Here is a 487,324-nt window from a genome sequence, read left to right as displayed (position 1 = left end):
AGTTGTCGCAGAAATCGACGAGCCTTGGTGCCGAGCTCCGGTGTTTGGCCTTCGATAGCTTTATTGCTAACTGGACAATCTGTCCAAGGTTTCTTTCCGATTTTCATCTAACTAAATACTCCGGTAACATAGCAAACCAGTGTCAGTTGGTTAATTTCTTTTTGTGAAAGAATATCAGACAAATATGTCCGCTTCAACTCTACCAAGTGATTGCCTTCCCACTAAAAACCGTCCTCCGTCTTTTCACCCCTGCTTCTAAAAAACGATCGTATATTGAATACTTCGTTGGGTGAGTTTGCCTTGACGCTTTCATACTTCTAATGCTTTTAGCTATCCTCCTCATTGTTTCCGCCAGCAGCTTATACTCAACATTCCGGAGGCAATTGAAAGTCTGCTCTCTTTCAGCTTAAACATCTCCCCAGGTATACTTTTCAGGATCGTATTCATCTTCAGTGTCTCTTTGAGACGTCTCCTAATGCCCGGAAACACACACGGACAATGAAATACTATATATCCAAATTGTAGCAAGTGACTATCTAACTAAATAAGTACCATTGTCTTTGGGCTTCGCATGCTTAAGCTTCAGCCATTCCCCAATATTAGAAAGGACTTATGCGTCCACTGACCCTTCGAATATTTATACCATCTATTTTGCTAGCGACGATGTCCCATATATATAATACATCTGGTCTAGTACGGTAAATTCATTTAGCGCGCTAGGGAAGGAGCTCTCCAGCACTTTTGTTATCTGATTTGGTTCTAAAAGCGCTCAGATTCCCACAACCATTAAAAGGTAATGCGAATTTACCACAAGCCATGCGTATAGTACAAAGGAGCGCAAATTCCAGCTAATTATAATCCCTGACTGTGTTTCAACCCACAAATGTTGCTTTTTGATAAGCATTTTGCAAGTTCCTTGTGGGAGGAGTAGGAAAGGAGTGATTATGGGGCCAAAGATTTACCGGGGGTTCGTAATTAACATATTAATAAAATTACATTTATTTAATAATATAAAGGGGGCCGTATTCATTCAAGGTGCGCATTTTCTTTCTACGGTTCCGATGATGTATGAATACTTCGCGAAAGCATACAAAAGAGTATTGATCGTTCGGTTTGAATTTGAAAATGTGGTGCTAAAGGTCACATTGTCTAGGAATGTAACAGGCTCTAAAATTCGTATTAGACGAATTAAGGGAAGGTCTATACATGATGTCCCGTTTATGATGGTATAAATTTTAATGGTGAATAGTATCACTTGTTTGAGGGAAATTGGTCTATGGAATGGGTACTCTATCCTTTGCCGTTCCCAAAAAAATCACAATTTACCACTCCCACAATCATTTAACTCCAGATTTGATATCATTTTCGGAAACTACATAAAATTTCTTATAATTGGATATTTTTTCAATTGCAAAAGTCATCGTCATTTCGAAGATATAACATTAAACAAGTCGGGAAACCGGAAGCTTGACGCTTCAGGTATGAAAGGTTTTGTGTATTTCTTTTATAAAGAAATTTGGGTGTGCATTTGCCCCATTAGCATGTAGCACGTAAAATATGCATATATTATGTGAAAATAGCCACTTTCAAGTGACATTGACATTCATAGTCTTGAATTTGCAGAGGAGCACAGATTTGACCTAGTATAACTTTGTTAGTAATAGTGCGATTTTCACCAAATTTGGCAGGATCATGATCTATACCGTAGCCTACATTGCTGCAAAATTTTGTGATTCTAGGGTGAACTTAAGGGAGGTTTTCCTGTCAATTACTAAAAATTATTTTAATATACTATTATTAACTTTATTTGAACAGGTATCGATATGGAGGGTATTTCGGAGCCTAGGCACCATATAGTGGCAGCCCCCTGATTTTTTCCAGATTTTTCGGTTGGGTGGTTCCTGAGAATGGGCTCGTTAAAAAAATGACAACTTTCAACCCCCCGCACTCTCCACCTTTTCAGCAAAAGTCAAAACTAATACCCGCTTCGAAAAGTACCAACCGAGACCTTTAATTTGATACCCCACATGACTATATTTGATGAAAAAAAAATGTACACCCCCCTTTTGCATGTATGGGGACCCCCCCTTAAATTCGTCTTAAGAGGATGTAACTCACTATATGCGTGAGCGTTCATAGTTCCCACCTTTCTACCAAATTTGGTGTCAATCGCTATAACCGTTTCCGAGAAAAATGCGTGTGACGGACAGACAGACAGACGGACAGACAGACAGACAGTACTTAAGTGCAGTACACACTGCACTTAAGTACTTAGGTGTAATGATTGACCAGAGGTTGAATTTCAGATTGCATGTGGAGGGTGCAGCAACCAAGGCATATAACATCGGAGCGCTGGTTGCGAGAATGCTACCAAATATAGGTGGCCCAAGGCCGAGCCGTCGACTACTTATTTCAAGGGTGGTCAGTTCGATCCTACTGTATGCAGCCCCAGTATGGGCAGATGCACTGGAAAATACAATAAATAAGAAAAAGATTGGAGCTGCGTATCGCATAAGTGTACTCCGAACATGTTGCGCTTACAGAACAATTTCTACTGAAGCAGCTTGCGTGATAGCAGGAATGATCCCGATTGAGATTCTGGCGAAAGAAACACAACGACTTTACGATCGAACGTACCTCACCGGAGAATCTCCTGCCCGTCGGCGACAGTTCGCACGAGGTGTTTGTTTTACAAACAAAACCTTAAACAAGTCGGGAAACCGGAAGCTGGACGCTTCAGGTACGAAAGGTTTTGTGTATTTCTTAGTACGTAGCACGTAATATATGCATATATTATATGGGAATATCCACTTTCGGATGATATTGACATTCATAATCTTGAATTTGCAAAGAAGCGACAACTTTGACGTATTATAACTTTGTTAGTAATACTGCGATTTCCACCAAACTTGGTAAGATCATGCTCTTATATACCCTATATTGTTGCGAAATTTCGTGGTCCTAGCATGAATTTAAGGGGGTTCTGCAGCGAATTACTAAAAATTATAGTAATATACTATTATTAACTTTATTTATGCAGATATCAGTGTGGAAGGTATTTCGGAGCCCAGGCACCATATAGTGGCAGCCTCTTGATTTTTTTCAGATTTTTCGGTTGGGTAGTTTCTGAGAATGGCCCCCGTAAAGGAATGGTCACTTTCAACCACCCGCACTCCCCACCTTTCCAACAAATGTGAAAACTAAGACCAGCTTCGAAAAGTACTGACCGAGACCTTTAATTTGATACCCCACATGACTATATTTGATGAAAAAAAAATTTACACCCCCCTTTTGCATGTATGGGGACCCCCCCTTAAATTCGTTGTAAAAGGATGTAATTCACTGTATGCGTGAGCGTTCACAGTTCCCAGCTTTCCACCAAATTTGGTGTCAATGGCTATAACTGTCTCCGAGAAAAATGCGTGTGACGGACAGACAGACAGACAGACAGACAGACAGACAGACAGACAGACAGACGGACAGACAGACAGACAGACAGACAGACAGACAGTAAACCGATTTTAATAAGGTTTTGTGTTTACACAAAACCTTAAAAAGCGCTAGGGAGAATTAGATTTTTCTTGAATGGAATTTTAATATTTCACTCGAATTTCAATTATTCTCGTTAATTATGACGTCAGCATCTTATTTGTATGGCTTAGGAGGCTGTTAATTAGCACGAAATTGATAAGTTTGAACTTCTATAACTTTGACACTAATAGTTGGATTTTCATGGAACTTAGCATGTGTATGCACGAGACTGTTCTCTATGTCGGTGCAAAATTTGGTACACCTAAGATGAGCTTAAGGGGAGTGTTTTAGTCAATTTCTAAAAGTTGATAATATACTATTAGTAAATTTATTTGAGCAGATATCGTAATGGGACATCTCTCGAAGATTAGATTTCGCATAAGTGTTTTACACAAAACCTTAAAAAGGCCTGCAGATAAATAGATTCTTCATTAATGCGACTTTAATATTCCACGCGAATGTCAATTATTCCGGGTAATTATGACGTCAGCATGTGATTTGCATGGCTTTGCAAGTTTGAACTGCTATAACTTTGGCGTTAATTGCCAGATTTCCACGAAATTTAGCACGTATATACGAAATATTAGCCTCTATGCTGGTAAGAAATTCATTTCATTTGATACCCTACACAACTATATCCGGTGAAAAAAATTTTTGAATCCCGCCTTTGCATGTATGGGGAGCCTCCCTTTAAACTCCACCTAAATTTATGCCACTCACTGTATGCGTGGGATTTCATAGTTCCCATCTGTCCACCAAATTTTGTTCGAATCGGTTTAGCCGTTTTGGAGAAAAATGCGTGTGACAGACAGACAGACAGACATTGAATCGATTTTAATAAGGTTTTGTTTTACACAAAACCTTAAAAATGATGGGCTTAATTATGGAAAATTCAGGAATGTTATGTAATAAATGGGAGAAAACATGGTCCTGACATGGAGCAAATTCACTCAAATGCGGTAGATTTAAATGCGAACAATTAATGCGCTAAAACATTAGAACTGCCATATTTAAGTGAATTTGCTCCATATCAATACCACGTTTTCTCCCATTTAATGCGTAATATTCCTAAATTTTCCATTATTAAACGCATTATTTTTACATGTCGTTTGAAAGCTAACATAATAAGACAGCTTTTATCAACTCTGCAGGTTTGCAAGTTTAAAGAACTGCTACAAAAATGCATATTGAAATTTAGATGAAAAATCGATTTCGGTATTTCTTTAAAATTTAAACAGTTACATCTTCAAAGTTATGGTGACATTTGCAACTGGAAATACATCCATCTGGGATTAAATTATTATGGGAGTGGGAAATTGTGATTCTTTTTGGGAAGGCCAAGCTTTTTTACGAAAACACTATAACTCTGCAACGGTAAAAGATAGAATACTCATTCCATGAACCAATTTTCCTCAAACAAGTGGTATTACACACCATTGAAATTTGTATCATCATATATAGGACACCCTGTATAATGGCCAGATTACTGCGAGCATCAAATGTTGAAACTGAGGTAGGTCTTAACTGGGAAGAAAAATATAAAATTGATTTCGACAGTCTTTCATGCAATCTCTTTCCTGGTTTCTCCTGTTCCGTATTTTGGATGCGTATTCCTTGTGCAGTGTTTTACTATTTTACTTGTTAAATATTCTTGTATTGTGAAAGATTTGTGTTTATTGTAACTTGTGATGCCTCGTTATTAGCGACATAATTGTTCAATAGAGAGTCTATTATAAAATCAGTTGGGTTTCAACCGACCGCGAGCTGACCAGCAGTAGATTTAAGAGTTGACCTCTGAATGTTCGCAACAATCAACCAAAAATAAATCGTCCCTTGTAGTGTAAAGCCACACGCGAAACTATCGCCGGTAGTCTATGCAACTTCTGCAAAACTACTATTCTGCTTATTCTAAAATCCTGGGAAAATAAAAATTTTTCCATTTGTGTGTAAATGTAACCGTTGTATTATACAGAGGGTTGGGCATTTTTTCTGGAATGCCAAATTGAAATTCCATGAATTTTTAGTATGCATCAATATCACATTCCTAGTATTTTCCACCACTTGCTTATCCGAAAAGAGTTTTTGATCTGACCAATCAATTTATTGAGCATAATATTTACAAAATGGTGATATCAGCACAGTTTTTGAATGTTTCTTGTGGTCCACAACCGGGTCCATTGCTTCCATCCGAACAAGTTCCCCAGTTGTTAGCTGCAATCGCCGAATTAATAAAATATTATAAAAATGACCAAAAGACCATATTAAATGGAACAAACCTGCTACGTAAGTCCAACGGAGAACACAATGTTGACATTTTAGATTGCTTGGAGCTTGAATTTGGAGTTCGAAAGTTTGTGGATCAAAAGATGGCAAGTCGTAACGATCGCTTCCATTGGAAATCCTAATTGCATTGGCAGCGAAACATTCTTCAGATTCCTTTCCAAAAACGTCCAAGTTGCAAAGATCAAATTTGAAATATCCCTTGTGGTTGGCAGATAATTTAACAGAAACTGGAATATTTTGTCCTGGAGAGTATTTCCCAACAACGACACCAGCTCCGTAGGTTCCTCCTAGTTCATGTGGGCGGGGGGTTGGTACGCCATAGCTGTCCCCACAGAGACCACATTTTCCACCATATGTTTGCCAGAGCGCCTATCCCAAATACAAATATGATATATGAATGAGGTCTTCTTTTAATGGAAAACTAACTCACAGTTATGCCACCACAGTATAATTCATTATCGGTGTAGTTTGGAGGAGCAGAGCTATCGTAACGCCAGCGGGATTGGCGTCCGACGGGATTTAGCATCATTCCATGGCCATAAACATTGGCAACAAGGACCGAACAGAGCACCACAAATATTTTGAACATTTTTGCGCCTTTTAATGACCGGGAGATGTTATACTCAATACTGAATGAGTACTACCAATTAATCAGGCTTGTTCTGCTTTTTATACAATTAGTTATCAAGATCAAATGCAAAATCTAGACATTATCAAACTGTGATAGATTTACAACCTTTCGTTGAGCTAGTTGGTGTTTAGAATTCGAAATAATATTTACAAACTACTAAATGTATCATGAGGAATTAGCTGCGATTACTTTGAGCAACTGTTGGAAAAATTGTCATTTGAAATAAACAGTTTGCACATATAACTTTAAAATCTCACCAGAAATAATTGAATTTATTTTCTTAAATAAAGCAATGATGTTTCTTCTTCACCTCTTTGAACTCGCCTGTTGTCAATAAATCGAAGTCCTACTTTAAGTTCTGTGTTTACTTTCACGATGAACGCTGCAGCCATTTTTGAATACCTTTTCCAATTGTTGTTATAGTCACTAAAGGTGTGTGAAGTGTTCAAAGCGTTTCTACTTCTTAAGTAAGTAGAGTTAGATTAAACATCAAATCTAAAAGTCCACCCAACTTATCATCTCTCTAACTCCATTAATCATCAACGTCTCATAAAAATGTTTATTTTTTCATTTCATCCTTTTCGCTGTTATTGTGCTGCTATTGCTGGCATTATGGTCAACCAGATGATGAGGTCATTGCTTAGCGGATGGATGATTGCGATCTATAATGATCGGCTTATTATCGATATAAACCAACATGCAAACGCCGTCGAAAGGTGACCGATCCATAGCTTTGCACCAGTTGTAGGTCAACGAACAGTTGGAGTCGCCCCGAGAAAGAGGCCCTACATTTCTTTCTTTGTGCATGATGATGATATTTTCAGCGATGAAACTCCTTGTGGCTCATGAATACATGTCTAACAATGTTCGTTTTTCCAGCTGAAATTTTCAAACAAAAAAAAGAAAGGTATTTAACAGAGATTTGGTATTGGGATAAAGAACAAGTTAGTGCAAAGTTCATGATAAACTGATTACAAATCTATGCATTTTGACTTTGCTGAACAAAGCATTATCAGTGTGGTTGATGTAACTAACGTGATAACCTGTTAGTGTCACTGTTTCTTTTCGTCGTAGAAGTGCGACGCGATTTTGCACATACTAAGTTGGTCTTCGTTTCCATTCAAGAACATTCCCGCCAAAAGGGTTTTCTTGTGGATCTCGGGGATAAGGAGGGAAGTGGTTTCTACAGCAGTATGGTCAATTGAAAAGAAAAAAGATTGGTATTCAAGGAATGGACATGGTGACGAAAGTTTGCGTCAATTTAAAAATTGTCACCAAATCTATCTTATTCGAGACCAGTAGGAAACTGCTGTAACAGCTGGTTTGTCAGGGTAGAATTAACATGGTGACCCAGTTGTACGATTTTCACACATAAAGGATATGCTGCAGGCTTTATTTGGGTTGTACTTACTCCACTGCGTGCTAGTTTGATGTTCAGGGAACAATTGAAAGAAATATGTCACAAGTGAGCTTTTGAAAAATGTATCAAATATGCTTATAACAAGGGTAATGGTAAGAGAAAAAAAACAATTGTACGCTGATTTTAATTCACCATCGTGAAATTGCTGTGCAAGTCGTGATAGCTCTGATACGGTTCCACTATCGGCCCGATGATGTTAGTAGCGTTAACATGGCGAATTGTTGTTAAACATCATAATTACGATAATGTGCAAGTAAAAAATTTTTAATATCAAAACTTAATAGATTGTGTTAATATCTTTTGTTGCCGCATATTAATGCTCTATTTCTCTTCCTTTCCTCTATCATAACTTGGGTTTGAGGATTGTCTTTAACTTGGTGATTTTTGATAACTTTAAATTACATTTTCTTTTATTTTTTATTTTGTTAGGAATTTGGGTGTCCTAAGTCCGCATCTACTTGATGTCGGTCTAGCTTCGGCAAAGCTTTGGTCTGAACTGTGGGTGGATTTACGTTGAAAATAATTCGCTCCCTTGTCGTGTTTTGCGAATTATAAAAGGGAACGTATAACATCTGCGGGTCGCTTCGGTCACGCTGCTCCCAGGGCAGATGTGAGCAGCGTCTGATGAATTGCCTCTGCCCTGGTACGAAACCGTAACCATCTTCGTCCCTCTTTTACTTTTTGAATTACATGTTTGTTTTATAATTTCCCGAGTTATCAGTTAGATTAGGACGATGTCACTTACCAAAAAACAAAAAGACTTTGCTGGTAAGAACTGATATTAAGTCATTGGGAAGATCCGTCGAACTCCCAAAACACCGAGCCCAATACCTGTAACTGATAATATAATATTATGATAATTGCAACCATTCTCCCAAGAATGGAAGTCATTGGATAATAACTCTCCTTCAGCCTCTGGATCGTACATATGCATCCTTTCATCTGTTCAACAGACAATTTATGTGTTTACGGTGCAGTTCCGTCAAAATCCTCTCCTCACTCCGCTCTTTGCTCGAATTCGCCCCAACCAGAGGATTCAATTACCGATTCTCAAGTATTCTGCTCCATCCTGTCTTTTTTGCTTAAGAGCCTGAATTTCAGAGGTCATATGATTCTGGACAGTAAAACATCTTGAAAATGATCAATTGTCTAGTACATAAGACTAATAATTCGTGATGATATTTGTGTATAGTTAGGCTTCGACACATATTAATTATTCACAACGAAGCTCTGTATGTAGCACATAGGTCATATCTAATTGGGAAGCCATGCCCTCTAGCAATATCCAGTAGCCGTGAAAAAGAATCCAGGCCAATACAAAACCAAAGAAGATTCAATGGTTCTCCTTTGAAAATGCTTCCCCGTATATGAATGGACTTTAAGGTCTCTTTAGGAAACCGGTTAGCCAAGTATACGGAGTTTTATTAAAGGTCATGGAGTAATTTAAACACCAACTAAACAAATTTCTGTCTGTACTATCAATTTGTAGAAAATTGGCAAGAAATTATTTGGCCTTCTATCCACGAGGTTCTATAAAGAATAAAAATTGATGTCATTGATGGAGACCCTTCTTTATTCGTCTTTCTCCTAAATCCTAATAAAGATGTGTAACTAGACCATGAGATATCAAGACAAAAGGGGCCATACTGACCAGACTACAATACTAGCTGAGAACAAAATGAGTATCAGATGAAGATGCAATCCGTCGGTGTTTTCCCTCATTTGATCGCGGATCCTAGTAAGTGAGTTTTTCAACTCAACACGCACGGCCAATCCGTTCATTTTTTTGTGCTGTTTTAAATACGATTACTTACACTTTTTATACTTTCCACCTTCACACCGATCAAAGTATCAACTTCCAAACTATATTCAAAAATACCGCAATAATACCCATTTAATCTCTTCCATTTTAAGAAAGAAAAAATAAGCATTTAATCGGTGAATGAAATGTAAACGTCGAGTGCAATAAATTTTTGTATAATAATTTTATCAATTGAAGGATTTGACTATTTGCTTTTATTTAAATTTATATCAATGTTTTCCAATCTCCAATATTTCAACTTTCAACTTTTTTCTTTTGCTTCATTGTTTAAAGTTTTTCTTTATATGATTAAATTAAAGCGTGATCAAACTTAAGAAAATAGATGAGAATATTTATAGTAGCCGTTCTTTAACCTAGTATTTGTGCCTGATGTTTGTATGAGTGGAGTTTTAAGGGGTAACACCACTGTAAAGACCTAAAAAAGGATTTTTTAAAGAATTTGTTTGGGGTAAACGGAAAAGCCGTAGAAGAACACAAGTAGGGGTGATCATTGCGCATATATTCAAGTATCTTTTGGAGCATGTCGAATTTAAGGTGCTCTGCGGCACGCAATATAATTAGTGTCAATTTAAATCTAGAAAAAAAAAAATCAACCTACATCAGTTTAACTAGAGAGTGCATGAAATTTTAGATATATCTATTTTTAAAGAATTAGTGTTTGTTTAAAGTTGCCTATTTTTCACAAAAAAACTTTGACCGGTCAGTAAAAATGGTTGAAATGGACTTATCAATAATTGCCTTCTCTTAAAAATTAAATTGTGAAGATGTGGCTAAATTTTCAAGTAAAAATATTGAAAATTGAGGAGTTATGCTGCGTGTCATTTCAAAAAATCATTTTACGAGAAAAACGCGTTTAAAGCCGCCATAGTTATCGAAAAATCCCTCAGAGCGTTATAGGAGGAACTCAATATTCGATGGAAAAATCGTTTTTTCGAAATTTCACTTATTAACTCATATTCTTCAGAGTTCAAAGTATTTTTAAGCCAATTAAAAACAAGTCGCGAAATCGGATGCTCAATACTACAGGTAAGAAAGGTTTATTGATTTCTTGTTAAGGAATATTTGGCTACACGATGGTTTCACTTATCTATAGTTCGTAGTGTAGATTTTCAATCCAATGTGGCACTGTTATTTTATCTCTTACGGAGTAGTAATTTTATGCAAAAGAAGCAATTTGTCAATGATAGTGGGATTTTCAAATAACTTCCATTATGATGCCTCCTATCAAAGTCTACTAACTTACGGATCTAGGATGAACAGAAAGGGGGTTGGCAGTAAAAATATTTGTTAATAACATACTTTTATTAACTTGATTTTTATTTGGGCAGATATCGCAGTGGGGCGTATTTTGGGACTTAGATACCATGTGCGCGGCTATCATGATTTTTTTTTTCAGATTCCTGGGTTGGATAGTTTCTGAGGAAGGGTCCTTGAAATAATTTACCATTTTCGGATACCTGCAGTCCTTTCGTTCACCACCAATGGCAAAACTAATATCTGCTTCGAAAATTGCTAATCGAGACCTTTCATTTGATACCCCACATGACTCTATTGGTTGAAAAAAGTGCACAAACCCCTTTTATTTTCAACAAAAACCTTGAGAAGCATCGCCCTCTTTACATTGCCTTTCTGGATCTAGAGAAAGCGTTTGACCGTGTACCACACGAACTCATCTGGTATGCTTTACGACAACACTTCGTGCTCTACCACGATCCGAAAAGTAAAGTTCGAAGTATGGCGGGTGTATCAAAACCGCTTCGTGTCTCTGTTGGAGTTCATCAAGGAAGTGCCCTCTCACCACTCCTCTTTGTCCTTGTTATGGACACTGTCACACGGGATATCCAACGTCCAGCGCCCTACACACTGCTTTATGCAGATGATGTTTTCCTAGCATCTGATAGCAAAAATGATCTCGAGCAACTTGTTCAAAAATGGAATGATCGCCTCATGCAACACGATCTCAGATTGAATTTAAACAAAACTGAATTTTTGACTACCGATCCCCATGAAACAGGCACAATCACTGTCAGCGGCAGTGATCTGCCCAAAATTGAGCGATTTAAATACCTCGGGTCAACGCTATCAGCCAATGGAGAACTGAGTTATGAAATTGCTTCACGCATTAACGCAACCTGGATGAAGTGGCGTTCCACAACTGGTGTCCTTTGTGATCGACGTATCAACGAACGTCTCAAATCTAAAATTTACCGCAATGTCGTCCGTCCAGTCGCTCTCTATGGTTCGGAGTGTTGGCCAACCATAAAAGACAATGAACGGCGTCTTGCGGTAATGGAGACGAAGATGCTACGTTGGACTAGTGGCGTCACACGTTTAGATCACATCCGAAATGAGGATATCCGCGATCGTTATGGGGTTGCACCGATCGTGGAAAAGTTGCGAGAGAGGCGTCTTCGATGGTATGGTCACGCAATTCGTGCAAACGAGAATTCACTTGCCAAGATTGGTCTGAACATCGAAGTCGATGGTAAACGACCAAAAGGCAGACCTAAGCAACGGTGGCTTGATACGCTGGATGGGGATTTGAAAGCCTCGAGATTGCACCCAGATCAGGCATTCGATAGAGCCAAATGGCGAAGCCGATCACGACGAGCCGACCCCGCTTGTGAACGGGACAAAGGCTGAAGAAAAAGAAGAAAAACCTTGAAAAAAAAACGATTTCTAGAAAATTCTACAGTGATTTTACCACTTAATGCTGATCGGACAAAGGTATGGTGAGATAAATAAGCCGATGAATCCGCGTTGTGTTCATGTTCTGTGCATTACGATATACCTTACCTTACCTCGACTCTCTATCATACCAGATTTTTCCGTATGATGGGAGCCCAATCATTTTGATTTCCATAACCCATATTTATATCATTAGTTGAAAGAAAGCAGCCTTAAATATACAAATATATACCTATCATTGTACTGTATCTTATCACAATAAAATTAACTTGACAAAAAACATACCGATTGCGTTTTTGGTATTCCCCATTTGGCGGAGTGCGTTGTCTTCTGCAATACACCATGCCCAATGTCCAAAGTCTAAGTTAAATTTTGCTGAGTGGGAAACTTCATTTGTTTATAAAGGGAATGCATGTTCTACAGCTTAATTATCAGTCAATGGAATTATTTAGAGCTGTAAGGCGCGTAAATAAATTACAAATATTTTTTGTATTCTTCAGTCATTGTATATTTCCAGATAGTAACGTCCACCATTCGAAAGATTTGAGCCTTGTTTATGTTATCCTTAAATATACATATACATAATATATTTATATATGAGGCACTGGCATCCCCAGAAATTCTTCTTGGATTGACTTTTTTCCATCTGCACATACAGATGCAGGCAGGATCTTTAGAATGTGGCGGGGAGCTACCTAAAGTGAAGCAAGATTGATATTCTTTCTAAGCGGTATCCTGAATTGCTGATACCAAGTGATATTAGGACAACGAGGTTTCATTTCGATAAGAAGCTTGAAATACATTGGATCAACAGGGTAAACTATCCGGGCGTAGTAGTGACTGACGTCTTAAAACACCAACTGTTTACTTAGGGGAAATATACGCCGTAGATAGGTACCTCCTTCGACCTCGAAAGGAATTATAGGAGGCAGAACATTGCTATTCTTACCGAGAGGCAAGTGGCTTTTGAGATATTTGGATTCAACCCGGTGAAATCTAAACTGGTATGGGAATGCCTTGAAGTACTGAACATACTCGGCTCTCTCAATAAGGTCTGAATACTCTGGGTTCCAGGCCAATAAGCCAACGGACGGACTGGCTAGAAAAGAAGCTTGGGCTCCGTTTCACGGACTAGAGCCCTTCTGTGAAGTCAAATGAATGAATGAAATGGAATAGTCGAAGCTGCTCATGCGGGGACACGAACCTAAGGTGTCGAAAGGTTGTTTAAATCTCACCAAGAAGAGTCTCGAGATCATAGAAATATTCACTGGTCGCTGCAAACTAAACTATCACCTCGGGAGGCTACGGATATTTACGCACGCTGTCTCCAAATTCTGTGCGATGAGTTACGAAACTTGCACACATGTTCTGAGACAATATCCGGAACTTGTTCAAAGTAGGTTGAAACATTTGAGAAAATAGTTAATATCAAATGCCAGGATGAAACAGTTGGAAGTAGGCAACCCAATAAAGTTGCTGGCGGTTATCGGCTTGATCCACATACTATAGCTAATAGGTATATTATAACCAGTAAAGGGGCACAATTGTTCTTCTAGGGTGCATTGTGACTTCACTATTATTATTATTACAGTAGCCGTCGCCTGTTGAACTCACATTAACAACTAGCCTCTATGTGGAGGAGACTGCAAATTCAGATAAACACACTTTCTGCAAGATAGGCCTGCTGCAAGTATGATATGATTATAGATGGATGACGCAAAAACCGCAGCTATAGGATAGACAATATTTGCGAAAAAAAAATAAATGTGTTGTTATTGAAGAAAGCATGACATTCTTCTGTTTTTCCATAGATCACCTTTCATAAAGTTGGGTCCTGAAAGGCCGTACCAAGCAAGGGCATATCCACTGATATTTCCTTCGTTGCATTCGGGCTGCTCACACGACCGAACCGCCTTTTTCAATAACATTTTACGTTTCTCATCCAAACTGTATTAAAAACGATCTCAGTTCTTGTCCGGATTTTATAGAACATCCTGGCTCAAGTGCCGATGCACCGACCGTCTTAAGTACGTGCATCTTTCTATAATATGTAAAAATTTGGCTAGTAAAATGACAAGCAAGCGTGTGTCGATGTTAACGATGTTGTTTTCAAAAATAAGTTCTTCAATTTGCTCTACCTATAAGGTTGGCAATAACAAGAGGCAGCTCAAGTTGGCCACCAGATCCCCCAATGTCCAGGTTCACTCCAAATGCCCTGATGGGCGTAGACTTACAGCTGCTACAGTTTCGATTTTGCTGATTTGACTATTTAGCATCATTTTATATATATGCCAGACAATAATTTAAATTTATGCATAAACAAGGTAACAGTGAAAACTACCACAAATCTCTGTTTATTGAATATTTTCTTCTCATTATACCACATTCATATTTTTTCGATACTGATAAGAGTATCAATTCTACGTGCGATCCAATTATTCATTGTTTCACAAAGGATTAGATTCTCTAACCGATTTATGGCTGCACCTAGCCCCCCGCAATGTGCCAATGTAGAATCATAAATCATGTTAATTCCATAAATTCTAGAACCTAAAAGGTGATTTTATGCATGCATAATTGATTTGATTAGATTATCGCAAGTCATGGCTAAATCAACACTTTTGTTGTGAAAGTGTGCCGACTGATTACATCAAATTAAGCGAGGTTTGCCTCTATTTATATTATTCGATATGATCTCAATATCAGATTAATTTTCTAGATAAAGTTCATTTAAAAGAGCCGTTAAGGGGAGCTGCTATCGGAGACAATATGGAAATTCATTTTTTCAATTCTTGAGATGTGGAAAATATATCTGTAAATAATTACATCTCTCCCTCTTTTTATGGAGATAAGAGAAAAAAAAACCTAATTCCAGCAACAAACAACAAATGATACCTCAATTCAGAAAAGATGCCATATAAATATGTCTATTTTAGAAATGTATTTGGCTGCCATTTGCGCTTCGAAAGGATTACATTTTGTCCAAATAAAAGTACACATAAAAATACTATAAGAACAATTTAAATAATACTATGTATAAACACAACTAATTCACTATTGGCAAAAGGCTAACATCTATGAGGACGGAGACTCAACTTACAGTAAGTGTTTGTATAATTCAGTCGAAGATCTATCCAACAAAAATTTGTGATGAAATATTTCATATTTCCATAATATCCAGAGTCTATTCTAGTAGTTATAAATTTGAAGATCACAAGAATCGTCTTAAATAGTAAGAGCATTATTAAAAAAACATTCAAAATGTCTTCCATTATTGATCATAAAATCTAGTCTTATATTGCTTAATTTTAGAAAACAGCTCCATTAAAACTCGTCATGGAAGCTTGTTGCTGTGTCGATCATCTTTGATGCCATGAAAATGTTAGCATTTTGCATCATCTGAAATGTTAGAAAAAGAAAAAAAATTAGCGGAATATGATTAAATTAAATACTCAAACAAACAAACCTCATCAAAACTCAGTTTTCGATCTTTGTTGGTATCGCCCAAAGCAAAAAGTGTTGCAGCTTCTTGGAGAGCGTAGCGTGGGTTTTTCGGATCTACATAAGTCAATAACTCTCCTCGATCCGCCTTGCCATCTTTATTCTTGTCAATTAGTTTAAGAAATTCAGTGCGTCTTTCCTCGACCGTTTTTGATATAATTGATTTCTTATAACGTTCATCCTCATCGTCAACTGTTAAGTCAGAAAATTCGTCTATCGTCAGTTGGTCATCACCATCCATGTCAAACTGTCTTAATAGATCATCAACCAAACTAAGCAGATTCACTGCACTGGACTCGGGATGACGAAATGCCAAAAATTCATCCAATGTTAAGCTAAAGGGATCTGTCCTCGCAGCTTCTGACCAAAGTGCCTTGTCACGCATAATTTCTTCCTTTGCTTTGCGATTTAGGTTCACATGTTTGCTTTCATTGTGTTCGAGAATGTAGTTTTCGTTCATTCCGTGCTCTCGAAGGAAGTACGAGTGATACTCCTCCCAACTGATTAGTCCATCACGTGGAGATTTGTCGATATAAGAAAATTGAATAGGGTTTTCCTCAATGGCACGATTTATGTGTTCCATTATTTTCTTGTGTATGAAGTGACCTAACTCTTGAATTGTTAAGAGGTGATCCTGGTTTTTATCGGCTCTGAAATTAAAAGGAAAAAGGCTGCGTCAAAAAAAATTTCACTGTTTTTTTTAAAAAAAGCAAGCAAGAAAAAGATAATTTTCTTTATATCGAAAGAGAATCTGTATGTATCTTAAAGATAAACTATGCAGCATTGCCGGGTCACTTTAGAATGCAAGGAGGGTTAAGCGCAAGAATTATCCAATGCGAATTTGTCAGAGTTGATCGCAACCCAAAAATAACGAGCTTATTCACCAAATATGAATTCAATGGCCGACTTTACACGATCAGTATTTCATCAGTCTGGCGTCAGTTTCAATGACAAAGTTATTTGAAACTGATCTTCTAATGTATTTTTATGGCAATGACTGATGGACTGATGAAAATTTAAATTTTTAAATAAAATCTGTCAGTGTGGTTGGACTAATGATAAGTTGAGTGTAGTGCAGTTCCCATTATGTTATGTATTAATCGAAACATGACTTCTGAATTTCTCGCATTTTAAATCAGGCTGATGAAATGTTGATCGTGCAAGGTCTACCAATGAACTTGAATAGTTGAAGAGTGAAGCCTACCGTACACTATCATTATTTCATCGTCTGCCATAAGTCACCCTATCGAAAACTCACTGAGTGTCGTGTTTGGTCTAAACAAGGCGACAAAAAACCATTTTGGTTGCACGAATTTAAAGATCCGAACCAATTGGCAATTATGTTTCGATTAAAAACACAATGACAACTGCACAGCATGGACAGATTTTATTTAAAAATTAAAATATTCATCAGTCACTGCCATACCCTAGATGTTCATTTAGTCATAATTTTTTCATTCAGACTGATCGTGTAAGGTCAACCATTGCCACAAACGATAATTGCCGTGTAGGGTAAGTCTATTGGAGAAATTCGAGCGTATCCTTGGCGTTCTTCAAGCCATAAAGTTGAAAAGTAAAGCAACAAGAGCAGCAAGCGGCACTGCCCATTGAAAGCTATTCTCGGTTGAACATACCGGCATCGCAAACTATGTTCACAACGCATACCAGGAAAATCATGTTTGAACCGGAACGAAGATATGAGACAGGATGTCTTCTAGCATTCCCTGGTGTCGCGACATGCAAATCATCATTGTTTCTTAATTGTTCTCTGGCAAACCAGTAAAGAACTCATTTATTTGCATGGGTGAGCGCCAACGTTGGGGCTGTACGGCAGAGCGTTCTCTTTTCTTTTCTGGCGACCAATATATTAGAATCGACAGATCCAAGCGAAAAAAGTGAAAAATAAAGTAATGAAAAAGCGCATGTGTAAATGTGTTAAAGGAAATTATAATAGGCCACGGTCTTATTAATCAGAATACAAACTTCCTGATGGACCCAGAGAATTAAAACAAGGCGCTTGAGGTATAAAAGGGTTTGTGGATTTATTTAAGAATATTTGGATTCATGATGGTTTCGTTTATATATGTATATAACTCGTAGTGCGTTATGAAATTGCTTCACGTATCAGCGCAGGTTGGATGAAGTGGCGTTCAACAAGTGCCGTTCTTTGTGATCGACGCATAGAGGAATGTCTCAAATCCAAAACTCACCGCAATTTCGTCCACTCTGTTGCCCTATATGAGTACTGACCAACTATCAAAAACAATGAACGCTGTCTCGAGGCAATGGAGACACAGATTTTGGGTTGGACCAATCATGATCAAGTCCGATGTGGGGGTTGCATCAATCTAGTTCAAGGGGCTATATTATCAGTGAACTACCCCAGATGAAAGCTGTGCTTAATCTGCAATAAGATGAACAGTCTGATTAATAAATTCCCCGAACATGATCACTGAGCTGCAAGGAACTTTTCCCGAATTTTGGAGGCGTTAGAAACTGGTGTTGACACCCAAAAGTCATGAAAAAGTTTCTAACGGGCTATATCTCACGAAAAAATAAACAAGTGAAGCTACCCATCCCAAAATGGAGTAGAAGAATTTTCATTTGCATAGTATTGAGAACTTTAAGTCGGGTGTGAAAAATCTGAATGATAATAGGCTCCTGTGCTGATAATAATGATGTCATGTGTAGGAATGGACCTCTCGTAAAAAAAATTTCAAGATTGTACATTAAGAAAGACAAGGCCAAATTTATGGGGACAGCATTAGACGAGATTAATAAATTGGCTGATTTTGACCAGAGACTTCTGCAATTTTTAGTTGTTTTAGTCCTAGATTTGACTTTTGTTTTCACGCCATCAACACCTACAGTTACCAGTGACCAGGTATCCAGAGTCTGACAAGGATGCTACGTCCACTTTTAGTTTGCTTATACTTATAATGCTAAACAATTGACGTCCAAAGATTTTCCCACTTTTTGGCATTATAATAATTATTATATAATTATAATAGCATTCTAAACCTCAAGTCTTCATACCATATTGTAGCTCTTTCTTCCCAAAATTCTGTAGAAAAAGCAGATAACGGTGTTTGAAATTTTTCAAAAGATTTCTTCGCTTTTCGTAAATTTTTTTCATTTTGTAGGTATTTTTATCCTCTAATTTCAGATTAACCCTTGTGTTACCACCCCCATCGACGTACTATTTGTTAAACTACTTTCGTTCTTGGAAAAATTAGCTAAAACCCTCTCGAATCTTCACGATTGGGTCAATTTTCTATCGCATTATGCATTAAATAATTTTATTTTCCACTAAGAAAATGTTGAATTTGAAAAAAATGCACGTATAATCCACGTACCCGGGTACTCCTATACAAAATTCATGTTATTCATGTATTATATCATAAAGCAAAGATGTTTGTAGACAAAAAAGTGTAAATAGGTATTAGATAAATAAATTATGCTGAATTATATTCATTTTTAATTGTTTAAAAGTGTATATGTAAGTACGATGATTATAATAATAACTATATTTCATAATACCATTCTTATGGAAAAAATATTGAATTTTCGACGTTAACGCATTAATACAAAAAAAAATTATGAGATTATTGCATTGTAGTAAATAGATTTATTCAGCATAATTTGAATTTATTGATTGCATTCTAAATATTTGGTTATTTTTGCCGGATGTTCATCGTAAACTACACTTATCGCAATAATTCTTTGTCTTTCTTCGTTTGCGAATATGTTGCTTGCTGCAAATTAGGTACGATCGTACTGCAACCCTTCTACCAGTGTTGTCTCACAGCAGCATTGATGACAGTAACCTCTTCTATAATTCGCTTGTCCTCTTAACTGTCGATCGCCAATTTCATTGGTTGATTTCGCATAATCTGTTGATCTGAAGCTTGATTTTCAATCGTCAGCATCGCAAATTCTACTGCGAGTTGTCGTATTAAAATTCTTCGTCGGTTGTTCTTTTTAGAAATAACACCAAGAAAGTCTATATTTTCTTCTGTATTTTCGCCGTTAAGCACACCTCACGTATATTTGGCCCATGGTATTGACGCCGGTTTAGGTTTACTATAAAACAATAATTTGTGGCTCAATCTTTATCTAAACTAGTCGGGAAACCGGAAGTTCGGCGCTTCAGAGATGAGAGGTTTTGTTTGCTTCTTCTGTGAGTATATTTGAGTGCGGAACTATCCAATTTGTTGCCCGTTATGTATATGCATTTAGTATGTCAGACTACTCACTTTAGTGTGATATTGATATTTAGTTGCAGTAAATTTACATGGTAAAGACACCTTTGAACTACTGTAACTTTGCTAGTAATAGTATGATTTTGATCAAACTTGGAGATAAAATGCTTCATATTATATTCTATACTGTTACAAACTTTTATAACTCTAGTATAAACTTAATATAATATCATAATAATAATAATCGTTGGCGCAGCAATCCATGTTGGATCAGGGCCTTGAAGTGTGTTAGAGCACTTCATTCAAGACCGTAACGGTACACTAGGAGGCAATGTGGTCAGCATTGCGCTTTTACTCAATTTCCCCAAAAATATGGCAATATACTATTATTAATTTAATTTGAGCAGATTCGATATGGAGAGTATTTTGAGGCCTGAACACCATATAGAAGCAGCTTCATGATTGTTTTTCAGATTTTTTGATTCGGTAGTTTCTGAGAATGGGTCCGTTAAAGAAATCGTCACTTTCCACCCCTCCTACTCCCCACCTATCTAACAAATGTCAAAACTAAGACCGGCTTCGAACAGTACTAATCGAGACCTTTCATTTGATATAGGGTCTACAAATAAGTTCTGTCGGTTTTCACAATAGATGGCGTAGCTTGTTTTTTATACCATTGATCCACATTTTCAAACATTCATCGGAAAGCTACTGTTAATAGGCACAAACGTCAGTATAAATTATTTAATTGAAGTGTAAACAACAATACTTTTTTCATCAACGAAAATGGCCAGTTCTGTACCAAAAAATGTGTTTTTGCGGGGAGTTCTACTTCATTATTTCAATATGAAGAAAAAAACAACCGAAAGTCATCACATTTTGGTGTAAGTTTATAGTGACCATGCTCTATCTGAGCGAACGTGTCAGAGGAGGTTTGGACGGTTTAAAAGTGGCAATTTTGACTTGGAAGACGAAGAGCGCGCCGGACGGCCAACAATTTTTGAAGATGAAGAATTAGAGGCATTGCTCGCCCAAGATCCATCGCAAACGCAAGAAGAACTTGGAAAAACACTTGGAGTCACTCAGCAAGCCATTTCCCATCGTTTAAAAGCAAAGGGAAGGATCCGAAAGGTCGGAAATTGGGTTCCGTATGAACTGAAGCCAAGAGACGTCGAACGCCGTTTTTTCACGTGCGAACAACTGCTCCAACGACAAGAAAGGAAGGGTTTTCTGCATCGAATAGTTACTGGCGATGAAAAGTGGATCCATTACGATAATCCCAAGCGTCGGGCAACGTGGGGATACCCCGCCCATGCCTCATCATCGACGGCCAAAGCGAATATTCATGGTGAGAAGATCATGCTGTGTATGTGGTGGGACCAGCTGGGTGTGGTATACTATGAGCTGCTAAAACCGAACGAAACGGTAACGGGCAAACTCTACCGACGTCAAATGATGCGTTTGAGCCGCGAACTCAAGAGAAAACGGCCGCAATACCAGCAAAGGCATGATAAAGTTATTTTGCAACATGACAATGCTCGTCCACATGTTGCACAGCCCGTTAAAACATATCTAGAAACGTTGAAATGGGAAGTCCTATCCCACCCGCTGTACTCTCCAGACATTGCTCCTTCTGATTATTATTTGTTCCGGTCGATGCAGCATGGCCTGGCTGACCAGCACTTCTCCAATTACGACGAACTCAAAAAATGGCTCGATGAGTGGATAGCGGCCAAGCCGGCCAATTTTTGGCGCGATGGCATCTATGAATTGCCTGAAAGATGGAAGAAAGTTGTGGCTAGCGATGGGCAATACTTTGAATAATGAATGTATAACCAATTTTTCACAATAAAGCTTCAAATTTAACAAAAAAACCGACAGAACTTATTTGTAGGCCCTATACATGGCTATATTCGGTGAAAAAAAATTTTTAAATTGTTCCAAAACTGTTTCAGAAGATTTCTCGGATAACAAAGAATATATAGACCCTTCCTTTTACTTATCTTTTCAATTCAAAGAGCATGGTCTTACCTGAATAAAGAAGGTACGCTGGGTATTATACCTGATTTAGGATACAAACCACTATTTAATAATATTAATCCTTCGCGAAACAATCCATATTAGATCAGAGCCTTGAAGTGTGTTAGACCACATCATTCAAGACCGTAACAGTAATAAACAGGATTACAATACCCTGTAGGAGGCAGTGTGGTCAGCATTACGCTGCCTCCAGATTATTACCCTGATTTGACTCAGGTACTTATTCGCAACTGAGTCGACTGGTATTCGGGTGGTAAGACAAGGATTAAGTGATACAAATCTACGATGGAGATTCAGCAGCGGCGCCGAAAAATAATTGCCTTCCATAATGACTGGGATAATCCCAACTTCATGATCGGACTTATCCAAAATAAGCTGAAGCGCTGGTATACCGAATTCGTAATTATTAGTAACTTTGGCGAAAAATAAAGACTTATACAGATAGAATTTGATTGTTCCGTGTGCAAGGTGCAAAGAGTAAGGGCTGATTTTGGTAAACAGAAATCCCAGAAAGTTTCAGAGTCAGTGCCTTTCATTACCAGAATCTACTTCGGCGCCCAGGTCTCCCATTTTGACTACAATATGTAATTTCGAGAGCATTCTTCGAACTGCATAGAGTTTTACATAGAACATCTCTTTTTTGTTTGTATCGGGATGTTTAGAAAGGCGTGTAGAGCTCCTCAGCCTGGAGTATATCCTGTGCCCTCATCTTTCCAATTCTTCCTTGAGGTCTCACTGTTGCGAATTGCATTAGCATTAGCAGTTGCCAAATTCACGTTTACTTCCGAAGGGATTACTAAAATACAGAAGCATCAAGTCTCGTAAAGAAGGCAAGTTCCGGCATCTTATTTCATTGAGACGATTTTCAATCAAGGTGGAGAGGGTGAAGGGATCTGTCGGTGTACCGCAATATTGTTATCCAAGTATCAAAACTGTTCTGAATTTAAATCTAAAAGATATCCAAATTGTGTTAATGTTTTACCAGCGGTAGTTTTTCTTCAAACAATAGTTTCCATTTTTTTTATCCCTTTTAGTTTTTAATCTCCTTTACTTCTAGACTAACTATACAGACTTTAATGCCTCTCCCACATCCCCTTTCCAACAAAGCCAAGGAGTGCCAACTTTTTTGAAAAATAAAGACTACGTCGACTGAACGTGTAACATTGAATTCAAACTTCGGTGGCTAATCATTCTCACGACACAAACTGTACTAAATGTGCATGGACTAGTTCCGTCCGTTACAACACAATCTCCGTGTCGTCAGACCAAATCCATCCCATCACGAAAGCTCAATATCTGCCAACACAGCTGAGGGAGAGCATTCCAATCATCTCTTCAGACGGCAACTTACATTTTAAAGGCAGCTTGCAACACATTGTGCACGTCGATCGAATTCCCCGACAAAATCGCCTTTGGCTCGTTGGCGGGTTCGCTCTTGTTGCTGTCTCGAGCGGCCGGTGGGGTCGCGATCTGTTTCTTAAGCGGAAACGTTACATTTAGGATGACCGAAATGAAAACCAAATACGACACTATTGGGACTAAGGTCGACCAACGTGGCATCGCGAACGATCTTAGCATCAACTTTTTCGTCAGCATTTTAACGAACTTAAATTCACTTTCAATGTAAAAACAATTTCGTGTGCGCGCCTAATTAGTTGCACTAATCCGTTCACGCCCGCGCTGCAAACCGGACAGCAACAAAGCCTGGCTCCGCTTCGCCATCGTTACACACTTCCACTGGTTTGTGCCAATTGAGTAAAAAGTGAAAGTCGTTCGAAATCGATTTTCCCCAAGATGGTCAACCGAATGAAGAATAAAAAGGCTTTTAAGCGACGGCCGACGATATTCAAATGCACAAAACTGCACAAGCAATGCCCCCAAACGAACCGAACCAGGACGATGCTGTGTTTTCTTTTAACCAGAACTTTATTGCATATCCGTTCTCATGGCAATCAACTTTCCGCAAATCCAACGAGTGCACATAAACAAATATTTTCCGTCGACCGGTTGTCGATTGAGACATCTGGGGGTAGATTTCTGTAGTAGGGGGAATTAAGAATTGGTGCAGCCCATCTGTTTGGGGAAATTTCGTATGATTTGAAGCTTCCACCTGATAAGAGGGAAAAGGGAATATTTTGACAGCGCCAAAGTTTTTGCCTGTGTTTTCGGTGAGTGACGGATGACCGTCTGATGTACAGCATTAATTCGGAGATAAAGGGTTTAAGCGGATCAAGTAAAATTCTAGTAAATTGTTTGGCTAATGATCTTTCGGAAAGTTTGTTCTGGGATTCAATTGTGTAAATGCCGAATCAAGTGTCCTTGTGTGTTGTGAAAATAGAAATTGACGCAACAATGAACATGGAGCAATGTAAGTTGTATGTTTTTCGTACTTTCTAGAATAGTTGTTTGGTTGTGCGTAAGCGGGCTCGACCTCAGGTTCCTTTAGTAAATTAGATGTAAAAATCGCCCCCGATTAATCATGCAAAGGTTCCAATTGTAGTGGTTTTCACAAGCGCTCAAACCCGTAGGCAGTGTCTGTCTCCTTGAAGTCTATGCACTTGTAGAGTTTGGTTTTAGCATTAGACGTTCGTTTTCTAGAGATATTTCCTGTTTTAACAAAAAATATATGCATCTATTCGTCCAGCAGAGCCACAATTATAATTTAAGGTAGTAACCACCCTATGTAAGACTCCCTTCTGCCGCACTAAATTGGTGCAATGGTCACATTAATGACCGCATCAGATTATAGCTCATTATTCCTCCTCCTCCACTACTATTCACAAATATATGAAATGGACATCCTTCTCAATTAATTTCGAGACTAAATGCTCCTGCCAAAATCGTGTGGCTCTTCTCTTCAATGGCTCTGCTTCAGATGACCCTTGGAATTGCGACCCGGTACTTCCTTGTGGCAAGAAAGAAGGAAGGATTCACTGGATAATAAGTTGAAATGAACCGAGATGAGCATTTACGCAGCTTACAAAAATTCAGGCTTTAATCGTGTGAAGAACTGATCCAGCCAGAATCGGTACAAAGAGGCTCAATGACTTCGAAGAGGCTAACTCTCTCAACGCAATCCCAAGCTGAAGCGGATTCTTTTCATTTGTGGACGATCTATCCGTAATAATTATCGGCAATTTTGCGGACACAATATGTGCATGAAATCCACAGTTGCTACCTCCGCAACGGGATCACAGCGAACGCTGGAAAGACTGGACTTGTTACGTTCACTAGGAACACCAGATGGGGGAGCTACACGCTAACTACCTTAACAGGTGCGGAAATCCAGCTGGTACACACAGTCAAGTATTTAAGAGTACATCTCGACTCCAAGCTAATGTGGAAGCAACATACGCATGAACAATATCAGAAATCCTCCAGATTGCATTGGTGCGGTAGGACTGCGATAGGGAAGACCTGGGGACTTTGATCGCAACGGATTCATTGGATGTATGCATCCGTAATAAAGCTCACTTTGATGTGTGCATTCATCATGTGGTGGTTCAGATTGAACTAACAGCAGGAAGCAGCTGGCGAAGATACAAATGCTCGGTTTCAGGTTGGAGCAATAACTACTACGCCGCCGGCGGCCTTCAAAGGTATCCTGCATCTACTTCCATTTATTTGGAGGTGTAACTCGACATCATTGGCGCGTGACAAGGCGGCCAATCATACGGTCATGCGTCCATCTAGAAACTCGACAAACACCCGGGGGCTCTGATGCCAGCCGATACGTGATTTCCTGATTCGTCTTTGAAAAGACATTTTCCATCGTAATCACCAGAAAGGAAGAATGGTCTATAAATGGTCACGAGTTTTTTAGAATTACAAATCCAATATTGTGATAAAAAAAATAGTAAGATTTTTTAAATAAAACAAAAACGGTTTATTTATTCTTCCAAATTTATTTCGTCGCCTTCAAAATAATCTCCTCGTGAACTTTTTTCCAGTCCTCGAAACAGTTGCTAAAATCGATTTAAGGTGTTTCTTCAGGGCCTTCTTCGACGCATTTTGAATCTCCTCAATCGAGTCAAAACGATGAAGTGGCAATTTTAGTTTGGGAACAGCCAGTATTCAGACGGAGCTAAATCAGGGCGAATAGGGCGGCTGCGGTAAGATATGCGTTGAATTTTTAATGAAAAGGTCACGAGGAACGAATTCCATGCGCGAAAGTGCATAATCGTGGTGAAGAAACCAAGAGTTGTTGGTCCGTCAAAATCGATTGAATTGAGCCAAATGATACGTTGATGATGTCAACAAGTGACGATTTTTGAGTACACATCCGAGATCTTAGGCTGCACATCAATGAGGGCAAGACAAAATATATGGTGGCAACGTCAATACCAAAAACCAACCTACCAATAACATGAAACGGGAAGAATAAAGATAGGAGACTACAACTTTGAGACCGTTGATAATTTCTTCTATCTAGGGTCGAAAATGACAACCGATAATAGCTACGATGATGAAATCAGCGCACGGTTGTTGGCAGCCAACAGAGCCTATTTCAGCTTACAAAAACTGGTCCGCACGAAGCGTCTAACCATAGGGTCAAAGCTCTTAGTGTACAAGACAATGATCTTGCCAGTCCTCATGTATTCCTCGGAAACCTGGGTTCTTAGCAAGAAAAATTGCGAAATCTTGGCCGCGTGCGAGAGAAGAACCCTCCGAAGAATTTTTGGCCCCCTACATGAGGAGCCTACATAACGACGAAATCTATGAGCGATACCATGACCGTCAAGTTGTGGATAAAATCCGGCTCAATAGGTTACGGTGGGCGGGTCACTTGATCGGTATGGATGAGAACGATCCAGCCCGGAAAGTCTATAAGGGCAATATCTATGGTAGAAAAAGAAGACGAGGCAGTCCCTGCCTGGGATGGAGGATGGCGTAAGTCAGGACATCAGACAGCTTGGTGGACCTCGGTGCAAAACCGGGATATCTGGACTTCCTTATTAAGGCAAGCCTAGACCGGAGACCGGTTGTTGCGCCGTTGATGATGATGAAACTCAAAATCGTGTGACTATAGAGGATTTCAATTTCAGTTTAATATAATTTAGTCATCAAAGACAGACGAACAGAAACTCAGTTGTTTTCAAAAGGGATTTATTTTAAGTCAATACAAAACTTAAAAGCAGTTCCATTTGCAATTTGCATAAATTTAGAACAATTGTTACCTACTCTGCCCTTTGCATCTAATCGATTAACTTAATATTAATTAAAATATTTGTAAACCAGTTGGCAACTGCACAAATAACAAGCAATATCGATTGTAATGATTATAATTGCGGTGATTACGGTTTAATGATTACATGATCGCAATCGTAATCATGGCCTGTTGTTGTGATTACAATCGTATAATCACAAAATCACGTTCATTTCTGATCAGAATCGTAATCATAATCATGATTTTGGTTGTGTCCAACTCTGATGGAATAAGCGACGCTTTCACTCAGGAATTGGAGCGTGAACTTGAATATGTTCAGGATGCATTGAACCTATTATTATGAACAAATGGTGGCTTTTTCCCTAGATTTGGCGGGTCGAAATGGGAAAACATTTCTCATATCATTAATTTCGGCCACTTTGTGCAAAATCCAAAATTGCTGTAGCAGTTGCTTCCTGTGGGATCGGGGCCATTTTGCTAGTTAAATTTTGAAAAATTGATATGCAAGATTGAGAATCATTCAACAATGATCAAAGTTGCTGCAGCAAGTAAAATAATAATCTGGGAAGAATGCACAATAGCACACAACCCGCATTGAAAGCACTCCATCGAACTAAAAGATCTGCTCAACGACTCAAACATCTTGAGAGAGGATTATAAGGAGGATAAGGATTACAAATTAAAGAGTCATCAAATTCAGGAAATCCAGCCTATATTTATAAGGGGGAAGATTCTGAAAATCAAGCGGGTCATAGTGGTTTCTTAAGGCGAAAAAAGTAAAAATTGCTTTTGAACGGATTCAATTCTGTCGCTGTGTAGCTCGAAAGCTGGGTTCCAGACAATGCAAGCATATTCAAGAAGTGGGCGTACGAATGTCATATATAATGACTTGGTGACCCAAATATTTTTGAACTCCTTCGCACTTCTTTTGATGAAACCAAGTTGTTTATTGGACGTGGATAGGATTCTGTCATACTACATGTATAACTATGTCGAGGTCAATGATATTTTCCACCCTGTTCAGTTTCTTGTTGCCTACAAAGTAGAGATCAGTTGCAGTTTTCCCCAAATACTACTGGTCATTCCAAGATCGACAGCTGCCAATGAAAAAAACGCTTGCTTTGAATCGATTCTGTGACGCTACATGAAACAACTTCATTTGACAACAAACATACTAAACGATTCACTTGTGACTACTAATGGTAATTTTCCCGTCGATGAATTGAATGGATTGAATTTTAAATATTCATTTTATCTCAATAAAAAACTGAATTTAATTCAATGAATAAGCTAAACAACATTCATTGATTCGAAGGTAGTACGAAGTTCGCCGGGTCAGCTAGTAAATAATAAATAACACAACGTCAGATGCCTTGACCTACTTTGCACAAGTGCCGGACACTGTCCCAGGACGTGTGTAGAGGTTTCATCATACTCCTCACAAAACCTGCAGGCAGTGTCCGTAGATATCACTAGTTTCCCTAGGTGATAGTTCAGCCGATGATCAGTGAGAATCGCCAATATGATTCGGAAGTTCTTTTTGGTGAAGTTTAAGCAATCCTTTGTGCGCATGGGTTCGTATTCCCCAATAAGCACCCAGGACTGCCCCATCCCTGGTAGGTCCGCCCAGTATAGTTCCCTCAACCGGTCCTCTTCATTTCTTAGAGTCATAGCCATGAAACCATTTCCGATTCCACAGAAGGGTTCTGGCCCGTGTAAAGGCGTCCCTGCTCCCTTCTTGGTTAGTTCGTCCGCTGCCTTGTTGCCAACCCAGCATGGCCTGGAACCCAAAGTATCCAAACCTTGTTGGACGAGCCGAGTGTATTCAGTTTCTCAAGGCATTTACACACCAGTTTAGAGTTCACCTGGTTGGACCTAAGTGCGTTGATCGCTGCTTGGCTATCGGTCAGAATAGCTATGTTTTGCGCCGTGTAGTTCCTTTGGAGATTAAAAGTTGCACATTTGTCTATGGCGTATATTTCCGCCTGGAATATGCTAGTGTACCTGCCCTTTGGCTCAAAGTACATTTTCCTTGGACCAATGACACCGAGTAATCAGTTGCTGGTTTAACCCGTATGTTGCAGCCACGCTCTCCCAGTTTGCCTTGTTACTCCAACGTGTTCAAACATCTTATCGAAGTGAAACCTCGTTTTCATGTTATCCCTTGGTATCAGTAATTCGTAATATCGCCTAGAAAGAATATCAATGTTCCTTCAGTTTAGGCAGCTCCCCGCGTCACTGATACTTCCGACCATCCTGAATATTGCCCTCATTGTTTGCATCTTTTTTTTTTTTTTTCGTGCGTACACGGAGGTGGAAAATCTTAGAAAGACACGTTCGCCGCAGCTCCGCCGACCGAACAGCGGAACTACAGGGGGCGCGTGTGGGATTCACACCCACTAAAAACCAACCCCGGTCTCTTCAGCCCCAGCCCCGCGGGACCACCATTGAGGTATTACTTTGCAGGGTAGGTTTGCTCTTAGGCACTCGTCCTTCTCCTATTTGCGGCCTTCCTCCTTCTTTGTTCCTTCAGCAACTCCTCCTGCATTTGGATGATTGCGGAGCCAACCGCAAGCGACTTCTCGGACTCCAGCATCTCAGTAACCAAGCTCTTCGGGGTCCCGCTCTTGCCCAGCACCTGGTTTAAGCTCCTTCTCTCCATCGCAAATCGTGGGCAGTGAAACATCACATGCTCTGGATCCTCCGGTATGCCATCGCATCTGGGACAGTTCGGAGAATCATCCAACGCAAAGCGGTGCAGATACTGCCTGTAGCAACCACCGAGTCCCCTGAGGAACTGGATAATGTGGTAGTTGGTCTCCCCATGTTTTCGCTCAAGCCACACCCTAATGTTGGCAATGAGCCTGTGCGTCCACCGACCTTTCGTAGACTTGTCCCATCTGCGTTGCCAGAGATCAAGCGACTCTCACCTTGCGGCATTTCTACGCTGTGCATGCCCCTCCATATGTCTTGCATTGTACAGGACACTCATTTCTTTGGCCAGAATGTCAACCGGGATCATGCCTGCCACCACCAATACTGCTTCATCTGATGTGGTTCTAAAAGCACTGTAAACCCTCAAAGCCATCCGCCGGTAAACTGAGTTCACCTGCTTCCGTCTCTGAGAGTTTGCAAGCGCCTCTGCCCACACAGGCGACGAGTAGAGCAGGTTGGAGCGCACCACTCCGGCTAGCACCAACCTCCGGCAATGTTTCGGTCCACCAATATTTGGCAACATTTTTGCAAGCGTCGTGGTGGCACTGGCTGCCTTTTGGCATGCATACTCTAGGTGTTCCCTAAAACTCAATTTGGTATCAATTATTACCCCCAGGTATTTGATAGCCGGCTTTGATACGACCGTATGTCCACCGACCTCCACTTTTACAGTGTTATTTTTCCTGCGTTTCGTTATTTAGACCGCTTCCGTTTTCGCGTCCGCCAAGGTCAGCCCGGCCTTTTCTAGCTAGGACTTTACCGCTCTCACTGTTTCCGTTGCGTAAACCTCCACATTTTCTGGGTGTTTTGATGCAACAACCACAGTTAGGTCATCAGCAAAGCCGACAATCGTAGTCCCCTCTGGGATGGGGAGAGCAAGCACCCCATTATACATGATATTCCACAACAGGGGACCAAGTACCGATCCCTGTGGTACCCCGGCTGTGACAATGTACTCTTTGGGGCCCTCATCCGTCCCGTACCAGAGAGTCCTCTTTGAGAGGTAGTTTTCCACCAAATTCGCTAAGTATCCGGGGACACCTATGTCAGCCAACGCCCCTTTAATTCTATTCCAGTTGGCCGAGTTGAATGCGTTTTTGACATCCAACGCCACCACGGCACAGCAGCCACCAGAAATCAGTGCACCTTTTGCCAGGTTTACCACTATGCCAATTGCGTCCACCGTAGAGTGGGCGCGTCGGAAACCAAACTGGCGACAAACCATTGCTGGCTTCGACGATGGGCAGGAGTCTGTTGTAGATGACTCTCTCCATCATCTTCCCCATTGTATCCAACAGGCAGATAGGACGATACGACGCTGGGTTTCCAGGTGGCTTGCCAGGCTTCGGAAGCAACACCAACTTTTGCTTTTTCCACTGGGCAGGGAATATTCCTTCTTTTAGGCACGCCTCGAAGGTGTTGGCGAAAAGGTCGGGCCTAGTCTTCACTGCCAGTTTCAAAGCTCGATTGGGGATGCCATCATTGTCTGCATCTGTATGTGCAGATGGAGAGGTGTTTATCCCAGAAGGACCTCTAGGGATTCCGTTGGGCATATCTGATACACACGCAAGCCAGTCTTTGGAGTTTATGTAATTTCCTGGCTTGTGTGCTGAGTTCGGTTCTTTCTGTCCAGATTACCGCTCCATAGATAGTCATTAGCCTTACTATTGCAGTATATATCCAAAGTAGTATCTTCGGGCTGCAACCCCATTTTTTTCCTGCTATGGGTCTACAAGTCATCAGAGCCCTCGTGGCTTTCCGACATGTGAGTAATTTTTGGTCTAGCGTGATTCCCAAATATTTGACCTCTGTTTCTCGTTTCACCTCCATATCATGGAGGTCATAGAAGTAGCCAAACATTTCCTTTTTGAATACTAAATCTATTTTATTCTGAATAGCCTTAGAACATGGAGCCGTTTCAACAGAGCATCCAACAAATCCCCGAGCACAGCGAGAACGCGAACGTGATCGAGGATTGCGCAACACATCACAAATAACCATTGAAAATTACACAAATAAACAGATGGGCATTGCGTCGGTTAGAGGTATTCTGCCTACTAGTTCACGTGAAGCAACTCCCATGGATGAATCTCAACCGTCTGCTGAGTTTCCGAAAGAAATTAACTTTTTTTCAGGGAATCCATTCGTTGAAATCACAAAAGGAATCATCCACCTATATAAGAAGAAGTAAGTTGACTCCCTGTGAATATATGTGAAATCGTCACTCATTCAATGCAAACCAATTTAGCGAACGGAAAGAATTCAAAGAGGCGCCTTCGAGTAAACTGTGCCTCTTGGCTGTTCCTGCGACATTGAGCTGTCATGATCTACTCAAGTTTGTGGCGCCTTGTCACTCTGAGATTCAGCATATTCGAGTGATTCGTGATGGTAGTCCGAATCAATTTATGGTTCTTTTGGAGTAAGTACATGCTATTCACTTTTTGTTTAGGAAGAAAATTCTATGCCAGTTTTATCTGATTAGATTCCGATCGAATGAATCTGCCCTTGAGTTCTATCAAACGTATAATGGTGCGGCATATAACTCGCTAGAACCGGATTCTCTGTGCCATGCAGTGTGGGTATCTGATGTTGAATGGGGCGAAGATGGCACTCCGCCTTTGGGTCATACGGAATTACCAACTTGCCCAGGTAAGCATGTTAGCAGATGGATCCGATCTAGTTTATAAGCTTTCTGGTTGCACTTTCAGTTTGCCTAGAAAGAATGGACGAGAGTGTGGACGGAGTTCTTACAATTTTATGTAATCATGTGTTCCACGCCAACTGTCTAATAAAATGGGGTGATTCGACTTGCCCCGTTTGCAGACATGTACAGACTCCAGAATCGCTGGAAAACTCAGTTTGCATGGAATGTGAAGGTACGGAGGCTCTTTGGATATGCTTGATATGCGGTCATGTAGGTTGTGGTCGGTATCAAGGCGGTCATGCAGCCTCACACTATCGAGCGACCAACCATACATATGCAATGCAATTGGGAACTTCGAGTGTTTGGGATTATGCAGGCGATAATTTTGTACACAGACTTTATCAGAACAAAACGGATGGGAAGCTTGTTGCGATGCAATCTCCCGGCGAGGAAGGCGAAGAAAAAATAGATTCTATGCAGCTTGAATTCACGTATTTATTAACATCTCAGCTGGACACACAGAGGAAATACTATGAAGAACGTCTTTCACAACTTGAGAACGATTTTCAAACTTTCCAGACTAGCACAGAGAGTTCTCTAAAAAAAGCGTTGTCTTTGGAAAGCAAAGTGATTACTCTTACAAAAGAAAAAGTCAACCTGGAGAAGAAACTGGCCCAAAACAATGCAAAGTATGTTAGCATTAGTTGATAAGCCCAACACAGTTCTTATGTTCTTAAATTTTCTTCTTTTCCAGGCTTAAAGATCTCCAAAAGGAACTCACCGAGGAACGGGAGATGAGCAAAGCAATGCAAACGAATCAATCGTCGTGGCAAGCGAAATACACAATTCTCGAGAAAAAATACAAAGCCTATCAAGCGGAGAAAGAACGTGAATTGGCTGAGGTTCAGGAGCAATTAAGGGACGTGATGTTTTACATGCAAGCCCAGAGTGAAATTGCAAATTCAGAAATGAAAGACGAAATAGCCGGAGGTTCAGTTATTGTACCAGAGCCGGAAACATCGAACTCGAAACAAAAAAGTCGACGCAAGAAAAAAAATGAGCGTTAAAAATTGTTTGTTAGATCTTTTATCGTAGTTTTTCTCCATTTTCTATATGCAATTCGCTCGGATTAATGATTGATGTGATAAAAAGTTATTTCTTATTCATGCTATGCGAGCATTTGGTAGATGCACTGTTTTTCAATATTATACCCATTCAAATAAAAATTATTTATATTCATGAGTAATTGTATATTTAGTGAATTCTAATGCAGGTAAAACGTGGTCCAATTTAGAATTTACATTTTTAAACACGTTTGTTCTTATGTTTTGAATCCAGACAATCCTTTTTAGAAGCCGCCTTGAAGCGATTATTTCGAACAACGAATCATTGAGAAAGGGAGAATGAACCTTTATCAAAGAAGTGATCACACCTAAAAAACAAGAATGAACAATTAAGCCAAAAAAAGTATCAGCCCCCAGGAAAGCAACCACTGGGATGTGATGAACGGTTATCGTTTCTGATACCGTTGATAATTTCTCCTATCTAGAATCGAAAATCACAGCGGATAACAACTACGACGGTGAAATCCGCGCACCGTTGTTGGCAGCCAACGGAGCCTATTTCGGTTTACCAAAACTGTTCTACTCGAAACGTCAAAGCTCTTACTGTACAAGACAATGATCTCTTTGCTCCCATAAAAAGATGGACGATTCAGTAGCCTATATACCGACAAAATCTATAAACGATACCATGACCGTTTGGTTCTGGACAAAATCCGACTCAATAGGATGAGGATAATCCAGCCCAGAAAGTCTATAAGGGCAATATCTATGGTAAAAAAAGAAGACGAGGCAGACCCTGCCTTAAATGAAGCGATGGCATAGGCCAGTGCGACAAACAGCTTTAAGGGATATCGAATTGGTGGACCTCGGGCAAAACCGGGATATCTGGAGTTCCTTATTAACGCAAGCCTAGACTTGATACTGGTTGTTGCGTTATTAATGATGATGATGGTCGTTTCTCAAGTTTGTAGTTTTGCGATACTAACAAACAGGTAGCTGTTTGCTCCTACCTCATATTACAATAAAAATTTAATAAATAGCATGTTATTAACATATCTTCACCATGTTATGTGAATAGCATGGTGGTCCCAAGCCCAGGTAATGGAAGAAGATTTGAGGCAAAGTACATAGTGCTATCCTCAGTAAAGCACGTGATCGGGGAAAGTGAGTAAAAAAGTAGAGGTGAACGCTCAACTCAGTCGGGATAATCCCGCCATACTCATCCCACCTAATCACAACAATTCGTCAAAAAGTTCTACACCGTCGAGCAACCGAAAGAATGACTACTGGAATGTTAGATCGCTAAACAAATCTGGGTGTCAAAGACCTACTCCAAAAGACCAGCAGGTACAAGCTCAGGGTCCTAACAGTCCGGGAAACGAATTGGAACGAAGACAACAGACCCGAGGTTTCATACAAAGTGTTAAGCTATCAAGGAAACGTGCGCGGCAAGTGATCTCAATCAGGGCATCAGCCTAGCAGAAAGTCTAAGGGGGTACACATCTCGAGGACGGTTCTGAATAGTTTTAAGTGGAGTCGAGAAGGTTTAGTCGACACGAGGGAAGTTCTTTTCAAGGAAGGAGGATCAGATGAAATTGCATTGAACATTTACGTCATCACAGTTTCGAGAAGGGCAACAGATCATGGAGCAATACTAAAAAATGCGTACGAGGGGATTGAGAAGTGTTAAGAAAGGTTGAACCGAGTCAAATCAGTGGATATACCCAATATGAAGCCGGACACTCTGAAAGCGTGATTGCGACAGTGTCTGCCGGTCTTGGATGGAGTTCAAATATGACAAACAATGGCTACCAAGAGAGTAGGAAAATGGAGCGTGAAGAGGATTCGAGAGTAGTACTTGCTGATGTTAACTGCCAACTTATTTATAGAGCACCAAGGAACCAGGGTTTCTAAATTCGACGGAAAGGGCACACAGTGTAAAGGAGAAACTACAGATGAAAAAACACCCTAAGTTCGTGGACATGAACCAAGCAAGGGGCCATAAGGACAACCAATGGAAGGTCGTCGAAGCAAAATACGAATAGCAGTCGATCCAGAATGGGACTTTGTGGTATATCAGAGGCAGGGGAAAAGGAACCAAATATGCAACGATAAAAAACAGTGCAGAAAAGTTTAGAGGGATAAGAAGCGAACCATGTAATGAGTGACAGGGAAATGTTAAGGGAGTTTAGGCAAAAATACTGCATAATTAACAGAGCCAAAGGTCCGTGTGGACGACATGGTGGATAGAGATAACCTCTGTGCATCGTTTCATCATCACACAAGCGAACGACTATACTTTATTTGAATTTCTATTTGGAATATGATTCTTTGTTTTTCGTGCTACTGTTTACTAATGTAATGTATTGTAAATAGAATTGCACAGGGCAATGTGCCGGACTGACTCACCAATGTACGGAGCCAGATAAAAGCAGCAGGATCACTCTCGAAACCATTTAACATCAACAACGGTCTAAGACAAGGGGATTCCCTATCATGTGTCCTCTTCAACCTGACCCTGGAGAAAGTGATTCGCGATACAGACGTAAATGCGAGAGGCACAATCCTCTTCAAGTCCACCCAATTACTGGCCTACGCTGATGATATTGACATCAGCAGACAGCGCGAGATCTCTGGCTGCACATTCATAAAGGCAAGACGAAATACATGGTGGCAGCGTCAGCGCCAAAAACCAAAGAACGAACAACATCGAATCGCACTGGTTAAACGAGAACAATAAAGATAGGAGACTACAACTTTGAGACGAATTTTCCATGGGTTATCTATGGTCGAAAATCACAACCGATAACAGCTTTGATGATGAAATCCGGGCACGGTTGTTGGCTGCCAACAGAGCCTATTTCAGCTTACAAAAACTGTTTCGCTCGAAAAATCGCACCATAGGGTCAAAGGTTCAAAGGTCAAAGGTTTTACTGTTCAAAACAATTCTTATGTATTCCTCCGAAACCTGGGTTTTGGCAAAAAAAATTGCGAACTCTTGGCCGCGTTCGAGAGAAGAATTTTTGGCCCCCTACATGAGGATGGACGATTTCGTAGCCTACATAAAAACAATATTTATGAGCGATACCACGACCGTCAGGTTGTGGATAAAATCCAGCCCAACAGGTTGCGGTGTATCTGTATGGATGAGGACGATCCAGCCCGGAAAGTTTATAAGGGCAATATCTATGGTAGAAAAAGAAGACGAAGCAGACCCTGCCTGAGATGAAGCGATGGCATAGGTCAGGACGCCAAACAGCTTTTAGGGATATATGGTGGATCTCGGTGCAAAATCGGGGTGTCTGGAGTTCCTTATTAAGTTAAGGCAGGCCTAGACCGGATACCGGTTGTTGCGCCGTTGATGACGATGAATGCGCCGGAGCCCTGCCAAAAGCATCCACAATTGTTCGGAGCTCTAAAGTAAGAAAGTTCTTCTGGAACATTATCTTCAACTTTTCCGGATCTAAATCACTTATAAGTCGCCACAGACAGACTGGAAAAAGAGAGCACTGCCGGCATTTAAAGCACTTTCACCTGCCAGCTCCACAGATATTTAAGACACAATCAAAATAATAAAACCGAGCAAATTGGCAGTACCTGACATTCTGGCTCAGTCAGGTTATTGAGGAGCGTAGAACACCATCCGGTAGGCAAGAAATCACGCCCATTCTAATATGAAAAAAGGTAATCCAACACACTCACAGTGCTGATCTATCCTGGTAAGAGTCCCCGCGACCAGTTGACTAGGAAATTGGTAATTACCAAGCCTCAGAGAATACTAGCATGTCCACTACAGTCAACCCGACAGGTACTTGTTCTGCCGGAAAATGAGCAAGAGTTCTTGAAAGATGGATGGCGTTAGGACATAAGCAAATTAGTCCAAGCTAGACAAATCCGTATTGGTACCTTTATCAGCAACACAATGTAACTTGGAATAGCCCTTCTAAAAGGGGGCATCGATATCCTCGCCCTGCAAAAAACATGATGTTTTCAGAAGCTGTGACATACGATTTGAATGCGGCATAGATGGCCATAAACTTCTCTACTTTGGCAGCTCATACTCTCAATACAGTCTTGGCTTTGCCATTTCTGAAAGTTTCCGCGGCGACATTACAGATGGCGAGCTATTGAAAGACTGGATGAAGCTCGTTATTATCTCAACTAATGGCACTCTTCATTTCTTTACTACATACAGGTCGACCCAATGCCGAGAAAAACGCATTCTGGCAATCACTCGACACAAAGATCTGTAACGTGCTTGCCGTCATTTCGGGTAATTTCAATTGCCATATTGGTAAAAAGGCAAACGGCAACCAATACGATGGTAAGAGCAGCGAGCCGGTTGATGATTTTGTTGGCACTCACGGCCTTATCAACAGAGGGTTTATTAAACAATACAACATCTTCCAAGATTTGATAGTGGGAATAGTAAGATGCAGGTCGACTATATTCTGATAAGACTCCATAATTTTCTCATCGTCACTGACAAATAAATCGAACCCTACGATTGTTGATAATCAAGCCACCGGTAAAACAACGTGATGAACGTAGTCCCACTGCGAACTAAATGGTGAAAATTTCGCGAGACAAGAGAAGAAACGATTCCACTCACGCAACTGCCAGACCTAACAAGCGTGCAATCATGCCAAAAATACCACCCTCAAAGCTGCCTTGACAATCTTATCAGTAGCTCCTCGTGGATAAGACGCTGGCCAATTGAAAATTACAAACATCTTTACAATACACTGGATACATGGGCCGGCAAGAAAGATCCATATCGACTTACTCAAGGAGAAACATATTAAGAAGCATCTTTTGCACTGCATGCCCGGCTTTGGGGACTTGTTGAAATAAAATCATCTGGTAAGTATTGCGAGAACACTTAGTGTTAAAGGGATTCATGCGCTTGGTTAAATTGCTCTATCGCGTCCTGAAGAGTAAATTCCCGCGTCACGGTCGCTGTTCCTCTGAAAAAACCGCCTCCGCCCGGTCCTTTATTACAGGACATCCAACGTCCAGCGCCCTACACACTACTCTATGCAAAGAAGTTTTCCTACCTTCACACAACAAATCTATCGTCGAGTAGCATGTCCAAAAGCGAAATGTTCGTTCCATGCAGCACGGTCTCCGACTGAATCTAAATGGAACAGAGTTTTTGACGCCCGACCCTAGTTAAATTGGCGGCATCACAGTCAATGGCCAGCTACCGAAGACAATGAGTGACACCTCATGGTAATGCCGACTACGACGTTGCGTTGAAACTGTTGCACAACCCGCTATGCGCAATCTGAACTCCCGCGAAGATATAGAGTTGATAGTGTGGCATTTCCGATGGTATGGACATGTAATCAGCGCCCATGGGAACAAACTAGCTAAAATCCGCCACGGAAGCATGGACATTTTGATATGATAGATGGCTATTTAGAGGGTTTACATACATATATAACGGGATTTTATTTATTAATCGTTACAATTACGTACATATGTTTTACACATTTTGTCGAAATTTTGTCTTAAATTTTCCCGCAGTTCCTCACGTAGTTGTTTGATTTTATTTTCACGATTTTTGAATTCTAACACAACTTCGTCTGGAATGTAACAGTCTGTCTCTTTTTCCTCGTCGGCTTGTAGTCCGTCCTGCAAAAGTAAAGGCATTTTATTAGTTTGTTTATCTAGTTGCGAGGTGAGACTAAGTATTGAAATTTCAATCAACATTAATGACCCATTTTCAAACCAGCTTCAAAGCTTCATTAGTAGTACCCCCAAAATGCTTTCCAGAGTGTAAATATCTCCATCTATATTGCACCAGTTCACAGTCTATGATACTCACCAACATTTGCTGAAGACTCATAGTCGAATTCTGATTTTTCACATAATGTCGGCAGTCGTGCGGTTTCTCGAAATTATTCAAATTGTACGTATCGTTGTTCAATGCCATATCTATGCCAGACTGTTGTTCGTGATTACAAAGGCCATCCGAACAGGAAACCTCCGAACCCTCTGGCGAATTCAGTAGACTTACAGTTCGTGAGTTCGTTTGAGAATTTTCAGATGCATAGCCCCCGTCTATGGATTTAGAACAAGCATTATTTGAATTCGACTTGCACGGACAGTTCAGTAAGTCATTCAGTTCGTCCTCAATCTCTACTTCGGGTTCACTCTTTGTTTCCGCTTCAAATGCATTCTCCTGATTCTTCTTGACGCTCTTCTTCTTTTTCTTCTTCAATTTCTTCTGTTCTTTTTTGTGTTCCTTGGCCTTCTCAACACGACTCATTTCCTGACATAATAATTCCAGCTTGCTGATACCCTGTTTCTGTTCAACAGCTGTATCAAAGCTGCGTGACAAAGCGTGAACGCCGACAGCGGCTAGCACTTGGCAGGCTCGCTCCTCCTCCCGTAGGCTTATGTATATCCTTCTCAAACGTTCGTAGATACACATTCCAACGCAAGTAAGCACCTCCTCCTGAGCAATTTCCAATGTTTTTGCATGCCGTTCTCGTTGTCTCATTAGATTACTGAAATATTTGTTGGCAATAAAGGAAAACGATTAGGAAAACCGATAGGATTGTCAACAACACCACATTTTCACTCACCTTCCAATAATTTCTGGTTCCGCTCTTTTGATCAAACTCTCAATAAAATCAGCCTTTGTTAACAGGTGAATATGTTTGTGCTCTCGGCATTGTTTTATATTTGAGTACAAAGCAGATACGAAGCCCTTTTCCTTGGAGCTGTTTGTGTCGTCAACTAGAAGCGTGTATGCTTTCTCAACCTGAAATATTTCAAAGATGATTTCATTGATAAAAATAACAAGTCGGGAAACCGGAACCTTGACGCTTCAGGTATAAAAGGTTTTGTGTTTCCTTTGTGAGGAGGATAACGCAGTTCTCCATTGGTTGATAGCGTTGAGTCGAGTTATTTAAATTGCTCAGTGCTATCAGCTACAGTAACCTGCCCAGAACTAAGCAAATTAAATATCTCGGGTTAATGCTATCTGCCAATGAAGAACGCGTAATGAAATTGTTCCGCGCATTAAGGTGACCTGGATGAAGTGGCATTCCACAACTGATGTTCTTTGTGACTGACGTATCAGCGAAGGTCTCAAATCTAAAATTTACCGCAATGTCGTCCGTCTGTCGCTCTCTATAGTTCTGAGTGTTGGCCAACTAAAAAGACAATGAACGGCGTTTTGCGGTAATGGAAACGAAGATATCCGCGATCGATATGGGGATGCACCGATCGTGGAGAAACCCCGAGGAAGCGTCTTCGGTGGTATGGTCACGTAATTCGCGGTAACGAGAATTCACTTACCAAGATTACTCTGAACATCGAAGTCAATGGTAAGCGACCAAAAGGGCGGCCGAAACAACGGTAGCTTGATACGCTGGATGGGCATTTAAAAACCTCGAGATCCATCCAGATCAGGCATGTGATAAAATGGCAAATGGTGAAACCGATCACGACGAGCCGACCCCGCTTGTGAACGGGACAAAGGCTGAAGAAAAATAAGAAGATGTAAAGAGCGACGAGTGCATGACAGCTCCGTGTCACATAGTTAAAAATTCCATTGCCCTCTAGTTTATAGAAAACGATTTAAATAAATCATTTGATGGAATGCCCTGTATTGAAAATAGTCAACCTCATACGCTTCAGACTCTGAGTTTAATATTATTAGCAAATGCGAAGAGTTTAACTTACAACAGATACAAAAAAAGGCTGGGAAGTGTGAACTAGAGATTATTTCTTCATTCTGGAGGTTTTCAATATCAAACCTGACAAATGGGGAAAGGTCGAAAGGATCCATGTTCTCTTATGGATTTCTTTATGAGTGAAATTTTTCGACGAGGTCACTGGTATTGCTAAGGATTTTTTTTATTTGCAGACAAAAAAAGCAACTCAACATTCTTGCATTCCAGACGTTTTTACAGTTTTTTCCTTACGGCCTATAATTTTGTCTCCTACATCGGTTACACATCAATATTGCACTTTTCGACTTATTCGAAGAGTGTTTTGAAAGTGGCTGTTCTAAGCAGAAAGCGCACATTCCAGAGTCCACATTCATATTTTACTTCCCGATGCGTCGTTGTACCTACTCGGTCAATATAAAAACAAACTGGTGTGACAGGAAAAAGCCCTAAAAACCCTTATATCTCTGACTATAAAATGAAGACCCAACATGCAAACACTTCAGGAGTCGAGAACGTCCCACACATAATATCGGAGTGTCCTGCGCTCACGCAGTGGAAATATACTATCTGGGAAATAAAAAACTCCGAGGTAGGGCTCGATCAGGTGCACCTAGTAGCTTTTTTCATTAGCCTAATGAGCAAGATAGGACTTTTCGCGTAAATGAATTTTGATAGATCATACAATAAGTCAATAGGATGCAGTTTGTACTCAGGTAGCTTAAGTATTGAGGAAGAGAGTAAGTAGCTCTCGAAATACGTATTTACTAACTATTAAAATATATTGTAGTAGGAGAAAGCTACCTAGTTTTATTTTTATAAAGACTGAAAATTAAATCAAAGTTTAGAGTCAAGTAAAACATACCTCTAAGATGTATTCAAGAATCGATACGATAAGATACTTTAGTTTTCGTTGCGCGGAAGGTCTCAACTCAATAATTTACGAGGGACCTTTGAGCTAAAGCAGGCATGTTGGGTGAAAAAAAAATTACGAAATATCACTATCTAGTCTGTATTACAATAACCCCAAAAGATTATGATTTAGGGTTTGCTCTGACTAATAGTTTGCAATTAATCTTATAATTCCAACTCTTCGCGTTTCGCTCGTTCCATAAAAAGCAAGCTACAAGTGATTGTTGCACTGAGTTCAAAAATCATCTTGAACTTACACACAAATCAGTCTACAAGTATTTATCGATGGTCTCTTTTGATACGTGAAACTTTCCATCATCCTAATCAACATGGGCCCTCGAAAGTAATAACATCATGTTGAATTGTTGCAGAGGCTAGACAAAGACTCGAGGTCCATGACCAAAATTTATAAGATTAGAAAGAATATTTCCATTAGCGCCCATCCATCTAAAATTGCGCACAATTCGCTGACCAAGAGATTCGACTCTTATTGATTAGCTCCACCGATTTTTTTTCTAGTAGCCCAGGTGTTTCGATGGCATAAAGAGTTTAAAAAGGGGCGTGAAGGCGTGGAAGACGAGGCGCGAAGTAGGAGACCAGTCCAGATGCGGACTGACGCGAATGCGCAGCGTGTGCGTGCCCTAATCCGTGAAGATCGGCGTTTAGCAGTTCGAATGTGGGCCTCGGAACCCGGTATGAACCGTGAAACTGTGAGAAAAATTTAAACTATTTTTTTATTTCGGGATGAAAAAGTTGTGCACGAAGATGTCTAAAGAACCTTTCTGAGGAGCAGAAGCAGCATCGAATGACCGTTGCAAAAGACTCTCTGGAACAAGTGAAAAACGATCCCACGCTCGTTCATCGAGTCATTACAGGCGATGAGAGCTGGTTTTTCCAATACTACCCGGAAACCAAACGCCAAAGCTCACAATGGTTATCTTCGCGCGTCTCACACCCGAAAAATGCTCGCATGAGCAAGTCGCAGGTGAAAACGATGATTATTACCTTTTTTGATAGCCGTGGAATCATCGACAAAGAATTTGTTCCACCAGGCCAAACCGTAAATCAAGTCTACTATCGCCAAGTACTCAAAAGATTCCGAAAACGAGTCAACAGGGTGCGCCCAGACATCGCTCGTAACTGGATCCTTCATCACGACAACGCGCCGTGCCACACCGCCCTCAGCGTGTCCCAGTATTTAGCCTCTTATGGGATTGCCTTGTTGCAACAGCCGCCTTATTCGCCCGATATGTCACCCTGTGACTTTTTTTTTGTTCCCTAGAACAAAATCGATGGTCAAGGGAACCCATTTGGAGTCACTTACGGACATCCAAGAGGCCGTGACAAGGGTACTCGCCGACATCCCAGTCGAAGCGAAGAGTGGAAAACGCGCTGCAATCCAGAGCCAGAGACAACTTTGAAGGAGACGGCAGTTTTTAATTTTTTTAATTTTTAAATATACGGTTTTTATGGAATCAGTCTCATTACTTAATTGTCTAACTTCGTATATTATGTGAAAAATCCACTTTCAAGTGATATTGACATTCAAAGTCTTAAATTTGCACAGAAGTGACAATTTTGACCTATTATAACTTCGTTAGTAATAGTCCGATTTCCACCAAACTTGTTGGGATCATGCTGTATAATATAGCCTACATTGCTACAACATTTCGTGGTACTAGGATGAAGGGAGGTTTTCCAGCCGATTACTAATAATTATAATAATATACTATTGTTAACTTCATTTTAACAGAGTTTATTTATTTATTTATGTAGATTATTTCGGAGCCTAGGCACCATATAGTGGCAGCTTCTTGATTTTTTGAAGTGTCCGGATAACTGAGTGGTTAGAGCACAAGGCTATCGTACGGAAGGTCGCGGTTCAAATCTCACTGGTGGCAGTGGGATTTGTATCGTGATTTGACGTCGAATACCAGTCGACTCAGCTGTCAAATCAGTGTAATAATCTCGGGCGAGCGCAATGCTGTCCACATTGTCGCCTATATGGTGCTGTAATCCTGTAGTGTACCATTACGGTCTTGAATGAAGTGCTCTAACACACTTCCAAGGCCTAGATCCAATTGGATTGTTGCGGCAACAATTGTTATTATTACTCTTGATTTTTTTGAGATTTTTCGGTTGGGTACTTTCTGAGAATGGGTCCGTTAAAGAAATCATCACTTTCAACCCCCCCACACTCCCCACTTTTCCAACGCAAGTCAAAAACAAAACGGGCTTCGGAAAGTACTAACCGAGGCCGAGAATTTACACCCTCTTTTTGCATGTATGGGGACCCCTTTAAATTCGACGTAGAATTATGTATTTCACTGTATGCGTGAGCGTTCACAGTTCCCACCTTGCCACCAAATTTATTTAATGTCAGTCGCTGCAACCGTCTCCGAGAAAAATGGCAGACAGACAGACAGACAGTAAATGGATTTTAATAAGTTTTTGTTTTACATAAATAATAATCATGCATTGAATTAAAGTTGATTTTGCTCCAACGCCCGGAAAGCGTCTGTCTTTCCGAGATTACAGGGTTCCCTCACTATGTTTGAAGCAGCAAGGGGCAAACATTTTGGTTGGAGTGGGCCGCCACAAGGAAGAAAGGAAGACAGGGGACCACTCGTTACACAAGTACCAGAATCGGCTCCTGGCTAGTACTTCCCCATCAATTTCGCGCGCGTTATTTTTTTGATTTTTGTCCCCTCTCTTATTAGGCCGTTAGGCAGTTTAGCTCCTTTGGGAATAAAATTTTCGGTGATATCAACCCGCCTGGAGACTTCATGTCTGTAATAGAGTAGTTTACATTGCGTGGGTTTAGTTTTTTGTGACTATTGAGTGAATATCTTTGAACCAAAACTCCCGGCTCTAATCTCGCCGAACTGCTAGTATCCGGGTTAGCTCCAGCACGTTCCGTCCGATTCCACATATTATCTCGCGTAATCGGTGTTCACGACTGGCAAACCTGTTAGGGTAATGTTACGTTGGCGTTATTGGCGTAGTACACTTTAACCATATCCGAAATGAGGATATCCGCGATCGGTATGGAATCGCACTGATCGTGGAAAAATTGCGAGAGAGGATCTTCGATGGTATGGTCACGTAATTCACGCTAACGAGAATTCTCTTGCCAAGATTGGTCTGATCATCGAAGTTGATGGGAAACGAGCAAAATGCCGATCAAAACAACGGTGGCCTGATATGCTGGATGGCGATTTGAAAGCCTCACGACTGCGTCCAGATCAGGCAAATTACAGAGCGAAATTGCGCAAATGACCATGAGCCGATCCTGCTTGTGAACGGAACATGGTTAAAAGAAAAAGAAGATGGTTGTCCTATTTTTAATTTAGTTTATGCCTTCGACAACGAACTACCCTACCGGAGGGCCCTTTTTGATATAAGGAAAATGACATGGTACAACGCACACAACCCTTCCGCCTACTCTTTTCATCAGTGGTGGTTATCACTCTGATAATGGCTTGTCTCTGGTTCGAAGGATTTAGTCACATTATGGACAGATTAAAAGTTAACTAGCTTCATCAAAGGTGTGATTGGCAGAATTTGCGAAAGGGAGACTCATAAACTATAAAGTTGAGTTTGCACCTCTTTAACTACGAACGCCTCGGTCACCCAGGAGGTGGCCGGCTACATAATTTACTCACAACAGGAGCCCTAGCACAATGATAAGAGTGAACACTATCTCAATACTGTCGGCGGAACTAATAATTCTCTGGCAAGCTATTAAAGTATTCAACGAGAAAAACGTCAGCGAAATTGTAATAATTACAGATTCATTGCATACCTGCAAAGCACTCCTAAACAAACTAGTAAATTACTTAGTGCATACATGATGAGATGGGAGCACAAACGGAGCTACACTGACAAAGCCCATGAAGCTGACAAGATTGTCCTGGTCAATGGGAAATTAGTGAAGATTCTCCCACAAGTTCCAACGCCTTATGTGTAGCACGAAACCGAACACAAATAGAATGGATTGAGGAATGCAAAAGGATCTTATCAACCAAAGGAAAATACCTAGCAAAAGTCGATAACGAGAGTTATCGCAAGCCCGGGGACTTGGCTCCACAGCGAACGTGAAGAACGTAAATATTAAGACAAATTAGCTATTGCAAGACGAGAATCGCGGGCACAGATTCGACGGATTATAGCTGCGCCCAGGAAATAGTTGAACAATTTTTGCTGCAATACACTCTCAAATCTTATTGACAAACACAAAGGGAGAGCAATGATTGAAATTTAGTTTTCGTCCGTCTTCGTCTTTTCCTGAAATTTTGTATTGAATGATTGTGCTCCAAATACATATAAGAGAAACACGTGAAGAAATCCCATTTTGGAATGAAACGTAAGGAGAAAAGATCGATTCACGTTAGTTTCATAGGAAATAGCCTGCCGTGGTCAGAGGCAAATCGGTGCTTCACTTTTAGCTTGCCGGAGTCCAAACACAACAAATATACTTCTTTTATCAGCCTGGGTAACAACGAGTTCCACGAAATGATAAAAAGGCTACCCTTAAACTGTTCCACCATCAAATTGGAATCAAGAAAAACGCACTTACCTTTGTCCTGCAATCCTGACAGAATTTATGTTTCCTCAGATAATTTTCCAGAATCTCCAGCAGTTCCTTCGTTTCTATCACAGACAACTCCTCGCGACAGCGCTGCTTCATCGAGCCCCAAATCTCTCTCCACGTCTCGGAGAACGGCCTTGATCGAAACGAGTCGAGCGAGTGCAAAGTGCATCTGGAATTTTTCTTGTTCTTCGTCTGGTTATCGAGGAGAGCACTTAGCGTGCTGTTGTGCCTTCGTAACAATGTACAAACGAATCTGGGTACTTTCATCTTGTCCTCCGCTATCGTCAGAATTCCATTCGTTTTGATCACGAGGGGGTCGAGCGTGTGATGGCCGGACAGCATCAATTGGTAAAACAATCTTTCCACGCTCCTGCGACACCCCACACACTGCACCGTCTGACTTATGATGGGGATCAGGTCGGCGCTCTTCACTTCCAAAGAGGTCTTCAACTCGTCCGGCGATAGAATATTGTATTTACGTGTGAATTCGTCCAGCTCCTTACCCCGAGCTGGCGGGTTGTCAATTGCCAAACCTTTGCTGTTCAGGTCCATTAACATCTGCGAATATCTTGAATGTATACTAGGTCCTAAATTCAACCGCGCAGAAATTCCATATGCACTGCTTTCATATCTAGCCGGTGCAATACGAAAATTCGCAACGGTAACGAGAAAAACTTGTGAAATTACCATCAAATCATGTCCCGCTATTATGGGAAGTTGCCTTCGTGCAAGAGTCACGTACGGAATTTCTTCGGATCGATAATAGTTCGTTAAACGAGCCATATCTTACATTAATGTTCGAACTTGCTGCTTTACGTTTCTGTTCTTAAATCGATGTAAATTTACTCATAAACCGATATTTTTGCCAATATGTCAACACGTCGTCCAACAATGACAGCACATCCAAAACTTGCCACCATTAAACTTATTCGGGCCGACGAGTTTCAATGTCGAGACTCGATTTCGCTTGATCAACGGGTGCGTTCTGAATATGCATGGTGGATGAAGTGATTCATATTTTGGTAGATAGTTTGCAGCGGTTGCGCAATATGGTAGATTGAAATTTTAAGGTACTCAATTGATAAGGACGATAAGCGATGCGGCTAAGATTCTGTTATCAGGGGCAAGGGATTATTTGCTTTTATCTCAATACCTACAATTGAACATGGTCTGATCTAACAGATGAAAACAGGGAAGACGAAAGTGAAGAGTAAACTGCGATGCATTTTTTAGTATTTTGGTTGGACGATATGTTTTGCTATAAAAGAACATGCTTCGATAAAGCATCTATTAATTAAATAAGTAGAGATTATTTGGAGGTGTAAGAAATTGGCAGATTGGAGGAAAAAAATTCTTATTTATTTCAGCAACTCGTTCTTAAGTTCAACGGTTCCAAGTGCCCCTTGCTGCACTCTAGCTAAATTCCTATTGAAAATGGCATGCCTCTTTTATTATGCAAATTCGATACACCCTGTTTTACAATTAATAATAAGAAAATAGTTGAAATTAACTGCCGAAATTTATTATAAGATGCTACGTGGTCGCTATGCTTAGCTTTCATATATATATTTATTGTTGCCAATTATGAACTTGATCCAAAGTCTGATTATATAAGAAAAACAATTCCATCAAACTTCCCGGCAAATTTCTTATCATCGGCATTTCTAGGTTAAAAGTCTTCACCTTATCGCGGTGTCAACATTTGAGATTTTTGACATTTTCACTCATTTTCGACTCTTGTGCAGTTCTACGCAGAGGTCTTCCTCTCACCCATCAACAAAGTTACTTCATCAAAACAGACGCCACTTATGGCTCTAAGAAGTTTCCGTTGTGCCTTAAACTTGCCGACAGCGCGCAGATTCTCCACTAGCAGCAAGGAGCGTCGCGTTGTTGTTACCGGCGTTGGTGCAGTATCACCTCTGGGAAACGATGTCCCTTCGTCTTGGAAGCGGTTGCTGAGCGGCGAATGTGGGATCTCGGCATTAAAAGGTCCGGAATATGAAAAGCTTCCATGCCGAATTGCAGCACAACTGATTGACAAGGAACAGCTGCTGCAGTCGAGGTTCAGTAAAAGTGATATGAGGAGTATGAGTCAGGCAACGATGCTTGTTGATATCGCGGCTGATGAAGCCCTGCGGTCTGCCAGGCTGGAGTCTATGACAGCGGAGGAGAAGAACAATGTGGGAGTCTCAGTAGGTATGGGAATGTTTGACCTTGCTGATATCTATACCTCATATGCGGCATTTAGTAAAGGCTACAGTCGTCTTAGTCCTTTTTTTATACCCAGAATTTTACCGAATATGGCTTGTGGTCACGTGAGCATTAAGTACGGATTCAAAGGGCCCAACCATTCGGTGTCGACGGCATGTGCAACCGGAGTTCATTCCATTGGCGATGCGTTTCGTTTTATAAAATATGGAGACACGGATGTAATGATTTGCGGAAGCGGCGAGTCTTGCATAGATCCGCTCTCGGTTGGTGGCTTCTGCAGGTTACGAGCTCTCAGCACATCATTCAACGACTCGCCTAAAGAGGCCTCACGACCGTTTGATAGTTTACGCGAAGGTTTTGTGATGGGTGAAGGAGCTGCAATTTTAGTGTTGGAAGAACTAGATCGTGCCCTGGAGAGAAAAGCACCAATCCTTGCTGAAATTTTAGGATACGGAATGTCAGGTGATGCCAATCATCTAACCGCGCCCTGTGAAGATGGTTCCGGAGCTTCTCTAGCTATGCTTCGAGCAATGAAAGATGCGAAAATAGACAAAAAACAAATTGGCTACGTTAACGCTCACGCGACATCTACCCCCACGGGAGACGTAATTGAAGCGAGAGCCATTCGAAATGTTCTAGGCGATGGTGTGATGGTCTCCTCAACAAAAGGTGCACACGGCCACTTACTAGGATCCGCAGGAAATCTAGAGGCCGTTTTCGTTATAATGGGACTGAAAGAGGGATTCGTGCCGCCTTCAATAAACATAAAACAGGTGGGTGACGGTATTAACTTGAATTTAATTCAAGAAGCGACGAGGTGGAAAACTTCGGACGGCAGCAGGCGGACAGCGTTAAAAAATTCTTTCGGCTTTGGTGGAACCAATGCCACTCTGTGCATAGCAGAGTATAGAGAAAAGTGATAAATATTTGTTGTACTGTTACGTAACATATAGTTGTTAAATACATAAAATTTTAAAAGAATCCCACTCCATTTAAATTTCGCAGATTAAGTGCGGCTATTAGTCGTAGGACCGATTGAAAGTTGGTAGTTGCTAACATTGGTAAGATTCTTCCTATTAAAAAGGAAAAGGAGGGCGTCTCATGACATGGAAACTGATTCAAGCTCAGACTGAGGGACATCACAAGGAAGGTAGAGGTATCTTATGAGAAATTAAATAAGCTTCAAGAGAGTCCTAATGTTAACGCCAAGTTTCCATAAATGGAACGATTGAAACCTGAATGTAATATGAGGGATAAAACCACCATAAATACTCGTAATATACGCAGTTGCAATTATGCAGAACTTGAATAGAACAGTTTGTGGCGGGAATTCTTCTGATGCAGAATAGAACCAGCAATAGTTCCAATAATGTTCGACTTTATCATAGATGTGGCGTTTCGTCGTCTGCTGATTTTTTGCTCTGCACTTCAGTAAGCTATGTTAATCCGAAACCATTTTTTATCTCATCGTTCGGACAATCTAGGCAACCACGTCTCATACATGACACCGCACTCGTGGTTCGAATGGAAAAAATCTGCTATTGCTAATTATTCGAACACACGTACAGTGCTCTCCCCAAGGCTGTTTTGCATGCCATAAAGCCTATCTATAAAGATCTGAGCAAAAATGACCTCCTGGAACGATGTGTTTTACGCAGAACAACAATGACAGTTCCAATCAACTCATTTGGAAAATTTCACCAAAGCACTTGAGTGGAACCCTTCACATCGTTGAGATTGCAGCTTATGTGGCAACGTCTTCAACGAAGGCTCTTTGCTTTACTAACCTTCATACAAGGCGTCCATGAATGGGCGTGATAAGTCGAGCGGGGCCAGAAACTGAAAAACAGATTAAAAAAGGGAGGATTCGTCGTAGACAAGAACAAGAAGATGCCTTAAGCCTCATGGATGATGGCAACATCCTTTATGGACTCAGCATCAATGATTCAGTGTGAGCTAAGCGGATAAAACCCGCAATTTTTTAGTATTCAAAACTTCAAGGCGTTTTTCCCACAACTCATGCTTTCAAAGTCGATGTCCCTCCTAACTGTAAAATTCTTTCTCTACATAATTTACGAGGTAATGCTTTATTTTGCAATAGTAAAGTAGTCGCATTTTTTCCGCAAAAATTGCATTTTTCACTTCAAAATGTCCCCAAAAACGTGAAAAATTGAAATTTCGAAAATCTCACCCAGCGATACCTGGTGAAAGCGATCATATAATGAAACAACTTTGATTTCAGATGATCCAGTAGCGAGTTATGAGAGTTATTGCAATTCTCCTTTTTTCAGAGATGCATTTGAATAATTGCTGCCTTTGCCTTAATTTTTGATATCTATTCATGAATATTTTGCATGGATGCAAGGGTGTACTATTGTGTAATTGACGGAATTGAGGGGGGGGGGGGGGTTGTCAAAATCAAATCATCCAGCTATCCCAAAGAGCTGAGATGATGATGCAGGTCCGGGGATCACCTAAGTACGGCTTAATTAAAATGTCCCATCAACAGGCATTTGCGTATTTCTGCACTAGTCAGGCTCGGTTACGTGGGCAGTAGAAGTCTTCAAATCCAAGAGGCTTTCAGCAATTTGAAATAATAAAAGCTTGTTGTTTCTTTTTGTTGGTATGAATATTTATTCTTGCAAATACCGATATTTCGGGAACCACTTGTTCCCTTCAAGTTGTTAGAACTGATGAAGGGAACAAGTGGTTCCCGAAATATCGATATTTGCAAGAATAAATATTCATACCAACGAAAAAGAAACAACAAGTTTTTATTATTTCAAATAATTAATCGTTGGAAACACCGCATAATTTCACTCAGCTTTCAGGAATTCATAACAGTTAATACATCTAACTACTAACCTTCGAGAATGCCAGACTAAGCAGCACAGGAGTCAATCTCTCCCCTGCGAATGGATGAAAACAAGCAGCAAGCAAGCACAACGATATTCGTTGCAAGGCATATTACATGGAAAGAGGAAAACCGGATTTTTTTGACGCATTATCTCAAATCATGCAGGAGATATGCTTTTTTAAGTAATATTGAAAAAAACATACACTTGAATTTCATGCTCCGAAAAGTTGGAAAAATTCACGAAATTCTTATTTAGATGGATGCCTCCTGTTCTCGCTCCTGAAGGTCCTTGTTGGATGTTTGTTTTTTATCTTGGAAAACTGTTCATCGACCTGTTTTTCTTTGTGTTGCGTCTCCTCCGCGTCAAGACTCTTTATCCATGTCCGGTGCCTACTTCAGGCTCTTTCCTTTTTCACTTTTTATCGCAGTGGATATTGTCTGTAGATGATAATTATGTTTCCCGTGCAGCTTGTTTTTTTATGTAAGTGTCGTAATATAATAGCAGAAATACAGTCCTATCCAAAAAACTCCTTCATCCTCCAAAGCGATCCAATGCACGTTTCGCAACACAGTTGTATAATAGTTCGAATTGGGGTAGGTTGATTTCTGTTACTTCGTTAAATATTGAGAAGTTTACGTAAGTTAATCATGAAATAGAAGGGAAAGGAAATGCCATTCGGAATTCAATACTCAGTGGGTCCTTCGGGAGCTGAAAGAATTACACGCCCCTTAAATTCGGCGTAAAAGGATGTAATTCATTGTATGCATGAGCGTTCACAGTTCCCACCTTCTCACCAAATTTGGTATCAATCGCTGCTACAGTCTCTGAGAAAAATGCAAGTGACATACAGACAGACAGTAAACCGATTTTAATAAGGTTTTGTTTTACACAAAACCTTAAAAATGAGGTAGTACCCTAAAGCCCGCTATCCGCGCCCAGTTCGGCCTGCCACCTACGCCGGAAGAGCCCGCAATTAGCCCAGGCACCAGTTGAACTGAAAATTCGCGCTCACAGCATAAACAAATATGAGATCCTCCCCACATCCTAAAGAAACATGTCTGGCCGGTTGGCCGAATTATTTTTCATTCGCCTGAACAGTCGAAACTGACAGACCAACTGCATTCCATACACGTGACTTCCGCTAGTCAAATACGGACTCTTCAGGTGTAATTGATAGGCCAAACTGAACGTAAATGGCGAGCTTAAGATACTAAAACTGTCGAATTATGAGTTTGTTGATAGTTCTGAAGAAAATGGTAAACTGTAATCTTTTTTTCTACATTTATAATACACAGTACTAACTAAAATTACACATTGGTCTAGTACTAAAACTTTCATTTTCTTCTCAAATTACGTTTGGTACTTGCCGAAAACATTCAATTCGATCCTGTTGTCTGGATTTTACTGGAAGCCATGTAACTAACCGAACGACGAAGGCCAGCACTCTCAGCTAACTGTCAATCAACTCCGTACTATTAATCTTATTCAAATATTGTACCACGTTAGCGAGATGTCAGAATAATACTGTATATCCTTACATTGGGTACAACGGGGCAGGAAGATTTCATCTGAGCAGCCTTGGTACTTTGATTCGAATAGAGCCCAGCAAATGGAAAATAAATACATCACTCACAGAGACCATTCTTAATTATGAAGTAATTGTAATGGACAAGGCTCTATTCTTCTTCATATCGAAAGATTGAGATAACATGATACATAAAGACTTTATTTTGAAATCGGCACAACACAAAAGCGGTTAATTATCACCCAAGCTCCACCTCGACCCAAACATACATATGCATACATGTCCAATACAGTATCCACAAAAGACGTCATGATTGTAAATTCTGCAATTGTTTAATTCTCCATACATGGAAGACGTCGTACCCCTGTAGTGCGTGCGAAGGTTGGGGTTTCTATTTGCAAAAAATAAAAATAAAATACATGATTTTGATGGAAGTCCTCTATTGGCTGTGAAATGTCAACAGTTGGTGCAAGCTCGGATCCTGACTTCGCCTTCTACTTAAACGTTTTAACTCAAGCTGTTGGAATTTGTTCAATAACTAGTTTCTGAGAACTGATAAAGTTATATTTCTTAACCCCTTAATTACAAGAAAACTCTAGTTTTTCGTTGTCAAGTAAAGTACAATCACATTGGAGTTTAAACATTATATTATTTCCTTTTTTACATTAAAGACTTTAAAATATTATCTAAACATCTTAAAGCTAGTATTTATAAAACATATTTTATTGCTAAATTTATTTTCTGTTGCTGGTTCTCATCCTTAACCAATTCTCTCAAGAACCCTCTCTCTAAGTTTAATATTACGAATAATATTATCCAGTAGATCTGTACAGTTTAAGAAAGTTTGACTTGTACACTAAAATGACTATAATTTCTTGCTGATAACTCTTTACAAAATTTTTAAAATTAAGTTTGACCTAAATATGCTTCATTTAAAAATAAATTCAATATGAATCCATTTTCCTCCTTCCATTACACATTTCTCTTTTAATACAATTAATGCTGTTTCAAATTTTTATATGTATATTTACGTAGTTTTAGTTCGATTCATACGAGAAACAAAGTCCTATGTGTAATTTACGGGTAAGATTATGTAAAAAATGTTTCTTATTTTTTTTTTTGTGTTTTTCATGTTGTGTATGTTAAAATTGATATTGTTAACCGAAATTCCTTGACGATTAGATTACCAAGAGGTTGACTTTTGTATTAACCGCACTGTTATGTATCTGATTAGCTTCACAGCAAATGTGGTTAAATTGATAATTGCAATCTTCTACCGAGGGAACAATTGCACGCTGGCAGGCCGCTGGTAGTCAATCGAAGCCGCTTAAGCAAGTAACTGTATTGCTATTGGAAATTCAGTGGAGTTCTTCAGCGTTAACGCAAAGAATTCAACTATCAACTCAAACATTTGGCCGGCGTGGAAAACAAGCTAGTTATGGAGATAAGTACTATTTAATTTAAATAAATACATTTATATTATATATAAAAAATTAAACACTATCCCGGATATTAATCACTAAAATGTGCTTTTTTTCAGGTATTCAAAAGGGCATCCATTGTGTATGGGTGCGGCTGAGGTTCGGGTCAGTCTAATATCACAACCTGCAAATCACTGGGAGCAGATACTATTGGCGGAATCGCCACAGGCAGATTTCTCCAAGGTTTTCGAGCAGCACGTCTTAATTCAGCCAGTGATAAGGCTTTACGTGCTTTCCTGAAAAAAAAAAATGATTTTTTAATAATTATGGAAATCCCGCAAATCTATAACTAACAAGTTCAACTGAACAAATGGTGAACTTCAAAAAACACGGATTTGACGGCGCATTCCATTAGACATCATTTACTCAAAGGGAAGAAAGCCTATTATTCCTGACCCAATCGTTACTTTTCTACCGCATACTTTCTTCCCAAAATTTCTGTCGGAAATATCGTTTTCAGCGTTTCCCACCTTAGTCAGTGCAATCTTGTTTGAGTGATAACGATTACTTTTCCGCGTAGAGGTAGGTAGGTATCAGTGGCCCTTCCGAGGAACCCAATTAGCGCTTTGGTGCGCCGTTTTGATGCCACAAACTCCTAAGACCGTGACTGTTGTCATGGAAGCAGAGAGGCAGAGTCCAGCCGGCTCGGATCTTCAGAGCCAGTCCGTAGCATTCACGAAAGAAAGCAGCTCTTCTACCCTGCAGCTAGAAATCCCTCTGTGGTCCCCAAAGAGTGATTTACCCAGTGTCCGTAGGCTGACTCTAGCTGGAGCTGGGCAATCGCTGAGAAAGTGCATGAGGGTTTCCCTTCCTTCTCCGCAGCTCTCGTTATCGAGCTATGTTTTATAAGCAGGCTAAATTCTCCTTCACTTGGCACACCTCGTAAGCCTTCGCCATCTAAGGCCCGCGGCTGCTAGGTAGTGCAAGTAGACTCGGCGTCAGTGGAACACCGACTGTATTCGTAGAATGACTGCCAAGAATAGAGTCTCGCCTGGCCAATCCGTCAGCCCGCTCATTCCCCTCTGTGTTCCTATGCCCGAGAACCCAAAGGAGACTGACCTTGAGCATGCCACCCAGACGGTTCAGCGCGTCTCTGCACTGCCCCGCCAGCCTGGAAGATGTCGTCGCTGAGTACAAGGTCTTGATGGCCGCTTGGCTCTCAGTCAGAATGGCTGTTACGCTTGGGACTAGAATCTCGCTCCAGCCATCGACAGACTTCCAAAATCGTCAGTACTTCCACCTGGAATACACTGGCGAAACCTGGGAGACCATACGACTTGGATACACTGTGTGTATTCGAGAAAACCCCCGCGCCGACTCCACAGGCCATCTTTGATCCGTCCGTAAAAATACTGTGTCATAACCTTGCAACACACGCCGGTCTTCTGCTTTGCCCTGGTTGGAAAGTCCACAGCAAAGTTTCTCGTGAAGTTCAGCTTCCCTGTGGCATAGTCCGTGGGGAATGCCCAGATTTCCCGAAGTACTTCGTCTAGGATGTTGCTGTGGCCGTAGGACTTCGCTGCTCAGCAGCCGGACTCACGTAGTCTGACGGCACTGTACGCTGCAACGTATTTAATGTGGAAGTTCTCTCCATAATCGTCCTTAAGTGAATGCCCAGGACGCGTTCTAGGATCTTCAGCACGAAAGAGGTCAGGCTGATTTTCCGAAAGTCCTTCGCGGACTAACGACTGCGCCTGGCCGCTTTCGGTATGAAAACCACTTATATGTGGAGAAGCTGTTTATAGCCCAGCCGATTTTATCCTCGGTAATTACCAATGTGATAGGCTCGCACAAACCCTGCAAGCAAGGTTCTGACTCACAGTCCTCCTCGCTGGCGGTAAAGTGCGTTTGAACCAGGACCTCCAAGGTTTCGCTAGAAGATTCCGTCCAGAAGCTTTCCGACTTTTTAAGAAAGGATGGGCTCTTATGTTCTTTGGACAGATGGCCGACTTGTACTTCTATGACTGCCAGTATTTTTGATTGTAGCAGGTGTTGAAGATTTCTCTGGTCAGCTTCCTGAGGCTGGAGAGATCTTAACTCCACCACGGTGGCAGGGTCCTTTTGCTGTACTTAGTAGGGCACGAGACTCTAAAGGCAGTATCGACTCTCCGCGTACTATTACTATGTAGAACCACAGTACAGTTTCTTCTTGGACCTCCAATTTAGCACAGAATGAATATTAATTTATCTCGTGTTAAATTGTGTCAGTTTGCCCATTCCCTATCCTACAATAATTGATGACTCGATGTAATTATGGGTAATGTAAATCTCGGCAAAGTAATGCAAAAAACGCAATAAAAAGAAAGATGAACACAGTCTACCGGAGGGGACAGATCGCCATTGACAAGGAAAACTTCGCTTGTATGAAGAACATCTCCAGCAACAACAGCATTTTTAACCACAATAGCAATACCATCTACTATTGCCCAAGCACAGGAAACATTTAAGACATATTTTGAATACAATTATTGGAACCCAATGTCAACTTTCGTATTCGAAACCGATAACATTGGCATTCATAAATCGCTAAAAATTGGAGATTGGTGTTTTGGACTTGGCGTATTGAACATCCAATAGCGGGCGCAAAGTCATCCTCAAACCAAAGCAAAAGACATTACCAAGTGATCAAGGATGTAATCAATAGATTCTAAATGAGAAATCCCAAAAATCCCTCCAACGAGAAGTCATAGGCGATCGAAAACTACCCTATCTACGTTTCTATATTCTGTCGCGCAAACGATCCTGGCAACGTAAAAAATGACATAGTTTTATAAAGTCGCAGAGCTGGCAGACGCAATTGTGACTTTCGGGAAAGCAACTACATCGAAACTTATACAAAGGTCAACTCAAGGGCTCGAGGCTTGCTTCAACGTTGAATTTGTCTAGAGCAATTAAGAATATTCTCACCAGCAACAGTGACCTCGTTCTAGGAACCGAGGCTCTGCCAGCAATGATTACTACTACTACTACTACACTAACCCTCATGCCTATTATTTTACCTTTTCATCATAGATTGCGCTTTTCACTTGGACTTTTTAATCACTACAAACGCGGACTGGTACGTGTACTAGCGTATACCCGAAAGAAACGCGAAAATTACGTACTTTCCGCCAATAACGATAAAAATCAGCATGAACTATTTGAATCACCACGCTATGCTTTGGCGGACTCATTCGCCTCGCAATATATGCAATGCAATAAATTACAGAATGCACTTCGCCAATCAATACAATCATTGAAAACATCAAATGTAATGAACTCCCGTTGAAATTTCCTCAAATCTCTGACCCAACGGTAGCCCGAAAAAAAGCTAAACAAGTATTCAGGAAAATCGCATTGTTTGGCCCCATATGGTTTCGAATTCTCAACATTAGAATTCGAAACCATATTGAGATTGTGTTTGGGAGACTACCTGGTGCCTTTCGGTATACATGGCCCCTAAAAAGGACAACGATTGGTAGTCATATCCAGATAATCGCACAATCCAAAGACAGACTTTTCAAGATCGATATCCGGTAGACCGTTTTCCCGATTTGACAGATAAGCTTCGAAATAAACAGATCTTCTGAACAACTAAAGGAGCGCGCCTACAAGGACCGACAAGACACGTCGGTTCAAAGCAGTTTGATGTTGCAAAAGAAGATATGACCAAAACTATAATTTTAACACCTGTCGACCTCTTTAAATTCCCGTTTATACAGCGCAAACTTTCAAAGATCCATCAATTAGTTAGTCTGAGGTACCAACTTCTGCTAGGCTTGCATAGAATAGATGCTAGTCGCTTCAGGATCAGAAGGCATCTATCACTTGGACAAAAGAATCTTTCGAGGTCCTTGGCAAATGCAAGGAAAGTCTTGTATTCGCTACGCTTCTAACACATTCCGATTATGTCGGCAATCGTGACAGAGGCAATTCTTCAGACCTAGATAACGATGGCAGATAAGTCCTGAAGGCCCACTGAGCTACAACACTTCTGCTTGCATTGAGGATACGTATATAAATTCCTCTGACATCTCAATTGCTAACGCAGGCCTTCGCAATAATTATTGGTAACCCGTTCTAACGCTTCCTTGAGATCAAACACCAATCATCATAAAATTCAATAGTTCGACTAACTTTTTAAGCGTCGTAAATTCATTAACTATAAGACGGGATCAGCTTTAGACACCATTCTAATGCGGCTTTCCCAGTCCTACCAACACTTTAGGATGCGTGAAAGTAGAAGCGACTGCAAAATACATTTTACCAGGACGAATTTTCAAGGTCTAGTTAAACTTTCCTACTTAAGCCATTAGTAGATTGCAAGACGAAGGAGATAGTACCCGGAGCACCAACCACGACGACTCAAAAATTATGGACTTTATGTGGTTGCCATAATTCTTTATATGGGACATAGCACTTCAACCACGATGGCGCGTACGCTCTCATTTCCTGGAAATATTCCACCATGATTTTCCTAGAAACTTGCATTATATCTGCACCGTTCCATCTAATTTTACCGCGACCCATCCGCAGGCCATTCTCAAATAGTATTTCAACTTGATATTGGTGTTGAGATATTTGCATTTCCAGATTTTAGATCAAACATCGAAAGCGTATTAAGCACTATAGTTACGTCGAACGATATTTGTTAGCAAAGTCGGCAGACTGCTCAAAGGTCTCGATATTCTGTCCATTAATATAAATAAGGAGAATGCAGGGACAAGTCAGAACTTTGGCTCCGCTAGGGTTTATCTTCAGTCTGACTGTGCTTGCGTCTTCGTAACCATCATCATCATTTTAGTCGAAGTATCTGAGGGAAGACGACATCGTCCGAAGCCCTCCACCAACCAAGGCAGCCTGTAAAGGGTTACCGAAAACGAGAAAAAAAAAATCGGTAACAAAATACAACCCTGAAGTTCTTCACTTTGGACTCCAAATTCCTCCAAGATTTTACCTAGATGCAGTTCTAGATATTTTACGCCATGATAATGGCTATTGGTTTTTTTGAAATGCGTATTCCTGCTTACGCCTACGAAAGGTTTCCCAAAATCGAAGAAAAACAGTTTAGCGGCGACACTCAAGATGGTTACCCTTCTTCGAAATCTTAACGGCAAATCTCAAATAGCGAGAATTTTCGAATGAGTGGAAGTGTTAGCTCTGCAGGGAGAGCCAAGGCCGCGTCGATTGCAAGATAATTTCACTTATATTTGAACAAACAGTCGGAATCTGCATGCTGCAGCAGTTTGCCATATCATCCCCAAAAGATGAAACTTCACCGCATATTATACGATTCAGAATCGTGGTGAAATGTTCCTTCTACCTCTTCAGCTGTTCGTCATCGGCTGATGGATGATGATTACATCAACCAATACTTAACGGTGACATTCGGTCCAATATGAAGGATTTAAAGCACAAAGTCCCGACTTTACTGCTCAACAGCGTACCACTGCTCCGCTGAACACGGAAGAGATCCTAAGAATGATTAATGAACTAAATCCAAATTCGGTACTGATAGAAGAGACAATTTCTGGGTTGCTCACGCCTCAATTCCCACCTGGCGCGAATCAATTGAATTTTCAAATTAAACTGAAGGGACATAAGAATTCGAAGTATTGCTACAAGAATCTGAATCACGCAGTTTTTAGTTTTATCGTTGTGGTCTGAGTTTATTATGAAGGATGTAAATGCAAAGAAGGATATAAATACGAAAAATATTTCCATCTCCAAAGTCTCCCCACCTAGCCAGAAGTGCATTTTCAAAATAAGTGATTCACCCACTACCATTCACCCTCAATTGAATATATCAAAATTAACTTACCGGCTCGACTCTGTCGCTCTAAAATAAACGTCATCTGGTGCATCCATCCAACTTATTACCTGTTTTCTACCAGATCCACTTCTGGCCATTTGTGCTATTTTCGGTTTTCCATTAAGCTAGAAGTTTAAAAAAAAAAACTTATTCACTGGAATTTTCAAGTAATTCTGAATTCTGGTCCCTTACGTGATGCCTTGGCAGTGGCTGACCAGCAGCTGCTGCCGCCGCCATCATTGCAGCATATTGTTCAGGGCTCGGTCGATGAGATGGCATTGGATCTTTGTTTGGTCGTTTGGTCGGTGGACAAGTTATTGGTGAACCTGTAAAAGAAAATTTTGCATAGAAAAGTCAATCCAATATTAAAGATTTTTATGATTGGAACTCACCCTCGGTACCATTTGTTTCATCGTAGGTTCTTTTCTTGGCAGTAGGTGCGTTTACTGTGTTCTCCTTCTCAACGTCTAATTTATTGGGGACTCGTTCATAAACTAAACTTCCGTCAGCTGCTGTCGGTGGTTTGGGAAATGCAATTTTTTCCGGCTTCGGAAGGTTTTCCTTCAACGTCAGCACCAACCATTCATTTGGTCCAGGTCCCGGATTACCAAGACGATTAGCTATTCTGGTCACACTGCCGCGATCCTTTTTCTTTAGCGAAAGCATATGTTGCATATCCGTTTGAACCTTCCCAGTCATATGGGTAGAAACTAAAAAGGATGGGAGGATTGAATACAGTTCCTTTGAAATAATTTAACTAAATTTCTTACATTCTTGCTTAACAGCCTGAATATTGATAGCGTAACATGGTTGGCGTGAAGCCTTTCTCGGTTTGATAATATGTTTACAAAGACGACGAGCTAAACGAGTTGCGGACGTTGTGTGCAAATAGAAAGCTGTTCTAGTTTTCATTATTGGCCTTGGAGATCCTGATCTTATAGCTATACCGTGCGCTTGAGCATAATGTCGAGCTAAATGAATTTTTAATTTAAAATCTTTTCCGCAACTTACACACCTAAATACAACGAAATTATTAAATGCTTCTCCGGAAACATTTTAAAGTGACAAACCTATGCTGTTGTCGATTCGACATTTCGTTTAATTTTTCATCTTCTACCTCCCCAGCGGCTTTCTTTTTCAGTATTTCCGCGTCACCTTCGATAAGTCGTGATGCTGTCTTTAGACCGCCATATTTCTTCCAATAATGCCAGCAATTATGACAAAGTCGATAGTTCAAATTCGCTGGACCCCACGTGTACCACTGATGGGAACAACATGTTATCCTGAGCATTTTCAAACAACTTTATATCTTTTACCTGTGGCGATTGCATTGTGGAACAAGATTCACAAGGCTTACCGCTCGAACTTAAACAGATCGGATCGCCGCCCCCATTCAGATTTGAGTTTCCATTGTACATTCCTTTTGGCGCGTTGACAGCTGGCGGGGCATTTTTCGTGTAATTCGGAATATAAACTTGTTTCAGTTTCGATTCCGCTTCCACTGCTTTCACTCGCTTTTGCTGTACATATCGATCCGTTGTTTTCCACATGTAGTAATATTCAACAATGTTCTTTAGCGTTTTCCACGGAAGCTGTAAAATAAGATATTCAGGGTGAGATTGGGGCACTTAAGTGTGAACAATTTATATCTCACAAAGTCCTGGCGTATGTCATTGAAATCCTTTCCATACTTATCTAAAGCCTCTTCAAACAGATTAGCTTCCGATGCACTCCACTCTTCCATTTCGTCGCGACACAGTACAGGTCCACTTGACGGCACCAGCGCACACATTGCCTCCTCGACAGAATAATTATGCTTGTGCAAAGTATCCATGGCATGAAACTGAAGCAATGGGATAGAGTGAAATTCACATAATTGGTTTTACCGCAGACTCCCCGAATACTCACCAAAGTTATATCTCTACTCGCAGCTGCCGCTGACATGTGAAGCGAAGGCTGTTTTACTGAACTACTACAGTCTAATGCTCTGGCAAATGTACCAACTGATCTTGACACTACCAGAAATTGATCAATTTTTCGATCGCTAAGCGAATGATTTGGTGTCCATACTAATGTCTCTAAATTTTCTATATCACGGCCATCCGATTCGTTTTCTTTTAGTAAAGGCGTTATTTCTGTTTGGTAGCGATTTCCCACGCGAATTTCACCCTTATCAGCTAATAACGTTCTTTGATTCGGATCGAACACTAAACAATAGAAAAACGTATCCTGAAAACAAGTACAAAACAGATGCTTAGTTTCTCAACTTCTCATTTCTGTGAACGATTTGGATTGAACTTTACGACTCACTTCTTTGTTCAGATAACTAGTTAATGACTCCGTTTCGTTCAGAAGCGTCACCGAACACTTTCCACGAATATGTGTTGCGGGCAGTGTTTCGACTTGGCGCGATAAAAACAATTCTCGATGTTTGACTTGGTGACGTTGTTTCGTGTTTAATATTTCGCCCTTGTCGCTATTTGATCCTATAGAACCGTTCGGACTCGTACGCTCTTCGTCTATAGGCGCTAGAATTCAACACATTAAGAGAATATTGAATTTCACCTGGGAACTAACTACATAAATCCGAATTTCACTACTACAACTACTATTCTGAACTACGCAGTTTACCTATCAGGGGATCTACAATAGGTTGAGCTAATTGTTCATCTCCGACTGGCGTTCTTAGCCATGCTTTCTTCAATTTCATAGTAACTGAAGGATCATCGGATGTAGACACTGAGCAATTAAGAAGGTCGTAACGACATTGATTGTTAATTTGCGTTAGTCTGGAAGAAATGTTACAGGGTCTTACTTTGGTGCTTATCGGCCAGCTGAATGAGGTGGTTCGGTAGATCTCGCCGCCTATAAAAGCACATAACTTTCGCCTCCACATTTCCTGATGGTGTTTTGTTCAGTTCTTCTATGCGACGAATTTGATAAGGAGCAGCCGAAGATGTCTCAAAGTAAACATAATCTGAAAGTAGAAAAGAAAAATGCTCAACATCGACTCTTTTGATCTGATCCGGTTTTGGTATTATATTGATATTGCTGTATTATATCGATATTGCTGTATAAATACAAGTAATTTCACTTTTCTATGTGGCAAATATGGACAAGTTTCGTTTAGACGACATACATTTGTTTTGGTAGTTTTAGCGGAGAATGAACATAGCTTCAATGAAATAGACTTTAAATTTGTAAGTCATTTGAGGTTTTCAAATATGCTAATTGCTGATTGGCGCAAAATTCTGTAAATCATTTTTTTTGCATGAAAAAAAGTTGTTGTTTTTTGTAAATTTTATCATGAAGGACACAAATTGGGTTACATAATATGAAATTACTAATAAGTACGCTTTCCTTCGCTTTTAATACAGTCAAAATTTCACTATCTGAAATTTTCGCTCAAATTATCATAAGCATGTGAGGCGCTCTGAGTTTTTCCGAAGAAAAGGAGATCTACCTTGTGTGCTCTTGTGCATCGACAATAACAAGGTGCGGTATATAGTTTCTACCTGCTTCCATTTAAAGAAATTCCCCTATTTAGAAGCCGATAGTATTTGCTTATCAACCAATAGAATCCAAATGTGGCCGTAGTAATCGTCGCCTGGCACAGTTGCGAAAAGCCCCAGTAATTTCTCGGCACACTTTTTTAGAGAGTTGTCACTAATTTACAGGTGGCATACCCGTTATAATTCGTGACAGCCGGTGTCATCCTCACTGTAGCAATAACATCGCCATTGTACTTTTTTCAGTGCTCGGCATTGACGATTACACGACTTGAAATTGTGTTTACCCATTGTTAAGGCGGCGCCATTTGTATGGGCGAAAACGCCTCGTACCATCTTTCAAATAGTACTGAGCCTACAGAAGCTTAACTTGGACCATCCAAAGGCTTACGATTATTTTAAAGCTCTTCCGTGACAAGGTATACCACATCGACATCATTTAGTAACATGAATTTCCTTCGCACGTTGCTAGATTAGCTCACCGAAGAGTTTCGGGGCGTTTTTGGCATCACATCATACCCTATTAAAACTATTCTGAAAGGCAAAGTGGGAGCGATTCAGATAGCCAAATAAGATAATTTGGTCTCTTGTCAAAAGTTGACATTTGCCAGATTCTAACTAACTATTGAAACTAACAATACCATGAATAGAAAAGCAGAGATGGAAGACGTCAACGGTATCTATTGTGGTATTCCAAGCAATGTAACAGAAGGAAATATCAAGCTAGTTAGAGTGAAACTGCCATCAGATATTGGTTCAATTCGGTCGACAGACTAAAAGGTTCCTAATATGGATGCTAGGACAATCGGACAGGCTAAGTATTTGGCTCAATAAGGCTAGGATAAGAGTCAGCATTGAGTGCAAAGCCAGCCACTGTCGAGATTGCGTTGAAGGATGGAACGCATGCCAAGTCGGAATACCCGAAGCTCGGCGCTTCAGCCAAAAAGTTTTGTGTTCATCTTATGTGAGCAACTCGTGCATAGTGAGAGTTGTGCATATGTAGCTAAGGACACAAAATATTCCACAATATTTTTCCAAGCTTTAAGATACACATATGTGCATACACATCAACGACATAACTACTGTGTTCATCCTAAATAACCAAACATTGTCTAATATCGTATGTATAAATTTATCTTAGGCATCTTCACGCATTTCCACTTTACTCCGTGTACAAAAGTACGTACATAAATTAAAAACAGCTGGTAATCAGGTACACACATGTCTATTATATTGGTTACTTCCCGCACATGTCTCTCTCGAGTAATTAAGACTGATATGCAAATAACCGAAAAAAAGCCAAAAAAGAAACACACTATAATCGATGAAAAAAATGTTTACATTCCCCTTTACATGTATGGACGCACGCAAATTTATGTGACTCACCAAATTTCGTTCGGATCAGTTTAGCCCTTTTAGAGAAAATTGCGTGTGACAGACAGACAGACAGTGGATCAAAGGACCAGCATCGCTTAAGTTTCGTTCGACCGAGGCATTGATTCCTTCCTGGGGCATTGTCTCATTCCCGTCAAAATACGTCTGATAGCAGGAAGTTATTGAGGTTTTTTTTTGTGAAAAATTAGCGCGATACAGACGAAAATGTTTATTTCTTGTTTCTCCTGCTTCTTCGGAAAATTGACCAATTGCTAGTAAAGCCTTTTCAATTGCAATTGCATCGAAAACAAGAATTTTGTGCACTCTTGGAAACATCGGATATCATGGATGCAAGTGAACATGGAGTTTAGCAGTTTCCATGGTGTACTCGGAGAACCTTTTGGAGTTAATTTCATGGCCAGAAGATATAGTTTTAAAACGATATATGACATGTTGACCAATATTTAATTGGATCTCGGACGCAATTATTGGATTTGGTGTTTCCAAGTACGGGCTTCAGAATATCAACCAAAATACCTTAAATTTTTGCTAAAGTCCTCTTGAATTAGTTGTTTCCTTTGTTTAATAGTAAGGTTTATTAGTACTCCGGACGATTTCATAAGACCACCCTCAACTATCATAGATAGAGCATGCAAAGATAACAACTGCTTTGCATTAACATTCAATGTTTTCGAATATGCTTTGCTATATTTCTTCGATTTACTGGGAGAACTGGTAAAATTCTCAACTACTTTAGACTCATTTGTTCTGCCTTTTCTGAATAACTTGATTTTTCTAGCATAAATCAAAACGGCAAAATCAACTCTTCAGTTTTTCTTCCTTTAGTTCTCTTACTTGACTCGTTACAGCCTCTAATAGATCGAATTGCACGCCACAAGCCAATCTTGATTTTCCTTAACAAATAAATCAGTTTTGTTTTGTACCGTTAGCCACCTTCGTCTGAATTCTGACTTCAAATACGAAAATTTTTGTTTTATTTGTTTCATCTCTTCCTTTTCAAAATGATCATGATTTAATAAATAATATTGCATAAATTCTAAATTTTCATTAACACTTTCTAAATTTTGTCGCTCTAAATAATTGTAAAAGGTACGTCAAACAGAAATAAAATACAATAACACTAAAAACGAAGAGCTTATTAATTTTCAAATTGAAGTAGTGTCTCACAAATGGTACCCAACCTGATAAAACCGCGACGGCAAAGCCTACAATCGTAGACGCAGTCCCGAGCTCTGTGGTACTTCCGCCATGATGATATACTCTTTAGGACCCTCATCCGTCCGGTACCACAGATTTTCGAATAGACGCGCGAAATATCCAGGAACACCTACAGTGGTGGTAAAAATGACAAGACACCCCATGTTTTTCAAGAAATCTTAAAATAATAAAACAATTCCAAGAAGCTGTGTATGCATCTCAGATAACTGGACGTAATTGCATTCTCCTGAGTAATTACCTGGTGTTTCCCTGTAGTAATTTAATATTAAAATTGAGCCTCCTTTCTTTTTTATAATTTCTATCATTCTTTTAGGTAAATTTGACCCCATGCAGAAATAATAGCGTTTTTTAATTCGTTTACGTCTTCAAATTGCTTTGATTCAGCATAAACGGTTCGAACCAGCTGCCCCCAACAATTTTCGATTATATTTAAGTCAGGAGACTTCGCTGGAAAATCGAGGACATCGGTGTGTTGCTGCTGAAAATACTGCTTAACGGCCTTTGCACTATGAATAACAGCATTATTTTGCTGGAAAATGAACGGTCGATCTGCGATTCCTCCCAAATTGCCACTAAATTCCTCACGCCGCATTTGCACATACCGGAGCTGTCTATTTTCCCACTTAAAAATCGAATAGTTGACCGCCCATTGTGTCCAATAGCAGCCCAAACCATTACACTTCCGCCAACAAACTGTCTTTTGCTTAACACTCTCTCTTCCTTTCTTTAATCATGGAAATAATAGCTGAAACCGTCGGGTCCGTTAAGGTTAAATTTTTTAACGTCTGTGAAAATTACACCGCGCAATTTTTTGTTCCAACACAAGTGATTTTTTGCAAAAGCCATTCTGACCAATTTATGCTTTTCTGTGAGAGGTGGTTTTCTCTGTAATTTGCGGCACTTTGGATGCTTTGCTCGTGCGATAATCTAATGGCATTATTAACGCCTGCCTTGCCCGGAATTTACCGTGAAGTTAACGTAGAATTGGATGCTAATCTAATAATCCTCCGTTCAGACTGAGGACTTACCGCCCTTGGACGCCCTGTACACACTTTCTTCAGGTAATTTTCGGGATTCCGAATAACATTACGGACGGCACATCTGCTGCGCTTTGTAATCCGAGCAATTTCCGCTATGGGCTCACCTTTGTCATATATTCGTAGGGTAGGGGTAGGTATCAGTGGCTGCTCCGAGGAGTGCTTTGGTGCGCCGTTTTGATGCCACAAACTCCTAAGACAGTGACTGTTGTTATGGAAGCAAGGAGGCAGAATCCAGCCGGCACGGATCTTCAGAACCAGCCCGTAATAATCACTCAAAGAAAACAACTCTCCCACCATGCAGCTAGAAATCTCTGAAGTCCCCAAAGAATGGTTTACCCAGTGCCCGCAGCGTGACTCGAGCTAGAACTGGGCACTCGCAGAGAAAGTGCATGAGGGTTTCCCTTCCTTCTCCGCAGCTCCGGCAATGCGAATTGTAGGGTATGCCGAGCCTAGCGGCATGGTCCCCTGTGGGCCAGTGCTCCGTGCAGACCACCGTAATCTTGAATGCATTTGCACGCGTCTGGCACAGAAGCTCTCGTGATCGGGCTATGTTATAAGTGGGCCAAATTCCCCTTGATTTGGCACAGCTCGTAAGCCTTCGCCATCTTACTCGGACTCGACCACCGACAGCCGCCAGCGGAACACCGACTGTATTCGCAGCAGGACTGCCAAGAGCAGAGTCTTGCCTGGCCAATCCGTCAGCCCGCTCATTCCCCTCCAGCCATCGACAGACTTCTAATATAGCCAGTACTTTCGCCTAGAATACACTAGCGAAACCTTGGAGACCATACGACTTGGATACACTGTGTCTATTCGAGAAAACCTCCGCGCCGACTCCACAGGCCATCTTTGATCCGTCAGTAAAGAATATTGTCACAATCTTGCAACACGTCGCCGGTCTTCCACTTTGCCCTGGTTGGAAGGTCCACAGCAAAGTTTCTCGTGAAGTTCAGCTTGCGTGTGGCATAGTCTGTGGGGGATACCCAGATTTCCCGAGGTATTTTATCAAGGATGTTGCTGTGGCCGTAGCACTTTGCTGCCTAGTATCCGGACTCACGTAATCTGACGGCACTGCACGCTGCAACATATTTAATGTGGAGGTTTAGGGGGAGGAGATGCAGGACTACATTGAGAGCATCTGTCGGGCAGGATTGCAGAGCCCCAGTAGCACCTGCACACGCAGTTCTTTGAATCCTATTAAGCTTCGTCCTATTGTATTTTTTCTTCAAAGCCTACCACCATACAACAGAGCTGTACGTTAAGATCGGATGCACTACAGCGGTGTACATCCTGAGAACCATCCTCGGCCAGAGACCCCATTCCTTTGAAAAGGTTCTCTTGCAGGCATAGAAAGTTATACAGGCCTTCTTAACCCTCAGTTCTATGTTCAATCTCCAATTTAGCTTTGGATCCAGGATTACACCCAGATACTTCACATTAGAGCAAAAACCAATCTTTGTTGATTTAGCCGTGGTAAAGCGAATTCAGGTATCCTTTTCTTGGTGGTGAATAGCATCAGTTGCATTTTGGTTGGGTTTACGCTGAGTCCGCGTCTTCTTTACTGGTAAAATGTTCACACCCGAATGACCAGAAAATGATTTTTCCTTACTGTCTTATCTTTGTTACCTACCTGAAATTCGTATTTCTTCAATCACTCGATATGTTTTGTTATGTTATCTCGGATGTATAGACACCTTCTTGGAATTGTTTTATTATTTTAAGATTTCATGGAAAACATGGGGTGTCTTATCATTTTTACCTGCACTGTATGTCAGCCAATGCCTTTTCGATTCGGCGTCAGCTGGAAATTGAATGCGTTTTTGACATTCAGTACCACCACGGCATAGAAACCACCAGAATTCAGTATTTGACCACAATGCTTATTGCATCCACCGTAGAGTAGGAATAAATCCTACATTGATAAGTACAAAGTTGTGAATGCCGACCAGGTAATCCTCATTACGAGCGCCAAAGCATTTTCTTCCTGAAACCGATGGCTATTGAGATCACCCTCAACTTGAAATGTTTGGCAGGCACATAATAGATTTAGGATCTCGACGTCCTGTCGGCGGCACATGCAGTGACCGTGCAACCTCCGATCAGCTAAAACGATGGTGACCCTCGCCAATTGGTCATTAAACGCTCGACTTTTTTCACTGTGTCATGCAAATTTCTGAAGGACTCTCGTAAGTTCCTCTTTCTTACAAATGCAATAACACAAGGCAGATCTGGGCAATGGTGAAGGATTTCAATGAAATTCTGAGAGTCATATTGAAAATGTAGGATTTAGTCATAGTTTCCAATATTTTACGAGTCCGTTCTCGTTTTTATCGCCCTAAAGTCGGTTTGAATTCTGCGATCATTGACTGTAGCAAATTTAAATGTATTGTATGGAAAATTTTCACACTTTCTGGCGGTTTGGTAGCTTAGGGGGGCGTCCAAATTTCGCCTCAACCTCACCTTTACAACCAACTTCTCGAATAGGATCACAGAGAGAAATGACCCAGGTGTGCAGTTCATAGTATCGCTGAGCAAATCGTCTGAACCAAAACTCGAAGTAATGTGAAAGAAAAATCTTAAGATTGCCGTTCTGTGAGAGCTCATTTCCAAAGACATCGATCACGTTACCAGCACACCTTAATTAACCGCTCGCTATCATGTCCAAGAAGTTGCTGCTCTTATCATGAAAAATATGCGCGCATTCCTGAATTGAGCTCGCCGGCAAATCTCCCAACCAGTTTCCAATTGGTATCTCAAAGCTTCGTCTACTCACTGACAGGAGATAAAGTTCCAAGATACCGACTGACACTCCGGCCAGGTTTATGCAACAAGCCAATCGCCTGAAAGCATTTGACGCCGACCAAAATGTTCAAGCCAATATTTAACTTAAGAATCTGCAAAAACGTCACACAAATCGCTCCAACATTTTCACCGTGAGTAGTCCCCGCACAATCGCATCCACTGCCGAGGACCACTCGCCGCATCCAACGCACTCCAATCAGTCACTTCAATTGGATTCTCTTCGGAGATAAGTCTTCACCCGACACGTCACACACCGAAGCGGACCCATTAGCGGCCGCGAACGAGGACATCGTGACAGACAGCCTACATTCCAGGATCTTCGCACAATATTTGCACCGACTCCTGATAGCACACTATGTCATAATACCTGGACATTCGGGCCCCGATTTGCGTCCAATGCGTTCGCGCTATTTCCACATTATCAATTAGCTCGTGAAACTCGAGTCGGGGGAGCAAAAAAAGAGCTGCAACTTACCTCCGACGCGGTACATATGCGTAGACATGTTCGGCGCTCTTTCAATAACAACACGATTCACTAGTTATCACGTCAAAACTACTCGCGACGATTCGCAGTTCCATAAACATTACTGACTATCGACATTTATTAGCACTTTCACGATGTTTTCATTTAACACAATCACACAAGACGCGATAAATAATTCTTCGCCATCTTTATTTTCAACACTTCTTTCTCTACTCGCCATGGGCGAAAACTTGACGAGTGTAAATCGCAATTTGAATCATCAGGCGGGCCAACACTGCAGAGTCGAAATTCAATGACTAGTTGCGTTCGAATTTTCTTTTTAAAACATGACTTTCTACACTGATAGGTATTTGATGCTAGTCGCTTGCCTTTCCAAAGAATAAATGCCATTGATGTTTGTCCTATTTATGTCCGCTATCAATCGCAAATCATTTTGGCTTTTGAAACTTTCCTCAAAAGCTCTTCTTGTACATTAAAATCAAGCAATTTGCTTACTAAAATCGAAATGCTCGTTACTTACGGATCCCTAATTGCTGATTACTAACTATCATATCTGTTTACTTAGAAGTCTCCTTTCTTCCTTTCAAACCGTAGTGTTTTTTAAGAAAAATAATTTAATTATTATTATTATTAACTAAAACTTTCCCTGCCATTTTCCCCCGGTTAATGCAACCACAATCGAACGCAGCCCCACCACTTACCAGCCCTGAAAAATTTCTCCGACAACTGTCAAAGATTGACGTGGCCGAAAATTGGGAAAGGCGACGGACATTGAATTCGTTGCAATTCACAAATAATTGGATCGTCATAGGCTTTATTTAGCTACGGTAAGTGATTTTCATTATTTTTTATTCAAGAATAAAATATACTTATCATTGTAGATGACGACCTATGAGGAATTTATTCAACAAAATGAAGATCGAGACGGGATCCGTCTTACATGGAATGTCTGGCCTTCGAGCAGGATCGACGCGGGTAGGCTTGTGGTTCCACTTGCCTGTCTATATCAGCCCCTGAAGGAGCGGCCTGATCTGCCTCCCGTGCAATATGACCCGGTGTTATGTACGCGCAGTACATGTCGGGCTATTTTGAATCCAATGTGCCAGGTTGACTACAGGGCCAAGTTGTGGGTTTGCAACTTCTGTTTCCAGAGAAATCCGGTAAGGATCTAACTAACTTCCGAAAGTAATTTCATAACGATCTGTCCCTAACTTTAGTTCCCAGCTCAATATGCTGCTATCTCGGAGCAACATCAACCGGCCGAATTGATTCCCGGATTCAGCACAATCGAATACATCATCACGCGAGCTCCTTGTATGCCGCCAGTGTTCCTTTTCCTCGTCGATACATGCATGGATGACGAGGAACTAACCGCGCTCAAGGACTCACTGCAGATGTCGTTGAGTCTCCTGCCTCAAACTGCTCTAGTTGGCCTTATAACGTTCGGGAAGATGGTGCAAGTCCACGAACTTGGCACAGAAGGTTGTTCGAAAAGTTACGTTTTCCGTGGCACGAAAGATTTGACGGCGAAACAGATCCAAGAAATGTTAGGCCTTGGGCGGGGCGGCTATGCAGGTCAAGTCAACCCTCAGCAACAGCAGCAACAACAAATGCGCGGCCCAGGGGCGCAACCAATTCCGCCTGGAAGTCGCTTCCTGCAGCCTGTGAACAAATGCGATATGGCTTTGACCGATTTGTTGGGCGAATTGCAACGAGATCCGTGGCCAGTGCCGCAGGGAAAACGTTACTTACGATCAACAGGAGCCGCACTTTCGATTGCCGTTGGCCTTTTGGAGTGTACCTACCCGAACACTGGGGCCAGAATATTGATGTTCGTTGGAGGCCCTTGCTCTCAAGGACCAGGTCAAGTAGTCGACGATGAACTGAAACATCCAATTCGCTCGCATCACGACATCCAAAAAGATAATGCTCGCTACATGAAAAAGGCGATCAAACACTACGACTCGTTGGCTCTGCGGGCGGCTACAAACGGTCACTGCGTCGACATTTACTCCTGCGCGTTGGATCAAACCGGTCTCCTGGAGATGAAGCAATGTTGCAATTCGACCGGTGGACACATGGTCATGGGAGACTCCTTCAACTCATCGCTGTTCAAACAAACTTTCCAACGCGTCTTTGTCCGTGATCAGCAGCATGAATTGAAGATGGCTTTCAACGGGGCGATCGAAGTGAAATGCTCGCGCGAACTGAAAATCAGTGGCGGAATTGGTTCTTGTGTGTCGCTCAATGTGAAAAACGCATCCGTGTCCGAGACTGAAATTGGAATGGGCAACACAACTCAATGGAAGATGTGCACTTTGAATCCCAGCACAACAATGGCTTTCTTCTTCGAAGTGGTAAACCAACACGCCTCGCCAATACCGCAGGGTGGGCGTGGCTGCATTCAGTTCATAACGCAGTATCAGCATTCAAGCGGACAGCGCAGGATCCGAGTGACTACAGTCGCTAGAAAGTAATATTTGTGAAAACTTCTGAGTTTGCTATTACTTCATAAGTTGCTTTTCTCAACAGCTGGGCTGACGCTACCACGAATATTCATCATATCAGCGCTGGATTCGATCAAGAAGCAGCAGCTGTAATTATGGCGCGGATGGTTGTTTACCGTGCTGAAACCGATGAAGGTCCAGACGTTCTGCGTTGGGTTGATCGACAGCTTATCAGATTGGTGAGTAGTTGAAGCTAAGGAAGGTTCATTTATCTATGCACAGCTTGCTCCGATATCTTGTTAAATGAGGTTAAAAGGCCTAACAGTACCATAGGTATTACTTTCGTGGCGTAAAATAAGTATTTTAAGGGACCGGTAGAAGCACTCGCCAAATCAGTCGATGACCTTCGCGTGTCTTTATAGCCAAAAACTCTAATAGTCTTCCCAGGTATATTGTTAATGTTCCTGTGCTATGCAGCTCGTGTGAAAAGAACTACCTACAGTTTCTGCGAGTATTTTGATGGCTCCTGGCTACCAAGAAGAACTTGTGTTGAAAACGGTCCTATCGCGTTCTGTACGCGTCTATCAACTTGGGACAAGCTGCTACATAAAATGTTTACAGATCGCAATCGTGTACCGGAATGTATTGAGATATTTCGACAGTTTGATGGTGCCTGGCGATCCATCGCCTCACCATTGAATTGTATTGGCTACTTTCGGGTCCGTAACCGGCTTAGATAAAAAATCTCCACTATCGAACGATAAAGTAGACTCAGCGAGTCAGTGAATGAGTTATCTTCCCTAGCCCTATGTATCATATTCGTTGGAAGCTGGAGAACGTAGCTCAGTTAGTGATATTTCTCTGGGCGATGCTTTTACGTGGAGACGAAGTTCGGGGTTTTGTGGTCAATCTTTACCGTGAAAGAGAAAGTGTGGGATGCTGCTATAAATGGCTAGCAGTTTTCGGTCTTAAGTACTGTATTATTTTCCTCCATCCATTTTAATTTCATTGTCATTACCCTTAACGCTGTGCAAGCGAAACAAAACAAGATGAACACAGATATTACTGGTGGCTAAGATTCGCACCTATAGCTACGATATTGTGAGGCTGGCGCCTCTATCCCTTCAACCATAATGGAGTTGCAAGCCACTCGGGGCTCCCCACATTTCTTGCAACCGTTGCTTATGTTCATTCTGATGGTTTCCTTCGAACATATTGGCGTCGCTAAATGAAACCAGAAACAAACGTTTTTCGTTTACATATTTCTTTTGAGAGTAAAATAAACATCAATATTCAAATGAAAGGACAATTATCTTTTTCCAGTCTTCAACGATATAATGGCGATACCACCTTGCAAAATCCAGCCTGGATTTTTTTCATTTTGGTCTTCAATTTCCTTTCTTTGGTTAACCAATGTTCTTCAAAATCCCATAATTTTATTTCGGGCAAAACCAAAATATCCAACTGATATCGCTACCGCTGAAAAAAGCGATTGACCCTCAAAATCGTTGTCGATTGCTTTCCATGTTCCGTGTGCCGTCGATCAGCTCCGAGACATCGGTTCATTATTTCCAGCTCCTTAGCCCACAAATCCCTTCTAGTCACATTTTACGACCAGCAAGGAATAATATGAGTAAGTTGTATCTCCCAATCCTCCCCTTGGATACTATAATAAAGGTTTTCCTGATGATTTAATTTCGCTCGTATCTAATTCGAAACGTCTAGTTTAGAAGACAAATGAAATTCCCTCCTTGTTGTATCATCATCCTTTTTTTAAAGAAGGTGGAAATCTTCAAAAGACTAACCTCAGAGTTCACGAACCCTGAGTGGTTGGGTTTCTTACCCACTAAAGACACCTCGCGCCAAGCTACGATTGAGATTTCCCATCCCCACCTTTCTTTGCATATTAAGATTTCATTTTTATTGGGAGAAGACCCTATATTCCACCCCAGCACTTTGGTGGGCTTCGTTGAGGAACTGGCTATTCCTCAGTAGCTTATATCTTTGAGCATCCTTTATGTTAGCAAGTTGTTTGGCTTTACTCTTTTCAGGTGTCTCATTATATCAGCGATATCAGTCAATTTTTGGACTTCGTTATTCTCATGTGATTATACTCGGTGGCATTCTGAATGAGCCAGGGAACGTGTACTATGCTTCAAAGCACTTTATTTGAGAACGTTTGATTCTTTGGTGCAGCCACAGAGCTCGGATACCATACGTCCATATGGGTCTTAGGATCTGCCTATAAATTAGCAGCTTGTCGTCGATGGTCAGCTGAAAATTCCTCCCTAATAGCCAGTACGTCTGTCTGTATCTGGCATTTAACTCGTCCTTCTTTCTTAGAATGTTGATTTATGTCACACCTGACCAAAGCATAGTATTTGCTTTTTTTCCAATGCATTTTCTATCCGAATCGTGATCCTGTGCACCTGTTCGATTGTGGAATGGCGTATTGGGTAATGGTTCACTTTACTGACTGGCGTTAAGCATGTAGCCGCTTGTGTTTCTAGAGCTCGGAAGGTGCTTTCTAGATCCTTTGCAAACAGATCTGCCTTATCCTGTGCGAAACAAACCCATTGTCCGTTCCCTTGGTTAATAGGTGGAATTTGTTATCTGGGTCTTTTTAGATCTTTCGCGGCCTTTCACAGACAGTAGCCTATGTCTTTTTGTGCTGCAAGATCAGAGACATATCTGCTGAGGGACTCGTTTCTATATTTGTTAATTAAAGCCTTTAGCTTGTTTGTCAAAATGTTTAGGGTTTTCTTCCTTCCCATTGTGCGGTTTCTTTGCCATAGTTTGTGAGCTCTACTTTTTTCTGTAATTTTGTTTGTCTAGGAGGATAGTGTTTTCTTCTCATTTTTTCGATGACCAGCATCATAACAGGCAAGTGATCGGAGATTATATTTTCATTATTGACAACATGAATGTACTTGTTTGAAACCCCTTTATTTACGAAGAAATCAATGACATCGAGTGTTTTTCTCATGTCAGTATGCCAGTATGTAGGCTTACCGCTGGAGTGGAAATTGCACTTTTGTGCTCTTCATCATCATCATCAACGGCGCAACAACCGGTATCCGGTCTAGGCCTGCCTTAATAAGGAACTCCAGACATCCCGGTTTTGCGCCGAGGTCCACCAATTCGATATCCCTAAAAGCTGTCTGGCGTCCTGACCCATGCCATCGCTCCATCTTAGGCAGGGTCTACCTCGTCTTCTTTTTCTACCATAGATATTGCCCTTATAGACTTTCCGGGTGGGATCATCCTCATCCATACGGATTAAGTGACCCGCCCACCGTAACCTATTGAGCCGGATTTTATCTACAACCGGACGGTCATGGTATCGCTCATAGATTTCGTCATTGTGTAGGCTACGGAATCGTCCATCCTCATGTAGGGGGCTAAAAATTCTTCGGAGGATTCTTCTCTCGAACGCGGCCAAGAGTTCGCAATTTTTCTTGCTAAGAACCCAAGTTTCCGAGGAATACATGAGGACTGACAAGATCATAGTCTTGTACAGTAAGAGCTTTGACCCTATGGTGAGACGTTTCGAGCGGAACAGTCTTTGTAAGCTGAAATAGGCTCTGTTGGCTGACAACAACCGTGCGCGGATTTCATCATCGTAGTTGTTATCGGTTGTGATTTTCGACCCTAGATAGGAGAAATTGTCAACGGTCTCAAAGTTGTATTCTCCTATCCTTATTCTTCTTCGTGTTTGTGTTTGACTAGTGCGGTTTGATGTTGTTGGTTGATTCGTCTTCGGTGCTGACGTTGCCACCATATATTTTGTCTTGCCTTCATTGATGTGCAGCCCAAGATCTCGCACTAATCGCCGCCTGCTCGATCTGGATGAAGGCAGTTTGTACGTCTCGGGTGGTTCTTCCCATGATGTCGATATCGTCAGCATAGGCCAGTAATTGGGTGGACTTGAAGAGGATCGTACCTCTTGCATTTACCTCAGCATCACGGATCACTTTCTCGAGGGCCAGGTTAAAGAGGACGCATGATAGGGCATCCCCTTGTCGTAGACCGTTGTTGATGTCGAATGGTCTTGAGAGTGATCCTGCTGCTTTTATCTGACCTCGCACATTGGTCAGGGTCAGCCTAGTCAGTCTTATTAATTTCGTCGGGATACCGAATTCTCTTGTGGCGCGGCAGGATCTGCGGCATTCGAAATTTATTTCGAATGTTGCGGATGCGGACGGGTAGATGGCGAACTCTCCACTCACTCATTTTCTGAACGCACCAGGGGAGTGGAGAATTAGCGGTGGAAAAATGCCGTTGGTTGGGACAGTAAGGACCGCATGGAAATAAGCCGGTCTCTTCTGTTCCCAACCGCGGCGGTGTAAGCACTAAATAAAAAAGTGATCTTTGTGCGATTGTATATAGTACTTTGCCTAATTAGTGATAGATTTTAATCAATCATTTTATATAATAAATATTATGAAAACATAAGAAAATCACGCTCACTAGAAATTGTATTCGAAACAATATACTAAAACTTAGAAAAGGCAGAACAAAACAAAGAACAAAAATTGAGAAACATAATTATATTTTTATAAAGAAGTGACTGAACAGTGGTGACCCCGATAGAAACTACAGAAGAGGGAAAGGATCGCAGTGTTTTCCCAAAATCTCGGTCTACAGTCCGGTGCGTGTAGCACATTCATCGAATTTGCACTTTTCTCGCCCGAAAACGAGTCGAGGGCTGCGTCGCTAAAACGTCTGGGATTGTATGAAAACATTTCGCTCAGCTATCGCATAGCGAACTAATCCCCCAGTGCACCCAGGCAGAGCCACGCAGCAGGAACAGGAGTAGTCGCGGCAACGATCAGCAATAGCCCAAGAATCTCAAGTTCAAACCTCCGCCCCGGTGAAAGGAATCACCCGCGACTGCTGATCGCATTCACGCCAGCCCGAGCCGGAACTCAACAGATCGGAGGAGCTGTCCGGCCGACATCCGCCCAACTTAGGCAGCGGCAGGGATCGTCTTTTTGTACCCGTCGCAACGGGCCGGCCGAAAAGCAGCAGCAGCAGCTGAGCCAACGCATTCCGGAACTCTTGCTTCCTTGCAGCCGACGAAGCGCCTACGGATACGCTGCGCCGAGCCCCGGCCAGTGGCCCACCCCGCCCGATGAACAATTGCTTGCCGATTTGAAAATTCTTGTGAAAAAGCAACCCAACGCTACGAGCCGACGACGTAAACAACGTCGCATCGCAAACCTTCCGCACTCTACGACGGGCACAGGCAGGTACTTCGATTAACTTTCTTCGTTTCAATTTTCGTCGAAGGCGCATAAATCCCCGTCCGTCTACGGGTCCAGTCAGCCAGTTGTCCAGCAACAGCAAACAATACAACGAATTATCATCCAGCAGCACAAACTCAACAACAGCAGCAAACGGCCGTCCCCAGCACCGCTAACGCCGCAGCTACAGCCCGACGAATTCGAACCAGCGCCGCCGTCGAGGAGGACCCCAGCTCGGCTTGAAAGTAGCACACGCAAAGACAACTAGTTATATCCATTTCAAATTTATTTAATTGCATCATTTATTATATCAAGTGAAATTATTATTATCTCATCTCTATACTCATTTTATATCCATATCAAATTTAACTGTTATCATTAGTTGTGCAATATTCGCACTAATTGTTAATTATATTAAAAGTTCAAATTGTGATAATAATAATCAAAAATCGCTGCAAGAGACGGCGTTGAAGTGTTTCGCATCGTGGGTTCTCCGTTTCTTTGGTGTTGTTTTGGTCTGCGCTGGAGAGCGTCCGCTTCGGTCGTAATTTGCTCTGTCCGTGCGTGCATTTGTGGGTGCGGCCTGCCGTGTCGGCGTAAAATTCACCGCGTTTCGTTATAAATTCACCGCGTCTGCATTACAACTCGTGCTTCTCGTGAAACAAGATGTCGTTTGACGGCAAAGACGCGGCAGGCCCATCGGACCCACAAGTGACCGCCCTCGCCGTACGCGTTCCTCCGTTTTGGCGGCGGAACCCCGAGCTGTGGTTCGTGCATTTGGAAGCGCAGTTCCAAATGTCCGGCATCACATCGGACGCGACCCGTTTCAACTACGCGGTGGTCGGCCTGGACGAAGAGTCCATACTTCTGGTGTCCGACGTAGTGAAGTCGGCATCGTACTCGCAGCTCAAGAGCGAGTTGATCAGGCGCCTGTCGGCAAGCGAGTCGGCAAAATTAGACCACTTGCTGGCGGGTTTAACGTTGGGGGATCGAACTCCCAGCCAATTGCTTCGTGAAATGAGGCAATTGGGTGGGAGCAAGATCGGCGACGATCTGATCAAGTCGCTCTGGCTGCGTCGGCTCCCGGAGGGCACCCAGGCGATCCTAGCCTGCGTCTCCGGTTCCTTGGAGGAACTGGCAGCGACGGCCGACCAGGTACAGGAGGTGTACGTTCGCCCAACCATAGCGGCCGTTCAACCACAGTCGGATGAGGTGAGCGACTTACGGCGCGAGATAGCGGCTTTAACGGCCAGCGTCGCCGAGATGCGGGCGACGTTGGACGCTCAGCGTTCGAGTGCCAGGTCGCGAGCTCGCTCACGATCTGCCACACGAAAAGGGCGTTCGGGTAGCAGGTCGTCAAGACAGCCTGCGGACACAGGTATTTGCTGGTATCATCGTAACTTCGGAGATAAAGCGACAAGATGTACGCTACCTTGCAAATTCGCGCCTACCGCAAAAAACTAGGTCCGCGGGGGGTCTTGGCGACGGCCACCCAGAGCGCAGCGCCACGTCGCCTAACTATTTTCGACCCCCTCAGCAGACGCAACTACCTCGTCGACACGGGTGCGGAGGTTTCGGTTCTACGTACCCCAGCATCATCGACTATTTCCACAACCCCTCAAACTGGCGGCAGCAAATTCCTCCCGCATCAATACATACGGGTACAGGCAAGTGGACGTGAGTCTTGGCTTGCGTAGGACGTTTCCGTGGCGAAGAGACCGGCTTATTTCCATGCGGTCCTTACTGTCCCAACCAACGGCATTTTTCCACCGCTAATTCTCCACTCCCCTGGTGCGTTCAGAAAATGAGTGAGTGGAGAGTTCGCCATCCACCCGTCCGCATCCGCAACATTCGAAATAAATTTCGAATGCCGCAGATCCTGCCGCGCCACACTCTCATGGCCGTGTACAGTTTTACCCTGGCTATGCTATCATAGGCGGCTTTAAAGTCGATGAACAGATGGTGCAACTGTTGTCCATACTCCAACAGTTTTTCCATCGCTTGCCGCAGAGAGAAAATCTGATCTGTTGCTGATTTGCCTGGAGTGAAGCCTCTTTGGTATGGCCAATGATGTTCTGGGCGTATGGGGCTATCCGGCCTAGCAAGATAGTGGAGAATATTTTATAGATGGTACTCAGCAACGTGATACCTCTATAATTGCTGCACTGTGTGATATCTCCCTTTTTATGTATGAGACAGATAATGCCTCGTTGTTAATCGTCAGGCACTGATTCGCTGTCCCATACCTTGAGCACAAGTTGATGAACCACTTGGTGTAACTGGTCGCCTTCATATTTAACCAATTCGGCTGTAATTCCATCGGCTCCTGGCGACTTATGATTTTTTAGCCGATGAATTGCACGGATTGTTTCTCCTAAACTTGGTGGCGTCTTCAGTTGGCGGGACCTCCAACTCGCCGATGTTCTGGTTGTTCAGTAGCTCATCAAAGTACTCAACCCATCGCTCTAATATGCCCATTCTGTCGGAAATCACATTTCCCTCTTTGTCTCGGCAGGATGAGCATCGAGGTGTATAAGGCTTCATCCTGCTGACTTGTTGGTAAAACTTCCGCGCCTGGTGCGGTTGCTCCCTGTACTTTTCTACTTCACAGACTTATTGGTTCTCCCAGGCTTCCTTTTTCCGTCTGTGAAGTCACTTCTCCGCTCGACGGAGTTTGTGAAAAGTCTCTGCGCGTGCCCGCGTTCTTTGAGAATGCAACATTACTCGGTATGCGGCATTCTTCCGTTCCGTTGCTAGCTTACATTCATCGTCAAACCAGCCGTTCCGACTCTTTTTGCGGCTGGGGCCAAGTATGTTTGTGGCCGTATCCATGATAACGTTCTTCAGGTGATTGTGAAGATCATTTGTTGATGCTTCATCTCCAGGTCCTCTGTTGACTGCGGTTATTGCAGCATCCATTTCCCTCTTATAGGTGTCGCGGAGGGTTGTTGTGGATGGCTTCAGTGTTCACTCTCACCTGATTGTCAGAGGGGATTCTAGGTGGTATTGTTATTCGAGCTCGGAGCACCATGCCAACGAGATAGTGATCCGAGTCTATATTGGCCCCCCTATATGTTCTGACATTCATCAAGGCTGAGAGGTGGCGGCGTTCGATCAACACGTGGTCAATTTGGTTGAAAGTGGTCCCGTCTGGAGAGGCCCACGTATGTTTGTGGACCGCTTTCCGCGCAAACCAGGTACTTCCAACAACCATTTCGTGTGACCCCGCTAATTGAATAGTCCGCAATCCGTTATCATTTGTTTTTTCGTGTAAGCTATGGGAGCCAACGTATCGCCTGAATACTGGCTCCTTCCCTACTTGGCTGTTAAAATCCCCAAGTATGATTTTAATATCATATCTGGGACAGGTTTCGAGGGTTCGTTCTACTGCCTCGTAGAAGGTATCCTTCTCCGACTCTGCAGTCTCCTCTGTAGGGGCGTGAACGTTTATGAGGCTTATATTTCTAAACTTGCCTCGCAAGCGCAGAGTGCATAGCCGTTCGCTTATGTTTTCAAAGCCGATAACAGCAGATTTCATTTTTTGGCTGACTAAGAAACCTACTCCGAGCACATGGTTTACTGGATGACCGCTATAATATATGGTGTAGTGGCTCTTCTCCAGGAAACCGGTCCCTGTCCATCGCATCTCTTGCAACGCCGTTATATCAGCCCTATATTGGGACAGGGTATCGGCTAGCTGCTCATCAGCTTCATCTCTGTACAGGGAGCGCACGTTCCATGAGAAAATGCGCAAATCGGTGTTCCGTTGTCGTTGCCGGGTCCGTCGTTTTAAAATCCGTCCTGTCCGAGGCTCCTGTTGTGGCTTCGTAACAAGTTGTTTTCCGTGTAGGGTTGTCAGCCCTACCTGGACCTGGAGGACCAGTTGGTACAATTTGTCCCGTTTTTAGGCGCGGGAGACTCGCCTTCATCCTTCTCCGTCTGCAGCACTTTTGTGCTCTTCCTGCTTCAAATAACGCTCCGCCTCTAGATGCTGTTAACCTAGATCCCCAGAATCCATTTGCGTTAAAGTCACCTCATAAAAAGAAGGAGCTTCCGATGAACTGGAAAAGCCGAGCGAAATCTTCGTTTTTAACACCGTAACGGGGCAGACAGTATATTAAGGAGGTCTTCACAACTTTGTTAAATAGTTGTACACCAATATGTACAGCTTGCATTTGTTCATCTTCAATCTCCTTATTCGTTTTGTCTGATACCCTCTTTAACGAAGATTGCAGTGCCCCACTGGCTTAGTGACTGGGATGTGTTGCATGATATGAGCAAAAGCCACAGATTTTAGTGTTCATAGGCCTGGTGAGGCGGCTTTCTGAGATAACGCGTATGTCTATCTTTTCAGTATTAAGAAAAGCTTCCAACTCTTGTAGGTGCTGTTGCAGTCAATTTGCATTCAACGTTATGATTTTCAGGAAATTTGTCATTTGGGTTTCTTATTATATTTTTGTCTCCTTACGTTATACTGCTCAAGTTTGTCAAACATTTGTTTGTTTGCTAGTTGTTGTTCGTCAAGTCTCCGATTTAATATGTCAAGTCTCTCTAAAACAGTTCTCAGTATTTAGTTTCCATCGCCATTTTTTTTGTTGGTTAGTGCACCGTGCCTTACCACGTGCGAGGATTCTATTTTCTCGGATCTAACAACAAGCGTTGGGCTGGTTTTGCTAGGCTTAGTTTGTCGTTTTTCGGGAGCAGCCAACTTTGACGGCAGCGGTCCTTTACATCTTAGCTTCTGAAATTCTTTCGCTACTTCACAACCTGTGTAATTGGCTGGGTGTTGGCCCTAACAATTTACAAATTTTGCCGGGGAAGCTCTGCTGTTTGGACATTTTGAAGATTCACGGTCACCAGTACATTTCCCACAGCTTGGATTTCGATTATAATACCTTTGAGTGTGGGGTATTAGGTCGCAGACTTTTCTCAGTGGCTCCATTGTGACCTTCAGATTAAGGACAGCTCTTAAGTTGTGAATTCTGTTCATCATCCTGAACAGTTTACTCGGCCGATATCTTATATATAAAAATCAATTGCTGTTCGTTAGTCTCGCTAAAATTCGAGAACGGCTGAACGGATTTATCTTATCTTGGTTTTGAAATGTCCGTGGAGGTCTAGGGAAGGTTTAAAAGGTGAGAAAAATTCAAATAATTGCCGATAAAACCCTAAAAACAGCACTTTTCTTCTTCCCATATAAACGTTTTTTTCTAAATAAAATTTAGAGTCAATTTGAATTTTATTGATATTTGATAAAGTTCAATTACTCACTGTGGTAATCGGACCTCATATTACAGCTATGAAACGGACAAATTTTTTAACGCAACTAGAAATATTTGACAACCAAGTGACAATCTTTTATTTCTTAAAAGCCAAAAGACTTATCAAATGTTTCACAGCTCAGAACATGTTGTATTGGAAAATAGAATTTCTGTTTTTAGTATTTTTGTTTCTCACCGTTTAAACCTTCTCTGAATTTCCATAAATATTTCAAGACCAAACTAGACTACCTAGACCTAGACTAGATATTAAGTTTTGTTACAAATTAAATTTCTGAACGCAACGATAATATTTGACATTAGATTTGACAACCAACTAATATGTCAATCCATCCTGTTGCACTTTAGAACACGGAAAGAAGTATTACGATATTGCGTTACGATATCTATGAGTGCGCGAGAACTTTCTTTACTTTGGCAATCCTTTGTGATAGTGACATTCCAGAAAACGTGCTCTTTTTTTTGATATTTTGCGATTGTAACACTTTACTGCTAAGTGAGCGAAACATTTTCTCACTTTCATTATTTACCATTTACGATGCCGAGGAGAAGACGACCTGACTTAGGTCGTCGCAGTCAATCAAATGTGCGAAGAGCTAGCTCACGTGCTAACCGCACTGATTGCTATGTCAGAATTGCTTTATTTCGTGAGTGATAATGAAGTAGATAGGCTTAGAATGCAACGAGTTCATGCACATCAAACACAACAACAGCAATCACGACATAATGAAATTGATTGAATCCGCAGACGGAATGCTTCACAATATGCCTTTTTATAAAATACGGATTCGTTTTGTTTGTTTTAAAATTATTTTATACAAACGTTTGATTGAGGCAGTACGAAGTCTGTAGGGTCAGCTAGTTACTTTATAAAATATGCATATTACTGTGGAAAAAAATTAAAGCAATGCAGCGATTTCTTCCCACATTTCCACCGACAGACTTAAGTCATTTTTCCGACAGTACTCTAATGGATTATGTCTTTACAGTGCCAGAAATTCGGTGAATACAGCAAAGACGATCCCAACAGTTTCCGACTAGCAGAAAATTTCAGCTTGTATCCACAGTTCATGTACCATTTGAGAAGGTCGCAGTTCTTGCAAGTATTCAACAATTCACCAGATGAAACAACTTTCTACAGGTAAAAACCAAAATGAACGGGCACTCGATTTTAACGATTTTTTTATGCTCTGAACGTATCTTTTTTCAGGCATATGTTGATGAGGGAGGATTTGACACAGTCTCTGATTATGATTCAGCCTATTCTATACAGTTATTCATTCAACGGTCCCCCGGAACCCGTTTTATTAGATACTTCATCAATTCAACCGGATCGTATTTTGCTGATGGACACTTTCTTCCAAATTTTGATTTACCATGGTGAAACGATTGCACAGTGGCGGGCATTGAAGTATCAAGATATGCCAGAATATGAGAATTTCAAACAACTACTGCAGGTTAGTCGCTTGTATTTCCCACATTCAATGATGGTAGCTTACTAGAATTATTTTTCTTTTATCACATAGGCACCGGTTGATGATGCACAAGAGATTTTACAGACGAGATTCCCGATGCCACGTTACATTGATACCGAACACGGTGGCTCTCAGGCTCGTTTCTTGCTATCGAAAGTCAATCCTTCTCAGACTCATAACAATATGTATGCCTACGGCCAGGTAATTTTCGATAATTTCACTTGCGTTTGTTCTTTTGTATTAATTGGTTTTCAATTTCTGTAAAATTTCACGTTTGTACGTTTTTATTTGTTGATGCAAAATTTGAATTGAATCAGCCGGCGATTGGTGGAAATGCGGTATTTATTTTTGCAATTTTCTCTATTTAGTTCTTACGGTGGTGCTGGGGTTCGATTCTACGTATTAATAGCACAATGTCTACTGAGTGTTAGCATTGACAATCCTTAGTTAAGATGTTCTTCGAATTCGGGACACTTCCGAAAGATCAGTTAAATGGTCCTAAAATTTTTCGAAGAACTATTGATAGTTGAAGGGGAAGTGGGTTTTTAGCGTTACTTATTTTTAATTTTTTCACAAATATTAGGTATTGGTGAAGGGGATATAATTAGATTGTAGAATTTAGTGATTGAAAATTGAAGCTAGATCACGCATTCGCGTATTAAATGTTTTCAACTTAGGAGTATCAAATATACGATAAATCATAAGGAGAAAATAAATCAACGGCGGAAAAGCGAATATCAGCTTACTTTCTTTTTTTAGTTCAATTTCTCCACACACTTCTCTATCAAGTACTTACCCTCAATTAAATTTTTCTTTTAGGATTCTTGTGCTCCAGTCCTAACAGATGATGTGTCGCTGCAAGTATTCATGGAACATTTAAAGAAATTGGCTGTGTCGTCGACGACTTAATCCTCTGTCGTCTCGTCGCTACGGTCATTTTTAATTTTTATTATGTATTGTTTTTATTTTAAATTGCAATTCATCAAAGCAAGAATATTTGTAGCTTACAAAGCTAATAACAGGAAACATTCAATGATATGTCGATATTATGGAAGCGCGAGGTATTTCGTTTGTATGATTTAGTGGTTGGAAATATAAAAAACAAGCTTGAAAGAAAAAAGAAATGTTTGTTTGTCATTAATCATTTTCGTTTCATTTCTCATCAGGACTTTTGCTAGCCAGCCTTCATTTCTTTATAGATTTTATCCAGAATATAATTTTCGCTTTTTTAATATCTGATTCGGAATCGAATGAATTCATTTTCTTTTTTTACGTAAAACAAATCTTTATTAAAAACAGTTTACTGTCTGTTCGTCTGCCACACTCACTCTGCTGTTGGTAACTTGGCGGAAGCCTAGCGCCTGTGAGCCCCCACTCATACAAGGAATGATATCATTCTACATTGGATCTAGACCGCAAAACAACCCCTTCTGCTGAAATGCAGCTAATGATAGTATGTTATTAATTTCTGTAATTTTTTGGGAAATTTCCCTAAAGTTCATCCCATATTATCTGTAATAATTCAGGCCATAAGATACAGTACGAGGCTGCAAATTTTGTTGAAAATCCTAACATTATCAAAAATGTTCCAGTTGGGCAAAGTTGCAATTTTCGCGTAAATTTGCTCCAATATTGTCTCCAGAACTAGGATAAAGCAGAAAAATTAACCTACACTTAAAACTATAATGATTAAAAAACTTACGGACAAGATGTGATGTGTTATAGCACCGACATAGCCCCGGAATTATCGGCGCAACGGTATCCGGTCTAGGCCTGCCATAGTAAGAAATTCAAGACATTCCGAGTTGGCGTCGAGGTCCACCAATTCGCCTACGTCATCGCTCCGTCTCGCGAGGATCTTCTTCTTGTACCATAAATATTGCCCTTATAGACTTTCCGGACTGAATTATCCTCACCTATACGGCTTAAATTACCCCCCACCACAACCTGTTGAGCGAGATTTTATCCATAACCAGACGATCGTAATATCATTCATAAATTTTGTTATTCTAAAAATTCTCCGAAGGATTCTTGTTTTGAACGCGGCCTCGGAATCGGAGAGTGGAAATAAAGTTCAAAGTACTCTAAATAATTCTTCAATACGCATGCTACACTTTTCACTAAGTAATGTCAGTACAAATGAAGCAGTATATCAGGAGAGTCGAAATTTTAAAGAGAAGGGCAGGAGGTTAAAAAAGTGGGGACGGGTAGTGTAGTCCACACGAGGGATTGGGAGGACTAGAATAGTTAACGGTGGATGGACCTGGACTTCCTCCATGTGAGAGGAGAGCAGCTTAAGCGGAATGGTATAAAAAGAATTGAGGACTTGATCGCATGCTAAGAAACTGAGGATGAAATTCTAGTTGAGCCAGGCCTGAATTCAGAGTATGAATTACTGAAACAACATCGAGTCTTATTAGTTCTGGAAAAAACGAAATTTTCGACCATCTTTTGAGGTGAGTGAGGTGGTATTAGTGATACTAACATTTATTCCAACTAGTCCTAGTCTATGTCTACACTGTAGAATGGGTGAGAAAGATAGGGAAACCCTCCAATCAGAAAGAAAAGGATAAAATTTGAGATGGATTACGTGGTTCATCAACGCTATTATACCTCGGCTCAGTCGTAGATATGTTGAAACCCGTCACCGCCAAACTGAGTTTTAAGTGAGTACGAGGATTTTCGGTAATGAACAATGTTGGGAAACAATGGCCTGCCTACCATGCTTAGAAAGGATTAATTAATAGACTACAAGGTTCCGGCCCAGGTTAAAGAGTATCACAATTGTACAGTGCTATTCACCAACGGAGACTTTCAATATAATGGAAAGCAATTGAGGAGAGGCTTCCTTAAGGTGACATTGTGAACGTGATGGGTGATTTGAATGCCACGATGGGCTCTGGCGGCACCTTGCTCGGACATGTGATGAGGAAACACGGTCTTGGCGATGTAACGAAAATGGTAGGGGCCTTCTGCAGCTTCTACCGCTTCGTTATTGATGGCAAATTGTTCATATACTGAAGCTTCCGTAAGATCAGTCGGGTTTCAACTGACCGACACGGTACAAGCAATCAGATTGACCACTTTGCGGTCGGCAGTAGATTCACGTGTTGGCTTCTAAATGTGCGTATCAAGAGAGGTGCTGACATCGGCCTCGAAAGGGATCACCACCGAACGCAACGCGCTCGAACTCCGACACTGTGTGAAATCGTAAGTATAATTTATTTTATTATGTCACGAACCACTTGTTCACTTCATCTGTGCTACACGTAAAACGTATACTAGCGAAAAAGCAGAAACCGTCTAATCTTTTCGAATAATTTAATCTCTAGAAACACCGCCAAATCACACTTAGATCCCGGAAAGTTCAACTTAATGTGCTCATGATAAAAGGTCAAGGAAATGGAAAATGCCACAGAACACAATGATTTAAAAATTGTGGAAAATGGATAGCTGAGTGGCTAAAGCGCCAGGCTGTTGTACGGAAGGCCGCGGTTCAAATCTCACTGGTGGCAGTGGGATTTGTATCGTGACTTAACGTCGGATACCACTCGACTCAGCTGTGAATGAGTAACTTAGTCAAATCAGGGTAATCATCTCGGGCGAGCGTAATGCTGACCACATTGCCTCCTACAGTGTACTACTGTAGTGTACCGTTACGGTCTTGAATGAAGTGCTCTAACACACTTCAAGGCCCTGATCCAATATAAACTGTTGCGCCAACGATTATTATTATTATTATTATACCGCATCACAAAAGAACTTGCATGTTGTCGCAAATTCTTCGATGGTCCTTTGGAGGTCGTTAACGACTCCTCCAAAAAGAGGAGAAATCATCTTTAAAGTTGCAGAGTTATTTATCGCTGCATATGCAGTTTCTGCAAATCTGCTACTTCCACTTGTACAAAAATCTTGGGAATCCGAGACCTTTCCCAGAGAGTGGAAGAAACGGTTGATAGTTAAGATTCCGGGCACTCATTTTGTGTGTAGCAATTGAAAGGGTATCTGCGTGCTCCCTACCGTCGCAAAGATAATTGTTAAAATAATCCTAGGACGCATTAAAGGACATCTCGAAAGCTTGATCGACAGAGAGCAGACTGGTTGCCGCTCTAAGTCCTCGTGTATTAACCACATCAACACCCTTCGGATCATCTTGGAACAGTGCGCGGAGTTCTTCGCTTCAACTGCTCTTCACTGGTTTAGAGAAAGCTTTTGACCACAGTTAGATACTAGACAGCTACCTCACTCCCCCTTGCCCCTCAAGGGGGGAAATCAGTGCGAGTACACACGATTTCAAATTGTTTTGCCCTTGAGCATGAGCGAGATGTACCGAAAACCCGATCAGCTGTGTTTGACATACCGCCCGGACTTGCCAATGTATTGGTGAAATTGGCAAGTTTTTGCTTATGTATAAGTGAATACGTGAAACAACTTTTTGCTATATGGGTGAGTACGCCGTAGTACCAGAATAGCAAAAGCTCACCGATCTCTCTCTTACCAATACGATTTGACGAAGATTATGCCTTTTCCATGTTTAGCGTCTCTGATGTGTACAGATAAGATTCTGCAAGCACATTTGCACGTGGGGTCATTTTAGTAAGGGTACTGCCTATAGTAGCACAGTAGATGCTTTTGGCGGCGTGAACAAGGAGTATATTTGGCGTGTTCTACATAGGAGGGAATTCCGGAGAAACTAATAGCTATTATCAAGGTGACACATGACGGCGCAAAAAATCGCGCATCGAAGGTATCAAACAATCAATTTGTATACATATCTGGGAATTATGGTTTTTGCAGACGGTTGCACCGAACTAGATGTTGCTCGACGCATAAACAGCGCTAGATCCGCTTTCGCTGCCTTGTCTAAAATCTGGAAATGTAGTTGTCTTAACATCAAGTTGAGACTGTTTTGTGCTAGTGTCAAGGGATATAATTATTTCCAACAATCTCAATTGCAACGTTGCCGTTACCAATAGGTAGAGATAAAGAGCTCATCTCATTGTTGTGCAATCAACAGTCAATAACATCGGCCTCAGGTAAATATCAACGTGATTGAATGGGTTTTAATTGCAGTGACTCGTAATGAAAGAATTACTGAATAATATCGCACCTACTATATTATATGTGTTGGGTATTACAAATCTGTCTATATTCCTAGAGGAAATATGGCTATATAGGAAACGCTAGTAGTGTTCAGAGATGGATATTAGTTCAGGCAGTAAAATTCATCAAAACAAGGAAAATATGGACAATGCGTCGGAACCACTCTGGGAACTTCCGGAGAGTAGATTTTTTTTCGTTTAAACTATACTTTAATATCTTAAGAAAAAAATGTGTAGGAGTTCGAATTGCACGGCTGCTTTAATTGCCCCATATGAGTGTGAGTGAGGTGTTTAAAACTTTAAACGCGTTTTTTCTGAAAACAACAAATTTCGAGTTGACCGGATCAACATCTCGAACTATTTTTGTTGCATTGACCTGAAATGTTTACAATTTGTCCTTCGACACGACTTACGACGCATGATTAATTTTTTATTAATAGTTTTCGATTTAAAAAGAAAATCCCATGTTGTGTCAAGTGTCCGTTTGGCTCCGTGGTTAGAGCGCTGGGTTTTCGTACAGGTCGTGGTTCAAATCTCACTGGTGGCAGTAGGATTTGTATCGCAACAGGCCGTCGGATACCAGTCGACTCAGCTGTGAAAGAATAACTGAGTCAAATCACGGTAATAATCACGGGCGAGCGCAATGCTGACCACATTGCCTCCTACAGGGTGCTGCTATCCTGTAGTGTACCGTTACGGTTTTAAATGAAATGTTTTAACACAATTCAAGGCGTGACCAATTCGATTGTCGGGCTAACGATATTATACCAAATTGATTTCTTATTGTTTCAGTACCGCATTTTTGAAATTATTGCAGTTATGGGTCCGGGCATGCAGCTATGCCAAAAACATCTCTGTAAAAACACTGGGAAACGGCCATTTTGTCCTAGCTCTGGTGAAATTTACATTACTTCTGCAATAAACAACTTTTTACTGAATATGGATACATATCGATCTACTTAAAAAAAGCCCAGGTTTGCTTTATTTTTCGAAAACTACAATGGTTTTGCCCCCTTAAGATCTCTACTCCATACCACGAGGATAGCATTCAATTAAAATAAAAAGAAACACTCGAAATAAACGCTTTTTACAATGGAACAAAACCAAGGGGTGATGTCGCCCGTCAACTAACTAACTTCATCTACAATATTAACCGAAACCGCATTACTCAATCTTTCCGAAATAAATGCGATGCTCGTCATAAGGTACCAGTCAAGTTTGGCGAAAATATTATGCATATATAAAAGGCTTACATCTATGCCTTATAAGCGAGCATTTGAGCACGCATAAAAATTTGAATTAATGCACAAAAGAATTCGAAGTTTCTTAGGAGAAACTTCTGAAGAACCAAGTACCCGCAAAAGATGTCAGACATGTCCAAAAAAAAAAAAACCGAAGAAAACGTACACTTGCACATCTTGCCCCACAATGATTTGTCCTAAAACATAATTTCTCACCGTGAAAATTATATAGATTTGACAATGAATAGTGAACCCCGATACAAAAATTAGTTTTTGCGTTGATTTCTATAAAATCTTACCTTAGTTGATCCGTATCATGTTTTTACAAAAACATCTTTTGATTTTTCCCCAAAAATATCGCTTGCTTTATTTTGACATATACATATATATAAACAACAAATTGAAAAATTCACTTAATATTTGGTCATAGCCAATTCCAGCTATGCTAGCTAATACTAATTACAACAAAAAATCATTAGTTAAGAAAGCGAATTGACATTTTTTGTTCAACATCCGTTCGCTCTAGAGCCTTGCAAAAATCCTCAAATGAAATTTTTCCCTGGCCACACTGATCTGCTTCGAGGATTGTTCGCTCTGCAATACTGATAAGTTGATCTTGGCTAATATTCGCGCCGACCATCATGTGCAATATATTCAAGAGTTCATCGCGACTAATCACGCCATCGTTATCGAGGTCGTACATCTTGAAGGCGACTGTAAGGTCAAACGATCATTTTTTATAGTAAATAAAGTAATATTTTAGGTGCTAATCACGTGATACTTACATCTAAGTTTTTCTTCTCTGCTGTTATATTTATTCTGTTTGTTTTTTCTGATCGGCCGGAAATGGGAGAGCACTCGCATGAATTGGCGGAAATTCACTCGGTCGTCGTTACTATCGGCGAAAAATGCATAGACAATGCGATCACAGAGAGGGTTAATAGCCAATTCTGGAATTCTGAGAAAATCATCTCTAGATAGTGTTCCACAATCACCGCGGTCCAAGGAGGTGAAACGAGAATATAATCTTTCGATTTGACTTGGGGTAACTGGAATTAGATTGAAATCGGTTATTGATGTGTTCGGTGCCATTCCGCGGAAGTCATCTCATTGGTACATCATCTAGTGGATTAAGATTTCTTGGATTCGATATGTCTCCCATTGACTCCCATTTACTTTCATTTGGAGTACAAAACGTCCACAAAGCCTCTTCTTTCCTATTATTATTTATTCCCATTTTATTTTCATTTCAGTCTTTGACGCCTTGTAACTTTAAGGCAACCCCTGGGCACTCAGACCGTGGTGCCTCATTATACTCGACGCCCGACAGAACGCCCATGATACTTTTGTACATCTTCCTGCTTTCGACATAACAAACTTTGTATTACGTTTAATTAGTTCTGACCGAAAAAGTTTGGTATGCAAAACGACATTGTCCTTATGAAAACCTTTATCCCAGTTTCTGATAGCAGCATTACACTCCAGTTGCTGGTTCCGATCCCAACATAGGGGAAATTGAACCCTCTAAGCCATCAAAGATTTCATTCATTCTATCATTCGCTCTACGCCATAACGACCAGCTATCTTAGAGATAAATTGAATCTAAATATGAGTTTTACATTCCTGAACGATTTGAGGTAAACAAGGCACTGCTCAACGCTCCCAGGGTCTTGGCGGTTGCTGCAGATAGTATCCGTCTGTCCTTCATTCCATCGCCAATCACCCAGGATGCCGCTCTTACGATCGCTTATACTTCAACATAACATACTGCTGCGTATTATCCCAAACAAAAAGTCTACTTCCAGAAAACCACACCCTGCTCCAGGACCTTGTTCTGTTTTTGAGCCGTCGGTGTATTTACATGTCGACTTCAAGCTAACGCTAAAGCATCATATCCAGGAGCAATATCAGAAATCTTGCAAATTGCTCTGATGCTGTAGGACGACAGCAGGTAAGACCTGGAAACCTTCATCACAACAGATTCATCGGATATACGGGCGGCACTTTGCTAATAGCAAGAAGCTGCTTGCGCAAATTCAAATGATCGATTGTCTTGTACAGGGTGCGGCAGCATAACTTCCTTTTTTAAAATGCGCGCCACTCAGTTAGTTGATGTCATAGCGGAGCGCTAGTGGTCTCGTTCAAGAGGGGATACTGTAAAGTTTTGTCCCGACACGGTTCAGTCGCCATCATGCGTTGGAATAGTGAGGAGCGTGCCTTTGCCGTTGAGGTTTACTTTTCAAGCGGATGTTCGGTTATTGCAACACAGCGTGCATTTCGGAATCGCTTTAATTTAGCCCCGTTGACTTCCGTCCCAGACCGCAAATCAATTGTTACATGGGTCACCACATTCAGACAAACTGCAAGTGCGACAAAAGGAAGAACTGGAGTCCTTCGACCCGTTAGATCACCTGAGAACATTGAAGCAGTAAGAGCGTCAATGTTGCGATCGCCACGGCGTTCTGCGCGCAAACACGCATCTGCCCTTGGATTATCCGGTCGTTCTGTGAGAAGAATTTTTCGTGATGATCTTCATTTTCATCCCTATAAGATGGCGATAGTGCAGGAACTTTCAGAACGTGACTTCAATTCTCGGATGAACGCGTGTGAGCTTCTTCTTGATGTCGTTCCCGAGGGCGCTATTGTTTTTTTTAGCGATGAAGCCCATTTTCATTTGCGTGGGTCGGTTAACAAACAAAACATGCGCTACTGGGCTGACACCAACCCTCGAGAATTGCATCAAAAGCCTTTGCATTCACCCAAAGTCACAGTGTGGTGTGCAATTTCCTCAGCTGGAATTATTGGTCCCTGGTTTTTTGAGGAAAATGAGGTTACAGTGACAGTGAATTCGGACCGGTATGTAAACATGCTACAGAATTTTTTTTCCCCACGGCTAGAAAATTTGGATTTGAGGGACACTTGGTTCCAACAAGACGGTGCAACAGCACACACTTCAAGAGCATCGATGGCTTTTTTGAGGGAACACTTTCCAGAGCGCCTTATCTCAATTAGAGGCGATTTGGAATGGCCGGCACGCTCTCCCGATCTGTCCCCTTGTGATTTTTTTCTATGGGTTTTTTTTCAAATCCCGTGTTTATGTAAACCGTCCAAGAACCCTACAAGATTTGAAGACCAACATCCAAGAAGAAATTGCCAACATAACACCTGCTATGCTAACAAAAGTCATGACAAACGCCAGAAATCGGTTTACGCAATGTATGGAGAATGGGGGACGTCACCTAACAGATTTGATATTCAAAACAATGTAAATAAAAACTTTAGACATAAATATTTTCCGATGCATACAATAGTTTTTATTGAGTTTTGAAAAAAGGAAGTTATGCTGCCGCACCCTGTATTACTGGAGCAATGTGACCGCGACACTCAAAGCTATCCTAAATTGACCACCTATTCATTTGGAGGAAAGAAGACCTGAGCGGTTCGATCTTCCCCCACTTAACAACTGAGCCTTCGGTGTTATACCCTGGCGCGCATTGCACTGATATGCCACCAACTTCGCTGCGGTTGAAGTTAACTTGATATCTTCTATCAAACAGGTGTATCTTCTTCACAAGGGGTGTCGGCTTGTCGTGATCGGATTCGCCATTTGGCCCTATCGTATGTCTGATTTGAATGCAATCTAGAGGTATCCAGGCCCATCCAGCGTATCAAACCACCATTGTTTCGGCCGCCCTTTTGGCCATTTACTATCGACTTCGATGTTTAGAACAATCTTGGCAAGTGAATTCTCCTTAGCGCGAATCACGTGATCATACCATCAAAGCCGCCTCCCTCGCAGTTTTTCCATGATCGTTGCAACTTCATATAGATGCGGATATCCTCATTTCGGACGTAATCAAAACGTGTCACGCCACTAGTCCAACGCAACATCTCCGTCTACATTACCGCAAGACGCCGTTCATTGTCTTTTATAAGTGGCCAAAACTCAGAAGAGTAGAGAGGACGGACGACATTGCGATAAATTTTAGAATTGAGACGTCGATCACAAAGAACATCAGTTGTAGAACGCCACTTCATCCAGAACCTTCTTCTTTTTCTTCAGCCTTTGTCCCGTTCACAAGCGGGGTCGGCTCGTCGTGATCGGCTTCGCCATTCGGCTCTATCGAATGCCTGATCTGGGTGCTGAAGAAAAAGAAGAAGACTTTTAGCCAATAAAAAGGAAGAATATCTTTCAAGAAAATCTTTCATTTCAGGAGTTCGGCTAACAAACTACCTCCTAATTCAAACCATCTATCTAATGTCATTTAAATTTAATTTGCTGCAGTTTCTATGTTGTTCTATTTTTCAAGCTCAACACAATCCAAACTTGCCACACACAACAGGCAGAAAGTTGAACTAGTCAATTAGCATTTAAGGAAGATAGCGGTTCAAGTGCCGTGTATATCACTAACCAATATTGTGAAGGTAAAACAATCTGTCCTCTAACTGTAAGCAGTATGCATATGGTGACGATATATGATCATTGTCCATCATCATCATGAATCGAATGTGCATTGTTCGGTAATATAACGATCCTATTTACGCGGTTGAGCAGTCGCTAGTTATTTCAACGGTGTCTCATGGTTAGCCGCAACCTCTTTCTTAAATACAAGAAACGCAATATTTCAGGCAATTTCCATATGTTCAGGCAATGTAAACATTTAAGGAACGATTCTGTTTGAATAGAATTTAACAGTTTAGCAGCTACAGCCAGACGATCGATTTCCTTAATATCTTTTATTAATATTTACCCAATAGATTTTCTAAACCATCCTATTTCAAAGCACCTATTAAACGAATGTTTACATTGCAATCAGTTGCTAAGTGCTTGGAATAAAAAATACAGGCTTTATCTGGAATCAAGCGTAATGTCATCATCTTTGAACTACAGAACTTTGAACTATTGATTCAAAAATTATTAAATGCACATCATTTTTATTACGTAATTGCATATTAAAGATTTGTGATTATCAAGGTTCATGTAATATTATTATTACAAAAAAACAGACTCCATTCGCTTGGAAAGCAATGAAAGCAGCACTCATACTCACATCCTGTTTCGTCTTGAATTTGTGCAATCTCCTCTTCGCGAAGGAGCAGAGAAGACTTATTTCCCATTTTGCACACTGGACTGTTGACTATTTACACTATAAACTTGACTATTAACTGCGCAACACGCGAAAGTCTGGAAATAACTGGACGAACAGTGAACCCGCGATGCACGCAAATTGGGAGCTAGGCAAAGTCTTCAAATAAGAGCATTGGCTGACAGTTGATAGTGAGTACAATTGTATTTTTGTTGTCATATGATTAACAGCTGAAGTACTAGAATAGTATAATAATTGGTTGAAGTATAGGGTGTAGGGCAATAGTCTAAATGGATCCATTTTAAGGCACTCTTACATCCTCGAATGAAATTAATGATGTAATTTAATTCAATTGTGACATAAATCACATAAATTAAATAATGTAAGTTACCACATTCCCATATTAATGTATTTTGCTACCTACACTAAATTTGCAACTAATGGCATTATCCAAATTCCTAAGCATTTTGCTACCTACCTTCTCCAGCTAAATCAAATTGGTGTTCGCTTTCCTAAATCGCGTCTTAGTAAATCTAATGTGCTGTACATTTCGTTAGGTTACTATAAAAGCGAAGTAAACATTTGGTATTTTTTCAATTGTATAAGTCGGGCAATTTATGTAAGATAATAAACTTGTTAAAGTATATATTGTGTTTTTTTGTTACTGTACCACGGAAAGATCCATAACTTGTATAGCGATGGTTTTAATGTCTAATGTGATTAGACCGCACCATTGTTTCTAAGGTTTTGTGTGAAATAAAACATTGTTAAAATCGGTTTAATGTCTGTCTGTCCGTCTGTCAAGGTCAAGGTAATGTGTTCTCCTACTACAATATATTTTAATAGTTAGTAAATACGTATTTCGAGAGCTACAAGGAGGTCGTAAACGCCACGCTCAAGTGCAGAGGCGGGGAGCTTTGCGGGTGGCGTCTGCTTATCACACCGTCTCCGAACCGGCTGTGATGGTGATTACGGGAGTGATCCCCGTTGCCCCGAGCGGAAAGCTATCTATCGCCGTAAGGGTGAAAACTTAAGAGAAGTGGTTACCCGTGAAGAATGTCAACGCACCCCTAGCGAGTAGCAACTTTCTTGGCAAAACGAGCCAAGGGGCAAGTGGACTGCGCGGCCCATCGACAAATTAGACCCATGGTTGAACAGAACGCACGGTAAGATTGATTTCTTCCTTACCCAACTTCTAAGTGGGCATGGAGGTTTTCAGTCTTACCTGCACAGGATTGGGAAGGCGCGATCTCCTGATTGTGTGTTCTACAATGGAGTGGCGGATGACGCTGAACACACCTTTTTCTCTTGCGAGAGGTGGGACGGCCTCCGCCAGCAGCTTTATGCAGACGCAGGGCAGCTCTCTCCGGACAACATTGTCAGAGAGATGCTGAAGAGCGCTAGCAGCTGGAATCGTATTGCGCATTATGTTCGGGCTCTTCTTATTACGAAGAAGATTGAACTCGACCGGCGGAGGGATCGGACGGTAATGGGTTCTCTGAACTAACAACAATTCCCTTCCTCCCCTCCCCTCCTGTTGGTGAAAGGAATTCCCTGACTTGAAGGCTCCCGAAGTAATGTGTCAAAAGGTTCCAGGCTAGTTCTCTGATGACAGGGAGATGTTTAGTTGGTAGTCCGCCAGCGTGCTGTTGCGGGAGTCCAACACTTTCTACGTAAAAGCATTCACCTACCCTACTCCCAAAAAAAAAAAATTTTAGGAATCGTTCCCCAGATAATCCTTCAATATCCGTAAGAGTTCCCTCGGCACGTGCAAAGTATTGGCACACTACCTAGAATGTTTTTACATCTTATGAATTTAAAGGCATTTTGACATCAAGCGTTATGAGGAGCACCAGCCGTCGAGTTCGGCGACTGTATACCTCGACTCCGATGAACTGCATTCACGACTTGCATGATAGCCTCCACTGTGGATCACCCTACTTCGAAGCCGAACTGCAGTTCCCGGCAGCTTAGGCGTATCGCTTCAGTGAGTCTACTGCTGGTGAGCTCTTATAAGCACTTTCCTAGTAGTGTCAAGCATACAAGGTGGTCGGAATGCAGACGGCTTAGACTCGCCTTTCCTTTTTCTGATCAGCGCAAGACTCGCCACCTTCCATCGAGAAGGAAAATTCCCTCTTCCAGGAAAGCGTTGACTGTACCGAGTAATAGGTATTGCCGATTTTGCCTTTGATGAGATGCCATCGGGCCCTGGCGGCTTCGTGGTTTTCATAGAGATGACTGCCTCTTCCAACTCTTTTATAGAGAATAGTGGGCAGTCCTCGGCACCTTCCACGCTGCTACTAGATGAACTGGGAATAGTGCCCGTACAATGCGATCCTGTTTGACATTAAGTGAATAAGGTTCCCGCAGAGCTCCGATTTTTCAGATTACCAGTATATAACCGAGTCTCCACGGGTTCCCATTCGCCTCGTCGTCCAGGTGCGGCCAGCAGCGAGCTTTAGTTCTGTTTTCTGCAATATTCTGTTATTGTGGTAGACGCTTCCTCCCGGTCACTTAAACGACAGCTTGTGACACTCCTTCTGGACCTCTGTAATTTCCACTGTCCACACACTCGTTGCTCTCTGAGCAGAGAAATTCCGCAGGCTATCGTTATCAAGTCCATAATCGACTTCACGACAATGTGCACTGCATCAGCACCACCCCCTGGAGTGCCCTCCTTTGTCGTCCAACCTGCTCTAAAAGTTTCGACAGATCTCCAGGTGTTCACCTTCGCGGCCGCATACCAAGAGGTGGCGTCGACCACTTCGAAGGCAATGCATTGATGGTCGCTTGTCGAGAAGTCTTCAAGAGCTCGCCATCGTGCCCCGTCCATTAGCGACACGAGTGATTCCGTTTTACAGTAGAACACATGAATCTACCGCAAACAAAAACCTATTTTAAACTTATCAAACATTAGTACCAAAAAAAGCGCCTAAACCATAATTCCGTATAATTTTCTCGTTCTTGTATTTATTCAGTTCTCTTTAAATATCTTAAACTTACAAATTATGTAGATCTTAAACTTTTCATTCATTCCTATTACTAACGTCCATTATTAGCAGTTCTTGCACTCCTCGTGAAACGGTTCCAATGTCCGAAGGTCTCTCCAAGTAGGTGGTAGTGCATTATACAAGTATTTTCCGCATCTTCTGCAAGGTTCTGTGAATAATTTGTTATAGCTGTGGATCCAAGTCTAGAATAAATTGGGGATTTTGTTACATTGACTGCTTTAAGATGCAAACAAATCTACTCCCTTACCATATAGCTTTTAACAGCCAAATCTGGAAGAGTTGGTGAGAAGAAATGCAACATTGCCGAATGAGTTTGCTCTTGTACTTTGCGGAAAACTTCATAGCGGGATTCTGTCCATAGATCATCCACGTCCAAACTCTCGTCGAATCCTTTTACTGTTACCCATTCAATCATGACGCCTTTGAAGACAATTGCAGCTTTGAGTATTCTACCGATGTTAACCTATTGAGTGGATTCAAAAGCAAATAATTAAAAATAAAGTAGATAGGGAATGCTTCACAAATTCCTTTCGATCAATATACTCACAATAACCACAGCATTCGATCCAAAGGGCCTCCAAATTTTATAGTTTGTTTGTAGGGAATTCAAGCTTAGTTCATTAAGTACTTTGTCCACATGTCTGTAATAAATAAAGTTCAATTAGAAAGGTGCTCCCTTTTAATGTTGTTTCACTACTTACTGCGGAGATGTGTTATTACAGGACGAAATTTGTAAGCGGCCCCTCTTATTGGAATATGAAATATATGAACGTCGCAGGGAATTACAGTTTAAAATATTGTTCGCTAGAAAACTGTACTCGTGAATCTGAATATAAAATAGGAAATATCATCATTAAGTTCCATTAGGATACTGTTAATATTAGAAGGTTTCTCCACGATATTTCAGTCTAGCTAAAGAATTTTTAGTTGAATGGCAACAAAATATGTTTAATAACATTTAGGTTGGATTTGAATACTGTGCGGCACGGTTTCTTGATCATGATTTACTCGTACATATCCTCAGATTTCTCAGATTTTTTTCTGCTTAGGCGGCTTTACACCCCCTTTTAGCTCATATAGGAAACCTTTTCAATTCAACACCAAATTGCGATATTCACTGTTCAAAAACTTTTGTGTCAATAGAATTAGCCGTTTTCGAGAAAAGTACATATGGAGACAGGCGGTAATTCCATTAAACTCCCCAATATCGGGCTGTACATTGTGGTCTATATCACTGCAAAGTTCATTTGTTTTAGGAAGAACTTAAGGACAGTTTTCATGGATCATACTATTATTCACATTATCATACTATTGTTAAATTTATTTGAGCAGATATCATAATGGGGGCTATTTAAATGATTTCTGAGAATCAGTCTTAAAGTGTGTACCATAGTATATCTAATAGAAAGTAACCACACTCAATGGTTCCGGACTTGCAAATGAATTGGTGAAGCTTATCCGTATATATATACGCACTAAACCATCGGTAGATACTGCTAGATGTTAGCAACTATGATGTGATAAATTTTCCTAATGTCCTTGCAAGTCTGGGACCATTGAGTGTGAATTCTGCCGATTAGATATATTCTGGTCAGTACTTTTTGATCCTTCATTCTCCAAATAAGCAATCGACGTCTTTTATAAAACACTAATCGGAACAATCGTTTGGCACCCCACATGGTTTCTTTTGCATGTGCACTACCACCAAATGATTTTACTTCAATGATTTAGTGACAAAACGAACCAGCACAAAAAGATTAAATGTGAATGTGCGCACTTAGCAGTAACCATCTATTGCCCGTACGATGCGCAAGCCATCCACGAATAAACTGAAGGATCTGATCAACTACTATGAGGCACAAAACTTCTAAACAGTTAATGATGTCGAATGCCTAATCGCATTATGAAGCTTGATGCATCAACAGGAATAACAGGAGGAGCAAATTCCTTAATGAATATTTTGGCACGGCAAATGGTAGCTGTAGACAGACAAAGAAACGCCACCCCCAAAGTAGAGCTGATGGAATAATAATCTGGCAGAACACAGAAGACACGCCGACGACTATTCAATAGGGCAACGAAGGTAAGGTTGAGAAGAATATAACTGAGGACTTTTACCCAACAAAACAAAGAGAACCGGAAAGTGAAGAGGGACTCACGAAGGAGAATCTGTAAAACACTTGCAACAGAAGGAATGCGCCTCCAGAGGACTCTCGCTAAAGATTCTGCTAATTCCATTGCGATACTGAAGAGACCCATTTATAAATAAAAAAAATTGAAAATGAAGGTCCTAAAATAGGAAAAAGTTGTGGAATCCAGTTGAAAGAAATAGTCCTGAGCGGAAGGGCAAGTAAACTGGAAACTCGTAAACTTGATCTTGGCATTTGAACCGTATAAATCACTATCGAACAAGGCAAAATATCTGGGAATGATCCTGGATAAAAGGGTAAATTGAAGCAAACATTTTGAGTATGTAATTAACAAGGCAAGCTGACACTTTTCATCGCAAATAGGGGCACAGGCAAGACATGGAGATTGAAACCGCACATGATATTTTATCAAGTGGTGAAGCCCGTGCTTACCTGTTGAGCGTTACCCAGAGGAGAGCAGAGACAAACTGACAAAACCTTATTCCTTACTGCAAAGACTCCCCTGTCTCTCCGTTGCAGATGCTACGCCATGTCCTTGTATATGTTGCTACCACTGTCACCTTTTGATTTCGTAATAAAAGTAGAAGCGATGCTTGCAGAGTATAGGCTACAGCTGAGAGAATGTCGATATCTTTAAATACGGACATAGCAAAATCACCTACGTAATCACAAAGCCAAACTTGGATATGACCATTGGTTTTAGGATACCCAAATATTGCGTCGATACCAAAATTGGGACACTGATAATTAGGGATTAGGGAGGAATGGAATCGTTAGGATGATAACTACATGATGAAAAATACAGATGCATCAAAGTCAGAAGATGAGGTTGGGCTTTTGTTAAGCTGAGTGAACCTCAACCTCGCAACTGGTGTCAGATCTAGGCCAGCCTTCATAAGAAACTTCAGACATCCCGGTTTCGTACCGATATCCACTAATTCGGTACCCCTAGCAGCGTTTCGATCTCACCTTCATTTTCTATCATAAATATTGACCGTAAAGAATTTTCGTGGTAGATCATCCTGTTTCATACGGATCGTGTGGCCGGCCCACCATAGCCTATCCTTTTCTAGGGGGCTTAAAATACTTTGGAAGATTCTCCTCTCAAATGCGGCGAAGAGTTCGTAATTGTTTTTGCTAATAAACTGCATCTCCATACAAAACCCCTTTCAGGGGAAGTTATATGCGATAAACCTGTATGAGAAAAAGAATCTACGGAAACTGTACGAACGTGCTGAAATCGATGTTCTCCAGTGTACAGGCGGTATTAAGAAAAAACTGGATTTAAATTTGTATGTACATGCCAGCAAATTCCAAAACCCTTGGTTGACAAAGACGAGATAGCGTTGAAAGGAATAGCGAGGCACAAAAGTACAGAGCGCATTGAGCGGGTGAATGAACTGACAAGAGAAGGATCCCAAATTGCATTTACGGGAACGGAGCCAAATCAACACTAAGGGATGGACGGCAGATAAAAATTAATATTAATCTCCAGTTGGTCTTCTGGAAGTCTGGAAGTCCAAGTGGGGTGGAGGTGAAAAGATAAAAGTGGCCAACTTGTTTGCACTGACTACAATAGACCGGTATGTCGCATCATTTCCAGTGCTGACATTTAGGAATTCCAGGTAATTTATATTTCTCCATATAACAGAAGACAAAATAAGCAAACTTACAAATAAAGCCACCGAAAGGCTTCCCGTACTGAAATTCCACCAATAATACTTTCTCTTTAATCGATGACCTACGGAAACATCACACATCTAGGAAAGATAAAACCGTGCTTTTATGGTTTGAAACAATCGCATCTTAAAAAAATTATGTTGCTCTTCTCGACAAAAAAAAATCCTGCGACAGTACTTCGAAATCACCAGGTTTTCACAAGAAGGTTTAGCTTAAACGACGGAACCTTCCTGATAGGGGTCATAGTCGATATGAGACTCCCTCCTAACATCGACCTTTGGACATGGAACGGAAAGCTGACCAAGCTCAGCCATCATGCCTCGAAAAACAATTCCATTCTCCAAGTCCGGTACTTTTCAATATATGCACGGACTCCATCCACAAGAAATGCTTCAAAAAAGTGGAGATTTTTCAATATGCTGATGATTTCCTCATTATAGACACCGGAGATTCTAGGGAGGAAGCAGAAGATACCCTTCGCCAGAAGGCTGGCCATTTTATCAACTAATGCAGCTTCCTTAAACCTTGAAAAACCCTGCACGATTGCCTTCGCTCGTTCCCGTCCCCGCCGAAGCAAGCAGATGTCACGATGCGTGTAAGTCCTTCAACCAGCAACAATAATGGCGAAAACCTGGCACACTACTCCGCCTCTTCATCAACGATAAGCAGATAAACGAGATATAGCTGATTAACACGGGAGCAGCTACCCCAATTTTGCCAATACCTAAAAACTCCAAGGCGACACCAGAGTCTTACACTCTCTATGAAATGCAATCTTGGCTAGCCAGAAATTGACTTGCTAGGTTATAAGATAACATTACAAGGAGTGTTACCACTACCTAGCAAGGTACGAGGAAGCCAGGACTACACACGCCTAGGGATGCTAATGCGGCTACGAAGATTCCCCGGAATGTTGAACTTCTTCTCATTACATAGATGCCGCGAAACACATTGCTACACATGTCAAAGAAGAACGACAAGTCTCCGATCCTCTGGACCGACTCTGCAGCAGCTGCATTCGAAAATCGCAAAGCAGATCTTCAGAAGGCTACACTACTAAGTCATCCAAACCCAGAAACAGAAATATCATTAGACTGTGATGCCTCAGATCACCGTATGGGAGCTGTAATTCACCAACAAGTCAACGGGTTTTATTCAAAGGCATTCAACGAGGCTCAGGACAAGTACTCTATGTATGATAGAGAACTTCTGGCTATCTACAATGCCTTACCTCACGTTCAGCAATTACTTGAAGGCAGGCAATTTACCATCCGCACAAACTACAAAATTTTGGGGTTCGCTTTCAACCAGGGGACAAATGTCGAACGAAGACGACGCGGAACCAACAAAGTCCCCAATGGGCTCTCCAGGTTGAGAGAAATAAATCTACCTAGAGATGCAACTAGACTAGCCAGCGCACAGAGAGATGACTCATCCTTACGGGACTTACAAGCTTGAAGCTTCGACTCTAATGGTTGGATATCCCCGGAACGGAACCCTCTATTCTGTGTGAAACAACCTAAAAACAATGAACCTAACTGAGCCGTCTTCAGAAGAAGCATTTTCGAAAGCATTCAAAGGATCAGTCATCCTGGCATCCGAGCTACCCCAAAGCTTGTTTCTCAACGCTACTTCTGGTCAAACATGAAGTACAATATTGGAGGATGTTCGCGAGCTTGCACAGCTTGCTAACGATCGAAGACCCACAAGCACACCTCCACATCCAGAGGAGCTTTTCCACCAGGTGGTGGTTTCGAGCACGTTCACCTCGACGTCATAGGTCCTTTACCTACATCGAAGGGAAAAAGCTTCTGTCTGACCATGATCGACAGATGAACACGTTGGGCAGAAGCTATTTGTTGAAGAAACTTCAGCGGAAACTATCGCCATAGCATTCTATGACGTTGGATAGCCAGATAATTCGGTGTACCTCACCGCATCACCACGCATCAAGGACGTCAATTCGAGTCGAACTTATTCAACAGTCTCGCGCAGTTCCTAGGCATCGACTCTATCTGAACCATGCCAACGGATGTGGCGAACGCTGGCGCCGATCCCTAGAAAGCGCTATCGTGGCTCAGTCCGATGATCCGCAATGGACTCGACATTTGCCCACTGTTGTATTAGGCCTTCGTTCCACGCCGAGAGAAGTTACTGGACATAGTACCGTAGAATTGGTTAACGGCATTGGCTTGTGGCTTCCAGGTGAATTCTCTTCCTCAACAGCCAATAACACAGATGATCAACGTGCAGGCTCAAACTAGCGTACTTTTTACGAGATTCCAGAGTAGAGAATGCACAAACGGGACCTCAATATTTAGCTGTTTGGTAAATGTTCCAGACAACATTACCACCAGCAAAGGGTCCAGGTACCGGCAGACAGTTTTGTTTTGTTGTTCTGCAAATGAATTAATGTATAATAAATAAACATATATTTAAATAAAAGCTGATCCATCGGCCACATATGGAAAATGCTGGCATCATAGGCAACAGTCTGCTATTTCCGCTCATGTCGGGAGTCATCGTAAACCGAATCGGTGTGATCTCACTTTGCATAGTTAGCTTGACGGGACCTCACGAAACACACACATAATTATAGAAAAAATGACTTAAGAGGTTGCCAACTATCGCTATTATACTAGAAAAGTCGAGTCGCTCGTGCCACTGTGGGAAGTGAGTGGGAAACAAGGCATGGCTAGCAGCAGAATTTTCACAAGCCTTCATTGGAATAAATTGCTGCTTTTGCCTTGCCATCGGTTTGAGTAATGGCATGAGACCTGGACAGCGACCCACACTTTCATTTAAAATCACGTTGGCTAATTGACGGTAGAGATCCTGCGCTACTAACTTCATATTGCTGTCGGTTTATAGTCAATCTCTGAGCAAGTGTTAAGCTCACAAAAGTTATATCTTCAATTTCAAGTTCTTCTCTAAATCGGCTAAACTTACCTTATCCACCCATTTGTAACTATTCACGAGTTGCGAGTAAAGGGCCTGGCGCTCGTCTGTTGTCTCTTGTGCAAGGGCTGCTGTGTGTCCCAAGTTGAAGGGAGCCGGTGGCGGAGTTAAGCCGTTAATAACAGATTCGACCTCTCTGCAAGAATGTTTTGATAGTGAGCATCTAACACTTTACACTACACACTACGCAATAAACCTTAAATTTAAATTCACATTATTGAACAGCTCCTGGAACTGAACTAGAAACTTTGAATCCCGGCCATCATCGCCATGATGAGCTTGCACTCCATTTGCTAAAACTTCGAAAACATGGCCAACACTCGATCGCAAATTTTTAATGGCGCTCAAAGCATTATTTAAGGAATCCATTTTTACTGTGCAAATCCTTATACAAATTAAGTTTAACAATCACCAAACACAAATTAAGTAGTGAAGTTCACGCGAATATCATATTTACACCGAGCAAATTGACAGACCGAAGAGCACCCAACTTCAAAATATCCACTCTTCTTCTTTTTTGTTCGTTTACTTTTACCCAGGCAAAATGATTGGACATTTTAAGGAGAATGCTTCGAATATTAATGAAATTATAAATAATAGTAAACTGGAGTACACGTTTAACAAACGGTTACATAATGAAAGTTTTTCTAAAAGAAAACATTAAAAATAAATTCCTTTGTAAGAATTCCGTTCAATCATAAAAGATAATTAAATTCCATATGATTATAAGAAGAAGAAGCAGGCATTGACATTGCCGCTTTAAAGAGGAGAAGTATATCAACTTCGGTTGGCTGGTGGCACTGAAAATTTTGTACATTTTGTGCAAATCTGGTCGAATCATTTGTGATAATATAGAAAAATCATCTGTCCATAGAACATACCGCAGTTATCGAACCGAGATTATGGCTTACCTATATGGGGTAACTGCACAGAAGCCGACTGCGGTTACGGCGTGTGCCACCGGTGAGTTGCAATTGTGTTAGGTTACAAGATAAACTCAAGCATTTCATTGCGTTCTTCATATTTTTACAATTTTATCTAACCATTGAAGTGCCAATACTTTAGAATTTGGCTTAATTCCGAAGTATGAGGAATAAGCTCCAAGGAACAGCACCCTGACACTGATCTCTTTTCAGGCAACTTCACATCCGAAAATGACTTGAATCTTATTGTCGCTAAAAACTCACAGATAGATCTGTATCTGGTGTCCCCTGAAGGCTTGCGTCCGCTTAAGGAAGTGAATATCTACGGACAAATTGCTGTGATGAAGCATTTTCGGCCAGCGGTGAGTTCTGCTCGCTAAAAATGTAACTCGGTACGAGTTGTTTACATGATCCAATTTCACTTCATTGCAGGACTCCAACAAGGATTTGATATTTATTTTGACTGCACGATATAATGCGATGATTTTGGAATTCAAAATGATTCGGGATGAAATCAATATAATAACTAAGGCGCATGGAAATGTTGCAGATCAAGTTGGCAAACCGTCTGAGAGCGGGATCATTGCCGTGATTGACCCGAAAGCAAGGGTGATCGGGATGAGTTTGTATGTTGGAGTTTTCACTATAATTCCACTCGATAAGGATACGAGTGAATTGAAAGCGACGAGTTTAAGGTGAGTGTTGTCCCAGGTTTTAATTGTTTTGAACATAAGAAAGCGGCTTTTCCATGAAGATCTCGTGATGCTAACCTGAGTTGGTGCGTAGTTTTTTCTTGTATTAAACGGTTACTTCGAAAATCTCACTTTCCGATTTAACCAACCTATGTGCCTTTGTTATCTTTTCTTGTAACGAATTTCGCCTCCTTCCAAGACTTCTAGAGAAGCTTTCAATTTTTTTTTTACTGTTGGCTTTCCGTGTGCTGCTCCCATATAGCAGCATCGAGATAACATTAGCGCGAGGCAACCTCCAAATGTTCAATCAACGGCGCAAGAACCGGTATCCGGTCTAGGCCTGCCTTAATAAAGAACTCCAAACATTCCGGTTTTGCGCCGAGGTCCATCAACTCGATATCCCTAAAAGCTGTCTGGCGTCCTGACCTACGCCATCGTTCCATCTCAGGCAGGGTCTGCCTCGTCTTCTTTTTCTACCATAGATATTGCCCTTATAAACTTTCCGGGCTGAATCATCCTCATCCATACGGATTAAGTGACCCGCCCATTGCAACCTATTCCCTATTGGCCAAAAATTTTTCGGAGGATTCTTCTTTCGTGGCCAAGAGTTCGTTATTTTTCTTGCTAAGAACCGAGGTCTCCAAGAAATACATGAGGACCTGCAGGATCATTGTCTTGTACAGTAAGAGCTTTGACCCTATGGTGAGACGTTTCGAGCGAAACAGTTTTTGTAAGCTGAAATAGGTTCTGTTGGCTGCCAACATCCGTGCGCGGATTACATCATCGTAGCTCCGTTGTGATTTTCGACCCTAGATACGAGAAGTTATTAACGATCTCAAAGTTGAATTCTCCTATCTTTATTCTTCCCGTTTGACCAGTTCGGTTTGATGATGTTAGTTGGTTGGTTTTCGGTGCTGAGGTTGCCACCATATATTTTGTCTTGCCTTCATTGATGTGCAGCCCAAGAGCTCGCGCCGCCTGCTTGATCTGGATGAAGGCAGTTTGCACGTCTCGGGTCGTTCTTCCCATGATGTCGATATCGTCAGCATAGGCCAGCAGTTGGGTGGACTTAAAGAGGATCGTAACGCTTGCTTTTGCCTCAGCATCACGGATCACCTTCTCCAGGGCCAGGTTAAAGAGGTCGCATGATAGGGTATCCCCTTGTCGTATACCGTTATTGATGTCGAATGGTCTTAAGAGTGATCCTGCTTCTTTTATCTGGCCTCGCACATTGGTCAGGGTCAGCCTAGTCAGTCTTATGAATTTCGTCGGGATACCGAATTCTCTCATGGCCGTGTACAGTTTTACCTTGGCTATGCTATCATAAGCGGCTTTAAAGTCGATGAATACATGGTACAACTGATGTACATATTCCAACAGTTTTTCCATCGCATGCTGCAGAGAGAAAATTTGATCTGTTGCTGATTTGCCTGGAATGAAACGTCTTTGGTATGGGCCAACGATGTTCTGGGAGTATGCGGCTAACCGGCCTAGCAAGATAGCGGAGAATATCTTATAGATGATACTTAGCAACGTGATACCTCTATAATTGCTGCACTGTGTGATATCTTCCTTTTTATGTATAAGACAGATAATGCCTCTTTGCCAGTCGTGAGGCATTGATTCGCCGTCCCACACCTTGAGCACAAGCTGATGAACCACTTGGTGTAATTGGTCGCCTCCATATTTAACCAATTCGCCTGTAGTTCCATCTGCCCCTGGAGATTTATGATTTTTAAGCCGATGAATTGCACAGACTGTATCTTAGTGGCAAATCCCCGTGCTGGGATCCAAGAAAAAATTTTGAATATCTTGAAATTCTGGCTGGCCAGTATTGGCCCCCATTCCCCTCTCTTCCAGATGTCTCTAGATATCACACAGTTTCCCAGCTCTTCTTTGTAGCTGAGCTAAATACTACCCTGCTTAGGCACAAGTGCGTCTCCACCTTTGGTTCTGACTATATTACTTACTAGTATATATGCTGAAAGTCCTCCTGAGGACTGGTCTATTATTAGGCTGGTACACATCTCCAAAACACTTAAGGGCCCTGAACTTTTGACTAGTTACCGCCCAAGTGCTCCTATTAATGTATTTCCCGCACTGCTTAATTCAATGTTCAGGTTTCGAATCAATAAATTCATTCTTCTTCTACTTTTTCTTCACCCTTTGTCCCGTTCACAAGCGGGGTCGGCTCGTTGTGATCGGTTCCGCCATTTGGTTCTATCAAATCCCTGATCTGGGATCGGTTCCGCCATTTGCTTCTATCAAATGCCTAATCTGGATGTAGTCGCGAGGCTTTTAAATCTCCATCCAGCATATCAAGCCACCGTTGTTTCGGCTGGCCTTTTGGTCGTTTACTATCAAATTCGATGTTCAGACCAATCTTGGTAAGTGAATTCTCGTTAGCGCGAATTGCGTGACCATACCATCGAAGACGCCTCTCTCGCAGTTTTCCCACGATCGATGCAAACCCATATCGCTCGCGGATATCCTCATTTCGGATGTGATCAAAACGTGTCATGCCACGGTCCAATGCAATATCTTCGTCTCCATTACCGCCAGAAGTCGTTCATTGTCTTTTATGGTCGACTAACACTCAGAACCATAGAGAACGACAACACGGACGACATTGCGGTAAATTTTAGATTTGAGACGTTCCTCGATTCGGTCACAAAGAGCACCAAGTATAGAACGCCACTTGATGCAGGCTGCGCTAATCCGTGAAGCAATTTCATAACACACTTCTCCATTGGCTGATAGCATTGACCGGCGATATTTAAAACGCTCAGTTATGGGCAGGTCACTGCCGCTGACAGTGATTGTGTCTGTTTCTTGGGGATCGATCGTCAGAAAATCCCGTTTCTCGCTAGAGTCTGGTCTTCCTCCCAATCTTTCACCGATCCTTCTTCTCGAAAGCATGCAGCCCCCAACCGCGTGAAATTTTCTGTTGGTCACTATGAGTATAATACTTATTGAGAAACCAGACTATTCTCTTGGATAATGTGGTATATTTATGTCAAATCGACTATTGAGCCCAAGCCTGTCCCTCGAAAAGTGGATACATTTCTGATGTTGGCAAGCATTAAATCTAGTTCCACAAAAGGTTTGAGAAAAAACCGACCTAAATCCACACCCCACGGGTTGAAATCACTTCCTAGGATTTTGACGTTTCGACTTCTTGCATCCGAAATTAACATACCTAGCATTTCCTCGTATTGTATCAGCGTCGCGCTTAGTGTTAAATACCAACTATTTTTGCTTTTGACAAATCCAACTTCCGGAAACTCCATCATTTCTTGGATGGCATAATATCCGCACGCGCATGTTACCATCATGCTAGTAAGCTCTCTGACCCACTCTTACTTTTGCGATAAGGCTCGATGATTATGGCCACTTTGGCTCTCTTCTCAAAATGGTGCGCGAGAGTACGTCCTGCGCTGCTGCGCAATATCTGAGATTGATTTGTATCAACTTCATTTCTTCATTGCATTCAAAGCTGTAAATACTGGAAGGAAGGGAAACCCTCATGCATTTTCTCAGCGATTGCCCAGCTCTGGCTAGAGTCAGGCTGCGGACACTGGGTAAACCATTCTTTGGGGACCTCAGAGAGATTTCTAGCTGCATCAAAACGGCGCACCAAAGCGCTAAATGGGCTCCTCGAAGCGGCCACTGATACCTACCTACCTACCCATAGTTATGTGGGGTTTCAAGTGGTTCTGGTGGTTTCGAAAGTTATTTTTCGTTGCATGCTAACATACATTAATTTCTTTGATCTTTCGAATTATAATTTAGAAATTTTAATCTGTAATTAGAATGGATGAGCACAGTATCTACGACGTGGAGTTTCTGCACGGATGTGCCAATCCAACAATCATTGTTATTCACAAGGATACAGACGGAAGGCACGTAAAAACTCATGAGATTAATCTTCGCGACAAGGAGTTCACTAAGATCGCATGGAAACAGGATAACGTTGAGACTGAAGCAACGATGCTTATACCGGTTCCAACGCCTTTGGGTAGGTTTGATAGAATTTGCAATGATTTTGAGAGGTAAATTGTTTGGTTTTCAGGTGGGGCGATAGTAGTCGGCCGGGAATCTATAGTATATCACGATGGGATAGTTTACACTGCAGTGGCGCCGTCTATTTTCAAGGTATAGTTTTCCCAGTTTCTTTCATTCAATTGTGCTAAAGTTTTTGTCCAAATTTAGCAAAGCACTATCAATTGCTACGCACGTGTAGACAGTAAAGGTTTGCGATATTTACTTGGTAACATGTACGGTCAACTATTTATGCTGCTCTTAATAACTGAGGAGAATCCGAAAGGGGTTCTGACGGTGAAGGAACTCGAGGTGGAATTGTTAGGTAAGTGCAGCAATATCAATTCTATTTTGACGCATTTCTCATGTTTCCGACATTCTAGGAGAAATATCTACGCCTGAATGCATTACTTATCTTGACAATGGTGTCTTGTTTATTGGGTCTAGACATGGCGATTCGCAGTTAGTAAAATTGACGAAAATAAAAAATGAAAACGGGTCGTACGTGATACCCATGGAGACTTTCACAAATTTGGGTCCCATTTTAGATTTATGCGTCGTTGATCTAGATAGGCAGGGACAAGGTCAGATTATTACATGCTCAGGCAGTTATAAAGAAGGATCTCTGCGAATAATAAGGTACTAGTAAGGTTTTACTGCGGATAGTAAAGATATTTACGCTTATCTATTGAAAACAGGATTGGTATTGGTATTCAGGAGCATGCTTGCATCGATCTGCCCGGCATCAAAGGCATGTGGTCACTGAAAGTAGGCATTGATGACACACCATTCGAAAATACTCTTGTACTAGCGTTCGTTGGGCACACAAGAATTCTGACTTTAACAGGGGAAGAAGTGGAAGAGACGGAAATTCAAGGTTTCTTGAACGATCAGCAAACGTTTTACTGCGGTAACGTCGAATATGATCAAGTAAATGCTTGTTTTACGCCTTTTACTTGATGCATGGTTAACATTAATTTTCGTTTAGATTATTCAAGTCACACCGCTCACTGCAAGACTTGTAAAATGCAGTACGCGTCAGTTGGTGAGTGAGTGGAAACCGCCTGGCGATAAACGAATTGGTGTCGTTGGTTGCAACCCTTCACAACTAGTGTGCGCATCCGCTTGTGACTTATACTACATTGAGATCGAGGACGGAAAATTAGTGGAACGCAATCATAAAGCTTTAGAGTATGAAGTTGCCTGTCTGGATATCACACCGCTTGATGAGAACAAGTCGAAATCAGATTTAGTCGTTGTTGGATTATGGACGGACATTTCAGCAGTTATAATCACTTTGCCTGACTTAGAAACGATGTACACAGAGAAATTGGGAGGAGGTGAGTTTGGATTAGGCTTTTGTGTCACTTTTCGCAGTGAAAGCTTTTTTATGATTTCAGAAATTATTCCGAGATCTATTCTAATGACAACATTCGAAGGAATTAATTATTTGCTGTGCGCGCTTGGAGATGGCTCAATGTTCTATTTCAATCTGAACAAGACAGACGGATCGCTAACTGATAAAAAGAAAGTTACTCTCGGAACCCAACCGACCATTTTAAAGACTTTCAAATCCTTCTCGACTACCAATGTTTTTGCTTGCTCCGATCGGCCGACAGTGATATATTCATCGAACCACAAACTCGTATTTTCTAATGTGAATTTGAAAGAGGTAAATCACATGTGCTCGCTAAACGCAGAGGCTTATCCAGACAGCTTAGCACTGGCCACCAAGAACTCAGTAATCTTGGGTACGATTGATGAGATTCAAAAGTTACACATCAGGACAGTTCCATTAGGCGAGGGACCCCGTCGAATTGCCTATCAAGAAAGCTCTCAAACGTTTGCAGTGTCCACGTTCCGAACCGATATTCAGGATAAATCGGGCTTAGTGCCAGCTCGACCAAGTGCTTCGACGCAGACCCAAAACATCACAATGTCTGCTAACACTCTGCCTAAACCTGGAGCTGGAACGTCTGGGTCGAATAGTGAGATCGGGCAGGAAGTTGAAACAAATAATTTGTTGATTATTGATCAGAATACATTCGAAGTGCTTCACGCGCATCAATTCATGCAGAATGAGTATGTGGTTTCTCTGATGTCGGCGAAGTTAGGTGACGATCCGCAAACGTATTATGTCGTTTCAACTGCCTTAGTTTATTTTGATGAAGCGGAACCTAAGGTAACTGTAGACGAGTTTAGTAAAAACATTGCTAACGCGACCCTTCCGCCTTACAGATCGGTCGAATCATAATTTTCCACTACTTAGATGGGAAACTCATTCAAATAGCAGAAACTAAAATCGATGGTTCTTGCCATTCTTTAGTTGAATTTAACGGAAAGGTTTTGGCTGGTATCAATAGCTTTGTTAGGTTGTACGAATGGACGAGCGAGAAGGAGCTACGAATGGAATGTAACATACAAAACAATATAACAGCTTTATATCTGAAAGCCAAAGGTAAGTGTCGATATAATATTCCGTTATGGCGGCTATATTCAAGGGCGATCGATTCATAGGTGATTTTATACTGGTGGGTGATTTGATGCGTTCGATTACGCTACTGCAACACAAGCAAATGGAAGGAGTTTTTGTGGAAATTGCAAGGGATTGTGATCCTAAGTGGATGAGAGCAGTAGAGATTTTGGATGACGATACTTTCCTTGGTTCGGAGAACTGTTGTAATTTATTCGTGTGCCAGAAAGATAGGTAAGGTGGACTATCATCGTAATGAATTGGAATTAGTAAAATATTATGTTGATATTCAGCGCTGCAACAGCAGATGAAGAACGTCAATTATTGCCAGAAGTTGCTAGGTTCCATTTAGGGGATATTGTGAATGTATTCCGGCACGGTTCGTTGGTAATGCAAAACGTGGGGGAGCGAACAACGCCGACCCAAGGTTGTGTATTGTACGGGACTGTGTATGGTGCGATAGGGATTGTTACGCAAATTCCTCAAGATTTCTACGAATTTTTGCATAGTCTTGAAGAAAGACTGACACATACCATTAAAAGTGTAGGAAAAATCGAGCATTCATTTTGGCGAAGTTATCATTCGGGTCAAAAGACCGAGCCTTGTGAGGGTTTCATTGACGGAGATCTAATTGAATGCTTTTTAGATTTAAGTCGAGAAAAAATGCGAGAAACTGTTGAAGGGTTGGAGGTATGATGCATATTTTTTTGTTGTCAACTTTTTTTTTATTCTTAATAATTCCCAGATGAGTGTAAATGGAGTGAAACAAGAAGCGACAGTGGACGATGTTATCAAAATAGTGGAGGACCTAACGAGAATTCATTAATACTATACTGGGCCGTAATTTTATTCTTTACTATAATTGATACTGGAATCTTATATTTGGTTTAGTATTATAAAGATGTTATCCGAAGAGAAGAATGTATTCGATTTTATTTCAGGAAAATTGTATGGAAATTGTTCGTTTTAGTTGACTGCAAGCAACTTAAGTGGAATATATATTCATAATAAAAGAGACTTTGAAAATGTTTTCAAGGTGAAATACGTAAACAGGTTAGTTGTCTGGATTGTGGATAAGTTTAGAGGTCTCTTGTATTATGGCAAAGAAGCTAGGATTAACCGCTTTTTCGGTGGTGCGGAACTCCTGGTTAAGCCATTGAAGGAAAAGTTCGATATAGTTTTGAGGTGGCGAAAGAAGATGTCGTATAGTGCTCAACATCTCGTCTTGTCTGTAACAGGAAATTCACAGTGGTGTTTTTCTATCTCTCTAGGCTAAGGGTACCATGTTTCCTGTTGCCGTAACCTATGTATTCTCTGGTATTACCGTATACCTGCTGGTTCGACTCATGGATTTCGCTATTATAAATTCCTTATAAAAGATACTGTTTCTAAATGTGGTGTGCTTATGCGAACCCGCGCCGGTGGATAACATGTAGTAATTCAATTATTTGAGTACTTACCACAAAAAAAGGCGCCGGGAATAGAATAACTCTCTTTTGGCCGTGCTTCGATGGACTGATTTTGTTCTTTTGGCGCTGCTATATGGGATTAGCACATGGAAAGCGACCGCCACTGTTACTCGGAAGCTCCAGAGCGTGTCACCGGGATACTTTAGTCTGAGACAATAACAAAGAATTTCATTGACGCACGTGCCGATCTAAAAGTGTATGTGGCAATGGATACGTTAAACATTGAGAAGGTGTGATAATTCCATCCATGAATTATACACACTGTTTCAGGATGACCGATAGTGAGTCCTAGGGGGTTTTACGTGAGTACCTGTCTTGTGGACTTAATCCCATGGTCTTCTTAGACATGGATTGATTTTGTGACCACAATCAGAGCTCCGCTGTGACGAGCAACAACGGTAGCAGTCTATACCACCTAAATCTCTACCGAACTAAGGAGCACGGCACCTGCGTTGGAACGCAACACCCCGCCACGCTCAACCCTCAGGTCTCTGTTGGCTTGAACGCAACCACAACTCCCATGAAGCTCCCACTAGGGGGCCAACCGCAAACAACCGAGCTGAACGCACATATAACAGGAATTCTCCTGAAGGGGCTATCCCGATTCCCATGGTACCAGTATAACCTTGGTAAGGTTTCGTGACTATTACCACTTCAGATGAGTCCCCGTGCAGACTCGGGTCTAATCGCCCTAATTAGGCCTTTGGAGCATTCACCTACTGCATCACAGCCGGCAAGCCAATGCGATACAGCGTCTCTCGGTGCCACCACTATGGAGGTTCTCCTCGGCCACTTGGTTTTGGTTTAGCCGACAGGGTTGCCGCCCCGTCTTCCTTCCCGCAACCCCTGAGCACCAGGATGACCGACAAGAAGGATTAAATTTCTGGGAAAGTTGTGGGCAAAACTGACCACATTGCCAGAAATCATAGATACGTTTGACACACTATAATCGGCCATAGGGATTTATAGGAACGATGTATGGAAAATGATCATCTCTTTAACGGACTCATTCGAAAAGTTTTGACATCTGTGGATGGATTTTTTGAAACAGCAAGCTGGAAGCTAATTAATTCTTGATCGCCATCTTCTCTTGTTGTTATCCAATTTGATGCCAAATAACGTTAAATATTCACTTATTTTTTTAAACAAATGGGAAACACATAAGCATTTCACCAAATTAATAAAATATTTCCACTAAAGGTCTAGGAAACACTCATGTTTTGTTTGGAACAGAAATAAATTACTACGAAACACTCGCACCGAGTTTTGGACGATGACTGACGTCAGTCTGGACTGATTGTGTAGGGGCACACAATCCAGTAGGTTTTCATCCGTTATTTTTTGAAGGATTGATTGACGCTTGACTATTGTATAAGGTCAGCCTTAGAGTTTGGGGGTAGGGTAGCTATCAGTGGCCGCTCCGAGGAGCCCAATTAGCGTTGTGGTGCACCGTTTTAGTGATACAAGCTTCTAAGATCGTGACTGGTGTTAGGAGAGCAAGGGGGTAGAGTCCAGCCGGCTCAGATCATCAGAACCAGCCTGTAGCATTCACGAAGGAAATCAGCTTTCCCACCCTGCAACTTGAAATCTTACTGAGGTCCTCAAAGAGTAGTTTACATACTTTCCGTAGTCTGACTCCAGCTAGATCTGGGTAATTGCAAAAGGAGGTGCCTAAGGGTTTCCCGAATCTGGCGTCGTGGTCCCCTATGGGCCAGTGTTCCGTGCAAACCGCAGTAATCTTGTATTCATTTGCACGCATCTGGCACAGGAGCTCTCGCGATCAGGTTTTGTTATAAGCGGACCAAATCCTCCTTGACTCTGCACAGGTGGTGAGCCTTCGCCATTGAGTTCCGAGTAGATTCCGCCCTTGACAGTCGCCAGCGGGATACAGACTGCACCTGCCGAAAGACTGCTAGGAGCCCTATCTGGTCAATCCGTCAGCCCATTCATTCCCTCTATGTTCCTATGACCGGGGACCTAGAGTGTGCCGCCCAGACTATTCAGTGCGTTTCTGCATTGCCCCACAAGCCTCCAGGATGTCGTTGCTGAGTACAAAGCCTTAACGGCCGCTTGGCTGTCGATCACAATGGCGATGTTACGCTTGGGCTCGAATCATGCTCCAGGCTTTCAGTATCGCTAGTACTTCCGCTTGGAATATATTGGCGAAACCTGGGAGACCATACGACTCAGATACAGACCATTTTTAATCCGTCGGGGAAAGGGGGGAAGAATACTGTGTCATAGCCTTGGAATACGCCACCGGGCTTCCATTCTGCCCTGGTTGGAAAGTGCACAACAAAGTTTCTCGCGAAGTTCAGTTTGCGTGTGGCAGTCTGTGGGAAATGTCCCGATTTCCCGAGTTTAATATCGCCGTAGGACTTCGCTGCCCACCATCCGGACCCATGTAGTCTAACGGCACTGCACGCTATAACGTATTTAATGTGGAAGTCTAGGAGGAGGAGATGCAAGAGTATATATTATGGGCTATATTGGCTTTCTTAATTCGCAGTTCTATGTCCAATTTCCAATTTAGCTTTGGATACAGGGTTACACCCAAATATTTCACGAACCAATATTCGTTTATTCAGCCGCGGTAAGTGGAATTGGGGTACGTTTGGCTTAGTGCTGAATAGCAGCCATGTCGTTTTGGTTGGTTTTATACTGAGTTCGCATCTTACGGCCCACATGATGTCACTCATAATGGAGGGAAACATTGCTGACACTAATACAACCAAGTCATTGGCATACACTACCACCTTCCCCAGGCTACTGTACAATATTCGTAAAATTTCGTTCATTAATATTATCCAGAGCACTGGAGAGATATTCACAGCTCTAGTCAACTGGTTGCTTCCTAGATTGTTCTGGTTCTTAGCATGGATAATATCCAATTCGTAAAATACCCCTCCAATCCGATACTGGTCAAGGCTTCCTTGATGGCGTTAGTACTAATATTGTTGAAGGTTCCATCTACATCCAAAAAGACAGCTAGGGTGTACTGTCTATACTGTATTGACCGCTCGACGGTGCCAATACCTCGTGGAGAGCAATTTCTGTGGAATTGCTTCTGAGGTAAATATTCTAGGACTTCGAGAAAAGCATTCTCTCCATAATCGTCCCTAAGTGGATGTCCAGAACGCGCTCTAGGGGCCTTAACACGAAAGAGATGAGGCATGAGACTCATGGCCAACCCGCTTTCGGTATGAAAACCACTCGTGCGCATCTCCAAGGCTGTGGTACGTATCCCTAAGATATAGAGTTTCGGTAAATCTCGACAAGACACCGCACAACCATTTCTTGCTGTTTATATAGTATGACTGGCATTATGCCATCTGGACTCGTAGGATTTATATACGGAGCTATTTATAGCCCAGTCGATCTTATCCTTGGTAATTACCGATTTGATAGGCTCGTCCGGTTGGGGTGGCTGCTTACACTCCAACAAGACACTGACTTATAGTCCTCTTCGTCGGCGGGGAAGTGTGTCTGAACCAGCAGCTCTAAGGTTTCACCTTGACTCATGTTAAACTACCATGTCAATTTTATTCGGTATTGTTTGGCAAATCATCGTGGGAGGATTGTAGCGGCAACAGCGTCTCCAAATTGTTCACCTACACTACGAAAGTCAGCGTTTATGGTGCACATCATTGGCGTATTTTTACCTCAATGCATTCTTAGTGAACAAAATTGCCATATGTGAGCTGACGAACAACCCGCAGAATTTTAAAAGCTACCACTGCATCCACAGAAAATAACGGTTTGGTGTGGCTTATGGGCCGCACTTTTATCGATTCATACCTTTTCCCAAATTAGGTCAGATAGAAAGTAACTGTCAGTGATAATCGCTATCGAGCCATGATAACATCGCCGGTAGGTATATTTGAAATTTTCAAAATGTTGGATGTTAGATTCCAGGAAAGTTGAAAACTGTTTTCAGCCGGTGTCCGATTTCTCACAGTTTTGAATTACTGCATTCTGTGAAAATGGTGTAAGTGCGTGTAAATGTTTTTTTATCCAATGTTTCCTGACGCATACATAACTAGCTACTTAAAATTGAAGTTCGTGATCTCAGTAAGTTTCGATTTCCACAATGTTGGGCTACCTGCCAAACAGCGTAAGGAAAGCTGAACTTATTGGGAAATAATTTTGGTAGCCGCTTGATGTCACTTCTTGGCCCGATAAATTGGTCGCCAAAATCGTACAAAATTACTTATTTACACAATTTTTCTTGGTAGTTATGTGAAGCCTCTGGCCTTTAGTGTGCAGCGGAGCGTTGCCGACGCACAGAGCGCACGATGAAGTTCGTCGTTTATTTGCATTGTTTTTGCCATCTGCGATTTTTACCGACTTTATCCAACGTTTTTTCTTTAAACTTGAGGAAAAATAACACTTATATTGATGATTTCCCCTTCCAATTCTTCCCTGGACTCATCTACATTTAATATCCAATCTAGTTTTCGATGAACGGTGCTTATTTTGTTATTCTTCTTCTATTTAAAACAACTCCATCGGATGTCCACCGGATTCTGGTATGGTAGCTCGAAAGCATACATATATGTACTTACTACCCCCACACTTTATTAACACATCCATGTCTGGCTCTAGTAATTCATACTGATATGCAAATAACTAAAGAGTGAAAAACGGATAACTACCCTGTACCCCCGCTCATATAAGGCCAATTTATATGATGACGGCGTCATCATACACGTCTTATAGTGCAACAAATTCACTTGAAATGCGAAACGTTGACCCTCTTCGCAAGGTTATGCCTTATATTATCCTTTATACCAATGCCGATAGTAGAAAAGTCCCGGTTTATCTATTCACAGCGGATGTTTTAAAATGACTCCAAGATTTTCGGAAAGGAAAGCATAACGATTTCCCACTTTTTATGAAAAAAAAGACTAAGAAAATCGGGTTGACTTTTTAATTTTTCATATATTACATATGGTATATACATTTCTAAAAAATTGGTCTAAACCAACTGTTCTTGGCTACTTGCTGATAACTCCATCAATCTCCACGCAGATTTTGGATTCAGCTCATTCGGATCACGACACAACACCCACACATAATTCACACGCATCACTTTCTCAGGATCTCCTTCAACGACTTTATTCGTTCGATCTCTCACACACATAATTTGTTGTGACTGAAATGTGATAATTAAAACAGGTCCTTGTTCCATGACTTTTCCCATTGCTAAGTCAACATTTTCAATATCCAGAATTTTCGAGTCTAAATAATAACCAGCCTTAATTGCTGCACTAATCGGCGTGGCAATGATATTGTAGGCACTTTCAAAGCACCAATCCTTCAATATTTCTAGGTTGCCGCGTGTCATTGCTTCCAGGATATTTGGTATAATGTCAGTTTCACAGTCGCGGAGGAACTGCTTCTGATCGAAATTAGGATCGATTTTACACAACTCCGTCAGCGTTTCCGATAGCTCGGTTTTTGAGAAGATATTTCCGAAGACGTCGGAGACTTTGTCGGTTAGGAGTCTGGAAGCCCGGATCACTGGATTTTCTGATTCTTCATACCTCATTTTCCAGTCGAGAACTTTGTTCACGTAAGCGTTATTGTTCTTAAAATTCTCCCAAGATTGATAAAATTTCGAGTCCTTGTGGAGTTCTACTCCTACTTCGTCAATGTTCGGTTCGAAACTTCTGTTATCGCTGGATGCGAGGATTTCTTTCCGTTTTCGTAATTTTTCAGGACTTCGATACACACGACCGTGTATACCTTGTGGACCAATTTCATTTTGTACTATTTTAGTTGCTTCCGTTATTGTTTGGAATGCACCACTTTTTCCTAGTTGCTGCCCCTTTTCTGAGATTGTGTCGGTTACACCCTTAGCGGATTTCGAAAGCTCTTCGCCTAAAAATAAAAGATTCAAAATTGTAATAAATTTACTGTTACTTTTTCAGTAGAAGCGATTGAGTAGCTCCTAATGTGTAATTAATACTATTCAAATTGTTAAGTATTTTTTCTACTTAGAGCGGTTTTTTTTGCTTCTAAAAATGTGTGTGACAGGACAGACTGTGACATGTAAGAAGCCAAATGATTAGTATTCTGGTAATGGACGTAAAACTATATCATCTGCATATAAGCACGGGACGAGGCAATCTTGAAAATTTCAACGCTATACTCATATCAGAATTCAGGGCACGTAAGACGGTGGCTTAACCCCATGATCTTTTTTTGAAACATGGATTAATGATCAGAGCCTCGTTGAGACAAGCACAACGGAACCAGTCTATACTGAGAAAATGACTCAGTTTATTCATACTGGTCAATGCAGAAGTAAAGCACTCGAGTTTAAACGCAACACCACGTTTAAGGCTCGAATGTCTTTGTTCGCTTGAACGTAACCACAACCCCTATAAAACTCTCACTAAGGAGCCAACATAATCGAGCTGAACGCATGTGAGATAAGAATTCCCCTGAGACATGTGAATTCAGGGCCTACTCATGATTGCCATGGTATCAGTATACCGCTGGTAAGGTTACGCGAACTAAAGCCACTACAAATTTGTCCCCGTGCACCTAATTAGGCCTTTGGAGCATTCGTCTACTGCATCACGACCAGTAAACCATAGTGAGTACAGCATATCCCAATGCCACCACGTGGAGGTTCTCCTTGGCCACTTGGTTTTGGTACTTCACCGCCACCTCAGAACAACCCTAATATCGTGCTGTCAAATAGATTGTGGCGAAGCGAAATTTGAAACTCGTCGACAACTGGAAAATTCGCGCGAGCGGTCATGAGTTCGATGAAGAAGCAAGCCGCGCTGGAAAAAATGCGATATTTCAGGAACCACTTGTTTCCTTCATCAGCGCTAACAAGTCTCCGACGGGGTCGGTTCTGCTACCGAAGCCCCAAAAACCACCTGGGGTACCCTCTTCATATCGCCCTATCTGTCTTTTAGACACTATGGGGAAAATGTTTGAAAGGTTAATATACAACAAGCTGCTTCCCCCGTTTGAGCTAGCGGATGGTCTATCGGAGTGACAATATGGATTTCGCAGAGCATGGTCCCTGGTTGCATAGCGTGGATAATCGAGGATTACCTCTCGGAAAGATTTCTTTGGACACGGACGACGGGCCGAAGGAATATGTTGTGACAGTAGGTGTTCCCCAAGGCTCCGTACTGGGGCCCCTGCTGTGGGACATAATGTATGACGGAGTGCTGGGCCTTCTCGTGCCGAAGGAGGCAACATTGATTGGTTTTGCAGACGACCTGGCGATTCATGCCATCAAAGTATGGCTCCAAATGGTGAAACTGGACCTGGCGGAAGGTAAGATGGAGGCGGTCCTTATTACCAATAACAGAAAAAACAATACTGTCAAAATCGGGGTTGGTAATCATGAGGTCGCTTTAAAATCAATCATTAGATCCCTGGGAGTAATGATCAATGCCAAGTTGAGCTTCAAGGGGCACCTGGGTTATGCGTGCGAAAAGGCAACAAAAGCTAGCTCATCTCTAGGCTAATATTGGAGGGTCAAAATCTAGTCGCGGGCTGCTTATCGCATGGGTGATGAAATCCATTCTGCTATACGCGGCTCCTGTCTGGGCGTGCTCAATGAATAACACAGTGAACCAGGAAAGGGTAAGTTCGGCATACCGGCCAATCGCGTGGAGGATGTGCAGTGCATATAGGATAGTATCCGGTGAGGCATTGTTTGTCATCGCGGGGATGGTTCCCTTGGATCTTCTATGAGGCAACCTGTCTTCACCGGAGAAGGAATACGAATCCGGCTGAAGTAATTCCGGGTTTCCGTAAATGCACAAGGAAGGAGCTATACGGGACATGACGGCAACGGTGGGAAAACTCGAGAAAGGCCGCTCGATCCATACACTGATCTTGTGTATTGAGAGATGGGTCGAGCCTGTAGAGTTGAATTACTACCTAACGCAGTTTCTTACGGGACACGGTGGGTACAGGAAGTACTTACATCGCTTCGGATTGGATGAATCCCGAGACGGTTCCGAATGTACACCGGAGGATCCAAAGCATGTTATGTTCCATTTTCCGAGATTCACAAGCGGAAGGTTAAGCGATGCTCTCAACGCAGTTATCGGACCGAACAATTTCGTGGAGGAGATATTGAAAGCGGATGGAAATTGGAGTGCGATAAACGTAACAATAACTACGATTCAGGAAAAGCTGCAGGAACTGAATCGAGCCCGGAAAGCGTGACGGACACGCGACCTAGTTATGCTAGTCTAAACCAGAGCCCCCCTCGCAAAGTAATACTTCACGGTGAACCCGCGGGGATATGGGCGGAGAAGTGGGAGTGGATTTAGTGGTTGAGAATCCCACACACTGCTGGAACAGTAGCGTCTTTTTAAAATTTCCACCTCCACCCTTAAAAAAAAAAATAAAAAAAAATAGACTTCTACGCCTGCAAGGGGACTTTAATAAGGAAATAGAGCCTCTGACCACGGATTATTCTCTTGATGTACACAGCTGTGGTGCGCCCCATCCTAACTTACGTCACAGTGTATCCGAGTCGTACGGTCTCCTAGGTTTCACCAGTGTATTCGTAACAAGCGTAACATAACCATTCTAACTGGCAACCAAACGGCCATTAAGGCTTTGTATCCAGCAGCGGCATCCTCCAGGCTGGTGGAGCAGGGCACAAACGCGCTGAACAGTCTGGGCGACACGGGAGCTCTTGTGCCAGAGACGTGCAAATGCATACATTATCAAGGCGGTCTGCACGGAGCACTGGCATACACTACAATTCGTATTGCCAAAGCTGCGTAGATAAGGGGAAACCATAAGACACTTCCTTTGCGATCGCCCAGCTCTAGCTAGAGCGAAGCTACGAACTCTAGGTATTCCATTCTTTGGGCACCTCAGAGATCCAGGATGGGATAGCTGTTTCCTTCGTTAATGTTTTACGTCTTACTCTCCAATAGGATGAAATCAACAGTCTATAGGAAATGTAAGATTCAGTGAGAATATTGAAGAGATAGAGGATGGATTCTGCGACAGGTGGATCCAAAAGAACTACGATCATAAGTTCTACACTAGAAGCATTTGGAGAGAGCGAGAATTTATAAAATCACTTACCTATCTGACTTGCTTTCTTCGCCAGCTCTGTTTTGCCAGCTTCCTCCAGCACATCTTGAACTCTGTCCTTTATGGATCCCAATTTCTCCTTAAGAACATCGCCTCCTTTTTGTGCTTCCGACTCGACTATATTGAACTTCTGTCGAGCCGACTTGAGTGCATCAGACTGTTCCAACTTGTTGGCCTCCTCTCGAAATTTCTTGATGCTTTCTTTCATCTCCTTATTTTTAGCCATCTCCTGCCGCACGTTATCGATAAACTGCGAGAAGAAACCAGGACGTTTCCCCGAATAGGATCGCTGTAAATTTATTGGAAACGTACAACTGAAATATCTCCAACTAATAGAGGAATATTTACAACACTTACCGTACTTGTATATATGCCATTTCGAAAATTTCGTGAAGCACTTATAAAAGATAAATACCTGCTGGATAAGACCCTTTGCTGCAAAAATCGAGATCTATGTGAGAAAATATTGCACAACACATGACACAACGCTACTCACCATTCTAATAATTTAACTTATAATCGGCATTTAATTCGAACGGTGCTATTGAGCAATACTATAAATATTAATCAATTAAATTGCCAAATTACACCAGGCCCCTGCGTAATCACCTCTCATTGGAACATAACCTCCTTGCACTCGATTCTGAACACTTCTTCTTCTTCATGATTCTTGTCAGTCAAATGTACGGAAAAAAGTGGTTACAAATTCTAGAATTTTGAAGGTTGTCTGGTTACAGGGTGCATTGAAATATTGTGCGGGTATGATAACCGGTTTTATCTCTCTGAACTGTTTCAAGCGCCTCTACATGGAACACTTGAACTGGTCATGCAGAACTGATACGAAAGATTTTGAAATGTCAGTTGTTTAGAGCGTCCAAGTTTGCATTTTCGCGATAAAGTTTGTGTTTTGATCGGAAATAGAATCAGTTATAAAGGTTGGTGACTTGTAGTATATCTAAATACTTCGAATCAATGAAATCGTCCATTTTTTTTCTTGGTAAATTCAGTAAATTCTTCCATATATGGTCGAAGGTGGTTTCACCTCTCGTTTTCCAATTGGTATGGCAAACGGTAAATCTTGGGTTTGAATTCAAAACTAAATTTGGATGATGTATAGAAGTATTCAGAGCCATACTTTAATATTAATATACAAAAGGACATCTAATATCCCAAAAATTAAATGCTAAATTTTTCTACTATATTATAGTGCTTCTATTGTGGTGCGTGCACGTCATTCGTTGTGATTTGAAATTTAATACTTTGTTCGTTTTTTTGGTTTTCCGTTTTATAATTTGTACTTGAATGCAATACACATTAAATACCAATAGAAGTTTCTATGAAGGTATATAAACTTACAGGCGGAGCTTCTGCAAACGTCTGATTTGGAAAGAATGTCATGTCCGTCCATTATTGCAAATAAAACAGTACAAGTCAGGACTTCTACCTGAATGAAAGAAAGTTGCTCCAAGCAAGGCAAGATTTCTTTCACTCTCTTGTTTTGTACTATCGCTGGATAGCAACCGTGGTTTGAAATATGTCCTCAAGTCGGGGATTATAAATATTTTCTCCAAAAACTCATTTCAAAGAATTTTAATCCTTTAAATGAGTTTTTGGACAGATTCCATAACAGCTGAAACGTTGGAAGAAAAATAAAAATAATGGATCATAGCTTAAGGTGCATGTATAAAAAAACATATTTTCCGAACTCGTTTGGAACATTTTGTATGCCAACGATTTTTAGCTTTGGTAAATAGTTCTGCTTAGTTGCGCTAAGAAAACCATTATCAAAATGAATTGCCTCTGCATGGAAGACCAGGATGTTCAACTTCTCGTCCTCAGAATCGCAACTAGTCGATGAATTTAGCTTTTGGTCAATCCCTCATCATTCTGTCATTCGACCCGAGCTGCCCTTTCTTCCTCACATTGGGTATTATGCCATTGGAAAACTCACGATCTATCTGATTTAGAAGTTGGGACAGTTCTGTACTTTCTATTTAAGTATTAGAATAGCGAGTGGACTATTGTCTTACTTTTAACGATCACTTTTCCCGATAATATTCATGACAGTTGTTTCCGGATAGCTGAGTGACTAAAGCACAAAGCTGTTGTACGGAAGATCGTGGTTCAAATCTCACTGGTGCTAGTGGGATTTGTATCATGATTTAACGTCGGATACCAGTTTACTCAGCTGTGAATGAGTACCTGAGCAATGCTAACCACATTGTGTATTGTAGTGTACAGTTACGGTCTTGAATGAAGTACTCTAACACACTTCAAGCCCCTGATCCAATATGGATTGTTGCGCCAACGGTTATTATCTCGAGTTGTTACCATCTCGGCAGATGCCAGATTTCACCTAACACTAACACTAAGTGCCAAATATTTAGACTCGGACGATCCTACCTACTTAAAAGATAAAGGGGCGCTGGTGGTGGTGGCCACTGGTAGGTTAATGGGAGAATCCGTCGAGAACTCCCCGCAACATCGAGCACATACGCAGAATGGTTTACTTCTGCGTGGTTTGAACCAGACTTTGTGAGGGTCTGAGAGTCCCAGGACGTCAAGAGAAGCCGTGAGGGATTTAAGTAGAATACCCGCAGCTGACAATATTATAGGAACTACAACTACCCGCTCGAGACGCTAAATTTCTTTGATTTCCCTACCCAGTGGCTCATAGTTCACCTTTTTCTCCACGTATTTCCGTTCAATGTTGCAATTATGGGGGATAGCAACTTCAATTATATGCGCGGAGCGACTCATCTTTTAAACTAACGGTACGTCAGGCGTCAGTATGGCGATCAGTCAGAACTTGCCGGTCGCAATACAAGCTGTAAGCAGAACTATCAAGTACTGATTACGGCTCATTTCGGTAAACCGAACATGGTCCCGTGATCAGCCCATGTTTGTATGCAAGGTTTTGATAGATCACCTTACTACAGCATTATGCCTGGTGATGTATCGCACCAGTGCCGTAACAGTGCAGCCAGAAATGAGATAGTCCAACGTCTCTAACGCTGAACCAGACATTCTCCACGCGCTCTTTCATGATGAGATTTTTATAAGCTCGGGTGGCGACATGCCGTCCTGAATGGCACACATGAATCCCTCCGTTTTAGTAAAGAGCCCCCCAGCACACAGCCATCTTTTTGACAAATGCAAATCAACAAATGGCTGCCAAAGATAATTCACATGTTTGCCATGCATTGGCTTTGACTTCCATTCATCGATCCGCTCTTAGTCCGACTTCACCTCACTCAGAGGATTGAAAGATCGATCCTTCAAGTTAAGTCGAGTCAGTTCACAGTCTGCCCTGCAGACAGCCACTTGTAAGGGACTCGTCTGCTCTTTGCTGTAAAAATAAGCGCGCAGCGAATCGACTTGGCGATAATGTTGTGCGACGCTGTTAAACACGCCCCTACATTCGATGTCATGAAGCAGGTTCGTCCGCTCCACGGCAGAGTTTGGATGATCCATTTGGAATTTGGACATAGTTGTCCGTATCCGCCACTGGACGTATTCCGAATGCATAAGCCAGTGAAGGGATAGCGAATATATTCCTTGCAGAATTCCTAGGTATTTGTAGAAGCCTGTCTCGGTCATAGTTTCGATGCGGAGTCACCAATGCTATGTCCGGCATGCGGCTCATGAGGACCTTTGTGAGTGGCTTGGATTCGATATTTGTCTAATCCAAATTCCATCCGAACATCACGGTTGAACATGAAAACTATTGCAACAGACTTCTGAAGTGGTCGTCAGTACCAGCATACAGCTTGATATTATCTAGGTACATAAAGTGTGTCAGTTCGCCCTTGGCACGTAGGCAATATTTTATTGCATCATTCAGTCGCCATTAAAGGAAGTTCAGTGCTATGCGAAATCAAAGGGAACTCGACGAATCCCTCGGGAAGATGCCCCTCCGTATATGGATGGGCTCTGAGGTATTTGCACCCTCAGATGTACGCACTGATAAGGTGGTATGTCACCCTTCCATGACTGTCGCCAAAAACTATTAGTTTCCTGTTAATGCGATACAGATGTAGGACATCCGTTAGCCAGGTATGCGGAACGCTATCGAAAGCCTTGGCATAATCGATATAGCAACTATAGAGGTTTCTTTGGCCTTGCTCTTTGCAACCCCTTGACCCAACTCGACACCCTTCTGCTCTTCGGACAGAATATTGTTTGTCTCGAGGTGCGCATTGACTCTTCCACTAATAATGGACGTTATGAATTTGTAGATGGTTGTAATCAGCTTTGTATCTGCGGGTCCTGCATCGTGCTCTTCTTAGGGATAAGGTAGGTAATCCCGCAGTGAGGAAAGGTGGAAATTGCTCCGGCCGACTAGTAACCTGATTTATGCTACGTGCCAGTCGATTTTGAATATGTAAATTTCTTATACCAAAAATTCTGCACCCGGTCCAGACCAGGGCCCCTCAAGTTCTTCAAACTATTTATGGCTCGTTGAACTTCCTCTTCGGTAACATCCGTAAAATTCATGCCAGGCGTATTGGCATAGCGGGTACCTTCGGCGGTGCTCCACTCAACATGCTCAGCATGCTGGGCGGGTAATCCCCAAAGTCTACTCCAGGATTTTTCTTCCGTTATCGAAAACTGTGCTGTCTGGACACTCTGTTGGGATTCGTTGAGAGATGTGAAGAAGTTCCGCTGTTTTCTCGCGTATGTTGCATTCTGGACACGTCTGAAGTGAATTTCGCCCGACTGCATACGACAGAAAGGTGGCTTCAGACTCCCTCCTCCTTTAATACAAGCACTACGTGCCAAGCATTTGGGCTCGGACTATCCTACCTGTTTGAATTATAAAAGAGCGCTGGTGGTGGTGGCCGGTGGTAGGTCAATGGCAGAATTATTATTCATGACAGTACTATCGGCACAGTTGTTCAAACTTTCTTCCAACTCGATTGCAGGACAGCCTGAGAAATTTAATCTCAAGGGGACTTTTAAAACAGAATAACATTGCTGATTGGAACTTTCTTCAATGCTGGCGCAATTCGCTGCGGATGTCAAGGGGGATCTAGTGGTAATCAGGGAACGGTACAGGAACAAAGACCCAGTCACATGGCGTCCCCAGCTATTATGAATTTTTTTCGCGCGCAGACAGGTGTTGATGAAAACTTGGAGCTTTTGAGGAACAGTGGAATTCAATTCCCCTGTGCTACTCCCATATAGTAACACAGAAAGAACACTAGCACAGAACAGTCTCAATTTGATCTTAGTGCTGAAATAACTGCATTTCCAGATTTTAGACAGAAAATCGAAGGCGGATCTAGCGATCCTATTGATCGTCGCTTTCGATGTTCAGCCCATTAATGTAGACTGCGAGAGTGCGGTGATCCGTTAGACTGAGAACCTTAGTTTTGTTGGTGTTTATCTGCAGTCCAACTCTACTTGCCTCTTTTTCCAAATCCAGAGCTATTTGGCCAAGCTCCATGACCCGATGAGAGATCAATCATAGTCCGTTTTCGATGGCCAAAAGTCATTGCCGTGAAAATAATCCCTATCCGAGACGTTGTAGTCGTTTTGGTAGCAGTTGAGTTTTAAAATTCCTTTTAGTCGTCTCCGACGACAAGCAGGGAAGGCTTTGAGTATCTTCTTAAGCCCCAACTCACACCGTAGGAGATATGATAGGCACACTAGAAAATCCATTCAACATTCCGGGCTACCTTTTGAGCATATTGACGGGCTATTTGGGAGTCCATTCCCAGCCAGGCACAATGCACAGTTGGCATATTGATGCGATTGGTAAGCGAATTAGTCATCTTGACTAAAGAAAAACTCTCGACCCTGCGTCCTTTATCGATCAGCAACATTATTAAATAGTCAAAATCAACGGTTAAGCATTCTAGGAGGTTTTGAGCAAATCAAAGCAGCAACGTACAAAGCCACAACTGCAGTTTCAGGCTTAAATCGGCTCATGACAAACGTGGGGGGTCCTACCTTTAGCAGGAAACGTCTTTTCATGAATACAATAGAGCCTGTTTTGTCCTATGGCATGCAGATTTGGGTTGACGCTCTTGGAAAAGAGGTGTATCGCAATTGCTTTGGGCAAGTATAGAGACGAGGAGCTTTGGGTGGTGTTTGCCTATTACGCTGTCTCAGAATCGATAGGGATGGTGGTTCTGGTAGTGACTAGCGTTATCCTCCTTGCAAAGGAACAATTGTAAAGGAAGGAATTCAAGGGCGGTGGTTGCTCGTGAAGAGCGACAACATATACTCACGAGGTAACTTAGGTCCGCGGTTGAACGTTAACTATATTTAGATTTCTAAATTTGCCTCGCAAACGCAGAGTGCTTACGTTTTCAAAGCCAGTAACAGAAGGTTTCATGTTTTGGCTGACTAAGAAACCTACTCCGAGCACATGGTTTACTGAATGGCCAATATAATATATGGTGTAGAGGCTCTTCTCCAGGAACCGGTCTGTGTCCAGCGTACCTTTTGCAACGCTATTACATCAGCCTTATATTGGGACAGGATATCGGCTAACTGCTGGGCACCATTTGATCTGCACAGAGAGCGCACGTTCCATGCGAAAATGCGCAAATCGTTAACCGGTTTTCGTTGTCGGGTTCGTTGTCGTAAAATCCATCAAGTCCGAGGCTCTTTTGTGGCTTCGTAACTTCGGTTTTCCGTGTAGGGTTGTCAGCCTTACCCAACCCCTAACCTGGAAGACCAGTTGGCACAAATTGTTTGCAGCTTTTCGTTAGGAAAAAACTCGCACCGGTGTTGGTTCAGCGGACGTTTCCCAGCTCCATCGTAGATACCGATCCATGTTTCGCCTGGGCCTTATACTACCCTTTGACCACCCTTTAAAGGCAATCGATATGAAATTCCTAGTCTTTTCATCGTGAGCTGCCCCGATTAAAATACCTCGAGTCAACGCTATCATCCAATGGAGAACTGCGTTATGAAATTGTCTTACGCATTAACGCCACCTGTGTGAAGTGACGTTCCACAACTGGTGTTCTTTGTGATCGACGTATCCACGAACGTCTCAAAGCTAAAATTTATCGCAATGTCGTCCGTCCTGTCGCTCTCTATGGTTCTGAGTGTTGGTCGACTATAAAAGACAACGGCGTTTTGCGGTAATGGAGACGAAGATGTTCCGTTGGACTAGTGGCGTGACACGTTTTCATTATATCCGAAATAAGAATATTCGCGATCGATATGGAGTTGCATTAATGCGGGAGAGGCATCTTCGATGTTATGGTCACGTAATTCGCGCTAAAGAGAATGCACTTGCCAAGATTGGTCTGAAGCCGATGGTAAACGACCAAAAGGCTGGCCAAAATAACGTTGACTTGATACGCTGGATGGGGATTTAAAACACTCGAGATTGCGCCCAGATCAGGCATTTGATAGAGCCAAATGGTCAGCTCGATCACGACGAACCGACCCCGCTTGTGAACGGGACAAAGTCTGAAGAAAAAGAAGAGTCTTTTCATCGTCGGTTTTCTGCCTCTATCGTTTTTCATTTTGGTAGGACTTGTTCAATCCTTGTTATTTGAAAATTCTGCTATTTTTAATCCTGCATGTAAGTGTAAGCCATGCTTATTGGAGTTCCCAGAAAGCTGAGTGTATTCCTGCGGTGCTTCTACACATTATTAAAAGTATTTGCCAAATCCTTCATATGTCCTTTATCAATGTTATGCCCAAGTGCGTCTAGAAGAAGGGGGAAAGAGGAATATACCCAACGGACTGGAGATACCTAACCCAATAACGGACCCGGAATAGAACCAAACAAACTTAGATTGATTGCGCTGATTCGCATAATCATCTCGGGCTTGGATTTCTTCACGAACCCGATTATGTTATATAAAAAACCCCCATGCCTTATGCTTTAACTAATCGAGTAACTTCTAGCCAACGTAAATCATTTGAATTAAGGTTAAGGATCTTCTTTTCGCATATTACAATAATCAAAAATTTAAGACTTCACGTTCGTTTTCGTTTCAGAAAAAAATGGAAAGAAACACTTCGTACCGCTTATCCGGGAACAATTATGACACCGCTACTGAAGACAGTATTTCGATGTACTACTCCTTCAATGGCAGTGTAGCTGACAAAACATTGGAAAATTCAGATTTAGAATCAACTGTGGAAGCCGCTATTGAGGAAACACTCAACACCGTGGTTAAGCTTCCATCTCAAAATACACCCCTTAAGGCTAAGTGCGGAAGAAGTTTACAGTTGGGCAACGGGTCTTCGTCAACTCCATCGGCAATGAGCAAAGGAGTAGATTCTAATTTCCTAGAATTTACTCAAATCAGTGAACAGAAAGACGAGGAAGCGAAAGTGGCAAACGAAGGAAGTATAGAAAGTGAAAATGTAAAACTGAGCCCACCTGCACCTCAGAATGATTCAGTGATCGTAGAGACCTTCAGTAAAATGCAAATTGAAACTATTACAATTACTGACAATTCAGTAGAAATTATAGATGAGTCTAGTGAGACTGTAATTTCGGTCGAGGGATCGAATGTGGCACTAAAGGATGCTAGCGCGAAGATATGGCCGAGTAATAATAAAATGGAAATTACCCTTGACGCAAAAAGTGAAATAATTGAGAATATTGACAAACAAGAAGAAAGTGGAAAAAAGCAGTTGGAAAAATCGGTAGAATTCTCGCTGGCTGATAAAGTAGTGCAAGATATTAAAATCTTACTTCAAAGTGGATCGAAAAGCAAGAAAGGCAAGGAAAATTTAGAAGCCAATGCAATTTTGGCAAACGAAAAGAAGAGAGCAACAGGACTACTAAAACCCTCGAGATTATCCACATTGAAAATGAGGCGATCCATCCTTCATACCGAACTACAGCCTGGGAAAACCATTACTCCCGTCACACGAATTATTTCAAGTTCAAGAAAATCTTTCAATGGTGGTGCAAGTGGAATTCCGACACCTCGTGAGATGTCGAGTTCAAGCTCAGTTAGTTCTTTGAAATCGAACTTGGAATCAGTGAAAAAGGAAGCAAGACGGTCAATTGCTCCGTCAAAACAAGTGTCCATCATGAACGGAGCGAAAGCCTTTTTGAATTCCATTCCCGAAAATAGTCAAAAACTAGAAGCGACTAAAAAGGCGCCTTCTAAGAGGTTTTCAATGTTTCCCCCAAAACCAAAAGCTGACTTCGTTCGGAGCTCACAACGATTTGGACCCGTAGCAAAAACAACTCTCAACAGTCCTGTAATGGTGCGGAAAGATCTAACACGTCGGAGCGTTAGCAAGTTTACTAAAACCTCCGAAGATAAACCAAAACCTGATGCAATGAAAGCAAGAAATACTTTCAAAGCCAAACCGGCACCTTTAGTATCCCAAAGTGACTTTTCATTGGATAAAACCAAGCAGAATTTCAGTCATTCAGACTTTACGTGCGAGATTTGTTCACGCTCTTTTCGAGTCTCTTCAATTTTCGAAGCTCATAAGAAAACTCACAACCAAACTACAACAAAGTCGACAAACACTTGCAAATATTGCGACAAGTCTTTCGCTATAATGAAAGCGCTCGATAAGCATCTATTGGAAAATTGTCTGAAAATTCCCATGGCTGAGAGAAAGAAGATCAAGATTGCAGCCTCCCAGTTGTCTGAAGAAGCTGCCAGTCTACGAGGTGGATATGGCGGTAGTGAAAGGTATAGTAGCCGAACACAGAGAGCATCTATAGTTCCATCGCGTAAATCGATGGCCAATAGCGTGATGCCTCCGCCGTCTTCTTCGAAAGTAGTGAAGAAACCAATGGCCCATTCAGGAGTCTTAAAGACACCGAATAAGAGCGTGTCTTGTAAACCATGCGAGAAAACTTTCGATAATGTTCTGGCATTCGCCGAACATGTACTCTCGCATTCGAACAGTAGTCTCGGCGAGGAGCAGTGATATTTTCTATAAACATCGCGTCGGTTGAAATGACTCCGGATTTTACGAATAGACTGTTGAGATTCTTGTATAGTGTTAGGTCGTATTGGTTAGGGGATACAATGTTTGTCGGATTTACTTTTGCGTTTCAACGAATATGTTATAATAAATTAACAATGAGAATTTATTTCCATAAATTTTAAGTTAATTACTAATAATATGCTTTGCGTACATGTCAATACATGTTAATATGAATATTTGCAACCTTAATTTGTTCAAATAATGTTTTGAATAAAACACTATGCTTTGACAAGCCATTCTTTTTTTAATAGAAAAGTTTAGCGCTCTTCTGGATAAAATCGGTGAGTTACGAAGGCAAGAATTTCGCGTGCAGGGCGTTTGACTGAGTCCTTCATCCGCCTTAGTTTTAGGGTGAGCTTACTTTTGGATTTTTGGCGTCTAGCTAGATCTGTTTGCCGCCGGTGAGCTGGTCATCGAGCACTGTTCAGTCATTTAATTTTTTTACAGGAATATACTCGAGAATGTACAGTATAGCCGTGTCGTACGATCTTTTAGATGTCACCTGTGCATTCCAAGTGGAGCGAAGTTCGAAACGTAACACATTTGTTACTCAATGACGACATCCTCCAGGTTGGTGGAGCAGTACAGGAACGCGCTGAACAGTCTGGGCGATATGCTCAACAAAAGGTAAACAATTCTTCTGGAACTTCAAAAAGATATCTGGTTGTAAGACGGGAGAACGTGAATGCTGGGGTCTGGCTGTGAAGATCTGGGCCCAGTAAACTGCTCTCCGAGTCCTTCCGACAGCAGCCACTTATTCCTACCCTAAAACCTCTTTTTAAGGTTTTGTGTGAAACAAAACCTTATTAGAATCGATTCGATGTCTGTCTGTCACAGCCGATTTATTCGGAAACGGCTAAACCGATCGTCACGAAAATTGGTAGGAGTATGTAATCTGCCGTTCCCTTTACATGCAGCAACTGACACCATTTTGTGTTAAGTTTAAGGGGGGGCTCCTCATACATGTGAAAGGAAGGTGCAACATTTTTTCTCATAAAATGTGGCCATGTGGGGTATCAAATGAAAGGTCTCAATTAGTACTTTTCGAAACTGGTTCAATATTTGATATTGAGTGAAACATAGGGGAGTGAGGGCTCAAAATATGACCCCCTAAAAGTGTAACAGGTCTCGTTCTCAGAACCTATCCAACCGAAAAATCTGAAAAAAATTTCAGTAGTGCATCTCTACGAAATCTAGGCCTCAAAATATATCCGGTTCCGATATCTGCACAAATAAAGTTAATAATAGTATATTTCCACATTTTAGAAATTTACCCGGCACCACCCTTATGTTCATCCCAGAAGTACAGAATTGGGCATGCATATAATGAAGAACATAATGCACAATTTGGTCAAGTTTGAAGAAAATCCAGCTATTATTAACAAAGTTATAGGGGGTAAAACTTTACAATTTTTTGTGAATTTCGTGCACTCTACAACCTGCATGACGTCATCATCACATATCAATTCGTCAATACCACAACGAAGTAAGTTCGTATGAATTGGGTGGAAAAGAATTATTTTGTTTTAGTTCTTTAATCATTTGTATATGAATATCAATTATTCCAACGAGACATATGTATGTAGGTATATAGTATATGCGTGCTAATGAACTTTGTGGGTAGTGCCTATTCAGATAGATATAAGAAGTAAATCGGAAATATGGGTACGATCAATTCATATACGTGCCTATATGTGTACAGTATTCGAAAATAGGCAGTTTGTTTGTTTAGGGTGAGCGTAACATCTACGGCTGTAATATGTACGTATGTCTCGTAGTTTTGTAGCTATATACGGGTAGAAAAATGTGCGTTGAAATTTCTTAGATAAGATGAACACAAAACCTTTATACCCGAAGCACGAGCTTCCGGTATTCCGACTTGTTTTTTTATGCATTGAGGTGACAATCTTAGAAAGACGTGTGGGCCATTTACACCCACTTTTCCACCCATACCCTCGCGAGTTCACCGTGAAGTATTGCTTCGTGAGGGGGGGGGGGGGGGCTGGTCTATGCCAGCACACTCAAATCACGAGTTCCCAAGCGTTCCACGCTCGATTCAGTTTCTGCAGTTTCTCTTATATCGCGGTTATTGCTGCGTTTGCCGCGCTCGGGTTTGTTATCAACCTCAACAACTTCTCCACTAGATTATGGGGTCCGATAGCGACATTGGCGGCGTCGCTCATTCTCCTTTTATACATCCTGGACCGTGGAACATGACATTTTCCTGGTTTTAGGGTATATCAGCGCATTCGGGACATTCGGAAGATTCGTCCGATTTGAAACGTTGCAAACATCGCCACTGTGCCCCGTAAGGAACTGTGTCAGGTGGTAATTCAATTTTCCGTGATTTCGGTTGGCCTCCAATGAAACAGCGTGAGGAACGCACTGGCCCGCCGCGTATTAAATCGTGGCGACTTCGTGACAAAAAAGAAGAAATAATCTCTGTTACGCGATTACCGACAATTACGAATGTAGAAGAATCGTGCAACCAAGTTAAAAACACAATTCACAAAGCGTCATATGCGACCCTCGGGGTCACCAAGATCTTTACGAACTGGACACATGGGATGGCGTGGATATCGACTTGTCAAAAGCGGACACGAACGTTGCGTTAATGACAAGAATGGTACTTTGCTTACCGACCGTCGAACCGAGACGGATAGATCGTAAGAATATTTCGAGCAGATTTCAACGAAGAACTTTTCCATCGTCCACTTCCACAAACACACCCGACATTTGAAGCGGTTCCACCTGTCAGTGCAACTGAAGTCTAGGAAGCAATAAAACTAATGAGATCGGGAAAAACAACCGGACCTGAGCTCTGAAAAGCGAAGAGCTGGGATCCAACACTTTGGCTCAGTGAGTTCATTAATCGGGTTATTGAGGAAGGTGGAATACCATCTGGCTTTGCAAGAAACCGTCACAGTTTCAATATGCAAAAAAAATTTGATCCAGCGGAATGTTTTATATAGCGTCCGATCCCAAGCAAATACTCACTCGTGAGAAGCAGGAAACTATCGAAGACATTGGCGTCAGGCAGATGTGCAAGGGATGGACTGCAGAACTTGTGTTCACCGGGATATGCTTTCGACCAGGTCACATATTGGTGGAATGCGAGACGGAAGAGTGGCTTAGAACTATAGTTCATAAATTATCAGGCTGGAAAGGAGCAGAACTGTCAACATGTGCTGGGGATGATATTCCAGGAGCACACGTGGTGACAGTGGGTCTCCCGAAAGCTACAACAATAGAGGCGAAAGTTCTCATGGACCTCCTAATCGCTCAAAATCAGGATCTGCATACGCAATTGTGGAGAGTCTTTAGAAGCAAGGCAAGAGTGGACTCCTCATGAGGATGGTCATATTTCGTTAGTGGAGAAGAGTTTCAAACAAAAACGAAACCAATGGACAGCATTAAGATAGCCGAGATAAACCTCCACCATGCGAGCGCTAATTGCAAGGATAAGTTCCAAGGAAAATATTGGAATGGTGCTGGCACAGGAACCTTGGCTGTATAGGGGCCAGATTCGCGGTATGCAAGGAGGAAGCAAGCAGGTAATTTGGGACTCCCCTTGTGAAAAACCAAGAGCTTGCATAATTCTCAAGCGTAATTTAAAATATATACATATGTCTTTAAGAGTGCCTGACCGGGAACCTTGTGGCTATCTAAGTCTTACTAGAAGCCGGGAGGAGCACCCGAGGGACTGCCGTGGCATCGGGCTACTTTCCAGGAGATGACATCCGAGTTCCACGGGAGCTAGCAACTAAACTAGTGAAGTACTATGAAAAGAGGTCGTTACCACTTTTCCTCGGCTGCGATGCCAACGCCCCTCACGAAGTCTGAGGACACCAATCGAAACGGTGAGTACCTTCTAGAATCTATTCTTAGGGAGTGTCTGATGAGCCTTCTCTGTCTGATCACAAAATAATCAGATTCGACATTGAGGGCAACTCTGAAATAAGAAGAATAATAAGGAATACCAGGAGAATGGATTGGGATTCCTATGCAACGCATCTGAGCAACAACATAACTTAACTTCAAGGGGGTCGGTGGCATCAGGAGCGAACTGGAACTAGAAACAGCGGTGGAAAATCTCAAACAGTCGTTATTGACGTATATGAAGCCAGCTGTCAATAACATGGCTTACCTTCAAGGGGGCGGTGACATCAGAAACGAGCTGGAACTAGAAACAGCTGTCCGACTAAGATAGTTTATTCATCACTGACTGACTGCGTATAGCAACGCGATCAGGAGGAACAGCTTCAGGGAATTCTGTGAAGTGATCAAACAAATCACAGAATCAGCCAGGCTTTACAAAACTGTCTGTTTGAAAAAGGAAGATGGGATATTTACCGAGAATGAGAAAGACAGAATATACTTGTTCTTCGGAGGGAAAGAAAGGAGAACTAGAAATTAGCAAAAGAGGTATGCTCGAAAGCTAGGGTAAGGTGTGCAGTGGACACTTTTAAACCGCTGAAATCACCAGGAGTAGATGGCTTCTTCCCAGCACTAATCCAGAGAGGCCTAGAAATCATCTTAAGGGACAGCACAGCCCTGAAGGGCAAGGGCAGGGAGGCGGGCAACAGTGGTCTTTATTCCGAAAGTGTTTAAAAAGGATCCTTTTCACCCTAAATCTTTCAGACCAATTTGCCTAATATCGCTCGTACTCAAAACGGTGGAAAAGGTCATAGACAACTATATTAGAACTAACGTTCTAATTCGTAATCCCCAACATCAGTGTCAACATGCTTACCGGGCAGGACGGGCAACCAAAACTGCTCTTTATCAGCTGACGGATAGAAATAGCACTGTGTGTGTTTTTTGGATATTGAAGGAGCATTTGATAACACATCGCACAAAGAGATACAAGATGCCCTGATCCGCAAGGGAGTGGGAAACACCCTGGCTTTCTGGATGGGCAAGATGTTAAAGAGTAGGCAAATAGAAGCACCGACAGGTACAAACTTGTCACTTAATCCGTTTGGATGAGGATGATCCAACCCGGAAAGTCCATAAGGACAATATCTATAGTACAAAAAGGAGACGAGGCAGACCGATAGAGATGGAGCGATGGCGTAAGTCAGGACGCCAGGCAGCTTTTAGGGATATCGAACTAGTGGACCTCGGCGCGAAACCGGGATGTCTGGAGATACTTATTAAGGCAGGCCTAGAACGGATACCGGTTGTTGCGCCATTGATGATGATTGTTTTTGTACCGCACATGCATTTCTTTTCTTTTGCTCAATAAATAAATATGAATCTGAATTCATCTTCCACCTGGGGAATTCCCGTTCGTTGCATATTTACATCAGAGAATAGCTGTTGGTGCAACCCAACATTATTTTGACAGCACTTGGCCCGCTGTTCATATGTCATTTCAACTTGTCAAAAACGTCAAAAGCGTGAACGCCGATGGCGTGCGAACTTCCATTCAGAGGTTTGTCTATGTAACGTATTCCCGTATTCTGTACTGATTTCGACGGCGTACGTCAGTACTTGAATTAATCAATTGCGCGATAAGACTTTTGTTTGCTAAGCAAAAATTGAAAATTTTACTGAACGTTGAAATCGAGTGTTTATGAAGTATAGATGAAAATATTTCGCTTAAAAAGTTTTGGGGTTATGTCAAAGTGTTGGGTTTGAAATTCCTAATTGAAAAGCGCAAATTGGAAATACAACGACGGGCAATAGCAGCGCAGGGAGTGACAGGAGCGATGGAACGAAGTTATTCACTGGGAGGTCATCTGAGCCTCAGCGCCTCGAACATCGCAAGTCCCCTGGCCGAGTCGACTCAAATTAACGGATCCATGTAAGTTGGCTCGACTCCTGCCGCTTGTGCAAAGCCCTAACCGAACTAATCTTTCTCCCCAAACAGCCTACATTCAAAATTTCCATGGGGCGGGAAAATGAGCCCAGCGAAAAGCTCCGCGGGTACCAGCAACGGCAGCATTTTACAAAAGTCAGTGCCGAAGGTCGCGTCGCCAATGCGGAAGATTGACCCAAGGTAAGTCGGTGCAATTTCGCAACAAAGACGCTCATCTATTTAGAATACATTCACTTCAGGGTTTACACGGACGTACAGAGCAAGGGGCTGGCGTCGCGGATCGTGAAATACCACGAGAATAGCTCCAAGCTGAACAGGAGCATGTCCGTGGGGAATCTGTACAGCAAGCCCGGCCAGTTTCCCGTAGTTCACCTGAAGAAAGCCGAGGTGCAAGTAAACCCAAGGCGAACACCTAGTCTATCGACAGTTCGGATAGCCCCGCCAGGTAAGGAGGGTGTTGGTATTGTTGCCAATGCAAACATTGTAATCACCACTTTTCGTTTCTTCTCCAGAAAAGTCCTTATACCAAGTCAGCACTCGGTCGAGCATATTTCGAACGGGCTCCATAACCCCAGCAGTGGCTGGAATCGGCAAACTAGACGAGAGGGAGTCTCGTGACAACAGGCCTATCGTGCCGCCTGCCGAAAATGACGTAAATCCCACGCGCAGTGTTCTGGATGCTTTGAAAGAGATTTCCCGGAAAAGGATCAACAGCGACGTACGATCCTCTACTTTTATCATGGACCGACTTATGACCCTTTTGTTTTCATTTCAGGACGTGGACTGCAACGACAGCATAAAGAAGTATTGCAAAGAATCCGACGAGGATTCACGCCACCGCTTACATCTACCTCTCCACAACATTAACTCAACTTCGCAGCAGGTGTCCGTCATCACTAAGCGACAACGTGAAGTTCCCGCTTCCCCCGAATCGAAGCCAAGCTCACCCGAAAGCGCAGGACAGAAGAAGCGACCCTGCACTAAAAACAATGACATCTCCAGTTCTCTAAGTTCGAGTCTGCTGATAAACACTCCAAAAAGAAAGCTGCAGGACATTCAGGGTCGTCCGCCAATTGGACGCGGTTCACCTTCCAGTGGGAATCTAGCTCCGCCTCGGGCTAAACAGCACTGCAACGATCGGAACTATGTCATAACTAGCAATTCTGCATCGGAAGATCTTCTGAACTATCCGCCGGATCAGCTTACGCCCATTCCACCGACGCCTGCGGTCGAGTCGGCTCCAGTGCAAAGCAAGCCGAAGAGGCCACAACCGGCCCCACAGAAACCCAAGCTGACCCTTTTCAATAAGGATTACGACACAGCGGAGGTTATTCGTAGAGAGAACAAGGAAACTCGTGAACCAGAAGAGGAGGGCATCGCGGGTATATCTTTCATAAAGCCCAAAAAACATTCACCAACGTTGACTGGCAAAAACGCCCTCATAGAGCGGGTGCAGAGCTCTAAACTGTCTTTGATGCTCAGTTGTTTGAGCGGCGAACTGAACGACAGTGATGACGAGGTTGACAGCAAAGTGGAGGAATTGCCCAAAAAAGCGACGGTAGCAGTCGCAGCGGTAATTAGTTCTTCATCGATCTCTACAACGAATTCTTCAATAACCTCAACTGGAATAACTTCAACGGTACCGACAACCAGTTCGTCACAGCCATTGATCGCCACTAGCACTTCATCGAGCACTACATCCGCTTCCACGTCAACAGCGAGTACAGCGACATTAACTTTTGGGGCCAAGCCAGTTGAGCCTGCTGCATCGTCAGCTTCCATCCCCAGTGCGATAGCTTCCAGCGATTCGACTAAAGTGTCTGAGTCAGCGCCCAAGCCAGTGTTTAGCTTTGGGAATATGACAACCACTAAGCCAAGTGAAACTACAACCACCACTCCTGCAATTTCGGCTGCCTCCTCGAGTAGTGGCTTTAGTTTATCTACACAACCGAAACCTGTTTTTGGGTCTCCACAACCAAGCCTAGGGCTCACTTTTTCCACATCTTCGACGCCTGCAGTAGTTAGCAAGGCCACTTCAGTGGCAACATCAACAGCTCCGACGCCTTCTGGTGGCTTCACTTTTGGACAACAAAATTCTGCCGCTAGCAAAATCGTTTCCGCTGCAACTTTCACGTCAACCGGTGCAACGGCGGCAAGCACAACAGCAACAAAAATAACGAGCACTAGCTCTAACACGAGCTTATTCTCGTTTGGGTCGTCAAATCCGCCGCAGTCTAACGTTGCTCCAACGTTTACCGCCACCTCGTCCCCTTCCGTATCATTTCCTGCGTCGAAAACATCAGAAAGTTCATCTTTCACGGCCTCTGTACCAGCATTTGGAAACCCCGTCTCTACGCAGAGCCAGCCTAGGCCACTTTTCTCTTTCGGCGCGACGCCAGCAATCACAGCAACTACCTCTTCAACTTCGATCTCGTCCTCCGTATCAAGTTTTGGATCGACTGTTTCTAAGCCACTTCCTGTGTTTGGATCGAGCACCAGCACTACCTCCTCTACGTCGCCTGCGGTCCCTGCTTTCGGTAGCCAGCAGCAGGCTAACCCGCCATCTTTCGGAAGCCTCGGATCCAGTGCCTTCAGCCCCGCTGCATCTGGCGGGAAACCTCCTCCAAAGTTTGGCGAATCTGGAAATACATTTGGCAGTTCAGGAGCGCTGTCATCTTCTAACTCAGGTGGATTTACTTTTGGCGGTTCTCAACCACCGGCACCAACCGCAACAACAGGACTATTCGGAGCAGCGGCAGGAAATCCGGTGGCCACCACCGCTAGTAATTCGACATTCAGTTTCGGATCATCTTCGACTAATAAGCCTTCAATCAACTTCAATTCAAATTCAGCCAGCAATGTTGCACCAGCTTTCGGATCAGTACCAACGACAACAACAGCGGCGCCAGCAAGTCAAACATCTTTTGCCTTCGGTAGCACAGTCGCAAATGCCACCCAACCTGCAACGACCCAGTCAACTCCATTCGCCTTCGGAGGAGCAGCAGGACATCAGCCTCAGGCTCCATCCGCAAGCTTTAGTTTTGGTGGCAGTGCCCCAGCACCCAATTCGTCGCCTTTCGCATTTGGAAGTGCAGCGCCGACTGCCCAGGCGCAGCCTCAAGTTACTAAGTCATTCTCTTTCGGAGGAGGAGCAGCGCCAAGTGCATTCACGACAGTCAACAAGCCAGCAACAGGAGGGTTCTCATTCAACGCCTCCTCGGCAACAGCACCCGCAACTAAAAGCCTTTTCGGATCAACAGCCAATGAGCCGGTAAAACCGTTTGCCTTTTCAGCAACAGCCACAAAGTCGGATCCACAACCTCCTCCACCGGCTTTTGGCTCGCCAGCTTCTCAAAATACGGCCGCTCCAGCTTTCGGCGCTCCGGCTATGACGCCAGGCAAACTGTTCACATTCGGTGGAGCCCCAGCTAATAACAATGTGGCTGCAGGTGCCGCGCCCGGTACAAATCTCTTTGGCAACTCTGCAACGAACAACTCATCGAGTTCACTATTCCCATCCGCCCCGAACCCTAATCCTCCACCCTTCGGTGCAGCTTCAGCCGCTACCGCGAAACCTCCTGGCTCTCTTTTCACTTTCGGAGGTGGTGTCAATTCAAACAATACGAATCCAACTGCAAACAACACACCTTTCGCTTTCGGTTCTAGCGCACCCCAAACGGAAAGCAATAAGCCTTTCGCATTTGGTGCAGCTTCCCAGCCTGTACAACAAACCGGGAGCATTTTCGGAAGTTCAACAGTCAACAAGGCGGCAGCTTTCAATTTTTCTGCAACCGCAGGGGGAACTTCTGCTCCGGACGCGATGAACAATAACAACCCATTGGGGGTAGTTGCAAATCCATTCGACCCCACCAGCTCGGGTACGGACGCAAGCAGCCTTCCACGGAGAGAGATTCGGACAGCGACTAGACGGCTCAAGCAGAAATAGAAAAGAGCCGAAATCAGGCAGGAGCATAGAGGCAGGCGGCACCTGTGAGTAAGTTGTTAAAAGTTGTTTATATCTCATTTGAGTGCGGACGAGGAGACATGTTACTAAGTGAAATACAAATGGATATTTTTAAGTTATTTATGAGAAAGTGGACAAGAATTAAATGAATTGCGTGACATTAGGGACAAATCTAAGTAAGTAAAATGCACACAATGCTGTACTCGAGAAACAGCAGCAAAACTGAAATCGGAATGTAATTGTACAAGGTTTACTCTTATCTAATTTGTGGTATGTTAAAATACAAAGAATGTGGAGATGTTTAGAAATTAGTGGTTTTGATTGTTTGATCTGGTAGGACTGCAGTTGGCCGTGCTCTCAACAGACACTAGGATCAACGTTAGGTCTTGGGGAGTGTCTGTATTTGTCTTGTTCTCTCAGGGACCGCGGAATGCTAACAGGGGGCACTACCTATGGTGCCGGCGGCAACGATAAGTGGTATGGCTGGTTGAAGACTTGTTAGTTTCGCCTTCTGTTCGTTCGAGCTTCACTTGGGGTTTTGCTGTGGGCTTTCCAAACAGGGCGCGGTGGAGGACCGGTGATGACTTTCAAAGTTGGGTCACAGTATTCCCCACCGACCGATCAAAGATGGTCTGTGGAGTTGGTGCGGAATTTTTCTCGGATACAAGCATGTTAACCCCGCTGCGCCACATCATTCCGCCCCCAGATGAAACTTAGGTGTTTCAGCGACTGAATCCGGAACTGCGTTCTCCATCATTCGGCGAAGCGAATGCGACGTTGATTTGGGGCGCAAACGGGCCTGAATAATGAGACAGCCTTTTTATGTCCCCCGATCTCGAGTTGGAAGAAATGCTGCGGTACGGGCCTTGTATGTAGGCTGCAGCGACTTCCGGACAGCATCCGTCCTGGCCAGGACGTGCTTGCACGTGTGCAGCTCCTTGGGGGCACAGGCAGGTGCGGGCGAGTGTCGGGTTGGAGGTGTGGTTTTAATGCGGCGAAGGTTGTCTCTCAGCAGGCGCAGCGGAATCTGTGAGACCAGATCTCTTGTCGAAGACCGGATCACTTGGGAGCCTTACGTTCTCCCCGTATACCAACTCCCCGGGGCTGGCAGCAAATTCCTCTCGGTGGGTTGTTCGTAGGCCGAATAGGATGAGAAGCAAGACTTGAGTCCAGGACGTCGCATCGCGAGCCGTAATGGCGACTTTCAGCGTCTGGTGCCAACGCTCTAGCATCCCAGTGGATTGGGGGTGGTAAGCCGTAGTTCGCTGGCATTTGAATCGCAGGAGTTTGCCTAACTCCGAGAAAAGGGTGGACTCAAATTGCATTCCCTGGTCAGTGATGATCACTGCAGAAACGCCAAAGCGAGGGATCCACTCTCAACAGAGGGCCTCGGCACAAGATTGCGCCGTAATGTTCTTCAGAGGTATTGCCTCAGGCCACCGCGTAAACCTGTCGAGGTGTATGGTGTGGAGCCGCTTGGTGATGCGGGAAAATGAGCCCACTTCTTTTCTTACATGCCTGGTGACACTACACTACACTTTAGGCATGCAATGTACTCTCTGGAGGGCCAGAAATTTTTCTCAGTGACTAACCGATTTGACGTCCTGATGCCTGGATGCGCTACGTCGTGAACCGCGTGGAACACTTCCTTGCGAAAGGTGGCCGGGGTCCCTTTTCCGAGTATTCGCAGCAGAGATTCGAGGATTTGAGGCTTTGAAGTACGGCGTCATCTACCTGCGCCTAGCCGAGAAATCGAGTGAGGCGAGATGTTAACCTCGGAGACACGTGACAAAGCGTCAGCAACTATGTTGTCCTTGCCGGACACGTGCTGTATGTCGGACGTGAACTAGCTTATAAATTTCAGGTGTCGAAGCTGACGAGGGGACACTTTGTCGGGTTTTTGTTTCAAAGCATATGTGAGAGGCTTATGGTCCGTGAACACTGTGAACGGGCTGCCTTCTAGGGAGAAGCGGAAGTATCTAATGCTAAAGTACGCGACGAGCAGTTCTCGATCTTAGGTGCTGTAGTTCCGTTGTGCGAGGTTTAACTGTCTGGAGAAGAGGCTCAACGGCTGCCAGACTTGATTCACCTTTTGGTGAAGAGCAGCACATATTGCGATGTCAGAGGCATCAACAAAACCGGGCTAGTAAATTCTTCTACATCATTTACGGAACAGGCGGAAGAAAGAGAAGCCAGAGAGGTGAACGAAACTGACCTGATGCCGCTCCGTGTGATCGAATCTATGTAAACCGGACACCGCAAACCAGTGAAGGTGCTAAGTGAAAAATAGACAAATGCTCCGCGGGATGAGATGAGATTTTTCATGGATGAGGACATGGGAACTGCTGAACCTCCAAGTGCGGCTATTCTCGGAGAAATCAAACACGAGAGGATCGAGTCTCTGGCGGTACGGTGTGAGGGAACCATTTCACACGCCGACCGCGGCATGCGCTTCAAACAGTTTTCCGTTTACAATTAGACTAAGTCGAAAAACATGAAGATAGGTCAAATTAACCTGCAGCATGCCAAAGCCTCCTCCTATCTGCTGGCAGCGAGGCTGTCAAAGCTGCAAGACGGCCTCTACATTTTTCTGGTTCAAGAGCCATGGATTCGATTTAATAACATTTGTGGCATTGTATCAATTAAGGGGATAGGATCTTTTACGATGAAAGATCCATAAGGCCGAGAGCTTGGGTGTTAATGTCAAGACGATTAGAGGCAACCATGCTGAGACAGTTCTGTTCCCAGGATTTGGTTACGGTGACGTACAATACCAGATTAATAGCGAGAAAAAAAATATCATAGTTGTTTAACCAATTCGGCTGCCTGGTGACTTGTATTTTTAAGCCCGTGGAGTGCACGGACTGTTTCTTCTATGCGTGGTGCTGGCAGCATTTGTCGCCGATATTTTGGTTGTTGAGCAGTTCATCAAAATACTCAACCCATCGCCCAATATGCCCATCCTGTCAGAAATCAGATTTCCTTTTTCGTCTGGGCAGGATGAGCATAGAAATGTATAAGGTTTCATCCTGCTGATTTGTTGGTAAAACTTCCGCCTTCGGGTCTGGTGCGGTTGCTTCCTGTACTTTTCGAGTTTACAGACTTGTTGTTTCTCCCAGGCTTCATTTTTCCGTCTATGAAGTTGCTTCTCCGCTCGACGGAGTCCGTGATAAGTCTCTGCGCGTGCCCGCGGTCTTTGAGAGTGCATTCCTCCGTTCCGTTACTAGCTTGTCGTCGAATCAGCCGTTCCGACTTTTCAATGTATCAATGACAATGCTCTTCAGGTGGTTGTGGAGATCATTTGTTGATGCTTCATCTCCAGGACATCTGTTAGCTGCAGTTATTACGCCATCCATTTTCCTTCTATAGATGCTATGGAGGGCCGTGTTATGAATGGCTCCAATATTCACTCACACCTGATTGTTACAGGGGATTGTTGGTGGTGCTGTAATTCGAGCTCGGAGCACTATGCCAACAGCCTATATGTTCTGACATTCGTCTAGGCTGAGAGGTGGCGGCTTTCGATCAGCACGTGGTCAGTTTGATTAAAAGTGGTCTCGTCTGTAGAGGCCCACGATACTGATAAATGAATAAACCGCAGTCCGTTATCATTGGTATCGCTATGTAAGCTATGGGAGCCAATGTATCGTCTGAATACGGGCTCCGTTCTTACTTGACTGTTGAAATCTCCAAGTATGATTTTGATATTATACTTGGGACAGGCATCGGGGTCCGCTCAACTGCCTCTGCTTTCTCCGACTCCGAAGTCTCCTTTGTAGGGGCGTGAACGCTGAGCGCATAGCCTTTCGTACTTATCTTCAAAGCCGATAATAGCAGGTTTCATTTTTTGGCTGACTAAGAAACCTACTCCGAGCACATGGTTTACTGGATGGTCGCTATAATATATGGTGTAGTGGTTCCTCTCCAGGAAGCCGGTCCCTGTCCAACGCACCTCTTGCAACGTTGTTACATCAGCCTTAAATTTGGACAGGGTATCGGCTAGCTGAGGAGCAGCATTCGATCTGCACGGGGAGCGCCCGTTCCACGAGGAAATGCGCAAATCGTTATTCCGTTGTCGTTGCCGCGTTCGTCGTTTTAAAGTTCATCTTGTCCGAGGCTTCTGTGGCTTCGCAACATCGGTTTTTCGTGTAGGGTTATCAGGCCTACCTAACCTCCAACCTGGAGAACCAGTTGGTACGATTTGTCCGATTTTTAGGCGCGGGAGACTCGCCTTCATCCTTTTCCGTTTGCAGTCTTTCGTTAAGAAAGAGCTCCCAGCGTTCCCCATTGGTGTTGGTTCAGCAGGCGTTTCCCAGGTTTTATGCTCTATCGTGGGCACCAATCCACGTTTCGCCCTGGGACCTACACTACCCTTTGAGCTTTGTTCGTCACTTAATATCTCATGCTGCCCTTAGAACCATGACACAGACATTGGATTATTCTCAAGCAGCAAACGTCGTAGGACTCATAGTAAATATTTTATTCCTCACAATGATAACAGTAAAATGATCATAAATCTATACAAAATATGTTTTCTTTGGAAATGGAATTGAATTCCAACAACTTTTCTGTGCATTCTTGGACGAAGTTTCAGTTACTTTTCTTCTCCTTAACTTCCTGGCGCAGTTTCTTCTGAGCAGCACATTTCCTAACAATGCTCGTAAATTGGCCCCGAACGAAGTACGATATTATTCGCAAGGGAATCAAGGCAAACGCTTGCAGCACCGTAAACAGAAATCCTCCCCATGGAGCCATGCCAGAACAGAGTAGCGTCACGACCCAGCTCTCCGCCCCCAAGATTGAGAAGAAATTTTCATTCTGTAAATACAAGAGATAAAATATGGAATTAGAATGGAAGAAAACTGTAATGGATTTTCAGATTGAGCCTCATTTTTGAGTTAATATAGTTCCCGTGACATGTGCAATGCAATGGCTTAGTAACGATCGACCGTTACCGTAGTGACAATGCAGTTTGCATTGGAAAAGAAGGGATGAGGCTTTGGAAAGAATAACACTTGCTTGTAGTCTTTAACTTTCGACACGAACAGATAAAACCCAACTCACCAATGCATCAGAAACGATTTTCTTCGCCACCTCCTCAGGTTTGTGCAAACCACCTGATCCTGAGATGATTTTCGTCTCCTCTGGCTTGGTTTTCTCTTCATTCTCGAAGCCAGGGGTATCCGTATCAGCCGGCAAGGCAAGCGTCACCGAAACCCCCAAGTGGCTCGCTTCCATAGCGATAGTCTCGGCCATACCACGAAGGGCGAACTTCGCCGCGGCGTAGGGCCCGTACCCGTAGATGCCGAGCAGAGAGGCTTGCGACCCAGTGATCACAATGATACCGTCACGAGCGTGCTTCATTTTGGGTAGAACATAACGCGTGCAGTTGTAAGCTGTCTTGTAGTTGACGTCCATCAAGAACTGAGCATCTTCCGGAGTGATTTCTTCAAACACTCCGCAAATTGCCATTCCCGCGCAGTTGACGAGCATGTAAATGGGTCCGTTTTGTTCCTCGACTTCTTCCAACGATTTGGCGACTTCGTCGTAGGATTTTGTGAGATCAATGGATTTGAAGGACAGGCGTTGCGAGGCATCCTGGCGATGCTGCTCCACAACTTTAAGTGCCTTTTCTGAAAGGAAAACAAACCCGATTCAAACGGATAACTAGCACACCGCACGAAAAAATGGACAATTATACAGTTTTGAGAGAAACTCGTTTCAAAATATGAGTTTTTTCTATAAGTCATAAAAGAGATTTACCCAACAATTGGACATTTCGTGCGACTAGCGTGACGTGGGCTCCCTGTTTGGCACAGGTCACTGCAATCCAGAGACCGATACCACTCGAGCCGCCGGTAACGACGACATGTTTGTCTTTGATGTTTCTCCCCTTTTTCTTCGTTACCATGACGAAATAGAACACCAGAATGTGGATAATGACTGCAGATGAAACGTACAATAAAATTTCTGTCGCCAAATCCATTATTCCCCAGCGTTTAGTGCAGATCCGAGCCTAACTTGGAGGATCAAACGAATATAAGGAGCACTGGGAACACCCTCCACTATTTTGGATATCATGTGTCATTTGACATGATAACAATCCAATGGGTATGTTCAATGCATATTTTGAATTGGCCCATTGTTGATGGCGTTTTGAGTCGGGTGTACGCGCGGTTTTTAACTTCAAAGATGATTTCAATGAAAGGAAAAAATTGTTTTTTGATTAGGGACAACCCTTTTGTATTTATTTGCAGAAATCGATATTTCGGAAGCCAGTTGCTCCCTTCGCCATTGAAACACTAAAGGCAACTAAAAAGATCAACGCCAAAAACCTACAAAGATGAATATATTCATGTGGAAATAGAAGGAATAATATAAAACAACTAAAGAAACAGAAAACTGGGATGTATTTCAAGTACCATCATCATCATCAACGGCGCAACAACCGGTATCCGATCTAGGCCTGCCTTAATAGGGAACTCCAGACATCCCGGTTTTGCGCCGAGGTCCACCAATTCGATATCCGTAAAAGCTGTCTGGTGTCCTGACCTATGCCATCGCTCCATCTCAGGCAGGGTCTGCCTCGTCTTCTTTTTCTACCATAGATATTGCCCTTACAGACTTTCCGTGCTGGATCATCCTCATACATACGGATTAAGAGACCCGCCTACCGTAACCTATTGAGCCGGATTTTATCCACAATCTGACGGTCATGGTATTCCTCATGGATTTCGTGCCATGATGTCGATATCGTCAGCATAGGCCAGTAGTTGAGTGGACTCAAAGAGGATCGTGCCCATCGCATTTACCTTAGCATCGCGGATCACTTTCTCCAGGGCCAGGTTAAAGAGGACGCATGATAGGGCATCCCCTTGTCGTAGACCGTTGTTGATGTCGAATGGTCTGGAGAGTGATCCGGTTGCTTTTATCTGGCCTCACATATTGATCAGAGTCAGTCTAGTCAGTCTTATCAATTTCGTCGGGATACCGAATTCTCTCATGGCCACGTACAGTTTTACCCTGGCTATGCTATCACAGGCGGCTTTAAAGTCGATGAAAAGATAGTGGAACTGACGTCCATATTTCAACAGTTTTTCCATCGCTTGCCGAGCAGAGAAAATCTGATCTGTTGCTGATTTGCCTGGAGTGAAGCCTCTTCAGTATGGGCCAATGATGTTGTGGGCGTATGGGGCTATCGGGCGTAGCAAGATAGCGGAGAATACCTCATAGATGGTACTCGACAACGTGATACCTCTATAATCGCTGCACTGTGTGATATTTCCCTTTTTATGTATGAGAAGGATAATGCCTCTTTTCCAGTCGTCAGACATTGATTCGCTGTCCCACACCTTGAGCGCAAGTTGATGAACCACTTGGTCTAATTGGTCGCCTCCATATTTAAACAATTCGGCTTTAATTCCATCGGCTCCTGGCGACTTATGATTTTTAAGCCGATGAATTGCACGGACTTTTCCTTCTATGTTTGGTGCCGCATTTGTCCGTCGGCTTCAGTTGGCGGGACCTCCAGCGCGCCAATATTCTGGTCGTTCAGTAGTTCATCAAAGTGCTCAACCCATCGCTCTAATATGCTCATTCTGGCAGAAATCAGATTTCCCTCTTTGTCGCGGCAGGATAAACATCGAGGTGTGTAAGGCTTCATCCTGCTGACTTGTTGGTAAAATTTGCGCGCCTGGTGCCGTTACTCCCTGTACTTTTCGAGTTCACAGACCTGTTGGTTCTCCCAGACTTTTTCCGTCTGTGAAGTCGCTTGTCCACTCGACGGAGCTCATGGTACGTCTCTGCGCGTGCCCACGTTCTTTGAGAATACAACATTACTCGATATGCGGCATTCTTCCGTTCCGTTGCTAGCTTATAATCATCGTCAAACCAGCCGTTCCGGCTGGGACCAAGTATGTTTATGGCCGTATCAATGATAACGTTCTTCAGGTGGTTGTGAAGATCATTTGTTGATGCCTCATCTTCAGGTCCTCTGTTGACTGCGGTGATTGTCAGAGGGAATTTTGGGGGTGTTGTTATTCTAGTTCGGAGCACCATGCCAACGAGATAGTGATCCGAGTCTATATTGGCCCCCCTATATGTTCTGACATTCACCAGGGCTGAGAGGTGGCGGCGTTCGATCAACACGTGGTCAATTTGGTTGAAAGTGGTCTGGAAAGGCCCACTTATGTTTGCGCTTTTGCGCTTTCCACGCAAACCAGGTACTTCCAACAACCATTTCGTGCGATACTGTCAACTGGATTATTGCGCAATCCCTTATCATTGGTATTCCTATGTAAGTTATGGGAGCCGATAGTTGCCTGAATACGGGCACCGTCCCTACTTCACTGTTGAAATCTCCAAATATGATTTTGATATCATACTTGGGACAGGCTTCGAGGGTCCGCTCAACTGTCTCGTAGAAGGTATCCTTTTCCGACTTTGCATTCTCCTCTGTAGGGGCGTGAACGTTAATGAAGCTTATATTTCTAAACTTGCCTCGCAAGTGCAGAGTGCATAGCCGTTCGCTTATGTTTTCAAAGCCGATAACAGTAGGTTTCATTTTTTGGCTGACTAAGAAACCTACTCCGACCACATGGTTCACTGGATGGCCGCTATAATATATGGTGTAGCGAATATAAAAAAAAAATACGACCTTTTGAATGATCTTTTTAAAAGTGCCAGCTTACGAAATCATTACTGTTAAGGAATAAAGTTCTCCAGAATACATTTGATGTTCCAGCAGAACGGTGGGGTGTTCTTCGAAGCATATTTCAAAAGTTGTTCCGGCCGTTTTCATTAGCATTTTCCAAATTTCCCCGATAACGACCACCCTGCACCCCGAACCAAACGAAACATTGCACTCAACGAAAACATCTTTCAAATCAAATTCAACACCCACACATCCAAACAAATTCGTTTGCACGTCAAGTCACTTTGCGACCTCACGTACGTGTGCAGACGACAGATACTTTACACAAATAAACATTGAAAATTCCAAAATGGCGTCAAGTGTGTAAGGTGTTTTTCATTCGTGTGCGCTCTTCCGACCGATTTCCCTACACTAAATTGGAAAATTTGTCGCTAATTTTCGTCGAAATCGACGCGCAACACAAGTGAATCAGGTGACAACAAACTTTTAGTGGATTTTGCACCACTGACGATTCGCTACGAAACGATTTGGACGGGATCCGTGAGTTTTTCGCATTTTGTGTAAACAATAGTCGCGCTGTGCGGAAAAACAGGTGCAGTGAGCGAAAAGAAAAATTTCAGATGAAAAGATCATACGGGCTGGTGGAAAGTGCATTTCGCTGGCTGCGGACAGAAGTGAAAAAAATTGTGTGCTGAGCATTTTGCGGAAATTTGTGCATTGGTCGCGGTCCGAGGGATTCCAGCTTTGGGTGACGTTTGGTTTCCGTCAGGCTTTCCTTTCTTCGCGGGTCGCGCTGCAAGTGAAGTTTCTCGCCACGACATTGATCCCGGGCGTCAGTGCAAAGTGGAAATATCGTTCTCTGTGCAATTTCAGGGGTTTTATGTAACGTTCGCGCCCAGGAAACTCATCTGCCTTTTGCCTCCTTGAGCGGCCGTTGCAGACGGGAATTGGATCTCAGGCGCAGCGCAACCATCGGACGATGTAAGTATGAAAAAGTGCATGATGAGCCCATTTCATCGCACCCGAGATGATTGGCAGTGATTCCAAGTGATGTGCTGCCTTGCGGTCGAGCTATTTTCGTTGCGGGCCTTGTGCAACTCGAGGCAGCAACGCCGCCCAGCGAGGCGCGAACGGGCTGCTGGGAGGCTGCCCGCGACATTTCCACATCTACTGCCGTCGTCGCCAAGAAAAACCTGAAAAACTGGGGCAGAGGTGTTCGCCTTCGTCAAGGTGGTTTGTTTTTAGTAGGTCGTCGTTGTGTTCGCAGCATCAGTGCAAGCGCTGCTTCTCGAAAGTTCCCCGGTTGCGAATATCCCGGGCCCTGCTCACGAACAGGGAGCAGCGCTTGTGCTCCCATTTCTCGGTAGCCGTGTGCACAGGCCACAGCATCCACCCATGCCCCCGGGCTCAATTCATAAGCGCGTCTAGGTGCACGGTCCGGATGCACATCGCTGGCTGTGTCATTTATGCAAATTGCCGCCACACTCACGGTGTGCTAAGGTTTCCTTGAGCAGCACGCTGGCCGGCCTAGACTCCGTAGAAGATGACCCTCACATTCCAAACTTCTATGCCGCAAGGCGGTAGTGTCTTCCAATTTGTTTTGATTACGTTGGGGAAGTTGACCTTCAGCGACAGTTATTTGCAGTAAAGTCTTGATTTTATTGAAAACTAGTGTGAAATGTGAACATGCCACCGCGGACGGTCGTTATAATCCATTCACGGTCAGACAGTTGTTTCCCCGACCGGGCGAGACATATCAGTCAATCAAGAAAAGCTGTGGCGGATATTGTGCCGAATATTCACGGAGAAACTTGTAACAGTCACCCCTTGCCCTTACCTATTTCACTGGAGACAGGGTCTGTTGCTCAGTGGGAATCGTAGTCTTGTGGCAAGGGGCGCAGATTTTGATCAAATCTCAATGCTTTGTTGCTAATTCGGTGTCATGTAGTTCGCGTCTTTGGTATCCAATAGGATCTTTCATAAAAAATCCACCCCTGTATCGTTGTCTGGTAAGGGGGCAGGGGGGTTGTTTGGTTGTATATTCAATCACTCTGGTGGGGTGGCTTGATGCCTTTTTACGAGTTGTTTGACCGGTTGTTGGTATTCTAAATTTCGAATCGACTAGCCTAAGAATCAGGGCGCAACTATTTGGTCTTTTTTATGGTGGAGGTAGAAAAGGACGCTGCTACGGCAGGTTGCTGAAGTGTGTGGCATCCATACCCACTAGGACCATTCCAATTTCTGCGCTCGCAGGACCACCGTGAAGTATTACTTCACGACGTCACGCGTTCGTCGCACTTTTCGGCCTCGACCCAGTTCCTGCAACTTTTCTTTCTAGGCGGTATCCCGAATTACTGATACCAAGGGATAATATGACAACGAGGTTTCACTTCGATAAGAAGTTTGAAACACGGTGGAGTAACAAGGCAAACTGGGAGAGCGTGGCTGGGGCATACGGCTTAAACCAGCAACTGATTACTTGGTACACTGACGGATCCCTCAGCAGAGGGAGCGGGTGCCGGTGTCATTGGTCCAAGGAAAATGTACTTTGAACCAATGGACAGGTACACTAGCATATTCCAGGCGGAAATATACGGCCGTAGACAAATGTGCCTCCTTTAATCTGCAAAAGAATCACAGGGGGCAGAACATAGCTATTCTCCCCGATAGCCAAGCCGTGATCAAAGCACTTATATCCAACCAGGTGAACTCTAAACTGGTGTGGGAATGCCTTGAGAGACCCAATACACTCGGCTCGTCCAACAAGGTCTGGATATTCTGGGTTCCAGGCCATGCTGGGTTGGAAGGCAACGAGGCAGCGGACAAACTAGCCAAGAAGGGACCAGGGACGCTTTTACACGGCCCAGAACCCTTTTGTGGAATCGGAAACGGTTTCATGGCTATGACTAAGAAATGAAGGGGAACGGTTGAGCGAACTATACTGGGCGGGCCTACCAGGGATGGAGCAGTCCAGGGTGCTTATTGGGGAATACGAACCCATACGCACAAAGGATTGCTTAAAACTCACTAAAAAGAACCTTAGAATCATAGTGGGAATTCTCACTGGTCATTGTCGGCGTAACTATCATCTAGGGAAGCTAGGGATATCTACGGACACTGCCTGCAGGTTTTGTGAGGAGTATGATGAAATCTCTATATAAAAAGAAAGTAGGGAACATACTATGATCAATAGATACACTATAACCAGTAAAAGGGGCAAAATAGTTCTTTAACGACGCGGTGCGATTTCCCCTTAACAGAATAATAATAATAACCTCCCTTTATCCAAGAGACAATGTGCCTCCTTAGCTAGAAGATGCAAGGGAATCACACCGGATACTGTCCTATATAAGCGCACACCCTCAGCGCGATTGGCCGGTGTGTCGAACTCAATCTTCTCTGATTCGCAGTGTTGTCCAGAGATCCCGCCCACCAGTATAGCGGGATGGATTTCACCACCCCTGCGATAATTAGATATCGGCTGTACAATATTAGGCATCATTTTGCTAGAGATGGGCTAGCCTTTGCTGCCTATCCGCGTGCATAGTCCAGGTGCTCCTTGAAGTTCAACTTGGCATCGGGCATTACCCCTAATTATCTAATGTTCGATTTTGGAACGACCTCGTGGTTACCAATTGGATTTTGACAGTATTGTTTTTCCTGTGATTGTTACTAAGGACCGCCGCCGTCCACCAGGTTCAGTTTCACCATTTATAACCATGTTTTGATGGCATGAATGGTTTCGCTTCCATACAGTTCCACGTCCTCGGGGTGTTTCGCAACAACGCCGAGCACTCCGTCATACATTATGTTCCACAGCAAGGGCCTCAATACGGCATGAGGAACCCCTGCTGCCACAACATATTACTTTCGTCCCTCAACCGTCTCGTACAAAAGAAGTATATCCGAAGGGTAACTCTTGATTATCCGAGCTAAATAACCAGGGACACCCAGTTTAGCCAGGGTACCCTTGATCCAACCTAGTCCGAGTTGGAGGCATCCCTAACATCCAGCGTCACCACGGTGTCACACTTACCAGCGGCCGATGCCTTCCGAGCCAGGCCCACAGCCATTGCTATTGTCTCGACCGTGGACAGCGCTTTGCGAAACCCATACTGCTGCTCCGATAGACCACCCGCTAACTCGAGGAACGGAAGCAGTCTGTTCTATATTACCCTCTCTCACATCTTCCCCATAGTGTTCAAAATATTATCTATATGAAGAGGGTGCATCAGGTAGTTTTTGGGGCTTCGGTAGCAGAACCAACTTATTTTTCTTCGTTTGTTCGTTCACAAGCGGGGTCGGCTCGTCGTGATCGGTTTCGCCATTTGGCTCTATCGAATGCCTGATCTGGGTGTAATCTCGAGGCTTTTAAATTCCAATCCAGCTTATCATGCCACCCTTGTTTAGGCCTGTCTTTTGGTCGTTTACCATCGACTTCGATGTTCAGACCAATCTTGGCAAGTGAATTCTCGTTAGCACGAATTGCGTGACCATACCATCGAAGACGCCTGTCTCGCAACTTTTCCACGATCGCTGCAACCTCATAACGATCGCGGATATCCTCATTTCGGATGTGACCAAAACGTGTGATGCCACTAGTCCAACGTAACATCTTCGTCTCCATTACCGCAAGACGCCGTTCATTGTCTTTTATAGTTGGCCAACACTCAGAACCATAGAGAGCGACAGGACGGACGACATTGCGGTAAATTTTAGATTTGAGACTTTCGTTGATACATCGATCACAAAGAACAGCAATTGTGGAACGCCACTTCATCCAGGTTGCGTTAATGCGCGAAGCAATTTCATAACGCAGTTCTCCATTGGCTGATAGCGTTGATCCGAGGTATTTAAATTTTTCAGTTCTGCGCAGATCACTGCTGCTGACAGTGATTGTACCTGTTTCATTGGATGCAATTTTTGTGCCTATAAACCGTCATTTTCTGGGAAGGATTGTTAGATTATTTTTTCTTGAAGAAAAGTGTCGGAATCGCATCGACTGTTTGTAAAAGCATACGGCGATCATGCTCCAATGGTTCACATGTGTCAAAAGTAGTTTCAGCGGTTCAAAGATGGCGACCTGTATAAGACGAAGACCGTAGACAACTGAAGAAGTTCGAAGAGACAAAATTGTAAGCAGTATTGAATGCAAACCCCTGTAAAACGTAACAGCTGCTCGCTGATGTCGATCGACCATCTATCGCAAACCGCCTAAAAACCAAGGAAAAGATTCATAAAGAAGGGAAATGGATGACACATGAATTGTCTGCAAGTCTGTGAATTGCTTCTTGAAAGACATGAAAGGAAGCATTTCCGGCATCGGATTGTAAGGGGTGGCGAAAAGTGGATCTGCCACGACAATCCGAAGAGCAAAAAATCATGGGTTTCACGAGGTCAGCCATCAACATCAACGGTAAAAATACATTGCTGTGGGACCAGGAATGAGTGATTCATCACGAGGTCTTGAAACCTTGTTAAACAGTGACTGGCAGCAGCTATTGCGTCTGAACCAGGCGCTGCAAGAAAAACGGCCAGAATGGAAGGCCAGACACGACAGGGTAATATTCCAGCATGGTCATGTAAGGCCGCATGTCGCACCCGCCGTATTTACCGATGTTTCGATCGATGGCCCATGGATTAGCTAATCAACGGTTTGAGTCTGCAATGGAAATGGGCATATCATTGGATCGTCAGTCAAGATGAGTAGCTCTTCCGACGCGGAGTCCGTATGCTGCCAAAAAGATGGGCCAAGGTTCTAGCAAATGATGGGCAACCTTATGAATGTTAAATATTTTGTTAAATATAAAAACAAATGCTTTTATTTCGGACAAAAAATAACGGAACAGTCATTTTCACACACGTAATATTTCAGTCCCAAAGCCAAAAAGATTCTAGAGTATTAGACCATGTGTGGGTCATATTTACCTTTCTTGGAATCAATATTCAAAGCAAATTCATTCGCCTCCTATTTCTTTTTACGAAAATTCAAAACTGATTGAGTCGCTTTTGGCTGGCTGCTGCAATACGAAACGGTTTAAACTTATTTACTGTTCAAATGTATGCTTTCGCTGCATTTTCCCGTGTCATATTCGCGCCCGCTCTCCACCATTGATCTGCACGTATTATTCCATCATTGAATGATGGTCGTCATCCGGCTGGGGAGATTTTGCAGTTTAAATTGAATCCAAGCGTGTCGTACAAATTTTCGTATTGGGTCGAGTTTTTCATTTGTGAAAATGTGATCGCAATGTGCAGCGTCCAGATCATATGGCCATTGGAGCCTCCTCAACTCTTACCACTGTTTCTGTTGGAGACGTTGTTTTAAAAATGTTTCGGTCATTGCACTTGTTGGTAATGAAAAGTGTAACGAAGCGAAGATGTTATCCAAAATTGAGTTGTTGGAATGAGTTTCGAAAAATCTGATCATTAAACTGCATTGATTGGCCAAAACTGTTAACTATTGATAGGATTTTTAAAAAAATTGATTATTTTCATGTTTATTATTACTATTATTCTGTTAAGGGAAAGTCGCACGGCGTCCTTAAAGAACTATTGTGCCCCTTTTGCTGGCTATAGTGAACCTATTAATCATAGTATCTCAAGTAAGCCTATAACCGTCAGGAACTTTAGTATATTCCCTGCTTCCAGATCTTTCAACTTTGCATCTGCAGGTCTTCCAATAGCTATTGGTCCTCTCCACTTCATTTGGTTGCTAAGTCAAACGACGAATGGCTCCCATGCGGAGATTATAGGCATCTGAATACTTTTTACGGCCTTGGATCTAGTCAAAGCGTATCGCTTTGTCTTCGCGCAAAAATAAAGACTTCCGTGGTCTGCTGAGGCCGTCAATGCGTTTGAGACAGTCAAACAGCAGCTTGTTGATGCAACACTATTGGCATTTTCTCAGCCAGATGCACCCCTAGCTGTGTTCGTCGATGCCTCAGATACAACCGTAGGCGCCGCTCTTCTTTTTTCTTCAGCCTTTGTCCCGTTCACAAGCGGGGTCGGCTCGTCATGATCGGTTTCGTCATTTGACTCTATCGAATAGCTGATTTGGGTGCAATCTCGAGGCTTTTAAATCCCCATCCAGCGTATCAAGCCATCGTTGTTTAGGCTTGCCTTTTGGGTCTACCATCGACTTCGATGTTCAGACCAATCTTGGCAAGTGAATTCTCGTTAGCACGAATTGCGTGACCATACCATCGAAGACGCCTCTCTCGCAACTTTTCCACGATCGGTGCAACCCCATAACGATCGTGGATATCCTCATTTCGGATGTGATCAAAACGTATCACGCCACTAGTCCAACGTAACATCTTCGTCTCCATTACCGCAAGACGCCGTTCATTGTCTTTTATAGTTGGCCAACACTCAGAACCATAGAGAGCGACAGGACGGACAACATTGCGGTAAATTTTTGATTTGAGACATTCGCTGATACGTCGATCACAAAGTACACCAGTTGTTGAACGCCACTTCAATGAGGTTGCGTTAATGCGTTAAGCAATTTCATAACGCAGTTCTCCATTGACTGAGAGCGTTGACCCGAGGTATTTAAATCGCTCAGTTTTGGGCATATCACTGCCGCTGACAGTGATTGTGCCTGTTTCATTGGGATCGGTCGCCGCTCGCCAACGGGTGAATCAAATTTGGCAACCGTTGAGCTTCTTTTCAAAGCAGCTCAATCCGACTCAACGCAACTACAGTGCCTACGATCGATGTCTCCCTGGTGGGCAATATATAGCCAACACGTGTCTGGAAAAGACAATGTTGTTGCAGGCGCTTTGTCTCGCGGTCGGCGCGGTCCATTATGCGGCAATACCTGAGACTCAAAAAGATGACACAGAGCTTTCGGAGCCTGAGGGCAAACTCCAAATACAGGTTCATGGAGTTTCCTATTTTCGGTTCGAACTCTTATTTACCTTGCGAAGCTTCAGGCAAGCGACCCAGGCCATTCATTCTGGCCGATTTTCACAGGGAAGTATTTCACGCATTACACGACCTTGCGCGCCGAGGCATTAGGAGGACGAACCGGGCTCTGCGGATGATTTCATTCTTCTCGGCAATGGCGGCCTGTATCAACTTGTTTTGAGATGCTGATCAATTCGGAATACATTATCTTCACCTTCTGATCTTAGAAGTATGTTGTGGAGGGATGTCTTTTGCACGTTAGTGTGGATATGGCATGCGTGATATGCCAAGAAATGCGAAAACCTTAGCCATTTGTTTTACAAACTTCTAACGAGCCAAACTGGTTTCTTGCTGCTCTCCTAAGGTATATAAATAATGGAGAGGGCGTAAAGGGGAGAATTGCTGGTTGATTCAGATTTGAGGAGTTCTCGAAGTTGTAATGGATTAGGGAGTGACAAAACACCTCTGCACCTTAACACTAACAGTACTGCTGTGAAGGCAAATAATACAGTCAGATAATAGATCTAAAAAAGGTAGGAGAGCTTGAGCTTCAAAATATCTTTTAATGAAGTTGGAGTGATAAATTGCATATTGCCATGAAATTTTAGAATCATTTCACCAGAGGTTACTTAAAATTCCACTAAATTCTCCTCTTCCATTCAATAAAGTGCTTTCGACAGCTAAATTCGGGTAATTATCATTTTTATGTCTCCATTCGGATGGTTCCTACGAACCAGATAAAATCTACGTAAAATCTTTGCTACAAACTCATATCTTATGTTTCGCGCTTTCTAATTCAATTTCTTTGGCTCTTTTCACTAAATGTCCGATGCCATCCAATAGAGTGTGAAATGATCGAAGAAAATAGCATTCACGCCTAATGATAGAGTATCGACTGGTTTCGATAAAGCTATGGAATTAACGTCACTGGATCTCCTTTGAAATATAGTGCGCAGTGAAAGTTACATACGAATTTATTGGACTGTGTGATAAGTTAAATTAATTGACGGTCACCGTACACAATGGGATGCAGTGTATGGAATTGGAGTACCACTCAAGCCCCTTGGCCGAGTGCATCTGCGGGTGCATTAATCTGCAGTCCGCCTTTTGATCTCCTCCATTTGTTGAGATATTAGATGGCTTTTGGCATTGGTTATTGCGTTGCTGGATGCATCTATGTAAGTTTGTGAATTGGCGGTGGTTACTGATTTATGTGAAAATTATGCTCAAGGAAAGTTTTTCTATCTTTAGCCAATTATCGAAAAATTATTATATATTGCGATCCTTCTACTCCGTAATTCAATAATGGCTCTTCGATCTTGATATTTTCTAACAGTAAACCCGTCACTTTCCACTAATTTTACGCAAATCAGATCATCAACACAAAATAGCTTTTCTTTTTACATTACGGTTGTTTAATTTTCTTATAATTTTACACTGGAAATCGCCGGCATAATAAGCAATTCGAATAATCTGATATCTATTCATAAATTAGTTGGATATAGTCAGGGAATCAGCTGTGATTTTTTTTGTTAATATCGCACTCAGACTATGTGAGTCCGGATGCTGGACAGCGAAGTCCTACGGCCACAGCAACATCCTAGATGAAATACCTCGAGAAATCTGGGCATCCCCCACGGACTATGTCACACGCAAGTTGAACTTCACGAGAAACTTTGCTGTGGACCTTCCAACCAGGGCAAAGTGGAAGATCGGCGGTGTGTTGCAAGACTATGACACGGTATTCTTTACGGACGGATCAAAGATGGCCTATGGAGTCGGCGCGGGGGTTTTCTCGAATACACACGGTGTATCCAAGTCGTATGGTCTCCCAGGTTTCGCCAGTGTATTCCAGGCGGAAGTACTGGCGATATTGGAAGTCTGTCGATGGCTGGAGCGTGATTCTAGCCCCAAGCGTAACATAACCATTCTGACCGGCAGCCAAGCGGCCATCAAGGCCTTGTACTCAACAACGACATCTTCCAGGCAGGTGGCGCAGTGCAGAGGCACGCTGAACCGTCTGGGCGGCACGCTCAAGGTCACTCAACCATCTGGAACAACAACCATAGGAACATAGAGGGGAATGAGCGGGCTGACGGATTGGCCAGGCAAGGCTCTGCTCTTGGCAGTCCCTCGGCGAATACAGTCGGTGTTCCGCTGGCGGCTGTCGGGGGCGGAGTCTACTCGCACTACCTAGCAGCTGCGGGCCTGAGATGGCGAAGGCTTACAAGCTGTGCCAAGTCAAGGAGAATTTGGCCCGCTTATAACGTAGCCCGATCACGAGAGCTCCTGTGCCAGACGCGTGCAAATGCATTCAAGATTACGGCGGTCTGCACGGGGCACTGGCCCATAGGCGACCATGCCGCTAGGCTCGGCATACCCTACAACTCGCATTGCCGAAGCTGCGGAGAAGGAAGGGAAACCCTCATGCACTTTCTCTGCGATTGCCCAGCTCTGGCTAGAGTCAGGTTGCGGACACTGGGTAAACCATTCTTTGGGGACCTCAGAGAGATTTCTAGCTGCAGGGTCGGAGAGCTGCTTTCCGTCGTGAATGCTACGGGCTGGCTCTGAAAATCCGAGCCGGCTGGACTCTGCTTCCCTGCTCCCATAACAACAGTCATGGTCTTAGGAGTTTGTGGCATCAAAACGGCGCACCATAGCGCTAATTGCGCTCCTCGGAGCGGCTACTGATACCTACCTACCCCTACTGCACTATTCTCTCTAGTTCAGCTAGCTTGTTTCGGAATATTTGAGCTTTTATAACTACATTGCCGTCCTTATTGCGTTCTCCATTTTCATCTTAAGAGGCGTTTCCTATCTTCCTACGATGCAGCTGTTAAAATTGAATTTAACATTTCCTTGTAAGACGCTTTTAATTGCTCGGTAGAGTTTATGATTTTATCTTGGTATGGATACGGTTTTCGAATCCTTTAAATCTGAATGTTCGGATATTTTTTTAAATGCATTTTTAAGGTTTTGTGTAAAACATAACCTTATTAAAATGTGGCCGGATAGCTGAGTGGTTAGAGCACAAAGCTGTCGTAGCGGAAGGTCGCGGTTCAAATCTCGCTGGGGGCAGAGGAATTTGTTATCGTGATTGGATGTCGGACACCAGTCGACTCAGCTGTGAATGAGTACCTGAGTCAAATCAGGGTAATAATCTCGGGCGAGCGCAATGCTGACCACATTGCCTCCCACAGTGTACTGTGGTGTACCGTTACGGTCTTGAATGAAGTGCTCTAACACACTTCAAGGCCTAGATCCAATATGGATTGTTGCGCCAACGATTATTATTATTATTATTATTATTATTAAAATCGGTTTACTGTCTGCCTGTTTGTCTTTTTTTCCGGAGGTTGAAATCACATGTTCCAGCGTATGATATTTTTACCCACTAAAACCACCCGCTAATTCCTGTCTTCTTCCCCACGAAACTACCACAAAGTATTTCGTCGCGCCCCTTCCCTTCGTCCATTGATTGCATTCACAACCGCGCCTTTCTCGCCTGCTTTCCCTCTCTTGCACCGCATTCCAGCTCTCCTGGCATGCAAGCATTTCTCCAATTATATTTTCCGGCGCTAGTGTTCCTTTCAATGACTTCTCTAGACTCTTCCTTTCCTTAGCGAATGTAAGGCAATGGAAGAAAACATGCTCCGGGTCCTCCGGAATACCGTCCCAGCTGGTGCAGTGGGGTGAGCTGCTCAGTTTAAACCTATTTACAGTAACTGAGAAACTGCGTGAGATTATAGTTTATCTTACCATGCGTTCTCTGCATCCACATCTTGATGCTGGAAATCAATCTGTGGGTCCATCGACGGGTCCTCATGCCCTCCTTCTTCTTTTTTGGCTTCTTTGGTCCAACCTTAGTCCAATTGTTATGTACCTTTTGAAACATCGGCTCCCTTGGTGTTTTAGGCACTATTTTCCCGCCTATAGAGCTTTTAGGCACCTTCTATAAAGCGGATGGTGCGCCTTTTTGTTTTTTGGTGAATCTGCTGATGTCCTGGATGTTTGTCTTCCTTTTCCCGGCCCATCTCTTTCCTGTGCCCATTCGCGAGCATACGGTTGGGTGTCACCTGTGTCGGCTGCGTCACCGTCGAAGGAATAATTTTAGGGCTCTCCTTCAAATCTTTGTCATCTTCCCGCGATTTGTTGTCTAGAACCCTATTGGCTTTCACCATATGCTGATTGCTTGGTGCACGTTTATCTTTGATAAATTCTGACAACTTAACAATTTTCGCTCCAAGCAAACTGAAAGATGACTTTTCCAGGTCGGTTTTCTGTACCAAAGCCTCCATTCTTCTTTTCGTACATTTTCTGGCGCCAACGGGATTCCTGTGGCCCAGGTCCTTTTCCGCCTTGGATATTGAGGGAGACCTCATAATCATTGAGCTTCTCCTAAACGGATCTGGCTCTCGATACTGAGGCGCTTCCCGTAACTCGTTACGCTCGGATAAGGTTGGTGGCACTGCGGCTTTTAACGACCAACGTTCTTTCTCGGGCACATCCTTCTGCACGTTTGTTATGGTTGTTCTAGGGAGTGATGTGCTCGGTTCAAACACCTCTTTGTCTAAGCTGCTTGTAGCATTAGTTGCCACAGTGGCCAAGCTGTCCACCACCGAGGCAATGCAGTCGAGGGATATCGATGACTGGGAGCCTGCTTGCTCATTCCCAAAAGCCGTCGGTACTGGGGTTCCGAGCCTCTCCACCGTAAGTTTATACACCTTCTCTTCGTCCATATTTGTTTATTATTCTGGGTAACCTCCTTATAGCCATTTTTATCCATGAGTGGGGGTTTTTCGCGCACCTACCCGACCTGCGCATAAACATCCCCATGCACGCATAACTTCGAATGCGTACAAGTACATGTTCGTAGGCATCCGCCGAGCATTCCTTTATCTACACGAAGGGACGCGCCTGATGGGAAATGTGGCAACTTCTCACAGGTCTGTCTGTCCGTCTGTCTGTCTCTCTGTTTGTCCGTCACATGCATTTTTCTCGGAGACGATTGAGCGAATCACACCAAATTTGTGAAAAGGTGGGAACTGTGAACGCTCACGCATACACAGTGAGTTACATAATTATACATCGAATTTATGGAGGGGTAAGTGTAAATTTTTTTTCATCAAATATAGTCATGTGGGGTATCAAATGAAAGGTCTTCGTTAGTACTTTCCGAAGTCGGTTTCTGTTTTGACATTTGTTTGAAAGGTAGGGAGTGCCGGGGGTTGAAAGTGATAATTTCCCTAACGAACTCATTCTCAGAAACTACCGATCCGAAAAATCTGAAAAAAATCAGGAGACTGCTACTATATGGTGCCTAGGCTCCGAAATACCCTATATACCGGTATCCTTTCAAATAAACTTAATAATAGTATATAACTCCAATTTTTAGTAATTGCCTGAAAAACCCCCCTTGAGTTCATTCTAGTACCACGAAATTTTGCAGATATGTAGGCTATAATATGGAGCATGATCCTACCATGGTGGTGGTGGACAAATGTACACTCAAATGAATTATAAAAGAAATACGCAAAACTTTTCATACCTGAGGCGTCCAGATTAGGGGAACTCGCAACTCAATTGTACTGGTCTTTAAAATCGCCTCCGAATTAAAAAGTTTTACATAGGAAAATAGTGCGCCGATTCTTTTTTTGGAGAAACACTTGTTATTTTCATCTAAAGTCTGAAGAGGGCGAGAAGCATATAAAATGCTTGCTTATATATAACCAAGACAATCATAATTTTTTTCCATCTAATAGTTCAAGGAGAAGTGTCCTTTTCAAAGCTCTGTTAGAGTTTCCATGTCCATCTTCTTACAGGACAATAACCATGCCGCCCAACGGCAGGGAACACGTAGATATTCCTCCAGTTGTCACATTTAGAACGGGTACACTTGGAGATTTAAACGATCATCCCTTTCTTCCGCTATATGGGAAAGGTCTCGGATTCCCAGGAATTCCGTACTAGTGGAAGCAGCAGGTCTGTAGTATGGTAACTACAAGTGCAGCGATATATCACTCTGCGTGGAGACTGTCAAGCATAGCGGCTTTCCTCCGTTTGAGTGTTTTGATAGTCAAAATGATTTTCCTTTTGCTTGGAGGAACAGTTCACATCCGCATGATACGTTGATTAGCCATTTCATCCACAAGAGAATGAACCTCACTGGATGTGATATGGTTAAGAACCGTGTTGAAATGTTCTTTACACCTCTTCAGTTGCTCGTCATGGTGGATAATTCGACCGTTACCGTCTTTCACAGGACTATCGAAAAGTTTGCGACCACATGTAAGCTCTTTCGTAATGCGGTATACACTTCTGAAATGATTGCACTCTGTGGCATCTTCCGCTTCCCTGCCCACACATTTGTCACGGCGCACACTTTGCTGAACTTCTTGGGTTTTCACTTGGCATCGGAGTTCGAGCGTGTCACGTCCGCTATCATTGGCAGCGGTCAATAGAGCTTTCAACTCCTTCCGTTCATTAATTCGCTTCCACGATTTCGTCGTCAGCTATATCTTATGACACCTCTTAGGAACTTGGCGGACGGCCTGTGTAGCATCCGAGAAAACAGGATTTTTTATAACAGCCCAATGCTCTCATTATACTACCTGTTACATAAGAGCGTGGTCACTGTTAAATAATAACAACAATTGATTTTTCGAAAATTCGCATATTTATTGATAATTTGGTCGTCAATACTCAATGCAAATACCTCAGTAGCAAGTCCAATCTCCTGCATTGTCAATTATGGCCTGGCACCGTCGGGGCATACTTTCCACTAGTTTTTCTGCATATTCTACCGGAAAAGACCTCCAAATTTCCCGAATTTGTCGAGAAAGCTGATGTAAATTAAATGGCTTGCGTCTGCGAAGCTGCATTTACATCAGAGCCCACACATTTTCTATGGGATTTGCATCCGGTGACTGAGATGGCCAATCTAAAGTGACAACTCCGTTTTGCGCCTTCCACTCGCTACATGCTCGACTCCGATGTTTCGGATCGTTGTCCTCTTGAAGGATCCAGCTTTCATTTTTCTTGATATACCATTGCTTAGCAGATGGTAACAAAGCCTTCTGATTTTATTCATTTTTTCGGCATTTAAATTCTCGATAAATAAGAACAAAGTACCGAAATCTTTGTTTGAGAAGAACCCCCAAACATGGACCTTGACGGGGTGTTTAGCAGTCCGTTGAAGCATCTTACTGGTGGAGGTTGTCCAGGCGTGTTTGATGCTCGAAAATGTCCAGAAGGAGGATTCATCAGAAAAAATTACGTTGCTCCAATCGCGGTCCAAGTTTTCCTTCGCCCATTCCACTCGTTTTTCAACGTGTTTTGCACTCAACATTGGTTTTTCCAAAGTACTGCGATATTTCAGTTTATTGGCAAGCAAGTGCCTGCGAATCGTTCCGTAAGTTATGTCAACACCTTTTGCTTTCAATTTCACAGCAGCTCCACGTAAAGTCAAAATTGGATCTTTCGAGAACAATGCGAGAATCTTTTTTTGTCTTTTTTTGAGATTTTGCGGAAGTGCAACCGCGATCAGGAAAATCATCAACGTTATCGACCTTTTTATAGCGATTTATCCACTTGCTAACGAACTGCTTCGACTTTCCCATATATTTCGCAGCAGCAGTTTGCGTTAATTTGGGTCCTTTTTCATGCAAACATAGAAAAATTGCCTCAAAGCGAGAGGCGTAAACAGCACTCATTTCGAAAAACCACTCAATTGAAGACTAAATTTGACAGAGAGCTGACTTTTTACAAAAAGCATGAAGGACTGAGGTGCCCTCTATGTCATAGAAAAAGAAACAGGACGCTCTGATTTTTTATCTACGTGTAACAGTGACCACGCTCTTATGTAACAGACTGTATCTGCCGTCCGATCACCAAGATGACTATGTTTTCATCGCCTCAATGGTGCAGGTAGCACTTCACTGATTTCGAATAAGTTGGGAAATGGTTCGACGAATGGTTTACCACAAAAGACAAACAGTTTTTCTGGAATCGTATCCATAAATTACCTGAAAGATAGGCAAAATGTGTAAGAACCCATGGCCGATATTTAGAAAAAAAATTTACATTGAAAATTATACAAAAAAAAACCCTAAAAACGTTTGTTCTGGCAAATAAATAAATAGATGTTAATAAGGTTTCCTTCCCACAGGAAAAACTGAAGACGTTAATATGAAAATTAAAACTTCGTTTTTTTCTTTGCAGGAAAATTGTGATTAGTCTTTGGACTGCAGCTAAGGTAAGTTAAAGTCTGGTCTGTCATTCTCTGTCGGAGGTCTGAGAATAGGAAAAAATGCGGGGGTCAGATCTGGAGAATACGGCTTCTGATGCGCTAAATATCCGGGAAAACCTTTGGCAGCCAACGCCCCTTTAATTCAATTTCAGTTTTCAAAGTTTTTGACATCAAATGCCAACATGGTATAGCGCCTTTGCGCAGATCCATCACCATACTTAGTAGTAGAGTGGTCGCGCTGAAAATCATACTAAGGCACTGGCAAATCGCTGGGTACCAGTCTGTTGTAAATGACATTCTCCATCATTTTCCCCATTGTACCCAACAGGTAGAGCGGGCGATATGATGCTGGATCTCCAGGTGGCTTGTTGGATTTGAAAAGCAACATGGACTTTTGTTTTTTCCACTGAACGAGGAATATTCCTTCTTTTAGGCACATCTCTAAGGTCTTAGCGGAAAGGTCGGGCCTAGTCTCCATTGCCAGCTTCAAAGCCTTATCCAAAATTGGGGTCTAGTTGCCGCCGATCCTACCACATATTTCCTGCAGCTCCTCCGCACTTACTGGAGGTATTATGCACTCGGTGAGCTGGACCACCTTTGCCTTTCACTGTTTTCGTGGCGATGAACAATTTCTTTCAGGAGACGCGGGTAGGTTACCCGAGGCGATTTTCGTAGCCTTTTCATTACTCTATAGGCTCCATCAGATCTTTCTTTCTTCTTTTATGTAGCTACGCAGTTGTCTGTTTGTTTCCTCGACCGTCGCTACCGAGTTTTTCCCGAGCTTCTGGTAAAGCTTCCTTGTCCCGAAATATGCTACTCACAAACGTGCGATTTCGCTGTTCCATCAGTAATTCCATTGCTTACTGGGGAGCCTTGTGGGCATAGCAACACATGCTTCCGTCATCCATCGGTAGATTTGGGTAACTTTTTCTTTGGCCGTGCCATCCAGGGATATGTCGGTCTTCAACTCTGCGGAAAACGTATCCTCTTAAAAAGCTTTCGTCATCCACTCTTTTTCGAGCACCATTGATTTCCATGTAGATTGCCTGATGGTCACTGTGAGTATAGTCCTGACTGACTTGCCAAGTGACTCTACTGGCTACAACGGCGCTCACATATGGCATTTCCAATATAGACCCTAGTCCCCGTGTTTGACAAGAGTATGAGGTGTCGACATTCGCGAGTAACACTTCTATCCCGCAAACACTTCGAGGAGCACACATCCTCTCACATTCATTGCTTGGCTGCCCCAGTCCACGCGTTAAAATCGCTAGTTATGATTTTCGGCCAACGCCCTCTTGCGTCCAGAACCAGAGCGCTCAGCATTTGCTCATGTTTCGCAAGTGAAGTGCTGGGGCAGCACAGCAACCATATATGTATGTGGATTCCTTTCACTTTTGCTCTGGTGAATCTACTAATTCCTGGAAGGTGTGTTCTCCGCAAGATCAGCGCTATGGTCATTTGGTCTTTGACCCAAATGTCACCACCGTGATTTCCGTATGGCTTGTTAATTATAACCGCATAGTTGTCTTTCTCTCGGATGGTTTGCCAGAGTAGATCCTGCGCCGTCTGTCAGTGGTTGAGGTTGATTTGTATCTACTTCATCTGCGATTTGCTGATATGGCCTTCTGCTGCGCATCTCCTGTAGCTCCTAAACTGGTGCATCCCTTGGCAATGTGATCAAACCCAAGAAAGAATCGTTTCAGTGCCACCTGCCTCCTAAGCCGGTACCTACACACTTACTTAATACCTTATATAATACCTTATATTTATTATATTACACCGGATCCACCCCAACGTTCCGGCGCCCGAGCTGCGAAGGAAGCATTCCAGACGTAACCTTCGCGTCGGAATCACTGGTGTCGCTGGTGGACGAGTGGCGAGTTCTGGAAGACTTTTCGGCAAGTGACCACCAATACATTGCTTTCGAAGTGGTGGACACAAACTCTCGGTGTGCGCCACCCCAGCGATCTTTCTGTGTATGGAACGTCGCGGAAGTGAACACCGGGAAGTTTGTCGAAACTCTGGGAATAGGTGGGCCCACGCTGAAGTGTACTCCTGGGGGCGGTGGCGCTGCGGCTGACACTGTCGGAAATTCAGTTATGAACCTGATAACGACGGTCTGCGGAGCCTCCATGCCCAGGAAGATGTCGAGGCGCGGCAAACCTTCCATGTATTGGTGGACAGTGGAAATCGCAGAGCTCCGGAAGGAGTGTCACAGGCTCCGCCGCTTAACACAACGTCTAGGCGACCGGGGGAACTCATGTACCATAATGATGGAGTACAAATCAGCCAAAAGGAGACTCCGCAGCGCAATAAACAAGAGCAAAGCTCGCTGCTGGCAAGATCTGATCGACGAGGTGAATGGGGATCTGTGGGGACTTGGTTACAAACTTGTAACCCGAAAAATCGGGGCTCTGCGGAAACCCTGTTCACTTAAGGCCGAACAGATGGACCGCATTGTGAGGGCACTCTTCCTTGCGCACCCCGTATGGGATGGTGACGTCGGCGCGGAGAGCGCAGAGGACTGTCCATTTTTCTCTATAAAAGAATTGGAACAGGCAGTCCTCTCTATGAAAAACAAGAAGGCGCCTGGACCCGATGGTATTCCAGCAGAGGTATACAAACTGGCATTCCAACACCGGCCAGACCTACTGCTCGGCGCATTCAACGCTTGCCTGAAAGAGGGCATTTTCCCTGCTCGTTGGAAAGTTGCGAGGTTTGCGCTGATCCCTAAAGGGAAAGGCGATCCCGAATTCCCGTCTTCATACCGCACACTATGTATGCTTGATACTGCTGGGAAAGTGCTCGAAAAGCTCATCAGAAGTAGACTCGCTGAAGCGATACGCGCTGCCGGAGATTTATCTCCCCGGCAGTTTGGTTTTAGGGCAGGAAGATCGACAATTGATGCTGTCATGCAGGTCGTGGACGCCGTTCGACGAGCAGAGGTACATAGCCGCCGAACTCGACGGGTGGTGCTCCTCGTAACGCTTGACGTCAGAAACGCCTTCAATTCCGTAAGATGGAAAGACATTCTAGGCACACTAGACAATACCTTCAACGTGCCGAACTATCTCTTACGGATTTTGAGGGACTATCTGAGGAACCGCTCCCTGTTCTATGAAACACTAGAGGGTCAAAGGTGGATGGAGGTCACGTCGGGGATAGCACAGGGATTCATCCTAGGGCCGGACCTCTGGAACGCTACCTATGACAGTCTGCTTAAACTCGACATGCCAGAAGAGTCGCGCCTGGTCGGCTACGTAGATGATGTCGCAGCGCTTGTTGCTGGACGCACTGTCGAACAGGCGCAAAGCAGACTCGGCATATTGATGCGACGGGTAAGCGGATGGATGACTACTCATGGTTTCAACCTTGCACTGAAAAAAACCGAAGTAGTCATCCTGACTAAAAAGAGAATTCCGACCCTGCGTCCCATATCGTTCGGCGAGTCGATAATCGAGTCAAAATCAGCGGTAAAGTACCTCGGGTTGACTCTTGACTCAAAGATGAGTTTTTCTGAGCAAATCCAAGCAGCAGCGAACAAGGCTGCGGCTGGAGTTTCGACGTTAAGTAGGCTAATGGCAAACATTGGGGGTCCTACGTCTAGTAGGCGACGTCTCCTGATGAGCTCAACGCAGTCTGTCCTGCTCTACGGTGCAGAGGTATGGGCTGGCGCTCTTGACAAGGAGGTATATCGTAGACGCCTCGCGCAAGTACAGAGACGGGGAGCTTTACGGGTGGCGTCTGCGTACCGCACAGTCTCTGAACCGGCCGTGATGGTGATCGCGGGAGTTATCCCCGTTGCCCTTCTTGCTAGGGAGCGTCAGGCCATATACAAGCGCAAGGGAGATGAGCCAAGGGAGGTGGTTGCTCGCGAAGAACGGCAACACACTCTAGACGAGTGGCAGCTCTCTTGGCAAAATGAAACTAGAGGCAGATGGACTGCGTGGCTCATCGGCAACTTAGGTGCGTGGCTGAATCGGAAGCATGGTGAGACTGACTATTTCCTTACCCAATTTTTAAGTGGGCATGGAAGTTTTCAGTCTTACCTGCACAAGATTGGAAAGGCGCGTTCTCCGGATTGTGTGTTTTGCAATGGAGGTGTGGACGATGCCCACCACACTTTTTTTTCTTGTGGAAGGTGGGATGGGGTTCGTCAGCAGCTCTATTTAAACACAGGGCATCTCTCTCCAGACAACATTGTGGAAGAGATGCTGAGGACTGCTGACAGGTGGAACCGTGTTGCCCATTACGTTCGGGCCCTTCTCGTTGCTAAGAAGATAGAACTCGACCGGCGGAGGAGCCAGATGGCAGGGGGCTTCTTGAACTGACAGTTCCTTTCCTCCTCTCCCCTCCCGTTGGTGAAAGGAATTCGATGATTTGAAGGCTCCGCAAGGCGGGAGAGTTCGGGGGCTGGCCCGAAGTAATGTGACAAACGGTTCCAGGCTAGCTCTCTGATGATGGGGAGGTGTTTAGTTGGTAGTCCGACGACGTGCCGAATCGGGAGTCCAACACTGTGTGCGTAAATGCATTCACCTACCCTCCCAAAAAAAAAATACCTTATATTTTACGTTGCCAATTTTAAACCTAAATACATGCTACTTACACATTAGGGGTTAAATGATGTCGATAACTAAGGCAGACCTCTTCAAAAATCTGAGAAAGTGGCAAAATTTGCCAGTGCAGATCTACGAGTACCGCCGCAGGAATTGTGAAAAGTGGATTTCTTATCCTTCTTCGGCATCTCTAGGCTTATCTGTAGGGAGGTACTCCTGTTCTTATTGGATTATTTCCTATTCTTTCGCAAACGTGTTATAATTATCACGTACCTCTTATTCCATGGTAGATCTTAAAATAAATTTTCTTCTTTGAAGGTAGCTAAGGGATAAGTAACCTCATCATGCTGTCAGATAATTAGGTGCAATCGCTAAGTCATATCGTCTCACTGGGTAGAAGAATCTGCTTCTACTTTACTAAGAAGAACCCTCTGACTGTTGCTGTTGACTACCATCAATTTTTTTTCTTCATCACTGAATATAAGACGAACAAAAAAATTGTCCCTTTGTTTTGCTAAAAAGGTTGCAGTAAGCTTTGTGCGTTTAGTTGGCCCTATTTGGCTACGAATGTCAGTGGTGTGGTTTCCGGCCAACGGGAGAATCTGTCCAGCATCGTCAGACAATATCTGTACCCGCGTGAAGGAGGAAGGGGACCTATGATGTCCAAGTAAACCTGCTGGAATCTTCCCTTGGGCACCTCGAATGGCTGGTACGGGTTTTCTGTGTGCCGGCGGACTTTGGTACGTTGACAACGTTGGTCAGTTACGAGTCCATTGCATTCCTTCCTTTCGCATGTCTCACACGAATTTTCTGTTGATCGGGTTGAGCGTTTCACGGCCTCCCTGGTGCGAAACACCGTGCGCTGTGTCGAATATGCGCTGCGGTTGGAGCGAACGGTCGGATGTACGACGTACGTACAACGTCTTCCAGTCACCGACGTCCACTGGTTCCACTTTGAGTGATTGTTAGCATGTATCTGTTGGAGCTGTTGGTCCTTCTCCTCTTCTGCTATCTGCTCGTCAATATCAAACGTTGTTGGTAGAGAAATAGCGTCAACATGGGAGAGTACGTCGGCTACCACGGTCGCTTCTCCCCTGACGTGAACGAATAGCGTCAAATAGCGTACCTGACGAGGCGATGCTTTATCCGCCTTTTGCCTGAACACGTAGATCAACGGCTTATGATCCACCTTGATAACAAATTACACGCTCTCGAAAAAATGACTAAAGTGTCAAACGCTGCAGTAGATGGCTAACAGCTTTCTGTCGAGCCGGCTGTATTCACCTTCGGAGGTTGAAAGCGTCCGCTGAAAAAATGCTATTGGAAGCCAACTGCAGTGTTGCTGTTTCAAGACGACACCTACGGCTACGTCCGATGTGTCAGTTAACAATGCAATTGGTGCGTTCAGTTGTTAGTAAACCAGCAATGTTGTATTCGCTAGGCTGTTTGTGCAAGCGTTGAAGGTCTGGTTTGCCTGCGTTGCCCACGTAATGGGTGTTCTGTCCCCTTTTTTCGCGCTCCTCACTAGGTCGTTCAATCGTGCTTGAAGCGTAGCGGCGTTGGGAACAAAGCGTCTGTAAAAATTAAGGACTCCCAGCAGTCGTCTGGGTTCTTTGGCAGTGGTTGGACGTTTGTACTTCTGGATTGCCTCGACACGGGGCCATGGTGGTGAGATTCCGCGTTCGTTAATCGTGTGGCCCCGGAAGTCGATTTCGTTGGTTCTGAATACATATTTCGACATGTTCACCACGTGATCGTAATCAGTTAGACGCTGAAAAACCTTGCGCAAGTGTTCGGTATGTTGCTGTGGGGTCTCGGATGTGACAAAATATACTAAAATCCAGCCACTTCGTCCATGAAGCGCTGAAAAGTTTAGGCGGCATTCCGTAGACCGAATGTCATTACGGTGAACTCGTAAAGGCCAAATGGCTTTGTCACGGCGGTTTTGGGGATGTCAACCTCGACGATTGGTATTAGGTGAAACGCTTTGTGAAAGTTAATCTGGAAGAAAACGCGTTTTTTGTTTAGTCCGGCGATGATATCATGGATGTGTTGTATTGGATATCATGGCCTCCAAGTTCCGTCCTTTTTTGGAGCCAAATTCAGGACACTGGCCCAAGGGCTGTTCTATGGGCGGCAATAACTCATATTGGCCATGTACTCAAACTCTTTCCTCGCTAGCTCCAGTTGATTGGACTTCAGACGTCGAGGCCTCTCTGCAACGGGCGGTCCGTTTGTAACAATGTGGTGTTGGAGTCCATATTGGCAAATGGTTTGAACGTAGGGGTTCCTTATGTTGGGGAATCCTTTGAGTAACTGATGGTAGGTTGAATTGTAAAAACGGATCGATATTCCACGCGATGATAACTTAGTGTGCGGGTCAACGATTCGTTGATTTTTGATGTCGATTATTAAACTCTTAATAAAATCGGCACTAATAACTGGCCACTGGACGTCGGCGAAGAAAAACTTGCCGGAATTTCCTGTGCAGGCCAAGGCTAACTGTGGTCACCTGCTGGCCGGATGTGTTAATACACGATCCGTTGGCGGTGAAAAGTTTGGTGTCGCCGGTTTTGAGTTTGCGAATATTTCGCGATGGCGGGATAACTGATACGTCCGCGCCCGTACCTATTAAAAACTTCGTCAAGGATATGGAGGCGACTTTGTTTGGCGGCGCTTCCAGGAGTTTTCCGATGACTCGCCCCTGAAAATCAAAGAACAAGGTTTTTGGCACTTCCGTGGGTATTCTCAGAATTTCCGGTGGAAATAGCACAAAGAGCTGGAATATGATTCCCGACGTTTCTTTGGAACCCGCGCGTTTACCCCGCCTGGTATCGCGACGGCCTGGAAATCGATTCGCACCCATTCGATCGGGGCGACTGCGGATTACTGCCAACTCCTTTCGCAAACTTTCTTCTTCTGGAGGAAAATGCAATCCCTGCGACAATTGTAGCGGCTATCGAACCTCTAAGATCCTGTCGGCCATTTCCGGCAACCTGCCTGGAAGCTAGCTGGTAGGCGCTGTAACCTCAACGATTTGAGGACAGTGTCGGTAATTTTGTTGCCCGCTTTTGTGTTCATCCCGCGGAAAGGCTTTGACAATTTTTAATTTCCGAGATGCGGATCTCTGGTTAAATAAAAAGACTTAGTTTTGGAATTAACGTAAAAAGGAATACCATTTAATATTCGCAACTCCGTTACAACTCCAAATACAATAAAGTATGCAATAACGACGCCAGTCGGTTGGTTCTCCAATTGGACTATTATGTTGCTAACCGAATATGCGCCCCTGATGGTGAGGGTTTTTGGCACCTGAAGTGAGGTACGCTTGGATCGCTACAGATTTATGGGTAGTGAGTACTATTTTCGTACTTAAGACTTTGACCGTGAATTCCTTCTAATCCTGTGCAGTGAGGCGAACTTTTTTGATACCTCGTAGAGCCTTTCTGTTTGGCTTTAAGGATATATTTTCTCATCTCAGTAATTCTCATATTCGTTGTCTCTGTCTACACTTACCTGTTACATATTTCAGACGATTTATTGATGATTAATGACTAGTGAATACGAAGTTATAATGAGGACCGTGAGATGATTGACGGACAGTTGAGGATTTGATTTCATTAAAGGGTAGATTGCCACGATCCAAAAATTCTGACGTTCGTGTCCTCATAAAGCTGCAAAACTAATGTAATTTTATTGACCCGGCCCCAGTAAAAATGAGCCGAGTCCAGATACTTCTTGCTATCATTCTACCTGTGGAACCAGCTTCAATTGAATCACTGTCGAGCATTAAGGCCGTCTTCAACCACATTACAGAAAATTCCGGTCTAGAAAACTTACAAATTGTATGAAGAGGATGACGATTGAATGAGGAGCTGAACCTTTGCCATCCGTGGCTTGAACAAGACGTACTCGAACTTCGTAGAAAGAACGCGAACCTAACGATGACGAGGAATAAGAATGAATAAGAATTCAACCAAGTTGTGGACGTGATGGCTGAGTCTCCTCTGTGGCGATAATAATGACGACGTCGATAATGGAGGCAGAGATGGAAGGACGGGATCCGGGAGTTGAATGCTCAACGAGAAAGGAATCTTAAGAATTTTAAATTCATCAAATGACCTTCTCAGTGTTGTCACTTTTTTTCTATCTTTTTGTAGATTTTTTTCATGGTTGGGTATTTTTAGACGAGGAGTTTGGTCGTTTTTATTTCCACTTTCTGAGTTGAGATTGGAAATCTGAGATAGGGCCTGGAATAATATCGTAGCCGATGCGAGATGTTAAGGCCATTGGATACAAATTGTTCTCGATGAAGTTACTGGGCTTAGAACCTGATTTGTGACTCGGGGCGATTTGAATGTCTACGTATAACCCATGTATGCCGGGAGTGCCGGGAGGTGGGCATGTGACGGTAATATGATACGTAGAGGATTGTGTGGTGTGTCGAATGCACGGTAGCTGAATTTATTAGGCTAATTTTTTAAGCGACCTGATGAATACAGTGCATTCGTTAATGATTTTTATATCAGGTGAATTTCTGGGAAAAGGTGGTTTTGTACGAAAATAATGATGATAATGAGGGGCTCAGATTTATTGGATTCAACGATGTGTATTTGTGCCTCGAAATTTGAAAGGATGATCTAATCACCTTCCCTGAAAATTGGTAAGCGTATGTTCTCCGATTGCAGCTTAATGAGCGACAGCATTTCTTCAGATGATATTACACAATCGTTTCTTTAATAATTTCTGTTCATCTCTGGTTGCGAAGTAAATGAAACTGAAGGAAGTCAATTGAATTTTCAGCATAAATTGCAGAAGAAAGATGTGGACCATTCAGCTCTAATTCAATCAATAAATTAAGGTGCTCCTGTTGACTGAGGCTCCGAGGAATATGATATGTTCGAATGGAGATGATCTGTGGCGGCGCTCATATAGTGATTTTTTTTTTCTTTCTTTACTTAATCTCAGCACTACAACTCATTTGTAGCCGTGGTTTTCAGCAATCAGCCTCGGATGTCGAGTTTGAATGAGTGCTCGCCTCGTTCCAGAACTTTAAAGGGGCCCTCGTATGGTGGTTGCAGCGGCTTCCGAGGGGCGTCAACCCTGATGAGGACCTGGTCACACGCCTCGAGACCCCTGCGGCTGTTGACCTCCAATGTCGCGTGTCTGGACGGTGGAGTTGGCTGCATCTTCGAAATCGCGTCCCTAAGCAGACGTAGCATTCCTGAGTCGTTTAACTCTGCTCTGATGTCTAGAACAGGATCGGCGGGGAGGCGTAGATTCTCCCCGTAAACCATCTCCGCTGGGCTGGTCGCGAACTCTTCTCGTTGGGCTGTACGGAGGCCGAGGAGGACGCAAGGTAAGGACCGCGACCATGACGAATCGTCGCGGGCCATTAGAGGCCTTCAGTGTCTGGTGCCAATGTTTCAGCATACCATTGGACTGGGGATGGTATGTAGTAGCCCTATGCCGTTTAAAGCCAAGGAGCTTTCTTAGCTCCGCGAAAAGAGTAGATTCGAATTGCATTCCCTGGTCCGTGATGATGGCGACTGGAACACCAAAGCGCGGAATCCATTCTCGACAGAGGGCTTCGGCACATGATTGCGCCGTAATGTCAGACAGAGCTTTTGCTTCAGAACACCGCGTGAACCTGTCGACGATTGTGAGGCAATACTTGAATCCGTGCGAATCTCGCAAACGGCCGATGATGTCGAGATGGATGGTGTGAAAGCCTTTGGTTGACCGAGGGAAAACACCTACTTGTTTTCGAACTTGCTTGTTGATCTTGTACTGTCTGGCCCAAAAATTTACGTCCTTGTTCATGAACGGCCACAAATATTTGTCGGTGACTAACCGTTTCGTCGTCCTGATGCCTGAGTGCGCAAGATCGTGTATCGCGTGGAATACTTCCCTGCGAAAATCGGCTGAAATGAATGGCTCCCTTATTTGAGGTCTCGCAGAGCGGCACCTATCGCAGTATCTGAGGCATCGATGAACACAGCTAGGGGAGCATCTGGCTGAGGAAATGCCAGCAGTGTTGGCTCAACAAGCAGTTGTTTGACTGTCTCAAACGCATGGACGGCCTCACCAGACCACGCAACCTTCCCTTTAGTTTTGGGCCAAGACAAGTTACGTTCAGGATCGTTCAGGAGCCCTCATGGAGACGTTGAAAACTGCACTCGAGAGGCTCTAAGTTCTCAGATTCGGAAGCGGAAGCCACCAAAACATCATCCATGTATACGAAACAAAAGTTTAAGTTTCGTAAAACAGAGTGGATGAACCTCTGGAAAGTCTACGCAGCGTTGCACAAGTCGAAAGTCCTCCTAGTGAACTCGCAGAGTCCGAAAGGTGTGCAAACAGCGGTCTTCGGAATGTCTTTGGGAGCTACAGGTACCATATGAAGCGGAGAGGACCAACAACTGTTTGATGGTCTGCAGATACTCTGTTTCATCAAATTTTCAAACTCTCTCTTCGCAACAGCAAGTATTTTGGGTGAAAGAGGACTCATCTTTGAGAATATTGGAGAGACGGTGGTATTGATATGGTGCTGCACATTGTACTTCACTGCCTTGGAGAAGTAGTGATGTTGGAAAATTTTCGGAGGAGTGCGCGGATGCGATGGCCGGTTCTCGAAAATTATCGAGAGAGTGTTATCTTGGCAGGTAGAAATCTTCCCTGACGTCTGTAACGAGGTTGCGGGGTCTATCAATGTCCTGTTCTGCAAGTCAACTAGCATCCCATAATGACAAAGGAATTCTGTGCCTAACATGGGGTTGCTGATGTCCGCTAAAATGAAGCGCCACGAAAACGTTCGGCGCAGTCCGAGACTCACGTCTACCTGCCTATGGCCATAGGTGCTGATGGGAGATGAGTTCGCGGCCGCTAAACGCAGGTTTTACGGAGTAAGGTTATTCGGACGGGGTACAGGGAGAACCGACAGCTCAGCGCCCGTGTCGACCAGGAAGCAACGTCTGCTTAGGGGATTGAAGATTGTAAGGCGGCGTTGTACTGCACTTCAGTTAGTCGTCGCCGCGTCACCCAGCGAGCGATGTATAAGTGCAGTCGCCGGGAAATGTGGCACCTCATCTGCGTTTCAGATGAAGATGCCGAGGACTGCACGTCCCCTTTAATGGTTTTAGGAGTCGACACTTGTAAAATGACGGTGCCTAGCCCGTAGTAGAGCCGGTAGCCCGATTTTCTTAACATCGAGTTCGGGAATGCCGATAGCGAGAGAAGTTCCCGGCCTACCGGCTCTCTCTCCTGTTTTGCTGCCTAGCAGCATCCAGGGGGAAGTGTTGAGATTATTCTGCACACCAAGTTGTTCCAGAACCCCAGCACCATTTCGCTCTTCTTCTGGAAGCCAGAGAAAGCACTTTTTTAACGATGGTAGTTCAGAGACCCTTTTCAAGGTTAGTTGCGTACACTCCCACACATCGTTGACGGAGGAGCAGTACTGCCTGAGCCACTTGTTCGTGTCTTCGTCGACAAAGTTTAGCCGAACATCTTACGGTATACACCTACTGACTCAAAGCAAAGCTTAATGCCTTGCGAGGATGCAACCTTGGCACAGCTGGGTTGTGCTTTGCCCGGAGGCGGTTTGCCTCCGCGGACAGGTGCTTACCCAGGGGCAAGACTTTATCCTCAGCAGGTGGTGCCGATTAGAGCCTGGGGTCAGGAGTGTTGACAGAAGGGGCCTGCTTCGGCTCGTCCGTTAAGGACTGACTCCCAATTAGATTACTCCCATTTGAGTCTAGACTCAGGTTCTCCATTGATGAGCTTAGGGTTGCTCCTTCACTCGGGGTTGGATTGTCACGATCGAGGTTTAATTGTGTTAGTCTAACAGGTTTATGTTTTTGTTTTTTCATAATTGGCTTCCATGAAACTGAGGGTTGCCTGGTACCCAGAGTTCACCGTTTACGGCACGGTAGTCACACCTTGGGGGTTTGGTTACCGCTTGACTTCAGGTGTCACCTCCCGTTTCCTGGAGGATCTTCCTTACTGAGCTCCCTCACCATGACAAGGTGGGTAATCGTCGCGGGATTACGGCGTAGTTCCAGCTCTTGTTGTGAATCCATTTCCTCATTGCTGAAACTAATAGATGATTTATTAATATTATTAAATATTCCATCCAATAAGTTCTCGGCGTCACATCAAATTTATTTCGTGTTCTCTGACTCACTTCTTGAAATAGAATCGTGATATTGAGACTTTAACCTTTACAAAATCGAATCTTCAGCTAACTCACGGTAGACGTCCTGTTGTGATAAATAAATTAGATTAGATATTGTAACAATAACAAAATCGACAAATTCCGACCCAAGTGGACCTCGCCCAGCTTCCAACCGGGCCCCTCTGTATCATTCACTGGATTAAATCTCGAGCATCAACACTCCAAAAATGGTGGTCTCTAATCTTGTTTCAACCCAAATTGATTGATGGCTGCATTAAATGCAAAGCATTTTGCACTGTAATTCTTTTCGACGGTTATTGAACGACTATGGCGTTTTCAGGTATTGTGAGTGCAGTGGCACGATGCAATTTACAAGTGGGTACCCCACATATGAGTTTTGATTAATATCCGCCGCGTGATGTATATTCAATTTTGCGGTGAATCGATAATTACGTACTGTCGATGCGAGAAAGTGTTGGCAAATGGCGGTAGTGTTGATATTACATATTACTTCAGGGATTCTTGCAGTGAATTAGAAACTCACGGAATATTGGAGAAAACTTTGCTTCCTCCTATTATAGTCATAACGAGATTGCATGCTATACCCGCAGTTTTCATTGTATCTGAAATGGAAATTCAACAGAATCGCTCGATTTATAACGGTGCGCATCGAAATGCACTTTTAGTTGCAACTTAGTTTCCATGCACATCTAGTTCCCCTTGGTGGCAGCAGAGGAAGGAGAGTCAAGTAATTACTTCTTCCTCTTTAATCCATTGTTGATGATTTCCTCTTTCATTGGTTTGACGGTCTCGTGGAGAACATCTTCCGGACTGCCTAGAGTCCATTATAAACTTAGTTGTAAAGATGATCTCCAATGATCTTCCGGAAAACACATTGTTCCACGTAGAATGATTCTCCAAAGTATCGGTAATACTCGGCATGAAGTACGTGCATTATATCATAAAAATAATGAACACATTGAGTACGTGAGGTACATGCACTTGGCCACTTCTAGGAGGAAGCTACCACACAATGTTGTCAGTTCCTCGTTGTGATTTGCACTCGTTCGTCGGTAGTTCCCTTGGAGAGAAAGTTTCAAGGCGCTCCAGAAATGGCTTCTTCACATTGTCTTCCAAGTTGTCGATTAAATGGGAACGAAAAATGGACGTAATGGAAATCTATGCAAGATGACAGCATTTTTTATATGGAAGGTTGCCAATAATGTGGAATTTCGATCGGGATGTAAGAAGAATGTGTTCATTGTAATTTATTTGTGTTAGTAAATTCAGATTTAGTTGCTCCATTTGATTTTTCATCATGTCATTCGATGGTCTACTTTCTGCTGGCCCTAAATGAGAGCAATGTGGCAAATGGGTGGAGCCGGAAGGGAAAGTATAATAGTTTGAATTCACACTAATTTAGATTTTGGAGTTAGAGGACTGTTGGAGCTGCTTTGAAAGAGTAAAATTTTATTCATTCTGATAGTCTTGTGTTTAGAGGTTCTGTTCTTAGCTTCCTCTATTGGAGAAATTATCCTAACTTATAATGTAGACTTTGGTTCTTTTATGTTTGAATTTGTACTAGGAGCAATGAAGCAAAGCAGAAAATTTAGATTTGGCTATGATGTCGACGTAAACTGATTTTTCTGTCATCTACACCTGCCTTCCCTGCTGTTAGATATAGGAAAATATGTGACAAGAATTCGGCTCACTTCTCGAACTACTCACGCAGTAGTCTCAGACAGACTGCCAGCTGAAACACCCCGTAAGGCATCTAGGACCCTAACCCGGAACCGTTTGGCACATTACCTCAGCCTAGACCTATTCAGTAGCGGTTCAGTGAGCCTCAACTACCCAACTGCCATCTCTCCTATCCATCACCCTCTTTTTCGCCTTAAGAATGCATTAGGTGTAACATCCTGCGCGGCTCCACGTGTGCTTGTTCTGCAGCATGACATCAATTATGGTGTCCGACGACACTTGACGCTCTCGCATCCACAGGTGATGGCGATGTCGCTCCAACTTTCCGCAGAAGAAAAATGTGTGGTAGGCATCATCCACCACATTCTTGCAATAAATGCAGTAAACCTCCGGTCGGCGGCATGGAAAGCGATCGTTATAACTCCTGCTATTATCATTACTGTTGGCTTCGAGACAGGAATTCTCCTGGAGCATATGCTCTCAGAGGGCCATCCCGGTTCCCATGGTACCAGATAACCTCCGGTGAGGCTTCGTGGCAGAGCCACTTCAGATGAGTCCCTTGCAGACTCGGATCTGCTCGCCCTCCTCGAATACGTGGGGACGGAACTCCCCAACGGGTTAACTGGAATCAGCCCGAGGCGGAGAACCGCAACGGAACCTTCCACCAGCTAACTACCGCTCTGCGTACCAAATCAGATGGAGGAGCACAAAAACACTTTGAAACAAGTTGGTATCTGAAGAAGAATCGCACTGTGATTTTTTTCTTGTATTGCTTACTTGCATTTGAGCATAAAAGAACTCCTTTCTTCTTCTTGAAGTCTTTCCATTATTCCTTTAAAATCTTTTGGCAATCTGGAAGTTCTGTGGTCCATTAAATTCTGGAGCTTAAGCTCGGCTACAGTTTCTGTAATATGAAAGGACTCCTTGTCAGGGCAACAATCCTGTTTAGGTTGCTGTATTTGGGTGTAACAAAGGATATATGTCTGGGTTATAGCTTCTTATGATTTCGTATTATCTTCTTGATAGGTTAGCTTCTATAAACATAGGCAAAGCTTGTTGTGATGTCAACTGGACCTTTTTTTTTGATTGGCCTTTTTGTACTTCCTCGCTCGATTTGGTGACGAAATTATTATATATCCTTGAGCACTAATGAAGCATCTTTTTTCCCTTGCTCACGAATTTTAGAATTTTTTTGGGAGTAGGGTAGGGAATGCGTTTACGCACAGAGTGTTAAACTCCCGCAACAGTACGCTGTCGGACTATCCCTGTCATCAGAGAACTAGTCTGGAACCGTTTGACACATTACTTCGGGCTAGCCCTCTCGCTCTCCTGGCTTTGGGAGCCTTCAAGTCAGGGAATCCCTTCCACCAACGGGAGGGGAGAGGACGAAGGGAATTGTTAGTTCAGGGAACCCCTTACCATTCGATCGGGTTCCATGTGGGTTGAGTTCAATCTTCTTCGCGAGAAGAAGAGCCCTAACATAATGCGCAACACGATTCTAGCTGCCAGCGCTCTTCAGCATCTCTCTGACAATGTTGTCTAGAGAGATCTCCCCTGTGTCTGCACAAAGATGCTGACGAAAGCGCAAGAGAAAAAACTGTTTTCAGTGTCGTCCGCCACTACATTGCAGAACACAGAGTCAGGAGATCGCACCTTCCCAATCTGTGCAGGTAAGACTGAAAACCTACATGCCCGTTTAGAAATTGGGCAAAGAAGTAATCTCATTCTGCGTTCGGTTCAACCACGGAGCTAAATTGTCGATGAGTCGTGCAGTCCATCTGCCCTTTGGCTCATTTTGCCAAGAGAGTTGCACTCGGGAAGGGTGTGTTGACGTTCTTCATGGGCCTCTCTCTTAGATTCTCTCCCTTATGGTGGTAGATAGCTTTATGCTATTTGGCAAGGAGGGCAACGGGGATCACTTTCGCGATCAACATCACGGCCGGTTCGGAGACAGTGCGATAAGCAGACGCCTCTCGCAAAGCTCCCCACATCTGCACTTGAGCAAGGCGCTTACGATGCACCTACTTGTCAAGGCGACCAGTCCATACCTCCGCGTCATAGAGCAGAACCGGCTGTGTTGCTCCCATAAGGAGACGTCTCCTAGTAGATATAGGGCCCCCAACATTCGCCATTACCCGACTCAAGGCCGCGACAAGGTAAAATACACAACTTCAAGCAAGCGTTGAACACCTCAAGCAGCAATTCTGGCCGTTGGCGGAACACCAGTTTGTAAACTCTCGACGGGATGCCATTTGGATCTGGCGTCTTCTTGTTTTCCATAGTGAGAACCGCTTCTTCGAGCTCTCTCATTGTGAAAAGGGGGCAATCCTCGGCGCTTTCCGCACTATTGACATCAATCCGTACAGGATGTCTGGGGAAAAATGCCTGTAAAATGTGGTCCATCTGGTTGGTACCTAGTATGCAGGCCTTCCGTGGAGCCCCGATTTTCCCACGGGTCTTCATTCATCTCGTTGACAAGGTTCTGCCAGCCGCGAGCTTTGCTTTTATTTATCGCGCTGCGGAGTCTCCTTTTTGCTGATCTATATTGTGCCTTTATGGCATGCCTCCTCATTGCCTTGTAAACGTTGTGCCAAACGGCGGAGCCTTTGACACTCCCTCTGTAGGTCGGCAATTTCTGCCGTGCACCAGTATATAGAAGGCTCGTCGCGGCTCGGGCCTATCCAGGCATGGAAGCCTACCACGCCGCCGTTATCAGGTTCATCACTGAATTTACGATGGTGTCAGCTGCAACGCTTCCACCCCCCGGAGTGCTCTCCAGCGCGGCTCTGACTGTTCCAAGAGCTTTGGCGAACTTCCCGATGTTCACCCTCGCGACGTTCCACAGGCAGGGGGAGCGTGGCGTTGGTGATCGCCGGCAAGTAGCGTCAACTACTTCGAACGCGATGTACTAATGACCACTTGCCGAGAAGAGAGAAATCTTGGCAATCAACGCACTCAAACGGAGTAAAGCCGCTGGGTTCGGGGTCCCCCGCAGAGTTATTTATTGCTGCATCTGCAGTTTCTGCCGATCTGCTGTTTCCATTCGTACAGAAATCTTTGGAATCGGAGACCTTTCCCAGAAAATTGAGACTCCAAAAAAGGGCATTCGTTTCGAGTGTGACTGTTTGCTCCCTGCCGTCGCAAAAATTGTAGCTGAACTAATCCTGAAACGCATGAAAAACCATCTCGAAAGCTCGATCGACAGAGAGCAGACTGATTTTCGCTCCAGATCCTCTGACACCGGCTGCCACCTCCACCTTAATTTCGATGAATCTTTCCATATTTTCTAGGATAGGGTGCTGGTTTTCAAAATCAATTACATAAAATTTTCAAAAATAATTATATAAATATGGAAAGAGTTTTCCTAATCAAATCTTTTTTGTTGTATTTTCAGGTTGGTGAAGAAAACTTTCTAAATTCAATAGAATCTCATAAATGGAAAGAATATCAAAAAGAGAAATATTGACACAACAAAGGTAAATGCGTTTAACTCATCTGAAGCTTTGCGATTTATTTCACCCAGTCCTTATTTACTTTTCTGATTTATAACAAATGTATCTTTCATAACCACAGCTAAATATTCAAAGTCCATTCAGTCTCTTCCAATCTTTGATATGATTGAGGTTTCTGTTGATGTAATTATCTACCAAACACCATTCTCCCCCCTCGGAGGCCAACAAAAACAGCTTATAATAATGAAGTATAAAATAAAGGTCCTGAGAATTTGCATGTTCATTTGGCTTCCATCAAGTAATAGTGTTTTTCACGAACCTTTTTTCTGTAACTTGGAACTCGGCAGAATCTATCAGATATATTACAGGTTCCATAGTTGGATTAACTGCATTGCTGGTGTTGTCTTGAATAGGGCCTCCAGTGGTCTTTTCAGGGGACCTTTGGCAAACCCTCGTCGTGTACATAGAAGCTAAACAGCTATGAAAACCTAGTGCCTGGTTTTATTAGGTTAGGTGATCAACAGTTTGCGGACTTCCTTCATTAAACAATTTCAATGTCTTTTCGACTAGTTCACTGTGCCCAATTTAAATTTAATAATTCTATGCGTGGTTTGTGTGCTTAAGAGGCTAAGATATCTTCGAGAGTTGCATTCCCATTTTCAAATAATATAACTTTCAATTACGGGTGAAAATCTATGTGCAAGAAAACGACAATATAATTGTGGAATAATCAGAGAAGATTTCTAGTCATTCATCATTCTGTCGTGATTTTTGACCCCTAGTTCTTACATGGATAGTAAAGCTTCATTATTCATTTAAGCAGGTTTATTAAATTTTTTATTCAGTCCTTAGTTTTGTTTATTTTTCTATTGTCGGCATAAGAGGTTGGCTTATTCACTATGCCAAGTTCAGTGCCTTTTGTTAAAAAAACAATGCAAGTGGCTATTGAGCTCGCTCAATCAAAGTTAGATTTTAGTTTAACTTTTAAGTAATTATGAAACTCGGCTGCAACATCTTTCTTAGAAATGATGCTGACTGGACGTTTCCGAGAATTAAAGGGCAAGACTATTACCGCGGTACGGAATCTATCAGGGTACTGACACCGCCTCCATGACGCGTTCATAACCCGCTTTCCGGAATTAAGTCATGTTCCGGAGCAGAATGTCGTCAATTAATATCGGATGATAGTGAAAAATAATCGAGTTGCTCTACCAACCAGGCAATACATTTTCCACGAAGTTTCACTTGAGCTCGGTCTGGAATCACCAACTTACTGGACTGAACAAAGGAGCAACACAAATACTCCACCTGTAAGGCACTCCATGCACCAAGTAATAAGGAGAAGCTTAGTGGCTGGGGATGTCGACCCGATTTATAATGAGGGTTTGACCGCATTTCAGGTCGCATTTATAGAATATGCTGAGATTCTTCCAGACGCTAGGCCAAGGATCCTAAAACTAACGTTTACTTCGGCAACTATCATTGCTGCCGTTGACAATATTTTGGCTGATCGTTTGGCTAGCGAGATTACTGCGACAGAGGTCCATAGCCTGGCCTACGTTGCAGTTGCCATGGTTATTTGTCCCAATAATCAACAACTTGGAGCGAATAACAGAGGTAAGTGCAGGAGGAATTTATCGTTCTGGGTATTTCAACTCAACAAAAGAGTCGAAAAGTTGAGAAAGGAGATTGGTCGTGCCATGCAAGCAATTCTAGGAAATCTATCATCAAGAGTGCACAAATGCGTTGCTAACATCATTGGAAAATACCATCTGTCCAATGATATGCCAATCGAAGAAATCCTCGAGGTGCTGAAGCAAAAACTTACGTTATGCTCCAATCACATCCCTAGACACCAACTTGTTCTTCCAAAACCGACGGGGAATCTATAAAAATCTCACTAACTCAGGTCGCGAAAATAATCTTGATCTGGATTAAGCAGAAGACTTCTGGAGAAGTGCTTGGAGCGAACCCAGCCGTTGCAATTTAGAAGCAGTGTGGTTTCCAAACCTTATGCGTTTATGCGAGACCCTCCCCGAAATGACCATGCCTGATATAACTGAAGTCGACATAAAAGTAGCCCTTGAAAAGGCAGGCAATTGGAAGGCGCCATAAGTTGACAAGACTCAGAACTTTTGGCTGAAGCGGTTCAAGAGCAGTATTGGTGATCCTGAGTTAGTTCCAGAATTTTTCACCAAGGGGGGTAACTTTCCTCATCTCCTAGGAACAGCGTCCCTCTTATCCTTCAAAATGTCGATCAATTACTTGTCTTCCTACCATCTACAAGGTCTTCACTTCAATTCTGTGCGCGAACATTTCAAAACATCTTGATGTTCATAAATTGATAGCTGCGGAGCAAAATGGATGCGCAAAAGGCTCCCGAGGCTGTAAAGAACAGCTTATAGTCGATATGGTAGCTGCAAAGCCGGCTGTCCACCAAAAACGAAATATCTCGACAGCCTATATCGATTATAAATCAGCCTTTGACTCCATATTGCATTGGTGGTTACTACGCTTGTACAAAATCAACCCGAATGTCGTTCTTCTCTTGAGAATAGTGATGAAGAATTGGAGCACGAAGCTATCGATATCCTCAAAAACATCAGGACAAATACCAATCCGTTATCCATCTTCTGCATGAAAGAAATACGGGTTCCAAGTCAAACATTATCGAAATGTACATTAAGTCAGTTAATATATATTCACGGCATCAAATTGTATGCCAAAGACGACCTGTGCAATGATTCTGCGATCTATTCGATGAGTTAAAAGGCCTTAAAAGTCGGCAATTTTACCGTTTGTTCCGGACTTATCTTTCGTTATTGATGTCCATGCTGCTGATTCTGCTCAGTGTTTGATGGGAAATCTTTTCAACTTTTCTCTACTTCCAAACAACTTTATACAATTCTTCAGTAAATTGCCAATAATTACTCTCCAAATATTTACAAAGGAATGATAGAAAGTGGTCCTTTCAATTAGTTCAAATCCTTTATGAAAATCTCAAAGAGTAGGTAAAAAGGAAGTGAGGTCTCCTGGAGAAGGGTTAAGGGGCGTGGGATTTTTCTGATAGGTTTATTGCTTTTATTATCGTAAAAGATATAGCGCAAAATATAATAAGTCTCATTATGAGCACCCGCATTCAATCAACAGGGACTGCACTTTGAATTTGAGTCTATTTTCGAGCATCACAACCGCCTCCCTGCTTCTTGTGGTCTGGCTTCCAACCCGAATTTTGAAGTCCGACAGTTTCCAGCCACCTCTTGATCTTCCAGATCACTTTATTAGTTGCTGTCTCAATATAGTCGACGAAACCTACCGACCGGCCCAATACCGACCTCTAAGGGAGTCCAGGTGAGGCAAGGTAGTAATTTGTTACTTGATCGCTCTCGTACTTTAGTTCCCTGTCTGTAAAGTAGTTAGACACTAGGTTTCTCAGGTAGTGTGGAGTGGTCATTCGGCTGAAGGACATTTTGATGGGCGATAATGGTTTAATGAGTTGAAAGCATTCTTCACGTCCAACGTGACCACTGCGCATCGCCATCTCTCACCTTCTATGCCAGTGGTTGCAGTGTCTACCACTACCTTTATTGCATCGACAATGGAACGACTTTTCCTGAATCCAAACTGCATCTCGGAAAGAGCCCTTTCATGTTCAACTGTCTCGTGCAATCTTTTGGCAATTTTTCCCCCCAGTATCTTCTCCATCGTATCTAGAAGTCATATTGGGTGGTATGATAACGGATCGCCAGGTTGTTTGTTTCCTTTTAACAACAAAACCAAACGCTCCTTTTGACAACAAAACCAAACCTTCCTTTTTCCATTTTTTAGGGAATATCCCTTCGTCGAGGCATGTTTGCATTGCTTTGCCTTCATCGTCTTTATTTCCTCACTCCACCAGTAGCATGGTGAGTTTCTCCTGCTGGTAGCTTCATCTACAATATAATGGGCGAATGGCTGTAGTGCCGGTGGTAAATAGCCACTTGTTCCTTGTGTCTTGTGTTAGTGAAGTTGATTGGCTTCTTGCGCTTCCCCGCAACGGACTGATTCCAATCAAGCCATTGGGGAATGCTGTTTCCATATACTCGAGGAGGGCGATCAGATCTGATTTTGTATGGGATTCATTTGAAGTCGCTCTTGTCCTGAAGCTTTTCCGGAAGTTATTTAGTACCATTGGAACCGGAATGGCCCTCTTATGCTTCAGAAGAATTCCCGAGGGATGTGCTCTTCATGGTGGCTGTGGTTGCGCCCATATCGGGAGTAAAGCTCTTTGCGGGCTCAATTGTGGAGTTCCAATACGGGCGCAGGTAGGCCTTGCATTCACTGGTATGAATGCTGAGCCTGTACTCATTGGCAACTCACTTTAACACCGCCGAATATTTATGTACTTGACGGACACCTCAGTGTTTCAACGATAATTCCACTTGGTTGCAGATATTACTTCTCAATTTTAGCAAGAGATTCCCTATCCAAGTCCGAATAATGTGATTAACATTCTCTCACAGTCTTTTCAACTTTGAGACAGCTTTAAACTTCCGCTTATCACAAGGGTGGTGATAAATGAGAACAGCAGACAACGCTAGGAATCAGAGGAGGGCGAGTTTGACATATCGGTCAGTTGTGCTGAGGGTGTGAATATCGCGTGTAGAAAAGCATCGAGTGAGATAGTGTTATCGCGGGAATGGTGGCTTTAGATATTCTCGCAACTTCCAAAAAACCATTGGGAAAGGGCTATACAAGAGATAGTAGCAACGATGGTGTAATTTTAAAAGAACGCCTCTGAATCGTGACCAATGTATAATCAATCTCCTGTGTTGAGAAATAAATCGAGTGAATGCACGGAGAATTAGATTTCATCGGGGTACGGTAGTTATAGAAAGTATTTGCGTTACTTCGGATTAGATGAGTGTGTCGAATGTCTCAAATATACTGCTACCACAGTGGACCAGCAGCAATTTATGTTCCATTGTTTCGGGTTTTTAGATGGAAAAGGAGGTTGAGCGACACCTTTAGCGTAGTTACCGGATCTCATAATCTCTACGAGGAGATAGTATGGTTGAAATTAAATTGCAGGAGGCTCCAGGAACTAGGTTGAGCCAGTAAAGCGCGATGGGCGCTCGATTTAAACAGGGCCCTCATTGTGAAGTAATATTTCGCGATGGTCCCGGGATGTACTGTTGTAATCTGGTGCAGCAATTCCTTGGCAAGATTTCCACTTCCACACATAAAAGGAAAAGTCTTTGGACCGAATTCCAACAAGTAGTGACTATTTTTTGTGGGGGACACAGCCAAGCTGCATTTTTACTTCGTAGCTAAATCGGGATATTTACATTTTAGAAATAATGCCTGAAGACAATAGGCAACTATCATATAACTGGCAATTGAACTGTGAACTGTGTGAACTGTGAACATAGTGAACTGATTAGATAGCATTGTTTCCATTAGCGAACCATATTCAGGTGTCTTTTGCCGTTAAGAGTTCGTATAAGTAATTGAGGGGCTTATTTGAGTGTACCCTGATCTGAAAGTTCAATTTTGACAATTTTTAAGGTTTTGTGCAGGCTCCTGCTACACGGTTATGTGGGACCCTTACCCACTTAAATCACCTCCTTTTCCTTCCCATCTCCCCGCGGGGCTCCCATTTGGTATTACGTGGCACGACTGCATCAGAATTTATTCTGCGCTCATGTTAATATTCGTGTTCATTCTTTCGGATGACTTCTTCCTGCCTAAGCTTCTTTCCAATGACGGGCAGCAGATTCTTCGGTGAGATACGCTCGATCATAAAGTCGTTGTTTTTCTTTCGCCAGAATCTCAATCGGGACCATTCCTGCTATCACGCAAGCTGCTTCGTTGGATATTGTTCTGTAAGCGTAACATGTTCGAAGTACACTTATGCGATACGCAGCTCCAATCTACTGGAGATGCATATAGTAGGATCGAACTGACCACCTTCGAAATAAGGAGTCTATTGGAAACAAATAATTTCCTTTGCTCGAACTTGCAAAAAACTTTGCAGGAGGCGAATAATGAAACTTGAAGCAGAACACTTTTCATAAACAGAATAATTTTTTTAGGAGAGAACTTTTACCAGACGCTTTTAATTTAATGCGCGGCGTTAAATAAACTGCACAGATCGAAAATAAGACTAGCAAATATTTCCCCTTTAATACTTTCTTTTAATTTATTTCAATTACAAATTGCACTTGGGATCGCATGTGTGCTCGGTGACGGCTGGAGCAGAAGAGACCGGTTGGTTTTTCACGCGGTCCCTCTGTCTCCAACCATCGGAACTTTTTCACCGCTGGCTCTCCACTCCTGATGCGAGTTCTAAAAAACGTGGGGAGCGCCGGCGGCGTCATCTATCCGCTCGCATTAACAACATTCGAAATTTATTTCGAATCCTACTGCGCCACAAGTCGATGGCCTTGGGCTACCTATATTTGGTAGCATTCTCGCAACCAGCGCTCTGATGTTATATGCCTTGGTTGCTGCACCCTCCACATGCAATCTGAAGTTTAACCTCTGGTCAATCATTACGCCTAAGTACTTAAGCGCAGGCTTGGAATGACTTGCTTGCGTTCCAACTTTGATCTTCAAGGAAGTGCACTTTCTCCGCTTAGTAATAAGTACTACTTCCGTCTTATGGTTTTATGGTCTTAGACCAGCATTCTCTAACCAAGATTTAATCTCATAGACTGCTTCATTTGCATAAAGCTCTACTTCTTCGAGAAGGCGTGCAACAACCGTCACACCAATATCGTCTGCGAAACCAATGGAGGCCACACCAGTAAGAAGGTCTAGCGTCAGTACTCCGTCTGTCTGTCTGTCTGTCCGTCACACGCATTTTTCTCGGATACTGTAACAACGATTGACACCAAATTTGGTGGAAAGGGAACTGTGAGCACTCACGCATACAATGAGTTACATCCTTTTACGTCGAATTTAAGGGGAGGTCCCCATATATGCAAAAGGGTGTGTAATTTTTTTTTCGCCAAATATAGTCATGTGGAGTATCAAATGAAAAGTCTCGGTTAGTACTGGTCTGGTCTTAGTTTTGATATTTGTTGGAAAAGCGGGGAGTTCGGGGGTCGAAAGTGATCATTTATTTAACGGGGCCATTCTCAGAAACTGCTCAACCGAAAAATCTGAAAAAAATCGAGAGGCTGCCGCTAGATGGTGGCTAGGCTCCGAAATGTCTTCCATACTGATATTCCTTCAAATAAAGTTAATAATAGTATATTACTATAATTTTCAGTAATTGGCTGCAGAACCCCCCTTAAGTTCATCCTAGTTTGGTGGAAATCGCACTATTACTAATGAAGTTATAATAGGTGAAAATTGTCACTTCTTTGAAAATTCAAGATTTTGAATGTCAATATCACCCGAAAGTGGATATTCCCACATAATATATGCATATATTATGAGTTACATACTAATGGGACAAATTCACACTCAAATGTCTTTATAATAGAAATACACAAAACCTTTCATAACTGAAGTGTCCAGCTTCCGTTTTTCCGACTTGTTAAGACTTTCTTTGTTGGTTTTTTTGGTCCCTAAAATTTATAAGCGAAAGATGCAGTGAATCTTATCGCGGCTGTATCCATGCTGGTCCAAGACTTTATTGCAGCACATTTCTAGAGTTGGTATTATAAGATTGCCTATCGTTTTCCAAACCAAACTCAGATAAATAATTCTTTCAACGTTTCTCACGTCACGTCCCGGTGCTAGTTCGTGCCGCCATCGAGCCATGCCAACTCGAACTTATCTCACGCTAGGTAAGTTCAAAATCGAAAAAGTCTCAATCCCAGTCCATCGAACGAAACATGTGTCCATTGAAGCTGAACTTTTAGGAAAGATGATCCCCAATGTTGATGTTGAAGTCGATGACGACGTTGTGGTTGATGATGTTGATGATGACCACTCATGGCTGCATCAACACCTTCGTGCCTTGTCTTGCCTTTCTTGCGGCAACCAACATTGGCTACGCCGACTTCGACTTACCTCTGGCCATAGATGAAATCACCCATTCCATCAGTGAGTATCTAACATTTCTTCGGTTTAGACAAGATTTTCTTCGGTACCCACCGGGCTAGTGTGAGACTCAACTCGTCACAGAATGATTGTCGCGCTCTGACGTTGTTCTGGAAGAATTCTTTAGAGAAAAGCCGGTTGTGGTGGCTGAGCCCCGTGTCAAGTTCCCTGTGGATGTTCTTCAAGAATTTCCGCTTGTTCTTTGATGCTGTTACGATTCGAAATTCAAGTGTCCCCCGTGTACGTCTTCCTGACTTCCTGTCGGGAAGGAGTGAGTGTAATTGTGCTGTGCCCCTTGTACTTTATATCTTTTGATATCGAAGTGAACAAGTGCAAGATGCTTTTGTGGTCTTTATTGTTGTAAATAGTGGAAGTGCATAAGTTGTCCCCTTTTGGTATCTTTTTCCTGAAAAGATTATTTTCTCGGTATTTGTATCAATTAAAGTGGCCGGATCTGTTTGCGTTCGGCGAGGAAAGGGTCGAAAAGGGCGGCAGGCAAAAGATAATTCACATCCGCTTCTCAGTAATATCAGATTCGTGGAATTAAAAGAAACAGAAGGTGGATTTCTTTTAAGAAAGATATATAATTGCTTAATGCGTTTATCGGATAGTGTTGCCGACTTTGCCCGTGAATTCGACAAGAGGTTACGATGGGGTCAAAATTGCAAATGCCTTTGGCTAACTTTCACCTTTTCGTTCAGTCATTATCTAACAATCCATCATTGTTAAGTTCATATAATTGATGTGAAACCTATTCTTACTGGTTAGGAACAGATTTTAACAAGAAAGAAAGATTCTTCCAAACAACGCATCGAGCACCATCAGGCATACCTGATGGGATCAATTTTCTTTTCAATGCCGAATTTCCGGCTCTTTCAAATAATAGCTGTCCCTTCCGTTGAGAGTAATTTCCATAAATTTTCTCCTATTTAAGAAATGCATGGAACAATCGAAAGAAGCCGACAATAACACGGCGACATATTTTGAAATTATCCATGCTCCTCACAATAGGTAACCTAAGCGATGAATGTTAAAAAAATACCTCCTGAAAATCATTGAAATTCTATCGGTAAAGTATCTCAATCGGCAGCACTATTGGATAGGGTATCTAAACCCAAAATCTGTGTTTCCAGTAATGCCAATCAGAATGTTATCCATGTTTCTAAATTTGGCAAAATTTGAGAGTTTTATGATTGGATGTCAACTATTTTGGTAACGCAACCTCGAATCAGCTCGTCCCGGTCTAATGGCAAACTGCGCGTTTATGATATGAGTTGGCTTATGAGTATGGCGCTCGCGAGTAGGCGGTATGGCGTTTTGTTATACCGGAAATTCTTTCGTAATGGAGTGGTTTGTTGCTTGCTCCTACATTTTCTTATTTTGCTATGTTGTACCTGTCTTTCTGTGGACTGAATGAGACAATCGTGTTTCTGTTGTTGTGTTTTGTCACAATGGCTCGTGCCATCATGCGGGAATTGAAATGGATTTTGTCCCAAGACATTTGAATTTCTGTTGATAATATATCGCTTGATGGAATTGCTGGAATATCTTTTGAGAAGTCCTTATTTAGTGATCATCTCATCTTAACTCGAAATTCTCTGGAGAACTTGTCAATTTTGAGGAACTATCGAAAGGCTTCATTATTTACATTAAGCCCAGGAAACTTTAGGCAAATCGATGGCGAAGAGTTAAAATCTGAAAACTGATGACTATATCTCCTCTAGCTGATCTTGGTATGGTCATGAGTATCTATCCCGTATGAAGTTCGGAAAAGGATTGTAAGATAAACCTTTTCCATTTTTAAGGTTTTTTGTAAAACGAAACCTTATTAACATTGGTTTACTTTCTGCCTGTCTATCTTTTTTTTGCAAACAAAAGCTTATTAAAACCGGTTCAATGTATGTCTGTCTGTCTGGATGGAGGTGGAAATCTTACAAAGACGTGTGGGATTCTCACCCAAAAAAACCACCTCCTTTCTCCTTCCGTAAGGTCAAGCTGAACCATCTCTAACCATGCTTTTATAGCGTTGATGGCTTCGTTAGCGTGCATTTCAACGTCTTCAGGTTGTTTTGCGACGACAAACAGCTAGATCATCTGCGAAACCGACAATCGTGGCTTCGTTTGGAACGGGAAGGACAAGGACCCCATTGTATATGACGTTCCACAGAAGAGGACCCAACACTGGGCCCTGTGGTACTCCTGCGGTGACGGTGTACTACTATGATCTTGGGGTTTTGACTTCTTGCATCCGATACCTAGCATTCCTTCGAATTCTGCCATCGTCGCGCTTGATGGAGCATAGCAACTATATATATAGATACCAGTTATTTTTGCCCTGACAAATCCAACTTCTGGAAACTCCATCACTTCTTGAATGGCTTGATTTCCACACGTCCATATTGCGGCCTTGCCAGTAACATCTGCAGTACAGGCACCGCTCTTATTATTGCGAGAAGGCTCGCTTCTAATGGCAGCTTCGATTCCCTTCTCATAGATGGTCCGCAAGAGAAGGTCTTGCGCTGCTTCGCAGTGGTTGATTTGTATCAACCTTATTTCTTTACTGCATTCAAGGCTCTCCTAAGCACAGGGCATCTGCTGCTGCCTGCAACGTGTCGACAGTCGGCGCCCTTTTTCCCCTTGCAAAGCATGCATTCAGACTCAGCCTTGCACTCCCTGAACATATGGCCTTCCCCCCACATTTTCTGCAACTTTTTGACCTGTCACGGTCACCGGTGCATTTCGGCACTATGTGTCTGTCCGTCTGTCTGTCTGTCACATGAACTTTTCTCAGAAACGGCTATACTGATCGATACGAAATCTGGTGAGAAGGTGGAAACAGTGAACGCCCAGACATGTAGCGAGTGACATCTTTCTATGTTGAGATTAAGGAGGGGTCCTTATACATGCAAAAGGGGAGTGTACATTTTTTTCATCGAATGTAGTCATATTGGCATTCGAATGAAAAGTCTTCATTAGTACCTTTCGATGCCGGTCTTATTTTTGACATTTGTTGGAAATGCGGGAAGTCGGAGGGGTTGAAAATGGTGATTTTTTTAACTGATTCATTTTCAGAAACTACCCAACCGAAAAATCTGAAAAAAATCATGAAGCTGCCTCTACACGGTGTCCAGGGTTCAAAGTACTCTCTATATCGATATGTGCACAAATTAAGTTAATAATAGTATATCACTATATTTTGGGGGAAATTTAAGGGGGGTTCCCTTAAGTTTATCCTAGAGTTATAAAAATTTGTAGTAATATAGATTTTAGTATGAAGCATGTTATCCCCAAGCTTGATGAAGATCATACTATTACTAACAAAGTAACAGTAGCTCAAAGTTGACTGTACTGTTCAAATTTATTGCAACTATAATAAATATCAATATCAGACTAAAGTGAGTAGTCTGACTTGCTAAAAGCATCCACATAACGGGCTACGTACAAATGGGATAGTTCTGCATTCAAATATACTCACAGCACAAACAAAACCTTTTATACCTGATGCGCCGAGTTTTCGGTTTCTCGACTTGTTTTTTTATGCGTTGGCAGGTGGAAAAGTTCAAAACCTGCCGCTGGCTCCTGCCTTTTACTCACTGAAACCACCTCCTTCTCCTTCGCTTACCCCGCGGGACTGCGCCTCGTGTCGTTATTTGTAACTTTCTTCCGAAGCTCCTCCTTCCTCAGCAGATTGTGGATCGCCTTCATTAATTTTTCCACCGCTCTCTAATATGCTTCAGAGGCTAGCATGTGGTTCTCGGGTTTCAACCGTACCCCGGCGTCGATTTCCGTCTCCGCTCTGTGTGCGGTGAACCGCGGGCTGATAAAAACAACATACTCCATTTTCTTTGGAATCATCACACATGTCAGGCAATACGGGGAGTCGTTACGCTCGAAGCGTGTCCGCTCTGGAATTGAGTTAGCTAATAACTAATCTCACCGTGCCTTCGTTTGATCAATTTTTAGACATCTGGAATAATCTTGTATGTCCAGCGTTCTTTAGGTGAATCATCTCATCTTTTTTGCCATCGTATCGACAGTGAAGCCCATAGTGTTTTACGTAGGCACCTGTCGTGAGACTTCATCCTACGGTCCTCTTCAGACACGGATTGATTTTGTGACCACAATCAGAGCCCCGCTGAGACAAGCAACAAGGGTACCAGTCTATACCAAGTGCATGGCTTAGCATTCATACTGGTGGATGCAAGAATTACCTAAATCTCTACCGAACTATGGAGTACGGCATCCGTGTTGATACGCAACACCACGTCGAGGCCCGAAGGTCTCTTCTCGCTTGAGCATAACCACAACCACCATGAAACTCCCACTAGGGAGGCCAACCGCAAATAACCGAGCTGTCCTCACATACAACAGGAGTTCACCCGAAGAATGTGAGTCCAGGGGCTTTCCCGGTTCCCATGGTACCAGTATACCCCTGGTAAGGTTTCGTGACCAATTTGCCACTTCAGATGAGTCCCCGTGCAGACTCGGGTCTGATCGCCCTGATTAGGTCCTTGGAGCATTCGCCTACTGAATCACGGCCGGCAAACCAAAGTGATTACAGCGTCTCCCGGTGCCACCACTATGGAGGTTCTTCTCGACCACTTGGTTTTGGTTTGGCCGATAGGCTTTTTTTTTTTTTTTTTTTTTTTTTTTTTTTTTTTTTTTTTTTTTTTTTTTGACAACCGTTTGACACATTACTTCGGGCTACCCCTCCCGCTCTCCCGGCTTTGGGAGCCTTCAGGTCTGGGAATTCCCTTCACTAACGGGAGGGGAGGGGAGGAAGGGAGTTGTTAGTTCAGGGAACCCCTTTCCGTCCGATCCCTCTGCCGGTCGAGTTCAATCTTCTTCGTAGTAAGAAGAGCCCGAACATAATGCGCAATACAATTCCAGCTGCCAGCGCTCTTCAGCATCTCTCGCACAATGTTATATGGAGAGAGCTCCCCTGTGTCTGCATAAAGCTGCTGGCGGAGGCCGTCCCACCTCTCGCAAGAGAAAAAGGTGTGTTCAGCGTCATCCGCCACTCTATTGCAGAACACACAATCAGGAGATCGCGCCTTCCCAACCCTGTGCAGGTAAGACTGAAAACCTCCATGCCCACTTAGAAGTTGGGTAAGGAAGTAATCAATCTCACCGTGCTTTCTGTTCAACCACGGATCTAATTTGTCGATGAGCCGCGCAGTCTACCTGCCCCTTGGCTCATTTTGCCAAGAAAGTTGCCACTCGTTAAGGGTGCGTTGACGTTCTTCACGGGCAACCACTTCTCTTAAGTTTTCGCTCTTACGGCGATAGATAGCTTTGCGCTCCTTGGCAAGGAGGGCAACGGGGATCACTCCCGCAATCACCATCACAGCCGGTTCGGAGACCGTGCGATAAGCAGACGCCACTCGCAAAGCTCCCCGCCTCTGCACTTGAGCGAGGCGTTTACGATGCACCTCCTTGTCAAGGGCATCAGCCCATACCTCCGCACCATAGAGAAGGACGGACTGCGTTGCTCCCATGAGGAGACGTCTTCTAGTTGATATAGGGCCGCCGACATTCGCCATTACCCGACTCAAGGCCGCGACTCCTGCTGCAGCCCTGTCCGCTGCTGCTTTGATTTGCTCGAAGAAGCTCATCTTCGAGTCGAGCATTAAACCAAGGTATTTAATCACTGGTTTTGACTCTATAGTCAACTCGCCGATCGATATGGGACGCAAGGTCGGGATTCTCCTTCTGGTCAGGATGACTACTTCGGTTTTTTCCAGCGCAAGGTTGAAACCGCGAGCAGTCATCCATCCGCTTACCCGTCGCATCAATATGCCAAGTCTGCTTTGCGCCTGTTCAACAGTGCGTCCGGCAACAAGTGCCGCAACGTGGTCTGCATAACCGACCAGGCGCGACTCTTCAGGCATATCGAGTCTCAGCAGACTATCGTAGGAAGCGTTCCAGAGGTCCGGCCCTAGGATGGATCCCTGCGCTACTCCCGACGTGATTTCCATCCTCCTCCGGCCCTCTAGCGTCTCATAGAACAGGGAGCGGTCTTTCAGATAATCCCTCAATATCCGCAAGAGATAGCTTGGCACGTGAAAGGAGTTCTCTAGTGTGCCTAGCATATCTGTCCATCTTACGGAATTGAAGGCATTTCTGACATCAAGCGTTATGAGGAGCACTATCCGTCGAGATCGGCGGCTGTGTGCCCCGGCTCGATTAAACGCATCTACGACCTCCATAACAGCATGGCCGATAGGGTTGCCACCTCTGAGCACCGCCATCGTATCGACAGTAGGTTTTGTCTTTCGGAATCCGAACTGCCTGAGAGACCACCCTCCTTTTCTGTGATTGGTACAAGCCTATTGAAGATGAGCCGTTCGAAAAGTTTGCCGATGTCGTTTAGCAGGCATATGGGCCTATAAGACGAAGGTTTATTTGGCTTCGGAATCAGCACAAGCTTTTGTTCCCTTCACTTTTCCGGGAAAATTCCATCTTTGAGGCACGTCGTAGATGTTTCAGCGAACCACCTTAGAACTGTTTTGACGGCCATTCTCAGTGCTTTATTCGGAATGCCATCTAAACCTGGGGCTTTATTTTCGGCAACCTTCTTCGCGGTTTCCAGGACTTGTTTAGTGGTTACCTCGGGAATTTCATCGGGTTCTATTTGGACAGTGGGTAGGTTCGATTCACTTGAAACTTGTGGGAAGAGCATACTAATGATATCCCGCAGCCAATCAGAGTTGGTGATCGTCGGTGAGCGCTTTCCCTTGATTGACGTCATAAATGCCTTGTATGTACCTCCAAAGCCTATCGTTGTCGTGTAGAAGAAGGAAAGTGGAAGAAAATGTCTCCTTTTACCGATTTTGTATTCGTTTTCTTTCGCAAAGCAAATTTCACCGCATTGTCTGCACCTGGCTGCTTCGCAGCTGGTGATGATTCAAAAAAGTGTTCAGCCTCTTGTTTGAAAATACCTTTCAGCATATAACCGCAAAGGTCCATAAATCCAGAGGCTTCTCGAAGGCAATCACCTACGAAACGTTAAGTCTCAAAGACAAACACAACAAACGACCAGCTCTTATGGTATTCTATCAAGGATAGGGCAGGAAACTCTACGTTACAAGGTGGGAAAGGAAATTGAGGCTTAGAAACACTTGCTTTCGCGGAAACCTAAAAAGTGAAGGCAAGTGTACGTAGAACTTAGCTAGGAACAATGTTGAGAATCTATTGATTCTCTATCCGACACCACCAAACGAAGTCGTGAGCCGGAATAGGCTATCTTCAACTTTATTCAGAAAACCTGCAAATAAGAATTAGGTCTGAATCCAGGAAATGTCAGGCCCCATGTTGGGCGCCATTTGTAATGAACTTAAAGGGAATAGGAGCTTCAGTCTTTGCGGACGGACTTTTACGGTCAATTTCGTCAACTTTTTAGGTTTCTGGGATAGCTCTTCCCTCTAGGTTGTTCTGGGCCAACTAGGATGATGGTCTGATCCTCCTATTCCTAAGTTCATTACAATTTATTAAGTTGTTATCCGAATTTTGTCCTAATCAAAACCAGTCAATTTTAGTATTGGTCATATAATTTTATCTTCTTGATGAGGAAACTGGAAATGAATGTTAAACTTAATGGATGATCCGCATTTCGCGATAGTGAGTTCTTCCATTATTCAAATCGGCTCAAATCAAGTCATATATGGTAATTGCTTGCTCCTTTGTAGTTTACCGCCACCATCAACATGTAATTGATCATCATCTGAAATTCATAAATGGATCTCTAATGTTTCTGTTTACTGGAGATGTAATGATATGTGCCAGTCGCGCATTCCCAATGGCAAAAAAATGATAATGAAGATGATTAATAACGACACAGAGTGGAATGATGCTGCTAATGTTGGCCGACTCATTACATATCAATTGCATTAGCGGAAGCATTGTTTCATTGTCTCAAGTGTTGAGGGCTACATGCATTCATCATTACGATGACGAGATAAGAAAAAGACGAATTTCAATGTCATAGTCAGTGATCTGTTTTATAGAGCCATTTATGGCTGTAGAAGCATGCGTCAACCACAAAAAAGTGTCATCCAATTGGAGCTCTCAAATTATGCCAAATTATAAATATTCCTTAAATTAATAAGTCTACATTTAAAGCTATGTTTAAATATGGTTACAACCATCAAAATAACCTGTGACGGAGTTTTCATTCAATCGAACTCGACGAACGGCTCGATGAATCGTTCATTCCCAATGCAAAATGACCGGAACGTTCGTCTGAACCCAATACAACATTCGTCAACGACGACGGCCTGCAACTTCCTCTCGAGCAAATTGGGAACTTACAGAACAAAGTTATCACGGAGTGTTAGTAGTCTAAGTGCCAATCGAGTCTCTTCGCTTTTCGACCACCGAAAGTTGAATAATGAGCGTCCGAATTTGCACCGATCGCGGCGTGGTTCCCTGGCCGTACCTCAAGAACGCAACGACGCGAAAATTCTCCTTAAAAATGACGTGAAAAAAAGTGGAAATACTTCTCTATCAACCGAGTCGAGTAATGACAGTGGTACCGAAGTGACGGAACCGGATCACTATTATAAGCTGAGAGCCAAGGAGAAATCGGAATCTTCATCTTCAGCATCATCTTCGACGATAGCGTCTTGTTGTTCCACTGTAAATGCTAGAAATGCAGCCAATTCAAGACCATCTCAGCCTCCGGATCCGAATCGCTTGACAAAGTTCGGTAGAGATTTCCTATCGCGTCGATTAAGTACTTCACAGATACCGGAATCGCGATCGTCTTCAACATCAGGATCCCTTTCGAAGCCGCAACAGAATCACGTGACAAAACCTCGGAAATCACCAACCACAGCGACTTTGATGCCATCCGCATCGTCCACGGGAATATCTTTCCGACGACTTAATCTGATGCGATCGCACTCAGTTTCTGCAATCAAACCTGTCTCGCGATCACCATCTTCAGCAGTGGTTGGAGCAACCAGAGCCGATGATACTGGTCAGTAGGTTGATATTTCATTTATTTCATTTCATTTTTCAATAAGTGCCTTTCCTTTGCATGTATTTCTTAGACCTAAGTTGAATATGCATCGTGGAGAAAGTCAATTGTAATTAATTGCCTTTCGAGGATTTCACATGGAATGAAGATATCGACTATGGCCTTTTCTTCGCATGAAAGTTCCATAAAAAGGAGGAATTGATTTTCTTAATAGTTTGGTAAGGGTAAGATTATTGCAGTGCGATCAAAATGGAAGTTTGAAGCACTTTCACCGGCTTGGAGGTATTAGCTGCATAGATTGAATAAGAGATAATATGTTGCCAATATCGCGATAACGGCCTGATCGACCCTGTTCATGGAGGTCACGATCTAACAAAGGTACTAGAGTGCTTCCCTCCGCACTAACCAATCATACTTTTCTATGGACTGAGGTCACGTCATTAAATAGTATATGAGCATGCTCACATGGAGGAAAGAAGTTTCCTTCTAAGGTCAGTCAAGGTTGAACAGCATACCCCGAGGGCTGCGTGGCCAATGGGGAGCTTGATCTTTAGTATGCGAACTCTGAATACCTTGGGCACTCTCAATTTCAAATAAGTCCCTTATCTTGATGGCCGGGCTAGCCAGGGTGGACATTCTTCCTGGACTACTCGTGGGACCAAGACATGCACTCAATTAAAAAAAAACAACAAATAAACCGACGATAGAAGAAGAGGTGGTGATGCCAGGCGCATCATCGGAGGACGAGCCAGTAGACAGTAGCCATCGAGAGCAGCACACTCTGTGCCAGCCGTAGCACCGCTGTGCTAAAACCAGCCGTAGTTATCTCCCGAAGCGAGGCGGCAGACGGACTAGTGGTTTCCAGCCTGGAATCTACTGCCGTCAAGCTGGGTGTAGCGAGTACCAAACATAGTCATCCTAACCCGAAGCTTTCGACGTCGGGGATCCCTCAAAAGTAAAGACCGACAAGAACGTAGGTCACCGGAAACCGGCTAAGAAGCTCAAGAGCCAGTACCAGAAGGCCAAACATATTCTCAGCAAGAATAAGGAGGTCGGTACTGTCGAGCGGAATGAAAAAGACTTCGCTAAATACTAGGCGGGGAATATAATAGCAAGACGAGCAGATGGCGGAACCCACCGCTCTCAATCGCAATCGATCTCAAGACGAGGTCGAACAAGATCACAAGTGGAGCAGAATGCGCAAGAACTCGGACGCTAAGTAACACCTGGAGAAAAGTAAGCAGCAACAGCCATCCGACGAGCCATGAACTGCGAAACGCTTCAGCAACGTGGCCAGGAGCTAGTTACGTGTGGCGCTGGCGGATAGTAATTCCGCTAGCGACAAACTAGCGCGGGAGATGTAGACCAGTGTTGAGGCCAGGCTGTCATAGATGGTCATTGAGCGTCCTGGACGCCAAAGGCAAACATACGGGATCTCTCTCTCAAGTGGTCCGTGGGTTGCCGTTCGTGCGTCGCTAAGATCAGTGACGCCTGGGAGGCCGTAACTCTCAAAGTCATCCCCTACGATGAGATTCCCAAGAGACCGTTCGCTCGGATCTGGTTGCAGAAGATCCGCATGGATAAGGCCAAACTTGTTCAATCCATGCGCCTTCAAAACCCCAGGATTCCCATGGACGACTGGGTTTTTATCGAGGAGGAGGAACTCTAGACAAATAGCTAACATCTTCTGCTCCGTATAAACGGAGAGTACCTGGAAGCACTGGAAAAGGTCGCTATAAAGTGCGGTTCGGAATCAGGAACGCAAAGGTTCCTAAAGGAAGACATCGACATCGCACTAATACAGGAACCCTGGGTCGGAGGGGACCGAACCATCAAGGGACTCCAAAGTAAGTATTTTAATTTATTCCACAGCACAGGAGACGCTGATAAGGATAGGCCTAGAGCATGTATCCTCGCGAAGAAGAGTCTGTACGCTTTTCTATGTCCGGACCTGAGTTCCAGCGACCTAGTCGTGGTATAACTGGAGCAGGCGGGGCAGAACGTGTATATTTCCTCGGCTTACATGGCTCGCAACCGATCAGCTCCGCCAGAAGAACTACAACATTTGACGATCACCATAGCAATAAATAAGGCCAACCTGTTGATAGGCTGTGATGCCAATGCAAGGCATACATTTTAGGGCAGCTCGGAAATCAACGAGAGAGGTGTGTCATTCTTTGATTTTATTATTACTACAGACCTATCGGTGCGTAGCAGGGGCAGTACACCAGCCCTCCATTTCCCCAGTTCGGAAAATTGTGATGGTTGGGGGGAGGTCCTTGATATCACCCTACTAACAAAATGGGTTAGTGGGGTGGAGAATCGGAGAGTGTTCCTTCTCGGATCACAGTTGGATACTTTTCAGTCTAGATCTCGCCGCAGAGGTCTCTCTAACTACAACGCGCCCAAGGAAGTAGCGACGGAGTCTGTATCACAGAGCCGTTTGCTGCTGCGTGCACATTTTGTATTCTTGATGAGCATTCACGCGTAGAATGACGCAAACGTCGGCGGTTGTACTGACAAGGAAATCCGACTTCGTCTCCTTATCCGTAAAAAATTGTTGATGTTGCGCTTATTTCTCGGCCCTCGTATTTCTCGCTAACTTACAAGCACCGGCTTGGAGCCATAAATGTTATGATAACAGCATGTATTTACTGGTGACTCATTGCAAGATCGTGAGCGAGATCGAGGTCTGGAATGGCTTCATTGATTATTGCGGCTTTGAGGATGGCTGCGCAGAAGTTAATCTCTTGATGAATGAAGCGAACCTCGTCCTGCAAGCTGAGAGTGAGCTGCATCAACATCATAGCTGTCTCTTGAGTCACACTAGTTTGTACCTGGCTTATGATCGCGCTAAGTCACGTCGCTTCCACTATAGTATCGAACAGTTCTGCTACCTTCTCAAGTGCAATGTTCTTCTGTGTTGCGAGGATTGCTTGCACTGATTGTGGGAGATGTCCGATCCACAGCGTGCACAGAACTGAATCGTTCTCTTTTCTACTCACGAGATCATGTAGACGATGCAAAAGTTGAGGTGGTAAACGGTCGGCGATCTCTTCTCTTTGGAGAAGTTGTCGAGTGCTGCCTTCCTTTGATATGTTTAATAAGCTCTTCCTTGAGTTTCGTGAATGGCAAGTTGGCTCTCGGGGGCATTATAATGTCCTTCACTTCATATGCGTGCTTCAGATCCAAAACTCCGAGCTCATGTCCAAATCTTAGATCTACGATCGCCGATCGATCACTACAATTCCGCCGTGGCCTGTCCCAAGCCATGGTTGAGAAAGGAGGAGAGAGGGATAGCTGTAGCCTGAATGGCTGAGTTACACCTAAGCGTCCCAGGTGAGTAGGGTATCCCGAATTACGTAGCCAGACTTGTTCCCCTGAACAAACCAGGGCCGTCAAGATTCCTTCAACACGTCGAGATTTACAAATTGAGCATGATTGCAGTCCAGGAAACAAATTGGATTGGTAGCGAAATAAGTGATATGAAATCGCACACAATTTTCAAAAGTGGCAAACCATCGGGTCACAAGGAGTTTGGAGTTGCATTTATAGTGGGCAAACAGCTTGTCTGGATAGTTAAGTGGTTAGAACATAAGGCCGTCGTACGGAAGGTAGCGGTTCAAATCTCACTGGTGACAGTGGAATTTGTATCGTGATTAGACGTCGACTCAGCTGTGAACGAGTACCTGAGTCAACTCAGAGTAATAATCTAGGGCGAGTGCAATGCTGACTATATTGCCTCCTACAGGGTACTGTAATCTTGTAGTGTATCATTACGGTCTTGAATGAAGTGCTCTAAGACACTTCTAAGTCCAATTGGATTGTTGGGCCAACGATTATTATTATTATTATAAAACAGCTTAAGTCGCATGTCATCAACTTCGAACCTATCAACGAAAGGTTATGTGCGATTCGCATCAGGACTCGCTTTTTCAACCTCTGGCTCATCAGCATGCATACCGCGATTGAAGTCATGGAAAGTGCGGTGAAAAACGACTTTTATGCACGCCTGGAGACACTGTTTGACTCATTTCCAACAATCAATGTCGGAATCGGAAACGAAAGCTGGCATCAAGGAGCTACTGGAGGGCACAGCCTCCATGTGGAATGCAATCATAACGGTCAACGATTAATTGACTTCGTCAGCAGTAGTAATCTTGTCGTAAACTCTACATGCTTCTCAAACCGGGGCATTCACAAACAGACTTGGAATACACCAGACGCACATACCGTCAACCAAATTGACCACGTGTTCATTGTTAAAAGATGGGCGCCCAGTGTATTGGATGTACGATCTATTGAGGCGCAAACTGCGATTCAGACCATCATTTGGTGAAGCCAAAATATCGGTGCAGAATCTCCTCAGTGCACCAATCGGGAATCAGCCCTACCAAAATCTTCGCGGCTGATAAATTCCTCCCCTTCCGGCGCAGGCATTACACTCGCCCTGGAGGAAAAACTATCACCTATGCTACATAACATGAGCAACACAAGATGTACATGGGGTTTGGGGAGAATTTAAAGACACCATCAAGGAAGTCGCAGAGAAGGTCGTGGGATACAAATCCCGAATTGACTGATTTGACGATGAACGCGGAATATCACTCGACGCAAAGAGCGAAGCCTACAGGCAATACATCTAATGTGCTGCGCATTTCGGATAGGATAATTAGACGAAAGAAACGGAAATATTTTGACGAGCGGTTGGTGAATGAAAACCTAGCTGATGAGTTAGCTAATAGCAACACCAGACAAGCATATAGACTAGTGAATACAACGGTTATCAATCCAGGACTAGCCTCTGCAAGGACGAAAATGTATCATCAGCGATGCTGACAGCATCAACAAACGCTGGGCGTCCTATTTTGAAGAGGTTCTGAATCCGACATCTGTCGCCCAATAAAATACTGACGAAACTTCTGGAGAATAGAATAATACCATAGGCCGTACGGCTCATGGGCGAGCACCAAGAGAGTTTCAAGCCAGGTTGCTCCACAACCGGCCAGCTTTTTGCCGTTAAGCTAATCCTGCAAAAGTGCTGGGAATATAACGTCGACGTGTACCAAATCTTGGTCGACTTCAAGAACGTATATGACAGTATCAATTTGCTATACAGCTAAACCAGTACGACTAACGAAGATGACTACGACCAACTCTCACAGGTCAGGATCCAGAACAGGTTGATTGATCCTTTTGAAACATGTACTGGTTTGAAGCAGGCGGACGGACTGGCGCACTCGAATACACTATTCGAGCAATGGGTAGCAACGCCAGCGGGACGCTACTCATTAGGTTGACACAATTGTTAGCGTACACAGATGACACCAACTTCAACCGACGCCGAGGAACTTCTGCATCCTCTTGGCACCGGTGCGAAAGAAGTTGGACTACGCATCAATGAATTCAAAACGAAAATAATGATACAATCAAGTAGTAGGACGCTAGCTGATTCGAGTATCATCGTGGGCGACCTCAACATCGAATTCGTAGACAGCTCTATATGTTGGGGTAGTAGCCAATGAGACTGACGGGGCCAAGCGATGGATACAGTTAGCGAATAAGGCTTCTTCTCGGTCCCTCCCATAATGAAATCCAAGCGAGTGTTCTTTTATCCTCTTTGTGAGCGGTTCTATTCTCCCGGTTGGGAGTTGGGTGTCTATAGAACGCAACAGGTATTAGGTACGCTTTGGGTATAAGCGTCGATTGCTGGAAATAGAGTCAAAGGACCCAAGCTGTAGGGTGTTGTAGGACCGGCATAGCCTCGGGATCGGAGAGTGGAATAAAATCTGGAGCTCCGCGAAGGGTTCATCAAAGATATCCGCATTACGTGTGTTATGAGACGAGGCGCTACGGAAAGTAATAGAGCAGAGCAGTCCATCAGACAATTGCGGAGTTTGAAAAGAGTACACATATCAAGGAAGATAGGACGTTGCTACAAGGAGGGGAGATTGAGGGTGCGGAGTCATGACGGATAATCAACTCGTGGTTCTTTTTATAAAGGAGAGTCCTGGTGACTTTGCGCTGTACAACTTCAAGAGCGCGGCAATCATGAATTCGGGAGGGGGACTAGACTACAAAGCAATATTCAAGGATATTTCTGACAAGGGAATAGAAGTGTTAAGGAGGGCTGAATTGAGGTAAAGTCGGAGGAGGAACGTAGGAGAAAACCAGACATTTTGGAAGCTCTATTGATGATGTCAACGAAGTGGAAATTTAAGCGAAGTTTGTCGTCGAATATTACACTCAGGTCTTTGAAGAAAGTCAGTGGTGAAAGAGGTTGTCCACTGAGAAAATAGGAAAAGGATGTTGAGGAGGATTTAAGCAAATAGCACATCCAGTGGCATTTGTTGACATTCAGTGTTACCTTGTTGTCCGAATATCAACGGACTAAATTATCAAGGTTGGGGTGTAAGAGAGGACAGTCCAGAGGATACGAGACAGGCAAATAATTTAAGGTCGTCTGCGTAAAGCAAATACGGGCAGGTGAGGATGGAGGCGAGGTCATTGATAAAAAGCAGGAAGAGTAGCGGGCCAAGAATAGAGCCTTGGACAACACCAAAGGAAGGAGATAAGGAACGAGATGAATAACCACGAAAAGAAACTTTGTAGGAATGGTATGAGAGATAGGAGGAAAGCCAGGAGATGACTGAGGAATGGAAGTTTAGTAATGAAAGTTCAACGAGAGAGAGGAGAATGGTGAACGGTATCAAAGGCTTTGGAGAAATCGGTATAAGTAGCATGTCCCTCCTTTCGTGAATTAAAGCATTTAACAACAAAGTTGGTAAAGACCAGAAGGTTTGAAGCCGTAGATCTATGTTTCACGAAGCCATGCTGCTCTTTGACAATGAGATGACCGAATTGTGCGGTCAACCAGTCGTTGACGTATCTTCCCAGGATTTTGCAGCAAGAGGAGAGATGAGAAATAGGGCGGTAGATCACAGCAAGAGAAGCGTCTCCACTCTTGAGGATACGGGTGATAAGGGCCTTTTTCCAGAGATGGGAAAGTAGCATTCTCCAGAACTTTTGTTGTAGATTATACTCAGGGGGAGGGAAATGTGTTTTCTACAGTTAAGGAGGAGGAGGTTAGGAACGGCATTGGGAGCCAGGTCCGACATTGGGGTCAAGATTACCAATGAGCATCTCAACCAAGGAAGACGAAAGGAGAGGAATGGCCACAGATTCGGAGCAGTCGGCAGATGTGAGAGGCGTAGAGGGTGGAGGGCTCGACGGAGAAAACACTGAAGAGGGAAGGTCGCAGGAGTGTTGTGGGGAGTTGGCAGTGGAGTCAGCAAACCTGATAGAAGAAGGGAAAGATTGAGTGGGATAACAAGAATTGCGAGCGTGAGACCAAAAGGGTTTTAAGTTATCGCTGGCAAGGGCGGCTTCGACGCTCAATAAGTATCTTTTACGCGCTTTTCTGGCCTTTGACTTCACAGTAGAGCGGATAGCCTTAAAGTGAGCAAGGTTGGCGTCATTCTTACAAGCCCGAAACTTCTTCCGCAGTGTATGTCTCAGACGAATGTTAATAAGAATTTCCGTTGTGAACCAAGTTGGTTCCGAACGTAGGCAGGGAGGGGAGAAGCGACATAACAGGAGAGGAGATCGGATAGGATATTTTAAAAGGTGTTTAGAGCTTAATCACATGATGAGTTGCTTAATATATGTACCCAGTTGAGAGACGCTGACGAAGCTGAGTTCAGACTGTCAAAATTGGCTTTGCGGAAGTTGAACTTAGTAGATTTACGCTTGGTTTTGGGTTTTGAGGGGAGGGAGCTCCGCTTTAAATTCAAGTCGGGGGTGGTGAGCGTCAGTTTCGACCTAAAAGGATGTGCAAATAAAGAGAGGTTGCGTTCGGGGAGGTTGGAAAAGAAGAGATCGAGAGTGCGGCCCAAAGAGTTTTTGGTGGTATTTTTAAAATTCAGGCCAGAGCAAGTGTTCATAAAGAAGGAAAGTAGCAGGGAAGAATGGGAGAGGTTGTTGAAAGGAATTGGGTGGCTAGGATGATTAGGCCAGTAGAGTATGGGGAGGTTAAAATCTCCGCAAAGGAAGAAAGAGAGGGAAGGGAATCTTACAGTAAGGAGTTCAGACAAACTGTCAAACAATTCTTCATATAGGTGGGAAGGGCAAGCACAGGGGACATATACACAAGATACAATGAATGGGAGGAAGCTGGGCGGGGAGACACGAAGAGCAACACAGTCAAAAGGAAAGCCAGTGGAGGAGAAGACGAGTTTGGCGGGGAGTGTATCTGTTATTGCAATTAGGACCACACCGCCGGTGGACTTACGAGATGCATCCCGGTCCCTGTCACAGCGGAAAGTGGAGTACCCTTCGGGGAGCTCGGAGTTTGATATGGCATCGTCCAGCCAGGTTTCGGAGATACAGATGGCATGGTGTTGCTGAGCCAGCACGGATACATTGAAGGTTTGGTTCTGAAACCCCTAACGTTCTGATAATACAGACGGATAGTAAACATGGCTCCAGTTATCTGCGAGGCAGGCGGGTTGCCCTGAAATTTACCCACAAATTGGGGCACTTGTATGGCTTGATGAATACACCTTCAGGCCAGAAAGAAGGGTTGCCGAGGACGTCAACTTCGTGTGGATAAGTCTACCTAGGCTCTCAAATCCCTGTACCGTAAGGGTTCTCCTACTTTATCGTGAGTTGCCTCGAATTAGTTCACATACTAATCAACAAGTTTGCCACATCCTCAACATGTTTTCCGTTAAAAGACTCCTTTCATGTTGACGTTGCCTCTCCGCTCGACTGTCAGTCACATGTTGTATATACTGTTGTCATGAAATCTGGGAGAAATATGGGAAGGTGCATAATGCACTATGCCAACTGGATAATTTCCTGTTGCTCCACTTATCCAATAGAGGAACATGCACACGTGGAATCATTACATCTAAATGAATTTCCAGCGAAATGTGATAATGCAGGGGAAAAAACTAGATTCTCGTTTTTTCTGGTGATAATTTTATTCAATTTGCTGCTCAGTGCAAAAACGCATCAACAATGCATTTCTAACTACAATTAAAGACAATAACTCAGCACACAAGTATCTTTTCATTATTATTAAGAACAGTAAGGGCAGAGGCTATGGAAAATAGTAAAAATTACCATACAATGTAATGTACCATCTGCGCTAGTGTTCATAATGCATGGAGGCAATGGAGGATGACCGGAGCTGATGAGGTGCGTTGCATTCGAGGAGTCGAAGAGGAAATGCAATGAGGACTGCGAATAGTGCATTGCAACTGCATTAACTGCAAGCACTTTGCAATGGGAATGAAGTTTGAGTTAGTTCAAAATAGAACTTTGTGTGGTGTTTGAATGGAGCTGAAATTCTACGTAAAGAGAAAGGCAGTGAGGTCAGCGGAAGTTTGCTTTTCCCCATGGAATTTTATTGACGAGAAAAAGTGCTAATTTGAATTGTAATAGGAGAGTGGTTGGCTTGAAAGCGTTTTTGCATTTCATTTTATGTTCAGTTCTCAATATACCATTTGATATGAGTTTGAACAAGTTCGGAAATCCCCTAGTAATTAGTTGGCCTAGTTTGTTTCAACCCTATGTCTGAGGACAAAATACATAGAGTACGCACTCCACTAACGCTCATACAGACTTTTTGAAATTGTTAGGAATTGAAATTTTAGCGCAAAAAGTTCTTGAATCCACTACCCTAAGGCCGACGAGACACGTTCAATTTTAGCTGACAGTTTATTTCAGTCTCATTTCAACTCAACTGTGCAGTTAAATCGAAAAATTCTAATTCTTTTAACTGAAACGAGGAAGCGTGTGGTGGATGTATCAGGGATAAGTGCGTTTGATTTTGAAAGTTTTGTGTAAAACAAAATTTTATTCAAATCGGTTCATTTTCTTTTTTTGTTGAAATTGTTGCACGGATTCACATGAAATTTGGCGGAAAGGTAAACTATGAACGCCCACGCGTGCAGCGAATTACATCATTCTATATTGAGTTTAAAGGAGGTGCGCCTCCATTTTGACAGCTCTATTATAACTGGAAAAGTTGTGGAAGAGGCCACATTCCATCCTCTGGAAGAATTAGTGAACTAGAGAACAGTTTTCGAAGTGGTCTTACTCTTGTTTATTGTCTATTCCTTTTTTAAGGTTTTGTGTAAAACAAAATCTTATTAACATCGGAAGTGGAAATCTTCCAAAAAAGCTGGTACAAATGTTCCAGCGTGTGAGATTTTTACCCATTAAAAATACCCCCTAACTCCTATCCTCTTCCCCGAGGAACCACTACAAAGTATTTCGTCGCGGAATGGGAATGACTCTAGCCTCTTCGCCCATCGATTGCATTCGCAACCGCACCTTTCTCGCCTTCTCTGCCTCTCTTAATCTGCACTAAATCCGCTCTGCTATGTCGTTCACTGCATTCCAGCTCTCCTGGCATGCCCGCATTTTTCCAATTATATTTTCCGGTGCTACTGTTCCTCTCAATGTATTCTCTAGACTCTTCCTTTCCTTAGCGAATCTAGGACATTGGAAGAAAACATGTTCCGGGTCCTCCGGAATACCGTCGCAGCTGATACAGTTAGGTGAGCTGTCCAGTTTCAACCTACAGAAATATTTATGGCTAGTTTATCTCACCATGCGTTCTCTGCGTCCACATCTTGGCGCTGGGAATCAATCTGTGGTTCTATCGACCCTTTTTCGCCTGTTTCCACCGTTGCCGCCATCTGCTAAACGATTCCTCCCTTTCGGCGTTTTTCACCTGCCGATTAGAGGGAGAATCGGGTCCATCATAGATACGTGCCATCCCATCGACGAAAATGTCGATCGGCATCATTCCGGCTACTGCATAGGTTCTATAACCACCGCATACCCTTAAGGCAACCTTTCTATACACCGTGCTCATCTTTTGACCTTTGCATGCGGTGTGCAATGTAGTTGACCAAATTGGTACTGCGTAAAGCAGTATAGCGCTCACCAGTCTAGCTATAAGCAGTACAGTGCATGCCAATATTTGGCATCATCCTTGCCTGGGCCACGCTAACATTGGACGCCTTGGCGCAAACATTTTGTAAGTACTGCTTGAAATTCAGCCTCGCATCCATCATCACTTCAAGGGTATCTAATTGCTGGCTTTGAAGTAATGATACGTTTCTCCATTCTGATACGGGCAGTGGTTTCCTTACGCCGCTTCGTGCTAAGCACCGCCTCTGTTTTATCCTCCGCGATTGCAAGGCCTGCATCCTTCAATCACTCCTTTATAGCAGTGAGAGCCTTATTCGCTCCGTCCAGACTTGGTGCTTTATTGTCTCCTATTCTACCGTTGATCTCCAGCAGCTCGTCTCTGGTGACTGTAGGAATTGCAGCCACATTCAGAGGTGGCTGGAATGTGTCGGTGCCCTCCTCTTGCTGGAGGAATAACCTCTGGATGATTTTCAGCAAGAGAGTAGGAAACATGATCTGCAGAAATGAACGGCCTCTGAATCGTCCAATCACGATCCTATATGTACTGCCCCACGGGTTTGCGTCTGCTGCTGAGCAGAGCTCTTTAAAGGATTTCGTCTTACTTCGTTGGATGGCTAGCTTGAAGGTTTTGCGAGCCACCTTAGAGGCGCACTCTTTTTCCCCTTGATCGACCCTACCAAACGCTCTCTGAGCCGCCCTTCTGGCTCGGTGGCAGGCTGATCGAAGGCCAGTCAGTTCACCTATCCACCAGTAGTTTGGTCTTCTACTAAGGAATGTGCACCTCTTATGTATGGACGCGTCACATGCCTTGGTAATACATTGGGCGACATTGGCGGCTGTTTCCGTAGAGGCGTCTGCTTTATCAGGTTGATCTAACTTGCCTGTATGTCTGTCCATCTGACTGGCTGTCTGTCTGTCCGTCACACGCATTTTTCTCGGAGACGGGTATATCGACTGACGAATTTAAGGCGGGTGTAAATTTTGTTTTTCACCAAATATATTCATATGGGGTATCCAATGAAAGGTCTTGGTTAGTACTTTCCGAAGCCAGTCTTAGTTTTGACATTTGTTGGAAAGGTGGGAAATGCAGGGGACGAAAGTGATCATTTCTTTAATGGAGCCATTCTCGGAAACTACCCAACCGAAAAATCAGGAGGTTGGTGTCAAGGCTTCGAAATATCCTCCATGTCGATATTTGTTCAACCAAAGTTAATAATAGTATGTAACTGTAATTTTTAGTAATTGGTTGCAAAACCCCCCTTAAGTTCATCCTAGAACTACGAAATTTTGCAGCAACGTAGGCTATAAATAGCATTATCCTACCAACTTTGGAGGAAATCACACTATTGCTAACAAAATTATAATAGGTCAAAGTTGTCGCTTCTTTGCAAATTCAAGGCTTTGAAAGTCAATATCTCGCGAAAGTGGATATTCTCACATAATATACGCATATATTACATATACATATACTATTAATGGGGCAAATACACACTCATATGGCTTAACAAAAGAAATACACAAAACCTTTCATACCTGAAGCGTCCAACTTCTGGTTTCCCGACTTGTTTTAATTTCATTTAAATTACAATATAAATTAAAATAGAGAGGAGTGACCTCCCTCCTCCGGTTAATCTTGTCTCGAACTCCAACTGACACCGAAAAACAATTTTCGCTGTCAAAAATAGTTTTTCGGTGTCATGGGCGCCACGATTCACACTTGCGTGCGTTCGACACGCAAGTTGCACGTTCCACCCATCACACTTTGTAGGCGAGAACTGAGTAGAAGAAGAAACAAATCGGGAAACCGTTTTTTCATATTTTCGGGTTGGGTAGCTTCTGAGAAAGCGCTGCCATCAATGTCAAAACAAATAACCGCTTCAAAAAATGCTAATCGATACCTTTCATTTGATACCCCACACGACTATATTCGGTGAAAAAAAATTACACCCCCCTTTTGCATGTATGGGCATGGGACAACAAAGCCTCATCAATCTAGATCTTCTGTGGTCACACTGTCCGTTTCTGTGGTATATGTAAGTTCGGGAAATTAGTTTGAATATTTTCGGCATGTCGTCAGTCGATTTCGTCAAAGAAAGCTAAATCCAGGAAGCATGAAATGAAATGAAATGTTGTTAATTTCTCATAGGAAAGGATAGAGGACGACTAAAATTCAATGCACCCTATCCTTCTTCTTTTTCTTCAGCCTTTGTCCCGTTCACAAGCGGGGTCGGCTCGTCGTGATCGGCTTCGCCATTTGGCTCTATCGAATGTCTGATCTGGGTGCAATCTCGAGGCTTTCAAATCCCCATCCAGCGTATCAAGCCACCGTTGCTTAGGTCTGTCTTTTAGTCGTTTACCATCGACTTCAATGTTCAGACCAATCTTGGCAAGTGAATTCTCGTTTGCACGAATTGAGTGACCATACCATCGAAGACGCCTCTCTCGCAACTTTTCCACGATCGGTGCAACCCCATAACGATCGCGGATATTCTCATTTGGGATGTGATCTAAACGTGTGACGCCACTAGTCCAACGTAGCATCTTCGTCTCCATTACCGCAAGACGCCGTTCATTGTCTTTTATAGTTGACGAACACTCAGAACCATAGAGAGCGACTGGACGGACGACGTTGCGGTAAATTTTAGATTTGAGACATTCGTTGATACGTCGATCACAAAGGACACCAGTTGTGGAACGCCACTTCATCCAGGTTGCGTTAATGCGTGAAGCAATTTCATAACGCAGTTCTCCATTGGCTGATAGCGTTGACCCGTGGTATTTAAATCGCTCAGTTCTGGGCAGATCACTGCCGCTGACAGTGATTGTGCCTGTTTCATAGGGATCGGTCGTCAAAAATTCAGTTTTGTTTAAATTCAATCTGAGACCGTGTTGCATGAGGCGATCATTCCATTTTTGAACAAGTTGCTCGAGATCATTTTTGCTATCAGATGCTAGGAAAACATTATCTGCATAAAGTAGTGTGTAGGGCGCTGGACATTGGCATTCTTATAAATTTGCCAATTAGCAGGCGTTTTATCGTCGAGAAATTTGTGGTAGAGGCGTTTCTTTTCACGGACCTTCATTTCAACATCATCATTCCAAAGCCAAGTATCTCGGTTGATGTACCGCTTACCCGGCTTGGTGACCCCGAGGGTTGCAGAGGCCGCTTTGTGGATCGTGTCTTTCATTTGGTTCCATTCCACATTCGTAATGGTTGGCAATCGTATGAGTGAGACCGTTTCTTCTTTCTTCTCACCAAATCGCCACCATTTAATGCGCGGCGGGCCAGTGCGTTCCTCACGCTGTTTTATCGGTGGCTTAATTCGCAGGACGGCAATCAACGGCCGATGTTGAGGTGCGATGGTCTCATAGGGAGCGACTTTGCAATCAGTGACAGTGGTAAAATGTTGGCGTCTTATGAGAATATAGTCGATTTGCGTTTTATTGTTCCCACTATAAAATGTGGGAAGATGAGACAATCGTTTGATGAACCATGTATTCATCAGTACAAGGTCATGGGTGTCCGCAAAATCGATTATACGTTCGCCACCTTCATTGCGCGCTCCGAACCCCTTTCCCCCATGGCACCTGTTACCGTCTGCCTTTTCACCCACATGACCATTAAGGTCGCCGGCAATGATTATGTAATCGTCAGCAGGCACGTGACAAGTCTTTTCATCGAGAAGTTGCCAGAAGGCATCTTTCTCGGCATCAGGTCGACCTGTCTGTGGTGCATACGCGGTGAAGAAGTGAATAGTGCGATCAGCTGATATAATGGTGAGCTTCATCAGCCGATCATCAAATCGTTCGACTTCTTTAATGGCATCACGGAAACCCTCTGAGATGGCAATGCCAACACCATATTGATTGTGTGGGCTACCAAAATAGAGAAGTTTGTAGCCATTTTTACCGCGTTCGCGTTCAATGTCGCAGCTTTTGGCACCAGACCATCGGGTTTCTTGCAGAGCGCAGATGTCAATGCACCTTTTCCGAAGGGCTCTTGCGAGTTCCTCCGTCTTTCCAGTTAGGGTACCAACATTTAGCGTGCAGACACGTATTTGTTTTGTTCGTTGTGTGCGGACTAACTTGCTTACGTCCTGACGCCGTCCATGCGTCAAGAACACTTGCCCATTTCTCGACAGGACCGGGGCCCGTCCTGCCGCGTCGACTGAGGTGGACGCCCTAGCATTTCTCCCAATCCAAATAATTAAAAAGAATTTGTCATCATTGACTTGCGTAATTTATGTATATTAAATCAATTTTATTTGTTTATATTAACAACAATTATCATTTGCTATTTAAATTGATTAATTTTACACTGGGTTTCCTTTGAACCATTATATGTGCATATCAGTTACCAGGCTGCTCATTTGTAGTACTTTTCATGCTAAAATTAAATAAAGGATACCCTCCGAATTGAATGCATACCGTACGGCCATTGAAATTGAATATGCGGCCATTTGACCAGACAAATAAAGCCTCTTAAACCGCTTGAAATCCGGAATACATTTCATTTCAAAAGGCTGATAAATGGAGTGCAGAGAAGGCAAGGGCTAGTGAGGTTTTGGTGCACATATTGATTCCCTTCTGCCATGGAGTTACGATCTACAGTGGGATTTGAAAATAATTTCATGATTGCAATTTGTGCGTGGTTTACGTAAGACCTGTTTGCGTCGAAAGGGATTCCTCAAAGGGAAAATTCGCGAGGATATAAATTTTCAAGTTGTCTGTAAATACCGCTCTTTTGCAATCATCATTTTCTAATAATTTAATTAATTTGCCTCACCCATTATTTCAGTAAATGTTGTGATAAGGCTCGGCTTAATTATCGTTTACGCAAAATGCCCCTTCTGACTGTCAGCAGGATAACTCGTCCAAGCAACTAATCGATTCAGAATCCCATTATGCCATGCATATCCATTTCAGATCATCCACAACTCTAATGAAGCGTATTGAACACTTTGAACCGTACTGGAAAGGGTGGATGAGTACCTAACGACTAACGGCAACGCAGGCAGATGCGGAAATCCCTTTTAACTCTCCAATTGAAATTTTTCCTTTTACGTAATCCTATTTGGAAGCAACGAATCGCTGCGAGCGGCTTGTCGCTTTGGTGTCATATTTTCTGTATATATTCTCCTAAAGACTGGAAGGTGTGTATCTGATAGGAGGAAAAAGTTCGCTCTAGGCTAGGATTACATTTACTCCATACTTTAGCGAAATCATTAAGCGAAAATTGAATTATTTGTCTGCCCCATTTTCCAGTCAGATGAGTTAGTTCAGGGGAGGAAGGACGGAGACTTTAATCAAGAGAATTCATTGTAACTAATTTTGTGGAAGAGCTGCAGTTAGGTAAGAAGAGTGTCGATTAATGAAAACTTGAAGGTGTTCTTCCGTTTTGAATGTAAAAAAAAACAAATTAAGTATTTTATTGATTAGAACGGCTCCCTTGTTTAAAGGATTAGTCAACGGTCAGTCCGTTCACAAATCTGTATTCCAATGCTCAGCGAAATTAGATGCTTACAAGTTTTTTGTAATATTGCATTAAGGGGCTCTGCGATAGGTCCTCTGTACTTAGGAAAATGAGTATTTTATGTATTAGTTTTTGAATTGAAATTCGTGTTTTTCTAGTGATGTAGCTTACCCCCCGTTTTGGTGCCACAAACTACTAAGACCGTGACTGCTGTTATGAGAGCAGGGAGGCACGAAGGAAAGCACCTCTCCTACCCTGCAACTAGAAATCTCTCTGAGGTCTCGAAAGCATAGTTTACCCAGTGTCCCTAGCCTGACTCTATCTAGAGCCGGGCAATTACAGAGAAAGTGCATGAGGGTTTCCCTTCCTTCTCCGCAGCTTCGGCATTGCGAATAGTAGGGTATGTCAAGCCTGGCAGCATGGTTCCCTATGGACCAGTGCCCCGTGCAGACCGCCGTAATCTTGAGTGCATTTGCATGCGTCTGGCACAGGAGCTCTCGTGATCATGCTATGTTATATGCGGGCCAAATTCTTCTTGACTTGGCACAGCTCGTAAGCCTCCGCCATCTAAGGGCCGCGGCAGCTAGGTAGTGCGAGTAGACTCCGCTTCTGACAGCCGCCAGCGAAACACCGACTGTATTCACCAAGGGGCCAAGAGCAAAGTCTCGCCTGACCAATCCGTCAGCCCAGAGGAGGGTGATCTTGAGTGTGTCGCCCAGACACTTCAGCACGTCTCTGCACTGCCCCACCAGCCTGGAAGATGTCGTCGCTGAGTACAAGGCCATGATGGCCACTTGGCTGTCGGTCTAAATGGCTATGTTACGTTTGGCTCTCGAATCGTGGTCCAGCCTTCGTCCGACATCCAATATCGCCAGTACATCCACTTGGAATACGCTGGCGAAATGTGGGAGACCATACGACTTGGATACATTGTGAGTATTCGAGGAAACCCCCGCGTCGACCCCACAGGCCATCTTTTATTCATAAGTAAATAATACTGAGTCATAACCTTATAACACGCCGCCAGTCTTCCACTTTGCCCTGGTTGGAAGGTCCACAGCAAATTTTCTCGTGAAGTTCAGTTTGCGTGTGGCATAGTCTGTGGGCAATGCCCAGATTTCCCAAGGTACTTCGTCTAGGATGTTGCTGTGGCCGTAGGACTTCGCTGCCCAGCATCCGGATTCACGTAGTCTGACGGCACTGCACGCTGCAACGTATTTAATGTGGAGGTCTAGAGGGAGGAAAAGCAGGAGTACATTGAGAGCATCTGCCGGACAGAACTGCAGAGCCCCAGTGGCAGCTGCACACGTGGTTCTTTGAAACCTATTAAGCTTCATCCTATTATATTTTTTGCTCAAAGCCTGCCACCATACAATAGAGCAGTACGTTAGGATTGGACGCATCACAGCGGTGTACATCCAGAGAACTATCCTCGGCCGGAGACCACATATCTTTGCAAAGGTTCTCTTGCAGGAATAGAAGCTTATACATGCCTTCTTAGCACTCAGTTCTATGTTCAATCTTCAATTTAGTTTCGGATCCAGGATTACACCCAGATACTTTGTATGAGAAAAATCTTCCGGCAATACGAGTCTCTGTTATTAGAAGCCTTGCTTCCCTATTCGGTAGACCATGCGTTGAATTCTCCCGCGATGACTATTGGGGATCGTACACTTGCATCCAACGCCAGTTCATGTAACATTCGCTCATATTCCACGATTATTGCACTTGGCAGAGCGTTGCGGTTATTTCTTTAAACGGGTAGAGTCCTGTCTCCAAGTTGCGCACTTTCCACTTTTGTCGCTGGCCCATACCGCGTTATCTTCTCCCCTGAATGGTTCGCTAATAATCGCCGCGTCCACATCGAGCTCTAGTATTGACTGGCTCAAAAGATCGTGTGCGGCCTCCCAATGGTTGAGATTTATCTGAAGAAATCTCATTTACCCCTTGCTTTTAGTTCCCTCCTAGACAACGGGCTTTTTCCGCTTCCTGCGGCGTGACCCTTATCACTTAAGCCTGCATTTTTACATAACATGCATTCAGGGTTCTTCTCACAAATTTCGTTGCAGGTGTCCTTTTTCGCCACACCCCCTGCACTGATCAGATTTATCGTGTTTGCTTGTGCAAGATCTGGCTATGTCGCCGTACTCCAGACGTTTAAAACACATAGCATGAGGTATTTTCTCTCGAATCTGACAGACAACCCATTCGATCTTCACTTTGCCAAATTCCAGCAACTTGTTAGCCTAAGCAGCTGCCAAGGTAATGATTGCTGTTTGCGTGCCACCGTATGTTTTCTGTAAATTCTTTACTGCGTCGACATTACCGTCTGGAATTTGAAACGGCCGCACCAGTTGTCTCCATATGTCCTGCTTCGTCGTGATCTCGTCAAGGTCCCTGCACGACACAGTTATCTCGTGGGTTGACTGCCTTATCGTAACTTCCCCACCTAAGGATCTACCGACCAAGTTCTAGTAGTTGAGCGTCCTTTCGTCCTGTGTCTTCCGAAGCTCCAGGAGTAGTTCTCTCTTCTGCGTGCTTCTGATCCGTGTGACAATGTCTTCCAGGTCGCTTAGCGTCGGATCTCCTTTGACCTTCCGCAGAATCTCAGCGTAAGATCGGTCTCCTCTGCTTTCGATAACAATTGCATCTGGACGGGGCCTCCTTCTTTTTACCTGTTTCCTTGGCTTCATACATTCATTCACATTTGCTCCCATTTCCCACTAAAGGTGAGGAATATGGTTGGTCGAAAATGATCGTCTCTTTTTTTTCGGACCCATTTTTAGAAACCACCCAACCAACCAAGCGGCTGCCTAGGCAGTGAAGTACCCTTCACATCGATATCTGTTTAAATAAAGTTAAACATAGTATATTACTATAATTTTCAGTAATTAACTGCAAAACCACCCTTAACTTAAGCATAGAAACGCGAAATTGTGCAGCAATGTAGGCTATAACATAGATGTCGCTTCTGTGCAAATTCAAGATTGAATGTGAGTATCATGCGATGTTGTTCGTTCTTTGCTTTTTTGTGCTGACGTCGCCACCATGTACTTCGTCTTCCCTTTATTGATGTGCAGCCTGAGATCTCGCGACGCCTGCTCGATCTGGTCGAGTTGTTCTTCCCATAATGTCAATATCGTCAGTGCAGGCCAGTAGTTCGATGGACTTGAAGAGGATGGTGCCCCTTGCACTTATGTCTGCATCGCGAATCACTTTCTCCAGGGCCAGGTTGAAGAGGACGCATGATAGGGCATCCCCTTGTCTTAGACCGTTGTTGGTGAGCCTAGCCGTATTATCGAATTCTCTCATGGCCATGTACAGTTTTACCCTGGCTACGCTATCATAAACGGCTTTAAAGTCGATGAAAAGATGGTGCAACTGATGTCCATATTGCATACAGTTTTTCCATCGCTTGCCGCAGAGAGAAAATCTGATCTGTTGCTGATTTGCCTGGAGTGAAGCCTGTTTGGTATGGGCTATTGACGTTCTGAACGTATGGAGCTATCGGGCCTAGCAAGATAGCAGAGAATATCTTCTAGATAGTACTCAGCAACGTGATACCTCTATAAGTGCTGCACTGCGTGATATCTCCTTTTTTATGTATGAGACAGATAATGTCTCTTTGCCAGCCGTCAGGCATTGATTCGTGGTCCCACGCCGTGAGCATTAGTTGATGAACCACTTGGTGTGATTGGTCGCCTCCAAATTTAACCAATTCGGCTATAATTCCATCTGCTCCTGGCGACTTATGATTTTCAAGCCGGTGGATTGTACGGACTGTTTCTTCTATGCTTGGTGGTGACAGCATTTGTCCGTCGTCTTCAGTTGGCGGGACCTCCAACTCGCCGATATTTTGGTTGTTGAACAGCTCAGAAAAATACTCAATCCATCGTTCCAATATGCCCAATCTGTCGGAAATCAGATTTCCCTCTTTGTCTCGGCAGGATGAGCATTGAGGTGTATAAGGCTTCATCCTGCTGACTTGTTGGTAAAAGTTGCGCGCCTGGTGCGGTTGCTCCCTGTACTTCTAGTTCACAGACTTGCTGGTTTTCCGAGACTTCTTTTTCCGTCTTTGACGTCGTTTCTCCGTTCGACGGAGTTCGTGATAAGTCTCTGCGCGTGCCCGCGTTCTTTGAGAATGCAACATTACTCGGTATGCAGCATTCTTCTGGTCCGTTGCTAGCTTGCATTCATCGTCGAACCAGTCTTGCCGACTTCTCTTGCGGTTGGGGCCAAGTATAACGCTCTTCAGGTGACTGTGAAGATCATTTGTTGATGCTTCATTTGCTGCGGTTATTGCTTCTGTTAGCTGCGGTTATTGCGGCATCCATTTCCCTCTTATAGGTGTTACGAAGGGCTGTGTTGTGAATGGCTTCAGTTTTTACTCTCACCTGATTGACAGAGGGGATTGTGGGGTAGTGTTGATATTTGGACCCAGGGCACTATGCCAACGAGGTAGTGATCCGAGCCTATATTGGCCTCCCTATATGTTCTGACATTCATCAAGGCTGGAAGGTGGCGGCGTTCAATTAACACGTGGTCAATTTGGATGAAAGTGGTCCCGTCTGGAGAGGCCCACCTATGTTTGTGGACCGCTTTCCGCGCAAACCAGGTACTTCCAACAACCATTTAGCGCGATCCTACTGAATAATCGCAGTCCGTTATCATTGGTATCCTTATGTAAGCTATGGGAGCCAACGTATCGTCTGAATACGGGCTCCGTCCCTACTTGGCTGTTAAATCCTCAAGTATGATTTATATCATATCATATCTGGGACAGGCTTCCAGGGTTCATTCTACTGCCTCGTAGAAGGTATCCTTCTTCGACTCTGCAGTCTCCTCTGTAGGGGCGTGAACATTTGTGAGGCTTACATTTCTAAATTTGCCTCGCATGCGCAGTGTACATAGCCTTTCGCTTATATTTTCAAAGCCGATAACAGCAGGTTTCATTTCTTGTCTGACTAAGAAAGCTTCTCCGAGCACATGGTTTACTGGATGGCTACTATAATATGTGGTGTAGTTGCTCTTCTCCAGGAAACCGATCCCTATTTCCTGCAACGCTGTTACATCAGTCCTATATTGGGACAGGTTATCGGCTAACTCCACCTCTGTACAGGGAGCACACGTTCCATGAGCAAATGCCTAAATCGTTATTCCGTTGTCGTTCTTGGGTTCGTTGTTGTTGTTGTTCATTCTGTCCGAGGTTCCTGGCTTTGCAACGTTGGTTTTCCGTGCATGGTTGTCAGCCCTACCCAACTCCTAACCTGGGGACCAGTGGGTACAATTTGTCCCGTTTTTAGGCGCGGGAGATTTGCCTTCATCCTTCTTCATTAGGAAAGAACTCCCAGCGATCACCACGTGGAGGTGAAGATAGGGTTTGGTAGTAGAGGTGTTGGTGTTGGTTCAGCAGGCCTTTCCCAGCTTTTATGCTCCATCGTGGGTATAAATCCACATTTCACACTGTTACCCATTTCTCTTCTTGATTGCACTATTTTCATAATTACTAATTAGTTTCTCATTTCTTTCCAGGTAAGCTTGTTCCGGATTTGGAAATTATACAAAACTAAGTAAGTGGCCTAAAAGTGCGTGGAGAAATTCCTACTTTGCAAAATCACTTGGACGTGATTGGCTGCCATTTCTCATGACTTAAAAATAGCTTCGTGCACTCAACTTGGAATTCGAATCCATCATCACGAATTCGCCTGATCTCCCCAAGCCAAACAATAAACGCACAAATAATACACTCCATTTTTATCACACCTCGTTGACTCTAATATTTATATCTTTTCATGCAGTTCTTTGTTTGAATGAAGTAAACCACAGATTGGTCATGCTCCCATTGAATAATCCGCGGAAATTCCATTCACATGCAAATTGACCCCGCGCCTCTGATGCTCGTTCTATGAATAGCTCGATCCTACGGTCAGCATTCCAAGATCACTACAAAAAGAAAGTAAATCCCACCAGGGAAAAAGGAAAGCTCTCGAAGACTTAGAAATATAAATTGCATATCTGCCGCGTACCTCATTCTAATCTGATTCTTTATCTGATGGGGATTCGCAGTCAATCTTTCTAGTAGAAAAGATAAATCCCATCCAGAGGAAGGCGATATATGTAATTTAAATCGCTCCAAGACCTCAGGGCTTTAGACTTCATTGAATAACCGGACGGGTATTGTCTAGTACGAGGTAGTCCGGCCAGGGGTCAAGTACCGAGCACAAAACGTGAGCTTCTCTTTTTATGGTCCCGTCCGTATGGAGATTTCATTTGTATCTGGCGCTGAACAATGAGTACGCCAGCATTAATCAAATTTTTATTATGAAAATCTCTGTTTGCAAACACGGGCTACATCCGCGGCCAGAGGTCTGTGGCTTTTTAATCGAACTTGATGCAGTCCCAGATTGCAATGTGGATATGACTCATATGAGGGACTGGCCTGAGTTTTTATTGAATGTGATGTTAATTAGGGGGAGCTCTTTTGAATGGAGTGAGTTCGCGGAGGTTCCAATTAATAATTAGCGATATCAGTTAATGAATATCAAAAGCCTCTCAATCGCGTCCCCCACGTTGCTTTTCCAGAACGACCGCAAAATTGTAATCGAGTTGGGCCCAGCCAGCAATGAGGTAATAAAAAACGTGATAAGTGAAAAGCAGTTCCATTAAATCTGTAATGCTGCAGTGCAGACTTTCACTTACCATAGATCCATGCAAAGAGAATGCACGGCTCAAAGATGGTGGTGAAATTAGTAGCATAAATCTGAGGTTGCATGTTTTTGCATTTTTGCAGATTTTTATGGATTCGAACGTGCTTCATTTGGATAGTGCAACTGCATGACTATGGCGCTCTAAAACCTGCAATTGCCTCGTCATTTTAATAATCAGTGTCAAAAGATTTGTCCACTGCAGAGCTATTAACTAATTATGATTTATACTTTTCCCAGCTTTTGTTTTTATATTGCAAAAAATAAAAGTTTGCTTTGCTACTTTCTCAAGGCAATTTTCTAAAATACTTTACAATTTTAATTGTTTTGTCATCTGCACTTTCGAAATTTACTAATTTATGACGGACCAACGAACTTACAGAAGCAAAAGCCATGCATTAATTAAATGAACCCATTGTGCGTTTTGGGTGCTTGGCTATGATTTTACGCATCTTCGTCAGGGGGGCATTTGCATAGTCCGAATATAAAATTCAAATTACTCCGAACCTATTCGACTGATGGCCAAATAAAAAGCCAGATATAGAATTTCCTTTTGTTTGTTCAAATCAAAACGAAAATCCAATAAATGCAAAAATAAAATTTTCGGAGAATCGAAATTACGTTAATGTGAAATTTATGGGTTGTATTTGAATAATATGCAAACCATTGTACTTCCAATTTCTGCCTGATTTTATTTCTGGTGACTGTTGCTGCTCTATCCATTTACGTTTTGTCGTCACCTAAACCCTTACTCGCAAATCTCTGAACGATTGACTATCATGGTATCCTCTGTACCAGGAATGGGCAGAAGGGAGAATGAAAGGAAATCGATTGAGACAAGGTGGTTTAGGGGCTGCCTTCTGATGACGAATGTCTTATCACGGTTTCTGGAGGACAAGAGAATCTTTTTGTTAGCATTTGCGAACCATCTGGCTATTGTAATTGTGCAGGAATTCTCGCACACAGTATGTGATTTCCCAAGAATAATTCTGCAAAATGGTCTCCAGTTGGGGTGTGGTTCAGTTTTTTAATACTCGGGGGTAGTGTTTCATTGTGGTTGATTCTCGAGTCTATTATTATTATTCTGCTAAGCGAAGTCGCACTGCGTCCTAAGAGAACTATTCTTCTTTTTCTTCAGCATTTGTCTCGTTCACAAGCGGGGTCGGCTCGTCGTGATCGGTTTCGCCATTTGACTCTATCGAATGCCTGATCTGGGTGCAATCTCGAGGCTTTTAAATTCCCATCTAGCGTATCAAGCCACCGTTGTTGCGGCCTGCTTTTTGGTCGTTTACCATCGACTTCGATGTTCAGACCAATCTTGGCAAGTGAATTCTTGTTAGTACGAATTGCGTGACCATACCATCGAAGACGCCTCTCTCGCAACTTTTCCACAATCAGTGCAACCCCATAACGATCGCGGATATCCTCATTTCGGATGTGATCAAACCGTGTCACGTCACTAGTCCAACGCAATATCTCCGTTTCCATTAACGCAAGATGTCGTTCATTATCTTTTATAGTCGGCCAACACTCAGAATCATAATGGGCGACAGGACGGACAACATTGTGTTTGTAAAATAAAACCTTATTAAAATCGGTTCAATGTCTGTCTGTCTTTTTTTTTTTGATGGATGGAGGTGGAAATCTTACAAAGACACTGCCGCGCCAGGTTGCAGCAGCGTGTGGGATTCTCACCCACTAAAACCACCCCCACTTTTTCCTTCCCGTGGGACCGCCTCAAAGCAATACTTCGCAGGGTGGACTGCGCTTTACGCGACCACACCTTCCGTTCTTCGCGTCCTCCTTGCGCGCTCCACTCTTCCAAGTTCCTCTTGTATTCGTTTGATTGCGGTGTTCACCGCACACCAGTTTCCCTCCGATTTCAACATTTCTCCGACGATGTTCTGCGGGCTTAGGGTGGTTTTCAGGGAGTCTTTCAGATTCCTCCTTTCTGAGAGAAATCGTGGACAATGGAACCGGGTCCTCAGGTGTGCAATCACATTCAGGACACAAGGGAGAATCATCCAGCCTGAATTGGTGCAGGTACTTCCTGTAACCGCCATGTCCTGACAGGAACTGCGTCAGATGGTAGTTAATCTCACCGTGTCGTCGCTGGATCCACTCCTCAATACGGAGAATCAAAGTGTGGGTCCAGCGACCCCTCTGTGAGCCGTCCCATCGTTTTTTGCCACTTCTCCAGCGACTCTCGCTTTGCCGCCTTTCGGTATTCTGCATCCTTTTGAAGAGGATTCATTTTCCTTGTCTCGTACAGGCAGCGTGTCTCGCTTGCCAGAATGTCTATCGGGATCATTCCCGCAATAACACACGCTGCCTCGCCTGATATTGTTCTGTGGGGTATCAAATGAAAGGTCTCGATTAGTACTTTTCGAAGCCGGTCTTAGTTTTGAGATCTGTTAAAAAGGCGGGGAGTGGGAGGGGTGCAAAGTGATGATTTCTTTAACGGAGCCATTCTCAGCAACTCCCAACCGGAAAATCTGAAAAAAATCATGAAGCTGCCTCCATACGGTACCCAGGCCTCAAAATACTCTTCATATCAATATCTGTTCAAATTAAGTTAATAATAGTATATTACCGTATTTTTGAAAAAATTGAGTAAAACCCCCCTTAAGTTTATGTCAGAGTTATAAAAGTAGTATAAAATATAATATGAAACATATTATCTCCAAATTTGATCAAAATCATACTATTAGTAACAAAGTTACAGTAGCTCAAAATTTCCTTACCGTGTAAATTTACAACCCGAAGTACTAAATCTGATATGCTAAATGCATATTCTTAATGGGCTACATACAAATGGGATAGTTCTACACTCAAATATACTCACACAAGAAACAAACAAAACCTTTCATACCTGAAGCGCCCAGCTTCCGGTTTTCCGACTTGTTCCATATTGGAACAGTGGTATTTTCTTGCCAGTCAGATGGTGTTCTTCCTTCCTGAATAACCCGATTAAAGAACTCACTGAGCCACATGTTGGGTCCTAGCTCTTCGCTTTCCTGAGCTCAGAGGCGCTGTCGTCAGGTCCTGTTGCTGTCTCCGATTTCATTCGTTTTATTGCCTCCTCGACTTCAGTTGCGTTGACAGTTAAGTCCTTGAGGGTTTAACGTGAGCACCTGCCTTGCGACCTAATCCCACGGTCTTCTTAAGACACGGATTGATTTTGTGACGACAATCAGAGCCCTGCTGAGACAAGTAACAACGGTACCAGTCTATACCAAGTGCATGGCTAAGCATTCATACTGGTGGATGCGAGACATACCTAAATCTCTACCGAATTAAGGAGTACGCAACACCACGCCGAGGCCCAAAGGTCTCTTCTCGCTTGAGCATAACCCCAGCCCCCATGAAACTCCCACTTGGGGGCCTACCGCAAATAACCGAGCTGTACTCACATACAACGGGAGTTCACCCGAAGTATGAGAGTCCAGGGGCTTTCCCGGTTCCCATGGTACCAGTATACCCCTGTAAGGTTTCACTTAAGGTGAGTCCCCGTGCAGACTCAGGTCTGATCGCCCTGATTAGGCCTTTGAAGCATTCGCCTACTGCATCACGACCGGCAAACTAAAGTGAGTACAGCGTCTCCCGGTGCCACCACTATGGAGGTTCTCCTCGGCCACTTGGTTTTGGTTTGGCCGACAGGGTTGCCGCCCCCGTCTTCTTCACCGCCACCTCTGAGCACCAGTTGCGTTGACAGGTGAACTGGTCCAAATGTCGGCAATGATTGTGGAAGTGGAGGATGAACAAATTCTTCAGTTGAAATCTGCTCGAAGTATTCTCGCCATCTATGCGTTGCGGCTCGACGGTTGGTAAGCAAAGTATCGTTCTTGTCATTAACGCAACAAAAGTGTTTGATATCCTGCGTGCGTTCGTTACGGCTTTTAGCAAGTCCATGCAGATATCTCTCGCCATCCCGAGTGTCCAGTTTATCGTAAAGATTTTTGTGATGGTCCGCTCGGATGACAGCGACCGCTTTCTTTGCTTCCCGATTGGCATTCTTATAAATTTGCCAATTGGCCAGTGTTTTATCGTCGAGAAATTTGTGGTAGAGGCGTTTCTTTTCAGGGACCTTCATTTTAACGGGATCATCCCGTGTGTCGGATCCGCGGAATCGAATTTTTTTCTTAGTATCAATTGTATCTAAATGTAGTGTAGAAGTGATTTTTTGATATTCGGAGTCGTTCGGAAATTATAGTGTTAAACACGTAATAAATCACATGCCAGATTTATGTCGATCGTCGTCATAAAGCTCGTATTTAGTGCACCTTTTTTGGAGATGGGTGTATAAATTGCTCTGTATTTTGATATTTGTTATTGAAATACAAAGCAATTTATACACTCGATCGAGCTGGAAAAATTACTATGAACGCCCAAGATATTAATAAATCTGTGGTGAAAAATGCTGGTGTTCTCAGTAAGGTCGTACTTCGCTTGAACACCTCCTTTTCCAGATCCAAATCACTTGTGACATTATATGCCAAGGTGGCCAAGTTGTCCACCACCGAGGCACTGCGGTCGAGGGATATCGACGACCGGGAGCCTGTTTGCTCACTCCCAAGAACCGGCTGTACTGGTGTTCCGAGCCCCTGCATCGTAAGTTTCCTCCTTCTCTCGTCTTCCATGGTGGTTTTATGTCCTTCCCATAGCCATTTTGGTCCACGCACTAGCAAACACTAGCCCATGCACAGTCAGAAAAGAAAAGTCCATGTTTTTTTTACAGTTGGTATATAAGTTGAAAAAAGAACTAGGTTTTTTTCCGTATCCTGTAAATATTGGGTTGGGGAAAAAGTAATGTCGTTTTTCTGATCGAATTTTAACGCTTTATTTAACATACTTAGAATTATCCGATTTAAGTCAAATATGCGCCGTTTTGTTCGCAAACTTGTTGTCATTTAGAAGGCAACTCCGTTATCCTCCTCTTATAAAACCCCCCCTCTTATTTGCAAAAAACTCAGACCAATTTTCGCAAGCGTCTTTTGAGGCCAACTTAGTAGCACCAAGAGCGTTTTGCATGGACCGGAAGAGATGGTAATCACTTGGTACCAGGTCCGGACTATACGGTGGGTGCGATAGGACATCCCATCCGAGCTCCCGTAGCTTCTGGTGGGTCATCAAAGATGTGTGAGGCCGAGCGTTGTCCTAGTGGAGCAGAACACAATTCCTATTGACCAATCCTGGCCGCTTCTGGTCAATCGCCTGCTTCAAACGGTCGAGTTGCTCACAGTAGAGGACCAAATTGAGGGTCTGGCCATAGTTGAGCAGCTCATAGTGGATGACTCCCTTCCAATCCCACCAAAGACACAGCAAAATCTTTCTGGCCGTCAATCCGCGCTTGGCGATGGTTTGGGCCGGTTCGCCGGGCTGCGACCACGATCTTTTTCGCTTGAGATTTTCGTACGTGATCCACTTTTCATCACCAGTCACCATCCGCTTCAAAAATGGGTCGAATTCGTTCCGTTTCAGCAGTGCATCGCAGGCGTTGATTCGGTCCAAGAGATTTTTTGCGTCAACTCGCGTGGTACCGAAACATCCAGCTTTTTTTGGAATCCAATCTTCTGCAAATGGTTCTAAACGGTTTTATGGTCCTTACCCAGTTCCTGGCCATTCGAGCGAATGCTCACGTGCCGGTCTACTTGAATGATTTCGACGATTTTATCGGTTTCTACAACGATTGGCCTACCAGTACGGGGTGTATCTTCGACATCCACTACACCAGAACGAAATCGATCGAACCAACGCTGTGCTGTACGTGACAGTATCGGGCCCATAAACTTCACAAATTTTTTCGGCCGCCTACGTTGCATTTTTATCTTTCAGGTAGTAAAAATGTAAAATATGACAAATTTCTTCCTTGGTGGACTCCATCTTTGGCGCGCTATAACTTGAGACTGAAACGTACGATCATAAAACTGTCAAAGAGACACCTGTAGCCCAGATTGTCGTCTTCAAATCGCCGTATAGTATGACCCGATGCGATAAGTACAACACAAGATATGTTTAAGTGTCGCCATCTATTGACAAAATACGACATTACTTTTTCCCCGTCCTCATACATGCAAAAGGGGTGTGTAAATTTTTTTTACCAAATATAGTCATGTGGGGTATCAAATGAAAGGCCTCGGTTAGTACTTTCTGAAGCTGGTCTTAATTTGGACAGAAAACTTAGAAAGTATAATTACGCACTATTATTTGAGCAGATTTCAGGTTGGACTGTATTTTAACACCTGCATTTCATATAGAGGCATCATCATGATTTTTGTTAGACTTTTCGATTAGGTCGCTTCCGAGAATGGGTCCTTGAATTAAGTGTACACTTTTCAACTCCCCATTTCACTCCTCCACCACTGATGTCTAAGGTGCTAACGGAGACCAGGACTATATTCATAATAACTTCATACTCCCTAATCAGAGACCACCCCTTCTCTCTGCCCTTAAATTTCTTCGACAAATAGACTGTCTGTCGCTTGCAGTTTTAATGAGGTTTTGTTTTTCATATCCAGGAAACTTATAAGATCGCGTCAGTCACAGTGAACAATGACCTTTACTCCTAGAAAGTCATGATTAGTATTGTGTTGGTACTTCTGAATGAAGTTATCTAACCCCAAAGCTCTGTTAGCCCAAATTGTGATACTTACTTTTCCTACGTTCAGATTTTCCATTTACAGCTTTGCTGGGCGAGAAAAAAGCTATTCAGTACTCCGTGTGGCTCTGAAAAGCATTTCGTCATATATTTGCACTGAATATTGACTATGCAAAATAGTGATAAGATCACAAACTAAATGATGTCATGGCTCAAGTGAGACACTCAGCGTTATGTCAACATATTGTCATTGTGTTTTCAAAAGAAATAAATACACTTGCTAAGATCGTAGTTACCTAAGAGGACTTGCTGGTCTATCGCATTATGTACTTTTGTTATTACATTACACGCAGGCCCGGAAGCTATTTGAATTGTCTAGAGTATACAGTCGTAAGTAGCTATCTCAGTGAAAAAAGTAGCGACATGCAGCACTACAGTAGTATCAGATTTCATATATGTAGAGGAGGTTGGGGTGCTGACTATTACATTAACCACAAAGCGAGGTGGTGCAGGATTGTTTGTGAGGTTCAAAAGAACTAAATAAAGGACATCATTGTGAGCTAGGATTCCTTCACGTAGCAGTCTTCCTTTTGAAATATATCCACAACAGAAATTTACGGTCCCCATGGGTAGATGATGTGTTACTTCTTTCTATCGAGCTTCTAGTTGCTACTTTTCCCTGACCATCATCACTGCCTCTATTCCTTCCATTTCCACTGAATTACATCCATATGTACACATTACCTCGGAGCGTGTCATGCATTTTTGATTAGTGTATGTTGCAGTCGCGGCTACGTCAATTTTAGTATGCAGGTCGGATTCAGATAGTGACTTACTCATCTGAAAATTTTAAATGCAACCTACGTACTCGTACAACTTATTGTCTTTCAGCTTTGTTTGTGTGTGAATACGTAAGGAGAAATTGTTGTAGGTAAAAGTCCATTAACATTATTTTTTCCGCTCCAAATGGGAATTGTGAGATAAAATCCTTTCACCTGGATTTATGTTCGCATGAACTTTTCAAGAAGGTTTGCGTGTAGGGTTGAATTAAGAGGGTTGATGTGACAGCTCTTCACATTCACGGCATTTCGGCTATGATATAAGATTGAGTTGAAACGAGGTGTGAATATAAGCTCATGCACTCATGATTTACAGTAGTTGATCCAGCTTTCAACTTTATAGTCTTCCTTGCACAAAATAAAATATTACGAAACTTCTGTGGATTTCAGCAAATGCAGGGCGTTTTAACATACTATATACTCCGCACTCTCCCTGCGGGACTACCGTTCTAGCATTGCTTTACGGGACGGTCCAGTCTTAGTTATTGTCGTCTTGCATGGAAATATTTTCGGTAGTGCTTTTCCTTGGTCTTCTCTTCCTTGTACATAAGAGAAGACGTGTTCTGCGTCTTTCGTTATGCCCTACCACGAAAGATAGTGATCCTTCTAAACTTGTAATTAACTTAGGGAAATAAGAAGGACCAGACGATCATCCTAAGTGGCCGAAAACGACCTAGAGGGAAGAGCTATCTTAAAAAGTTGGCGAAATTGACCGTGAAGGTCCGCCCGCAAAGACTGAAGCTTCATAAGTGCTCGGTAGACACGTTCTTGCACGCCTCTGTGCTAGCCAGGCTCGGGAATGTGGGGGGTTCCTTTGAGCGCTTTGATCCCTCACGTGTTATTATTACGAAATTAACGTGTCCGATTAACCGATACGTGGGTCCGCACCGGATTTAAAAATAGACCACAATCAAAGAAATTCGCGACAGTCTAACGATGAAGCCAGAACGCGAGCTAAAACTGGAAAATAAAAAAAACCAGCTCGATTGCGCGCGTGGAGCCGTAAGTCTTCGGACTCCTTGACATCCTCAGGCCATTATTTAGAAGATGTCCTTAATAAGGTTTTTTCGGGGTCAAGGAGGAAGAGAGAGGGAGAAAGTCCTCAAATAAAAAAAAAAATATTTATAATTCATGTTATATTCCTCCATTTCAAAAAAAAATATATAAAAGTAAAATGAAAATGTAAAGTAAAAATATATAGAAGAAAAAAAATTAAATTAAATCAAAGTAAAGAAAATATATATATATATAAAAAAAAGAAATTAGATCAAAACAAAAAAATAACACTTACACGTTAATTCACTCCGAGCTCGGCGTGGCGTATATTTATGGTTGTCCTGTTTCTGTCAATTCATTTTCCTCCAGACACCAGAACTCGATCGAATTTTTTCTTCAAAATCACTTTAAGAGTTCGTGGTTTCTTCTAGGACGACGCACCGAAAACCATTTCGATGCGTCGCGTTGCGTACGATTAGCAATGAACCACGCCAACAGGTTGTCACAAAAAAAACGATATTTTCCTTGAATCGGCTCCGATGAAAGGGCTGGTGGATGGACCGGAATAGTCTAGATCAAGCGCCCTACGGCAGCACCTAGTCGAACAAAATGCACTAGACTGAAGGATAGTGTTTGCTGTCTGTCGCCCAAATGACAGTGGATTTCGTCTGTCCAATACCCAACTAGAAGCAAAACGTTCGTCACGCTCGATCGCCTCAATTGCAAGGGGATGGTGATTAAGCACTGGCGACGCTAATGATCAGCTTCAACCATTTCCACATTGCGATTTAGACAACTCAACTTTAATAAAAAACCTTCTCACGAGTCCTTTGACTTCACTAGTACCTCATACAGTGGTATCGTTAATTGGTTGCAGTCCTTTCGCCGAGAAATCTGGCAACTTTCTCCTCGTCTCCCCATGCCGCTACGCTCGCCTTGAACTCTATCGAACTCCAAGAGTTCATGTTACAACAACATTCGCGTGCGCCTAGGGCTGCGGCAAATCATTCCCCTCTGTCAAGATTAATTCACCCGAATGCATTCAATAATCTGCAATCTGCGGCGGACATTAGGGTCATTGCACATTATAAAATGCATTGTTTGAGCAAATTAATTCAGAAAGAGGCGAATGAGATTCCGCTCCCATCGCGAAGCCGTGGTCGCTACAACTATATTACTAAGAGTACTTTTTATACCCACTGTGCCCATTCCTTAATTGCATATTGTGGTTCACGTCAATGTGGCTTCGCATAGTCCGCTCGTTTATACTATTTGTAAGCGGTCTATTTTCTGTCGCTTGCCTTGTCGTTTGTCAGCCAGACATCATCTTCGGTTCAATGTCGGTTCATCTGTCTATTTTTCGAAGATGGAAATCTCAACAGTCACTGGTACACATGTCCCAGTTTGTCCGCTTTTTACCCCGCTAAAACCATCATGCCTCCGATGTGCCCCACATCACTCCGCCCCCAGCAAATGCGGTTGCCGGTGAAGGTCTTCAAGAGACCTGAACATCGAGGTTGAAGTAATGTTCCCGTCGCTCCAAGACTTTGAACGGGCCCTCGTATAGTAGGTGCTGCGGCCTCCGAGGAGCGTCCACCCCAGGAGGAACTGTGAGCATATCTCGAGGTCCCTGGGGGTGTCGACCTCCGGCGTTGTGTTTCGGGAAGGTGGAGTCAGCCGCAGTCTCGAAACCCTGAGCAGGTATAGCATGCTGGAGTCGCTTAACCCTGCTTTGATATCCAGTACAGGGTCAGCGGGGAGTCGCAGATTCTCCCCATACACCATCTCCGCGGGGCTGGCCGTGAACTCCTCTCGAGGAGGACGAAAGGCAAGAACTGCGACCACGACGTTTCATCGCGAGCCATCATGGCGGCCTTTAGTCTCCGGTGCCAATGTTTCAGCATCCAATAGGGCTGCGGATGGTATGCAACAGTCCTACGACGTTTGAAACCAAGGAGCTTGCCTAATTCCGAGAAAAGAGTAGACTCAAACTGCATTCCCTGGTCCGTAATGATTATGACTGCTACATCAAAAAGCGCGATTCGTTCTCCACAAATGGCCTCGGCACATGATTGTGGCGTAATGTCAGTCAGTGATATTGAGTTTTTTAATGTGCTAGTATATCTGTCCATCTTACGGAATTGAAGGGATTTCTGACATCAAGCGTTATGAGGAGCATTATCCGTCGAAATCGGCGGCTGTGTGCCTCGGCTCGATGAACCACATCTACCGCCTACATGTGGATCTACCTGTTCTGAATCCAAACTGCCTTGGGGATAAGTCCCCGGCAGCGGGAATCGCTTCAGCGAGTCCACTCCTAATGAGCTTCTCGAGAACTTTGCCGGTCGTGGCAAGCATACACAGCGGTCGGTATGCAGACGGGTGCTCCGGCGCTCCTTTACCCTTGCTGATCAGTGCGAGTCTGGACACCTTCCAGCGACAAGGAAAACTGCCCACCTTCATACAAGCGTTGAACGCCACAAGTAGCAAGTCTTGGTAGCAAGCATTGGCGGAAAACCAGTTTGTAAACTTCCACGGGGATACCATCGGCACCTGGCGCCTTCTTGTTTTTCATAGTCAGAACCGCTTCTTCGACCTCTCTCATTGTGGAAAGGGGGAAATCCTCAACGGTTTCCGCGCGATTGACATCAACCCGTACAGAATGCCTAGGGAATAATGCCCGTACAATGCGGTCCATCTGGTCAGTATTTAGTATGCAGAGTTTCCGCAGAGCCCCGATTTTCCTGGTGACAAGCTTATAGCCAAATCCCCACGAGTCATCATTCCTTGGGCAGATTCTAGCGGCCGCGAGCTTTGCTTTTATTTATCGCGCTGCGGAGTCTCTTTTTTGCTGATCTATCTATTCCTTTATGGCACATGCCCCCTTGTTGACGTGTAAGCGTTGTGCCAAACGGCGGAGCTTATGACACTCCCTCCGTAGGTCGGCAATTTCCGCAGTATATAGAAGGCTTACCGCGGCTGGGGCCACTCCGGGGCATAGAAGTCTCACATGCTATCGTTATCAGATTCGTCATTGAATTTACAACGGTGTTAACTGCGACGTAACCACCGCCCAGCGCGGCTCTGCCTGCTCCAAGAGCTTCAACGATGTTCACCCTCGCAACATTCCATAGGCAGGGGGACCGTCGAGTTGGTGCTTGCCGCATCATCACATCATGATCACTTGCCGAGAAGTCCAGAGACTCGCCACCCGTCCACCGATGATGCCAGAGATTCCGATGCAAAAGTGATGTCAGGAATGCTTCCTTCGCAGCCTGGGCGCCGAAACGTTGGCGTGGATCCGGTGTTTAAAACTAGGAGCCCGGTTCTCGCTGCCATTTCCATAATCCGTTTCCCTCTGGAGTCTAGCTGAAGCATGTCCCATGCAAAAACCCTACCATTAAAATCACCGCGAACCAAGATTGCCCCTCCGGGCCCGAAGCGTCTTCCAGAGCGTCAAGCTGGTGCCGAAAATCTGGCATCGTCTCATTCGGTGTCAGGTAAACGCTAAAAAACCTTATGCCTAAGTACCGAGTCTAGACAAATCCATTCCCTCGGCCTTCGGCAAGAACATGAAGTCGAACGTCGTCACGAACCCAGATAGCGGCGGTGCCCTATAAGTCGAGATGCCATGAAGCCGGGTCCCTGTTTTGGTGTTGCTCGCTGATGAGCACTAGATCAGCATTTACTTACGCAGCGAACTGCGCTAGCAACTGATGAGCGGTTGCATTCCGGTGCATGTTAATTTGTAAAATGCGGATCATGCCATTTGCGCCCTAGGCTTTTCCAGTTCCGCCCTAAAGATTGGACACCGCCCCGAGCATGCAGTGTGTGCGACGCTCTCATCAGACTCCCTACTGAGAGCGCAACTTTCGCTTTCATTGCAGGTCTTCGCATGATGACCTACCTGCCCGCATCTCCGGCATGCTGTCCTCCTGTCCGGTCCCATGCAACTTGCTGATGTGTGTCCATAGAACAGACAACTGTAGCATTTGGTGGGGACTATCTGCATTTCCAGCTGCTAAGTAGTTTCCTCGTATAATGCTCGAGGACTTCCACCACGGCGAGTTTTTGGCCTCGAGAATTTACAGAGGTTATACATTCTCGAGCATCGGTTACTTCGGAACATTCACGCTTTATCGCCTCCTTTTCTGTGAGGCAGTCAAGATCCCGGATTTCTGAAGAGCACAGGGGCTCTGGCTTTTGGTTTGCAGCCTCCTTGTCTTTGTTTCCGTTTAACAATCTTCGCCTTCTTCGACCGAGATCGAATATGGGCCATGTGGCGATGTGCATACCCGCGCAGCTGGAAACCAGGGCTGGTCCGTCAAAAAGTTTGAATAGGATGCATTCATAGAAATGCTATTGGGAGGCCACAATCCCGGTGGCGCGACTAAAGAACAAGTAGAGCAAATGATGGGAGGCATAACGAGAGCTTGCGATGCTGCTATGCCGAGGTGGCGGGTCCTCGCAAAAAGGCGCTCAAAATGTTGCTGGTATGAAGAGATCGCGGAGTTGCGGAATGCATTTTTTGAGCTAGAAGGATCTGCCAATGATCTAGGGGAAGACCGGGCTTCGACAGGAAACGGTAAGTATATGCGAACCTTCGAGGTAGGCTTAAGCAGGCTATACGGACCAGCAAGCGATAATACTTCAAGGAACTTTGCTCAGAGGCAAACCAAAGCCCCTGGGGAACAGCGTACAGAGTGGTTATGAGGAAGATGAGAGGGCGAACACCACAACTGGCCTGCCCGCATCTTGTGCTCGATATCGTGATGACGCTCTTCCCCCTTGGATAAAGCGGAGCGCAAACATCACCATACCTGCGGTAACTGAGGAGGACCTTGCGCAAATTTTCCGCTGAATTGGTGATAACAAAGCACCCGGTCTGGATGCTGTTCCCAATAGAGCTCTGAAACTCGTTGTTTTTCAGCGTATTTAAAACATGCAGTGTCCGGATAGCTGAGTGGTTAGAGCGCAAGGCTGTCGTACGGAAGGTGGCGGTTCAAATCTCACTGGTGGCAGTGGAATTTGTATCATGATTTGACGTCGAATACCAGTCGACTCAGCTGTGAATGAGTACCTGAGTCAAATCAGGGTAATAATCTCGGGCGAGCGCAATGCTGACCACATTGCCTCCTAGTGTACCGTTACGCTCTTGAATGAAGTGCTCTAACACACTTCAAGGCCCTGATCCAACATGGATTGTTGCGCCAACGATTATTATTATTATTTAAAACATGCATGGTAGAAGGAGTTTTCCTCGACCGGTGGAAGAGGCAAAAACTAGTTTTGCTACCGAAGCCGAATAAGCACCCAGGACATCCATCATCGTACCGCCCGATTTGCCACATCGACACGGTAGGGAAGATGCTCGAAAGGATTATCAGAGCGACAATTTGAATTTTGACAAGCCCACTCAACAATCGACGCCATAGACGTTGTTTTGAAGCTGACTCGAGGCCCGATGTCGTCTAATAAATGCTGTGCCGTGGTGACGTCAAAAACGCGTTCAATTCCGGCAGCTGGGAGTGGATAAAAACTCACAGAGTAAAAAGGGTGTCCGTAGTAACTTCACTAAGCTACTCGTAAGTTACCTCTCGGAGAGGATACTTTGGTACGATACGGATGAGTGGTCCAAGCAGTACACCGTCACCGCAGGAGTACCACAGGGCTGAGTGTTGGGTCCTCTTCTGTGGAGCGTGTTGTACAATGGGGTCCTTGTTCCGCCGTACCAAAAGAGGCCACGGTAGTCGGTTTCGCAGATGATCTAGCCGTAGTTGTCGTCGCGAAACAACTTTACGACGTTGAAGTGTACGCTAACGAAACCATTAGCGCCATAAAAGCATGGCTGGAGATGGTTCAGCTTGACTTTGCGGAACAAGAGACGGAGGCGGTCTTCATTACCATACGTAGGAAGAGGAATACGGTTAATATTCGTGCTAGTGGTCACATCAACACTTCGAAACCGGTTATCAAATATCTTAGGGTGATGATTGACGCTAAATTTCAAGGGATACCTGGACTATGCCTGTGAGGAAGCAGCAAATAGGAGCGTATCATTAGCACGGATGATGCCTAACATTGGAGGCCCAAGATGCAGTCGCAGATTACTTGTGGCCGGAGTGGTTTGCCCCACACTGTTATACGCGCCACTATTTTGGGAGGAAGCACTAGCGTGTGAGAGTAGTCGTAGGAGGGTAAATATGACTTACCGCTTAGTGGCGCTCTTCCCCGAAAAACCACCGCCCATTATAACGTCATGGTGGGCACATGGTTCTAGCCTCTCCCTTCGCTAATCGATTGCATTCGCAACCGTGTCTTTTTCACTTCCCTTGCCTCTCTTAATCTGCACTAAGTCCGCCCCCACCATATGGTTAACTGAATTCCAATTCTCCCGGCACGCAGGCATTTTACCAATTAGATTGCTACTGCTACTGTTCCCCCAGTGTCTCCTCTAGACATGGTTTGTACCCTCCGGAATATCGTCCCAGCTGAGACAGTTTGGTGAGCTGTCCAGTTGAAGCCTGTACGGTTACTTACGGTATCCGACATGTCCCGAGAGAAAATGCGTTATATTATATCATAGTTTATCTCACCATGCGCTCTCTGCTTCAATATCTTGATACTGGGACTCAATCTGTGGGTTCATCAACATTTTTTTGCTCATTATCACCGTCATTGCCAGCTGCTTAACCATTCTTTCCTTTCGACATTTCTCAGATGCCGACCAGAGAAAGAATCTGGTCCATCATAGATGCACGTCATCTCATCATCATCAATGGCACAACAACCGGTATCTGGTCTAGGCCTGCCTTAATAAGGAACTCCAGACATACCGGTTTTGCGCCGAGGTCCACTAATTCGATGTCCCTAAAAGCTGTCTGGCGTCCTGATCTACACCATCGCTTCATCTCAGACAGGGTCTGCCTCGTCTTCTTTTTCTACCATAGATATTGCCCTTATAGATTTTCCGGGCTGGATCATCCTCATCCATACGAATCAAGTGATCCGCCCACCGTAACCTATTGAATCGGATTTTATCCACAACCTGAGGGTCATGGTATCGTTCATAGATTTCGTTGTTATGTAGGCTACGGAATCGTCCAGCCTCATGTAGAGGGTCAAAAATTCTTCGGAAGATTCTTCTCTCGGACGCGGCGTAGAGTTCGAAATTTTTCTTGCTAAGAACCCAAGTCTTCCAGGAATATATGAGGACCTGCAAGATCATGGTCTTGTACAGTAAGAGCTTTGACCCTATGGTGGGACGTTTCGAGCGGAACAGTTTTTGTAAGCTGAAATAGACTCTGTTGGCTGCCAACAACCGTGCGCGGATTTCATCGTTATAGTTGTTATCGGTTGTGATTTTCGACTCTAGATAGGAGAAATTATCAACGGTCTCAAAGTTGTATTCTCCTATCTTTATTCTTTATTGGTTGGTTTTTGGTGCTTATGTTGCCACCATATATTTTGTCTTGCCTTCATTGATGTGCAGTCCAAGATCTCGCGCCAGTTGCCGCCTGCTCGATCTGGATGAAGGCAGTTTGTACGTCTCGAGTTGTTCTTTCCAATATGTCGATATCGTCAGCACAGGACAGTAGATGGGTGGACTTAAAGAGGACCGTACCTCTTGCATTTACCTCAGCATCACGGATCACTTTCTCCAGGGCCAGGTTGGAGAGGACGCATGATAGGGCATTCCCTTGTCTCAGACCGTTATTGATATTGAATGGTCTTGAGAGTGATCCTGCTGCTTTTATCTGGCCTCGCACATTGGTCAGGGTCAGCCTAGCCAGTCTTATTAACTTCGTCGAGATACCGAATTCTCTCATGGCCGTGTACACTTTTACTCTGGCTATGTTGTCATAGGCGGCTTTAAAGTCGATGAAAAGACGGTGCAACTGGTGTCCCTATTCCAACAGTTTTTCCATCGCTTACCGCAGAGAGAAAATCTGATCTGGGCGTATGAGGTCTATTCGGCCTAGTAAGATAGCGGAGAATATTTTATAGATGGTACTCAGCAACGTGATATCTCTATAATTGCTGCACTGCACCGCGTGATATCCGCCTTTTTATGTATGAGACAGATAATGTCTCGTTGCCAGTCTTCAGGCATTGATTCGCTGTCCCACACCTTGAGCATTAGTTGATGAACCACTTGGTGTAATTGGTCGTCTCCAAATTTAACCAATTCGGCTGTAATTCCATCGGCTCCTGGCGACTTATGGCGACATAAGAGGGTGGATTATACGGACTGTTTGTGGCAGCATTTGCCCGTATTCATCAGTTGGCGGGACCTCCAACTCGCGATATTTTGGTTGTTAAGTAGTTCATCAAAGTACTCAACCCATCGCTCCAATATGCCCCAGACTTCGCTCCTCCGCTCGCTGGAGATCCTGATAAGTCTCTGCGCGTGCCCGCGTTCTTTGAGAATGCAACATTACTCGGTATGCGGCATTCTTCCGTTCCGTTGTTAGCTTACATTCATCGTTCAACCAGCCGTTTCGACTTTTCTTGTGGTTAGGGCCTAGTGTGTTTGTGGCCGTATCAATGATAACGCTCCCCAGGTGGTTGTGAAAATCATTTGTTGATACTTCATCTCCTGGACATCTAATTGCTGCGGTTCTTGCGGCATCCGTTTCCCCCTTATAGGTGTTACGGAGGGCTCTGTTGTGAATGGCTTCAGTATTCACTCTCACCTGATTGCCAGATGGGATTGTAGGTGGTGTTGTAATGCAAGCTCGGAGCACTATACCCACGAGGTAGTGACCCGAGTAAGGTATCCGTTCAGAAGGTATCCTTCTCTGACTCTGCAGTCTCCTCTGTAGGGGCGTGAACGTTAATGAGGCTTACATTTCTATATTTGCCTCGCAAGCGCAGAGTGCATAGCCTTTCGATTATATTATATAAACTTACTCCGACCAGATGGTTCACTGGATCGCGCCTATATTATATAGTGTAGTGGCTCTTCTCCAGGCTTGACAGCTCCATCTCTCTACAGGGAGCGCACGTTCCATGAGAAAATGCACAAATCGTTATTCCGTTGTCGTTGCCGGGTTCGTCGTTGTAAAGTCCATCCCGTCCGAGGCTTTTTCTGTGGCTTCGTAACTTTGGTTTTCCGTGCAGGGTTGTCACCCCTACCCAACCCCTAACCTGGAGGTTGGTACAATTTGCCCGGTTTTTAGGCACGGGAGACTCGCCTTCATTCCTCTCCGTTTGCAGCTTTTCGTTAAGAAAGAGCTCCCAGCGGTCACCGCGTGGAAGTGGAGATAGGGTTTGGTAGTAGAGCTGTTTGTGTTGTTTCAGCAGGCGTTTCCCATGTTTTATGCTCCATCGTGGGTACCAATCTACGTTTTGCCCTGGGACCACCAAAGGGTAATATACAGAAGCTACAGAATAGTATAATATATAGATGGACGCATCTAAAAAACGAAACGCAATCGAACCACGTTTAGAAAAACCGAAGCAATAAATCTATATTTCATGTACCTCTTGATCTTTAATCTGTATATTATTGGGCAGTCCCTTTTTTGTCCCAAGCAATAATTACGCTTCATCATTACAGAATAGACACGTAATATCTTGGAGAATTCCTGTTCTGAATGTATGTCTATCTAGTGAATTATGGCCAGTCAGAATGCCCACAATGCTTCCGCAAGTCTTCCCGCTTTCCAGCAGGTATGCTCCTTTGATTCTGACAGGAAAATTTTGGTGCATCTAACAACAGTAAGGTTCTGCCACCTGTCATTATGGGAAGTCTGTCTCCAGTTTTTGATAGCAGCATTAGTGAGCATGCATGTTGCTAACGCTCCAACTGCTGGTTCTGTTCCGGCCATGGGGGAAGGCTAACCCTCTTTTACTAAAGCATGCGAGATTTTTTTCCCTCTACACCGCAGTGATGAGTTACCCAAAGTAGTGCTACCATATTGAATCGAGAAATAAAATTCAATCGGTTTCTAAGTTCCTGGTTGATTGTTGACGTAATCAAAGGACTACTCAACGCCCTCAGTGCAGCTTGACTAGTTGCAGATAGCGATGCGTCTGGCATTTAACCGTTCGTCAATCGTCCAGTGTCCACCCTTAGGGTCGCATACACTTCTAAAATCCATCAAGCGCATACACCTAATAAAGATAAGAGATGGAAGGTAGGATGCTGATGCATAATTTAATAACAAAGCCACCTCGTAACGATCGTCTTTGGTAAAATCTTATGGATCTCATGACGCATATCGAGACCACTTGGATAAAAATTGTGCGCAGTTAAGTTAGCAATACAAAGCAAAAAACATTAAAGATTGAATGAATCTTGTTATCCGGTCTTCGTTAGGATTTTGTCATCAAATTTAATTTAGAGAAAAAACGCGCCCGCATGGATTTGTATGGCTTATTGTTCGTACACAGCAAATCCATTAAGTCATTCCAATCTACACGCTCGAGTGGTTAATAAGTTCGTAAATTTGCATAAGTCATTACTGTGCTCCCGTAAAAAGTCGCACAAATCTTAAATTCTGTCGGATATGCATCTACGTTATACAACAAATTGTCATGGATTCACGTTTTGAATCTGTAGCTTCAAAGTATGATTGAGCTTGAGTCAGTGGTCGACAATGTAGGGATTGCGATCTGAGGTAGAACTGCTTAGGAAGGGACCGAAAATTCAGTCTAGAATTTTAAGAGTAATCTATTTACTATGAAAGAGTTAGATATTTTTATCCTGTTGGGAAAATCATCTGCACACTTGGCTCTTAGTTCTTAACACCTTAGCTCAACCATGTTGTTAAGTATTACGGCAAGCAAGCTAGTGAAGGAGACAACATGGATCAGAGCGCCGTGTCTGGCCCAAGTGCCACGGATTATCGCCACTATCCTATAGAACATGCTATGATACAAAACAAAAGTTGTACTATCTCTGCCTCCATAAAATCCAACACAAATGACTAACCTGAGATACCACATCACTCACGACCATTTGACCTTAAACGCATACCACGGCAACCTGTTTTCAATGTCATTCTCGTTGTCAGAACAAATATTTTGTAGTGTTCGCTGATTGCGTGAATCATCGTTACAAACTGGGTGCTATTCCAGCCCCACCGCTAGGCATTGGGCTTATTTGTCAATAGAATTTTGATACGCCAGCTAATCAGCAAATCGTCTAATGAAGTGCACGGTGAAACATGGCTAAGTCAGCTCTTCTGTGATATTCTGAAGGCACGTTAGCTAACGAATGAAATGTTTGGGAAAGTACTCACGAATTGTTTGCAAATAAATGAACCATCATGAAAAGTGAATTTCTGGTGAGAGCCATGTTTGTGGGGAATGAATACCAAAAATAAGACGCAAAAGCTGGCAAAGGAGAAGGCTCAAATCAAGAATCAAGTTTATGTGCTGTTTATATTCATTTGGGCTATCTACATTGTGTGTACAGAGTAGGAAGCAACATAGTCGCGTGAGTGAATGCTAATGGAATTCTGTTTAGACTAAGGTACATATTTGCATCATTCGAATCGAATAAAATTAAGTGCTTTGGTTGGAATACGGAGTTGTTCACGCACTCGAAAGTCATTGGAAATATTTTCAAGAACTTTGCATTTGCCATTATACTTTGTATCTTCTTAATAGAGATAAAAAGAATGTGGTTGCAGATAGCATAGAATATCTATGTAAAATAATGTTTACGCTTCTAGATGACAAGCGGGTTAATAGTGGAATGAAGGTCTCAATTTTGAGGGTAGAAAAAGTTGCGCTTCTAATATGTTCAAATGTTCTCACTTCTCGCTTTTGTTGGAGAGGCAGACTCCGGCTTCAGAGCCCTGTTTTGTTTTTGAGCCGCCGGTGTGGAGACTTGCGTATCCCTCCACGAATTCCTCCGGAACTTCCCAGTTCTCATGTTGAGGCAAAGGTCTGCCCATACACCTCCTGCTTTTACAAAAGTGGCGATAGCACACCTTCTTGAGGCAGCCTTTTGTTGCTTCTGCTGGTAGGTAGCAATGGCATCCACTTCAACACGCATCAATCTCTGCGTTAACATAGCATAGATCCACTTAATTAAAGTATCATCGACCCCATGCGCTCTGGCGGCATCACGAAGTTTTTGGAACGGCACCCAGTTGCATCTTCTATTTCTGAAGCCAAAGAGTGAAGAGCATACTCACAGGACTTTCCATGTTGGTAACGAGACAATAGCGCCTTCCCACAAACGTAACGCTCAATCAGTCTCTCCAAACCTTTCAGCAAGAATGACATCAAGCCGATCTGTCTGAAGTTTTTTGGATTTGAATAGTCATCCTTCCCCAGCTTCTGTATGAAGACTGAAGACTCTCCTAATCTTCTATTTCTATTAAATATTTCTTAAAGGTTGCTCCACACTGTTTTGAAGTGCTCAACGGACAGAATGGCACCTCTTACTTTTTTATTGGCAACAACCGCTTTCGCAGTGTTTCAATTCACCTTACATCAATTTCGTGTTGAAGGGCTTGCAGGAGTCCCCAACTGTCCCACTTCTAGTTTTCCCGGAAGATGTGCTTCCAAGAGGATCTATATTGATTCTAGCCTGCAGTTCGTGAAAGTTTCATCCGATTTTCTAATAGTGTCCAACTTGTATTGTTAAGTACTCTGCACAGCCTTGAAGTCTCTTTTTCGTCTTCCAGTTCCTTACAATATGCTGCAGAGGAGTCTCATTGCGAAGACTTAACGAGTTTCTTATTTTCGCGCTGTGAGTTCTGGAAGTTTAACTAGTATTCATTCTTATTGCTTTTACCAGCATGGTTCAGAAGTCGTCTAGTTAATTTCTTGAGTTTTTACAGTTCGCGGTTCTGCCAAGGAGCCGTTTTACCGCTTTTACCACTTCATACCATTCTAAAAGTGTGCGATTCAGAGTTTTCAATTCATCTTCTAGCGCCAAAGGAGTCTTAAGTCGACTAGAGAGGTGCGCTTTATTGCCAAGAAGTTAATTGAACTTTGTCCAGACCGGTTTGCTAAAATTGTCCCAACAAATATGCTGAGCATTCGCATCGCAACCTATTAAGAGTTCGAAACCACTTGATTCTTCATACACTACATTGCGTCGATGGAGGACAAAGAACCATAGGGTAAATAAGCAAAGGCAGCTATGATGTTTTTCCTCTCGTCATTAATATCATATTATAAGATGACCGTAACTAGGAAGAGAACTGTCAACATGGTTGCCTATAACCGTCTTTATATCAGGTCACAAGCTCTCGGTCTTATGGATCTTGCTTCGTAAAAGATCCTAGCCCCTTAACTGATCCAATGCTAGAGACTCGAACCCCCTGTGTTTGTTTTCTTTAAGAATATCCATATTTGTAGGTGCAGCAGCTCTCGGGTTCTCATCGTTAAAATATCTCATCTTATCACGCCCGCGAACAAACGAATGCTCTATCTGTTTTCTACTTAACACCTTCACTGGTTTTCGTTGTCCGGTTTGCATAGATCTGATCGCACAAGCTAACATCAAATCAGTTCCTTTCAGGTCTCTGGCTTGCCTTTTTTCCGGCTGTTCCGTAAATGGTGTAGGTAAAATTACTAACAGCTAGGATTTACTCTAAAGTCCATATCAAATACCAAGCTGAAACCCTCCACGTTTGTAAATTTGTCCTTCCAGGTATTTATGAACTTTACCCTTCAATATCCAAAATCCATGCCTGGGTTCTGTCAACCCAACATGCGGATGATGTCTCTTCCCTTCCTTTGAGGACCAAGTATCCAACATACAATTTCTGTCTTGTGCACAATAGTGAACTAGGGCAGACCGCCAGAACTTAAAGTTAGGATTACCTGTTGGAGCCATTCTAAGGCAGCCTCATTAGTGCATTCCAAATGGAGGAGCCCATCGCGGAAACCTTGATTGTTAAATCTTGGCTTCATTCCAGGCTAAAGCATTTTTTCCACAGGCACTCCGGAGTATCCGTATTCCTATAGGAGGGACCAGCTTCGTTGAGATCTCTATCGCTTATTTGATCACCTCCCGGCACACCGATCCTAATACCCGCGGGATGCGTGAATGTAGGCCTTGGTGCGGAGCACTGTAATGCGTTGCCCACCACAGATGTGTTGGTCTTACGCTTCTTGCGTGAGTTACCGTTGATAGAGAGGTCTTGTGCGCCCAGTGTGGGTTTCAACGGAGTTACCAGTTTCTGCCGAAGATTCCACTTCCTTGCGTCCGATTTCTAGGGACGTTACCGCATCTGGTGGTGCAGCCACGCCCATGACCTCATTTCCAAGGTGCTTCATTTTCTTGCGCAGTGCCTTCCTCTGCCGTTGGCTTGGAGTCTTCCTTTTTCCGCTCTTCCTGGTAAGGGTGAAGGAGAAGGTTTCGACAGGCAGGATTCAGCTTGTAGTTTCCCCTTCTTAGTAGCTGAAGCTTTCTTTGCCGAGTCTTTCTCCTCCGCTTACGGGTAAATTTGGACTGTAGTACCATAGGTGGGCCGCTCGTAGTCGGATTTCCTGTTTCAGTGAGAATTGCTGTACTTTCCTTTCTTACTGGCTGCGTCCTAGGCACTAAATGCAAGCTTTCCATTAAGATGTGAGTCATCAATATATTTTGAAATACTTCCCGTACTATACTCTGTTGCTCGTAATAATTCTGCCGTGTTTGTCATGCTCTGTAATTATTTCCGAAAACTGTCAGTTTGAATCATCTTTGCAAGCGCGCTTTCTGGGCATAGTTAGTATCAATTTTAAACTTGGTTTCAATTAACTCCCCACACAGCTTATTCATCTAGTTCCGCTTATTTGGTGCCTGCGAGCGGCCTGAAAAACGAAGCTCCATCATTTTGTTGTTATATTATATACCAGGCTCGTGCTTATATACCGGGTATGCGGGTGGAGTTCCAGACGACCCAGAGAATGTATTCTTCCATTGTCCGAGATTTGTGGAAGAAAGGAGGAATTTAGAGGAGACCCTAGGAAAGATGCTGCTACCAGAAAATCTGGTGCCAAAAATGATAGCACATCAAGAGAATTGAGATGCGGTCAACTCCATCTTCTTCTTTTTCTTTAGCCTTTGTCCCGTTCACAAGCGGGGTCGGCTCGTCGTGATCGGCTTCCCCATTTGGCTCTATCAAATGCCTGATCTGGATCATGCGTCAAGAACCCTTGCCCATTTCTCGACAGCACCGGGGCCCGTCCTGCCACGTCGACTGAGGTGGGGGACCAACTATATTCTATTTATCTCTTTCCCTGATTTCAGCATTTTATTTTTGTTTTACTGAGGATAGTACAGAGTATGTTGCCTCAAACCCTCCTCCTTTACCTGGGCTTGGGACCAGCATACTATGTTAATAGCATGGCAGAGTTAACTCCATGATCGCATCTATTCAGAGTAAATTGCGAAAGGCAGAGGAGAGGAGAAAAGCGCGGTCACGTACGCCGCGTATAGAAGAAAGGTGGCTAAGCTAGAGTGAGCTGAGTCCGCCTCCTGATGTAATACCTTATGGTGATTCTGCGGGGCAGTAAGGGAGTCGGGGGCGGTTTTAGCGGGTGAAAATCCCACACGCTAGTGTGTCCAGATCAGTGTTTTACACAAAACCTTAAAAATGTGGCGAGTATGACATCTTAAAATCATATCTTTTCTATTTTCCAGCATTTATTTCAATTCTAGAATCAAAGTGATTTGAAAAGAAATAGACAGCTTTGATCATCTTCGTTTGAAAGTGAAATGAGTTTATGAGTGGATTTTCCTAATTCAGAGACCAAAACAGCAACCTTTGTTCATTAAAAACTACAACATTCCAATTTGAGAAAAGTCGGACATTTTTAATCAGAAATTGTCAACATAAGTTACACCATCCGCCATAAAAACTTATGTAACATTTCCTAAATAGTTTTTCTTTCAAAATCCTCCTCCGTCTCTATATTTCTGTCCATGTTGCCCATGCCATGTTGGAGGAAAAATTTACCAAGTATCAATCTTAACCCAAGAACTTGCTGCCGTTTATTATCTAATCTCGCCCTCACAGTCGTCGCGGCCGGTTATGGCCCATCAAATTCCATTACCATCTTTGAATAAATGATGCTGTTTAGAGTGTAGGCATCAATTTTTTTGATGACCAAGTTCACGAGATAGAAAACTTAGGATGTAAGATGTACAGAGTTATTTGAATTTTAGCGTACGCTGCGCTCTCCCTCATCGTGCTAAATTGTATTAAATATCAGGTTGTCCACAAAGTTTTCGCACAAATATTAATGTGACAATTAAAAAGCAATTAGCAGACAAACCAAAACAGCAGGTACAACATGTGATATCCCAATGGAAAGGTCAGAGTCCTAACTATAAAATGCATGGTAAATTATCCTTGAAGGATCAGTGTTGTGAAGGATATTCAAGGATAAACATGGAATTCGACAAAGTACATTTTCGTCATTGCATTTTGTACGAGTTTCAAATGGGGACGAAGGTGCCGAAGGCGATTGAAAATTTGTCGAAGGTATTCGGTGAAGGAAAGGTAAAGCGCAGGACAGTTTACGATTGGTTCGAAAAATTCTACAGCGGAGACCTGACACTTGAAGATGAACCTCGCTCAGGAAGACCCTATACGATTGACGACGATATCCTGCGCAACAAACTGGAAGCGAATCCTTTTCTTTCGACACGTGTGCTTGCAGAGGATCTCGGTGTATCAAAATCAGGAGTAGCAGTAGCCATTACGCGTCTTGGATATGTTTTGAAGAGCACAAAGTGGGTACCGCACGAACTGACTGAGCGAAATCTGGCCGATAGAGTGAGAATTTGCTCCGCTAACCTTTTACGGAACGAAAACGACCCTTTTTTGAATCGATTGGTAACTGGCGATGAGAAATGGATTGTGTACGAAAACGTAGCGAAGAAACGAGCCTACACTCATCGAGATCAACCGGGTCCATCGGTAGCAAAGCCGTCTATTCATCAGCAGAAGCGAATGCTCAGTATATGGTGGGACGTTCGTGGCCCCATACACTACGAGCTTTTGGGACCAAACGAGACCATTACCGCCGATAAGTACTGCGAGCAGCTCGACAGATTAAACACCCAGCTACGTTCGAAACGACCAGCATTGGTCAACAGGCGAAATATTGTCTTTCATCATGATAACGCCCGGCCGCATACATCTTTAACTACTCAGCGAAAATTGAGTGAGCTTGGCTGGGAAGTTTTGAGTCATCCTGCGTATAGTCCCGACCTTGCTCCTTCTGATTACCATTTGTTCAGGTCCCTCCAACATTTTCTGGATGGTAAAAAAATGACTTCTGAAGCTGACCTCCAAAGTGCACTTCGCACGTACTTTGAGGGGAAGGGGGAAGAGTTTTATAGAGGGGGGATTTTGAAGTTGCCCGATAGATGGAGGGAAGTCGTATCTAATGGAGGCAATTATATATTAGATTAAATAATTAAAGGTTTTTATAAACTTATCTGCTGAATTCTGTCTTTGATTTGTGCGAAAACTTTGTGGACAACCTGATAAATTGGATGGTATCCGGGAAGGAAATGATTTGAAACGGCGAAAAATGTTTTGTTTGGCGACCATAAATAAGTCGCTCTCTGAGTTGATTCCATCAGATAATGCCGACGTAAGTATCAGTAGCTTTGCCATTGAGGAAACTGTAGACAATAGGGGGAAATTGCGGCAAACTTTGTCACATTTTTCATGGATCTTATCGGGTTTTCAATGGATATTGAGCAAAATCAGAAGTATCAGTCGACTATCTATCAGTCATGATTTTTAGGAGTCGATGAGATAAAATTTTATTTGAGACTTAGGACTCGGTTTATCCATTATTAGAAACCAAAGTATCTATAAATATTCCCCATGCAAATGGGGCTTTCCTGGAATTTCTAAAAGTAGATATGTACCTGGGATATGTGTATATGTTACCTTAAAAGATTTACTTTGTAAACATTTTTGCTAGCCATACTTCATATGTTTATATGGACGGAGAGACATTACAAAGTAATATTACAAAGATCGCCTATCAACACCGCCTTGGCCGTGTATATGATGTTATATCATCAACATTAAATATTAAAGTTCAGCAGCCTTAGCACAAGAATAATTTGACATATATTTATTACATTCAAAACGCAAAGGATTCAACAGCACCCATTAAGTATCATTGAAGAAGGAGTGAACTTTTCATACAAGAGGAGAAAAAAAACCCCATCCCATAAGGATGGAAGATAATAAATAGTACAATCCATGCAAAGAATTGGAAATCGTGATTTTTGTGAACGAGCATTGAGCATTACTTTACTTAGATGTTATCTTTGCTTGGCATAATGAAAGTTTGCCTATCACACTCAAAATCAAAATCACCTTTTCAAAGTAAAGCTGGCCGAGGGAACAACTTCGCAACTTATAGTCGATATCAACATTCGATAGTCGTCTCGGCCGCTTGTACTAGGAAATATTACGTAGACCAACGCCATACAGCAGCCGATAATTATTATAATCCGTAGCATTACAGTTTATAAGTAAAAGCCAAGAATCTGCATATGCGCATGCATACGAAATCATTTTCTAGCCCAAAACTAGTCCAAAAGCAAGCAAAACCAACCTAAAGCGAGTCCAAAGCCAACCCGAAAACAATCCAAAAGCCAGTCCGAAGCCAATGTAAAGAAAACCCAAAGCCAACACGAAAACAATTCAAAAACCAGCCTGAAACCAACCTGAAGCAAGCTTGAAGCCAATCCGAAAACAGTTCAAGAATCAGCCCGAAGTCAACCGAAAGCAAGCTCAAAGCCAACCCGATATTCGGCGTCGGCATACTACGAAGACCGCTAATGTTAGGTATTACTATATTACAACATCACTTTTGTAGTGAGATGATGCTTGGTAATGGGTTGATGTTAGGTAGCGGCATGATGCTAGACAATGGGATGATGCTAGGTAATGAGATGGTGCTTGGTAATGGGATGATTCTTCGTGGTGCGATAATGGTAGGTGATGTAATGTTTGAATCCTGCTCGGTGATGGTCATATAATATCAAACTTTAAGGTGATATCACTTTTGTAATATTACATACATCATCTACCCATGTCTACTTCATACCGATACCTGTTTAAATACAGTTAATAGTAGTATATTACCATAGTATATTTTTTGAAAATTGACTACAAACCCCCTCCCTTAAGTTTATCCTAGAATCATCAACTTCCCCAATAATATAGGCTATACTTTAACTTTATTAACAGCCGACCCTCTAAGAAAGCTACTATCGTTTACATTAATAACAATCAAGTTGACGTTATATGAAATGCGTTCTCAGCGAAGCAGGAAAGTGGTAGCGCGGAATGATAGATAAAATCATCAATCTGATGATCTTCAGAAGACTATCAATAAGGGACTCGCTTTATCCGAGTTTCTGCATGACTACTTTTCTGTTCTATTTTCCTCAAAATAGTTGTATTTATAAGATTCCCCTCAATTGTCGTTAATCAATGTTCGTCGGGTGAATACTGCGTCGCGAGCATGGTCACTGACAGTCGTGCCTTCGCTTGCATCAGTAGAAAAAATTTGTCTACATTTTGTTTGGTCTTATCTAATCTTGGGGACAGACTGAATCATGAATGGCGACAACATTGGTGTTCGTTTTTAAATATTTTATTAAATAGTTCTTGTTGGTTGACTTTCCTAGTCATTTATAGTTTGCTTCTTTTCTTTAGCCTTTGTCCCGTTCACAAGCGAAGTCGGCTCGTTGAGATCGGTTGCACCATTTTATTTTATTAAAAGTCCGATCTGGATGTAGTCGCGAGGCTTTCCAATTTCCGTTCAGTGTATCCACTGGCCACCGATGTTCAGACCAATCTCATGACCAAACTTTCGAAAGCGTCTCTCGCAACTTTTCCACGATCGGTGCAACCCCATACCGATCGCGGATACCCTCATTTCGAATGTGATCAAGGTGTGCCACGCCACTAGCCCAACGCAACATTTTCATCTCCGTAGTTTGGTATAATAACATTTTGGATATTAGCATTTTGTATTTTTTTTTATTGTAAAACAGTTTGTTGTGTCGTTTTGCTAAATGTTTGCAGTCATTTGGAAGATCTTTCTCTACTCCACAAAACTGTGGTAAATGTCTTTGTTCATCATTTTTAAGGTTTTGTGTCTGTCTGTCTGTCTGTCACAGGCACTTTCTCCAAAACGGCTAAACCGATCCCGACGAAACTCGGTGCACAAACTTTGAAATCTCATGCATACAGTGAGTGACATAAACGTACATGGAGTTTCAAGGGGGGCTCCCCATACATGCAAAGGGGGGATGTAAACTTGTTTCAACCAATGTAGTCATGGGGGGGGGGGGGATCAAATAGAAGGCCTCGATTAGTACTTTCCGAAACTTGTTAGTTTTGACGTAAGTTTCAAACGGAAACTACCCAACCCAAAAATCTGATCCCTATAGACACGCAAAACTAGTTACTCCGGAGGTTCATCTGGCGACTCGTGTGATCAGCCCATCAGCATGGGTCGCATAACACTTTTTGATGGGATTTTTCCAGTTTCCGTTTGGCTTCGGAATACAGTGTGGTTCCTCAGGAGATATCTTCAGGCCTCCCTTCCGCGGCAAAGTAGATAAACGCAGAGGGATTTTTAAGGTTTTGTGTGAAACAAAATTATTAAAATTGGTTTACTGTCTGTCTGTCGCACGCATTTTTCTCGGAAATGTTTAAAGCGATTGACACGGGGGAGGGGGGGGGGTGAAGGTCCCCATACATGTAAAAAAGGGAGTACATTTTTTTTCGCCAAATATAGTAATGTGGGATATCGAATGAAAGGTCTCCTTTAGTACTTTCCAAAGTCGATCTTAGTTTTGACATTTGTTGGAAAGGACCCATTCTCGACGATTTCATCTGATCATTTCGCCTTGTAAGCTGGGGCTTAAGAATACACTCGTCGTCCCTGCTTGTCGTAAGAGGCGACCAAAAGGGATAGCAATTTTTGGGTTGGCAACCTGCAAATTTTGAAATTCTACTGCTGCCGAAACATCAACAACGATTCGCATATAGACTGACCTCACGACAATGACCGTTGGCTATCGAAAATGGATTATGATTGGTTTCTGGGATGTGCGTATCCTCCTCGACGGTAGTTCGCTTTCCCCAAATTGAGCGGCAATTCCAATGATATAAACTGGTTATTCTGGACCTAAGCGAAGTAAAATGGCGGGACACTGGAGAGTACTCCTCTCACTGTTGTGACAATGTCTCTTTGTTATGTAGCAAGCCAAGTGGTAGCAGACGCGAATCCGATGTCAGGCTGCTACTGACAGTTACCGCAAGGCACGCTCTCTTGACCTGGGAGGCGGTTTCTGACAGACTTCTTGCTGCAAGATTCCGGTTAAGGAGTATCATAATTGTACAATGCTAAGCACTAACGAGAAATTTCGATATAATAGAGAAGGATGCTTTCTACAAGCAATTAAAGGCAGTCCAGGGGAGGCTTGCTAAAAGTGACATTGTGATGATGATAGGTGATCTGAATACCAAGGTAGGATTTGATAACAGCTTGATTCGTTATCAGCAGTAGATTGAGGAGTAGTCTGCTGGATGTGCGTAATAAGAGAGGCGCTGGCCTCGAAAGGGATTAACATCTGATGCTTGGGGAGCTGCAATCCCCCAAGTTCAATATCGACCGCTTCTATGAGCCAGCTGTCGCTCAGCTGGGAGAGCTATCTTACTGATCGAACGGCAAATATACTGAGTAATTCGCGTGAGAATATCGATGAGCGTTGGGCTGCCATCAAAAATGCTCTTTTCTCGGGTGCTACACAGGTTGTCACTCACATCCTGATCATAAGAGCTGGCTAACTGCCGAATCGTGAAAGCGGATCGATGAACGGAAGGGGTTAAAGGCTTTCCTAACCGGTTCGAGTGATGGCGGGTGTGACGCGCTCGAACTCCGATATCGAACAAAATAACGAGAAGTTCAGCGCCAAAAAAGAAATTCTTATTGTGTTGGCCAAGGAAGCGGAAGATGCCGCAGATCGCAATGATTTCAGAAATGTGTATCGCACCACGAAAGAGCTTGCATGTGGTCGCAAATCTTTCGATGGTCCTGTGAAGGACGACGACGATCGACTTTTCATCCACGATGATGAACAACTGAAGAGGTGGAAAGAAGACTTCACCGCGGTTCTTAACCGTATCACATCCGGTGAAAATCCTCTTCTTGTGGATGAAATGGCTAGCTACCGTAACATGCAAGCAGAAGAGAAATCATTTCGGCCACCAATGCACTGAAACGGTGTAAAGTCGCTGAGTTTGACGGTCTCCCCGCCGAGTTATTTATCGCTAACCTTGCAGTTACTGCAGATCTGCTGCTTCCATTCATACGGAAATCTTGGGAATTCGAGACCTTTCCTAGAGAATGGAAGAAGGGGATGATCGTCAAGATCCCAAAGCAGGGCAACTGTTTTGAGTGTGACAGTTGAAGCGGTATCTGCATGCTCCCTGTCATCGAAAATATAATAATCAAAAAAAATAATACTGGAATGTATCAAAGAACATCTCGAAAGCTTGATCGACAGAGAGCAGGTGGATCCTCTTGCATAGACCACATTAACCCCCTACGGATCATTTTGGAACAGTGCGCAGAAAATAGATCTTCTTTCACCTATTCTTCATGGATTTCGATTTGGAGCAGGGAGTGTATCTGGAGTGCTCTACGTAGGAGGGGCATTCCGGAGAAACTGACAGCTATCATAAGAGCGAAATAGGTTGGCGCAAAATGTCAAGTGCTGCACCGAGGCAAAATCTTGGACGATTTTGAGGTCCAAAGCGGAGTTCACCAGCGTTACCTTCTGGCATCGGTATTATTTCTTCTTGTTATCAGTGACATTTTACATGCTGCCTTGTCCGAATGAAGTGGAAGGATTTAGTGGACGATGACATCTTTCCTCAAACACCCCGACTACGTTGATGCCATCTGTGTGCTCCCTTATCGGGTCATGGTCCTTGACCAAATGGCTCTGGATTTGGAAAGAGGGTCAAGTAGAGTTGGACTAAAGATAAACACCAACAAAAACAAGGTTCTCAGTCTGACATGTCATCGCAATCTAACTATCTGCATTAATGGGTAAAGCATCGAAAGCGTCGATCAATTTGTATATCTAGGAAATGTGGTTTCTATAGACGGTTGCATGGGACTGGATGGAAATGCAATTATCTCAACATCGAGATTAAGTTGAGACTTTTCTGGGCTAGTGTTCTTTCTGTGTTGGTATATATGAGTAGCACATGGAAAGGGAACTCCACTGTTACTCAAAACTCCAAGCTTTCGTCAATACCTGTCTGCGTCATATTATTGATGGCCTGACCCTATCTCAAACGAAGAACTTGGTCGGCGCACACTTTAAGGAGGGGCGACATTTACATTGCGAACCCTAGATAGGAGGCATTGGGAACCTCCAATACATGAAGGATGTAGTTGTTAGCTCCAGCGAGCAGCCATGGATGTATCATAAATAATATAGCGCTTCAATCCATATAGACCCAATGGCGAATACGGACACCATAGCATTTGCTTATAAAACGATAATTGGAAACATTTATAAAATAGCAAAATAAGCATTGGAATAACTATTTGCTCAACGGAATCTGCACAATCTTCACATGTAGAGTATAATCTACAATAATTTTCATTAATAAATTGAGTCCTAATCATGATTTAATTTACAGGTTTGAAAATTAGAGTGGGTTTTTTTTGTATCAATTCAAGCCTTCTGTTTTCACGGAATAAAGGTATCCAACTGTTTCTGAGTTACCGAGCAAACTAAAATTAACACAAATATCTAAATATTTACAATATAAGATCTAATTAACGTTTGTTCAATACACATTTTTATTATTTTCCTTCTATTAATATCAAATTCGCGTTGATCGCTCTAAAAGAGAAAAACAGCTGCATAGAAGCCATATTTTCAAAAAATTTAAAATCATCTCTGGAACCGTGAAGTTATAGACATTTTAAATACCGTATAGACCATCATAAACCATATCTTTGTGCGTTTTTCTACTAATGTATATAATAAAAATGTTAATTGGGGAATATATTTTTCATTCACAGATTTGGTATCGATTTCTTTCTAATTTATGATTGTATATGATACACTCTAATTCGAATGTGGATTCAGATCAATGAGTGAGTGCTCAATGGAATTAGTTTGAAATTGGAGTATGGGAGATATCTTAATTCATGTCTCAATGTCCCCCTAATGAAGCGCTGGAAAACAATTAATTGAATTATTTTGTAAAAAAAAGCATAAAATTCAAATTAACTGGGATATGCTCACCACATATAGGGATGTTATCTCAACTGATAAACATATTTATCCCTCAACTCTGAAGTGCAATATAAATAACAGTCGGTTCCCTTTTTCATTAATTTTGCGAATATCTTATTTCGGGAATCAGTTTTTTCTCTCATCACTGGCAGCTTTCCCGAAGAAACTTTTAGCTTCTATTGTTGCATGTTTCATTCGATTTCTCTTTCTAACGAACCTTTGACCAAGATGTGGGGGGAGGTGAGGGTGGTGAGTAAAGCAACAATATCTTTGTTGAACGGCTCAAAGCGGAACAGACAACCAAGAACGCAATCAAAGTGACTTTTTTGTCATTGAAAATAAGCTGTGTTAGGGACAAGTTCCAAATTCCGATTTGCTTAAGGCTCAGAAGCGAGAAGACTGCGTACAGGAGGTTCGTGTCACGGCGCACTGCTTCAATTTGTATGGTGGAAGGAAAACATTGTCCATGTTCGATGTTCTTCAGTCACTTGCGCGGGAAGAATTCCGGGCATTTGTTTAATGGTGTTGGCGTCGTGTATTTGACCATGCATTAAATAATGGGGAAATATACACAAGAAAGCCATCTAGTCGTCGTCGACACGCGCGTCAGTTACCAATAACATTCTGCCTAGAAACTCGATTTGCTTCTCTTGTATGTAATCTTCTTGTTCAGAAGGTACTTAGTGTGAAGCTGTTAGTGTTGACTCGACATGCTTGTTCTGGTTGCAATTATTAAAAGGCATTTCAACGAATGCGAGTCTTTAGGTTTTCCGTTAAAAGAAACTTAGATGAAAAATTTTGATTAGTAAACTTATGTCCAAACTAAACTATTATCATAATTGTATAAATGATTGCCAACTACATGTCTACCACCATTCATTTCTCAGTGATTCGAGGGTATATCTTATATCTATCACAATTCTATGCTTTTCCTTTTCTTCGCGATTTAGAGAAACAACCGAATGAAAGCTTCTGGAAAACCTGTTTTCAGATAGCAGAGGTAGGTCCCAGGATGTGTGTGCATCCCTTCGGTACTGTTGCTAACCGAAGCGCGCCAATTGCACATCCAGTTTTCCAGAAATCGAATACCTTGGGTACAAATTATCAGCGGAAAGGATTTCTCCGCCAAATTCTCCCGTAGAAGCTGTTCGTGTTTACAAGAAACCGGCGACTTTTAAGGAATTTCGTCGTTTTCTCGGGACAATCAACTACTATCGGAGGTTCATCCCGGGCGCGGCGGCATTGCAAGTGCCGCTCAATGGAATCTTAGTAAAAACAAAAAGAGAATATAAGACCTCAGTCAACTGGACTCCCGTCGCTAGCAAGGTTTTCGAGGACTGCAGTGATAGTTTTGCTTACTGGTGCATTATCAGCCAGATCGAACGGTTGCCTTGATCACTGATGCATCGGATGTAGCCGTCGGCGCCATTTTGGAGCAATATCAACAAGATAAGTGGTTACCACTCACTTTCAAAAGAAATTATCACCCGCCGGAAGTACAGCGTTTATGATCGGGAGTTGTTAGCTGTGTTTTCGAAATGCATTGGAAGGTGCAAATTTCCAGATTAAAACTGATCATAAACCTTTGATCCACGCTTTTCAACAAACATCAGAGAAATCAACAGCACGACAAACTAGACACCTATCTTTCGTGTCAGAGTTCTCAACCGACATTGTTCACATAACTGGAAGGACGACCACTGTCGCGGACTTGTTATCACGCTCGTTCCCTAATAATACAGATGAACTCATCGCAGCGCAGGTCAAGGACAAAGAACTGCAGTCATTAATCGCACACAACCCAACCTTGCTTGTGCTTCGGCAGTTAGAGGTGGAAAATGGCAGACAGCTCGTGGGCGATACATCGTCATCTACCGTGCGCTTTTCCGTTCCCTCAACATGGCGCAGGCAAGTGTTCGACATTTTCCACAGAGGTTCACACCCTCGCAATCGCGCCACACATAAAGCGATTGGCAGGAAATATGTCTGACCTAGCATGCGAAAAGGCATTCAACAGTGGGCTCGCACTTGTCAACGCTGTCATCGTTCTAAAGTCGGTCGTTCGACATACTTCAAGAGTTTTCCATTCCTAGTCATCGTTTCCATCACGTACATATGGATACAGTTGGACCTCTTCCACCGTCGCGAGGCTATCGCTACTGCCTCACACTGTTAGATAGGTTCACGCAGTGACCCGAAGCCATTCCCATGGTGGATCAGTCTGGGGAAAGCGTTGCAGAGGCATTCTACGCTACTTGGATTTTTCCGTTTTGGAGCACCTAGCGATCAAGGAACTCAATTTGAATCAGCATTATTCAATGCACTCATCAAACTCCTCGGTTGCAAGCGTATTCGAACGGCTCCGTTTCATCCAGCCAGCAATGGTGCTATCGAGCGATGGCATCGATCATGTGCCATCAAGATAGCGACCATTGGGTGGACATCCTTCCCACTGTTTTGCTTGGATTGCGAAACTGCTTCAAGGAAGACATCGGTAGTTCATCAGCTGAAATTATTTTCGGAACCACTCTGAGAATTCCTGGAGAATGGTTCATGGATAACGACTCAGTAACTGACCTTCGCATTTTCCTCAATGGTATTCGGCAAGACATGAGGTAGTTGCGCCTTAAACCATTTATTCATCGCAACAATCGAACAATATTCGTCCACAAGGAACTGAATACATGTACTCATGCACTTTTGCGTGAGGACTCAGTTAAACCATCGCTTACCCAACCTTATACCGGTCCGCATCGGATCGTAGAACGAATCAAGCCAACCCTATTTCGGGAAGACTGGTTAATGTGTCGTCAGACAGACTCAAATCAGCCTTTCTGATTTCCAAGCCTAATGAATCGTTCACGACATCATCAGCATCGCAAATTCAACTGGAGAGAAGTTCTTCAAATCCTATCGATCCTATTACGAAGCCTAGCAAAAGAGTCTCATTTGCTACAACAGCATCAGCTGAGTTGAACGTCAGTCGGCTAGTTAAACGACAGTTCCCAGTTGTCATAATCGATGTCAGCATCCATTAGTGGTACTTGTAAACCAATCCACCCACGATCGGCTAACATTACAAAGGTGTATTCGAGAAAAATTAAACCGGATCAAAAAATACTCAGGGGGGAGTACTGTAACGATCCGACCTTCAGCGATTGACCGCCATGAGCGTTGCAATCAGCATGTAGCAAGCATGTAAACACGTTCTCTCTATTATGATGAAATGTAAATCATTTTCCTGTGTAACACGTCGTAGTAGTCGAAGCAACTTTCTCAAATATAATAAATACACAGTTATTAAGGTATTATTTTGTATTTCTCTTTGGGCATATTTCGCAGCAGACTTCCTCCAGCAAGGTAGCGTGGCAGTAATATACAAACGTCATTGCTCAAGCCCCATACGCCACAACGTTTTCAAACAAGATTTTCTTTATACCAGGGTGGGGGTTGTAGTAAGTTGAGATTTTTTAATTAAAGGACACACTGTCGCCAGCGGCTGCGACAATTTTATTTCAGCGTCCAAGGTCATCACGAGGATACCTTATACCGTCCATTAGCATGCAAATGCTTCACAAGCTCGAATGGACTAGGCATTGGTGCATTCTTTCAACTGCGAAGTGTGAAAATGATGTCCCATTTGAAATGAAACATAATACACGCTCCCTCCACTCTGTATTTCAAATTACACATGCTGAATTTTCAATCGCGGATTTTGCATATGAAAATTCGAAGAGGTTGTTTGTCTTCTTACTCGAATATCGCACCATATAAGATATCTGTTATCAATCGACTGACTGGGGGGTATTAGCTGTAATGAAAATTAACTGGAAAAACTACATTCATAGATATTTTTGCATTTAAACTGTCAACACTCAACTGACTCATCTTAAACTGTAGTAAATGTTCAGAAATTTCGTTTTTAGCCATTGTGAGCAAATATGCACTTTCATTTACCATTCCAACTTCCATAAAAGTTAATGCTCTAACCAATAGCCTTGCTCGTGTACACGTTCTCGTTCCACACATTTCAGTTTTATGGAGACCTTTATTGCCTTATATCGAGTTGTGTGCATAAAAATCGAAAGTGTCGTATAGATTGTTGATAGCGCATTTATTGGAAGTTGTTGCGAGACTTTATATGATTTCGGCCCTGATATGAGGTGAAGGCACTATTTATCGTCAGGATTGATAAAAATTGACTCTGCTCGATGAATTTATCAGTTTAGTGACTTCACTGAAGAGGATCTCTAAGGTTTCCCTGTCATGAACTGGTTCTGGTTCAATAGCCTGCTTGCCCTCCTTCCTCCTGGTGACAGAATTGAAGTGTAGAGAGTGGCTCTGCTCAAAACGTGAGACCCAGCAATGTGGGAATCCTTGAAGGGATGTGCTGAATGGCACTGTAAGTATAGCAAAGTATTTTGATTGCGCTTGGAGGCTTCCAAGGATTCTAGTGATAGATAGTAATTTGCTTTAGCGTTATGTTTACTGATACCAATATTTCGTTTTGTTTATTACAGATGTCGATGTAGAACACGAGCACCTGAAACAGCGTATTAAACGCAAACTTTTCGCTGTCTCATCCGAGAGTATATCGGAAAAGAACTCAAATTCGTTAGACAATCACTTTGAGAAATTCCTCGCAACAACACGTAGTCTATCATCGTCTATCGATAAGCTAGCAAACGGATTCAAGGGATTGCATCCAATCAAATCCATAACATTAAGACGACGCCATTCAAAGGAGAACGACGTTATGAACACACACGCAACAACAGCCTTAAATTTACAGACATCAGGTCAAACATCGGTTGTGGGTCATCATCGTGGTTTCTCTCAACCAACGGCGGCCAATACAGGCGATCCATGGTTTCTACAGTCGACCGGACATCAAATGCCTCCAACGGCTCCGGCTAGACAACATAAACGTCCAGCCCCGCAACCGGGCAATGTTATTCCTATGAGCAGTGGATTATTGCAACAACAACAGCATAGTCAATCACAACCTCATATTGTTCCACCATCGGTGCCACCCCATCAGAATAATGTAATTATTTTATATTTTCTATATTCGTTTTTTCTTTTCTTTTTTTACTACAAAATTTTACCTTCTTCCTTTGGATATGTCTAATATAAATCATATTGCGACCAGAATTCAATAAGGCAACGTGTTTAAACAGTAGTTACAAGTTGGAAAGTGGCTATTGCATCTATTTTTATCGCGTCCCACTCTTAGCCAGTCTAATTCAAGAGTTACATTTATCTTCTCCTTTTGATTACAAAAATTGTCTGAGGATGGATACTTCCGGAGATCTTTGGCAAATGATATCTCCATATATATATATATATATATATATATATAAATTAAACAAATAATCAAGGGAAGCAATATCTCCTCAGCAAAGGTTTCTTGCTAGTTGACGGTATCTGGTATCTGAACTTAACACAAAATTTAAAATTTGAAAAAAAAATGATTGCCGCCCAAACACTAGGAAAAATTATGGTAAAGGTATAATTTCCAATCCCATCTCCCGATGGGAAGAGGGGGAGTGAATGGAGAGGGCATCCACGGGGGTCTGGGAAGGGATTGTGTGGCAAGGCGATGATTCCTTCTATACCCTCCTTTGCACATTGTTTCTTTATTGATCGGGGCGTCGTAACGTTTTCTTTCTTCTACATATATTCTTCATCCTCTCCCTCTCTGAGTGTGGGGCTGGCAAACTCAATTTGAGTCGCTATACCTTTTTAAGGGAACCTAGGAAGACCGCCGCGAATAGAGATTGGACAGAGATCCTGTGCAGGGATAGGGTTCGAAATTTAACAGTTTGACATGAATATAGTCCCAATATGAGGAGCCATGCCGTTTAAAGTGTTGGTGACCACCGTAATCCTTTGATGGGATTGAAAAAAGTGGACTTTTATCTTTATTCTACATATCCTTTGCATACTGTCTTCCTCACGGAATAGGCTTGAAAATGCAAACTTAGCAATGATGATATCGAAAACCCTACCGTGAAGGGTCATCATTTTTTAGGGGGAGGTGGTGATTGCTACCAGTTTCGATCGGGTTTGAAAAGGGAACACCTCCACCTTTCCGTTCAACAAACATTCCACCATCTACGGGAATGGGGTTGACAATGCAACCTTTAGCAAAATTATATAATAATTCAGCCGTCAGATGTAAAATACTGCACACGAGTTTAGGCGTGTTGCACTTAAAAAACTCGTCATATTGCACAATAAGTGCAACACGCCTAACCTCTTGTGCAACAGCATGTGATGCGCAATTTTTTTGATAGTCTTTCGATCCTATTAGTCTAAAAACATAGTAAAGAGGCAACCAAAGTGAAGATGATAACGGTGAACAAAATGAAGATGATAACGGCGAACAGAATCTCGAAAACAAACACAAGTGGGACGCTGAGAATTCTTTGTATGTTTTCGAAGCTTTACTTGTTGTTTTCATCTTCGCTTTGTTCGCCGCTTCACTATGTTTTCAGTCTTAGTATAGCCAGAAAAAAAACTCGTCATATTGAAGATAGGGTCTGTCATCTGGTACATATCGCTATACACGGTCCTTCATTAGAAACTTTTGATACTCCCCAGTCCAGTCGGGAAAAGTGCCATGATCCTTCAAATATCCTTCTTCTGTTTGATCCTCGTAGCCTCCCCAGATTAAAGCCAAGGATTTTGAATCGAATGGAGTGTATTACTGAAGATAGGAAAGTATTTTTGAAAAAAAAAACACAATCTTGACTTTTCAGCCTCGATTTAGGCATCTTGGCTGTTCTTATCTTTTGTGCCTCTTCCCTATAATGCTCCGGATTTTGAAACTTTTTTTCCGGGTGAGTGGCTTTTTCCAGCGAAAATAGGTGTAAATTTTACCCATTTTGTTACTAAAGTCAAACAAACAGGTCAATTGCGATGCTAAATATTTTACACACTCTCCCAGGTGTAATAAACGAAAGAAGTAAGGTGCTAACTTTCTTTGAAAGGGTTCAAAGTAAGTATGTCGACACTCAACAATAGATTGGCAAAATTTAATCTCATTTATAAAGTGTTAATTTGATATGTTCAAACCTAAATTTCATCTGCACGATCGTTAATTTAATACGCGGAAGCGTTAATTTCAGTTGTAAGAGTGTTAATTTGAAATGTTAATTTATTTGACTTGCAATCGGTATACAAAGACATAATTCAAGCTGCACTCTCTCTAACGAAGAGTGCTGAAAAACTGACAGATATTAAATAGGACAGGGGATGGAGAAATTTGGTGCCTTCGATACATCGTCGGGTTTGTAAATTGTGTATTAACAAACTACCTCCTTCAATTCTGGCAAAATTATTCAAATTCGATGCACCAAGGACGAGTACAGAAATATTCCCAGGCACCTCTTCGAGGATCGTATAGTAATAGACAGCAAACCTATGTGAAAGCCACCGCAAGTGATGGAAGAACTCAAAACAATTGCCTTTTGGACTCACAAAATTGAGGACACACCCGAAGGATCGGAAAAATTGCTGGCGATGTATCCTGAAAGCCAACAGCAATTTGATCTTTTAAAGAAAAAGTAAGAAATAATTTACTTTGAAGGATGTGTCTGCCTCGATAAAAGGTATTTTCTAATGAAAAAAAACCATTTAAATGATCATGTTGCATTCTCAATATAATATTACGATTTATGGAAACAATCAATACTTTTACAGAAGAGTCTAACAATTCGTCTGATATATGGGAGGGTTTTGATGCAAAATCCACTGAAAATGCGTTATTTTCATGACCTGGTCTAAAAGTGATTGCCGCGTTCGGCGAAATACTGAAAATCGAAAGAAGGCAGTCAAAAACAACCAATTGCAAATGCATTGTCGAGGACGTCTTACAAGATCCTTAAGAAGATCATCCAAGCTAGGTTAAAGCCATATACAGACGAATTAATTGGTGAATAAAAATGGGATTTTCGAAAAGGACATATTACTCTACAAATCTTCGCAAATAGTGGAATTCGCTGACGACATAAATATCATGGTACGTTCAATTCCAGACGCGAAAGAAGTATTCTTAGAACTAAATGAAGCCGCACAAGGAGTCGGCGTAAGCATTAATGAAAAGAAAACCAAATTTATGACCCGATGAAGAAAACAGGCGTCAATACGGCAAAGCTTGACAATGGGAGACTTTAATTTTGAAAACGTGGACAACTTTTGTGTACCTAGAAGTAAACATAGCGAAGAATGGTAATGAAAAGGAGGAAGTTCAGTGACAAATAATAATGGCCAACAAATCATACTACTCAGTCGGTACACAGGAAAAATAAGCTCCGAATTTACAAGTCTATGATAGGCCCTGTGCTATGATTGTGAAGCGTAGACTCAGGCGTTAGAGACCCATTCGAACATAAGGTTCTACGTCGAATACTTAAACCGATAAAAGATGGAGCTGACTGGCGAATAAGATACAACCATGAGTTGTACTAGCTATAAGACGACCCAGCAGCAGCGGTGGTGGCAAAACCATGAAAATTGCAGTGGGCCGGTCACGTAGAACGGATGGACGAATGGACGCATAGTGGAAAAGGACTCAGTGAACGAGGCCAGTAAAAAGCTGCTGAAATTTTTCAACTGGAGGACACGATCGAAGGATCGAGAAAGCTAGAGGAAATCTATCCTGGAGGCCAAGGGCCAATTTGGCCTGTCGCGCCATTGAAGAAGAAAAATTAGTATGCAGACCGCCACCTTATCGATTTTGGATATCTCGTTCACCTCGCCAATCGCAGAATGGCATCCTATGAAATGATAAACCATATCGTAACCTGCAGCCAATTTTTGGTGCGCTAATTATCGTATATAACGATGAAAATGCCTGTGTTCAAGTTCTTATTTTAGAGTGAAGCCCGATGGAGGGTTCACAACTCCATACCTCTGAGAGAATAGCTGGTTCTATAGTTTCACGCTGCTTCCTAGTCGCAGATATCTTTTATTACTTAGTGTTTCCTTGAAGATTTCCACTGACAGTGTTAGTCCGCCAGGTCTTAGCTCCGGGATATGCCCACCCTCGGTCATTTGAAATCATCAGCCATTTCTGGGGGTGCATTTGTTTTCACTTTTGATTTTCGTTACTGGCACCGGTGTTCAACACTGGCCTCCTTCCACCTTTCGATTCGAGGTAGCCATTTCCTGATAGGGTAACGTTCGTGGTTTCATCTATGGTTCTATCTCCAAAGTTTGAATTACCACTTCTCTGGTGATTTTTTAATTGTGTATATATAATATAGCATTTTATCGGTATTCATCATTGCAATGGAAATGACCAGTTTTAGATTTTTTCCCGATTTTCCTAATTTGAAATTCGTTTTGTTAAATGAAACTGTCTGCTTTGAAGCGTCCAAGTTCAACCTATGCAAATTATTAATTACATTTCTGACTATTTATATCTTTTTAGAATCAACATGTAAATTCCGTTCATCTATCCTCGCATGCTTTAAATAGTCATAATTTATTATCCTCAAATCACTCACCGAAATCACCAAATCAACAACAACAACCGCATCCCCAACAACAGAATCTCCACATCATCTCCTCCAACCTAACAAGTGCAGCTACAACAAATGCAACATGTCAAACGCAACTGTCGAACTCGTCGAATAACAATTTGATGTCAACATCACTGAATGCAGCGCAGCTTCAAAGTCACCTCAATTCTGGGATTGGTTTGCAGCCAACGTCTGTGTCGGCAGCTGTAACAGCACAATCGAATGCCGCTAAGATGCACGGAATGGCTGGAATTTTACATCCATCATCTGCCATTCCACCGCCTCATGCACCTCCACAACAACTACAACAACATCCCCACCCGACAGCACATATGCAACCACCGGCTCCAACAATTCATGTACCACCCCCTTCAACGAATGTGATGTCAACATCCTTGCATAATTTCGATGCAAATGGAACGGCTTGGAACAGTACGTCATCGCTATCTCCTACTATTTCCAATGCCTCTTCAACATCTTCGTCCCAACAACACCAACAGCAGCATAGAAAGTGTGAAGTGAAGCTGAATGCTATGCCGTGAGTATTTTTAGAAGCATAGGAAAATGACACTTTGGTAGCGTGTAGTCATCTCAAAACCTAAACTTGCATATTTTCATATTAAGCAAGGATTCATTTTTCCGCAGAACTACTAGTTGAAGTAGAACTTTGTTTGATGCGACAACCAGGGCGTAATGCAATTGTGCAGAGCAAACTTTTCGCCAATCAGAAATTATGCAAGGAGGGAAATATCAAAACGCTCTCGTGTTCTAGTTGTGACTACCTGCGGTGTAGAAGCTCCCTTTCTATTGTTTGATTTCATATTTTTTTTACCTTTCTCTTTACTCTAAATCATCAAACCTCACACTCGAATGACTCCTTCCAAAGCGCTGGAAGGGTCTCATTATACCCATTTGAAGAGCTTTTCAAACAATAGGACAGCGTACAAATGTCCTGTGACTGGGTTGCTAGGCAATTGAGGTAGTTGAATGAAGCCGTGCAAACAATAACGAGCGAGCTAAGTTGGCACCTTTGACAAAACAGTCCTTTTCATTACAGGGAGAATGTGGGGTTGAAATGAAAATGTAAAGTAATCCAATAATGAACACCAGAATTTCATAATCAACTTCTTGCAACCATTTTTCTGTGGGACTGTGGATTCGGTGCAAAAGAATTCTTTGTACGAATAACGATTCCTTGTTCTAGTTTGCTGACTATTACTAATGTTATCTCGTCCTTTTTCATTGATTTTTCTACAACTGGTGTCGCATGTACGCATTTAAACTTTGGTTATAGCGAAGCTTACACTCTCGAGTAGACAATGACATGGAAAGTAAGGAGAATCAGTGAAATTACGCTTGTCACTTGCATTGTAGCTCGTTTTGTGAATGTACCCTCCCGCGGATGACGAGCAGGCTAACGACCATATCATTTACACATTCGCTTCGTGCCCACTAATAATATGGCGTCAAAAATTTCTATTTATTCAATAGTTGTCTCTTTTGCTGGATTTCCGAAAAGTTACAGCTAAAATTAGTATCATTTGGCAATTCAGGTCAACCAGGACCCTATCGGTGTTGCTATTGAATGGTGCCTAGCAACACACGTATTTCGCAACCTTTTACATACTTGGAAAAATGTGCTATTTATGAAGACGACAAGAATGGCGCAATAAGTGTAGGTCGTGATCAAAACTACATATGTTTTCATGGAAATCGGGTTATTTTTCTTCATCTCATCTTCACCACAGAATAATAAAAGTCGTCAATATTTCGAAGAGGCCCTCATGTAAAAGTCAATCACCAAAATCACCAAGAGATATTTAAGGGAGTGGAAGTCTTCCCATTCACAAGCGGGGTCGGCTCGTCGTGATCGGTTTCGCCATTTGGCTCTATCGAATGCCTGATTTGGGTGCAATCTCGAGGCTTTTAAATTACCATCCAGCTTATCAAGCCACCGTTGTTTAGGTCTGTCTTTTGGTCGTTTACTATCGATTTCGATGTTCAGACCAATCTTGGCAAGTGAATTCTCGTTAGCGCGAATTACGTGACCATACCATTCGAAAACGCCCCTCACGCAATTTTTCCACGATCGGTGTAACTCCATATCAATTGCGGATACCCTCATTTCGAATTGGATCAATGTGACACCCCACTAGTCGAACGCAAAATCTTTGTCTCCATTGCCGCGCGGCTTCGTTCATTGTCTTTTATAGTCGGCCAACACTCAGAACCTTAGAGAGCCACCGGACGGACGATAATGCGGTAAATTTTAGATTCGAGACGTTCGTGGGTAAATTAATCACAAAGAACAGGAGCTGATGTAACTCAAAACTTTGGCAGTATCGATAAGGAATCCCTTTCCTTTCTGATATTTCTGGGCCTATCTCTCTATTTTTTTCCTTAAGTTGGTAAGACCTGAACTAACATCTATGTCAAATTTTGAGACAAAAGCGCCAGTGGTTAACGAGGCATGCGTGTTTTCAGTCAGCAACAAAATTTTCGAATTTCACAATGAGTGAAAGGAGTTGCATAAATTTTTTTTTTTAAAATGGTTTTTCGGCTGTCCAAACGTTGGATATGTTGGTGATAATATTTTGTCGAGGGCCAGTGTTTTTGGTTGGTAGAAATTGTTCAAAGAAGGCATAAAATGCGTTGAGGACGATCAGCCTCTTGGTCGTCCTTCCCCGTCTATCGGTGAAAACCACGGCAACCAGATTAGATTTAGTGCTCAAAAATCGTCACTTGTCAATTAGAGACCTTGTTGATATTACCAACGTATCATTTGGCGCAATTCAATCAATTTTGAAGGACCAATTAGACCCCAGTTGCGTCCCATCTAGTTTAGTATTGAAAAAACGATAACGCACCTTCGCTCACAGCATTGGTGCTCCGTTACTTTTTCATCAAAACTTCAACGCATATCATACCGCAGCCGCCCTATTCGCCTGATTTAGCTCCGTCTGACTTCTGGCTATTCGCCAAACTGAAATTGCCACTTCCTGGACATTGTTTTGACTCGATTGAGGAGATTCAAATCGCATCGAAGATGGCACTAAAGGCAATTCAGAAAATCGATTTTAACAACTGTTTCGAGGACCGGAAAAAACGTTGGCATAAGTGCGCTGCATCCGGAGGGGATTACTTTGAAGGCGACGAAATAAATTTGGAAGAATGAATAAACCGTTCTTGTTTTATTTAAAAAGTCTCACTATTTTTTAATCATAGTAATATGTGACACACGCACATTTCATTACATTACCAACTGAAGAAAAAAGGTCGATATTTGCGAATTGGTTTGGTGTGGAAGACATACCGTCGGGTTGAGCACTTTTTGAAAATTGTAGTATTTTGATGGGGCCCATATGGGACTTTTATTTGCATTTTTGTATTTATAAAATGAATTCATAAGAAAGAGCACAGCAGTCCGGGCATGGTGAAAGTTGAAGCCTCTTTTGCTAAGGTATCCGAAATTTCATTTCTCCCTACACCACAATGACCAGGTACCCAGAGTAAATCCACCGTATTGAATCTAGAAACAGAATTCAATCGGTTTCTACACAGCCTGAAAGGCCATTGTGTATTGTCCCAAAAGAAAAGCCCGCTTCTCGATTTTATCCGAGAGGGTAGACTCTTGCTCCAGAACCATTTTCTGTCTTTGATCCATCGGTGTAGAAGACTCAGTATATCCTGACGCATTCCTCTGGTTCGTTCCAGTTTTCTCTCCATTTCACGATAACATCATATCTTCTACCAAACAGATGTATGGGAATCTGAGAATCGCAAAGCATTCAGTTCTCTCAATGCTCTGTGCCCCACGTCCATTGTTTTCCCATAGATCTAATCGAATTAGTCTATGAGTTGCTCTCATTGCAATGCCCTGAATAAACAAAGCCAAATTGAGTAATACATTCAGAGCTGCGCCGCATGTGGTGCTCATGGCTCTGATGATTCCCAGACACACAGTTCTTTGCAGTGCGGCTAGTTTGCAGCGAAAACTCTTTTGTTTCACCTTAACCCACCACACTACGGATGCATAAGCGAACATCGTCTTAATGATAGCAACATATATCCACATTACTACCTGAGGCCTAAGTCCCCATGTCGAGGCAAAGGTCCGTCTACACAGCCCATAAGCTGTGAGTTCTCGTTTCATCTTTATCTCTACATGTTTGTTTCAAAGAAGCTTCTTGCCTAGAATAATTCCCAGATATTTCACTTCTTCGGAGTGTTGAAGGGTTGTACCCCTCATCTCAGGAAGGCGAAGATCATCCAGTTTCATCCTTTTTCGTCGCTTCCGTTGTTAGGTAGCGATCAAGACCCACTTCAGCACACAACAATCTCTGCGTTAGCGTAGCGTAGATCCACTTTATTAGAGTTTCGTCAACACCATGCTCTCTGGCGGCATCACAGAGCTTTTGGAAGGGCGAACAGTCAAAAGTCCCTTCAATGTTCACGAACACTCCCATCGCGTACTCACCCTTCAGAGTTGCATCCTTTATCTTTGAAACCAAAGAATGAAGAGAAGACTCACAGCACTTTCCACGTTGGTAAGTATATTGGTTTTCATTTAGGGGGTGTGATCTTATTGTCTTCTCGCGAATGTGACGCTCAACCAGTCCCTCCGGAGATTTCAGCGAAAATGATGTTAAACTGATTTGCCTGAAGTTCTTTGGATTTGAAAGAAAGATTCCCAGGCTTTAGTATGAAGACCACCTTCACCTTCTGCCAAGAGGAAGGCTGTAGCCCAGAGCAAGACATCCTCGAAAAATATTTCCTAGAAGTTGATCTAAGTGCTCTATACCCTCCTTTAGCATCGCTGGGTGGATGCCATCCATGCCACCGCTCTCGCAGCGTCCCAATTCCCCTTGCAACAGTTCTTTGGGATAAGAGGAAATTGCCTTGGGTTGAATTACTCATCACGGAAGTCGCTCCCTGAAAGTAGAATTTAAGGTTGAAGTTGATGCCGATCTCTTTTGAGTAAAGGTGGGCTAATTTCTCTTACGGACAAAACCTCTTGCCTGAAGTCGTAATATTAAGATCATCCGTAACTATGACCCATTAGAAATGTGCACAAATTGCAATGGGGCAAGATAAATCCCCATTCATTTCCACGCTTTCAGTTTTATCGATTTGTAGTGAAACCGCCATTTCAACATTTTTCCCTGAACTAACCCAGACATGAAATACGACAAATTGGCTTACATTAGTCACGTGTAATTATGCATGCTGGAATACCGGCAAAGGACCCCTTTTTCATTTCGAGTACTACATTTCATTCATAAATTAATGTTCCTACTATTTCAGAATGAATTCATTCACAGAATCCAGCCTCAGCACAAACATCTTCAGAGCAGTGCACTTTTACGTGCTAGGCATACCCTTCCCATGCTTTACTTCTCAAGTACTACCCCGCGAAGTTGTAACGAAAGAGATGATTGCACTAAATTTTTCTGCATCACATCTACCTGAGGCCATTGTACTCTAGTCATACACTCTGCTGCTGCTACTAAACATAGTAAGGAGCACTTGATTCAAGATTATTTTTGCAAGTTGCCTAACATCTTACTAAGAAGGTGCTGTGAAGCCGAAAGCTCACACATATACAGACCTTGTGAGCCTATTGAAATGAAATGGAGATGCTGACATACTATAGGAAGATTGCGAACATACCTTTTATGTGCATCTGTATTTACAATTACAACTGCTCGCGACGTTTCATTTTACGGAAGTTCAGGCAGAAAATAATTCTCATAATGAATACGTTATCCTTTCTGGGTTGAGTCTTGACTGATGTAGAAGTATTTACGGGGATTTGAATGGATTCCTGTGACGATAGCAAAAGCAGGAGGAATGAGAAATTTTAAATGTTATTTTCACCACACCGCTTGCACCGGTCGGACCTATCGTGCTATGTGACCGTACCCCAGACATTTAAAACACATAGTCGGAGATATTTTCTCCCGGATCCTACAGACAACCTGTCGTGATTTTGCCAGCTTCCGGCAAAGTCTCTATACTCCACAGTTATCTCGTGGTTTAATTGCCTCACCGTAACTTCCTCATCTAAGGATCTACCAACCAAGTTCTGGTAGTTAAGCGTCCTTTCGTCCTAAGTCTTCCGAAGCTCCAGGAATAGTTCTCTCTCCTGTGTTCTTCTGATCCGTGTGACATTGTCTCCAGACCGCTTAGCGTCGGATCTCTCTTGACCTTCCGCAGAATCCCAGTGTAAGAGAGGTCACCTCTGCTTCCGATAACAATTGCATCCGGACGAGGCCTCCTTCTTACCTTACCTGCTCCCGTGGCTTCACGGTTGCCCAAACATTTACTCCCGTCTCCTGGGATTTCATTTGTGAAGCCGATTTGGCTTACTGGTTACTGGTTCTTTGGACCCTCGGCTTTTCTTTGGTGTTGGGAGCTTGACACAAGTATCCTCTATTCTTTCTCTGCTCCTCTTTACGCCCTTTGCTACTTTCTACTTTGGACTTGTTTGAATGGCTCGCTCCATCCTTTTGGTAGCAATAGTCACCTGTGGCAATGGGGTCACCGTAGGAGTTTGTAACTGTCCAGTATTCGCTGAACATTGTTTCGTCGAACCTGGCACATCCATGGCCTTTTCACAGGTGTCTTTTAAGGTTTCGAACAACCACATTAATATAGCTTCGGGCCGATGAATTCGTAGAACGTGTTCAGGGGATTACCGATCTCCTTCAGGAAATTTTCCACTCTGTGTACATTTGCTTCATCAGTTCCCTCGTCGTTGACATACACCGCTTCTTCTTTGACGGGCCCGGTACATCCTATGCCACAATCAATACCTAGTTGTCCATCCGTCTTCGCGAACCTGGGTGGAGAGGGTAAAATTTTACCACTTCGCTTAAAGGGATCCAGGTTTGTCTGTCTGTCACATGCATTTTTCTCGGAAATGGTTATACCGATGAACCTCGAATTGGGTGGAAAGGTGGGAACTGTGAACGCTTACGGTTACAATGAGTTACATCTTTCTACGTTGAATTTAAGGGGGGGGGGTGTACAATTTTGCACCGAATATAGTCATGTGGGGTATCCAATGAAAGGTCTCGGTTAGTATGTTTCGAAGCCGAAGGCCTCGTCAGACATCTGTGGATGGTTATTTCTCATTTCCAAATATTGTTCAACATCTCCTTCTCCGGCGTCTTTCGTCTTTCTCAACTCAACTTTCTCGTGGGGAACATCTTTATTCCAATTAACTTTGCTTCAGTAATTTTAATTTCCATATCAGATCCTGATGCATTTTGTTGATCTTCTCCAATTTCATTCCAGCCAAATATGAAGTAATTTACTTTCATAAATCACTGCTGAATAAATATCAATTACTGAACCTTTGTTTACATATATGAGTGTATTTACACGCCAACCACGGCAACATGAACAAAATCCTTAAATTAAAATTTCGGTCTGTACTATAGCGGGAGCAAAGCCATTTTACAAATACGTTCAGAATTTCGTGCAAATTCTATAGAAAAAATATATAAATTGAATAGAGTACATTTCAGAGGGTGATGAAATGCACCAGGTTTGATGCTTGTGTTGAATTTCCATCCTTAGAGGCTCTATAGCTTGTGATTTGCCCCTATGTATCCTATATTCCGAAAACTTTTCATCCGTTTTGGGCTGCAAGATTCGCGTTTTAATGAGAACCTTTCAATGCAAAGTGATTTTAGAGGCAAATGAGTTGAATTGAGAAGTCCTTCAGGTAATATATGTACTTATAGTCAATGGGGAATTATGAGCTGAAATAGTTTGTGAAGTGAATGCAGCTCTTAAACAAATTTTTGAATTTTATTAAAAAGCTGTAGAGAGTATTTCCTTTATTATTTAAAATTGTATCGCTAAGAAATACATTAACTTCTCCTGAAATACAATATATGTATGTGTAGCTTAGCTATACAATTTTAGCCAATATCGTAAATATTCTCTACAACCTGTTTATTTCGTTTAACTCCAGGCTATCAAACAACCCTATGATTCTTTGTATCCTCCACCGACGCAAGAGCTTAGGGGTTTGGTGGCGTATGCAGAATCAAGTGGTCTATTTGGTTTCATCACTTCAGCTGGTTTTATGACTGCAAACGTAGAGTGCACCCCTACTTTCCTGGGACCGAGAAGAAGCGAAGTAATTGACCTAACAATCTGTACCTCAAAAGTGTTAGAGTTGATAACACACTGGCGAGTGCTAGACGAGGTCTCACTGTCAGATCACCGATACCTAGAATTTAATCTGACTATTGCGGGCGAACAGTCTGCAGTACAAAAACGGAACCCTAGGAAAACGGGTTGGACAAGTTCATTGAACATCTTGGCAGTAAAGTACAGTTCCCTAGGCGACTAATGACTCCTTTGGCGCTGGAAGATGAATTGAAAACTTTGAACTGCACATTTCTAGAGTGCTATGAAAAGGCTCGTCCTATTTCCCAGGGCCAAAGCGATAAAACGGTTCCTTGGTGGAACCGGGAACTGCGGGAAACAAAGAAAATCAACCAGGCGACTTCTGAACCGTGCTTGAAAAAGTAATAAGAACGAAGACTGTTCAAAACGAGACTCCTTCAGATCGTACTGTGAGGAACAGGAAGGTAAAAGAGAGACTTCAAGGCTGTGCAGAGTCCTTAAAAAGGATGAGACGGTCAAGTTGGACTCTCTTAAAAAACCTGACGGTGCTTTCACGAGCCCCAGACTGGATTCAGTACAGACCCTCCTGGAAGTACACCACGCGGGAGAACGGGTGAGAGAAGTCACAGGGGGAGAGTTGACGGTTCTTGCAACCCCTTCAACACGCAAGTGTTACAAGGGGAACTGGAACACTGCAAATGCGGTTGTTACCCATGAAAAGGTGAGACCTGCCATACTGCTCTTTGAACATTTCAAAGCACCTGACATGGCGCTTTGGCATGGCATCTATCCGATAATGCTAAAGGAGGGTATGGAGCACTTAGAGCAACCTTTAAGAAATATTTTTCAAGGATGTCTTGCTCTGGGCTATGTGCCTTCCTCTTGGCAAAAGGTTAAGGTAGTCTTCATACTGAAACCTGGGAAAGATGACTATGACTATGACTAAGATTTCAGACAAATCAGCTTGAATTCATTTTTACTGATAGCTTTGGAGAGACTGGTAGAGCGTCACATTCGAGGAAACGCACTTAGGTCGGACCCACTTAATAAAAACCAACATCCTTTGGTTACAAAGATGCAACTTTGAATGGTGAGTACGCGATGGGGATGTTCGAGGACATTGAAGAGGCTTTTGACTATGCGCCTTTTCAAAAACTTTGTGATGCCGCCAGAGAACATGGTGTTGATGATGCTTTAATTAAGTGGACGCATGCTATGCTAACGCAGAGATTGCTGTGCGCTGAGGTGGGTGTCGATCGCTATCTGACTGCAGAAGCAACGAAGGGCTGCCCCCAAGGAGGTGTACTTTTGCCACTTCTGTGGAATATGCTGATATGTAGAAAAATAGAACGTGCCGTTGATTTGATAGACAGTTGGTACCTCAGATATGGCCGTTCAGTTAATCCAAATAAAACCACAATGGTTTTATTCATTAAAAAAGGAGAAAACTGGATGGACTTTGCCTCCCTGAGATGAGGAGTACTACCCTTCAAATCTCCGAAGAAGTGAAATATCTGAGTGTCACTCTAGATAAAAAACTTCTTTGGAACAAATATGTAGAGGTAAAGATGAAAGGAGGTCTTACAGCTTATGGACTGTGCAGACGGACCTTTGCCTCGACATGGGGATTCAGGCCTCATGTGGTAATGTGTATATACGTTGCAATCATTAGGCTAATTCTCGTTTATGCATCCGTAACGTGGTGGGTTAAGGTGAGACAAAAAGGTTTTCACCGTAAACTAGCCGCACTGCAAAGAACTGTGTGTCTGGGTTTCACTGGTGCCATGAGCACGACATCCGGCGCAGCTCTAAATGCACTACTCCATTTGCAGCCTCTCTCAATTTATGGGGAAACAACGGATGTGGGGGGGGGGGGGGGCACAGATCATTGGAAGAGTTGCTGGGAGTACTGAATCCAGTTCTTACAATGCCTTCCGATTCTCGTATCCCCATACATCTTTTTGGTAGAAGATATGAAGTTACCTTGAAGCGTAGAGAGAACTGAGAAGTCCCAGAGGAATGCATGGCGGGATATACAGAAGTCTTCTACATCGATGGTTGAAAAACAGAAAAGGGTTCTGGAGCCGGAGTCTACCTCTCGAATAAAAACGAGAAGTGGGCTTTTCCTTTGGGACAATATGCAACGGTTTTTCAAGTCGAAGTTTATGCGATCCTAAGGGTGGCAAACTGGGTGATTGACGAGCGGTTGAAGGGCAGGCGCATCGCAATCTGCAGTGATAGCCAAGCTTCAATACGGTGAAACTACTCGTCTACTTGGATGACATTTTGGTCGCATCTTCCACCGAGGCTTAGCATTTGGCATATCTCCGTCAACGTCTCGTTGACAATGGCCTAATTCTTAACGTTAAAAAGTGTTGGTTTTTCTAGCGCCAGGTAAAATTTCTAAGCCATTCCATCAACCCTGGCGGCATACAAACCGATCCAAACAAGGTGCAAGCAATCGCGAGCTTTCCGCTGCCAAAGACGGTGAAAGACCTTATAAGGTTCTTGCCAATGGTAAACTTCTATCGTCGCTTCCTGTCTAAAGCCGCTCATCACCGGGTTTTACTACACCTTTTCTGTCTGGTCTCAAGACTAAAGAATCGCGGAAGGTGATGTGGTCTCCAGAATCCGTCCAAGCGTTTGAAACAATAAGCAACTGCTGGTAGACGCTGCACTTTTGGCATTCCCTCAGCAGAGTGCACCCTTAACGTTGTTCGTCGATGCCTCAGACATCGCAGTAGCCCGTCTACGCTATCTCGTCCCGTACAGCCAGCGGCCCACATTACGATATTGAAAAACAAAGTTCCTAGATCCTATAAAGACCTATCCTATTTGATTTCAATGAGACTCCACTTCAGTTGCATTTTCATCACACAATGTTGTGCAAGTGATACGTCTACAGAAACACAAATTGAGAGGCCGGTGCTAAACCAAATCGGCAATCGCACCGTCAATCCCACAACGACTTAATCATTGTATTTTTTTTTACAAAACGTAACGGATGATGGGCTAAGCAACCGCCTCAGAGTAGAGTTCATGTCAGTGCTATAAAATCTTGCAGTTCTAAGTAGAATCAGTATCTGCGCGGCAGTTCTTCTAATTACATTTCACAATATTTGTCCATCAATTCATGAGGATCGAGTTAATTACGAACATCTGCTTTCCGGGACACATTCATATCAATACACCTTCCTAAATCCACACTCAATCCTCGATGATTTATCGACCAAAATATTGGAAACGTCGTATTATGACGCACGACCAACAAGCCGTTTAAGCTAATGAAACTGAATTGCCAATCATTCCCTTACTGCGTTTATCTTTTCGCTCCCAACAATTATCTTTCATCTTTTTTGCTTCCAGTTGATATGAGTTTACAGTTATCAAACACGAAAATAAAGATAACGCGACATTGTGTGAAATAGAAAAATTTATTATAATTATTGTTTGTACAACGACAGAAACAGCAAAGCTATCAATGAATAAGTCACCTTCGTAATAGAAATGAAATATTTTGATTTTGAAAAATTCCAGTACGCACTGAAAAGTTTTTTTTTATCTCCTAATATCTGCGAAATTCATAATATTATAATGGTGCGTTTTCACTCTTTCAGGTGGTTCCATGGCAGCATTTCAAGAGATGAAGCCGAACATTTACTCCAGCCCCGAGAAGATGGATTATTTTTGGTTAGAGAATCGACAAATTTTCCCGGTGATTATACGCTGTGCGTGTGCTTTCAAGGAAAGGTTGAACATTATCGCGTGAAATATTTGGAAAACAAGTTGACAATTGACGATGAAGAATATTTTGAGAATTTAGGACAATTGGTGGCGGTAAGTTGGTTTTCTTTTATAATTCTCAAACTGGCCTATTTTGCAAATGCGAAAGCCTTGGTAGTAATTAGGCTTCAAGAGTCGAGAAATCGATACAAATACAAATGACCGATTTTGGTGTAACTATTGGTAACAGGTGCCTCCAATAATTTCGACCCAGTGAACATTTTTGCCAGTTCCACGTATTCCAAATATTGGGTCGGCTTAACGCTTGTTTACATACACTGCGCAATTAGTTTGATATCTTTGTTTCCCCACTTGGATATCTCCCTTAGTATCCTGGGTTCTTCTATTTCTTATGAATTGCTAACCTATCAGAATTTCAGAATTTTCGTCGGGCTAAAAGTTTCTGGCTCATCGTATATTTCGTACAACTGTTTGTTGTATCTACTTTCTTATAAATCGTTTTCATAATCCTGAACTAAGGTCCAAGTGTCACAATGCTAGCATGAGGAGTGATGACAGCTTTTTGTTTTGTTTTCTTCCCATTTTCCCCATATTCTGTTTTTTTGTAGGATAAATGAATGTGTTTACCCACTAAATGTTAGGATTCCTGTGACGCTGATTCGACGGACTATCAACTTACTACCTTCCCGTCATTAAAGAATAAGCCTGGAATCGTTTGACATACGTGTTTAAACAATTAAGTAATGAGACATTCCATAAAAACCGTATATTCAAAAATTATTCTACAACTCTGCCATCCCCTTCAAAGTAGCCCCCTTGGGCCGCTATACAGTGATACCAGTGCGTTTTCCACTCTTCCTAACATTTCGGGAACACTTCGACTGGGATGCCAGCGAGCACCCTCGTCACGGCCGCTTGGATGTCTGTAATTAATTCAAAATGGGTTCCTTTGACAACCATTTTGTTCTAGGGAACAAAAAAAAGACACAGAGTGACATATCATATCGATCAAGCAGCGTGGGATCGTTTTCCATTTGTTCTAAACAGTCTTCTGCGACGGCCATTCGGTGTTGCTTTTGCTCCCCAGAAAGGTTCTTTGGAATCATCTTCGCGCACAACTTTTTCATCTTGAAATCGTTAAAATTCGTCTGACTGTTTCACGGTTCATACCCAGTTCCGAGGCCAATATTCCAACTGCTAAACGCTGATCTTCACGGATTAGGACACGCACACGCTCCGCATTCGCGTCAGTTCGCATCTCGACTGGTCTCCCGCTCCGCGCCTCGTCTTCTACGCTTTCACGCCCCCTCTCTAAAACTGTTTATGCCATCGAAACACCTGGGCCCGACTAAGAGCACTATCACCATGCACCTTTGCAATTTTGGCGTACGTTTCCGAAGCTGTTTCGCCCAATCTGGCGCAAAATTTTATCGCGACGCGTTGCTCGTTTCTCCATTTTCGTGACGAGCACCACCAACATACGTCTACTCAACACGATACAATAGGCGAACTAAACAAGCTAGAGCGATGGTGAGAATATCAATGGAGAGGGGAAGGGAATTTGAAGGCTGCAGGTTTACCACAAGCGCGGCGATAAAATCAGTCTCATTACTTAATTGTCTAACTTCGTATTATTTCGCTCTAGCTCTCCGTTTCTCCTGCCTCACGGAGCCTGCAAGTCAGGGAATTCCTTCCACCAAACGGAGGGAGGGAAATAACGGAATGAACGCGTGCCTGCTTTTGAACGTCAATTAAAAATGCATGGAACCTATCGAGAAGACGTTTTAATGTATCCCAGACGATGATCAAATATCCTTGACACAGCCATGGCATTCAAGTTCAGTTTACTGACAACTATTTCTTGAGTCAATCTGGGAGCTTCGTTTATTTTAGCTTCCACTAGGTTCACATTCCTATCAACGGTCAAAGATTTGGAGCGACCTTCGTGCGGTTTGCCCTGCCGAAAAAAAGTGTCCTATCTGGAATCTTCCAAACCAATTTGACACAGTTCTCAGAGAGGGTGCATTCGCCTCATATGGTTTTTGGGGAAAATCTGAAAATCTGCTTCAGCTGGTTGACTTCTGGTTGGCTTCAGCTGATGTTGGAAATTTGTGCGAGAATAGAATCACCAAATGTGCGTTCCCAGGCCTCCCTTTTCACTGATCTTTCTAAAATTTTACGTAAAATATCGCTAATCTATGACAAACAATCTACAATTTATAAAATTATCCTAATTCAAAATGAAAATTTCAATTTACCGAACTTTCGTTAGTCCCTCCTTATGTTGTCGTTTTTCTTGAGCAACCATTTCCCTTGCACTTCTACACGTTTTTTACGTTTCTTGGTAAGGTGGTCATCGGGAATTACTCCCGCGATTACCACCACAGTTGGTTTAAGGACAACGCGGTAAGCAGATGTCACCCGCAAATCCTCCTATCTCTGTACTTGGACAAGGCTCTAATGAGCATCAGCCCAAACCTGCGGGGCATAGAACAGAATGGATTGGACGGTAGTGCCCCCAACGTTTGCCATCAGCCGATTTGTAGCATTTCTGATATAAAGCTTACGAAGAGCACTATAAATCGACGTCTATGGCTGTGCGCCTTAGCTCGATGAACAGCATTAACAACCTCCATGAAAACACCCACTGTAGAACTCTCAGTTTTAAAATCGAACTGTCTTGGGGATTAGTTCCCGGCAGCACGTATCGATTCAGCGGCAGAGCGGTGGATATGCGGATGACAGCTCAAGGTGTCCTTTGCCTTCGTTGACCTGCGCGAGCCTTGCCACTTTTGGCAGTAAGGAATAATGCCTACTCCAAGTAAGTGTTGAATGTCCCGAGCAGTAGCTGGAATACCATTGTGTACCTTTGCCGAAATGTCGTCAGATCCTGGCGCCTTCTCATTTTTTGTAGAGAGAGCCACGCCTTCCAGGTCTTTCATGCTGTTGTCATCGATCGGAATGAGATCCATAGGGAATAATTCTTGCACAATTTGGTTCTTTCTTTCGGCATTAGGTGAAGAGAATCTTGTCAGAGCCTCCATCTTTCCAGTGATCAATTTATAAAGGACTCTCCATCCACTTCGACAACTAGCCCCTACCAGGAACGAATTTTGACTTTATCACGCTGTGGGGTTTCCTTTTAGCTAATCTCTACCCTGTCATTGTGGTGCATGTCACCTGTCTGCTTGCAAACGTTGTGCTAAATGGCGAAGCTTATGACACTCTTTCCGCAGGTCGGCAAATTTCGCCAACCACCAATACATTGAAGGTATATTACAGCCGTGTATCCTCTTGGGCATGGAAGCCTCGTAGCATGTCGTTGCCAAATTCATAACTGAATTTACGATAATACCAGCTGTAGCGCTGCCACCCCCTGAACTGTCTTCAAGCGCAGCTGTGCATGTTTCAAAAGCACGAGAGACGAAACTGCCGATGGTTACCTTTGTGATATTCCACATTCAGAAGAGTGCCAGGCTAATGCATTCCGCGAGATATCAAACTGTAGAGGCTGGATAAGGCATGGCTCTTTCAAGCATGCTTGCGCCATCCCCTGCCCAAGATAGCGTCCGCTAGAGCATTAAGCCTGCGTCGATAATCTGGCTTAGTCTTGTTCGGTGTTAGAAAGACGCTGAAAAATGTTTTCCTGAAACATCAAATCCAGACCAAGCCATCCTTTCGGCTTTAGACTCGAACCCTAAGCTGGGCAACGCCCCAAACCCAATAGAAGCGGCATCTGATAAGTCGGGGAGGAATGTGGTTGGGTTCTTGAGCCGCTTTTACCTTCGCAGTGAACTGCGCTAGCAAGTCGTGAGTGGTTGCACTTCGGTGCATGTTGATTTGCAGTGTACAGTTCATATTGGCCGAGGCCATATTTGCGTTAACATTTGTACATATAACATACTAAGTTATCTTTTTGGGATTCTTTACTTTAAATGATTATCGGTGAAGAAAACTGAGGTCATCAATTTTGTTTCTTTAACATTTACCAGAAACAGAAAATATTAAAACTTCTATACATAGTCATATGGGTGACCAGTGCACTGAAGAAAATTACAGTCCGCAAAGCTAGGTGTTTTTAAAGTCCGTTTGGGAGTCAGTTTCTCAAGTTGTACTGCAATGGAGTTGGAAGAAACTTTGGCTGTGTCAGTGGGAATATGTGCACACGCAAGTTACCATTTCGCTCATTTGTTAAAATCAACACCCTTACTATTTACCATTCTAATTTTACACATGTTCCCCATTTTATTTACATATTTCATAAAATGTTTCAGCACTACGAAAAGGATGCCGATGGTCTATGCACACAACTAATCAAATGTCTCCCGAAAAAGGGCAAACAAGAGTTCTGCATCAATTCTAAAGAATTCGCCGACAAAGGATGGGTGATACCAGAGAACGATCTACAATTGCGCGAGAGCATAGGAAAGGGCGAATTCGGAGATGTGATGCTGGGTATTCTAAGAAACGAAAAAGTCGCTGTAAAAATGCTGAAAGATGATGGAGCTGCACAGAAGTTCTTAGCAGAAGCATCAGTTATGACGTAAGATCAAGTCTTTTCAGCTGAATATATCCGACTACATAGTCTTTAAATTTCAGAACACTGGAACATGAGAATCTCGTTAAATTTATCGGTTTAGTATTTACGAATAAGCACATCTACTTAGTTACGGAATATATGAGTAAAGGGTCCTTGGTCGATTATCTACGATCGCGCGGTAGACAGCATATTACGAAAAAAGATCAAATTACATTTGCATGGTAAATATCATAATTACTGCTTATGATTAACTTATTCGGCCAAGCATGTATGTTTTATGTCTTCATCTGATCATTGTACAGTGACACATGTTCGGGTATGGAGTATCTGGAAGCGAAGAAAGTCGTACATCGTGATCTGGCAGCGAGAAATGTATTAATTTCGGAGAACTGTGTAGCTAAAGTATCCGATTTCGGACTGGCAAGAGAGGAATGTTATAATTTGGAAGTGGGTAAATTGCCAATAAAGTGGACTGCGCCGGAAGCACTCAAGGGTGGTGTAAGTAGTTTGTGTTTTTGTTTATTGGCTATGGCATGAATCTAGTCATACTAAGAATTATCTTTTGAACTTTGATTTATAGAGATTTTCAAACAAATCGGACATGTGGAGTTTTGGAATTCTACTTTGGGAAATTTATTCGTTCGGTCGCGTTCCTTATCCAAGAATTGTAAGTATTTTCATTAAATCATTCTTAGAATAAGATTATCTTTTTACGAAAAGCAGCAGATTTTTAATTGTATAATTGAGCTGATAGTAGCTGAGTAAGATTTTGCTGTTATCCCTTTGTATTATTTACGAGGGTGGTTCCAAAAGTAATGCACAATATGATTTAAGAATTTTTTATTTTACTTGAACACCAAAATTTATTTACAACTGTCATTTCCCTGGCTTTCGATAATACGGCACCAGCGTTCGGGAAGCCGCGATTACGTTTAATAGTTCTTTTAATTAGTTCACGGAAGCGTCGGCTTATGGCGTCTTTAAGCGCGGTCAAATCAATGAAACGGATTCCCCTCATCGGTTCCTTGAGCTTCTGGACCAAGTCGTCGTTCGGAGGACTCGTATCGAGAGAGCATGTGGCACAGTTTCTCAACCATATTCGCCGAATACAGACACAATAGAGATATGAAGATGTGGTCGCGCATTATCGTGCGTTCGCCGTCATTTATGAATTTGCGGATGTTACTTTTTGTGTGAAAAATACGCATATTTTTTACCGTCGACATTAGTACCTATATCAACACAATCTCACACCAAAACACCTTCCTAATCGTACGCCATGATTACCATCTGCTTCACTTACGTCGGCTGGCGACGGAATTTCGAGGCGCGCGCGAGCCTTTCCCTTTCCACTCCATTGACTGTAATCCTGGATGCAAAGCTAGATTGGCGGTTGAACATAGAACTGAGGGTTAAGAAGGCCTGTATAGCCCCCTATTTCCTGCAAGAGAACCTTTGCATAGAAATGGGGTTTCTGGTGTATCCAATTCTATCGTACAGCTCTATTGTGTGGTGGCAGGCTTTCAAGGATCCGCGTGTGCAGGTGTTACCGGGCTCTGCAGTTCTGCCCGGCAAATGCTCTCAATGTTTTCCTGCATCTCATCCCCCTAGACCTCCACATTAAATACGTTGTAGCGTGCAGTTCCTTCAGAATACCTGAGTCCGGATGGTGGATGAAATACCTTTTAAAATCTGGACATTCCCAACGGACTTTCTAACCAGAGCAAAGTAGAAGACCGTCGGCGTGTTGCAAGACTATGACACTGTATTTTTCACCGACGGATTAAAGATGGTCTGTAGAATCGGTTCGGGGGTTTTCCCGAATATACATTCTCCCACGTTTTACCAGTATATTCCAAGCGGAACTACTGGCGACACTGGAAGCCAGTCGATGGCTGGGGCATGATCCGAGCTCCAAGCGTAACATTGACATTCTGACCGACAGCCAAGCGGCCATGTACTCAATGACGAAATCCTCCAGGCTTGTGGGGAAGTGCAGAAACGCACAGAACAGTGTGGGCGGCACGTTTAAGGTTACCGTTCTCTGGGTTCCCGGTATAGGAACATAGAGGAAAATGGGCCGGCTGACGGAATGGCCAGGTTGGACTCTACCCTTGGTAGTCCTTCGGCGGGTACCGTCGATGTCTCGCTGGAGTGTCAAGGGCGGAATCTATTCGCACTACTTAACAGCCGCAAATCTCAGATGGCGAAGGCTCACCATCTGTGTCAAGTCAAGGAGGATTTGGCCCACTTATAATAAAATCCGATCGCGAGAGATTACGGCGGTCTGCACGGGGCACTGGCCCATAGGGGACCATGCCCCCTGGCTCGGCATACCATACAATTCCCGTTGCGAAGCTGTGGAGAAGAGGAAGAAAACCTCAGGGATTTCCTTTGCGATTGCCCAGCTCTAGCTAGAGTCAGGCTACGAGCACTGGGTAAACCATTCTTTGGGGACCTCGGAGAGATTTCTAGATGGTGGGTGGGAGAACTGTCTGAAGATCTGAACCACCTGGACTCTGCTTCTCTATTCTCATAATAGCAGTCGCGAACTTATAAGTTTATAGCATCAAAACGGCGTACCACAGCGCTAATTGGAGCGGAGCAGCCACTGATACCTACCTACCTATTCTAAATTTTCAAGATAGAGGACGCAAGACGAGTACGTGATGGAGGTGTTCATGGACACGGAGAGACCTTTGCCTGTGTGTCTTTCCAAAAGCTTTGTGATGCTGCCAGAGAGCATGTTTTTGGTAGTACTTCAGTTAATGTTATGTTAATGTCAAGAATTCTGTGTGCTAAAGTAGGGGTGTCCGGATGGTTCAAGTGGTTAGAGCGTTGGGCTGTGGTAGCGTGAGGTCGCGGTTCAAATTTCACTCGACTCAGCTGTGAATGAGTACCTGAGTCAAATGCAGGTAATAATCTCAGGCGAGCGCAATGCTCACCACATTGCCTCTTTTAGTGTGCTGTAGTATACCGTTACGGTCTTGAATGAAGTGCTCTAACATTGATTGATTATTATTATTATTAAAGTAGGAGTTGACCTTTACTTGACAATAGAAGCAATAAAAAACTGTTGCCAAGGAGGTAGTGCTATCGCTATATGAACTGCCAAGCTCATGCGGATGACTTAGCTCTGTTAGCTGCTCAACGAGACGTCAGAACAGTGTGTAGAAATAAACAATACGCCAACGATTTGACAGTTGGACCCTCAGTAGTGAATCATCAGAAAATCGAGAAAAAACACAATGGTATTATTTATTGAAAGAAGGAAACCGAATGATCTTTGCCTGAAAAAAATGAAGGGAATAATCCTCCCAAGTTTCTGAAGAAGTAATATTGTTGGGAGTTACTTTAGACATTGTAGTCCGTATCCGCCGTTGGATGCTTCCCAGATCGATTTTCGTCCTCAGCAATATGCCCGTGAAGGGATATGGAAAATGTTCAGTGCGTTTATTGCATTCTTCCCCGGGGAATGCGATTTCAGTACCAGCTTCACACGTCGCAGGAATTCGAACAGCAAAGTATTCTTCAGATGTAGATGTTTATCATAGTTTGTATGTGGAGGTTACCAATACTATGTTCGGTATGCGGATCGTGATGACCTTTGCGACTGGGTTGAATTCGACACTTGTCTAATTCAAATTGGGGCAACGGCTAAACTTGTGTACTATTCGTAACAGACTTCTAAGATGATCATCAGTACCAGCATACATCTTGTGCGTCAGTTCGCACTTAGCTCGTAGGCCATATTTTATTGCGAAACCATGTTCCTTAGCATCATTCACTCAGGGTCATACAGCACCAAAGAGAACTCAATACATCCCCTGGAAAATGTCTCTACATATGCGGATGGGCTGGACAGTCCTTCTGCTTCTCGGACAGGATCGGTTTTCTATCCACAAGGTCCTGTACCGTGTCCTTTTTAATAAGAATAGGATATAAGACAGGTAATTCCCGCTGTGAGGAAGGGTGAAAATTGCTCAGGGTGACTAATGAGCTGATTTATGCTGTGTGTCAACCGATGAATATTGATTAACTACTAGAAATCCTGCATCTGATTCACACCAGGGCCTCTTCAATTCTTCGAGCTGTTTATGGCTCGTCGAACTTCCCCTTCTATAATATCCTCTAAATTCATGCCTGACATAGTGACATGACGGGTATCTTCAACGGTAATCCAGTCAACACGCTGGGCGGGCAACCCGCGAAGTTCACCCCAATATTTTGCTCCAGTCACTCCACTCTACGAAGATAACATAGTTCCGGTAATCCCTCTGCCCGTTATTTTTCACCTGTTTTCTAAAATTGCCAGTGCTGATTTGGCTCAGCCTAGCAATGTTCTGGCACAATGAGTCGCGCCGACGTTCTAGACGAATTTTCCGTGATGAATTTTTTCGGCCACTCCTTAATAACGCGAAAATGAGCCTTCTGATGGTGCAATCTAACGGTCGCAACTGCGCAAGTGATTGTAGTTGCGGGAGCGGTGTGTCAGGACACAGTCTCATCATTGGTTTGAGATAGAATTTTCGGAGTTGCTGGAGATGCATAGAACCTGGGAATACCTGGTCTATGCAAAGGATCCATTTCCGAGGATTCCATACACACTCTTTGGAATTCTTCCCGAAACTTAGCGGAGGCTTCAGCTGGACCATGAAGAAGAGTGCTTCGGCAAGTACTGGAACTGTTGCCTGCAGTGCGGCATGATCTTGTTGTTGCCTCCGCCTATGTCACCATTGACCTCGCAGTAGGGCGGATGATAAATATTTTCAGTCCACTGCATCCGCTTCCTACGCAAACTTTCTGGAGTGGCCGCCCCAGATTGTGGTGAAGTAGCTACAGGAGGTCCGAGGTCTACCAATTCGGTATCCTCAAAAGCTGTCTGGCGTCCTGGCCTACACCATCGCTCCATCTCAGGCAGGGTCTGCCTTGTCTTCTTTTTCTACCATAGATATTGCCTTTATAGGCTTTCCGGACTGGATCATCTTCATACATACGAATTAAGTGACCCGCCCACCGGAACCTATTGCGTCGGATTTTATCTACAACCTGACGGTCATGGTATCGTTCATAGTTTCCGTCGTTATGTAGACTACGGAATCGTCCATCCAGGGCCAGATTGAAGAGGACGCGTGATAGGCAATCCTCCTGTCTTAGATCGTTGTTGATGTCGAATGGTCTTGAGAGTGATCCCGTTGCTTTTATCTGGCCTCGCACATTGGTCAGGGTAAGTATAGTCAGTCTTATCGATTTGGTCAGGATACCGAATTCTCTCACTCGATTGTCAGAAAGAATTCATCAAGGCTGAAAGTTGGCGAATCAACACGTGGTTAATTTGGTTACAAGTGATTCAGTCTGGAGAAGCCCACGTTTGCTTGTGCACCGTTTTCCGGCGTCAAAACCAAAGGATACGAGGAGGATGTAGTCAATTCATTGAGTGAATCTCTATTCGCTGGAAAGCCGTGGTGCTTCCAGCAGGATTCGGCCCCCGCTCACAACGCCAAGATAATTCAGCAGTGGTTAGCGACGCAAGTTCCTGACTTCATAACCGCGGATGAATGGGCCCCCAGGCAGCCCAGATTTGAATCCTCTGGACTACAGCCTCTGGGCTAAGTGAGAGGAGACTGCCTGCGATCAAACCCACACCGATTTGGAGAGTTTGAAGGCCAGTATCGTGCGAGCACCTCGGGAAATGCCGCTTCATACCGTACGTGAAACGATCGATACATGGCCTCACAGACTTTGAGCTTGTGAAGCTGCAAGCGGCCATTTCGAATAATTTTTCTTTCGTTTGAAAGTTCTATGTTTCCCTTTTCTAAAGGTGTACTTTTCGATTGATTTGGTTTATTACTTCCTGAGAAATAAAGATTTGTTTGATTGACTTATGGCTATACTATGTATATGGTGTAATGGCCCTTCTCCAGGAAACCTGTTCCTGTCCAGCGCATCTCCTGCAACGCTGTTACATCAGTCCTCTATTGGGATAGGGTATCGGCTAGCTGCTTGGTAGCGCCTTTTCTGTGCAAGGAGCGCACGTTCCATGAGAAAGTACGCAAATCGTTGTTACGTTGTCGTTGCCGGGTTCGTTGTTGTGTTATCAGCCCAGTCCGAGGCTCCTGTTGTGGCTTCGTAACAAGTTGTTTTCCGTGTAGGGTTGTCGGTTCTACCCAACCCCCAACCTGGAGCACCAGTTGGTACAATTTGTCCCGTTTTTAAGCGCGGGAGACTCGCCTTCATCCCTCTCCTTCTGCAGAGCTCCCAGCGGTCACTATCGGAGGTGAAGATAGGTTTTGGTAGTAGAGCTGTTGGTGTTGGTTCAGAAGGTGTTTCTCAGGTTTTATGATCTATCGTGGATACCAATCCGTGTTTCGCCCTGGGATCTATACTACCCTTTGACTGAATGAATTTGTAAAAATTGATAACATGTATGTTATCTTTCCTTGTATACAAACTGAAATTATGTGTTTTTTCAAAGCTGGCTCTAATAAATTGGCCATCCACTGTAATATAATGCATAATTTTGGAAAGTTTGACAAAAATCCAACTACAGCGTAGGCCATTTAATGTGGGCCCATTTGTTTCTGGAAAAAAAAAACAAAAAAAACATTTTTTTTGCTATTCATATTAAAAATCATTTATTTTAGTTCAAGAAGATTTGTTCCAGCTAATTTTTGAAAATGATATCTTTCAAATGTTTACCTTTGGCCTAGATGCCCAAATGTGCCCTTTTTTTAGCGTTTTCCATCGTTTTGGTCGATGTTTCGGCTGATATGCCGGCTATTTCGCGTCGAATGTTGTTTTTGAGTTGAGCTAAAGTCCTTGGATTGTTCATGTATACCTTGGATTTGAGATAGCCTCACAGAAAAAAGTCTGGTGGCGTCAAATTTAGTGATCTCGGTGGCCATGGAAAGTCACCATTTTTGGATATCAACCTTCCGGGCAACAATGTGTTCAAAAAATGGATTGTAGCACATGAAGTATGGCAAGTTGCTCCGTCCTGCTGAAACCAGAAGCCTTCCATGTCATTTTCTTCGATGATTGGCATGACAAAATCACGAATCATGGCCCGATATCACTTGCCATTGATGGTAACACAGGCTCCTTCGTCATTTTCGAAAAAGAACGGTCCGATGACCTTTTCCGCACAAACATCGCACCACAGAGTCACTTTTTGATCGAAGAGATTCATTTAATTGAGGATTTTCGGTAGCGTAGAAGCGACAGTTTTGCTTATTTATGTCTCCATTTAACTGAAAATGGGCCTCGTCCGACATGATGATTTTTCGCCAAAAGTCTGGTTCATTGCGAACAATTTCGACGGCCCTTTTGGCATAATTAAGGCATTTCGGATAATCAGCTGGGTTTAATTTTTGTGCCAATTGAATTTTGTATGGAAACATTTTTAAATCGATAGGAATTATGCGCCTGAGTGTGGTTCTTGCAATGCCTAACTCCTGGGAACGGCGATAACTCGATGTTCTCAGAGTCTCCTCAGTACTGGCTCGTACGGCTTCAGTATTTTCATCGGAACGTCTTGTATGTTGTCTGGATACGTGACTGGTACTGCTGAGGCGGTGGTTAATAAATTTTGCGTATAAACGCTGCAAAATGGTTTTAGATGGAGCAGTTTTCACTTAATTTTTTTTTACGAAATGCACGTTGAGTTAACACAATTGAGAGCTTATTTTGAATGTAAAGTTGTATTATTTCCGCGCATTCTTTTGGAGTGTATTGCTCCATGCTATAAATTGTCTTGGACTGACGCTTCAAATGCGGTATGTCATTAGTCAATCTGACATTCCTGCCAAAAGTTACAGGGTTGCCAGATGGGCTCACATTAAATGGCCTACCCTATATTATTAACAAAGTTATAGAAAGTCAAAGTTGTGTATTTCACATGAATTTATCGTACTCTAAGGCTTGTATGACATCGTCATCACATAAAGTAAACTCATATGAACGGCAAACGGTTGGAGTTTGAAAATACACATATACATCAAGAAAGAAAAATCTATTTCTGAGTGAAACGATTTCGTTTGGCACAATGAAGTGTCCTAAACAAACGAGAGGAAAAACATGGACAACGTTATCCCTTTTCAATTTTCTTGCTATTATCAAATTTGCGTTTTGACATTAATATTACGAATTTTAGGTTGATTGCACTCCCACCTGAATCAATTCACAGTTCCAATAGGCAATGTCCTCTATTAATTCAAGATTTCGTAGATGAATAATGTTTTTTCTTGATTTCTATGGAAATATTTTAGTTTCATGTTATGCTGTCATTTTATCACATTAATTATTTTATTTCCATTCAGCCTCTAGCGGACGTAGTGAAACACGTCGAAGTCGGCTATAAAATGGAAGCACCCGAAGGATGTCCACCCGAAATCTACGAAATGATGCGCCAAGCGTGGGATTTGAATCCTGCCCGAAGACCAACGTTCCAGGAGCTCAAAGTCAAACTATTGCAGCTTAAGAATATAACGACGTGAACTCAAATCTCAATATAAGTTATAAACAATAATCACTATTTAAGAAGTATTATTAAATGAATAATAAAAACGGAAAGATGAAGAAAGTCCCAATTGCATCGTTGAACAGGAATCTGTTCGGAAAGGTGGGAACCCATTTGATTCTTTTGAAATCTGCAAGCACACAATTTTGTTGAAATCACACAAAAAAAGATAAGCCGGCTTCTTTTGATAAATACTTTTCTTCACGTTTATATATATATATTATATACAAAATGATTTTTAGCGTATTTTTTCTTTTCTATTGAATATATTTAATATATTTATTAATTTGTTTAATATTAATATTGCAAGTTGCAAACAAAAAGAAAGAAAATCAACAAAAAGAATTAAACGACGCAAATGCAAACGAGAAAAGCGTTGCATTGTTCAATAAACGCTACAAATAAAAACCAAATTACAAAAAAAAAAATGAAAATTCGGTTAAGGCAGGAATGAAATTGAATGATTAGCAGATACAAAAATGGTTCGTGATTGGTTTAAGACCTGCGAATGCAACACAATTCAATCGACCAAGCACGGATGCATGCATACAAAAAAAATCTTGTAAATAGGATTAAAATGTACGAAAGATGAATTAATCACTGTTATCGAATATGCAGATAAATCTGAAACGCTAAATGAACACGTACATTGAGAAGAGCAATCTGACGAGGACCGAAGCTGAAACTGAAAAATGAAGCAGCAGTTTTAAGGATGGTCTCGATGTATTCCCTTTAATTTGAAAATCTTTGATTTTCCAGTGAATCTATTACATTGTTGAGTATTTGATTTGTTTATGTCAATCAGATTGCATTTGTACAGATTCCGAACTAAAGTATTTTCAGTTGGACTATGGTACATAAGATACAATGATGATGATAAAAATACTTAAATTTAATCTTCATAAGTTCTATTTTTTGATTGCATAGGAAAATTGTATTTTTTTATTCTTTTAAACAAAATTTTCAAAAGTTTTGGCAAATGAAAGTATTTTTTTTTCAGATATTTTATACAAATTTTTATTTTATTTTTTAATTATATTTTAATTTTATATGGTTTTAAGGAGTGTTTGCTTATTGCACATTTGTAAACGATATAAAGAAATTATGTTATGTTATGATGTTTGTTCCAATAACCAGAGACAATGAAAATGATAAAGATCAAAACGAAGAAATTATTTTTCTTTTTAATTTTCATACTCGTCATGGGTTCATTAGATGCAGCTGATTATCTTTAGATCAGGCGAAGTACGTAAAGTATCTGCGAGAAAATTTTGACTAATAACTTTTAACTAATTAACTATATTTTGAGTTAAATACAATTGAAGCAATAAATTGCAGGACAACTCTCCCCCTTATCCCGACTCTTTGCTCGTACTAACAACATACTAAATTCATTTTAATAATTTCATTATTTTTTTTAAATCACGGCCTGCTCCGCCACGGAGAACACCGATGGTAGCCACTGTCAATCGAGTTAAGAACATTCGAAATAAATTTTCGAATGTTGTTAACCCCGCTGCGCCACATAGCTGCGCCCCCAGGTGAAACCTAGGGGTTGCAGCGACCGAACTCGGAACTGCGTTCTTCATCATACGACGAAGCGAACGTGACGTTGATTTGGGGCGCAAACGGGCTCCCGCCTGGATAAGGAGCAGCCTTTTTCTGTCTCCCGATCTCGAGCTGAAAGAAATGCTCTCCCCGGTCGAGAACACGGTACGGGCCTTTGTATAGAGGCTGCAGCGGCTTCCGGAGAGCATCCGTCCTGACCAGGGCGCGCAGGCAGGTGCGGACGACGAGTGGCGTGTGGGAGGTGTGACTTTTATGTGGCGAAGGTTATCTTTCAGCAGGCGCAGCAATTCCGAATCTGTGAGACCCGATCTCCTATCGAAGACCGGATCACTTGGGAGTCTTTGGTTCTCCCCGTATACCAGCTCCGCGGGGGTGACAGCAAACTCCTCTCGGCGGGTTGTTCGTAGGCCGAGTAAGACGAGAGGCAAGACCTGAGTCCAGGACGGATCCCCGCGTGCTATAATGGCGGCTTTCACCGTCCGGTGCTAACGTTCTAGCATCCCATTGGATTACGGGTAGTAAGCCGTAGTTCGCTGACATTTGAATCCCAGGAGTTTGCCTAACTCCGAAAAAAGGGTGGGCTCAAATTGCATTCCCTGGTCAGTGATGATCACTGCAGGGACGCCAAAGCGAAAGATCCACTCTTGACAGAGGGCTTCGGCACAAAATTGCGCTGTAATGTCCTTCAGATGTATTGCCTCACCGCGTAAACCTGCCGATGATTGTAAGGAAATACCTGTAATCGTGCGAGTCTCGCAAAGGTCTTACGATGTCAAGGTGTATGGTGTGGAACCGCTTGGTAGTGCGGGGAAATGAGCCCACTTCTTTTCTTACATGCCTGGTGACCTTACACTTTTGGCATGCCATGCACTCTCTGGCCCAGGGGTTGATGTCCTTATTCATGAAGGGCCAGAAGTATTTCTCGGTGACTAACCGATCTGACGTCCTGATGCCTGGATGCGCTACGTCGTGAACCGCGGGGAACACTTCCTTCGCGAAATGAGGCAATTGGTTGGGAGCTAAATCGACGACGACTTATTAAAATCACTCTGCGACGACTCTCGGATCGTATCAAGGCGGTTCTCGCGTGCGTCTCCGGTTCTTCGGTGGCGCTGGCAGCTGCGGCCGCTAAGGTGCACGAGGTGCACGCGCATGCAACAATAGCGGCCATTTATCAGCCTTCTAACGAAGTTCGAAAAGGGCAATCGGGTAACAGGTCGTCAGGACAACCTACGGACCGAAGCATATGTTGGTACCATCGCAGATTCGACGAGAAAGCCACAAATTGTACGTAGTTTAACGTGTAACCTCCAAGGCAAATATATGGGGGCCGTCTTCTATGTAAAATTCATATTTGGTGCGTAATGATATATTTATTTTCTATATACTGCCTCTAAGCTCAACGAGAATCTCACACTAATAAGACAACCCTACTGCCAATCAGCAATCTGTCCTACGAGTTCTTCATTCCAAATATATGTTATGAGGAATCATCGAAGATCAACCATACGTGTAACTACGTCAAAGGCTGACATATTGTTGCCGTTTTTGTTGATATGGATTAGCAAGGTTCGTAGCATACTCAGGGACGCATAACGCCTTCATAAATAATTTAATAAAGGTTCGGAGCTATTTAGGACTGCCCTCTTTATGCAGTTTGCTATTGATGTTTCTCGAGATAAAATTTGTATTCTCTCTAAGGCGTTGACTTCGTTAGTACAAGATTGATTCGAAAGCCAGCATGCATTTTTTTTCAATACAACTTCTTTACTGTAGTATTCGAGAGTTAGTTAACGAAATTTATTTTCGATTGTTCCCTCGGGATTATCAAGACAGATTGAAAGTAGAGTGTTTCGCGGAGGGGATTGGGTGATCTTCTTCAGCCTTTGACCCGTTCAGGTCGGTTATGAGGTCTGCATGCAGTCGTCTTTCAGATCATCATCCAGCGTATCAAGCTACCGTTGCTTTTTGGTCTTACCCCATCAACTTCGATGTTCGGATCAATCTGGGCAAGGGAATTCTCGATAGCGCGAATTACGTGACTATACCATCAAAGATCCTTCTCGTAGTTTTTCCACGATCGGTGCATCCCTATATCGACCGCGAATATCCCTCATTCCGGACGTGATCGTGGTGTGTTATGTTACTGATTCAAGTTAACATCATCGTCTCCATTACCGCGAAGCGTCGTTCATTGTCTTTTATATTACGCCAACACTCAGAACCATAGAGGGCGCCAGGGAGGACGACAGTGTGGTAAATTTTAGACTTGAGACGTTCGCTGATAAGTCGATCACAAAGAACACCAGTTGTGGAACGACACTTCATCCGGGTTACGCTAATGAAGCGTGCGTGAATCAGTTTCATAATACAGTTCTTCATTGTCTGACAGCATTGGCCCCAGATATTTAAATCGCTAAGTTCTGGGCAGGTCGCTGCCATTGACTGTGATAGTGACTCTTTCATGGGGATCTACCGTCAAAAATTCAGTTTTATTCAAATTCAATCTGAGATCGTGTTGCATGAGGTGATCATTCCATTTTTGGACAAACTGCTTGAAATCATTTTTGCTATGAGATTCTAGGAAAACATCATCTGAATAAAGCAGTGTATTGGGCGCTGGACGTTGGATGTCCCGTGTGACAGTGTTCATGACAACAACAAAGGGACGATTCAGATATCCAGAAATGCAATGTAAAAAGGCCGATGCTTTTCCCCGCATTTTTGCATGAGTAACCGCCCATCGATTATGTCAGTAGTTCCGCAGTTTTTGAGGAACCCGGCCTGATGGACGGTTATCTGGTTGTCAAGAATACGCTCACAGCCGCAGTGTTGGATCCCAGCTCTTCGCTTTCCAGAGTTCAGATTCGATGTCATCAGGTACTGTGGCTTTTCCCGTTTTCATTCGTTTTACTCCTTCCTCGACTTTATCTCTCTCGCCGTCCAAAGTGTCTAATTCATGATAAAGATGTCAGGCGATGACGGCTTTACGGTTTCTTACAAGGGCAGAGGCATTTGGTCCGGTCCGACATCAAGTGGATGCGGACTTAGGACCCCGTAATTCTTAAAAAAAATATGTTCAACTCTGGCCAAGCTTTGGTCCAAAGTATGAGCGGATTTACGCTCAATATAATTCGTAGTCATGTTATGTTCTGTTGTTCTTTATGTTCTTTATAAAGAAGCACTTAACATCTGCGAACCGCTTCGGTCACACTGCTAACAGGGCAGAGGTAAGGCAGCGTCTGATGATTTGCTGCCCTGGTAAGAAACCGTAAAGCCGTCATTGCCAAACATTGTTTAACAAAGTTTGGATGCTAAGCCCTAAACGAGGAGTCTGTGGACTAAATAAAGAGGAAGTAAGTTTCTCCCCATTTGGTCCGGTCCGATATTAAGTTGATGCGGACTTAGGACCCCGCAATTCTTAAACATGGTAAAGATCTTTGTAATGGACCGCTCGGGTAATAGCGATGGCTTTCTTTGCTTCGCGATTAACATTCTTGTAATTTCGCATGGCAGAGTCGTTTCTTTTCACATAATTTCATTTGGACATCATTTCGAAAAGAAGTATCTCGCTCACCAGGCTTGGTGACCCCGAGAGTTGCATAGATCGCTTTGTGGATCGTGTCGTTAGCTTGGTTGTGCTAGTACCGTCATTATTGAAATCGATACTTGCACTATGAAAGTACGCACAGCAAAGGTCCACCACAGCACAGCTGAAATTGGACATTATTGTTGTCCCTTGATCATTCCCGGGACCCGCAGATGTAAACACATTTGCTACCATCCGATAACTTCCAAAGCAGTCCGGACGACGCACAGGGTAGTGCACCGCGTCGCAATTATCCCAAAAGCCGGTAAGACTTGGGTTCTAAGCTTGGAGTGGTCATCTCTCAAGTGGATAAGGCCCTCCTTCATTCGGTCACCGTATCTCATCTTCTCTCAGTGTACCGAACTGATAAAGTGTGTTGCACTATATGACCAATAAATACTATACTACTTACCGTCAAGACTATTATTTAAGTAAGACAAAACGGATGCGGATATTAACGTTAAGGATGGGGATGCCTAATTCAGTAATGTGCCCGACAACTATGTGGCTGGATAGCATGTCTCCATGCCAATGCCCTTGAATTACGATCCTTAAAATTCTAATGACTGTCAAGTCATCTTTTCCAGGGAATGGTGCTAGGGACCAAAAAGGAGCCTTTCTTCCTCAAACGGGAGCAGAAATCGAATAGGAACGCCTAAATACGAATTTTCTGACATCCCACCGGGACACATCGGTAGGTTTAATACATTGGAAGGTAATCTGATATAAGAAGCTAGAATAATCTAAGGGTAAGTCTCGCAAGCAGCTATTCCCTACCTAATTGCGCATCTCATCTAATGAAATGAAGTGAGATTGTAACATCACTCGTTATTTTCCCTTCCCCTACAATCCCATAATCCTACATATACGTCGGTATTAATGAGCGACATTGCGTTTATCAAAATCAATGGGGCAACAACCGGTGTCCAATCTGGGCCTGCCACAGTCGAAAGTTGTAGACGCCTCTTGCTAATGCCATCCAGTTCGTTACTTCGCTCGTTCGCTCCAATATAGACAGGACCTGTCTCGTCTCTTACCATAGATATTGCCCTACAGACTACGTGCAAGGTCTTATTCGGCTATTCGGATCAAGTGACTCGCCCACCGTAACCGTTTGCACCTGATTTGATCCAATACTGTCCAGGCACGATGTCGCTTAAAAATTTTGTCTTCTCCTAATCTTCCTATCGAACACGGCTTAAAGTTCCCAATTTGCTGCCTAAGTCTCGGAAGAATACATGAGGACTGCGGAGATTGTGGTCTTGTATAGTAAGAGCTTTTATAGTAAAAGCTGAGAGACATTTTAAGCCGAAGGATTTTGGTAGACTAAAGTTCTGCTGTCTACCAAAAATTGTGTGTAAAGTTACTCGGTAGGCACTATTTGAGTTGCATGTTCTAATTAATAATATCACTTGCATTATTCCATCGCTGCCATTCATAAAAAATAAATTTAAGTCGGAGGTATGTGCACTTGTTGTGAAAATCATACAATTATGTTATGAAAATCATACGATTAAATACCACTAAAAGTGCACACACCACCAGCTTAAATTCGTTTTTTAATGGAGGCGGCGAGACTAATGCAAGTGACATTAATAATTAGTACGTGCAGCGCAAATAGTGCCTTCCGAAGTTCTCAAAACGGATTCATTCAAATTAATTACATTCAAAAGTAGCAGTCGTAAAATGAAAGCACCGCCAAATTTCAAATGGCGTAACCTGTCATCAGAACAAACCTTGCCAACGTGGAGCGAACTTTGCCGATCTGAAATTTTCATTATACACTGAAACTGCGTGCGGTCTCTAGCTTCTCTCGTTGTGTTTCCCGCTATATTCATCAGCAGGCATGTTGCAGGTCTTTGAATCGAGACTCTTGGCATCAAATCGTCCTGTCTGTGGTACGGGGTGAAGAAGTGAATAGTGCGATCAGCTAATATAATGGTGTGCTTCATTAGTCGATCATCAACTCGTTCGATTTCTTTAATAGCATCACGGAAACCCTCAGAGGTGGCAACGCCAACATCGTATTAAGTGTGTGCGCTACCAAAATAGAGAAGTTTATAGCCATTTTTTACCACGTTCACGTTGTAAGTCGCAGCTTTTGGCACTAGACCAGATCAGGTTTCTTGCAGAGTGCAGATATCAATGCGCCTTTTAGGAAGGGCTTTCTTGTGAATTTTTCGATCTTTCCAGTCAGGGTGCTAATATATAACGTGCAGATACGTATTTGTTTTGCTCGGACTAACTTACTTAGGTCCTGACGCCGTTCATGCGTCAATGACCCTTGCCTATTTTTCTACAGGGCTGGGGCCGTCCTGGCGCGTCGACTGAGGTGAACGTCTTAGCATTCTTCCGAGGTTTGCTGCTCAATCCGATCAAGTTGTTTTCAACGACATTGGATGCATTTTCTTGGGGGACCTGTCGCCGGACCTGTCACCATATTTAAGTAGTTTTGAGTTTTGTGATTATTATTTACGCTGATCGTTTTGAAGAATGACAAACCTTTCTGCTCAACATGTCCCCAGTTTATGTAGCCCTGCCGACTTTGCGAGCTTTTCATTGTCTCCCCTTTAATGCATGCATCTAAGAAATGAAACTTGAAACAGTATTGTTAGAGAATTACATAGATAATATATATATGACTAGATACTGTTCTAGCAACCAGAAAGTCTTAATTTTAAAGGCAACTTTTCAAGAATTCCTGGAAGCTCAAAAAATTGTAGTAATTATGCTGATTTCAACATAAAGCTAGAAGAAAATTATCTAAAATAATTTATTTATCGCAAGCATTCGAATTGCATTAGTTGAGCTTTTTGAATTCGATAACAGGAAAAAACGAAGTTTTTGGCAGTTTTGCAAGAATAAGTTACAGACTCAATACCCATTAGTTGGTTGAACAAAGCAAAGTCGCCCATATCTTGCGAAATCAAAACACCACAATGAAATTTTAGAATATTACAATCATATTAGCATAGTGAAATCACATTAGTACCAGACATAGCTAGAGAGAGTTCGATAAGCAGATCCCTGTACTTGGAATAGTACTGTAGCGATATTTTTATATAAACATAGGAGCAGACAGCGTCAACTCAAAGTAGACTGTATATATGAGTCCAAGTAATAATGACTTCCTCTGCTTATCACCATTGTGGCTACAAAGGAAACGTTCATTTGTTAGTAACTTCTCATTACCACGTATTAACTCCCAAACACGCTCATATGGCAGATAATTACTTAAGGGGGTCATCCCGTGTGTCGGATCCGAGGAATCGAATTTTTGTTTTTGACATCAATTGTATCTAAATATAGTGTAGAATATATGGGCAAAGTGATTTTTTGATATTCGGAGTCGTTCGGAAATTATAGTGTTAAACACGTAATAAGTCACATGCCAAATTTATGTCGATCGCCGTAATAAAGCTCGTATTTATCGGTCCGAATGACGTTCGAATGACTTCGCTAAAAGGACAAGAATTGAAGTCAAGACTATACATGTGTTTCTTGAAGAAACCTAAGGTTTATGGACTAGGTATAGCAGATTAATGGTCAGCTAAGGTTTTATGGCTAAAAATTGCATTCTACTTTTTAAATGCGTTTTTCTCGAAACTGCATGTTGAAAATCGACTGCCACCATAGCTCAAAATCTATCCAACGAAATTCTTTGAGATTTTCACGACTTATTCAGAACATATTTTTACGGTCCGTAAACTAGGATAATTGCGATTCATTCAGTAGTTTTTTTTTTATTCATTGAAGAAGCCGTGAAAAAACACGTAAATTCACAAAAAAAAGTTTAACAACGGCACCAAACATTTAGTTTTTAATATTTTTTAATAATCCTAGTTTACGGACTGTAGTTAAGTCTGTATATTAAAATGCCGGTTACTTTTTTTTTCTTTAAAATGATCGCAGCGCCCTCTAGCATAGCAACAAAAAAACACCTTTTTGGAGATGGGTGTATAAATTGCTCTATATTTCAATAACAAACTACAAAATGACCCCCTTAAGAAACTAAAAGCATTCTTCCAGAGTTTTGAACTAGTTATTGGCCGGTAAAGCTAAAAGTATAAATAATCCTAACAAAGTATTAAATCGTAGACTTGAGTTATTTACGAAATGTACAGAGTTCACTTAGCTACTCATCGATATGTACTAAACAATAATAAAATAGATTTTGATGCTTAGTCAAGTAAGTAATTTAATTTATTGTATTAAGCGTTACAACACTCGAAATTCTGTTGAGTTTTTTTTTATATTAACAACTTTTTTATGTCGTCGTATCTCTTTTATATACGATTTTATCGTAAGACAAAATAGGAAGAATTAAATACAAAGACTTAATGACAATGTTACTCGAAATTTCCTTTTTGAAAAAAAAAACAAAATTCAAATATGAAATAATTAATCGAAAAAAAATGTTAAAATTATCATTATGACAAAATACTGAACTGACACAATTCAAAATAAATGACAAATAATCATGAAAGGCGTAAAATATCTAAAAGAAAATGTTTTTATTGAAATAAGAATTTCCATTTGGTTTAAAGGTTTCATTTTGCAGATGGAAATAACACTTCACCACGGTCCTTAATCGTACCACATCCGGTGAGCTTCCTTCTCTTGTGGATGAAATGGTTAGTTAACGTAGCATGGGGATACGGACAAATTTCTCTTTTTTGCGAAATTCTCAACATTAACGGAGATATAAGCGTTTAAAGTTTTTCTCAAGAATCCTCCAAATTTCAGCAATTTTCCTGCACCCAGACCCCCCAACCTATATACCATTCTCAAGCTCAGATCCTCCCGCATCCTCCTCCAACAGCAGTGATCACGAATTAAGCTCCTTTTTGCGAAATTCTTAATATTAACGAAGATATAAGCGTTTAAAGTTTTTCCCAAGATTCCTCCAAAAATCAGCACTTTTCCTGGCACTCAGGCCCAACCTATATACCATTTTCAGGCTCGAATCCTCCCCCAATAATAGTGATCATGAATTAAGCTCCTCTTTGCGAAATTCTCAATATTAACGGAGATATAAGGTAGGGTGGGAGATATAAGGTGGGTGGGGAAATATCAGTCGTAGCTTATCGGAGGGTGGTTTTAGTCGGTAAAATTTGAACCCTAAACCCTGAGGTTAGTCTTTTGAAGATTTCCACCTGTTAAAACAAAAAAAAAAGTAATTGGTTATACAAATAACTAAACAAGTCGGGAAACCGGAAGCTGGAAGCTTCAGGTATGAAAGGTTTTGTGCATTTCTTTCATAAAGGCATTTCAGTGTGAATTTGTCCCATTAGTACTTAACACGTAATAAACGCATATATTAGGTGAGAATATCCACTTTTGGGTGATATTGACATTCAAAATCTTGAATTTCCGAAGAAGTGACAGCGTTGACCTATTATAACTTTGTTAGTAATAGTACAATTTCCATCAAAATCTCTCTATATTATAGCCTTTATTGCTGCAATTTCGCGGTGCTAGGATGAACTTAAGGGGGTGGTTCTGCAGCTAATTACTGAAAATTATAGTTGTGTACGGAAATTATTGTAATATACTATTATTAACTTTATTTGAAGGGATATCGGAATGGAAGGTATTTCGCAGCGTGGCCACCATATAGTGGCAGCCCCTTGATTTTTTTCAGATTTTTTGGTTGAGCAGTTTCTAATAATGGCCCCTTTAAATAAATGTTCACTTTCGACCCCCCGCCCCTCCCGCCTTTCCAACAAATGTCAAAACTAAGACCAGCTTCGGAAAGTACTAACCGAGACCTTTCATTTGATACCCCACATGACTATATTTGGTGAAAAAAATGTACACCTCCCTTTTGCATGTATGGGGGCCTCCCCTTAGATTCGACGTAACAGGATGTGACTGACTGTTTGCGTGAGCGTTCAAAGTTCCCACCTTTCCACTAAATTTGGTGTTAGTCGCTGCTACAGTCTCAGAGAAAAATGCGTGTGACGGACAGACAGGCAGACAAAGGGACCTGTGAGGAGTGGCCAGATCTCCAATCAGGCGCGACCCCAGCTGGCGGATTGGGGCATACCTATTGATGTGTAAATATGTGTTCATGCACTTTTCTTTTCTGACTGTGCATGGGCTAGTGTTTGCTCATCTCTGGTGCGAAAATAAAATTCAGAAGAAGTAAAGTTACAATGCAAGTGCTCGGAACCCCAGTACCGGCGGCTTTTGGGAGTGAGCAAGCGGACTCCCGGCCGTCGATATCCCTCGCCCGCAGTGCCTCGGTGATGGACAACTTGACCACCGTTACATCTAATACTACAAGTGTTTTAACGCTCAAACGAAACACAAGTCTGCCAAGAATACTAATTGCAAAGGCAAAGAAGGATGGGCTAAAAGGAGATAGTTGGCCAAAAAGGCAATTTCGACACCCATCGGATTTGATTAAGAGCAGTAGCAGCAAATAGATCCATTCAGGAGAAGCTCATCAATTTTACGATCTCCTCCAATACCAAAGCCGGCAAAAGAGAAAGCTCAGGGGAGTAGCAATTGAAAAAGGCGAAGAAGTCAATAAAAGGACCAAGACTCGCCGAGAACAGAGCCCTGACCCAGAAGAACTACCTTTTATGCTGCTTAGGACTAAAATAGTTGAACTGTCCGAATTCAACAAGGATAGGTACAACGTGCACCAAGCCATTAAAAACATGATGAGAGCCATCAGGGTGCTTTACAATAGGTCCCGGGAAGAAGAAGAAGAAAGCTTAAGGAAAAGCTGGACATCCCAGCCACAATAGTTTCACAGGTGACCCAAGTGACACCAAAGCACAAGGTCATCGACCTCCGATCAAGTAAGCGAGTGCGAGACAAAGAGGGAGGAGCTTTTGGGGAATCAACAGGCACCAAAACGGAAAAAAGGAGTCTTGACCAGTCCAACAAACGGAACTAAAAGTCCAGAAGGGTTTAAAGTGCCTAAAGTAGGAACGTCGGCTAGCGAAGCAAAACCGAAAGAAAATAAGAGCGGTGGTTAGACTAAGGTCGTGAACAAGAAAAGAACCAGAAATCAAAGGTGTGGATTCGCCCGGAGGCAATTGTAATCTCCAGCAGAGGACATCTAACGTATGCGGAGATAGTGGAGAAGGTGAAATCTGACTCCGACCTAAAAGACCTAGGCGGAAATGTCAGTAAAATCCGGAGGCCCCAGAAAGGGGGGAAAAATCCAGCGTGGGGAAAACTGACGGCTTTCGTAACCAAGTTATAGACTTACTTGGGGAGAATGTCACAGTTCGTTGCCAAAGACATGAGATCTACATACAGTGCAAGGATCTCGATGAGGTAACATCCAAAGAAGAAATCTACACTGCCTTGAAGCAACAATTCAAGTTGGAGGAATTCAGCGAAGGATCTATCGTGAGCCTAAGAAAAGCTTATGGTGGTACTCAAATGGCCACAATGCGACTGCCAGTGGAGTCAGTGCAGAAGTTTTTGGCCGTGGGGAATGTTCGGATTGGATGGGTTGTTTGCCGACTAAGGGAGCAGATCTCTTTAAAGAGGTGCTTCAAATGCCCGATGTTTGGACACTTCGCGAAGGCATGCACTAGGGGCATCGATCGTTCCGATCGATGTCGAAGGTGTGCGGAGAAAGGACATATTGCCAAGGAGTGCAATAAAGACCCCAAATGCATTTTGTGCGAAGGAAAGGAGGGATGGGATAACCGGCATATTACCGGAAGTGGTAAATGCCCGGAATTTAGGAAGGCGTTAACTGCAGTGAAAACATGAGGTTAATACAAATAAACCTCAATCATTGCAGGGTCGCACAAGATTTGCTTACGCAGACCACTTACGAATCCGTGATGGAGGTTGAACATTAATGAACCGTACAGAAATCTCTACGGTGGTGTATGGGTTCCAAATTCGATTGATGGAGCTACGATATGGGCGTGCGATCGTCAAGCCATACAATATAGCATGCGTCAGGCGTCTAGTGGCTTTGTGTGGGCAAAAATAAACGGTGTATTCGTATACAGCTGCTACGCTCCACCGAACCTCACACTGTCTGAATTTGAAGACCTGACGATCTTGTTCACGACGCAAGGAGACGAGGTCCAGAGGTGATAGCCGGTGACTTTAATGGGTGGGCCATCGTGCGGGACAGCAAAAAAACTAACGCAAGGGGGCGGTGTTTATTAGAAGTATTTGCCCAGTTAGATGTAGTTCTGGCCAATGAAGGCGATGTAAACACTTATCGGAAAGGGGGAACTGGTTCAATTGAAGATCTGACTTCTCAGCCTTGCGCTAGCACGTGAAATTTTCTGGAAATCTAGCGAGGAGGCAATCACCTTTGAACTAAGGACGGAGCCACAAGGCAGGAAACCCACACCCCGGAAGACGAAATCCAAAAGAACACTAGGATGGAAGTGTGGCTGGACCTGCCACAAAGCATCTCTAAAGCATATGACTCGTCGATGCCTTGGAGATGCTCATTCCCCACTAGAAAACCCAATTATTGGTGGAATAGTCGACTTGCCAGCCTTCGATCGATTTGCCACAGAGCCAGACGAACGGCTCAGAGGGCAATAGGTAGGGTCGATTAAGGGCAAAAGGAGCATGCCTATAGGGAAACCCGCAGAGGCCGATCATCTCGGCAGATCACGTTCCCTATGCTCTTGTTGAAAATAATCCAGGGGTTATTTTCCCAACAAGAGGGGGTACTGACACTTTCCAGCCTCCCCTGAATGTGACGCCGATTCCACCAGCCACCAGAGACGAGCTGGTGGAGATAAGCAGTCGATTAGGCGACGGCAAAGCCCGGGGACTGGTCGGCATACCGAATAAGGCCCTCAAACTTGCCGTCAAATGTAGACCGGATATGTTCCCGGAGCTGTTCGAAACATGCCTGTCTGAGGGTACTTCCCCTGTACCGTGGAAGCGGCAGAAGCTGGTGCTGTTGCCTAAAGCTGGCAAACCGCCGGGGGAACAGTTACCCTATGGATCCATATGTCTTCTAGACACTATGGGGAAAATGTTGGAGCGGATTATTTATAATATATTACGCCCAGTCGTCGAGGGCCAAGGGAGCCTTTCAGATAGGCAATATCAAAAATTGATGCCATCAAAATGGTTACTGGCTTCGCCGCAAATGCAATTCACGGAAGGGATTGTACCAGCAAATATTGTGTGGTCGTGACCCTGTGAAGAATGCATTCAACTCGGTCAATTGGAACCTTATACGAAAGTCTCTAGCGACGGTTGGTGTTCCCATTTACCTCACCGCTATTATCGATACCTACTTGCAAGAGCGGACACTCTGGTATAATACCGATGATGGAGCCAAGGAGTACGTTGTGTCCGCGGGTGTCCCACAGGGCTCTGTACTGGGCCCACAACTGTGGAACATCATGTATAATGATGTACTTAACCTTTCGGTTCCGGAGGAGGCCATGGTGGTGGGTTAAACCGATGATATACCACTGGTTGTGGTCGCAAAGCATCTCGACGAAGCAAACGAAACTCAAGCGAAGCAATCAGTGTTGTTAAAGCTTGGTTAGAGAGTGCTGGACTGGCACTCGCTGAGGAAAAGACGGAAGCGGTCTTCATCACTAAGCGCCGCAAAAGAAATTACGCCTGTATTAGAATCGGGAATCGTATCATCACTTCCAAGCCCGAAGAGGGCGATCAGACTCGAGTCTACAAGGGACTTATCTGAAGCCTCACCGGAGGTTATCTGGTACCATGGGAACCGCGATGGCCCTCTGAGAGCATATGCTCCAGGAGAATTCCTAGAGGATGTGGTCTCGGCCTGGTTATTTGCGGTTGGCCCCCTAATGGGAGTTTCGTGGTGGTTGTGGTTATGCCTACATCGCGGGCCGTGGGAGTCCGAAGAGGACCGTGGGATTATGCCTTCACGGTAGGTACTCACGTTAAACCCCCCATGACTTTCATCACTTCAATACCATCAAATACTTGGGGGTGATGATAGACAGAAAACTCAATTTTAAGCAGCACATAGAGCATACTTGCGAAAAAGAATCCACCGCTATGGCTCTGGTAAGGATGATACCGAACGTGGGTGAACCGCGGCATACTTGCAGGCTACTCATAGCGAGGGTGGTGAGTTCTATCATGCTGTATGCATTCCCAGTTTGGAGAAACGCGCTGCAGGTTTTAGGCAATGCATATAAACTGAGTACGTTTACAAAAGAACAGCCTTAAGGGGGTCATCCCGTGTGAAGGCCGTTTTTTTTTCCTTTTTTAGAAATTTTTTGGGAAGAACTGGATAAAGATACAAAAATGAATTTTTCAGCATATATTTATTAATATCTTGAGCATGCGTGATAATTTTTCCAGCATGATAGCATAGTTTATTATTGAAATACAGAGTAATTTATACACCCATTTCCAAAAAAAGGTGTTTTTCTGCGGCCACCCTAGAGGGTGCTGTGATCATCTTAAAGAAAAACTAGGATTATTAAGAAATAATAAAAGCTAAATTTTTGTGAACTTTTTTTGTGAATTTTGATGTTTTTTCGAGGCTTCTCTAATGAATAAAAACAAACTCTGAATCGTAATTATCCTAGTTTGCGGACCGTAGAAATATGTTCTGAATTAGTTGTGACATCCACCAAAATATCAGGACTCTGATACGAGATATTAGGCTGTCCTATATTAGTGTCCGGATAGCTGAGTGGTTAGAGCACAAGGCTGTCGTACGGAAGGTCGCGGTTCAAATCTCATTGGAAGCAGTGAAATTTGTATCGTGATTTGACGTCGGATACCAGTCGAGTCAGCTGTGAATAAGTACCTGAGTCAAATCAGGGTAATAATCTCGGGCGAGCGCAATGCTCATCACATTGCCTCATACAGTGTACTGTAGCGTACCGTTGCGGCCTTGAATGAAGTGCTCTAACACACTTCAAGGCCCTGATCCAATATGGATTGCTGCGCCAACGATTATTATTATATTAGGGCGGTGGAGGAAAAAACACCCAAGCGTCATGTGGCAAAGACACGGGAAACACAGGTGACGGCACTTCAACATAAGATAAGCGAGAACGCGGGCATGCGGAGTAGGGATGGAATAAGTGAATCTCTTGGTGTCCAACAAGCGGCCAAGAAGAAAAAAGCCTCATCGCCAAAGAAACCTGCGCCGGCGAAACTTCCGGGTAGTTCTTCGATTACGGGTCCAACTGTGACAAAACGGGAACAGCCTTAGTTCGTAAACCCGAAAAATGGATAAAGGTGGACGGGAAAAAGCGGCACAAAGAGAAAAAGAAGATTCGTCCGAAAGTAATCATTATTTCCAAGCAAGGAGATATGTTCTATGTCGACATCTTCCGGAAAGTCAAAGCCGATCCGGAACTGACAGACCTACGTGGCTGTGTGAGCCGTATCAGGCAAAAGGGGAATCTGTTACTGCAACTAAACAAATCTAGCGAGAAGATATTGAATAGCTTTCGCGGCCAGATGGAGAAGGTGCTACGTGAGCAAGCAAACTTGAAAGCTCGAAAGCAACAAATAGTGATCGAGTGTAAAGACCTAGACGACGTCACATCACCAGAGGATATCTGTGCTGCGCTAAGGAAACAATTCAACCTTAGCGGCCTAGAAGACAGCACCATCAAAAGGATGAAGAAGGCATATGGAGGTACACAGACCGCTATTATTAGCTTGTCGGTGGAATCAACGATTAAACTGACTACCGTGGAGAAGGTAAGAATAGGTTGGACCATGTGTCGACTTAGAGAGCAAATATCTCTAAGGAGATGCTTCAGATTCCTCGATTTCGGTAACTTTGCAGCAGCATGTATTAGCGAGTACGAAAGGCCAAGAAGGTGCAGGAAGTGTGGTGAAGAGGGCCATCTTATTAAAGACTGCACTGGAGATCCACGATGAATTTTGTGCAAAAGGAGAAAGGGAGTAGATGACCGGCACGTTGGAGGTGGTAGCAGGTGCCCGGCATATAAGAGAGAGCTGGACCGTAAGGCTAAAGAGGTTGATACCAATTAACCTCAACCATTGCGATGCAGGTGAAGACTTGCTCTCACAAACCATTCGAGAGTCGAATGTGGACGTGGCGGTAATATATGAACCTTTCCAAAGTTACATTAGTGCTACGTGGGTGAAAGACTCATCGGAGAACTCAACGATATGGGCATGTGGACGGCAAGCCATTTAAGAAATATTGGCCAGCTTTGTACGGGTGAAAATCTCCGGCGTCCATATCTACAGTTGCTATGCTCCTCCTAGTGCAACATTAGCGCAATATGAGAGAGACCACAGCCCCAAAATCATTACCGGCGATTTCAACGCGTGGGCTTTAGACTGGGGAAGTCAAGTGACGAACACCAGGGGCCTGCTTGGAACTTCCGCGGAGCGAAGGACTAGGCTCAATCGTCGATCTAACCTACCTCAGTACCTCATTGGTGCAAGGGGTGGTCTGGCGGGTGAGTGAACACTGTACCCACAGTGACCATCAAGCCATCTTTCATGACATCAGGAATGGGCTAGGCAACATCAAAATCGGAAAAACCAGGATACCTGGGTGGTCCACTGGAGCTTTCGAGGAAGAGACAGAGCTAGGGAGTGGTCTATCGGAGCGGCAGTATGGGTTTCATAGAGCGCGGTCCACGGTTGACGCCATTGTAACGGCCGCTGGTCTGGCCCGGGAAGCATCGGGCGCTGGTAACTGCTGCGCGGTGGTAACGCTGGATATCAGGAATGCCTTTAACTCAACCAACTGGGGTTGGGTTAAGGGGACCCTGGCTAAATTGGGTGTCCGTGGTTACTTAGCTCAGATAATGAACAGTTACCTTTCGAAGAGACTTCATTGGTACGCGACGGACGACGGGCCGAAGGAATATATTGTGACAGCGAGTGTTCTCCCTGCTCGGTACTGGGGCCCCTGCTGTGGAACATAATATATAAGGGACTGCTCGGCCTTCGCGTGCCAAGGGAGGCAACATTGATTGGTTTTGCAGATGACCTGGCATTGCTAGTAGTTGCGAAAGACCACCAGGACGTGGAACTGTATGCAAGTGAAACCAATCATGCTATCAAAGCATGGTTTCAAATGGTGAAATTGGACCTAGCGGAAAATAAGACGAAGGCCGTCCTTATTACCAATTGCAGGAAAAACAACACTGTGAAAATCCGCGTTGGTAATCATGAGGTCGTTTCAAAATCGATCATTAGATATCTGAGGGTATTGATCGATGCCAAGTTGAGCTTCAAGGGGCACTTGGACTATGCCCGCGAAAAGACAACAGAGGCTAGTTCATCTCTAGCAACACAGGATAACACAGCGAGCCAGAGAAGCTGAAGGAACTGGAGCGAGCTCGGATAGGGCGACGGACGCTTGACTTAGTTGGGCTGGTGTAAACCAGAGCCCTCCTCGCGAAATAATACTTCACGGTGGTCCCACGAGAATATGGGCGGGGAAGTGGGGGTGGTTTTAGTGGGTGAAAATTCCACACACTGCTGCAACCTGGCGCAGTAGCATCCTTTTAAGATTTCCACCCCCACCCATTAAAAAAGCAATAAAAGAAGCAGAATAGTGCTTTAAGGACGCGGCCCATAACAGGAAAATAATAAATATGCAAAGAAAGCTGCTGGATGAGGAAATCACAGCCGTAGCCGTAGCCGCAGTCTTAAATAAGTAATTGATACTGATATACAAATAACTAATAAAGGCTAAGAAAAGAACACTGAAATGTCTCCAGGGAACCCCCCGTTTATATAAGTTCACTTTATCTGGTTATGACGTCATAGACGTCTTCGAGAGAGCAATAAATTTATGTGCCATGAAAAACTTTGAGTTGCGGAAATCTGTCTTATATTATCGCCTTTACTGCTACCAAATTGTTTACTTCTAAGATGAATTTGACGAAGATATTCGGGTAAATTCTAAAACATGGCGATATACTCTTATTTATTTTATTTGAGTAGATATCGGAACGAGATGTACTTTCTGGCTTACATTTCATATAAATGCATCACTGTGAGTGAAGCTGACCAAACAAAATGGTTTTCTAGATTGGAAGAATTTTCGAAGACATCTGCCGCTATGTTACGGGTTAAATAGAGCAAATTAGTTCCATCTGCTGTGCCCATTTCGCGACAACGCTTTTCGATGTAGATCGTCCTTCATTGCCAAGTGGAATAGTTGAAAGGTTTCTAACGAGCTTGCTTTTCCCCAAATTCTGGATTGAAATTTAACATGTCGGACCAGCAGGATAACGCAAAGCCCATGCAATCTGCGCATTCTGCAGCCAGCGTTAAGCAGTTAACAGATGGGCAGCTGTTGGCAAAAGCCTTAAAGCTGAAGAGGGAAATCGCCGACGCATTTAACAAACTGACGGAACTGGAAAGTGAGTATTTTTGTTTTCTGGTTGTTTTTTCGATTAATTTTCGCGTTATCTTTTATTGTAGTTGTTGCCTATACAGTGGACGTTGAGTTTAAAAATTTAGAGAGCCAATTGCAATTGATCGAGGCAAATCACGATGAAATGAAACGTAAAATGATGGTAAATTTCCCCATTTACGATGCTGAGACTTCCCAGCATGGAAATATGGAAGACCTTTCCAATGCAGAAAAAGATCCCACCGAGGAAAGTGGAGTGGATACATCAATTGATGACGATAATAAATAAATTTCGCTGTGAATTCCATTATTTCGTTTGTTTCATTTCCAACCGGTACAATGAGCGGAAGTAGGTTCTGTGTCGTTCTTCCCGTACGGGAACAGTCGGAAAATGGGCGAAACGTTCCGAATATCAATAGCAGCTGATTGTCATTTGAACTTATTGGGACTGTGCGGGTCCGACATGTCGGGGAATTTACATTGTATTTTGAGACGTTTAAACCTAACAAAAGGCGCCGGACAACTACTGGAGAGACGGTCAACTGGACTTCTGGCATCAGTGAAGGTACGTGCGGATGTTGACTTCATAAAGCTAAGATTAAGCGATGTGAATCATGAACATAACCTAGACAGCGATCTGTTTACATTTGATTTTAGGGGAAGATTTTTTAAAACTGATCCCTCCAGGTATAATTTTGTATTTGGCGGTGAAACAATGTTAAGCCTTACATATAGTGAATTGTTTATACTCCCAGCGTTCTTGTTTTTAGTAGTGTCGATCTGATAATTGTAGGAGGTACATTCAAAAACAAAGGGGAGGGAAAGGATGTCTCCCAAGTTGGCTTCGCTATTCAATAATTTAAAAAACATCGGCGTTGGATGGAAAAATATATATATCGAGTAGCAGGGACCGATGAAAAGTAATTCCGGTCTCTGCTGTACCAGATGTCTCGCCTCTTGCTTCGTTTCTGCTCCAGATAGAACATTGTCTACGTAAAAGTCCTTTCGTAGTCTCTCCGCCGCTATGGCGAATTTTTGTCCTTCGTCCTCCGTTAATTGCAACAGCGTTCTAATCGCAAGAAATGTCGCAGGAGTTTTTTGTTAGGAGGTATTCCTGAACCGGTATGTCCCTAGTCCCTATGACTTGATTGGATATTAATCATACGGAACTTTTTTTCTACATCGGAGGACGCGGCATATTGAAATTTCCTTCATTTTAGCATCTTATCTGGGCTAGGTCCTCCTGCAATTTGGGGCCGGTATGTAGCAGGTCGTTTAAACTGGTGCCACTGAGGCGTCATAAACTGGTCGTTTCTTGGTACTTCCATCTTTATTACCGGGTGATGTGGAAGGTATTATACATCCCTATCCTCTCCGTCAAAGGGGGTTACTCGCTCCATGTGACCTAAATCGGTGTACTCTTGCATCGCCTTATGATATTCCACGCGCAAATCATCATCCGTTTTGAGTTGCCCCATTTCCGGAGTTACCTAACGGCATTAATTAGGGATCCATTTTGAATGACAATGCAACCGCGTACCTTCCGTCTAATCCATGCTGGACCATTCTCTCATAAATTACTTCACATTCGTTCTCGATCGGTACATCATTTGGAACAACTTCCGTCTCGAAGAACCACTGTAGCACTGTATGGAACAAATACATCTGCTCCCACAATCAGATCAATGCTCGTCTTGACGTCATATTTCGGATCAACTAGTCATAGTTTACTCGTTCATCTTGAGCCTGTTTCCGTCAGGTTCTCATTTGGCAGATAGGTCGTTAACAATCGCAGTACATAACCCTCAATTATAAACTCGAAATTCGAATCGAAATTAGGCCTTATTTGGACCTCGGCTAGCTTCCAAACTGCAGTCGCGTGGACGCTATCGATCCCTGAGATTGAAGCAAACACATTCCTTTTTAAGTCTGTCTTTTTTTTGAGGAGGTGGAAATCTTCAAAAGACACTGGTCTGGACACACCAGTTTGTGGGCTTTTTACCCACTAAAACCACCCCAGATTCCGTCTCTGCCCCGCGGAACCACCCTAAGGTATTACATCACGGGGCGGAGTCAGTTCATTCTAGCTTAATCACCTTTCTTTTATACGAGGCGTACGTGACCGCGTTTTTCTCCTCTCCTCTGCTTTTCGCAGTTTATTTGGGATAGATGCTATCATGCAGTTGGCCGCATCCCAATTCTCTTGTACTACTATTTTCGCCAAAAGATTTTCTGGTACCAGCACCTCTCCTAGAGTCTCCTCTAGGTTGAAATTAATGTCCATGTGGATTAGGTACTAGCACTAAGGAAGGAGGTACGTGGTTTCCGAAATATTTGTGTGCGGGGGAAAAATAAAAATATTTACAGGATAAGGAAAAAACACTTAGTTCTTTTCTCAACTTATGTCTCCTCTAGATTCCTCCTTTTTTCCACAAATCTCGGACAGTGGAAGAATATATGTTCTGGGTCCTCTGGGACTCTATCGCAACTTGGACAATCGGGTGAGGTCTCCAATTTAAACCTGTGCAGGTATTGGCGATATCTTCCGTGCCCCGTGAGAAACTGGGTGAGATTATAATTAATCTCACCGTGTCGTCTCTCCAACCACTCCTTGATGGCAGGAATGAGCCTGTGAGTCCATCGACCATTTCTCGAGCGTTTCCACCGCTCTTGCCATCTACTTATGGATCTCTCCCTCTCAGTGATCTTCGTCTGCGATAAGGGAGACTTTGCATTGTATATTTTTGCCATCTCATCTGCCAAGATGTCAATCGGCATCATTCCAGAGATGACGAATGCTCCATCATCTGAGACAGCCCTGAAGGCAGAGCATACCCTCAAGGCTGTCCTCCTGTAGACTGCACTCAGTTTGTTAGTGTTAACTGACATCCGCAACGCCTCCCTCCAAACTGGGGTCGCATAGAGCATGATTGAAGTCACCACCCTGGCTATAAGGAACCTAGAGGTATGCCGTGGCTCTCCCACGTTCGGCATCATCGTCGCGAGGGCCATACTAGCAGTGGATGATTTATCGCAAACATACTACAAGTGTTGCCTATAGCTGAGCTTCCTGTCTATGTTATCACCACCCACAAGTATTTGATGGTCGGCTTGGAATTAATGACATGATTCTCGATTCTAATACAGGCGTAATTTCTCTTCCGGCGATTAGTGATGAGCACCGCTTCTGTTTTTTCCTCCGCAAGTGTCAGACCAGAGTTATTTAGCCAACTTTTAACAGCACTGATTGCCTCGCTTGAATATAACTCAGCATCTTCGAGAGACAAAGAGGGAAATCTGATTTCCGACAGAATGGGCATATTCGAGCGATGGGTTGAGTACTTTGATGAGCTACTGAACAACCAGAACATCGGCGAGTTGGAGGTCCCGCCAACTGAAGACGACGGACAAATACTGCCACCACCAAGTTTAGGAGAAACAGTCCGTGCAATTCATCGGCTAAAAAATCATAAGTCGCCAGGAGCCGATGGAATTACAGCCGAATTGGTTAAATATGGAGGCGACCAATTACACCAAGTGGTTCATCAACTTGTGCTCAAGGTATGGGACAGCGAATCAATGCCTGACGATTGGCAACGAGGCATTATCTGTCTCATACATAAAAAGGGAGATATCACACAGTGTAGCAATTATAGAGGTATCACGTTGCTGAGTACCATCTATAAGATATTCTCCACTATCCTGCTAGGCCGGATAGCCCCATACGCCCAGAACATCATTGGCCCATACCAAAGAGGCTTCACTCCAGGCAAATCAGCGACAGATCAAATTTTCTCCCTGCGGCAGGCGATGGAAAAACTGTTGGAATATGGACAACAGTTGCACCATCTGTTCATCGACTTTAAAGCCGCCTATGATAGCGTAGCCAGGGTAAAACTGTACACGGCCATGAGAGAATTCGGTATCCCGACGAAATTAATAAGACTGACTAGGCTGACCCTGACCAATGTGCGAGGCCAGATAAAAGCAGCAGGATCACTCTCAAGACCATTCGACATCAACAACGGTCTACGACAAGGGGATGCGCTATCATGCGTCCACTTTAACCTGGCCCTCGAGAAAGTGATCCGTGATGCTGAGGTGAATGCAAGAGGTACGATCCTCTTCAAGTCCACCCAACTACTGGCCTATGCTGACGATATCGACATCATGGGAAGAACCACCCGAGACGTACAAACTGCCTTCATCCAGATCGAGCAGGCGGCGCGAGATCTTGGGTTGCACATCAATGAAGGCAAGACCAAATATATGGTGGCAACGTCAGCACCGAAGACGAATCAACCAACAACATCAAACCGCACTGGTCAAACGGGAAGGATAAAGATAGGAGAATACAACTTTAAGACCGTTGATAATTCCTCCTATCTAGAGTCGAAAATCACAACCGATAACAGTTACGATGAGGAAATCCGCGCACGGTTGTTGGCAGCCAACAGAGCCTATTTCAGCTTACAAAGACTGTTCCGCTCAAAACGTCTCACCATAGGGTCAAAGCTCTTACTGTACAAGACTATGATCTTGCCAGTCCTCATGTATTCCTCGGAAACTTGGGTTCTTAGCAAGAAAAATTGCGAACTCTTGGCCGCGTTCGAGAGAAGAATCCTCCGAAGAATTTTTGGCCCCCTACATGAGGATGGACGATTCCGTAGCCTACACAATGACGAAATCTATGAGCGATACCATGACCGTCCGGTTGTGGATAAAATCCGGCTCAATAGGTTACGGTGGGCGGGTCACTTAATCCGTATGGATGAGGATGATCCCGCCCGGAAAGTCTATAAGGGCAATATCTATGGTAGAAAAAGAAGACGAGGCAGACCCTGCCTAAGATGGAGCGATGGTGTGGGCCAGGACGCCAGACAGCTTTTAGGGATATCGAATTGGTGGACCTCGGCGCAAAACCGGGATGTCTGGAGTTCCTTATTAAGGCAGGCCTAGACCGGATACCGGTTGTTGCGCCGTTGATGATGATGATGATCTTCGAGATGCTTTGCGACAACAGCCAGCGTTATGTCGTCAGCGTAACCCATCACTGTGGCTTCCCTCGGAAGGGGAAGATTAAGTACATCGTTGTTCATGATGTTCCACAGTAGTGGACCCAATATGGAGCCCTGGGGTACACACGCGGAAACAACATTTTTGACTGCGATGGGTACTGTGGTGCGACCTTCCACGCCAAGTGCTTGGGTATTCCCTCTGCGTTTATAGACATTCGGGCTAAATTTTCCCCTAACGTTACCTATCGTTGTAACGCCTGCTGCGGTACCACGCTATCGGATGCAATTCAGCTGCTGCATCAACACACGGCGACTTTGGCGTTGATTCAACTTGCAGTTTCAAAATCGCCGACAATTCTGCCCCCGCAAGCTGCTGCTTTATCGAGCTGCAGTTCCTGAGATGCCGCTGACTGGCTCTGCTTATACCTCGCCGGCGACTGCAGCCAACAAAACTGGCGCCATACCTAAGCCGCCCCGGTCGACTAATTCTAATTCTCTGCCTCCATCTGCCTCGCTCTATTCCAGTGTGTCCATAAAAGATGGTATCAACCCGATGACGTCCGCTAGCCTATTGAAAAATCCACCATCCGAGGGACAAGTTCCCTACGCAACATCGGATGCGCTGCGAAGTTCTGACGTTTATACTACAGTCGCTACATTAGCACCACCGCACGCTTCCTCCTGTGTATCATCGACGCCCGCCACCGCTGAACCGCAGGCCCTTCCGACCTCATGTCGTCCGAGCGGCCCCCAATTGAACGTCGCCTCGCCACCGAAACAGCTGTTCGTGTCAAGGCTAGCGTACTCCACTACGCCCGACGAAATTCTGGTCTATATCAGAAGCAAAAGCAACTCAACTTTGTCACCTCTTTCCTGTGTGAAGCTGACGAAGGATGGCTCTCCTGACCGAGTGATAGCTTCCTTCAAAGTGACATATCCCCATGACTTCGATGCTATCGTCCAATCCTGCTTTTGGCCACAGGGGGTCTTCGTCTAAGATTCGCGAAAATTTCCGGCCCACCCGCCTGCCTCGCCGAACTTGAATGATTCCAATAACTATACGCTATTTTATCAAAATATAAGGGGTCTAAGGACCAAGCTGTCGGATTTCAAACTGTCTGCCTTAGCATTCCAACATCATGTCATCAGCATTTCTGAAACCTGGCTAGATGACAGGATTTTAGATTCTGAGCTCCTCGAAGGTTACTCTGTCTTTCGTTGTGACAGAGACTGCGTTGCGCTTGGCAAGACAACTGGCGGAGGTGCCTTATAGCTGTTAAGTCCCCTCTCCGTGCCGAAATCATCTTTTCCTCCTCCTCCTCCTCCTACGATTCCGTTACCATACGTGTCCTTCCGCCAAACGTATGCCCCTTTATCATATCGTGTGTATATTTTCCCTGCCTAAGCCCGCCTTCTCTGTACGAGAATTTCTTCGACAGATTATCAGAGGCCCTAACCGTTTTGTTTCCCTCACTTCCTTTCATCCTCTGTGGTGACTTTAATCTTCCTATGCTCTCCTGGTCCGTTACTCCTGGCCTTCCCTTCCTCCCTAATAACTCGACCCATCCTTCCCTTCCTCTATCCACTTTCATGTACACCTGTGGGGCCCTCCAATTTAACCTCTCTAGAAATCACTTAGATCGTACTCTTGACCTTGTCCTCTCTAACCTTCCTGTACGTTATCTTTCCCAATCCCTTCATGCTCTGTCTTACGTTGCCCCTGACGCCCATCATCCTGCTCTCGAGTTCGATGTTCAGATATCCCGACTCCACTCTCCTGTCGCTCGCAAGTCTACCAAGTTCAGCTTTCGTAAGGCGAACTTCGAAGGTCTGAACCTAGCCCTGGCGTCAATCAACTGGGTCCCCCTGCTCTCTCCATTTACATTTGACCAAGCACTCAACACTTTCTATACCATTTTATCTGATCTTCTTCCTTGTTACGTTCCCTCCTCTCCTAAGTGCTTACGCTCTTACCCCGTCTGGTTCACCACTGAAATTCACAAAAAACTACGTCAAAAGCAGACTGCGAGAAAGAAGTTCCTGTCTTCTAGAAACGTTCCTGACTTAGTTTTTTTCAAATCCCTTCGTTCCTCGGTCAAATCTTTAATATGTAAGTCAAGACACGAATATTTGTCCAGCGTGGAAGACTTATTAAAGCGCGGAAATTTGAAACCTTTCTGGTCCCACATTCGCAACTCCCGCCCAGTTATCCCCTCCGTCCATTAAATTCTCTGGCTTCTCAGCTGACTCCCCCCAACAATCTTGTGATTTACTCTGCCGCTATTTTTCGTCAGTCTATGTTCCTCCCCCTTCCTCCGAATCCCTCCCGATAGTAGATGTAGCCTGCCCCGCATCGCCTACCATTCCCCTACTTACCCCTATCCTTGCCGAATACCTCATTGGCGAACTTGATGCCAAGGTCGGACCTGGCCACGATGGTCTTCCAAACCTCTTTTTGCTTAAAACTGGTAAGTCCATCTCCCTTCCCCTATCTCTTATTTTCAACAAAAGCCTTGAAGAGAATCATTTTCCCAGCTTGTGGAAAGAGGCTCTCATTATCCCCATTCACAAAAGTGGCGATCGTTCGCTTGCCGAGAATTACCGTCCCATTTCGCTCCTCTCCTCCTGTTCCAAAATCCTGGAAAGATATGTCAGCGACTGGTTGTCCGCCCACTTTGGCCATCACATAGTGAAAGAACAGCACGGCTTCGTTAAACGTAGGTCCACTGCCTTCAACCTGCTTGACTTTACCAACTTTGTCGCTAAATGTCTAAATTCACGGCAAGAAGTGCATACCATTTACACTGACTTCGCGAAAGCCTTCGACACTGTAAATCACAAGATACTTCTATCCAAACTCTCGTCCCTAAACGTTCCCATACCACTTGTTTTATGGCTTGCCTCTTACCTTTCCAACCGATCCTGCCGTGTCTCTTTTGACGGCTGTACTTCCCGCTCCTTCTCCCCCTCTTCTGGCGTCCCACAGGGGTCTATTCTGGGTCCTTTGCTATTTTTATTTTTTATTAACGACCTTCCTCCCCTCCTTACTTGTCCCTGTTTGCTCTATGCAGACGACCTTAAGCTGTTTTCCGCTATATCGTCGCCTATAGATTGTGTTTCCCTTCAGAATAACCTGGACACTCTGGTTCGTTGGTGCTCGACTAATGGTTTAGCGCTAAACGTCAGAAAGTGTCACTCTATGTGCTACTCCCTAAAATCCTCACCCACTTCTTTCTCCTACTCGTTTGACGGGCATTCCTTATCCTGCTTAAATTCCACTCAAGACCTCGGAGTCACTTTCGACAATAAGCTCCGCTTTGACACCCATTGCCTCGATGTCATCAATCGAGCAGCAAAATTGTCAGGCTTTATTCTTCGCTCCTCCTCTGATTTTGACTCCATCCAACCCTCCTTAGCTCTCTTCAATTCCCTTGTGAGGAATACCCTCGAGTATTGCTCCGTGATCTGGCCACCCACTCGTAACTGTGATTGTCTTGCCCTTGAAAATGTGCAACGTAAATTCATCCGTTCTCTCTTCTTTAAGAAAAGCTTCCCTCGTGTGGATTATCCCTCCCGCCTCCGCTTTCTAAACCTTCCCTTCCTACAACAGCGTAGATCCTATCTGGATCTATGCACATTCTTTAAACTTTCCTCGGGCCTGATGGACTGCTCCACCGCTGACGAGATCACCAGCCGTCCTGGGTCTTATGACACATGTAACGCAGATATTTTCAACGTGCCCTTCGCGGAGCTCGAAGTCTATTTTCATTCCCCGATTCCCAGGTTTTGCCGTAATTATAATGCAAAACAGCTTGGTCCTTTTAACTTCCCTACTTTAAGTAATTTTAAACGTAGGATAAGTTTTTTACTTTCTCCTCTTCCTCCTGAGGACAATAATTAATTGGAATTCTATCTGTTTGTTGTCCGTTAGTTAAATAAATAACATACTCCGAGGTTCCGTCACCAGTGTCATACCAGAGCTTCCTTTCAGTTAAATAACTATTGATGATAGCAGCAAGATAGGCGGGAATGCCAACTTTCGCCAGGAATTTCCGTATTAGATTCCAATTGGCCAAATTGAATGCATCTTTCACGTCCAGGGTTACTACCACGCAATACTACCTTCTTCTTTTCCTTCAGCCTTTGTCCCGTTCACAAGCAGGGTCGGCTCGTCGTGATCGGTTTCGCCATTTAGCTCTATCGAATGCTTGATCTGGGTGCAATCTCGAGGCTTTTAAATCCTCATCCACCGTATCAAGCCACCGTTGTTTCACCCTGCCTTTTGGTCGTTTACCATCGACTTCGATGTTCAGACCAATCTTGGTACGTGAAATCTCGTTAGCACGAATTACATGACCATACCATCGAATACGCCTCTCTCGCAATTTCTTCCACGATCGGTGCAACCCCATCGATCGCGGATATCCTCATTTCAGATGTGATCAAACCGTGTCACGCCACTAGTCCAACGCAACATCGTCGTCTTCATTACCGCAAGACGTTCATTGTCTTTTATAGTCTCATCGTATGTATCGTAAGTAATTTCAGAAAAAATGGATCGGAGCCAAAAATGGTAATTCTTTAGCTTGAGTTTAAACTAAGACACAATGCAGCAGAGGCAACAAGGAATGTTAACATTGGATTGAATTTTTTTAGAAAGTTTCAACCAGAAGATATGGGTTTTGAAAATGAGCCACGCGGGTAAGGTCGCCCGACATTGACGATGGGCATTTTAAGTTTTTTGACGATTCTAAGCCTCGATAATCAGTTCGAGATATCGCAGAAAAGTAAGGTGTTCGATCGGAAAGGTGAAAAAGATGGACAAATGGGTTCCACATAACTTGCATCAATTTACGGAGTGGCATAAAACATGATGATTAGAAGCATACACTTCTCTCCTTGAGCGAAACAAAATGAATCCATGTCCGAACAAACAAACTGATTCTACTTTCCTTTCAGTAAATGAATTTAGTTTACTTCCCCGGATAGGTATTTCGGCAGCCACTTGCTTCCTTCTTCAGCGGAATAATCCCAACAATATCCTTAATCTAAATATGTACTTTATTTTAATCTAATTATCTTAATGGCTAGGCCTCAATTATATCTTAATTCTTTATTACCATATCCCCTTTGTGTTAATAGTGAATAGAGAGATGAGTGGGCGTTACCCATATCTGTATTCATCCGATGCTCCTGAGGCTCCTGACTTCAGAATTAATATGTGTTTTTCTGCCCCGTTTTATTACCTCAGTTTCTTTTAAATGTTCCTTGACCCGAGTGTTGACTAGCCGTTTGGTTTGCCCTACGAGGGCAATCTTTACAAGACATTTTGTAGATATCGCTTTTGTCCTCTTCCTTCTTTGGGCCTTTTTCCTTGCTTGATTGCGTTTTGAGCGTGTAATTCCTGTTTAATCCTACTGCTTCGATGCCTTCTTTGACCAAATTTCGTCGCAAAGCTGGGAACATTTCCATAGAGTAAGTTATGTTGGCTCGTTGTGTGTCCATCTTCATCCTCTCTTGTTCGAACAAAGTTGTTAGCCAATTTCATTCCTTCGTACCTTGCATCTTCCTAATTAAGTTCTGAATTAGAGTTGGCCGAAATCCATTTTTTCTAGCTGTATCCACAATGTATGCCTTTTCTTTTTCGAACTTTTCTTTAGTGAGGGGTATAGACAAAAGTCTGTGCACCATGGATCGGTAGGCGGCCACTTTATGCTGATGTGAGTGATTTGACGTCCAGACAATGGTACGTTGTGTATTCGATAGTTTCCTATATATATCGAATTTGAGGCAATTATTCCTCTTTAGCACGTTGATGCCGAGGAAGGATATGCCACCGTATTATTCCTCTTCCATCGTGAATTTTATATTACATTAGGGTGCCAATTGTTGATTTGATCCAGTATAATTTGCTTATGCGTACCGATGCATGGTGCAGAGACTTTGGTCTATACCACCCACAATATTTACCAGAACTGTCATCCACTGATTACCATTTCTGTAAACATCTGGACCACTTTGTCGTTGAGAAAATATTCAATGACGGAGCAGCTGTTAAAAATGATCTGGAAGAATACATAGCTCCCAGAAATCCTGATTTTTATAAAAGTGGTATAAATACGCTTGTATCTCGTTGGGAAACTGGTGATTATTTTGGCTAATAAGTTGTAATTTTAACCAATAACCAAAAACCGCCATTTCATGTGGAACAACCTAGTATATCTAGGAAGCGTGGTTTCTGCCAACGGTGACACCGAACTGGATGTTGTCCAATGCATTAACAGTGCTAGATCCGCTTTTGCGCCTGGAAATATAGTTATCTCAACCCCAAGATCAAGTTGAGAATGTTCTGTGTTAGTAGTACATAGAAAAGGAACTCCACTGTTACTCAGAAGCTCCAAAGTTCCAACTCCTGTCTACGATTATCATCGGAGTACGCTGGCCTGATACAATCACAAAGGTCAAATTTGGTTGGTGGACAGGCCCGGCACTGTGCACTGTGATCGGAAGGCGGAAGTGGACATATTAGGTAGGAGCGACACTTGTATAACTATCACTAATGTGGCTATCACTCGCAGTGTTACTTTGTCAATAGGATTCACTCGCGTCTAGATTGTTTTTTTACGATTTGTTTGATTGGAAAGTGAATTGACAAGATTGGTAATAATTATACTTAAATACGGAGTAAGTGAATCTGCTATAGACTGGGATAATTCTATGATGATAAAAAACAGCTTACATGCGGCCGTCCAGGCAAGAGAGAAGCGTAATGCGTTGGCCTCGTGCCAGGCCGCCTGATTTGTTGGTGGCAGTCCAGTGCGTCGGCGGAAGTGCTCAAACTGTCGGCGATGCAGTGGGTGGTTCGCATCTTCGCTGTGTCACCGCATCACACCGCCCCAGCTGAAATTGCGTGGGAAGAGCCCGGGACGTTATTGAGACCAATGGTGTTACCGGACGAATCTAACGTTTCGCAACGGTTTCTTTGGAGCGCCCCTCGGTTCGGCGAAAGCTTCTAGTCTCGACGAGACAGATTTAGGTCCGTTCCAGCCGTCGTGCTTAAAAGAGCCTCCGTCACTCCAGGGGCCCTTAAATAAAAGCCGCAGCACCCAGGCTTACGAGGCGCGTCTATCCTGATGAGGACCTGCGAGCAAGTCTTTTGGCCCCTGGAGGTGGAGTCAGCCGCAGTCTGGAACTCGAATTCTTATACAGATGCAGCACAGCATCGACGGGGAGCCACAGATTCTCCCCATACAACATCTTCGCAGGGCTGGCCGTGAATTCCTCTTGGTGGGCTGCCGAGCAGGATGAAACACGACGATTGAACACGACGGGTCGTCGCGAGCCATTAAGGCGGTCTACAGCATCCGGTGCCAACGTTTCATAATCCCACTGAAATGCGGACGGTATGCAGTGAGTGGTACACATCTCCACTTTGCCGCCACAATTGCATTGCTGGCTACGTCATGCAGTGGGATCCACTATCCCAAGATGGCCGACGAGTCGGTCTCCCAAATAGGATTTGGAGCAGAACAGTAGAGAAGGAGTGCAGGGATCTAAGGAGTTTGTTGGGGAGCGGTTTATTTTCTTTTATAGTCAGCCAACACCCAGAACCCTAGAGAACGATAAGATGTACAATATTGCGGAAAATTTTAGATTTGAGACGTTCGTTGATACGTCGATCATCATCCAAGTTGCGTTAATGCGTGAAGAAATTTAATAACGCAGTTCTCCATTGGCTGATAGCGCCATTCACAGGAATTGTGCCTGTTTCAAGGGGACGTCAAAAATTCAGTTTTATTCAGATTCAATCTGAGACCGTGTTGCATAAGGCAATATTCCATTTTTGGACAAGTTCCTTGAGATCATCTGCATAAAGCAGTGTATAGGGTCCTAGACGTTGGATGTCCCATGTGAAAGGCAAAGAGGAGTGAAGAGAGGGCGCTTCCTTGATGAACTTCGACAGAGACACTTCGAACTCTAGTTTTCGGATCGTGATAGAGAAATTTAACTTACCGCACGAGTTTTTCTGGCACTAGGTGTTGTCGTAGAACAAACTAGATGAATTCGTGTTGTACACGGTGAAATGTTTTCTCCAGATCCAGAAATGCAATGTGAAGAGGGTGATGTTTCTCACGGTGTTTCTCCATGAGTAACCACGCAGTGTGTATTGCGTCAGTAGTTCCGCAATTCTTGACCAACCCGGCTTGATTCGCGGTTTCTTGATTGATTTCGCGAACACGGGTGTCAAGAATGCGTTAAAAAATCTGCATGGTACATGGATCGGATCAGACGGTAATTTGAACATTCTGCTGGGCTACTAAAGCTCAGATGCGATGTCATCAAGTCCTGTTGTTTTCATCAATTTAATTTGGTTTATTGCTTCCTCAACTTCAGGGGTGCTGACAGTTGCGTCTCTGGGCTTAACGTGGGTATCTGTCTCGGGGACTTAATCCCACGATCTTCTTAAGACACGGATTGATTTTGTGTTCACAATTAGAGCCTCGCTGGAGAAAGCTACAACCGCACCGACTCAGTATTCTTACTGGTGGCTGCAAGACCTATCTAAATCTCTACCAAACTAAGGAGTACGGCTTCTTTGTTGAAACGCGACACCACGCCGAGACCCGAAAGTCTCTGTTCACTTTAACGTTACCAAAGACCCTCATGAAACTCCTACTAGGGGGCTAATCGCAACAACCAAGCTGAACGCACATACAAAAGGAATTCTCCTGAAGCATGCGAATTTAGTGGCTATCTCAGTTCCCACGGTACCTTTGGAGCATTCGCCTACTGCATCACGGTCGGTAAACCAATGTGATACAGCGTCTCCCGATGCCACCAGTATGGAGGTTCTTCTCGGCCACTTGGCTTTGGTTCGGCGACAATAGTTCATCCTGCAACTCCTGTTTATACCCAAGTATTGTAATCTAGAAATAACATGTTTTGTAATGTGTGTTTCACTATTACAGCAATCAAACTTCGCCAATGATGTGACCGTAACAGCAGCCCCCGTCGCCGTAAAGAAAGAAGCAATTAGTAAGGCGATGAAAGCTTATTTGGAACGTGCCCAGGAACATGATAAATTCATGAAAGCTCAGACCTTAGAATACCAAATTGGCAAGCGACATCTGGCCAACATGATGGGAGAAGATCCTGAAACTTTTACTCAAGAGGATGTGGATGTAAGTGTGCGAAATTTCCGATAGGATAGATCAGTTTAAAGCAGGATGGATGCATTTTCCATTACAGAGGGCGATTGAATATCTCTTCCCATCTGGAATCTACGATAAAAAAGCACGTCCTATGATGAAGCCGCCAGAGGAAATCTTCCCAGCAAGGAAAGCAGCGGAATTTGATGAAACTGGACGTCCGTTTCATCCAATGTTTTACACTTCGAAGCCGAACTTTTTTAAACTTCTTTATGTAAGTGAAAGTTGAGCAGCGCCTAAGTAAATTATTCATTGAACTTTTTTCACAGGACATTGTTGAAGAGATGAATACTTTGTACAGTTTCGAAGAGCGCATGAATCGCAAGGGGGCAAAGCCAGATCCAAACCTTAAACTGTGAGGCTGCTTTTGGCCTTTATGATAGTTGCGAATTATTAATTATTGTTCTTCTTCTATTAGAGATCTTATTGGTTATGAGTGGCTTTCAAAAGAAAAACTCGAAGACAGATTGGTGGAGAAGATCGCTGATATCGAATATACTAACTTTGTTAGCGCTATGGAACGGCTGTTGTCAATACCGTTCTCGTATAAGGCGAAAGAATTCATAGATAAATATCGTGTTCCACTGATTGCCCAAACAACTGTCGATGAGGTCCCGAAACCGCAGTACGATGAGAAAGGAGTGGCTTACGTAACGACTTACGGTAATAATAGACGATTTCCTTAGTTGTCGACAGTGAATTATTCTTCTTTATTTTGAATAGAATGTCAAAGAAAAAGTGCTTATGCTGATGTTACTGTTCGCTGTCCTGGGACTGGAAAGATTACGATCAACGGAGAGGACTTGACGTATTTTGTGCATGTGCAATCAAGAGAACAGGTAAGTGGATTTTGTACTACTAGAGAAGTAGATTTGACTAGGCAGGCTTTAAGCAAAGTGTGAAGAAGAAAGGAGAGTTATATGCTTTATACGTTACATAGATTTCATAGTTATATAGATTAAATATTCCGTTTGATTATACAAGAGACGTTGTCCTGACTGATTTTGCGTTAGTTTATATTCTGAAGTTAGTGTATAGGAAGATAATAGGTTCCGATTCACACGAAAAGGAAAGTAAATAATAAGGATTCATCAGATTAAAATTTAATAAGCGGCCTTAAATTTAAGTTTTGCTCATTGCTTTGCTTTTGCAAATGCAAAACATGATCTTTTTTGGGCCAGAAATAATTACTCACATCTACTTTCAACCCAGAAGCAAGAATTCATTGGTTTAAAGAATGTTTCAATGAATTTTACGCGATATACGAGTATGCAAATTCCAAGATGATTTTATTCGAAAGCATGAGCTCATTCACAACAATGTGAATCTGACTTACGTAGGGTACAGTAGGACTATATTGGCATCTTTTCTGAACAGTATTTGTAGTAAATATAATTACATAAAATAATAATAATCGTTGGCGCGACAATTCATTTTGGATCAGGACCTTGAGTGTGCTAGAGCACTTCACTCAAGGCGCTAACGGTACACTAGAGTACACTGTAGGAGGCAATGTGGTCAACATTGCCTTCGCCGAGATTATTACCCTGATTTGACTCAGGTACTTATTCACAACTAAGTCGATTGATATCCGACCTCAAATCACAAGATTTGAACCGCGATCGTGAGGAGTTTACCCTTTCTCTCCACCTTGCTTCTGAAGACTCGTATAGAGATCCTCATTCTGAGCGATTAAGAGGCCCATGAAGTCTTCCGTGTTTATTGTCGCGACTTTTGGGAGAAAAACTTTCACCATGTGTGCTCCTGGTATATCATCTCCAGCACATGTTGACAATTCTGCTCCTTCCCAGCCTGGTAACTTCAGAACTATGGTCCTAATCCACTTTGCAGTGTCTTCCGTCGCGCAGTCCACCAGTATATGATCTGGTCGAATGTGTACCCCGGTGAACACAAGTTTCACAGTCCATCCCTTGCACATCTGACAAGGTCTTCGATTGTTCCCTGCTCCTCACGAATGAGTAGCTCGGGAAACATGTTTGGCAATATGGCCAGTTGAATGCCCTTGACCACACTAGCATAGCTAATGGTGGACTTCCTGAGTCCTGCCGTCACTCCTGACCTGCCCGGGTTTTCTCCCTCTTGGGTTCAGGTTTGGATTTTTTTGGGAACATTCCCTTCATGCGGGCTAATCTCTGCTGCTCCCCGCTTTCTCGACTCCGGTAAAGGATGCTTAGGTCTATCCTGAGCCTTCTTAAGAGCTTCTGCTGGTTTCAGGCCTTCCTTCAGGTAGCGCAGGTATCATTTAGCACCTGCGCCACTGAGACCTGTCTCCTTCCTGACGTCTGATATATTTATCTCAGACGTATTTTTGCTGGTCCCTGCTTTTTGAGCAGTAGTTGTTGTCCACGCAGTATACCAATGTTGACCTTGGATGCACTACTTGACGTCCCAACATTTTCCTTCTTGGGTATGATCACCTAGCTCTCAGTATTTCGGAGATGCGCCTCTCCCTGATTAACCAGTTTGTCTGCGGTACGGGGTCCCGTTTTATTTGTTATAGTTTTTTTTTTATTGTTCATACTCATTTGATTCCCACAAATGTGGGGGTTAGGAGGTCCGCCGTGCGATAGCCCCTCGTAGCACGGTAAGGTCTAACTTACTCACTGAGGCGACCAGGTATCAATGAGGCTCCGTTCGAATACAGTCAGTTACCCCCGACTAAACTATCCAATGGGCACGGTTCGCATGACACTCTGGATTGGAAGAGGTGTTTTTCGACTCCTCAGTCTAGATCCGTAGCGTTTTGTTAATAGTAGGGTCACCTCGTGCAGGGTGTGGCTAGCACCAATCACTGACGGTTTTGGTAGAGAAAGGCTTGGCCCCTGAAAAGCCACACATCGCCCTAGATGAAAGACAGCTCACTCTCAGAGAGAGATATGTTGGCCTCAGGGAGCTATATTCCTCATCAGTCTATCCTGAGGTGCACTGCTTGACCCCTTGTGTTATGTTAACTAAACCTTATCCATTTGGGCGCTCCTCCTGGAAGGAAGAACTTTAGGTGTCTCTCATTGCCTTGATCCAGTTGTCACGCTCGAGGAAATTATATATAATTGGTGGCGTACGATTTCTCCTTGTGCTGTCTAAGCTGCCTGTTTGAATCTGATTAGCTAAGAAATAATTTCGTATACTACGGAGGATTGTTTGCCAAATATTTAGGAAATTACAACCATTTTAAAGTATTTTCGACTGTTTCAAAAATGAAGAACTATTTCCAGAAAAAAGATGAAAGTTATTGTGTTGCACCTCGTGCCTAATCCAATTGGTACCAAACTCTAAATTTCAAATGGGATTTATTGCAAATTGTGCGACAAACCGGGGCAGTTAAGTCCATGGTTTTTACGTAGGTACCTGTCGTGGAGACTTAATCCTACGGTCCTCTTCAGACACGGATTGATTTTGTGACCACAATCAGAGCCCCGCTGAGACAAGCAACAACGGTACCAGTCTATAGCAAGTGCATGGCTTAGCATTCATACTGGTGGATGCAAGAATTACCTAAATCTCTACCGAACTAAGGAGTACGGCACCCGTGTTGAAACGCAACACCACGCCGAGACCCGAAGGTCTCTTCTCGCTTGAGCACAACCACAACCACCATGAAACTCCCACTAGGGGGGCCAACCGCAAATAACCGAGCTGTACCCACATACAACGGAAGTTCATCCGAAGTATGAGAGTCCAGGGGCTTTCCCGGTTCCCATGATGCCAGTATATCCCTGGTAAGGTTTCGTGACCAATTTGCCACTTCAGATGAGTCCCTGTGCAGACTAAGGTCTGATCGTCCTGATTAGGCCTTTGGAGTATTCGCCTGCTGCATCACGGCCGGCAAACCAAAGTGAATACAGCGTCTCCCGGTGCAACCACTATGGAAGTTCTCCTTGGCCACTTGGTTTTGGTTTGGCCGACAGGGTTGCCGCCCCGTCTTCCTCACCGCCACCTCTGAGCACCATTCATCCGGGGCAAAAAAACTGAATTTCACTCACTTTATACTGTTTTGCCTATCAGGATCGCTTTACACTTCCTCCGTGCTTCTTGTCTGACTTGCCAAGAACTGAAAATCACAATTTCGGTCGTACAGAGCCCCTCAATGAGCAGATGATATTCAATCTTTATGGAGAACGTTTCCAACGTCCTTCTTTGGGATCAGCATCTTCATTGGTCTACATAGTGGGCCTAAATTAAACCAAATTCGATGAACAAATAGGTACGAAATTTAGTGTTGGTAAATTGCCTGAAACTTCCGCATTCAATTCAAAATTTATAGCAATTTAAGGTAGAGAGGTTTCTAGAGAATTCTATGGTAAAGAAATTGTAGTTTTGGTTCACAAATTTATGGGAGAACTTTGCACCACTGGTCACTTGAGTAGACACTATATTTTCTTAATAATTTTGAAGATAATGGTAATAATTAAATTTTCAAGTGCTGATGGAAATTTTCAATATTTTATATTTGTTTGTTTATTTTGAGAATTAATCAAAAGAAGTCTTTTAATCAAAGTAAATTAGAGAATCTTTGAATGACGCACGCACCTACTTTACTTAAGATAATTGGTGTAAATTGTACACAAATCGAAAATATTTACCTTGATTGTTCTAAGACAAGAAAACTCAATGCGCATTGGTTTGACCTTTCTCCGGCACTTTGTTTACCATCAAAACACAATGTTTCATGTTTCTTACATGGGATAGTAACCAAAGTAGGGAAGTTGGAGACCATTTGCACGTACATAAGTCGATTGAATTTGAATTGGATTACTAAGTCTCAGAACAGTGCAGAGTTTACACTTATCTCACGAAGTATCTTTGAGATTGTTCACCTTAAATACCGATCTATGATGTGACATTATGTTCGCTATTAAGCAGGTTTAGATTTTTCTTATTGATATTCAAAGAATGCGCTTAGAGTAGAGTTTGTATCAATGCGAAACCTGTTTTCATCCTCTATTATAGTTGGTGGATATGCTGGGATTTCATTGACCGTTTAAGAGCTGAGTGCTTTGAACTGAATATTTGCAATTATGCTGTATGGATATATTAGGAATGAAAGTAACTTGTGTGTTTTAGTTGCGTACGATTTGATTGGATATTTATGCACCTCTTTTAATTCTTTGAATAATTATGTATTGAGTTCAGTTACGGCGAACTTAACTGTTACATATAAGGCTGCTCCAATGATAGAGAAACTCATTTAGTTTTCAGGTTTATCTTTTGTCATATTCATGGATTGTAGGTGGTATAATTACTTCTACAATTCCAAGGGCAGCTCATTATTCTTCACTATTTTTGTTGGTTCGTGTTTATCGTTTTGATAGTTTAACTTGGTAAAACGGGTCTTGTATTTTGATTGCTTTGCGAGAATAAAATCGGGTTTGAGCGCATGGTCCAGGGAAGAGGCAAGTCATCAGAGACTGCCGCACATCACGTGGGCCAAAGTAACAACAGGTGGCAATCGCTCCTTTATATATAATAGCGAGCAGACGCATATTATACCATATGCGAGTTACAGAGGAGTGATGTCATGTGGCATAGAATATTCTCTCTCTCATAGCTTAACAGATCTCTTCGTATCTAACTTGAATGGAGAAGTTTCCTTCTATAATTTGGGCTCAATTAAGATTAAGGGGTTAGGCATTGTCAGTACGGATTATGTCCCTTCATTGTTGCCTTAGCTTGCCAGATGATATAGTGCATCTCTTGGATGTCTAAAGTCAGCTCTTCCCTAATCAATGGCGGTCATTTGGTTTATCGTATGCACAGGAAAATGCTGTCTGTCTGTTCGTCACACGCATTTTTCCCAGAGACAGCTGTAATGATCGACACCACATTTGGTAGAAAGGTGGAAACTATAGTAAGTTAGATCCTTTTATGTTGAATTTAAGGGAGGGGGGTCCCCATACATGCAAAAGGAGGGTGTACATTTTTTTCACCAAATATAGTCATGAAAGGTCTCGGTTAGTACTTTCCGAAGCGGGGCCTAGTTTTGAAATTCCCTTGAAAGGTGGGGAGTGCGGGGGGTCAAAAGTGATCATTTCTTTAACAGACCCATTCTAAGAAACTAGCCAACCGAAAAATCTGAAAAAAATCAGGAGGCTGCCACTATATAGTACATAGGCTCCGAAATACCCTTCATACCGATATCTGTTTAAATAAAGCTAATAATAATACATAACTATAATTTTTAGTAATTGACTGCGAACCCACCTTAAGTCCATCCTAGAATCATGAAATTTTGCAGCAATGTAGGCTATAGTATAGAACATGCTTAGTTTGGTGGAAATCGCACTATTACTAACAAAGTTGTAACAGGTCAAATTTGCCGTTTCTGTGCAAATTTAAGACTTGAATGTCATTATCACGCGAAAGTGGATATTCCCATATAATATATGCATGTTTTACGTGCTAGGTTCTAATGGCACAAATGCATACTCAAATGGAACCGCACCAAAACGTAAAATAGAAAAAATACTGGGTGCACCTATAGACTTCCTCCCTGAGAGTTTATCCCGAAGGTAGAATTCCAGACTAGCATCATGCAAGACGTTCAGCAGTCTTAGAAGGGAATAGGTACTCCCATGGATGATCAAACTTTCATCAAAATTATGTGATGCGGAGAAGTCCCTGCTTTGTTGAACAAAGAGCACAGTTGATCACAACCGATATATGCGTTTATAGCAGCCAACAGTGAATGATTCATTCTCTCCGATGTATTTGCCTGTAGGGAATACAATACGGTATAAATATGTTAGATGGCATGGTGGGTCAAAAGATCGTTGGTAGTCAGAGACCTAAAATGTGCTTCATTATTAACCGTGACCGGTTAAAGGATTCCGAACATGTGAAAGGTTAATTGGCTCTATGAGAGGGAATCAAAGACCACTATGGGGTATGAGCCGATCAGATCTATATGCAAGTGTTGCGATACCTGATCCGATATGAACGTTTGGTATTAAGATGTTGATATCTTGCACATTTTATAGTTGCGGATAAAATTTTGATCTGGAGAAGTATTTTAAGTCAATAGAACCACAACTGCAGTCTACCCAAGATTTGGGGAAGTCGGGCGGAGACAGCCTCCTCAGACTAATTACGTCCTGGTGTTTTACATGAGTACCCGCCGTGTCAGCCTAACCCCACTGTCTCCTTAGGATATGGATTAATTTTGTGACCACAATCAGTGTGTGATAAGTCCTACAGTACCAGGTTATACAACTACCTAAAACATTTACCGAACTAAGGGATACCGCACCCGAGTTGTACCTGGCAACTTGATACTTGAGACTTGAAGTATTTTGTCCGCGATGTGAACACAACAACGGCCCCCACGAAATTCCCATTAGGAAGCCTACTGCCTATAACCGGGTCAACATATGCCCAGAAGTTCTTCTGAGACATATGAACTCGGAAGGCTATCCCAGTTCCCACGGTGCAAGAAAGCCTCTGGTGAGTCTCCGTGGCCGATATCACTTTAGATGAGTCCACGTGCACATTCCCATTTCCCGGTGCCACCACGTGGAGGTTCTCCTTGACTTGATTCAGTCGCCTTGTCTATCTCCTCGCTTGCTTAGAACACCAGGTTCCTCAGACTAGCAAAACTGACGCTTTTCCTGAATCATATCTGTCAACGTGTGAGCGATAGCGGTGATACCACCCATACATTCTGTGGAATCGGCGCAGTTGTTTGACGGTCGGCGCTGGCACGTGCCTTTATTCTCTAGATATCGAATTTCCTTCATAACCAATTTGCTCTTTCGGATGTTCAATGTCAAGCCAACGCGTCTTATGCACTTTTCTCAAGAGCAGTAAGCACTGGTCGAAGGTCTCTGTGATAAACGACAAGCCATCCATCATCAAATAAAATAAAAAATATGTAAATAGTGAGCAGGGCTGACTTTATCCATCAGCCGCTGCATGGTTTGAGGTACATTGCAGAGCCCAAACGACATGGTCACGAACTAATAGAGTGATTGTCCTTGAACTGTGAAGGTAGTCTTAGATGTCTCATCCAGTGGAATATGTCAGAATGCATTCTTCAGATCTAGACTTGTGATAAATCTAGCCTTTAGTACACGACCGACTATCTCCTATGTGAGAGGTAATGGATAAGCATCACGGAGACACTGTTCAACTTATGCGAATCAAGACAAAAACGCACTTCGTCAGGTGACCAGCAAAGGCTAGACGCTTAGCGATTCCTCGATGACTCCGAAACCGAGCATCCCATCGATCTCGGCATAAGGAAGCTTCTTGATGCCGAGAGAGATTGGAAGGTGTCCTGCCTAATTGGTTTATTACCCTCGGTATCAATGACGTGTGCTGTGTGATTTGCACGTCCAACGTCTTATGCGTTATAAAAATGACCGCATCGAGCCCTGCTCGTTACTGTGCCGTTAACTGATGTTGGTTGACGTTCTCGACTTTTTCGACTGAACAACGAAGATGGAAAAAGGTATTCTGGAAATTCGAACTACCGGACAAAATCAATACCAAGTTACAAATTCTGCATTAACCTCGCGATGAGGAGGAATGACATCGACTCCGTCCAATCACGAAACGTGATGTCAGTCAACACTCTGTCTAATGCGGAGTTTCTAGTTCCATCGGCTTCTTAAGATCGTTAGTTATTCTCCTCGGAAACTCTGAAACCAAACAGCTTATTTTGTCTGAAATAATAAAAACTTGTTTCTTTTTCGTTGGTGTGAATATTTATTCTTGCAAATACCGATATTTCGGGAACCACTTGTTCCCTTCATCGGTGCTAACAAGTTGTTGTTACCAATATCGGTATTTGCAAGAATAAATATTCACACTAACGAAAAAGAAACAACATTATTATTTCAGATAATTAATCGTTGGAAACACCGCATAATTTCACTCAGCTTACTGTGGTTCCGGGGTCAATCCGACCTGAAAAACTGTCATCTAAGGTTAAGACATCCGCACCAAGTCTAATATCGTGGCTGGGACGACTAGTGAGGACGGTGGAGTAGTAGAGACTGACGGTTGCGCATTATTCGCCGACAACAGGATTTCACAGCTCTGCTACTCCAAAATTTGTTTTCGGATCGCTTAGTATTGTCGCATTCTTACATGCAATGGCCTCAGAATCGAAAACGTTACTTTCCATATCAGTATCGGCGGGGGAGTCAAATCAGTGTTAGTAAGTTGAAGAATCGGACCCCTTAGACACGATAAGTTTAGGAGCCACTGTGCAAGTGTTCGTCGCACGTACTTCCAAAACAGGAACCACCTGGGCACTGGAACTGGGTTCTGGAACATGATATTTTGAACAAAGGAAAATATGTTCAATCTGCCAGCAATCTTAGCAGGCTTCGGCGAATTCTAGGATATATCGAGTGTGGCAGCATTGCCTTCTATGGGCCAGTGCCCCACGCAGACCGCCATAATCTTGTATGTATTTGCACGCATCTGGCACAAGAGCTCTTGCGATCGGGTCTTGTTAGAGGCAGACCAAATCGTACTTGACTTGGCTAGTGCCTCCGCCATCTGAAAGTAGATTCCGCTTCTGACAGTCCCCAGCGGGACAAAGATTGACTGCCAAGAGCAGAGTCTAGCCTGGCCAGGCTCATTCACGTCCATGTTCCTATGACTGGGAACTCAGTAGAGGGTGCCTCTGAGTGTGCCGCTCAGAGTGTTTAGCACGTCCCTGCATGCAGAGAAAACTTTAATGGCAACTTGGCTGACGGCCAAAACAGCTATGTTACGCTTGAGGCTCGGATCATATCCCAGCCATCCGCAGGCTCCCAATATTCCCAGTGCAGCTACGCTGTATATATCTGAGAATCATCATAGCCTTGCAACACGGCGCCGGTATTTAACTCTGCCCTGGCTGGAAACTCCACGGCAAAGTTCCTCGTTGGAAATGCTCATAATTCTCGAGGTACTTCCTCTAGAAAGTTAGTATCGCCGTAGGGCTTCACTGTTCAACACCTGGACTGCAGTGCACGCTACAGCGTATTTAATGTAGAGGTCTAGGCAGAGAAGGTGAACATCTGTCGTTGAGGACTGCGGAACTCCAGCAGCACCTACGCATGGAGTAGCGCCTGCCACCACTCAATAGAACGTTAGGATTGGACGAATTACGGGTATGTCACCTCTATGGGGCCCACTTAAAATGCCCACGTTTCATTGTTACTATTAATTAGTATCTAACAGTCACGCTCTCTAAACTGATATTGGAATTGCTAAATTGCTATTGGAATGAGTGGATTTGACTTTCCGGTGACGATATTCCCATAGAAATTCATTCATACTAATTCCTATCATTATTTAGTACCGTTGCGTATTCAAGTATAATCCCCACATTCTAGTTTGGTTGGCTTGTTGATCTATCTTTTTGTAAACTCGAAGATATGTTTTGTTGACTGTCCCTGTTGCATCATTGATCTTTCGGCTTCGCCATTAAACTTTGGATCCGCGCTTCAACACGCTAAGGTAGTAACTTAGACGCTGATTATATTTCGGTTGGTTATCATGCTTCAACTTACGTATGCATTTATTCAATTTTTTGGTTGGTAAACTCTAATTCAAAGAATCAATCTCCGTAGCTTTTGCCAAAATATCCGTCTGTGAAACTAATTTTTTTCACTTTAGCCAATTGTTCCCTTCTCTCCTATCATATAAGGGGGAATGGGAATCTGATATTTTTCCTAGAGAATGGAAGAAGGGGATGATCGTTAAGATCGCATTCAAGGAACCTCGTCTTGAATGCGGCAAGTGGGGGAGTATCTGGGTGATCTGATACCACCAGGTTAGCTGTTAATGTGATATATGTATATGTTCATTACTTCACCTAACTAGTTATCTTTACTTGGCATAATTAAAAGTTTGTCTATGACGCACAAAATGGAAATAGTAACCGATAGTCGGCATCTCAACGCGATGTAACGTAGGCTAATCAACGCCAGACACACATCACCTAGCAGCCGACATTCATGCAAAGGCATGACATTACGAATCAATTACATAAAATCAAGAATCTACAGCCCTAATCACTTTCCACTTTCCAGTCATCTTGAAGCCAAACGAACAGCCAATCATAACAACAATTGATACCGCTTGCGATGTCGGCATCAGCTCAACATTGGATAACTGCCGCCGCCACTTGTACTACGAATGTGAGGTGATCTTTTGAAATGTGATATCACATTACAAAACATTATCTATCACAAAAATAATATCACTATCACTTTTGCAATGCGGTGGTGTTGTAATATTTGGTAGTGTTTGGATTAACATTTGAGGTTGCGGAATGTCTTAAGCATGAACAGTTTTTGGTAAACATCAAACAAATTTTCCCACCAGCCCGGGATAAGAGAAGAGGCTCGAACAATATGCATACCCCAACCTCTTTATTTTTGATAATATCACCATTTGGTTAAGAGATCAAATTGTTAAAAATGCTTGAATGATGCCTCATCTCGGTAACGCTAGTAATTAAAAGGCGAACTTCTGTTAGGTAACATCATATCTTATTGTCTCGCAGCTTCGGCATCATAAACAGAAACACAACAAACAGCAATTTTAATTTCCGGCTATTCTAGTATATTCTGATATTCTGATTTTAAGTGAGAAAATGTGACTACAATCGCCGTATCAATGCATTCTTCTTCCATGTTGTACTTACTACTGTTATTGCTGTTATGTATTAAAAATTACCCGTTTACTGCTCATCTACCGGAATCCAGCTGAGGAAAATGCTTTTTCATTTATCACGTGCATCTGAGGTGTTAATGGAAATTATAAGATTAAAAAATTGTTTTACACGGCTTGTAACTCTGCAATGAATGTTCAACTATTCAGTGGAAGTTGCTGGAATCAAGGTGAAGTTTAGGTTAATTGTTTATTATTATCTGAAAATGTTGATGCCAAAAGTAAACGAAACTGAAGTTAAGCCAATGCTGTTCATACATGTACAGTTTTTTTTTACATTTTATTCATGGTTAATGGGCTGTCCCAATGCTGAAATATAGGTAAAATGTGGAAGCGTCTTGGATTTGAGTGTAAGACCAAGAAGCATGTTCTTTCAAGAAATATATCTATATCGAAAGACCAACACGACTGCGTTTTGGTTTTTATCACACACTTCCCTTCAATTGGTTAGTTTTGTTTTTCATTGATCTATGATTCCATGAAATGATTCAAATTATTGGAGAAAACTAATCTTTTGCTTGAATTTGATGTGTACGGAAAGATTGTTGATAACTGAGCTATGATTTAACATTTTCAAACAAGCAAACTTTCGGGCTTGTAACTACCCACTATCTTACCACACATGACCATCCATTACGGTATCTAGGATCGACTTATTTAGGAGTTCAGGGATAGTTTATAATATCTTGATTGGTGGTAGTTCCAATTTTGAACACAAGCTCAGACGAACTCCTGAAGTTAACTGCTGTCACCCAAGAGATTATGCCTATACTCGTATACCAAGTTTGTTTAAAAAAACCGGATTTTTCATTTTTTGCCCAGAATATTTATTCATTCATCAATATCTATTTTGTTTCCTTAAAAGTAATCCCGTTCAAATATAATTCACTTTTTCCTTCTTTGGGTTTTTTTTAGTTAGTGCAGACTCGGGTCTGATCGCCCTAATTAAGCCTTGGAGCATTCGCCTACTGCATGACGGCCGGCGAGCCAATGCGATAAAGCGTTTCCCGGTGCCACCACGTGGAGGTTCTCCTCGGCCACTTGATTTTGTTTCAGCCGACAGGGTTGCCGCCCCGTCTTCCTCCCCGCCACCTCAGAGCACCCGGTAAGGAAGTAATCAATCTCACCGTGCGTTCGGGTCAACCAGGGGTCTAAATTGTCGATGAGCCGCGCAGTCCATCTGCCTCCTTGGCTTTTTTGCCAAGAAAGTTGGAAAGTTGCCACTCGGTAAGGTTGCGTTGACGTTCTTCACGGGCAACCACCTCTCTTAAGTTCTCGCCTTTATGGCGGTAGACAGCTTTGCGCTCCTTGGCAGGGAGGGCAACGGACATCACTCCCGCGATCACCATCACAACCGGTGCGGACACGGCGCGATAAGCAGACGCCACTCGCAAAGCTCCCCGCCTCTGCACTTGAGCAAGGCGTTTACGATGCACCTCCCTGTTAAGGGCATCAGCCCATACCTTCGCGCCATTGAGAAGAATCGACTGCGTTGCTCCCATAAGGAGTCGTCTCCTAGTAGATATAGGACCCCCAACATTCGCCATTAGTCGACTGAGGGCCTCGACTCTAGCTGCAGCCCTGTAAGCTGCTGCTTTGATTTGCTCGAAGAAGCTCATATTCGAGTCGAGCATTAAATCAAGGTATTTAACCACTGGTTTTGACTCTATAGTCAACTCGCTGATCGGTATAGGACGCAGAGTCGGGATTCTCCTTCTGTTCCAGACGATAACTTCGGTTTTTCCAACGGAAGGCTGAAACCGTGAGCAGTCATCCATCCGCTTACCCGTCGCATTAATCTGCTTTGCGCCTGTTCAACAGTGCGTCTGGCGCGACTCTTCGGGCATATCGAGTCTCAGCAGACTATCATAGGAAGCGTTCCAGAGGTCTGGCCCTAAGATGGATCCCTGTACTACTCCCGACGTGATTTCCGTCTTCCTTTGGCCCTGTAGAAAAAAAAAATCTGCTTTAAACAAGCGTTGAACGTCTCAAGTAGCATTTCTGGCCGTTGGCGGAACACCAGTTTGAAAACTTCCACCGGAATGCTATCAGAACCTGGCGCCTTCTTGTTTTTCAAAGTGATAACCGCTTCTTCGAGCTCTCTCATGGTGAAAAGGAGGCAATACTCGACGTTTTCCGCGCTGTTGACATCAACCCGTACAGGACGTCTGGGGAACAATGCCCGCACAATGCGATCCATCTAGTCGCCACTTAGTATGCAGGGCCTCTGTAGAGCGCCGATTTTCGTGATGACAAGCTTCTAGCCAAGTCCCGATTCATCTCGTTGACGAGGTTCTGCCAGCCGCGAGCTTTGCTTTTCTTTATAGCGCCTTAATGGCCCATGCCTCCTCACTAGCGTGCAAGCATTGTGCCAAACGGCGGAGCTTATGACAATCCCTCCGTAGGTCGGCAATTTCTGCCGTCCACCTGTACATAGAAAGCTTGTCGCGGCTGGGACCCCTACGGGGCATGGAAACCTCACACGCCGTCGTTATTAGGTTCATCACTGAGTTTACGATGGTGTGACACTACCAACAGTCGGAGCGCCCTCCAACGCGGCCCTGCCTACTCCAAGAGCTTCGCCGAACTTCCCGATGTTCACCCTCGCGAAATTCCACAGGCAGGGGGAGCGTCGCGTTGGTGCTCGCTGGCAAGTAGCGTCAACCACTTCGAACGCGATACACTGGTGATCACTTGCCGAGAAGTCTTCTCGGACTCGCCATCCGTCCACCGATGATGCCAGAGATTCCGACGCAAAAGCGATGTCAGGAATGCTTCGTTCATAGCTTGGGTGCCGAAACGTTGGGGTGGATCCGATGTTTAAAACTACGAGTCTGGTTCTCCGTTCTCTCCGTTTCCCTCTGGCGTCTGACTGGGGCATGTCCAATTCAAGGGCCCTGGCATTAAAATCACCGTCTACCAGGATTCGTCCCTCCGTGGTCGAAACGGCGCTCACCAGAGTATCAAGCCGGCGCCGAAAGTCCAGCATCGTCTCGTTCGGCGTCAGGTAAATGCTAAAAAACGTTATCTCTAAGCACCGGATCCAAACAAACCTGTTCCCCCGCCTTCGGCAAGAACACGAAGTCGAACGTCGTCCCGTACCCAGATGGCAGCGGCGCCCGATAAGTCGAGATGCCATGAGAACGGGTCCTCGTTTCGGTATTGCTTGCTAATTAGCACTAGATCAGCATTTACTTCCGCAGCGAACTGTGCTATCAACTGGTGAGCGGTTGCATTCCGGTGCATGTTAATTTGTAAAATGCGGATCATGCCCTTCGCCCCCTAGTCCTTTCCAATTCCGCGAATTGTTTTCTTCAGCTGGTCATAATCTGAATTTTATTTTACCAGTTTGCAAGTAATCTACAAACCAAATTCCTTTTGCATCCCAAAAAACTAATGTTAACAGCTTCTTGGTCGATTTCTGGACACGAAATCCTTTCGGAGCCGAAAAACCAGGTAAACACCACTCTTTAGCTTCTTGTTTCGATTCAGGATCATGGTGATAGGCTAAAGTGTCATCCATAATGAATTGACGCACAAAATCCACTTTATCCTCTCGAAAACGCTCTAAATGTTTCTGAGAAAGTCGCATTCGAATCTGTTTTCGTTCCATTGTTAGCGAATGCGGCACTCATTGTGCACACCACTTTCTGAAATCCAATATTTCCTATAATTTTTTAATCAGTTCAATCTTTTGTCAAATCTTTTGAAATCTGGAGAACAACAGCAACAGTCGACGCTATGCCCACATTGATATAGGACCCATGGTGGTAGCATCCATATCTGGTTCGGTCAGTGAGTCCTTAGAAAATCTAAGTTAGAAATAAATTTTCTTTTTGAAGACGCCTCACTACATTTCTGTTTCTAAACAATTTTTTTTATGCCTCCTGTTCACTTCTTTGTGAAGTGTAGATCAGCCACACAGCCTCTCACTCCTTATTATTTTTTCTCTCATTTTGTTGCCAATGAGACTCGAAGACACCTCTCTCGCAATTTTTCCACGATCTGTGCAACCCCATAATGATTGCGGAAATTTCGGATATTGCGGATATGATCAAAACGTGTCACGCCACTAGCCCAACGCAACATCTTCGTCTCTATTACCGCATTGTCCATTGAGAAGAATCGACTGCGTTGCTCCCATAAGGAGTCGTCTCCTAGTAGATATAGGACCCCCAACATTCGCCATTAGTCGACTGAGGGCCTCGACTCTAGCTGCAGCCCTGTAAGCTGCTGCTTTGATTTGCTCGAAGAAGCTCATATTCGAGTCGAGCATTAAATCAAGGTATTTAACCACTGGTTTTGACTCTATAGTCAACTCGCTGATCGGTATAGGACGCAGAGTCGGGATTCTCCTTCTGTTCCAGACGATAACTTCGGTTTTTCCAACGGAAGGCTGAAACCGTGAGCAGTCATCCATCCGCTTACCCGTCGCATTAATCTGCTTTGCGCCTGTTCAACAGTGCGTCTGGCGCGACTCTTCGGGCATATCGAGTCTCAGCAGACTATCATAGGAAGCGTTCCAGAGGTCTGGCCCTAAGATGGATCCCTGTACTACTCCCGACGTGATTTCCGTCTTCCTTTGGCCCTGTAGAAAAAAAAAATCTGCTTTAAACAAGCGTTGAACGTCTCAAGTAGCATTTCTGGCCGTTGGCGGAACACCAGTTTGAAAACTTCCACCGGAATGCTATCAGAACCTGGCGCCTTCTTGTTTTTCAAAGTGATAACCGCTTCTTCGAGCTCTCTCATGGTGAAAAGGAGGCAATACTCGACGTTTTCCGCGCTGTTGACATCAACCCGTACAGGACGTCTGGGGAACAATGCCCGCACAATGCGATCCATCTAGTCGCCACTTAGTATGCAGGGCCTCTGTAGAGCGCCGATTTTCGTGATGACAAGCTTCTAGCCAAGTCCCGATTCATCTCGTTGACGAGGTTCTGCCAGCCGCGAGCTTTGCTTTTCTTTATAGCGCCTTAATGGCCCATGCCTCCTCACTAGCGTGCAAGCATTGTGCCAAACGGCGGAGCTTATGACAATCCCTCCGTAGGTCGGCAATTTCTGCCGTCCACCTGTACATAGAAAGCTTGTCGCGGCTGGGACCCCTACGGGGCATGGAAACCTCACACGCCGTCGTTATTAGGTTCATCACTGAGTTTACGATGGTGTGACACTACCAACAGTCGGAGCGCCCTCCAACGCGGCCCTGCCTACTCCAAGAGCTTCGCCGAACTTCCCGATGTTCACCCTCGCGAAATTCCACAGGCAGGGGGAGCGTCGCGTTGGTGCTCGCTGGCAAGTAGCGTCAACCACTTCGAACGCGATACACTGGTGATCACTTGCCGAGAAGTCTTCTCGGACTCGCCATCCGTCCACCGATGATGCCAGAGATTCCGACGCAAAAGCGATGTCAGGAATGCTTCGTTCATAGCTTGGGTGCCGAAACGTTGGGGTGGATCCGATGTTTAAAACTACGAGTCTGGTTCTCCGTTCTCTCCGTTTCCCTCTGGCGTCTGACTGGGGCATGTCCAATTCAAGGGCCCTGGCATTAAAATCACCGTCTACCAGGATTCGTCCCTCCGTGGTCGAAACGGCGCTCACCAGAGTATCAAGCCGGCGCCGAAAGTCCAGCATCGTCTCGTTCGGCGTCAGGTAAATGCTAAAAAACGTTATCTCTAAGCACCGGATCCAAACAAACCTGTTCCCCCGCCTTCGGCAAGAACACGAAGTCGAACGTCGTCCCGTACCCAGATGGCAGCGGCGCCCGATAAGTCGAGATGCCATGAGAACGGGTCCTCGTTTCGGTATTGCTTGCTAATTAGCACTAGATCAGCATTTACTTCCGCAGCGAACTGTGCTATCAACTGGTGAGCGGTTGCATTCCGGTGCATGTTAATTTGTAAAATGCGGATCATGCCCTTCGCCCCCTAGTCCTTTCCAATTCCGCGAATTGTTTTCTTCAGCTGGTCATAATCTGAATTTTATTTTACCAGTTTGCAAGTAATCTACAAACCAAATTCCTTTTGCATCCCAAAAAACTAATGTTAACAGCTTCTTGGTCGATTTCTGGACACGAAATCCTTTCGGAGCCGAAAAACCAGGTAAACACCACTCTTTAGCTTCTTGTTTCGATTCAGGATCATGGTGATAGGCTAAAGTGTCATCCATAATGAATTGACGCACAAAATCCACTTTATCCTCTCGAAAACGCTCTAAATGTTTCTGAGAAAGTCGCATTCGAATCTGTTTTCGTTCCATTGTTAGCGAATGCGGCACTCATTGTGCACACCACTTTCTGAAATCCAATATTTCCTATAATTTTTTAATCAGTTCAATCTTTTGTCAAATCTTTTGAAATCTGGAGAACAACAGCAACAGTCGACGCTATGCCCACATTGATATAGGACCCATGGTGGTAGCATCCATATCTGGTTCGGTCAGTGAGTCCTTAGAAAATCTAAGTTAGAAATAAATTTTCTTTTTGAAGACGCCTCACTACATTTCTGTTTCTAAACAATTTTTTTTATGCCTCCTGTTCACTTCTTTGTGAAGTGTAGATCAGCCACACAACCTCTCACTCCTTATTATTTTTTCTCTCATTTTGTTGCCAATGAGACTCGAAGACACCTCTCTCGCAATTTTTCCACGATCTGTGCAACCCCATAATGATTGCGGAAATTTCGGATATTGCGGATATGATCAAAACGTGTCACGCCACTAGCCCAACGCAACATCTTCGTCTCTATTACCGCATTGTCTTTTATAGTCGGCCAACACTCAGAACTATAGAGGGCGACAGGACGGACGACATTGCCATAAATTTTAGATTTGAGAAGTTCGTTGATACGTCAATCACAAAGAACACCAGTTGTGGAACGTCACTTCATCCAGGTTGCGTTAATGCGCGAAGCAATTTCATAACGAAGTTCTCCATTGGCTGATAGAGTTGATCCGAGGTATTTAAATCGCTCAGTTCTGGGCAGATCACTGCCGCTGACAGTCATTGTGCCTGTTTCATGGGGATCGGTTGTCAAAAATTCAGTTTTGTTCAGATTCGATCTGAGACCGTGTTGCATGAGGCGATCATTCCATTTTTGAACAAGTTGCTCGAGATTATTTTTGGAAAATTTAGGAAAACATCATCTGCATAAAGTAGTGTGTAGGGCGCTGGACGTTGGATGTCGCGTGTGACGGTGTCCATAACAAGAACAGAGAGGAGTGGTGAAAGGGCGCTTCCTTGATGAACATCAACAGAGACACGAAGCGATTTTGATACACCCGCCATACTTCGAACTTTACTTTTCGGGTCGTGGTAGAGCAATTGAACCCAGCGTACGAGTTCTTCTGGCACTAAGTGTTGTCGTAAAGCATACCAGATGAGTTCGTGTGGTACACGGTCAAAGATGGCGATACTTCTCACGGTGTTTCTGCATGAGTAACCACGCAGCGTGCATTGCGTCAGTAGTTCCACAGTTTTTGACAAATCCGGCTTGAAACACGGTTATTTCTAACCTTTCTTTTTCCATATTGGAACAGTGGTACTTTCTTGCCAGTCAGATGGTGTTCTTCCTTCCTGAATAACCCGATTAAAGAATGAGACTGTGCTTCACTTTCATTGTAATCACACATGATCCATGATCCATGTCCAATTGATAAGCCTTCAGCAGCGAGCTAAACACAAAGGCGAACATAAACATGTATGACAACCATGATTTGAACCCCATGAAACCAGATCTAGAGACTAAGTCTCAAAGAGCTCTAGCATCGCACCGTTAACGACAAAGTTATCGGATCAAAATTTTAGATACTACAACGAATTCTTCTTCAACCAATTTGGCCTTAGTAGGTGCCAGTGACATTCAGCTGCCCATAGTTAGCATAAGGCAAGGTTTTCCCTTTTTCTTATAGAATGTGCTTTTGATGATTCGGTGTTTAAAAGCGGTCCAGTGCTATTCCGTACATAGCGTAGATGGCACTGATTGTAAACATAATTTCAAACAAGAACTAAACATTAACCGGAAAGGAAATATATAAGACTATCATTAAATTCAATTGCCTTCTTATTCTTCCGTCATAAAAGCGAAGCAAAACTAATTCACATATTCACGAGCCACCATCAGGTGGAAAATTTCTGTTACCTCTTCATGTTTATTGGCCTTATATGTATGCTGTGAATAATAATTTAATTGAAAAGGCCACGATCGTTTGCATTTACCGAAATCGCCGTTGCCGCAGTGGATCAAAATAAAAATGATAATGAAAACATCAGCGTGCCTCATTTGCAAGTGCGCTGATCTTTTAGAGCCCGCCTACAGCAACTTGCAATAGGTTGCACCTTTCAGATCCACAGTCATCGTGAAATTGATACAACTTTGATTTGAAGCATTTGATGGTGTCTGGTGCGAAAAGTCTTGGAAATTCCAGTAGGATCTTCTGCCTTTTGTGAGATTTGTTGTTATCTTTCTTGCGCTGGAAGTGGGGGTGAGTTTCATGATCTGATATCTATCGCTTATCAGTAGACCTGAGAGCATTCTATGTGCGCAAAGCTTTTAGTGGAACATGTATTGTCTTAAAATATGAAGTCATCTTCAAGATGTGGTGGACATTGTTTGGCTGTAGTTTCTTCAAACTAAGCGCTTTCCTGAAAATGGAAGGTAGAGGAGGAGAAGAAGCTTATCTTTGAAATAGCGGCTGAAGACCTGGTGATTACTTGTTACTATATGTAGTAGCTGATGTCTACAGTGGCAGCAATTACTTAGATATGATAGAGGAAAACTGTGTTACATTAAATATTTTATTGGGAATCTCTTTGAAAATAAAATGGTGAAATTAATTTTAAATGGCAATGAGAAGTTGTCCAGGCCACCGGTGTCTCTTTATAAATAAGTGATCCTTGCCTAATTCTAGTTTACTTTTACTGAAATTGCTAGCGATGAAATTCAATATTGAATTAGTGTCTTCTATTCATTCCTTTCTTCTCTTCCTCTTCTTAAGGTTTTGTATCAAACAAAACCTATTTAAAATCTACGCAACCATACATTCGAAAGAGAGATGAAAAATTTTCCTCTCTAAGCATAGCTCCGTGGGGTGTCAAATCAAAGGTGTTATTAGTACTTTTCGAGATAGACTTTATTTCTTCAAGAGCTGAGAAAAAAAGAGGAATTAGAGGTCATAAAACGAAGATAGGACCCTTTCGTCATAAATACCGAAGTCATCAAAAAGTCATGATAATGACTATATGAAATGTAGTCCTCAAAATACATCCCATTTAATTATTTACTCGAGTAAAGTTTGGCCTTGGTTGGATTGATGCGCAGCCTTACTCTCGTGGACCAGGTTCTAGTAATTCTTTATCCAGTTTGGATTCCATCATATATGGCATCCTCATATTTGCTTCTACGGACCAATATGATGTCAGCGTAACCCTGGTCCTATATTCCAATATTTTTTAGCTATCCTAGGAGTTGATCTACTACGCCATCCTGTGGACAATCTTGAGTAGTGATCATGACAATGCAGGGTCTAGCCATAAATAGTGTCAGTATTTTAATGGACTATAAATCATTAAAAATGATCCCCTTCATTGTTGATGCAGAGCCGTGAATTCTCGGGCGATTTAGCGATACACGTGGGCAAAATTTCTAACGGCATTTGTGCAGCTTCTGCGTAGTCCAGCGGGTTCAGGTCGGGGCTTCTTGACATTAAGTCTTCAGCGCGGATAAATCGACCTATGCACCAGCGCAGAATTTTCTTTGGAAGATCCAGTGTTCACCAGCAAAGAGAAAGAATATAAGAATATAGGCTTGAGGTCTGGTTCAAGAACAATTTCTTCATAAATTTTAGCGGTAGTTTTGACTCCAGGAGTGCACAAATGGATAGGAGTGACACTTTTCCAGAAGACTCCCCACGCAAACCATCACGGGTGAGGGATGTTGGCCTCGTTGAACCCATACAATTCTGTCTTCCGCGTCATACGACGACCGAGTTTATTCGATCGCTCTGCTTGTATTTTTGTTCAGTCGTAAAAATTTTTTTGTGGGAAACAGATCATGGCGCTTATTTCATGTCAGACGCTATGATTTCTGCTTGCGACCGCACCGTTTTAATCACCTTTTGCGTACGAGCAAGGCGTGGCCGACCGCCTCTAGGTCGATCAACAACACCGCTTCTTGGTAACGAAAAATAAGTCGTTCAAATGTATGTATGATAGCTAAAAGAAAGGACTAAATTGATATTATGAAGGGTACCACGAATTTAATTCTACCACCAAAAGTAAGGTCAGTTAACACCTCCACCCCAATGTTGATTGGCTTGTCCCTCCCTTGTCATCAGAACTAACTTTACCATAAAGATTGATACCGCCGCTGGGTCTGCTATTAAAAAAGTCTCAATACCGCTTTTCGTAAAATTCACAATTTTTTTTGCAGTCGTTCAAATTTAAGACGAATTGAAATGATTATGATGAATGTTTAGATGACTTTGTGCCACTCCCTCTCCTTGCAGTGAACTTTGAGCCCGTCAATTCTCTCCTTAGCTACGTGCTCAAATCTTTTGTTGCGATTCCATCGAATTTTTATGAATCTTAATCAAGGTTTGTCCTTTGTAGCTGTCTCGACTTTTCTCTCAGCTTTGCAAGTTAACACAATGCAAATGACTGTTTTGTAAGAGTGTGTCCTTGAGGAGTTGCTGCTGAAATAAATGTAACGTTCCCACCATATACTTTGTCTTGCCTTTATTGATGTGCAGCCCAAGATCTCGCGCCAATCACCGCCTGCTCGATCTGGATGAAGGCAGTTTGTACGTCTCGGGTGGTTCTTCCCATGATGTCGATATCGTCAGCATAGGGCAGCAGTTGGGTGGACTTAAAGAGGATCGTATCTCTCGCATTTTCCTCAGCATCACACATCACTTTCTCGAGGGCCAGGTTAAAGAGGACGCATGATAGGGCATCCCCTTGTCGTAGACCGTTGTTGATGCCGAATGGTCTTGAGAGTGATCCTGCTGCTTTTATCTGGCCTCGCACATTGGTCAGGGTCAGCCTAGTCAGTCTTATTAGTTTCGTCGGGATACCGAATTCTCTCATGGCCGTATACAGTTTTACCCCGGCTATGCTATCATAGGCGGCTTTAAAGTCGATGAAGAGATGATGCAACTGATGTCCATATTCCAACAGTTTTTCCATCGTTTGCCGCAGAGAGAAAATCTGATCTGTTTCTGATTTGCCTGGAGTGAAGCCTCTTTGGTATGGGCCAATGATGTTCTGACCGTATGGGGCTATCCACTTGGTGTAATTGGTCGCCTCCATATTTAACCAATTCGGCTGTCATTCCATTGACTCCTGGCGAATTATGATTTTTAAGCCGATGAATTGCACGGACTGTTTCTTCTATTCTTGGTGGTGGCAGTATTTGTCCGTCGTTTTTAGTTGGCGGCATCTTCAACTCGCCGATGTTCTGATTGTTCAGTAGTTTACCAAAGTACTCAACCCATCGCTCCAATATATATAAATCAGATTTCCCTCTTTGTCTCGGCAGGATGAACATCGAGGTGTGTAAGGTTTCATCCTGCTGTCTTGTTGGTAAAACTTCCGCGCCTGGTGCGGTTGCTATCTGTACTTTTCGAGGTCACAGATCTGTTGGTTCTCCCAGGCTTCCTTTTTCCATCGGTGAAGTCGTTTCTCCGCTCGCCTGAGTTCGTGATAAGTTTCTGCGCGTGCCCGCGTTCTTTGAGAATGCAGCATTACTTGGTATGCAGCATTCTTCCGTTCCGTTGCTAGCTTACGTTCATCGTGAAAGCCGTTCCGACTCTTTTTGCGGCTGGGGCCAAATATGTTTGTGGTCGTATTTATCATAACGTTCTTCAGGTGGTTGTGAAGATCATTTGTTGATGCTTCATCCCCAGGATCTCTGTTGACTGGGGTTATTGCGGCATCCATTTCCCTCTTATAGGTGTTGCGGAGGGCCGTGTTGTGGATGGCTTCAGCGTTAACTCTCACCTGATTGTCAGAGGGGATTCTGGGTGGTGTTGTTATTCGAGCTCGGAGCACCGTGGCACCATTCTAACATTCATTAAGGCTGAGAGGTGGCGACATTCGATCAACACGTGGTCAATTTGGTTGAAAGTGGTCCCGTCTGGAGAGGCCTAGGTATGTTTGTGGACTGCTTTCCGGACAAACCAGGTACTTCCAACAACCATGTCGGGTGGCACTGCTAATTAAATGATCCGCAGTCCGTTATTATTTGTATTTTGGTGTAAGGTATGGGAACCAACGTATCGCCTGACTACGGGCTCCCTACTTGGCTGTTAAAATCCCCAAGTATGATTTTGATATCATATCTGGGGCAGGCTTCGAGGGTTCGTTCTACTGCTTCGTAGAAGGTATCCTCCGAGTCTGCAGTGTCCGCTGTAGGGGTGTGAACGTTTATGAGGTTTATATTTGTAAATTAGCCTCGCAAGCGCAAAGTGTATAGCCGTTCGCTTATGTTTTCAAAGCCGATAATAGCAGGTTCCATTTTTTGGCTGATTGAGAAACCTACTCCGAGCACATGGTTTACTGTATGGCCACTATTATATATGGTGTAGCGACTCTTCTCCAGGAAACCAGTCCCTGTTCAACGCATCCCTTGTAACGCTGTTACATCATTGGGACAGGTTATCAGCTAGCTGCTCAGCAGCTTCATCTCTGTACAGGGAGCGCACGTTTCATGAGAAAATGCTCAAATCGTTATTCCTTTGTCATTGCCGGGTTCATCGTTGCATTATCCGTCCAGTCCGAGGCTCCTGTTGTGGCTTCGTAACAAGTTGTTTTCCGTGTATGGTTGTCAACCGTACCCAACCCTCAACCTGGAGGACCAGTTGGTACAATTTGTCCCGTTTTTAAGCGCGGAAGACTCGCCTTCATCCTTCTCCGTCTGCAGCTTTTCGTTAAGAAAGAGCTCCCAGCGGTCACCACGTGGAGGTGGAGATAGCGTTTGGTAGTAGAGCTGTTGGTGTTGGTTCAGCAGCCGTTTCGCAGGTTTTATGCTCCATCGTGGGTACCAATCCACGTTTCGCCCTGGGACCTATACTACCCTTTGACCACGTAAACGTTAAAACATTATTTTAAAATTTTTTCATGTAAATATTTTAATAAATTTTGTTGGGTTGTTTTTATTGAGATCAGGATGGGTCAACGAATCTCTAGTTCGGACCATAATGAATGTTGTCATAACTTTGCTAAAAAAGGTAATAAAAACGATCCAATGGTGAGAAGAAATTTTCAAGATAAACGTGTTCAAAGTATCAGCGCGGCTACGGTTATCTTCATTTGTTATTATCTCACGTCAGGGTACCGTACCCCGTGGTATACAGGAATTGGTGAAAGCTTCGAATTCCTAAGCAACAGTGGTTATCATCTCCCATGTGCTGCTCCTGTGTTTTAGCAACACAGAGTCGTCATTGTCACGGAACACCCTCAACTTCATGTTGGCCTTGAGGTAATCCATTTTATCAAATCGTTCAGGAGTGTAGATACCGATTGAATTCTGTTTCCAGATTCAATACGGAGGATTTACTCTGGGTACCTGGTCATTGTGGTGTAGAGGGAAATGAAATCTCAGATGCCTTAGCAAAAGAGGCTTCAACTTTCCCCATGCACGGACCAGAACCAGCAATTGGGATGTCGGTAGCATTGGCTGATGCTGTTATCAAAAATTGTTCCCATAGTGACAGGTGGCGAAGCCTTAATGCTACTAGACAGACCAATTTTTTCCTGTCAGAACCAAACAAACATAATTCACTAGCTGGGCATATGTTCAGAATAGGAATTATCCAAGATGATATGTGTTCATCCTGTAATGAGGGAGCGGAATCCACGGACAATTTTCTATGTGAGTGCCCCGTCTACGGGCACATCAGACATCCGATTTTTGGTGCTGATTTGCTCCAACTGCAGCGGGTAGCATCACATCCACTAACGGAGAACCTGCGATACATAAACGGATCCGGGATATTCCGTTAGACGGGGGAATCGAATACAATGGACGACTAGGGTCTGAGTGCTCAGGGGCTTTGCCTCTAACACACACAGTTCATTTCATTGAATTTTTTGTCCAAAATTTGGAAATGACGTTTCCTTGGTGTTAATTTATGCAAATTTTGATGCGACATTATTGACATATGTCTAGACTATGGCAGTTGGCAACTTTGAATGATTTACCACTGGAGCCATCTTATAGGAAACATTGTTAACTAACTTGCGCGATGTATGCATGCATCGTCTGGTGGCCAAGACTGAACTTTGCTAACAGCAGGAAGCTGCTAACGCAGTTTCAGAGACTTGGTTGCATAAGTATTACTGGAGTAATGAGTACTACGCCGACTGCGGCACTTCCTAAATTTACCCCCGTTTCAATTGGAGGTGAAACGGAAAACAGCCAATGACGCGTATAGGCTCTATACCATTGGGGCGTGGAAAGGCGGCCAATCACACGGTCATGCGTCTATCTGGAAATTCATTGACAAACACTCGGTAGCCCTGATGCCAACCGATCATATAGTTTCCAGATTCGTCTTTGAAAAGGCATACACTCTCGTAATCACCGAAAGAGAAGAATGGTCGACAAATGGCCATGAGTTGAGACTTAATTATTTTCACCGACGGGTCAATCATGGAGAGTGGATCGGGCGCAGGGGTGTTTTCGGGGAGTCCGATTATAAAACTGGTCCGACTTCTCGGAAAAATGACGCGGAGATATACGTTATTTCATTGGCAGCGGAAGAATGTCTGCGACAAAAATGGAGGGGTCGAACCATTCGAATCTGTTCCGACAGTCGGGTGGCATTATCAGCACTAAATAGCAACGACATATCAAGCCAGTTGGTGTGGAGTTGTCATCAGGTGCTGCTGAAACTTGACCGACTAAACGAAATATTCCTGATGTGGGTGCCGGGGCACTCTGACATCGCTGGTAATGAGGAGGCTGACAGGTTGGCTCGCCGAGGGCCTGGATCTATAATGGTGGGGTCAGAACCAGCTCTTCGAATCCGACCATCTACTGTCAAGTCTACTCTGAACGGTGAAATTGCAAGGATTCACGCAGCCGAGTGAAGAAATTTGTACCCTTGTCGGCAGGCGAAAATCCGGCATTTTTGTTGTCCCTTAAGAAGTGGGACATGGAAATCCTAGTGGGGCTTTTAACGGGACACTGCTCCTTAAACTACCATATGGAAAAGATTGGGGTAGTGGTTTCGGCTATGTGCAGCCAATGTTAGGAGGAGGAGGAGGCAGCCCTGTACTTTTTATGCATCTGCCCGGCATCCTCAGATCCCAGGCGAAGACACATTGGGAAGGTTTTCTTCAATGAAGAATCTGCCCACTCTCTGCCTCTTGAGAATGTTCTCAGATTCGCTAAGGCTTGCGAACACCGTAGGCAGGAAGCCATTGAATAGGCGATTTACGGGGATAATACGATGAGCCTAACAAGGGCCTGAGTCCTCGGAGCTGGGGCTCCCCCCAGTAAACTAAACTAAACTTGCGTTTCCATTTGTATGTAGCCCGTTAGGAATATGCATTTAGCATGTCAGATTTAGTACTTCGGGTTGTAAATTTACATGGTAAAGACAAATTTGAGCTACTGTAACTTTGTTACTAATAATATGATTTTGATCAAATTTGGAGATAATTTGCTTCATATTATATTTTATACTGCTACCAACTTTTATAACTCTGGGATAAACTTAAGGGGGGTTTCATTCAATTTTCTCAAAAATATGGTAATATAGTATTATTAACTTCATTTGAACACATATCGATATGGAGACTATTTTGAGGCCTGGGCACCATATAGAGGAAATTTCATGAATTTTTTCAGATTTTTCGGTTGGGTAGTTTCTGGGAATGGGTCCGTTAAAGAAATCATCACTTTCCATCCCTCCCACTCCCCGCCTTTTTAACAAATCTCAAAACTAAGACCGGCTTCGAAAAGTACTAATTAAGACCTTTCATTTGATACCCCACATGACTATATTTGGTGAAAAAAAATTTTACATCCCCCTTTCAAATGTACGAGGACCCTCCCCCTAAATCTCAACGTAGAAGGATATCAATCACTACATGTCTGAGGGTGCACAGGTCCCACCTTCTCAACAAAATTCGTGTCAATCGGTATAGCCGTTTCTGAGAAAAGTGCATGTGACAGACAGACATACAGACATTGAACCGATTTTAAAAATCAAATACTAAACTCCATTTACTTCCTCGGTTATGTCTTTAAATTAAATGAGTTTATGAAGCTGCTCGGACTTTATAATATTATTAATACTTTTATATAATTGTGATAAAAACCACATGTATATCTTTACGTTTAAAAACAAGTGATAAGCCACTCCAAGACTCCCCTACATGAATAAATAAATGATGTGATAGTGTAGTATTCTGGAACCTCCTCAAAATCTCGTTGGAATCTTGAACGCAACATACAAATATACGTAAGTAAAGTGTAGATTGTCTACCACCACCTAAAACAGTCTTATGCGAATTTTAAATTCAGTTCTTCAAGTTTCGTCGTTGAATTTAAACCGTTATTCCGCCTTACAACTATACTCGAAAAACCGTAATATTCATCTTTTCAAATTAGATATCTTTTTCCTTAACTTGAGATGTTTTCACAATAAAGATTGAGCTATCTAATTTGAATGTGATTTCGATTTCTAAAATCAAAAGAAATGAAAGATTCTAAAATGGAATTCTTGTGTGCAGTTTTCCCTCTTGTTTTTAGTTCATCGTAGATAATTCAATTTACAGATTTCGGCTAAGATGTTAGATTTCTTAACTAGTTTGCTACTGGTTTCTTTTGAAATTTAATTGTTATCGCGCATCTAATTGGGTATCTCGTTAACAAGTTCATTTGCCACTGAAAATTATTTGGAGGTAGTCGATAGTATCTTTTGATAGTAATCGGATTCGTTTTCCTGAAAGTTGTTGCATTTTCGTAATCGATTTACGGTAGGACTTCGTGTTGCGCTGGCCTGCGATTGACTGGTTTTGCATTTCGATAATCTCGTGGAAAGTGCACTTCTAATGCGGTGAATAACACTTAATCGTCCTAGAACCGGTTAAGCGCTAACTAAACAAATAAAAAATAAAAAAAAACTAATTTTCGAATTAACGAGTGGAATTTGCAAATAATATTAATACAATCTACGCCATTCAGACATTATTTCTGTTTATCAAAAGGTTTCCTTTGACCGAGTCAGATACAGATGGATTTACAGATACTGTGTATTTAAGATATATATCATTATAATAGTGTCGATGGTTATAGTGATTTCAGTGGCGTGGTGTTAGAGCGCAAACTACGTTTCATACCGATAAATTGTCTGGGCGACTTTCAGCTCATGTTCATTTATCCTCATCTTCCTACGCTTTCTATCATCTTGCGTCGTCGAGGAGGGCTATCACTTATCAGTGGATTAAAGAGTTAAAAAATTACCGCCACTAATATGCTGAACGCTATTATTCATCTTGTTTTCCTCATTCAGCAGCGTGACCGCCGTTTCTCTGTAGAATGTAGGTTGCCCTTTAATTCCACCCATCAAGTTCAAGGGTAGGGTAATGTCCAGAACTAGAGGAAGGAATCAATGTCTTGATGACCTAACCTTTGGATAATACGCATATGATCGTGACGATCAAGGAAATGCTATGATCTTGCATCAAAGAGTAAGTTACTAGGTTACAACAAATAGAAGGAGAAGAAAGTGGTTTGGTTGCGACTATAAATATCTTGGAGAAGTGAGTTATGTGCACGTTCTTTTCGCCGTTTGAAACGCGAACAGTTTAATCTTTTTGTCGAACTCGTTGGAAAGCTGGTTCAAGTTGAGGAAGAAACAATTTATTTATCTGCCCTGTGTATTGCCAAGCTCGTTGCTCGTAAGAACATCTTTATGATGGCAATTTACAAATATTTCGCGGTAAAGATTGTGATCACCGGGGATGAGCAACATTCTATGATGTATTGGTTGAGTTATATTTTATAAACAATTGTTGGATTTTCTCAGTAGCGGGTATGATAAAAGTTATTCTAGATTGCAAATTGTGTATTTTGGCAAAAGTTTTAGGGTTTTTAAGAAGTTGGAGGAACAGACACATGAGATTGAGGAGCAGATTTACCGGCTCCAAAGTCTGAAAGGCTAAGATTTAGCATCGAAAAGATTCATGGTCAAGCATGTGACGGAAATTGTTTCCTTTCCACATAATACAAAGAAGCGTCTCCTTGGTAACCCTTGGTACACTGTTTGCTTTGGAAATATTGCTCTAATCAGGAAAATGTATCCTAGTTTCTTATTTTATTAGGTTGTTGCAAATGAAATGGCCGTTTGTGTACTAAAATTTGAAACGACTGTAAAGCTTACAAAAATTTATTTATTTAATTAAAATAGGTGCCGGTCGATTCAAAACACTTCTCACAGCGAAATTCAAGAGCATTTATGCCAGTTTCGTAGAAATCCAACTGTCGGGTGTTGATAAATTCGTCGAAGGCAATTTTGACAGCCTCATCGTTCCTAAATTGTTTTTTCGCCAAAAAAATGATCCAAATGCTTAAAAAAGTGGTAGCCGGGTGGCGAAAGGTCCGGTGAATATGGTGGATGAGGCAGAGTCTCATACTGCAATTCGTTCAACTTTTGAACCATTGTTCTGGAAACATGAGGTCGTGCATTGTCGTGAAAGAGTATCACATCATCTCTGTTGACCAATCTCGGCCGTTGAATACTTAATTTTTGGTGCATTTCCTCGAGTTGGGCACAGTATTTCTGTGCATTTATCGTTTCTGCAGGTGCCAAAAAAGAATTGTGGATAACTCCAACTGTAGACCACCAAACAGTCACCACTACCTTCTTCGGCATATGCTTAGGTGGTTCATCAGCATCTAACCATTATGCTTATTGACGACGATTGTCGTATAATATCCACCTTTTATCACATGTCACTATTCTGTGCAAAAAGGGATCGGTTCTGTTGTGGGTGAGTAGAGACCTGCAAATTTCCATTTGTCGAGCTTTTTCACCTTATCAAGTTGTTGCAAGTGCCGGGAAACTGACGAATAGTGTACGCCCAGTTTCTCTGCAAAGTCTCTCACAGACTGACGTGTGTCGAATTCGACTGGCAAACGCAGCTCGTCGTTCTCAATCGATGGTCCTGGTTGTCCACGTGGCTCACTTTGAAGGTTTACGTTGCCTGACTGGAATTTTTCGAACCACCACCGTGTGGTTCGTTCACTTACCGTATCAGCTCCAAATGCGCTGTTAATATTCTTGGTCGCCTCCGCCGCTTTATGACCGAATTTGAACTCATACGAAAAAAGTATGCGTTCTTGGCTCTTTACCATCCTTTTTTTCCTTTCTATTCCCTGTTATCCCAACGATGGTCAAAACTGAAATGACTTGATTAAATGTAGGAGTATTTATACTTCAATATTCAACACCAACAGCGCCAACTGGTGGTGGTTTGATACACCAAAATCGCACCTAATTTCACTTGATTGCCAAAACGGCCATTTCATATGCAAGAAACTAATACTTACATCCTTGACGTATTAACTTCTGAATATGAACAAGGTTCTTTCTGAATTGCTGAATTGACTTAAATTGGAAATCTTTGTGCAAAATAAACAAGTCGGGAAACTGGAAGTTGGACGCCTCAGGTATGGGAGGTTTTGTGAATTTCTTATATAAAGACGTTTAAGTATGTATTTGCGTCTCCAAGAAAAATGCGTGTGACGGATAGACAGATAGACGGTAAACCGATTTTCATAAGGTTTTGTTTTACACAAAACCTTAAAAAGCTTCGAAATTAATCTGAAACAAATTGAATCAGAATTCTGTCGCGACTATATGGGAATATCTTTTCTTTATCAGCTTAAGAATATTTGAAATCAAATAGAGTGTAATGTGAACCATAGTCCTAGCATACTGCATTATATGGTGATGAGATAAACTATTTTCATTGTGGATTTTTTTTTCCAAAAAAAGTTCCACGCATTAATCCTAACTGGTCTTTATGTATTTCTGAACTTGGATTTTCTACTGAAGCCTTTTCCAATTATCGTTAGATGCCCCCCAAAAGGCACAATTACAGCTGTTATTTTGGCTGCAATCTTTCCAATTGTAAGGAGCAATTATTAAGATAGATACGGCGTTCATTTTTCATCTTCGTAGCAGTTCTAGTCCTCTTGAGTTTCTTTCAGGATTTTAAGATAAGTGGATGAAATAGATTCGAAGATACTGCAGAAATATGAGATATTTATGCAAAAATTTGGATTATTGATTATATTCTGACAAATAAGAGATCTTAAAGACTGAACTTTTAAAATTGCAATATTGTGAGAGTAGTCCTGACGTAAGTTATTCCATTGCAAATTTAAGAAAATTGAAAGTGGTATACTTCCCTTGCTACAGCCGCTGCCGAGAAAAAGGGTTGTACGGATTGTTGGTATAGAAAGTTATACAGATGTGTATTGTGTATTGTAAGTTCGCCAAGTATTTCCACACCATCATTTTTCGTTGTTTCAACTAATCTAATCATCCTTCAGGCAATAATAATGAACTGGGTTTTCAGTTTTCGAGAAGATATGCAAAAACTATAGGTTATTTCTGTCTTTCTCCGAGCTCCTACGGACCTCTTGTCAGTTTAGTTTTTCCCTAAATTCTTTTCAATTTTTTTTTTTTCAGTATACTTATATACTACTACTGAATAGATCAATCAATGAAATATTTTCAATTTTCCTCAATGATATTTTGCTTTCTTTTGGTGAATTGCCTCTGTTAGCAAAAAACTATAATATATATATTAAGTTTATAAGGTGTTGGTTTACCGTCTCGTCTAAATATATCGTTATTCCACCCAACGAGTTTTGAACAGAACGAAACAAGTGGAATTCTAATGGCATAAGATTCGACGAGTATGCTGGGGTTGTGCAAGATGTGTGTGATCTTGTGTTGACCAGCTCCAGACGTTTCCAGAATATATATTTTGTTGAACTTGCCTAATTGCCGCTAGTAATCTTCCGAATTGATTGTTCGATTTCTTGGTAGAAGCACAAAAGTTAATCCTTTCGAATCCTACACTGAGAGCATAACCAATTATTGATGAAATCGCTTCACGCATTAGCACAAATTGGATGAAGTGGCGTTCTACAATTGGTGTTCTTTGTGATTGACATATCAACGAACATCTTAAATCTAAAATTTACCGCAATGTTTTTCGTCCTGCTGCTCTCTATGGTTCTGAGTGTTGACCGACTATAAGAGGCAATGAACGGCGTTTTGAGGTAATAGAGACGGAGATGTTGTGTTGGAGTATTGGGGTGACACGTTTTGATCGGACCCGAATTGAGGATATCCGATCGATATGGAGTTGCCTTGCGATTGTATCCAGATCAATTTTGATGATAAAACCAAACAGCGAAACCGATCACGACGAGCCGACCCCGCTTGTGAACGTGACCAAGGCTCAAGAAAAACAACATGAAGTTCTGCTTTTGAAATCGTTTGAAATCGTCGTCGGGACCAAAATCGTTTGCGTTCTCCATTGTTCCTAAACAATCCACTTCTTAACACTGGTTATCATTCTTTCTAAAGAATCATCGCTTTGTTCATATTTCAGTAACTAATCACAGTTATTGTTGAGGAATTCAAATATTAAGCTTGCTTAAGTATACAAACATCCTTAGGTGGTCAGTTTTGACACTGACAATTCTTATAGGGTGCTGTCAGCGTAAACTTAACATAATTTTTCACAAGCTTGATGCGAGCTCTACCCACTAGGGAAGTAAAATATGGGAAAAATGCACAGTTGGCCTTCATCGCTGTTAAATGGCGTATGACGATCATATATATAAATGACGTAAATCCTGTGACAGCGATAGGTTTCTTGCAAAAATACGCAATGACTTTACTCAACCTATTAATCCCGGTAGTTGATCTCACAGTCTTTGACGCATCTAGCTTAAAAACATCTTTCAGAAATCTTCTCAAGAACAACATTTTGACATGGTTTGCATGCCAACCAGCTATTATTCTAGTATCAGAAATTGGAACCTGTCATGATACGATTTAGTACAGTGTATTTGCGGAAGGATTACACAAACTTATGTATAATACCGCAGAATATTCTCCTATTTTTTTTGTTCAATGTGGAACGAATAATCCGATCATTGTTTTTTTTTCAGATTTTTTGTTTGGATAGGCTTTGAGATCGAGATCTGTTACACTTGATGGCACCTAAATTTTATGCCAATTTCCTTTACCTCCAGCCATAAAAAGTATAAATCAAGCTTTCTTATTTGATATTTGACATTACCATATTTTGCCCCTCCCCTTCTTTGTATGTATAGAGAGTCTCCTTTAAACTTAACACTAAATCTTCTCACTCACTCCATGTGAAAGGATTCACAAACCTCACCTTCCCCGCAACTGTGATAATAGGTTCAGTCCTTTCTGAGTAAATTATAACAGACAGGCAGGAACGATCTTAGAACAGTTTTCATGAGAAAACTATGTTTTTGAACATTATTATCCTTAAGGGGATCATTCCGCGTGAAGGCCGCCTTTTCGCTTTTTTTTGGGAACGGTTTGTGAAAAACTGGGTAAAGATACACACCCGAATTTTTCACCATATATTTGTTAATGTTAATTGTTAATTGTTAATGTCTTGAAGCTCGATATCATAGTCCGTTATTGAGGTACAGAACAACTTATACACGCATCTGCAAAAAAGACGTTTTTCTGCTACCACGCTACGGGGCGCTGTGGTCATCTTGGAGGAAAGGGCATTTTCAGTGCGGATTTAATCACGGTTCGCAAACGAACTGATATGTTATCATGACGTCATATGCGCTTTAGTATGCACGAAATTCACACAAAATGTAAAAGGTTGATCTTCTATAACTTTGTTAATAATAGTTGGATATCCTTTGAACTTCCCAAAGTTATGCCTAAGTTGTTTCCCTTTTTTCAAAATTATCACACATTTTCCAGTCAGTTTCTAAGGTTTTGTTGAAAACACTTCAAATGAAAGGGCTCAGTTGGTACTTTTCGAAGCAAGTATTAGTTTTAAGATTGATTGCAAAGGAGAGGAGTACGGGGGTCCGAAAAGAGTCAATTACTTCAAGTACTCATTCTCAAAAACTACCCAATCGAAAATCTGCAAAAAAATTATCTGAAATACTCCCTGTTACGATATCTGCTCAAATAAAGTTAATAACAGCATATTATTATATTTTGAAAATTTACTGCGAACCCCCCTTAAGTTCATCCTAAATCCATAATATGCACTATAGGTTTTAATATAAAGCAATATAGTGGAAAGTTTGGTGTAAATTTTACAGTGACATAGTGAGTTAAAGTTCCTTCTTTGACGGTACTACTCCCATAGAGATAAAATGTCAGTAGCACATCGAATTCGGGTATATACACTAGAAGCTATTTATAGATGAAACAATGGTGCGCCAAATATTCTTACATAAAAAAACAACAAAACCTTTCATAACTGAAGCGCCGAGCTTCCGGTTTTCCATTGGCCATCGTTTCTTAATTTTTCAACAGAATACCTTTTATTCAATTAGGCAAAAATAATACAACAATGGATCCGCGATGTCCCACACAGAAGTGAATAGGAGACATTTTCTATCCGGAACCAAGTTCTGTGTCAGCTCCCAACTATGACAAATTTGAAACCCTTGAGGGTTTGAGCAGTGTTGGCATTGTAGCCACTTCAGAGGATGCTTTGAAATCAGTGACTCTGCCACCCTCTTTCCACTATCCCATTCACAATTCGGCTTGCTTCTATGTACTCGAGCACTAACTTATTTAATTTGACCCCGACTGACCAAACTTGACTCGCACTCACTCGATAATAGTCCTGTTCATTACAAAGGTTAAAGAAAATCCGATATCATTGTTTTTACTCTCAATTGTTGTGTGTTCTTCAGTCTTCATTCTAAATGTGGAACTAAGTTTTCCGACAAGACGTTTTGTTCCAATAGATTGCAATTTTCACGCTTGTAGGAAGAAGAATGTCACCACTTGGTCTGAGGTGTAGAGTGGAATACCCATATTTCGCCAGTCATAACGATCGAGGCTGAAAGTATGTATTCCTTTTTAAGGTTTTGTGTGAACCAATACCTTTTTAAAATCGATTAAGTGCCTGTCTGTCCGTCTGTCTATCTGTCACATACGATTTACTCGGTAACTGCTAAACCGATTGTCGCGAAATTTGTTGAGAACAGGTGTAAGTGGGGGCGGCGGGCAAAAAATGAAACAGGACTTTTAGAACCTATCCAGCCGAAAAATTGGAAAAAAAAACACATTGATGCATCTGTACGGAATCTAGACCTCAAAATAGAGAGGCCCGTACGCATTTGTTCGCGACAATAAGGTGGACCCTAAAGCCGCGAGTTGTTTCCTTCTCTCTCCAACGCTTGAGGACCTTACTTTTGGGATTACCCTCGAATCTCAAAATGAGGTTACCTATTTGGCTCATAACTTCCAACAGAACCTAAACTATATTGTGACCATTAACACGGTTTTTTTCAGTATATCTTTAGATCGATTAAGTTGGAATAACTTTTCGCTAGACCCGTTCCACTATCCTCCAGAATCACCTGTTCAACCTGCCTGCGACATTCGCATGCTTCTGCGAATCTAGGAGTGTCTTGAAGAAAACCTTTCTGAGGTATCTTCGTCTGAGGAGGTTGAACCGCTGTATATAAAATGCAGCGCCATCTCCTTCCCTTTCTCACATTGGCTACATATTGCTGAGACCCCCTGCACAATTTTTTCCTAGTCGTAATTTAGGGACTAGTGCCCGTTAAGAGGCTTATTATGCTTTTTGTGTCCTCCTTTTTGAACGAAAGTCAAAATGCCGCCAGAGTTGACTTGACAATGGACGTCTTAACCCCAAAGGCTGGTGTTGATCTCGCTATTGTGGTGCTAAGTCCTTTAGTACACCTTTATTTTTTTTGGATGGGGTGAATCCAATGTCTTCCATAATTTTGATGATTTAATGATGGAAAATCAATGTACATATAGCGTAAGCTGTTGAAAGTAATGCGTCAGTTCCCGTCTTGTATAGAATTCCCCGCTTTAACTGTACGCGTCTTGTAATCACAACTTTGTACAATTTATTATTTTCTTTAGGTCTGTAGATTTTGTGTTTATAAATATAAGGACATGCGTGGCTTGCAGCAGCGTCACGCACATAATAAGCACTAATTTTAATTTTGAAGCATTTAAACAAGATTATCGTGCCTTATACATTTTACACACGCTGTTATCCAAACTCATATGAATTAAGACTAAGCCACGTTGTATATCTTTAAAATAAGTTTACTCTCCCAAAAATAACTGTTATAAATTTTGCCTTGTATCTATTCATGTCTTTAGTATCTTCTACTTATATGATCACTATTCTGAGCACTGTAGATTATCCTTGAAACTTCAGATGTCGAGATTAAAAAAAATTAAATTAAAAAAAAGTTGTAAGGGTTTAGGTACATTTACCACAACACACACCACGCTGAAATAAGTGGTTCACTGTCTGGAAACTACTCTGGTTCCGATGACCCTCTTTTCGCCATTGGCAATAACCTATCAAATGCGTGGGATTTAAGTAGCACAATTGCATTCATGTTTATTCAATTCTAGTGCAATAAAAACAATAATTTTGGGACTTAGGGATTAAAAACGTATGGTTCATTTCTATCGTTGATTCTAAATTCCTATGAGGCTTCTGACCTACTAAAGAAAGCCGTTAAAATTTAGATATTTCTTGGTAATATTTTCTATCTTAAGTGTGATTGAAAAACTGGGTAATTTCACCGTGGTGATATTAGTTCCGGCAAAAATGTAGTTAAATCTTTTTGGCAACATATAGAGGATCAGCTGTCGGGCGACGTACTGCATCTCGCCACTCCAAACTTGATTATTTATAGATAGATAAAAACGAGACGAGTCTCACATTCGAAGATTGTGGACAAAGACAACACTCCCTAGAATTTTCCAGACTATTTGTAAATCAGAGCATTTTTGTCGAAAATAAATTACTGCCGAAAACTGAGATGATCATCGTCACAGCGAAAATATTCTGGGAAACCTCATGCATTATTTAAGTGAAATTTTATTATTTTGAGGGTTCCAAAATATGTTGATCCGAATGTGGAGGTGCAGATATGAATTGACCATACTATATTTGTTATTTTTACATTTCAAATTCAAATGATTTGTGTCAACACTTTTTTAATTCGGTTTTCTCGGAATATAAGAAATGGACAATCTTTCATAGAAACGGGGGATCATGTATTGAATATTGATTTGAATATGGTGAATTTATTGCATAATATTTTCGTTAAAAGAGGTTTCCTAATCGTATCTTTAAGTTTCCGTGCTTGCTAATTACAAAGAATCATTGGTGAAATGTGTATTATCGGAGTACAAGCCTTAGAGGTTTGATCTAGCAGGAGCGATAAATTTCTTGAAAAGGCTTCCGGAGTTGAAAATAATATATTAGCTATCATTATTGTTCAAAATATACGCGCCCAGGATCGAAGCTCAATTATTTCTGTATATTTGGGTATCTAAAGTTGTCATTTTGGAAGTTAAGGAAGGAATGTTCTGATGATCCGTGCCGAAAGTGAAAAAACCAAAACCTTATTAAAATCGGTTTACTATCTGTCTGTCTGCCTGTCTTTCACATGCATTTTTCTCGGAGACAGTTATAGCGATTTACATCAAATTTGGCGAAAAGGTGGAAACTGTGAACGGTCACGCATATAGTGATTAACATCTTTTTAGGTCGAATTTAAGCGGGGGTCCCCGTTCATGCAAAAGGAGGGTGTACATTTTTTTCACCACATATAGTCATGTGAGGTATCAAATGAAAGGTTTCGGTTAGTTTTAACATTTATTGGAAAAGTGGGGAATGCGAAGGGTCGAAATTGATCTTCTCTTTGACTGAAAAATCTGAAAAAAATGAAAAGACTTCTACTATATGGTGCCTAGGCTCCGAAATACCTTACATACCGATATCTTTCCAAATAAAGTTAATAATAGTATATTACTATAATTTTTAGTAATTGGCTGCAAAACCCCCCTTAAGTTCATCCTAGTATCACGAAATTGTGCAGTAATGAAGGCTATAATATAGAGCATAACCCTACCAAGTTTACTGGAAATTGCAAATTCAAGATACTACGTACTAATGGGACAAAAGCACACTCAAATGTATTTATAAAAGGTACGCACAGAACCTTTCATACCTGAAGCGTCCAGCTTTCGATTTCCCGACTTATTTTCAATACAAAGGTTGCTTTTGCAGCCGTTGGGGATTATCAGCTTGTATTGAATGTCCTTGACTCATTCTAGGCTTCTATAGATAAAAAGTGTGCGTTTTTCAGTTTAAATCTTTCCATATTCTGTTCCCGGCAATACATATACTGGCAAAGAAACAGTTATATGGGAGTCATTCGGTTGGAAATTTTGTCTCTTTGTCAAAGGAACGATGTTTGCGATTTATTTGGTATATTCATTTTCTCTAGCTGATGTGAGAGTTTTGACGGCAGGAGATACTGCAGTTTCTCGTGAACCATGCGGAAGTTAACACCACTCAGTTAAAAGGGAAGGGTTTCTCCGGGGGTTTCAACAACCTGATTAGATAACGGAAATGATGTCTATTTTTGAGTGAAAATTTTATCCATTAGGTTTTTTAATCCAGAAAGGCATTCGAAAATTTGCTAAGGCCAAAATTAAATAAATTGAAGGAAGGCTGACTGAAATGAATGTAATGCACGTCATCGAGGAAAAAAATTTGGAAGTTGGTCGGCATTAAGCGTGCGTTGTCATGTGCATGTCAGTAGAGCATTTTTCTTAGAATAGTGTTGTTAAAAATCTCTTTTAGCATATGATTAATAGAAGCTTATATTTTTAAAGAATAAAATAGGTAAAAAGCCTCGTAGGGAAATTGATGATTCTAAATTTTTATTTTGTGTTCTTTACGCTGTAACTTATCATAAGATGGGCTGAGACAATCACTAATAAAGGAATTGGTTGGCATATGGGCCAAATATTCGTAGACGTGTTGATCAGAAGGTGGAAGAGACAGTGCATTGGTCATATATTGTGAAAGGGTAACAATTTCATTGCGGGTTATTCCATGCAATGCATCCTATTATCTGAAGATGGTCGGGTTATCTTCTCAAAAAATCATGAGAGTAGCCCAAGAAAACTACATACAGGGGATTTGTCTCCCGGCGCATTGCTTGAATTTGTGTGGTGGTGGTGGTGGAAACATTGCACATGTTCTACAAAAATGTCAGGCGATGACGGTTTTACGGTTTCTTACCAGGGCAGATTCAAATCGTCAAATGCTGCCTCACCTCTGCCCTGGGAGCAGTGTGACCGAAGCGGCTCGCAGATAGTAAATGCTCCTTTATATAATTCGCAGGACACGACAATATTTTTCTGAGAATTGTGGGGTCCTAAGTCCGCATCAACTTAATGTCGGACCGGATCAAATGGGGAGCAACTTACTCCCTCTTTCATATTTTCAGTTCTGGCCAATTTGCGCTCAATATAATTCGTAGGCATGTTGTGTTCTGCGGACTTAGGACTCCACAATTCTCAAAAAAACATGTTCTACGTTTTTCAATTGTTTGCACGTGAAAAATGTCGTGCATCCTTTTGATTTCGCTGGTGTCGTGTATGTGTTGAATAGAATGGGGAATCAAGCACAAGAAAACTCGGCATTAGCCTCTAGATCTCGTTGCTCCAGGTTCGATTCCCGGTCGTCATGGACGTGTTGTGCTTATCTTTGTGCTTTTTAGATCAGTTAGAAATCTTATACTGCCTTGTCTGGACACTTTTTTCCCAAAGTTTGATTAAGTAGATGTTCTACAGTGAACTATGCCTTACGGATATTCCAAAGAGTTTCTGGTTTTCCTTGTACGTGACGCTGAGGCTGAGCTACATTCAAGAAAGGCGTGGGTTACATATGAACATGGTCTTGAATATTGTTTTCCAGTGCTCGATTAGTCCATTTGCCTGTGGATGTTATGGTGCCGTATGCATTTTTGTCGCTACTTATCGTTTGGGGAGTATGTTCTCTGGTTTGTTGTGGTTGTCAAAGATGTGTAGTACACCGAGGTCCACCCGGAATAGAAAACTGCTGCTACTGTCGCAGTTGTCTGATTCTTGAACGGAACTGCTTGAGACCAGTTGGCAAGAAGAAGATGTCCAGATGTACATGATTCAACCTGCTTTCTGGCACTTGAATATAGGTTTTCTATGGCAATTGTTGGCACGCGAGTACAAGGGTAGGTTTGGTTGAACCGTACTTAACGGGACGTCGTAACTGATTCGAATGTTATCGATGTCTGAATTTTGAGTGATTGACCTGATGTGTTTCGCCTTCGCGTCGTTTTGTTTTTTGGATGGAGAGAGAGTTGAGGGCAAAAGCCTCGATTGACATATGTAGTCTAGTTGATTGATTTGTTGTCGCAACGCTTTTTGTAGGCGGCGTTGCAGAGTTTTAACTAACGGTTGTGATCGGTTTTGATGATGAATTCTCGACTCTTTAGGGTAAGTGCGAAGTTCTTGAGTTGTGCAGAAGCAGCGAGCAACTTCCGATCGTACGCACTGCAGTTCTTATCTGTTAACGAGAGCGCTCTTGAGAAGAAGCCTAATTGTTAACTTCTAGCGTCAACGATATGCTCGAGTGAGGACTATCGACGACGCATTTCTCATAAGAATCTACCTAGTGTCTGGGTGGAGAATGCCGAATGGCGTCGTGACAGATGGCTCCTTAACATCTCTCTCTGCGTTTGGTATTTGAGAATATTCTTTGACCGGATGTGCCTGCAACAATTTCGACAGCAAGTCTATAACTTATGGTAACAGATAGGTCGCGAAAGTCAGCAGTGGCGCGAAACTTACCTTTATTTGTATGTGTATTTGCTGTTGGATAAGCTGATGGAGTATTGATTTAACATCTCACGCAATTCGGCTTTTACTGCTTCAAGTTTTTTTCGACGAGATAGCTTGGCATTTAGAAGACTGGTGGTCCTCTGGGGACAATATGACACTTGCTTTTGGGCAAGAAGTTTGGAACTCAGTTTTTATGACTAGATAGATGTACTTCTCAATGAGCACCTGCGCCTCTCTGTTGCCATGATTATTTTGTGGTGTTCGTAGGGATTAAGTATGGCTGATATATGCAGCGATCGCGTCAAAAGCTGCGTTTGTTTCAAATTGAATGTATGATAAAAAATCTGCATCTAAATAGGGTGTGTTAGCGTTTGGGAGAACATATTCCCGGTTCCTGGTGTTGCCAAAGGAGAATCGAGCAGATTGAGCCACTGCCTCTTAGTGTGGTTGAGTTGATATTGACCAATACCTTAGACAGCAGTGTTATTATTTCTCCGGCACTGCAAAGCAGGTTACAGCTTTTGTCGGAAACACCATTAAGGTATTACTTGGCACGGAGGATTTGTTTTTAGTCATTGGTGCTAATACTCCTTTCTGCTTTTCTTCTTCTTCCTTCGTTTAACAACTCCTGTATTTTTGCCATTACGGAGAAAACCGTAAGCCACGGCGCTTGGTTTTAGATTCCTCCTGTCCATCCTTTGGGCAATGAAATATCGTATGCTCTGCATCCCCCAATTTGCCAGCGCAACAAGATTTGGTTAATCATCCAATCCAAAACGATACAGATACTGTCTGTAGCAATCTGTCTGTGGGGAACTTCGAATTTTCGCTCAAGCTATACTGTGGCGCGGCAGGATTCGCAGCATTCGAAATTTATTTCGAATGTTGCGAATACGAACAAATAGATGTCGCGGAACTTTCCACTTTGTTGAGCTCGCCACGGGAGTGGAGGACTAGCGGAGATAGTGTGCCATGAGTTGGGGGCAGAAAGAAACACATGAAGACAGATCGTTCTCTTCTGCCTCGAGCCTGGAACAACGACGGATCTTTCGCGCTGTTAAAAGTGTCTCTATTATTCCTTGCGTAAATTAAGTTTGATTGTTTAAATAAAAGTTCAATTCATAACGACGCCATTTGAAATTTATGATTAATCCGTGCTCTGGTCTCATCGTGTTTTTCCTTTCAAATAGATTGGAATTACACTTGGAAATCGTTAAGCAGTCTAGTGCAAATAGCACAATACCCTAACGGGAATTAGTCTGTACGTCAAGCGACCCTTCTTAAACACGTGCCATGTTGCCAGAGTCATATCGCTCTGATTTTGCCGCATTCCTGCGTTCACTTACTCATATGCACTTGGTAGCCAGTTTAGGGACGATCAGGCTCCAGTGTTGCAGAAAATCTAGATAAAATGAAACTTTAAAATGCTAACTATTCGAACAAGCGTTTATCATAATATTCTGTACATGTAAAGTTTCTGGTAAACTTATTTGGAGTCCTCCTTCAACTCCTTAATTTTAATAGCATTGTTACAACATAACATTGAAGATGTTATTAAGAAGTTTGATGCAACTCCTACTTTTATTGGGGAAGTTGTAGGAATGCAAATTTACTGCACTGTAAAATACTCATATGTAATTGCGCTTCTGGCTATGCTGCAGTCTCAATGTTCAACTTTTGATGGAATGACGTTCTTCTAACGTTTTGATAAGGTTATGCTGGAAAATAAATATTTATATTAATTTAGGGGACCTGGTAGTCACTTCTAACACTGTTTAAGTGTAGTAAATATTGCATAACCATTGCGTAAATTCCTGTCATATATCATACTTCTCACTTTAATTGTACGCGCTTGATTGTCGCAATTCTGTATGCTTTTATTATCTTGGTTTCCCTTGTGTACTCTGGCTTATAAATAAAAGGACATGCGCCGCTTGCAACTGTGTTACGCGTGTAATTAATACCGATCTTAATTCTAAAGCATTCAAAAAAGATCATCGTGCCTTATGAACTTCGCACGCGTTGTAATCCAAATTCACATTACTTAAGAATAAGAGATACTGTATATCTTCCAAATAAGTTTATCTTCCAAAAATAACTGATATAAATTTTGTCTGGTATCTATTTACGTCTTCAGTATCCTCTAATTATATAAAGACAATTCTGAGCAATGCAGACTGCTCTTGAAACTTTGAACAATGCCTGGTTATGTGTCACGAGTTCAAAATTTGAAATTCGTAGGACAAGTGAGACTATTTGCATATTTATTTTGTATTTTATCGCACAAGAAACTAAAAATTCTTGTGCGATTTTCATAGTGAAGCGGTTGTATTGTAAAATGTCAAAATATGGCGAAAAAATTATTCTAATTGCAATTGTAAATAGTCACGGATATTCGGCCACAACGAAAAGTTGAAATCAAATTCGATTGATATATTGTTTGGTCACACTTCTCAGAATAAAAGTGAATTATAAAACCGCTGATGATATGATATATTCGAAATAAGCGGAGTGTATTCCTTATGGGAGGAACTTTGCGATTATTATATTTGTACTTAGCGGAAAATTCAATTTTTTATCGTTTGGCCGTCTATAGCTTTGTTAATCATAGCAGAATTTTCATAAAACTTTGTGGTGCCGTATCCTGTGTTACATATCTATTTCAGTATTAACTAAAAAAAGGAAAAGAGAAAATAAAATGTTGACCTGGTCCTCCATCTAACTACTAAAAACTCTCAACAACACTTAACATTAGGAATTGGACCACCACCACTTCACTTGTTGAGTTAATTTACATGTACTCAATTCACACGAAAAAGGGCAACTTTGACCTACTATGACTTAATATTAGAAGGGTTTCCATGAAATTAATAAAAATGTCGTCCATCATATTATGCGATATGTGTTCCTAGGGAAAATTTAAGGAGAAATATGGATTTCACATTGGCACATCATGTTTTTTCAGACTTTTTTGCATATACCATATATGCGATGCATACATTTTAAGTCATTGTTTCCCGATGTTTCATCCGATATTGAAAGTTGGGCCAGTACTAAGTGAGCCCCTCCCAGACGACCATAGTCTTTAGTGGCCGGAGACGATCAAGAAGGGGAGCTATCCTGAAAAGCTAAAAATTTAGCGAAATTGACCGTGAAGGTCCCCCCGTAAATATTGAAGCTCCACTGAAGAATTCCGTTGCTTGCTTCTCCTTATACCGATGCATGGGTCTGTACCGGAATTCGAAACATAAACAACCATCGGGATGTCACGCGAACCTTTCCGAGGATGGCAGGAGGGGAGGAAGAAGTCCTCAAATCAAAGATTTTAGCTCCCATTCATTTCATTTTAATTTAAAAAAAAGTGTAGAGGTAACAAATGAATGTTCAGAGACAAAAGAATACTTAGTTTAAAAGAAAAAAGAAACAAATTAAGAATGAAACAGAAGAATAAAATAATTTTCAAAATAAAGAAGGATTAGAAGAAAGAAGTATAATATTTACGGAGCATTTTCCAAGGGGATTTTCCTTTGGTTTTGCATGACACTGAACCCCCTTTCATGGCTACTGAATGATGCTAGAGGGCATGGTTTTGCAATCAAATATGGCCTAGGTGCTAAGTGGGAGCTGACACACTTGATGTACTTAGTTGACATCAAGCTGTATGCCTGGCACTGACGATCACCTTAGAAGTCGTTGCGAATAGTAGACATGTTCAGCCGTGATATTCGGGTTGTATTTGGATTAGACAAGTGTCGAATCCAAGTCACCTGCAAAGGTCATTACTAGTCGCACCCCGACATTGGTGGCCTTCTCATCCAAGCTATGACCGAGACAGACTTCTACAAATACCTAGGAATTCTGCAAGGAATCCATGCTCGAGTTGGGGATCGGAAGGATGCTCTGCTGTGCGAATTCCTGCGACGTGTAAAGCTGGTACTGAAATCGCATCTCTCGGGGAAGAATAAAATAAGCACATTGAATGTATTCCCTATCCTTTCACTGGCTTATGCATTCGGAATATTGCTATGGACGAAAATCGATTTGGAAAGCGTTCAGCGGCAGATGCGGATTGTTGTGTCCAAATTCCGTATGCATCATCCTAACTCTGCCGTGGAACGGATGAACCTGCCTCGCGACATCGGAGATAGGGGCATCGTTGATGTGGCGACACAACATCTCCGCCAAACACCCTTATGTTTACAGCAAAGAACAGAGGAGCACTTTGCTTGCGTCTGTTTGTAAGGCAGACTGTGAGCTAACTCCACTTAACCTGAAGGATCGATCTTTCAATCCTCCGAGTAGGGTGAAGTCGGGCCAAGAGCGGATCGATGAATGGAAGACGAAGGCAATGAACAGTAAATACGTGAATTGTCTTTGGCAGCCATTTGCCGATTTGCTTTTGTTGAACAGATGGCTATGTGCTGTGGAGCTCTTTGCTGAGACGGAGGAATTCATGTGTGCCATTCAGGAGGTCGTGGAGGAGCGGGTGGAGAACGACTAGTGCAGAATGTGTGGTTCGACGTTAGAGACGTTGGACCATCTCATTTCTGGCTACACTGTACTGCCACCGGTGCAATTCACGAACAAGCATAATGCTGTATCAAAACCTTGCATACAAGCATGGGCTGATCACGGGAACATGTCCGGTTTACCGATATGAGCGCCAGTAGTACCTGAAAGTTCCACTTACAGCAAGTTGTAATTAATCGCCATATACCACACAACAAGCCTGACGTGCTATTAGTTGACAAGGTGGGTCCCTCCGCGTATATTATTGATGTTACTATCCCCCATAATAGCAACATTGACTGGAAATACGTGGAGAAGAAGGTGAACTCTGAGCCACTGACTTGAGAAGTCGAAGAAATTTGGCGTCCCGGGCAGGTGGTTGTAGTTCCCATAGTATTCTGCATACATGCTCGGTGTTGCAAACTTCTCATTTTTGTGTGATATTGATATTTTGGGTTGCAGTGAATCTCAACGGAAAAAACAACTTTGAGCTACTGTGACTTAAAGCGGGTTTCTAGTCAATTTTCGAAAAACATAGTAAAATACTATTATTAATGTCACTTCAGTAGATATATGCAGAGTATTTTAAGGCCTTGACACCGTAAAGAGGCAGCTTCATGTTTTTTTTTTCAGATTTTTCAGTTGGGTAGTTTCTGAGAATGGGTCCGCCTTTTCACCAAATATCGAGCCAATCAGTAAGGCCGTTTCTGAGAAAAGTGCATGTGACAGACAGACAGACGAACAGATATTGAACTGATTTTAATAAATAAAAAAATTTAATAATAAAAAAGATAATTTAAAAAAAATATCTTTATATAAGTAAATCTTGGGCTGGAAAATTAGGAAATTGGAAGGATTGTATTGGGGATGCTATTAGCCGCTAAAGCAGGAAAAAGAAAAATGCTCCATATTAGCAAATGCATTTTCTCGTCAGCTTATCACTAGGCAACGCTAAGCACACTAGAACCCCTTAACCTCTACAATATCATGCAATGCTGCATTCAAAGGTTTTCCTAGCCCAACTATTCTCGCTAAAAATGGTAACAGTAAATTCAGCCGTTTTCGAGTGAATTAAGTCTGACAAAGAATTATTGAATCGATTTTAATAAGGTTTTGTTTTACACAAAACTAAAAAATAATAAACACATAGATTTTACGTGGATACCAGACATTTTATTTGTAACTTGATATAAGTTATAGTCAATTATTTCTAAGCAATGTAGATGACCGCTTTTCGATATTATACATATTAATAATACTATGAATTGTATGAATTATTACTTATTAATGTGAAAGGTTATCTTGGATACAAGACAACATTATTCACGTATTGTTTTCATTAATTTCTTGTACGTATTGTGAATTCTTTTCACCAGATACCCCATAATAAATTTGAAACGTTTGGTACTCATTCAACTTGAAGGTTATGGAAGACATTATTGGATTGAATGGGGAAAACTCCATTGAATGAGATACCAAACATTTGAAATTGCCTCTATGTAAACAGTAAAACTACACACTTAATCACTTAGTCATAATATTCATCTTCATCTTCATTTCGTGTGTCACTATCATCATATGATGCTACACTTTCACTAACATACCCCGCACGACGGCCTTTGTAAATTTTACTTAATTCTTCATCGCTAAGTTCATATGTTGATTGTGTCCTCTTTTGTGACTCTGAAGGGTTTGAATAACAAGGTTTGTTTGGTGGGCATGCTTGTCTTGGTAGGATTTCATTTGCAGGAAGAATTTCATTGTTTGGGATCAAACCTTGTAAACTGTTGGGAAATTGGAAAAGTGGTGTCGGGCGTGCAGGACCCTGTGAACCTTGTGGACCCTGTGGTCCATTGCTCCCACGATTGCCACGAGCCCCTCTCGGGCCGGGTGGCCCCCGTCTTCCTGGAAACCCAATATTTCCGGGACTTCCGCGTTCTCCTTGAGGACCCTGTGGTCCTGGTTGACCTGGGCGGCCTGGAGCTCCTGAATTACCTGGTGGTCCTTGTATACCTGGACGCCCTGTATGACCCCGTCTGCCCGGTTTGCCTGGTGCTCCTGGTCGGCCTGGTCGTCCTGGAGGCCCAGATATCCCATGGTGACCTGGTTTGCCTGGTTTCCCTGGGTGTCCATCTTTTCCCGGTTCACCTGGGTATCCTTGATCTCCACGTCGGCCTGGTGGACCTGGCGGGCCCGGTGGTCCTGGTGGACAAATACATTTTGGCAAAGGGGTTTGATAAGTCAAAGTTCGTCCTAGGCTTTCAGAATCATAGTCGTGGTGTTCTGCCAGCGAAACGGCCGCTAAGCAAGTACCTGAAAAAACGACTGTTATTCCTCTTCCTTAATATTAACACATACTTTTAACACTCACAAACTAATAAAACTCTTACACTGACGATCATTTTCCTTTAACTGATCTCTTGTGCTCAAGATTTTTTCTTATATACTCAAATCTATTGCAGTATTACTCAGTATTCTAAATATTCTATCTCTTCTAAATCTAACGGTCAATTTCCCTGCTCGTGGCAGATAAATGTGATCTCCATTCAGTTTAGTGGACGGATACCTGCCTAGACTAATATGGTGTCTATCAGACATTATAATTTTATCAGTTCAAATCCATGCAAATCTGAGGCATGAAAATTATGTTGGATAATTTATGCGAATTTATTAGGTCCAGACATAATCAGCGTTTCGATTTCAGCATAGTATTCCCGTTTTGATGACAAATCTATCAACTGATATCATTTTTTTGGACAAGTTATTCGATTAAATTAATTTACGACGTTTGCGAACTATCTATCAAGAAGGTTGCTGAATGTACATCAATTCTACTTGTGGGAATAGTTTTTTTTTGCCGTTTGATTTGAATATTATCTAGGTCAGACTTTTTTCACCAAATAAAGTGCACCTGAATATCTGTTATGGGTGGAACAAATGTAAGTTAAAACCGTTTCCTAGGAGTCTTATTCGGAAATCCGTTAGTTTTTTTTAGGTTTCTGAATTTTAATCTGAGTAACTTGTTCTGTAGAAAGAGAGAATAAAACCTCTAGGGAAAGATTGTAGCAGGAAACATGACTGGATTATCTCCCATATTTTTATGCAAGATGATTTTTTACACTTCTTGGACCTTTGTTGGTAGAAATTTTTATTCCAATAAATCAGATTGTGTCTGCATTTTTCAATGGAACCAGATGGTAACGGCCAGTTACAGTGAATCAATCACTTTGGTTGGATAGAAAAATTTCTCCAAACTCAGAAATATTTTTTTGAATGAAATATGAAAGAAAGCGAAAATTTGTTTTAGATGGATTATTATCTGTTAGCTGATAATGCATGAGAGATGCAGAGAGATATATGTAGTATTAAGGGGATCATCCCAGGTGAAGGCCGTTCTTTTTGTTATATTTTTGTGAAGATGTAGATGTAGATACAAATACAAATTTTACGCCATATGGGTAGGTAGGTAGGTATTAGTGCCCGCCCAATAAGCGCTGTGGTGCGTCGTTTTGATGCCACAAACTCCTAAGACCGTGACTGCTATTATGGAAGCAGGGAGGCAGAGTCTAGCCGGCTCGGATCTTCAGAGCCAGCCCGTAGCATTCACGAAACAAAGTAGCTTTCCCGCCCTCCAGCTAGAAATCTCTCTGAGGTCCCAAAAAAATGGTTTACCCAGTGTCCATAGCCTGACTCTAGCTAGAGCTGGGCAATCGTAGAGAAAGTGCATGAGGGTTTCCCTTCCTTCTCCGTAGCTTCGGCAATGCGAATTGTAGGGTATGCCGAGCCTAGCGGCATGGTCCCCTATGGGGCAGTGCAGACCGCTGTAATCTTGAATGCATTTGCACGCGTCTGGTGCAGGCGCTAGATAGTGCGAGTAGACTCGACCCCAGATAGTCGCCAGCGGAACACCGACTGTATTTAACGAAGGACTGCCAAGAGCAGAGCCTCGCCTGGCCAATCTGTCAGTCCGCTAATTTCCCTCTATGCTCTTATGCCCGGGAAACCAGAGGAGGATGATCTTGAGCGCGCCGCCCAGACGGTTCAGCGCGTCTCTGCACTTCCCTCACAAGCTTCGGGCTCGAATATCACTCCAGCCATCATAGTACTTCCCGCGCCGACTCCACAGGCCATGTTTGATCCATCGGTTAAGCATACTGAGTCATAATCTTGCAAGACGCCGCCGGTCTTCCACTTTGTCCTGGTTGCAAAGTCCACAGTAAAGTTTCTCGTGAAGTTCCGCTTGCGTGGGGAATGCCCAGATTTCCCGAGCTACTTCGTCTAGGATGTTGCTGTGGCCGTAGGACTTCGCTGCTCAGCATCCGGACTCACGTAGTCTGACGGCACTGCACGCTGCAACGTATTTAATGTGGAGGTCTAAGGGGAGTAGATACAGGAGTTCATTGAGAGCATCTGCCGGGCAGGATTACACTTCTTTGAATCCCATTAACCTCCATCCTATTGAATTTTTTTGCTCAAAGTCTGCCAACATACAAAATAGCCGTACGTTAGGATCTGACGCACTACAGCGGTGCACATCCAGAGAACCATCCTCGGCCGAAGACAACATTTCTTTGCAAACGTTATCTGACAGGCATAGAATGCTACCCAGGCCTTCTTAACCCTCGGTTCTATGTTCAATTTCCAATTTATCATAGCTTTGGATCCAGGATTACATTCAGATACTTTACATTAGAGGAAAGAATCAATCTTTGTTCATTCAGCCGTGGTAGATGGAATTCAGGTATCCTTGCCTTAGTGGTGAATAGCATCAGTTGCGTTTTGGTTTGTTTGATGCTGAGTCCGCATCTTGCTTCCCACTGGCACACCTTTCGCAACGCTCCTCCATGATGTCGCTCATAATGCACAGAAACATCTCTGATGCTAAGTCGTCGACATACACCACTGCCTTCGCTCCGCTGCTATCCAATATTCGTAAAACTTCGTCCATTACTTTTAACCAGAGCACCGGAGAGAAGTGAGGCGCGTCTACCCGCTTTCGGTATGAAAACCACTCGTGCATGTCTCCAAGACTGTGGTACCTATCCTAAAGAGATGCATTATCATCATCAACGGCGCAACAACCGGTATCCGGTCTACGTCTGCTTTAATAAGGAACTCCAGACATTCCGGTTTTGCACCGAGATGAGAGATGCAGTTCCGATAAATCTCAACAAGCCACGGCACAACCCTTTTCTGCTGCTTCTTTAGCATGACTGGCATTATGCCATCTGGGTCTGGAGATTTATATGCTGAGAAGCTGTTTATAGCCCAGCCGATCTTATCCTCGGTAATTATCGATTTAATAGTCTCACACACCTGGGGTGGCCACAAACCCTCCAAGCAAGGTTCTGACTCACAATCCTCGCTGGCGGGAAAGTGCGTTTGAGCCAGCAGCTTCAAGGTTTCGCTAGAAGATTCTGTCCAGGAGCCTTCCGACTTTTTAAGAAAGGATGGGCTCTTATGTTCCTCGGACAGAATCTTACTGAGCCTCGCCTCGGATTCACTGGTGCTTTCGATATTCTGACAATATTCCAACCAAGACCGCCTCTTGGAGGTCCTGATGGCCGACTTGTACTTCTTCAAGCAGTCCTTGTATGGCAGCCAATATTTTTGCCTGTAGCAGATATTGAAGATTTCTCTGGTCAGCTTCCTGAGGCTGGAGAGATCTTCATTCCACCATGGTGGCAGTGTCTTTTTGCCGTGCTTAGTAGGGCACGACACTTTAAAGGCGGTACCGAATGGCGTGCCAATCTTACCAATTTGCCCACCGGACAGTTTGTTTTTAATTATTTGACCAAACTTTCTCCAGTCGATTTTCCTGGGGTCTTTGAAGGGTTTGGAGATCTCTGCGGCGAGATCGAGACTAAAAAGTATCCAACTGTGATCAGAGAAGGTTAGGCACTCTCCAGTCCTCCACCCTAAGAATCCCATTTTCGGTTATTAGGGTGATATCAGGGACCTTCCCCCAACCGTCACAGTTCTCCGAGCAGGGGAAATGGAAGGTTGGTGTACTGCCCCTGGTACACACCGATAGGTTTGAAGTAATAATAAAATCAAAGAATGACTCACCTCTCTCCTTGATTTCCGAGCTGCCCCAACGCGCATGCCTTGCATTGGCGTCGCAGCCTGTCATAAGGTTGGCTTTCTTTGTTGCCATGGTGCTCGTCAGATGTTGTAGTTTTTCTGGCGGAGCTGATCGGTCGTGAGCCATGTAAACCGAGGAAATATACACAGTCGTTCAGAATCTTCCACCTCTAGAAGGAAGACAAGCAGATTAGCCGAGGCGCACTTCAAGTGCTGCAGATTTATCTGCGTTACCCTCAGCATGATCTGCTTGCGTGAGGGTTCGTCAGCCCCCGTCGGACCGTCGATCGTCATCTCTTCCAACAGTTCGTTGGCCGCGTCGATAGTATCTAGGTCGTCCTCCGGTTTTGCAGAGCGGAGCACTTTTACCTTTGCTTTCCTGATTTCGGACCGCGCTTTATAAACGACTTTTCTAGTGCCTCCAGGCACTCTTCCTTTATACTGAGTAGTAAAGGTTGGCTGTTTGTCTGAGGTTCCTCCTCCTTGAAAACAACCCAGTGATCCATGGGAATCCTGGAGTCTTGAAGGCGCAGGAATTGGACGAGCTTGTCCTTATCCATGCGGATCTTCGGCAACTAGATGCGAGCGAGCAACTAGATGCGAGCGCGTCGATCACACCTACGCACCATCGTTCGCGGTTACCTGAAATGCCCTTCATCACCTCCCACTACTTCCCGAGACGCTCCTCTACTGTTCTGCGCCAAATATCCTTGGAACGACCCACCCGTCGGCCATCGTGAAAGAGTGGATTCCACTGCATGGCGTAGCTGGCAATGCAATTGTCGCCCCTCTTCAAAATGTGACCTATCTGCTGCCACTTCTGTCTTTCTATCACAGTCACAATCTCAACTTGATTTTGGTGTCGAACGAACTGGATTTTCAGATTTTAGATAGGGCAGCAAAAGTGAATGTATCCCTGTTCATACGTTGGACGTCGGCAGAAACCATGTTTCCTACATATACAAATTGATCGACGTCTTGGATGCTCTGCATACTAATGCAGGTGGGGAGGGTGCAATGACCCATCAGGCTGAGAACCTTGGTTTTGTTAGTATTTATCTTCAGTCCATCTCGTATTTGCCTCTCTTTCCAAATCTAGAGGCATTTGACCAAGGTCCATGCCCCGATGATAGAGTAAACAGATGTCATCAGCATAATCGAGGTTTTTGAGGAAAGTTGTTGTCCATTGAATTCTTCCACGTCATTAGGACGCATCGGTAGTATAAAAACGTCACCGGTAATAAGAAAAAATAATATCGGTGACAAGATGCATCCCTGACGGACGCCGCTTTGGACCTCAATATTCTCCGAGATTTTACCTCGGCGCAGCACCTGTCATTTTGCGTATTCATATGTCACTCTGATAATAGCTGTTACTTTCTCCTGTTGGCGCTATCGAAGTTCGTCTTGAAATCGATGAAGAATCGGTGCAGCAAAAATTCAAACTAACGCACTATTCTAAAATAATCCGTAGGGTGTTAATGTGGTCAATGCAGGAGGATTCTTAAGGGAAATCAGCCTGCTCTCTGTCGATCAAGCTTTCGAGATGTTCTTTGATGCGTTTCAGAATTATTTTTGCGACGGCAGAGAGATATCCTTCTAATTGTCAAAAAGGGTCCCCTTCTTTGTTATCTTGACGATCATCTCTTTCTTCCACTCCCTGGGAAAGACCTCTGATTCCTAAGATTTCTGTACGAGTGGCAGCAGATATGCAATACTTGCATTTGCAGCGATAAGGAACTGCGTGGAGACCGTCAACTTAGTGGCTTTATCAGGTTTGAGTGGAACAGTCCGTATCCGCATGTTACGGTGACTAGCCATTTCATCAACAAGAGGAGGAACTTCACTGGATGTGATACGGTTAAGCACCGTCGTGAAGTGTTCTTTCCACCACATCAGTTGTTTATCATCGTGGATGAGATATCAACCGATGACGTCCTTCACAGGACCATCGAAAGATTTGCGACCACTTGGAAGCTTTTTCGTGATGTGGTGTACAGTTTTGAAATCATTGCAATCCTTAGCGTCTTCCGCTTCTCTGAGTAGCGTATTAGCAAAATTCCCTTTTGTCATGGCGTAAACTACGCTGAACTTCTCGAGATTTCGCTCTATATCATAGTTCGAGCGCATCACGTCCGCCATCACTCGCAGCGGTAGTTACGCCTACAATTCCTTTCGTTTATGGATCTACTTCCACGATTCCGCCGTCATCCAGATCTTATGACGACTTTATTGCTGATCGCGAAGTGGCCAATCAGATTGCTCGTGCGACGTCGGATTTCATGGCAGGCTCTGTGCTCGAACAATGGGCCTCGAACTGTAACCATTGCGGTCGCCAAGACCTTGTTTCCTCATCACATGCCCGAGAAAGGTGTTGTCAGATTCCATCTCGGCATTCAGATCAGCTATTACGATCACAATGTCACCTTTAGGAAGCCTCTTCTGAATTGCTAGTAGAAAGCATCCTTCTCCGTTGGTTTGTAGCATTGTATAATTGTGATGCTCCTCAACCTTGACCGGAATCTTGCAGTTAGAAGTATCTCAAAAACTAGCTTCCAAGTCAAGAGAGCGCGCCTTGCGGTAGCTGTCAAAAGCAATCCGGATTCGTGTCTGCCACCGCTTGCCTTTCCTGAGTACAAGAGCACATTGCCGCAAGAGGGAATTGAGTACTCTCCAGAGTTACTTCGCTTAGGGCCAGAATGTATAGTTTATATCCCGCTCAAATTAGGGAGAGCGGGTATTCTGGGGACCATCGCTACCGTTATCGATTAGCTTGCAGATATTCCAAAAACCAATCATAGTCCGTTTTCGATAGCCAAAGGTCGTTGTCGAGAGACCAATCCCTATCTGAATCGTTGATGACGTTTTGGTAGCAGTAAAGGCTACAAATTTCTATCCCTTTTAGTCGTCTGTAACGATAAGCAGGGAAGACTTTGAGTGTCTTCTTAAGCCCCAACTCACAGGATCTTTTGGAACATAACAATTGGAAAAATTATCATTGCTACCTGGTTACTTTGTATTTCGTTATTTTCAGGACGTACTTCCCATTTACTTTAAGGATTTTTATCCTTCCGTTGGGTAGCCGGACTAGTTCCCCGATCAATAGTCATCATTGGGCCAATTCCGCAATGTTGGTTTCTGCGGGTCTGCTCAATTATTAGGTCGGCTAAATGTGATATTATGAGGTGTTTCTGTTGTTTCCACCTATGCGAAAAATCTCAGAAATTTCCTTTATGATTTTCTCTACTGCTGTTTCTTGCTATCTACCCATCTGCTCCTCAAAGAGGTAAAGTTTAACCACTTCGCGCCTGGCTTGCTGCGACTATTGTATTTCGCGACTGTGTTCACCAGCCGGATTAGGCTGGAAAACAGGAGCATAAAATCCGCGGCAGATGTTTCCCACACAATCCGCACAATCCGCTGAATTGAGTTTCGATTTTACATAAAGTATCTTTTCAGGCGAAAAAAATATTTATCAATGACCACGATCCTTTGCTTTACTAATTTGTTTTCAATTGCTTTCTGACTCATAATGCCAGTCTCCGTCCGCCTATTCTCGCTTAAAATACTTTCGGAATATCTGATTATCAACCATAAGTTACACGTGGCTAGTTCGTTAACGCTTTCAAATTTTGATGCTCCTGGAGACCTCAATAAACAATTTTTTATCAATCTTAGAAGATAATGATATTCAATCCAAACAAAAGAAAGAAATAAAAAAATTAAGATCTATGATTTTGTGGCCATTTTAATGTCTGTGGACATATTGCTTCTCCATAAAACTTCTACTAAGAAATGTATCTATCAAAGAAATACTTGGCCTTGGGAATGAGTTTCGAGAACTTTTGATAGAAGATTCTATGGTGATAGTAGAAAACATTTTATGCAATCAGTATTGACAGTTATAAGGCAAATGGTTTTGGGGACTTTTTGGTGCAATCTTTAGTTTTAAATTCCCACTCAATTTTTTATCATATTTCTGTATATATAGTATCATGTTGGATAACAATATTACGCTTCTTTCGTGACCCACAAACCAATTACCTAAAATATTCAAAATGGGTCAATTTGATGATGACATTTTAGATGTGGTCTTTAGATTTTATTAAAGAATTGGATGCATGCATAAATGGATATAGCAGCATCTGGTGTGTTTCGAAAAATTGTTTGTCTGTTTTAATTCTAATTGCATCAAGAATTAATTAATAAAACAAATGTATATTAATACAGCAAAAGATAGTTAGCTGTTACGTTACTAACTGTGAAATTATTATCATACTATATTATGAAGCTTTTGACATATATCATGAAGGCACTGGGTCAGCTCTCGTATGTTCGATATAATTAAGCAGAAAATGCACTTGCTAAAACTATGGGGACGCAATTTCTTCAGGAAGGAATATTTCATGACAAAACAGCAATGATTTATAGATTCATTTCCAAATCTTATCAAGATATATATGTACATATAGATAAATTATTTTGCCGAGATAAAATAAAGCTAAAATCCAGGTATTTTTACTTAAGATTTTCTCACCACGCGAAAATGATTGATGAAAAGTCTGTCGTCAACTTGTTGTATTTTATTAGACCCTCTGCAATGGCGTGATTTTGCGAAAATGTCAACTATATACGACTGCTTAGATTACTGGGTCTGTTTTCATGGCAAATATAAAGATAAAGGTTCTGAAAACATTTAATTTATATTGTTTGTATGTACAATGAACTACAAATTCTGTTTTTAAGAAATTTAATGAACGGCGACTGATACAAAAGATATTAGATAGTTTTGCTTTAAATTAGGACGCATTCCCGGAAGTTCACTGAAAAACTATTAATATTGGCATATGAAAAAAGTCACAGTTTTGATAGCTGAGCAAGTTCTACTATGAATTCTTGGACAGTATGCGGAAATTATGCGGTGTTTCCAACGATTAACTAATTGAAGTAATAAAAACTTGTTGTTTCTTTTTCGTTGGTGTGGGTATTTATTCTTGCAAATACCGATATTTCGGGAACCACTTGTTCCCTTCATCAGTGCAAACAAGTTACCTGTTGCACAAGAACTTGTTTGCACTGATGAAGGGAGCAAGTGGTCCAACGTCCAGCGCCTTTACATTGCTTTATGCAAATGATGTTTTCCTGGCATCTAATAGCAAAAATGATCTCGAGCAACTTGTCCAAAAATGGAATGATCGCCTCATGCAACACGATTTCAGATTGAATCTGAATAAAACTGAATTTTCGACGACCAATCCCCTTTAAAAAGGCACAATTACTGTCAGTAGCAGTGACCTGCCCAGAACTGAGCGATTTAAATACTTCGAGTCAACGCTATCAGCCAATGGAGAACTCCACTATGGAATTGTTTCACGCATCAACGCGCATTAACCTGGATGAAGTGGTGTTCCACAACTGGTGTTCTTTGTGGTCGACGTATCAACGAACGCCTCAAATCTAAAATTTACCACAATGTCGTCCGTCCTGTTGATCTCTATGATTTTAGTGTTGGCCGACTAGAAAAGACAATGAACGGTGTCCTGCGGTAATGAAGACAAAGATGTTGCGTGGGAGTAGTAGCGTGACACATTTTGATCACATCCAAAGTGAAGATATCCGGTTCTGTAAATTTTTTCTCACCAAATATAGTCATCAGTATCAAATGAAAAGTCTGGGTGAATACTTTCCGAAAACGGTCTTTGTTTTTTATATTTCTTGGAAAGGTGGTGAGTGTAGTTGATCGAAAGTGATCATTTCTTTCATGGACACAATCTCAGAAACTACACAACAGACAGATCTGGAAAAAATTAAGAAGCTGTCACTAAATGGTGCCTAGGATATGAAATATCCCGCCATATCGATATCTGTTCAAATAAAGTTAGTAATAGTATATTAATATAATTTTTAGTAATTGACTGCAAAACCTCTCTTAAGTTCATCCTTCCCAATCACGGAATTTTGGAGCAGTGTACAACCGTATAACATAGAGCCTGATTCTACCAAGTTTGGTGGAAATCGCACTATTACTAACAAAGTTATAATAGGTCAAAGTTGTTGCTTCTGTACAAATGCAAGACTTTGAATACCAGTATTACGCGGAAGTGGATATTTTCACATAACATATGCATATATTACGTGCTTGGTACTAATGGGGCAAATATCCACTCAAATGTTTTTATAAAAGAAATACACAACAGCGTCCAGCTTCCGGTTTCCCGACTTGTTTTCTGCGCTGTCGTTTCTGTGATATCAATTCTCTCCAAGGCTGTTCATCCGGTCTCAATCCAAGCCCCCAACCTGGAGGACCAGGACGCTTGCTGGAGTATGGTGGAGCCATCTCAACTCAACTGCACCTCTGCTTTTTAAGGTCTGTCTGTCACACCCGATTTACTCGGAAATAGCTAAACCAATTGTCATGTAATTTGATGAGAACATGTGGTTTAAGAATCCCTTTACCTTCAGCACGTGGCGTCATTTTGTGTTGAGTGTAAGGGGAGTGTAATTTTCTTTCCACAGAATATGGTCATGTCGGGTATGAAATGAAAGGGCTCAATTAGTACTTTTCGTAACTGACAATATCTTTGATACCGGGTGGAACATAGGGGAGTGGAGGCTCAAAATGTGTTCCCCAAAAAGAGTAACACGTCAGAACCTATCCAAAGTCCAAATCACAATGGTGCCTCCATACAAAATCTAGACCTCAAAATACATCCAATTCCAAATTTTATAAATTTACCCAGAAACCCCCTTAAATGAATTTATCGCAATCTAAGACATGTATGACGTCATCATCATATAAGGGGAACTCATAAACGGTGGAGTTAGCATTGGAATTGGAAGTATACACGAATGGGAAAATGTGAATAGGGTATTTCTCGCATAAGATGAACACAAAACCTTTATACCTGAAGCGTCCAGCTTCCGGTATTCCGACTTGTTTCTCACTTTCCCCGATTACTGCTTTTTTCACTGAGGACAGTACTAACTACGTTCTCTCAAATCCTTCCCCTTTTCCTGGGCTTGAGAACAGCATGCAGCATAGCAGATCACTAAAGTCTGTGTTTTTTGTGAAGATCGCAAATTGTCAATTTCCAAATCATCCTTTAGTTTTTTGTTGTATTTTGAAAATAATTAATGATCAGGGATGGATTTTTTTTTCTGCAATTGGTCATTAAATTCGCTAATAATCGGTAGTGAGCAATTGATTATCTTTTTATTGATTTTAAATGGTACTTATTCAATTTTGTTTTTATCAGGGTAGATACATGAGGGCCTTTCTTTGCATTTTGTTTGAATCGTTTGCAGGCTTACTTAGATTCATATTCATAGTAAAATGAAACAATTTATCTACAGCGATTATGCTAATGTATTTAATCATGTACCAACTAAAAGCGTTTCCACCTTGCAATGTTTACTGAATATTATCTTGCGCTGTCTATTGTCACGTCTATTTGAAGAATGTCTGTTGAACTTTGATCTGTTTGGTTCGTTATTTGTCAAATGAACATTCTATTTTAAAGTATGTAGAAAATCCCAGTTTTTTCTTACTGGAATGGGTAGGGGAGACTGGGGTAAATTTTCAGCATTTTTTTTTTTTTTTTGGGTATTAAATTGTCATACACATACATATAATTACATTGCTATTAATATTTTGTGATTACTTCTCGAAACAATCATGTTATGGCCTTTTTTATGAATTGTAATTTTTTTATCATTTTGCCCCACTGTGGGGTAAAATGATTAAAGGGGGAGAGGCAAAATGGTAAATCAAGTCTGTAACTCTTCAAAACAACTTTTTGAGCTCAAATAAGTATGGAAAAATTTGAAGGTGCCCCAATGATGAAATTCATTACAAAAAACATCCATATTTATTTTAATATACTGCAAAAAGTGATTACAGAGTCCGAGCAGTGTTCGAGTTTTGCTTTTTCTTCCGCGCTGCAGCTTGCGCACTGGCCAACTGTTCCATTGTCACTTTATCAATCAAAATGGCCGTCGTGCATCGTTTTCTCCCACGATTAGATGGTGCACGCGGTACCGCCTTTGGATAAGGACGAATTGATTGAAGAACCCTTTCAAAGTCCGCTTGAACCGATTGAACCTGTCGAAATCCTTGTTGGACCTGGTGACTCTTCCACCTCGTTGTTCAATTCCTCTTCTTCAGACAGTCCTAGCTGGTTCCCCGAAGCCGTAGATGAGATTTCTTCAAAGTGATAGCTTTCATGCACTGTTTTCAAATGATTGAAAAATTTTCCAACATTAGTTCGGTTGAACGCTGTCGCTCGTTGAAGCCTCGTTGCTTCGGGTTTCCTTATGGCGAGCGTAGGATCATGCTTCAAAAAGCACCTAAACCATTTTTTTCCAGCGATTTCATCATTTTCCCAACCAGGAACAGCAATTTGCAATTTTCTTGGCACATTAAAAAGCCAGCCGTCTCACATCCCTCGAAGCAAGTTCAAAATAAAGATCGGAGGATTTAGGCGAGAATGCCATTGAAGCCAGCTCTTGTTCCTTAGAAAATATCGTCATAGGCCCAACCGACTTCAACGTGCCTGGTGTACTAGTGGGAGGAGTGAGTGTAGTGGAATTTGTATCTCCTTCCGGGGATATAACTGTCTGACAATACCTCCTTACAGTGATATGAGCAAGGTCCAACTCTTTTGCAGCTTTGAATTTAGGATTTTTCAATAAGTTGAATGATTGAAATCTCTTATTTCCTCGTTTCGTGTTATCCTTATTATATATCATTATGTTATCCAAAAAATCAATCAATCAATCAATATTTCCACTCTCCAAAATTACACTCCCCTATGGTAAAAAATACTCTGTAAACACTCCACAAAAATAAAAGCAAAAAAGGCATCCAAAATCTACACATTCCCACTCATCCCAATTTCATAAAAATCCGAGTCTACAAATATTTCAAAGTACGACAACAGCATATACACCCTAAGGAAGTAAAACTGCCAATATTGCGAAAATAAACATTTACCAATTTGCCCCACGGCACTTTTTTGGCTACGATGACAAATACATACAATATGCGTGCAAATATATAGAAAATTCCATTATATTCGTCGCTTATCATCCTCAAATTAGCTTGGAAACTTAGTTTAAGTGAAATCCGTTGTCGCCTACAGGTAAAACAATCAAAATACACTTTGGGTTATGCACACCTCAATTTTCAAGGGAACGATTCATAACTTTCGTCAATCATTCTTGGTACCAAAAGGACCCTACAGTAGAAATTTCACGTCGTTAACTGTTATGGACCGAGAGATAATGCAGTTTATTGATTTCGACAATTTATCACTTTGCCCCAGTCTCCCCTATATTTTGTTTACTCAATTTACACTAGGAAGTTATTGTACCAGACAAGTTGATTCTTTGTTACCAACCTGTTAATATCGCGCCTACCTGTTCGTAGTGTTCCTACAAACACTTTGGTTCAAATTTGTTCTGCCAATTCATTCCAAGAATAAAAACTCAACCCACAATAGTTCGTTAGACTATTGCAAATATCTGATGATTAGCGAGTAGTAGCTTTTACGCTTGGAGTATCTATGTTCAAACAATTATGTGGCAAAGTTGTCGAACAGTTGAATTTTAAATAAATCAGGTCGGGCAGCTGAAGTACGACACGTGTCGATATGTGACTATTGATTGCGCTTTGCTCTGATACCAAATGCATTTCAGATAGATATTTTCACGAAAAGTATGTGACATTTTCACCGAGAGATACCTCATTAAAAATTATTGCCTAGTTACAAACTTTTGCAAACAATTCACCACGCCACTGTATGGGGCAAATCAAAATTAAAAGTACCAGTTCAACTATTTTAGACAATCATTCATGATTTTTTGCCGGGAAGCAAACATTCTAGATTTGAAAGCATCAACTTTTTAATGATACATAAATGAATTCAGAATTTCATTGCAAAATCAGTCAATCATCGGTTACGTTGTAGTTAAGATATGTGAAAATGGTTCATCTGCGAGGAGCGAGGACGGTGCACAAAAATTCCAATTTTGGAATCCCGGGCTTTACTGTAAAGCCCTATTTATGTCCATTGTCTAATATTTTTACGGTCTAGTGTGCAGTTTCCAAAAATTTTAACGTGAAGATAATTAATATTCAACGAATTTTAAACTGGAGCGGTGATAGATGCATCGATGAAAATGCAAGTTTAGAACTTACCATTGAAAAGTTCTAAATCCAGAACAACAAGAGTTGTTAGAAGAAATGCTTAGTGAAGTGTGACGATCAACGGAAAATTGAATTGAAATCAACTTGGGAGGAAAAATCACATCCGAATACCAACCGGTCAACGAAATTTCCCATGTCGTTGTAACAATAGATTGAAACACATTCAGTTTCAGCTAATTTTCTCAATTTCCGGTAGTGCAGCAGTTAAACATATAATTCCGCGCTTTATGCAAGTGAATTACGAATACTTTCAAATCAGTGTAAAGTTGTTTGTCCATTGAGCTAAGAATTGAATGGGTGAGTGCTTCTGTGAAAGGATTAAAGAAGATCAATCCGAAACAGTTTCCGAAACAAGTTAATTCAGTGTTTTTTCGATTGTTAGTGCTTAGTGTATCGGCTTACAAGCTGACGGTGAACATTCAGATAACAGTGACTGTAATCACGCACTTGATAAGTCTTCAATCATACGAGACGTGTGCGAAAGGGAGTTATGGAAAATCTTGGCTACAAGGAAGGAACAGCGAAACCTAGACGAATATCGAGAACAGCCAGTATACTTGCCAAAAATGAAGAGACACCACTATCGCAACAAACGAGGTGAGTGATAATTTTAAATTTATTTTTTGTATAAAAAATATAAAACCCTTTCTACGTTCAAAAATATATACCCTTCCACTTTACCATTTGGATTAAATCCCCTGCTGGCATCGTTAGCAAAATGCAAACAGCCCCTTATTTGAAATTGGAACAGCCTTATCCGAGAAGTTATCATGATTAGATATTGCATCTCCATTAGGAATATGCAAGGTAACGAACATTTTCGGTACAAAATTTGAAAAGCAACTCTTTTTCTTAAAAATCAGAAAACTCAAAAGCTAATAAAATTCACTATAACATGTTATAAAAGATTATTGGATTGTCCAGCCGTTTCCGCAATAATTGACTTTGGCGAATGTGTGGGTGCCAAATTTTATCGAAGCATCTAATGATTTTTCTTGTAGCATTTTTTGGGGCTTTTTTTAATAGTTCCACCATTTGAAGATGAGGGGGCCTCGTCAAAATCCGACTAAATTTGATCACTCCTCGCAACGCCAGTCTTTAGTAGAGGGCTTTTAAGGATTGCCATTGTTTTTCTAGACTCTTTTCTAAAGATTCATGGTTGACTTGAAAGAGATGAACATTTTCGAAATACTTATACGTTAGATAAAATTTCACTACGGCTTGGTGACTTACGTGCGCGGTTGAACGTGTCTATCGTAGAGAACAGAATGGATCCAAATTATTTCTTTTCGATCACGAGCTGACCATTCTCGAATCAAACACGTTTCATTCAGTCGTCGAACTTTATGCCACGTTCCGCAAATTTTTAGCTAATTTGTATCTGATTTGTCTAGATCGTCGTAAATTTAATCAGAATACTTTGCATCTTTTATCTTACCAGGTTCACTTCGCCTAAAGTTTCATCTAAAGAAGTTCACTTGAAGGTGAAATAATGAAGAAGCAAGTTGTTGTTCCATGTTCCATGATGCGTGTTACTAATTGGGGGTCAACAGATTCCATCATATCATCGTTTTATATATTTAAATAAATTTAATGTCCAAGTATGAAAGGCATGTATTTCAGGTGTAAGCTCTTAGCCTCTGAATTCTGAACCGGTAACATCTTCCTATTTTCAAAAGCAATTATAAGTTTGTTGCAGTATCCCATAAAATTTGAAGAGAACCCCATTAGATGGCTTAGGGCAGAATTATGTTTCAATATTCAATCTAATCCAATAACCTAGTAAAAATCTACAGGAGTGAACAAATGTACAAAAACTCTGATTTCACAAATATCTCGTCCAAAGTTGATTTTCAAGATAGCAACAATCAAAATCCTCTACCTACAGTTCAATTGCAAATGAGTTTTGAAAGAGTAAAAATTCTTAAAACGCCTGGCCTTTACCGAAAAAATTGCACATGTCAGGACCCCTGCTTGATTGATCGACTTACTAAGCAGAAATTAAAGGTTGAACGGCATTGTTGTGTGCGCCTCTGTGAAGAATGATTGCATCATTCCACATCTGCTATTATCTAACAAATTTTCAATAATTATAAATTCAAATTAATAGCTTCTGTTACATATCAGCTTCACCAGCTTGCCAATCTTTCAGTTCTCCTAAATTGAACTTCTCAGTCGTAATGAGTTCTTCCGTTCTAATTCATGCCTCTTTTGAAATACCATTTTGTGGATATCAAAAAATGAAACCCTTTTTTGATTTTTAACCTAATCAAAACAGATCACGGCTCTTAGGTTCGTATCCTCCCATCAAAGTTTCTGGGAGATATGTTAGAGCCTAGATTTTACATAGTGACTGTAGTCTGATTTTTCGATTAGATAGTTTCTGCGAATGAGTTTTTACTTTTCAATCACCGACTCCACCTGGCAACCAATGTTAAATATAAAACCTGTTTCGTAAAGTGCTAACCAATACCTTTTATTTGCTACGCACACGTCTAGATTTGTGGGAAAACTATACCCTCCTGCCCCACCACCAAACTTTTTCCAAAAAGCATGACAGACAGTAAGTTTTTTGACAAGGCCTTGAAAACGCTCCTTTGCACTCATAGTATCCGCCCTCCTCTGGGACTAGGAGTGTATATTCTAATATGCTTATGTGTGTGATATTCATGGTTAAAGTTTCATTGTCAAGGACATTTCATTGTTAATTAAAGCACCTCACTGGCTGCTGAAAGGGGCGGAATCTACTCCCGCTGATTGTCAGTTGCTGAATCCAAATGGCGCAAGCTTACTACTAAAACTTGGACATGCGAATTTATAAACGGTATGTGCGACCACGTATAGGATCAGGGTGGCCTACACCCACACTAGAATATAGCCAGATTCAGCTTACCTTAATATATAATACGCCCTATCGACGCCGAGACAAACGTACCCTTCCACTACTACTGCCCAGCTCTAGCTAGACCGAGACAATGGACACTAGGGAAACCTCTTAAAATTAGATCCTGTTGGAGATCCTGTGTTCCACTACAATGTAACAAAACAGCGTTAAGTATCGCGAATTATGGTCTGCTTCAAAAACGGCCAGTTATAAATACCGACCTATCCTTGGGCTGCTTTTGTAGCTCTTTTCTAATCCACTATTTGAAGGTGATAGTTTGACCAGTAACATATGGATTCAGTGTATCTCAGAAAACCTCCTACTGGTAGGTAGCGATGGTAACCATGAGGGTGTTGGCGTTATGCCAGTAGAACAAAAGCCAGTACCATAGCGCATGCAGGAGGATTATTATAGACAAGGACTCTTGTTCTTACAATATTTTTCTGATCCTTCATCAGTCGTTAACAATGGTTTGGTAATTGTGGTTAGTTCACTTGGAGTAATCAGGATTTTGATCTACCTTGCTAAGATTTTGTGAAGTTGTGTCAGAGATTGGACTACCACTGGAAAGGTGCCTCGCGACGTACTCAGTCGTCGTTTTACAGTGGTGTCTGCTGTTTTAAACAGGACCCAATAATGTTGGTAAGATACTATTTTTTCATACTATCCTTTCTCCTATTTGTTTTCTATTTTTCACAAATTTTTCTGGTAATTTTATCTTGGATATCAAATGAAAGTCCTTGCTTAATATTTTCTGAACTAGTTTTGCATTTAGTGTTAGTTAATAAATATGCGACTAACTCTTCAAAATATATGCATCATAAAGTGTTCAACCGGAAAATTTACAAAAAAAAAAACTTGAGTCCGCATTCCTGTATGAAATTTGGCATTCAAAATACCCTATAAAGCTAAGGCAATAAAATTAGTGACGTAACTGTATTTTACGGAGCTACCGGAATTTAATCTCCAGTTTACGGAAATATTTATCATAATAAAAGCTACGATAGTGGAAAGTTTGGTGCAGATTCTGGTGTTATTAGTGAAGTTATGGTATTTAAAAACTGTATTTTACGCGGTAAAACATACAATGGGGAATCACGTTAAAAATTACGTCTCGGAGGCTCTCTCGATTACTGTTCAGGTTGCAAAATCAGCAATATGTGAAACAAGTTATAAACCGGAAGATACGTCCTTCGGGTGTGAAAGGTTGTGTGAATTTCTTACGTAAGAACATTTGAACGGTGGTCGGAATAGGAGATAATTTGGTGTCGATATTTTAGAGCATTCCGAATTTTTTTTTTGAAAATGAGCCTTGTTCCCTTACTCCCCTGCCTGGGAATCAACCAATGTCAATTGTAAGACTTGTTTCGTAAACTGCTAATCGGCATCTTTCATTTGATAAACCACAAGTTTATATTTGGGGGGGAAAAGATTACACCATCTCACCCCACCTCCAAAACTTCTTCCAGAACTATGGAATTTCAACGTCTGCGTGTGCCTAACGGATTTCATCTCAATAGGCGTGGCCCTTTTCGAGGAAAGTTCATGACAGAAAGACAGAAGGGCAAACAGTAAGGTTTTAGACGAGACCTTAAAAACGCTCCTTTGCACTAATAGTACCCGCCCTCCTGGGCCTGGGAGTGCGCATTCTAATGCGCTTGTGTCTGTGATATTCCTGGTCAACCTACATTATTAGGAACACTTTATTGTTAATTGAAGCACCTCACTGACTTCTGAAAGGGGCGGAATTTGGTCCCACTAATTATGTAAATGCTGTGATTTCTATGCATTCAGCACATCCCTACTGGTAGGCAGTCATGGTTACCTTGAAGGTGGTAGCGTCATTCCAGTAGAACAAAAGCCAGCACCATAGCGTATGCAGTAATCTTGTAGGCAATGACTCTTGCTCCTACAATCTTTTTCTAACCCTTCATCAGTCGTTAACTATAGTTTGGTGACTGTAGATAAGTTCACGTGAAGTGTTCGGTATTTTGACCTACCTTGCTCAAATTTGGGGAATTTTTATCAGAGATTGGACTAGTACTGGAAAGGTTTCTTGTGATCTCTACAGTCGTGATTTTACAGTGGTATCTGCTGCTTTAAACAGGATCTAATAATGTGGAGAAGGTATTAGTTTTTTATACGACCTTTCTTCTGTTTGTTATCTATTTTTTACACTTTTCTTTCCTCATAATAATATCCTGGTTATCAAATAAAGGAGCTCGCTTAATACATTCAAAACCAGTTTTGTATTTGGTGTTAGTTAATAAGTAAGCGAGAATATACACACCATTTTTTCTTTCAAAAACTAAATTTAATAAACAAAACTTTAAAATATTTAATATCCACTCCAATAAAATGGACGACATAGCCTAAACGTTCGAAATCTATTACCTATTTGGCTTTGCAAAGATTGAATTTAATGAAAATATTTATCATAATATAAACACTGCGATTGTGGAAAGTTTGTTGCAAATTCTACTATTATTAGTGATTTTACGGTACTTCAAAGTTATATTTTATGTGACAAACATCATACAATGTCAAGATCACATTTAAAACTAAGTTCTGGAGACTCCCACAGCGGCCGTTCAATGAACGAAGCTGGTTGGAAACCGGAAGCTAATCGCTTCAGATTTGAAAAGTTATGTAAAATTCTAAGAAGAGCTTCATTTGAACGGAGCATTTTGATACTTTTTCAAATTTCTCGGATTGGTAGTTTTTGAGAATGGGTCTTGTCTCATTTCATGTTTGTGCTTTTCAAACCCGTTGCTGTCCTGTCTGACAACCGGATGTAAGGCCTTTTTCGTAAGGTAATAATCAAGCCCTTCATTTGAGAAGCTACGCCTCTATATTTGGGGAAAAAAAGAAATTAACGCCACCGTGTTCCGCCCTTAAAATTTTTGTCATGTATCATGAAATTGTTGGTATGCATGGAATTTCAACATCTGCATATGCCCAGTGAACTTCATCTCAATAGGCGTGGCCGTTTTCGAGAAAAATTGGTTTGACAGACAGACAAACAGATAGTAATTTCTTAGACGAGACGTGCTCTTTTGCACTAATATCCGCCCTTCTAGGTCTGGGAGTGTGTGTTTTAATGTGTTTGAAAATATGATATTCACCGTCAAAGCTGCTTTATGAAAGACACTTCGTTATTAATGGAAGCACCTTACTGGTTGCTATAAGGGGCGGGATCTATCTGCCTATTAAATGTTGCGATTTCTGTGGATTGGGAGAACCTCCTACTGATAGGTAGCGATGGTAACCTTGAGGGCGTTGGCGTTATTCCAGTAGAACAAAAGCCAGTATCATAACGCATGCAGAAAAATTATTGTGGGCAATGGCTCTTGCTCTTACAACATTTTTCTGATCCTTCATCAGTCGTTAATGATGGTTTGGTGATTGTGGTTAGTTCACTTGGAGTAATCGGGATTTTGATCTACCTTGCTCGAATTTTGTGAAATTGTGTCAGAAGTTGGACCACCACCGGAAAAGTAACTCGCGTCCTCTTCAGTCGCTATTTTACAGTGTTCTCTCCTGTTTTAAACAGGTCCTTATAATGTCGGTAAGATATTACTTCTTATACGATCTTTTCCGGTTAACTTTATGGAAATGTTTATCATAATAAGGGCTACAATAGTGGAAAGTTTCGTGTAGATTGTGCTATTACTAGTGAAGTTATAGTAGTTCAAAATTTTATGTGGTAAAATATCATACAATGGTGAAATAACTTTAAAAAAATAAATTTTGGAAAAGTGTTGTCTATATTGTCATTATGTTCGCGTTCGTGCTGCCCTCACATTATCTCGAAAAAAAAACATCACTTTCTCAAGAAGCTTGCATTTGCAACAAGACTTTCTTTGTCCTGAATACAATTCCGATATGGATGTGGGAAACTTGTGTTCTCAAAATGTTTAACATAATAAAACCACTACGGGTTTAATGTTCAGCTTCCGATTTGGCCATTCTGCCATTATTTGTTCTTACTAGAATAGTATAATTTCCAATTTCTGGGCCGATTTTCATCCTTACGACCTTGTTCACGAGGGTGATTAAAATATAATCGATTTGATGTGACGATGTGAAAACTTTAAAATTCCTTGTTCAAAAACTTTGAGGGTTTATCATCAGCTTGGATTATTAAAAAATATTGAAAGCTAAATTGTTGGTGCCTTTTTTTTTATAAATTTTGGCATTCTCTCAAGGCTTCTTTACTGAATAAAAAAACTACTGAATAAATCGCAATTGTCCTAGTTTGTGAACCGTAGGAATATGTTCTGAATAAATCCTGAAAATTTCAAAGAACTTCGTTAGATAGATTTTGGACTATGGTCGACTTCGCCTTCTAGCATTCCGAACGGCATTTCACTGTTTCAGCCTTCTACTACTATTTTGGGTTGCACTTTTGAGAGTAGACGCGTGTTGGTATGCAAGCACAACATGCTTGGTATATCTGCTAGGACAACTGCGACGTCTTATCTACAACCATTCCAGTAAACTGTATATTCCACCGCGAAACCTCCAGAAATCCTCATCAAGTGATCTTGCTGACCAACCTGTTTCTACCTTGTCTATCTATCACACACATTTTTCTCAGAAACGATTACTCCTATTGATATGGAATTTGGTGGGAAGGGGCGAACTGTAAACCCCCACAAACACCGTTCTGCGTCACAGTTAAGACCGAAATACCCATACATATGTTACATATAAAAGGAAAGCGCGCGTTGATTCACGTTCAGTCTCTTCCATCGACTCAAAACGATTTGCCCGAAGCGACCTTTTGAATTTCGGGAACAGCTAGAAATTGCATATCCTAGATCTGATGTCTAAATTTTGTTTCAAAATGGTATTTACCGATCCTTTTAAAAATGTCAATATCATCATCAAGGTCTTTAGTTGTTAATCGACAATTTGCGATCACCAATTTTTTTATTCCCTTAATATGGGCATCATCAGTTGACGTCAATGGTCGACCGGAATGCGCTTGGTCGCCCGTCCTTGAAATTTTTCTACCACTTGTAGATGTTCCTTTTCGATACTATCTACTCCGCGAAGACCTTCTGCAACATTCTGAACGTTTTCACAAACAATCTAGTTCGATGCCATCGTCGACAGAAACCACACTTCCTGAATATACATATTAATCGACGCCTTCGATGGTCTGCCCATTAATGCATATAGGGGAGTGGGATGATCCGTCAGATTGATAACCTTAATTTTTGGTTATATTGAGTCCAACTCTACTTGCCTCTCTTTCCAATCCAGAACCATTTGGCCATGATCTTTGACCCGGGAAGGGAGTAAACGGATGTCCCCAGCGTAGGCGAGTTGTTTGAGAAAAGATGTCATCGTCCATTGAATTCCTCCACGTCCTACAGAAGAGGCAGAGTAGTGAACGTCACTGATAACGAGAAGAATTAATATCGGTGACAGGATGCAACCCTGACGGACTCCGCTTTGGATCCCAAAATCTTCTGAGATTTGCCTTGGTGCAGCATCTGACATTTTGCTCCATTATATGTCGCTCTGAAAATGGTTATTAGTTTCTCGGGAATGTTCCTCCTACGTAGAGCACTCTAGGTACACTCCCTATTTATACTATCGAAAGCTTTCTCGAAATTGATGAAGAGCAGGTGCAGCAAAGATCTAAACTCTGCGCACTGTTCCAAAATAATCCATAGTGTGTTAATATGGTTAATGTAGGACCACCCGGAACGGAAAACAGCCTGCCCTCTGTCAGTCAAGCTTTCGAGATACCCATCTAATTGTTACGCTCAAAACGTATGCTCTTTTTTGAATTCTTAAAGATCGTCCCTTTTTTCCTCTCTCTGAGAAAAGTGTCAGATTCCCAAGACTTCCTTACGAGTGGAAGGAGCAGATATAACAGTAACTGCAGGTGTAGCGATTAATAACTCTGCGGGGGACCATCAAGCCCAGCGACTTTACTCCCTTTGAGTTTATTGATGGCCGAAATGATTTCCCTTCTGCATGGAGGAAGACTCCATATCCGCATATTACAGTGACTAGCCATTTCACCCACAAAAGAAGTGAATGTGATACCTTCTGTCGTTCACAGGAGCATTGAAAGATTTTCGAACATATGCAAGTTTTTTCGTGATGCGGTATAAACTTCTGAAATCATTACGTTCTATGGGCATCGTATACTACGCCGAACTTCTCGGGATTTCACTCGGTATTGGAGTTCCAGCGCGTCACGCCCACAATCACTCACAACAGTCAATAGGACCTTTAACCCCTTCCATTCATCGATCCGTTTCCACGATTCCGCATTGAACCAAATCGTATGACGCATTCGCGACGAATCCGACAAGTTGTGCAGGACCCGAAAAAAAGAACATAGAAAAGAAGTTTGTTGGCTAGGAACCTGCAGATTTTGAAACTTTATTGCTACCGAATCGTCAACAACCCCTCCGATGGGGGCTAACCTCACAGTTACGACCTTTGGCTATCGAAAACAGACTATGATTGGTTTCTGGAATGTGCGCACTCTCCTCGATGGCGGTAGCAAAGGTCCTCCAACTTGAGCGGGAATTTCAGTGATATAGGCTAGAGATTCTGGGCCTAAGTGAAGTAAGATGGGGTAATGTGCTTTTGTACTCTGGTTGCAGACTCAAATCCGGTGTGGGGTTACTTCTGGCCTGGAGCCGCTTTCTGACAAAATTCTAACTGCAATATTCCGGTCCAGGTTAAGGAGCATCACAATTGTACAATCGTACGCACCAATAGAGACTTCCTAGGGTGTGGAGAAGGACGCTTTCTCCAAACAATTACACGCAGTTCAGGGGGGGCTTCCTAAAGGTGACATTGTGATCGTGGTGGGTGATCTGAATGCCAAGGTGGACCTTGACAACACCTTGCTCAGATATGCGATGAGAGAACATGGTTTCAGCGACTGTAAAGATAATGATGTGAGGTTTGTCGATGTATGCAGCTTCCACCACCTTGTGTTTGTTTGGTTTCAACTGACCGACACCATACGAGCAATCAGATCGACCACTTTATTCGATGGTTTACTTAATTTCTTAGCTCCATTTGTATAGTTTCAATCATCAACTATCTTTTTTAAGGTTTTGTGTAAAACAAAACCTTATTAAAATCGATTCAATGTCTATCTGTCTGTCTGTCACACGCACTTTTCTTCAAAACGGCTAAACCAATCCGAATGAAATTTGTTGGACAGATGGGAACTATGAAATCCCACACATACGGCGAGTGGCATAAATTTAGGTGGAGTTTAAAGGGGGGCTCCCCATACATGCAAAAGTGGTATTCAAAAATTTTTTCAAAATTCAAAATTTTTACACATACCAAGTTTCATGAAAATCCAACTATTAGTATTAAAGTTATAGCAGTTCAAACTTATCAATTTCATGCGAATTAACAGCATCCTAAACCATACAAATAAGATGCTGACGTCATAATTAACGAGAATAATTGACATTCGAGTGAAATATTAAAATGCCATTCAAGAAGGAGAAGAAGAATCTAATTCTCTCCAGCCCTTTTAAGGTTTTGTTTGCAAAACAAAATCCGTTCAATGTCTGTCTGTCTGTCACCAGCACTTTTCTCAGAAACGGCTATACCGATTGGCACGAAATTTGGTGAGAAGATGGGGACTGTGGACCCCCAGACACGCAGCGACTGATATCCTCCTACGTTGAGATTTAGGGGGGGGGGGGGGGGAGGAGTCCCATACATGCGAAAGGGGGGTGTAAAATTTTTTTTCACCGAATATAGTCGTCCGGTGTCCGGATAGCTGAGTGGTTAGAGCACAGGGCTATCGTACGGAAGGTCGCGGTTCAAATCTCACTGGTGGCAGTGGGATTTGTATCGTGATTTGACATCAGATACCAGTCGACTCAGCTGTGAATGAGTACTTGAGTCAAATCAGGGTAATAATTTCGGACGAGCGCAATGCTGACCACAGTGCTTCCTATAGTATACTGTAGTGTACGGTTACGGTCTTGAATGAAGTGCTCTAACACACTTCAAGGCCCCAATCCAATATGGATTGTTGCGCCAACGGTTATTTTATTATATTCGATACTGCTTCCAGGCCTCTGAGTTGCCTGATTGGATTGTTGCGCCAACGATTATTATTATTATTATTATAGTCATGTTGGGTATCAAATGAAAGGTCTCGATTAGTACTTTTCGAAGCCGGTCTTAGTTTTGAGACTTGTTGGAAAGGCGGAGAGTGGGAGGGGTGGAAAGTGATGGTTTCTTTAACGGACCCATTCTCAGAAATTGCCCAACCGCAAAATTTGAAAAAAATCATGAAGCTGCCTCTATATGGTGTCCAGGCCTCAAAATACCCTCCATATCGATATCTGCTCAGAATTATAAAAGTTGGTAGTAGCATAGAATATAATATGCGTCATATTATCCCCAAGTTTGATCAAAATCATACTATTACTAACAAAGTTACAGTAGCTTAAAGTTGACTTTACCGTGTAAATTTACTGCAACTAAATATCAATATCACAGTAAAGTGAGTAGTCTAACATGCTAAATACATATACATAACGGGCTACGGACAAACGGGATAGTTCTGCACTTAAATATACACACAGAAGAAACAAACAAAACCTTTCATACCTAAAGCGCCGAGCTTCCGGTTTCCCGACTTGTTTTATATTTGATGTAGGTTACATTCTTGGCATTTGATAATAATATTAAACTCAGAGTGTGAAGCGTATGAGGTTGACTATTATCAGTACAGGGGTTTCCATCAAATGATTTATTTAAATTGCTTTCTAAAAAATAGACGGCAATGGAATTTTTCTCTTTGTGACACGGAGTTGTCATGCGCTCGTTGCTCCTCACATCTTTTTCTTTCACTTCCGCCTTTGTCCCGTTCACAAGCCAGGTCGGCTCGTCGTGATCGGTTTCATCATTTTATTTTATCAAATGCCTGATCAGGATGTATTCGCGAAGTCTTCAAATCCCCATCCAGCGTATCAAGCCACCGTTGTTTTGGCCGGCTTTTTGGTTGCTTACCATTGACTTCGATGTTCAGACTAATATTTGTAAGTGAATTCTCGTTAGCGTGAATTATGTGACCACACCATCGGCTACTGCCATTGCCAGAACTGAGCGATTTAAATATCTCGGGTCAATACTATCAGTCAATGGAGAACTACGTTATGCTCCTCCTATAGGGAAACACAAAACCTTTTATACCTGAAGCGTATTCATTTAAGTTCGCTCACCAGATATACTTGATCAAAAGCACCCTGCTTGCATTACAGTGCGCCACAGGTGCATATGGTATATTTAGATATCAATAAATCTTTCTATGCATGCTAAATGAGATTGCGTGTTTATATGTATATCTGTCCGTCAGTTTATCTGTCTGTGCATCATTTTATCAACAAAGGGCCGAGATTGATTAAGTTAATGAAAACTTGTGAACGGTCTTCCTGTGAAGAGATGGGTTTGAAGGGTGAATTTGATTTGAAAGTAAAGTCTGTTAGTGCGCATCCCCCCTACCCCCTACCTTTGTGAATATAAGTAGTAAATAATAGAAATTATAAAGGATATATGTATATCTGGAGTCTTGATAAGAAATAACGTTTTAAATATTCCCGGAAAATGGACTTCAAATTAGGTCAAATTTTCAGTCAATTTCAGCTTGTTATCAGCTATTAGAATTCTCCGTATTTTGATCTCCACCCTGTCTACTTATCACAGTTTTGAAAAAAAAAATCAAACTGATTCAGTCACGATTCAGAATTTCAAACACTTTTGCTCTAAGTCCAGGCCAATAACATCTACGTTTCCATATAAGAGCAAATCAGATACATTTTCACAGATTTCGAACTCAGATAATTTATAGTTTATAAAATCACCACTTAAAAGGCATTCGTACGACCGATAACATTGATCTTGTGCCACGACAGTTTCGTTTTCAAATCGACCGGGTCCGTTCAATTGGGTCCAATCAGGCCGGCAGCAACTACCTTGTTCACAAGAAACAGCAATTTATGCTTTGCGAGGCCCCGTCTGTTTACCTGTTGGACTGGAAATCTTAATAAAAACTAATCCATTTATTTGAACATGCATACGTGCTAAACGATTCGCCAAACATAATGAAAAGAATAAGAATAATGTCTCCACGCTTTTTTACAATTTTTCAACCTGACTTTTTGCCGCCTAAGTGAAATGTTAACCGATTTGTGGTGGTCAGTAGCTGTGGCTTATCGACAGTATGAACCTGACTAGCGAAAGTGTGAGGACCAACAGTCGTTAGGTTCTGACCCAGTTTGTTTACCACGTGCCGCCTCTGTCAACCACTTGTTGTTAATCGGTTCGATAGTCCCTCCGCCGTGCATTGTGTTTTGAAATGCATTTAATTCACATATTGGAAGCTCATTCGTAATCCGGTGTTACAAAACGTGTGGGAAGTGTGCATTCCAGTTGGTGCCAATGCAGATTGTGCTTCATTTTCAAACAAGTTTATAAAAGTGTTCTTATGAAATTGAAATTGGCCTCCCAAGTTCAACGTCCATTTGGATTTAGTCAAGCCGCGGATCTTGTGAACAGATGGAATCGCCAAAATTTATCGAGGTAATGTGGCCCCGGGTTAGATGGCGGAATGTTTCTTCAGGGCAAATAATTTGTTATTCTAATTCGCTGATCATGCTGAGTAGATGAATGGAAAAGATGGAGATGGACCCCATACAGGAAGTGTTATGAGTGTCTGATGATATCCAACCATTGATCGTGGAAAATTTTCGGAATTAATGCTTGGAGTTTGCGTTTCTTTACTCGGTTCTAACTTGTCTCGCCAAGGTTGTTATTGCAAGTACTCTTTACAAGTTTCAGTTTATGTTGCTTTATTGGCGTTTTAGTGTCTCACTCCTGCCATTTATGTCATGAAGCTTTTGGTCGACTTCTCTGTTTTTAGATCTCCCAATCAAGACTTCTGGTTGAACATGTACGTGAAATACAATTTTCTCGAAATGGAGACAGGGATAAAAAGCACTTCATTTGCATATATTCAAGTCGAATATATTATACATTTCGCATAGGTATCACAATATTCTTTTTACTAAATTCAAATACGTAAAAACTTGTATTCAGGAAACATTGTTTTCCTCCAATTGCTACTTTTCGGTGTTCCTTTCGATACTGAAAAACGTAAACTTCCATCTATGCTCTGTCCCACAGCAAGTAGGAAGGTTTCGTCATTCTCTTCACAGAATCTGTAGATATAGCTAGCTTCCCGATGTGATAATTTAACTTGAAGTGATCAGTGAGTATTCCCACTATGATCGGGATGCTCTACTTGCTGAAGTTTAAACAATCTTTCGAGCACTTGGGTTCGTATCGCCCCATGAACACCCTAGACTTTTCCATTCCTGGTAAGTTCGCCCAGTAAAGTTCCCTTAGCCGTTCCTCTTCATTTTTTAATGTCGTGTCCATTAACCCATTTCCGGCTCCACAGAATTGCTCTGACCCATATAGCGGGCTTGTTCCTTTCCTGGTCAGCTCGTCCGTTGCTTCATTGCCTTCTAACCCAATGGGCGTTAAGGCATTCCCGTACCAGTTTGGAATTTACCTGGTGGGACCTAAATGCTTTAATATCCGCTTGGCTGTCGGTTCAAATAACAATGTTCTGCTCTCTATAGTTGCTTTCGAGGTTGAAGGAGGCACATCTGTCTATGGCGTATATTTTTGCCGGATATATACAAGTATGCTTAGTGTGTTTTCTGTAGTCACCGTAACAGGCGGATACGGACTGTTCGTCCAAGCAGAGAAATCGGTTCGGCTATCAATGCACCCAAACGGAGTAAAACCACTGGGCTTCCACTCGTACGGAAATCTTGGGAATCCCAGACCTCTGCCAGAGTGTGGAAATGGGTGATGATCATTAAGGTTGCAAAGAAGGGCACCCGTGAGTGTGACAATTGTGGTATCTGTGTGGTCCTTGGCGTTGGAAAGATAATAGCTAAAGTAATGCTCGAACATCTTGAAAGCTTGATCGACAAAGAGCAAGCTGGTTTCCATCCCGGATCCTCCAGCATTGACCACATCAACACACTACGGATCATTTTGGAAGAGAGCGCGGAGTTTTAATCTCCGATCACCTGTTCTCTATCGATTTCGAGAAAACTTTCGGCAGCGTGCACAGGGAATGTATCTGGTACAGAAGAAACTAATAGTTACTATCAGAGCGACATGACATATAATAGTGCAAAATGTTACGTGCTGCGCCGATGTTAAATGGCAGGGTTGCATCTTATCACCGATATTATTTCTTCGTATTTCTTTTGTTGTCAGTGACGTTCTGAATGTCGCCTTGTCCTGAGGGCGTGGGGAAGTTCAATGGACTATGACAACTCCCCTCAACACCACGACTACACTGATCATCATATCAACAGCGCAACAACCGGTATCCGGTCTAGGCCTGCCTTAATAAGGAACTCCAGACATCCCGGTTTTGCGCCGAGGTCCACTAATTCGATATCCCTAAAAGCTGTCTGGCGTCCTGACCTACGCCATCGCTCCATCTTAGGCAGGGTCTGCCTCGTCTTCTTTTTCTACCTTAGATATTGCCTTTATAGACTTTTTAAGTGACCCGACCACCGTAACCTATTGAGCCGGGTTTTATCCACAACCGGACGGTCATCGTATCGCTCATAGATTTCGTCGTTATGTCGGCTACGGAATTGTCCATCCTTATGTAGGGGGCCAACAATTCTTCGGAGGATTCTTCTCTCGAACGCGGCCAAGAGTTCGCAATTCTTCTTGCTAAGAACCCAGGTCTCCGAGGAATACATGAGGACTGGCAAGATCATTGTCTTGTACAGTAAGAGCTTTGACCCTATGGTGAGACGTTTCGAGCGGAACAGTTTTTGTAAGCTTAAATAGGCTCTGTTGGCTGACAACAACCGTGTGCGGATTTCATCATCGTAACTGTTATCGGTTGTGATTTTCGACCCTAGATAGGAGGAATTATCAACGATCTCAAAGTTGTATTCTCCTATCCTTATTCTTCTTCGTGTTTGTGTTTGACCAGTGCGGTTTGATGTTGTTGGTTGATTCGTCTTCGGTGCTGACGTTGCCACCATATATTTTGTCCTGCCTTCATTGATGTGCAGCCCAAGATCTCGCGCCAATCAGTGCCTGCTCGATCTGGATGAAGGCAGTTTGTACGTCTCGGGTGGTTCTTCCCATGATGTCGATATCGTCAGCATTGGCCAGTAGTTGGGGGGACTCAAAGAAGATCGTACCTCTTGCATTTACCTCAGCATCACGGATCACTTTTTCGAAGGCCAGGTTAAAGAGGGCGCATGATAGAGCATCCCCTTATCGTAGACCGTTGTTGATGTCGAATGGTCTTGAGAGTGATCCTGCTGCTTTAATCTGGCCTTGCACATTGGTCAGGGTCAGCCTAGTCAGTCTTATGAATTTGGTCGGGATACCGAATTCTCTCATGGCTGTGTACAGTTTTACCTTGGCTATGCTATCATAGGCGGCTTTAAAGTCGATGAATAGATGGTGCAACTGTTGCCCATATTCCAACAGTTTTTCCATCGCTTGCCGCAGAGAGAAAATCTGATCTGTTACTGATTTGCCTGGAGTGAAGTCTCTTTGGGGCCAATGATGTTCTGAGCGTATGGGGCTATCCGACCTAGCAAGATAACGGAGAATATTTTATAGATGGTACTCAGCAACGTGATACCTCTATAATTGCGGCACTGTGTGATATCTCCCTTTCTATGTATAAGACAGATACAGATGGCCTCGTGGCCAATCGTCAGGCATTGATTGACAGCGACTACACTGATGACATCCAAAACGTTTATTGTTGGGATTTTCCCTAATTTATATATTATCTATTCCATGGCGGGTTTCTAACCTTTCTAGAAAGGGAACTTCATTTTGATTTTCTCCACATTTTAGCAAATGAATATCTAAAGCTAAACATTAAGACTCTAATGGAATCTTGAAGTGTAAATTCTGATCTTCTTCATTTATTTTTTATGTAGTCATCTTCGAAAAATTCATTCTAGGAACGCCATTATCTGTAAGTCGACTTGCACTTTGATTTTCTTTGATATGATGAGTACCGAATCCGCAGAGTTTCAGATGACCAATGTATAAATTAATGACAGGGATGTGTTATAAAAATGCAATTATGCTTGCTGTGTTTATGGAGCGAGCCATCTTAATAGCCCTTTGTTGTATTCGTCCCAATATTCATTTCTCTCAATAATTCGTTAGCAGTGCCGGCCGCATTTAGAACGCACCTTAAACTGTGAAAAACTTCTATTTTGGCATTTCTTTTGACATATCTCGTTTTGTACTTTCTCGCCCTATCTCAACCGCTCTTCATCTAGAAGTAATTCTCACTGTATATTTAACTGCCCTTTCTATAGGCATTCTTTATCTATCTGTGATAAGGGAAACGCACAATGAGGTTCCCCTTCTTTGATCAGTGTTTTACTCTTAATTTCAAACGAAGGGTCTGATTTTTCAACTATTTGGCCTTGTATCCATTTGGAATGAAAAGTCCTTACAAACGCCAATCGAAGTGTGATTTTGGAAAATTTAAAAAAAAGTAGATGTCAAACAACGTCCCTGAATTACCCATTGACAAAGCGAAACAGGAGGAGGCCTACCACACTTTTTAAAGTTTTGTGTAAAACAAAACCTTATTAAAATCGGTTTACTGTCTGTTTGTTTGCATTTTTCTCGTAGACGATTGACACCAAATTTGGTACAAAGGTGGAAACTATGAACATACAATGAGTCACATCCTTTTATGTCGCATTTAAGGGGGTCCTGTTACACGCAATAGGGGGGGTGTAAATTTTTTTTTCATCAAATATAGTCATGTGTGGTATCAAATCAAAGGTCTCGATCAGTACTTTTCAAAGCCAATCTTAGTTTTTACGTTTGTTAGAAAGGTATGGAGTGCGGGGGGTTGAAAGTGATCATTTTTTAAGGGGGCCATTCTCAGAAGCTATCCAACAGAAAAATCAGAAAAAAAATCAGGAGGCTGCGCTATATGGTACCTGGGCTCCGAAATATCTTCCGTACCGATATCTGTTCAAATAAAGTTAATAATAGTATATTACTATAATTTTTAGTAATTCTCAGGATACGTAGAAGTTTTTGCTTCTTGGCAAATTCAAGACTATGGATGTCAATATCACCCGAAAGTGGATATTCTCACATAATATATGCATATATTACGTGCTACGTACTAAGAAATACAAATATTAAACCTTTCGTACCTAAAGCGCCCAACTTCCGGTTTCTCGACTTGTCTTTTTTCCTTATGCCCTTTACTAAGCAAGCTTTAGTCCAGTTTTCTATGAGTGCTTTGTTACATCCGAGTTTTGTCAGTGTTAAGGTGTTAGCATTACTTATTAATACTGATGACAATCTAGTCTAAAAAAGTGATTGGAAACCAAAGGTTCGTTAGATATTCATGGTTCGTACATCAACGACTGAACTGCCTCCTGACCGCTTAGCCTTTGAGACATGATGTTATACATTGGATTGGCTTAGCACTTCCAGAGGTAAGATGCAAATTGAAGGTTCACATCTGCATATTTGCCAGCCAGAATCGCTTATGCCTGAAACATTGCCAATGGTCACACAGAACATTAGACGTGTTTACTTACATTGGCTCGGCAATCTTTTTTGATTAAAATTGCTGCTGTGAATATGCTCCTCTTTAGCGGTTTTTACAATTATTCATAGTTGTTTTCTGCACCTTAACGTCATTCTTTATCCACTACTAACGTTTGTACTGCTACTTCTTAAGTATAAAACTTCACCGTTCGTGCTTCTCAACTCCCTTGAAAAACAATTCTTTGAATTGTTTGTTAGTTTGCACCAACTAATTCTACGTAAATTTTACTGCAGTTATCTGTTATTTTCATCACGTGAAACTCTTCTTTAAATCTCGTGTCATTCATCTGGAATCTTAAAGATTATCTAAAAAAGATCTTCTTGGCTATATTGAACTTAAGTCTAAAGATAATCTTCTGGTAAATAAACAGGAGATTATGCTAATAACTACTATGCACCAGATGTGTCACACTGAATCCATTATCAAGTAAATATTGATAAGAAGCTTATCCAACCCTAAGGAAGAATCCACACATGCATTATTACTTCATAAGAGCTAACGATCGTGTTCAACTGATCTTGAAGTCAATGCGATGTAGCCACCGATTTATAACTGCCAAAATGTATACACCCAGCAAATTCCACTATCAGACACTTAATTTTTATGGTGTGTAGTCATTACAAAATTGCGGCAATTAAAGTTGTTTGAAGAGGAAAAGAAAATGACTGAAGACATTTTTGAAGTTTATACACCAAGAAGCTACCTTGCTTGGAGCGAATTTTTAATGTTTATTGTTTTTGTTTTCACGCTATTTCAAGCCCACCTTCTTGAAGAGTTCACAGTTCAATGTCGTTCAACTTTGATGAATTTGTCTGAATTAATGCAAACGTAAGATAAAGTTATCCACCTGGAAATGATACTATTAACATTTTTAACTTTGAGGCATGTTAATTTCCGATTTTTCTTTTATGAATTTACAACGTGTGATATGAGCAAGATCAGGGGCTAGGTTGGTATTCCAATTTAAGAGGGAGACAAACGAGATCTTGCAATTTGGGCTCCATGTGAGATGTGAATTTGGAATTGTAAATAGTGAATTTGAATTAATTTCTGTTTACTGGTCAAGTTGAGCTTCTCTATTGACAAATGATCAGAGGATTGACGATCAGGAAATTAAGGTGACAATGAGGGAGTGATCATAAGTGCGTTGGTGCCACCTTTCCTAGGACCTTTTCAGCCTCTTGAATTGAGACAAAACTATTATCATTGTTCGTTTTGAGAATATTATCATTGTGTTGGGTTGACTCTTCAGGTTATTTACTAGCGGAATACTCAATATTTATGAAAGTCACTAGGAAAATACCAGAGAGCACCGCATATATATCTGAAAATTTCGGACTGAAACAGCTGCATCCGTCAAAAGTAGCCCAGTAATAGAAAAATCTGCCGTATAGATAAAATACGGTATCTTATATTATGAAGTGCTTAAATTGATTTCGTTGATGATCAAAAGATCATCTTAAGTGACTGGAATCGACCAAGAAGGGGGAAGAGCTATCTCAAACCTTGGACACTTTAGTCCTTTACATAAAGTTCTGTCACGTATCCTTAAACCAATGCGTGGGTCCACAACAGGATGTGAAAAAAACTAATCAAACATCGGGATATCCCACATATCTATCAAAAGTAAACACGCGAGCTTAAACTGGAAGATAAAACAAAACAAAAATAACTGCTTGACCGCGCGCGTGCAGCCCAGTGGATCACATTCTCAATCAGTGCTTCTTCTGCCTAAAATGTTCAGGTGTAGCTTTTGGGTTCCCACCTTGCGTTGATATCCTCAGGCGCCAGGAGTTTTCGAGGCTAGAGAGGAGGAAGGACGGAAGAGGTAATCGTCAGATCAAAAACCGTAGTTCATCTCCATGTCTTTATAATCTAACAACTTAGGCAGAGGCAAAATAACAAAATAAATAATAATAATCGTTGACGCAACAATCTATATTGAATCAGGGTCTTTAAGTTCGTTGGAGCAATTCATTCAAGACCGTAACGGTACGGTGTGGTCAGCATTGCGCTCACCCGAGATTTGACTCAGGTACTCATTCACAGTTGGGTCGAAAAGACAGATGAAAATCTAAATAATTATAGAAATTATAAAAATAAAAAAAAATTAGAAAAATTGAGAGGGGGTTTGAAGGGTAGTCTTACAGTTTCGTCTAGGGCAAAGGCAATTCATCAGACGCAGCCTCTTTGTCTTGATAACAGCGTGTGGCTACAAGGTTTTTCAAAATACGACAAGTGTATGAAAGCTGATCGAACCTAGACTAGATTTTGTTTAGGAAGTTGAGGAAACCTAAACCTACCATCCACTTGATGGCGAACCGGATCAATATGTTCGCACGCTAACATGTAGCCTGACTCCTCCCCTTGAAAATTTGAGATTAGAATGTTGAAAACTTTTCATTCATCTCTTGCGAAAAATGTTAACGAGATCGTTGTGGAGGGAAAAACTTGAGTTGAAATTTTTAATTAGGTTGTTGGTGGTCGAGGCGCTGATGGAGTTTGGTTGCCCATTACACCCTTGAAAACAAAGGACAGTCAACAGTGACATCACACCTTTTCACCCTCCGTGAAGGAGATCTAGAAGAGAGTAAAGGCGGTGGCGGGGATTTTTTCAAGGAGGTATTAAAAAATTAAACTGCCGCCTCACCACCTTCATCGAAATGACATTTATCATGTATTGAGAACTGCAGTCACATATCATTTTTATTTTTAGGCCGTACTTGTTAGGTTTGAAGGGATGTACATACATCCTAAATGGACATTTTCCTCTAAACTCGACTAGTTGTTCGTCGACGGTGAGATAGCTTCCGGGTTTGTAATGCTTTTTATAATTCTCAATCAAGATATTTCATATTTCTTCAATTGGCGCAAGCTTCCTACTCCGTTGTTCTCGGGTTTCTTTATCGTCAAATCTTTTACAATTAGTCAAGAAATAAAATCGAGTGCGCGTCATGTAGGCTTTGCAAAGATCATCACAGTGTTGTTCCTGGAATAAGTGCTCTGCAGTAAGGTTATTATTATTATTATTAATTTGTGTCCTCTTATTTCTTGATTTGTGTGAAACACGACTAACTCAAGGATTTAAGGTGAAAAAAATAGCTCGAGACAATCCAAGACATCAGACGAATAATTCGTGGAAGGATTAGGCCCAGGTCTAATGTGAATAATATTAATTTCGTTCGTCTTTCCGGTGTTAGGAAAGCCTTCCGTTTGCCACGATGTCCACCATCTTTTCCTGAGAGAACTGCTGAGTCTAGAGACACTATTTCAGGACGTTCTTTTGAGCTGCCAATCACCAGTTTTGCACGCTTTGAAAATGGAACATCGCTTTCGCTGGTTTGCCTCTTTTTAAGGTTTTACGTAAAACAAAACCTTATTAAAATCGATTCAATGTCTGTCTGTCATACACACTTTTCTTAAAAACGGCTAAACCGATCCGAACGGTGGACAGATGGGAACTATGAAATCCCACGCATGCAGCGAGTGGGATAAATTTAGGTGGAGTTTAAAGGGGGGCTCCTCATACATGCAAAGGGGAGATTAAAGAATTTTTTTCACCGGATATAGTCGTGTAGGGTATCAAATCTCTCGATTTGAACTTTTCGAAACTGACATTAGTTTTGGCGTGAATTGCAAAGTCCATGAGTAAGGAGTCAAAATGTACGCACTTAAAGTGAGACAGGACTCATTTTCGGAAACTATCCAACCTAAAAATCCGAAAAAAATTAGGGTGGTGCGCTTAGATGAAATCAAGGCCTCAAAATATGTCCCATTCCGATATCTGCTCAAATAAACTTACTAATAGTATATTACTAAAAAAGCAAGCTATGGCGGATTTACGGTTTCTTACTAGGGCAGAGGCAAATCGAAGGACGCTGCCTCACCTCTGCCCTGGGAACCTGGGAGCTGGTCCGGTCCAGCATTATGTTGATGCGGACTTAGGACCCCATCATTTTCAAAACGAATAGTATATTACTACTTTTTAGAAATTTACTGAAAACCCCCCCTCAAATTCATTATTAGTACTTCCGAATTTTGTACCAGCATAGAGGACAATATTTCATGGAAATCTGGCCATTAACACCAAAGTTATAGCAGTTCAAACTTAGCCATTAGCACTCGTCGCTCCTCACATCTTTTTCTTCGGCCTTTGTCCCGTTCACAAGCGGGGTCGGCTCGTCGTCAGCGGTTTCGTCATTCTATTTTATCAAATGCCTGAACAGGATGTAATCTCGAGCCCTTTAAATCCCCATCCAGCCACTGTTGTTTTGGCTGGCTTTTTGGTTGCTTACCATTGACATCGATGTTCAGACCAATATTGGTAGCTCTCGTTAGCCTGAATTACGTGACCACACCATCGAAAACGCCTCTCTCGCAGTTTTTCCACGATCGGTGCAAACCCATATCGATCGCGGATATCCTCATTTCAGACGTGATCAAATCGTGTCATGCAATGCAACATCTTCGTCCCCGTTCATTGTCTTTTATAGTCGGCCAACACTCAGAACTATAGAGAGCGTCAGACGGACGACATTGCAATACATTTTAGTTTTGGGACGTGCGCTGATACGTCGATCACAAAGAACACCAGTTGTGGAATGCAACTTCATCCAGGCTGTGTTAATGTGGAAAGCAAATTCATTACGCAGTTCTCCATTGGCTGATAGCATTGATTCGAGATATTTAAATCGCTGAGTTCTGACAATAGCAGCAACCTGCCTAGAACTGAGCGATTTAAATATCTCGGGTCAATGATATCAGCCAATGGAGAACTACGTTATGCTTTTCGCATAAGGAAACACGAAACCTTTTATATCTGAAGCGGTTTCCCGGCTTGTTTGCTGTATGTTTTGCTTCCATTTCTTCTATCTTCCTGATTTCGTCGAAAACGATAGCGTCCTCATCTTCCTCATCAACAATTACTGATCGCACAAAATCGGGATCGATATCTGAATCATCGGAATCAAAATCATCCTTTTCCAAGTTATCTTCAAAGTCTGAATCGTCACTATCATCTTCTCCTAAAATTCATAAAATTTCCTCATCGTTGTCTTCTATTGTCAAATATTGATTTCCTTCCATTTTTTTCTTTACCTAAATACAAATTTATGTTAACAAATAATAAGAAGTCGAGAAACCGGAAGCTGGCCGCTTCAGGTATGAAAGGTTTTGTGGATTTCTTTTATTATATATATCATTTGAGTGTGCATTTGCATCTAATATATGCATATATTACGTGAGAATACCCACATTCATCTTGAATTTGCAAAGAACCGATAACTTTGATCTATTATATATATATATAGAGTGATTTCCACCAAACTTGTTAGGATCATGCTCTATGCTTTCTGCAATATTTCCTGGTGCTAAAATGAACTTAAGGGGGGTTCTACAGTGAATTACTAAAAACTATAGTAACATTATTATTAACTTTATTCGAACAGATATTGGTATAGAGAGTATTTCGGAGCCTAGGCACCATACAGTGGCAGCCTCCTAATTTTTTTCAGATTTTTCGATTTGGGTAGTTTCTGAGAATGGGTTCGTTAAAGAAATGACCACTTTCGACCCCCTGCACTCCCCATCTTTCCAACAAATATCAAAACTAAGCCCACCTCTCCACCAAATTTGGTGTGAAACGCTACAACCGTCTCCGAGAAGAATGCGTGTGACGGACAGACAGACAGACAGACAATAAACCGATTTTAATAAGGTTTTACACAATGGGAATTAGCACGAAACGACTCAAAAGTGCAACCATGAGTCATTTTGACTCATCCTAATAACTCACATTTTGCCAATCATTAGACATCAGGACTACCAAAATTTCAAACGAACTAATCTCAAAGAAGAACGAAGATTGTAATAACCCTACAACAATGGAGGCGGGGGGAATTTTTCAGGAGTCATTCTGACTCATGGTTGGCAATCTACAGTTAAGCAAAAAATGTAAGAAAAAGATAGGTTTGGCAACTTCATTAGTGTATCCTTGAGGCATGTAATAGTTATGCGATAAAGCAAGAATAAGATGAAGACAACTAGAATTTTTGCGGAGAATTGCAATTTTGAAAAACCAAGTTTATTGTTTAATGCTTTATTATCAAAATTATTTTAACACTGCCCTGGTTCCCGATAAAAGTCATTTTTCGATGGCCTTTTAGCAACCCCGACTTTGAGCCTGTATATTATACACTACGAATCAATTTCATTATAAATGACGCCCATTTCATATCTTGTTCTCTCCCACCCTTTCCTCATCGGTATTCTGCAGGAATCGTTCATTACTGTCCGTCAATAAGTTTTTCGTTGGGTAATTCCTTTCGTTCGTAGTAAATAAATTTTGTTTGGATATTAGATAGATTGCAGGTGTTTCCTCTGGGAAAAAGTGATGAAAGATAGTTATCATTAGATTCCGATGCAGCTAAAACTCCTGTTATAGGAGAAGTATAGGAAAGTTGGAATTTTTAACATATTTCGCTACTAAAATTATTTTTTTCCCATTATTAATTTTTCGGTGCTCTCAGTTGTATTCATTACGGTTAAGTCACTACCTTTCCAAGAAATAGAACGCATGCACCACATTTTCATTTCGATTTCCCTTGTTTTTATAAACAAAACTCTTTTCTCGTGATAATCTCAGCAACAATTCCGAAGAAAAACTTAGCAATAGCAATAAAGATAAGAGAATTCATAATTTAATACTTAAAGTATTAAAATTTGCCTGATGTTTTCGCTAAAAGTAAAAAACACGTGCCCAACTAAGCCCAGCAATATAATCATATAATGCCACACAAAATAAGGAAAAGGCATTAATCATTCATGTGACGATGCTGAAGCTAGTGGAAGTAGGACAATAGTGTGATGAACCAAAGATACTTTCAATCAAACAAGATACACCATACTTCGCTCTAAGTTCTTTCCACTTTTCACTGCACTTGTGAATTCAATTTAATTTTCTGAATAACCTGATGAAATTGTGTTTCAATTAAATTGTGTGGCGGTCAGACATGATCCCGACAGTAATTCAATCTTAATTGGTTTTCTAGTCAAATTTTTGTTGCACTCGCCTTTCATTATTTGTCCCATGACTTACACAATTGACAATGTTGTTTGTCTGGATGTGGTTGGATGGGTTCATAATGGATTGCGGGAACATGAATGCAGACTGAAATTATTCATTGTTTTTATCAAGTTTCCAGGTAATCATATGTTTACGGCATTTAGAAGGTCATAATTGAACCTGGATTTTCTTGTTTGGCTGAGAGATATATCCACTGTAATGCGGATGGCTTGTCTCTGAATGAATAAAATGCAAAATTTATATAATATTGTTGTTGTTACGGTTTTTTAAAAAAATATTTGTAGTCCATCACAGCAAATTCAAGCAACAAACAGTTTTGATTTAAAACTGACCGAATTCTCCGAACTGTCAAATGAATTTTTACCTGGTTTTTAAGTATTTTTTCTTTTTTTGCAGAATTTAAAAAAAATCCAAAGAATAAATTATTTATTTTGTCCAGACTATCCATGCATTATAGGTTCATTCCGTCCAAAAAGCTGAAATAATACCTTGATCACGCATAGTTGCCCCTAAAGCCTTTGGAGGGTTCATCCAGCCGGCACCTGGTTTTTTGTTGCACCTTATCTCTTATCTGGAGCTGATAATAAGTGATAAAGAGTCCATTTGTAAATAAGACTTTACCCATTAAATCGCCTTCTAACCCTCCCTCTTTCTTTACCGAGATATCGTAAATACCCTTACTTAATTCCTTCCATTTTTTGGTTGTCATATTGCGCTATTGTAAAATTGACAGCTCTGACTGCTTAGAATGAATGTAATTGCAATCCTTTGTAACCTCAAAAGTTGTCGTCTTTATCCACCACTGATAATGATCATTCTTCGTCAGTCCTTTTGGTTCTAGTCAGTTCTTCTTTTCATCTATCTAGATTTAGATCTAGATAGCTTAGAAAATGGAAATAGGTAGTGAATTGCATGACCTTTCTGCTGCTTGGAAGTCGTCGACTAGATTGCACGTGGTCCATTGAATGTATTGCTTTCATCCAAGGTAACACACAAAGTGCACTCTTTGGTGCAGCTTTCCATGAGTCCGACGAAGTGCGATCTATAAATATTAATCTGACGAAGTTGAAAGATGGCTTCACTATAGTAATCGTATATCAAAGAGAAGCTATCGCAAATGTTCCGCTGATGGAAGGTAACGACATCGAAGTAATATGGCAAAGATTCAATGGCATCAGCTATGAAATGGTCGAAATTATTAGTTCAGCAAAGAATGTAACGAACTGACCGAGATGTAGGATGATTAACTCGGTCTACGAAAGAAAAATGTAATGACCATCGAAGGATACCGAAAGGGAACACAATGAAAATGTAACAACGCCACTTAATGAAGCATACTCCAAATTGAAAAGCCTGGAAAACCGGCAAAAGCCTAAAATAAACCTCTGCAAAGGGAATAGGAATCAGCCATCTAACTGGGATCAAGTAAAGAATTGAAACCAATCCAAGATAAACAAACTTTGAAACATTGCTCGAAAATGCTGGGAACATTGATGTATTCTTTGTGGATTTCTAGCAAGTATACTAGAGTATAGATCACAATTTTATACAAAATAATACTTGATTTTGAGATCCTTCTCAAACTTGTACAAATGACAAAAGGAACAATCACTGGTAGCTTCTGAAACGATTCGAACCACTTGCTCTCGTGTTCCATTATATAATACGTTTTCGACGAAATACCAATTGATACCAAAAGCATTCTCCTACTGCAATATACTCAAATCGTAGCGTCTACGGAGGGTCCATAATGCTCCACCAAGATACGATAAATTGATCTTCTGAAGATACTTAGTTCCATTTCTGTCAATTTCAATGATGTTTCAATCATGATCTGATCTTTGGTAAATTCAGGACCAGTTTTTCGGTTATTACAATTTCCGACTGGTTATCCTTGAAGTACTTATATATATACCAATTTTGGGTTGTTTAACGCCAGTTGAAATATTTTGATACAACTTTGATGGTATGACCCTACAGTCGATATTGCACTTTGGCTCTTTGGATAGATACGCATGCTCCATGTGCCTTAGTCAGACAATTGTTTTCTAATTCTGAAAATTTCGAACGGTCCGCTATTTACGTCAATTGAGTCTTCCCAACTTTTCCGTGATTTCCTCTGTGCTGTCTTTAAATGTCCATTTCGTAATTGGCAGTTATGTTGTTCGCTAAACAATTGATACAACTAATGCTTGTATCGGATTTCGTGTGCCCCTTCTTCCTTGAGAATTTTCTGCTCATGCACATATATATGTTTTTTTTTGTGAAATATGTGTGAAGGCCACTTTCAGAATCGATAGCAACATCGAAAGTATTGGTATCTTTCAGATGTCTATCTTGTTTTTACTATCGATTTACCTTAAATTTTTAATAAGGAGGATCGCGTAGAATGCTTATGAGTAGAAGTCGTCCACTCCTTGAGGAGTAGGACGTGTGTATGCTTGACAGATCCAATCATAAGAATGAATTCGAAACAGAATGAAAATAGTTATCATGGGGCGGAAACTTCCATTTTAATTGACTTCTAAAACCAGGAGTATCTTCCCCCTTCCCTCTTCCAGGTATAACAAGAGCACCATTCCTGGAAAACTAGAAGATTTTTCTGAAAAGTTTTCTGGACACACGTTCGACAATTCGCCCCAAATAGGTTAACGAATGCTCTCTGGCTTTACCATGAGTTTTCGTTGGAGCGGCGCATTCATTCAAAATAATTGTTCTTCCAAATCATAACATTAGATCCGACAGTCTTAGTCACAGTACTGCTTTCAGAAAACCAAATTTTGCTTGCAATTCTCCTGAATCTGTATGTGAGCTTCTCCGGGATCGTTTTCCTTCAATTCCCCTACTCCTTCGTGCCATTCCTTTTCCGACATAGATAATCTTCTATAGTCAGCGCATCTTCGATTCCTCTTCTAAATCCTTCCATTGTCGAATTTCGGTCGTCGGTTGTGGACCTGACGGTCTGTCAAATCTTTTCTTTAAAAAAATGTAAGCTTTAGGTTATCCCCCTCTCTATCATTTTTAACAAGAGTTTTTTTCCGGGCAAATCATCCCTTTACACAAAAAAGGTAATGGTACACTAGGCGAAATATTTATCCTTTCCTCAATCTCCTTGATTCTCGAGAAATACATCAAAGACTGTCTTTCGCATCGTTTTGGACATTGATTGTGAAGGGACAGAATGAATTTCAATCATATGCTTAACGTTACTAATTTGCTTGAGTTAACTATGTGGCGAAGTCTATGAATGATAGAATGCAGTCCATGTAGACTTCTCCAAAGCCTTTGGTTCCATTGACCATTATCTGCCTCTCAACGAACTCTGATCGTACTGTGTTTCTTCAAAAGTTCTCTCCTGGTTGCGACCGTGCCTAAGTAGGCTATGTTCAGTCTCCTTCAACCATTCTATCTCGACTCCTTTCGTTCTTTTATCCGATGTTCATCAAGGTTCCATTCTTAACCCGTTCCTATTTTCATTCCTTATAAATGATCTTCCTGCCCTGTCTTCTATATGCGGACAATCTAAAACTATTTTCTGGTATTGACATCCCTACCGAGCAAAGCTGCTTTCAATCAAACCTACACACTCTACTTCTACATTGATGATGAAACTTTAACAGCGATTGGGTCTGACAAGGATTTCCGGGTGAAGCTTGATAGGAAGCGTCGTTTTAATCTTCATTATGTCGACATCCTTTGCCAAGCTTCCAGAATATCTCATTTTGCCCTTCTTTTTTCCCAGCAGTTTATAGATATCCATTTCACGGTTATCCTTTTTAAGGCTTTATTTTCTACAAATAAAACTTTATTAAAATCGTTTCGCCGTCTGTCTGTCTGTCAACACACTTCTCCCGGTGGAAAAGTTGAAAGTATGTAATCCCACGTATGCACTGAATGACATTATTGTATTATACGTTAAGAACTTGTTAGCACTGATGATGGGAACAAATGGTTCCCGAAATATCGGAATTTGCAACCATAATAAATATCACTAGCGAACAGAAAAAAGCAAGCTTTAATTATTTTAAATAATTTAATCGCTAGAAACACCGTGAAATGAAACTTAGATTTTTTTTTTGTATTTAATTTGTACAAGTTTTGTCTTGTCAAAAATATTCATCGTTTCTTTTATGTCTTTGAAACGTTCTTACCATAGACTTTGCCGAAATGTCATGGGGGACTTTGAGCCACCTAAACGGTCATTTTGTCTATCCAAAATTAAAAACATTATATGTCTGATTTATAAGTGTTCCGTTACTATAATTTCCCGTTCGGGATTTTTACTATTTTGAAATTTGGTATTTTATAAAAAAGTTATAATTTGCACATGTAAAAATGGAACAAATCAATGTTTTCAAAGGCTGGCTCGGGAATCATAGCGAGATGTTCACTGAATAACTGAAAAAAATTTGATTGAATTCGAGAAATATTTCTGGTAGAAGTGATGCCTCAATGTTTAAAAAATCAACATTCGGGAAATTGCAATTAAAGATAAAATGTGGTATAAAACATGATTGCCGAAATTTACGATTCAATCTGCAATGCCAAGGCCATAGAGTTCTTCTTCTTCATTAAGAAAATGTTCTCGGTTGGCCGCATTTTTCACTCTCTATTGAATCCGAGCCCTTCTTGCAGCGTCATTGATCCTGCGCTCGAAGTGATCGATGAGTTTCTCGTCTCCCAAAGTAATCCCCAATGCGTCCATGACTTGTTTCGCTGACTCGCTTTGTTGAAGATCATTACTGCTAAGTGGGTGACAATTTCAACCACCTGTTTGCCCGAATGGAAATGTTTTGGAGTCAAAATCCAAATACAAATTTTGAGAGATTCTTTGTTATTTTGAGTGTGTGCATCTCTCTAAAAAATTATAAGAAGACAGATCCCCGTATGTCGATTTCATCAACTGTACAATCTAGGATCGATGGGAATTCTTTCATGCTGAAAACTTATGAAAGTGCCTTGGGTCTCCGCATGCGCGCACTAAGCGCTCGAAAAGATTTCAGGTGTGCATATTATAATAATTGTCGGCGCAACAATCCATATTGGATCAGGGCCTTGAAGTGTGTTAGAGCACTTCATTCAAGACCGAAACGGTACACTACAGTACACGGTAGGAGGTAATGTGGTCAGCATTGCGCTCGCCCGAGATTATTACCCTGATTTGACTCAGGTACTCATTTACATCTGAGTCGACTGGCATCCAATCCCTCTGCCAGTGAACCCATGAAGGAGCGTGCTCTTCACGAAATCCCTTTTATCGTGTATTCTTAACGTCATCTGCTATTAAAATATGCGAAAAAAATCGATTTTTGAAACCATGGCGGTAGAAGACTCCCTTAAGTCTAAAGAGGGATTCCCATACATGAAAAAAAGGGGTATAATTTTTTTCTCCTAATATAGTTATATGGGATATCAAATGAAAGGTCTTAATTAGTACTTTTCGATGCAGATTTGACATCAATTGTCAAATAGGGGAGCAAGGAGATTAGGAAATAGTCATTTTCTTTAAAGACTAATTCTCTCTATACTCAGTTAAAAAATCTGAAAAAAAATCGTGATGGTATCTATGTATACAGTAGTTAGGTCAAGGTGCTCTATTATATTAATTTTGGAAATTTGATGACACTGATTTTTTATACCTGCGCTGAACTTCTGGATTTTGAATTGTCATTCTTTTGTCCGTAATGTTCTTGAGTATTATCCTACAATTATGGCTGCTATATATGTAATAGATTTACTGGTTCTCTCTTCTTCAAAAAGAATCTTCACTACTCATCCTATCCTAATCGCACAGTTTTGTTTAATAGGATACCGCAACAACATGGGAAACCTCGATAGATGCCTACATTCTGTTCAAGCTTTGTAACGGCCTAATACACTGTTTAGTAGCCTCCGAGACATATCACCAAGGATCATATTAAAGATTCGCACGCTTATGTTATTACTCGTATTTTCAAGGTGCCTTTTGCGGAGCTTCTGTTACTTTTACTTTCCTGTGTCTGGAATGCTTTGCAGCTATGATCGTATGCAACTTGGTTCTTTAATTTCATCCTCTGCCTTAGTCTGGAGCCCAAGTCATTGACCCTAAATCCTTTTTCTTGCCAACTTATTTCATATCTGTTTTGGTTGGCGTTTAAGAACGTATAAACAATTGTTTACAAGTACGTACATAAATTTAGGAATATTACCTTTTTTGACGGGTAGGATGTGCCTCCTCTGCTTCTCTGCCAAATTGAAACCTCCCATCAATAAGACTCTAATTCAGACTTGACTAAATCAACAAATTTTCTCTTTCGTTCCAGATTTAAAAATATATCGCCGGGACTGATGGTACGATGGCGGAACAATCCGGAAGCAATGCTCGATGCCCAGTATCCAACTGGCGACTTTGAATATATGGAATGTGGACCATCACCCCCCGCTGAAAGTGCGCCCAGCATGTACGACAGTTTTGAAGAGCCCGCGGCAGAACTTAGTGTTCAAATCTGCGCAGACACCCTAAGGGTGAATTTAATCGATCAAATGAAGTCGTCACTAGGTCGTATTCGATTACTCGAAGACATTGAACAAGGCAACGTAATTGAAGAAAATGTGAAAAAATATTTTGAATCAACGACAAAAGTGGAGAAAAACATATCATTCTTATGGGCAGCATTTTTGAAACGATGGGATCTTTTGGAGGGACTTTTGGACGCTGGAGCCGATTTAAACTTTTGCGACCAGAATGGTATATCAGCCTTGCATTTGGCTGCATTCAGCGGATGTTTGGCATCAACAAGTTTTTTGATAAAAAAGGGTATGGATGTCAATGCACTACCGAAATGCTACACACCATTACACTGTGCAGCGTTCGGGAACTCCTTGGAAACAGCAAAGATGCTGATCAACAATGGAGCATTAATAAATATTGATACAAACAAGCCAAATTGTGAAGAATCTCTGTTGCATTGCGCAGTGCGAGCTAATGCTTTTGAATGCGTTCAGCTATTCATCGCAGAAGGAGCCGATGTGAATTCACTAAAACCAAATGGCACAAACGCCATACACTTGGCTGCAGATTTGGGGAATGCACAATGTCTGGAAGTTCTTTTGAGTGCACAAAATGCTGATCCTAATATTCGAATTTGTATAAGAGAGAAGGAATCAACGGCTTTGCATTTGGCTGCAGACGAAGGTAATGTTGAATGCGTCGATTTACTCCTTGCTAAAGGAGCTGATGCCAAACTCAAGAATCATCGAGGCTTCACAGCTTTGCATTTGGCTTCGCGAACATCAAGTCTCGAATGCGTTGAATCATTACTGAGGAATGGTAATGCCGATCCTAACGCTGAAGATTTTGATCACAGGACACCATTACACGCTGCAGTAGGAAAATCAGAAAATGCTTTTGATATAATGGAAACCCTCATTTCATGGGGAGCAAATGTAAATCATAAGGACATCTACGGGTTTACAGCTTTGCACCTGGCAGCTCTCGATGGCTTGGCGCAATGTGTAGAAATGCTTATATTCCACGGTGCAGATGTTACGACAAAATCCAAAAAAGGTACAACTGCTTTGAACGTTATAACAAGGAAAACTCCTGCTTCTATGGCCATGATTACTCAGAAATTGGATGCTGCTATTACTATTCATCACTCACAGGATATTGTTAATAGAGAAGTGGAACTAGAGTTGGATTTCAGACAATTATTGCAACATTGTCATCCACGGGAGATCAGCTATTTGAACACATTTGTCGATGAAGGCCAGAAGGAGATACTAGAGCATCCTTTGTGCTCTGCTTTCTTATATATTAAATGGGGAAAAATAAGGAAATACTACATCGCACGGCTGGTCTTCTGCTTCGTATTTGTCTTGTTTCTAACCCTCTACACTCTGACCGCTTTGGCACATAACTGCTATAACGGCAGCAAAGATATGGAGGAAACAATCCAGGAGCAAGAACTTTGCCAAAAACAATCTATCCTTGGTGATATGCTCCGGAATAATCCTTTTGTAATGGAGATGCAATGGTGGGTGCTTGTCGCGATTACTATATTCGAGATATTCCGGAAACTGTACGGAATAATTGGCTATTCGTCCTTTAAGCATTATGTGACACAGGTTGAGAACATCATAGAATGGTTTGTGATTACAAGTGTGTTTGTAATCTCGTACATTTACACGAACCGCACTTACACTTGGCAGAATCATATAGGAGCCTTTGCAGTTTTGCTGGGTTGGACAAATCTAATGTTAATGATTGGACAGTTGCCAGTGTTTGATGTTTACGTTGCAATGTACACCAAGGTGCAGGGTGAATTCGCTAAACTATTCATGGCCTATTCTTGCATGTTGATAGGTTTCACGATTAGTTTTTGCGTGATATTCCCGTCTTCATCATCGTTTGCCAATCCATTCATGGGATTCATCACGGTGTTGGTCATGATGATTGGAGAACAAGATCTTTCGTTGCTGATCAACGACCCTGATGGAAAGGACCCTCCGTTTTTACTGGAAATAAGTGCACAAATCACTTTTGTTCTCTTCTTGATCTTTGTAACAATTATTCTAATGAATCTTTTGGTGGGTATTGCTGTACATGACATTCAAGGATTGAAGAAAACCGCAGGACTATCGAAACTGGTTCGTCAAACCAAACTAATATCATATATTGAATCAGCACTCTTCAACGGATATCTTCCAACTTGGCTACGTAATCTTCTTCATTACACGGCACTAGTCTCACCGCAAGCCTATCGCGTGGTCCTGTGCGTAAAACCTCTGAATCCTAGTGAAAAACGCTTGCCGCGTGACATTTTGATGGCCGCCTATGAAGTTGGAAAACAAAGAAAGCACTTTGGCCACACGATTTCAGCCAGAAGCTCGGCTGCTACCTATTTTCAATACAAGAACAAATATAACAACAATAATAGTCAAGAATCCGATTATGGATTTGACACATCCAGTATTTGCACACTTCAGACTAAAGTTGAGGACAATGCGGAACGTATTGAGATACTCACCCATGAAATACGGGAATTGAAGCAGGCTTTGATTCACCAGCAGCAACAAGCCAGCAAAGTAATTGATAAACTCTTGGTGGTTATATCGAATCAGCAGAAATGTGTGACTAAAAAGTAAGATCCATTCTGTGGACTAGGTGTAATTGGTGTTGTTATACGTGCATTACATAAATTGTATGTCTGAATTGTATTTACCACTTTAGTATTATCATAGCGCACCTTTGGAGAACACAATTATAAAACATTGGAAAAGGTGCGCCAACAAAGCAAAATATTGTCACATCAAAAGAGATTTTATCATTAATGTTGTAAGTAGAAAGATGTACTCCTATCCATACCATTTAGCGATTTAAGCAGTTTAATGTTTAGTGTTGTAGCCATATCAGATAGAATTCGTGCATAAATGTTATAATGACTATTACAACATGATTGTATGAATGTATGTATTCTTCCTCTATGTAATAAAGATGACAAAAAGGCTGTGTGATTCGTTGCTGAATAAAATTAAATGTGCTAACAAAGTTGTTTTATTTATAGATATTCAAGCCCACCTGCCTTTACATTTTGAATAGAAAACTCACAGATCTTCTGCCCGGAAGGTGTGTTGAGTTAAATTCACTGAAGGTTAGCATTTCAGTTTTTGGCCCATTTTTATTAAGCGTTTGTAGAAAATAAACAAGTCAAGTCTAGCTTTATCCTAGCTTAGGCTCAAACTATTGCCGGTTTTACTTGGATATAATTCGCACCCTTGGTGTGTTTTTACGAATATATAAAGGAGCGTTTTCCATATGTTGCCTCTTACGGTCACGCTGTTCCCAAGGGGGAGGTGGACGAAACCGTTAGTCCCTATTTTTTAAATGCTTGGGTGCCATGCCTCAAACGGTCTGTGGACCAAAAAAAGTGAGAGTAAGTTGCCCTCCATTTGGTCCGGTCCAACATCAAGTGGATGTGACAAACAATACTAAACAAGACCTTTCATTTGATACCCCACATGACTATATTTGATGAAAAAAAACGCTCTCAATTCTCCGCGGAAGTATCGTGGAGTGTTACTTCGCAGGGAGGAATTTACTCTTTACCAGCATGATTAAATCGGGCGTCCACTGCTCTTTCCGGGCTCGATCCAATTCCTGGAGCTTTTCTTGTGTCACCATTATTGTTGCGCTTGTCGCGCTTTAAATTGCTTCGGACGTGCTGCTCCGGGTCCTCAGATGTGAGAAGGAGGTTGGGGGAATTCCTCCAACGCAAAGCCATATAGGTCTGTAATCTCTGTCCCATAAAGAATTGTGTTAACTGTTAATTAAATCCTCCGGGTTTTCGCCCGACACATCTATCATTACCGTCCACGGGATCTTTGTATGAGCCCCGCTGAAACTCAACTTGCCATCCATCGTGCTGTCAAAACGGTTTTTTTAGCCCGTATCCGTCCCCCTCGTTTAATTCTCGATTGTCCAAGCAAGCTAAAGACACCAAGTTTAACTAGTTCTAGTTGACCAAATTAAAGGTATTCCTGACATCTTATGGCCGACACCTCTCGGACCAAATCCATCGACCGTAGAAAGGGCTCGTTAAAACTCATACTGCGATAGACCATCCCCAACTCGATGAACTGGAGCTGCCTTTTGTATACCATCTCCAACATTTTCCCACTGGAGGGAAACGGTCCTTTCACCGTGCACGATTGAATGTGATTATAAAACATGTGAGCGTATTCGACGCCTCCATCTGGTATTCAATACCGGAGGTTATTGTCCCCTATTCATCCACAGATCTCTTGTACTTCCTCCTCGGTAACACCGAAAATCGAGAAAACGTCCTGGTGAACTGTTGGCTGATTTGCATTTTCTTCCTATTTCGGAAAGAGAATTATAATTATTTTTAACAAGAGTTGTGGTACGTCGTACGTGCCTCGAGGCACAACTGATTGTAGCAATTCTGTTTGCCCTTTTAAGGCCACTACGAAGATATCGGCATTCTTTTTCCAATTCCCGATATCTTGGCTTTCTTGTTGCCCTTTGTCATAGTTTCTTCGCTCGAAAACTCGATAAATGCAACAGTATTTCTTAATTTTCTACTGGGGGTTGAAAACACCTTTGCGGTATTGTAGGTTCGCATGCTTCAGTTACCCGCAGACATAACTGACTCATTATTTCCAGCGCCATTCCCTTCGAGTCGTCACTTCCTTCGGGGGCCGTCCGGAATAAATCCTCGAAAAATCCGTGGATCAGTGAGTTATGCAACTTTTTAAAATCTGTTTAAATCTGTTGCTCATTCGACTGTTGCCTTTTCCATTTCCCATGCCGAAAGAGATGGCCTGGTGGTCACTATGGGTGAGGAATTCTATTATTATATTTTCGGGTTGTCACAATCCCGACAGATGCCGGATTTCACTAAATACCAAGCATTTACTTAAAAAAAATAAAGGGGCTTTGGTGGTGGTAGCCCGCAACATCGAGCATGTTTGCAGAATGTTGTGTTTCTGCATTGCTTGAACTAGACTGGGTGAGAGTCCGAGCACCTCGAGGGTAGCCGTAAGTACAAAACATGTAACTGACAATAACTACAATTACCCTCTCGAGGTGGCAAATTTCTTTGATTTCTCGACTCAGTGGCTCATAGTTTATCTTTTACACGTATTTCCTTTCACTGTTGCGGTTAATGGGGGTAACAACATCAATAACATGCGCGGAGCGAGGCGTCTTGTCAACTAACAACACATCAGGCTTGTTGTGCGGTACGTGGCGATCAGTTAAAATTTTCCGATCTTAATACCTGGCCTAAGCAAAACTATTGAGTACTGCCTGTATTTCATATCGGTAAACCGGATGATGGATCCCCTTACATAGAGGACCGTGCCTGATCGTTATTGCACTGGGGCCGTAACAACGCAGCAGGAAATGGGGGAGTCTCTAGCGCCGAATCACATATCTGTATTGCAAGGTGCCATGGCAATACAGCCAGGAATGAGATAGTTCTACGCATCTAACGCCGAATAAAACATTCTGCATTTTCATCCTCTCACTCCCATTCTTTCATTATAACCTATTTGGCGACTACACCGTCCTGAATGGCAGACATAAGTCTCTCCCTCTCAGCAAAGAACTCTCCAGCACATGTTCAACAAAATAAAGATCGACAAATGGCTGCCAGAGACAATTCACACATCGCTGGAATTCAAACAGCAAAACATCTTTCAGAACATCACAGAACTCGAGCATAGATTCTTTGTAGAAGTTTATCTCGATCGTAACTTGCATGTGGAGGTAACCAATACTATGTCCAGCATACAGCTAGTGATAATTTTTGCAGATAGCATGAATTCAACACTTGCCTAAACTAAATTCCATCCGAATATCACGGCTGAACATATCTGCTATTCGCAACAGACCTCTGAGGTGGTCATCAGCATATGACGCCATGTAAATAAATCAGTATATCAGCTCCCACTTCCAGAACTGTCGCCAAAAACTTTATTAGTTTGGGATCAATGTGATCCAGATGTAGGACATCGGTTAGTTAGATGCGCGGGATGCTGTCAAATGTCTCGGGGTAATCGATTTAGCAACTAAAGAGATTTCCTTGGCATCTAGTCACCTGCTGAGTCGAATCAACCAACTCGGCAGCCCTTCTGCTCCTCGGACAGAATGTTGTTGGTCTGGAAGTGTCCATTGACCCTTCCACTAATAATGGATGTTATGAGTTTGCAGGGGGTTGGTAAGCAAGTAATCGGTCTTGTGATTGTAGGGTCCCGCACCGTATCATATCTGGGAATAAGGTGAGTAATTTCCACAGTGAGAAAGGATGAAAATTCTTTTGCCCGGCTAACGACCTGATTTATGCTATGCGCCAACCGACCGTGCATACTGGTAGACACCATTAGAAATTTTGCACCTGATCCAGACTTGGGCCTCTCCAGTTGTTCGCGCTGTTTATGACTCGTCGAATCTCCTCTTCGACAACTTCCACAAAATCCATGCCCGGCGTAGTGCATGACGGATTCCTTCAGCGGTAATTCACTTAGTACGGTCAAATTGCTGAGTGGGTAATCCCCAAGGCCACCCCAATATGCTTTTGCTTCTGTCATTGAAAACTGCACTCTTTGGCCGCTCTGTTGGGATCCTTTGGACAATATGAAAAAATTTCCCCTGGTTCCTCGCGGACGTTACATTCTGAACGAGTGACTTTTGCCGTACCATCACAGCCGGCCGCATACAACAGAATATTTATGCTTTGTTGTATCCAGTACTTTAACTACGGTTGTCTCATTGAGAATCGCATTTGAGTTTGTGCTTGACCCGCCTGGTGGCATTGCTAGTCCTGATATGAGTCAACCTAGCAATGTTCTGCCTTATTTAATGGCGCCGACGTTCTAGCCGAATTTCTTGGTGGATTTCTTCTTCACGCAAATCAATAACACGAAAGCCAATCTTCTCACCGTGCAGCCCAAGAGGCGTGACTGCAGCACAATACACAAGTGATTATATTTGCAGTAGCAACATATCAGTATCGGGACGCAATGTCATCATTGATTTGGGACAGCATTATGTCTGTTTGAAATCAACTTTAATATGATGGGTATTATGTTATATTCCCAACATTCTTCCAGAATCTGCTTTGCTGACAATATCTGATCAATCGTTGAAATCGTCTCTGATATTCATCAGCCATATTTTATGCGAAGGCTTCTTTCGATCATGTTCTTTGTCTGCGCTAAAGGAGATATGGACTCCATGTTGTATATGTTCGTCATCTGCCAAGATGTCAGTCAGTATAATAGCCGAGATGGTAAATGATGCATCATCGAAGACAGAAAATTGCGGCTGTATAGAACAAGACAAGCTCACTACCCTGTAGTAAGTTGCCTATAAGTATACCGCGGTCTCAACACGTTCGGAATTGTCCTTGCCAGAGCCGCCGTGGATGCTTTGTCACAAGCATAACGTACGTCTTGTTCGCTCCCAAGTACTTGATGGCCGGCTTGGAAATAATTTTAATTAATCTAATGTAATGGATCCATCTACAAGCAGTGTTATAACGTCGGCGTAATCCACCACCGTCGCCTCTTCCGGAAGTGTGCAATTAAATACCTCATTGAACATAATCTTCCACGGCAGCGGCCCCAGTACGGAACCCTGTAGAACACCCGCGGAGACAACGTACTCATACAGTCCATCATCGGGGTTGTACCAGCGTCCTTTTTCTGCTAAATAGCTATCGGCCGGTATATCTTAGCAGAGTGGATTGCACTACATGGAGTTGCCAGCTATAGAATTGTCATCCTTCTTTAAGACTTGGCCTATTTGTTGCCACTTCCGTCTTCTAATCAAATCGGCCACGGTTAACTGAGCAACTTCTTTCTTTCTCAAGTCTGTTACCAATTTGAAGGTATCAATGGTGGATGGTTTTACAGGGAGCATACTGCCGATGTGAGAGTCCTCCTTAGTGTCCTTCATAGCATCCGAAAGCCTCATTAATATGTAGGAGTATGACTCACTTGAAAGTTTACTAGCGTTAAGCACAGTATCAGCTTCTACCGTTTCCATTGTGGAGGAAATATGTCCTTAAAAATGCACACTTCAAAAAACTCACCAAACATCTAGATTTCACGGCGAGCTATTCGGTACTGCTTCCAGGCCCATGGCTTTCTCTTCGCGTGTAGGTCTCCAGTTGTTGGTCTGTGTTACTCCAGTCCTCTGAGCTGCCTGAGTTCTATAGGCACTCCCCCATGAATTTACGTCGGTCTTCGAGCAGAGTTTCGTAAGACACTCCCTCTTGCTTTGCTGGATAGCCATCTTAAAAATTTTTTGCAAGCTTCCTTGTATGAATGCTCTTTTTGCACCTGATCGCCCTCTGATCTATCCGTCTGGCTTGATGGCAAGATGGACAGTTAACCATTCCAGCTGTGATATTAAGTGTATCCGTAATTTCTTCTACTCGTTCTATATGCGGAGATTGTTTTACGGCATTGAAAAGCTATTCTAAATAATATTTGGATCATCGCTTGTAAAAGTATCCCTGCGCTTTCGAACGCTTCAAGAGCATAAGTTTTGGACAAAGAGCGCACGTTACAGGTTCAAAACTTGTTGTCCTTTTTCCGTTGCCATTTTTCGTTATATTTGAGATCTATTTGAGGACAACCTTTCAAATAAGGCAAATATTATGACGAATGTTATCACCAAGTTCAAGTATAAAGTTTTTTTTTGTGGTTTAGAGAAGTTTATTAATGTCCAGCCTTAAACAAGAACAATTTAACTTAGCAGAAAGTAGTTCCTTTTGAATTTGACCTTTAAGTAAAGCTAGACAAGGTTCAAATTGTATTATTTGCAATAAATCTAAAATCGTTTACTGACTGCTCAATTTCGACAATATTTTCGCTGAATTCAAATATTCTTCACTTTCATTTTTTACACATTCATTTCCGGAACACATTCCTAAGTTTCGCAGTGATCAGCTCATTATCATAGCGCTAAATGAAGTTGCCAATATTTGGCTTATATGACAAGCCAATAAATATATTTGTCTCAAATTTCAAAAACTGACTATTATTTTTTTGCGCAAACGCAATTGTACGACCACAGTGAGATTTATATTTGTTTTATTTGCCATCAAAAACTCACGGAAATAGATTAATAAAGCCTGGAAAATAATCCTCGAAAGACCTTATTAAGAAAAACAGCGTCAAACATTTCGGATCTCAAGATGTATTTGTATGATTCGTACGTTATTTGTGTTTTTACAACAGAACAAAACAGGCCATAAACCAGAATCAGGTCATCCAAGCATTTAAGGTTCTGTGCTTTTCTTAGGTGAGGAGCTTTGAACTAACAACTGTTTCGTTTGTACAACACAATCATGCACTATTTTTAAGATCCACTTACACAACAAGTAGTAGTGTATCTATGATATGCGCTATTATCTGCATTCACGGCACGGGGTGAGCATTATTTATCTATTTTATTTATTATTCTTATTCGCGTACTTTTATCTACTCTAAATTAATTGAATCTCTTTTAGAATTACACGAAAACTGAAAAAAAATAAATAAATAATAAAATAAAAATTAAATGATCTCATTTAGTCCCCCACCTAAGTACTAAACACGCCTAACAAGCTTAACTTGTGTGAATAGACGAGGATTACTTTTTTGTTTCAGCCATTCTTCCAACTACTCTATTTCAATTGTGCTTTCCCTGCTGAATTTGAAGAGCCAGGATTAACCGTTGCCGTGGTCCCTGTTGAGAAGTTAATTTTTCGGTGTTTTATAACTCTCTTTGACTTTAAGCCACGTCTACCTTTCTTGACAAACGCAAAGTTGTTAGTGGGAGTTAAATCGCTCGCTATTCTCATTGCGTGTGCCTAAGTGAGGTGATTCCCGTTGCTTTCTGTCTCTTAATCCAAATCAATATTGAGATTATCTGCAATATATTACGGATTTTCGTATTGAATAATTATCAGTAGACTTCTTTTTCCGCATTGAGTCGGTCTGCCTGTTTCAGTTTAAATCTGTACATCAGATCAGCGTAGCCTAGATAAAGGGGGCTTCGCAACTGGCTTTCTTTGCGGTCGTCACTGATGATAATTCGCTAGCTAAGATTGGTTTAAACATTGATGGGCTGGAAATTATCCAAAGGCCAATCAAGAAAACAATAGTAACTCAGACTTTTGACCGACGAACACGATCCAAGCGGAGAGAGTCCACTACCAAACGAGACAAACGCTAAAGAATGAGAAGATCCCAGAACCCAACCTCCTTTCACGACTGACCATTGCTGACGATCACTATGTGCGTAACCTCAAATTACTCATGGTCATATGAAATTCACTCTTCTCTGTTATCGATTACGATGAATTATGTTTTCTCAAGGACAAATCCACAGGCATCAGAGCCACCTAAAATTGATCGCCTTTCCGAGAACCAATGATACCAAGCTGTGCGCTTCATTACTGTTTTTCGTTTTATCTCGAATGGTCTAGACATAATTCTCATCGCTCTAATTATGCCCAGGCAACCGGGTTTTTAGGTTTATGCTAGCAGTCTTAGGCCGTTATCAAAGTTCACCCTCAGTCACCAGATGATGCATGCGCATGGGCTATGGATGCATACATCTAGTGAACTCATTGTAATAGAAACTTCCATGTCTTATCTACGACAATCTTGCAAAGCACCAGAGCATGACTTCTGATAATATTCCGGCATATGGTATTTTACGTTAATTTGGAGTGAAGATGCACTCCTAAATACTGGACTGTTTTTACTAGTTGGTTTGGTTTCCACCGCTGATATAATGACTAGTAACTAGTTCAGTTCTCCTAAGGCGCCCGTTTCAAACGCGCCAACTGTGATCACCTGCAGTGCTTCGCTCTTGCGTTGACATATAGTGTTCGAAAATTCGTTAATATAAAGTCAAAGTACAAATTCATACTTCAGTTGTCAGAGAGACTGTCTCAAAACCATGTTCAATTCAGCGAAAATTCATCAAAAAAGCACCCAATGCATGGCTCTGCTTTTGCCTCGGTAATGCGAGAAACCGTAGAGACCTGACAAAAAGAACCCATGCAATGACACTATCTAAGGTTGCCATGAAATCTTATCCGGATCATAGAGTTTCAAGCACATCTGTCGTCATCGCTATCAGTATCACAAAGCACTTCAATTATACCTCCCCCCATTAGAAGTTTACAATCTTCCTCTATATTGCTCTAGAGCACCTTCCCAGAATAGTGATTTCCATAAGCTAGCGTATCCTGCTCTGGAGTTTTCGCCCTTTCTCAATGTATAACCTACCCACTGCCACTTTCACCTTCGGATCAACGTGCCTATTGATATCTGGCCCGTACGCCAGCCAAATTAATTTTTCATTTGCAGTTCCGTTTTAGTTGGGTTTATGCCGAGTCCGCATCTTGCAGCCCACAGGGACAACGCTGCAACGCTCTTTCCATGATGTCGCTCATAATGGACGGTAACATCCCTGACACTAATGTCACCGTTGTCGGCATACGCCACTACCTTCACTCCGATGTTGTCCAATATTCATAAAATTTCGTCCATCACTATTAACCAGAGCACCGGAGAGATGGCGCCCTCCTGGGGCGTGCCTCTGTTCACAGCTCTGGTAAAGTGGTTGCCTCCCAGATCCGACTAATACTTAGCATGGATATAATCCATTGCGTAAGATACCCCTCCAATCCAATACTGGTCAAAGCTTCCTTGATCGCAGCTACGGTGGACTGCTTGTATTGCAGCGACCGTTCAACCATGCCAATTACCTCGGGGAGAGCGGTTTCTGTCGATTTGCCTTTAAAGTAGACATACTGGGAGTTAGAGAAAGGCGTTCTCTCCGTAGTCGCCCTTAAGTGGATGTTCAGGTTGCAAAAGGTGAAGCTGATTGGTCGAAAGTCCTTCGCGGACTCGTGGTCGCGCCTGCCCGCTTTCGGTATGAAAACCACTCGTGTGCGTCTCCACGACTGTCGTAGGTATCCTAAAGAGATGCAGCTCCGGTAAATCTCAACAAACCACATCACAACCCTTTCCTGCTGCTTCTGTAGCATGACTGGCATTATACCATCTGGACCCGGAGATTTATATCCAGAGAAGCTATTTATACTCCAGCCGATCTTATCCTCGGTAATTACCGATTTGATAGTCTTGCATGGCTGGGATGGCCGCAAACTTTCCAAGGCTCTTGAGGACTGTATCCTGGCTGGTGGGAAAGTGCGTCTGAACCAGCAGCTCCAAGATTTAACCAGAAGATTCCATTCAGGAGCCTTCCGACTTTTTAAGAGAAGATGGGCTCCTATCGTCCTTGGGTAGAATTTTACTGAGTCTGGCAGATTTGCTGGTGCTTTCGATGTTCTGACAATAGTCCAACCAAGACCGCCTTCTGACGGTCTTACCGGCCGACTCGACTTCTTCAGGCAGTCTTTGTATGGCTGATCTGCTTGCGTGGCGGGTTCATCAGTTCCAGTCGGACCGCCGATTCTCATCTCATCCAATAGCTCATTGGCGGCGTCGATTGGATTCAGGTCGCCGTCCGGTTTTGCAGAGCGGGACACTTTCACCTTTGCATTCCTGACTCCGAACCGCACTTTATACGCGAATTTTTCAAATGCCTCCAGGCATTCTCCGTTTATACGGAGCAGAAAAGGTTGGCTGTTAGTCTGGAGTTCCTCCTCCTTAATAACAACCCAGTCGTCCATGGGAATCCTGGGGCTTTAAAGGCGCAAGTATTGAACGAGCTGGTCCTTATTTATGCGGATTTTCGGCAACCAGATGCGAGCGACTGGTCTCCTGGGAATCTCGTCGTAGAGGATGACTTCAATCTTTACGTCCTCCTAGGCGTCGCTGATCTTAGCGATTCACGAATCGAGAAAGTCCCTGGAGAATCAGTCCTCGCAAGCTATAATGTGGAACTCACGGACCACCTGAGAGGAATTAAAGCAGCGGATGGATCTCGTGTGTTTGCCTGTGGCGTCCAGGAGATGCTCAATGACCATCTCCGACAGCCTAGCCTCAACACTGGCCCACGTCACTAAAGTGTTTCGCAGTTCATGGCTCGTCGGCTGGCTGTTGCTGCGTACTTTTCTTCATAGGTTGCTTAGCGTCTGAGCTCTTGCCCACTATGTTCCGCTTGTGTTCTTGTTCGACCCCGACTTGAGATCGATTGCATTTGTGCGGTGGGCTTCCCATTCTGCTAGGCGTTTGCTGTTATATTCCTCAACCCATCCGAAGACGATTTCCAGCGGCCACCGCCAGGATATCGTTGTAAGTATTGCGGAAATGTGCCTCCGCCAGATGGGCCAATTAAAATTCAATTTTCTAAAACCTCAAGAACGTTTTACATGTCATCCGATTTTCTTGATTTGGAATTCACTGCATAAAGTAGGAACTGAATACGATAATATCTTTTAATTCTAAAATAAGTAGAAATCCAGAATGAAATAATATCTATATTCTGACAATGTTCGTTTCATTTTAAGCGCTACGACCTTGCTTTAACAAATCTTGAAGATGGGTTTGTTTTTTTGAAATCAAAGTCCAGTGGTTCCACGAGACATTTCGAATGAATAGTCGTCGTTATTTATGCATGTTTACCAATTGGAATCAACGTCAATACTTTGTATTTATTTCGATTAATAATGAATTTGCAATACGCGGAGGGTTTTGGAAATACCCACCGATTATAATGCAATCAAAACTACGTGACATGTAACACACTTTTCAATGGCACTCTTTGCATTATACATTTATTTTGTATTTGTTGCAGAACGTGCAAGACTCGACCTCAACTTTTTGAGCCTTGATTCAATAGTCTAGAAAAATGTCGGAGGAGAAAAAGGAGGATGGCAGCCTTTTATATTCAATGTTAGCACTGGTATCTGACGTTAAGTTATTCGTACTTAAGTATGTTGCTAAGCATCAGTAGCTCTCATACTTTGTGAGTTTCGTGCTTTTTAGATTGCAGGTTCCATATTTTTAGATAAACTTCCAAAAATCTTAATAATTTCGACCATTTTCCTTTAAAGTTATTCAAAATATGTTTGATGGATTAGGTTTGTTCATCTGTTCAGATACCATATCAGTTTCTAACTATCCACGACGGCTCTATCTTTGTAGACCAACATTTTTTGCATATAATATGAACAAACAAAATCAATAAAAAAAATTTTGAAAAATTTATCTCAAGTTCTTCCAAATGTTAAAACCACAGAAAAGAATATCCCGGAAAGTCTCCACCAAATATTTGTAAACTTGTTTGCTGTGAATTCAATTATTCAAACTACAAATATAATACAATACGGAAATCCTCGAATTTGACACACTTATGTGGGGGAAATAATTCGTATAATCATCCACCTATGCGCTGATGAGCGTAAACTAAATATAAGCTCTGCAGATTACTCTTTCACGTCCAAACTTAATGTATGTATTTTTTTTATTTTGATACCCCCAGTGATAAACAATGTGAACTTTGGAACTTTCAGCCCACCCCATGTTTCATTACACAACGAGTTGGGCCGATCTATTCTAAAAATATTAAGTTGTTCTAAAGATTGTGCTATCTCTCCCCGATCTTGCTTAATATTTAGAGACCTTAGAATACATGAAATATAAAATACATTTTATCTACATCCTTCATTTTAATACTAAGATACACAGCGACAGAACGGACAGAGCAAACATTTTTGTTGCAGTCAACTCTAATTATATTTCATGATAAACTAAGCATAAAGAACACAAATGGAAGTTTAGTAATTATCACCATATCAAAAGGTACGCTTTTATATCTGGGATATTTCAAAAAGTTCTTTTAATGGAAACTTTAATATGGATATGGATTCTGCGCAAATAAGGAGTTACGAGTTCTCAAACCCCAAAGTTGGAATACCAGTCAGGCAACCAATTATTACATATTCCGGACAAAATAAAAAAGACCAACATCCCTCTTTTAGATCCTATGGCATGGCTGAATAAATATAGATAAATCGAATAAATGGGGGAAAACTTTCTCCAAACCTTTTCAGATTTTTTTGTGAAACCCCTGCCTTTTGCAAATAGATGCGATCATGGATTTTACCCCATCCCAATTTTCTTGAAGTGCTACCATTTTCGGGATCCGATTTTCTGATACCAGCATCTTTCCTAGAGTCTCCACTGGATTCCTCCTTGCTTCCACAAATCTCGGACAGTGAAAGAATACATGCTCTGGGTCCTCTTGGACTTCATCGCTGTGGGGACAATCGGGTGAGGTCTGTGCAGGTATTGGTCATATCCTCCGTGCCCCATGAGAAACTGGGTGAGGCTATAATTAATCTCACCGTTTCGTCCCTCCACCCAATCCTTGACGGCAAGAATGAGCCTGTGAGTCCATCAACCCGTTCCCGTCGCTCTTGCCATCTATTTATGGATCTCTCCCACTCAGCGTTGTTCGTCTGCGATAAGAGAAAGATTCGCTTCGCATTGCATATCTCATCTGCCAAGATGTCCATCGGCATCCTTCCAGAGACTACAAATGCTGCGTCATCTGAGACAGTCCTAAAGGTAGAGCGTACCCTTAGGGCTGTCCTCCTGTATACTGCACTTAGTTTGTTAGAGTTAACTGATATCCGCAACGCTTCCCTCCAAACTGGGATCGCATAGAGCATTATTTAGGTCATCACCCCGGTTATAAGCAACTAGAAGGCATACTGTGGCCCTCCCACGTTCGGCATGAACATACTGCACGTGTTACCTATAACCCCCCCCCAGGTATTTGATGGTCGGCTTGGAAGTGATGATATGATTTCCGATTCTAATACAGGCGTAATTTCTCTTCCGGCGTTTAGTGATGAGGACCGTTGCGGTTTTTTTCCTCCGCCAGTATCAGACCAGAGCTCTCTAGCCAACTTTTAACACCACTGATTGCCTCAGCATCTTCGAGATGCTTTGCGACAACAACCATCGCTATGTCGTCAGCGTAACCCATCACTGTGGCCTCCCTCGGAAGGGGAAGATTAAGAATACGGAGGCCTGCGGGACATCCGCGGAAACAACATACACCTGGGGTCCCATTATTGATATCATACCAGAGCCTCCTTTCAGCTAAATAACTATCAACAATTTGATGGCATCAATAGTTGATCTGGCTTTACGGAACCCATGCTGCCGATCTGAAAGGCCACCTTGGCTCCCAAAAACCGGGAGTAATCTGTTATAGATTACCGACTCTTAACATTTTCCCCACAGTGTCCAAAAGATATATGGGTCGGTATGAGGATGGTTCACCTGGAGGTTTACGAGGTTTAGGCAGAAGTATCAACTTCTGCCGCTTCCATGCCACTGGAAATATCCCCTTGGCCACGCACGCTTCGAATAACTCAGCGAATATGTTCGGTCTGGATTTCACGATAAGCTTAAGGGTCTTCTTCGGTATTCCGTCCAGGCCCGGCGCTTCATTGTTACCTATTCTACCGCAGGTCTCCAGCAGTTCGTCTCTGATGACTGGCGGAAAAGTTGTCACAATCAGAAGTGTTTGGAATGTGTCCGTGCCCTCCTCTTGCTGGGGGAATAATCGCTAGATGATTTTCAGCAAGAGGGTAGGACACGTGATCTGCAGAGATGAATGGCCTTCCCCATTGAGCAAAGCTACTTAAAGCATTTCTTTCGCTAGATGGCGTGCTTAGGTTTGCGGGCTGCTTTATAGGCACACTCTTTTGGCCCCTGATCGACTCTGTTTACCGCCCTCTGAGCCGGTCTTCTGGCTCGGTGGTAGGATGACCGAAGGCTGCCCAGTTCACCATTCCACCAGTCGTTTGGCCTTCTACTGGGGAATGAACACCTCCTAGGCATGGACGGGCCACATGCTTTGGCGATACATTGGGCACATGGACGGCTCTTTCCGTAAAGGTGCCTGTTTTATCAGATTGATCTAACCACACCTCTATCAAGGTCACTTCATCCAAAGCTTTTGCAGACCTGAAATCTTTCTCGGTTTCGGGCATAATGGGTCTTTGCCCTGTGGCTCGGCACCTGTCTTCTGCCTGGTGATCGCTGTGGGTGTAGCGTTCGCTAACGCACCAAAGCTCAGGTCTACAACCGAACATGACACCCTTTCTGAAAAACTTCTAACAAACCGCGTCCCTTGGCATTTGATTCTCTAATACCTCACTCAAGGGCCCACGCGTTGAAATCACCAGCAATCACCTTTAGACTTCGCCCCCTTGCGTAGAAAATAAGTTTATCAAGCATTTCCTCGACTTCAGATAATGTCAAACTTGGTTGGGCGTATCAGCCGTATACATATACACCACTTATTTTCGCCCACACAGAGCCACTGGCTGCCTGATTTGCAGTGCATTGTATGGCCTGTCGACCGCAAGCCCATATCACCGCTTCACCATTCGAATTTGTGGCCCATATGTCACCATGACGCTTTCTATACGTTTCACTTATGATGGCGAATTCCATCTCAAATTCGAACATTGTCTGCTCAAGTAAATCCTGAGCGGCCCTGCAATAATTGAGGTTAGTCCGGACATATAAGCGGATCTCCTTGACTGACACAACTTCGCCTTCGCCATTTAATGACCGTGGTTGCTAAGCAGTGTAAATAGACTCCGTCCTTGACAGTCGCCAGCAAGACACCGACTGTATCCACCGAAGAGCTACCAAGAGCAGAGCCCCGCTTGGCCAATCCGTCAACCCTCTATGTTCCTATGCTCGGAAACTCAGAGGAGGGTGACCTTGAGCATGCCGCCCAGACTGTTCAGCGCGTCTCTGCACTGCCCCACAAGCCTGACACTAATATCACTAAGTTGTCGGCATACCCTGCCCGCTCCTCTCCACTATTAACAAAACTTTCATCCATCACTATTAACCAGAGCACCACCCTCTGTTTATAGCTCTGCTCAAGTGTTCAATTCGATACTGATCAAGGCTTCCTTGATGGTTGGTACTAACGTTGTTGAATGCTCCCTCTATATCCACGAAGGCAGCTAGGGTATACTGTCTGTACTACAGTGTCCGCTCAACCGTACCAATTACCTCGGGGAGAGCGTGTCTTTAACGACATTGGATGCATTTTCTCGGTCGGCCTGACGCGGCCCTGTCACCAAAGGGGGTAGGATTTGCCATAGTAGTACAACTTCAACTACATATGTATACGTTATTTGTTGAGGACAATACAGTACGTTCACTCAAACCCTCCTCCTTTACCTGAGCTTGAAACCAGCATGCTATGTAACTAACATGGCATTGTTTGAATGAAATGACGTTGAGAAACAGTAGAAAAAAATAACATTCTTACCACTCTTTTTCTACACATATTTGGACGTAGTTTTTAAGGTTTTGTGTAAAACAAAGCGGCGAATGACACCAAATTTGGTGGAAAGGTGGGAACTGTGAACGTTCACGTGGGTTACATCCTTTTACGTCGAATTTAAAAGCGGGGGGGGGGGGGGGGTCCCATGCATGCTAAACGTGGGTGTCAGTTTTTTTTCATCAAATATAGTCATATGGGGTATCAAATGAAAGGGCTCGATTAGTGCTTTCCGAAGCCGGTCTTAATTTTGACGTTCGTTGAAAAGGTGGGGAGTGAGGGGGATCGAAAATGATCATTTCTTTAACTGGCCTATTCTCAGAAACAACCCAACCAAAAAATCTGAAAAAATCAGGAGGCTGCCACCATATGGTGCCTGGATTCCGAAATACTTTCCATACCGATGTCTGTTCAAATAAAGTTAGTAATAGTATATTACTATAATTTTTAGTAATTGCAGAACCCCTCTTAAGTTCATCTTAGCATCACGAAATTGCAGTCGTGTAGGCTACAACATAGACCATAATTCTACCAAGTTTGGTGGAAATTGCACTATCACTAACAAAGTCATAATACGTCAAAGTTTAGACTTCTTTGCAAATTCAAGACTATGAATGTCAATATGACTTGAAAGTGGATATTTTTACATAATATATGCATATTTGACGTGCTACATGCTAATGGGACAAATGCACACTCAAATCTCTTTATAAAAGAAATATACAAAACGTTTCGTACTTGAAGCGTCCAGCTTCCGGTTTCCCGACTTACTTAAACTTGATAAAATTCTTTTATTTTGTTTTGTAAGGCCTATTATAGTGTGGACCAAACTTCTGATAAATCTGACGTAGAATAAAAGCAAAGAAGCATATCCGCTTCTTTATTTGAAAAAAAAAACAAATTACTCGCGTGCGAATTAGACATAACAAACATAAGATAAGGCTTAATTCTCGTCTCTTTATTTGAAGTGTTCAGTGGTTGTTGTCTCTCGTTTCTTTCTGAACAAGATAGTATCTATGTAATTCTGATTTTAAATAGAAATAAACGTAAATTTGTTTCTATTCATCCTTAAGATATTTTTTTAAATTTTTAAATTTTAACGCTTTATTTAATATACTTAGAATTATCCGATTTAAGTCGCAAACTTGTTGCTATTTAGAAAGCCCCCTCCTTATTTGCAAAAAACTCAGACAGCCAGTTTTCGCAAGCCTCTTTTGAAGCGAACTTAGTAGCACCAAGAGCATTTTGCATGGACCAGAAGAGATGGTAATCACTTGGTGCCAGGTCCGGACTATACGGTGGGTACGATAGGATATCCCATCCGAGCTTCCGTAGCTTCTGGCGGGTCATCAAAGATGTGTAAGGCCGAGCGTTGTCCTGATGGAACAGAACACCATTCCTATTGACCAATCCTGGCCGCTTCTGATCAATCGCCTGCTTCAAACGGTCGAGTTGCTCACAGTAGGGGACAGAATTGAGGGTCTGGTCATAGTTGAGCAGCTCATAGTGGATGACTCCCTTCCAATCCCACCAAACACACAGCAAAACCTTCCTGTCCGTCAATCCGCGCTTGGCGATGGTTTGGGCCGGCTCGCTGCGCTTCCACGACTATCTTTTTCGCTTGAGATTTTCGTATGTGATCCACTTTTCATCACCAGTCACCATCCGCTTCAAAAATGGGTCGAATTCGTTCCGTTTCAGCAGTGCATCGCCGGCGTTGATTCGGTCCAAGAGATTTTTTTCCCTCAACTCGTGTGGCACCCAAACATCCAGCTTTTTTTTGGAATCCAATCTTCTGCAAATGGTTCCAAACGGTTTTATGGTCCTAACTCAGTTCCTGGCCAATCGAACGAATGCTTATATACCAGTCTACTTGGACGATTTCGACAATTTTATCGGTTTCTACGACGATTGGCCTACCAGTACCGGGTGTATCTTCGACATCCACTACACCAGAACGAAACCGATCGAACCAACGCTGTGCTGTGCGAATCGTTACAGTATCGGACCCATAAACTTCATCAATTCGCCTTCGTTGCATTTTTACCTCTCAGGTAGTCAAAATGTAAAATATGACGAATTTCTTCCTTGATGGACTCCATCTTTGGTATAACTTGAGACTGAAACGTACGATCATAAAACTGTCAAAGAGACATCTGTAGCTCAGATTGTCATCTTCAAATCGCCGTATAATTAATGAAATTGAATTTAAGAGAAGGTGGCTATGAGCTATTAAAATTTCGTATTTTTCTTTTCAATTTACAAATAAATGCAATTAAATTAAGTCAAACTATTTTAATTTTTATTCACGGATGTAAACTTCTTGTGAGATTCCACAAAGCCCGCCTAAAAGTCTAACTACCGTTTAACAACCGCATTATAAACAACACGGGTAAGTCAGCTGCTTACGGTCGATCCTAGTCTTGCAAGACTTCATAAATTACTACCAACAGCCGCAAGTTACAATTATCTGACAGATTTGTGATACCTCGTTTCAACTTTTTTTGCTCAATTGTTTACGGATGCCAGCATATTGATTTATGAAAATGATAACATCATTTATCGGTTAACTTCCTATTAAAGTAATATAATATGCATAATGGAAAGTTTCTGCAGAAAAGAAATATTCAATTCTATTTTGGAAGCTAAACAAATTTCCATAACAAAAACATAAATAGCCTTAACAGCACTAGGAGGTTGGGGGTTGAAATGGTCAGTCATCTTCTGATATTTTATGTAGTCATTTGGAAATTTCTCAAGCATTATCAACTTTTTCTGTAATTTATTTATAGTGATTTGGAAAATTTTAGAAGTTTCCACTTTTTTCCTCAGTCTTCAATAAATTATGAGTATCGAACGCTTTATAGAATAACCGGTAATTACAGCACATGTGGGCGTAAGTTTCATTCAGATAAAAGTCTAAAGATAGTTGGTATTATTCTGGATTCACAACCTAGATACATATGGAGTTGCTAGAGATGTTGAAATTTTGCACAATGAACATTCTTGCCACAGAAGGTGTTGTTACCTGTATTACCTGTATTCCATCTAAGTAAAAGCTCTGACCAGTTCCGTTAAGAACAATTTTCGGACAATTAATTTCAAAGTTTCTGCTTGTAGTTTAGACTCGCCATTATTCTTGGAACATTACTATTTGAAAAGAGATCATTGAACTTGCAAAATTTGTAGTTACCGTTGTCAATTTACGGATTCAAAATTGGAGTTAAATTTCTTATAGTAAGTCGTCTTTAAGGGGGTCATCCCGTGTGAAGGCCGTTTTTTTTTTGGCTTTTTTTAGAATTTTTTTGTGAAGAACTGGATAAAGATACGAATACGAATTTTTCACGATAGATTTATTAATATCTTGAGCGTGCATAGTAATTTTTTCACCTCGATCGCATAGTTGGTTATTGAAATGCAGAGCAATTTATACACCCATCTCCAAAAAAGGTGTTTTTCTGCTGCCACGCTAGTGGCATTTTAAGGTACAGACTTAACTACAGTGTGCAAACTAGGATTATTAAAAAATATTAAAAGGTAAATTTTTGGTGCCTTGTTAAACTTTTTTTTGTGAATTTTGGTGTTTTTTCAGGGCTTCTTCAATGAATAAAAAACAAGTCGGGAAACCGGAAGCTTGACGCTTCAGGTATAAAAGGTTTTGTGTTGCCCTATGTGAGGAGCATAACGTAGTTCTCCATTGGCTTATAGCATTGACCCGAGATATTTAAATCGCTCAGTCCTGGGCAGGTTACTACCATTGCCAGAACTCAGCGACTTAAATATCTGGAGGGGCAGATTACTGCCATTGAAAGAACTGAGCGATTTAAATATCTCGAGTCAATGCTACCAGCCAATGGAGAACTGCGTAATGAAATGTTTCAAGCATTAACGCCACCTGGATGAAGTGACATTCCACAACTGGTGTTCTTTGTGATCGACGTATCAGCGCACGTCCCAAATCTAAAATTTACTGCAATGTCGTCCGTCTGTCGCTCTCTATAGTTTGAGTGTTGACTATAAAGGACAATGAACAGCGTCTTGCGGTAATGGGGACGAAGATGTTGCATTGCGCTGGTGGCGTGACACGTTTTGATCACGTCTGAAATGAGAATATCCGCGTTCGATATGGGTTTGCACTGATCGTGGGAAAACTGCAAGAGAGGCGTTTTCGATGGTGTGGTCACGTAATTCACGCTAACGAGAATTCAACAACCAGTATTGGTCAGAACATCGAAGTCAATAGTAAGCAACCAAAAAACCGGCCAAAACAATGGTCGCATGATACACTGGATGGGGATTTGAACGTCTCACGATTACATCCTGATCAGGCATTTGATAAAATAAAATGACGAAACCGATCACGACGAGCCGACCCCGCTTGTGAACTGAAGGCTGAAGAAAAAGAAGAAGATGTGAGGAGCGATGAGCCTGACAGTTCCGTGTCACATAGTTAAAAATTCTATTGGCATCTATTTTTTAGAAAGTAATTTAAATAAATCATTTGATGGAAAACCCTGTATTGAAATAGTCAACCTCATACGCTTCACACTCTGAGTTCAATATTATTAGCAAATGCCAACAATTTAACCAACATCAAATATAAAAAAGGGCTAGGGAGAATTAGATTCTTCTTGAATGGAATTTTAATATTTTACTCGAATTTCAATTATTCTCGTTAATTATGACGTCAGCATCTTATTTGTATGGCTTAGGATGCTGTTAATTAGCACGAAATTGATAAGTTTGAACTACTATAACTTTCCCAATAATAGTTGGATTTTCATGAAACTTGGTATGTGTATGCACGAGGCTGTCCTCTATGTCGGTGCAAGTACACTTTGGAGTAACTTAAAGGCGGTTTTTCAGTCAATTTCTAAAAGTTGATAATATACTATTAGTAAGTTTATTTGAGCAGATATCGGAATGGGACATATTTTGAGGCCTAGATTTCATCTAGGTGCACCACTCCGATTTTTTCCGGATTTTTAGATTGGGTAGTTTCCGAAAATGAGTCCTGTCTCACTTCAAGTGCGTACATTTTGACTCGTTACTCACGCACTTTGCAATTTATGCCAAAACTAATATTAGTTTCGGAAAGTACAAATCGAGACCTTTCATTTGATACCCTACACAACTATATCCGGTGAAAAAAATTTTTGAATCCCCCCTTTGCATGTATGGGGAGCCCCCCTTTAAACTCCACCTAAATTTATGCCACTCACTGTATGCGTGGGATTTCATAGTTCCCATCTGTCCACCAAATTTCGTTCAGATCGGTTTAGCCGTTTTGGAGAAAAATGCGTGTGACAGACAGACAAACAGACAGACAGACAGACATTGAATCGATTTTAATAAGGTTTTGTTTTACACAAAACCTTAAAAACTACTGAACGAATCGCAAATGAAAATTTCAAAGAATTTGGTTGGATAGATTTTGGGCTATAGTGGCAGCCGATTTTCAACATGCAGTTTCGAGAAAAACACATTTAAAAAGTAGAATGCGATTTTTAACCATAAAACCTTAACTGACTATTTGAAATAAAGCGATCTCGATTTCACATGCTTTTCGTCAAGCTCTTGCCAGTCAAGCGCATAAGCAAGTATCATTTTTGCAACAAATGGTGATCTCCAGTCAATTCCTGCTCCAAAGAAATTGGTAACAGGATTTCTCAAAATTTGAAGCAGTGTTAATACTCCCTTAAAACTTTCTCCATCTTCAAAAACAATTCAGCACATCCAGAAGTTGAATACTTCAGATATCAAAAGTTTTGCGTTTTTGTTAGTAAGGAAAAATTTTTTTTGCACATTTATCCGTTCGCATAAAGCTAAAAATTCAAAATATTCTTTTATGTATTTCCAAATTTGAAAGTAAACGGAATGATCTCCAATTATTTACTGTCCTCAGAAAGAGGAGAAGGGAAAACCTTAACCTACAATTAAAACTATTGTGTGAATGGAATCATCATCATCATCAACGGCGCAACAACCGGTATCCGGTCTAGGCCTGCTTTAATAAGGAACTCCAGACATCCCGGTTTCGCGCCGAGGTCCACCAATTCGATATCCCTAAAAGCTGTCTGGCGTCCTACGCCATCGCTCCATCTTAGGCAGGGTCTGCCTCGTCTTCTTTTTCTACCATAGATATTGCCCTTATAGACTTTCCGGGTGGGATCATCCTCATCCATACGGATTAAGTGACCCGCCCACCGTAACCTATTGAGCCGGATTTTATCCACAATCGGACGGTCATGGTACCGCTCAAAGATTTCGTCATTGTGTAGGCTACGGAATCGTCCATCCTCATGTAGGGGGCCAAAAAAATTCTTCAGAGGATTCCTCTCTTGAACGTGGCCAAGAGTTCGCAATTCTTCTTGCTAAGAACCCAAGTTTCCGAGGAATACATGAGGATTGGCTAGATCATAGTCTTTTACAGTAAGAGCGTTGACCTTATGGTGAGACGTTTCGAGCGGAACAGTCTTTGTAAGCTGAAATAGACTCTGTTGGCAGTCAACAACTGTACGCGGATTTCATCATCGTAGCTGTTATCGGTTGTGATTTTCGACCCTAGATAGGAGAAATTGTCAACGATCTCAAAGTTGTATTCTCCTATTCTTATTCTTCTTCGTGTTTGACCAGTGCGGTTTGATGTTGTTGGTTGATTCGTCTTCGGTGCTGACGTTGCCACCATATATTTTGGCTTGCCTTCATTGATGTGCAGCCCAAGATCTCCCCCCGATTGCCGCCTGCTCGATCTGGAAGAAGGCAGTTTGTATGTCTCGGGTGATTCTTCCCATGATGTCGATATCGTCAGCATAGGCCAGTAGTTGGGGGGACTCAAAGAAGATCGTACCTCTTGCATTTACCTCAGCATCACAGATCACTTTCTCGAGGGCCAGGTTAAAGAGGACGCATGATAGGGCACCCCCTCGTCGTAGCCCGTTGTTGATGTCGAATGGTCTTGAGAGTGATCCTGCTGCTTTTATCTGGCCTCGCACATTGGTCAGGGTCAGCCTAGTCAGTCTTATTAATTTCGTCGGGATGAATGGAGTCGGGGAATAGAAATAGATTTCGCTGCCTGATGCAGTTTCTCCATGAGTAACCGCGCAGTTTTTGACGAACCTGGCTTGATTCATGCTTATTTGAACGATGCCACAAATACGGTTGTCAGGAATGCGTTCAAAAATCTTCATGGTATGGGATAGCAACCGGATCGGACGGCAATTTGAAATTCTGCTGGACTTTCTTTCTTTTCGCAAATTGGAACTATAGTACTTTCTTGCCAATCAGGTAATGTCCTATCTTCCCCAATAACCCAATTGAAAAATTGACTGAGCCACAGTATTGAGTCCAAGCTCTTCGCTTTCCAAAGCTCTGATGCGATAACGTCGTCGTTCTATTGCTTCCTCGGCTTCGGTCGCGCTGACAGATGAGATTGCTCCAAATGTCGCCAGTGCTTTTGGAAGTGGAATATATTGGCACGAAATATTCGTGCCATCTATCCGTCGCGGCCCGTCGATCGGTTGGCAAAGTACCGTTCTTACCATTAACGCAACAGATGTAGTCGATATTCTGTGTGTGGTGTCGACTTTTGACCATTGAATATTCAGTTTATCGGAAAGCTCTTTGTAAAGGACTGGTTGACGTTCTTGTAAATTTGTCAGTTGGCCAGGGTTTTATCAGGGAGAAATTTATCATTTTTTTTCACAGACCTCAGGACATCATCATTCCAAATCTAAGTATTTCAGTTTATCTCGCTTATCAGAATTGATGACTCCGATGGTTGCAGAGACCACTTTGTCAATCGCATTTTTAACTTGGTTCAGTTCTCATAATCGCATAATTGTGAATATTTCTTCTTTTTTTTCACGAAGTCGGATATAGTCGATTTAGGTTGTAGTGTTCCCACTATAGGAAGATGATACAATCGTTTAATAAACCATGTATTGACAAGTACTAGTCGCTAATGTACGCAAAATCGACTATCCGCTCGCCACTCTCATAACGTGCTCAACAGCCTTTCTCATATCCCACAACGACGTTATAGGCATCAGCAGGCACATTGCAAGTCTTTGTATCGATAAGTTGCCAAAAGGCATCTTTCTCGGCGTCGACCTGTGTGTGGTGCCTATACATTGAAGAATCGTGCGATTAGCTGATATAATAATGAGCTTTATCAGCCGATCATCAAATCGCGCGACTTCTTTAATGGCATCACGGAAACTCTCTGAGGTTGCAATACCCACATGAAGCAGTGTTCCACTATCATCAGTATCAACGACATTTTCAAGTCGAAAATTTACTGCAGTGCCAGTCGTCGCCCTGTCGTTCCCTATGGTTCCGAGTGTTGACTGACTATAAAAGATAATGAACGCGGTAATGGAGACGAAGGTGGGCCGTTGGACCAGTAGCGTTAGACGACATATTCGACATATTCGAAATGGCGGTATCAGCGATCGATATGGGGTTACAGCAATACACGTGGAAGAATTATGAGGGAGGTGTCTTCGATGGTATGGTCACCTAATTCCTGCTAAAGAGAATTCACTTGCCAAGATTGGTGTGAAAATCAAAGTCGATAAGAAACTACCAAAAGGCCGGCCGAATCAGCAAAGGCTTGATACGCTGGATGGCAATTTGAAAGCCTCGCGATTGCGTTTAGCCGAGCAACCGATCAAGACGAACCCACCCCGCTTCTGAAGGAGACAAAGGCGAAAGGGAAAGAAGAAGAAGATCAAACAAAATTGCAATAAATAAATTAAATTTTCAAGGAAACTGGCTTTCATTTCTCAAAATTTCTTTCACAAACACACACGCCATTCCGTACCCAAAACTTTGAGGTCCCAACTCATAGTTTTCACTAAAAAATAGTTCGTTATATACGCACCTTTACGATTCACATCAATAAACTAATTTCTACAAGACTATTCCTTATATGATTTAAAAAACTACCGCTACCACTACATTTCCACTCTTTTGGCTTGGTCTGTCTGGCTCCCTCTGTATCTGAATATGCAGTTTTTATTGCATTAACACAGTGAATACCAGGATCAACTGGTAAATTTTGAAGTCTATACATTTTATTATTGAAGATTAAAACAGCTTCATAAGCTCCTTCACGTCAAGATACATAATTAAACGAAAAAGTGAAAAACCTGCGCCTGATAAGAGAAATATAATATCATTTTAGACTCTTCTCGGCTTTATGTACTTTTTTCTACAATCATAAAAACTAGTAATATTTACTTTTTTCTACAATTACAATAACACATATATTGACTTTAGTTTACTCCATTTCTTCTGATAAAATTAATTCTTTAAAGTATAAATTTCAGAAGTGCAAAAAAATAAATGAAAATATTTGACTCATTTAACTGCCAAGCCTCTAATGTTCTGAAAGAGAAAGTCTAGAATCAAAATTTGAAGCAAAGATCATAAAAGCAAGTGCAGAATGTCGAAAATCAGAAGCACGCCACTTCAGGTATTCTCATTCATGTGTTTCTGTAAAACCACTTGTTCCATTTCATCATCATCAATAGCGCAAAAACCACTTTTCGGTCTAAGTCTGCCTGCAACTCCAGGAATTCATCAATTCGATATCCCTAACAATGTTCTGGTTGAAAAAATCAAAAATGACTGACGGTTTCGTCCAGGGCAGAGGCAACTCATCAGACGCTGCTTCACCTCTGCCTTGGGAGCAGCGTGACCGAAAGTGCCAACAGGTGGAAAGACTCGCCCATCATGTGGATGGGGACTTAGGATCCCGCAGATCCTAAACAACAACCTAGCTTTAGCCTTAGTCTAGCTTAGACTACAACGACTGGCGTTTTAAGTCCAATATAACTCGCAACCTTGTCGAGTTTTTGCGATGATAAAAGGGAGCGTCTTTCCACCTGTTGACACTTTCGGTCACGCTGCTCCCAAGGCAGAGGTGAGGCAGCGTCTGATGAGTTGCCTCTGCCCTGGACGAAACCGTCAGTCATTTTTGATTTTTTCAATTTTTAATGCTTGGGGTGCTACGCTCCAAACTAGGGATCCATGGACTATAAAACGAGGGAGTAAGTTGCTCCTCATTTAGTCCGGTCCACCATCATGTGGATGGGGACTTAGGATCCCGCAGATCCTAAACAACAACCTAATGTTCTGGTGTTTTGGCCTATACCGTACTTCCACTTGTGGCTTTCTCACGACTTATTTTTTCACAATAGATCTTATTTTTTAGACTTTCCGGACTGGATCATTGTCAATTAGATGATCCACCCACGGCAGCCTATTTTGCGTGATTTTATACAACATCGTTAAATAGGCTTCCAAATCGTCCTTCTTCGGGCGATTCTTTTCTCGAACATGGAAACAACTTCGCCATTTTTCTGGCTAAAAATCTCTGCGAGGAATATTCGTACATGAGGACTGACAAAATCATTATTTTGTACTCACTGTAGCGTTTACCCTAAGGTGGAGTCCCTAGTGTCAGCAAATTTACCGAAGTTCTGTTAAGAGGGTAAAGTGGGTTACCAGAAAACTCGGTGCCCATCGGTCACGATTTTCTATGGTGGAAATAGGAAAAACCGTGCGGGCACTATTTCCACTTCATCCAAGCTGACGCTGTCAATTCGAGAGGGAGTACTGAGTAATGCCCACACTTCGTTGTAAACAAAGCTTGTCTTGTCGATAAAGGACGACAAAAAAGCACCATGACCGGATAGTATTTCCAGGGAAATTTGTATTCAAGTATAGACCAAACCTGCTACTCAGCGCATTCAATCTATGCTTAGCATTAGGTGGTTTTCTCGTCCCCTGAAAGATTGCAAGGCTCGTACTGACAAACTAACCCAAATACAATAACGTCGGTGTACCGTGCCCCCAGTATGCTGACTGACGCAACACGTGTTGCCGAAAATTTCTCTCCAGAACAATTTGATTTTAGGGCAGGGCGTTTAAAAATTAGTGCGATTGAGGAAGTGATCCAAGCGGTGAACCGGCTGAGGAACGCAATCGCAACTATTTTCGACTAGTGCGACGCTAGATGTAAGAAACCCATTCAGCTCTGCAAGGTGATACGACATATTCAAGGTTCCTTTGGAGATATTGAGGGACTATTTAAAAGACCGAACCATACTCTAGGAGGTCGAAAAAATACAGCGCGAAAAGAAGGTCACATCAAGGGCAGCTCAGGGATCTATTCTCAGTTCAGACCTTAGAAACGCCTGATACGATAAAAACAATAGATCTACTCAACACGTCATCGCTTTAAAATTGGTGAACTATGACGTTGAAATTTTCAGGGGATCTCAATAATAGATAGAGCCCGCTTTGAAGTTTCGAACCTTCAATCGCATCTTCCATCGAATATTTACTAGCGGAAATTTCTTGCTTATCAAATAAACCTTACAATTTACCTAATCCGCTATCAGTTTCCATTTCACTTCGCTCCGATATTCCGATATTGTTAATAGTCCAGGTCGGAGCTCACCAAACGTTTTGTCAGCAAACACACTGATATTATCTTCTACTCTTCCTGTTAAAATCTTATAGTACATACGAAGTATTAATATATTATATCTCTGTACCTCTTGTTTTTTTGTGGATAGGCCAGATAACAGGCTTTGAGTACTTGTGCGACATTCGCTCTTGAACCCAGATATATGTTTTGCAAGTCTAATTCAGAATTTTCCAAATCAAATTCCAAATTTTCCAAACAATTTCAATTTTTTCCAAACTGATTTCAGATTTTTCCAAGCCAATTTCAGAATTTTCCATTTCAAGTTCAGAAATTTTTCAATGTTCTACTGTAAGGTTTTATACCAACATTTTAAATCTGGACCAGGATGCAACTTATGCAGTGAGAGAAATCTTAGCTACCCATCATTTTCATTTTCTATCATTGTTTGATTTCAGGGTCTGTGAAAAAAATATAATCGCTTGAATCTTGTTCTTCTTCTTATTTTCTACGGAAGATTTAACAAGATCTCCCGCTCGTCAGTGGACATTAATGAGGCCCTACACGAAACGGCGAAATTAACTGCAGTCATAAGTACACGGTTTTATATCAAGAAGTTGAATAAAAAATCACTGCTAGCGACGGAGACTTTGGCTTTGGAAACTTTTTGCGTCAAGGGCCTCTGATACCTTATAAGGAGCCGAGATATTTCACTTCGTTCCTGCCCAGGACGCATTTGTTCGAGTTGATACATAATTTCGAGAGAAACAGGGTGGAAAGAAGGTATCGCTGATATAGAATGTGTTGATCGTGATCATCCGAAGTCATAAATATAGTATATTGTCTAAGTAGCACCACGCGAACGGTCGGTCCCGCAAGTAGTGGATTGCGATCATTGGAAGGCCCCCTCATTCTCCGATCGGGACCTTGTAAATGGCCTTGCGGAGATCGATCACAGAAAAGGCCCTGCTTAACACCTCCTACAACGAATCTTCGATGATGGGCAGCGGATAATGAGGCAGGAAGACAGTGGGCGGGAGTTAAAGGAGAGATAGAAAGAGGGAGATGGTGTTAGTTATGTATATTGGGGTGGTTGGGCTTAACGTATTGTGAAGGGGAATATGAGCCGGTGAGGAGCACGTTGAGCGCGTTGTTGCGATCTAGAAGGTAAAGGATAATCTGGGGGAATTTATTGACTGTGAGGAGATTTTCCTGAACGCAGTTGAGATTGATAATTCTGTTAATTAAAGGGTTCGGGTGGTTCTTGCACTTTGAAAGGAATTGTATGGCCTGGTTGACGGGGAAAGCAGCGGTACGAGTGATTTCGCAGATGTTGTAGAGGATGGTATTCAAAATGAGTTTTGAACGGTCTTCATTTAAAAATATTCCGTCAGGCAGTCGTAGGAAGCATCTTTCTTTATAGCACAGTGCTGCATCTGCATTGGTGATAAGTCGTACCAAAAAATAAGGCCGTAGGCGATAATGGATCTTATGTGCTGTTTATAGCACATAAGTTTGATATTGTTGGGAGGAGGGTTTGGGTAAAAAATAATGGGGCGAGGTCGTAGACTCCATCTTCTAGCTTTAAGAAAAGTTTTCGTCATTTGGGGAACATTGTATCGTTTAGAGTTCATTCTGATTCCTTGGTATATGACATCACTGGTATTTGTAATGGTTGGTTTGTTAATCTGGAATGAGATGTTCTTGATTGGTTTGATAGTTGTTGATGTTCAGAGTAGTATTATTGGAGTCGATTTGCCCATTTTTCGACAAGTTGCGTGAGATTTTTTTCTGCTATTAGTCACTAGAAAAACATCATAGGCTAGGCGGCGTTAAATATGCCGTGTGACAACAAAAACAAGAAAGTTGGTAAGAGGGCGCTTCCTTGATGAACATCGGCAGAAGCACGAAGCAGTTTTGACATTTTGTTAAGGGAAAGTCGCACCGCGTCCTTGAAGAACTATTGTGCCCCCAGTTTTGACATACCCGCCACACTTCTCATTTTACTTTTCGGAGCTTGGTATAGCAATGTAACCCAGCGTACGAGTTCGTTTGACCGTAGGTGTTATCGTAGAGCATACCAGATGAGTTCGCGTGGCATCCAGTCACCCAGTCCCCAGATCCAGAAATGCAATGTAAAGAGGGTGATGATTCTCACGATATTTCTCCATGAGTAATCGCGCAGCGTGTTTCGCGTCAGAAGTTCCGCAATACCTGACAAACCTAGCTTGCCTCGCGGTTATTTGAACGATTTTGCGAATCCGGTTCTCAAGAATGTATTGAAAAATCTGCATGGTGTGGGACAGCCGGATCGGAAGGTAATTTGAACATCGCAATCTAGAGTTCCCCCAACCGCGGGGGTAACAGAGATCACTTTCTTTGCTTTCTTGCCTCCCCATTGGTATTCTTGTAAATTTGCCAATTGGCGAGCGTTTTATCATTGAGAAATTTGTGGTTGAGGCATTTCTCTTCAGGGACCCACATTTGACCATCATCATTCCAAAGTCAAGTACTTGGGTTGATGAACTGCTTACCAAGCTTGTTGACCCCGTTACATAGACCGCTTAATGGATCGTATCTTTAACTCGGTTCCACGATTACTTCAAATTCGTAATAATTGGTAAGCGCGTAAGTGATATCAGTTCATCTTTCTTCTCACGAAATCGTCACCATTTAACCAAGACGGCGATCATCAACCGATTTTAAAGTGCGATGGCCTCATAGGGAACAGCTTTGCAGTCTGTGACGGTGGTAAATGTCTCTGAGCATGTATGCACTTTACTGTTTCCACTATAAAGTATATTCGCAAGTACAAGATCATGGGTGCCCGCGAAATTGACTATTCGCTCGCCTCCCTCATTCCATGGAATTTGTTGCCGTCTGCCTTTTCACCCACGTAATTATTAAGGTCACCTACAATGATGACATAGTCATCAGCAGGCACGTTACAGGTTTTTGCATTGAGCCATCTTTCTCGGCATCAGGTCGCCCTGTGTGTGCGATCAGCTGATATTATGGTAAGCTTCATCAGGCGGTCATAAAATCGTTCGACTTCTTTAATGGTATGACGGAAACCCTCTGAGATGGCAATGCCAACACCATATTGAGTGTGTGAGCGACCGAAATGGAGAAGTCTATAACCGTTTTTGCCGCCTTTTTCGAAGGGCTTTTGCGAGTTTCTCGGTCTTTCTATTGAGAATGCCAACATTTAACGTGCAAACATGTATTTGTTTTGCTCGGACTAATCTACTTATTGCTGACGGCGTCCATGCGTCAAAAACCCTTACCCATTTCTCGACAGTACCGGGGCCCGTTTTGCCGCGTCGACTGAGGTGAACGCCCTAGCAGTTTTTCAAGGCCTACGATCATTTTGGATGCTTGGTCGATTTTCGCGGGACCTGTCACCTAAAGAGATAATTTAGGTTAGTACAAAGTACGTTGCCTAAAAGTCTCTTCCTTTATCTGGCCTTGGGACCAGCATGCTATGTAAATAACACGGCTGGAAACACTTGCCGGAAAGCCACGAGGGCTTTGATGACTTGCACATCCATAGCAGGAAAAAATGGGGTTGCAGCCCGAAGATACTACTTTGGATATATACTGCAATAGTAAGGCCAATGATTACCTATGGAGCGGTAATCTGAGCAGAAAGAACCCAACTCAGCACACAAGCCAGGGAATTACATAAGCTCCAAAGGCTGGCTTGCGTGTGTATCAGTGTGGCAATGAGGACATGCCCAACGGTATCCCTGGAGGTCCTTTTGGGATTAACCCCTCTCCATCTGCACATACAGATGCAGGCAAGGAGATCAATATTCAGGATGGCCGGTAGTATGAGTGAGGCGGGGAGCTGCCTAAATCGAAGGAAGATTGATATCCTTTCTAGGCGGTATCCGGAATTACTGCAAAGGAACTATAGGGCGATAGCCAAGCAGCGATCAAGGCACTTAGGTCCAACCAGGTGAACTCTAAACTGGTATGGGAATGCCTTGAGAGACTGAATACACTCGGCTCGTTCAACAAGGTCTGGATAGCAGGTTGGAAGGCAATGAGGCATCGGATGAACTAGCCAAGAAGGGAACAGGGATGCCTTTACACGGTTCAGAACCCTTCTGAGGAATCGGAAACGGTTTCATGGCTATGAATATAAGAAATGAAGAGAAACGGTTGAGGGAACTATATTGGGCTGAACTATCACCTAGGGAAGCTAGGGATATCTACGGACACTGCCTGCAGGTTTTGTGACGAGGAGGACGAGGACGTCCTGGGACAGTGTCCGGCACTTGTGCAAAGTAGGTCGAGACATCTGGGAGAACACTTAATACCAGATGCAAAGCTGAAACATCTGGAAATGGGGAACATACTAAAGTTCCTAATGGTTACAGGCCTGCTTGAGATACTATGATCAATAGGTACACCATAACCAGTAAAAGGGGCACAATAGTTCTTCAAGGACGCGGTGCGACTTTCCCTTAACAGAATAATAATAATAACACCGCGGAGTTGTGTGTAAACCGAGAAATGTACAAATTACTATCTATAATATTTCAGCTTAAGATACTATAAGTATCTCATGCGCTTTACAATTAAATTTCTATTTCAGTTACGTAAAAGGCTTGAGAACTTTTTTATAGTAAAAAAGTATCCTTGATTTCCCCTCCTGAATTTATAGGAGTGCATTAAACTTTTTTGTCTAATTCAGATATAATACCACTGTCTGCGTGAACATTTTAACAGCTTGTCCAACTTCTTTTTAATTCTTTTAAGATTCGGTCGCACGCTGCCATACATAGCGGGAAATATTTGTTATAATTGCTCTAAGCGCCAAGCATTATGAAAGTTTGCACAGCTTAAGTTTATGATGCAATCATACATATTCAACTAGAGTCGAAAGATTTGAATTTTCCGAAGAAAAAGATTTAGAAAGTCTTAGGTCCATTATGCAGGCAACATGTATATTCTGAACTGGCTATTATTTTTTTTTGTATTCTTTCCGGTATCTATTTAATTTTAATATTTTGCGCAGTTCTATTGCAGCACAAAAGATATCGCTTAAGGTTCATATATTTTCCATTATCTGGGAATATTTAAAAAAATCTTATGATTTTTATGATAAAAATTTAAATTCAAATGCTTATTATATTTCATTTAAAAATTCCAAGCACTGTAAATATTTATGCAATAAATTAGAGAAGACAAGTCTGCAGTTTAGTAAGGAAGGTATATTTTAAACTTTTATTGGGTTCATTCATAATCCTCTTGTTTGCTTTAAGCATGACGTACTTGACTATGACAAAATTTAACTGAAACCTCAGTGGGACTGTCACAATCTACTCAGTTGATAAGTTCACATCTTAAAACTAACAAGTTATCGGTTCTCTGATAAATGTTCGGGGAATGATTACTTTTCCGGCTTCAGATTGTTTTCTACGTAAAAACGTATAATATTCATTGTACTCCTGGGAACTGAAGCCTATGACTGTCGTTCGAACGACCGCAATACATCTAAGTATTAAATAGTTTTTACATTGTTAATCTTGATGGCATTCACAAATAATTTTAACAAATCATCATCATCATTGGCGCAATAACCGGTATCCGGTCTAGCTTTGTAAGATAACCCGGTTTTGCGCCGAAGGCCACCAACTCGATATCCAATTGTCTGGCGTCCTGGCGTACGGAGTCGCTGCATTTGAGGTAGGGTCTGCCATGTCTTCCTTTTATAGGCTATCTAGGATGGATCCAGATCCACTTCGTCAGGACCTGGAGCCACGCAGATCTCTCAGAAATTATGCGGCTTATCTAATTAACTTTAGTTGGGAGATTTCCATCGTGATCAGAAAATAGATCATATGTGCATCCTCATAAATAAATCCTTCATGGGAGATATACAATTAGACGAAATAAAGGGCTTATTTTTGAGATTTTTTTTTAATAGAAAATTGATATTTCACACTTATGAAACTATACAAACTTGAAGACAATATATATAATATTGCATGATTGTAGGTTAATTAAAAATTCTTTTCGAATTTATCAAAAAACAATTAATGATATATAGAAGCCAATGGTATTGCTTAGATGTGTAAAAAGTTTCTAGTGGATCGGTTGAAAAGTTTTCGCGATATCCTGTACACCGATTTCCAAAATGTTTTGAGATAAACGCCATCAAGAATTTTTTCCTAGCAATTCCAGCCTCTTTAGTTGCAGAAAGGCTGTGCTGCTCCTGCCGCTGTTTTCGCTCCTGGTCTCTTTTTTCAGGGTAGTTTTTCCACGTTGACCCAATTTAGAACTGCTAATTATCCATAACTTTTAAGATAGATGAATAGCCTTCGTTGAACATTCCAGCAGCCACAAAGGCTGCTAGCTCAACTATTTTGAGGCCCCAAGGCAGGTGCTTGGCGACAAGACGCCAAACGATTAAACTGAAGCTCTCGTTTGCATTTTGCGGTGCTGTGCAGTGCTGGAGGGTGCTGCAGTAGCTATTTATTGGCTCCTACAACTTCGGCTTTTTTCCACCTACACCAGCTGTTGGCTCCAATAGGGCTATATTCATACCGCGGGTTTTCGTCGGTTGAACACCGATGGTAGTAAGTGACCAAGATTACTTTTTTCATTTCTTCTACATTATTAATATTTTTTCTGATTGCGAGTGCAAAATATGTAGATAATTTTTCAATACGCGCATCCGTTAATTTACTCCTGCCACCAAGATTCTGTTGGTTTTTGGCATTTCAGAGCCGAGTACCCATCCTCTTTGCCACGTGGCTAATGCACTCACTTTTTACAACTGGAACTTTTTCGTCCTATGAGTTTACGTCTAATATGGCCTTAAAAGTTTTTGAGTCACCGTCTCCGAGGAAACTGCCATATTTCACATCGAACTTCTCTTCAGGGGGTGAGAACATTCCAGTGATAGAAGTAACTTCCATCTTGCCTGCGGAACCCTCGTGATTTCTCATGCACTCTTCTGTGTGATTTTCACAAATCCATTAAACCGCAAAATAAATTTAATCCTTCCATGTCAATACCTGGCATGCGCATAACAAACACTATTCTACGATTTACTTCGTAGTCACTGTTTATAAGTGGGTCTGAATTTATTTCGCGGCGAGCGCAGCGGCACGTCAGAACAAGTTTAAATCCTAGGCCTCGATTTGAACTCTCCAAAAATTTAATTGTCTGCTTACACTCTCGGCAAATACCGTGAAAAATTCGATAAGCCACTATGCGGATTTCACGGAACATCCTCACTACTTGCGGCGAATAGTTTTCTGGAAGTAGCACTATTTGCGGTATCTCCGGCAGACTCATTTCTGTCTTTCGACGCGCGCAGTCCTTTGGCCTTGACAATCGAGACGGAACTGCCCTTTCACCTTTTGGGTACGTAGACATTTTCACGTTTCTGCGTTCCTCGCAAATCGCAGCTCAAATCCTCATTTGACGGGTACTCCATATCAATCAGAACTACACTCAAAACCTTGGAGTCACTTTTGACAATAAGCTCCGCTTCGATACCTACTGCCTCGAAGTCACCGATCGGGCTGCAAAATTATTGAATTTTATACTACGCCCCTTCTCTAATTTTTACTTCTTTTAACCCTCCTTAACTCTATTCTATTCTCTATGCTTAGTGATTTAGTCACCCTCCCTTTCTAGAAAAGGAGCAATGTAAATCCACTCATTCTTTCTTCTTCAACAAAAAAAACTTTACCCGTGAATCCTAACCCTCCCGCTTTAGCTCTCTTAAGTTCTTCTACGCATAACAACGTAGAACCTATGTCAATTTATGTATATTTTTCCAACTTCCTACGAGTCTGATGGACTCCGCCTCTACCGACATCACTTGCCGCCTCTTATAATACACGTAACGCAGGCTTTTTCAACGTGTCCCTTGCGGAGCGCGAAATGTATTTCGATTCCCTGGTTCTAGGACTATGTCGACTAACGCCCAATAGTATATTAATAGTTTTAACGTTAAGGTTTTTGCTTCCTCTTCCTTCTAAGGACAGTATTGAATTTGAGTTTACTCTGTTTCATCATCATCAATGGTGCAGCAGCCGATATTCGGTTTAGGCCTGCCTTATTAAGGAACTCCAGACATTTTGGTTTTGCGCTAAGGTCAAGCAGCTCTATATCTTTAAAAGCTGTCTGGGGTTCTGGCCTACTTCATCTGAGGAATGGTTTGCCATGCTTCCTTCTTTCTCTATCAAAAACTTTCCGGGTTGGATCATCTTCATCCATAGAGATTAAGTGACTCGCCCACCGCAACCTATTCAGCCGCATTTTAACCACAACCAGACGATCATGATATCGCTCAAAAATTTCGTCGTTAGATAGGCAACAGAATCATCCAAAATGCTTCGAAGGATGCTCCTCTCGAATGGGACTAAGAGTCCGCAAGTTTTCTTGCTAAAAACCTAAGCCTCCGAGAAATACATGAAGGCTGACACGATCATTGTGTGCATTTGTGTGCATTCGGTGCAGCCCAAGATCTGGCACCGTTTGCTCGATCTAGGTGAAGGTAGATTCTACATCTCGGTTTGTTCTTCTCATAATATCAATATCGTCATTATTGGCCAGTAGTTGGGTGGGCTTGAAGAAAATGGTGCCTCTCGCATTTACATCAGCATCGCGGACCACCTTTTCCAGAACCAGGTTAAAAAATATGCATGATAAGTCCTCCCTTTGGCTTAGAACGTTATCGATAACGAATCGTCTTGTTATGTTGATCGCCTCCATATTTAACCAGTTTGACTGTAATTCCATCGGCTTCTGGCGACTTATGATTTTTAAGCCAATTGATTGTACGGACTGTTTCCTTCATGCTTGGTGATGGCAGCATTAGACCGCCGTCTTCAGTCAGCGGGAACTCCATCTCGCCGATATTTTGGTTATTGAACAGCAGAGATGGATAGGTGATATATGTAATATTACAAAAGTGATATCACTTTAAAGTGTAATATCATATTACCACCAACGAGCACGATCAAAACATCCCCAAACATTATAAAAACACCTATCATCATCGCATTACCTAGCATTATCGCATCACCTAACGCCAACGTACTACCTAGTATTGCTGCATCACCCAACATCAGCGCAATACCTTGCATAACCGCATCATCTAACATCAGCACATTACCTTGCGTTAACGCATCATCTAACATCAGCGAAATAACTTGCATTACCGCATCATCTAATATTAGCACATTACCTTCCATTATTATATCACCTAATATCATCGCATTACAAAAGTGATGATGATATTACTTCTCAGAAAAGTAATGTTTTGCAATGTAATGTCAAATTATAAAACATCACCGCTCTTCATAGCACGTGGCGTCGGCAGTTGTCAAGTTCCGAGCTGATGCCGGCGCTGAGCATCGCTTTTAAATCTACTTTTGTGGTGGTTGCTTGTTCTCTTGGCTGCTTTGGGTTGGCTTTACATTGCTGTTGAGCTGAAAAATTATTACGGCTGCTAGTGAATATGTGGATGCAGATTTTTTGCTTTAAGTGAAATTGATCCGTAATGTGTGTGATGTGTGTATGTTGCTGGCGCTAGACCAAATGTCGGGTTAGCAAAGGCAGTTGAGATTAACACAATGTTTGTCTTTTATGATATATGCTGCTCAAAAGTTATGAGGACCTTATCTATCGCACTTCACTCTCTCTCTCTCTTCATTCTTGTTTATTGTGCATATGTGTACTCTATTCGTAATTTGGTTCTGTTTACTTCTATTGGCATTTGCGTAATATGGCATATAATGGTAGGATTAATGGTAAGAAAGCGGGTTTAATTGCATCCGAAAAATGCTTACTTACTTTAGTTTCACTATTCACTCTGTTTGTCGACTTTAGTGGGCGTATCCTTTTACTTCTGGTTTTGGAATTTGTTCAATTTAATTTCATCCTATATGGTGTAAATTGTCATTTGATTTTTAAATATGCCAATCCTAACGTTATACAATTTTAACATACTAGATTGACAGTCCTAAGCTTGCTAAAGTAAGAAAGGAAATCAACTGATTAGGTTTACAAATAGCGTTCTTCCTTTCCATTGCGAGAATACATTCATCGCCGAACCAGTTGTTCCGACTTTGATAACGGTCTTCAGGTGGTTAATTTGCTGATGCTTGATCTTCAGGACATTTGTTAACGGTGGATATTGCGGCATTCATTTCTTCCTTATAGGTGTAACGTAGGGCTTTGTTGTGGATGGCGTCAATGTTCATTCTTACCTGATGATTTGCGTGGATTCTAGTGGGTGTTGTGGCCCCATCTGTATAATCCGCAGTCTGCTATCTTTCTCACCCTCGCAAACACAGAGTGCCATTCGTTCATGTTTCCAAAGTCAATAAAAACAAGTTTTATTTTTTAGCTGACTAAGAAACCTACTCCGAGCATATGATTTATTGCTTCATCATTTCTCCCTCCCAATAGATGACCACTATAATATATGGTGTACTGGCTTTTTTCCGGAAAACCAATCCCTGTCCAGTACATTCCTTTTAACGCCGTTACTTCAGCCTTACATTGGGACAAGGTATCGGCTAGTTGCTTGGCAGCTGCTTTTCAGTATAGCGAGCACATGTTCTATGAACAAATTCGAGGCTTCACAATTTTGGTTTTTCGGGTGGGGTTGTCGGTCCTACTCCGCCTCCAAACTGGAAAATCAATTGTTAGAATTTACCCCGTTTTTAGACGCGAAGAGATTCGTCTTCATCTTTCTCTGTCTGCTATTTTCGTTAAGAAAGAACTCCCAGCGATCACTATGTGGAGGAGGAGGAGCAGGGTTTGGTAGTGGAGCTGTTAGTGTTAGTTCAGTAGGCATTCCCTAGATTTTATTCCATTTTAATCCACGTTTCGCCCTGGGACTTATACTATTCTTTGATCACGTCTTTGTCTCCTTATGGTTATTGTTGGTGAATACTACACCTTCTAATCTTTGTTTTCGGTATTTAGCTGTTGAAATTGCAATATAGTATTTTTTATCTTGAGAGATTGGCTACCTGCTACCGAAGAATCGACCATACCTGATGTCGTCGAGATTTCCAGTTTGAGTGCGTAACAGTTTGATTAATTGGAAATCGAGTGATATACAAACTATTAGGTTAGCTTTTAAACGTCACGTCAATGGGTAATATAATATCACATCACTTTTCTCTCACTAATATCACATATTACACTCAGCAGCCGGTATTATCACATTCATAGCGTAAAATGTACAGTCGCGCCAAGGTGATATGAATGGAGAATAAACGAGCATCGTTCATCTTCATTTTTCCACGTCAAAGCCAGGCAAAACAACAAGGAATCATATCATTTAACAGATTCGCAAGCGATAGTCCGCATCGGCTCAGCATTCGACAACTGCCGCCACTTGCACTACGAAGGACGATGATGCTTGGTGATGTTTTGTACTTCGGGACGGACATTTCAAAGCATTACTTATCACAAGTGTAATATCATCTTCACTTTGTTGATTTGGTGATATTAAGTGATGTCTGGATCGCACTTGATGATAGTAACGTAACATTACACTTTAAGGTGATATCACTTTTGTGATACTACAGACATTACCCACCGTAGTAAGTAATCGATACTAGTTTATTGCACTGCGTTCATCGTCCAATGTAAGCTTTCAGAGGGTACAGTTTACGGGTCCATAATGAAAACGGTCAAACGTGAATCTTCAATCCATTTAATCACATTCAACCTGAATATTGCTCCTTTCTCCATTTCCAGACGCAGATATCTTTATAAGTCCCCAATCGTGTCTACCTATATTCATATATCATATATGGATAAGATAAAATATTAATGTTTCATACTATTATAACATATCTAACAAAATAGGCCAGCCAACATATGAAAACTGCAATAGTCAAAGATGTTTTGAATGGCTTCAAGGTAACAAGTTCAATTGCAGCGAAATATGCAACAAGCGCTCGCGTTATTTAACTCACAATCTGTGATAATCATTTTATTACCAATGTTACTGCGATGCTGTGGAGCGGAACAATTTAACGTCAGACTAAGTGCGATTTGTTGATTTTGACCGAGAATGCATTGAAAGGGGAATTTCTTGATTTGATGTCTTGTCTTTCTTGGCTGTGACTAAAGCAAAACAGTTTTACAAATAATTTCAAGGAAATGGTCATCTTTATTCATAATTCGAATTGTGATGTAGTAACCAATGACGTGAAAGTTCGCACTTGTTGAGTGCATGAAAGTCCAGGGAGTTTCACATGATTACGTGTATGTTGGGGATGTGGATTGAATTTGTGATCATAGTCAGAGCCCCGAAATCAACATTAGATTACTCTGGAATTTCGACATGTATTATCTGAAGATTTGTATTTCCTAAAAAGCAGGGATATCTAGCGTATGCGAATGGATCGTTGGATATATAATTAAATATAATGACTTGAATTTAAACGCTAATAAATCCTTGTTTGACTGGGAACTTTTTCACAATAACGTATACGGCTCATCACAGACACACAACATGTGACAGCAGATCCTCTCCTATCTGTTCGGTGTGCTGCTTTCTCTAGTCAACGAGTTTTGGCATTTGCCACTGGTAGATAACTTCCCTCCTAAACAACCTGCTAGGGGTAGTCATTCTTCTGATGTCTTATAGTTCGAAGGCCGCTTATTTGTGTCTTGCCAATTTTGCTGGCTTAGGGAAAGCCTTTTATATCTACTGAGGAAGAAAGTAAGTCAAAAGTAAGTAAGGATAGATGCATATGCAAAATAATAAACTAATTGTAGTAGGAACGCTACTTTTTAAGGTTTTTTTTTCAAACAAAACCTTATTAAAATCGGTTTTCTCTCTGTCTGTCTGTCCGTGACACATATTTGTCTCTGAGACTGTAGTGGCAATTGACACAAAATTTGGTGGAAAGGTGGGAACTGTGATCGCTCACGCATACAGTGAGTTACACCCTTTTACGTCGAATTTGAGGGGAGGTCCCCATACATGCAAAAGGGGGGTGTAAATTTTTTTTTCACATTCAAATATAGTCATGTAGAGTATCAAATAAAAGGTCTCGGTTAGTACTTTCCAAAGCTGGTCCTAGTTTTGTTGGAAAGATGGGGAGTTCGGGGGGTCGAAAGTGATGATTTATTTAAGGAAGCCATTCTCAGAAACTGCCCAAGCGAAAAATCTGAAAAAAATCAAGAGGCTGCCAAAATATTGTGCCTAGCCTCCGGAATACCCTCCATGCCGATATCCCTTCAAATAAAGTTAATAATAGTATATTACTATAATTTTCAGTAATTGACTTCAGAACCCGCCTTAAACCCATCCTAGCACCACGAAATTTTGCAGCAATGTAGGCTATAATATAGAGCTTCATCCTACCAACTATTACTAACAAAGTTATAATAGGTCGAAGTTGTCACTTCTTTGGAAATTCAAGATTTTGAATGTCAACATCACCCGAAAGTGAATATTCTCACATAATATATACGCCTATTACGTGTTACGTACTAGTGGACAAATTCACACTCAAATGTCTTTATAAAAGAAATATACAAAACCTTTCATACCTGAAGCGTCCAGCTTCCGGTTTCTGTTCTGTACCAGCGCTCAGCCTTTGAGAGTGCAGACGTATCGGTTGCCACGTTCCTGGTTAGTTAGTCTGATGCATCTGCGGACAATCAGAGAAATTATCCAAAATTCGTCCGGGGTTTCAAGCGGTTTCAGGTTCTCGTATACTGTGAATTGCTCGTACTTTCGCTGGCAGCGGCACATAGGATTTCTTCTATGGCGTAGTTAATCTACTGTTTCCTTAGATGAGTTCTGAGAACGAAACCTATTACACTTTTCAGGACATACATTTTGGGCCCTCAATCTCCTATGTTTCACCCAATATCAGAAAAAAGATCAGCTTCCGAAAGTACTAGTCGAGCCCTTTTATTTAATACCCTGCATGTATGGGGGCCCCCCTTAAACTCAACAGAAAATAGCACAACTTACTGTATGCATGACAAATAATGACTGTGATTAGTGAGATATCAGCAAGTTTCCTGCATTTAGCAATAATGGGATGACCTTTAGCTAATATCTGGTGAGCACAGTCGTGTTTCCGATGCGCTGTTGAAACATTTGCTGATGGTTTCGTGATCTGGATGAATTCGCGGAGAAGATCCGCGCAATTGATTGAAAAGGTAGTTTTGATGGATGACATAAACTTGATTGGTTGTTTTATGAAATAAATGAACTCGAGGCTCAGCGTCCATTGAGGAAATCCTTCGCTGTAACACAACCTATATTGTGGGCAGAGACTGTTGCTTTCCTGATTTGACTGTGTACAAGATAGTCCACCTTGGTGTACCTGACTGTCAATTCGGATGATGAGTTGCTCCTGGGATGAATGACTGATGCTGACATGACAGTGTCGTTTATGGCAATTCGTGAAAGAATATCGTCAGTCATTTTGGATAATTTGTCCAACCCAAGGTCATCTGATAATACTAAGAATGGCAGCTCAGGAGGCAGTTTATCAAAACCAAAGTCATATATGGCCAAGTCTATGAGGTTATATGAGGTCATATTGCGAAGTAATTAGGAGGGTTTCTTTGACGCTGGAAATTGTTTTAATTTGTCTTTTTCAGGTAAACCAAAGCGCCCGATGGTATGCTACCAAACTGTTGGCGCCAATGTCCGTTAGTTGCTGTGCGACTGAGGAGTCTAACCCGCTGATGACTGCATTAAGTTGCATCGTCAGCTATCGCCGAAGCTGTGAACTCATTTTCCCTCAATATGAACCAGAGTTGGGCGGCCTGGTTGTTCGACCAGTGCTTCCACCATGATATCGGAGTGTTGAATTTGATGAATTTTTCCGACTTCCATTTTGCACACCTAATAATTGGGATTGAAAAGTTCATTTCATTCACTTATTTCTCCTGTTGTCTACGTGATGTTCTTGAAGAGGGCGCCAAGAATGTCAGTTACATAGTCCCCGAAGATCAGCATAATTCCTAAATACCGAAAAGTTTTGGTCCCCTACATGAGGATGGACGATTCCGTAGCCTACATAACAGCGAAATCTATGAGCGATACCATGACCGTCCGGTTGTAGATAAAATCCGGCTCAATAGGTTACGGTGGGCGGGTCACTTAATCCGTATGGATGGGGATGATCCAGCCCGGAAAGTCTATAAGGGCAATATCTATGGTAGAAAAAGAAGACGAGGCAGACCCTGCCTAAGATGGAGTGATGGCGTAGGCCAGGACGCCAGACAGCTTTTAGGGATATCGAATTGGTGGACCTCGGCGCAAAACCGGGATGTCTGGAGTTCCTTATTAAGGCAGGCCTAGACCGGATACCGGTTGTTGCACCGTTGATGATGATGATTCTCCATGAAGAGAGTCCGAAATTGTCACCAAGTCAGACAACTCCCGCGAATCATTTTTATCAAATTCCTAATTTATCTTCACAACCATTATGTGATGCCGCATTTTGCACTTAATAACTAAGTGACATGGTAGCTTCAGTAATAATCGGCAAAATTGCTTTAAGACATTTGGATTGTTGCTACTGATCCGTTTCCTTTTCACGAATGCACTTGGAACCCTTTACGATTATATAAAGATTTAGTATTCAATCCAAAGGTTGGGTCCCCTTTTACTAATAAATATATTTTATTGATTTTCAGATAATCTTTCCACTTCTATTCACGGATATGTTGGGCAAAGTCGATGTCGAGGCAAACGTTAAAGGTGGAGGTCCTTCTGGTCAAGCTGGCGCTGTTCGGTACGGACTTGCTAAAAGTCTTAGAGGTTTTGTCAACGAAGACATGATTGAGAAGATGCGACTTGGTAAGTATATAATACACATGTATCTATTTACATTATCACAAGCTGTCCATCGTTTATTCATATTTTTCTACATTCAGTGCGGAAGCTTCCCCAATAGAGCATTCCCGGATATTGACGATTGATAGTTTAGATTAGTTACCTAAACGCCAACATCCGACCAAGCACGGAGAAATGTAGAAGAACTGAACTTCTTACTGTCCACGTTCAGTTCTGGCTACAACCCAAACACGCTGCCTACCGAACACAATTGATTTAACTAAACTTTAATTGAGACACGTTGTTCGCTCGGCTTGTTTTACGTCACACATACGGAACCTCTGTTATCTTGGAACTCATATAATGGCCATTCCAACTTCTCTTCGGGCAAACGTTGGGGGCTTAATTAAATTAGTGACCGCCTCCCTCTAATGGAGAACGCGAGTGGTCAAAGTTATCATACACAGACTGAATGTTTTTTATTATTCGCGAGTTTGAAAATAGAGAAACTACGAGGGGCCCAATTTTGAATCATGTACTATTCGGACAGCAGAAATTTATCAATGGCGAGCTGGTGGTGATTTGAAGAATTTTAAAATAATTATTTCGAGATTGATTGCCTGTTTGGGCGTTCCAATTGAGGTGTTGAGTTTATGATGCTATGAGTGTGTTCAATGGATTGCTAAACATTATATTGCGCACAAGCATCCTTGCGGCTAAGGGATCATTTTTTATTTCGGTACCTAATAGAAGGAAATTCTCTTGTTAATAGGTTTTCATTTTGGCTGGTGTATTGACTGTAAAGAAGCTTATAAATTAATAGAAAATTATTCCTTAAATAGGGTCCCCACGAGACATATGAAAAATTCATCTCTTTTCAACCGAACCCTAATCTATAATCTAAGAAATCAATAACCCTTCACCAAAGAGGTAGATATAGTAAACCATTTGGCTTATCTTTTGAAAATGAAGGACTGGTTACTTCTTCCTCAATAGCGCAAACGCTCAAATTGATTCTCGGCCTCCAGCTGGTTCTGTAATAGTGGGGGCTGTAAACCTATGGCTCGACCCCAAATTTAGAGCACCGGTTCGATGCTGCTCTGTTCTGTGAAGTAGGAAATGAATGATTTTTCCTCCTAATGATTCGTCGTTTCAATGCATAGGCCCAATAATAGATCAGTGTGAAGAGGTGGTAAGATTATGTACTACTACATCAGGTTCAAATCCACTCGAATCCTGCGAAACTTAATCTCTCATCTATTTAAGACCCCCCACGGAGCCTTGCCCGGTTGTCATGGAGGGCTTAAATGGGCCATGACATCCTTCCTTACAACATTACGCTGATGAAATCTGTTTGCTCTATAACCAAGTCGTAGACCTTAACTAAATAAACTTGGATTGAAGGTAAACACCACCTATTAATTCTCGGAGAATCGTGCAGAGAGTCGAACTACATTGTGAAGAACCGTCAGCGATGGTACATGAGTGTGGTCAACGCGTTATACTACATTTAGGCTTTTTTATGTATGGAGGTGAAAATTTTAAAAGGGTGCTGCTGCGGTAAATTGCAGAAATATCTGGGATTTCCACCTACTCAAACCGCCAGTACTCTTCCGACCATATATCCATGGAACCCTTGTGAAGTATGTATTATTTGTCGGCAAGGGTGCTGGTCTACATCAGTATGTTTGGATTACGCGTCCGGCGCAGCTTTTGTTGCGTTTGCCGCACTTCAAATCAACTTCGATAATTGAACTGAGGGTGTCGTTCAACTCCTTCCTTCATCCATGAATTTCGGACCATAAAAAACAGTATGGTTTTCCTGTGTAGCGGTCCATTCAAGACAATGGGAGACTCGTCCAATTCGAAATGATACAAATACTTCTTACAACCACTACTTGTGGCAAAATGAATCCAGTGAGTTTAACGTGTCTTCGCTCGACTCATTTTTCAATGCCAGCGGATTATCTAGCGTTTGTTAACATCTCTTGCACGGTTCCTTCCTATTGGCTTTTAGGGAGTCCACTACCCCTTCGGACGAATTCGCCTCCCTTCTTTTGTAGAGACAGAGCGCCTCATTTTTTAGAAGATCCAAGGTGGTTATTTCTGCGATGGCACACACGGTCTCGCCTGATTTCATCCTATAAGCACTGCACAGTCTCAACGTTATAGTTATAGTAAAATGGATCTCTGGACCCCTGCTCCCAATATTAGGGATCAGCTCACCTTGACATCGATCATTACCTCCAGGTGTTTATGATCAATTTTGGAATTTCGCGGATACTGGATATAGTTTCGTTAATTCCACTTCCTTATTACTGGATGGACATATATCGTCTTGCAGAATAAACTTCGTAGTATGTTTGTTTGGCTCTGGCAGGAAAAGTGTCTAACGGCATTTAATCTCTTCCACTTGTTCTTAGCTGCTACTAATGACACCCCAATTGCTGATTCCGATCCTTACATGGGAAAAATTGAACCCTCTTTTGTAAAAGAGTCCGAGATTTTATTTCCTTCTACGCCACAGCGATCAAGTACCCTGAGTAGTACCGCTATAGTTCCGTTGAGCGCGGTTCAGTTGTTTAGAAAAGAAGCCCAACGGCTACCTTTTAATGAAGGGCAGCAAATGCATCTTGCTGAAAGAATGCCAAAAGTGTAACTTCCACCATCTGTTGCTCGCTGGTCTCAAACATTTGGACAGCCCCTGAGAACCATGACAGATAAGCGTTAAGGATCGACTGACGGTGGTCAGCCTTCGACAAGAAACGACAATAGAAGTTTGACATCCCCAAGAACCTTCTCAGATCCTTAAGTGTTTTCCAAAGTGGGAAGCTCGAAATTGTTTGCACTTTCACTGGGTCCGGTCGGATGCCTTCAGGTGTTATCAAGTGGCTGAGGAATTTCACCTGCGATTGTGAGAGTTTGTATTTCTCAACGTTGAGTATTAAACCGGCCCCAAGGTGACATGAGAAAATGCACTCGAGGTGCTCTAAATGTTCAGACTCAGAGGAAGTTGCAATCAGAACATTATCCAAACATAAGAAATGAAAGGTTTGCGCTACATTGTACAGTCCAAAAGTCATCCTAGTGGGCTCTGATTCAGAAAGGTGTTCATATTGCCGTTTTCAAAGTGTCTTCGGGAGCTGCAGGGATTTAGTAGTATGCCTTAACTAAGTCAAAGATCGAGAAAATACAGGAGTCTGCGATAAAGTGCAAAAAATCGTGGTTGAATGAAATGGGGCATCGGTCTGGAATCGTCAGGGCATTTAGACGTCTGTAATCCGCACACATTTTTCTTTTGCCATTGGGTTTAGAGACCCTGCTTAAGAAATCCATTGAATATAATGCTTAACTGGCTCACAGAGACTACGCTCGATTTGAAGAAATGTGCGAGCACGTAAATCGGCAACATCTTCAAAAATCATGGAAAGTGTTGGTCGTCCAGGTTGAGATTCTTCCTTATGACTTAAAGGAAGTTGTGTGGTAAATCAAGGATCTATTTTGCAGATCCTTTAGGAATTTATAGTGACACAGGAAGTCTACGCCTAAGGTGGGAGCGCTGATATCCACTATAATGAAGCGCCAAGAAAACGTTCGTCGAAGTCCCACATTCATATCTAATTGCCTGTAGCCATACGTGTGAATCAACGAAGAATTTGCTGTCGTAAATTTTAAAGTCTGTCGTGTTAGTGTCGATGATTCCGGAATGCAGAGTGAATCAAGACTTCACCGCCTGTGTCTATAGATAATGGCACCGGCTCAAATGGGTCATAAATTGCTAGTCGACCTGATGCTGCCGTCGCCAGAGTCCCTGCCAAGTCTAGTTTTTTAGGAAAAGGTGCAGGGGCTGGTACATTTTATAGCCTTTCGGCAAACCTTCGATGGTGTTAGCATGCGCCGGCATTTGTCGAAGGTCCTGACGGCCTATTTCCAAATGGTCGTACTTCCTAAACGCGAAACACTTTCCACGAATTCGAAAATGATGGCTGTCAGCGCTGCCACCGTCTGCTGCAGCTGGACCACCTGGTTTGATGTGTCCCGCGACACCTCGTCTGTATACTTCATGGATTTTACCGGCGGCGGGACTGATTGTATCAGTTTGGTGCCGAATTTGCCACCACACAATTCCATCATCTCGCACAGCAATTGGCTCGATGCACGGTCACCAAACGTTAACTCTGTCAGCAAGCGACGTAGCTTAGTCCTTTCGCTCGCTTAGCTGGCTCCTTGTAGGGGTAAGCCTCCAACACGTCGGAGGCAAGCTCAATAGTCTCCTCATCTACCCCAACGAGCTCATGGCTCAACCGTGTAGTGTCCAATGTGATTCCGGCTAAAATAAATTGTGGTTCGAGTTGACGGAACCATGCTATTTATAATAGTTCTTTTGCCAAAACGGTGGTACCTGTACTGCCACGGCAGTTATTGTGGGCCTTGCCTCGATTTCGACTGTGGACATTTGATTTTGCGGGTGCCGAAGCAACTGTGTGGCGGAACGAGCAACTAGTGCGTCGGACGCGCGCAAGTGTGAATCGTAGCGGCCACGGTAGATCTACTATAGGCAGTACCCACACTAAAATGACCCCACTTGCGAATGTACTTGCAGAAGCTTATCTGTACACATCAGAGATGCTAAACAAGGAAAAGGCATAATCTTCGTCAAATCGTATTGGTAAGAGAGAGATCGGTGAGCTTTTGCTATTCTGGTACTACGGCGTGCTCACCCATATAGCAAAAAGTTGTTTCACGTATTCACTTATACATAAGCAAAAACTTGGCAATCTCACCAATACATTGGAAAGTCCGGGCGGTATGTCAAACACAGCTAATCGGATTTCTGTTACATCTCGCTCATGCTCAAGGGCAAAACAATTTGAAATCGTGTGTACTCACACTGATTACCCCCCTTGAGGAGTACGGGGGAGTGTGGTAGCTGTCTAGTATCTAACTGTGGTAGTGGCTATGAGATCGAAAAACAATTTTTGACAGTGGAATTTTTCAGTGTCATTTGGAGTTCGAACGTAAAGCAAGTCGGAGGAGAGAGATGACGCCTCTCAATGCAATCCAGATTAGGAATTTTAAATTAAGTTAAAAACGTAAAATACAAAAAATTAATAATAAAATTAAATTAAACAAAGCGTTTAAATTACAAGTGGAACGAGGATTGGAAACCCAAGAAAAAGAGCTTCATGCTGTTTCTTGCGACGTTTTCGTTTTTATTTTTTAACAAATCGAAATTAAATTAATTAATTTAACTAGAAATTATTGATATGATCCGGTTTTCCCGTGTAATGTTGACTGGTCCGGGGAAACGTACCTTGAGAGTAGCAATTATAGTTTTTGGTAATTCCTCCTTCGGACGGAGTTTCTCCACCGCGTTCGACTGCAACTCGCTAATGGTGGACAGGCAGTAGTTGTAGGGGATGCAGAGAAAGCTGCTGCTATTTTCGTTAGCACCACAGCAGACACGCACACACAAAATAGCACGGGGATTATGCCCTTTTATTTTAACCATCTCAGTTCATCAATATTTGACGAAAACTCGAACACAAGATCTTAATCAGAATAACCAACTGTTTTGAAAATCTACTCTATGAACTCTATTATGTTGTAATTAGTAATGAGTTAATTAGAATTAATTAATAAAGAATTCAAATTTTTAGAGGCTCTGATATAATATAACATTGCATTCCCCAGCCGTCTGCGTTTTTTCCAGTGTAGTAAAAATCGATTGCTCACCCCGCTGCACCGAAGTGCAATTTACCTGTGCTGCTTTGTCTAAAATATAGAAATGTGATCATCTCAATAGATTAAATTGAAGCTGTTCGCATCAATGTTCCTTTTATGCAGCTATTTAAGAATTGGTACCTGGGAGGTAATGACCACTATCACTCCAGAGTTCCAGCCTTTCAAGAACTATGGTAGATAGGTATCAATGGCCGCGAGGAGCGCAATTAGCGCTGCGGTGTGCCGTTTTAGTACCACGAAATCCTGAGACAATGACTGTTGTTATGAAAGCAAGGAGGCAGAATCTAGCCGGCTAGCATTCACGAAGGAAAGCAGCTCTCCCGTCCTCGCAAAGCAAGTGCCTGAGGATTTCTCCTTCTTTTTGCGAATTGTAGGGCACGCCGAATTTGGAGGTCTCCTATAGACCAGTGCCCCGTGCAGACCACCGTATCGTTGTATACATTTGCGCGCCTGGCACAAGAACTCTCGCGAACGGGCTTGTTATAAGTGGGCTAAATCTTCCTTGACTTGGCCCAGGTGGTGAGCTTTCGCCATCTGAGGTGCGCGGCTGCTAGGTAGTGCAAGTAGATTCCTCCCTTGGCAGTCATCAGCGGGACAAAGACTATACCCGCCGAAAGACTGCCAAGAACAGAGCCTCATCTGACCAGTCCGTCAGCCTGCTCATTTGCTTTATGTTGCTATGACCGGAAACCCAGAGGATTGTGACCACGAGCGTTTCGCTCATACATTGCTGCACTGGCCCACCAGCCTGGAGAATGTCGCCACTGGGTACAATGCCTTAATGGCTGCTTGGCTCTCGGTTAGAATGGTCATATTATGCTTGGTATCATGCCCCAGCCGTCGACAGGCTTCAAGTATTGCCAGTATTTCCCCTTAGAATACATTGGCGAAACCGGGGAGACCATACGACTCGGATACACTATGTGCATTCAAGAAAAGCTTCCGCATCGACTCCACAGACCATCTTTAATCTGTCAGTGAAAAATGCTGTGTCATAGCAATACGTAGTCAGTCTTCCACTCTACCATGGAGGGGGATGTTCAGGCACATCTTTGCGATTGCCCAGTAAACAATTTTTGGGGACTTCGAACAAATCTCTGGTTGTAAGTTGGGGAGCTGATATCCTTCGTAAACACTTCAGGCTCTGAAGATCTGAGCGCTCCTCTCGCTTTTCCCCTAGCAATTTAGGATAAGATAGCAATAGAAATTTGAGGCATTAAAACGACGCGCAACAGTGCCAATCGGACTTCTCGAAATGGCATCTTATACCCATCGAACTATAACGCAAAGCGGAACTCACTATCACAGCTTGGATAATGGTCTAGATCTGATTTGCCTCTTTTCTGGATCGTTAGCTTGGTCCAGGTAAAGTCGAGAGGTTCTTGACACCTAATGGCTGTTTTAAAGCCATTGCTATTTGAGTCAGCATTTGATTCGCCTTCTATCTGTATTGGACGTCCAATCCGATCTGTAGTAATTTCTCATACGCGTGGATTACATGACTATACCATCTTCCGCTAATTCTCCACGATGAGTGTAACGTCATATTGATCGCGGATGTCCTCGTCTCGAACATGGTGATAGGATTTAATGCTGAAAATCAAGCGTACCATTTTCGCTTCGATTACTACGAGATGGTGCCATTACTCGCAACAATAGAGAACGGCGGTACAAGCGATTTTGGATTGGAGAATAGTCGGGGTTGATAGAGAGCTTCCGAGCGTGCCGTCCTGTTTGTAGCATCTAATGCATTCCCGATGTTGACGCGAGGGGGTTGAAACGAGGTTATCCCCTGCTGCCCGAAATAAAAATTTCAATGAAAAAAATAGATAACAAAGAGGTTCACACAATTTTCTCCCCAGATCCGTATAATTTTCACTCTGGGCCCCATTTTTGCACATCATTTTCACTCCGGAATCGAATTTTCTCTTCTACGGCCCTGTGAATGAGTATTTCAAATGAAGTGTCTAAAAGGAAGCCTATCAGACAACAGTGATCGTTGGCATATGTGAAAACAGCGTTCTATCTTCCTTAATATTGCATCTATACCTGAATACAGGACAAATTTATCCATCTTATTTTTTACTTTCGACGCCATAGTTTTATCCATTTTTAATCCTAAATTAATCGGTGGCCGAGGGGAACGGACATCAGCTTCCTGATTAGGCGTGTTTGATAGCAAAACTGTAACGCGGTCTCAGGAAATATGGAATTGACGAAAAAAGATAACACTATAAATTAAGGAGCTTTTCGATGTTCGCTACTCTACAAAGCAGTCAATAGGAAACATATGCATGTTGAAAGCGCCTAAATTCCAAATCAGGACTAGTTCATCCCATCAATCATTGACATATTGAAGAAATTCCATTTGTTTATTTGTTAATATTTTTATTTTAGCTGGCCTACTAACTCGCGACCCGAGATTGCGTGAGAGGAAGAAGCCTGGACAAGAGGGAGCCCGTCGTAAATTCACATGGAAGAAACGTTAAAGTGTAAGAGAAGTTAGTTTTAACTTTGAAATAAAGATAGAAATGAAAACAATAAACGTGTTTCTATTGATTTACTATATTACAAAACTAAATGGTCATCACTACATTTTATCTAAAGGCTTAAGTCCTAGTATTTTCATACCATCATGTAAAACACTTTGAGCACATGAGAATAGCAGTAAACGCTGTCTTTGTAATTGAATTGAACTTTCATTCTTGATGTTGAGACGCTTTAAAGCGCGACTGATCGCGTTACTGAAAAGAAATAAATAACATTTTCATAACTGCTCTAGAAATTGATATAATCCCACTTACCTTAAATGAAACAGATAATTCACAAGAACACACGCTTCTAATTGTTCTTCGGATCGGATTAGAATCTCATGAAACCGAGCAATTTCTACAATTAGGGCAGCAGCTTCGGCCTCCGTTAGAAGATTAGGTTCCACCTCTGACGCTGGCTGTAAGGGGATATTGTCGAAAAGGCTCCATAACCGACAGTGGGTGTATTGCAATTTGATGCCTGTATCACCACTTGCTTGTAGCGCTCGGTCCCAATCAAATTCATAATCTCGTTGTCGCCGCTGCTTCAGGTCATTAATAATCACAGCCGAAATTCCCAATACGTCAGATACCTGATTATCAGATATGTTCATGTCTACCTTTGTAGCTGAAATAATATAGTAATCTTAAAAAAGACGCAAAGAATTGCAGACAAACTTCAATTGTATCTCGGAATTATCTGACTAAGGGGGACCAATTAAATTTCGAATTCAATTTACATGCAACTATCAATACTTTATTACACTAAGGGACGCATAAGTCAAAGTTCTTCCTTTCAAACGGGATAAAGATAATATTCAACATATCAATCACTACATTCCGAAAAAAGTTCATCAAATACTCACTAGGTGATTGAATTTGCCTCAATTTCATCATTTCCCTGGCTTCGTCCAAAACATCCTTCAAAAACACGACCGTTCCTTGTCTAGTACTCATTCCTTTTATCCGACCGAATTTTATGTGTTGCATTCTGCCATCAAGGTCCGGCATCGCTTTCCCTGCGGTGTGAAATAGCGCAACGAAATGATCCGTTTGCGCATTATCGACAACGTAGATAATCTTATCAAATTTAAGCCTTTCGTATCTATCCGAGATCGCCGCAATATCCCTCGCTAAATACAATGTAGATCCATCACTTTTTATAACAGGTACGCGTCGATCTCCTACTTGAACCACTTTTCTTCCATCCTTTTCACTAAGGAGAAGACTCCTCTCGTCTAATTGTTGAAGTACACGCTGGATGTCTTTCTGACTGTATTGTGATTCCCAAGCGTATTCATCAAAATTTACTCCAAGTCTTTGGTATACATTTCGAAGTTCGTCGATAGTATAAGCGCGATATTTTTCCCAACGCTTTCGATCTTCCGGTGACAAATCGTTCTCGAGGTCATGGAAAAATTTTCGAGCCCGTTCTGAAATCGAAGGATCTGCTTGTGATCGTTTGTTAGCTTCGACGTAGGCGTTGTAAAGATTTTGGATGGGATTTTTCTGGATATCCTCGTCGCTTAATTGCATCAGATCTATACCAACATTTAGAAGACCAAACTGTGTGCCCCAATCACCTAAGTAGTTCATTCGATGAACATTGTGCCCAAGATACTTGTAAAGATTTGCTATAAAATTTCCAATTATTGTAGATCGCAGGTGTCCAACGTGAAAAGGCTTTGCAATATTCGGCGAGCTATATTCAACGACATATCGTTTCTGCTGAGATGGACTTGGGGTACAACTATCGCTTTTTGTTAGAGCTTCGCGAATAAATGGTTCGTTTCGCAATGTAAATACGATTCTCTGCGTCGAAGGAGTTTTTTCGTTTGTTGTTACCCCTTTAACCAATTGTTCGTCAAATTTTATGTGAAGAACCTCTTTTAATATTGAATTTGTATCAGGTGACAAAATATGACGGGCTTTAGATACGGGCAAATGTAGTTCTGGGTCTTGATTATTTCTCCGTAATTCGAAGGCGTTCGTAAGTTGATTTACAGACGCGGAGGATTCAGGGCGGATCACATCTGTTATCTGTGGAAGGAAACTATCAAAAATATTTATAAAGTTGGAAAATGTCGTTCAATTAATGTTTTTTTTACTCAATGTCAAAATTCTACAACTTAACAGTTGTAGGTTTGTTATAAGCCAGGATTATTAGGCAGTTGAAAAACAATTTTGAAGGCTTTTTTTTTTAATTTGGGAGTCCTAAGTTCGCATCAACTTGATGCCGGACTGGACCAAATGGAGAGCAACTTGCTCCCACTTTTTATTGTCCACGGACTCCTCTTTTTGAGTTTACCACCCAAGATTCAAAAAGTAAAAGAGGGACGAAGATGGCTACGGTTTTGCCGCTTAATTATTGGTTTTGATGAATCACCTCATATACAACATTAAGCCCGGTGGTGCTATATCAGTGCCAGAAATAAGATGACCCAACGTCTCTAACGCCGAACCACATATTCTGCACTGCTCGTTCTCCACCCGCTCTTTCATGATGAGCTTTTTATAAGCTGGGGTGGCCACCACGCCGTTCTCAATGGCACACATAAATCCCTCCGCCTCAGCAAAGAGCTCTCCAGCACACAGCCATTAGTTCGACAAATGGCTGCCAAAGACCATTCACGTGTTTACTGTTCATTGCCTTCGACTTTCATTTATCGATCCGCTCTTGGTCCGGCTTCACCCCACTCAGAGAATTGAGAGATCGATTCTTCAAGTTAAGTGGAGTCAGTCCACAATCTGCCTTACAGACAGCCGCATGGAAGGAACTCGCCTGTTCTTTGCTTTAAAAATAAGCTCGACGACTTGGCGATGACGTTGTGCCGCCACATCAACCACACCCCTACCTCTGATGTCACGAGGCAGGTTAATCCGCTCCACGGCAGAGTTTGGATGATGCATTCGGAATTCGGACATAGTTGTACGTATCCGCCACTGGATATTTCGAACGCATAAGTCAGTGAAGGGATAGCGAATATATTCAATGCGCTTATTTTGTTCTTCCCCGAGAGTTGCGATTTCAATACCAACTTTACACATCGCAGAAATTCGAACAGCAGAACATCCTTCAGATCACCAATTTGAGCATGGGTTCCTTGCAGTAATCATAGGTATTTGTAGAACTCTGTCTCGGTCATAGCTTCGATGTGGAAATCACCAATGCTATGTCCGGCATGAAGATATCTATTATTCGCAACAGACAGCTAAGGTGGCCGTCAGTATTAGCATACAGCTTGATGTCATCTAAGTGTGTCAGTTCGCACTTAGCACGCAGGCCATACTTTATTGCAAAGCCATATCCTCTAGCACCATTCAATAGCCATGAAAGGGGCCCATACAAAACCAAAGGGGACTCAACGAATTCCCCTGGAAGATGCCCCTCCGTATATGGATGGGCTAGGAGGTATTAGCACCCTCAGACGCACGCACTGACAAGGGGGTATGCCACCCTTTCATGACTGTCGCCAAAAATTTTATTAATTTCGGATCAATGCGATACAGATGTAGGACATCGATTAGCCAGGTTTGCGGTACACTATCGGAAGCCTTGGCATAATCGATATAGCAACTAAAGAGGTTTCTTTGGCTTCTAGTTGTTTGTTCTACAATCACCGAGTCGAGTCTGAGTGCTCAGAGGCTTTGCCTCTCCCCCACCTCAAACATACCCACCGAGTCGATAATGAGTTGCTCTTTGCAACCCCTTGACCCAACTCGGCAACCACTCCACTAATAATGGACGTTATGAATTTGTAGAGGGTTGGTAAGCAAGTAATCGGTCTTGTGTCTACGGTGTGCTGCATCGTGTCCTTCTTAGGGATAAGGTAGGTAATCTCCGCAGTAAGGAAGAATGGAAATTCCTCCGGCCGACTAATGACCTGATTTATGCTATGTGCCAACCAATCATGTATACTGGTGAACTTTTTGCACCAGAAGTTCTGTACCCGATCCAGATCTGGGCCTCTCCAGTTCTTCGAGCTGTTTATGGCTCGTCGAACTTCCTCTTCGTTAACATCCGCAAAATTCATGCCAGGAGTATTGGCATGGTGAGTGCCTTCGGTGGTGCATGCTGGGCGGATAATCCCTAAGTCCACCCCAGTATTCTTTCACTTCCATTACCGGAAACTGCTGTCTGGACACTCTGTTGGGATTTGTTGAGAGATCTGGAAAAGCTCCGCTGGTTCCTCGCGTATGTTGCATTCTGGACACGTCTTGAGTGACTTTCGCCATACCGTCGTAACCAATTGCATACGACAGAAAATTTCTTTTTTAGTGTGTCTAGAATTTTAACTACGTGTGTCTCACTGGGAATGGCATAGTTCAGTCTAGCAATGTCCCGCCCTAGTAAGTCCCGCCGACGCTCCAGACCTGCACCTGATAGCCGCAACTGCACCACAATACACAAGTGATTGTAGTTGCGCAGCGACATATCAGTACACAGCCGGGATTCATTCTCATCATTGATTTGAGATAAAATTATCGGAGCTGCTGGAGATGCATAGAGCCTGGGAATACCTGGTTTATGCAAAGGATCCATTTCTGAGAATTCTATCCATGCACTTTGGAATTCGTCCCAAACCTTTGCGGAAACCTCAGCTGGACGGTGGAGAAGAGTGCTTCAGTGAATAATGAAACTGTTACCAGCAGTGCGGCGTGGTGTTGTTGATGCTGTATGTGGCTTTTCTCGGCAAAATCGGGGAAGTTAAGTCTAGAATAGTTATTTGTTAGGTTTATAGTCTGTTTAACGATACACGTAAGTAAAAATATTGATTTTATTTTGCATTTACAGTTCTGTTTTATAATAATGATAAATTAACAGTAGAAAAGTACGGAGATAAAGCTAGAAAAGAAGATTCAAGTTGTGTCTTTTTTGGAGGGGGTCAGTATTTCTAAAACATCAGTGGCTGAAATCGCAATTGTTCGTGATAAAGCAGAGATTTTCAGAGTAGTCGAGAAAATTGCAAGGAAAACGGAAGACTACTCAACGGGAAGACCGATTAATTTTGCAAACGGCTCTAGGGGCTCAGATGGCAACCTCTCAGAGTATTTTAGATGACATGGGATATACCATCATACATTACGTAGGGGTTTGCATTAAAACGGGCTGAAATGCAGGAAGTCAGCTAAAAAGCCGAAGTTAACAGAAGCGATGCGGCGACAGCGATTGTTTTGGGTCCACTTGCACGAGGATTACAATATTGGAAAAAGGTAAATTGATCTTTGTTTCATATATCAACAGTCTGCAGCTTCCGTGTAGAGAATATACCTTGAAAAAAAAGCTTCAGGTCTTAATGCATTGAATTCATTTAAACCCCCGTACTCTTCGCAAGGATGTTTTATGTACCATTAAGCTTAACTATGAAGATCTGAGCAGATTCCCTCCTGGAGTAATGTGTCGTATCAAAACTTCCAAGTGTTTTTTCGCGAAGCAAAAGCTGCAAATTTTAGAAAGGGCAGTAAAAGCGAATCTAGCGTTAATGCTTCGGGCAACATCCAGTTCGTTGCCACCGTCGCCACAAACCAAGCTTTCTAATTATACAAATTCATTGACGCTTTCGATGCTCTGGCAATTATTACAGATAGGAAGAGTGCGCTGACCCGTCAAACTGAGAACCTTGATTTTGTTGGTGTTCATCTTCAGTCCAACTCAAGTTTCCAAATCCAGAGCCATTTTGACCCGATGAGAGAGCAAAAAAATTCATCAGCGTACTGGAGATGTTTGAGGAAAGATGGCATTGTCCAATGAACTCCTCCAAGCCTTTCCGAGAAGGCAGCATGAAGTATTTCACCGATAAAAAGAAGAAATAATATCGGTGTCAAGATGCCTTTTCCACAGTTTTCCCCCTCTTTTGAGCCTTGCCATCTATTCAAAGAAGACAAAAACGACTATCGGTTTCCTCCACGACATATCAAAGAGATACTGACTTAGGATTCTTCATTTCCCAAACAACAATTTGGCCTAGCTTAGGCTTCAATTATGGCGGTTTTACGTTGAATATGATTCGTAGCCACGGCGGGTTTGAAATGGCCGATTTGGTACTAAAATTTGAAACGACTCTAAAGCTTACTAAAATTTATTTAATGAATCAAAATAGGTGCCAGTCGATTCAAAACACTTCTCCCAGCGAGATACAAGAACATGTATGCCAGCTTCGTAGAAATCCAATTTTTGGAGGTTGATAAACTCGTCGAAGGCAATTTCGATGGCCTCTTCTTTCCTAAATTGTTTTTCCGCCAAAAAATGATGCAAATGCAAGTGCCGAGAAACTGTCGAATAGTGTACGCCCAGTTTCTCTGCAAAGTCTCTCACAGACTGACGTGTGTCGGATTGGACTAGCGAATGCAGCTCGTCGTTGTTAATCGATGGTCCTGGCACACTTTGAAGGTTGACATCGCCTGACCGGATTTTCATTCGCTTACCGTATCAGCTCCAAATGCGCTGTTAATGTTCCAGGTCGCCTCCGCTGCTTTATGACCGAGTTTGAACTCATACAGAAAAACTATACGTTCTTGGTTCTTTTCCATCCTTTTTTCCTTTTTATTCACTGTTATCCTTTCAATGTTATTCCTTTTTATTCACTAGTAACGATGGTCAATACTGAAATGACTCCTTAATTAAATGTAGGAGTCTTTATACTTCATTATCCGACACCAACAGCCCCAATTGGTGGTTTGATACAGCAAAATCGCAACTAACTTCACTTGATTGCCAAATCGGCCATGCGCAACAACGTAATATAAAAAGTTAAAGCGAATATCAAGTATAAACACTTTCAGTCACGCTGCTTCCACGGCAGTGTCTGACGAGGTCCGTTTGCGTTGGATGAGTTAAGTGTCTTCATCTTAACACCATGTGGCAATTTCACTGGGAGAATGGCAGGAGCATGTGGTAATGGTGATACTACATTGGGCAAAGGTTTCGCATAAACGGCAGCTTTCCATTCCCCATTGAAAAGAAGATAGACGGACAATGAACAGGATGTAGGGAGTCCTGACTCCACATCCACTTGATGACGGACCGGACCACTTGCGAAGCAAATTACCTCTTATCTTGTGGTCCACGGACTCCTCTTTTTTGGGTTAAACACCCAAGTTTATTGAAAAAGTTGACTGACGGTTTCGTCTAGTGCAGAGGCAACTCATCAGACACTGCCTCACCTCTGCCTTAGGAGCAGCATGACCGAAAGTGGCGACAGGTGGTAATCGCTCCATTTATATATAATCGCAAACACGACATGAGTGCGAATTATATTGAAGTGAAATCCGTCGTGTGTTGAGACCTAAATTTTTGTTGAGAAACCTCCTCCTCCTCCTCAACAAAAAATCACTTTGGCCTAGTTTAGGTCTGAACATATAACGAATTTCAGGTGAGGCAGCGTCTGATGAGTTGCCTCTGCCCTGGATGAAACCGTCAGTCAACTTTTTAGTTAGATATATTTTAGGGACACAATGGAAGCCTCCTACAGTGTGCTGTAGTGTACCATTACGGTCTTAAATGAAGTGCTCTAACACACTTCAAGGCCCTGATCCAATATGGATTGTTGCGCCAACGATTATTATTATTATTGGAAGCGAAACGTGATCCTTCATGCAAAAATATATCACTCTTTTAATAACTGCTAGTTTCTCTCTAATCCTCCTTCTGCGTAAAACATCCTAGACGCGCTTCCTGCTCATGCTGTTCAAATCAACGAGGAGTAAGTGAAATGGGATACTAAACTCAGCACTTTGCTCTACAATGGATCCGCAGGGCGTTAGTGTAATCGGTACAGGAATACGCAGAACGGAAGTCAGCCTGTTTTCTCTCCATCAATCGAGTATTTCTTGATACTCCCTAGGATTGTGTTAGGCAATATCTTGATGATAACAAGAAGCACGCAAACATCACTCCAATTGTTGCAAGCGAAACAGCATTGCAGCGACAGCAGGAAGAATTTATAGATTGCGAACCCTTTAAGCCAGTACCGAGAAAACCATGAATTCCCGGATTTGAAAAACATGATGCCTACGTAAATGCACAACATACTCTATGATGATTTGTCTTAAAAATATGGTAAATGCTAGACTATTACAATAGTCTTACGAGATTCTTAACAGCGTCCTTGTTTATATAGACTAAGGCAATTTCAAATGTTCATTTAAAGTAGAGTAAATATTTCCACCAAAACCAAATGTCACTAAGAGTCGACTTCTTCATGAATGAAATTAGAGCTTTGCAGCATTGACAGCTGAAAACAATTGAATGAAATCTTTGCTACCATCAACTATTGCACTTCATTTAGTATAACTCATCGGAATTTACCTGCTTAGCAATAATTTTACGTAGTTTCACAGACATCTCGCAATAAAAATCCTAGCCTGCTGCCGGCCCCTTCAATCACGAATTAAATGTCAACTATCTGTCAAACGCATTAATTCAAGTCTTCTCCTTAACGACATTAACGCCATGAACATTGCAGTACTAGATTCTCTAAAAATATGATGTACTTCCGGCTGTTATTGCAGTTGCGGGTGAAGGAAGCATAACTTTGCAGTCATGATTAGGTTAATTTTTTCAAATTCCATTTTAAACTGCTCCCATAAAAACAACAAGTGGAATACCGCTTCGGGTATCAACACGTTGTGTTCATTTTACGTGACGAACATTCTATGCACGTTTTCCGTTTCGTATATCGCTGAAAATTCAAAATATTCCTTGATATATTTCCAAACTTTCAAATATACATACATAAAGAAATAAATGTTGTGTTCATCCTAAACAAATAAACATTGACTATTACCTGATACATACTGTAATGAACTATACTTTTGTCGATGGTCAGACGACCATACTGAATGGTCGGAGACGACCTAGAGGCAAGAGCTATCCCAAGACCTATAAGAAATTTACTAAGTTGATCGTGAAGGTCTGCCCGCAATACTGACGCTCCGTCGACACGTGCTCGCATGCCTCTGTGCTAGCCAGGCTCGGGAATGTGGGGCGGGGAAGTCCTTTGAGCGCTTCGATCCCTCACGTGTCATTTTACAAAATTCACATCTTTATACAGATGCGTGGGTCCGCACCGAATCCGGAAAAATAAACACACAAACATGGGAATTCCAGCGACCCTAACGAAATAACGCGCGAGCTAAAACCTGAAAATTAAAATTCATGGTATATTCGGATTCAAAAATCAACGCAAGGGAAGAAAACCATATCAGAGCTAAGTAGTAATAAAAATATTAAAATAAAAATAAATCATGTAAAAAAAAGGAAAATAATAATTCAATAACAAAAATAAACACATAAGAATAATAGAGAAAAACAAAGAAACTCCACCGTAACCGTAACGTTGTGAAAGGAGGAGGGATTGACAACTTCAGTCTGTCTCTTATTATTTTAGCGAAGTCATTCGAATGTCATTCGGCCCGATATATACGTGCTTTATTACGGCGAACGACATAAACCTGGCATCTGACATTTTACTTGTTTAACACTCTAATTTCCGACCGACTCTGAATATCAAAAAATTGCTTTGCCCATACATTCTACACTATAATAATAATAATCGTTGGCGCAACAATCCATATTGGATCAGCACCTTGAAGTGTGTTAGAGCACTTCATTCAAGACCGTAATGGTACACTACAATACACTGTAGGAGGCAATGTGGTCAGCTTTGCGCTCACCCGAAATTATTACTCTGATTTCACTCAGGTACTCATTCACAGCTAAGTCGACTGGAAGCCGACTTCAAATCACGACATAAATCCCATTGCAACCAGTGAGATTTGAACCGCGACCTTCCGTACGACAGCCTTGTGCTCTAACCACTTAGCTATCCGGACGGATTCTACACTATATCTAGATACAATTGATGCAAAA

The 487,324-nt window shown here is 42.4% G+C and overlaps 20 protein-coding genes and 1 long non-coding RNA gene across 30 annotated transcripts; 11 read left to right on the top strand and 10 right to left on the bottom strand.

The window, feature by feature from the left end:
* Positions 1 to 5,610: 5,610 nt before the first annotated feature.
* On the bottom strand, positions 5,611 to 6,467 carry LOC119658879. The gene is made up of 3 exons (XM_038066650.1): positions 6,245 to 6,467; positions 5,808 to 6,183; positions 5,611 to 5,742 (listed from the first exon to the last, which is right to left on the bottom strand). Exons 1-3 carry the CDS (start codon positions 6,401 to 6,403, stop codon positions 5,648 to 5,650), a joined length of 630 nt encoding a protein of 209 aa, XP_037922578.1. The 5' UTR covers positions 6,404 to 6,467; the 3' UTR covers positions 5,611 to 5,647.
* Positions 6,468 to 15,293: 8,826 nt separating this feature from the next.
* Positions 15,294 to 24,137, bottom strand: LOC119658878 (45 kDa calcium-binding protein). The gene is made up of 3 exons (XM_038066649.1): positions 23,470 to 24,137; positions 15,842 to 16,526; positions 15,294 to 15,774 (listed from the first exon to the last, which is right to left on the bottom strand). The coding sequence occupies exons 1-3, from the start codon at positions 23,712 to 23,714 to the stop codon at positions 15,700 to 15,702; spliced, it is 1,005 nt and encodes a 334-aa protein (XP_037922577.1). The 5' UTR covers positions 23,715 to 24,137; the 3' UTR covers positions 15,294 to 15,699.
* Positions 24,138 to 24,261: 124 nt separating this feature from the next.
* Positions 24,262 to 33,886, top strand: LOC119658876 (BRCA1-associated protein). The gene is made up of 6 exons (XM_038066648.1): positions 24,262 to 24,486; positions 31,899 to 32,187; positions 32,249 to 32,419; positions 32,483 to 32,649; positions 32,709 to 33,333; positions 33,399 to 33,886. Exons 1-6 carry the CDS (start codon positions 24,420 to 24,422, stop codon positions 33,709 to 33,711), a joined length of 1,632 nt encoding a protein of 543 aa, XP_037922576.1. The 5' UTR covers positions 24,262 to 24,419; the 3' UTR covers positions 33,712 to 33,886.
* A 5,257-nt stretch (positions 33,887 to 39,143) lies between these two features.
* Positions 39,144 to 47,844, bottom strand: LOC119659659 (gametogenetin-binding protein 2-like). The gene is made up of 5 exons (XM_038067869.1): positions 47,587 to 47,844; positions 46,885 to 47,457; positions 40,302 to 40,480; positions 39,539 to 40,223; positions 39,144 to 39,345 (listed from the first exon to the last, which is right to left on the bottom strand). Exons 1-5 carry the CDS (start codon positions 47,680 to 47,682, stop codon positions 39,169 to 39,171), a joined length of 1,710 nt encoding a protein of 569 aa, XP_037923797.1. The 5' UTR covers positions 47,683 to 47,844; the 3' UTR covers positions 39,144 to 39,168.
* Positions 47,845 to 48,489: 645 nt separating this feature from the next.
* Positions 48,490 to 50,091, top strand: LOC119660002 (3-oxoacyl-[acyl-carrier-protein] synthase, mitochondrial). Its single transcript, XM_038068380.1, has one exon. The coding sequence runs from the start codon at positions 48,708 to 48,710 to the stop codon at positions 50,028 to 50,030; it is 1,323 nt and encodes a 440-aa protein (XP_037924308.1). The 5' UTR covers positions 48,490 to 48,707; the 3' UTR covers positions 50,031 to 50,091.
* A 4,031-nt stretch (positions 50,092 to 54,122) lies between these two features.
* LOC119659646 (metastasis-associated protein MTA3) lies at positions 54,123 to 71,447 on the bottom strand. Of its 2 annotated transcripts, XM_038067848.1 has the most exons (13): positions 71,205 to 71,446; positions 63,581 to 63,742; positions 63,397 to 63,504; positions 63,076 to 63,293; positions 62,674 to 62,994; positions 62,420 to 62,608; positions 62,082 to 62,357; positions 61,836 to 62,026; positions 61,536 to 61,780; positions 61,158 to 61,475; positions 60,958 to 61,091; positions 60,775 to 60,890; positions 54,123 to 55,210 (listed from the first exon to the last, which is right to left on the bottom strand). In XM_038067848.1, the coding sequence occupies exons 1-13, from the start codon at positions 71,230 to 71,232 to the stop codon at positions 55,081 to 55,083; spliced, it is 2,436 nt and encodes an 811-aa protein (XP_037923776.1). In that variant the 5' UTR covers positions 71,233 to 71,446; the 3' UTR covers positions 54,123 to 55,080. The 2 variants fall into 2 exon arrangements, with proteins under 2 accessions (XP_037923776.1, XP_037923777.1); XM_038067849.1 differs by lacking the exon at positions 63,397 to 63,504 and having other exon boundaries at positions 71,205 to 71,447.
* Positions 71,448 to 71,883: 436 nt separating this feature from the next.
* Positions 71,884 to 86,802, top strand: LOC119659014 (protein transport protein Sec23A). 3 transcript variants are annotated; one of them, XM_038066898.1, is made up of 9 exons: positions 71,884 to 72,040; positions 72,095 to 72,373; positions 72,431 to 73,686; positions 73,746 to 73,899; positions 85,175 to 85,326; positions 85,396 to 85,642; positions 85,712 to 85,861; positions 85,978 to 85,998; positions 86,480 to 86,569. In XM_038066898.1, the coding sequence occupies exons 2-9, from the start codon at positions 72,095 to 72,097 to the stop codon at positions 86,567 to 86,569; spliced, it is 2,349 nt and encodes a 782-aa protein (XP_037922826.1). In that variant the 5' UTR covers positions 71,884 to 72,040. The 3 variants fall into 3 exon arrangements, with proteins under 3 accessions (XP_037922826.1, XP_037922827.1, XP_037922829.1); XM_038066899.1 differs by lacking the exon at positions 71,884 to 72,040 and having other exon boundaries at positions 86,480 to 86,802; XM_038066901.1 differs by lacking the exons at positions 71,884 to 72,040; positions 85,978 to 85,998 and having other exon boundaries at positions 86,480 to 86,802.
* Positions 86,803 to 92,338: 5,536 nt separating this feature from the next.
* LOC119660214 (calcineurin B homologous protein 1) lies at positions 92,339 to 97,259 on the bottom strand. The gene is made up of 3 exons (XM_038068650.1): positions 97,055 to 97,259; positions 92,789 to 93,052; positions 92,339 to 92,717 (listed from the first exon to the last, which is right to left on the bottom strand). Exons 1-3 carry the CDS (start codon positions 97,119 to 97,121, stop codon positions 92,479 to 92,481), a joined length of 570 nt encoding a protein of 189 aa, XP_037924578.1. The 5' UTR covers positions 97,122 to 97,259; the 3' UTR covers positions 92,339 to 92,478.
* A 103-nt stretch (positions 97,260 to 97,362) lies between these two features.
* Positions 97,363 to 97,734, top strand: LOC119660215. Its single transcript, XR_005250409.1, has 2 exons — positions 97,363 to 97,472; positions 97,554 to 97,734. It is a non-coding gene; the product is annotated as an uncharacterized LOC119660215 (long non-coding RNA).
* Positions 97,735 to 100,040: 2,306 nt separating this feature from the next.
* On the bottom strand, positions 100,041 to 107,382 carry LOC119659337 (mediator of RNA polymerase II transcription subunit 27). Its single transcript, XM_038067379.1, has 6 exons — positions 107,086 to 107,382; positions 106,881 to 107,025; positions 100,803 to 100,927; positions 100,649 to 100,742; positions 100,349 to 100,564; positions 100,041 to 100,283 (listed from the first exon to the last, which is right to left on the bottom strand). Exons 1-6 carry the CDS (start codon positions 107,256 to 107,258, stop codon positions 100,146 to 100,148), a joined length of 891 nt encoding a protein of 296 aa, XP_037923307.1. The 5' UTR covers positions 107,259 to 107,382; the 3' UTR covers positions 100,041 to 100,145.
* A 252-nt stretch (positions 107,383 to 107,634) lies between these two features.
* Positions 107,635 to 116,070, top strand: LOC119659697 (DNA damage-binding protein 1). Its single transcript, XM_038067950.1, has 14 exons — positions 107,635 to 107,852; positions 108,026 to 108,174; positions 108,245 to 108,507; positions 112,317 to 112,522; positions 112,577 to 112,659; positions 112,717 to 112,870; positions 112,929 to 113,184; positions 113,244 to 113,475; positions 113,534 to 113,885; positions 113,946 to 114,727; positions 114,784 to 115,003; positions 115,063 to 115,252; positions 115,312 to 115,708; positions 115,764 to 116,070. Exons 1-14 carry the CDS (start codon positions 107,792 to 107,794, stop codon positions 115,842 to 115,844), a joined length of 3,426 nt encoding a protein of 1,141 aa, XP_037923878.1. The 5' UTR covers positions 107,635 to 107,791; the 3' UTR covers positions 115,845 to 116,070.
* A 5,333-nt stretch (positions 116,071 to 121,403) lies between these two features.
* On the bottom strand, positions 121,404 to 126,244 carry LOC119660217 (mitochondrial import inner membrane translocase subunit TIM44). The gene is made up of 4 exons (XM_038068652.1): positions 126,080 to 126,244; positions 125,941 to 126,018; positions 125,575 to 125,872; positions 121,404 to 122,370 (listed from the first exon to the last, which is right to left on the bottom strand). The coding sequence occupies exons 1-4, from the start codon at positions 126,080 to 126,082 to the stop codon at positions 121,466 to 121,468; spliced, it is 1,284 nt and encodes a 427-aa protein (XP_037924580.1). The 5' UTR covers positions 126,083 to 126,244; the 3' UTR covers positions 121,404 to 121,465.
* A 257-nt stretch (positions 126,245 to 126,501) lies between these two features.
* On the top strand, positions 126,502 to 135,757 carry LOC119660425. Its single transcript, XM_038068973.1, has 2 exons — positions 126,502 to 126,518; positions 133,555 to 135,757. The coding sequence occupies exon 2, from the start codon at positions 133,561 to 133,563 to the stop codon at positions 135,463 to 135,465; it is 1,905 nt and encodes a 634-aa protein (XP_037924901.1). The 5' UTR covers positions 126,502 to 126,518; positions 133,555 to 133,560; the 3' UTR covers positions 135,466 to 135,757.
* A 5,176-nt stretch (positions 135,758 to 140,933) lies between these two features.
* LOC119659579 (mucin-5AC) lies at positions 140,934 to 145,621 on the top strand. The gene is made up of 5 exons (XM_038067736.1): positions 140,934 to 141,334; positions 141,401 to 141,529; positions 141,589 to 141,794; positions 141,862 to 142,067; positions 142,125 to 145,621. The coding sequence occupies exons 1-5, from the start codon at positions 141,240 to 141,242 to the stop codon at positions 145,293 to 145,295; spliced, it is 3,807 nt and encodes a 1,268-aa protein (XP_037923664.1). The 5' UTR covers positions 140,934 to 141,239; the 3' UTR covers positions 145,296 to 145,621.
* A 4,154-nt stretch (positions 145,622 to 149,775) lies between these two features.
* Positions 149,776 to 151,408, bottom strand: LOC119660159 (3-ketodihydrosphingosine reductase). Its single transcript, XM_038068563.1, has 3 exons — positions 151,077 to 151,408; positions 150,378 to 150,946; positions 149,776 to 150,131 (listed from the first exon to the last, which is right to left on the bottom strand). Exons 1-3 carry the CDS (start codon positions 151,297 to 151,299, stop codon positions 149,904 to 149,906), a joined length of 1,020 nt encoding a protein of 339 aa, XP_037924491.1. The 5' UTR covers positions 151,300 to 151,408; the 3' UTR covers positions 149,776 to 149,903.
* A 2,867-nt stretch (positions 151,409 to 154,275) lies between these two features.
* Positions 154,276 to 296,503, top strand: LOC119658918 (tyrosine-protein kinase CSK). 5 transcript variants are annotated; one of them, XM_038066741.1, is made up of 11 exons: positions 154,276 to 154,947; positions 170,101 to 170,134; positions 187,953 to 188,034; positions 265,379 to 265,905; positions 270,298 to 270,926; positions 282,151 to 282,370; positions 286,552 to 286,820; positions 286,877 to 287,038; positions 287,120 to 287,315; positions 287,398 to 287,484; positions 295,136 to 296,503. In XM_038066741.1, exons 4-11 carry the CDS (start codon positions 265,615 to 265,617, stop codon positions 295,310 to 295,312), a joined length of 2,031 nt encoding a protein of 676 aa, XP_037922669.1. In that variant the 5' UTR covers positions 154,276 to 154,947; positions 170,101 to 170,134; positions 187,953 to 188,034; positions 265,379 to 265,614; the 3' UTR covers positions 295,313 to 296,503. The 5 variants fall into 5 exon arrangements, 4 of the variants coding, with proteins under 4 accessions (XP_037922669.1, XP_037922668.1, XP_037922667.1 ...); XM_038066740.1 differs by lacking the exon at positions 187,953 to 188,034; XM_038066739.1 differs by lacking the exons at positions 154,276 to 154,947; positions 170,101 to 170,134; positions 187,953 to 188,034 and adding exons at positions 196,507 to 196,603; positions 204,166 to 205,024.
* Positions 296,504 to 314,628: 18,125 nt separating this feature from the next.
* Positions 314,629 to 315,105, top strand: LOC119660064. The gene is made up of 2 exons (XM_038068443.1): positions 314,629 to 314,823; positions 314,885 to 315,105. The coding sequence occupies exons 1-2, from the start codon at positions 314,673 to 314,675 to the stop codon at positions 315,103 to 315,105; spliced, it is 372 nt and encodes a 123-aa protein (XP_037924371.1). The 5' UTR covers positions 314,629 to 314,672.
* A 139-nt stretch (positions 315,106 to 315,244) lies between these two features.
* Positions 315,245 to 477,463, top strand: LOC119658852 (28S ribosomal protein S9, mitochondrial). Its single transcript, XM_038066604.1, has 8 exons — positions 315,245 to 315,381; positions 328,804 to 329,016; positions 329,084 to 329,257; positions 329,313 to 329,398; positions 329,462 to 329,706; positions 329,767 to 329,882; positions 469,039 to 469,201; positions 477,320 to 477,463. Exons 1-8 carry the CDS (start codon positions 315,280 to 315,282, stop codon positions 477,409 to 477,411), a joined length of 1,191 nt encoding a protein of 396 aa, XP_037922532.1. The 5' UTR covers positions 315,245 to 315,279; the 3' UTR covers positions 477,412 to 477,463.
* LOC119658850 (transient receptor potential channel pyrexia) lies at positions 357,269 to 426,653 on the top strand. Of its 3 annotated transcripts, none has more exons than XM_038066600.1 (3): positions 357,269 to 357,323; positions 391,371 to 392,080; positions 423,433 to 426,653. In XM_038066600.1, the coding sequence occupies exons 2-3, from the start codon at positions 391,974 to 391,976 to the stop codon at positions 426,254 to 426,256; spliced, it is 2,931 nt and encodes a 976-aa protein (XP_037922528.1). In that variant the 5' UTR covers positions 357,269 to 357,323; positions 391,371 to 391,973; the 3' UTR covers positions 426,257 to 426,653. The 3 variants fall into 3 exon arrangements, with proteins under 3 accessions (XP_037922528.1, XP_037922529.1, XP_037922530.1); XM_038066601.1 differs by having other exon boundaries at positions 357,290 to 357,323; positions 391,680 to 392,080; XM_038066602.1 differs by lacking the exons at positions 357,269 to 357,323; positions 391,371 to 392,080 and adding an exon at positions 404,621 to 404,963.
* On the bottom strand, positions 376,356 to 377,701 carry LOC119658853 (collagen alpha-1(III) chain-like). The gene is made up of 2 exons (XM_038066605.1): positions 377,564 to 377,701; positions 376,356 to 377,505 (listed from the first exon to the last, which is right to left on the bottom strand). The coding sequence occupies exons 1-2, from the start codon at positions 377,592 to 377,594 to the stop codon at positions 376,721 to 376,723; spliced, it is 816 nt and encodes a 271-aa protein (XP_037922533.1). The 5' UTR covers positions 377,595 to 377,701; the 3' UTR covers positions 376,356 to 376,720.
* Positions 477,464 to 477,469: 6 nt separating the features above from the next.
* On the bottom strand, positions 477,470 to 485,833 carry LOC119658851 (probable arginine--tRNA ligase, mitochondrial). The gene is made up of 4 exons (XM_038066603.1): positions 485,762 to 485,833; positions 478,320 to 479,493; positions 477,727 to 478,081; positions 477,470 to 477,666 (listed from the first exon to the last, which is right to left on the bottom strand). Exons 1-4 carry the CDS (start codon positions 485,795 to 485,797, stop codon positions 477,513 to 477,515), a joined length of 1,719 nt encoding a protein of 572 aa, XP_037922531.1. The 5' UTR covers positions 485,798 to 485,833; the 3' UTR covers positions 477,470 to 477,512.
* Between the last annotated feature and the right edge of the window lie 1,491 nt (positions 485,834 to 487,324).

Source organism: Hermetia illucens, chromosome 6 (genome assembly GCF_905115235.1).
Source record: "Hermetia illucens chromosome 6, iHerIll2.2.curated.20191125, whole genome shotgun sequence".
In the NCBI taxonomy this organism is placed as follows: domain Eukaryota; kingdom Metazoa; phylum Arthropoda; class Insecta; order Diptera; family Stratiomyidae; genus Hermetia; species Hermetia illucens.
This window is presented reverse-complemented; position numbering and strand designations above follow the sequence as displayed.

Coding starts and splice junctions, on each gene's coding strand:
- LOC119658879 (XM_038066650.1), bottom strand. CDS start 6,403: ATGTTCAAAATATTTGTGGTGCTCTGTTCGGTCCTTGTTGCCAATGTT. Junction 6,184..6,244: donor TATACTGTGGTGGCATAACT/GTGAGTTAGTTT, acceptor TATTTGGGATAG/GCGCTCTGGCAAACATATGG. Junction 5,743..5,807: donor CCGTTGGACTTACGTAGCAG/GTTTGTTCCATT, acceptor CGGCGATTGCAG/CTAACAACTGGGGAACTTGT.
- LOC119658878 (XM_038066649.1), bottom strand. CDS start 23,714: ATGCTGACGAAAAAGTTGATGCTAAGATCGTTCGCGATGCCACGTTGG. Junction 16,527..23,469: donor TTGCAAGCTGCCTTTAAAAT/GTAAGTTGCCGT, acceptor TTTTAATTTCAG/AGCCGATAAAAACCAGGATC. Junction 15,775..15,841: donor GAAAACTGAGTTTTGATGAG/GTTTGTTTGTTT, acceptor CTAACATTTCAG/ATGATGCAAAATGCTAACAT.
- LOC119658876 (XM_038066648.1), top strand. CDS start 24,420: ATGCCGAATCAAGTGTCCTTGTGTGTTGTGAAAATAGAAATTGACGCA. Junction 24,487..31,898: donor AACAATGAACATGGAGCAAT/GTAAGTTGTATG, acceptor TATTCTGAATAG/CCTTAGAACATGGAGCCGTT. Junction 32,650..32,708: donor GGAATTACCAACTTGCCCAG/GTAAGCATGTTA, acceptor TTGCACTTTCAG/TTTGCCTAGAAAGAATGGAC.
- LOC119659659 (XM_038067869.1), bottom strand. CDS start 47,682: ATGGCTCGTTTAACGAACTATTATCGATCCGAAGAAATTCCGTACGTG. Junction 47,458..47,586: donor TAGCGGGACATGATTTGATG/GTAATTTCACAA, acceptor AGATATTCGCAG/ATGTTAATGGACCTGAACAG. Junction 40,481..46,884: donor GTCAGGATTGCAGGACAAAG/GTAAGTGCGTTT, acceptor GAAATATTTCAG/GTTGAGAAAGCATACACGCT.
- LOC119660002 (XM_038068380.1), top strand. CDS start 48,708: ATGGCTCTAAGAAGTTTCCGTTGTGCCTTAAACTTGCCGACAGCGCGC.
- LOC119659646 (XM_038067848.1), bottom strand. CDS start 71,232: ATGTCTACGCATATGTACCGCGTCGGAG. Junction 63,505..63,580: donor GCTGGCCGATAAGCACCAAA/GTAAGACCCTGT, acceptor TTAATTGCTCAG/TGTCTACATCCGATGATCCT. Junction 61,476..61,535: donor TCAGGCTGTTAAGCAAGAAT/GTAAGAAATTTA, acceptor CATCCTTTTTAG/TTTCTACCCATATGACTGGG.
- LOC119659014 (XM_038066899.1), top strand. CDS start 72,095: ATGACGACCTATGAGGAATTTATTCAACAAAATGAAGATCGAGACGGG. Junction 73,687..73,745: donor GTGACTACAGTCGCTAGAAA/GTAATATTTGTG, acceptor TTTTCTCAACAG/CTGGGCTGACGCTACCACGA. Junction 85,999..86,479: donor CGGCGATTGGTGGAAATGCG/GTATTTATTTTT, acceptor TTTTTCTTTTAG/GATTCTTGTGCTCCAGTCCT.
- LOC119660214 (XM_038068650.1), bottom strand. CDS start 97,121: ATGGGAAATAAGTCTTCTCTGCTCCTTCGCGAAGAGGAGATTGCACAA. Junction 93,053..97,054: donor AATTCAAGACGAAACAGGAT/GTGAGTATGAGT, acceptor ATCTAATTCCAG/TTACCCCAAGTCAAATCGAA. Junction 92,718..92,788: donor CAGAGAAGAAAAACTTAGAT/GTAAGTATCACG, acceptor TTGACCTTACAG/TCGCCTTCAAGATGTACGAC.
- LOC119659337 (XM_038067379.1), bottom strand. CDS start 107,258: ATGGATTCCTTAAATAATGCTTTGAGCGCCATTAAAAATTTGCGATCG. Junction 100,565..100,648: donor GATCGAATGCTGTGGTTATT/GTGAGTATATTG, acceptor TCCACTCAATAG/GTTAACATCGGTAGAATACT. Junction 100,284..100,348: donor TGGCTGTTAAAAGCTATATG/GTAAGGGAGTAG, acceptor AATTTATTCTAG/ACTTGGATCCACAGCTATAA.
- LOC119659697 (XM_038067950.1), top strand. CDS start 107,792: ATGGCTTACCTATATGGGGTAACTGCACAGAAGCCGACTGCGGTTACG. Junction 112,523..112,576: donor ACCGGTTCCAACGCCTTTGG/GTAGGTTTGATA, acceptor TTTGGTTTTCAG/GTGGGGCGATAGTAGTCGGC. Junction 115,253..115,311: donor TTCGTGTGCCAGAAAGATAG/GTAAGGTGGACT, acceptor GTTGATATTCAG/CGCTGCAACAGCAGATGAAG.
- LOC119660217 (XM_038068652.1), bottom strand. Junction 125,873..125,940: donor ATGGCATATATACAAGTACG/GTAAGTGTTGTA, acceptor ATAAATTTACAG/CGATCCTATTCGGGGAAACG. Junction 122,371..125,574: donor GAAGAAAGCAAGTCAGATAG/GTAAGTGATTTT, acceptor TTTTATTTTTAG/GCGAAGAGCTTTCGAAATCC.
- LOC119660425 (XM_038068973.1), top strand. CDS start 133,561: ATGGAAAGAAACACTTCGTACCGCTTATCCGGGAACAATTATGACACC.
- LOC119659579 (XM_038067736.1), top strand. CDS start 141,240: ATGGAACGAAGTTATTCACTGGGAGGTCATCTGAGCCTCAGCGCCTCG. Junction 141,335..141,400: donor ACTCAAATTAACGGATCCAT/GTAAGTTGGCTC, acceptor CTCCCCAAACAG/CCTACATTCAAAATTTCCAT. Junction 141,795..141,861: donor AGTTCGGATAGCCCCGCCAG/GTAAGGAGGGTG, acceptor TTTCTTCTCCAG/AAAAGTCCTTATACCAAGTC.
- LOC119660159 (XM_038068563.1), bottom strand. CDS start 151,299: ATGGATTTGGCGACAGAAATTTTATTGTACGTTTCATCTGCAGTCATT. Junction 150,947..151,076: donor ACGAAATGTCCAATTGTTGG/GTAAATCTCTTT, acceptor TTTTCCTTTCAG/AAAAGGCACTTAAAGTTGTG. Junction 150,132..150,377: donor AAATCGTTTCTGATGCATTG/GTGAGTTGGGTT, acceptor TTGTATTTACAG/AATGAAAATTTCTTCTCAAT.
- LOC119658918 (XM_038066739.1), top strand. CDS start 204,178: ATGGTTACAACCATCAAAATAACCTGTGACGGAGTTTTCATTCAATCG. Junction 287,316..287,397: donor CGGAAGCACTCAAGGGTGGT/GTAAGTAGTTTG, acceptor TTTGATTTATAG/AGATTTTCAAACAAATCGGA. Junction 287,485..295,135: donor GCGTTCCTTATCCAAGAATT/GTAAGTATTTTC, acceptor ATTTCCATTCAG/CCTCTAGCGGACGTAGTGAA.
- LOC119660064 (XM_038068443.1), top strand. CDS start 314,673: ATGTCGGACCAGCAGGATAACGCAAAGCCCATGCAATCTGCGCATTCT. Junction 314,824..314,884: donor CAAACTGACGGAACTGGAAA/GTGAGTATTTTT, acceptor CTTTTATTGTAG/TTGTTGCCTATACAGTGGAC.
- LOC119658852 (XM_038066604.1), top strand. CDS start 315,280: ATGTCGGGGAATTTACATTGTATTTTGAGACGTTTAAACCTAACAAAA. Junction 329,399..329,461: donor CCAGATCCAAACCTTAAACT/GTGAGGCTGCTT, acceptor TTCTTCTATTAG/AGATCTTATTGGTTATGAGT. Junction 329,883..469,038: donor ATGTGCAATCAAGAGAACAG/GTAAGTGGATTT, acceptor ATTGATTTTCAG/ATAATCTTTCCACTTCTATT.
- LOC119658853 (XM_038066605.1), bottom strand. CDS start 377,594: ATGATCGTCAGTGTAAGAGTTTTATTAGTTT. Junction 377,506..377,563: donor TGTAAGAGTTTTATTAGTTT/GTGAGTGTTAAA, acceptor TCGTTTTTTCAG/GTACTTGCTTAGCGGCCGTT.
- LOC119658850 (XM_038066600.1), top strand. CDS start 391,974: ATGGAAAATCTTGGCTACAAGGAAGGAACAGCGAAACCTAGACGAATA. Junction 392,081..423,432: donor CCACTATCGCAACAAACGAG/GTGAGTGATAAT, acceptor CTTTCGTTCCAG/ATTTAAAAATATATCGCCGG.
- LOC119658851 (XM_038066603.1), bottom strand. CDS start 485,797: ATGTCTGTGAAACTACGTAAAATTATTGCTAAGCAG. Junction 479,494..485,761: donor GTAAAATTATTGCTAAGCAG/GTAAATTCCGAT, acceptor TTCCTTCCACAG/ATAACAGATGTGATCCGCCC. Junction 478,082..478,319: donor GAGGCAAATTCAATCACCTA/GTGAGTATTTGA, acceptor ATATTATTTCAG/CTACAAAGGTAGACATGAAC.